This window comes from Haemaphysalis longicornis, unplaced genomic scaffold, assembly GCF_048455015.1.
Source record: "Haemaphysalis longicornis isolate Haplotype H1 unplaced genomic scaffold, Haemaphysalis longicornis Haplotype H1 scaffold_9, whole genome shotgun sequence".
Lineage (NCBI taxonomy): Eukaryota > Metazoa > Arthropoda > Arachnida > Ixodida > Ixodidae > Haemaphysalis > Haemaphysalis longicornis.
In genome coordinates this window covers 137,873,282-138,317,428 of record NW_027526460.1, presented here as the reverse complement: position 1 = coordinate 138,317,428, position 444,147 = coordinate 137,873,282, and the positions used below count along the sequence as shown (strand labels likewise).

The 444,147-nt window shown below is 46.8% G+C and overlaps 2 protein-coding genes across 3 annotated transcripts; both read right to left on the bottom strand.

The window, feature by feature from the left end:
- Positions 1 to 47,222: 47,222 nt before the first annotated feature.
- On the bottom strand, positions 47,223 to 59,049 carry LOC144151584 (uncharacterized). Its single transcript, XM_077682690.1, has 2 exons — positions 58,515 to 59,049; positions 47,223 to 48,956 (listed from the first exon to the last, which is right to left on the bottom strand). Exons 1-2 carry the CDS (start codon positions 58,856 to 58,858, stop codon positions 48,821 to 48,823), a joined length of 480 nt encoding a protein of 159 aa, XP_077538816.1. The 5' UTR covers positions 58,859 to 59,049; the 3' UTR covers positions 47,223 to 48,820.
- A 40,243-nt stretch (positions 59,050 to 99,292) lies between these two features.
- On the bottom strand, positions 99,293 to 368,516 carry LOC144152795 (potassium voltage-gated channel subfamily KQT member 1-like). 2 transcript variants are annotated; one of them, XM_077684256.1, is made up of 14 exons: positions 368,206 to 368,516; positions 295,736 to 295,826; positions 255,259 to 255,385; positions 238,793 to 238,968; positions 234,461 to 234,589; positions 226,903 to 227,013; positions 222,399 to 222,583; positions 205,517 to 205,591; positions 194,632 to 194,858; positions 179,111 to 179,227; positions 127,049 to 127,122; positions 122,480 to 122,607; positions 118,765 to 118,861; positions 99,293 to 113,991 (listed from the first exon to the last, which is right to left on the bottom strand). In XM_077684256.1, the coding sequence occupies exons 1-14, from the start codon at positions 368,433 to 368,435 to the stop codon at positions 113,440 to 113,442; spliced, it is 2,319 nt and encodes a 772-aa protein (XP_077540382.1). In that variant the 5' UTR covers positions 368,436 to 368,516; the 3' UTR covers positions 99,293 to 113,439. The 2 variants fall into 2 exon arrangements, with proteins under 2 accessions (XP_077540382.1, XP_077540384.1); XM_077684258.1 differs by lacking the exon at positions 179,111 to 179,227 and having other exon boundaries at positions 368,206 to 368,514.
- Between the last annotated feature and the right edge of the window lie 75,631 nt (positions 368,517 to 444,147).

Sequence of the window (444,147 nt, the reverse complement as noted above, 5' to 3'; positions counted from 1 at the left end):
GAAGGCCTTTCCTGCTCTGAGAGGTTGCTGGCCAGCGCATCGTGGCCAGCTTCGTGCATGCAAACACGGCACGGAATGAAGAACCAGTTTCCTCTAGTAGCGATCGAAAGGAGAAGGCGAGCACGATAACCTGGGAGAAAGTCGGCGAGTACCCACGACTACGCGCTCATCGCCGCGCCTAATGTGTCAGGGTGACGCCGCCAAGGTGCACGCACGCTCCTGGCTAAAAAATGCCGAGAAAGTGGGGAGGGGTGGGCTGTTGGGGGGGGGGGGGTAGCTTCCAGTAAGCCAGGCGTGGGCACCAGTGCATAACGCGTGCATGAAGTAATGTTCCGCTGTGGGCCCGTCAAGATTTTCCCGCGATTTCCGGTCGCTGCCCGAAATGCATCTAGATTTACATCTAGCATTGGGTGGTTGTATAATACAAAACGAAAACACGGACAGAGAAAGAGAGTGAAAAGAGTGAGAGACGAGGACAGCCAGAGTTTCCCAACCAGTAGTTTATCATTTTGTTCACCCCAAATTAACGCTTAACAGCATCGCAAACAAGACGTAACGCCGCGTTCATTTGGCCGGTGCAGCCGTGTTTTTCAACGAGCTCAAATATCGGGGCGTAGTGTGGTTGTCGTCACATTGAAGGCCAACAAAAGAAAAAAAAAGGTCCACTTACTTCCCGCCTTGAAATAGCAGCAGTATGTTGTTACAAAACAGCCAGCAAAGAACACGAAGGGTGTTTCTGAACCAGGACAGCACGACATTACCTCCAAGGCTGTCTATTCCCCACATCATGAGTGCCCCTACCCTCCCCGGGCTTCCAGCATAAGCAGGGGGTTAGGGTATGGACTTGCCAGCAAAGCTAACATTAATCTTCTATTGACGGTGGGTCTTGGGGTATCCTTGCTATTTTCTCACATTCTACAACCATATGGTAAAAGTGTTAGGGACGTCCGGGAATACTTGCAGTTTCTTTGGTATGTACTCTGGTACCCCGCATAGCAATGGGCCATGCAGGTGCACTTCCGTCTGGAATCTTCTCCAAACAGAACAGTGAGGGGGAAGTCTGCGGCTGCTATCTCTGCTCCAACGACGCTAAACTATGGGGCCCACGTATTAAAAGGAGCTGCCTGCTTAGCGCGGTACCTGGAACAAATCAGGCAGGAGGGGACGCGAACAGAAGAAATAGTGAATAGAGCTCTTTATGGTGTGTTACGTCTGCATTCTCTTCTTCCGTTTTCCTCGGGTAACGCTGTTTTTTCTCCAGTCGCAGCGTGAACCAAATGGCCCGGACAGAAGAACTTGTACACACAACTTCTTCACCCTAAGACAGTGTCCACCATGCATCTGGACACCGCCAGGGTAGCTCGAAACTTTTAACACTTATGCAAGGGAAGGGAACGAAATGTTCTGCGGTGAAAAAAGGTGGTCCGAACGGTGAGGGTGGGGCACGGGTGGACCAGCACACCCCTCCTCCTCTTTCACACGAGGCATCTTCACAGCAAGCACTACCATGCCTGAAGGGCGCGCCATCTTTCCTGTATTATAAGCCGCGCTCCCAGAATTCAGTTTCTGCCGAACATACCAGTCGAGAACCAGGTCTCGACTACAGAGAGATTGAATATATATTTAATACTGGGCATCCAGTGCGCTAAGTAGGTCCCAAGGCAGACAATAGCTCATTGTAGTAATGGTGAAATACTCTTGTATCGAGGAATTATATCCAACAAATTGAAAATAGCAGCCGTTGGTGTAAGATAAACTATAGGTAACCAATTAGTTACGCGTTCTTAAAGCTGAAATAAAGATAAAATAACAAAGTAACTTGAACACTCCTCATGCTGTTGTAAATTCGACGCTAATAGTGTCCCATTGCCGAACGTGTTTTTTCATTATCATCGTCATCCTCTTCACTTGGTGGCTTTTTATTTCGCCCCGCGGCAAAACCCACGTATGTTAATCTGCCTTCCCCCCATTGCGTCGCAGCCCATTTTTCTGTAATAAAGGTTATTCAATTGAAATAAATTTTCAGTTCAATTCCATTTAAATAAATAAAGCTGGATCTGTTTAAACAGCGCGCTATACGAACAGCGCGCATCTTTCACTTAATCATTTGTTTTTCGTGATTGAGGCAGCTTTTATCTCGTCTCATTTCGACGCCGCTTTCAGCCAGTATTTTTTTGTAATTCCATATCATCAAAGCCAATCTAACATGTGTCCTTTATTAAAGGAATGTTGGTACGATCAGCTATGTACGAATGTTTCGTCTTAAAACGCCTATCGTTTATTTCGTGCTGCACAAAGTTGAAAGGATAAGCCAGCCCAGACGTTTTCCTTAGTAAGGTTTGGTAGTTTAGATCGGTCATGCCCGTACATATTTCGGGTTCAAGGAATTATTACGCCTGTTTTCTTATTATTTGAGCCGTTGGCCACTTTGTGATGCAACCCTTCAGCCATTTTGTTGGCATCTCTTCGCCACGCCGTTGAATTTTTTTGCCTACATAATTAACGTTACATAGTGAATGAGTTGGCATTAGAAGGGAATAAAAAATAGAGATTTTCAAAATTGCGTCTCATGCAAGACAGGTACACCCGGCGGCAAAAGTTTCCTGGACGTAATTTCGAAAATTAAAGACAATTCCTCGGTTGCCTGGCAAATAAACTTTTGCTTGGCGTATGGGAATGATGCTTCGAAATGTGATGCTTCGCTTAGGATTACAAATAAAGTGCTGAGCTGTCAGACAGGAAAGAAATTGTCTTCGATTTTTGAAATCACGGCCCGGAAACTTTTGACGCCGGGTGTACATATGCTGTGAAAAGTCATTGAAGCAGGGGCTTGTAAATTTACAGGAATTGCGTCCTCCAATAACTGCCTGGCTGCATCCGCGTGCGTGTAAGAAGTCCTCCCTAATAGGAAAAGCTTCCTGTTAACCGGGAAAAGCTGTCATAAAGCCGTTAAGACACATATTTTGTGATATTCACAAATGCTTTTTCTAATTACTTATGACGGCACTTGCAGGTCTACAACTGCCCAGAAGATCAATAAGTGAGCGGATTCGGCTTAGCAGTGGCGTTTTCGTTTCCCTTTGAAGCACGAGGTTTACTAAGCTGATCGAAATTGCGTGTTTTGTCGTTTTTTGTGCTTGTTAGTTTGCGTTGCTTGATTCCCTTTATTTGGCCCCGCACTTGCTTTATATGTTTTTATTAGTGGTCCATCATCAATCACAGCTTTCAAGTGTGACAATTCAAACTGCAATAACTGTCATTTCAAGACTTTTTGACAACCGTAGAAACATCCTAGTGGTCACCTTTCCACCTTACTTTTTTATCTTTATTATAGCTATGATAGTCTGTACCTTAATTCTACAAATGAATATGTAATTTACTTACCGATTTGTGTTATTTTACCTTATCGGCTTTTTCTCCTATCCTATTCTTCTGGGCCTGGTGTTTGTTCTTTGTTATTTTTTTTCTGTTCTTTGATGTCCAAAGCTGAACTTGTCTGCTATTGTATTTGTACTTTGTGTACCCACTCCTGCTGTAGCCCTGTTTGGGCTGCAGTATTTAAAAATAAATAATAAAAAAATAAATATCACAATGCTGAAGAGCTTCGCCGGTTATGCACCCCAACGGAGTGGAATGTCTCTGCATTTTTTACCAGCGAAGCATCCATTATTTTGACGAGGAGGGGGGTTCGCAGAGGAAATGAGAAACATTTAAAGCGACCATGACGACAAAATACAATTCGGTTGTATTTGAAGAACCAGCTTTTAATAGGTCACTCAGCTCTCTCCCAGCCACGAAAGCCGATTTTTAAGAAAGTTTGAAAAGCTTTCAAATTTCCAGCTCTAATGACGTTTTATGGCAACCTGGCAGGAGTGACTTAATATAGGGCAGCAGTAAATTGAAGTTATCAACGTGATAACCGCACATTAGCATTGTATTAAAGGGAGTTAACGAAACCAAAGGCCTCACTAGAACCAGCCAGCCATGTTTTCCTGACTGTCCCTCAGGTCGGTTGCCGCCAATCACACAAACAGGATTCCGGGACTTCGTAGATAAGTTTCCAGAAAGTGGTTGTGGAGCCACCACTGCTGCATTTGTTTTCCTTCGTATCTCAATTATGTCTCAGAAGTTTGTGATAGAATTAGCATTTATTGTGATAAGGACAAAGTAGTGATTTAATGAACAAAATTCGTGTTTAGTATTCATGCCCCTTTTTAACTCCACTCGCAGGCCACTGATGACGGTCCTGTTCTTGCATGAAGATACGCGCAAGTGATCGTAGCAGTCAGCGCCTGACCGAATATTCGAAAGACATTTTAAGTTATTCGGGCACAAACATCCGGAAAGCATTCCTGGAGATGATAACTTGACATTTCTTCACTGCATGCACTCTCCAGGATTGAAATGTGGCGGCGTGGTTCAGTTTTCGCAGCCAGGAAAACCTAATCGGGACGGGGTGGGAACTGGGCTTGCAAGATTCCTCGCAAGGCAAACGGACGAGTGATCATTGCAAGTGTGGATTTCCAAATGATTGAGGACCTACGCTAATCTCACGGCTGTTTTCCTCAGCGACAGTTTTTTTCCGTGGACGGCGTAATCGATAGGGTGATTGATGTTCGCCGTAAGAAGTCTATAGCAGACGATTCTCTTCCTGCATCCAAAGGCACCTTGCGACAGAGTGGAACATTATGCCATTATTGAAGCTGTACGGTTGTGACCCCAGATGTTGTCTGTTATTGCTACTGAGGATGTTCCGACATTAGCGACATACACTGGCCGTGTTACCTGTCAAAGGCACGGACGTACGTAAGCGGAGGAAAACGAATAAGATCTGAGGGCCCTACGAAAGTTTGTTGAAATTGAATCGTTGAAACTGAACACTTGCGCTAATAAAGAAACCTGATTCGGTATTGTAGTGACACTTAAAAACAATCAGTTGGCAAAAACTTCGTACTGGCTTCGCAGTACCCGCATGTTGCAGCAAAGAGTCTTCCCGCAGACAGCCTTGTTGCGATCACGAGGCTGTATAAATAAGCTTGGTTCTGTCTTTTAACAACTAAGCACGAAACTTGAAGTGTGGTTTATTCCTAAGCAATGCTTTCAGTGTATACGCAAAGTACGTTCTATATTTTCCACAGTTTTCTGAAGACGACATCACCTCACGAGTATCGTTTCATCGAAAAAAAAAACTCCTCCAGTAAGTGTGATTGAACAAGAACTACACACGCACAAAAAACTAAAAAAAAACTTTCTACACTACTAGAACTGCTAGCATGACTCATACATGTAAACGCTGTTTAACGCGAAGAAAACCTTTACGTTTATTACCTGCCTTGCGTGCAACCGCAAAACGAAAGGAGACTTTTACACCTGCCGCTCTAAAAAAACACAGCTGATGTCCTGGCAACGTGGCCGTCACCGTCGCCACCAACAACTGTTTCGCACCATTGGGGGGTTTCAGCCGCCCATACAGCACAGTTACCGGCCCTAGCTGAGCCCCACTTTCTTTGATTCAATGTTGCTGAACACGTTTTGTGCTTCTCAGGCTCTCTATGACAAGTAGGTCTTCGCTCTCGTTTAGACTATGGTGCTCCTGTCAACAAAGCGATGGAGGTGGTAAGTACATTGACCATGTTGACCCGCCATAAACATAAAATAATCGATGGCCCCGGATTCTTTAGGTAATACGAAAACCTTGTTTAGGGGCGAAGCTCCTTAAGTCATGGGTCTGTCCATCCCTTGCGTCTCGTGGTACGTGACCGCCGCATGCTTTTGGAGATGTCGCAAAGTGGGCCGCGTTGCACGCGCAAGAACCGGCTGCAACCGGCAGCGCAAACTCGGCACCGGGAGCGCGAGCTTGTCTGTGTTCGCCAACGGAGGCGCGAGCGCACGTGCACTGCGAGGGGGAGATCACGCAAGAGATCACGTCACGAATGCAGGAAGTCGTTCTCGGAGATCGAACGAGACGCAAGGACCTTTGCTCGTTTCCTCTCGTCTTGTTCGGGCACAAGTTCGCCCTAAATAAAAGTTCTTTCTTTACCGTTGTGTCCCATCCTACGTGACAAATTGTGGGGGAGGTGTGGGGTAGTCCTCGATGGCGCGGGGTCTTTCACCAGGTCTGGGCCTGGGAGCATTGACTCTGAAAATAAAAGTTGATTTGTACAATGTACGCACACAGTCTTACGTCTTTCTCAATGATGTAATGGGCGAACTTTCACGGGAGAGTTACGGTTACCGATGAGCTCCCCGTCTCGAGCTTCGCCCCACTTATCATCATTCATTCCGTGGATATGGCGTGATTTTTTATCCTACATTACCGCAGGAAAAAGGATGTTTCAATGTTGTGCCCTCATGAAATTTGGCGACGAGTTTAGGCGTGCATATGTGCCACCCTTTCAGCGGAAACACTATATTCCTTTCCCGCATTTATTATTAGCATGGAGCAAACAAATGGGCGAATTGCCGTGAAATGATTGTGTGTTAGTCCAGGCCACTTAAAACGAACACATCGGGAAACGGAAATCATTTCGTTATATCCGTTTTTATCTACATCTGGACATATAATCTATGTATAGAAATGGTGACGGGAAAGGAAGATTTGTTCGTTATAGCCGGGATTTCGCTAATCCAGGTTCGATATTGTCAAACGTATGCAACGCAGACATACGTCGACGACATACGTGCAACGCAGACATACGTTTGACATACGTCAAAACGTATGCAATGCAGACCAACCAAGATAGCACATGTCGCATATGCCATTGGTAATTCCCAGTTTATCCGTAACGTCATGACACCATTCACGGTAATACATTCCAGTTTCGTCCGCTTAAATTACGCGCATATCTCCCAGCACGCAATGCTTCCTAGCAGCTGCGTAGTACACTCCAACGTGCTACGCTGATGCTTCACGTTACCCACTAAGCCTTGATGCTATGAAGTAAACGCCAGCACAAGTAAGCGACCTAAAAGCAACCATCTTCGCTGCTGTTGAAATTGTTTTGTTGAGGATTTCAGTATTTGTTTCCTGTCACAACAGTACGCCTCGTCATTTCCCCCAGTGGTTTGTGAGCCACCCTTTCGCACCGTAGAGTGAAAAAGTCGCTCTTCGGAGATATGAAGGGGACAGGAACCTCTAATTTATAACAGCTTCATCACTTGATTTTTATATGGGCCATTTTTTTGCTACACCCTGTGATGTATAGCTTAATTTGTCTGTGGTACCACTTTGTTGAAGCCTTGATCCGGCAATGTTTCTCTCATCATTCCTTAAGGTCCACACTTGCTGACGCATTTCACCTCTTGCCCTGAAGCATTGTGTAATGTCCTATATTTATCACTTTCTGATGCCTCCTCTCGTGATTTCCAATCGCCAAATACGGGTTTTGCACTCTTGCCCGATTTTTTAGTTGTTGCGCAGGACCTAAATGACAGCAAGCACATCGTGGGTTTTCTTGATAATTGGGATTTTCAGAGAAAAAAATGGCCGCGTATCTGCTCCGTTCATTGCAAATCTGGACCAAAGACGATAGTTGACTGGCGCATCTGCCAGTAAATGCCTCGCTTCTCATTCCCGCTCACCTCTCATGCTGTTCCAGTCCCGTATCGTTCCTCCCAAGATAACAGGCTATAGGTTTCCTCAAATAAATTTAAATTTACCGCGTTTCACTGCTCCACGTCAGTTCATCGATGCCAGCGCTGCCGTATGGCGGAGGTGCGCGTGAATCGAGGCACCCCACTCCAACGTTTACAGAACCACGTTGCCCTACTCCACAAGCGTTCCCAGCGGAATGTGGAACCTATCTAGTGGAACCTTTCGTTGCTGTTGCCGTTTGATTTCTTAAATGCCACCAGGCGCTAGAGTAGCGCGGACAACAGCAGGCGACAGTTTAGAGCAGTTGATGTAGTATTTCATTCGCTACCGCAAAAACGAAGCACCCATAAATTTTTAATAATGGAACACTGCAAATATAATTTACGTATTGATTTTCTGCCTTATATTTGCTTAATGTCTTGTTCTTATTCAACAATGTTGACAAGTATTAACATTGACACGGGACTTCGACGTTTTGATTTGGCTGTGGGTTTTAAGACTACGGTTTCACTTAGGCCGGGTGGCTGAATAGAGTCACAGACAGACAGACAGACAGACAGACAGACAGACAGACAGACAGACAGACAGACAGACAGACAGACAGACAGACAGACAGACAGACCAAAATTTCTGCGTTTAAGTTGCCCAAGAAAGACTGTCGTTTTTAAAAGTGTGGCTAAAACGTAGATAATACTCTTTGCAAGATTTTTGGGTAAGCTGGATTGCCTACATATATGTGGCATCGGACGTTCCTTTCAGAGATGAGTATGTCCGGGAGAAATTAATTACAGAAGAAGAAGGAATCGTTTTTAAAAAAACGGCCACGAAAGGGAATGGTCATGAGTCATGACCGGTCATAAACGGGAACTTAATGAACGGCCAGAACCACGATATAATTACATATCACAAACCGATGGTTATGTTGTTGAATTGTGACAGAAATGTTTTAGAATTGTGGTATATAACATAGAAACGCTTGGTTGTTGAACAAACTTTATCATCGTCACTACATCGTCAGCTTCATTGTCCTCATCCCTTGACGTCAACTACGAAACGGTGGCCTCTCCGTAAGGTACCTACCGCTCTTATCCATCGATATCCGAATCTCTTAGTTCGGACCCAAATGTCTTTTTTTTTCTTAGTTGTATTCTTCTTATTGTAGTTCCATTTCGAAGCTTTGTCGTAGTTATTTTTAAAATGCGCAAATATGAGGTGCTGCTGGCATGACCGTTTCCGCAGTTTCATCCATTGTTGTATTTCTCTGCATCCGGGCGCAGGAGAATCGCTTCCACGTCTATGATTAGCTTCTCCGATATGACTGACTTCTTGGAGGTTATAACGGCTTTTTTACTACGCGTAAAAAGCCCCGTTCCGCACGTGCACGTTGAAGCTTTTTGTTCCGAGTGAAAACAATGAAAGCTGCCACGCATTTGCCCCTTCCTAGACCTTCCCACTGGCCCCATGCTGGGCTGTCATGAAGTGGTGGCTGTTTGCACAGATCCACAATCTACCTCTTTCGGGGGGTCAGACCCGGATGTTCAGAAATAGCAACTAAAGACAGGTGGTTAGTAGTGTCACAATATAAGATTACAGAGTACCCGCACTCTTTTTCCTATTGCTCCGGGCCGCCGCCGTGATCATTGGTCAGTTCGCATCATGAGACACTTGTTAGCACGGCGACGGTTTATGGGCGCCGCCATTGTGTTGTTTATGCGTTTTCTGTCGGTAAACTGTGGTAGACTCAGCTTTTCCTCCCTACTCTGCGGCTGCGCGCGACTGGCGTCGTTCCGAATGCGAATGAAAGATAAGGCGCTTGTCAGCATTTTAGCTGCTGAAGTGTGTCCGAAGTAACCATGTTACTGCGTTTTCAGCAGTGTTTTTTGCAAACGACCTCGTCCAAGTGGCGGTGAAGCCGCAGAAGTGGAAATCTGGCAACACTGATAAACAACAAAATGGCCGCCGTTGCTCACTAGCGTGCCTCAGTGACGGCACTCTGTATCTTATCTAGCCACACTAGTTTGTAGGCCATCTGATAGAGCTGGAAAAATTATTGCAAATAGCTTCGGCATATATTTACGGCGAAGTTTCTTTTTCGCATAAAATTTATGCTCTTTCTATAAATTTGCTCATAGAAATTCGGTTATCGATAAATTCGTTTATCATGCGCGATGTGGTCAGCATTCTCTATTTCCGTGGGAAACACAACGTATACTTTAAACTCATGCACTTGGTCTGCCGTAAAACAACAAAAAGTTAGCACGAGAACACGTTTTGAAAGACTTCCTAATGGGTGGAGTCCCAATTAAGTGAAAATGCGACAAAAACAAGCTACATTCAAGGGCACTAAAGCTTACCCACCAATACAAGTGACGTCCACATCTTCTGAAGGCTTACTTTGCTTAATACCTGACCCGGAAAGGTTAGATGAAGAGTATGGTGGGTTTATCGGTTGGGGTTCTCCCGGTGCTTCGAACCAGGAAACTTGTAACGGTGACACTCGGGAAAGCTAGCGGCGAGCGGTTTCGTCATTTGACACATTCTTGCCCACCAAAGCGATTGAATCCGGAAAGCGGCCACGTGTCGCTCAGTGATATTGCTGGGCACGGTTCGGAGAACCTGAGCAAGCGCAGGACCGCTTGCAGGAAATTTATTATCATAATCGAACAGTACTCCGAGGTTTTCATGTCGTTGTTTCTCTGTCCAGAATGTGTCAGAGGAATCTTAGCTCAGTGAGACGGGATAACCGCCAGGGTTGTCGCGGTCATCATAAGTCGTTTAAAGTGCCAGCCCAGAAATTCAGTCTGCGCCAGTGTTTTGTGGCAGCTCTCTCAGGTGACTTTCTGTTGCATTCGTGCTGCCTCAAACGGAATCTTGATAAGCAAACAAAGTTAGTGATGGTAGGTATCTCTAGTGCAATTACAGCCATGGAGGAAAAATCGGAAGCTCTTAACGGCAAGAAGGAGCACTGGGTATTCCTTGTACCGTCCTTGTGTAGTGCAGTTCAGATTTGCTAGCAAACTACTTGGGTGGGGAAAACATATTTTGACTATCGAACGTCACAATCTCAACAACCAACTCAGTGGCGTTCGTGTGAGCTTTGGCAGGAGCAGGCTCACGCGGTGCACCAGGGACCGTTTAATAGCGCTTTCACTTGATGTATGCAGGTGTTTCCCGTGAAATAAACGTTTCAGATGTCAGCAGAGTTAGAGTAGGGAGGACGTGGGCGGGTTAGCGCATGTTGAAACGCGAAGACAACGCGCAAAAAACGTAACATAGACTTATATAGACACACATACAGCGCTCTGTGTGTTCCTCCAAAAGCGCGAGACATATGCATGATGGAGCCGTCGGGTACAATGCATGACTAGTCGGCAGTATGTTGGTGATGATAATGGTTGAATTTTTACGCCGCAAGTCCAACTGGAGCAAAGAGCTCAAAAATGATCGTTATATATGAGAGATGAGGACGTAAACACTAAAATTGGTGAGCAAGAACACAACTAATATCGGTCAAAGACAATGAGGATGGTTCATGTAGAAGGCCATGGGTTGATAATGCGTGGTATGAAATTAGTTCTAAAATTTTAACTTCTGCCAAATTGTTAAAAACACGCTTGACGGAAATAATGGGATCGTAAACAGGAAAAACGCTGGGTGTGGGGGGTGTGTTTGCATAGTTTGGCGAAGTATTTGTGTCAGGTTGTGGTTGTGTGGAGTGCTTTGCATTGAAGTAGCATGTGCATCACGGATAGCTAGGCCGTCTCCATACCTGCTACAAAGGGGTCTTGGAGATCCTCTGAGCAGGTGGAAGTGTGTTGCATGTGTGTGGCATATCCGTAATCGAGCCAGGGTAACTTCATTGTGTCTGTTGCGTGTGTCGGTGGAGTATGATCCCAAGAGTGGCTTAATATGTGTAGTTGGTTGTTCATTCCAGTGCCATGTTGTGCGAAGGTGTTGTAGGATATTGTTGTTATGTCAGCTGTAGTTGTAAGTGCAGCAGCGGCAGCCATTTTGTCGGCGGTCTCATTTCCTGCAATCCCAGAGTGCCCTGGCACCCAGCACACAGTCACTCCGAGGTTTAATGGTATTAATGAGAAGATTCACCACATGGTTTTTACAAGATTTTTGGGATGGAAATGTCCGCCCAACACTTAAGGAATCAGTATTGATTATGGATTAGGCAATTCGAGTTACAAGAATAGGATTACCTACAAGAAGTATGCCGTAAACCTCTACCAAAAAGATACTTTCAATCTGAAATAGAAATACAAGTATTTCTATTTATGATTTTTATGACATTAAAGGGGCCACCATGCGCAGCACGGGACACAGAGGTGGAAGTTTTTGAGGCGTCAGTGTAAAACTCAGCACACTTAAATTTTTGGCTGCAGAGACAAGAAAGGTTGCATCATCGCGCTTCTGGGCGCTCGATTTTTCTCGACACTCGTGAAGTATACATCACATCATATCGGGCGAAGCTGCCATGGTTCTAGAAATTAGGTAACGGGGTTTTGATGGTGTCTGAAAACATGACATGAAGTTCTGACGCTTCTTTTTCACTCTGAAAGAGAAGGGAGCATAGATAGATGGGCGATCGAAAAGGAGTTCAGATATGTATGTACCGTAAAAGAACTAACTTAAAAGGGTGGTGAAGCGTTAACGGGATTTTGAAAGCATAAATCAGGCCCGTGTATGCTCGCGGATGTCCTAGGTTTTATTTTTTTGCACTCTACATAGAGGCTTTCAACTGTATTAGTGCGGAAGGCGCCGCACGCCAGGTGGAGCCCCAGATAAAGCACAGAGTCCAGAATTTTTAGCGATGTTTAAGTTGGCCGACCCATAGACGACACTTCTGTCGGCCGATCATGAACCTATGAAGCTAGTAAAAACACGGGGGAGTTGTTTGTCAGCACCAAAAAAAAATGGGCGGTAGAACCTTCAGGATAGTCAATTTTTGCAAACATTTATGTTCAGTTGTTTTATGTGTGGGACGAATGTGAGCTTTTAGTCAAGGATTGTACCTAAAAACTTGTGTTCATTTTGGACGACACCACTGAGTTTGATGCCTGGATCCGGCCGGATGCCATGCCTCGCCTCTTGGGAAACAAAACATAAGTGCTCTTTCCGGGAACAAATTTAAAACCATTTTTATATGCTCAACCAGGTAGCTTGTTGACACCAAGCTGGACTTGGCGCTCACAGGCAGACAAGTTACAGACTTTAAAGGCTAGCTGGATGTCGTCTACATAGATCGAACAGAAACACACCGTCACAATAGGTTACAACTTATGTTTGGGGGGTGGGGGTTCGCGGTGTCGTCAATACCGTCACTAAGATGATTCAAGATGCCCCGTGCGGGGTGGTTCAAAATATGGGTGCCACTACTGGTCGTACGCATAAATTTGAGACACATGGTCCGGTGCGTGCAATGCGCTGTCGGAGTCGCTCCGCCAACTGTTTTCGCTCCATGGTCGCCTCCTTATTTAGGCACACTCTAGCCGATTTAGATATGTTCAAGAGAAATCCGAGCAGAAAAAGAAAACATTTAACTTGAACTGAAAACGAATTGAGATATTACGTTATACATTGTATTTTATATGTTCAGTAAAGCGGCATGGGGACGTTTAGCACCGACAAGTCCGCTCGTCCATACTGTTGGTACGCCTGGCAACACGTGTCTACCAGGTGTCTCTGTGCCGGCGGCGCGCACGGGTTGGTGGCGTCGGCGGAAAGCTGCTCCTCAAAATACTCGGAGCTGTCACAAGCACGTCCTTAAAGCTTTGAAAGAAGCTTTCACAGTTACTTAACTACGATGACACCTTCGGGGTGACATTGGCCGCGGACGCACGGCGGTCGCAACGATCGTACGATTGCATCTGGCTCACCAGTTGCACGTCGTGGCCCTCCTCCGGCCAACGTACGACGCCAACACCGGTTCCGTACGACCATCGTAACAATCAGTCGCATACCATTTGCGTGCTGTCATCGTGCATCTGTCTGGCGTTTAGGTCTACATCCGGTCTTTCGCGCTGTTTCGTCACTTAGTAAATGCTGCCCCTTATCCTCTGTTTATGTTCCGTCATGCTTCACGCAGTCAAAAAGTTGTTATCTAGCCCATAATTCCGTCGTGCTATATTCCATGGAGTATTTTTGTAGAAAGCGCGTGCTTTCTTACAGAAAACGCTATGACGTATATGCCACATCGGTTAGCAGAAGGAGCATGAATAGACGGCTCCTGCACTGCGTGATATGAGCCCATCTTTTTATTGTTTCGATGGCCGCGCAACAACTTTCCGATTTTAAAACCATATGATCCGCTCTCGTAAGGCACGCAGTTTTTAAACTGATCGCAAAGGGAACCGCAAATTCTCCACTTTTTTTCTTCTACGGAGCCATCTATATTGTCGCAGACCTTGGCCAGCTTCGCCAGAAACTGACGCTGACAACATATCCAGCTACGTTCAATCTCCCTTTATGCGGGTATGTGTTGCTGTTGAAGGGACGACGGAAAGGAAGCGAAGAGAGACGAAGATGGAGTTTCGGCTGTACTGGGTTTGCGTCATCAACCTGCCTCAGGGCCGGTGACAACGGTGTCTTTTGTAAATACACCTGCCTTCTGACAATCTATCCCTGCGCTGTCATGTGACATCTTTGGTGGATGTGGGCGTCCTGTGCTCTGTACCTCTTACCAGCGCGGCTTCACCCCAACACGGAACATCGGAGCGGGCGAAACACTCGCTGCCACGCGATGCCTGCCAATGAGCCCAGATCCCCCTCACCGCTGATCGTTGTGTCCCACCCTCGGGACCCCGCCGACTTCACTAGTACGTATGACACTGATGTAGAAGATTGGCTTAGCGTGTTCGGACGTGTGAGTGCTCACAACAGATGGGACGAAACACTCATACTCGCCAACGTTTTTTTGTGCCTCAAGCAAACGGCTCGGAAGTGTTTTGTTACCAATGAAGAGAGAGAGAGAGAGAGAGAGAGAGAGAGAGAGAGAGAGAGAGAGAGAGAGAGAGAGAGGCACTTTTATTCTGTTGAGCCCCTTGCGGGAGGCCCAGCAGCCAAGGCGTTGGAGTCTCAGCGGTGGGCCTCAGCCGGTGCCTATGTTGCCAAGCTCCCTCACCTCAGCGACCCGTGTGAGAACGGCCAAGTTCCCCGGGTCCCGCACGCCCCGACACCACGGTACCCTCGTAAGGGCGGGCCACCGGTGCCGGCGCGTCCAGAGCCAGGCGGACCAGCCGCAGTTGGATCTCCGGGTAGTTGCTGCGCAGAGCTGTCTCCCAGTCGTGATGACTCTTAATGAAAGTCGGTGGAGACTAACCAGTTGGGATGCTTTCAAAGAACTTCGAAAGGGGTTCGTCAAGTCCATCGGGCGCCAGCTTGCGGCAAAGCAAGAGCTCTCAACAAGCGCGCAATCTTCTACTGAGTGTTACGTCACCTATACTAAGGACGTCTTGACCCTATTCTCCAAGTTTGACGCAGTAATGTCAAAGGAAGACAAGGTTTGCTACATTCTCAAGGGCATCGCAGATGACGCATTTCCCCTGCTTATTTATAAAAGCAGGCCGAGGGATGCCGTATAGCCTACTAATTTACTTGGCTCCCGCACACAGCTGCGACGTCTTCCTGGGATGACCTCCATCTCCGAAACTCCGCTGCTCCGTAAGCCGGACCCTGTTGCTTCGTCTGTGGATATCACCATAATCGTGCGCAACCGCAACCACAACCACAACCATGCGCAGATGAGTGCTGCGAACTACCCACGATCTCTTGCCCCCAGGCCATTGTTAGCGATGAAATCGCAAGCATGGGACTTCATACAGTCTGCAGCATCGGATAATATAACTGTGCGCGATATTGCCTTAGACCCGACCCACATGCTCAGAGACAGCTGACCCTGCTGCGGCCAAAGTTGTACAGTTGTGCAATATCAGGAGCGAGTGTTAAGGATTCCCAATTCATATTCCACGCTGTTGTGTAACCGCAGGGGTCAAAAGCAACATCGGGTGAACAACACGCCGAGAATATTTCCCGCTATGTGTGCGTATGACATTCAACTCTATGTATCGCGCACAGACGCCAATAATGTCCTCCCAGAGGTGGTTTCGCGGCGACGCCGCACTTGCACGAGCAACCTTCAGGAAACCACAAGGCCGAGAAGATGGAGACACGTGGTGTATTTTGTAGCTCGCCACAGCCAGGGTATTAGATTTATGAGGGGGATAAAAAGGCAGCTGATAACACAAGCGGCTCCGTTTCAAAGCTTCGTGTAGCCTGTCCACAGAGATAATGGGATACTGCCCACTCGAACTAGACTGTTCTCGAAGTACCTGTTTAAGTTTGCAGTTTGATGTGGTCGAAATTTAAAACAAAGATACACAGTACATAGCATAGAGGAGCCCAATAATGCTCTCAAAGGGGACTTTAATGGAAAGAGATGGGAAAATGTACACCACAGCCTTTGTCATTTTTGTCACAGTTCGCCATTGAAAACGTACGTAAATCATTACACAGATGGGCACGGCGTCAAAAGCTATGCTAAGGCTTGCAGATGTTCCCTTTACCACCACAGTAAATGGGGTGCCCCGCTGATATCAGTAACCTTACTGCTTGGATTTGCTTAAATACTAGCAGCAGTACGTAGCGCTCTTCCTTCCAACTGCTTTCTCTGATAACCTGGACACGAGATAGTCATTTGTATGTATGGACGCCCCGGCCCAATCTAATATTACAGGCGTACGTAATCACCCTTCTTCCAGTTCCTTTTTAGTGCAACCATCACACCAGCCAAGACGATACTTTACAGCACGCGACACAGAACTCTGCTCTGGGATACGTTGCGCAGTGCTGTGCTCTCTGCATTACATGCCTTCCCTATTACAATTAATCCGGAGCCCTCCACTACGACTTTGGTGTGATCAATCAATCTATCAATCAATCACTCAATCACTAAATCAATCAATCAATCAATCAATCAATCAATCAATCAATCAATCAATCAATCAATGAAATCATGCATACCTTTCCTACAGCGCACGGCTATGGAGTGGTTGGAGCAGAAAGCTTGAATCAGGCAGGGGAAGTGCCCTGCCCTGCCCGTGTATCGCACGCGACTTAAAGGGGCCATGCAGACAAAACACAAGTTTGGGTGAATGACTGGCTCGTTAAAATCATAGTGACACCAGTTCTAACGTGAACTTTGCCCAAATAAGCCATATAATGAGGAAAACAGTGAATGGCCATGCAACCCACCAGCTTATTTTCCTCACTGGAATCTATGACATAATATGCACTTCTGTGCGAACGGCTGAGGGCGACAAAAGCGAACGCATTTAAGGCAGGGCTTATGAGCTTGCAAAACGTGCTTTTTTGCTAAATTGCAATGGATATTTATTTAACAGCAGTAGGAACGGTGAGGTACACACTGGAAGTTACGAAAGTGCACTGTACTTGCTATGTCGAGTAGCAATACGGGCTCCAAGCCTGCATAACCTCTCGGCCCCTCCGTTTGCTTTGCTCTCTCTCTCTCTCCCTCTAGATGCACAGCAGTCCGTCGCTTTGGAGCTGTCTCACACTACACTGGCCGATTGGTGTAAGCGACATTGTCTTACATGACCCTGTTTGTCGAGCATACCCCATGTTTTTTCCGAAATGATTACTACCTACCGCAAGAAAAAAAAAATTGACTCCAATCCACGCTGTGAAGTTGGTTGGAAAGCAAAGCTGTAAACGACACCCACAACAATTGCCCATGTGACGTCACTTGAATTCACACACGGGGCTCTACAAAGGGTGAAACCAGAGTTTCTGCCTGCCGATACCTAGAATTCGCAGGGCGGCGTCCCGAACGCAGAAGCGTCGGCCACTGCCGGGCTAGAGCAGCGGACGCCGCCACTGTTGCCGAGGCGGTGATTCGGAAGTGAGCGAAAACGGAGAGGAGCTCTTTCGAAGGGTGAGACAGCGGAACCTAGCCACCCTGATGAGTTAGTTTAGGGCTACACCACCACGTGACACAAACGCGGAAACCGAAACAATTCGGCATGTGAGCTTAGTGATTCCTATTTATGCCGATTAAAACTAGTTAGTTTAGTAAGTTTGAAAATTGCAAGACGTCTGAGGGAACTCCTATAATCGCTATTTATCAGAACCAGTTTCTCCTTCCGCCTTTTGTAATACCTGCTAAGATACAGCGGAATTGGTATTCACTAATTTAGAAAATGGAGTCCCATTTGTGGCAAGCAGTGCACAAAAGGTAGTGTTCGTCTAGCGGCCAGATGACTGTGCGTGGTCTCTACATTTCGTTTTCCCGCCTGCAAAACCAATCTTTAACGAATCTCTGCCAAACGACGACTTAATTCTGTCGTGTCCGGGTTACCCAGAAGGTTCTATCGAACGAGTTAATCAAGCCGTGCTAAGGAAGCGGGCAGTGGACCTGAAGCTGTGCCTAAACAGGCCCAAAACAGCCGTCGCTAAAGCAGACGACGAAGCCGGGTTGCGCTGATGCGCCTTCCGGCGTGAGCGCGCGGGGAACGCTGGGTAAATTTGCCGCGCCATCTACACTGTGTTTCGTGGCTGAGAAACGGCCTCCCCTCCGCAGCCGCGTTGGGAGCTTCTTGTCCCGCACTGCACGAAAGAACCGTTGGCTGTGTGAGGTAGAAAGGTTCGCTTTAAAACAAGCCAAGTGTGAACAAGGTCAGAAATAAAGCAAAGGCGAACAGCGTGCGGTGCAGTAAGGTGCCGCCATCTAGAAGGAGTGGCGGTAAAAAGTAGGTCCGCATTCTGCTCTGTTCGTTTACGTCCTTGTCCTTGTTACGCAATCGCAGGCGTCACTAAACACGGTTTGACGGGACAATCAAAATTTTAACTTATATTACATTCTCAGCGAATAAAGCATCGTTTGCTGCCGGACAAGCCCTGGGGGCACTATAAAACATCAAATCTTTTGAATAAAACAAACGTATTTTCTCTCCGTGGCCCCTTCAAAAAGGAACTTCGGTGGACACTTTCGCATGCTTTAGTCGCACCGGAGAACAGAGCAACAAAGCAAAACGGTGCCCTCAGCTATGTTCTAGATGGCTTCCACACTCCAGTACTCTGTAACTTTGGCCCTCAGACACTGGTAGAAGCTGACCACACACGTTACACAAGCTCGCAGGCCTAACGTAGCTCAACGCGTTGTAACATTCAGAGATTTCAAACAAACTTCCCTGCTGCTGCTGTAGTGTAAGCCTAAAGAAAAAAATTCCCACCTCCCCTCGCGGGAACCTTTGTGTAAATGCGACGCATAGGGGGTTCACGTTGCAGCGTTGGACAGCGGAGGAACAGCGCTGGAATGATGGAGCGGAGCGGCGCAGGCACCGCGTTTTATAGTGCGCATAACGGTGAGGGGGACGCGCCCGCGCCAGTGCGTCTGCCGCGGCTATGACGCAACACAATCCAACACAATCCACTTTAATCCAATCAAATCCAAGCAAACAAAAGCCAAGCCAAGCCAATCCAATCGAATCGAATCCAATGCCCCTCGCGAGGGAGTGTTCGCTATCGGAGAGGAGAGGGGGTGAGCGGCGGAGAGGGCAGCTCGCGCGGCGAGGAGAATGGGGGAGGAGCGGACGCCGACGACACCGGATGCAGGGACAAGGCGAGTGAATGAGATGCAGTCGCATCTAAAAAAACTACGGTGGCGCTCTTCACCGCCGTGAGGGTTTCTGTGAAATTCCAGTGGCTGGAATGTCACGTTGGACTAGTGGCCAACAAATATGAGAACACTTTAGTGCGGGATGCGTTATCATCAACAGGTTGGCAAGAGGGCGAGTGATTCTAAAGAGTTTCAGAAAGCGGCCACTTTAAACAGCTTTGGCGTTCACGCCTTGAGCTGTTCCGCATAAACGGCGCCAGAACAGCCGATTTGTGCTTACTGCAACGCGTAAATAAAGCCTCAGCACGGACACCGGCTCGGCTTTTCAAGTTCGGCACCTTGTCACTCCTGCACGGGGCAGTCTGATGTTGGTCAGTGTATTTAAGTGCTCGTAGACAGTCTGAAGCATGATAATTTGTTTCGCATTCTCTAGAGACTGGGAATGCCACGCGCGCCAGTACATGATGTCATCTTTCGGAGATGTCACTGGGTTCTCAGAAAAGACGCGTCTCACCCCCGTCTGGCGTTTTCACGCGTCACAGAACTCAGCGCAAAATGGGATTTCCCGCATACATAATTTGGCATGGTGTGGCTCAGGCGAATCAGTGCCGGAAATTACATGCAGGGCTGAGTACGCTTCAGCAACGTATTCACTCTTTCGCAGATATTAACACCTAACCTCTGGCAGAAAAAAAATGGCCGTGTATCTTCGTTGCAAATGTCGGCGAACGACGAAAGTCGACCGGCACCCATGGCAAGTAAATGCCCCCCTTTGATTTCCCGCTCACCTCTCATGCTGTTCCTCTCCCGTCTCAATTCTCCTAAGATGACACGCTAAAGGTTTGCTCAGGTTAATTTAAATTTGCCGCGTTCCACTGCTCCAAGTCGGGTGCCTCGATGCCAGCGCTGCCGTATACGGCGGCGACGCGCGTGAATCGAGGCATCCTATTGCAGCGTTCATAGAATCACGTTGCCCTACTCCACGAGCGTTCTTAGCGGAACGTGGTACATATCTAGTGGAACCTTTCGTTGCTGTTGCGGTTTGATTTTTTTAATGCTGCGAGGTAGCACGAATAGCAGGCGACGGTTTCTGCAGTTGATACAGTATTTTATTTGCTACCGCAAGAACCAAGCATTCGTGTATTTTTTAATAAAGGGACACTGCAAATATAACTCATGTATTAATTCCCTGCATTATATTTGCGTATTGTCTTGTTCTTGTTCAACAATGTTGATAAGTATGAACATTAACTCCAGACTCAGACGTTTAGATTTGGCTGTGGGTATATAAGACTGTTACGCAGTTTCGGTGTGACTTTGGCCGGGTGCTTGAATAGAGTCTTAGACAGACCGACAGACCAAAATTTCTATGTTTCAGTAGCCCAAGAAAGACTATCGTATTTAAAAACGTGGGAACAATATCTTTTTAAAGACATGTCATAAGGATATATGCATCCTACGCACGGACACTCGCACACGCACGCAAACAAACACATATACCTACGCTCGTAAAATTTTAATAGTCTGACACACTAAGGTGCGTGTAAATCACTTAGAGTCCTGAATAAAAAGTTTACCGATCAAGAGACTCCAATGTTCAGGTATATATTTGAATGCGCGGAACTATTAACTGAGCACCCCACACCCCCGCCCCAACCGCGTAAAACCCTGCATTTGCAGAAAACAAAAATCTAAATTTGCCGAGTTAACACCCAACAAATGTTCCTGGCCATGAAAACAGTGACCACAGTGTCCGGCATTAGGAGCAGTGACCATTTCGCGCTCTACAGTTCTTTCCTTTGCATAAATCTCCCACACATACCGAGTTCACACACACCTGTACACTGACAAATGGTCGTAATCCGCAAGATCCAGTACTGGGGTGTGGACACTTTCATCACACTCCACCGTCAGTGCCATGATCAGCCGCATAGCATCACCTACGGCTACAGAACTTGCAACCCTGCGGGTGCTGTTCGCTACATTATCGAGCAGCCGCACGTGGGTAAGTAACCTTCATGAACTCTGGGGCTGCCCTTCAATGTGTAGCGTCTTTCCTGCGCCTTAAAGCTCTGTACAAACGCATCATCGCATAGGTCTCCAGTGGCTCCCGAGCATTGCGGAATGAGTGCTACTATGAAGGCGGACGTTGCAGCTTTCATCGCGCATGACCAGCGTGCACCTCAGATAGCGATACCATTCTCTAGAAAAGATTGTCCAGTCCTTGCATCCAGCCGGGCATGAAGTATGCAGTCATCCACCATGGCCGAAGCCCGTGCGTTCCGTCGACCCACTTTCCAATTTCGAGAAGCCACATGAATTATCGAAGCACGAGGAAGCAATACTCTTCCTTGTGTGGTTGAATACCGGCTGCACGTGATACATCAGCTTCAAGCTCCATCAATTAATCCACTTCGCCAATCTGCCAACAGGGCGACGAACGCCAAGATTTGCAGCATCTGATTTGTGATTGTGCAGGATTCGTTGCACAAAGAGAGTCCCCGCCTCCACCGCCTTATCCTCCCCGCCTAACAACCTTCCCTTTGTGCTTACTGTCCTCAGCCTGGAACTGTGTACCATAGGCGCGTGCCAACGCACTCCAGATTTGCCCCACTGCCTAACCCATCCTTAGAGCAATGGAGGGCTTCCTTGACCAGTCCACACCCGTAAACTAAGCTCAAGCTGGTGACCTATGCAGGCAAGGACAGCCAGTGGAAGCTAAGGAATCCCTGGCTAGGGATGCCTTTCACGGGCGCCGCTCATAACAACGTCACCCTCTGCTAGACAATACATTCAAACCCGTTCAAAGCCAGTGGAATGGTTCGATATAGCCGAACCCGCTTACAACGAACTTATTGTTACGAGTTCGCAATCCGCGGGAGCACCTCCTTTCCAAACTCCGCCATCCCCGCATGCAGAAACGAACACAGTAAATTAGCCATTACCATACATAAAATAATCCATTTATTGCAAATAATAAAGCTACTTTCCGCCTTAACTGCCTACTTTGCAAAAAAAAAAACCGGTGATTTTTGTCTTCATTTTTGTTTTGGTGGCTTCAACTAGCATAGCATTCTCTACACGAAGCATTGTTTGCACCAGTTCCAGTCCGCGTCCTCCAAAATCTGAGAAGCATTGGCGAAGCACATCGACTGCAGAAAGCGCTTCATTTTAAACGTCGGACGGCTTTCACTCGCGACATCATCGGGAACGCTGGCGAGCTCTTCCCACAGTTCACCGATGCTGCTGTCTCGGTCCGGACTCGTGGAATGGGCGGGTTCCCTCGTGGCTCCCGCGCGTCGGAAACAGTTACGGAAGGTGTCGGGCATCACGTGTCACTCCGAGCGAGGCGCAATGTCTCGGTCGCGGCTCTTGCTCCGTGGTCGCGGCCAATCCACATCTCAATGGCCGCTTCGAGACCATGCATTTCGGCAGCCATTCTAGGCGCGCAGAGTTCGATATATCGGATGTGAACTTCGCTATAAGGAATATTTTTTCCTTGTATTTCCGTAACTGAAATATTTTTGTTCGATATATAGCATAATTCGCTCTATCCGGGTTCGTTATAGCCGGGTTTGACTGTAAATATACTCTTTTCTCTCTCACCCTTACTCTCCCTCGCAGCGTCTTTTGGCTGGCCGGTTCCCGTAGGACTAGAACTAACGGACGTATTCGGTCATTGGACTTTCTCAAACAAGCTTCTCGCGCTATAAAACCTTTATTGGCGCGCCTAAAAGGTAGACGTCTTGGTCCGACTCTGTAAACAAATAGGGCTTCGTCTAATTTCACAGCATATATGAGAATTGCCTCCAGTATATTCTCACGGCACTTTCCATAAAAGCTGGCTGGCCTAAAATTTGCCGAATAATATTACGTCCCAACCTAACGTGCCATAACATGACCTCACCGAACCTAGCGTAACGTAATTGAACGCGTTATAACCTACCCAAATCCAGCCCAACCGCAACGAACCTAATCTAACCCAGCCCACCGACACAGAACGCAACCTATATTAAACGTAATTCAACCAATTCTAGAAGTCCTGTGCGTCGAGCTCTTGTCGTAGTAAAAATAAGAGTAAAAAACTTATTAACAAAATAACGATGACAGAAACATTAATAAGGCTACAAAAATAAAAACAATGCATTGTCGGATTTAAACCTGAGCCTTCTCGTTTCAAACCAAGCAATATACAACAGCGCTACAGGGGCAGCTGCAAACAAGGCTTTGTAGAGAATATTTTTCCAATAAAATCTCCGCGCAGCATGCTTAGCCAATGAGAGGCGACTGCCGTGAGAAGTTTTTGACGGTAGTTCGCACGGTTTCCGGGATAATAGACACTACCTATTTGGGCCTCATTATCATCATCAAAAAAATTATCTGGCCTAGCAAGCTAGTCATCCTAGCTCGGGTGACATAGTTTCAGTAAGGATTCTTCTCTCTATATTTGTCGAACGGGACTAAAACAAAATAAGAAATGCAGAACACAAAATTATAAAAAGGACGTTATTAAATCAAAAATATAAATTTTACACATCTGCCCCGAAAAACGAACATGAAAACATAAATCCACGAAAAGAACGACGGAAACAAGAGTAAGACAATCGTGAACACGAAACAACCCTGTGTAAAGTACATTGTTCAGAAACAGGGCGCCTTTTTACAAATATGCAAAGTTGCAGAAGATAACACATTTAATCACTATAATAGCTTGAAAAAGTATAATTCAGAAAAACTAACGGAATTTCAAGAAAACCAAGAGATATAAAAACAGAAAGACAAAAGTTATAACATTACAAAAAGTAGAAGAAAGCACGAAAACGAAAGAAGAGAGACAGAAGAGAAATATTGAAAATTAAGTAATGAGACCAAGAATATGCAGCTTCTAAACCACTCCACGCAAAACGAATACAAAGTTAAAAAAGAACCGGAAAAAAAGCGGCGCAAAGAAAAAAAAATTGTGAGTACGGGCCAACCGTGTAAAGCCCTGCATTTGTATAAAAAATGCATAATTGACACAGTTCTGGCTCTTTAGTTCTATAACCGTGTAAATGTACATCACCGGCGAAGTGAAGCAAGGAAAAACTATGAAAAAATAAAATAACCAAAAGTATGTGACTATTCAAAACCAAATCTGGCAATGGAAAATTCGCAGCATAGACAAGCAGCGCGAGTATGCTTCGTATTTGTAGAAGATTTTCCAATTTCAGCAAATTTCTGCCTGGCGGGGCCTGCGTTGCTTTCTCATGAGCAGCAGATTCATTGAGTAGAAAAACAGCCGTTGCCCCATTCTATTTTTCACGAGACTGCTGCCTTTTCCTTGTAGTGACGGTGTAAACAAGCTCAGATATTGACAGGGGAAACACAACAGATTCTTACTCTGCCCGTTTCTAACGCTAAGCCTAAACACCTTGTCTCCGACTCCTATGGTGTATTAATCGGTGCAGTGAAGCCTTTAGAATTTCCCCCAGTACCTGGCGATAAGCCCTAGCGCCGGCTCCAGGGGTGGTGTGTCCTGCTAGGGAGTAAGAAATAGCGCGACAACGGCAGCACTCGCTGACAACATTGCGCAACAGCAGCTGGCGCCGCGTAAGGCCCTACGTCGCTTCAGTAAATCGATACACGTCCTCGAATAAATGCATGTTTACGAAACGCTTCAGCGGCCTCCCGGGGGGGATTCCCGGGCATTCTGGGAAAGACTTGGACGCCCCGCCCACTGAGCTGTTTCCGCCGGCAGGGCGACGCATCGCTGGTCGTTGCCGGTGGCTGGCCTCAGCATGCCAGGCATATTTTGACCTCGGTCGTGACTCGTGGGTTTGCAAGCACCGTGAAATATATCTCCTGGAAATATTTTTTGCGGCAATTCCTTTTGCAGATGTCACTCTCGACACATAGGTTCGGCTGCATCAAATTAAGTGGCGTTGACCCAAGTACTAAGCAATACAGCGGCGCCCCGACGCTTCGTTTTTCCTGAGAAATTTTTGGTTGCTCCAAAGCCTTGCCAACTCCTGCATTATTGCTACCAGTGGGGCACCTTGACGTAAAAAGGGTATGGGTTTGAGAAGAAACCTATTATTTTTGTTATGCAGTCACCGAGAAGTATTCAGCCGAGCGTTCGCTGGTACTATACGTGTTTTGTTGTGGAAATATTAAATTCGCCAATCGAACTGGCGATTTGTGTTTCTGCTACATTTAAACTTTCAAACAGTTAAGGGGGGCTCAATCGGTCACAATCTTATGGTACTCAATAATTCACGACCCACGGGCTTAAAAAACATCGTGTACTGATACAAAAAGTTTTACAAACCCATCGCAATGTTCATAATGGCCTAGTTTGCTTCTTTTAGAAATGTAGCATATCTTTACTGAAATAAAAATTAACAAGAAAAACATTTTAGTTTATCTAGTTTAGTTTATCATTAGATGGCTATAGCGGTCCTCTATGGGAGAGTTCTGTTTTTTATTATTTCAGTACAGAAGTGACATATCATCATCATTTAATTACCCTTAAAGGCCCTGTCTTGGGCATTACATAAGGGGGGGGGGGGGCAGAAACGAGAGCTTCCGATGGTCATGATAAAACAAGGGGAAAACACAGGGGCAAAATTTAAGCCCCGTAAACACGACATCAGCAAGAACAATAAGACTACATAAACATGACAATAGCAATAACAGGGGTATTGCACAAATTATGTTCGGAGAAACAAAAGAAAAAAACAAGACAGGAGGAAAAACAAATGGAACACCAAAGAGAAAGATCGGGCAACATGTAAAAGCCGTTTGGGAGGAGAAACAAGAAGGGACTCATCCCAGCAGCCGCTTGACTGCATGGGGTAACAATGGCTTATATGAAAAATAAAACGAGGTAACAATGGGGTAACAATGGCTTAAGAAAAATAAACGAGGGAGAAAATACAACAGATTCAACATCATTCATGAAAAGGTGAGCCAGCAGTAAGGAGGGCACACAAGCAAAGGTGGCGGACAACAGGCTTGTAGTGATCCCTTCAGTAGTGTGAGCACATGTAGTCACAAGAGGAAATAAGGAGGACACGACTCATGGGGCGCCAATAGGAGGAGGATGTAAAAGATAAGCAAACTAAGTCGTTGTGAACATTTCCGTGTTTTCGCAAAACTTTCTTATTAGTGCTAGAGAGTTTTTAAACCCGTAGGTCATTACGTAGTAAGTCCTATAGGAATGTTAACAGGTCAGGCCCCTTTAAACACCTGATTCTCACTCACATATGGCCAACCGGAAAAAAACCTCTCCCGGAGCAAAACACATCGTCCAAAGGTGCGTTGTTGACCTTGTAGGGCTATCTTTTCTTCACAAAGTTATGCCAATGCTTTTACCAAAATCGCGGAGCCTTACTCACTTCCCGTGACCTATAACCTGTATTCAAAACAGCGAAAACCGGCTGTTAAGACGACAAAAAGCAAGAAACAACATGCATAAATATACCGCGAAGCTTCATATGTAATGTAAACCGCTAACTAGCTTTTACTTACAACGTTTAAAACAAGTAAGTCGGGTTTTCCGTACGAGACAGAATTGGATCTTTCTGCTCATTGGGCTGCTTTGGTGCAAGAGTGGAACATATCAGCTGCCTTCACCAACTTGCAAAGCCCCAAAAAGCCTTGCTATTTAGCAAATATTAGTATAGTGTTATTATTATATTTTAACTCAAGCCGATAGTCCCGTTAGAACCGCCAGAAAATGCCGCCCTTTCGTACTTTCAGCAGGCTAGCACGCACTGTCCCCTGTTCAGACTGCACATCACTTCTATTCCGCGCACGTCGGCATTTTCAATAGCTCAACCCATCTGCTCGGCTCAGACACTTGAGCTTGCCATCTGTTCAGCTCATATCTCGAGTCGCAGCTCGCCATTATTATCTCCAATTGAGCTGGGCAGTATACTACATTCACAGCATATCTTCGTGAGCGCCGGCTGATCATTTGGCATCGATGTTTTTAGTTTCTATTTTTTAGGCGTCGCTTTGCTCGCCTCGTACGTTTTGAAACCCATTTCCAGCCCACGAAAAACCATACGCCGTTCAAAAAAGCAATTCTGCATTAAAAAGATCATGAACTCGGGGTATACCGGCAGTAACCCTCAGAACTAATAGCATTGGTGGCACGGCTTATATATTTAAACATTGTTTAGCGCGAAAAAAAAAGAAAACAAAACCTTGCGCAGATTTGAGGCGAACCATAAGTACGTAAGTGAGAATCCCAGCGTTCTTTAAAATAAAGCTACACGTTGTTTTATGACCCCTAACAAAAATTCCGTGTGGGAAAACAGCTGGTAAAGGAAGCCATATAAAAACGCGGTAGGAAACGGGAATAAAAGACGCTGTCTGGCGCTGTTGGCTCAAGTGGCGCCAATAACTGCGCACGGATGGTTTAAACCGCACGGATCTGGTCCCTTTTGCGTGGTCGACATTTCATTGAAAAAGAAAAAGAGCAGAGAAACTGGCGCGTTGCCAATGACCAGACGGCATGAAACGCCCTGCTGCCGCAGCCCATTTCGCTGCTTGCCGAAGCATCTTCCGTCGCTTGTTGCAAGTACAGTGGCGTCGGAACTATTTTTTTAGGGGGGGGGGGGGGTGAGCGAAAAAATGCACAACAATAAACATAATCGTCATTATCAATTATATCACTCCTGTTATGGTTGTTTTTAAATATTATTATAATTTTTAGTAAGCTTTTCTGGAGGGGTACTACAGTGGCGGTAAAAGGACTAGTGTACATATGTAGTAATCGACCCTCCAACACACAACCAAATCAAATCCAATTAAATACTTACTGAGCATTACAGATGCTGCAGAGCCCAGCAAAAAGGCCAGTTTGGGACTTCACGGTGACTGTGCACTCTACACGAAGCAGCGGTACCACCTACGATTCTATACCTTCTTATTCATAAATACAGAAAGACAGTGTACGTATAGATAAATCGAAAGCTACAAAGACATTTGCAAAAACAATACATACTTTCAGCGTATAGATATACTTGCCTCGTAACAGCGATCATACTATGACACCTGCACATTCATGCTGACAAAGGAAAGCTACACGAACAATATTGACAAAGCAAGAGAGTATATACTGCAGTCACGGTGTAAGAATAGTTTAAGTGATGACACTGCACCCGGCGAGGCGACCACATCTTGTTCGGCGCTCCGGCGCACTTTTCACTCGCGCCGGTAGATGCCGCGTAGGCGGAGCCCGTAGGACTCCTAATTGCAGCACATCGATTTATTGGCTTTAGTGTAAAAACCTTGCCCGTAAGTTTAAAATTTGTTCGTCGCTCTTAGCGCAGAAAAATCAAACGATACGTCGGGATACCATAGATGATTTGCGACGTTCAGAGGAAGTCACCTGTCACTAAGTTCGGGTATCATTGTTGTATCCGTTTATTACTTTTTGTACAGTTAGTAAACTTCTTGGACACTCCTGGTCTATCTTTTGCGCCGTGCGAGCGCACTGCCGGTTCCTAAGAGGTTAGGTATTATGAGTATACGGGCTTGAAGACATCCAAATAGTCGTGCGCCCCAAAGATGTTTGCTGAAAAAAGGTTTAGTCAATTCGGCGTAATGTAGCCAAAAATAAGGTACGAAAGGAGCCCACTTCGTATGCAGTTTCTCACGAATTGCATACTGAAACGGTACGGAGGAGTCTATAATTATATTTTAAGAGAGGGGGAGGGAAGTACATTTCTTACAATATTTTTTCTTGTGTTGTTTCGTTTATCAATGCGGCAGAATTCTATCCAATGCAAAACATCAAGAAATACAAATGGCTGTTAGTGCTATTGTTGTTAATGTTTCGCTCGTGCACTTAATATAAGGTATTCTAATTACTATTTTCACTATACTTTTACATTTTATGCGCCTGTACAATTTACGTCTGTATTTATTGCTTCTTCTCACGTAACAAATGTCTTTTTGCCCGGTGGTGTAATCATAAATAAAAGTTATTTACTTGGGACAGCATCAAAAAACTTGCTGGGTGGTATAACTGTAGAATATAAAAAAGAATGTACTTACGGGACTGTAATACATATTATATATATTGTGTGTGTGTGTGTGTGTGTGTGTGTGTGTGTGTGTGTGTGTGTGTGTGTGTGTGTGTGTGTGTGTGTGTGTGTGTGCGCGTGCGCGCTCGTGTGTGCTCGTATGTTTGCGGGTCTGCGAGTGTGAGTGTGCGCGTGCGCATGTGTGTGTGTGTGGGGGGGGGGAGGGGCGTGCGTGTTTGGGCCCATATCTATATCCAAACACGTGTATTAGTGCATTGTACACATTCCAAACGCAATTAAATATATACACAGTAGACCCTCGATAAACGGAACTTCGAAGGACCGACAAAATCAGTTCCGTTTAACAGGAGTTCCGTTTACATATATATATATATATATATATATACATATATATATATATATATATATATATATATATATATATATATATATATATATATATATATATATATATATATATATATATATATATATATATATATATATATATATATATTGAGAGACAGAGATCCGAGATGCTGAAGGACCACTTTTAATTAGGCTCCCGAGCACAGGCCACCGAAAGACGGAACTGTCCGGGGATGATGATGGTTATACACAGATGACAGTGGCGATGGGTTTGGATGGGTAGAAGGGACAGAGGGATTGACCCGCCGTGTTCCACACTGGATATAACAATGTCATGTCGCTTCCACGCATAAATATCACAACAGGACACCCCCAATGCCCACAATATATATATATATATATATAGTAAGGAAATGAGGGGCTCGTTGAGGAAATACAGAAAGATAGGTCAGCAGTCTACAACGCCAAAGGAGGCATAGGGGTGTGGTTAGCCTCTTTTCTTTTTTACTATGGTTAATGAGGTAAACATTTTTTTTAAATATACAAGAGAAAGAAAGAAAGAAAAACACGCGCCCAGAGTGGGGACCGAACCCACGCCTTTCGATTACATGTCGAATGCCTTACCAATTCGGCTATCTGGGCGACTGTGTTCTCCTTCACTTTCTGGGCTATTTATATATACTAGAAGTGTATCTGACACTTGGGGGTGGTAGCCAGCGCCACTCTGACTACACGGGGAGAAGGGGACCTTCTTTTCAACCCCGGGCCTTCTCCCCGTGTAGTCAGACTGGCGCTGGCTACCTCCCCCAAGTGTCAGATACACTTCTAGTAAATATAAATAGCCCAGAAAGTGAAGGAGAACACAGTCGCCCAGATAGCCGAATTAGTAAGGCATTCGACATGTAATCGAAAGGCGTGGGTTCGGTCCCCACTCTGGGCGCGTGTTTTTCTTTCTCTTGTATATTTAAAAAAAATGTTTACCTCATTAACCATAGTAAAAAAGAAAAGATCCTAACCACACCCCTATGCCTCCTTTGGCGTTGTAGACTGCTGACCTATCTTTCTGTATATATATATATATATATATATATATATATATATATATATATATATATATATATATATATATATATATATATATATATATATATATATATATATATATATATATATATATATATATCTTCCAATGGTGTTTAATTCGATCAGTTGTCCAAGCGAGAGGCGAGGAAGAGCAGTCTCTTCAAAAAACGGCGAAGCCAGAGATAACCTTGCAAGACGCACAGACAGGCACTGATGATGACCATTGCAGGTCCGCAGCACATACCCGCGCGTAGATTGGCCATGGTTCCGCACATACCGTTCCCTGCTGCAATTGTTCATTACAATCACCCCCCACCGAAGAAGGAGCCATCCTGGTGACTTACGGGGAGTCCAGGACGAGAGGGTCGTAGTATCGCTTTAAGCGGCTGACATGAACAGTTTCGCGACCACGACGGCGGAGATCGGCTGACGGAGTTAACGGTTCAACCACGTAGTTTACAGGTGATGGAGAACTGATGACACGGTAAGGGCCGTGTTATTTGCAAAGCAGCTTCGTAGAAAGACCTGGCGTTGTAGAAGGTATCCACAGCCAAACTAGATCACCAGCATGAAAAGTGGGCGAGGAGTGGCTCTGGTCATGATGCTGCTTCTGACGACCCTGGTCATTTGCCGTGAACGAACGGGCAAGCTGTCGGCATTCCTCGGCATGATGCCTCACTTCGGAAAGATGGCGGCGTTCGGAAGCGTCAGGGCTGTATGGTAGCATAGTGTCCATGGTACAAGAAGGTTCGCGGCCGTAAAGTAAAAAGAAAGGTGAAAAACGCGTTGTGCTCTGTACCGCCGTGTTGTATGCGTACGTCACAAAGGGGAGTACCACGTCCCAGTTCGAATGGTCCGAAGCGATGTACATCGCAAGCATGTCCCCCAACGTACGGTTGAACCTTTCGGCGAGCCCGTTCGTTTGCGGATGATATGCGGTCGTGGTGCGATGCACAATGTTGCATTCGGTCAGAAGCGCTTTAACAGCCTCAGAGAGGAATACCCGCCCCCGGTCACTGAGCAGTTCCCGGGGTGCACCGTGGCGTAGAACAAGGGAACGGAGGATAAATCCCCCGACGTCGCGCGCAGCGGCCGCGGGCAACGCGGCTGTTTCAGCGTAGCGCGTGAGGTGATCTACAGCCACGATGATCCAGCGATTGCCAGAAGGGGTGTGTGGTAAAGGGCCGTAGAGGTCGATACCGACTCGCTCGAATGGACGAACGGGGCACGGCAAGGGCTGCAGCGTGCCAGCTGGCTTCGGAGCAGGTGTCTTGCGTGATTGTAATGAACAATTGGAGCAGGGAACGGTATGTGCGGAACCATGGCCAATCGACTCGCTGCGAAGCAGACTGACAGGGTTGTCTGTGAGGTTGGTAATAAACATCGTGGTGTGTTCAGCACGCAGCGTAAGGACGGCGAACGGAAGAAATAAATGCTTTCGGCGAACAAAAAGGTCGGATGGCGTAAATAGAACAGGGCCATCCGGCAGGGTACCACAAGAAAGAGCCACTAACACTGAACTTCGCGCCGGAATATCGACGTCTTCGGAAAGTACGAGTTTTGTGTCACCAGAGACGTCACACTGTGGAAAAAGTTCCAGTTCAGCTCGGGCACAGTCGATAACAGCGTGATGACATGAGAGGAAATCCGAGCCAAGTATGACATGGGAGCACGAAGATAAGACAACAAATTGAATGGGATAGCAGGTGCCTTGAATACTCACTCGAGCAGTACAGGCTGCTATCGGGGACACGTGTGCTGCACTCGCAGTCCGAAGCGAAAGTCCAGAAAGCGGCGTCATTACTTTTTTCAGCGAGCGGCAGAGTGTAGCACTTATAACAGATATGGCGGCACCGGTGTCGACTAGAGCGAGAGCAGGGACTCCTTCAACAACTACATCTATAACGTTCGGTGGATAGGCACGAGGACTTTGAATTTTCGCTGAGTACGCAGTTCGTGCCTCTGGAACTGCGGGTATTAGTTTCCCACTCCCGGAGGAGCAGGCTGACGGCGCATAGGCGACAGGGAGCGGCGGCGGGGAGAAGGCGATCGGCGACTGGCGAACGTCGGCTGGTCGGGCTCAAATGACGCTGGGGAAGGCCTCGAGGATACGCGATGCTGAACGTGCCTAGGCGTGTATCCTGGAGTGTTGAAAACCTAAGGATGCGGCACCACACGGCGGCAGTAACGGGCGACATGTCCGGCGTATCCACAAGAGTAGCATATAGGGCGATTGTCCGGCGTGCGCCACGAATTGGATTGCTGCGCGACCACTTGCACTGGACGTTGAAATTGGGAGACTTGCTGATAGCTGGACGGCACAGTCACTGGGATGGTTGGTTCGAACGAATGGGTAAACAGTCGGGGTGGCTGTGTGACACATTCAGCATACGTCAGGGGACCGGTTAATGCAGCCGGTGAAGCCAGGGGAAGAGCAACAGTAGCTACCTGGGGAACAGTAAGGGGAGCAGGAGCTGCTACCACTTGGCGATTAGTTGGCAGGGCCTCGCTGACCTGTTCCCGGATGGTGCGCTGAAGAGACGAAGGAAGGCATGAAGGCGGTGCCTCCGTCCGCTGGCGTGGCTCTTGAACGAACGGCACAATCGATAGTTGGCGTGCTACTTCCTCGCGGACGAATACCTTCATCTTCGTTTCAAGTGAAGAGTGCTCGGAAGTAAAAGTCAAAGCGGAGAGTTCTGAATTTGTCCCCAGACATCTCCGGACCAGCACTCGTTGCCTGCGCAGCTCATCAAAGCTTTGGCAGAGGCTCACGACCTCCGTCACGGACTTCGGGTCCCTGGCAAGCAACATAGTGAACGCATCATCATCGATGCCTTTTAAAATATGCTTCACCCTATCTGCTTCAGACATGGCCACGTCGACGCGCCTGCACAGATCTACAACTTCTTCGATGTAGCTGATGAAATTCTCCCCCTGCGTCTGAGCTCTTCCGCGGAGGCGTTGTTCTGCTTGTAGTCTGCGTACGGCCGGGCTGCCAAATGCTTGAAGGAAGCGGGTCTTAAAATCGCCCCATATTTTGAAGTCACGTGCGTTGTTCAAAAACCACGTCTGAGCCAATTGCGTGAGATAGAACTCGACGTTGCTTAACTTGGCGGGATCATCCCACTTGTTGTGAGCACTCACCCGCTCGTATGTCGACAGCCAATCCTCAGCATCATGACCGCCCTCGCCATTGAAGAATGGGGGATCGCGCTGACGGATGGAACCAGCGCAGACGATCTGTGGCATCGCTGGTGCTTGTTGATCAACAGCGCCAACGGGGGTAGTGGGCATTGGGAGCCTGCGGCTTCGAAGCTCCAGGATTCGTGCTGGTTGACGTTGAAACCGCACCTCCACCACTTCCAATGGTGTTTAATTCGATCAGTTGTCCAAGCGAGAGGCGAGGAAGAGCAGTATCTTCAAAAAACGGCGAAGCCAGAGATAACCTTGCAAGACGCACAGACAGGCACTGATGATGACCGTTGCAGGTCCGCAGCACATACCCGCGCGTAGATTGGCCATGGTTCCGCACATACCGTTCCCTGCTCCAATTGTTCATTACAACATATATATATATATATATATATATATATATATATATATATATATATACACATGGAGCAGTAAAACTTTGCAGATGGTAGAGAAGCACACAAGAAAAGAAAACTTCGAACAAGGTAGGAGAGCACGATTGTTGCCAACGTTTCAGCAAAGAGACTTGCCTGGCGCCCTGACGAAGGCAAGTCTCTTTGCTGAAACGTTGGCAACAATCGTGCTCCTACCTTGTTCGAAGTGTTCTTTTCTTACATATATATACATACATACACACATGCATACATACACATATACACACCACTGGAAATATTTGTGATGCGCTTCCTACAACGTTGTACACGCAAACACCTTTATTCAAAGCACTGACAAAAAATACCAATAACCCGCAGCGGTGGCTATGTGGCTAATGTGTTGTGCTGCTGAGCACGAGGTCATGGGTTCGATTCCCGGCCGCGGCGGCCGCTTTTCTGATGGGGGCGAAAATCAAAAACACACGTGCGTTGGAGATTTCGGCGCACGTTAAAGATCCCCAGGTGGGCAAAATTAATCCGGAGCCCCGCACTACGGCGCGCCTCATCGCCTGCGTTGCGTTGTCGCGCTATACCATACAATCAAATCAATCACTCTGCTAACAGCGGCCACAGCACGACAGCGCTACACAGCACCAACCGCTGCTCCGAGCCGCGCTCGACAATCGGCCGGGCTCCCATGCCACCGCGCCCTCTTCAATTGCGCAATCGGCGCCGCCGTTAGGTCCGAACACGAACTGGTCGCGCCGGCTGCCGAGGGGACGGCGCAGTGTCACCATCTAAACTATTCTAAAAGAAGTTTTGCCGTGCGTGAAAATGTACATGGAGATGGAAACGAGTGTGTCATACATTAGAGTACGCGCATTCACGACAGATCACTCGTTTTAATTTTGTTCCGAATATTTGTGCTTCTCTGGTGTGCCATTACATTAGGAAAATTAGTGGCATGTTACGGATGCCTTCATGTATTGTAATATATACCCGAACTATTGATATCTCTACTGGAAACTCTACAGTGTGAGTAATTATGCGATTGGTGCAACCCGCTTAGAGACCCGGAGTTCCCTTATAAATCTGAGCTGGTTAGCGTAGGGATGTTGGCCATACTGTCCAGTGGAGCTGGCTTGTGTCATGATATATGAGCCCGATACAAAGGGCAGAGGCAATATAGCGCCTATCCTTTGATTGATACCGTACGCATGGAATAATTGAGACGGGAGATTATCTTGTCAAACGCTCCATACGAAGACCTTTCGACTGTATATCTGCTGAAACCGTGTAACGTGTAAATCACTAGGCGAAGAATATCGTTGATTTGGTGACCAGCGCCACCGGGATATCGACTGAATATCATCTGATTCTTAAGCATTTTGTTTTCTTCCAATAAACCGAACCTTCCAGGAGCCATCTTGGGGCCAAGCAGTGCCCTTTGACTGGAGGAGCCGTGTCCCATCTGTATCAGAGCAAAACCAGCGCTACCGCTGCAACTCCTGTTGCGACGCTAATGTTCAAGCATGTCTTTAAGTGAGCTGGAGGTCGTAACAATAAGCACATACTAGCCATATGAGAAATATTAGTTTTATTGTGTTGCCACATCCCCTGAGAAAATCTTTCCTTTTCAAAGGTGAAAGCTTTAAAAAAACTACCAGTGGCTTAGCTCGGCTATGCCAGGATATACTTAGCGTGAGCTAAGGTTCTGCTGGTTATTCTTAGCTTTCCTGGTTGTCTAGGATTGGCTGATTATCATGCTTACTGCTGCTAAAACGATTTTCAATCCGATACAATCAAGTCCAGTCCAATCCAGCCGAGCGACTGCTCCTCGCGCATGCGCAGCACGGCTCTCCAGGAGCCACGCGAAACGGCTATCAAGCGGCTCTGGCGCAGCGTCAGACTTGGCCATATACTGCGCAACAGAGGCGCACAGCTGGGCACGCGCCGGCCCCAGTGCATCTGCCGTGGCTATGACGTCACTCCTCTCAAATGCGCAGACCGGTGAATGTGCAGACCCAATACTCTACACACCCGTACTCCAACTGGATTAGATTTCCAATTCAATCCAATACAATACAATTCAATCCAATCCAATCCAATCCTAATCCTAATCCAAGCAATGTAATACAAATCCAATCCAATCCAATCCAATGCTCCTCGCCCTTACGCAGCACGGCCCTTCAAGGTCCACGCGAAACTGCTCAACCTCGGACAGTGGAGCTTACGTTTTAAAAGCAGCGTCCGGCGTCCGTATCAGAAAAACGGATCCTTCACGACGCTACTGTACCAGGTATTATATAGCACTAAGCGTTCTGTATCACGAGGCGTTTCACGGCGGAAGATAGAGCGAAAAATACGGCTTCAGAAATCGGCCTGGCTAATTGAAGAAAAAACGCCCAGCTTTACCGACTCAATCTCGCGGACGTTGATGTTAGGCTAAGTTTCACAAAACTCATCAAATCTTCAAAACGAGCAGACCGATTCCTTTTCGTGCCACTTGAATTTTGATGAGTTCCACTGTTCGCACTATCTACTGAAACCTCTCGTTACTTTTGAACTTGAGACATTGCCACGAGAAGGCGCCGGAAGCGTTTTTTTTGTATTTTTAGGTAAAACATTTTCTAAGGCGTTTTTTTATTCGCTTTTGAAAACCGCTATGTATTTTTGATAAAAAAGTACAATGCAACTGTCACTTATGTATTGATATCTCGCCTGAAATATGTTGGCAAGTACAGTAATTGCCACCAGATTGATTATATAAACGCCTCGTTCAAGAGTTTCTCGAATCGATGCATGTAAGCTTGGCGATTGCCCTCCCTCTCGCTAGGCGCTGTCTCCACATCGCTGCGCCCGCGCTACCAGGCCTCGTCCTATGAAAGCCTATGCCAAGAACGGCTTCGCGGTACATGGCACCTTTACCGGTCGTTCCACAGCTCGAGCTTACTCTAGTCAGTATTAAAATGTGCTCGTCACTGGCAGTATGGCGCATACGTCACCGAGAGCATGTGGCAGATGAAGGGAGGGAAAGAACAAGCAGCGAAATTAAGCATCGTCGTCGACTATCCTCGTACATGGCCGCATGAACGAACGGATGCTCAACGCGTAGGATACTGATCGAAGCCATTCGAGAGAGTTAAGGAGGCTCGCAAAGCAAAGCGTGTCAAGAGGCAAGATTGTAAAGCCCTTAGGCAACCCTGTGCGGAACAAGGCATTGGCAGGCGTTCAGCTGCACATTCATGCTTTTGCATTCACAACCAAGCAGAAGTGCTGAGGGGTTATCCCATATTTTTCCTTCCTTGTTGCGAAGAAGGGTGGAGCTCTGCGCTACGAAGCTCCGAGTTTTCAGGTCACTTATGGGCTGTCCAGAGAGGCCACGATGCGGCGGTGAAGCCTGGCCTTCCAGTCCCAACGTAGAAGCTGCCCGAGGCTTCTACAGCCACCTGAGAATGGGGGCATCGGAGTCTCACAGGACCATCAAATAAGTTCCTTGTCTGCCTGTTGCGCCAGACTGAACTTATAACCTTTAGGGCTACAAATCTAGAAAATTCTGACCTGCCTGTCTGTCTGTCTGTCTGTGTCGATTCAGCCACACCCCACAAAAATTAGAATTATTCTTAAACAATAAGTTCATATTGGCTAAACCTTTCCAAACTACTAAATCTGCTACCACACTTATTGTCCTTGTCAACATTGTTGATAGAAAACAGAACAGGCGTTATTTGAAGCAAAAGGTCCAAGACTGGTACTAGCAGTGTTCTTTTAGGCAAAATACATGTGCAGTTGATTTTTGCGATAGCAAGTTAAAAACGTTTTGAAAACAATGTTTTGACAGCAAATACAAAACGGGCTTGAGCTAGAGCCTAGATTTCAAGGCGGCATTCTAAGTCCAACATTAAAGAATAGATGGCGCGCGAGGAGTGCGCAACCGGGAAAATTGAATTTACTTGAGGACACCTCCAACGTGTTTAGCGTGGGCAGAGCGAAACTACGTAAAAGCGTGAGAGGTGGGCGGAGGAAAGAAGAGATGTATTTGTTTGGCGGGGCGGCAGGAGGCCATATTATGCTGCACTGTCCGCATAGTATGCTGTTTATATTATGAATACCTTCTCATGTTTATAGTAGTACAGGACTCATTCGGCGGAAATTACGGGCAGAACATATCGACAGCACGGCGCTGTATTTCAGAACCAATTCATTTCAACCCAGCCGGTCATCGAAAAGGGAGGTGAGGTCGGGGAACTTGAAAGCTGAAGCACCCTGCCGTACAAGGGCCAATCGGCTGAATCAGCTAAGACGAATGGTTATATAGGCCAGCTGGGGTCGGATCGATAGCGATTGAGGAAGATGCGGACGGGGTAATTAGGGCATTCATTTGGATGTGCCGGAGACGTCGATCATCAGGCACGGTGAGTGATGGATGAGGGGCTGGGCAGAGGCCTTTGTGTAGATAGAGCCGCGGGTACACCTTCTTGATGGTTCAAAGCAGAGAGCCTCCCAGAGTCCTCCGAGGTCCTGCGAGCCAGGGGATCAACGGTGCCCGGTATTCTGGCTGCAGGCGACCCTATGTGCCCACTAATTAGCGCTATGTGGTCAATGTGAAGGATTCAGATATAAACGTTCAGATATAAACGTTCACCTGCAGTGCGTAGATGTTATACGGAATTGTGTGCTCTGTTCGTTTTTGGTTATGTTCGTTTTATGTGCGGTGTGGCGTGCTAAGTGTTGTTCAGTATTTTTGTGTTTTTTCAGTACCCAATACAGAGACATTGGACAATCTTGGCCCCGTTAAGAAACTTTAGAATATTGACATCGTTATTATTTCTATTATTGTAATTAAGAATAACATTATTATATTATTATCGTTACAGTAGTAGTAGCAAGCTTATCATTGTTACTATGGGTCTACGTACACAAATATAAGTAGCATCTTGAAAGGGGTGCGGGGCAAATAATATCTTTTCGAAGTATCTCTGTCGCTCCAGTGACTGATTGAGGCCTAGTCGCCTTTATGAGCATCATCATCACTGTAGGACCACGGTAGCCCATTGAAGGCCCTGTTTAACGTCCACAGAAGCTCAATCAGTGACTGGAGCAACAGCGATACTTCAAAAAGAAGATATTATTTGCCCCGCACACCTTTCAAGATGCCACTTATATTTGTGTACGTAGACCCATAGTAACAATGATAAGCTTGCTACTACTACTGTAACGATAATAATATAATAATGTTAATCTTAATTACAATAATAGAAATAATAACGATGTCAATATTCTAAAGTTTCTTAACGGGGCCAAGATTGTCCAATATGTCTTTGTATTGGGTACTAAGAAAACAAAAAAAAAACCGAAAAACACTTAGCACGCAATACCGCACATAAAACGAACATAACCCAAACTGATATGGTACGACAGAGCACACAATTCCGTATAACATCGACGCACTGCAGGTGAACGTTTATAGTTCGAGACGCTCCTGTCTTGTGAAGCCCCAATCCACTCCTTGACCCTGAATTTTCTGGCCCGGGGCCTGGAGGTGTTGGCCGTTTATGGGCCCTGTGAATAAGGGACCACCCCGTCGGAGGCCGCCTCAACGGTGACCTCAAGGGCTCGAATAAAGTTCTATCTATCTATCTATCTTCACCGATGTACCGATAACTGTCTTCCCTTACTTATTTTGATGGATGGTGGGTTTTAACGCACCCGACGCTACACAGGAAATGAGGCGAGTCGTACTGGAGGGCTCCGCATTAATTTTGACCACCTGTGGATTTTTAACGTGCACCGAAATCTCGAACACACGGGCGTTTTAGCTCTCGCCTTCACCAGAAAAGCGGTCGCCGCGGCCTGGCATCGAAGCCCCGTCCTCGGGCTCAGCAGCACGCCATAGCCCCCGAGCCGCCGCGGGGGCTCCTCCGTTAATTCTTGCCCTGTGTTTTGGTATCCATCCTGTCGGTTGAATGGTCCACCGAACGTCAGTTCTCCGCATGACACCCGCGATCTAAGCCCACATTTTAATCTTAGTTTGATCTGTTATTTTCTTCCATGCGGGAGTTAGCTTCCCGGTACAAGGGCTTCATTCCTTTTTCTGAGCGTTACTCCTGTCATATTCATTTCCATAGCTCGTCCGGTGTTCTCAGGTTTCCTTCCAAGGGGTTGAGTACGGCGCCAAGTTCCTGTTTTTTAAGCCATCACCGGCGCTTGGCATTGGTTTAGCAGTATCCCTTTCCAAGACAGAGGTGGCCTCTGTTCACTATCCGAGGGTGCTGGCCGAAACTCTTCCAGCTCGTACTAAGCCTGCGCCAATTTCTTTAGCGTTGTTGCGATCAGCCCTGACAGCTTGTCCGAGACACGTTTAGCCATCCACCTCTTCAAAAATGCGGTCACATAGGCTAAAATTTGAGGTTTGTGAATGTCGTTTGTAACTAAACACGGAGCATCCTGAGTGCAGTTACTTACGAATCGTCTGCCTGCGTTTTCCGAACACATCGAACAAGAAAGGGCGTCCGCAAATCAAATCAAATCAAATCAGTTTATTCCAAGACAAAGTGCTGAGGACCGTGAACAGAAAGCATCAGAAATGGCTTGACAGGGTCCACGGCCCCTATACAAAGCAGATGCAACCAGAACAGATATAAAATTTACAATCATGTAACAAATGGTTGATTAGCAGTCTTGGTACATCATAAAATTAACACATTCAACATATCCTAAGATTCACACAAATGGTACATCATAAAATTCACATACATCAAACGGATAATACATGAACAAGAAATGGCAACTGATAACGTAGCATTTGTTCACCGTAATTTGTTCGGTTCTTAGGTATTTGCCAGCGGTCAACTCGGCAAATATTTCGCGGGTACATTTAGCTCAAGTTTGGAAACACTGCATAGTACGTTGTTATTTGTTTTTACATTGGTTTGGTAGCGTTTGAGCAGCAATGAGTTATAGAAATGGGTCACTGGTAATAACTTCATATCGTCAAAAAAGGAGGCTGTATGACTATCGTATGCTGGGTACGTGATGATGCGAACTGCCTTTTTTGTACTTTTGAAAGTTTATAAATATTCGCCTGAGTTGTGGTGCCCATACCAAGTGACAATACTGCAAATGCGATAAAAACATGGCCTGATATAATACAAGCTTCATACGTTTGGGCAGACAAAACCTAAGTTTAGAAAGAACTCCAGTAATGCGAGAAAGGTTTGATACCACGAGGTCAACATGAGCATTCTACGACATGTGTTGCTCAAACACTACTCCAAGAAATTTCACCGTAGGTACAATTTCAATTCTGGAATGAACTAGTTTCAGCGTGTGCTGGCAGTGAACTGTACGGTGTCTTGGTCTAAACAGGACTGCTTTAGTTTTATTCGCATTGACTGCGAATGAATTCACTCGGCTCCAGCGTGACAGTTTATCAAGCAGTTTATTGGACATGCGAAACACATCAGTTTAGTTTTTCGCACTAAGAAGCGTGGTCGTGTAATCGGCATACATTTTAATATTAGCAGCGCTATCAATATTGGCCAAATACCAGGGGGCCTAAGATGCTTCCTTGCGGTACTCTTGCAGGAACAGGCTTGAAACAGGAACTATGATTATTAACCAGCGCTTTCTGCTGGCGATTGCTAAGGTAGGCGGTTAGTAACTGCAAAAAGGTACCACGAAAGCTGTAATGGCTGACCTTTTTTTAGTAAAGTGACATGATCAATGCAGTCAAGCGCCTTTGAGTAATCGATGAATATTCCTAATGTGTACAACTGTTGCTCAAAGGATTTAAGAATTGCCTCTTTTTGCGCTCGAAGGGCAGTCTCAGTTGAAAGGCCCTTAACAAATTTAAATTGTGCAGTGGTTATTATTTTGTGCCTATCAATGATTGAAATCATGCGAGTGTGTATAAGCTTTTCTAGGCCTTTTGAAAATATAGGAAGTATCGCGATCAGCCTATAATTTGTGAATTCGTTTTTGTCGCCTCCCTTGTGCAAAACGATAACTTTAGCTATCTCAAGTTTTTTTAGGAAAAGTACCGGCACTAAAAAGAAGGTTAAAGACACGCTCCAACACCGGTGAAATAACGTCTCGAACATACTTAATCGGTCGGATTTCTAAGCCATCTAGGTCAGGGCAAGGGTACTAATGTATTCTTTATTAATCGTGCATAAGTTCTCTCTATCCAGCTTCCTAAATACCCCTCCAGGTGGGCGCTAAACAATTTTTGATAGATAGTGTGTTTTTGTCTCTTGCCTGTTCTGATAGGGACCTTCTCACGCCTATAGTAAAATATACCGATTTGACAGCCTGTATACGTCCTCTTAGAGCAATATGCAATACCTGGGCTGTACGGCCCCTTCAAAGGTCTTCTGAAGGCCTTCAAACCATCTGTCTTCTTTAGGGGTGTCTCGACTGTCTCTATTGCGTGCACCTGGAATTTAGCGCTCAACTGTAAGCTGAAAAGCGCTAAGCACATGCAGCGATTTCGCAAACGACTTGGGAAGCGACGCGACTAGCGACGAACTTCTTTTCGTTGCGGACCAAGTCGCTCATCGAATCGCTCGGTTCTGGGTCGCCAGAAACAGTCGCTCGCCTCCCGGAAGTGGCCTCAGCGACTAGTCAATTGCAGAGCCCCTACTTACGCACGCAACCTCCGGTTTTGGAAGAGAACGGAAAGGGGAGGGGGGGGGGGGGGGAGATTTGGAGTGCGCACAAAATCCGCGCAGACGGCTTCTGCGATGGAGCGGCAACGAAAGCTTTGCATGTTAAAGCTTGTGTACATGCTGAGGCAGAAGCAAGAAAGCTTCCGCACACACTGGGAAGCGCAAAACGTGCATTTTAATGCAAACATAACAGCATGTATGGATTGCATTCTGCTACAGCAATGCATACAGTAGAGGATTTACTTAGGTTATGTCCTTTTTTTTTCTGCTTGCTTTGCGGTATGCAGGCAAGCGGTTGTTTACAGTGAATTCTTGCTCCCCAGTCGATCCAAGGTGTTCGGCGATACGACGCCACTTCGGCTCCTTTGAATGCATCGCTTTATAGTTTTTATCCGTGAAGTTCCACAGAAACTCATGCTTTCGAACTTCTGCGATGAGCTTCGCGTTGAAAATTTGCTTTTCGTCGGTGTTCATGTAGGAGCCTAGAGACGAGGCGCAGAAGGAAAAGCGCGCGCTATCGCAAACCCAAAACAGTTTTAGGGTTGAATAAGTGCAAAAAGCAAGGTAGAAAGGCGTAATACATTTCAGTCACGTTTTTTATGACAAATGAACCAATAATCTGTTGCCGTCGCACTTACATTTGGGTTTAAATGTTTGTAAACAACCAGCGTATACCAAGCGCGTTACTATGCGCAGTGCGGCAACATTCAAATCGCCGTCCTCAGTCGCTCGAGCCGTCGCTGTCATGTGGTTGCCTCGGCGAGCGACATCAGCGACTGCGGATCCTAGTCGCGTCGCTCGTCGCATCGCCGGAAAAATCGCTCCATGTGGTTAGCGCTAAATCCGCCGTGTAGCTATCTGCGACCCACCCTTGGTCACTCTTGGGCCCCAGCGGGTCGCATGAGTCACGGTTGGGTCAGCGACTGTTAACCTGTGACCCAAAACTAGTGATCTTGGGCCGGAACTTGGAACCTATGGGGGAGAGCTCGATCAAATTAATGGAACGCTGTAGTTATTTGTAAACATTGTGGGATTACTTGCGTGAATTGAAGTCGACGTTCTCACCATTTTCGACCACTATGGCTGTGTTGACCCAAATTTCTTCATAGAAAAATACATAGAAAGGGCTGTCCTCCTCTCTGCTTCCTCATTGCCGACTTCCTATGACGTTTTGTATAATGCTTACACTGGCAGGCTTGGCTTGAGTGCGCCTACTGCGCGGCTTGCCAAACCTCCAGCAAAGTTATCCTCGATCAGTCAACACTAAGTCACGACAAAATTAATCCTGAAAGAACGCGGCTCTATTTTGTTGTTTTGTAGATTTGAAAGCTTTGTAAAGTTGATGAAGTCGAAGTCGCTCCCCACTATACGTATATTGGCTTATGTCACTTCATTGACTTCGCTTCCCTGGAGCTGTAAGCTGCATACGCCTGGGGTGACTGGTACGCTAGAAAAAATGTCAGGCCACTTAAAGGCGTAAAAAGACTAGCGAATTTAATATACGTTGTAAGGAATTAGGCCGACCGAGGCTCCCATTGTAAAGCGTAAAATCAAGCTACGGCATGCACGTTTTGCTCAGACAGAACTAGAGCAGCGGTCAGATGCACGACCATACATTTGCGATCGCGTTTCTGCCAAAGGAACGCATTCGCGAGAGGTAAGGTATTCGTGGCGATTTGGGGGACACTTACTGCATACATGTTACTCGACAAATGCTCACCTAAGCTGCTCGGAAGGCTAAAACTTCAAAAAATACACAGCTTGTTCGACGTATACATCATATTTTCTTCCTGGAAATCATGGAGATACAGACGAATACTCTGAATCACTGGTAGTGCTTCGAAATGAGCATCTGCGAACCCGTGGCGTAATTGTTTTTTTTTAGTCGAATTTTTTTTATTTAGGAAATGTTTTCTATAATGAGTTCATCGTTTTGAGCTGCAAGCTCCATTACTTCACGAGCGAGTTGGCAGGCTCCGTGCGGACAGATAGCGACTCGATGGCGACTGCTCGTTGGCGTGATGTTGACATAATCACCGACAGCCTGCAGACACACTACCGCATGAGACCAGTGTCGACCTGGTGGTGGTGTTGACCTCTTACAGCACGAGGACGAGACAGGAAAGCTTTAAAGGTGAGGGCAAAGCGCCTCACAGTTCAGCGTGAGGGCGTTGAGCCACTGCTCACGCCTCGCGTAGTGAACGTTAAGATTCTAAGCTGTGCTGGCAGACTTAGCTAACCTAATCTACAGCCGACGACATGGCAGAAGCGCGTTATGCCGATTTCGGAGACATCGACCATGCGAAAACAAAGATAACGTCGGACGTCAAGCATGTTGTTGCACAGAACCGAAACTGACACTGGTATGAGCAACTATCCAAAAATACACCGCAACAACTACATCCTACCCATGTGCTCTTTCCAATAGTACTAAATTTTTGCTGTAGATAAAAAATAACACTGACACACACGCAAGGTCGTATACATGAACTTTGAAATGTGGGACATCATTCAATCACATAGCAAGGCGAATACGCGTCACTGCTGTTAGTTGTTGTGGTCTCCGCAGATGTCGTAAGGGATTTTTTCTTGTTTCAGGGTTTATGAAATAAATTATCCTTTATCGATCGCATAAACGATGAAAAGCAGGTTTATTTGAGCCTATCTATGCAATGCAAAGAAGAGCAGTAGTGCGGCTAATTCACTTGTCTCTTTTTTTAGAGAAAGAAGTGTAGTTGGGCTGGGAAGGTACACAGAACTACTCACAACTGGTGGACCATTTAGGAAAACACAGGGGCTACGAAGGAGCAAGACTTGTGATGAATGCAAAAATTCGTAGGAGAATAGTTGATTAGGGGAGCGCTATACAGGGATGTCTGAACGAACATGGGAGAGACCCTCGCTTTTCTGTGGTCATGAACACGACGATTAAGATGACGACTAACCTTGCAATCTGATTTCCATGGCACGACGCCATTGCACTGACGCCGAAGTAAGAGGTTAATTTGGAATCTACCCCTTTAGCCCTCGGTCTCCCAGTGATGACAGTAGCGTTTCTTGTCGTTCATAGACAGCGTCGATTAGCAAGGTGGAGCTGCTCAATCTTCCGTAGTAAAATAGTTGTTTTCTCTACTTACTGTTCCTATAAGTCAAACAGGAACTAAATAGCAAACAAACCAAACACAGATACTGGCGGTGGTACCGTGAGCCATGTGACCAGGTAGGCCACGCAGGGATGGTGCTTCTGGGCGTGACGCATATTACCTCACCTTTTTAGGCAGCCATCTAGTATCTTCTTGCCAGCATTTTGCCTAGTCGGGGTGGTACAAAAGGAAGGGAGAAGGACGGAAAGGCCTGGAGGTTAACAAGGTGTAGAGCCCGGTTTGCTACCCTTCATTGGGGGAGTGGTGTTCAGAGAATAAAAGAGAGGACGGGAGAAGAGGAAGAGATAGGATTGGGAAGGCGCACCCCCTAGCCCTGTTTCGGGCACTATAGTCTTTCATGGAAGTTCGTTTCGCTCAGGAAACGTAAAAGGGCTTTCGTCGTCTTCTATAAAGCCGATGGTAGAGACCGATGACTTAGAATAGTCTCTACTGTAAATTGTCGATTGTCCAATCGGATAAGCGCGGTGGCAAGCACGCTTCTTTCCAACGAGTATTCGGGGCAGCGACACAGCACATGCTCTAGCCTCTTCCGCCCCACAGGCGTCACAGTGGGCGCTGCTGGCCATGCCGATGAGGAAGGACTGGGCTTCCGTGAAGGCCACTCCCAACCACAGTCTACAAAGTAAAGGCGAGTGGGGTCGAGAGAGCCCATACGGAAGACGGCGCTAATGAAGATGATCTCTAATATACAGACGGTGATTCGAAAAGTCCGGTGTGTTTTATTGCTGCATGGTAATCCTGCATGCAAAGAAGCGAAGCGTCCTCACGGCATCGGTCCTTAAAAGCGGAAGCAGGATGGTGCGGTCGCTCTCGTGGCCCGTACGGGCAGCTTCATCCGCCAATACGTTACCGATTACTCCGCAGTGCCCTGGGAGCAGTGACATATACCGCAAGTTGCAGCCTGCTGGGTTGCGCCACAAGCTGCGTCTTGCCGACTACCCAGACAAGCATCGTGTTAGCTGTCCCGCAGCTGTGTATCGTTTCGTGGCATTTAGATCACTTCAAAAAACAGCACTCGTTGTACAGTTGACAACACTGATACATGATATTTTATCTCGTTTGAAAATTAAAATGTCAACAAGAAAGTTTCACCAGCATAACACAACACTTCTTTGTCAAGTCTTGGTGCTGACTGGTAGGGGGGAACATGCATTTCAAATCAAGACTTTTCAGTACAGAGCACTTTAGGAGCTCGCCTTGTCGTCGTAGCGCGCTCGCTGGACCCCAGTAGAGCCACACGGCGTTTCGTCGTAGCGGCTGTTGTCGCGGCGTAGCACAAAAGCTTCGAAAGCCAAGCGGTTTATATAGTCATAAGCATTCGAAACTCGTGATCTGCTGGCGCTTGTCGTACATCTTCCCGTTGTTTAGCGCTAAGAAAACTGCAGGTAGATTTGAGGCAAAATATAAGTCATTAACCGGCAGCGCCCGCGTTCATTTAGTTAGGAACACTGGTTGGGTTGGGTTTTACGCTAGTAACCGAAAAAGTGGCAGTGAAACGCCGGCACGTGCGGGAGGAAGGAGAAGCACAGAAAGGATAGAACTCCCGCTGGAGCAGCTTCAGGAATGGGGCGCGCGAGCATTGCGAAGGCGGGAAATTTTAATTGCATTTGGTGGTAGCAGTGAGCGGATAGCGGGGCTTCAGCCCATTATGGCGAATAAGTGCTCTGCACTTCCGACAGCTTTCACTTTGAGTTGAACGGCTTTAATTTTTTGAGGACGTCTTTCTCACGTGCAGGAATAAAAACAAGTGAAAATAAAAGTATATTTTCTTTTATTTAGCGCTTAAAAATGAGTGTTTTAGGTGCTTTCTTCCGCTATACAATGCGTTGTCACCTTGCGCTCAAGAAGGTATCGTTCGGATGAAATGGCTTCTACCGAAGTTGATGTCTCCCCTGTGACGCCTTATCAGTCATGTTCATTGCATTTCACACATACAGAGGTTTGTATTACTTCCATGTGGTTCTCACACTGCTTGTACACCAGCAGGGCTAGTTGTGTTTGTTATGGTCCGCTACTTTTAATGACGAATGAAAAGCCATCGTTACGCAAGCGAGCGTCCTCTTATATATGGTCGAAGTCACAAAACAGGTTTTAGATGGCAACTTGGGCTGGTTGACCAGAAGATGAAATACCCTGCCCTGGTCCTATTAAAGTAAAGCGACAACATCTTCTGGCCACAAGGTTTTTACAGCACCTTTTCATGCGAATCCCACAAAACAAAAAGACAGTTATGATTCTCTCCCATACTCTGACACCAGGGGCAATGTTCGGAAGCGGCCATCATGTTAGTTACCACTGACTAGCTGATGGATGCAAGAACCTTAAGTGTAGTTTACTGCCCGATTTTAGGTTTGGAGGTAGGCAGCGTCAATGTTAGATTACTCTCAATTTACGCATAGGCAATACTAGCGGAGCAGTTCAATATAATCCTGATGCTGTGGTGAATAACATGAAAAGAGTTGTTTGGTCTAACTTGGCTGCTGTGAACCTTGGCTGTTTCTTTGCAGCCCACATATTTACACATTCACTGGCAGCGTTTTCTTTTTCAGCACACGTGGTCACACTGGAGTCCTGCTTTTGCTTGTCTTCCGCTTGTAGGATGCGGCTGACTCCGTGCGGTCTGGAGGCGCCCACGGCGTGCGCTGATGTGTTGCAGGATGAAGAGTGGTGTTCTTTGGGAACGAGGCATGTGCCAGGGACTCCACAGCAAGGAGCTCTTCACCAGTAGCCGCCGCGGCCGCCGTAATGGTCGTCGTCCAAGACGACCACTTTGCTCCGAGAGTGGTCGTGTTCGTGTTTATAGTTGACGTGCACGTGCTTCCCGCCATGATTCACGTGCTCGTGGGTGTGCACTCTGCGATCAAAAGCAGATTACAGAAATAATGATAAGCTGAGTTGTGATTAGCTTGCACAACATTGTAAAATATCACGCATGATCATAATTCTGGGGACATTATCTGTAACACGCTGATCTATATATAGGCGCCGGACAGAGCACCGCTGGCAATTTCTCACTCGTAATGCCTTTCGGAAATGAGCAATGCTAGTGGGAAATGAGGTGCGTCCGAAATAGTACTACACGCCACATTTCTCATTTGAGACAGATCAGCAATAGCACCACCCACAACAGGCCCCCTGCGCCGGGCCAGGTGGCGTTACAGGGAAGGAGGCTAAATCGGCTGTCTGGGTATACACGCGCCCGCGTTTTCCGTGCGTATACTCTAATGACCAACGTGAATTAGCGCGACGCTTTCCATATTCTCACGGCATCGGCTCCAAAATTTAAGAACTTTATTTTAGTGAAGCAAGGATAGAAGTTAAGCACTATATTTCGCAAAAAGAAGAAAAGTAATTGGGCGCACCAAATAGTGCACAACGTGGCTGAAATCGCAGGTTCAGGTGCAGGTGAAATCACAATGCCCTACGTAATGAACTGTACAGTTTTAGCGTAGTGCTTTTTATCTAATTTAACAAACCTTATGGCAAAGAGATTGCAGCTACTGTGCGTCGTTTAAAGAGAAATGCCATCCGGCTAAGCAAATAATTAACTATTCGTGTGTTAAGGCAGCAGTGCAGCGCCGACTTTGCACAACTGTGATGTCACTGATTTCATCGATTAGCAGAACTTTAACATGCAACATGGCGATTCAATATCCTGAGCCTTCTTATGGTGGTTCAGTGGTAAGCAGGAACGAGTGGTTGCTGTGTTTATGTGGAGCAGGACCCCAAGCGGGAAATTTCAGGTACGTGATAGGTGAGGTTAGATCAGTGCCAGTTTCGCGTCCTTGTGTTGTTTCCATTTAATCCACTACGCGCTCACACGTCGCCATCTTGTGCTCACATGTTTTCTTAAATTACGCGAGGAGGTTTTATTAAGTTATAACTCATTTGAACGTAAAGTGCAAATATCAAATGTCTTGTACATCCACTACTACGCTGCTCTTTCGTAGATATCCCTTCTGCCAACTGTATTTAAGCATTCATTTTCATCCTCTTAACTCTTATTTCTTTCATAGTAATACAAGAAAGCGACCATATTTGCTGCGGCTGAACTGGTTGACTTTATGCAACGCAATCGTGCATTTCCTGCCGGAGTTTACGAGCTATACTCGCTTTGTAGGAATCTCGTCGCTTTAAGATACTCATTAGTGCTTTCTCTATTGCACAGGATTTTTTAAGTGCCGGTTTCCGCGCGCTTTCATTTCATTATGACATAACCCGAGCATAAACCTTCAAATCTTGGAAGGGGTTCTCGCCGCACTGTCTTCGACCGTTGAGCGACAGCCCACATCCTTCCAAAGTCTGTCTCTCAATAAACAATTAGCCCAGCCTCAATGACGTATGGTCGCGAACGCTTGTGTTAACAGGACAAGCTGCCTGGCGTTCCCTAATCGCAAGGTTAAACCTCAAAGAACTTGCAAACGCCAGCAGATCGATTCCCGTTCGCGCCACTTCTCGCGCCAACTCTCGCAGGCGCTCCCGACGGCCGGCTTTGTCTTCCGGAGACCCATCGACTTCAAACATTTCTGAATATTCCTGAAAACCGCCAAGCGCACTCGTGTAAATATGAGCCGTCATCGGAACAATTTGGTGGGGCTCTCTAATTGGCCGACTCCTCTCCTGCGCTGCTGGGCTCCGCCACCAGCGCTTGGCGCCCGCTCCCCTTTTTCCCACTACGTTTCACCTGGGCTTGGTGCTTGGTCTCCCTCTAGCTAGGCTGTGCCCTCTCCGCATCGCTGCACTCGCGTTACCAGGCCTAGTACCATAAAGCCTCGATCAAGAAAATCTTCGCTGCTAATGCAATTTAATGGAGACCCAGCTGCACTAGCAGACAGCAAATGCAAGAAATAATCCTTGAGGCTGAAATTACAAAACATTGTAAGCACGCATATCAATCGATAAGTCTTGATCGACGGGAGGGGTACTTTCGTTTATTTACACAGATCCGTGATACACTAGCTCATAAAGTAAAAAACAAACAACCTTCGTCGGGGCACTTAAATATGCTTACAACACCTCAAGACTAAAGCCGGGTGATAATAACAACTTCTTTACTGGTACATCGAATGTGCGTATCCTCATTTGCGTCCGTGTGATTGTCTTTTGGCGCGAGTTACTTCTTTTATGCTACACTGTGTTGGCGACTCGCTCTCCCTTCCTCGCTCTCTGTTATTTCTACCCCTTACGGGGCGAATTAAGTCAGCAAGTGGAATGGCGCAAGCCATAGTTTCTTTAAAATGAGGGTTCCGCGTGGCTAGTGTGCACCTGTTGTATTCCCGTGCCATCACAATGAGGCGTCACGTGGGCCGAACTATTCTGAGTATTCTGCATTTCCTATTCGCGGTTCTGCGGGTTTTGTACAGCAGGCACTTTTGCCCCTAAAAGACAATACCTCAAGTAAGCATGTGCCACGAAGAAGAAGGCAAGAACAACGACAACAAAATACGTTCTACAGCTCGCACTGTGCTGAGATGGCACAGTGCTAGCGACGGGGGCTGCGGCTTGGAGACCAGACGTCAAATGCCATGCCAGAGGTCAAATGTGACCGCAGGTCAAATGTTATCTTATCACGTATGTTTTCTTTTTTACACTTTTCAGTGGCACACATTTCCTTGATGGGAGAACTACAGCAACAACGACGACGGTTTTCAGCAGAATTAATAACTTAAGGTTTTCGCCTTACAATTAACTCCGTTGAATGCGCAGCAGATCTTTCCATCACCATCGCCTAACACAAATAATTCAAAACTACCCAGGCACCAATCAAGAACTAATAGAAGAAATCCAAACCCTCTACATAGCGCAGGGCTCATCTGAGCCCTTACCTCCTTATCGAGGACCAGACAATAGCGCGTTGGATCTCGATATAACTGAAGCTGAAGTCAGAGCAGCGCTCACTCGTCTCCGTCCAGGGTCTGCGCCAGGTATGGATGGCGTGACGAATAAGATGCTACGAAACCTCGATGACAACTCAATTACCACGCTAACCCGGTACTATAATCATTACTGGTCCTCAGGAAGCCTACCCCCCGCGTGGAAACATGCTAAAATATCCCTTATTTCTAAACCGGGAAAGCCCCTCAGCCTAGAACACCTACGGCCAATTTCTCTAACTTCGTGTATGGGCAAAGTGCTGGAACACATTATTCACGCACAATTAATAAAACACATAGATCAAACAGGTGCACTTCCCAACACCATGATTGGCTTTAGGGCAGGACTCTCCACGCAAGATGTGCATCTCCAATTGCTTCATGACATAATCATCCCTCCTTCAAAGGTCGATGCAGCGGCCATACTCGCACTAGACCTCACTAAAGCATTTGATAGAGTATCCCATTTAGCTATACTTAGCAACTTGGAATCACTAGCTCCGGGACATCGCACGTACAATTATATCAAAAACTTCTTAACAGCTCGAACGGCAATAATCCAGATTGGTGACATCACCTCGGACACCATAACTATTCCCTCTATAGGCACCCCATAAGGCGCAGTTCTGTCACCACTTCTTTTCAATCTTGCTCTGCTAAACATCCCTCGGCAACTTGCGCAGGTTCCCAATTTACGACACAGCATCTACGCCGACGATATTACCCTGTGGGCGTCAGGGGGCAGTGATGGCCAAATCGAAGACACCCTACAAACGGGTGCCCGAATCGTCACTGACGAAGCTCGCAAGGTCGGATTAGAATGCTCCCCACATAAATCGCAACTACTACTCCTTGCAGCTAAATCGGGTTCAAAAACGCCTCCCAGTATAAAAGTCCACGTGGGGAACGTGGAAGTGTTGGAGGTGCCTAGCATTAAAATTCTGGGCCTTACTCTCGAGCACAACCGCGCGAACACCTGCTTTAATACTCAATTAAAATTCCAGGTAACTCAAACCATGGGCATATCACGCAGAATTTCCGCTCGCAACAAAGGCCTTAAAGAAGCAGAGAGAATCCGCCTCATACAGGCGTTTGTAATAAGCCGTATTACGTATTCTTTGCCACACCTCAATCCCTCTCAAGCAGAGTTGGCAAAAATTAATTGTCTCATTCGCCGGATATATAAGACGGCATTGCAGTTACCCCACATCACTCCCACTGCCAGATTAGAACAGCTGGGAGTTTATATGCAGAAGAAATAGTCGAGGCCCATCAACTCAATCAACTTAAGCGCATATCGACAACATCCACTGGTCGACAGATCATGCATAGATTAAATCTGCGAGCTACGCTAGTCACTGATCCCAAAGTCCCCATTCCTCCAAGCATTCATGCGCACCTCTGCACCCGCCCTCTCCCACGCAATATGCACCCAGTGCACAACAAAGCACGCAGGGAACAGCAAGCACGGGCCTTGACTGAGAAATATCCCATTAAGCCGAGCACCCTCTACGTAGACGCAGCAGACTATAGACATCACGACGCGTACGCTGTCACAGCAATATTCAGCCCTAACTCCCCACCCCTCACCTCCCTCACAATACGCACCCGTCATCCGGCAACGGCGGAGGAAGCGGCAATCGCCCTAGCACTAACGCAACGGCCAACCCCCACAATTATCATCTCTGATTCGAAAACGGTCATTCAAAACTTTGCCAGAGGTACCATCTCTCCTCAGGCGCTCCAAATTCTTGTTCAAAATCCCCCTACCGACCCCGTGGAGCTGATCTGGACGCCTGCCCATACAGGGCTGGGGGGCAACGAGGCAGCCAACAAAGCAGCTCGAGAACTCACTGTCCGAGCAGGCCCAAGCCTCGTACCCTTACACGGAGCCCGATCAGCCCGAGACAGCTTGCTTAGCTATCGGGAAATAACTGAGCATTACCGCCTCGCCCGCCGCATATTCCCGCCGGCTCATCCTACCCTCTCTCACTCTGAAGAACGCTTATGGCGCCTCATTCAAACAAACACTTTGCCCTGTCGCGCCAAACTGCACCTAATTCATCCCACACTGTATCAGTCCCCCAACTGCCCCGCATGTGGCTTGAAAGACACCATCTTCCATACCATGTGGGCATGCAACAACGACCCCTTCCCATTAATCCGTACCACCGAGCAATGGGAGGCGGCGCTGGGTAGCTCCGACCCGCAGATGCAAACAAGTCTGACGGAACGGGCTGCCTTGGTCACCGGCAAACTGCAACTACCGGTCACCGCCCCCTCCTAACTACTTATCGCAATAAAGTTTATTTCTCTCTCTCTCTCTCCATAATCTAGATTACTGTTTCGCGCATCAGGATTAGCAGACCCGTGTTATCTTCAGGTCAACTACCGTTCTTTTTCAACATTTGAACCCCATAGCATACCAGCGCGCGAGCAGAGAACAGCGTGCCTATTTTGCTTTATAAAAGACTCCATTTACTTGGGATGGTAGAACTTTTTGTTTTCGCATGTGGCCCGTTGCTGCCATGTGGCGTTTTCCCGGCGCAGAGGAAGTGCATTGTAGGCGCGAATAAAGATCTTGTGTCATTTGACAGGAAAACCGTAGTCGACGGAACTGCGCAAATTAAATGACTGCAAACAGTACTGTTTATGAATAAAAAATTTCAAAAGCTTTGGAGAAAATTGAAGTTGTCGAACAAACCATTCTCAGTAAAGAGATATGTGTATATGGAAAATAGAAAAGCAAAGAGAAAAGCAAGTTTATCTTACCCATATTAAAATCGGCGCCTATCTTTCGTGGCATTAGTTTAGCTTTATCCCCCTCTCCCAGAAAATAAAGTTTGGGTGCTTAATGCGCCGAAGCTACACATGGGATATCAGACACGCCGTAGTGCAGGGCTGCGGGTTAAATTAGACCGCATGGGGCTCTTTTACGTGCGCCTTATTCTCGACACACGTCCAGAAAACCATTTAAATACTGTAAATGAATTCGGGCGCGAATACCCTTTTTACTCCAGAATGATACGTGATTAGTGAGTCTTCGTGAATATATACACATAAGAACGGCACTGCTAAGGCGTCACCACCGTGGTCAAGGCTGAACGTACTTATTCAGAACAATTTCTAAAGTTTACCATTTTAGTACAGTATGACAGGTGTCAGGCATTAGGGTTATAGGTCATTAGAATCAGCCCCACTTACCCTGGAACGTTTCTTCGGTTTGTAACCGGTGTACGTCCCCAGTAAATGTTGTATTTGCCACGTCTAGTCCGCATAGTTTATTGATATAGTTACGGAGCACGCAAATTAGATGCTTAAGAGACTATACCCCAATACCTTGCCGCAATCCTGCGAAGTACGCAGGCGTCTGGCTGCCCGTGTTTAGTCGACATAACTTCGCAGACGTAATTTTCTTTTTTTTTTTGTTCCGTCCTAGTCATTCCGGGCAACATTCACTTCCGCATGACGTCACTACCCTCGTTATTGATGGCGTAAATTGCTTTTCGCCTGTCAACGGCATATTCATCTTTTAGGGGCCAAGCCCCTTTAGGAGCTCGGGTTGTCGGCGTCCGCTGTCGTCGTCACCGTTTTACGTGGCCACGGTAATAAAACACCGGGATACTCGTTTTCCAACGCCTTGCCCTAGTACGTTTCATCTCCGTGGGCAAAAACGCGTACTAAAAGAACACACCGGGACACTCGTTTGCCAACGCCTCGCGCTAGAACGCTTCGTGCGTTCTAGCACGCTACGTTTACAGCAAAATTTACCTGCACTACAGATGGTTTTATCTCCGTGGGCAAAAACTCAAATGCGCCAAGAAAACACTTATACCCTGCAAGCTTCGCCCCTCCCCAGGTTTCACATTAGTTGAGATGGCCCGGGATTTTTTTGTTGTTGTTGTTGTAAAATGGGATATATTGTTATACGCACTTTCCCCTCCCTCTCGTCTTTAACGCAATCGATGGGGGATGGTTTTGCAGCCACTCCATTGCACTCCGGTCCTGCCTCTCGTTTTTCTCTCACGAAGGCGCAACACGACGCAACTATTCAGGTTTCGTTACCCCCTAACCATCACTGTAGAACATTGCCGTCTTGTCTCGCTAAACTGGAATGCATATTCAAGTAGACAGACCTGAGGAATACTTCTAATCGAGGATATTAGGGGCATTATTATGACGCGATTAAATGCAAATTCTAAACGGCCGTAGTATTGGCGTATTGATTCCCATATAGTCAGCAGTATCAGAGGGAAGGGAACAGACGGAACAAAGGAAACGACCCTGCTGTCATGTTCCTTTTTTTGGTCTTGTGTTTAGCGCCATTAATTTCACTAGGTGTAAAAAACGCGCGTATGAACGAATGGTTCCTTGTACGTTTAAGCCCGCGTCGTTGCGGGACTTAATGTGTTCCTTAGCGCACACATTACGTGCGTATGAACCAAGAAAGTTACTTACGTTCGTACGTTTGTGTCAATGTTTATGACGGTTTAATACCACTACACCCCTAAATAAGCGTTCACATTTAGTGTCCGCACAAGATAATTCCGCAGTGGCCTGTTATTGCACTCTTTTACGTGCATGGTACCGGTAGTTGTTTTGCCTTGTCTCGTGACACGCTACCTTCCCATCTCTTTATGTTTCGGCCATAAAAATTCTGGCGTAATATCCGCTTATTGTTTCGCTCCGGGTCAAGGGCGCACCATGTAGTTTGCACCTCGTCGTGCGTTGCGATGCGTGCAATTGTTCTCAGATTCTAGATCCTAACGTTGAACTAATGAAGGAAGGAAACTATATCTATGACAATTATTTCTTTTTTTAGTAGCAGCATTATTCTTAGCGTTAATGTACGCGTCGCCGTCACCATGAACGATGAGCCCGCCCCACAGACGTATTTTGATACGCGTCTTGACAGTCGTCGTTTTAAGTTACGCTTATTTCCCCAAATTTTTTTTCCTTTGCCACACTTCTCACTACTGGTTCGTCTTTATGCGTTAAGGTACAATTCTTCTTCCCATTACATTTATGATAAGTTTCGACGCAGCCAATTAGCAGTGGCCTTCAATGACGGAAATAACGTTTTTTTCTTCTCTGACTTGGTTCTTTCACCTATCACCCAGTTTTGGAGAGTAACGTTGATACTCGGGCAGTATATACAGTAGCGGACGTTTTGTCGTACTGCACAAATTCGGAATTGCTGGATATTTCAGACTTTGCCAAGGAACTGCCAGTCGTCCCGTAGGAGTAATGTTTGGGAACAACAGAAATTTCGCACATAATGAAGCCAGAAGTTCGATTTTTCAGACAAACTTTTCCGCGACAGAGCCACGATGCGACTTCAGGATGACGCCATTTAGAATCCTAAGCCACCGGGCTAGCTTGAGATTGGGTGGGCTTTGGCTTGACTGCCTCCGGGGTAACAACGCATGTACAGTCTGCGGTGGAAGCAATCTCAAAAGCCGGGAAGGGGTGATACGTGGCCAGTTTTTTTCAGATGCCACTTTTTTTAGGCACCAGGTGACGCTGACTATAAGCAACATCATCCTCTTGTTTCTCCTGTGTCATGCGTCGCGCACACTGTTCTTTTACTTCGTGACTTCGAAAAGATTCGCGACTTTTTCAGTCCCATTTAAATGAAATAAAGCTTGTTTTTGCTACTCGCGGAGTTTTCGGACTGCTCCTTCATTCGGACTTGTTTTCGTTCCCTACAGGTGCGAAACATCGGTTGGCAACTGTGTTTTGTTCTTTGTTGGGCGGCAGTACATACATTAACTAACAAAATGAGCATAGAGAGTGATTTTCACGGTTTCCTGTGGTGCAGGGAGTGAAGCAAGATGCAGGAAGATTGTAGATAGGAACACAAGCGCCCGTGAGAAGGAGTCGCTGACGACAGCTGTCACCAGAGCGCGGCTCTGATTGGGAGGGTTTTTGTACTACATACCATGTTATTCGTAGTTAAAACGAACCAGTGCACGCGTGACGATGCTCTGCTAGTCGCTCATGAAACTCAATGCTCAGGCGTGATAAAATCCGAAAGCCGCGTCTCAGTATTTTCTTATTACCAGGGACGAGAGGAGGTACTCTGCGCTGAGGTATTCGTTCAAGAGCGCCCTGAGAAGGTATTCTGGTTGTTGGGCACACACCGAGCATTTTAACTGCGATTTCGACAGACTTCGGCGCGTATACAAGAAAATAACGGTTACATTTGATGGATATTGGCAAAGCAGGTGCATGGATGCCGGTAGCGTTTCGGGGGAATGACATTCATATCAATTCACATCCGCAAATCCAACTAATTTTGGCTTTTTAAGGTTCTTTCCAAATCCTCCATGGTTCTTTTGTAGTAGCATGAACCACCTTTCCCAAAGCTTTTCGTTTAGTTTTGTACGGGCTGCCTTAGTTTATCCACATGCGCGGTACTGCCGCGGAGAATCTTTATTCTTAATCTTGCTCCTTGAAGGCTCGGATACGCAGTGACGAAATCGTGCATAGCGGCGGGAAGCGCGAGAAAGCCAGAGGGATGCTACAAGCAGACTTACGGGACGGGCACGGGGTAGGGCATGTTGATTGGCACGAACTTGGTGTGCTGGATGTGCTTGTTGAGAGGTAGGGGGATGGGAATGAAGGAGGTGCCGCCGGACATCAGGAGCGCCAGCTTGAGCAGCTTCTTCTCCGAGCTGGGACCGACCACGGACAGCAGCAACAGCAGCAGCGGAATCAGCAGCGACGCTCCTGCGGCTGCTCGCCGTCTTCTCTCCATGGCGTGTGTCCCTGACCCCGAAGTCAGCATGATCGCTTTATAGGCAACAACCTTCCGCAGTCGGAGCCGCACGGCCGCTCGCTGGAGCGCAACGCGCCCTCGTCGCCGAGAACTTCCCTGCATTCAAGCGATGGTGGGAAACAAAAGACTGGGAGTCGGCAGCGGCGGGCGAAGGAAGCAGGAACCCGGCTATTCCGTTCCGGTCCTCTGGTCGCGGCGCTTGACACGGCTGCCCAGTGCTGCTGCAAGAAGCGGCCAGGGGTAAGCACAAACGGGAAGACGAGCGCTGTGGCCACAGGAGAAACTGAATGCACGCCCAGAAAAAGCGCAAGTGCCTGCGGCACGCACTCATTTCCCTCGGTCAACGTCGGCGGTCGTGGCCTTGATTATACCGTCCAAAACAACCGAAAGCAGCGCGCTTTTTCCAAAAAGAGCACATGTCGGCGCCGACTCTTCCGCTGTCTCGCGCGTACTGTGCATAGTGCGCTTCGCTACTCTAAAGTGTCCAAGTATAGAAACAATGAAACGTACCATACAGAAAATTGGACGTGGACACCGCCCTGTTCATATTCCAGAAGTTGGAAGTACGGATACGCGGCGAGGTGTTGTGAAAGGGCTCACAAGCAAGCCGTGGACGTGCCTGCTGGGCAACGCTTCATCACAAACTGTTCCACAGTGAACAAGCTGGAAACTGAATGGTACACAAGTACACACCCACACCCACACACACACACACACACACACACACACACACACACACACACACACACACACACACACACGCACACACACACACACACACACACACGCACACACACGCACACACACACACACAAACACACAGGCACACACACACACACACACACACACACACACACACACACACACACACACACACACACACACACACACACACACACACACACACACATGCACATTAATGCAAGAAAAAGCTACCGGACTCGCATTTAAAGTACAGACTACACACGTTTCCAATGTCAGTTTCACACGTGCTACGGGTGTACACCTGCTCATAACAACTTTAGTCTCTGTATTTCATTTGCATTTATTGCACTACCTATGCTGCCTTTCAACTCAAGTACTTTGTAGGCATTAATGATTGATTGATTGATTGATTGTGGGGTTTAACGAGCCAACGCCACACAGGCGATGAGGCGCGCCGTAGTGGGGTGTTCCGGAATTTTGACCACCTCAGGATTTTTAACGTCGCCGAAATGTCGAACACACTGGCGTTTTTGCTTTTCGCCTCCATCAGAAAAGCGGCCGCCGCGGCCAGGAATCAAGCCTGCGTAATCTTGTTCAACAGCAGAACGCCTTAGCTAGTAATGAACATGAGATCCCTCTGTCGTATTTTTCCATTGGGCCCCCATTATGTAGTAATGGTTTTTTAAGAAATCTAAGAGCTGCACTATAAAGCACCATCTACGTCGGTGACATGTTTCGGCGGGTGTGCGTGTGTTGTAACTGTATTTAATCATTATCATCATCACCACCAGCCTACCTACGCCCACTGCAGGGCAAAGGCCTCTCCCATTAATCTCCAATTACCCCGGTCCTGTCCTAACTGCGACCAATTCATCCCCGCAAACTTAGTGATCTCATCTGCCCATCCAATTTTCCGCCGCCCTCTACCACGATTGCCTTCTCTAGGGATCCACTCTCTTACCCTCAATGACCAACGGTTATCTTGCCTTCGTATTACATGCCCTGCCCACGTCCACTTCTTCTTAATTTCTACTAAGATGTCCTTAACACGCGTTTGTTCCCTGAGCCACTCCGCTCTCTTCTTGTCCCTTAATGTTACACCTATCATCTTCCGCTCCATTGCCCGCTGAGTCGTTCTCAATTTAAGTTGAATCCTCTTAGTGAGCCTCCAAGTTTCTGCCCCGTAGGTGAGTACCGGTAAGATGAAGCTATCATACACTTTCTTCTTCAGAAGCAATGGTAGGCTGCCATTTATTATCTCAGAATGCCTGCCGAACGCACTCCACCCCATTTTTATCCTTCTGATTATCTCTGCCTCATGGTTGACATCCGGGGTCACAACTTGGCCTAAGTAGATATATTCGCTTACCACTTCTACTGCCTCGCCACTTATCTCAAATCGCTGTGGTGTCCCGAGGTTCTTGATCGTTGCTTCAGTTCTCTGCATATAAATTTTCAGGCCAACGGTTCTACTTTGTTTGTCCAGTGCGGTAAGCATACTTTGCGATTCGTCCCCCGAGTTACTTAGCAAGGCAACGTCATCAGAAAATCTGAGGTATTCTCCATTAACCCTTACCCCCCACCTGTTCCAAATCTAATGTTCTGAATACTTCTTGTAAACATGCTGTGAATAACATTGGATATACTGTATCCAATAATTCTTCACTAACCTATGAAAACAGTGCTCGTTGGATGTTGTTAATTGGGGGTAGGGTCCCTGTTAAGCTTAAAACCTAAACGTTTCATATTGTACATAACTTAGGGAGGGGGAAGCCGCAGCTTGTGAAACTGTTTGTACGGCTTTTTTGCTTGCCTACCTGATCTCGAAGGATCGAACATAAAGGAATTTTAAACTGCGGAAAATAACACTGTTCTTTATGATTAGTTCTGAATCTTCGTGGGAGTATCTTACGTTTCTCTGAAGACGGGGTGTTATTAGTGTTAAACAATTGCATGCATTAAATTACGAGAGAACACCAGTGTTATTGTGCTCGAGAAACATAGGATCTAATAATTTCTGGCCATGAAGTGACAGGCAAAACATGCCAAAGTATTGGTATTTCGGCTGTACAGCTCGTCGGCAATAACTGAAGATACTAAACGAATGAATTGATGTTGAAAACCAGGTGGGCATCACAGCAATTGTCCCAAGATGGAGAACAATACGTAAAATGGCCATCAATCAATGTGCAGTATAGAGATGGCAGAATAGGCAATTTGATGTGGTCGTAAATTTTAGATTTTTGTCAAGGATGAGTGCAAGAAAGTTTGACATATGAGATAAATAGATAGCGTGATTGAAAAGACGATAAATATTGTGGAGGGCGACTCCTTTTAAGTTGAATGCAAGATAGTAAAGAAACAGGAAGAGAAACGGAGAGTGTAGTGGAGTGGCAATTACCATCATTTTAAAGTTTACTCGTACGCCGCGTGCATTCAGAAGGCCAATGTCATTACCTACCATCCCTCATTTCTAAAAACTCAGCATAGGTCGTACGATGCACTTCCCCACTAGATTTCATGGTTTCTTAACAAGATGTATAGATACAAATACTTTTGAAGCGCAGGTAAGTGAGCTTGGGTTCAATCGTGTTCAAGGACATCGAAAATGTAATATTTGTGGAGGCAGGTAAGGTAGAAGCATGGTAATATATGCCTTGCATTCACTCTAAATTTACTGTCATATGTGTATTCACCAGGACGAGTTCTCGAAAGGCAGGGTACACTAACCAAGTTTGGTGGAGCCAATTTCTGCTCCAAAATCAACTGACAAAGAAGCAGGAGCCAGAGAAGCAGTCGGACAGGCTGACGTTCGTTGCTTGCAGTAGGAAGTATAACGTAATGGAAACTCGTTCGTCAGTGTAAAAGTTACAGCGCGCGGAGAAATGCAGATCAAAGCATGGTCGACAAAACAAAATGCCGTGTGCCGAACTCCATGCAACGGTTTGTTCTCAGGCAAGATAGCTGTATGAAAGTTAGGTCGTCATGAATCAAAGAATGCTTCGCTTTGAGCCATGACAAGATAGCGGCACATGAATGGTTGTGGCCCACGAAAAACGAACGAAACATATAAGGACAGGGAGGAGTCTCTCACAGGATCTAGGCTTGTTACTACAGTCACCATTTCGTCGAAGTAACGTGACTGGCGAGAGGATTTTAGAAGGGGTGCCTCGTTTCTACGATGAAGACCCAAAGACCGAACAGCGTTTAATTCACGGCCAGTATAGAAAAACGACGATACGGCAACACATTGGTGCGCGTAAGCATTGCAACTTAATCGGGAAGAGTAACATCCTCCAGCCATATCCAAACAAAGCAATGCTTTGTTTGAATTCGGAACGCACTAAGTTAACTCCAACGGCCACACCAGGCGTCGAACAAGTTTCACCATGAAAAGTAAGGACAAGTAGAAACAAGCAAAAACACTGCTAAGCAACGGACAGAAACGATGAGTCCGGCACCGAGAGCAGGAGTGCTGGACCAACGTTCATTCGCTGGACAGTACTTGGGACGCGCTGCAACTTCGAGGCCTCCTGCGCGGCAGGACATATACTCACCTGCTGGATCTTTCTAACAGCGAAGCTGTTGAGCAAGTCATGCGTGAATGGTGCCCGCAGTTAAAAATACTGTCGCCAGAATACCAAGAAAATTCCGAGATTTCGTTGCCACGTGCCTCGGGGGCACGTTTGTCAAGTTAAGCATACCCAGTTAGGGATTTTTGCTAATATTGAACACCCCACACCCCCCCCCCCCCAAAAAAAAAAGACTGCAGCGTTGGTGGTGGTGGTGGTGGCCCGAAAAATGGCGCATACCCACTTAGGGGGATTGGCCAAGAAGAGTTGTGTTTTCATTAGAACAAATCAAGCGAGGCAAAATAATGGAGCAGAAGAAAGAATTTGGTCTAGGTTAATGAAAGAGAGAGAGAGGAAACACGAGAAAAAAAAACACAGAGAGAAGAATAGGAAAACTATAGTAAAAATCAGCCTAATCGGAATGTTTTTAACACTGCAGACGAGCTGTCTCCGAAATGAAGGAGTGGATGGCGTTGCACACGTCCCTATGGCATCGGCCCAGACTAGTCCCCCCAAACGACAAAAGCACAGGTACAGTTAAAGGCAGTCCAAGACGTAGCAGGGGAATCTCCAGCAGCCTTCTCCGATGGTTGGAAAATCGGCGGCAAAAAAGAAAGAAATGCTCTTCGGATTCAATTTCTTGGCAAAAGTGGCACAAAGGGGTGGTTATCAGATTTGCCCTGAATAAATACCGATTAAGTGGTGGCACACCACAACGAAAAGAAGTTATCAATACTTCACACAAGCGAGTTTGGCATAAACTTCTCTCCCAGCGGTACCTGAGGTGTTCAAGTTCAGGAGAAGTGTTCAGACCATGGTCGGAGGCATCTTGATTGAGCAGGTATTGGCGATAGCGTGCCAACAACACGCAAGAAAACGGGGGAAGAACCTCGACGATCGGCAAAGCCAGAGCGGTTTTAGCTAATATATCAGCGGTTTCATTGAGGGTTAACCCACAGTGGCCGGGCAGCCAAACGAGCCGAATCTCCCGCACATGAGTGGGGACGCAGGAATAAAAAGTTTTGGCAATAGGATGTAAAGTTTCTGAGGAGAGAGCCATGCACACGGACAAGGAGTCGGTGAGTAGCATCACGGAAGAATTCGCCGGATCAAGTTTCAGGATTGCAAGGAGTACAGCAAGAAATTCTGCATGAAAAATGGGGATAAAATCTGGTAATCGCAATGAAAAAGACCAGTTCAACGTCGGAGAAAAAATGCCCACCCCAACCTTTTCGTCTTTTTTCGAAGCGTCAGTTGCAATGGCCTCATCCCGCGAGCGCACGTTCGTCAAGCCAAGGATACCCACTTAGTGAGATTGGCCAACATTGGCCACAAAAAAACTCCACCGTGTGCCGTATCATGGCCACCCTCGCATGGAACGAGAAAGCCCAACGCTCCTCGGTTGTTTGTCCTCGTGTCGTCGTGTGCATGCGCTCTGTACCGTAGAAGAGCCGTGTGTTCAGCTTTGCTACCTTGAAGTCTTAGCGTTAGTGTGAGCTTCCTGCATTTTGTTTTCGGTATGAGGGCTTCGCCGCAGAATACTGGGACTCTACGGGAAAGTCCCACGGCGAGTCACGTTGTCCACTTTGAAGCGCGGATGCCCCCACCCCCCCCCCTCCCCCCAGACACACGCACACGCACACATGCACGTGCACGGATGCATGCACCCACGCAAGCACACATGCACATACGCAAGCATGCACGCGCTCACACACGCGCGGACACACACACACACGCACGAACGCACGCACAGACATGTACATACACGCACGCGCACACATGCACGACACACGCACGCACGCATGCGCACAAAGGCATGCCCACACACACACACGCACACACTCACGAACGCACACGCACACACACACAGCCACGAACGCACGCACGCACACACACACGCAAGCACGCACACACGAACGCACGTACACACACGCACGAACGCACACACACAGACGCACACACACACACACACACGCACACACACGTACGCACACACACGTACGCACACCCATGCGCACATGCGCACGCACGTTTTCTTTGGGGACTACGGAGTTCTCGGTGAAAAAGGGTGACCAACCGTTTGCCAGAGGGGTGCTGGGGATGAGCTGTCTGAAGACGCTCAACCTGAGGTCTGGGCTGATCAACTCTACGTGTTCCAGACGTGACCGTATTTTGATGGGAGAGCGCCGACAGGAACGGCTATGACTTGTTTCAAGCAGAGGTGCAGCTTGTTCCTGTCGTTATAGGCTACGCCAAGAATCGCGTTTGATTGAGAAAACACGTACCGAGAGGGTAACGACAATGCACAACCACGTCGCTGTCGCTACATACACCGCAGCCTGCTGATGGCCTCCCGGCGTTGCCAGCGAGATTATTGGAGGGTGCTGTAGAAGCCAGGGATATGAAAGCTATTGCTTCCTTTAGCTTTTCTTTGGCAGGCAGTATTAGCCTTGGTAGTGTTTCTGGGTGTGGAAATATAGCGCCTAAATAATATATTGCGGGGAATAACCTTAGTAAATATGACGAACAAGGCGTCGGGTCACACGAGAACCCTCGCTACTTAGCATGCTTGCACATGCGTGCTAAAACTTCGCTGCGCCGACAACGGATGTCTGTGCCTAGGCACCATGCCAAAGACGAGTTGGAAACTTCGCTGGTTACCAGCCGAACATAATTTGTGACATGGGCGTTGGTCGGGCGTGGCTGTCGCTGTTTATGTCCCTCCCCCGTAGAACAAAAACCACGGAAGCACCCGCGATATTTTTCGAATGCCTAGCTGACGCAGCGCCGTCCAATAGGTGGTATTCACTGAAAAGTTTAGCGGGCGATTTCTGCGCTTGGCAACACTGAAAACCGCCATGTCGGTGGCCACTGTGCTTGCGCATGCGTCTTGCGCCGCATCTCGAAGAAAAAAACACCAGCGTGCATCGCCTACCGCGTTTCAACCCGATTATAGGTGGTGGCGCGAACAGATATATTATTAATCGCACTCACGTTATGAGGTGGCGCTCTACATGCCCTCGAACCCTTTGCACCTGTCTTCTCGGCCATAGCGTGAACAGATATGAATAATAGCAGCGAAACTTTTAAGTGATGCTGGGATAGAATGGAGAAAAGTGAATATTACAAAGGCGAGCAAAGAGTAGAGACACGTTTCCACTGTGGTTGATCCCGTCGCACACAATAACCCTCGATCATTACTGGCTGGTGTCATGCTGCGTCCGGGAGACGAGAAGCCTCGAAGGGAACGGTGAAGCCTACAGGCGAGCGAGCTTCCTGTGGTGAGAGGCGAAGTATGCGGCGGTTCCAAGCAGTTCCGAGTTCGATGGAATGGAGTGTGGGCGACAGGCGGGTACTGCGGAGCGGGAGCTGGGACTCGACGGCCAGCTCCCGGCGGCCAGCACTCGACGGCCAGGGCGGAAGTCCGGCGACACCGAAATCCAGGACGGCGGTCCGCGTAGAAAACGGGCCGCCGAAACTAATTCTCTCCGAGAGCGCCGGTGACGAAAACAATTGGCTAGTACGCTACGCAATGACCGCTGGCACCGTAATCGAATACGCGCGGCGGAACCACGTGAGACCTGAGGGCACATTCCGCCGCGAAGAGGAACACTTGTACATCGCTTAACGTCAAATAAATAAACCCATGTTTCTCCACAAGGTAATGCTTTTAATCTCGGTGGGATAATCTGATACGCGTGCCACCATGATGGTGGCCGCACGTCCCCATTGCTTTGTTACCAGCATGCGCTCCATGCCACTGAATACAACCCAACCTTCGCTCGTAACTCCAGTAGCTATCAGGAGGCCGCGACGCTTGTACCACAGGCCACGCGTTCGCACGTTGTTCTTGAGAGTTTTGACTCCTGTACCTGCTCTTCACTAACCCACACTGTTCTGGCCTGATGCAGAAATTTCTCGACCGCATCACATGTTTCTATAAAGGAGAACGTTCGAAGAACATACGCTGCAGGCAGACCAAGCGTGGCGGTATTGGATTCTCCGATTGTCGATCATGCCCGCCACTTTGTTTGAATGCTTCTTCGACAATTTATCTTTCTAATAATTTATAGGCGAGCACACGTTCGCTCTAAAAATTCACGGGGTCTCTTGTGTTATCCCTAAGACGACTCGAAGGCAAACGCCTGAGCGGTAATACATTAGAGAGACTGATGGGATGAACCCCCACGAGGCGTGAACCTGTCTTAATACTTTGACATGACAAGTTGTGGCACTACGGTAGAGGCGCTACTGTCCCGCCCTCCTCCAAAATATTTTTCTTCCTCTTTCACCATACCTATTTTCCCGGCTAAACTTGTAATACCGCTCACATGAATTCGCTTTCTCATCCATATTTTTACTTAGATTATTCCGCCTAAGTGGCAATGTTATTCCTAACAACATCATCAGCATCATCGTCATTATTATTATTGATGTTAGTAATAATTATGCAAGTGTTACTATTATTATCTTGTTCATCATCATACCCCTGCTCGTCTCTACTAGAACGACGTCCTCCAAAGATTTCCAGCTGTTTGAGTGTCGAGTTTAGCCTTTGCCCCGAATTTTCAAATTTTGTCGTTAAATAGCCATTCCTGATTATTCTCGTTCGTAAGATGGCCTAATTACCAGTCATCCCCTTTGTTCCGCGTAGTTATTCCCCATAAATCACTGACTCATTTACATTACTCGCTCTCTGAGCTATCCCAATTAGGTGAGTAGTACGCCCCAACACCATCCTTAAATCATTTTTATACAGTTTGATAGCCTCTAATTGAAGCAGACATACTTCGTAAATAACTCTGATGCACCTTCATCCCAAAATTCATTAGTCTTGCACTTTATTTCCTCGTATGCCTTTTCGATAGATTCTGCCCAATTTCCTATAATTCACTTCTGTTCTCTTTTAACCTTGATGCACCTTAATTAACTTCGTAATCCACTTAGTCGCGTTGTAAGTGGTTCGGCGCACATACTCCACGGACATTTTTTGAGTCGCATGCAAGGTGGGGTTGCTGCGCTGTGGAAACGCACTTGATTCCTATTCCGGACTCCCGGGTTCGATTTTCACTCCAATGCATCCAATTTTCTTTTATGCGTCCAGTAGATATTTCTTGCCTTTCCAGTCGTCGACATGTTTGGGCTCGGTCGACTTACAGCTGAGGCGTATACGTCTTTCGCTTTAATTAACCTCACCAAGTGCGAGAACATTCAGTTGTTCCTGACTACCAAAGTTTGGTGGTGGCACCACCATCAAGATTAATGACAACGGGCTTGAAAGACATGTGAGTGTCATGGGCACAGGCGTGGGCAATGGGGGGGGGGTGAAAACACGAACCTAAGTTTTCTGAGTGGTTCATTCCCTCCTCGGCCCCCCTGTTTTGACCTTTCTTTCGTCCACGCTGTTCGTACTCCGGTTCGGTATATCAATTCATAAAAAAAATGTCAGCTTCTCCACTCCGTGGATGATGGCGAGGGTGCGGAGTACAGGGACTCGAAATGACACCCAAGTTGCGCCCCAAGTGACATCCGATTCGCACCCCGACCGTCATTCGCTTTGAGCCGTGTGTTGCACCTTGATTATTCCCTAAATGAAGGTGAAACCCACGGCTCAAATCGAATTTCGCTTGAGTTTCGCTTCATGATGGTGTGCGAACTGATGGACGCGGACGGATATTGTGCGGTCCTATTGTACTCCGCACCTAAAACAAAAGTAAAATGTTAGATAATAAAATTAAACTGATGGTCGCACGCAGCTGATCTTCCTTTAAGGTTTTTTGCCGGCGGCGTATCAGACCCCCCGCAAAATATTTCTTGTTTAGCCACTGGTAGTGGGACATTCTGTCATAGCTGATAGAAGTTGCGAACGGGCATGCACGTCAGTAGTGGACGCAGTATATCAAATCTGCTCAGTAAACCAGAGGCAAATAAAGCCGTCAGTCCTTAAAACGCACGGCGGCGTGCTATTACGGGCCCGTTTTCCGCACGTGGACTATTTTCTCAGATTGCTGCTGTAGCAGACTTAGTGCATCTTGCTCGCTTCCTCGGCCTGACTTCGCGTGCGTCGAGTTTCCGCCCCACACCGTAAATTGGGCGCTTCCCGGTGGCGAAATGGTGTGCGTATAAGTGAAGGAAATAACCACCTCAAAACTCTCAAGGAAACGTTCTGCATTTAAAAAATGGGAAAAAATGGGACGGCGTTAAGATAAAACACAGAACACTGGAAAGGGAAGGGGCGTTATAGAAATTACGAAGAGGCGTGAGGAATTCGAAAAGGCGTAATTGTTGAGAGGCTAACATTTGAGAGCGCCGTACCGTGCCTGAAATAAGACCCGTTCTGAAGCATAGAAGTTAACCAATAACGCTTGGCCGTCGTGTTTTACGCTCTGAAATGAAGCGACAGCGCATCGGACGGAATGGGAAAAAAAAGTAAACAAACACGGGAAGTAATTAGACAAACCCAAGTGCTTTTCAATTTTGCGTCGCTTTCTTTCTAAGTTACGTACCATCCGCTCAGGTTTCAACTCTTCTGTGCCTTTAGCCGTTCATGGCAAAACAACGAACAAAGTAGTACTGGGGCCACGGGCTGACCGTTGTTAGAATAGCAGAAATTGCATTGAAGCGAAAAATACAATTGTGATATGTCAAACAACGGTATTTCAGAGAGTCATTGCCAAATTTATAAACGCCTCCCCGCAGACATTCTGTTGACAAACAGGTCCAACTTCTGGCAGTGGTGATGTCTTTGATATTAAAGGTGCAAAAGTACGAAAACACTGGACACACAGGGCAAGTAGATGATGAAAAAAATCGACCCAGCATGGAACAACGCAAAAGAAACGAGAGCGAGACGTAGACGGGTCACCGTACAGAGAGAGAGAGAGAGAGGAATTTTATTGAAATGAAAAAAACACAGAAGGGTCAGCCTGATGGTAGTATATCTGGCCAGCTATTCTCTGTGTGGGAAGGAAAAGGGGGGGAAAGATCGTGGATAGAGGACGAGAGAGATGAAGATGGCGGAGAAATAAATAAATGGCTATGTATAGAAGATGCCTATACCGATACTGCGCATGTGTTAAATTAAGCCGGACGGGCCTCAACTACAATATCTCTGAGAGGCCGCTGCTGCGCAGAAATTTCAGCGCAGCTTTAAATGCTTTGTGGGAACGCTTCGCGTCTGGCCAAGGTCCCAGCAGCACTTCCTCCGACACCACACGACAGTCCAAACGGGCCAATGTTCTCGCTAATTGTTCTCGAGGATGCGCATAGCGTGAACAGTGGCAGAGAACATGCGAAATAGTCTCTGGTACATGGCATGTTTCACAGTCGGGGTCACTCTTAGAGCCAATGAGGTGCGTGTAGCGACAGGTAAAGGCTACGCCAAGCCGTAGTCGGTGAAACAGCGTGGCGTAGTTTCGCTGAATACCAGGAGGTAACCGAAACTTGCAGTCGGGGACCAGGCGATGTAGTCTTCTATGACGATTGTCAGTGGGGGACCAGTGACTCTCCGAGGCGTGGCGGAGAATGGTAGACAGAAGGGCGGTCGTGTCCGTGTTTGAGAAGGGCAGACGTACAACATCTGCATTTGCTGAAACCTTATTTGCCTCCTGGTCAGCCCAGTCGTTAGCAGCTAGCCCGCAATGGCCTGGTACCCACTGAATGGTGAGGACATGTCCTTGTTGCAGTGCCAATGAGCATAATTCGAGTACTGCATAATTCGAGTACTTCCGCAGCACCGGCATAATAAGGTCCTTGCCTCATAACTCCGTTGAGGACCTGGAGTGCTGGCTTGGAATCACAAAACAGGGTCCGAGCTTGAGGTGATTTACGGGAGACTAAACGAATCGCCTCCCGTATCGCAAACAACTCAGTGGCAGTAGAAGTTGTCTTGTGGTCTAGTGTGAATCCTCGGGTAACGCATAGGCTTGGAATTACCACAGCCGCGGTAGACCGGGATGCAGTCACAGAGCCATCAGTATATATATATGTACAGTTGCGGCGTACTTGTCTGTCAAAAACGCTAGAGTCAACTGTTTGAGGGCTATTGATGGCAAACAGGACTTCTTCCCAATTTCCGGGGTGGAAAGGTGGATTGATGGTTTTGATAGTACCCACAGAGGATTCTGGAAAACCACCATTGGGGCGAAACCTGATGGGATCTTATGTTAATGTTGCAAAATGGCTGCCGCAAAACTACTTCTCGAACACGTAGTAGGAAGAGCCGATAATGGATGGTATTCATGCCTTGAGAAACATCTAAGGTAGACTCGAAGGGGTTCGTCCAAAAGAAGTGCATCCATTGAAAAAACACGTGCCTCGGCAATTGTGCCCACAGTAGAGGTATATCGTGGTAGTCCCAATCATTTTCTGAGGGCTTGTGCTTGTAAACCCTCCAATGTGCGCCGGGAAGAAGTTCGCAGGTTTGAAATGGCTGGCAGGCTGTAACGAAGATGCCCCAAAAACAGGCTCCGGTACAACTGGAGAAGAGCGCTCTTAGATGGACCCCATCTCATCCCCGCCACGAAGCGAAGAACATGTACTAGGCTTGCAAGTTTAGTCTTCAACGAGGCTATGCGTTTCGTCCACGACAGACCGCGGTCTACAGTCACTGCCAGAAATCTCTGGTTCGTGACGTAAGGTATCAGTGTCCCCTCAATAATAATGGGATACCGGAGCATCGACTTTCTCGTGAATGCAAGAACGGCACATTTTTTTTGGCGCTAAACTCAGACCTTGACGGCACAAGTACCGAGACGTCGTTGTTGCGGCTCGCTGTAAACGGGCTCGCAGCTTCGGTCGAGTTACACCAGAAGTCCAGATGCAGATATCGTGAGCGTACATAGTGACTCTGACGACTTCAGGCATTTCGGCCACAAGACCGATTACGGCAATATTAAAGAGGGTGGGGCTCAGTACTCCTCCTTGTGGAACACCGCGATTAACCTGGTGGCGTCCTGTGTCACCGGCAGACGTGGACATGAAGATTGTGCGACCAGTGAGGTAACTGGAAATCCACTCATTGAGTCGGCAGCCTACACCCACAATCTCTAGAGCATCGATAATCGCATTGTGGAGCACGTTGTCATAGGCGCCTTTGATGTCAAAAAACAATGCGCCCGCGATTCGGCGATGGTTTCTTTCTTGCTCCAGTGAAGACACCAGATCGATGACACTGTCTATAGAGGATCGTCCTCTTCGGAATCCTGTCATGACATCCGGGTAAATGTTGTTTTTCTCAAAAAACCATTCGAGTCGGGCCAGCACCATTCTCTCCCTAAAACTAACGACAGGCGTTTACGGAGCAAAATTACTTATATACAGAATTACATTGCAACCGAGGAGCGAAAGAGGGGAGCAGGTAAAACACATATACATTTCGAGCCTTCACTGTAGTTCCCGTATTATGAGCAGATAGAAAAAGTATTCTCTTTCTCGGTTATCAGCACAGGAGACCAGGGGACAGCAAATCTGGTAGACTTCAACGATGTTCACGTAGTATCCCCATATAAAAAGCTACTTCTTCGTTGGTTAACAGCACAGAAGGTAGCTGACAAACGTGTCTTATTTTGAATAAATCTCGTAGGTCTCAACGATCTCCGTGTCAATTGGTTCTTCCTTGTATAAATTATGGCGGATTTTAGCAGGTAAGGATGGCAACAACACTCTTTACAACGTGTGCCCAGATGACCGTCATCTCCTTTTTCTACGCTATTGTGATGCTCGCGCAATCGATCATTGACACACCTTCCTGCAAAAAAGTACGTAGGACAAACAGGCCTCAATGACACATAGAGTTTCATACTAGAGGGAGATGTGGCGCTGCAGTCGTGGGCTGCCGTGGGCGGCGCCTTTGCAGCTAGCGACGGTCCTCGCTTACTTGACATGGCTAGCCACATGGCTTCTTTCTTGCCTCTAAGTCTAAACGAACAAGGAATTGTGACATTTTTTCCTTGTTCATCTTGCATGAAGCTGCTAAATAATCCCTGACAAAGAAATCTTTCTGGAGCTTTTTTTTAAAATAACAAAACAAATTCGAATAATCGTCTGCAGTAACATTGTTTCTTTTTGGTAGCCAAAGCCAAGTTTTCAGCCTGTTATTGAGCCATGCCAAGGACAAGTGGAACGTCCCTGCCGGGTACATGACGGAACGCTAGCTCAAGCGCGGCTCCCCTAGACAGTGGCGCCAGATTTCTTTCTAGTATATATTAGTATGAAACTCTACGCAATGACAGATTGAGCGAGTATCGCAATACTGGGAAATCGCCAGAGCAAAACATATCGATAACCGAACTCCCTAACCCAACCTGCTACAGTAAAACCAATATCGCTAACCTGTGTAGGGTGTAAACTGTTAAAACATATTTTACATAGCCACATTACGCAGTTTATAAATGAACACGATAGATTAAACAAGTATCAACTCAGATTTCGAAAACGTTTTTTATATGTGTACCCAACTGGCACCTGTAGTGGACACAATCGTCCTGCAGTGGACACAACAAACAGGCTTATGATGATGACGATGATGACCCCACTGGCGGAAACAATACATGACCGTGCACTTTCCTTTAACAAAGGGAAACAAACCCAGGCTATTTTCATAAATTTTACAAGAATATTTGATAAAGCCTCTTATAAGGAATGACTTCACAAATCAAGCAAAATTAATAATAACTGGATTGCCACGTGCATTAAAAATCCAAAACTATTTGTTGTTTACATTGGCGAAAAATCGGAATTTGTTTGTGTTCACTCTGGCGTCCCTCTGGGGTCGGTGCTTGGACTCGTTTTCATTTTCTTGTGTGTTGAAAATTCCTGTCAGAAAGATGTGATTCTATACCGATGATTGTGCGATCTACATGGCATGGCAGTACAGCGGATCACAGTGTTCTATATGATGCAGTGGTGTGACACAAAATTATACAGCTGTATGACGCATGGAAAATGTCCATTACCTATGAAAAAACTGTGTTTATCAGAGTTACTCACAATAAGCCTTATGCAAAAGTGCTGCCCTCTGTCGCAGCCGAATCGAACCCTCGCTTCGACGCCATGTTTAAGGATAGCGCCGGTCGGGAATACGAGTGCTACAAGGTGCTGCGCGTGCGTGTTATCGCTTCATGGTGACTCGCTGCACGTCTCGTCCTGTGTTGTCGCACGTAATGACTGATGAATGGTGTGTGGACTTGTCTGCGTTGCCCCGGTTCCCGTCCGGCTTCGCGGAGGCATATTACGCGTCCAAAACCCAATCGCAACGGCACCAGGAGCGCAGTTACAAGTTTGCCACCGAATCGTACGTTTGCCTGCCGACGACGAAGACGAAACGGTGCGCCGGGTAAGTACTCTTGGTTTTTTGTTATTAAAGACGATAGTCTTTCTTGGGCTACTTAAACCCAGAAATTCTGGTCTGTCTGTATGTCTGTCTGTCCGTCTGTCTGTCTGTGACCCGATTCAGCCACCCGGCTAAAGCAAAACAATGCCTGCGCAATAGTCTTATATAGTCACAGCTAAATCTACCCGTCTATGTCCGGTGGAATGTTCATAATTGTCAACATTGTTGAAGAAGAACAAAACATTACGCAAATATGAGACAACAAATCAATACAGAAGTGATATTTGCAGTGTTCGATTATAAAAAAATCAAACATGCTTGAATTTGCGAAATTAAATACTTCATCAACTGCAGAAAAGAATTCACTCCGCCGTTGCCAGCTATCGCCCGCGCCGCTATAGCTTCTGGGGCCATTTTAAGAAATCAACCGGCAACAGTTACGCAAGGTTCCACTAGGTAGGTTCCACGTTCTGCGTGCAACGCACGTGGAGTAGGGAAACGCGGTTCTATAAACGCTGAAGTAGGGCGCCTCGATTAACGCGCGTCTTCGCCATACGGCAGCGTTCGCATCGAGTCACCCGGTTTGGAGCAGTGGAACGCGGGAAATTTAAGATTATTTAAGCAAACCTTTGGCGTCTGTACCTTGGTAGGAGCGCGACGCAAGAGGAACAACATGAGAGGTGAGCGGGAAGCGAAGGGAGGCATTTACTTCGCAAAAGTCGATAAAAACTATCGTCTTTTGACGGCATTTGCAACAAAAGGAGCAGATACGCGGCCAATTTTTTGTATGTGCTTTTGAGTTTGGGCAGAAGTTCTTTAATGGTGCTTAGAATGAATTACATTCTAAAGCTTACCGAGCCATCAATGGTGCCGCACGCAAATCGAAGTTTTGAAAAATCAGTCGCTCGGGCAGCCGCAACACGCGTGTTCCGTTTCACTTCTTGTGCATTTCTTGTTTTATGCAATAAATATTTGGCTCACGGCTCTTGTTTGTTCAAGTAGCGCTGGGGTATCGTGTTTTGCAACAAACAGTGCGGTAAATCGTCCTTATGAAAGCGAAAAAACATTGACGAATGCTCGCTCTTCCGCGATTCAACTTCGCGCTTGTTTGTGTAACAGCAATCCTGGGTCGCTCGCAAAAAAAAAAAAAAATCCCGTTTTTAAGAAATCAAATAGCACTGCAATGCTGCAGCCCGGTGCAGAGCAAATTTTCGATTGATGGAAGCGTTTTGAATGAAAAATAAATAGTAAGGAATTCTTGCCACGATAATGAATGTGCAGATTACAAACGATCGAACACAGTTGGTGATTAATTTTTATAGGACTAACGCTATGGACTGCGGGTTGCGCTTTCTGTCGCGTGAAAGAACACCTGAACGCATCATGCGCATGCGCATTGTTTGTGCGAGGGTCATTAAAAAGGCTGTCATATTTTCGTCACCTTTGCTTGTGGCACTCGTTTCGTTTCATTCACCTAAGGAAGGCAGCAAAGAAATACTTGATAAAATGAGAGGGTACAACGGTGGTACACCCCAGAGAACAATGTCTACGAAACAACTACCCCCTCCTCCCCTTCGTTCTACCTCCTCAATTATGCACTGAAAATGCTCAATAATCAATTATTGCGCTAATTGCAGAACTAAGGCATACAATAAATGTACCTAAACTGCGCCTTTTTCCATGTATCTTTTTTAGAAGGGCGTATTTTTTTTTTTGCGCAGCGTTTTTTTTTTTTTTTGCGCGTGCTTTTGGCCAGATAATCGTCATTCATGGCAAGAAAAATCGCGGATCAAGCGATGGTTCGTGTTCGGCACGGAGTTCGTTAACGCGACCACTCGATCTCATTTTGCCCTGCATTTGGTGTGAACGCAGAATTCTTACATCGCGGGCAAACTTCTCTTCGTTGTGAGAATGTAAAAAACGGGATCTTTCAAACAGTACATAAAGTACGTCCTGACATGAACTGTAGCAGCGACGTTCGCCTTGAACTCGCAAAGCATGTAAACACAGCGGTTGCACACTCTATGTTCAAGCCAGTTGACACTCCTGCCTTCCGAGGGATCAAATAATTTCAAACGCCGGACCAGCAAGCATGAACGCTAATTTATCAGTATTACACGCACGAGCGCTGGCCGTTCCATTCAGCATTCGCTGTAATTCTTTTTAGAGCTTCGATCGCGTTCGCGCCGATCACCGAAGTAGTATTGCAAAAAAGAAACCAGCGGCAAGCACACGCAGGACAAGAGAAGAAGGGACACAAACACAACGCTGGACTACCAACTGTCCCTCCTTCTCTTGTCCTGCGTGTGCTTGCCGCTGGTTTCTTTTTTGCAACAGTATGAACCAACAAGCCCAGCATTTCACTCTCTTGAACCGAAGTAGTAGTCCGCAATCGCCGCTGCGTTAGCGCGAGGTAATTCTGGCATATTGAGACAAGCTGGCAGTTCTTTGGTAACCCCTTTCATATCACACGGACATAATTTGTTGTTATCATTGTTACATGAACGAATTTTACACGGATACGATTCGCTGCGCGCGCGACACGCACGCGCGGCACGCACACACGCGAGCGAGACACGCAATAAACATTAACACTGACTTCTAGCAATCTTACCTTTGCCCCTTGAGCATCCTTGTTCCCACTTTGTGTGCAACATGGCACACAACAGTATGTAGGCATCCTGGACGACAGGAAACGATAGATCGCCGGGAACTCGCTGCAGTTCGATGCTCCGCTTTCCAGTTGAGCCCTTGAACATGGTGGTCGCGCTCGCAGTGGCCGCGAGAGCGCAGCAGATTTTGCATAAGGCCTATAAAGTATATTAGCGTTTATTTATTTTTTAAGAGCAATGTTTTTTATTAACTACTTCATTGCAAATACCTGGGCCTCCGGATCGCAAATACCTTAAACTGGACTTACCACATTGATTATGCGGCAAGAAATTTAAACTGCAAGGTCTTTATTATAGTAAGAGCTTTAAATTTTTACTCCTGGTGTCTGTGCGACCACATTAAAACGCCCTCCTTTCTTCATTAGATTATAAAGTTATAATTTGGGACCGCTTCACATATACTAATAGTGACAAAATTGACAAAATTGGCAGTGTACAAGAAAAGAGTGTACGATTTAAATATACTAGCTTTGGTCGCATTTCTGTTTCTACCCTCTTATTTAGAGCCAACTTAAATGATCGAGAGAAATTGTGTCTGCGCTGAAATTTATGTACGAAATTTTAAAAGGCCATTATAAATTAGACATTTGAGACTTAATAAAATTTACGTCCGGGTATGCCACTAGAAAAAGACATTAGATAGTTTTAGCAGTCCGTCTGTTCCATCATGTACGTAGTTACGGTGTTGACCGGAACCCGTCTCGGCCCTTGGGCATTCGTCACGGTAGGGGGATTAGTTCCGCGGGGCTGCCAAGCCTTGTCCGCGCCTCCTCGCCCTTCCTACTCGCCCTTCCGCGCGCGCAGGCGCAGACGGGCCCCGGTAAACCCGGTAACTACGTACATGACGGAACAGACGGACTGCTAAAACTCTCTTTCAATTGACAATTGGCGCGTTTCGTCCACGTAACACGAATAGAACCAGCTTACTGGCACCCAAGCTCCACAGCGTTTACTTATCTGATTTCATCGTGTCCAACTTAGTTCGCACATTACGTCATCTATGTTTCTTGTGTGCTTATGAATTTGTTGGTGCTTCTCAGCGAATCGCTTCTCTGTCAGTCGCCGGGCTTTTTTTAGGTTTTTAAGTGTATTCTTTTCCGGGACACCGCTTCCGTCTAGCAGTGGTGGAAGTGGAACCTGGGGACACTGCCCGGTAACTCCTCCCCGGCTTGGGCCACGCCATGGAAGCAGATCTGCCTCCCGAGGGATGCGGGCTCCGAGGACACCGAGGTGATATATTCCGCACTCAGTGATGATATCCCTGACGACGACTTCGAGTTCGTTCTAGGGAAGAAGGCGAAAAGAAGGCTGCGTGCAGCGATTTCTCGTTCGAGTGAAGCGTCCTCACGGTCGAGCGCATCGACTGTAACAACCCCATCGAAGCACCCTGTCCATTCCGTCTTGTTCATGTTGAAGTCCCCGAAGGACATCGTCAGGGTGCTCAATCGACAAGCAATTTCTGTTTCCTTGGAAGCTATTCTGCCGGGCCAAATTAAGAAGGCCAGAATCAACACACGAAAGAATATTTTGGCTACAGACAACGAGCATTCAGCCGCAGTTGAAACGTTACATCAACTGACCATCAGGTACGTGCATACGTATCTCCCGACCAAGGCGTTTCCGTGGGCGTCGTCTATGGTGTCGACGTCTCCATTCCAGATGCCGACTTACACTTTGATGGTCGCGACGGGTGGCGTGACTACCAAGCAGGTTATTTGTATGGGAAAATCACGCTGCATTAATATTGTGTTTCAAGAAAACTGCTTCCCGGCCCACTTGAAGGCTGGCCACTTTCGGTACGCAGTTTGACCCTTCATGCCGAAACCTTTACATTAATTGCCACGAATGGCTGATTATCAGCCATGTCATCAGCGTTTGTGGACGCGCCACTGTGCACATGTGCTCCGAATGTTCTGGGCCCCAGGACGATGCCAAAGCTCGCCCCGTAAGTGACCTCAAATGTGCCAACTGTCAAGGCACACACGGCGCCTCTTTAAAGACCTGCCCTCGCATAAAAGAGGAACGGAAGGTTCTGAAGCGAGATTGTCGAAGATCACTCGCCGCATAAAGACGCATATACAAGATTGCGACGACGCCGATGATCGCGACGGCGTGGGTCATCGAGCGCTGTCTGGACTAAAAAGGTGCATGACCTCTCCCGTGAGGATCCCACGGCGTCACAGGCCCTGCCTCCGCCACCACCCCAGTCGCTAACCCCCATACATCACCACCACCATTACAACCAGCGGAGTCAACAAGCAGCGTGGCCACCGCATAAACTGGGGAGGTCCACAAAACTGACAGTCGTCTACACCGGCGGAAGACTGGCCCAGGCTGTCGTCTATGTCACCTGCGGAGCCCCGACTGGAGAATTCTAAGCCTCGCCAAACTTCGAATGCCTCCTCGGAAAAGATATGCAAGTCATCATAGTGTTGAGGGGGCTCATCAACGCCATGAGCAAGCTTCTGAATACTCTGAAAACGCCGACCGCCTCGTGCTCTCGGGAAGTTCTGGACGCCGTGGATGTGCTACTTGTTAGCCACAAGTGACATTATCGCCCATTTGTCTTGACCATTTCGTAAGAAGATGCGTATAGGATCCACTTTTCAGTGGAATGCCAGAAGTCTGAAACTTCATATCTGATTATCGCCAGTTTGTTCTCAGAATCTCTTCCTGATTCCTGTGATCTGTGAACAAAACACACCCAGCCCAATTAGACTGTCTATGTATCAAAGCATTGAATCCTCTACCTGCGGGAATACCCAGCAAAGTAATGGTATTCGTCCGCCGAGAACTCACGTATACAGCGCATTCATTGCTGCCTCACGGCACCAAGCAAAATGTGTGCCTAACTGCGACGAAACGCAAGCTCTCTATGTTTCTTGGTGTGTACGTATTTCCATCACCTCAATATCTGCAGAACAACACCCAGCCTTTGGATCATCACCGGGGGCTTCAATGCTCACTACCAACTCTCGGGAAGCTCCAAAATGAACCGCAGTGGCCGAAGACTCAACCGTTGGCGTCTTAATACGGCTTTTGCATACTAAAAGGATGACAGACATACGTTTCTCCGTGGTCCATGATACGGGAGCTGTCTGGATCTTACTTCAGCGTCAACGCGTTCGGATGGCCGTCTATGGTGGTTTACTGATATATTGAAATTTACGGCAGCGACCATATTCCGACATGCATAAAGATTAACGGATGTCATCAATCTTTCTCGCCCACTGTGACCCGACATATTCACTGGCCGAAATTTAAATCCCTGGTGGAGGACACCTGCAGGGGTGGGTTTTAGCGCTGGACCCCCTCCGCGCAATTAGACGACGTGCCGAGCGACGGTAGAGGTGTATAAAATCCGCGCACAACTTAAGGGCAGCCAGGCGAACGCAGAAGAAAATACAGCGACGCATCGCACAGGTCCAAGCACACAAGTCGAAATCGTTCTGTGAATCCCTTCACTTCAGGAAGCCTCTCTCCTGCATATTGAGAGCAGTGCGTGGACTGGAAACGACTGGGCAGCAGCGGGAACTACAGGGGGAACAATCTGCATTGCATACTTAAGACCATCCTATAGAAACTTATATCACCACTTACACGCTGCGCCTTCACATTAGGCTAATATGTCCCGCACGTGCCCAGCTCCCTCGAAGTCGACCACGCTCTTCATTTGCAGCGATTGTCGGAGCGCACAGGGCTGAAGCACTGCCAACGTACATGGCTGCGGTCACATCGTTCTTCCCATCGTGGTGCCTGGCAACCCTCAAGATTCGTCTGCATGTTCTGGGCATTGGAAAGAAGGGCGACTTGCCACCACTGTCCCTTAAACAACTTTTTATGCAGTTGCGGCATGAGCAACACAATAACCGGAAACATATATACACAATTTGTTCTGTATAACGTCCTCGAGCTCGGCAGGCGTGGTGGCCATACCGTGAGAATTAACCAAAATTCGATTCCTTCTTGCCTGTGGCACAAGCACGACGGCTACTGTACTGAGCTTGCAGCCATCCGTGGGGCTCTTCAACACATCATCGGAGCTGCTTTCCAAAAGTGGTCTATTTTTACCGACTCCAAAGGCGCTCCGCAAAGTTTCCGAGCAGCCGTGTGCTGCGGTTTTCCACGTGCCGGTGAGAGAAATACGAGAGTTATTTCACCAGGCCGTCATAAAGGGACATAATGTTTTATTTCAGTGGCTGACAAGTCGCTGTGGAATCCCCGGGAAAGGTTTGGGGGATGTAGCTGCCCGGAGAGGCTATGACAATGGAAGCACCCTCATGCTTCCGCTTTCAAGAACTGATGCCGCTAGGGTGCTTCGTCAGTTTGTGCGGAAGACCTCCACTAGTAAATGAAATACACCGAAATTTGCGCATCTGCGCCTCCACAACCAGGGCCCTCTACTTCAGTGCCGCCTTCCGTGTGGGCTGTCTCGATCACAGTCTACTCCTCTTTGTAGACTATGTCATTCACGAAACCCTACCCCTTCTTCATCATCATGACCGTTAACGCCTACTGAAACGTCTGCGAGGTTGGAGAGACAATCAAGCATGTGCTTTGTCGTTTCCCTAGGTATTCACTGTAAAACGCCTGTTGGCCGCCGAACTCTGGTGGTTAGGCAAACAACCGTACACAGTGGAGGCGATCTTAGGACATCGATTTCTACCATCGGCATCGCAGAATCCAACAAAAGCCATTCAGCGTTTTCTGAAGTCACAAGCTTAAATTAAGGACTATAGAGCCCACAAAGGGACTAAAGTGCGTGTGCGTCCCCGCTCCTATCTCCTATCCTGTCCTTTTCCACTGCCACTGCTTCATCCCCTCAACCCCCCCCAACCACACACACACACACACACACACGCACGCACGCACGCGCGCACACACACCCACACACATACACACACACACACACACTCGCACACACACACACACGCACACACACACACACACAAACACACACACACACACACAAACACTCACGCACACACGCACACACGCACGCACGCACACAGTGCCAAGTAGCAAAATCCTTGATAACCCTCAGCCTTTCCGTTTGGCTTTCTCCTCTTCCTACTCCTCCTACCTGTTTGAATTTGTTGTTTGGTTATTTTACGTTATTATTATTTTTTTAATTTCCTTCATTCATCCTTTATTTGAAGAGACCAAAATGCATAGTGTGCTACAGGGTCAGAGACTAAAGGCTGACTCGCCTGACAAGGACTCTGTCCCTCTGGAGTTCGACAGCCATGCGTGTACATTTTACGGGAAAGAGATAGACAGTTTGGGTACCTGTACAGAGCAAGTTTGCAAAAACAAAATTTAATAAAGCAACTAGTCTAGAACAAAAAAACTACATTCACAAAATATACAAGCAAGTTTACAACATAATATAAACCAGCTGATACAACCGATACAAAAAAAAACACTTATAACATGATCTAAGCGTTACACCAACAATAGATGCATTTCCTCATGATACAGTCTATAACTATACAAATGTGCACAACGTTTCACTAAGCACGGTAACGCCACTCAGAAGAATAAAGAAAAAGAAATCTCAGCCAGATCCCGTTAAAAGAATGGTAGCCAATATCAATGGGTATAATGAAGACCCTGTGACTGGAATGCATTTTATTATGCTATTTAAACGCGCTTACTGAACGCGTGAAATATATATTACTATTTATTGATTAAGTATAAACAGTATTTAGTATGCAATAGTGTTTAGCATAATTTGTCCTTGTTTTCAGCATTCTCCTCTTTTTTTGTCGAATTGAGTAACGAGAATCGTGGTCTACGCCCGGCATGTGCAGTTTATTTTGTTGCATTTATCGAAGCAGTTTAAAATAGTAAAGCTGGTCTGCTTTCAATATGTCGTGTTTCAAAAATAGAGCAGATGAAGACAGACTCTGGTAGCTTCTGTGATAGTTTTCAGAATATCTCGGCACTTTCTTTTGTGCACAATTATTTTATTTTTATTGCCCGACGTTGTTGTTTCCCAGACCAGTAATCCATAACAGCGCTTCTAATAGAACAATTACCGATAAAGAAGTTTTTTTAGCCAAAGCAGAATTATTGTCGTTAACTTGTACAGAGTTCCAACTGCTGGTTCCCGTTCTACCTATAATTGTTCAACGTGTGCTTTCCATGATAAGTTTTTCTGAAACCACACGCCAAGGAACTTTTGCTCTCTAACCCTTTCAAGAAACTGGCTATTAAACCTAACTGTAAAAGTGGTGTAAACGGTTTATTTATAAAGCGAAATATGATGTACGTGGTACTTGTGGCATTAAACTGTAACTTATCTTTAAGCGAATTCGACATGTGTAATCGTTAACGCAGCTTTCAAGCGAGGTAAAATTATTGGACGTGAACATAATATTAGTGTCATCTGCCTACATTATGAGTTTTGGTGAATGAGGTATGAAAAAAAATATCATTTATATATGCAAGGAAGAGAAACGGTCCTGAAATAAAGCCCTGGGGGACACCTTGTGTGAGCAATAATTTTACAGACTACAATCATACTTTACAATCGTAGCGGTGATGCAAATAAGACCTAATAAGTTCAAGGGCAATTACACGTACACCATACATGAAAACCTTTTTAAAGGGACACTGAAGTGAATTTGTCAAGCTCCCGTTTTTGCTTGCACTGCGTAGACTGGCTCAAATTAGCACACTTTTCATCGTTTATCCGGTTGACAAATCGGTAATTATTTTACAAAGCGCGAAAGAAGAAAAACTACCATGCGCGGTTTGCAGCGGCCGCACCAACTAAGGCTGTGACGTTGAGAGGAGGGGCGCCGTGATTGGACCATGCCCAAGGTTAGCAATCAACCAAGTTTCGGTTTCGGTTCTGTAAAACATAACCAATGGCGTTTTTGGATGGGCATTCTCAATATCTCAGTAATCATCGTACCGCGCTTCTGCCATGTTGTCAGCTGTAAAAATGCATAAACATAAGCCTCCCAGGACGGCTTGGAATCGTAGCATTCACTAGCCGAGGCCTACGCAGTGCATGAACGCCCTCCGCGTAACCGCAGACGCCCAAATGTCATGCGCTTTTCCCCCATATTTGGAGCTTGCCTCCCCCATGCCTGTATCGTAAAAAGCGTGTTCGCACCAGGCCAAGGGTCTGTTCATTCTTGCCTGTGCCCACTGCCTGCAAGCAGTCGGTGCTTATGGCAACAGCACGCCAACGAGAACTCGCTAGCGCGCCAGTGCCAGCCTGCGCGCGTATTGTGAACTAGTTCGTGTAGACATCAACGTTGCGGCCCAAAAAAAAGGTGAACTCAATATAGAAAACATCGGTGGAAAACAAAAAAGTTAACTTACAAAAAAAAAAAAGTACGCACCCGCGGGGATTCAAACTCGTGACTTGCAAAACACTTGCGGTGACACACCTAGCGCCGCGGACCACTGAGCCACGGAACGGGATGCGAAGGGCTTGCTAATATAGGGTATATATTGCACAACCGGTTTACACTTTTATGTAGTTTTGGCATTTCAAGCAGCTTAGGTGACTATTTGTTGCACTGCGTTCGTGCAGTAAGCGTCGCCCGAGTTTCCACAGTAGCTCACGTCTAGCAATTGCATTTCGTAGACGGAAAAGCGTTCGCAGATGCGTAGTCGTGCTGCTGACCGCTGTGCTTGTTCGCAAAGCGCTAAAAAGTGCTTCCCGCGCCCTAGTTTTACGCTTTACGGTAAAAATGTCAGTTGATTTTATTTCCTTAGTACCTATATTAACTTCGTTGACTCTTCTCCCGCCTTCAAGAGGCCTTATATTTTCCTACTGGTGTACCAGTCAGCGAAGCGTCGCATGTGCGCTTGTGCAGCGCTTGTGTGAAGCGACCTTGACTTGGAGCTAGATACAGTGTACAAACAAACCAAGTAAAGAAAGGCACATTCTTCCATTCACAAACGTGTCCTGGCTTCGTTTCAACTAAGCGAACAAATTGCGACCAAGCAATTTTTTTTAACCTCCTTGATTGCGACGACCCGCCGGCGGCCGTCGGACGAAACGCTGGGCCGACTTACTCTGTCTGAAGGCCGGGGAGCCGTGCAGTAGCGCAGCCAGCCAATTGCCACCTCATCCCCTCCTGACGTCACACGAAAACGCCACAGAAAATGGGCGAGCGTAAAGAGAGGAGGACAGCAGCATTTTCGAATTAGTTTTTCTACTAAATAAAATCGCGTAAACGCGCCTAGAGTGGTCGAAACATGGCCTGGGGACTCCGGACTACAATTTGCGCTAGTAATCCCGCAATGTTTACATATCACTTCAGTGTCCCTTTAAGTGCAGGTCATATTTCATGGAGTTATACCCCTGACACACGGGCGCCTAAAAGGCCTTTGCAGAGAAGGACTGCTACCGAAACGGCGTTCGCCTCGGTGACACACGACAAAGATGAATCTCCTTCACCGAAACGGGCATTTCCCGTAAGGGGTGTTCGCCTATCTCCTTTCCCGCACGAAAAGGAGCAGCTAGCGGCGCAGCCTCGTAAGCAGCCGCCTGCAAATCATATGCTTCCCAGAACTTAGTGAGACCAAATGCGATTTCATAACACTTTCATAAATTGTTAAAACTGCAATTAAATAAATTGCACCAAACAAGCCCATTTGCAATGTATTTCTGTAAACATCTGCCTACTGTTGCCAGATTAGGCACGGAACATAGGCTAAAAAAAGCACTCGGACGTTGCTGTTTAATACAAAGATGTGAAATTACCCATTTATTCTTTCTAAACAACAATAAAACGCACAGTTCCTATCTAAAATAATAAAGAAGGTCTATTAGCCGCACTTTATTTTTGTTATCGTGCATGCTTTTTTCACAGAGCTGCTGACGCCACTTTACTGGTGTGTCAGATACAGCAACTACGCAGAAGAGATCGGGGGTTGCTGTGTGTCAGGAGTGCCACTCCTTTCCACAAAATGTCTTTAGGCGTGGCGAAAGGGGTTTAGTTTAAAGGAGATCTAGCGTTGCCGTGTGTCACGGGTATTAGAGGCTTTCTTAATGTCCAAAAACAGTCCAAGGGTGTATTTTTGATTTTTCCTGTTAGCTAATATTGTATTTGTGTTCTGCTGCCAGAATCGCCAAAGTGGGTTTGCAGTATTCATGAATAATGTAAATAAATTAAAATTCCTTTATAATGAAGTAGACATTGGAGGAGTTGGGACATGGGTTGCCTGTAGAAGGGAAAGAGATGATTCAAAACAGTGTATTTCAAGGCGGCAATTATCGTTCACTTCTATGTCAAAGAAACACCTGTCTTCCGTATACACAAAGTTTAAATGTAATAGGTGGCTTACCAACGGCATGAACATAATCATCATATTCATCCCCGCCTTCGCCGCCGTAGTCGTCATCATCATCACCACCATCAGCATCAGCGGCAGCAGCACCAAGCTTCTGCCGACTGCAGGACGAAGGACGCTGCCAAATTAATGCAGCCGCTGCGGTGCGGCGATGCCCTAGTTCATCCTTTGCTTCCGAATCGTCAGATTCCATCCCCTCCATCGAGTTTATGGTCATCCTCTTCTTCAAGTACCGCCTCTCGGCAGCAACTTGTTAGCCTGATGGTCCACAGTTTCTCAGTTCTCCGTGTTGCTTGTCCAGCCAAGCCCACTTGTCCATCTTTGGCATAATGTCTTCCGGCCGAACCAATTTCATAAAGACGCTCACTCACAATTACAGACGATAGCCCGTCTTGGGCTATATGAAAGCAAGAATTTTGGCGTGTCTGTCTGTCTGTCTGTCTGTCTGTCTGTCTGTCTGTCTGTCTGTCTGTCTGTCTGTCTGTCTGTCTGTCTGTCTGTCTGTCTGTCTGTCTGTCTGTCTGTCTGTCTAGGTAGCTGAAAAAAAGTCAAGTAAATATTTTTATGCGGCTCTTCAGACAGCAACAAAAATCGCACGAAATATTTATTTCCAGTGCTTGTCTTTAAATACAAAGCATTCTTTGGGTCGTGCGCATTACTCGTTATCACCGCACGGACCTCACGGATTAAAATTTCTGGATCCTTACAAGGAATAGGCCTGCGATGTGTGTGTCTGTGTCGGGAGGGGGGAGGAACGCTTACACTGCCGGCAACTGTTACAACGCCTTCCATGTGCTCGATGGCCAAAAGAGCCGTACACTCATATGAGATAATCCAAGAACGATTCTCATTATATAGCCATCTTTTTTTACCGTCTTTTCTGCGTCAGCACAGCCCAGGGCAACAAAGGTCGCTCTCAAGCTCTACACATCAAGAATAGTGCTCATGTTTACGCACATACCAGGAAAAATTTAATGGGTGCATTAAGCAGAAACCAACAGCCTCGTCGATGTCGAAGCGGTGGTCCAAAGCGCGTCCGTGGCATTGCCAAGCTAAGATTATCACAATAAATTAGGTGCGCAGGCAGACAGCACTTCCTTGAATGTCGCCATCTCCGACGAAGGGGGCCGAGGTATTTCTCCGATGAATGTGAAGAGCTTTTCCACAGCGGCACGAACGGAAGCACACAGAACACTTGTTGCAGGCACTCCCCATCGTAAACTGGCCACCAAGGTCGTATGCGCACGCAGTTTCTCGCAACTCCACAAAGATTACGCCACACCAAACTACACAAAAGCATGTAAACGCTTTGCATACCTGCCATGAATGTCTAAACACTCGCAAACAATGCCTTGTCGCTAGCGACACCTTCTTTAACGACACATTGTATGACGAACTTTTGTTCTTTCTTTTTTCATGGGAGAAATCCGCTGAGTGAAACGTTATCCGCTTCTAAATTTTATAGAAGAATATTGTACGGATATATCAAATTACAATGCTGCAATAAAAAAATGTTAATAAAGAAATCAGAAAGTTGGAGTACTGCATTTGCGTAGTTGGCGTCTGAATTTGAGAAAACATCACAGTTCAGGAAAAACACCTGCCATCTTTGATGAGGTAAAGCCGGACGCTTGAAATAAATGGCTTTCCCCAGTGCTGCTGAACACTCGTTCGTGCAAACCTGCCAGAGCGTATAGCGCAGTGGGTGGGGCCCCGAGCAGCACTCGCTTCCGGGGTTCAGGTTCCCGCTGGTAATTAGTACAACTGTGCTGCATCGCATTTACCAATCAAAACTCTCGATTTCATGGTAAGCACATGTTGAGCACGAAAAAAAAAAGAAAGTTTCATATTTTTGGGCTTTAGTGCTCCGAGGAGAAATAAACATCTCTACGGAGTAGTCAGCCTTCGGGAAGAGTCCTTATTCTAAGATCCTTCGAGACAGCCCGGCTTCATGGGCTCTCTTCACCAGCCAAAGCTGGTCTTCATCTGAGGTATGAGGTGCGCCGCACTGGTAGAGTGCGGATTAATCCAGACCACACGAATCATTTAACGTTGAATGAAATTTCCAAACACGGGCGATTTAATTTTTGCCTCCGTCAGTAAAAAAAATGGTGCAACGTACACTAGTGGCGCAAGGCTGGAGAAACAGATGAACTGGGGGCCGACCCAGCCCCTCCCCACACTGACAGCGGATTCCAGGAGACAGGGAGCAGCCGGACCCCAGCAGAGAAAGCCGTTTTGAACGGCACTGTAATGCGAAAACTATTAAAGAAAGTGCAGTGTTCCATTCACTAGCAATCGTCGTCCTCCCTTTTGTCGTCGTCTTCCGACGGCACAGCCGCGTAGGGCGAATACTCATGTCGCGCGCCCTTCGCCTCGTAAAAAAACCCACTTTTTCGTCAAATGGTGCGGATGGATTGCGAAGGGATGATGATGATGATGGTGGTGATGATGATGGTGATGATCCTTAATGGGTGGCCCATACCCAAACAAGGGATCGGCCTGACTGATTTGTCGTGATCGTCTTCGGCATGGCGGACCCGAGGCGCGCCGATCGCTAAACGACGACGACGATGAAGGCAGCGCAAGCGCATGAGCAAGCCTGGGCGGTCACATTGACTACCTTCAGATGTCGAGTCCCCAAACTCAACTTTTATATGCACCGGGCTGGTCTAGCCTCCTCCTCCCGATGGGCTGTCTGCGGTGATCAGGAGACTTTAGAGCACTTTCTATTGCATTGCCGCGGTTTTTCAATGATGAGGCAACGCCATCTTGCCACGCCATTACGACGAATTGGCCTGCCTATTTCCATGCCCGTTCTACTATCTTTTGGGGCCACATCACTGGGATATTGTCACCGAGGGGTGGCTGCAGCCATTCATGCATACGTTTCCGAGACAAGGCGCCTGCCCTGTTAGCGTTGATTCTGGCATGTAGTTTTTCCGGTCCAAAAAGCTCAGTTGTTCTAATCAAAAATCCACCTACAACTTTCAACCGATTCCATTTTTTTCTCTTTCTGCGTATAAATAGAGAGGTGTATTAGTTTCCGGTGTTTTAAGCGGGCGCATTAGCCCTTCTCACGCCCGATTCCTGGCCAATCCCCCACGTGGGTATGAGCCAAATCGCCAGGAACAACAACAACAACTACAGCGACGCCGGGCGGTCGCTGCGAGACACGCGCTCACGTGCGCCCGGGGTTTTGTGTCTACACCTGACGAATTTGTGTCGGCCTAAACAGCTCAGCTGTTAAAATCCCAAGACGCCTGAGCATTTCTCATGTGTTGTAGGGCGAAGCGTTAATGTTAAATTGATTGCCGTTGAGTGCTCCGTTCAGTTTTGCGCTTCTAGTAATTGTGTCAGCTGTGTGCGCCGCTGTGCAAGGTCAGCGGGCGTAAGCTAGATCAGCCGCCGAATAGCGCACCCACAGCAGCAGCTGAAACTCACCGCGGAGCCCTTGCCTGGCAGGGTGGTGTATAAGAACATCAGGGTAAGCCCTATACTTACCATGCATTTTCGGCCATTTTGAGGTACATTTTTTTTCGTAAAGGTATCTAAATAATGTATGTATCATTTTATTTCAAGTTTTGTGCTCTTTTAACCTTTATAAAACGAGAACCATCCATTAAAAATGCAATATTTTATGATTATTTGTCCGTTAGTACTTACATTTTGACATTATGTTAGTATTCGAAGTTGTGCGACAAAACAAAACGGTTGCGTGCATATTTTCAATTCTAGTACAGTAGGTGTGACAAGTTTGTCCTGGAAGATATAGGAAAGAATGGTACCTATGTAATAAAAAACAATAACTTTTGCCAAGAACACCACTGGAGCCATTTATTTAAAAAGCACCAGCTTTGTAATCACCGTCAAAGTCATTCTTTGTTTTTCTTTTCACCCTGTCGTCAGTCCTTCTTTGCCTATTCTGTGCCTCATCGTACAGCTCTGTTCTCAAAGCATTTTCCATCTTGTAAACTTCTTTTATCCACTTGATGATGGTGTTGCGCCCAGGTTTTGATCCAAATGATTTCAAAATGCTGGCTCGTGCGTTGATATCGTCATTGAATGAATGAAAAGCATCCAGTGTTGCAATCTTGAGAGAGTCAAGCCCAAGAAAGAGATTTTTTGGTGTGCGGCTCCGAAGCACAAATGTGGAAAAAACATGCACATCGTCTTTGGATTGCCTTGGCTGAAAAACCAGCTATGAAGTGGTTGCCAAGCAATTTCTTTATACAGCTGGTTCCATAAAGCGTTTTGATGTGGAGTTGGAAGTTTCTTGATGGAAAAAAAGACAATAAACCCGGAGCACATTCTAAAAGGGGCGTGGTTTCTTGCTACTTGCTTACGGAAACACTGTTTTTGATCTGTATGTACGCATCCACCAGTGTGAAGGTGCGCTTACGCTTCTTGATGGTCAGGCAGATGTACTCGTTACCCCTGTGAGGCTGCATAGAACGGTGCGCGTAGGTGAGCTCACGTATGATGAAAACCGCGACTTTACCGGGCTCCCTCCATGTGGCTGATTGAAAAAGTTCATAGCCAGATAGCTTAACTTTATGTTTTTCGTTCTGGTGGGAATGTTTAAGCTTCCATGGGAAGGGTTGCGAATGGGGCAAGGTAGGGTTACGGCCGCACTACCAACAATTTGATAGCGTGTGCTTAAATTGCTGGAAAATGTTCACTCTGAAGAGTATTGCGCAGGGACAGATGATTTGCAGTAGGGGGTTTGGGAACGTGTTAGCTCGAATACGTCGAAATGTGTTTTGCTGGTTTTTAGACAAACTGGAAAGCTGTGAACTTATCTGCCGCTCTTATCTCGAACAGCGCATAGAGAGCTAAGAGCAGTGCACCAGAAAGGGCAATGGTGACATCTTGTGCGAGCCGTACTGCGTTCAACGGGGATCGCTTTATTTTTTCAGGCGCAACTGACGACAATTGGACCCAGGTTTTTTGCACAATGGGCCATTCAATGCTTTAGAATTAAAACCGCCACAGCGGCCGACATCATACGCTCGAACCCACGTCTTCAGGTGCAGCAGCGCCACGCATAGCTGAGCCCCTGAGCCACCGTGGCGGACCAACAAAAAAGATTATGGAAAGAACAGACAGGCTGCTTCGGACCAAATTATATCTGTGGATGATGACGAGGTTGTTTGAGTGCAAGAAAGCCGATGGAACACGTGGCTCACAAACACCGTCAAGCCTCGTTTTGGTAGCGAGACCCAAGTGCTAGGCGATGCGACGAGTATGGAAGCGTTGCTTTGGCGTGCGGGTGTTCTGTCTCCAGATTTTTCAATGTGAAAGCATTAAATGAGCCGGTAGGTCGGAAATTTCGTGTCGCAGGGACCAAGAGATGGCGCCGAAATTAGCCGACGGATCGCACAAAAAATTGCCCTCGATGGAGTGAACAAAATATCGATCAAGGAATGGTCAGACCACCGCCAGATATCGGCAAGCACTTTGGCTTGCAACACAAATCGCCGCTTCCTGGGTGTTTTTTCTTGCAAAGAGCGCATTACCCCTGCGCTGTTAACATTAAGCGTACGAACTTTACGATCATGCAGAATCACCGCCGCAACTTTCCCAATTTGGTTACAACAAGGCCGTTGACGAAGCAGGTGGAGACCACTGCTAAGAAGGGCATAGCCACCACGATGGCTTCATCGGACCACGTTTGAATCGCATGGACAGTTTCCGAGCGGTGAAAGCTTTCCGCTGCCGCTCGCACGCCATTCGATCGGCAATGTCTTATGAATCGATCCCTGTAGTTCGAATTATCGCGTTCGAAAAAAAAAAAAAAAAAGAAACCGAACGTTGTGGTGCTCGCTTATTAGATAACGCGAGTTCATTAGTCGTCGCCCCATGGAAACCATGACGCGGATCCACGCATCTACTGGAAGTAGAGAAGGAACCGAGGAATCAGAGATGCGATATATTGTGCGGCATGAAGTGGCCGCCCCTAGAGTTGCTGTATATTGCGTAGCGCAAGAGTTGCGTGTCTGATTCCCACATTCCCCGGGTTCCAGTTCGACAGGAAAGCCCGCTTTCAGTTCTGCACACAAGACCCCGTGTTCAGTCAGTTCTGCTCCACTGACTATTGGCGGTTGCGGAAGTGGCAGCGGCGGCGGCCGCTCAGCTCAGACCAGCGGCCGACTAACGTGCGCCAGGTTTTGTGCGCGCCGCTCCTCGCCACTCTTCCTCGCCGCTGCCGCTGGCGTGGAGGCCCGGCGGCAGCTCGTACATGCAAAACGGGTGGCTTTCCCGCTGTACTTCTATTGCGCACAAAAGTAACGAAGGCTGGAGAGAGACGACACGAGACAGAGCGCACTTTCAACAAACTTTATTAAGAAGTCCCAAATTTATACTGCCCACTCTCTCTCATACACACTCATCAAAAAAAAAAAAAAGAGTAACAAACACATCCTCCCTTCTGTGCATTACCACAATCTTAGGGCACGTGCCACTGCGATTGCGGTTTCACGACAAATCGTTGTCTTGCCCAAGGAAGTGCATCTCCTTTTCCGTCAGTGCGAGGGAGGGAGTACTTACACAGCAGTCCCCTGCACGTGCAATTTCATTGGCCTCTATGATCTCGCGGGTCGTTTGGTTCCTGTTCATTGCTATAATATAACACTTAGCAAACAGGGGGGTACATTTGCACTCCCGATTTGCAGTACAGCATGGATTACCAACTTGCCCAAACCTACAGCCTACTTGGCTTTCCCGCACGACCTGGAACTCAAAACGGCGGATGGACGCGCAACTCTGCTCCCCTAGGGGAGCTATATAAAGGAACTCTAGCCGCCCCTGCACTCGCACGCCATCTGTTGGGGGGAAGGAAGGAGAGGGGCACCTTAGGATCCGGGAAGTTTCCCTGGGCGCCGCAAGGTGGCGCTACGAAATCTTTTCCTCAAGTTCAACTCCGCCGACGACCCCGGATTATCTGCGAGAGGGAGCACTTAACGCCCTCTACACTGGCGTCTCGGGTGCCTTTTAAAACTGGATGTTATTCGAATCAAAAGAGCTTCGAATGCCATCCAGAATCACCCGTGCTCCACTACAATTTCAATGGCAGTCGAAAGCTTTAATAATCACTCACCGTGTGCAGTGGCGCTGCTGTCGCCGATTTTTGTTTTAATACAATATTGCAACAATCAAATTTTGGTGTAGTATTTGGCAGTAAAATTATACGAAAGTGTAAGTAACTCAAGCTTTGAAATTAATTTCGTGGCTCTTTGTTTAATGATTAATCGCAGTCAAGGTTTTTTGTATACTTTTAGGTGCATGTTTTGTGCCCTCTGGCAACACGAATTGGTCCCTTTCTCGCACTGGTGTTGAGAGTAGGGAATTATAGCATCTTGGCATGATCACTAAATAATGTAAAGTTAGAAAGAGCCCCACAATTAAAAATATTTCGTACGCAATTAATATATTTTTGGCATAAGACGCTGTGCGCGTGAGTGCAAGAAATGGCGTTCCACAGCCCCAAATGTCTATCGGGATGCTCATTCGGCTCGACGGTAATTTGAGCCAAATGCCGTTGAAAAACATAGTGTAGCAGCACAACTTCGCATTTCAGTCGAATGACATTCAGTTCCAGGGAATTCGAGACGCCAGTGTAGCAGGGCCATTACAGACCGTCTGTTCAATAATGCATGCGAAATTGTTCACTTACAATGCAGCTGTTCACAGTGAAACGATTCCAAGTAAAACACGAAGAAAGAAAATAAACGGACGGTGCGGGGTCTTCATTCTATCATAAGCTCAATGCATTCTGACAGTTGGTCACCGCCAGCATCGATAGCAACTGTCGCTTCTGTCCGCTCAGGCATCTTTAGCCCGTCTTAGAGCCCCCAACGCCACTCTTTGGAATCTGCAACTGCTTATTTCTTGCTTCTTCCAAATGAATGGTACGTACTACTTTTCCAATTACACTCGGACGCGTTCAAGACACCCGCTCCATCAACTGTCCAGGAGCCTGACAAAAGTCAATAAACAAATGTCGAATCACTCCTAATAAGGCTTGGTTGCTGGATAACTGGTTTATGATCTTTAAATGAACAATTACTGCGCGACTAGACACAGACAGAGACAGGAAAAAAACAAGGCAAAAGCACAGCTTCCTACTTCATCCTTCTGAGAAGTGAGATAACACATATACTTCCGCCACCATTCCTTGCAAACCTTTCACCCGTAGAACACCTATTTTGGCGTGAGTGAACTGCAATTAAAACATTTCGGGTGTAACGAATCGATAAACCAAGGCTAAACCACAAATTGGCCTCCGCTTGCAGCAGCGTCTGCGTGTGAGTGCATCTATTATCAAAATACAGTAAATATCTTGGTACAGTACAGCCACGATAGAATATGTACTGTATGACGCCTTCACCGCGGTACATTGACATGGATAATCTGAGGCAGATTAAAAAGAATATAAAATATTAAATGCCTCCGCCTGTGCCATTAGGTATAATAGGTATAACAGGCTTAACCCAATATTAATATAAAAGAATTGGCCGAGAGGCAAAAGATGTTTTTAACCACCGAAGTGGAAATAAATAAAAGAGGAAATGCTACCAAGCGACACAGTAAACTTAGCTGCGGCAAACGTAGCTTGATTTGTGATTTTATCTGCTTGATTCTATCTGCACGACAGAATCTGAACTGTACCGCGCCTTCACCGCGGTGCAGTAAACTTAGCTGCGGCAAGCGTAGCTTGATTTGTGATTCTATCTACTTGACTCTATCAGCTTGATTATATCTGCACGATAGAATCTAAACTGTATCCAGCCTCCACCGCGGTACAGTAAACTTAGCTGCGGCAAGCGTGGCTCTGGGCAACGGTAAATTGCTTTGCGCGCAAACGAATCATCGGCGGCACGTAAATGTCGCATATACCAGCTGATTCATAGCACCGTGATGTCTAGTCTCGGTCAACCGAGCTGAATTTTCTCATGAAATCCCGTTACTGTAAGACGGCGTTTCCTGGCAGGCTGTTACTTACTTTTACAGTAGCAGTCATAAACACGAGGCCTTATTGTTAACACACGCGTGCAGACTTCACAGGGCGCCTACGGCTTGCGACGTCTTTAAGCATTCGCAGGGACCAATATACACTTCTTAATATTCGCGACGGGACACTATAACGAACGTCGCAGTCTCCAGAAGAACTCGGCGTGACTCGGAAAACCCACGGGATCTCTAGGTCAAGCTAACGGGCATTGTACGCAAGCCGCTTTTGCAACCTATGCAAACTCAACGTATCTGCCGAAACATGAAAGAAGTTCGGATAGGTTCCCATGGGTGGCGCTACAGCTGTAGTACTGCTTGGACTACTACTGAAGGTTACGGTACTTCTGTATAGTATTTATTTTTGCCTCTTGGATATATATGCCTAAGGCGGCCGTTGTAGCGAATGTTTCTTTTTGCGTTGGGCATTTCTAATTCTACAGAAATTTGTGTCGTGCGCAGACATTTTGCTTCACTCATCGTGGAATTAGTGCCCCCGTAAGAAAATATTTGATGATCCTTCGAGGCGAGGACTGTTCGTAAACTCTTAGAAAAAGAGCCTGGTGTGTGTTGTAGTTGTCCGAAAGGGCAGCCAAATGCTTCCCGAAGTTAAAAATTTTGCTGAAAGATGTCGTTGATTCCTGTAATGTATGAATGTTATTGATGCATGTTATTTTTGCTAGCCCACTGTGTGTTATACGTCCAGTGACCCAGCTCATGACGGAAGGACTGCGGTGGTGTTCCTCACTACACTATGTACTCTACGTGTCCCAAGGTGTTCCTGTGACATGCATGTGGCGCCGGCTAAAATGCGCGAAAACAGTGTGAAAGACATGCAAGTTTCTTGTTACGCAGAGTGGGTGGGTGGATCTCGCGCAGCTACCACCTGGTTCTGAAATGGCGGCGTCCCGCAAGTAGTTATGAAAGCACATCAAGTCGCTGCAAGTCTGTACGCATGAAGACATGGTTCACGGGGGATATACTTTACCGCATTTAAAATGAGGGTTGTAAAAAGAAGGGTTAAGGATTTTAAAAATCCAGCAAAATAGTATCTAATAAACTCTAATTGTCTAAAAAACGCTAACCAATTTACGCCGCGGGTAGCTAAGCCTGATGAAGTTTGCTTTTTTATTCTTATATTCTTTTACTTTTAAAACTTCCCTTTTCGCAACAACCCTGTATGGTATTTTGTTTGGCGAAGCTGTTCAACACAAATGTTGCGGGTACGGCTTGTATTTTTATCTCATGCCTGTTATAGGTTCTGCTACAGCCGGCATGCGCAGAGTTTGTTACACGTTTTATCTGTTTTCGATGATACACGGGAGCGTTTGCTAATTCAAACGGTTACTAAATTGTAAAAACCCGCATGCTTACCATTTCAACCACTGCTTCGGAAATTCACGTCAATATTCATCGCCAAAGCAAGAAGCGACATAACCAATTGGGCGGGCAACCAAGCGACGCCGCAATGTGGTAAAACGTAAGAAACAGTAGCGTAAGTTACAGCTGATCAACTTTTAATGAAAGTTGGGGTAGCGTTGGGAAGGGTCATAGACATACAGCATCCAGGATCTAGGTCATGCTCGATTTAACCGGATACATTTGCCACCCCTGTACAGCCAACTAGCAATGCCGCTCGGATAAACACCTTGTACACGTTTCGCAAGGTATGCGATGTCTGTGACACGCTCGGCCTTCAGGCGACTGCTTGCAGAGTTTCCGTCTAGTGAAAGACTTTACGTGTACGTGTTTACGAAAATTGAGATGACCACATGAGCAAACACAGTAGAAAGGTGAGGCCCAGTGTCTCTTTAAAAACCCATATGACGTGTTTGTACTATATTCTTACACTGATACCAGGTAGTGAAGTAATTCCAATGTGTCAAGCCTAACCGGGCGTCATTGAAATACAGTTTCTCCACGTAAATACATTCCCTTTGAGCTTTGCTTCGTGTTCCCCAATGAAGTTGCTTTTGCTAATAGAGGACGTCGGCGAATTTTCATCCAAAATATCAATTTTCTCTTCTATTGTACTAGTTTTTTTTTTGCGCTGTTGCCACAATTTGTAAGCTTTCTAAGTAAGCAAAGTGCGAAAACAAACTGCGCTTTCTCCGTAAAGAAGCAGTGCCTGTTGCGAGTTTCTGCATTTTGTAGCAGGCTAACGTCTTGAATAACGGGAAGTATTTGTATTATTTCAGTTTGCGTGGCTTTTTTCGCATCTCTTTTCGGTAATTGAATCAATGTCATGGGTTACACTGGGGAACGTATGGTTGCGCAAAACAGCTGGTTCTACCTTCATTATGCAATTGTTCCGGATTGACCACAAAAAGTATCACAACGCAATGAAAAAAAATTGTTCGGTGGTACACGCTGCAAACACTTTTGGCCGCCATTTAAGTATAATTCGTTCAGCACCACCTCGGGAATATTTTGGATCCGATGTGTCCGTACTACCCCATAAAACATAACGCACGGGTTAAGAGTGGCCAAAGTGCTGCCGATTATGAATTACAGAGCCATTGATGGTATCAGTTGCGATTTCGGCCGCAGAGAGCCCGGGAGCGAGTGCGGGGGCGCCCATGACGCCACATTTTTTGTTCAAGCCAGAAGGCACCCTTTGACAACGCGGCTTCTGCCGAATGTCAATTAAAGATTGGTTCCACCGCAATCAGCCCGTCTGAAACTGCCCAGAGTTGCGGTAGGCGGGGCGAAACAGGGAAAAACGCACAAGAACCTCACCGAAATGTTTACTTTGTGTTGTTGTCGGTTTAGTTCTGAATATGCGTGTCAATCGCTGAGAGGGAACGGACATACCATTCTGAGTTAGACGGGCAGGAGCCTTCTACGTCACACTCTTTCAGCGGCGGTACCTACGTTACACAGCGGCTGAGCTGGGCGTTACCGGGCCTCTCAAAACGGCGACAATAATATCTATTTGAAATGGTTGCAAGCGACGTTTGACGCCCATAATCGTACGAAGGCAACTTGGCAGCTTTATGAAGCGGACCATATCAGTTTTTCGAAATATTATTAGCAGTACTTGTTTAATTTAAACGAAATAAGTAGACTCGCAATAATTCAAACTCGAAGGCACCCCACGATTTTGTTTGAATTATCAGGTTTGAATTGCCAGAAGTTTTCGTAGGCATGACTCGGAGCAACAAACAAATTGTATTGTAACAATAGAGTAACATATATCTAATTTGGCAACATCCAGACACAATATTGAAGTGCTATTCACACTTCGAAAAAAAGAAGCACGAATGGTCATGCGTCTCATTATCGTACATGGCGGGAATTCCCGCCTGTCGTCTTGTATTTTTTCTTCCATGTTTCTTCCTCAATGCACACGCGGTTGTCGCGCGCGTGGTTTCGCTTTGAGACGTGGGTTCAGGTAATCGGCTTTATTTATGACTGTTGGTGATGTAAAAATGCTAATGTGCAGCCAGAAGCGGCAAATGCAGCAGATATTCTCGGGCGAGGACAAGCAAGAAGTACGAATTAAGGGAATTCGTGCAATATAGCAATTTGAATTAGGCGGCTTTAATACCCATTGAAACATGCCGAGCCAACCAAAGGTTTGAAATTTGTCTGAATTGACCGAAAGTTTTAATTATCCGAGTTGGAATTATCGCGAGTCTACGTATAAAAATAACTCCCAGGAGTACTCCTTACTTGGTTAGCCCGGTATGTACTTCGTTTCTGTAGTGCAATTCTCGCAGTGTTCTGGTCCGACTTGCGGTCAACAACTGAAGACCTACACCAAGGCAACACAAAAAGGAAAAGCGCGGCTGCTCCAAAGCTTGGACGACATAAATGTTGATATATGGGACGGGCAGAGTTCCGTACCTCCTATTGAAGATGAACGCCTTCGCCCACGGCAGGCGCAATGCAGTCAGACAGAACACAAATAACCACACGTAAGTCTTCAAGTGAATGAAATGTTGTATTTTACAAAGTTCCAAGAGATGTTTCACATTCGCACACACTGTTTGGAAGCTGCACTTGCGTCATAAAAACAGACACACACGATCCCTCGTCAGTGAGGCGAAGGAGGACCAGGCATCGTACAATCTCAATCCTCTGTGTAGTAATAGTGAAAGTGTAAGCGGTCATCACATAATATTGTGGCAAGTAATTGCGAGGGTCGAACAAGCTGAACACCAGCCTGAAACTTTGTACAAACGCGCCGCAGAGAAAGCTTCGCTACACGTGGCATAGAAAATGCACCGCAAGGGAGGTCTTTAGTTTCGAATTCTTTTGTGAAAACTTCAAAAGGACGGCAGATTCCCAGGTTAGCAGCGCGTACAGTTCGCCAGAAGGTCTGTTGTATTTAGGAAAATAGCGATTGGTAGGGTATTGCACTCAAATATGTATAAAAGCGGTCATTATCAACGTCCTCTTTATACAGATGTGGAACACCCAGAAAACTGTTAAAAGCAGGAGCCTGTGCAGGCTTTGGTAAGTATACACCAGCACCAGTATATCAATAATAACTTGAAATTTTGCTCAAGATCCTCTTACATTAGGCAAGACCACTTGTAGATAGATATCAGCATTGTGTCCCCTTCTGCTTGGGCTGTCCAAGCTACCCACACACTCAACCGATCAATCAAGCACCAGAGACTTGGGTTATTTGATTTTCGCTCAGCGCGCTTACTAAGTGAACGGTAAAGCCTGAGAATGAGTGAGGCTATCCTTGAAACAAGCCTCCTTAAACCTCGTTGCAATGAGTGCACCTCGGAACTGGCTTCTTGCTTTCAGTAGAACCAGGGTACGTCGTAGTTTTAAGCATAGAACCGACAACTTCTTTGCCTTCGTTAGCAAAAGAAATATGTACTATGTAGCCAAAGAAACAAAATACTAGCAGATATGTTTCACCTGACAAGAGTGCCTATGCGCAATATTTCTCGCTGTCGCATAAAAGTGCAGTGGGACGGCAGTATTGCGCAGCCGTTACGGCGGGCTGTAGAAAACAACCGCAGTTCTGGTCACGCAACAACGGCACCGTTTTTCCGATGGCTTGTTGAAAACAATACCACAGACGATCGAATGACAACACTGTTTACAGCCACCATAAATGAAGAGGATCGATAGTGGAACATTTAGCAACACTGCACCACATTTGACGTAAGTCATTCTTGGGCTTCAGACTTTATGAACACATTTTGTACAATATGCAAACACGCGCAAAAAAGGAACACAACGCGAAGAGCACCCCTGCGCGCCATAAATGCACAACTTATTTCTATTATCCAAAAGCGTACATTTCTGCACTTTATAGAACGTTTTCCATGACAATTTTTAGTTGTTAAGTGATACTGAATGCCGATGAGTGCAGAGTGCCGGCCATTGCAGACTGGTCTCTATAACTATGCAGTGGTTGAAAATATTTAAAGTAAATAGAGGGCAACAAAAGCTTATTTGCTAGTCCTCGAACAATGAACCTACTAGTAATAGTCCGAAGTAAGAGTCAAGTTGTAATTACAATCTCTTACGCAAAAAAGCAACCGTACGGGCAGCATACTCACGGCCCACGCCAAATATTGTCGCTCTAGGCAACAATTACGAAAGCTCGAGTGCACGAAGAAAATTTGTCTCGTGAGGTATTATTGTAAAAATTGAAGTGCAGCCACTTACTAGATCGTCAGTTTTCTGTTTCCAAACCAATCACTGCAATTTCACAGCTCTAAAGCATAAGTTAGCATTCAGTGCGAATGGTTTTGATATAGCTTTCATAGTGCAAATGCTTTTAACCCTTTCAGCCCTGATATTTTTTATTTCAGGCAAACAATGTTTTCTGTGTTTTTTATTAAATTGTAGTACCTCATAAGTACACAAAGAAAAATATAGGTAGCCGTGCTAGTACTCGGATTCATTAATACGGCAATTTAGAGCATGGGACAATTTAAAAATTTATGTTCAGCACCTACATCTTTTTTGCATACTTTCCCAAATAATGACGACATGAACCTAAAAACAAAAAAATGAGCTTCGTAGTGAACGATTTTGTAGCGAGCGTAGTGAATTAATGGTAGTGATTTATAGATTTACGAGCTTGGGAATGAAGCTGGTAGCTTCACTTTTTTCAGCCTCAATGTCCTAATTTTCTTTTAACAAGAGCTTCTTCGGCTTTGTAGCGTAAAGCTCCGCGAAAACACCACATCGGAAATGTGTATTGCAATGGGCGTCGCTGAAGAAATATGCCCAGGGAACTAGCAATTTTGGTTTTGTTCGCTATGCGCTAGAGGAACTGTAATGTGACTTTTTTATATTTTTATTGACACCGCCAGGGCCAAAAGGGTTAAAAATAGCATTTGGCAATGGTCTAAGTAAGATACCATGTACAAAGTACAACCTACGACGCTAAGTAAACTAAGAGCTATGTTTAAGTAGAGGAACTATTTCTGCCTAGCATTTTTACTTACATATGCGCTGAAGCACGCAGGCAAGCTTGGCCGTCATTGTTTCGTATAAGGAATCTGCCCTACCAAGACAAACATTCTGCGCAAACTGTCATCTTTCTAAACCTAAATATGTGTTTTCGTATCGACTCTTGTTCCCATCAACCGAAGGCTACATCGCTGCCGGTTACAAAAAATCTACGTTTTTCTAATTTTAGGTATTTTTCTCCACTTACGCACTTGAACATGTATTTACAAGTAAATACAAATAACAGGATTTCGAAGGAAATCTGGCACTTTGAACCTAACGCACTACTAGGAGCTCCCATATCATCAGAACGAAGTGTGCACTCCTAGAAGGTTGTCTCGTATTTTATTTGACCTTTTTTGCAGCTGAGGCATCTAGTGTTTTTGTTCATGCCACCATCCACTGTACCTTAACTATGTGTTATATGGTTTACGCTGGTTGCGTTGTGAACACGCTATCGACCTACTTAATTTATACCTCCACGCTAATATTGAGATTAGATTGAAGGTTTAAGCAAAGGGCCTCAGAACGCTAATAACTTAAGCTCTACTCTCAAATGTCAGCCTAGAACTACGCCTAGATCCGGCATTCTAGCAAATGTTTGATTATGGGAAAGCGACTATGTACTGCAGATGTGCCGCGCAAAAGCAATCACTCAAGGCGGAAACGGACGGATGATCCTTCTTTCGCTTGTTGCGCAACGCGTTCCAACATTTGTAACAATAGATTCGCATTTTGACGGGAAGGGGGGGGGGGGTAAGTTTGCTAGTGCCTAGTACTTAAATGTATGACGAATTTACGCTGCCATACTTTTACAACGTATGCAGTCAATGTTGGCATAATCAGAACTTCCCAAAAAGCTGAAAGCTTCAGAAAAATTGTGTAGGTTAGATGTTTTGATACGTGACGAACTGTTTGCGAGAACAAATAAATGTCCTGACGAACTTCTCGAACAGCTGGTACTAGCTACAGATTCTGAGCTGAGATGTCCCAACGATTTCATACCTGCAAAAGAAGCTGTTCTTGTATTGCTCAGTGAAGCTGGTCTTTTGTCTGAAGCCCAAATTATAGCTCTGACAGTTTTTTTTTTCATTATTACCGTTTGTCTCAAACGAAAAACTAGGTTAAAGTGATTTCGTAACATTCGCCACCTTTGCGATAACACAAATTTAAAATCTCTTCAGCTCCAGTGGGGAAATTTCGTTCATTGATAGTTTCAAGATACTATTGGGCTATTTCTGACTCAAACTCCGCTCATTTTTCAGGATGGCCACGAAACCTTCACGCTACTTCGCGGAAGAGGGACCTGTGAAACGTCGCGACAAAAAATGACAGTATGTAGTCTTCAATGACAATCGTTGAACACAAATGGAAATTTTCTAAAAACATGTCTCGCAAAGCATTTGTATGTTTGTGTGTGAGCACGAATGTGTGATTGTGTGTGCATATAGCTTCAAAAAAAAGTACAGAATGCAAGACTACCACGGCGAAAAGTCAATGTGCAGTATTCTGCTGACTTAATATTAGTCGCTACGGTACTCTCATGGTTTCTCTGACCAGCTGAAAGCACATCTAGCCGAGGAACTGAATTGCGTCCGTGGGTCAGTAAGCTGTTTACAAACGCAGATGTTTCCGTAGTGAACCCTCTCCTTTTGATGGGACAAAGTTATACATCGAGCTGAACGCGTACAAGCGAGTTAAGCTTACATGAATAATTAGTTAAATGAAACATAACGTAAACAAAAATTAAACATAACGTGTTGGAAAAGGCGGAAAAGATGTACAATTACAAGCGTACACATAACAAAGCGTGGCAGTCGCCACAGGACCGACTCTGTATTGTATTCAAAACATAAGGATTGCATTTGTAGCAGGGTAAACGCTATTCACAACTACGCACGTAGTTGTGCATGGCGAGTTCAACCTGATATGTAGGCGCAGGAGAGCTTCGTAAAAGAAAAATGAATGTACTCATAAGAAATTATATTAAATCTTGAATATATCAGCTATGATCACATGGTTAGTATTTTAGTAAATTTATCTCTAAGAATTCAAACGTTTTTGTATAGGCGGATATTTGTTTTATATTCCACCTCTGCGATTCTGCACTCCTCTATAGGATTTGACCTTGAATACGTATTTTACACTTCGCCTTCTACTGTGAGCCATTCTATCACTGGAATGCTCCAGCCGCATTTTAGATGGCGCGAACCATCGGCTGAGATCAGTGGCATGTGTAAGCCAGGTCGCTTTGTGAAGTTCAATGAAGCCAGAATGCTCAAAAACTGTCATGCATGTCAACTTCACAAAGCGTGGTCAGAGCGCTCCTCCAATTGTAACATTTATTGGTCTGAGTGCCCCGCTTTATAATCGTCATCGCCATGGACAAAGCGTCTACGTGCACGCTTTTACCTTTTCCGCTCCTCTCTTTCTTGACCGCTTTTTGTGTCACCTACTGAGAGCAAAGTGGATGCACATCACCCCTTGTAGACAGAGGAGACGCCTACAGCCTGCTCAGCATCTCGTAGGCCACGAAGATCGATTGATTTTTGTCTGAATTAAACACGAAGCAGGATATTCTAACTCTTTTCCACCATTTTGTGGTGCACATGTAACGTCGCTAGCTACGGAGCAATCCACACGAGCCACAATCAAAGAATCGCCTACAAAACGTTCCCTCTCGCGCATTGCATGTAATTTAGAAAATCAGTATGTGCGTTTGTTCTCAACTTCCCCCCCTCTGATTTTAGAATATGTGGCGCACAAATGTTTGTTTTCAGTATAATCTCTAGCGGAAACTGCATTAATAAAATATGGAAACAAAAACGGTTTCGATGGCGGAGGAATGAAGAGGGTAGAAGTTACTAGGTGACGCTTCTTTCTTGCCAAGGATATGCAGCGGGTGGTGATTATGATGACAACGGTGATGATAGTGAGGTACTAAATGAACTGGCACCGCTGTGTGTGCTACGCTGTCTCTGCACGCTAGCCTATCAATATTGCAAATTGTTTGCTGCCTTTGGCGTGACCGGTTTAGTCTATTTTGTTCATTGGGTTCTCAATGTGCCACCCTTGCACAAAGTAGCAAATCCTCGGTAGGAGCCATTTTCCAACTGCAAGTCACTAACAGAGAGCTTTCTGTGTTACCCTCTGTCGCACTTTTTAACACGTACCACAAGGTACATGCTGCAGTACACAAAGCAATCGATGTAATTTAAGCCCCATGTACGTATAAGTATATTTGAACACTAAAAGTAACTTAAGCGATGGAAAGGTAAAATTCGTCCTGAGCAGTACCATTCGTTTTTAGTTGTACACAGAATGCCTTCATCACGTTAATGTTAGATTTTATCGCACTCATTTAAAACAATGTTACAAAGCTCTGCCATGTAAAACGAGCTCTAGAAATGCAGTCCTGCAATTAAGATCTAGGCATAACTTAGTACTGAAATAATGGTCTGCATTCTTACATGAGGCATTTTTATGTTTATGTTTTTTTTAATCCGGTGTGCCCTACTGACAACCTACACAAACAAAACAATTAATTGCTGCTGATTTCTGAGTGCTGATCGCGCCTTGTTGAGCACAACCTGAGACAGATCTGTAGGTCAACTTTGGGAAAACTGGATTTAATTTCAGTTTCTTATGTATCAAACTTTGCGTAACTGTTCCAAGCCACCGCCCCGTCATCCTTACTACAGTTAAAAACCATTAGACTGTTTTGGCCTAAAAGGAAATTTCTTCTCGCCCCTGATGGGTCTCACGGTGCCAAGTTCGCAAGTAGAGAGAGCACACGAGGCATAGAAGGTACGAATGCAAAGCAGGAGCAAGAAGATAGGTAGCATTTAAGCACTCGTAATATAAACAAAAAGGCTTTAGCATCTAAACGAGTGAAGGTTTTGGCTAGTTGGTAACGCATATTTCACACAGCGCAAAAACAGACAACGGAGGAAGTAAAGAGCAAAAAAACAACAGATCTGTAGTTTGAACCGACAAAATCTGAGGAACTGTAGTCGATTAAAAGATGGCGTCCTTCTCGAGCGTTGCATTCAGCTATATTCTTTAGCCCTTAATATTGCCTTTGTGGGCAGAAATTTATGACCGTAACACTATTAGAGTATAGTAATCATCATACAAATTGCAGTGACACGCACAAAAACTGGGACGGACGAGTGCGGGATTGGGGATTGAGAATGGAACATTTTCGTGAGGGCAGCGTTTCGGTGGGAACAAAATTTGGACAACTGTGGGAGGGGCATTTTTTTTCGGCCGTAGGAAACCAGCAGCTCAACCTCACAAGAATTTGAATAAACAGGACTTTTTCCTCGCGTAATACGTAACCTGCGAGGCTTGCGACGTAATCCTCTTCAAAAGGATAAATTTTGTCGTCAGCTTCAAGGTATTTCGGCTACAAGTAGTTTTCTGTTTTTGGCGGGATGTAATAGATCGAGTTCTTTTTCAAGAGCGTCTAAAAACACCAGCCATGAAGATCACCTTCTTGCGGATGTTTGTGAATCCTGTTCTTACATTCGGCAACCCTGAATGGTTATTAAAGCGAAGCATTAGTGTTCTTACCGATGGCGTCTGTAACGCTTCCTATGGTTGGAATTAAACACGGGTGCCTCGCGTTATGAAGCCGGCGTTTATCTCATTGCTCCATTTGGCATGGTGGCTGCGGTTTGGAGAACTTAGACGACAACCAAAGAATCCGTCACGAGAAAGCTTCGCGTTCACCCATCGTCATCATTTGACGGAGTGGTGCATGATTTTTAACCGAAGAAGTTATGCAACCTAAGAAGTTATGGCGGAACGCCAAGGGTTTTAACTTGACACCAACATTCCGATCCCCTGTAAATAGTTAGTAGATAAGACGTTAAATAGTTAGTAGATAAGAAGTTAGAAAATGCTATTTACGTTAAGTTGAGTACGGAGAATGTACACTAAAAGCTCGGCTAGGTTGATACCTACGAGGGATGAAGTAAAACAATTTGGGGGTGGGAGGTCGAATACGAGACGCCTCCATAAGGCTATTTTCCAACAGTTGGCGATGATGACGCTAAGATTTTATGAACGAAAAAAAAATTATTTAAGTAAACGGAAATATGACTAATCAAATACTTGGTACCCCTAGCCTTCCATGGTTGCTCTGCTGAGCATGCGGCGCTTCCTCTTGTGGGGCTATCCATGTGTTCACTTTTCTTACTGACCTGTTTTGTTACCATCTGGCAAGAGGTTCTCAATTCCCAATCTACCAGACGAGGGCTCTTCCTGCTGGCAAATGTATTTTCGGCGAAAGTTTTGTGGCCGACCATTGTTAGTGGCCGCAACAGCACGGGAACTAAGCATCCCTACTTCGAGCTGATCTTTTCATGCAAGTAATTCCTGGGCTGAAAATTACTGAGATGATTGGCTGATGTTTGGTCAACAGGCTAATATAAACAGCGCATGCCAGCATAAACGCGTTTCAGCGTTGGGGCTCTCGGACTGCTATGAGCAAAAAAAGCTCTCAGAAAGATAGTGCTTTGTGTACCAGGAGCGAATATTTTTAACATGTTTTTAAACTTTTTTGAATAAGCCGAATGTTAACAGCCAGCACTTAGTGTAGTCACGGTTACCTAAAGGCAATAAACGTTTTTTTTTTCAAAAATGCTTGTGCACTTCCGTAAACCTTGCAACCCATAGAACTCTACTTGAGGTCTGCCGTCAACACGACCCCACCGTCGTAATGGCCGTCGCCGCGGTGATATTACTCTCACAATAATTATCAGTAGGACGCCTGTTTAAGATGAACCCTCGTCTTGGTCACTTCCTTCCACATTTACCGTATGTGAAGTGACTTTGTCTATTGCCCCAAAGTTTCCAATCACATTCTCTACTCACGTAGAAGTTTCCATTACTTTACATTCGGTACATGACGGGCGCACCAACACTTTTGTACAACAACCTTACACACACCTTCATTTCAGAATTCCAAAATTCACAGAAAACCTCCAAGACTCGAAAATAATAAACAAGTTCACGGGGCCCCCTGTAATATAAACTCCTCTTGTCGACAAAAACCCACAAAACGGTGAGGATGGTCCCGGGTGGATAAGCTCGTGTGACTGTCGCATACGTCGAGGACATGGGTTTGTATTAGCTGAACGTTTTCTATTGCTTCTAGGAAAAAAAACTATTGGGCGACAATAGAGGCGACACAATTACAAAGGGGACGGAGTAGATATAAGTAAAAAAATTACGGTGTAAATCTTCGATGACCGCAACCACTATTTTTCTCCGCTCGTACGACTTTTTTGTTAACATCTCAAAATATTTAATAATGAACTGAGAACATACTCATGCCCTGTTTTAGAGAGACCTGTTTTTGGAGAGATAATAAAGAACGAAGACATCAAACTCACTGAAATAAACACCAGTGACTTGAACTTCAAAGATAAAAATAAAAAGACAACCTATTCACGGTTCTATTTGACAAAGCATAGCTTGGCATGACGGATACGTAAAAAACAATTTATGCAAACAAGATTTTTCGCACCTTTTTTACCGGAACCGGAACAAAAAAGGTCTCGAGGGCCTTTTTGTGTTAACCTTGACGGCAGAAAATAAATGGCATAGCTTCTATGCACGAAATAAACCCATTCATCGCTATACCTAAACGATCGGTAAAATCCAAATAGCAGTGATTGCAACGTTGAGAACAAGTTTCAGGGTAACCAAAGTTTGGGCTTGCTAAACGTTAAGCTGTTGAGAACTTGCTGATTTGACTGCTAGGATGCAAGCCCGCATTCCTGAATATGCCTAGTCACTGAAAATTGCAAACTAAATCAAAATTTATATGTTCTTGTTCCTTTACGGTGAAAACTGTTGAACTACTTCGGCATTTGCAACACAAGCGTTCAGCACAAGCGCTCTCCAGAATGGAGGAAAATTGCTTTACAGGCCTTCACAAAGTATCTCCGAAAGCTAACTTCCAGAGCGCATAATTTACGTATTGAGAACATGTGACTATAGTTGTTAGGTTTAAAATTACGTGTTAGGGATGATCCTGTGATTTATGCTATCTAAATTACGTCGAGATGGCAATGTGTTTTTGCCGAGTCTGATGCTACCATTTCGAAACATGTGACGTACGGTTAGATATATTTTCTCTGAGTTATTATTAACACCTTACACTATTTTCAACACTACGGCCACCAGAGTTTCCCTAACACACAAAGAAAGTAACATAATTCAAATCAACTACATTGTGGTTTGTATAACACAACTTCCGAGCTCATTAGGCAGCACTTTCTACCCCGGTGCCTGTATTCTTGTCACAAACTATATATCCTTACTCATGGGTGCTTTATACCCACCATAAAGGCTTTGCCGTTTATCCTAAGAAATATTAACATTGTCTTGTGTGAAGTGAAGACAAAAAAAAGAACAATGTTCTATTTACCAGAACGTTTGTGTACAGAAGCCAGGGACAGAAATGAAGTTCGACCCGATAAACATAGTAGCTTCAACATGTAGCTTCGACATAGCCAATACAGAAGACAAGAGGAAATAAAGAGTAGACTGGACGAATGCCTTCGTTCGATCTCTTTGTTGTCCCTTGCATTTTCTTTTTGAAACCATTTAACGATTTAATGCACCCCAACTGGCCGAACGTTTTTTTCGTGAGCCAGAGAGAAGCGGTTTCACATATACTTGTTTTTCCCCTCTCGGCTTATTAAACCTACGCTTAAAATATCATAAGCAGTTTCTACCAACAATAAACGCAGTAAATTACCAAAGACATGCATAACACGAAACCGCAATGATCATAATGCTTGGTTTTGAACCGCGGGCCCAGTGAATTGTCTGCAAAGCGTTCGCAGAAATCGTGCGCAGCAGTGCGACTGAGCCTTGATAACGACGAAGAACAGAACCATGGGAAGAACACAAACGGTATTTGCAAACAAAACTTGTACACCGGGCAGGTGGTTGAGGAAGGAGTTAACGCAAAAGCCAACTGAGAAATATTAAAAAAAGAAAGCCTTCTCTTCTACGCACCTAGTGATCATTGCACGCCACCATGGTTAACACAGGGAATATTTCCCAATTGCGGTAAACGAGCTTTTGCCAGAACCATGGAACCATGATGGATTAGTTCTATTTTAGTATCTCTTGCCGGGCTTCAAAATTCTGAGAAAAGGGGCTATCATTGAGGGCTTTCTGATTTATACGACTACGTGGAAAACCCATGCAGCCCTACGGTAAACATTCCTACCAGTGAGTAAAAATAATTAAGTGTTCGGAGCTAACTTTCCCATGAGTGCGACTAAACTAAGTACCCATAGCTAGAGTTGCAGTATCTAAACACAGTTGAGGAAGGCCATCGACATTCAGATAAAAGAAAATTGAAGGAAATACGTTTGTTTTGGAGAAAAATTCGACCATAATGTGTTTTGGACAAGGAATGATGCCCTCTTCGACTCTAAGCGAAATCATACCGGGAAAGGCTCTCTATCTCCCGTCAATGGCTTTTTTGTGACATAGATGAACGAGTCTAAAGTCGTGCGAAAGGCAGGCTTTAACACTGGACAGCTCACCGAAGCTACAGCTGCCGAGACTTGCCGAAGGCATTTTTGTGATCTTCTAGGTACGGGGGTGAATGATATCTAGATTACCCGAGAAAAGGCGACCCTAAATCCGGCTTCGCGATTTCTGAAATCAAAATTATAGAGCAGGTGGCGGCACTGTCGCTACGTTGTCAGCAGTATCTAATGTTTTAGTTATTTTCTAGTGTTCAGGTAAAGGGGCTTTCTCAGATGACTTTGCCAACACCCTTGAGCCTTCCCGGATGCCGTTGCTTTAAAAGAGTAAACCGTATTTTTGCCTCAAGTCTCACGCTGTTTTATGACCGTGCTGATGCGGCGGTCACCAATTAGGTGCTCTTCAAGGCAACCTGAATTTTCTGCAGCCGTTTTGTAAGCCATGCTAACGTCTCTAGAGGACGGCAGCTGCAACTATCGAATTTCTTGTGTTGCCAAGGCCTCCTAGTAAACAAAGGTTAGGCGCTGCTTAGTTATTTAGCCCGCTTCAAAATGCGTTTCCCTCTTGTTCAAACTACGTTAACCACTACCCACCATGGTCGCTTCCCGGTCAAAGGAATATCTCTATTGTACATTCTAGCTTTAATTCTACTTTTAAGGGCAAAGGCCTCACTGCGCAGGTAACTGGACAGTGGAGTATGAAGGGACCTCAGACATCGTGAGAAAACCAAGATTTTCGGAAAAACAGAACTCAGGTTGTTTTGGTTGTGCTATCCATACTGATAGAAGTGGAAGAAAAATATGTTAGCAAAGCAATAGCACATCAGTTGTATTCCTATCTCTATGCTATCTTGTGTTTTTTGAAGTTTTCTACTCGAAACGAAAGAAACTATTTAGAAGCAAGCAAGCCCTAATTATAATCTTCCGCACTGGTTTCAAAAACTGCGATGAAAAATTGTCAAATTTGCTGAGTTCACACCGTGCAAATTCAGAAGAGCAAGACTGAAGTGAAATATAAGTACATAAATGCACGCAGTGGGGCCATTGTATTCGCGAGGTCGATCTGCGCTGGAAGACAACCTGCCTATCACAACGTAACCATGGTGCTCAAAAACAAACATCAACTGTGTCTGTGTCTCAACGCCGACGTGGTTGCCCCTTATAGGCACCTCAGAGTTATTCCCAGGGTGCAGATTCTGTGCATGCGGAGAAGTGTAGTCCTTTCAACGTGACTTAACTCAAAGCAGGTGCTGGCCCCAAGCCCGGGACTGGCCTTGGCACTGCTGATTGTAATCATGAGGACGACGAGGAGCTGGAAAACGGTCCCAAAACGTGTGCAGCGCACGCCTTTTTAGGCGCGCAAACAAGGCGCTCAGTGCTGGTGGTACTGGAAGGTCAACATGCGACTTACTTACACCATGCTTTCTGTGTCAAAAACAAAAGCTATGTGGACTATAGCCAAGCAAAGATGTCTTAGGAGGTAAAGTTTTACACATTTTGGTGATTAAAAAGGAGGATTAACATAGCAGCATAACACGCAGTTCCGAAGGTAGAACAGCCCTAGAGGCTTGTAGCTGCAATGATTGTAAGCTGGCAAGTCAAGGATGCCTTGGAACACTTATAGAAACTGTGAGCACACTGTCGAAATAAAAACCATATGCACGCTAGTTGGCTCTGAATTCAACCAGCGTTCCGATTTCCAACAAAAATTTCCGTCTGAGCTTCGTGATGTGGTATATTTTGCAAAACTTTTCTTGCAGAAAAAAAGTAGAAACCCATAACGCTTGTATTTGTGGCACATAATATGCATGAAAGCTAGTGATATGCCCCAAAGAGGTTTGCACATCAAATAAAAGTACAGTCAAGAAAATGCCAACAGAAATTCCGGTGTCCATTTCAAACATGCACTTCGAAGAAAGAAGCATTGCGAAAATTTGCAAGTTTCTCAGTGTTTCACAGAAACCTGTAAGCTTCGAGCAAATTATCCAAAGAGGCGGTGTTCCTGCAACGATGCCCCGTACGTTACAAGGAGGTTCCAAAGACGTACTTTTTGTGTTTACTTGCACCTTTCAAAGAATGCTGCGAAAAATAGTAGGGAGCAAGGGAAACATACAGCCATCTCCCAGTCGGTCCTGCTTGCGGAAGATGATTAGACAAGCTAAACTACACAGAAGAAGGCAACACAACAGAACTAGTTAAGTAAGGTTTGAACCATCATGACCACAAAACTGCGACATGCGTAGAAAGTTGTATGCCCGTATCTATTACATTGAGGTCGAGCAACTGCTTGTGAGCACAGAGAAACACTTCAACAAGCCCCTTTCGCGGTCAGTTATCCCAACAAAATTAGACCGTCCCGAGCGAATATAACTAGCGCCTTTCGCTGTGGGGCGATTTAATTCTCACCTGTGCATTCATATAAACTGTGTTATCGGCGCATATGTCGTCATCACAAATATATTCTGATAACGGAATGTTTGGCTGTGCCGTGGATTGTGCCACTTCCGCAAATAAACAGCAGCCTTGCTGCAATTGGGTAACAATATCGTGCTCGTAGGAGGCTTAGCTGGCTCAAGATCTGAAAGCCGGTCCATCTAGCACGCACAGCACAATATAAAAAGAACAACGAGCCATGCGGCGCAGGTTTGCGAGACCGACAACTGCAGGCTATGGCACATAACCGCACAAGCCGTACCTGCCAGTGAATGCCTTAAAACGCTCATTCGGAAATAACTCAACACTTCTAGTAGGACGCCTAACATGCACAAAAAACTAAACGTATCGAGCGTCCCGTGCCAGTAATCTCGATGAATGAGCCCCTGTCCAGAGCGGCGGGTGTTCGGGGTGAAGTATTATTGCACGGAGTACTGGCCGTAGTGAAGTCGAGAAAAGTAAGGCTTTTGGAGCCGCGAACGGGTTCGCGAAAGACTCTGCCGGGCTTGTCAAACTGGCGTCGAGTGAGTGCGCATGGTGAAAATCGCGTTTTCTCGGGTTTCCCGTATATCGCAACTACGGCAACAAGGTGCGAGTGGGCCCAGTTTGAGCTCAGTCCATGCGCCGGCGGGAGCACGGTGCGAGCGGCATGCCCCGGCCATTTCCGGCGGGACACACCGCTCAGTGATCAGGTGGACAGGTTGTGCAGCGTCGGCCTGAGCAACGCTGCCGTCTCGGTGACGGACACGGTCACCACGCTCACGTCCTCCTCTTCTTCGTCGGCTCCGCTCGGCTCGTCGTCACTGGCCGCCGCGCTCTCCGAGGTGCTGGCCGCCGACGAGCACGCCTGCTGCTGCTGCTGGGCGGCCGCCACGTGCCTGGCGCCGCAGTGCTGCTGGTTGCGGCGGCGCAGGCGCGACCCCAGGTCCGAGTTGCCGCGCTGGATGACGCTGGGCCGCTCGAAGGTCTTGCTCACCGGCGTGTTGGGCTCGCTGCACTGCTTGTCGAGCAGCGGGGGCGCCGCCCTCGCCGGAGCGGCTGCAGCGGCCGCAGGGGTGGCTGGTGGCGGCGGCGGCGATGGCGCCATGGATGGCGCCGCGGATGGCGGCGGAGGTGGCGGCGGCTGGTGGCGCAGGCCGAACCCTGGCGGGTGCCCCGCCGTCGGCACGGCCAGGAGCCGAGCACGGTCCTCCATGTACATCTCCATGAGCTGGTCCAACTTCGACTCGATGTCCTCCACCTACGCAACCCCGCCACAAACTAAGCACACTAGAGTGCCTGCGCACTGGAAGGCTTGGAGCCAAACGGTGGACAGACGCCTTGCACTGCTATTGCGTGACGTCGTCCATGGCATTTGCTGGACAACTGGTTGTTCCCAGCCATTTTTTTATAAACTCGACGCAACAACTTAAATGTCTAACCCTCTCCCTACGTGCTGAATTGCGTTTGTAGGGGTACCAATTATATGGTGTTTGTCCTTTGTCCTCCGTGCATTCTGTTTGAGGTTTTGCGCGTAAGCAACGCTTAAGGGATTAAGTCGAAGTTCTCTTTCTGGCTTCGTTCTGCAGTTCAAACCATGTAACTAATTATTAATGCCCAATCACCAGATGTAACATTGAAAAAAACACCGCTTGGCGTTTGTGTGTCTAGTAGCAAAACGGCCACAAAAATGGCCGACTGGACAAAGAGGGTAAATGAAAATAATTGTGTTTACAGAAACGAGGAAAACTTGGGACTGGATTGGAATCAAACACAGGGCATACGGAGTTGAAAACTTGTGGAATTTAATAGCCTAGTGTTTGTAGCCATATTGGCCGCAGAAAACGTAGATACAAACACGGCAGCCGGTTTTCCATTTATACAAAACTATTAGAGACTCTAATGATGACCTGAGGCCCAATGAGATTATTAGTAAATAAAAGCATAAGCATCACAGCAAGGCTGTGACACTCTCCAAGAATATGCAAGACAATCCCAATGAAAGGTGCATAAAAATTATACTGCTTTACATTGCAATAACTCCACTATCCGAGCTGCGGCCGTGTTATTAAAAACACATTAACACCATGCCATAAACGCCATCTACGGACTTTGCCTATTGCACTTCGCAATATATATCAAGGCTTGTATCTTTCTCAGAACACTTCGTTTCTTAAAGAACAATTGTGTTCCAAATGGGTATACTGGGCTAAGTCCAGAATACTGACGTAACAAAACAAAGTACGATAATTGAAACCATTGCGTTTTCACGACCTCGTTCAATCCTTGCATTCGGCCCGAACTCTTGAAATGTTGCATTTATGGGTGAGCTTCTGTCTTCAACATCGGGGCCACGGAGACGCTCAGGGTATGTTTCAATCGTAGTTTTGCACGTCTTGGATTTATTTTAGCGACATTTACATGGTGGGTGATAGACCAGTGTAAATTTGAACAAAAATTCTTTTTACGAGTGAAAAAAACGTTTTACGTTCACCTTCAAGCCGTCATACTGCTTCTTCCTCAAAAACTACCAAAACAAGATGAAGTTAAGAAGAAGAGGCGATGGGTTACCGCTACCCAAATCTTCAATTCTTTGTCCGTATTGCTTCCCTCGCAAAAATAAGAATAAACTGGGGAACAACACCCGCTCGAGCAACGCTACGGCTGGTTTGCAGCCAATTAAAAATAAATGAACTTGGGTAATAGCCCCAACACCCTTTTAGCCAAAATTGCATATTAGAATGTTGCAAAAATAAACACCCACACACATTGGCTCGCTTTGGGACAGTTCATAAAAGTTCGGGCAGTTCGTACTCACACGCTAACGCACGCCCACACGCGTACGGAACGCGCACATGAACACGCATCACACATGTCCACTTGCTCCCAAGGGCTTAACTTTGTGAACTGAAAGTACATCAGCGTCTTCGACAATACACCTCAAAACACTGAAGCCACTCAAGCAGTTATGGTTCTGCATGCGGAAACAGTCAAGACTACACATCTGAGGCGGTTTGATTTCGCCTCGCGTTCTCGAGTGGCTTCGTTCTACTGCCGATCGCGACGCGTTGCGCTTTCCACTCCCCCTGACGCCTTCCAAAGGCTTCGATCTGTATGGCGTTTCGCTGCTGCAATCTCTTACCGCTACGTACGAGAGTTGACAGTGATGTCGGATTGCGATGGCTCTCTGTTCGCTCACTTGGCTGCGTTCTTCTGCTCCCTTACTTCACCTGCGGTGTGCGGAGTTCGACGACGCCATTTTGGTATTTCTGAGTTTATGCTCGCGGTATGGAGCTCCTCGCGCTGTGAAACGCTTCTAAGATACATGGTTCAGCAATCGCTTCGCTGCTTGCTACGCTCCTGCCGAAGTCAACGCCGGCTTTATCGCTCAGAGGGGCATTTAGTGCTCTCGCTTAAGTAACAAACAATCCTTACGTAATAGGATGTCAAGTAGTTGTAGCAATGGACATTTACAGACGTAAGTTGGAGCGAAGGAATATGAATTCAACCGGCTTAGTGACGGCGATCGCGAGACCGCGCTGCTTCCACAGCTCTGGTCAGGAGGAATTGCTGTTGCTCCGACGGTGATTTGGTGAGCGCAGTCTCCCATTTCTCAAAGGTGGAGTTCGGTGGAGGGTGGGAGTTGTGTGAGCAAGAAGAGACTAAGTAATAGGTTGTGAGGCGGAGGTCACAGAGCTGGCATAACGAGTATTTGAGGGAGGCGCATATGTGGCGGAGGATAGTGTGGTCATAATGAGTGCCGGTTTTGTATCTGCGCCAGATGTGTGCCTCGCAGGTGGATAGGGAAAGGTGAGGGTATGGCCTCCTGAAATGCGTGTAGTGGGCTAGGATGGGGCACTATGTGGGTTGAACCGGAGAGAAGTTAAGAGGGTAGGAGCCCGGGTTCGGCCGGCTGATTGGAGCGCCCGGTAGTGAATATTGCGTGCTGCAGCATGTGCTGCTTCATTGCCTGACAGGCCATTATGACCGGGGGTCCATGTGGTAGCAAACCTTTCCAGATAAAGAACTTCAGAACCTTGAGGAAGTGTTTCAATTAGCGTGAGGGCTTGAGTCAAAGCCAGGCTTGCTTGGTAGAGACGGCACGCATACTTTGAGTTCGTGATAATATTAAGATAAAGCCGGGTTCCATACGTTGTCAAAGCGTGGGCATTGCATTGTCTAAGCCGTGTCTGGAGAGATGTTAATGTAGAAAGCTTCTTTGACCACGTTGCCCTGTCAGCTGAGGACGATTACACTATGTCTGATGCAAAACGCAAGCTACAAGAGCTACTCCGGTGCGTGGCCTCCTGTATTTTTCAATGCCAAACACATCACCCGCTTCGCAGTGGGAGTGATAGGGACGCCTGTATAAACCACATGCCATAAGGTGGGGCTGCAAGAGAAACGGCGCTCAAAACGACCGTCCGGAATTCTGGAGCGACTTGCGCGTGGTTTTCAAGGCAACCGATGCCGATGCTTGAGACCACCGCAGTAGCGGCGCTATGGCCGGTGTTATAAAACTAAGCACTGCAGTGGAGCCCGTTATGCCTACGTTGCCCCTTTCCGCCACGCCTCGCCCCAAGAGTAACCGGTCCCGTGACTAAGGAACTGGGAAGGCTAGCAATTGGGGGAGAGTGGCATTAGTAGCAGGAAAAGTAACATGGCTACTCAGGGCTTATGCGTTTGGCATTGACAAAATACAGGAGGCGATATCTAGTGTTACGAAGATTATTTTCGGATAAACTAGTTTGGCAAGTACTTGAAGGGACAGCAATATTGGCAACATAGTCTAATTACGCTACCAAATTAAGGTATGGAATGCGTTGTTCATGTTATGAGGTATTCCAGTCTTTATTCATGCAGCTTAATGTGAAAAATACGTTCGGCTGTGAGGACATACTGATAGTCGGTTGACGTCGGCTATTACGTCGGCAACACTGACCTCGGCTATCACAACACGCAGGCGCGCAGGGCAAAATTTTGCGGATTGATGAATTGTTTCCTCTTTACGACCTCGGCGTTCACCAATAGAAAGCGACATTACTATATGATCGACAGGAGATTTTTATTTTGAAAGCTGAGGCAGCAAGACAACACATCGCAGGCCGGGGTGACTTCACTGTGGTAGTTCGTGTGGCAGGCGAGAACTACAAATGGAAGTATCTATTTTAACTAGCGAGTACAGGTGAACTAAAGCGACGCTGAATTTTGCTGAGCAATGATAATATGAATTGTATGTGTTGTAGTGCAGACTGCAGGCCCAAATAGGATTTAAAGCAACTAACTACTGCATTCCTTATTGGGGATATCAAAAACATGAATTGTGTAAAAGCAACGGAGGGCGTCAATATCACTGCTGAAAGCTTTGTGATTGAGGGACTTCCAGTATATCCATGAATACTCAAATGTTTAACTGATACTGTTTATTAACCTAGTAATCGACAACATAATTTATTACCATTGTTTTAAACCAAGAATCCAACATTTGGCCGTAAACAAGCCTTTTTGGGCAACTACTCTTCTTCCCTCAACCTGTTCAACATTGACTGCATGAATATTATTAACACATTTGTGTTACTCAAAGCAGCGTTTATTCAATCAACAAAATCAATCAATTTGAGAATTACGCTTTACGTAGTGGCACATAACTCGACCTCACCTTGAGTTTACAAAAGCGCACGCCATACATCCGTATCTTGTACTACAGTCATTCGTAAAAATTAATGTATCAAAGGCCAAAAAATTGTGCTACCGAAATTGGTTGGATTGAGCACGAATATTTACCTCTCCGCAGACAATCAAAAGGAAGGATATCTGATAAGTCAACGCAAGATACTTCCAAGGTTAAAAATGCCACATTGCCCCCAGAAGGGGCTTCGTCTAAAGTGTAAAGCTTTGGATGTATTTTTCTTTCGTTTATTGCACAAGTTTGCATGTCAGAAACGTTACCGCGTTTTTTTTTTCAGGTAGAATACTATACTGAATCCAAATGCAATGAATTATTATTCAGACGAGTAAATAGATCACAACTTACCGCTCTTTCAACTTTCACTATCCTCGATGCAAGGCTGATCTTGGATTCATAAACATCCTTCGCTTTTGAACCAACTTTTCCCAGTATTTGGTCCAACCTGGCGGAAAAAGATTAACATGATTAATTATTTACCTAATGACAACATTGTTTAACAATGAACGTAGTGAGAATATTCATACGGGTGGAACACCACATTCTAAATTTTGTAGAAGTCAGGAGCAAACAACTCAGAAAAAATGGCTAATGAAGTACACGTTCATTTGGTGCAAGGTATGCACATTACGGGAAAAGAATTTACATGAGACACAAACTTAAGTCCTGCGAATACAAACTTCTCGTCTTTCACAAATATAAATGTATACGCGAACAAAATAAACACATTGTATTAGTGCTCATTTCGCCCCCAAGTCCGCCAAAAAGCAACGGTATTAATCCTTCTCTTCATGGGCCTTCCCCTTCAGCAGAGAACGCTATGATCGAAATATTTTGAATGGGGTGTACCTGTACCGCCTCCCCTCGCCCTTTGAGATTACACGTGGAATTTAGATCCTTTATGAAAAATTTCGAAGCTACCAAGAATTGAAACCACCTGTCTAAAACTTGGTCCGCGAAAGCTGACTGAACACAGAAGCTTATGTCATCAGTAAGAAAGAGGGGAGACCTTCTTTTTTCTGCTTTAGACTCGCTGTGGTTGGGACATTTCTAGCCTGGGCTTTGATGCAGACCGCCAAAATCTCCACCAAATGCATTCTGAATGCATTACCGACAAAGCTGCTTAAAAACTTAGATTCAGAGACGGAATATGCATGCGGGGAAATGTTCGTCTCTGCGTATGTCTGTCTGTCTCTCGATTCAGCCGCCCGGCCAAAAGTTACAATGAATTCTTGAGCAAGGCGCTTACATAGGCAAAACATTTACAAACTACTAAATCTGGTGGGAATGTTTATACGCTTCAACACTGCTCAGCAATAAGAAAACATTAGGCAAATTCGAAGCAAAACATCAGTACACAAGTAATATTGGCAGTATTCTATTAAAAACACGCGATTGCCTAGTATTCGCGATTGCGAATAAAAATAGGCGTTGAAAACGATGTCTCGGACAAAAAGAAAAGAAAACGAAAATCACTAGCGCCAGACCATACACAACCTAGCGGTATTTCAAGGAGTCCAAGAGTAACGAAAGGTTCCAGTAGATGGCGGGCGAGCCGTGGAGCGCGCTAAGATTGAATTGACTAGGGCAAACCTCCCCCGTGTTTATCGTGAGAGGAGGCAAAAAGCATGACAGGTTGGCCGGGGAGAGAGGAGAGGCGCTTACGTGGCAGCGGTGGCGGAAGACTATGGTATTTCGACGACATTTGCAGCGAAGTAAGAAGATACGCGGCGACTTTTTTGCCCTGATGCTGTACACTTTCTGGGCGTCTTGCAGTGCGCCATAAAAAAAATCTCGCCAATACACAGTGACGGACCTGGTCATCTTGAGCAAGATGCGAAGCTCTTAATGATTTATTTTCCAACAGAATCTTTTCCTCCCTAATGTGCCCTAATATACACGATTATGCCGAATCGAGCGTCGCATCAGCTGATACTTAGGAGACAGGCTGACTATAGAAGACAGACTGCTCAATCAGCAAGCAGAGAGCCTCCAAACGGGTCTTTTCTACTTGATCGGCGCATTAGCATGCCATTTTCTTTTCTGGATTATCCGAGCTCACTGGTTCTATGCAATGCGGTGCTGTTTGGATTGTAGAATGCTTTCGCCTGCAGTCATATTTCAGTTCCATAAAAAACTCTTCGCGGGCAGTTAGCGGATCATCCCACTACATATACACGCGCGACCGGGATCCCGTTTCTATCTATTTTTACTCTTTCGAATTGCTTTAAATAACTAAAGCTTTTCATAATCTTTGTCTATATTGCGGAAAGCAAGCTGTTTCTGATTCCAGTGTTTTGATATCGCTTTTTTTGTTGTCGGGTATTACTAGCCCAATTCTGCCCGTTCGCTGTGATAGCAAGTGGAGATAGTGACGCTGTTTCGTGCATGTAGTTCTCTTAGAATGACGTTTGAAGGTACATGTTTCTTCTTTTTAAGTGACACTACAATTCGCAATGTTGGTAGCAATATACTTGCAATAAGGGCTAAATCGACGCTTCTGGTTTCAGACTAACGAATTGAAGTAGCGTCAAAAGCGGAAACGGTTTTGTTTAAGACAGCGGCTGTCTTCAAAAGGTGTTCCGGCAATAAATGGCGGTCTTGCAATCACTGGCAAAAAGGGTAGTGGTTGAAGCTACGGTTGCGAAAAATGCTGGAATTCTGTTGAAGCATCTGGGAATTGTTACCTTTAATTCGATAACAACTCTTTTTGCCACAGCGTACACATCATTTTACAAACATTTTATTTTCAGGTTAGGCGGCTTCGTAATCGCGACCACCGATGTTCTCTGTACGCATGCATTCATTCACGTGAATGGTTCTCAGGAAAGTCAAACAAGTGGACTACCCAGCTAGCTGTTATACAGCTTTATTTCAATCAAGGGCAACAAACGATCGCTCTCGCGGAATACTTGCTCCATACAGCTAAAATATATTCTGTATCCCTTGATGAACTTTCCGAGGGAACTCTCTTTAACTGTCGTTCTGTTTCATATAAAAACAAGTCCTAATGTTGTGGCCCTTTCGAACCTTTGGTTCCAGAGAGCCAGAAGACACTATGCGCCATGCGCAGCTTTGCAACTGTTTTTTGCAGCATTAGTATGGCACGGTTTTTACAATGACATAATAACCGTCCGAAACTAAAACCACCCATACAGTAGAGAAATGAAATACTTGGTTGGGATATCAATCTCATGTAAGAATTGCGTACAAGAAAACTCAGGCAGAGCAGCCTTATCCCACAGACGGAGGCAACGCTGAAGTTCTCTATCTCATTTGCAAATCGCCACATAGCCTTGTACCAAGCATCGTTCTTAGTCGTTAAATTTTGTTAGCTTAGCAGCTAATCCAGTAATTTACTAAGTACTATACCTCATGTAGTACGCGTGGTCATAGCGTACAAGTTTAGGTAATTAACAATGGCAGCATTGCTGGCGACAGGGGATCGGGCAGTTTACACACAAACGGGGCGCAAGCTGTGCAAGGCTACCAGCGGGAAGCGCCGGATGGGGGCAGTGCAGAATTTTTTCATGCGTTATTACCCGCACATTAAGCTATGTTCCTCTCCACGCTGTTGTACAGAAATATGTAAACTTCACATTTATTTCACGTGTTATTCACAACAATCCTGTAGATCATTTGAAATCTAGAGACTTTCTCAAACTCCACTTTCACGTTGGAGCCACAAAGCAGGACTATATTTTTTATGTATAACCAATTTCTCTGCATCCCGAATTTGACATCTTTTTGCTAGTACTCTTACGTTTTCTAGTTACTTTATTGCGACAGAGAAAATATGTGCTTACTAAAATTAAAAATATATCCTTGAGCATTTGCCCAAAGTATAAGAACCATACGTGAGAGAAAAGGAACGTTGCGCTTGGAATGCGTTTTACTACACGATGCTGCATTCACTCAAAAGCCCGTTTCCTGCAAATGAAAGGCCTCTTAGCCAGTACAATTTTGCCGCTGTCACCAAAACTCCCATGTGCATGCTGATGCAATCGGTGTGATTGTAAATGTGAACTACATAACCGTCTGTGTAAAAAAACTGCACTCTCACCTGAATTGAATATTCTTGGTTCGTCCAAGGAGATCAACGTGGCCAGCTGAGTATTGTTCAATGACGTCTTTCACATCATAAGGCTTCAGGGCCTCCTTAAATTTCCTCCGCGCTACAAAATATTTAATCTGTAATAAAGAAGCATATTACTCATCAGAAAAAAACACACACCAAAAATGTTGCAGAAATCGTATGTAAGGACCCCCTCAACGCAAATATAAGTGCTGTAGAACTACGTTCAACGTAAATGTTATCTTCTCCGCATAAAAGGACGACAGTTATAACTTTTTTGCATTTACATTTTTTTTAAGGAATGGAAATAACTTGGCCGTTGCAATGCGCTCACTTACAGCAGAAATTTCCCGTGCAAACTTTACTGGGAAGTAAGAGCTGTGATGTATACAGATCGTAAGTTCAAGCCAGCAGATGCCCCAATTGTTCGCTCTTACTGCGACTCGAAACTACTGTTTAGGCAAATAGCAATAATAAAAATAAACAAACAAAAGTACAACCAATATTCACTTGAATGTCAAGAAATACAATAGCAATATTAGCACAAAATTTGAATGGCTAAAAATTGAGAAACATAAAACAGAATACTCGGAAATCAATTATAACAACGATGGTTGCGACTAGTCGTTTCACCTTTGTCACGGGGTGGTAGTAACCTAACTACTTAACTTACTAGTTAACCTTACTAGTAAGGTAGTAACCTTACTATAACCTTACTAGTAACGACGCTGCCTTCTTAATTAGTGAAAAAAAAGCAAATACCTTACACTTTATTGTACTTCTAAGCCGACCTGATTCATGTTGTGAACAGTCCTTCCTGGATTATTCTGCTATTTTCCCAACCAAGAATCGAAGCTTATTTTGCTCACTGCTGTATTCTTCTACTTCACTTTTCCGTCAAGCTTAAACGATATATCTTCCCGCAGCTAGACGTCCGCCTAACTAATGACTGGCTCAATTCGTTTGCCGACAGCTAGGATGCCGCGTACTTACTGTTTACTTTCCGCAAGCTACACACAAATTCTCCCGAGAGAATACGCGTTCGTGTTCAAAAGCAGTCACCCGGACTTCAAAAAGCAAATGAATCTCTTACGTGCTCTCGTAGAACATTTATCTTGTGCTAACCCCCTTAGTGATTCCGTATATATCTAAATTTCTGTTTCCACCCATTATTCACTTATTGTTTCTGGTTCTTCTACGCTTATTATTTCCTTAAGCATTTCTCATTCGTTTCCAGGATTTAAGTATTTTTTCTTAAAGTTTCTCGTCCTAACCCAGCACCTTTATGGAAATAACTGTAAGAAAGCTAAATAACCGGGCAAGTAATTACCTCAATAACAGAGGCCAGATTCATCTAGTCTCTTGACGCGAATAACTAATAAAAAGGCTCTCGCACGACATTGGACGACCGTGTAGCGATTTAGGCACTGTTTGTAAACCGATACCACTGTTTGTATTAGCAGTATATGAAGTTTAGCTATTACTGTCTTGCCAAAGCACAACTTACATTGAAGGCTGCTTATATATCAAAAATTGTTTGAAGGGCTCTAAATTTTTTCGTGTTGAAACGCTACAAAAATGTTATCAAACGAATGTAAACGTCAGCACCACGCTTGAGGGGGTTAGAGAACTCGACTATATTAAAGGTACCGTCAAGACAAAATACAACTTTGCTTAGTTTGAAAGAAATAGCGCTTGCTAACTCACACAACTCCAATCCAGAAGACGTTCGTTAACCATAAAATACGCGAACAAATAAAACAGATACATTCAAATTTTGCCCTGCACGACGCCAGTGGCAACACAATGCAAAGAAGCGGAAATAACGCATTTCAATATAAATAAATAAACACACATAATCACACACTCAGTGTGTTAACTGCACATTAACCTTGAAGTGGTACGCTCAAAAGTAGGTAGATGCACGTTGGCTGCGCAAATATTCCATATTTTAATTAATGCATTTAAATAGGTAGAAATACAAAATCTTAATAATTGGCATGAACTACTGAGCGAACGTGCGGCATAAAATTCGATATCAACGTCCTTAACAGAGCGAGCCGCTTAGCGCAGCTATATGCTGGGTTTCCACAGTACGAAGTAAACCACGCCAATAAAAAAAGACAGTAGAACAAAGCCCCTGTTGTTGCGAGATTTCTTGTCTGGAACGTTTCAGCTGCATTGCTTCTTCCAACCAACCAGACAAAACCCCAACGGCTTACCAGCATGTTTTCCTGAGTACAGTAGACCATTTGCGTGCATCCCTTTCTAAATTTTTGTTGTGTTTGCTGTATTCGAAACTATTTGTTGTGTTGGAGGGGACAAAGTTCTTCGTTTGTGAGCTTTGTTACCGCAAAATTCTTTCAACTGACTAGAATTCAATTAGTAAATCTCGCTTGATATGAGTTCACGGTTATGGTCAACAGGCATTGCTCTCCTAACGAGGGCAAGTTGACATCACTCACTCACTCACTCACTCACTCACTCACTCACTCACTCACTCACTCACTCACTCACTCACTCACTCACTCACTCACTCACTCACTCACTCACTCACTCACTCACTCACTCACTCACTCACTCACTCACTCACTCACTCAGCCCAAGCCTTCGGGCCTACGGGCTATATGAAATCTTAAAGAAAGCGTTACTTCGCAGGCAGAGAGGCGCACTCAAACATGATTTTTTTATTCCACTCCTAACAGTATGAAAAAGGCATAAAGGTGCTTCAAGAAATCCCAGATGTTGGTTAGTGCCTTAAACACCCTGAAAAACAGTTTGCGTCTGAATATGACTGATACAAATGTCACAATTATACATGTACCTCACGCAAATTACAGTGATATTCAAAGTTTCCCTTCCTGGGGGCATTTTTGTTTCCAAGGAGTTAGCGAAGCGACTTGATGCTCTAAACATTGGCGGCCCGAAGGCCTAAAATAACTTAGCTGTACTTTGATATATTGCAATATCAGCAAGATCAAAAGAAAATCGCCTGGCTGAATCTCTATATCCCCTAGGCAGGCAAAATTTGTTTTTGCGTACAAAAATACCACTAATAAAAAAGCTTTTTACATGAATTTTAATAGTTTTAGAAATATTATCATTATTCAGGGTAAATAAACAGCACCAGGCTAAAATAAGTTTTTGACGTTTTCCGCCACCTCTTTGGCTCATGAAACTAATTTCCTTTTATGTGTAAGGTTTACTCGAACTACTATTTAAAAAGAAGGTTGAAGAGTATTGGAAACTTCACGGCTAACAAAGTGGACTGAATGACATCTGACTTCAAAACGTTTTGACAACATCAATGATACTTTTATGGCGTAAAAAATGTCAATGCCAAGATGTTTGGACTTTCATTTTCACAAATATACATGAGTAGCACCTGAATTACTCTGGTTTTTGAAACCTCTCACGTTCTCTCACGGCTGAGAAATGAGAAATGGTTTTGGGATCTGTGGTTTGTTCACACAAAGTTCCAGTTTTTACTTTTTTTTTAAAGTTGAGAGCTAACTAGTTTAACAAGTGTAGAATGTTCCCACAAATGCCTCAGGTTCCAGCTCTAAGGCCTGTTAAGGAAACGTACAGTCTGGCTGTTTAATATTTATTCAAAGGGTTGTGATCCAAAATTTTAAACATTTATTAATCCTTTCTTTAATAAGGTTAGAACGTTTAAACCTGTTTTACGACAGCTCGCATTAAGTCATCCCGCATGTAAATTCACGAATTGATTGTTGAGTGTAAAAATTAATAATACAAAGGTCTTACCACAGACCTAAAAACGCTAACACGGGTAACGAAAAATGTGGTTTTAAAAACTCGCCGCGCACTCCCAGCTGCTGAACCTGAAGGCGGGAAATAAGGTGACTATTTTTGTTCCCGGACGGAGGGCCTACGTGAATAAGGGTAGGGACTAGATCAATACGCCTAGGTCAATTCTTAAATTTAATTGTTAACTGTTTCACACAAGCGATAAGTGCTTTAGTGGCTGTTTAAATATATGTAAAGGCCGTTAAGTTTCTCTAATGGGTTTCCTGTGTCTGAAGTTCACTTGCGAAAATGCCCGAAAGAGCTCAGGATGTTCCCTTCATGACCTCCAGAGGGGCAGGAATTAGGCAATCAAAGCAGCACTTCTCCCACTGTCGGCTCTGCAAGGAGTGCGGCCGAGGGAGCTTTCCTAGAAGCTTGTAGCCCAAGCACCATGAAAGGGCACCACGAACGTGTTGAATGCAGCAGGTTTTCAGAACACAATACACTCCAGCGCGTCGCAAATACGTCGTCAATACGGTTTGGCCGTGTTATCACGTCAATGCACAAGTTTTTGCACATGGAGCGGGTTCAAAAAGACATTTATTAACTGTTTCTTGGTTTAAATATCATGTTTCTTGGTTTAAAGATGAGAACGATGCCGGAAAAAGTGCGAGTTATTCTAACAGGCACAAAGCCAATGAACATTTCTTTACAAAAGCCTCAGACAATACCAATACATTTTACAAGTTTCTTTCCAGCTCCTTTTGAGGAGATTGTAAACAGATATATAACTCTAGGAGCACTCACCTTTCTTAGCGACCTAATAGCATTTTTATGCTGTTTCGTGAGCACTGTAAGCCTGGGTTCTTCGGGCTCTTCGTCTGAAATTAAAATGCGAAGAAGCGCTCTATCACTCACAAGCGCACAAGAACACGAGACCACGTGCTGCTTAACATCCGTGGCCAAGAAACACTAACGAAAGCAATGAAAAGCGAGCAGAACAGAGGCTTCTACGCATTCACTGAAGTGCGCAATCTACAGATATAAAATGGAATAAAAGGAAAAAAATGGCACGAGGGTATAAAAATGAATGAATTATATCTGTGTGACCACTCTTTGGAGAACACATTTATACAATGAGGAAATAAACTATACAATGAGGCAATAAAATGCCTTTTTTTTAAATTTCGTGCCTTTTTTTAATTTCGTGCCGTCGGTTGTCTGGAAAGTTACTGGGATGAACATTCAAATTGTGCCGTTGCGATCCACACAACCAAATTCTATAGTTTGTTCCAGAAACATTCAGCGTAATACAGGAAAACAGCATTTGCAAACAGTTTTCTATGCTACAACTGACACTGAAAACTGCTCCCCAGAATTTGAAATAAGAAAACGCTAGACTAGCATGTAGGAATACAAGGGCATCTCCGTGGGAATTTGGAGCCCCATTCCGCAGATTTTCTTTACGTGTAACAACTTAAACAATTTCATAACCCTGCACTACTACGCTGAATACTTGAAACCTTATATTTTGTGATTCGTGCAAGCAGGTGCCGGCCCATTTCATCGTAGTGGCGATACTTTGGCGTGCCTAATTGCACAGAATTACCCGTGAGAGACCGTTTTTTTTTCTTAAAAGTGCCAGCATGCAGCGTGCATCTCGAAGGTTCATTAGCAATCAAGGTGCTCAATGTATCAAGCTGTGCTTAACCCCATACAGAAATATAATTGCATGCTGTTCCCAGGACTACGTATTTATGGCGACCACACACTTTTTGTAAAAACAAGTAAGCTGCTGCACTTTAAATGGTACAAAAACGACATCTTAGTATCGCCACCCACTATTAAAGAAAAAAAATTGCGGACTATAATTTGCCGGCCTGAAGGGCAACAGCGTTATTTTTCAAAGAAACGTAAGTGTTGCTGAATGTCGAGTACTGCTCGCCCAAATTCTCGCGTACCCATATCTTCTTGACCATTTATACAAACGATATTTTCACAGAAAGCATAATTAAACGTTTTAGGCTTGCCGGTGATAAACATCGACACATGGTTCCAGAAATTGTAGCTGCCAGTTTGTAGTGACTACTAACGACTAGGGTACAAATGACCAATATTGAAATGATTACTAACCAGGAATGGTAATGATTTCATCTTCAAAATTAAGCCATCAATGGCTTAGTTTTGATGGTAATAAAAAGGCGAGAAAGCAATTCTTATGCTCACTCAATGACATTACAAGTTTTTTACGCAGTTTTTATTTGGGCATCAACATCTACAAAAACGCTCCTCCGAAAAAAATGGCAGCATCTCCACTCCGTGGATGGTGACGAGGGTGCGGAGTACGGGGACTCGAAATGACACTCAGGTTGCGCCCCCAGTGACATCCGATTTGCTCCCCGACCGTCATTCGATTTGTGCCTTGAGTTGCGCCTTCATTATTCCCTAAATTAAACTGCAACTCACGGCTCAAACCGAATTTCGCGTGGTTTTCGCTTGATGGTGGTGTGCGCATGGATGGACGCGGACGGACATTGAGACGTCCTAGTGTACTTTGCACCGTTACAGGTGAGGGAGTAAGCCGTTTGACTCTCGGGTACTAACTCACGGTCGAAGCCCAATGGGTAAGACGACTTCACTAACTCTGTCTGATCTACGAGACACAGGCTCGAATCCTGCCGGTGTCTGTGTGATTTTTACGCGAACGGACATTGTGCGGTCCTAAGGTACTCCGCACCTAATAAGTGCTCGATGTTTCCCAGAAAGGGCCCTGGGAGTAATTAAGCGAGTCTCTAATTCCCTGCAGGAATTAAAAAAAAAACACGCGCGCTGAAACTGCGTAGATAGCGCATCTTTATTTCAGCTAGGCTTAGCGGCAAGACCTTTTGCAAGCTATAATACCAAGGTGTCCAAAACGTTTGAGTGGGAGGACCGGAAACGTTCTGCAAATGCCGTGACAATTGTAAAAGCGGTACTTTTGAAGTGGTGACTGCGATTCACGTTTGAAGGCGCAAAAAAACCGTAAAATAATGAAAGACGAAAAGCGCGAGACACACTGCGGTAGAGAGATGCGGTTTACCGCGGGTTAATTGGCCAGGTGACCGTTCCGCGTTGGCGTTTGCAAGAACTCCAAACACCCCTGTTGCGTCGTAGGAACCAGGGGACGAAGTGAGTAGATGTGTCAAGCCCCCTCCCGGTTCCCGCGCGCAACGTCATCGATGATGCCCCGCGCGTCCCGTGTTGCCGCAGGCCGCAACCACCATCTATCTAATTGCACCGCGGCAACCGCAATTACAGAGGGTAAACATCTAGAACGTTTGACGCACGCGGGAGCCCGATGCATGAACCTGGCGGCTGCCGGGTTGGTTCCCAGAGCAACGGAACGCGCAGGAAAAGGCGTCATTCTCAAGGCATGCGCCTCGTCCTAAGCACGTGCGCAGAGAACAAGCGGTTTACCAAAGCGCTTTCCCCCTTCTGGCACCGGTGCGGCCATTTTCAAGGGCGTAGCACATGTGCCGAAAACAGCACGTTTCAACAAAACTTGTTGCTGGTCTGGTTCGTTCATAGTTTGAAAAGGGCCATATGTTACTCCGTGTCCCACTTTGTCCACGCCTGCCCAAAGCTGTACCTCTTGTCCTTTCGACGCTTTTACCTACCGTTACGAGTGCCAACACGCGGGCCAAGCTGCGGCGGCCGTTTTTCACAGGGAGGCGAAAAACGAAAACGGCCGTGACCAAGACTTCGGCGCTCTTGCAATATACCCAGGTAGACTAAATTAATCCACTATACTGGAAGGCTACAGAATAAGCCCGCGCTATGATGTTGGCTATAGCCAACATCGTGGCGCGGCCGCAACTTTGGCATGTAAACGTTCAGAGATAGTCTTCACAGTAGGTGAGGCTGCAAGCATCCAATGTAATATATTTCACTAAGGCGCATGCAAGTCCTGCCACGAAGTGTGATATACCATAATTTGAAAGAATAAAGCTGGTCAATCATGTATTACCTTTGGGTGCAGCAGGCAACACTAATTACCGAAAAGTTTGATTGCAGGGTTTAACGCGCCGACGCAACGCAGGCGATGAGGCGCGCCGTAGTGGAGGGCTCCGGATTAATTTTGACCACCTGGGGATCTTTAACGTGCACCGAAATCTCGAACACACGGGCGTTTTTGCTTTTCGCCTCCATCAGAAAAGCGGCCGCCGCGGCCGGGAATCGAACCCGCGACCTCGTGCTCAGCAGCGCAACGCCTTAGCCACTGAGCCACCGCGGCGGGTATTACCGAAAAGTGTCGGTGTCGGCCGAGATCAAGCGACGACGCAAAGACAAAGCTTAGCGTTCCCGGAAGTGCACAAAAGGAGACGCCAACTTGCGGAATCTTCTTTACGAGTACGGCAAAGGCACGGAGACAGCGGCACCGAGAAAGTAAAGATTTAAAGTACGCACATGGAAGGTATGTTATTTGCCGTGGTGCATTATTGTGACCTTCCGGCACTATGCGAAAAAGCAATATTCGGCTAGGGCATACTTGATAACCTAACCATTGCGCTGTTTCATTGACTTTGTTCGCAACACGCTTCAACACTATTCTTCTTTCTTTGAGTATCTTGAATACGCGTGATGCGCTAGGAGAGCTGCCAGTGGCTTATGTAGATATTCCTCGAGGTAACGGCAGGAAATGCACGACAAGCGCTCATGTTTAAAATAAGGTTTCCAGGTAAATGATAAAATGTAAATTATCTGCTTGGCACTCAAACCTTGCATAGAAGCGCGCACAGAAACACCTACGCAGAGGACACAAAAATGCATCAAAACGAAGATTTAAACCCACAGAACGGATACCCAACGAAATAGACGCCGCCTTTCGGACTACATACGTATCTCTTACGTATCGGGCATCGGGTATCTCTTACGGACTTATTGGAATTTTTTTGCATTATTTCATTGTGAAATGTCTTCCAGTTCTCTTGTAAGCAACAGATATCAGTTGTGTCATACAATTATGGTCTGCTAACAAAGCCCGAATTTGCTTTAAAAGATGCTTGAGCGCAGTATTTTCGGAGGTACTTCCCAAGGACGGTGAAGTAAAAGCCTGAAGTTGAAAAGCTTGAACAACAGTGTAAGCAAGTGTAGTAAGCAATAGAAAGCCATTTGTATGTCTTTCTTCGCACCCCCGCAATTGATCGCAAATACACAGCCTTTTCGCTTAGTGTTTATGCTTACTTGTTCACGCAGATTAATTGAAACCAAACCAAACAAACTTCCGGTTGGCAACGCCTAGCCCCATTTATTTATTCTTGCAGCGGAGCTGTACACGCCTACCACAGCAAACATTCTGCGTGCGGGTGTGTACACCGTCGTGTCGACAAAGAAAAGTGAAAGCGCGGTCGTTCGTTCATTCTAAGGAGGGGAGTGGGGTGGGCGGTGCGCAGAAGGGGATGAGGGGTAAAGAGTAAGGGTGAAAACCACTTGGAGATATCACGTTCACTACACGCGCTCAGCGCGGAAAACTAGCTTATAGCACGACAAATCGACATCACCCTGCACTCGCGCGTTCGAGGCGCAGTGAAAAAAAAGGTAGTTGCTGTTACGAGAAGGCTCATCGCCGGACGCAGGATCGGCCTGAGCGGCTTCTCGCCGCTGGAGCGCACGATATCGTTATAGACATATATCTATATAATTTTGCAATTTAGCAAAAAACATAACAGCTTCAGTGGTCGTCCTTCTTCCCAGAATGGAAGGGCTGATAAATACTTCACTTATATACATACCCTAAAAGCCTGGACGCGTGAAATAAGGAACTATGTTAAGGGACTATATTCACACACGAAAAACACACTTTTCAAACACTGTTGTGAACATTAAAAAAGCCACATGAACAGTACGAAAAAGTATAAAAAAAAAGAAACACACAGCAGCACTTGTCTTGTGCCGTATTGGCATCTGTGTTTTGTTGTCCTTGCTCTGCGTATAAGGTAAACCCATACCAACCGACCCATTATCTACTTCTGCTGGAAATCTTCGGGGTGTGTAAGAAGTACGTAGTGCGCATTTTTCTGACATAATCCTCGCATCTATGGAAGGGAATTATGGGAGGCCTTCATTACCTCATTGAATAAAACAGTGCAAGCTCATGCAATCTGCGAATTAGAAATGGTGAAATAAGACGTAAAGCTTGCGTGTAAATATTACTAATTGTGTTTCGGAATAGATTTAAAAAGAACCATGCCTTAATTCTGTAAAAATAAGCTTTGTGCTAGAAACCTAACTGTATACAAAACAAAAGAAAAATCCAAGTATTTCTCGGGGATGCAACTAAGTAAAATATGTCGTTAATTAAAACTTGGGTGTTTGTGTTCTTAATTATGGAAACGGGATCACCTCTCTGGCTTTCCACTTAGAAGGTAAAGTCGCGTCGTGAAGTGGCCGCTGAAAGCTTCTTGTAGACAGGATATATGAATAAGGAGAGCCATGAAAAAACTTTGTCTACGAAGGCACTCTCAGTGATTTAATCCCACACTCCGCACCACCCGTTTGAACAGCAATTTTAAACATCTGAAGGCGATTAAAAATGTCGCGAGGGAGCACGACAGCGTTTCTAGATAAATAAAAATTTTGAATGGAAACCGCTTACGCATTTCTCCAGGGGAGTTTGTGTTTTCATTGTCCGTGAGATGAACGATCTAGTTATTACAAAAGGTAATGCTGGTAATATCAGTTAAGACTTTTTACGGTCAGTAGTTAGCTTAGCGAATAATGCGGTACTGATGTTCCCTATAGTGGTACGTAGAAAATTTTATTTTGGGCATATTCCAAAGCCGCTACATATTTTTTATTACGACGGAAGATCTAAACACTGCCTCGAGCTTGCAAGGTTGGCTAATATGCTATGGGAACGCCCCAGTACCCAGAGACGAGGCTTGAAAAATTCAACAGGGACATTTATTATCATCAGTAAAGAGCAATGGGAGACCTGAAGGGCCTGAAGAGGCCTCCCTTTTGGACCTTATTAAGTTATTTAGTTTTTTTCCACATCGTAGGAGGTCCAACGCACATCAGTCCTAAACCATGTGGCTGCTAAGTGGACGTATTGTCTAAGGCTAAACCCTTTAACCAGACCTCGTAGGTAGGAGATGGAGCTTGAGCTTCAGTAACGACATCAACGCTGGTAAGAAGGCAGACGATCTGCTCGGGCAGCAGTGGCAGGGGCGGTTAGCCGGTGTGACGTTAGATCAAATTTTATGCTGTGATGTCTAACGTCTCAAAGCGTACAGACCACTGACGTACAGTGATATTGACGTTGCTTGGCAAGCCGTTGAGCTTAGCTTTAATGCTGCCAAACGTTAAGCCTAAACACAAGCCGAACAAGGGCGCTGACCACGGACCTCACAGTAAGAAAGACAAAGAGAAGGCACAAAGGGAAAAGGTTGATGACCACCTTTTCACGCCTACACCCTAATATAGACACACAAGTGCATGTGCTCTCTGTCACCCGTATCTAGCTCGTGAACATTGGCCAACACCAGCACTGGTGTATTTGAAAACGCTTTGTTAAATGGATAATCAACTTAATTTTTGCAACCGATCAATCAATAAATTCCTTCGAGCGCAAAGATTGGAGGGTTGACCGCAAGAACGTGTGCGTGTACTCGGAACCCCTTACTATCAAGCGTAGGAAAGGGTAACATAGTCCCGGAGCCGCATGTATCAATTGGCGCTGGTGTATTGGATAACGCTTTATATCACGAATACAGGCTGCTTTCGCCCGGTATTCCGTTGCTGCGCGGACACTAAAGCACGCACCTCACATCCCCAGCGGACAAACTGGCCCTGAATCCCAACAGCATATAGACTAATGCCGAGAAACATGTCTTCTGTTTTGTTACCATGGCCTGGCCGCGCCCGGCTCTCTTACCCTGTGTAGAGATATGAGCGGTTAAAAAAAGAACATTAAAACTTCGAAAAAAAAGAACAACTTTTCGGTTGTGTTAACAAGGATAACACTGAAAATAAAAACAGCCTCTACCATAAAATTTGTAGCGGTGCCTCCAATCTGCATTGGGGGAATCCCTTTATGAAATTAACGCCTTGACGTGAAATTATGCTCAGATTTTGATCGCGGAAGCTCTGTTGAGCGTTTGTGAGGCTACATGTAACAATTATATTTTTTTCAGTGTTAACGAAAACATTCATCGGGCAGTTAGGTCTGTTAAGTGATTTGAAGGCGAAAGCAAGCGATTATCTTCACTTCTGCATCGCGTTTGGGGAGCCGTCACGTTCGCCTGTAATGCGTCCCACATCCGCATAATTCTTGTTCAATCCTTGCACGGTACCGGGTTGTTTAAAATGCCACTCTCTCCCTCAACAAAAACGTTCTTCCTCAAACTGCACACCGAAACTTTCCCTGTGAAGACGTGGCAGCACAACCTGAACATTTTTGTGTCTTCTGTAAACTGTCGCCTGTGGGATGTATTGAAAATAATTGACCACTGCTTTATAAATTGTAAGAATGCCATACCCTTTTGGGTATAACATCCAAAGAACTTTTAAAAAAAGACTTGAGACCGCATAAAATACAATAACTCGTATCACCCGCACACGGCGACGTGCCATATGATTGTTTTTTTTTCTACTAACTTTGCATAGTGTATGGAAAATTATTAGTTGTTAACTGTTGCCCCCGTTTAAAAGAAATGCGCATGGTTGTTCATTGTGTTTAGTTTTCTTTTTCATCTTGTAATCTACTGAATTGTTTGTGTACGTAGTTGTAAATATGTGTTGTAAATATCGTTTCCTACATTGACTTTTAGTGCAATAAGTACCACGTGGGAAGCAAAAAATGTTAGCGCTGTAGTTACCACACTTGGCTGCTGCTGTGGCGACCCGGGTTTAAATCCCAGTCGAACCAAAATGTGTTTTATGTGTATTTTAGTTACTGATTTTCTTTCTACAGTGGCCGTAATTTTGTTCCATTCGTATAGTCACCAGCAACTGCGGTCACTTTTTGCGTTTGATGAGACATCTAAGGCTTTCGCCTCAAGAAATAGGTCGAGTTTTTATAGAGAAGTGCGGAGTCGTCTTTTTTCAATTTTTCCTCATTTTCTGAAAAAAAATCGAACATGTAAGAAACTTGTTTTTTTCACGCCCCTGAAAATTTCATGAAAACTTACATCCCTAATCCTGCGTTTCGAGCTGAGCGAGGGCTTGATCCTTGTGTCGTGTGGCGCACGGGGAATCTCGTTTCATAGGAAAAGAATTTCACCTTGTCATCCCTACCCTACAGTGTTCTTCATTGATCACCTTTTCTTTCTTCAACAATGTTCTCGTTTCAATTCCATAGTTCTGGAAAGCCGTGCGCCGATACAAAGGCTCGCAGGGCAAATGACGCGGCACTCGATTCGCCGACGTTCAACTGCGCATCTAACTTTGTTGACTGCTTTGTCGCCGCTTGTGCTATCTTCTTGTTTATTGCGTAGACCAACTTCGCCAATAAATGTTATTAACTCTACAGCGTTACTAGGCCATTTTTTGACGTTTACGTGGCTGTAAGCCGTTCGCTATCAGCCGTGCTCATAAAGCGTCCGCGGAAGTACGTCTCAGTGCTAACAGGAAACTGCATGCAACAGAGGCAGACAGATACGAGAGCTTGCCGGAACCAGGAGCACGAAGGCGCGGCAACTTGATTGTGGCAGCGAAGACAATGACTCTACGGCCGCGGTGAAAGCAATAATATGCGATTTCAATAGGCACCGCGGCTGCGCAATTAGGTTCTTTTGAAGCGCCATGGAAAGCTCCTACCCATCTATCCCTCATTCTTACAGGGAATGCACCCCACCATTTCTTTCCCCATCCCTCGCCTCCATCACTTCCTGGGAGCTCTGGCTGTCTTTCCCGACGACAGAGAACATCGACGATGCCCAGTAAACTATTAACATGTGAACCTGATCCGCACGGAAATCTGCAGTACTACGTGGACCCGGTAAATTGAACACGCAAATTAGGACTTGGACTTAGGTCCTGCGGAAAATAAAAGTTTGTTTTCTCTGTCTCAGTAGGCGCGGGCGGCTGCAGCCGAACCCGCAACGTGCGCCATCAACTAAGCGCCACTACGATCAAAACTGATGGCAGGCCAACATTGTGGAACCCAGCCAAAAAACGGGCAAAAAAAATTATAGCCTGGCGCTTAAAAACCAAAGAAAGCCTGCATTATAACCAGGAAAGAAGTAAAATGTGTCTCGGTAAGAAATAAAACCGATAATATGGCGTCTGAGTCCACCAATTTTAAAATATGTGTCGAATTTTTCGCGGCCCTCTCCCCGCCGCAAACTTTGTACGAAAACGATTAATGGTGCGATCAGGCAATTTAAAAATATACATTTCAGAATAGGTCAGCTTGTGATACCAGAGAACCAACACGTCAGAATCCTCGGCATGGGCCTTCAGCGAAACCGCAGAGGCGATCATACAATTGCCGAAATACCGGAAATATTTGAACGTTTGGCCGACATTGTAAAACGCCTATACAGGGGAAGAGCAGAACGGAAAGAAGAAACGCAAACCTAATGCAGGCACTCATCATAAGCATCATATCGTGTGCGGCCTGCCGTACCACACACTTGCCCACATAGAATAAAACCGAATGAATATCATCATCAGGACAGCATATCAGGGAGCCCTCAACCTCCCAATTTAACACTTTTGAGGAACGCAAAGAGGTTACTAAACAGAGCAAGATGGATGCAAGAGAAAAACAAAATTAGGGCCGGTCATCCTATGGAATATAGGCAGAGTTCAGGACGAAAAACGTATGCACGCCATAATGGATATGCCACCGATTCCGCGACTCGAATAAGCCACTGCGCACTCGGTGTACTCCTCCACGCTAAGTGCGGCGTACCCCTACCCCCCGAGCATTCACCTAAGCTTGATTCAACACAGGATCTCGTGGGCCCCGGCGCACTCTGGAATAGAGGGGAACATAGAGGCGGACAGGGTAGCTCGAGGCTATACTATCAAACCGAGCAACCGATGATTTGGACCTCGAAGAACCCCCGCCAGTCCCCCCCGGAACACTCAGCCACATTGGCATCCTACAGGGATATCAGGAAAAGGTCCTCTCCAACACACTAATTTCTGACGAGGGCAGAAGCCGCCGACTGGAGACAGCTGCAGACAGGCACGTTCCCAAACATAAATCTGCTGAGCTAAATTTATCCCTCTCGATATACAGACGCATGCCCATTGTGCCATCAACAACAAAAAAAAAAACACCCTATACCACACCACATGGGAATGCCAAAGCACAACGTCGGCTGTCCCCGAAATCAGAAACCCTAATGCGGAGCTATGGGAGGCACTGCTGGACAGCGAATGCTGTGAAGACGAGATCAGTCGGATTCAGCGGACAGGCAAAGAAGCAGAAGCCGTTGAAGCCCTCGACCAAGGGTACTACCGCTGCTGTAGTCCGTTGGGCACTGTAGCACGTGGCACAAGACCCCGGTGGAGAGCCGCCCAAACACAAAAAATATAAACAAACGTTTTTCTTCCCTCCCTTCCTCCTTTTCATAAAAGCCCTCCTCCCACCGAAAATCATAGATGCAAACCTATGCACTACGATAGGCGACAACCAGAGATAACGTTCATTAGAGGAAAGTTCCAAAACCATTAAAACAGAGTATACGCCGACGCAGGTACGTTCGAAAGGGCAGAGGCAACAATTGCCGTGGTTGCCTATCGTGACAGCGTCTGTGACTTGATTACCAACCTTGACACAGGAACGGAAAAAGAAAGCCGCATAGTGGAACTATCGAATAGACGCTTAAGCATCACTACATGTGCTCAAAACGCCATTAGTGTCTTGGCTGCAGGCACAGTACCTGAACGCTATATATAGAGATTTTCCAATCCCTTATGATGAGAATGCGCAAGCATCGGGAAAGGAACGACACAACCGATGAAGGTCTACGCGAATTCGCATACCGTGCTCCCTGTGGACCAGGACTGCTACACATCCCTCACGCTTCGTAATTCTATGCCTACTATCACCATCCACTCCGTGCCACACGTGGATTTACACTCCGAAAAATGACCAACTTTCCGTAGAATACAAACCAGCACATATATCCACGAATCTAGATGGGCGCAGATGTTCTGGAGGAAACGTTCGACATTAACAACCGTGCTAAGTACGAGGAAGCACCCAGTCTGTTCTACGCAAGCTGGTCATATCCAAGGATATGTTCAGCGGGAAGAACTGAAACATTACATATTTCAGTTATATCGCAACATAGGAGGCTGTCCTGACCAGCTAGTCACCTCGTGATTGCCATGAGTTGAAGTTGGGCCCTGGTATTCGGCTTCCCTACTTGCGGCCTACCGTCTCTTTACTCCCTTTTCCGAAACTATCCCTAAATCTTACTCAGCAAAGGTCCGTCTCTCTCTCTCTTACAATCTGTCTGATGCCAAAGCAAAATGTTCAGTCAGGCCTCGACGCTAGAGAAAAAACACTTTGAAGCGCTGACACTTTCACCTTCTCGTTAATTAAAGCTAGCGAACACGCCGCAGCCGCAACTTTTCACGCCCACATCCAGCCTTACAAGCATGCATGGCGTCTGCCTTCTTTTTCCGTGGTGATTAAAAACCGCTGCGGCTATGCTAGCTCTCGTCCCCGAAATTCACTGCTCGGAAAGTACATATGGTAATGCAGAAACGCCGCTTTAAAACGCTCCCTCGACACCGAAGTAATGCTATCGCGTCATACATCTTGTAGACCTAAATGCAGATGTCACCTGCAATTTTTTTTTTAATTCGCCTGGTGGCACCGCTTATTGTATTCCAGACAGAGCTCGCGTTAATGACAGGGCTATGAAAAATTCAAAAATGTGTTCCAAAATTGATGGTATTGGACTCATATACTCGGTTTTATTCCTTTTTAGCTGTCTTGTGGTTATAAAGCAGGCTTCCCTAGGTTTCTGAGGACCCAGCTTCAGTATTTTGCCGCGTTTCTTAGCTGGGTGACACAATGTTGGCCCGGAATCATTTTCGATCGTAGAGGGGCTTTGTTGATAGCGTAGGTTTCGGGCACGGCTGGTGCACGTGCCTGACGAGCTTGCGACTACCCATGGCCGTGGGCCTGTTGGAATCGCATATTATTTCATTCGTCACGGCAGTGGTACCAGTGGTACCTCCATACCACAATCAAGTTGCCGCTTCTCCATGCTCCTGATTCCGGCGAGCACTCATATCTGACTGCTGGGCTGCTTGAGTTGCATGTAGTTTCCATTAAGCCCCGATGACGTCCCTACACGGACGCTTGATGAGCACGGCTAATAGGGGACGGCTAGCAGCCACGACAAAATATAAAAAATGTTACAGATGACATCTACGTTGAGGTCTGAGGATGTACGACCGGATAGCGTTATTTTATGCCTTCCAAGGATTGAAGGTCATTGAAGAGAAAAAGAATAGCCGCAACTGTTTTTAATCGTTGTGGCAGAGAAAAACACAAGCCATCTACCTTTGTGTGGCTTAACGTGTTGGCATAATAGGTAGCGACTTTGGCGTGTTGGTCAGTTTGAGCGAGAAGGCGACAATTTTAATGCATGGCCGAACTGAACATTTCAGCTTCTGTTAGGAGAGAGAGAGAGAGAGATGACACTTTTGTTATGTAAGAAATAATTGCAATTCTGGAATAGAGGTTAAACAGACGGTACAGATCTCAAGGGCGGAACCTGAAATCCAGGGCCCCAGATGCAACAGCTTCTTTTTGTGTCCTGTCACTTCGCTCACGCTTATCCTGAGGTAAAAGACGGATAAAGGTACCCCCATGTCTCGATAGAAATTTAATATGCAATGTTTGAGTTGTTTCCCCCTAAGCATACCTTTGGCATGGCCAGGTTCTTAGAAGAGGCTGCATGTTTCCTTGCATCTAGCTGTTCATGTTTAGGTGTGGTGTTTCCCGCCAAACATGTTCGCCCATCTAGATCTGTTGATTATGTGCTGCGTTAGCCTGCGTAACGTTTGCCATTCTTCGGCATTGAGACCCCCTTGGCACGGGGGAGGATATTGTCCCCACAAAGAGGGATAGGAGACGTTCTCTATGTTTTTAAATGCAGAGCATTTCAGTAACTCACGATGACACCCGTGTTGACGTCCGTAGTCCGCACCGCACCCCTCCCTACTATATAAAAAAAATACTATCCTGCGCCCGGTTTCGATCCCTCGACCCTGCGGGCGGAACGCAATGTACATGGCGCTCTACCCACTGCGCCACAAAGCCGACACAGACTGGCACGCTACGAACGCGCGTTATATCGTTGACTCATTCAAATTACTGCTGACGAGCGCTCTCTCGTCAGCAGTTGCCACAAGTGCAACAACATTAACGTAACGCAAACTACTTAACGTCGTGCGCCCCCGGAAATGCTCTGCATTTGATCGTGCCCCTCGCGAGGGGGATGTTTACTGCATATTCTCTCTGTCGCGGGACCCGTGGCGCCATCTGGCGGAGGCGCGGCACAACTCGTAGCACTTTCTTTGAAAAAGCGCCTCGAAAGCGCGGCAAATATGAAATAGGGATGACGCGCTTCCGAGGCAATCCGCCGACACGGCTGCTTTGTGTACAGACTCGTCGGCGAGCGTCCCGGGATTCTGGTGCCGACCGACCCCATTTTTTCCGGTACGGTAGTTTAGTAGTCGTGGTCGCAATGAGCAGAGGACATGATTTCGCGTCCATCTTTGTCGGCTGCCTCCTTCCCTTCCAAACTATGCACATGTGATTTGAATTTTTTTCGTTGTGGAGGGCAGAATCTTTCCGAATCTTTTAGGTATTCCCCCGGCCCCGCGGGCAACAGTTTAAGCACCTTTTTGAAGTGTGTAATAAGGTTTTTTCTTCCATGCGATATTTAGTTCCGAAAGTTGGATAGCCAAGAGGATGGATGTAACTTGCCAGTTTTTCTGTTACTGTGTGTAGGAAAGTATTGCCGTAAGAAACATTGTCGAGGTATTCCACTACGGCAATTGTTGCCTTCGTACTTCTGTGTGCACCTCGGCGGTTATTTATAGTCTCTTTTTGTGGTACTGCGACACTCCTCGAGGGAATTCGATCATTGCTTGTTGGCTCTTTGTGTAGGTTGGGGTACCTGTCTTCCGGGGGGAAGGAGGGGGGGGGGAGTTTTTATGTGTGTTGCTGGATCGGTGACATGTGCAGTAGGACATCGGTGACATGTGCAGTAGTTTCTTCTCTGGGGGCATGGATGGGTATCTCCCGAAGGATGGTCCGTCCCGGTTTTGTTTTTTTCAGTCGTTCCGTTTGTTCCAGGAGACGTGCTTCTCTGATTTGTTCAAAGGTGTTGTAGAGACCCAGGTTCAGGATCTTTTGAAGACGGTGAAAACTGTAGATGGTGAGGTCTGTTTAATATGCTGCCGTGATAACGGTGTTTATTCCGTTTTCTTCGGTATGCGTTCGTGGCACGGCAGCTTATACGATATCCAGCTCATGATCAGTGCCTGCAGGAGCCTAATGGGTTTTTTTTCTCAGTCTTGCTCTTCCCGTGCTTCATTGATGCTTTACAATGTTTGTGCCAATTGGTCTGTGGTTTTCTCATTCGGGCGATTGTGAGTCCGGCTCTTCCGCGTCTCAGTCCGGTCATGCCAAGGAATCTTACGTGACGCTTCTCTCGGATAACATCACTACCAATTGTAGCGCGATTATTTACGTTCGGCGCTTGGCTCCGTTCATTGTTTGCAAAGCCGAGCTTGGGGTTGTACAGGCACAGTCGCCGAACATTGGAATTTGGAAATTCAGGTAAAACGTTATATACTGGGTTTAATTTGTTATTAGGACTACCCGCCCCGGTGGCTCAGTGGGTAAGGCGTTGCGCTGCTGAGCACGAGGTCGCGGGCTCGATTCCCGGCCGCGGCTGCTGCTTTTCTGATGGAGGCGAAAAGCAGAAACGCCCGTGTGTACGAGATTTCAGCGCGCGATAAAGATCCCCAGGTGGTCTAAATCCGGAGCCCTCCACAACGGTGCGCCTCATCGCGTGCGTTGCGTCGGCGCGTTAAACCCCACAATTGTTATTAGGACTCATTTTAGTTTATTTCTGCTCATATTGTAAGACTATTGGGCGTGCTTTGATCATTTTCCACGTTCTTTAGGAGACAAGGTGTTGGTACTTACGTCAGTCCCGGTGGATCAGACGCTTTGGTATGATGGAATTAGTGTCACTAGATAAGGTATAAGTGTAGCGGCACTCATGCACGCAAATCAACAACGGCGGCCATTTTGTGGTTTATCAGTGTTGCGAGTTTGCCCCTTCTACGGCCTCGCCGCTAACTTGGCGTTTGTTAACAACACTGCCGAAGATACAGAAAAACGGCATCTTCGTACGCAGTTCAGCTGCTGAAATGCTGCTACACGCGTTATCTTTGATTCGTGTTCTGGACAACGTTAGTCGCGCGCAGCCGCAGAGCATGGAGGACAAGCTAAGTCTTCCACAGTTTACCGACTGAAAATGCACAAGCAACAAAATGGATGCGCCCATGAACCGTCGCAGTGTAAACAAGTGTCACGTGATTCGAACTGACCAATGATCACGGCGGCGGCACGGAACAATAGGAGAAAAGAGTGCCGATACTCTGTAACCTTATCTAGTGACACTAGATGGAATCATTTGGGTCCACAGTCGGCGGCCGTGACCGCCAAGAAAGGCACGAGCGGCCGGGTGCAAAACAAGCTGCACTGCGCAGGTGCGGCGCCTGTTGAGATCGCGCATTGTTTCTTTAGGCCCGGGCTACATGGCGCAAATTTCGCCTAGAAATTCGCAGCAGCGGCGCAGCTGGAGCTGCAAAATGATGTATGCTCGTTGTCGTGGAAAATTGCCAAATGTTTGGAACAGTCGCTCTCATTTGAACTTCTCATGCGAACGCCCGGCATTTGCCAATTTGTCACAGCAATAAAAATAGGAAAATTTATTGTTTTGCCGAACGAGTGGCTCCTCACCTGCGCATTGGTAGACGAAATTCCCACCATGTAGAACGGGGTTTATTTTCCGCCGTAGTATCATTGTCCTCCTTCCCGCACTCAAGTTGTGCCGCGCCGTATTTCAGATTTAGCCGAGCCCTCTTATCTGGCTGCTCTAGTTGTAGTTCGCGGTTGCCAGTGATGACGTATTTACGCGGACGATGGATGAGCCCGGCTTATCATAGCGGACGGCTATGAGCCGTCCGGTATGAGTTAGATAACGCTATCACGAATGACAATGGGGCGTGTACGCGACCGTAGTTGCAAATGCTTGCTTGAGGCATTGGTTTACGCCACAATGGTGATCAACCAATTCACAAGCTGCCGTTTTCCACATTACGTTTTTAAACTTTAACCTACGGTAGCTTCGCTGGAGCGGGGTCTGTTTCCCACATTTTTTGCAGTTTTTAAAGGGGACTACTCAGTAAACAAAGGAATAAATGAATTGGACAACCAAAACAAAAGTATCGAGTAAATTAATAATTCAGCGTGCTAGGCATGCACCACCTCCCCCCAATCATCTCCCCTCATCACATTGAATGCATCGTTAAAACTATTTGCGCTGCGGTTCCTTGCAAACATCAAGAGCGAAATGACGTCACTCGGTTAATTCATAGCGGGCGAATACGAGTAGAAAGTAGAGGGAATTTTAGTGCCCTTTTTTTCCTTTTAGATATTATATGCCGTATTAATTTCCGGTTCAAATTAGCAGTTTACTGTTAGGTAATCACGGTGACGTATTCGAGCGTTCGAAGTAGGTCCCTGTGCCAGCGCCGCAAACGAAGTAGTAGCCGCAACGCGAGACATGTGCCAGCGGTACCGCGTCGGTGGGCCACTGATGCTGGCGTGTCGCATTCAAATCATGGCGAGGGAGGTGCAACGCTGGGACTATTGTCGTATCGAATTACTCCCCCAGCGGTGATGGACGACTGCTGCTAGAAGCGATGTAGTCGGCCAGAGTGTAGTCCTGTGGGACTACATGGCCAATTACACTGTGGGCGAACAGTGTGTTCGTCGCGGGAACATGGGGCGTGCACCACCGAAGGCAGCATAGTTGGAGTGACCGGCGTGAAGCGTTGCTGCGGTAGAGTGTCAGCGCAACGGGTGCCAGACGAGACTAACAGTATTAACAACCGCAGGTCTGCAGTGGCCATTTCCGCATGGCACAGCACAAGAAGCCCAACGATCGCTTACTGTTCACACCCGTAAAGCTGCACAAGAACGAGAGAATTCTGCAAACTCGGGCTGGTCTAACATCACGAATGTTGTCCGGTAACTGAAGAAAAGCTGTGTCCTTTGTTGAGACTCAAACATGCAGTCACAACCACCCATTGTTTGGACCCCACTGGAGTTTTCACATTGACATTTCGGGGAAGTGGTCCAAAAACGCTTCACTCAATAACTGGTTATTTCCTAACTCCTGTTAAAGCGTCATTAGCGGCTAACAAACTCCACCCACGCACGTAACTACGTTCGTGAACGCCGTAGTATAGGCTGTTCTTGTTCACATTCGGCAACGACGTGACAGATAGCAAGCAAGAAATGTTTAATACAGCTAATATAATGGGTATGATTGCCTTTCCCTAATCTTTTTAATTGCTTAGAGTTCAAGCTGATAACTTACCTATTTCGATGGACCCTCTCCACTCCAGCCACTCCGACCTCGAAAGGTGCCACGATCATTAAGTGTTCACGTAAACACCCGTCCAGTAGAGGGTGGAGATGGAAGGCTCGGCACTTAGGGGAAACAGCACCCTATTCTTGGAACGCCGCCGGTTCCTAGCATACATGCATATGCATTCTTTAAAATGAAAAGCCCCTTTCTGCGAAAAGCCGTCGATGTTGTTTCCTTTTCGTGTCCGGTAAAGGAAATAACCGCCGCTGAAAAGTGTTAAAGAACACAAGTGTGATCTCACGGGATTTGATCCTGGGTCTCCACAGTGGCAGCCCAATGCGCTGCCACTGCCGTATTTTTGCTTTTGATTGCCGGGCTTTTACCCGGGCTTTTACAATGTGCAAGACATTACAATTCAGCGGCGCAAAAGTGCACACATACCAAAGGTGAGGCAGCTAGCCAACAACGGACTGACGTAGACAATTGAAATGCCCTCATATTGGCAAGCTGCTCTATTTGTGGCAATAAATCGGGCAATATCTCCTGCGATTTATTCTTCAACGAATCGCCCTATGCTCTCTTTGAAGTACTTCCTTGCACAACACGCCTCAACATGACTTACAACCTTTCAGTGCGCGCGCGCGATATACTGTGGAGGCCCAATGTCATGCCTGAGTCATAAGGCACTCCACCCTTATTGTCCTCTGCAAGGAACCGTATGCCGTTAGGGTCTAGTAGAAAATACTCGTAAAGTGTCCTCTGTAGCACGTCCCAAAGACATACACCCTCCCAATGATGCAAAATAACGTGATCTATCGTTTCTCGTAATTTACAGCTGAAACAATCTGTCCTCCCTGGTACAAATACCCCTCTTTGTACCGTATGTGTGCGCACTAATAATGTTCCTGCATGTAATCTGAAGAAAACAGACGACCCCTTGTTGACTCTGCATTCTTTCCATTCTTTTAAACAAATAATTAGCGGGCCCTCTTCAATGCGTAGCCCTGTACATGGGCACAGAGAGGACATCATCAGCAATACCATTACATAGTTCTTGCCGCATAACCGCAGTTAAATACTCTTTAGAAACCTTGGGGTTAAAAACTTGACACTATCGACGTCTTCCTTTAAGAATACAAGAATATCCCCAGGCATACAATAGATCGTAATAATAAAGTAGGGAGAACCCTGCCCAGCCTTAGTTTGGACACTGTCCGAAGAAAAGGATCGCTTACATGCTTTAAAAAAGAAATGCATTAACTAGCCAACGCATTGCCGCACCCATATATGCGGTTGTAGCGCCCTATGGTTAGCGCTCTTAGCCGGCGCCCTGGCGCCGGCTACGAAAGACGAGAATAAAGAAACGAGCGGCGCGTGCTTGGTGCGCCAGCACGGCACGGGCAGTTCGATTCCGAAAGCCTGCCACGCTGGTACTTTCTCCCTTGCGCTGCGCCGCGACCCCGCGGTACCCGACACGGTAATCCCAGTCACTCGCCTTTTACACGCGTGAACAGGGTGGTGCGGCTGAACCTCTCACCATTTGAAGCCCACACAAAAACAGCAAACACTCGCTGCATCTTTTCCACGCTTGTGCGCGAGCAGTGCAACACCTGCATGACATACCATAGTATTAGAACGAAAATCAAGTTGCATACCGTTTCCCTAACAGACGTCGATAGATCTACGCATGCTGCCAGGGGTAAAAGAAAAGTTGCAGCGGTTTTTGCTTTTTTATTCATTGCACATATTCACTTCGGGGACTGGCCAGGAATTTGGAGTTTTGAGGGGCTAATGTGTACGCCCTTGCTGATATTTCGGCCGGTAAGACGAAGAAAGGAAATCGAAGAGACGCTGATACGTTATGGCAGTAAAGAAATTGTTTGTTATGGCCAGGCATGTACCATCCAAGGCCGTAATTGAGTGCGCGGAGGAATTTTGAGCTGGTGTCCGTGGGTCGTGTTAAAGAGGCTGGCGATGTCTGACGACCGTTGACTAATTGTCACTGTTCGCAAGAGCTTTGCTCAAATTTCCTCCTTTTGCTTTTTCCCTTTCCCTGCATCTTATTCTCCTTCATCTCTTTTGATTTTCTTGGTTCGGTAGCCAGCATTATATTTCCCAGTGCACTAAACCGTACCACACTGTAACACAAGTTGATTGTTTAATAAGGAGGTTTCTCATCCCAACAGACGAAAAGAAAATTGTTCTAATTGCGCATCTTTACATCTAATATATACCGCAATCTAAAATATGGACCTGACTGCAAGGAAAGTGATGGCCGCTCCACGGAGCGCAATCCCATCGTTGAAACATGTATAAGTCGACATGCTAAGACAACGAGATCTAAGTCCTGGCTGGAACGAGTCAACAGAAAGCAGTGGGTGGCAATTCTCTCTTCAGCCTCCGCTGCTGTAGCTGAATCGCAGCTTCGACTGCTAGCTACGCGAGATTCCGTTCCCTAGTGGGTACAAGCCCGACATTTCCTGTGTGCACCCAGCGCCATCTACTGCTTCGCTTGGAGCACCCCTTCTTTTAACTTATGCAACTTCTGAAAGAGCCCCGATGTGCTGCGGCACCAGGATTGGGGTAGAACCATGAGTTTTGGAATAAACGCCCTGGGTTCGGGCCTAAACATTGCCAATATTTTTTATTGGCATTGAACGCCAATACCACAGCCTGAAGTGGGGAAACAGGCGGTAAACGTTCCGCTATACCATGTGACATCGGCCGAGACAAGACGCCATCACCTACCCCCCGCTCCCTTCTTCATCTGATCAGGTGCACTTCGCCAGGCAAGACTTCGCCATCTTGAGTGGCACGGATGAAACCAGCGTCCATGAGTGGCTGTCGCTCTAAAAGCGAGTGAGCAAGCACAACCAATGGGATGATGGCACTAAGCTTAACGCCATCATTTACTCAGCCGGCGACGTGAACTTGTGGTCTCGCAACTACAAAGCTGACGTTGCCATGAGGTCAGCCTTCAAGAACACCTTTGTCCACGTTTACATATGTCATGAAGTATGGAAGCTCCGCGCTGAGCAGCACCTCCTCGCCCGAGACCGCGATCCCAAAGAAACCTTCACAGGCTACAAAAAAGATGCCGTCTGTTCACTTTTGCAAGCGTGTAGCCCTCATAAGGCGGTTCTTAGAGAATTAGGTACGTCCTATATGGCATTAAGAATGATGCCTTTCCGATGCTATAAGTGAAAGACATGCGGACAGTTGCTGACACCATCTGCCTGTGTCAAACCTACAACAAATTCCGGAGGGGCCGTTTACATGGCAGCCATCTGTAGAGGACGAGCCGCTGTTGAGCTTGACACACGTTGAGGAAAAGGTCCCCTCGATGGGGATGCAGCGCAGCAGCTTTTGCGGGAGGAGGTAGATCGGCAGGCCTTGCCTTTGTCACAGTCGCCCTGATCTCCGTCTCCAGCAGCGTCTGTGCCCCAGTGCTTCGTTGCGGAATACAAAACAAGGCCTCTGAGAAAACCCCATTGGATGTCCCACCGACACTTACAATGCTAAGGATCGCAATATGTTAAACAACAAAGCGCTGATGCAACGCTCTTTCTCGTTTTTCACCCCCTTACGTATGCAGAAGCCATGGGAAGGTTCGCACAGCTGGATGGATTGTCGTTTCAGATTGTACCACCGAAAGGCTCAAGTTGCGCCCCACGGCGGGATATGGAACTGCCCACTACGTGGGACACAGCTGACCACCAGCGAATGTTTTTGTCATGCAGAACTCCTGGCCATGTGGCAGGTTACAATCTGAACCGTACGATCATGATAAATAGCGAATCCCGAAGCTGGATATTGCCTCTCCAACTGGTATCCTCAGCTGCTGCTGTAAGCGTCTTACACATCACCGCTTTCGTCTTAGGCGCGCCCTTCACACTATACACCTCCACGCTCGCTATCCTAACTCGACGTTGTCCACGCTCAATCGAACAGAAAAATTAGGCGCCGCACTTCCGGAGGCGAGAACAGAGTAACTTTCGAACTGGCGAAGGCCCACGAATGTTATAGACGCATCTGATGAAGATATATTTAAACAGCGCGAGTCGACAACGACGCTGAAATTTCGGTGATCAATGCCTACATCTGCCAGTCGATTAAGAAAGTCATGATTTCACAGTACAAATTTTCGCTACACACCACCACTGGATTGGGAACACATTGGCTGCCTGCACGGCTAGTGGCACTGTCCAGAACGTTATTTGAACGGTCAAATTAATCTTTGTGCCTTTCTGCTTCGAAGACATTATTTTAGGCTGAAAATGTACAACCTGTCATCATTGTGTTATACAATGCGGACGTACCGATGGAGATTTACGTTCGTAGTGTGGCACGGTTTGTAACGGCGCCCAGTCCCTTGCCCGTCCAGGGCGAATCGCAGCTTACACACAGACAATCATCCGCGCCTCGTTACTCTAGTATTGCTTAATTGTACAGTCTAGTCCACTTATAACAATATCCAAGTGCCAAGAAAATCCCATCGTTATAACCGATAATTGTTATAAGCGGGTTGCGAAATAAAAAGACGGAAGAGAGCTCAAAACATTTCATTCGCATGCCAGCAAGGTCGTACTACTACTAATTTCCGCAAAAGAAGCAACAGTCGGTTTCCTTTGCCGCGTGGGAAGCTATCGCAAATCTTTTCCAAGATCATCTATAGCTGCTTCACCTAGCTGAGGTAAATGTCTTTGGTGGAAACAAAGTCTCCGAGGGACTGTGTCACGCACTGGGCCTCCTACGAAGACACTACCTGAGTAGGCTGCGCAACCGCGTCATCAGAGTCGTCACTGTTGCACTTTCTGTGCACAATATAACCGGATTCAATCGTTATATCCGATGTCGTGGCACTGGAGCATTGTAATAAGCGGTTTATTTTACCATTGAAAGAATACAAACGTTGACGGTGCCATAGCTGTTCATCGTTATATCCGATATATTGTTATAAACGGTATCGTTATAAGTGGACTCGACTGTACTTCCATTTTAGGCGCATATTTTCTAGTCACGCCGTCCGCAGTATACTGTCGACGGACGTTTCTGTAGCTACTCTTCGCCCTCTGACAGTTAATTTTGGTACGAGCGACGTGGTCATCACCGACAAGTGTTTAGAACCCTCCTGTCCTCATTTGACTTACTGGTTGCGTCGAACCCTCGGTTTACATTCCACCCCCAACGTACGTGACGGATAGCCCTGGGTTCCAGTAGCTGAACTGAGCCCTGCCTCTTCAGCCCAAAAGCTGTCGCCACAGATATTGGCTCTTCCAAAGACGCCGCATTGAAATCGTACCGAAGACTGAGAGAATACTCACTGTGCTTCATCGGCTCCGCTCTTTCGACGGCTCCAAGGGGCCTTACACCTGCAGTCATCCACTCCACCGACAACGGCTCGCGGGCGCCTCCGCAGCGCGTCGCTTCATTCATTGTCACTTTATTATTATTAACCTTCCTGCCATTGTGCCCCTTCAGCGAACTTTTTGGGAAGGGGAGCGATATAGAAATTTAGTTACCGAAGTGCAACGAAGCCTTCCTCAAGCTACGCCGTCTTTTTACCTTACTGCCTGTGCTTCGACATCTGTACACGAAAGCACCAGCGGAAATCCACACGCACGCCAGCAGCGCCGTTAATAGCGCAGTGATCCGATAAACTGGATAACCAGTCTATCGGATATATGTTCTCGGTAGACGTAGAAGATGTGTTTTATTCGATTCCCCACGCTGAACTTTTCGAAAGCGTAACTTCATGTATTGATGCCAGTGGAGTAATTTCCTTTCAAAATAGCATCGGCATGAAGAGGCGTATCTTAACAGCACATTCATATCATTTGACAAGCGCCTGTATGTGCAGAAAAAGGGTATTTGTAATGGTTCGTGCCTCGCCCCTATCCTTTGTAATATATTCTTAGCACAGATGGACCAGACATTGAAGCGTGTTTTTAGTTCTCTTTTAGTGTTGAAGATTTTTAGATATGTAGATGATTTTTAATTGTTTTTAGCAAACAGGGTTCTGTGACGCAACCTGACTTGGTAAAATGTGTTTTAGATGATTTTAAGTGCCTTGGAAAAGGCCTGACTTTTACTCATGAGTCGCCGCTTGATGATGCCATTCAGTTCTTAGACCTGAATATTAAGGTGTTGCAGGGGCATGTGTTTTGGCCCTTTTCACCTCGGTCTCTAAAAGAGCTGCAACCGTATGACTCGGCACACTCTAAGTTAGTTAAGCGGGCCATTGCCAGTCTCTGCCTAGAATCTGCCCTGAGGAAATCGTGCGCACACATGATGCAGTCGAGTTTTGAACATCAGGTGAAGCGACTTTTGTCGGCTGGCTTCCCTCTGTCGGTCGTGGATGCGGTGGCCGAAACCCTCCTTCAAAAAGTGAAGGGTAGTAAGCCAAGGACGAAAGCGCCGCTATGAAATCACAAGCGGCCTGAAGTGGTTTCGTACCTACAGAAGGTGTCGCATAACCTAAAAAAGGTCGCGACGAGGTACGGTGTCCTTGTCGTTTTTTCTGCTCCGAGTAAGCTCGGCCAACTTTGCTCTCGCATTGCTACTACTAGCAAAAAGAGAGCCTGCGAAAAACGACATGAGAAGCCGTTCGTTGATTGCGCTGTAGGGGTGGTTAGCGAAATCCCCCTCACCTGTGGAAAGTCTTACATCGGCCAAACTGGGAGATGTTTGAACGACCGCCTCAGGGAGCATGCGCAAAATTTAAAATCTAATAATGGCGCACATTTAACAGCGCATTTTGATTCCTGCACAAAGTGTCAGCCACGATTTTCTGAGACAAAGATACAGGGAAAGACCAGATATCAGAAGGCCCGAGAATTGCTCGAGGCGCATCGTATCAGATTGAAGGGAAGTGACTGCGTCGGTGACACTTCGGTGGTATTGTACAAAGCCGAGGGGCGGTTTTTAGATAAATTCTTGCATTGACGCTGTGGGCATCTCTATTGCGCATGCCGGGATGTGTGTATATATGTACGTTGCGGTCGTTGCTATTAAACTGTTGGAAGTGTAGCGCCTGTCCGTGTCTTCTTCCTTGTGTGTTGTGTATTTGCGCCACTCAGTATGTTTGTAGTCCTCAACCAACACGCTCAGCAACACGTTCTCTTGAAGTTCCGTTCGGACGGTGACCAAATGCGATTGGCATACCCTATCACTCGTTTGAGGCCAGCCCGCTTCTGAAAAACTACAGCAACTATGCCATGGCCACTCGCATCTGTGTGGACTTCGGTCGTAGTGAAGTCGCCAAACTGCGCCAGAGTAGGTGGATTCATGAAATGGTCGATGAATGTTGAATAAACGGAAGCTTGCTCAGGACCCCGGGAAAACGGGTTATCGTGCTTAAGCAAATCCGTGAGGGGCTTGGCAATTTCAGCGAAGTTTTTGACGAAGAAGTGAAAGTAGGAGCAGAGCCCTACAAAGCTGCGAATGTCTTTGACAGATTGAGAGACAGAGAATCCCTTTACGGCGCTTACTTTTTCTGGATAACGTTGGACTGTGGTAGGATCGACGAGGTGCCATACGATCTTTATTTTACGCCAACCGAAGTGGCACTTCGACGAATTGAGCTTACGTCCAGCACTGCGAACAACCGCCAGGATGTCGGAGAGGCGACGGGGGTGTGTCTCAAACGTGGGAGAAAAGGAGGTAACGTCGTCCAGATAGCAGATGCACGTCGTCTATTTAAATGCACGGGGAAGAGAGTCTATCATCCTTTAGAACGTGACTTGTGCATTGCAGAGACCAAACGGCATGACCTTAAATTGGTACACTCTGTCTGGTGTTATAAATGCGGTCTTTTTGCGGTCTACGTGCCCACCGAAATTTGCCAGTATCCGGATCTCAGGTCCAAAGATGAGAAATACAACGCGCCATGTAGGCAATCGTGGCGTCTAAATGTCTGTAATCGACACAGAATCACCGTGAGCCATCTGCCTTTCTGACGAGCACGACTGGTAACGCCCATAGAATAGAAGATGGTTCAATAACATCCTCTCTTAACATCTTCTATACCTTCGAACTGACTGACGGTACGTTAGGTGTAGAATACACGATTTCCAAGTCGGCGGATAGGGGTTTCATCACTAGTGTTTATGCGATGTGTCACACTGGACGTCTGGTCCAAAGGACGGTTGTCGAAGTCGAAAATATCCCGATATTACGCTAGAAGGCATCGGAGCTCATGGGCTTGCGGAGGCGGAAGGCCCGAGGTTATCATCTGCATAAAGTCACTCGTCACTGCATAGAGCAAAATGTCCCGTTGACCATCCGTGGAGGATTCAGACGCGTCATTGTCACAACGGAGAGCTCGCAGTCGGACAGCCGGATGCGTGTAGCAAGCCACATTCCCCGGGGCAGGACTTGTGTGGAGAAACACGTCTTTGTTGGGTGGAGACTGCAAATATTCTCATCTCCCCACGTCTCCACCAAAACAACGTTACGAGGCAGATGAGAACTATTTACAGTCTATTTACACAACGATCTATTTACAAAGAATTACAGTTGAATGCAGACAGTCTAAAGCCAAGGAATTCAATACAGCTCGTGACAGTCTGCCTCCAGGCCACCTCTTCCTCTTTACTTCGGCTTGCCTTGCGCGATCCACTGATGCGGCACGTACACATGGATGAAGTGGAAGATGGATTCACCACCAGGCGATATCCAGTGCTTTGCCATGTGAAATATTTAAAGAGTTTCGTTACAATATATATATATATATATATATATATATATATATATATATATATATAGAGAGAGAGAGAGAGAGAGAGAGAGAGAGAGAGAGAAAAAAAAGAGTTGGCAGTCAAGAAAACCTCGGAAAGCAAAGGGGATGCTGTGGTGGGTCATAGAAACAGATGAATTTTTTTGAGTCAGAAAGGAAGTGGTGAAAAAATGCCCACCGGGTGGGATCCGAACCTATGACCTCCAGAATACCGGTCTGGTGCGATAACCACTACGCTACCGGCGGGGCTGTTCCCCCACCACTTTCTTGGGTATTTATGTTAGGTATTTTTTGTTTCCTGTACTCGGGGGTGGTAGCCAGCGCCACTTGGACTACTCGGGGTGAAGGGGACCTTCTTTTTAACCCCCGGGCCGTGACTCGAGTGTCTACGACATGTCGAGAGTGGTCGACCAGCGTGGAATCCTCTTAAGCTACCTTTGGCACCACGACTGCCAGAACAGAGGCCCTCGCTATGCATGTAGCGAATCAGAAAATGGGAAATGAGGGGCTCAGTGAATTAAGACAGAAAATAAAGGTTGGCAGTCAAGAAAACCTCGGAAAGCAAAGGGGAGGCTGTGGCAGGTCACAGAAAGAGATGAAGAATTTGTTTGAGTCAGAAAGAAAGTGGAGAAAATATGCCTGCAGGGTGGGATCCGAACCCACGACCTCCAGAATACCGGTCTGGTGCGATAACCACTACGCTACCAGCGGGGCTGTTCCCCCACCACCTTCTTGGGTATTTATGTTAGGTATTTTTTTCTTTCCTGTACTTGGGAGTGGTAGCCAGCGCCACTCGGACTACTCGGGGTGAAGGGGACCTTCTTTTTAACCCCCGGGCCGTAACTCGAGTGTCTACAACATGTCGAGAGTGGTCGACCAGCGTGGAACCCTCTTAAGCTACCTTTGACACCAAGACTGCCGGAACAGAGGCCCTCGCTATGCATGTAGCGAATCATAAAATGGGAAATGAGGGGCTCAGTGAATTAAGACAGAAAATAAGGGTTGGCAGTCAAGAAAACCTCGGAAAGCAAAGGGGAGGCTGTGGTGGGTCATAGAAACAGATGAAGAATTTTTTTGAGCCTGAAAGAAAGTGATGAAAAAATGCCCGCCGGGTGGGATCCGAACCCACGACCTCCAGGATCCGAACCCACGACATTTTTTCATCACTTCCTTTCTGACTCAAAAAAACTCTTCATCTGTTTTTATGACCCACCACAGCCTCCCCTTTGCTTTCCGAGGTTTTCTTGACTGCCAACCATTATTTTCTGTCTTAATTCACTGAGCCCCTCATTTCCCATTTTCTGATTCGCTACATGCACAGCGAGGGCCTCTGTTCCGGCAGTCTTGGTGCCAAAGGTAGCTTAAGATGGTTCCACGCTGGTCGACCACTCTCGACATGTCGTAGACACCCGAGTCACGGCCCGGGGGTTAAAAATAAGGTCCCCTTCACCCCGAGTAGTCCGAGTGGCGCTGGCTACCACCCCCAAGTACAGGAAACAAAAAATACCTAACATAAACACCCAAGAAGGTGGTGGGGGAATAGCCCCGCCGGTAGCGTAGTGGTTATCGCACCAGACCGGTATTCTGGAGGTCGTGGGCTCGAATCCCACCCGGCGGGCATTTTTTCATTACTTTCTGACTAAAAAAAATTATTCATGTGTTTCTATGACCCACCACAGCATCCCCTTTGCTTTCCGAGGTTTTCTTGACTGCCAACCCTTATTTTCTGTCTTAATTCACTGAGCCCCTCATTTCCCATTTTCTGATTCGCTACATGCATAGCGAGGGCCTCTGTTCTGGCAGTCTTGGTGCCAAAGGCAGCCTAAGAGGGTTCCACGCTGGTCGACCAATGTCGACATGTCGTAGACACTCGAGTCACGGCCCGGGGGTTAAAAAGAAGGTCCCCCTCACCCCGAGAAGTTGGAGTGGCGCTGGCTTCCACCCCCAAGCACAGGAAAAAATTACATTGGCATAAATACCCCAGAAAGTGGTGGGGAAAAATAGCCCCGCCGGCAGCGTAGTGGTTATCGCACCAGACCGGTATTGTTTAGGTCGTGGGTTCGGATCCCACATGGCGGGCATTTTTTTCTCCACTTTATTTCCAAATTCTTTGTCTGTTTCAATGACCTACCATATCCTCCCCTTTGCTTTCCGAGGTTTTCTTGACTACCAAACTTTATTTCTGTCTTATTTTCAACGAGCCCCTCATTTCCTAACCTGATTCGCTAGATGCATAGCGAGGGCCTCTGTTCAGGCAGTCTTGGTGACATAGGAAGCTTAAGAGGGTTGTTGGAAATTGCGAAGAAGACGAAGAGACTGTGCGCTGGAGCGGAGCTTGCACTGATATCATTATCAATGTAACCAAGTCATCGCAATTAAAAGGGTCATTCGATCAGGGGTCCCACGGCTTCGTTTCCTGGCGGCGCACCCGCAACGAGGTGTCCGATCCGCAACAAGGGTTCAAGGCTGGTCGACCACTCTCGACATGTCGTAGACACTGGAGTCACGGGCCGGGGGTTAAAAAGAAGGTCCCCTTCACCCCGATCAGTGAAGGGGACCTTCACTGGGGCAAGAGTGGCGCTGAGTGGCGCTGGCTACCACCCCCGGGGGCAAGAGTGGCGCTGGCTACCACCCCCAAGCACAGGAAAATATTACATTGACATAAATACCCCAGAAAGTGGAGGGGGAAAATAGCCCCGCCGGTAGCGTAGTGGTTATCGCACCAGACCGGTATTCTCCAGGTAGTGGTTTCGGGTCCCACCTCTTAGGCATTTTTTTTCTCCAGTTTCTTTCTTTCCAAATTATTTATTGTTTCAATGACCTACCATATCCACCCCTTTGCTTTCCGAGATTTTCTTGATTGCCAAACTTTATTTCTGTTTTAGTTTGAACGAGCCCCTCATTTCCTATTCTGATTCGCTACCTATATATATATATATAAATATATATATATACTTGGGAAAATGGTAGACGCACGATTAAAAACAAAAACAGTGGTTTACTGACGTTTCGACTTCGGGACCAGTCTTCATCTTCGCTACCTCAAGATGAAGACTGGTCCCGCAGTCGAAACGTCAGTAAACCACTGTTTTTGTTTTTAATCGTGGATCTTCCATTTTCCCAAGTATTTTTTCTGGCTCCTCGAGAAGTTTTCTTTTACTGCTTATCTATATATATATATATATATATTGTGATGATTGACATCCCCGGGCCGCGAGAGCGCGCCAACAGACGACGGAAACCAGCCGGCGGTGGAAGAGAAGACGACGACGAGCGGGTCTACGCTGAGCGGTGAGCACGGGAGGGGAGTGTGCCGGCGGAGGCTAGTAGCTTCCAGAAAGCGCTAAAGGAACGGGGGCAAGGATTCCTCTCGGGAGGCCGTTGGAGGGCAAGCCATGAGCGTGCTTGCGCCGTGCTCCGAGAATCGTCCCGGGCGCTGTTCGGCGGCTCCTCTGCTGCAACGCGGGGTGCCTGTTCCCGCTGGCGAGATCCCGAGGCGTGTTCCGGGCCAAGATTCGGGGCGAGGCCTAGAGTGGTCAAGCACGAGCGCGGGCATCGGCGGTCTGACCTGCGACCACTGCGTCTCAACAGGCGACGTTTCACCGACGTTCCACACGTTCCATCGACGTCATGATGCCCAGCGTCGAGTAGACTGGAACGTGAGCGTGTCCCCTCGTTTCCCCTTCCGCTCAAACTTTGGTTCGGACTTGAGCGTCAGTCATTCCTTCGCATTGCACTTGTGCTGCATGTTATTGCCTATAGATACCTAGTTTTTTTCCCGAGTGTTTGTGCATCCACAGAAGAATACATGCTTTTTTAGTTGTGCTGAACCCATGTCATCACTTGTCATTGATCCTCCTCCGCGGGCCACACGCCCGCCCGCTTAACACGCGGCTTCACACATATATATAGTCTGGAAACATAAAAACTCACCTACAGCACGAAAAAATAAGGCAAGTAGAGGGAGACAACGAGCAAAACATTAAGAAAATAAAAAATAAAAGTTTACTGACGTTTTAGGAACAGGACTTCCTTTCTTGAGAGTAAGTCCCCTTCCTGAAACGGCAGAAAACTTTATTCTTTATTTTACCTTTTATATATATATATATATATATATATATATATATATATATATATATATATATATATATATATATAATGGTAGCAGTCTAGAACGCGCCTATTAGAATATAAGAGAATACAGTAGACTATCGTTGGGACGAAATCGGTTAAGACGAATTCCGCGTTCAAGACAAACAATTTCACTCTCTTGTAACGTGCCCAATGTAAAAATAGCCGCCTAACAAGAATATCTGATAATACAAAAAATGTTTACGGTTCCTTCGAGTTCGTCTTAATTTCAGTTTACTGTAGTGTATTTTTTAACATTACGATGAGTGAAGTTTACATACCTAGGAATTGCTCCGCATACCTAGTAAAACGTATGCAAGAACTAAAATACCCAAATTACGGCCCACATGTAACTTTACACGCCTATTATCTCTGCACGTAGGCGTTTTTAAATGACAGCTTCTTGTGCAATTAGCCGTGGATTCGTTCGATTTCCATTCATTCTATGTAATGTAATGAAATATTTTTGCAGACCGACTAGAAAGCAACGTTATTTTCAAGTGTCTCTTTTCACTTGTACTAATTCAAGGACAGAGGAAGCCCCACTAAGACATTTCGAACATCTATAAAAGAGCAGTAAATCAACTGCGATCATCCAATTGGAACTAGCGCAGGACGGATTCATTCAACTTTTTGCTTTCTTGCTAGGCACACCATCCCTAAAATCAAGTAAGTGCCCTGTGTTTCCGCTTCTCCATCTCTGACTGCATCCTCGCTGGTAGTTACAGATTCAAGTCAGAGCTGGCTAGTTAAACTTGCAGTCCTGATTATTCTGCCAACGTGGTGCTTGCCGACAGGCTGTAGGCTGCACCCAGAAGGAGAGTTATGAGCGAGGCTCGCCTTGAATGGCTTCGTCTTTTACCCACAAAGGGCAGGCCGGGAAATTGCCCTACACCATAGAGGCTGCATGTCACTCGATCTCGGAATCCGCGGTCAGCGTCACGTACACCAGAAATGACCCGAATGCACAAGCACTCCCGCCCGGAAACGGCTGATGCAGTATAGGCCTCACGTGACTTATGTCTCATCGCACAGTGAGTGAAAGGCGCGTCACGTTCTCACCGCTGTCATATTTACTGTCATAGCAAGGGCACTTGGTTGCGAGGGGGGCTGATGGTGTATGGACATCTGCCTCGCAGGGAAGCGTAATCTACTGGAGTTGCCCGAACGGATGCAATAGCCGCGATGATCCTAGATGTGCTCTGAATTCAATCAGGTTAAGTTTATTGTAAGAGTCATATCCAGGCATATTGATCAAGGTCTGCTTCAGTTACTTATGTACTGCAATTACCCAGCCTAACTGTTATCTCAACGTCCACATTTGGTTATTGCTGTACTCCCTGCGCTACACACCGATCGTTTCATGGTGTGGCGGTCGCATTAGTTTGTTCCGTGCTGAAGCAAATGACAGAAACCAAGCGAGTTGTCCAGGAGAGCTTGCCAGCGGCTCGTCTTGCGAGACCCACACAATCTCTATATACTTTAAGCGGACTTGGCGATCTTTTGCAATTCAGGCTGCTGTTAGCAAAAAGCGCGTGTGATAAGCAAGCAGAGCAACAAGACCGTGCGTATAAAGCGATGACAATGAAGAAGCGTGAGACGAAAGCATTGTGAAAACCTCCCACGCATACAACACAGACAACACAAAGCGTTGATTATAAAGCGATGACTCTCGGCATCAAAGCGGCAAAATTGGCCATCGACTCCATTCCAACAAACATTAACTAACAAATACCAACTTCCTTCTTGAGAGCATTAACCGATTTCTTGCCAAAAGGCACACTGCCACGTTAACCGTTCCTCAATGAAGCGAGGAGTGGATTGCGAAATAGGCTTAGCTCGTTTCGTGTGTTAATCGCCGTACATGGTCGGAGGCGAAGAAGGCGAAGCGATAAATTTTGATGGACCTCCCGCTAGCAGCGCCGCTGCGAAAGCACCTCATAGGTGCCCTGGGGGTCACGATATTGACAGAGAAAGCAAAGGGTATGTCAGTTACAGTCTCAGGAACATGTGCTCCGCTTGCGCCCGCATGGACCTAAACATACGTTTAGTGGCGGCCCTCCATTATTGACACCAAGAAATAGACATCCATATCAGTTACAAACGACCGCACATGGATTGGAAGGTTACGAACATTACGAAAAGGACACATTGGCTCCGTACGCATGGATGGTTTCAGAAATGCGAATGCGCTCACGTAGGAATGTAGGAATGGATATTTATGCAATATGTTGGTATAGATATTCTGGTTTTGGAGGAACAGGCGCTGCCATGTATTCACGTTTTAGTACCGCGTAAAGGCTGCTACCAAAGTTGTCGTTGACAAATTAGTTCCAAGCGACCAAGCGGCCAATACCGCACAATGTGCTAAAAAAACGCGCTGTAACAGGAGAGCGCGATTGTCGCTTTCCATTGACAAGATGCAGCATTGGGAACAATTAAGGATTTGGACCACGAACTTTGGAACAAAACGGAGTGTACAGTAGGGTGTTTCATCTTCACTGAATAGTGCTTAGGCAGTCCCTGTAGTGGCTGCGTTGACAGGACTGCGCACGCCCAGTAGGATCCCGGAGGTCAACGCGCATGCGCACTCCTGTCGAGATGTCGCTACGGTGACGGGCCAGACTGTGCCGAGTAGCTCAGACGCCCTAAAGGTTATAGTGCACTGATCGCGGCTTTTGTACACTAGAGAGCAACTGTAGTTAGCAACGACCCTGATCGTACTGCTGCACGTGCGTATTGCCGAACGTAATGATTGCATCCGCACGAACGTAATCAATAATCAGCGCTTCGTTGTTGCCGCATTGTTCCGTCCCTGTTGTTTGCGCTGTAGGACTTTCACAATGATGAGTCGACTTGGCAGTGCGAGATTCAATACGAGAGCGAGAAGGCGGGCGGTGAACAAGGCAGAGCAGCCAGCGTGAAAAGTGCGAACCCGTGGCCTCTATTCATCTCTTATTTAAGGGTTGTGCCAGTATTCGCCTTTGGCAGTTCTAGCAGCAACTTGAAAGAAGCTGCGCGTTATTATAACAACCATAGATTGAAATCGCCAAAAAATGAGTTGTCCTAGTATAGGCAAGGTCCCCTAAACAAATAAATCTAGCTTGTTTGCTGCTTACCAAGTTTAGATTGTTTTTATGCAACAGTTCAAGGCAAAAGGGCACGTTTTAAGAAGCCCTGCTAGCATCGTCATAAAAGTCAAAGCGATTAAGCAACAAGGATTGCATCAAATGAACTGTGGTGAACAACTCCAAATCTCGTCCTCCAGCTAACTGAGTACAATTTTTCTGACATTTATTTGGGATTCTCGAAGTGGTGATTTCTAGCCTCAAACACTTGATGAGAAAAAGAAAACAAATACGTGTATGCACTCGGCTTACCAATAAACATTTCTTGCTTCCCAAGCCTATGAAAAAAGCCTCCGCAAAGAGTAGTGGAACGATGAGACCCTGTTCTCGAGAAAAAAAGTAGTTTTGTTTTTAACGGATATTTCATTACTGCGTCGATAACACACAGGCAGCGCAAACAATGCATATATAAAAATCCAGACATTGGCTCATAGACTGCTAACACTGGATAGTTTTCGGTCATTGTTTGTTAGTTGTGAAGTCGTTATTCATAATTAGAGTTATTGAGGCGTTCAGCCAAAGGACTGGCTTCTAAAGACGCTGATTTCTTTCCAGGCATTGATACGAATCTCGCTAATGTCTCATTCGAATTCAATACCCAGTTGATTCATTGGTTATCTCGAAAAAATAGCTATAAAAATGGACACCAATGCTTACTTTAATTTTACTGTCATATCAATTTACCTCGAAGACGAGCTACCATAAAATACGTCTTCATGACGACAGATACTGGGTGGCACTTTATAGGCCTCATGGAATACACAGTAGTCCGGTTCAACTTTCAGATATGTTTAACGGCAATAAGTGCTCACCCCATTTTTGTTCTGGTAACCCGGGCTGAGTTACGATGCGTACCCTTAGAATGCTATTGCTTTCTGAGGTGATTGTCCGGAAAAATTGTCACAAACTTACATGCATTTCACAAAGAGCGGTTGCAAAGCTGTTCCTGCCTTTACGTCATCGTGCACCAGACAGCAGCAACGAATAGTTGCTCCGGTGCAATGTCGTCGTTGAATCATCACTAGTCATGTTGCCGCTGCAAGGGTCCAGCCCAGTGAACCACCGATCCACCGTCTCTGCACGACCGGCTTGCTTGGCGTACGAGAGCCATTGTTTTCCCAAATCTATTTGAATCATGTCGTCTTGGTTAAAGGGGCCATGCAAACAAAATGCAAGTTTGTTTTATTCGTAAGATATTGTGTGGTATAGTCCGGGAGCAAACGATGCCGTATTCCCTGAGAAATTATCAATTTAGGTTAAATTTTCATTCTCCCGCTAGATCCCGTGTTTTCGCGACGTCTGTCATGGAGATAGAAGGATCAGTATTCAAACGAACTTCAGTGCGCCATTAGGCTCTGCAGCCTTGCTTACTGTCAGTCCTCCCAGATGGCGGTACTTACTGAGCCGCGGACCGTTGTCCGCGGTTGCTTTCTTTTTGACCGTATTTGCACCTGGCTTGTTATCATTACGGTAGAAAGTAATCGCATCGTGAAACGTGGGGTGTGCTCGACAAACAGGACCACGTAAGACAGTGTCGCTTACGCCAATCGGCCAGTGTCGCGTAAGACAACTCCAAAGCGGCGGAGTGCTGTGCCCAGTACCAGCAGACCAAAACCAGCAGCAGTGCGCCGAGGAATTTCCGTGTTTACATGTAGTTGCGTAACTTTCATTCTGCAAGCTTATGAACACTGCCGAATTTGCGTTTTCTTTTGCAGGCCTCAGCCAATCCCACAGCTCGGGCACATGACATCATAGGTCTGGAAATGAGTAAGTGGGTCGCGTTACCATTTCCTCTTTTCGTAATTCTGTAGCTTATTTGAGTGAAGTGTGCGTTAAAAGTGGTGTCGTTATGATTATAACGAGGCAGGTTTTCGAATGAACCAAACTTGTGTTTTGCTGCATGGTCCCTTTAAGCTATGCGGTCTGCAGCCGCACATCACGGCTCTTTTGTCTGCAATGTGGCTGGTGTGAACAACGACGGTTATGGCGGCACAGCGTGAACGACATGAACGTCGCTGTTTCCTTGCGTCAGTATGTGAAACGTTTTCGTTATTGGTACGAAGAGGAGAGAATACGTGTCATAACACGTAGATGTGACTTTGTTGTCGATTGTTGGAAGCTCTGCTTTTAACCGTTTTGTATAAGGTCATTCCTCAACTCCGCTCAATATTGAACCTGAAGCTGCCAATTGCTAGCCCCCTACCCCATCCCACTTTAGTCTCTGTGTAGGGTTCTCGCAAAACCGCAAGCAGCACTTCGGGTCCCCAGGTGCGGCAGAGCGTCCCCGGAACAGCCTCGGAGTGGCCACCGGAACGGAAGAGAGAGTGAGCGGCGGTCATTTGACCGTCGGCGAGCGCCGCCGCAGACAGTGTGCTGGCGCTTACGCAACTTGCGCAGCGTGCGAGAATCCGTGCGGTGGCGCGGCGGCGCCACGCTTTGAGGGTGCGAATGCCTGTCGGCTATATAGACAAGAGTGCCGAAATAAGGAGTGCGGGCATGCCCCAACCATAGTTAGATGGAATAAAAGGCTTGCGAAGCGGTATCCCACAGCCAACTTGTTCTCCGTAGCGCGACCCAAGAACATTCAGGAAGGGAACGGGATATTTTCTCACACTAACAAAAGTTACAATTTTTTAAATGAGAGCTTGACTGCGACTGTTGAAGGGAAAACAAGGTTTACCAGGAATACACGGCGTGGATATTTTGTTACTACGCTGTGATATGCAAGAAACGGGTTCTCGAAAAACAAAGAGGATACGCTCCCAAACTTTAACCTCAATAGTGATCAGGAACGGGTTCTGACTACTGCGTCTGTAATGTTGGCACCAACCAAGAGAAAAGCGTTTTACGTTCGCGGGACTTGTCCCCGGCACTTAGTTGCTGTGACGTGTATCCTCACACAAAACAGCTGCGCGCTCTTCGCAAAAGCCTTTACAGCTCGGCGACCGTTTAAGCGTTGGCGCCCTTTTTATAGCCGCATAAGTGTGTGGTTACTTTTAGTTTGTCACCCATCGTTTTTCTGCGTCGGAGCGCTTTCGCTCTCTTCTCTCCGCCTCCTTAGTCACCCACCCGAGTGGCTCGAGCCTTTCCCCGGTTATAATTTTTTGTGATCAAGCGGAAATATTCGGACTCTATATAACAGAGCGATATGTACTTCATCTATCATCGCTTTCTCGAGATCACTTCTTTCGGTTTCAGTGCTTCTTACTGGTTCTTGGCACGTATTTTTACGGAGAAAGTTCTGAGCACCACACAAACCTTACGCGATTTCGTATGAACCTGCTTCTTGGTAGCTACAGGGCCCGACCAGTGTTTTCTTTTAGTTATGCATTCATCATGCAATGCAATTTAAATTTGTAAGGCAGCAAAGGTAATACCAACTGAGGTCGCCATTATCAAGAAAATAAACACTACAGTCAGTCAACTGAACTTTGGTGCGCTTTCGAGCCAATAAACAACTTTGCAAATAAAATAAAATTATTACCTATTGGTCACCGAAAGAACGAACGACTAGTTACGATATAATCGTGTTTAAAAATATAGGAGCCAAAGAAGTACCAACACCGAATGTTGTTTCCGCAGTTTTCTGGACTATACGATGGATTGGTTATAGAAACGCGGTTAATGTTAGCCAGTCAGGAAACTTTACCGCTAACAGAACTTTCTTCGTTTTTGTGCATTGAAGCGAAAACTACTGTTCTAACGAAAAAAAAATCTTAGTTTGCGAATTCCTTCTTCCTTCACTTCAAACGTCATGTTGCATTCGTCCTGTGAAATTTTTTTTTGCTGCCATATTTATCGGAGACTCACACGTAGCCGGTACAGCGACGCTCAGATTGACTATAATGTGTTTCTCAAAGCTATTTCTTGCCTGGTTTTTTCTACAGTGCCATTGTCTATGCATCGTTTGAGGAAATGCTAAAATGCCTCTCTGTAAAGAGAAAGACCGAGCAGTAGACGAGTGCGTTCTAGAATGCCGCTCCAACGATAAATTACTGTATGAAGATTTTACCCCAGTTGTGGAGGCGGGGGATTGTAAAAACAAAAAAGGGTGCCAAAGCAATTTATTGAGGTTGAGACCACTGCAAAACTGAAACTTATCTCTTCAATCTGTTCGTAACTGAACCGCAGGGGTAACACACTTCCTCCCATTTTAAGGGGATGCTTCCGCCAAAACATGTTTAGGCTGCCATACCGACACCGCACAAATGACTTGAGATACATGCCACTATAATCCCACATCGTTTTGTGGCATGCGTGCAAGAGGTGTTGTGCCCAATGAGCATTTCTACAACAGAGGATGCGTTGATCTTTATGGGAGACGGGACGATGTATACAGAAGAGCAAAAATGAAAGGAAGTGAGGGCCGCTGACAAACACGTATGCTGACGTGTGGTGGTCCATAAACCACGAGAGCCATTTACTTCTGGTATATTCGGCAATGCAGAGTCATCAGGCTCGTCAAAAAGAGGCCAGAACGCAATTCTGGGTGGCTGAAACAAAAAAAAAAAAAACGGTCGCACAGCGGTGCCGATAAGCGTGCGTAAAATGAGCGTGCGGAAGCGAAAGGGTTGCTGAGTGGCTGGCAAAAAGCACTTGTGATCTGTCTCTCTTCTCCCATGCAAAGGACGCGGTAAAACCTCACTAACACGCCCAGGGGGCGCAACAAGCAAGTTATTCTTTCTCAAAAAAGAAAATATTTGATGTTTTTTAGCGCAAACACAACATATGTGTGACATTCGTACCTACCGAGTTGGCCGGCTGAACAACTGATCAAGCAGAGATAATGCAACTTATGTTTAGCACAAGAACAGCAGTGGCTTCAACGCCAAAAGGGTTTCTGTAAAGTTTCCGTGACCTGGGGAAATGTCTCACACGTTTATATTTCTTTCTGTAAGTAAAAAAATGGCCCAATTCACCGTAATAAAGTGAGATAATATGAGCACTGGTACGCTTTTAACACTCAAAAGAAAGAATATAAAGTATGACAAGAATAAATAATGGCCCTTCGGGGCCCCAGGCCGGCTGTATGCACAACATCACACCGAGTTCAGAAAGGTAAAAAAGGGCAGAGTCAGCTGTTTCTGGCTCTGAAATATTTTCTACACAGGCCATGAATACATGCGCTACCTGCATGTGGTTTGTGACTTATGCATGGGGACGAATTATAGGCACAATGACCGGCCCATATGCACGCGAGCACCAGGATAGAAACGTTCATCAGCACAGTTTTCCAGTACACTCATCACTCCGGTTACCTTGATCCCTCAAGTAACGCTGGTGCACAGACAACCTATTCTACCAAATTACTGTGATTCCAAGCACAGAAATTATGGAACTGTGCGTATTTCATCTGTTCTGAAATATGCGATGGTCTTCCCAGCTATCCATGGCAGAAGACCGGACTATGAGCTAGTCAGCATGTTTCACTTCAAATCTTAAAGGTACATTGCAGTAAATTTGCCAAACTTCTGTTTTCGTTTTTATTGCTTTCTAGACTTGCTCAAATGAACACACTTTTCATTGTTTATACCTCGATAAAGCTGTATTTATTTTTATAAATCCTGAAAGAAGTAATACTACTACGGGAAATTTGCGGCGGCCGTACCAACGAACAGCAGTGACGCGCATGCGATATGAAATGCGATTGTAAAGTGTCCAAGATTAAAATTCAATGCAGTGTCAGATTTGTTTCTGTGAAACAACATGCTCAGAATCCGACGTTATCGCTGGGCATTCTGGATATCTCAGTAATCGCCATACTGCGCTTCTGCCATGTTGTTGCCTGCAAAATGCGTCAAATAAGCCGGCCAGTACGGCGTGGAATCGTAACCATCACTAGCCGAGGCGTACTCAGTGGATAAACACCCTCCAAGACACCGGAGACGCTTTAATACGATGCGCTGTGGCCCACATTTGGAGCTTGCCCGGCTTATGTCTGCATCGCAAAGGGCATGTTCGCATCAGGCAGAGGGTCGGCTGATTCCGCACTGTGCCCGCAAGCAGTCGGTGCTTATGGTAACACCATGTCAATGCGAACTCGCCGGCGCGTCTGCGTCAATCTGCACGCGATCTGCGAAATCTCTCGTGGACCACTGAACGTTACAGCGCAAAAATGGCGAAATCGTATAGAAACAATTAACTAAAAACAAACAAATCAGCTCAAAAATACATGTTCTATCAGGGATATGAACTTTCGAATTGCAAACCAATGGACCTAAGGATGAAGAGCACTCTGACATAAGCCAGCATTAAAAAGAGCGAAAGGAACGAAACAAAACTATATATTTTCTAGCCTGTTTACATTTTTATTTTGTTTTAGCATTCCAAACAGCTTAGATGACCATTTCTTGAATAACGGTCGTGTAGTAAGCGTCCCCCCAAAATATCTCACCTCCAGCGACTGCATTCCTTTGGCAGAAAAGCTATCGCAAATGTGTGGTCGTGCTGCTGACCACTGTGCTAGTTCACCCAGCGCAAAAAGCGCCTTCCGCACCTTGGTTTTAGTCGTACTATAAAGTTTCGGTTGGTTTTAATATCTTGTACCTATATTAACTTCGCTGACTTTTCTTCCGCATTTATATTGGCCCTAGATTTTTTGTACTAGCGTACCAGTCAGCGAAGCGTCGCATGTGCGCTTGTGTGGACCTACTCGGACTTAGAGCTTGATACATTCTAAAAACTAAGAAAGTAATAGCACATTATTCCAAGCACAAACCCTGTCGTGGCTTTGTTTCGACTGAGCTAACGAATTGCGACGACCCCCCGGCGCGCGGCGAACTAAACGCTGCGCCGACTGATTCTGTCGGAGGGTCGTCGAGCCGTGCAGCAGCTCATTCAAGCCCAGCCATCTCGATGGAGCGTCATACGAAACGCCACAGTAAAGAGAGGGGGACAGCACAATCGATTTGATTTTTATACTGAATAAAGTCGCATAAACACTGCGAAAGTTGTCGAAACATCGCCTAGAGCCTCCAGAATACAATTTGCGTAAGAAATCCCGCAATTATTACAAATCGCTTCAGTGTCCCTTTTGGCACACTTACCCGCAGTAAACTGAATTACTTCAAAACGTGGGCCATGCCTGAACGCAGCTCTTGAGATTTTCAGCAGGAGAAAACTTGATTAAACGGACGAATTGGCAGGCTTCTCTGTGTTAAAACTGGCTTCCCGAAGAAGGCCAGTGTAAGGGCTATTTAGGCCATGCTTTGGGCAAACGAAACTGTAATGGCTTCGAGTTGTCACCTCTTATCAAAATTGCGGGATGTTTGAAATTACGGCTAACCTGCGTATATTCACCAACTACTCACGGCTTAACCAGAAGGGCGCCGAAAGTTAACACCTGCTTGCTCCGTGCGGAGCAAGCAGGTTACGGCAACAGGGCTGGTGCCATTATGTTTCGAGACTGCGGCAGAACATTGAGCCACCAGCTGCGGGCATTAGCTTCGGCAGGAGCCCACACGCTGCTCAAACTGGGAACACGAACAAAGAAGTGTGCATGAAGCTCCCGGCATGGGTGCTGGTAAAGCAATTTTATTCTCAAGAAGACAGAAGCAGTGGGGCAGGGGCTGAATCAACATATATGGCATAAGCTGCTGCCACCCGCTCCGCCCCTTATAGGGCCTGCTCTTGGATTCCAGGCATTGAGCTGCGCATGGCAGCCTCGCAAAGGTAGTTACATGAAAGATTTAGAAGGTGGCCGTCCGGCAGTGTACCACATTTGTGGTTTAGGTTTCCTCCTTCCAGGGCAGAGGAGATAAGAGGGAGAGTAAAGGCCAAGGTAGATAAGGCGCGACTAGGGTCTGGAGTTCCCGACACCTTTCGAATTCGAGGAGTGGATATGTGGACAGATGAGTAGAGACGTCGTTCGAGGGGTAGTGTGAAGTGATATAATGAAAGGTGAGGCGACGTTCGCTCAAGTTAGAAGACGGCCCCAGCGATTCTGGGCGCCAAGTGCCCAGAGCTCGATTGATAAATCCTCAATCACTGATGTCAGCAGCCTCATTGGCGGGAAACCCAGCTTGTGCGGGGGTGCAAAAAACGTTGTGGCACGGGTTTTGGGTGTGGTAGAGAGAATAGGAAGAAAATCTGAGGATGTCTCCCACCTCTGAAACTGTGGATCTAAATGTAAGACTCACTCAGACCCCTCAGAGAAGATGAGTGGGTCATGGGAGCGCGATGTCAGCCTCCTCTGCTTTCTCCCTGAAGTGAAAAGAACCAATGCTGCCGCTTAAAGTCGATGGTCTAACGTAGCACCTAAGGGGGAATATGAGGGGCACACGAGGAGGCAGTAACATCGACATAGATCATATCCTTCCAGGAGCGGAGTGTGCGCTGAAGGGCCTTAGTGCATCGTGAACAACTGGCGGTGTGCTGTGTAGATTGGAGGTTCCTGGGGAGTGTAGGATGTTGAAGTGTTGTATGTGTGTAGGGATTGTGCTCTTGTGCTACAAGGTGCTTTAAAAGTTGACAGGGTCTCAGTGCACAATATTACAAATACGTTGCTATGGTGGATATCACTCAGTTGGTATAAGGTGTTGATTATGCCGGTATGGAAAAGGCGTCGCGTGGGCGTGTCAAGCGGGAGACCAAAAGTCTGATTCTACCTTCTTCCCAGGAAGGTGTTGAGTGTCCACATCTGCATGAGTTAGGAATACTAATGGCAGTGTACACGTAATTCGCCTTAGAGGTTGAAAGTGTGTATCCAGCAAAGGCAATCTGCCTCTTTGCTACCACGATACCGTTAATTCGCTTGTATGTACAGTTTCAGAACCTGTATGCAGGGTGCTTGAAGATTGCTGCCTGTCATTGATAACACAAATGTTTGGAGGGAGAGGAGCATGCCCGTGTAGGCGGCAGGAGAAGCTCTTATCTCTAAGGGACACAACAGAGATTAGTTATTGCCGACGTGGTGACAACAAAGTCGGTTGCCCGTTAAATTACCTGCTCTATGTGGCCGTCAGAAACCCTGGGCGACATGCCTACTTAATTTTTATTTCGTTCGCCGTGCGTTGCCCACGGAGCCTGGAGTTTCCACCAACGACTCAGAGATGTAGCACATTAGGCGTTAGGTCCATAGTCACCCAGGAGTCTCACCAGCGAATATCACTACAAGGCCGGTAGCGCTTTGCGGTGTTGTCTCTGTCGTACGTTTGCGGTGTCAAGTGTAACCATGTTATACCAACTTGCCTGAGCAACACCTTGTCATTTGGAGGTTAATATCGTCTGCGTAGAGGAAAGGCTGAAGTCCCGGGATGTTACTAAGCTGGGATGTTCAAGGAACCATGGCTAGTTAAAAAAAGGGGAGAGTACGAAACCATGATGTATACCAATCTACTAATGAGAGAGAAGAGCGAAAAGTACCTAATTTCTGACGACAGTTCGGTCGCTAAGGAAGTTTCTAATAAAAGTGGAAATGATCAGCTGCGGATTATCCTGTGTAAACCAGCGTATATAGTGGACTATGCCACGTTGTTGAACACAGCTTGGTGATTGAGAACTAGGACAGCCTGTGAACCTTTGGAGGTAGTCGAAGGTAACGATGTAATGATTCAGGCAACCAAAGGAGTCCTGGGCAGATATGTGTGCGCGGAAGCCAACCATAGAGGGAACACTTGCTTTTCGTCTCTGCCGGTGAAAAGGCGACTCAGGAAAACGCGTAAAATATAAGAACAGATGTGGGTCGAATGTTGGTATTTCAATGGGTTTTGGAATGAAAATGACAGGTAGTTTGCTGTTCTGGAGGTGAAGTGCCCCCTGTAAGACAAGTGTTGGCCTCGGTCGTGGTGGCAGCGGTAACGTTGTCATTCGGATAACAAGAGGATCTTACAGGGACAGAAGCTGAAAGAATTTAAATCCGGCTACGTGCGTGGCCTACTTTTGTATCAGTAGTAGGTATGTCTAGGGAGGAAACTGCCACCGGTGTAAGAGAGACCGTAGATTTGTGTGGGGCTGGGAGGTCATTGGTCATTCCTAGCACATAGTCTTGATGTAGATGGTGCTGGTGGAGTATTTTGGTTACGTGATGCCTATCAGCTGTCTTGCTGCTGACAAGGTCAAACAGATGGCAAAGACGCTGCCAGGTGCGACACATGCCCAGTATGCCCTTGCGTGCAATCGAATATTTGTCCCAATTGTTGTCCCAAATGTGCGTGAGCGCACCATTCACAGCACTTCACCGGATGTCCACCAGTTGGCGTAGCCGAACGTAATGGCCTTGAACTGTACGCTGCCAATGCACTAGTGCTTCTGGAGATAATATAAAGAACACAAAAACCGTGATCAAAACCACTTGCGGTTTACTCTGTTTAGACTTATGGCTTACACTTATGGCAAAGGCAAGGAAGCAGTCAAGAATGCTCGGAGAATTTTGCAATGTGATGCTGGTTGTTAGGGCTTGTAACTAAAAGTGAGCAGTTTTGGTCAAATTCTTTTAATATGCACCTACTGCTATTTACGCCATAAAGCTGGTTGGAGTCATTGCTCGATATTTTTGCAGTTGTAAAAGAATGTGTGAATGACTACCGATGACACTCTACACGATATGCTTAAAAAGTAGAATGGATGCATAGAGACTTTGCACTAGGACGGTTGAATACGCCTGATAATTGCCACAAAATTGATATGTTTACCGTTGTTTGCGTCGTGATAAAAATATCAGCGCGTCCTTATGAGAAGAATAAATTATATCGAACAGCTTTTTCAGCCTGTTTAGTTAAAGCACGGTTCATTTGCCGTGATTTTTGTCAGAGGTGGTGACTATTTTTAGGTACTATTTTTTTTAAGTTCAGTGCTATTTTTATTGGCTGTCCGAAAAGAACTCCCGCAAAATAGCTCATTCAGCGAGGAATTCCGGCCAATGAAGGCAGAGGAACAAGAGGAAGGGGACGCTCTGAACGGAGTAGGACTGCCCAGCGGGCAGATCGTGGGTCTCTGTAGCCTGTCGTAGGACGGCCAGAGCCCCGGTGTCCTGTGGCCGTTGTAGGACGCCCAAGCACCCCGTCCCGACCTTCTACCAGGGGAGCCTCTACGAAGTGTAGAAGTGCGGTCGCCCTCTTTTCACCCTTCGCATCTGCTGCTAACATAGCAAGGGCACTGCCTCCGGCGCACCTCGAACTCCCAACCCTCGTGTGCTTGTCTGACATCTGACATTTCTTCGCCTCGTAAGAACACACTTTTATTTGCAACGATTATTGTGACTGCGAACAGTTATCACCTCTCATGCGGCCCGGACCTTTCTACCGTCGTGAACGTCCGTACTTTGTTGTTCCTCTCGTCGCCGATGTCTACAGTTGCGTGAATCCCTATTAATGTCCGTGTTTTTGTCTTCAACCTGTGTTCCCATCACCTCGCCTTGCATCTCCTGAAACCTCACATCACACCAATGGCACGGGGGTTGGCATTTCAAACCCACGAAGACTCTCTGCAGAAAACCTGGCAGATTATTTCCAGATAATGATAAAGATGATTCTTTATCTATCAGTGCATACCATCAAAATAGGTGCCTAAGTAGACAGCACCGTAGCATTATCCAGGGCACTTGCCGAGTGTACCTCTTATAGAGAACAGTAACGCCTGAGTAGACCTCGTTTAAAAAAGACTTTCAGAAAATCCGGCTCCACAAAGCATGGTTATATAGCTTATTTGTGAAGTATTTTTAAGCCCTTATTTGTAAGTTCACGCGTTTCATGAGAAATGATGCGCAGCAGCAGACGTCTTCGGTGATGCTAATCATTAATCAGAATAATTAAGTCTCAGACTACGTACCAACCGCTGGTCAAACCGTTAGTTGAGACAGCGTTGTTACAGTCTCGTATTGCGCACATTCACGTACAAAGATGCGTCGCATAAGTCGTTGCTCAGAATTGTAGCATATGGACAACTGTAACTACTTAAGCGGCAGGTTCACATTATTCATATAACTGAAAGGACCAATACCTCAAGTGGACCTTAGCTGTAATCATCACCTGCGGTGGCTTTAGGATGCATTTGAAGCCAAGGAATTTAAAATGTTCGCCAATAACGAACATAGGCCTACACCTGTAACCCTTTACAGTCGAGAATCAGGTAAGATGGCCGAGTGCGAAGGACCAGTTCAGCTTCGACACCACGCAACCTGGAGACAAACTACGGATGCGGATGCAGAGCCGTGAATGTGTCATACTAGACCCTCAGCATCATCAAATTATCCCGTGTAGGAAAAAAGAGAAGGCGCAATGTTCAACCAATGAAAGTCCACCGGCACTTTGAGCGTTGATGTCCGTTTATGACCTACACAAACCCAGCCTAAATGCTGCTGTAAAACTCAACAGAGGCTACACCAGGAAAAGCCTAACTTTCAAAAAGAGTGCTTTCTTAGTACCACACCCATGATCACACGTTTTATCTGCACCAGCCCCACTTGTTCGTAGCTATGTTTATGTGTACCTTGCTAGAAAAACCACCGAAGACAATTGTTGGTAAACACTAATAAATACAAATCAGGCTAAACAAGGGGGCCTTTTAGATGCGACTGCACCTCATTCACTCGCCTTGTCCCTCCATACGGCGTTGTTGTTGTCCGTCCACACCCCTCCCCCATTCTCCTCGCCGCGCAAGTTGCGCTCTCAGCCGCTCACCGCCTCCCCTCTCCGATAGCGAACACTCTCTCGCGAGGGGCATTGGATTGGATTCGATTGGATTGGCTTGGCTTGGATTGGATTGGATTTGGATTGGATTAAAGTGGAATGTGTTGAATTGTGTTGCGTCATACCCGCGCCACGTTGCGTCATAGCCGCGGCAGGGGGTTCACGGCACGTTTCACGCGATGGGAGAATCAACCTAACGGAAACAACAACGGAACCCCCTATGCGTCGCATCTACACAGGGGTTCCCGCGAGGGGAGGTGGGAGAAATTTTTCATTCCACCGAAGGAATGATAGCCCCTTGCTGAGAAATGAAGAAGAGAAGGGACGCACTAAGGAATATTTTTTACTGCAGGTGCGCTGCCCTTTTTACCTTCTTTTGCGCGTAATGCAGATGTAAAGAGGAGCAGAAGCGACTCCGCAGTAAAGAATGGAACAGTCGGTGTATTCTAATTACCTTCAGTCCACCTCAGCCACAGGAATTGGCTGGGGTGGGGGGACGCCTGCAGGTTAGCATTGCAGGCGTCCCCCCACCCCAGCCAATTCCTGTGGCTAAGGTGGACTGCAGGTAATTAGAGTACACCGTACTACAGATTTCTTGAGAGTGTATAGCTCAGAAATCACACAAAGCCGCACGCTACAGGGTAAAGATGCTTAATTAAAGGCGCACCATTCTAGGCTGGTTAGACAAAAGGACGGTAGAGAGGAAACAGGTGAGGGCAAAAGTTGGAAGTTCTGTACGCGGCTGTTTCCTATGAATAGCCCGCCCGTGCTTTCTGACTCATTTTAAAATAGCATATGTTCCCATCAAGGCTTCTGTACACAAAGCTAGCCACACTCCAGGTATAATTTTTGCAAAAAAAAACAAACATCAGCAAATTTAAAGGAAACGGCGATTTGTAAAAAGTGAAGAGAACGCAAAATAGCACGATTCGCCCTTTTTGGATGAGTTACTTAATTTTCTCCCACACCGGATGTTCTAACCGGGCGGAGACAATTTTTGTAATGACTGTGCCAGAGCAGAAAAAAAATTGCTTGTTGAAGAAGTATTCTCTAGATCCCTTTTCTGTTCACTGTCAAAGGAGCTAAACATCTTCTTTTAAAGCACATGATAAATTACTAGGAATGCCAAATCACACATACAGTGCATGCAATTTCCAAATACAACAAAAAACAGTTCAAAACCGCAGCAAGATTTCGGCCGCCAATCATAAAATGTTATAGCACACGCATAAGGTTACTGCTGTGGCCAGTACCTTTTAGTGGATGCAACCCAATTATTCCAAGCTGTCTCCACCTAGCACCCGCGTGCTCCTAAATACTACGAAACAGAAACATGCTATCAAAATCCAGTCAATGTTTAGTTTTGGCAAAATAACCAATGTACAACTTGATTCCTCACTTCTCCGTTATTTTCTTCTACTGCGCTCCCTTGTGTTACTTCTTTATGTGGCAGCCGTCTGTTTCAGCAAGGGTTGGTACCGGTGTCGCCTGTGCTGACTGAGGCACTAAGGATTTAAACGTATCAAGAACAACCTCACAGCAGCGCTTTGTGTGTGTAAGTGAACACAAACAAGACGAGACCACTTAAAGTAGAATTGACAAAGGCATTGCTGAAAACATTTCTTGAGGCGTCCTGAATACATTCAATTGTCATTATCCATGTTTGCATGCCATACTATATGAAAACGTTGAAAGTGAGTTATAGTACATGCGCGGAAAAAACTTAGTGGTAAATTTAACAGGTACTTCAGAGATTTATTACTGTGTTTCTTTAAACCGGCATTTCATGGGTCATTTAGCAGTACAAAGAGGTTATATGTCAAGCTTGCCCCTAACCCCCATTAGCGCAATGTCGCACATCATCTATATTTTATCAATACCACTATAACTGAAACCATCAGTCGACAGAGTTTGTTCACAACGTGATCCTTTGAAGCATCGGTTCCAGCATTGTGGACAAAATCACGCAACTTATTTCAGAAAACTTACACTGTTAAACTGTTTAAAACTTACTTAAACGTGACATTGGGCAACCGTTCATATCAGATGTTGAGATTGGCAGAACGCATTTCCCTTTCCCAAGTACTTATCAAGTCAGTAATGGTTATAGCAACATTATTTGTAATCAAGCCCAAATGTTCTAACCTTGCTACGAACTGCGCGATAATGCTGCAACAATAAATAGATTAGACCTTTTGTCGCTGCAGTGGCTAATAATCCACACTGCAAAATTTCATGTCGCCCAGTTTGACAGCTACAATTCGTTAAGGTAGCCCAAAACCACAATCACACGATGCGTTCGCTAGTGCCAGGGCTGCTGCCGGGTCATGTGACTGCTCAAACTGCTGACTCGTTTTTAGCGCAAATACAAGTATATGACGCTTGCCTGATATTCTGTATCTACCACCACGCGGTGAAACTTCTGATACCAGATTAACAGATGCTTAGTTACCCTTTATCGCCTCCTCTCAATATCATCCCTATGAGGTGACGCCCTGACGTTTATGCGTCCCACTGCTTCGTCGCAATGCTTTTCCCCAAAGGATACTAAATGGAAATAATTTTAAGCAAAGAGGAAGGCACGTTCAAGGGCACCGTGTTTGCAACAAGAGCATAAACCAGAACAAGCATCCCTTAACGTATTTACAAGGGACCACCTCGCGACAAACCCCCATTGTGTGCTTCGTGTCTGTACTAAAACATCCCAGGCATCTCCTTTATGTCTTTCAGAAATAATCCGACGAGCATGCAAGCTACATCACCTAACAATCTGACATTCTCAATTTGTAAAAAAATCGCACAGCTCGCAAAGATTCATTAAATGCATGATTTATCATTCGCTACTTGATTAGCATCAGGGAAACAACGGAACTTTCTAGTGTACGCCTCATTTTTGTTACTGAAGGTTTTTCCAGAACTGTTCCCAATGTATTCCAACAAATTGCAGTGGGTTGGCTACTGAGCGACATTCATCCAGAATGATCAATTTCGTTCAGAGAAATATTCAGATTTCCCGTTTACAGAGTGGCACCACATCGGTACCCTCGTCGCTAGTTCCCGCAAAGCCCCTGAGCCGGCTGATTTTGGTACGCTTCCTAAGGCACTAGAGCTTCCAGTGTGATTTCGCAGCTCTCTCGTAGCCACACACCATCAAACCAGCTGTGCCTGCAACCAGGTTTATGGTACAATAATGTTAGCGTAACACTGCTGGCAGCAAACAGTTTGTAATTTTTTGGCACATTTCTAGTACATGAGCATGCACACGGGCAAGAAGGAAAAGGCAAGCAGGGTGACGAAGAAATCTCTCAAGACGCAAACTCCCCAAACAATGAAGGCAGTGCTTGGTGGCATGCCTGATGCATGCTGCTTGTGTAGGTTTATCTTCAGTGGTTACTAAGCAAATGCATGCACGCCATGCGGCGTGTTCGCAGTGCAAACGTGCTGGAGATGAGTAGTTTGTACAAGCTCGTTTTGCTGGGACCCACTACAGACATTCTAAGAGGTTGATCGATGTAGCTACAAACGAAGAACTACTACCGAGCTCCTGCTGCGTGAAATTCAGCTAAGCATGCTGCCCATTTCTAAAACTAGAGATTAAGCCTCCTAAAGAGTACAGTAACGTATGCTGAACTGCGATTGAGTAATATCAAGCAGCTGCACTTTAAACCAGAAGCCGAAAGGCTCAAATATTTGCTTGGTTGTGTGTTGTCAAAGACCGAATTTATTAGAATCACCTTTTGCAATTGTCATTCTAAATAGTAATAAACAGTAAATGAAAAACGCACACTGAAGCTGTGGACTTCACAAGGTTCTAGACGTAACACGCAATTAAAAAATGTAGAAATTTCTCAATTTTTTATTAAAGGAATACTCCCGCATGCTGTTTGTACTCATGTAAGATGTGGTCTGCGTGTCTTCCGGCTTTCGGACAGGATTTTGTCTGTTTTGGATTGTTTTGTTACAGCTAATTACACTCATTTGTTTTACGGAAACAGCAAGCAACGCTCAGTGGAAACGCTATGCACAGCATCTAATGAACGACAGAAATCCAGTATAAGAAGAAAATCTCGTAATTTAAGTGCGGAAGATCAAAAACTTCCGGCCGAATTGCGTGCAGATAAACTCGAGTGAATGCCTCAAAAACGCTTTCGTAACTAGATTTAATGGTATTTACTACAGCTGTATTTCAGCATTGGAACTAACTTACAGGCGGCACGAACATTACTAGCATTCACCAGTTGACACATTTTCTCCATACTGAGAACTAACTCGAGCACAGTGACTTACGCCATCAAAGTATAGCGCGTATTTCACCAAGCTACCACAAGGAGCTCCTGCGTCAACTTAAATATGGCAATTTTGTGTTGTTAGGGCTGGTAGCATCAGCCAGCCTCCTTTTCGGCTGAATGAGCGAATTTTGTATATGGAGACTTGGTATCCACGCGTACACAGAAGCACAGACCTGGAGACATAGCTACTTGCATAAAATGCAGTAATTCTATTTAGGGTCTAAAACATCCAAAGGTAGGTACCTTGCATAGGAATACCAGGTTTTTTAAGATTTGACGCAGCCGCCATGTTATCTGTGAGGCAATTCTTTCCTTACTTACGTCTGTAATTCATAGAGGCCAAATACGCGACCTCTGCACGGTCTCATAAAATGAAACTAACAGAGATGTCGGATGCAAAGTCCCCAAAAGATATGCGCTGTTTTGGTGACAGTTTTGGCAGCACAGCCAACGTAATTCGGCGAATTGCCACCGCACACGTGTTCCTCTCAATTTGGTCGCATTCCCGTTCTGCACATTTGAGGTTACGAACTGGTGTCCGCAGACTTACGGGGCATGCTCGCGCCAACCTAATGCACCATTACTTCGTCAGCCGAACCCACTGCATATTCCGATGTTCAATTACACCTTAATCGCGTTAAAAAAAACGACCCCGGCGCAACGCACCTATTTCACAGCCTTATACTTATAACACCTAGAACTGGACATTCAAGAATACCTACAGGGGCCAGCCCATAACAGAAACATGTTTTCTCGGCTTGCTGCACCTTTTTGTAGATCTTTGTATGTCTATAGAATGCACTAACGTTGATCTGCGTCTATATTTGACAGTCATCTGCGGATTTTTAGCGCTATTAGTGCTGGTTAGTAGAATAGCGGCGCCCTATTCCCGCCTCAAGTATACGCGCTGGCTACACTTAAGCCACCACAGTTGCCTACCAGAAAGAGCATGTGGCCGCAAGGCTTGGCTCTCTACAAGTGCGCTCCACCAGGTAGCACGACCAGATAGCCCGACAATGTTTTTTTCGGTGGGCTCTTGCATATTTCCAATTTTTTGCTCCGGACCGGCGGTACTAGAACTACGTTATCAACTACGTTTAAGCTGCAGAATGCTTAAAATGTCAGTACGCTTAAATTGAAGAATGCATTCAAGCGTTAAACACACAATTCCTCCAGTTATAGTAGTAGTGGTATTTTCACAAAATGTACAAGTTCAGCATCTCGACGCAACTTATTCTGGGGCATGTCGTGTGAAACGGTGTGCAAATGGAACAATGCGAGTGGGTGAAAATGTGCCGCTTGAATAGTGTGCCTGTAGCCAACCTGTATCTGGAGCCGACCTAAAGCCAGGCGACAGGGCTAGGAACGGCGGGTTGGTGAATTCTTTCTGGAGCAACACGCAGAGGCCAAAAGGAGTGGTCCCGTCTTCGGCGCAGCAATCTGCTCGGAGAGCAGGGAACACGAAACACACTCAGGCAATGGCGACACTGTAACACATAGCACAGCATTCCAAGCATGTCATGCAATGAGTTAATGTCATTACAAAGCAGAAAAGCTGCACAGAAAGCAAGACGCGCAAAGACCTAGACACACAGGCATGCGACTCGGCATGCACGAGCCATGCCATACGAAGATAAGCATCTAGATGGCAAGAATCCTCGGTGCTCGATATGTCATTTATATCGTCGCCTTTAGGGACGAGCGAGAAATTACTGGGTACATTTGATTTACAAGCACACAAAACCCAAGAAACAGCAGAAAAACGGACGCCATGGTCTAATCGTTTATTGCCTCACGTTTTTGAAGGCCATTTCACAAACCGCTCCTGAGACTACGTATTTCTACACTGAATAGCTTCACTGGTCAGTGTTTCTTCCTAACGATTCCACATACACAACAACCGGTAAAGGAAACATAAAATTAATATCTCCCTTTTCTGGCAAAAAAGTACGAATTTTTCAACCTTATTACTACATTAGAATGGCATGGCTTTGCAAAATTATTAGAGTTTTCTGTTGGCAGGATCACATTTTGGAGCACCCAGTTTTGTAGCCTGCAAAGCAAAGCACATTGGCTTCAAGCAACGATGCGCAACAGCCCAAGCAGGAGCAGACTCGTTTTGGTAAGAACTTTCACCACCTTTGTGCAAGCGTTAGTAGGTGACCCAATTACTAAAAGTAATGTCCAAGTGCGTTGAATGCTCATGTTATTCACCTGGCTGAAGTCAGGTCACTATAAATTAAAACAATTTAACCAAAAATCGGGAAGCTGACACATGTGTACGGGCTATGTGGAACAATCCCCTTCTGTTTTCTTTTCAAATTGCATACCCTATGAATGCGTCAAGCCATATTTTCACCTATACATAGCCTTCCAGTAATTACATATGTAAAGCAATGGCATCGCAACAAGTGACTTGAGTGCTGACTGAAGCTGTCGGTTTCTGGATTAGGAAATATACAGACCAACTACATGTAATTAACTACAAGCAGCGTGCAAACAGCAACCAAGCCTAAGGTATTGCTGCCACAGCCGCAGGGCCGGTCCGCACCGCAAAAGTATCAACTGCAGCTGCCTTGATTGACTCTTTTCGCCTACGTGTGTCGTTAAAATAGAGACTATTGGTATGTCATCTGCGATTGAAATTGACCAAGCCCGAAAGCTGGACGGACACCCACATGGTGACTCTGGCTGAAGTGTGACAGAATCTAAAGCACCACGCAGAAAAAAGCACAGGACGATATCACCAAAGCTGTTAAATTGTTCACTACACACTACATACGCCCACACACTTTAAAGGGGCACATTTTCAGGAGGATACGTGAGCAAATGGCCAAATCGCTTTCATACAGATCACTCTCTTTACCTGTATTTCAGGAGCCCACTGAAGAACCTTTACAATGCTTGGTTGTGATCGCACATACTCTAAGAAAATCATTCTTTAGGCAACATCAAATGTTACGCCATAAGGCAGCTTTTGCGTTCACGTTTTGTGTTAACACTTCTAGGTGCAAATGCTGAGTCAAACTTCATTCATTGGATTGAGTTATTATTTATAGTTGAGGTCGAAGCGCACTCTGAAGTGTTCTATGGAAATAGATACTCGAAGTGTTCATAAGTACATGACGTGGTTTCTAGCTTCATGTGTCATTCATGTATATTTTTGTAAACATCTTTCGGAAACAGCTTGTTTAGCTCATACTCCAACATCGAGGCAGGCTTCGTGCACACTCGCAAAACACACATGCTTTTGCATCACCTGACGATGACATTCAGCTTAGTACTTCATGTTTGACATAAACAACAAGCATAACCGTATAGCAAGGCCAACACAATTACCACATAGACATTTAAACACTCCGTAACACGGACAGTCAGGTCTCGTGCCTGCCGGACTTTTCTGGGCTTCAAAAGATGCAGGGTACTAAATAAACGGCTTACTGCCATTACGCAAACTTGAAATTGTTTGAATGACAAGCCTCAATATAAACGTTTTCCATACACAATAAACATGCAGGACACCAGTACGAGTGGTGACTGTTTCCTACCTCCAACTTTTGTGCTGTACATTTCTCGGGTACGCAGCAGGCTAAGTGTGCAATGCAGCACTTGTAACTTGGATGCTTGCCCCAAAGTGCTGATGTCGCGTAGATCGCGCATTGTTTGGCAGTGAAAACTCAGTGATTTTGATAAATATTGCGTAGTAAATAGATAGTAGAGACATTAACCAATTAAAAAAAATTCTTCAGGTGCTTGTGCAGTAGCAAAACGATAACAAAAGCCATAAGATCTTGGAAAAGCTCTTGTCCATGTGTGAGCAAAGCAAAATTAGTGGAAAGCAACTACCAAGTGCAACAGTAAAGCTTGACAAACGTTTATTCAATAGAGAATGCAAGTAAACACTAGGAATTGTGGCCACTTAGAATACCTGCGTAAGGAATGGTTTCACAACCACCTCAATCTTCATTCTTAACACAGAGAATAAGGTACGGCATTATCATGATGCGCTACATAGCGAAGCCTTATCAAGCTTTAAAGGCCAACTGCAACACAAATTTACCTGCCCAAAATTTTGCTTCAACGTGTGGTATGCACCACTAAGGTCGCTTATGGCGTAATTTTAAACTCCCCAAACACGCGGTTTTCTTAATTAAAACTGTTCAAAAACACGCCACTTCAGCCGACGGAGCACCTAGCGGAGTGTCGCCACAACTTGTCGCCACTGCAGCGAACTTCCGGATGTGACGTGCAAGTCAGGAATCCCGTGCACCTCTCGCCTTTCCTCAGTAGCCCGTTTACGTGCGGACTCAGTGTAATTCGTGCCTCTTGCATGAATAAGCGCATTCACGCGCATCCGTAGCGCGAGAATTGCTGAAGAAGTTCAGGGTTGCCGAGACAAAAGAGCCCATTAGAAGAGTGCCGGAGCCGGTCTACGCGAGGCAGTACCCCGGAGGCGAGCGAGTGCGGCAGTAGCACATTCGCTGTCGCAAAGGTGGAAGCAGGATCCAGTTCGACTGGACAAGCACGCGAGACGCGTGTACGGCCTACGCGAGGGTATACGCTGGTCGGTGCGTCGGCGGGCGAAGGAGTACGGCGGTTGTGTGGCGCACTGCAAGATCGCGGCCAGGCGGCTCCACGAACGGCCGACGCGACACGATACGTTGTCGTCGCGGCTGGTTGGGGAACGAAGAGGTGTGGAAGCTGTGTGAGGCACAGTGCACAGCAACCTCGCGGTAGGGCGTCTCTACGTACGAGTGCGCTGTACGCGGAACGAACGACGCGAGACCATAACGCTGATGTCGCGGCCGGTCGGGGCGTGAACGAGTACGGCAGGTAGCTATGCGGCCCACTGCACGATCGCGGCCGGTCGACCCTTCGGGAGCGCGAGTACAGCCGACGCGAGGCCATGCGCTGTTGTCACTGTTCTCGCGCCGGTCGGGGCGCAAACAAATACAGAACGCAGCGCACACTGCACGGAATCGATTCAGTACAAACAACTTCGTGAAAAAGCAAATAAATACTAGCCGCAGTTGGCAACATTTCTCTCACCAGTTAAAAAAAAACATAAATATGGGGGGAGGCGGGGCAGATTCGGGAAAATTGAGCCTCGGGAAAGGTCACTGTTTCCCGACGCCAGCGAAGACACTGCAGTGCTATCGTCGCGGCATTACATAAAGATATAACTATCCAAAGCTTTGGCGCGGACACCCTGCTAACAGAAAAAAAATTTCCCCTGTAAACAAAAATAATGAGATTCTTGATTTTAACTGTGATACCATGCGCTGAAATCAAATTCTTACACGCTAGCCCGCATGTTTCGACGCTTTCTCCCGCGGTAGCTTTTTTTTCTTTCCTCTCCCAAACACAGGATGGTTCGATCGCCGTAAGGCATATTGGCTGTGCCGGTGCCCATATAGCGCTCAACAGTGCTTTTTGTGTACCAATTTCCTAGCCCCCAGCTTCTCCACGACGCCTCGCGATGCCTGTGTTTTCGTTTTACCGGATGACCATAGGCGCGTCTCAGCAGCTCGCAGCGAAGCAATAATGGCTGCACGAACTTCCCAACCCCTTTTAGCGAATGTTTTAAAGGTTTGAAGACACGGACGACCCGAAACAAATCCAATGCCCGCCGTCTTCTCACAGGCAGCCCTGGGAGAATCCGCCGGCTGCGTCCGCTTGATCCCTAAACGTAACGTCACTTCCGGCTGTCCGTAATGGTCACCCTGTTTTTTCCAGTTTCAGTTTGAAAAGAGTGTTTTTGATCTTCGTTTACGATGCAGCGATGCATATTTGAGCCCCCAAACTTTGCCGGTAGCAACTTCTAGGGTAGTACTACAGGAAAATAATGTATTTAGGGAGCCGAAAATTTCGTTGCAGTTGGCCTTTAAGCCCGAGCCTTCGCTTGAATTCTTTATTGCATGCTTTCAAGAGTAACGCACTCAATCATCTGCCTATTCAACTTTCAAAAACGTTTCGTGCTTTCGGTAAAAGTACTCGTTCACGAAAGAATGCTCCGCTTATGTAACCCCGTCCAGACACCTTAATTAAGCAGGCCATTATTTTAACTTGAAGCCTTGGAAGCACATCCACCCCGAGACGTCTGCAAGGTTCCTTTTTATGACGTTGTGCAGGGTATCAAGTCACAACGCAATGAACTCGGGGACTCAATGCAATACAACAGATATTGAGCCCGAAATTTAATCTCAATAATCTTATCAAGTCGAAGAACCTGTTATGAACACACAGTTCGTCTATGACTGATAATTTGTCATTTGAAGCCTTGCCACTGTCAGGCTGTTTCAGCGAGTCGCAGGTACCCGTATGCGCGAAATACGACCTCTGCTGATACAGTACCACAGACCGTGAAGATAGCTGATAGACGTCGACAAGCGCTTTTCTTAGCGCATGGACCCGGTGATGGCATGCAAGGCAACGCGATGTGACTACCGTCATGTTTACATTAGCGGAAGTGGTAATGAAAGAACAAATCGTATGTACGATAGAGTATTCTACAATTAGTATTATGGTTCAGAAGAACTTCATACAGCAATGAAACAATTCTACCACCTAGGTTCCCGCTCGAGTGAAAAATACGTTTGATTACTCAACAAAATAACAAGAAACTGCCCCAATGGTGAAAGTCACACATTGCAAATTTGCAAAGTAATACGTTATGTTGCAGCTTCTGCGATAAGAGAACCCGGATGTAGTATTCAAACGTCCTGTTTTCACCAAGCCGTTTGTATTCTGCTGAAAGGTTGTGGTCACTATAAGACCGATATATCACGTCAGTTGTACTGCTACTGGCAAAGTATCAGATTTCAAAGCAATAATATTTATGGGAGCAATTATAAATTGTATAAGGCCTTCATTCGTGGCCACTTAAAGCAGCCATCCAACAAATATTGCAAGAACATTAGGCGGCATTCAGACAACCCATATCTTTAGTTAAATTACGTCGCCACTAAATCACCATGGGAAGAAAAATAAGCGACTGAAAGAAAGACAATAGTAAGACGCACACGAAAAGTTACCAGCCGGAAAGCGAACATCCCTGCACCGTTATGGTGAAAGTATCCGAAGCACCAGTACTCATAATTCTAACCTCTGCAACAAAAACTGAGCATGTCAGGCGTAAATGCTTACAGTGGGGTAACATTAGTTTATCGGCTTGCACAATAATGCCTACTTCGCGGTTATAGAGTAAGGACACAGTACTGAATGCTTTGAAACATTTCGAAGGGTTAGCATCGTTGTGTAAACTCTATGATGCTACAGATGATGTCCAACACAACGACAACGGCGCCGTACAACGAACATTGCCGGTCGTTGTGACTTAGATTCGACATTCAACTATTATACCGAAAGATCTTACCAGAGATCTGTGCACCTCAATGTACAGTGCGCCGTAGCTGAAGCTGTGTGCAGGTTCCATAAAAAATGCCGTGATATTTTAATCATAAATTTGTCAAAAACAAATATATAGTTATTAAAAGTGATGTAATTAACATAAATAACGTTACAGTTGAAGACTGAAAGGAATTGTGCGGAACTCTACACGGTGAAGGTCAGACATGGGCGCTTGCTATGAATTGATCGCCTGCGTTCGCTTAGTAGAGCATGTCTCGGCGAGCATTACAACGATTAGAGCGCTGCCGCCCAAAATTAACGGAAGCGTACACGCCAAGCCCCGTAAACGACATCGCCCGCTCTGTACTAAAATGTACAGAAATCAAGACGACTACTCCGCTCACCGTCATATATCTACCAATCACCAAAGGGGCAGGGAAAGTAAAATTACGGTTTCTTTCAGTTTACAACTACCACAACGTCCACTGATAAGCGTAAGTATGACTGATTAGGAGAAAACACGTGTCGATAATAAACAATTGCTGTTTCCTACAGTTGGCTATTACCACCCTGCTGGAACGTTCCGTATATACGGAATTATGGGAATACGGAGTTCATACGGATTATGCCGCCCCAAAGCACACCGAAAGTAGATGTTAGTATAAAAAACAGGAAATCACATTAGTGTGCGCTACAAAAACCTTTGGCACAGGTTTCGTGTTTTTATCTTCCATAATAAGCAAAATGACGCTCCGTATGTTTTCCGTATACTCCGTATATACGGAATTCACACGGATAATGATTTGGCGGTTCTACTAAACTTACAGACCTAAAATTGGTGTCAAAATTTTGAATAAGTATGCACTATTTCGTTCACGTGTATTTCTCAAAAATATTCCCTGTTTTGTTGCGGCTTTGCATCCTTCTAGGAAAGTACTCCGTATTCCCATATCTCCGTATATACGGAACTTTTCAGGAGGGCACGTCTCACTTATTTGATATAAATATGACTGGTAAGGTTATGCTCTTAAGAAAGGTCGCAAAAAAACTCGGTGCCATTCACTTTTTAAAAACGCATTGCAGCTCGCTTCGCAGCCCATTTGCGAAATTCGTGCTCCCGCAGAAGATTCCTCTCACATAATTCACATAAAGACGTTTGTTCGTTTCTTTCTACGACCATCAATATCTGAAGCTCGGAACTGTTCCACGGGCTTCTTAGCGGACTAACCTGGTATAGTGCATTTTGCAAATTATCAATTTGCACTCAGGGTAAAGCTGGTTTACGTAATCATGCTGCCCTCGCAGAATCCCATGAATCTTAAAGTGTGGAGTGGACTGAATTCCCAGCTTTTTTTACAGCTCTGCAGCAAACTAACTGTAAACAGAAACGAATGAATTTTAGCAAGATTATATTTCCGTCCTACCAGTCCATCATTATGATTTTATTCTAAACGTACATGAATAAAACCGCTGGCAACTTTCGTCTTTCCGTACCGTATACTTTCCCATAAAAGCACGTACATTTGAAAGCCCGGAGGGATCGAGAATTCGCAATGATTCTTAACAGACAACTGTACATTACACCAGTTGGAGTGACAGAAACACAGCAAATTTACGTAGTCGTCGTAGAGGAAACGCGTGGTGTAGCTTGCTTTACTATGCGTGCGTAGAACTCTACTTGAAAGCAGCTGCTTGACAAAAAATTGTCCTCGCAAAACAGCTACACATCTGGTTATTTTTTTCACCACGAAGAACCATGGGGTACACAAAGCACGGATGAAAACTCGGTCATAACGGCCAAAAAACAAAAACAAAACAAACGTTACTAGCCCGAGAGTGCTGCACATTCGTACTGCTGATGCTTGCAGGATGCTTAAACGCCAGCAAAAAGTAGCAGGGTTCGGAGTACAGTGCCTTCTGGCCTCACGAACGCACGTAACGACGACAGCACACCATTATCATCTGGCGAATATTTGCGATCCCATTTGTGGTCACCTCGTTTAGACCTGGTCATTCGAAACCGATGTTAGTACTGTAAAAGGGCGATTTAGCCTTGCAACGCCTTTCTGCTCCAGTCTCAGCAATTTCGGCGTCGTTGAGAACATAAATGTCCTAAATATTCACTATGAAGATGATGTGGTTCATTATCTCACAGCCACTTCTCTTTTTTCTGCGAATGCGAGCCACACTAAAGGGTTAAAGGCAGCCCAAGGTTCTGCATCCCTAAATACGAGCACAATTGGTTAAATATATGCACAGTGATAGCTTAGCATGAAGCAACGTAAACTAAGAAAGCACGAAACTGTACTCGAGTCAGAAGGAAAGACAAAAGCTTGCAACTGTTCGGGAATATCGTCATCCATCGGCTTATTTCGTTGCAACCCAAGTCAGATGTATTCATTAAATTGGAGAGGGAATGAACTCAAATAAAAATATTTTTTCAGATGGCTTCGGACACTGTGCGTTTCCTTTCCTTTTTTTCACTTAAACGAATAGCTGGTCCCACGGAGGCCACAGTTAAAAAATACGCCTTCCCTGGCTTGAGGTGTCCCTACAGTACATTCAGAATATACGCGGAAAACAGAAACGTACCAAGGAAATGCTGAAGACGTTTCGTTTCTGATACAGCCCAGAACCTCTGATTTTAACGCAGGCTGTTTGTGGCCCCTGGCGATGTTTGTAAGAAGCTCTTCGCAGCGGATAAGAAGCCGCTACTTTCGCGGCAGCCAAGGCGCGGAAAAAAGCTCTGGAGAGGCCCTGACGTCACGCCTACTGAATCGGGAAACGAGATTGCAAACTGCGTCTTTTTTGCGTGTATTTTGCACCTCCTCAGCCTTTGGTCGTTGCGCTTGGCCCCCCTGCTTCGTCTGCAAGTGTCAGCCATTGGATATTGGCTGCGCCGGCCGTGACCTAGAACCTCGGTGGGATGGTCGCCGGCGCCGTAGCTACGCTGTTGTTGTAAGTGAACTCCTGAGAGCGCCAAAAAGCCGCGTGACTTCCACCACTATTCTTCCAATGCGCCGATGGCTAGCACGGTCTCCACTAAGTCATTTTCCCTCCAGGGCTGCCGCTATTGTCTCTGCCAGAATGTCATCGCCCGCAGGCCTTGTACAACCGATCCTTTTCATGCCGTTTCGGAGAATTGTTACATTGGCCCTTGAAAGGGCGGCCTGTACGCCGTCATGATAAGGAACAACAAGAGTGTCGTTCGGTATCTGCATGAGGTAGGACACGGGGCAGAGTATACAGTGTGCCATGATGTACGGGTGATTTGCTAGATTACGTACGTGCCTTAAATCCATTTAAATCATAGTACATTGCTGTATAAGGTCCTTGCCACAAAATGCGGTTGATAAAGGAGTTTCTTGAAGTATTCGGTCTCGAGTAATCACAATCAGCGCAGCATCGCATGTCGGCTCCGCAATGGTGACCTGTGACGCGCACCTGGCGCACGTACAGACCGATTCTGCCACCCTGCAGTTGCGTCAGAAATGTTTGCACTCTCGTAAACCTCGAGTTTTTGCAAAACAGTTGCCACTGCACTATATAAATATTGATATCCAAATCACAAAAACGGGCAATCGTAGCCGTGAACATTGCAGAAGGCTAGGAAGCCGGCCGAAGCAAACCACAGCTGCTTTCGAAAAGTGCAACGAGATGCCCTTCAGAGGCGCATCTGCCGAGAGGTTCTGTGTAAGCTTCGCCAGAGTTGCGCGTTTTATTTTGGAGGGCCGTCTCGCCTCCCATTTCACCGCGACAGAACAGCCCGCTTTCAGTGCTGCGCACAGAACTTCTTTTACCCTTGTTCGCAGCTCAGAGGTTGCGGCGCAACTAGCTAGCAGCGCACGCACGCGCCGATTCTCTCCACCGCTGCAACCGGCACGACCATAGAGTTTCTTAGTAAGTATACTAGAGAGGAAACTGTACCTGGGAAACGATGTCGTCGTGGGGGGTTATGGGAAGACCCCTGCACCTGGCTTGGGCTTGGCATGACGATTGTATTTTTAAGCGGTTTTTTTATTTGCTTTCTTCACAATGCATTAGCACGTCTACAAGCTACGACGTAGCCGAATTCCTTTCAGTTTTGTGGTAGCCGTGAGCCGTTCGGTGAAAGAGCAGGAAGTGCGTGATAGTACCTAACGTTGGTCATGCCGGGGCAGAGGGAATGCATAACTGAGCGGGTAATAGGCCGCCGCGAAAGTCGTACCTGACGAAAAAAAAAAGAAACCAAACGTACTTCGACGGAGATATTAAGATACGACAGATACAGACACCTGTACCCGTCCTATCTTGTCTTAGTCCAGGAATGTTTAACGCCACGTTTTCTCTTTTTTTCAAGCATAACGTGACTCGCTCAGCAACAACTTTTGTTAAATTGTAGCTGTCGGTCAGTGCACCGGTTCTCTATGAAAGCGACGTTTTCGTAGGCATGCTCAAAAATATTTCCAAGCTCATTAAACAACTTACTATCTGAAAGAATTGTAAAATAATAATAAGAGTCTCTAATGAGCTCCCCCAAATTTTTAACATTGTTGTTAACCCCCAGCTTGGTCCGAGGAATAGCAGGCACAAACGTTACGCAAAAATACGCTTTACGTCCTTTTTCCTTAATTTTAAGAAAACCTGTTTTGGTTTTCCCGTATATAATAACACACCATTCTTTGCATTTTTGTGTCACTGTGTTCGAATATACGGCTAATAAAGCGCTTCTATCCAAGCCAATGACGAAACTAAGGAGGGCATATCGTACAATGCAGGTCCATTACGAAACAAGCGGCCTTCGTATGAGCCGCATAGACGCTAGCGCCCGATTCCCCTCTAGTGTATATTGTAAGAAACTCTATGGGCACAACGGCTCCTACGTGAGTGACGAGTGGCTTTACCGCACGACTTTGGAACTCAAGATGTCGGATGGACGCGCATCCGACATCTATATACATGAACTCTATAGCCCTACAAGCAGCACTCAAAGCCTACGAGCTCCACTAAAATTTTACGCATTTCTGATTTTTATTTGAGTTTGATGTGCTGAACTGTATAACCGGTCTCTGAAGCATGAACGAAGTTGATTGGTTGGTTGGTTCGTTGGACCCGTGAATCATGGCGCAAGAAGCTGCCTGTAACGGTTAGGCTAATCGACCAGATTTACGGGAAATCTGTGACCCAGCTTATGGCCGTGACCCGCTATATATATATAATAAAGTAAGCGAAAAAGATTCAGACAAGAAAGAATAAATCTAAGAATAGTCTGAAACAAAAAATCATGAATGAAAAAATAGCTGTCCAACAGGGCAGCCGGCCGGTCAACGCAACAAAGAAATGAAAGGCGAGCCCATTTCTGTGGCAAACTCGTAGGACAGAAGCACCCGCAAGGAAAGAACAACGGTGGAAGATAACGGGAGAATAAGCCGATTAAAAGCGTGTTCAAGGTGCGTGTACGAGCAGGCTTCGTGTTTTTCTTCCTCGTCTTTGTTCTTATCTATTTATTATTCGGGCGCCTCAATGCCCAACCATGACGCTGCTGTCTGGTAAATCCCCTTGCCCTTCGTCCGCCTTCCGTCCTTCTTTTTCAACAGTCAGGCTGAACAACATATGCTTTGTGCCCTGAGTGCGTCTATTGGTAGCGCGCCCAGACAAACGTTTTCCAGCATACGCGCACAACATATCCTACCTAAACAAACAGGTTCTACTTCAGCGGAGCTGGTCAGAACACCGGGGTGATGAGCCATTTGTTCCCAGCACACGCACTAATTCACTGCTTGAGTGAATCCCAAGGAAGCATTTATCCCATCCCTTTGCAATGCTGCGTATTCTGATCAAAGCACTTAATCATATGCGGCTCATTAATTACAGAGCGCGGATTCATGCAATATTCCTTGGTATATAAGCATTGATAAGCTTGCGTTGATACATATCTCGCTATATGACACTTGGATTAATTTCAAGCAGTAGTAATCTGTTTCTACAAATCGTTAGGAGATTATTAGAGAAACAAGTGTTTTGTTGAATCGCCTTAGCTTCAACATCATGGCCCACCTTAGTGAATTTAACCTCACCCTTTGCTGACTTCCTACAAACCTAAAGCGCCATTTACACTACTCCGTGCTGGTCCAGTATTCAGCTTCCTCGCGATACTGTAGTTGTTAAAGCGAAAGCTTTCTTAGTGACGCCGACGGCGTCCAATGAAAAACACTAATGCATTGCCCATAGCCGCTTTTCTGATGGAGGCGAAAAGCAAAAACGCCCGTGTGTACGAGATTTCGGCGCACGATAAAGATCCCCAGGTGGTCAACATTAATCCGGAGCCCTCCACTACGGCGCGCCTCATCGCCTGCGTTGCGTCGGCGCGTTAAACCCCACAATCAATCAATGATTGCCCATAGACCGGTTGGTCGACAGAAAAGCGTTGGTATGATTTATGGACACACGACGCATGCGTGAAAGTGGGCTTCAATTGTGTGGAAACTAAAATCACCGGAAAGAAACGGTTGCAGATAAGACAATACGCGTATCGATAATGATGAAGGAGCACAAAGTACACCTTTATCTTCTTAATCACGCATCGTATACATTTATGATGTTCGTAGATGTGTTTACTTAGTGCGAAAAAAATCATCTCAAGGGTTTGTTTTTCGTTTGTGATTGGGGTATTTGAAAGTTTCACGACCGATTGGACGCACTTTTAGCGTTCGCGCTTGTCTGAACTTTTGTTAGGAAGAGATTAATTTTTTTTTTCAATTCACTACATTGCGCCGTAACAGCCTGGTTCATCTGTCAGTAGCGCTTTTCATCGATGTTCACCCTTTGCGGTCAAGTAGCCTTGGGCTTTCGGAAAATCAAGAGTAACGAAGCAGAATGTATAAGGAGCGTAGGTAATGATCACTCAATTCATGCGCAAATACAAAAATAGCTTTACGCGAGTTGTATTAAGCTTTAACGAAATGCCTCTAAACTGCCGCTTTAGCGGCCAGTTAACTGCCCCTTTTGGTATCAGCAGTTACATTCTCCCGGTGCATATTGCAGGAGCTTATTTCAAGCGCAGCTTTCCGTATGACAACAGCCGCGTAGCCGCAAATTATGAAGAAATTATTGATTGTCTTGCAAAGCATTTCGACGTACAGTGTTTGCTGACGGCGAGAACCTGATTCGTGCGCGATATCTAGTTTGGGAGATGGTTCTTGCAGTTTTCGGCGTTATATAAGCCAGCACACGCGTACATCGGTGACCACACCTCATAAAAAACTGCGCGAAGGTTCTGCAGGCTTATATTGATCCTTACTAAGAAGTGTCTGCATTCAACGTGAAGTCCTGCTGCACGAAAAATATTGCGCATCTTCAATATTTCGCCAAGGGTCCTGAATTGCCGATTCTTTCAACTAGATTTCGGCCCTTCAACGCGTTAAAGGCTTTTGTAACGGCACTCCCTCAGTGTACTTTGCTTTTTAAAATCTTAAAGTACCTTGCACTTATAAGGACAACGTTGTTTGCTTTTTTTTATCGTGCGCCCTAATGCGAGAAGTGGATTAAGTGGCCAAGAAGGAAGCTTGGAAATTATGCACACCGGACCCAATAATTGGGCTAGGGTCAGCAAGTATCGAGGTACAGGTGTGCAACCAAAGTTTTGACAGAGTCATTCTTATCGTTCTCACGTGTTTACTCGCGTGCGCCGTCCCTCACAGAACACGGTGACTCTTTTCTGCTCCCCCTAATTCTTCCAACAGCATCGGTATTTAACCTTCCGGTAAAACCGAAGTCTACTTACCTACGTTATAAGAACTACGAAGATTATCTTTTTTTAAGCGAAGCTTTCTATGCTCGCTTGCGCCGCACATCGAGACACAGTAACGCACAGCAGGAAAGCCAACTTAACATAATTGGTGTCTACAAATGGCAGATGATGATTATGGTGATGATAATGATGATGATGACGACGAAGAAACGCGAAGCGCCTCAAGAAAAAAAGGCTTCCCGTGGTCGGAATCGAACCTGGGTCCTTCACCTTATGACACCCCCACGTCTATCCCATTGCGCCACTCCGGTACGGTCGAAGTAGTTTCGAGTTTGGTCTTTCACTCAGGTTGCAAGGGGCAAACCTTCGCGTTTTAACCGCTTTCTCTTAGGAAAGGGGTCTTAATTTTATTGCTCTCACTTAAACGGGATGGTGACTATTCGCACTTTTCCTTTGTGTGATGCACAACACCTCTCTTAAAGCACAAATAAACCAGTAACGTTTGAACGACACCATGAATGCAATGATTAGCAGAGTATAGCAAGCAATTGCAGTTCCGATGGTAAAAATACGCCTCTTAATGAATGGCCGCATCAGGATGTTCAACCTGTAAGCGTGAGCGAGCGCTTTCAGTGTGGTTGTATGCGTACCGTTTTATTCCTGTTACACCAACCTATATTCTTTACAAGAACTTGGTCAGGAATTACAGAATGCCCTTATTGAAATTTTTATGACTATGGGGTGTTTTTATTCACGTTTGCATCCCGAGCATTATAGCGACGACTTTAAATCCCTCAAGAATTTTTATGGGGTCCAGCATTCAGCGCCCGACAATTTGCATCGAACACACGGAGCTCCATGTCGAGACCAATTTAATACTACAAAAAAAAAAAAACAAGTCAACCCACATCTAACTTTAAATAGAAAAAATTAAAGCCGTTCCACTGATTGTGACAGCTGTCGGAAGTGCAGAGCAGTGATTCGCCATAATGGGCTACACCGCCGTTATCCACTTACTGCTACCACCCCATGCAATTCAAATTTTCCGCCTTCGCAGTGCTCGCGCGCCCCCCGCCTGAAACTGCGCCAGCGGGAGTAATGTTCTCTTTGTGCTTTTCTCCCCGCACGTGCCGGCGTGGCCCTGCCACATTTTGCGTTTGCTATCGTAAAAACCAACCCAACAGGCGTCCTTAACGAAAGGAACGTGGGGCGCTGCCGGTTAATTACGTATATTTTTCGTCAAATGTACCTATAGTTTTCTTTGAGCTAAACAACGGAAAGATGTATGACAAGCGCCAGTGTTGCAGGAGTTTCGAACGCTTATGACTATATAAACCGCTTGGGTTTCGAAGCTTCTGGGGTACGCCGCAAACAACAGCGTTACCCCGGGACTCCAGCTTGGTGCTTTATATACTTGGGTCGAGCGAGCGAGCTAGGACGACAAGGCGCGCGCCTAAACTCCTCTGCACTTAATAAAAATAACGTGCCTTTAACAACACTAAGCCACCTCTTGAAGCGCCGATAGTTTTCATGCTCCCACTCCGAATAATATAGGTTTTGTAAATGAAGATAAAAGTGTTGGTCATTTTTTGTTCGATAGAGCCTGCAGTTCAGGCATCCAGGCATGTGGATCCAGGCATGAGCAAAAAAGTGCCAATCGTACCACGATGCTTGTGCGCACTGCTGCACACGGCCCTCACACGGGTGAGAGCGCACATAGTATCGAGAGCGGTGGCGCGGCCGGCGGTGGAAGAGCGGTGCTCACCGTCCGAGTTTCGTTTCGAGGCATCCGAGATGTCCCTGGCGACGCTGTCCTCGCTGAAGCTGGCCGGAAGCCTCCCCGAGTGCATGACGTTGTCCGCGCTCGCGTTGGAGTCGCAGTGGTACCGACTCCGGGACATCGGGGAATGATGGAGGTGCGACGGGGTGGCGGGCTGTCGGTGCCGACGGATCGTCGACAGCCTGCTCACGAAAGACGTGTTGTGCTTGAACCTGCGCGAGGAGGCCCCCAAGAGGCAGCATCCGCGCGGTTAGCACAGGAAAAGACACGTTCGCTGCAAAACGAACAAAGAAGCACAGCACAACGCCCAGCGCAAACGACCTCCGCTCGGGGTGGGCTGCTGAAACGCATGGTTCTGCGTTCCTTCAGTTGCATCCTGGGCGCTGTTGTACAAGGTAAACTACTTACAAACAGTCCTATCATCTATCGTAATGTCGCCGCAAGGTGGTACCAGGAGGAAGTGACGTTAGGAGAATGTTATTCCCGTGGTTCTTCAGCAGTTGTTAAACCGCATTTCTAAGCTTGCAACCGGAATGTAGTTCCTTAAGAATTATTTTCTAATGCAATGAAGAGCATTATTTATTCTAAGGCTAGGTACTCGCTAAAAAAGATAGTCCGCAGCAAGGATTCCGCATCACTCATTCGGACGACATGCATACATATGCGGACTGCGTTTCGGCGATACCAATGATACGCCCCATTGCCGCTTGGCGTAAGCACACTGGCAGCAATGCGGTTGCCTTGTCTTGTACAGCTATTGTACAACCGAATCCATGATCACGCAATGCCGCGACATTGTTCTCAGGAACACACGACGCCAGCACAGGAGTCACCAGCAACGATCCCCGTGCTTCAAGCCCTCTCGCGTCGGCAACACAGATTTGTGGTCGCATTCAGCGGCCACCCCTCTAACACGGATGAGAAAGTTTTGTTCGAGCAGCCTGCTTTAGTAAAGGACATCGTTGTCATAGCTTTAGGCTACTACTACGGTACCCCTTTGTCTGAACGAAGTACGTCATCGTAAAAATAGCGACTCAATTTCGGCTCAGTGTAATAATGTCAAAAGCAAATATTGCCGCAGCAAAAACCCATTGCTGCTCAGCAGATGTTTTCCTGTAGAAATCTTCCGCTATATTAGTGATTTACTTGCAGAGCCTCTCCTTGTGACGAAAGGGATATTACTTTCCCGTCTTGTCCAAGTAGCGTGCCGTCGACCACCGCTGGCCAGTTAGTTCAGGCAGGTTAGCTGCGTGTGAAGAGCTACCGCTAATGCCGCCAATACCACTGGCGACCCTTTCGTCGATCGGCCGGCTTCGTGACCAAACGTGCCGCGACACCGTGGCGAGCGCACAAGGTCGACTCTAAGCGTGGCGAGACACGCACACACCACCACTACGAAGAGCGAAGCAGCTGGGCCGTTGTGCACAGGCTTCGTCCCTCGGCCTTAATATTGCGCCGAATGCAAGTGGAGTAAGAAGTAGGGTCAAGAGGACATCCAGCTGCGAGCTGGTGAACACGCCGCAAGATTTCCGAGGCTATGCGTGCGCGGGCATAACCAGACACCCACAGACAGGTAGACGACGCGTTTAAACGCAGGATGGAACATTGACCGAGATTAGAAAAAGTCTCGGGGAGTGCACAAAGGACTACGTGGGTATGGAAACAGCTGACTGATAACATTACGATGTTAGAGGACCAGGTTCGACGTAGGCCACTGGAGGTGAAAGTGGTGGAGCCCGTGTCGTTCCCGTGAATATGCCTACCGCCAAAGTTCCCCAAATGGTATTCGTTCGTATATGACGCGAGTAAAGAATGAACTGAGGGGGATCACGTAAATGAATATCACAAGTGGATTACCAAATTTCTGTTGCCGTTTTCAGTTTAATGTTGGAAGGTTAGTAAAAACAGAAACTTTTTACGACGAAAAACATGGGCAAAAGTTTATTCATAGCCACTTTTTGGACCATTCTGCGTATGTCTCCCACTTCCACTTTCCTCCTAATGAAAACAACTCTTTTCAAAGGGCACCCAGTGCGCTGTAGAAACGTAAATTTTGCTAATTTCCAACGAAAGTAACCACATTTTCTTTACCAGGTATTATTTAGTAAGTGCCAACATACATTAAAAATTAAGAATGCAACCAGAAAACCCACAAGCCACGCCACTTAAAGACGTCAAATGTTCACGTGTTCACATGTTGCTTTTACGTATTCCCAAGTAAATGCATCCACAACGCAACGGACGATTCGGGTACAAGTAGGAAGACAAAAAAATTGAGGCAATCACCTAAAACTATATAGAAAACAAGAACAACGCGTCTAAAAAATGCACGTTGAACCTTACACTACGGCTTAGCTACATCGGCCGAGGTGGCTGGTTTTCACGTGAACGTGGTCGGCTAACTGGGCATGCTTAATTAAACTCGTGCAGTTTCAACCATGTGGTAAAAGACGTAATAGGTCATGAATTACTTTGGCGCCTCGTAGTGCGACCGCTTACAGTGCATGCCTCAAGCTGGAGCGCGGCGCAACACTTACTCACCATAAATTTTGGCAACGGAAAGGGCACAAGGGAGGTCTGCTTGAATGAGGTTACAGCGGTTTGCAGAAAGCCAATGAGGCTTTTCTGACCAGAACTGAAAGATGAGGTGACCTGAAGTGTAATGGGACTTCCTTGCCGCCGGTAGGGCGGCTTCGAGATAGTGAACTTGGCGTGGGTGGCCAGTATACGAATCGCATTACTAACCCAAGCAAGCATGGTCCTCGCTTAAGCAGTATAACATGTTCATTAAAACCATCATGCCCACCGTATTCACCGTCGGCACTAAGAACAGCCGTTCAACAGGTGTTACAGGTGCGTAATTTCAACCACACACGAAGCATACAGACGGAGGACATTTATGCTTCTGTGGCTTAAGATGTGGCAACTGGAGGGCGCGGCTGCAGAAAGTTGCTGACTTCGCGGGAGAGCACAACAGTTCCAGCGTTTGAAGCGACAGCAATCAAGCGCCACGCTTGGCCGCGTGGCGCTATTCCTTGCCCCGCCGATTATAGCTGGCAGCAGTGATTGGTTGTGTACGTGGACCCGACTTCATGCGTACAATTTCAAATTAGGGCAAATTCTGCTTGGTTTCTGTCCATATCCTAGGCATTCCCTTTGTTGTTGAGCGCCTAGGATAAATTTCCGCCACTTTTTTTCTGGTTCAGTGACGCAATGTTGGCGCCGGCGTCAGTGCCGGTGGGGGATACGTTTAAGTGTAAAGACGTCAGTTGCGGGTACGGCTGGCGACGGCGTATGACGACCGGTGGAAAAAGCGAACTTCACTGAGTAGGCGTGACGCTTGATGAAATCGCGTATCTTTTATTTCAAATTTCCTGTAATAGCATTGCCCTCCTTTCTCTGCACCCATTTCATCTTCAGGCGAGCGCTTGCTTCTGGCCGCGTCATAGTTTACGGTTGGCGGCGATGACGTCTTTCTGTGGACGCTTGATGAGCACGCTGATACCGGACAGCTAGCTCCCCCTGGAAATCCCCCAATGGGCCTAGTAACGCAATCGCGTTAAAAGTGCTCGCAATTCTCTTCAATGTGACACAACTTGCTGCTGCTCGTTCATTTCCAGTTTCTCTTACTGTAGTACGAAGAGCCCCCTAAACCAGTTAACCGGCACTGTCGGGTACCATCTACTGAGGAAGCAGTTTCGGTGGCTCCTGTTTCGTTATAAAAGTCTACTGGAGCATAGTGAACTTACCGTAGCCTTCACCCTCTTACAATGCAGACATGTCAGACTTGCTCCTATCGTGCGTTGATGACCAAATTCTAGAAATTTTCTTCGTTTGAAACTGAAAACGTCTCGCTAGCTAATAACTTCTATATTTTCTTAGTGTTAGGCGCTACGCCTATGGCCGTGAAGTCACGGTCGGCGAGCTCGTCCCTTCGTGGCTCGATGAGCGTTTCTTCTCTTTCGTCTCCAGTGTCATTGACTGGTGCTCACTTCACCATCATAGCACCTTGATTTGAAAGCATTTCCCTACACCAAACAGCCTTCGCCTTTAGAATCGCTCGAACCATTCTGCTTGTGTTGGTGTTCGAGCGCCACTATCAAAACCGGCTGACCCTTTGCCACATTGTACACATCTAAGTTCAAATTCCTTTCCACGTGCAGCATACTGTCGCCCAGTATTTGACTCAAGTCGCTGTACAGCAGCACCTTATGTGCTCCAAAATGGGCTCAATAGTGAGAATCTCCGCTTTCATTTTAGGACGCCATTGTTTAAAGCACTGTCTGGCCGGCCTTCACTGTCTGGCCAGCCGGAATAACCTTTTCGGCTATGCAACGTACTTGTACAGAGGGCAACACCCTTGTCTATAACACAGGTTTCATACTAATAGCCATATCTTGCCTCAGACGAAAAACATTCGATGAAAACTATTGGGTCATTCTGATCTCTTGACCATATAGCTTGACCTCCACGTTTTTTTTTTTTTTTTTGACAAGCTTGAGTCCGCAGTTTCGAGAGGTAACCAGTTCAAGTTGAACTCAGTGTTATAGACAACGGCGTTGCGCACTGTACGTTAAAACGTAGCTGGGCAAGGATGCTTTGAGTTTAACCGATGGAAAAATCGTTCTTCGTGGCACCGGTGATGGCACACAGGTTGGCTTTGGGTGCCTTGATGTAAACGTAGTTCATGCAGAGAGTGCTTGTGCTTTGGTGCCAGCGCCTAGTCCCGGTGCCCTTACAACGGATACGCCACTCCATAGCAGTCCTCCATCGATACATTAGCGGCTGCGCCACCGGGTGCACAATAAACAGCAGCCCATCAGTTCCAAGTTACGGAACACGACACCACTGCCCGAAGTGCTGCGCGTTCTACCGTGCCTTGGAATAGGTCCGGCGGCTTTCCTGACCAGTTCTGAACTCGGAGTTTTACGAATTTTAGAAATTCGTCCACCAGGAGTAATAATGAGGATTGTTGGCGTTAAATGGCGCAAGGCCAACAAGGGCAAAGAGCGCCGGAGAACACCGGGAGTAGTAAAACAAGGCGCTAGCTGGATGTGCACAGTAGAAAACAATGGCTACTATGCGGAAGCTTGCAGTGCATAAGATCCCTGTATCGAGAGTGGTTTTGAGGTGCCGAATTTCGTCCTTCAGTGCTGTATTTTCTTGTCATCTTATTTGGCTATTGGAAAAATGGGCGATGAGAGACGCAAACGCGAAGTAGAGAAAAGACAACACACACGCTTTGTTGCGTCTACTTTGTCTTTGCGTCTCTCTTCGCTGGTTTCTCCAACCTTCAAAATATACCAACTGGCAGAGCAAGCTGCACTTCTTATTTGGCGACACCACAAGTTCTCCGCATTTGCTCTCCCTGACAATGACGTGACGACGGCTGCACGCACTCTCATTACCGCTTGGCATGAATAAATATCTGCTTCGCACGCTTATTACAAGTCGTCTCCACGTCCTCTAAGGTCAGCCAGACTCTCTGGCCGCAGCATTCCTTCGGAGTTTCTTCCGCTCCCATACCGATGCGCTCAGATTCGCCCTTACCACACCCGGCACCGTCTCACTTATCGTCGTTTGGACCGTCATCGCTGTCAACGCCATATTCCTGTTCACCAGGATAACGTTCGCGCTCTTCAAGAACACCAGCATTCCCTTGAGACACCGCCCTCCTTCGGTGCGTTCGCTTTCCTGAACTTTGTCTTTGGCTTCTTTTTCTAGTGCGTTTCCTTCACTGGTTTTTATCTCCTTCCTTTGTTATGTCTGCAGCCGTCCCATTGAATATATTCCCCTCAGCGAAGGTTTTCCCGACGTTCTCATCTAAACTGCCTCCGACCCCTTTTCTTTGACGCGCATATATCGAGTCCTTTTGTAGAGGCTTGTCTCCGGAGGCCCAGGAGATCCATCTTCGTAGCCATTCTCATGACGTACCAATGCATTACACACTGCGCTCTTGTCCACTTCGGCCAGCTCGTCCAGATTTTACAGATAGCTCAATTATGTTGTTTTCTCTGCATTTCTAGCCGTAGGAGTCGTATACGGGGCTGCGCTGTTTTTAGCACGCAAAGCAATGGCGACGCGAATGCGTCTGAGAGCAGCCGCCATGCTTCTGCTGTCCTCTGAAATTTTCGACTGCCCCTTTAAAGAGACACGGGAGGATCTGTCGGGGTCTAATTTACGGTAAATTGTCCAGTTGAAACCAGAAAAATGATTAATTGGCTCTTGAGCAGGAGTGCACACGCTCGGTTTATTTGTAATTGGCGGCAGACAACATCATGCGCCATCCTCTGCCGCCACCCCAACTAGTGTAATGACTAAAGACCGGATTTTAGGCAAATGCCTATTCTGTTCCTTGAGCTCTTATCACGCTGATTTTGATATATTAGCACAAATTAGAGGTTAATAAGGGCTTTTGTGGTGTTTTTAACGTGGCATTTTGGCGTGTGTGCCTAGATACCGATAATTGCCTATAAAATTTCCCCGCATTTCCCCGAGGGGAAGAATGTGAAAGTGCGAATGCAGGAGTTGAATTTGCGCGGTTCGGTAATGTTCGCGAAAGAGAGATCACACACACACACACAACTACAAAGAAAGAAAGATGCATTTATTCACAGACACCTATTTGTGTTGTCATTGTACTTGATTGCTAGAGCGGATCTCAGCTTTGAAATTTCGTGTCAGTACTCCTTTAAGCGGGTGCATTAGCCCTTCTCACGCCCGATTCTTGGCCAATCGCCCTAAGTGGGTATGTGCTAAAGAAATTAGAAACTCTTCTTGGCCAATCGCCCTAAGTGGGTATGTGGTGCGGACGGACGGACGGCGGTGGACGCGTGATTCAGATTACTTGGCCAATCGCCCTAAGTGGGTATGTGCTAAAGAAATTAGGAACTCTTTTTGGCCAATCGCCCTAAGTGGGTATGTGGTGCGGACGGACGGACGGCGGTGGACGCGTGATTCAGGGTCGCTTAAGAAGTGCATTCGCACTAAAATGCCTATATTCAAAATCGGCGCCAATGTGAACACTATTTAGCCTCAAATTACGCTTTCAGGTGCACTTTGAGATCGCTACTCATGTTACCGAGCAGCTAGCATCGACTGTTCAGGACTGTACTGGGTTTAACCTAGTCCTCTGGTTCAAACAACGCCCATAATAAAATTAAACGATAGCAGTAGTGGAATGGGGTGCAGTGACAAGAGGCACAATTTTGAATCCAAAAATCTGGAGATGGTGATAGTTGCTATTGTTTCCACAATTTCCACGGTGATACTTATACCCCTGTCACACGCCAAATCTAATATAATTCAAAGTGAATGACATTAGCTGTTAATAACATTCGATTTGGCCGTGCGGGTCTACATGGCGGAACAAATGTCAAGTGATGGTGATAGCGGCGACGATTAGCAAGCTCACAAAATTGCAAAATTATAATTTAGGTGCGTCTCGAATATTTTCATACATAACAGCTTTTTAAAACAAAACAAACAATGCTTTTTAAATACAAAAAGAAAAATCGCCGTTTTGGGTGGAGTAAGTAGGCATCACAAGCCGGGACAAGTCCGTAAAAAATCCATATCAGGGCATTGGGGATGAGGTTTCTTTTGTCAGTACTTGTTTGTCTTTCCTTATTTGAAAAACAATAAAAATACAATGGAAAATACAATAGAACTACAATGGAAATGGAAAATACAACTTTACTGATAGTTTTTAGCGACAGTATTCTTTGGTTTGTTTCTGAACTTTTTTGTCTAGCGAGCGCTATCGAATGAGCGCCCAACCTCGTTTGGCCGCTCAATGTCATTCGCCTCGAATGTCATTCGATAATCTCGTGTAGCGCCGAACTAATGACATTTGCAGCGAATGGCATTTGTTCTAAATATCATTAAATCTGCCGTGTGATTGGGGTAGCAGGCTACGTTCCGCGTGCTCTACAAAAAGATTTCTTTAAACATGTGCAGTCGCATCCTCGTTTCTACAACCCTACTGAAATACAACTCTGTTTTCAACTCAACAGTTCAGCCTGGACAGATCATTGCTTTCTTAGGAGATCATTCCTATGTTGAAAAGTCAACGGTGCAACATCACTGGGCTTACAGCTGCATTTCCTTACGCCTTAAAGAGACCCTGCAACACTTTCGATAAACGCTTTCACTCTTTCCTTCGCGCCTGCAAGCACTGCGAAAGCTATAGTTATCGCCAGCACGAAGCGTCACTGCGTGATATGTTCGTCCCACCAGATCCGCCTTCATTTTCTGCTTTGTTTTTATGGCTTTATTTTTAAAGTTGCTATCAAAAAGCGTTCGTTGCTACAACTGAAGGAAAACCAGCCTACACCCGTAATATGTCCTGAGTGGCGTCATTCGGGCCGCCAAAGAACGTCAAGACCAGGAAAGAGAGAAAAATCTTTCGAGCGAGTTTCCCAGTTACGTGATGGGCATAGAGCAGTAATTTTTGGCTGATGTACTTTGCGACCTTCTAACCTAAGTCCTGGGTATATTGAGTGACTACGTTCTGCAAGCATTTAAGATTTCAAAAAAGTTGGAAAACGTGTTGCCGGGTCCCTTTAATATTCGCACTGCCGACGGGCTCTATAAGACACGCCTTTCCATCAAAGAAATGTTCGGATGCTAAACACCTTTTCACAATGCTCTTTAAATGTGCGGAAAACTATTTTGCCATCTTCGGGACGCATTGCTTGAACAATTCGGATAATATCAATGTATATGAGAAAATTGATAGAGTTGTACCTAACAGGCCTCATGTAAGAGTGTGTTAATTTCTTCATGAATCGTTGTCTTTTGAGTTTATCATTTGTGTCTGTTTTTGTTTTGTCGTAATTAAATTACGCCTGGCTGACAAACCAGTGTTTTTTAAAATCAGTAATCGCAGTTCTCAAGTATTGTTTTTTCATGGCTGCTTCACCATATGCGACGCTCGAGCAAGTGACAGCAGCCGTTGAACGAGAATGTGAGCGGTGCGCTTGGTAAATCTCGCCAGGGGATCGTCATTAGTCCAGCAGTTTCATTGAACAATTTAACGGCTATGTTCAACTGTTGGCGTCTTTCTGCCGTCACAAAGAATAAAAGTCTTGGTTTAGCTATCGTAGATACACGTCGCGCACGTCTTCGTTTGAAATAATTCGCATTTATGGAAACATTTATGGTGCCCATATTTACGACATTAGAGGCCAAGAACGTCGTCTTGCCCGTCCGTTATAGTCGCCTAGTACATGTTTTTTTAAAGCCTAAAATCCGGCCACAAGTAATGACTCCGCATGAGATTTTCACGCATTTTCATACTGTCTTACCGCTGAAAACTTCGATTCCTTTTCAATCTAACGGTTGTGGCCGACTTCGAAATTCCTCGCACGCAGGTTAAACATACGGTAATCTTTGCCTTGCACACTGAACCCAGAACCGCGATCCCCCACTTCGCCAAAGCGGCGGGAAGGATTGGGCGAAGAATATCCATGTTCGAACTCGCTTTTTTTGTTGTAGACTAGGACAATTATTGTTTTCCACTCACAGAAGTGTCCCCTTAAAAGGCTGCCCACGCAGTAGATGAGGCTGCATAGCCCATTTTCGGGATATGAAAAATAAAACGAGTTTTATTTTTCGTTGTGCTTTTTATTGCATCCCTTGAAACGCTGGCCGCCGGAACTTTACCTCTTCTTCCCTGCTCTCCTCTGATTCGTCCTTAGGGCCCTGCACCCCTTTTCGTTTCACTCTGACCGCAGCTATAATGCTTCACTGATTTGCCATGCTTAGTTCTTCCATAGTAAGTGAACATACGTGGCGAAGCGACTGCGACAACGGGTAGATTCACATGACGCATTTGACGTCTTAGCCACGAAACCCACTAATAAGTCATCCACATCCACATGTCGCATCCACGCTTTCACTTTCATTGGGCAATCCCTTGGTTTGCTTATATCCCTCGTGCTAACTGAGTTTCCCTCAGAAGTCGCTTTGACCTGCCAGAGATGCGCGAGCATGGCCTTTTCCGCCACCGCCGACTGCTACAGCCCCTGGATCACCAAGAATTCGATCTAGCTCTGGCAATCACCCAAACTACGCCCCCGATCATACTCACGGACTTTCAGGCTACCTGGCGTAGCTTGTTGTCAGGTGAGGTGGATCCCAGCACCCCTCCAGCTACTCAGCCATTATCATCCCACGCGCAACATTGACGTCGTCAAATCTCCGGCTCACTAATCACTGGCGGGCAGCATCTATGCCGACCAGCAATTCTACGACATTTATTCCCAGGTTACCGAGGACGATCCGGCCACTCAACCCTTGGTCCCCTTCCAAAACGCTGCAGGGAATTGCCGAGCCTTAAACGATACATCTCACCTCCCCATCTTAACCCATTCAAACATCCAGAAACTACTGTCAGTCGAATTCGCACGAACGCTTTCCTTTACACGACCTCGCTACACCGCGTCTACCCAACCCAATACCCCGCAGAATGTAAAGTTTGTTCTAAGCCAGGCACCATGAACGACATCACAATCGTGTGTGTTCACAGCCCAGTTCCTTTCACCACCATTTCTTCCCTCTTCGTCTTCCCGGTCTGTGGGTGAACCTGGCGGCCAGTGCTGAGCCGTCCGCTCGGAAGCTACCTGCCTCCAGGGCAGAGATCACCAAATCGTCACTTGTGCTCCTGGACTGAGGAACGGCACCCAGTTCTCTGCAAGATAAAGCTATCTAATACTACTACTCGCAGGTATCGCGTTAGGCCACTTTTGATGATTCTAGAGACCACTAACGGTATTGTTGGGCACAACAGGTGAGCATTCAACGAAGTGAAAACTAGCATCCTTGCAGAGGCAGGCAGTGCAAACCTACTGGTGCTGGCTATACTCACAAGATTCCAGCCCCAGGAGCAGGCAGGTCCAGTCTGTCTCTGCGCTTTGTGCTTGTGAACGACCCTGAGGCATAGCTGGGGGTGGAGGGAGGGGCGAGTGCACGACACATGAGCACACTGTGCAACGGTGCGAAACACTCACACGTGACACAATACCAATCGAGCAAAATGCAGAAGATGAGTGACACACCAGGCCATTTCAACAAAGAGGTACCCTGGTACTTTGGTGAGAAAAGTGTCGAAAAAATTGAACCGGCCATAGTCATTAGTTTTTCAGGTCTTCACCTTCTACAGTTTTTTTTACTTCTGGATAGTTTAATGCTTATCTTTGAAAACCCTTTATACTAATCCCGAGCGCTAATCTCGGAAGCCAGTGGCAACGAAGCAGCCTGTTTGTGAGCGCTCCACGAGTTCATTTATCCGCTCTCGCTGCAACACTCGAACGTTCCGAAGACAAAGCTGCGGTGCGTATTGTGAGAATGCATGCGTACACGTTCATTAAGGGTGCTTGTATACTCGTAGTGATGCAGGTGAAACATTAAAACAAACACGTTCACACATTGATTTCGAAGAACACAGCTTGCCCTTTCCAGGAATGTGGGACGCAATCCCGCATGCATCAGAATGACCGACACACAAATAGTGATTTTATACCGCTATTGCTTTGGGACACTGGTGAAACATTTTCGGGCAGGGATGTGCACGTGATAAGCTGGTTTGAAGTTCAAGATAGCTTTGGACACTCCAACACAAAGTGGATGCGATTATTATTAAGCGTTTTTCAGTCTACCTGGTCCTTATGTAGGCTATGCTTATTTGCAGTGGGATTTCAGTAAGAGTGGCGGGTGGTTCACTATTTATCCTATTCAATGGTGGAATGCTGTGCAATCGTTGTTGCGTTATGAAAATATCAGCAGACGTCGCGGCCCGTATATTCTACTTCGCGCAATAGAACGGCAAGCGTTGCCTGAGGCAGTGGCGCCTGAGCAACACGGCCAAATGCTTGTGAATTTACGATGTCCATGTCGCTTCTTACGTTTTAAAGTGCTGCCGTTCAAGACGAGCAATATTCGTTTAGTAACCGGTACCTACATTGCTAGTGTACATTAATTCTAGCCATTCACTATGTCATGTCGCCCGTATATCATATTGGTGTAGCTACCTGCGAATCTATGTGTCCACGCAAGACAGAACTTCCAAAGTGGCTCATTTAGAGCCCCCAAACGCACTCTTCTCAAAGGGTATGTGTACGTTCCCCGTTTTTGACCGGGAACGTACCACATACCAAGCTATCAGATATTTCAGATAAAGGATATAAAAATACTTGCTACCTACTACAAAAATTAAGGCGGCAGCTGAGGCTGGCAAAATAAACAGAATTCTTAAGTTACACCACAAAGCGATCATGTGTAACGGCGATTTCCTAAGCGGGGGAATAACATGTGTGGAGCTAAAGAACATTACGTCATCCTTTTCTCCGTATCTATTCATTCCCTTCAATTGCCTTCAGTGACGTACTTGAGCTCTCTGCTTCAAAACTTGCAAGCTGTTTGTTACGTTTTCACCTCATCGGCCGCCACCGCCGCCACGCCATCTCCTGCTGGTATGTTACGAGTTTATGGCGTGACCACAGAAAAAGACAGCAGTGGCCAACGTGGTATGGACACGTAAACGGAACGCCTAATAATGGCACAGCCTACTGATGGCGTCGATTAACTCATTCCATAGACTCGAACTCAATCAGCGCGGTAATGAACAAAACAGTCAGTTTTCGTTGTTATTTTTTCCTGAATTCGATCATTCGAGTTTACTAGGAGGAGTGGTGTGGATAATTGCTATTTTATTGCCGCACGTAAAAACAAAATATGACACGTTATTTTTTATACTCAGTTATCACTGACTTTGAAACATTCACAGCTGTTATTTCTTTCACTAGAAAACAATTTCAAACAACCATTCGTTCTAAACTGCACTTGTTCCAAATTCACGGGTATTTCACGGCGCCGGAAATCGGTGAGATTTTTAACTAGAAATAACAGCTCAGACAAGTGGGACGCAGTAGAAGGACAACCACACACGCCTTTCTACAGCTGTTTTTTGTAGCAATGAGTACCCAACTAGCCCAAAGGCTAGCCCTAGTGCAGGAAATTTTACTCTATTTCACGGCGATGGCAGCCGACATTTGCAAGCTGTTACGTAAAATCACGTTACTTTTTCACGAGCTGAAGTTTCCAATGTGTGACACGTACGTTCCCGCCAACTGTTAATATTACATGACGTCTTCTCAGCCGATCACAGCCGGCGTGGCCTACAAGCCACATTATCGTCGAATAGCAAGAACAGGCCTACGTTGTCACGTCTGCAGCATTTTGCCTAGTTTTTCAATGCCGACCAAGAATTATGTACCTTCAAAGGCGAGACAAAAGGTAAACCTTAGGACTGGTCGCTGTAAACGTTATGAAAAGTCAAAATGACGAAAGCGCAAAGCCACTTTTTCAGCCGAAAACGCGTGAGAAAAATGAAAGCCAATCAAGAAAAAGCTTCCGGCCAATTCACGGAGTATTCGCGAAGTCTCGTATACGGCCCCAAGAACTGAAAATATCGCTCACACTCTAGACACGCCGAGAGAGCACGTGATTTACTAAGCTCTTTTCAAAATTAGCAGTGGCTTAGCTCGGCTATGCCACGATATACGTAGCGTGAGCTAAGGTTCAGCTGGCTATTCTTAGGTTTCCTGGTTATCTGGGATTAGCTGATTATCATGCTTACTGCTGCTAAAACGATTTCCAATCCAATCCAATCCAGTCCAGTCCACTCACTGCTCCTCGCGCATGCTCAGCACGGCTCTCCAGGAGCCACGCCAAGCGGCTATCAAGCGGCTCCGGCGCAGTGACAGACTTGGCTACTGCGCAACGGAGCCGACAGCTGGGCACGCGCCGGCGCCAGTGCGTCTGCCGCGGCTATGACGTCACTCCTCTGGAATGCGCACACTGGCGAATGTGGAGACCCAATTCGCTACACACCCGTATTACAATTGGATTGGATTTTCAATACAATCCAATTTAATCCAATTCAATCCAATCTGATGCTTTTCGCGCTTGCGCAGTACGGCCCTTCACGGCCCACGCGAAACTGCTCAACCTCGACCAGTGTAGCTTACGCTACAAAAGCGCAAAAAGCTTGTACACCTAAGCACCGCCTCCCTTCTCCCCATGCGATAGTGAACGCGGAAGAATTAGTCTTTCTCTGTTGGAGAGATATGCCGGTATTGTTGGCGCTGCACTGCGCAGCTGCTGCTAATGTAGATGGTTCAGGGGCGACAGCCACATACACCGCCACGGTCAAACTGATAGAGCAAGCGCGGCCGCGCACAGCAGCACGTTGGTTCTATGCAAGCTATTGGTATCTATTGGTATCTTTTGGTATCTATTGGTATCTATTGGCGCGCGTGTTCATGGCAACAGATGTGTCCCCTCATCACCATCAGTATCCTTTTTTCCTGTGCGACGTTTCCTTTCTCAGTAGGTTGCTACGACTCATAGGCTTGGTCGAGCTCTGAGTGGAGGCCAGAATTCCCACTCTGAATGGGGACCAGAACTCTGAGTGGGGACCAGAGCTTATACGTGGGGGCCAGAGGCTGGCCCTCACATATTAGCTATTAGGGGAAACAGGTTCTGTTACTCACCTAATTGTTACTTTACGCATGTGGTAGTGAGTGCCCGTCTTTACTGCAGGTTTCTGACTATAAGGCTACAATAATTTTAGCAGGTCCCCCTTTATTCAGCTAGAATCATCTAGTTGTGGTGCTTCAAGAGTTTTCTGCCGTCTTGACCCACATCCCACCCATTCTTTATCCTACTTCGGCCTGCTGCTTATGTGGCGGTCATTCCAAACTATCCCATAAAATCTGGTCTCCCGCAAGATATCCCTTTCCCTAAATACCCTCCGAGGAACGGTGGAAGGCCGCGCTGCGCAACTCGGACCCCGACCTACAGGCCTTTATATATACCAGGGCTGCCGAGATCGCTGGTCAGTTCATGCTGACAGCCATCAACACTGCCTAACCACCAGCATCACTTTCAAGGTGCACCATCACTGATATTCCTCGAAATAAAGATTACTCTCTTTCTTTCTCTCTGTTTTTTACTCACTCACTCTCTCAGGAGTTCCCTAATCATCAAACTGTCCGGAGTAGCACGCTTCCAATACCACCCTGCGAAAAATCGCGTAATCTTCCTTTTAAACTCAATTAGTAACGCTGTTTGTAGTATGTAGAATCGAGCGTCATTCCGAGCCTTCTTTGGCCGGCTTTTTATCTTTTGAGAAGTCGGTCAATCTCTGTGCCGTGCGTGTGCCGCTATGTGCATCTTTCTTCAGCCACCTTGCGTGCCATGGACACCGCATTGTCGACCAACGTATTTAGCTAAAGCTTTCACATTAAAACAGACGCGAAAGGGGCGCAAAACGGGCAAGCCACGCTCATCCTGTCTATCCGTCGCCTGTCCTGCGTTCATTTCTTGCACTCTTTAAATAATCGCTAACCAACTTGGGCAACATAAAGTTTATTAAGACTTCCTAGGCAGCTCAAGCGAGGGAGCAGATTCTGTGTTGTCCAGTTGCAGTCAGCCACCAAAAACGCACCGCGGTGTGGCCGTAGGAACGGAGCCGCGTTAGCAAGACTGCACTGATTTCAGACTTTTCTCTTCAGTAACCTGGAAAAGCTACTTAAGCTAGAAATTATCTGCGTATTCAGCTTCGTGGGTGTTCCTTATTTTACAGGATATTTTTCCATCATACAGCAGTGCGTTCGCTAATTGTCGTGAATTTTGTTTTGTTTCCATTGACCTCTTCCAGTGTCTCGTGCTATATACGTTGAAGGATTGTTTGATTGACTGGCTCTTTGAAATTGCTTGAGATATGTTGGCATCTGTACTTCACCTGACAGCCAGTGCCTATTCACAGGCCCAAAGCATTGCTCATAGAGGCCAGTGAAACCCCTAGGGGCACGCTTGGAAACCAGATCGGAATCGCTCCAGCGGCTTCTTTTGTAGGGGCAGATATATTTGCGTCGTTCACAGCGGCGATTTACCGTTTTCTACGGATTTCATGTTAAAATTCATGTGGGACAGTGTAAATGCCGAAAGTAAACGTGCTATTTACGAGAGTGGAAATATTTTTTGTTGCTTCGGTTTAGCATAGTCGGTCTGTATATGAGCTGAATATGGCACGAGCATCGCTAAGAGCGGGTGTGTGATTTGGAGCTGATCGCATTTTCTTGCTCAGGAGCTTTGAGCACGCCTTAATAAATCGTGTTTACTGACATGGCCAGGATACAGCAATGTATTTGCATATATTGTCGCGAAGACAAGAACGATGCAGTTGTCTTGAATGAGAAGCACGTTTATTGGAGCGAACTTGTGCTCCCCTAACAACTCAAAAGAATACAGAGGCGGCGAAGCAGCGGTCAACAAAGTGACTTGCACAGGCGAGTGTCGTCGAATCGAATGCTCCGGCGTCCGCACTGCAGGCTTTTTATCTTTCGGCGCGCGTGGTTCTCGAAACGTCGATTCACATCGAGAACATAGTAGATCCAAGAAGATTATTCTGGGCGGTTCACGTTAGATCGGAATGCTCTCCCTATCACGACAGATAACACATGCGGCACAGAAAGAAAGAATGGAACACGCGCTTCCCTTGGCGCAGAGATAACACAGACCGGCGCAGCCGGGCGGTAAAAGCAAAACACAAATAAACAAACCCAATGTATGGTTCGCGGCATTATCCCCCTCTAAGAGTGCATCGACCCGATGCTAACATAAGCGACAGTCCGAAAATAAAAATAAAATTCGCTATCGTCCGTAGAAAGGTTTTAAGCGAACCCCGTGAACGACTTCGGGCCGCGTGCGTCGTCGTGATGTTCCGGAATCACCATCGGGGATCACCTCGTAGGTAAGTTGGCCGACACGTCGTAGAATCTGGTAGGGTCCGAAATACCGTCGCAGGAGCTTCTCACTGAGTCCGCGTCGTCGGATGGGAGTCCAAACCCACACACGATCCCCTGGTTGGTACTCGGCATCTCGGCGTCGGAGGTTGTAGCGGCCCGCATCCACCAGCTGCTGGTCCGTTATACGAACTCGAGCGAGCTGGCGGGCCTCCTCCGTACGTTGAAGATATCCGTGGACGTCGGCGTTGAGGTCGTCGTCTTCTACGTGCGGAAGCATGGCGTCGAGCATCGTAGTTGGCCTTCTACCGTAGACAAGCTCGAACGGCGTCAGCTGCGTCGTCTCCTGGATAGCCGTGTTGTACGCAAACGTGACATACGGGAGCACTTCGTCCCAAGTCTTATGTTCAACGTCAACGTACATTGACAGCATATCTGCGATTGTCTTGTTCAGACGTTCTGTTAGTCCGTTCGTTTGGGGGTGGTACGCCGTGGTTCTTCGGTGATCCGTGTTGCTGTAGCGTAATACTCCTTGCATCAGCTCCGCAGTAAATGCCGTTCCGCGGTCGGTGATTAGGACTTCCGGGGCTCCATGTCGCAGCACAACTTGGCTTATAAAGAACTTTGCCACTTCTTGTGCAGTCCCCCTCGGAAGAGCGGCGGTCTCTGCGTAGCGCGTCATGTAGTCTGTCGCTACGACAATCCACTTGTTCTGTGATCGATACGTAGGGAACGGGCCTAAAAGGTCCATTCCAATCTGTTGAAATGGTCTCGATGGGACGGCGATCGGTTGCAGAAGTCCGGCGGGTCTTGTCGGCGGCGTTTTTCGTCGCTGGCAGTCACGGCAGCTCCGGACGTAGTGGGTGACGTCAGAGGTAAGGCCGGGCCAGTAGTACCTCGCCTTGATTTTTCTAATAGTGCGCGCTGTGCTGAGATGTCCGGAAGACGGGTCGTCGTGGCACGCTTCCAAAATTTCGTCACGAAGGTCCGCGGGGATGACGAGAAGGTAATTCGCTCTTGTTCCGGGGCTGAAATTCTTCTTCACGAGGACGGAGTTTCTCAGGCTGAATGCTGGTAAGCTGCGTTTGAAGGTCCTAGGAACGGCAACGTTGCATCCCTCGAGGTACTCGATTATGACGCGTAAGTCGGGGTCGGCACGCTGCTGGGCGGCTAGGTCGCTCTCCGTCACGATCCCGAAGAACGCGCTGTATTCGTCAGCGTCTTGTGGTGGTGGGTCGACGGGGTCGCGGGACAGGCAGTCGGCGTCGGAGTGTTTCCTGCCGGATTTATAAACGACTGTAACGTCGAACTCCTGCAGGCGCAAGCTCCACCGCCCAAGACGGCCAGAAAGGCCCTTCAAATTGGCGAGCCAACACAGCGCATGGTGGTCTGTTACAACCTTGAATGGCCTTCCATACACGTTTGGGCGAAATTTTGAAATCGCCCATATAATAGCCAGGCACTCTTTCTCAGAGGCAGAATAGTTTTTCTCCTCCTTCGACAGACCACGGCTGGCATAGGCGATTACCCTTTCGCAGCCGCTTTGCTTTTGGACAAGGACGGCACCCAAGCCTATATCACTGGCGTCCGTGTGCATTTCCGTTTCGGCATTTTCGTCGAAATGAGCGAGCACGGGCGGTCTTTGCAGGCGTTTTTGCAGCTCGCAGAATGCTTTTTCTTGGTCGTTTTCCCAGCTGAAAGGGGTGCTATCTTTCGTCAAGCGCGTGAGTGGCTCTGCAATGCGTGCGAAGTTTGCGACGAAGCGCCGGTAGTATGCGCACAGCCCGAGAAATCTTCGCACGCCCTTCTTGTCTTTCGGCCTTGGGAAGTTGCAATGGCTGAAGTTTTTGCCGGGTCAGGTAGGCCTCCCGCGGCGTTGACGACGTGGCCCAAGAACTTGAGTTCCCCGTATGCGAAACGGCACTTTTCAGGCTTCAGCGTCAACCCCGACGTACGAATGGCCTCGAGTACAGACTCCAACCTTGCAAGGTGTTCGTCGAAAGTCCGGGCGAATACCACTACGTCGTCGAGGTATACGAGGCAGGTGTGCCACTTAAGGCCAGCTAGCACAGTGTCCATGACTCTTTGAAACGTCGCTGGTGCTGTGCACAGCCCAAACGGCATCACCTTGAACTCGTATAGGCCGTCTGGGGTTATAAATGCAGTCTTCTCTCGGTCTCTCTCGTCCACTTCAATTTGGCAGTAGCCGGTCTTCAGGTCCATCGATGAGAAGTACTTCGCGTGGCAGAGGTGGTCGAGGGCATCGTCGATTCGGGGGAGGGGGTACACGTCCTTTTTCGTGATTTTGTTCAGTCACCGGTAGTCAACACAAAACCTTAATGTGCCGTCTTTTTTCTTTACGAGTACGACGGGCGCAGCCCAGGGGCTTTTCGAGGGCTGTATAATGTCGTCGCTGAGCATGTCGTCGACTTGAGTCCGGATGGCTTCCCGTTCGTGTGAAGAGACGCGGTACGGTGACTGTCGGGTGAGTCGGGCTCCATCTTCGGTTATTATTCGGTGCTTCGCTAGAGGGGTCTGACGTAGTTTTGCGCTCGACGAAAAACATTCGCTATAGCGACGCAGCAAAGCTAATAACTTGTTCCGTTGTTCTTGCGGTAGCGCCGGATTCACGTCGAAAGGCTGCGGGAGCTTGAAGGTTTCTACGGGTGTGCGTTCAAAGTCGGCGACCGCGATCACGTCACTTGCTTCTTGCGCTTCTTCGAGGAATGCAATTGCCGCGCCCTTGTTTAAATGCTGGTACTCCTCGGTGAAATTCGTAACCAAAATGTGGGATTGGTGTTCCTTGAAGCGCGCAATGCCTCTTGCGACCGATACACCACGGTTGAGAAGCACCCTTTGATCGGTGTCTACGATAGCGTCGACGTCAGGAGCAGCATCTTCACAGTAGACTGCGACCATCAAGCTTGCGCGGGGTGGCAGGGTGACATGATCATCGGCAATCCTTACAGCAGCACGTCGTTCGGGGTTCGGTTCCGGCGTCATGGAGTGATTGGGGGAAAAAGTTATTGACTTGGTCTGCAGATCGATTATTGCACCGTTGTCCATCAAAAAGTCCATTCCAAGAATTACGTCGCGGGAGCAGTTAGGCAGAATGACGAACGCCGCAGGGTACGTTGTGCCGTCTATGGTGACGCGCGATGTGCACGTTCCACTTGGCGTCACGAGGTGGCCTCCTGCTGTGCGTATGTGCGGACCGTCCCATCTGGTCATAACTTTCTTCAGTTTAGACGCAAATGGTCCGCTCATTACCGAATAGTCAGCTCCCGTGTCTACGAGGGCGACTACGTCAAAGCCGTCGATGGACACCTTGACGTCAGATGCAGACTTCCTGGAGTTCCGGGTTCGTCGGGGCGTCGTATCTCTGCTTGTACGTGTTGACGGTCGGGCACTGTGCATCGTCGTTGTCGTCGTCTTCTCAACGGACGTCTCGGTCAGGTCGGGTACGCGTCGCGCCGTGTAGCTGTCGTCGTGTTCAGGAGTCTCGTTAGGGCTAGGTCGGGTCGTCGGGTAGAGGGCATGTCGTGAATAATGGTCTTCAGCGAGTCGCTGCGTCGTTGGAGGGTTTTCATTTTTCCGCCGTTGTGCAACTTTACCTCCCGAAGTTGCTGCTTTTAGTTTCCCCCGCGTGGGCTGAGGGACCTTCCACGTGAGAAGTCAGCAGTGCTGCGGCGGTTCGGTGACTGATACGGGTAGGGCGACGGTGAACGGTTGAAGCGGGCTGGTCCTCGGTTGGTGTTGGAGAGGTATTCTTCGATCTCAGCAGGGCGCTGGCCGTATCGGGGGCGTGGGGCGTCGACGGAGAACCCTCGCAAACCGAGCCTCTTGTAGGGACAGCGACGGTAGATGTGGTCGGCCTCTCCGCAGTGGTAGCACAGCGGGCGATTATCGGGCGTTCGCCACACGTCGGTCTTCCTTGGCGTCTGGTATTGGTCTACAAGGCGTCGGGCGGGCGGCATTGGACGGCGGTATGGCTCGGCCTCTTGACGACGGGTTGGAGCAGGGCGGGTTTGACGAACAGCCGAGGAGTAGGTCATGGCTTGTGGTTCGCGGGGTGCTTCCGATGGCGTAGAAGTTCCCAGTGCGTTTTGGACTTCTTCTCGGATTACGTCGGTCAGGGAAGCCACTTGAGGTTGCGGCGTCGTTGGAAAAAGCTTCCGAAGCTCCTCCCTGACCACTGCTCGGATGGTCTCTCGCAATGTATCGGAGCTTCCATTTGCGGCACCGATGGTCTCCGAGAACAGCGCGTTGACAGGGCTGTCGTACTGCCTCGTTCGAATTTCTAGCGTCTTCTCCATCGCGGCCGCCTCAGACGCGAATTCCGCCACTGTCTTCGGAGGGTTACGGACTAGACAAGCAAAAAGCTCTTGCTTCACTCCTCGCATTAGAAACCTGAGCTTCTTTTCCTCGGTCATTTCAGGGTCCGCACGACGAAAAAGTCGCTTCATGTCCTCAACGAAAATCACGACTCTTTCGTTGGGGTGCTGCGTTCGAGTTTCAAGCAAAAGCGCAGCTCGCTCTTTTCTCACCACGGTAGTGAAAGTCTTAAGGAACTCCCTTTTGAATTGAGTCCAGCCGGTCAAAGAGTTCTCATGGTTCCTGAACCAAGTTCGAGCAGCATCTTCTAAGTAAAAGAAGACATGCCGGAAAGTTTCTTCGTCGTCCCACCTGTTGAAGATGCGGACGCGCTCCAGCTTCTCCAACCATTCTTCGGGGTCTTCAGCGGGGGCTCCCCGGAACGATGGCGGTTCTCGGGACTGCTGCAGGATGATTGGCGACGTTGTTTCTTGCACCATGGTGTTGGTTGCAGCGTTCCTTCTCTTGGGCCCTTCTGGCAGAAGACCGAACTCGGGTAGCAATCCTTGCAGTCGGGGGCTTTCTCTGGTTGGACTGGCTTGGCGGCTTCGAGATGTCGTAGAGGGCATAAAGACTTAGTACCCCGCACCTCCACCAGATGTCGCGAAGACAAGAACGATGCAGTTGTCTTGAATGAGAAGCACGTTTATTGGAGCGAACTTGTGCTCCCCTAACAACTCAAAAGAATACAGAGGCGGCGAAGCAGCGGTCAACAAAGTGACTTGCACAGGCGAGTGTCGTCGAATCGAATGCTCCGGCGTCCGCACTGCAGGCTTTTTATCTTTCGGCGCGCGTGGTTCTCGAAACGTCGATTCACATCGAGAACATAGTAGATCCAAGAAGATTATTCTGGGCTGTTCACGTTAGATCGGAATGCTCTCCCTATCACGACAGATAACACATGCGGCACAGAAAGAAAGAATGGAACACGCGCTTCCCTTGGCGCAGAGATAACACAGACCGGCGCAGCCGGGCGGTAAAAGCAAAACACAAATAAACAAACCCAATGTATGGTTCGCGGAAATATGTTCTCGCAAATGCCTTACTTCAGATACTGAGTGACACCCTTGTTGGTTAATTATTAAAGCAGCGCACAAGTCACCCTAGTAGGTGTTACTGGACAGCGTTCGCAGACATACTAGGAAAACGTTCACTTGGGAAAGGCGGAAATTTTAATTTGGAAGAGTGCGACTCAAAGGTTCTATGCCGGGCTGACTATTGCTGGCATGATCAGCCGGGAAAATTGCCTATCGGCGGCTCAGAGCCTTTTGGAAGCATCGGCAGATAACACACAGTCGCGGTAGAGACAAAGATAAGAAAGAGGTCACCTGAGCTGTAGCAAAAACCAAACTTCCAGCCATGCCTTTCTTCGTCTCTTTCGTGCTGCCCCGTAGGCGGCGGGGTTTTTGTTCAAAAGAACTATTACCCTACTTCTGCCGTTTTCACAAAATATTCAAGCCTGCTCTGTGAAGCTGGTTTCGTCAAGCCCGTTAAAGCTTATCAAGGCCATTTCATGATGCCTCCTGTAAGTTCTAGTTTAAAGGGACAGATAACCGATTCTTCTGGAGTCTATTTCCTTAAGCTCGTAACAAAAGCCAGCTTTTTACATCGTCGGGAAACTACAAGGAATTTCAAAAGAAACTCGAGGAAATAATTTAAATTTGGCACTACACATTCTGAAATCTGAAAGGTGGTGCGAAGAAGTGTCGAATCGTGACACCTCGTACGCAGAAAAAGAGCTCCGTAAGTTTCAATGCGTGATCCAAAACCTGCATAAAGGAATGCGAAAGACTGCCTGTTATTACTGTTTTAGGTGGGACAAGTTTTTAAATACCTCTTTTGAGCTCACTTACAATTTAAAGTATGTTGCCGCACGGCGCACTGTGACAGTTGCCATCATTCCTTTTGACGTGGGGCTGGTAGATCTTAAAAGTCCGGTTTGAAACGTTCTAGGGTCCTATGAGGGCAACCGTGTCGGTTAAAGGTGTTTCAAGTGGTGCCCTTTTATTTTAGTTAGAAATCGTATACTCCATAAAACTTTGCGCTGCTGAGCACGAAGACGCGGGTTCGATTCCCTGCCGCTGCGGCCGCTTTTCGGTGGAGGCGAAAAGCAAAAACGCCCGTGTGTACGAGATTTCGGCGCATGTTAAAGATCTCCAGGTGGTCAAAATTAATCCGGCGCCCTCCACTACGGCGCGCCTCACCGCCTGCGTTGCGTCGGCGCGTTAAACCCTACAATCATTATACTCCATAAAACTCGGTTGTCTGTCTCTTTACGGAGCTCTAATGCTGGTGTGCAGCAGAGTGAGCGAGTTTTTGTAATTAAAGCGAAAGCTTTATTAGCGCGACCGGTAGTGCTCGGTCAAAAAACTAATGCATTTCCCCATAGACCGGTCTGTCGACCTAAAAGCCCTGATAAGACATCTGGACACACGGCGCGTGCGTCCAACCGGGCTTCCATTGTTCCAAACAGTTACATAAAAATCGCCAAAAAGAACGGTTCTAGGCAGGACAATACACGCATCGATTATGAAGAAGGAGTACTATGGTACACCTATGTCTCCTAAACCGCGTATCTGTATACATTCAGATCGTTCGTAGATGCGTTAACTTAGTGCGCGGAAAATCGTAGCACGGGTTCCTCTTGGTTTGTGATTTCCGTCTTTGAAGGCGTGACGATAGATTGGACGCACTTTCAGCGCATATCGGACGCACTTTACACTTCCGCGCTTTTCTCAACTTTCTTACGGAAGGGGTGGTAATTTTTTATGATGTTTTATGTTTTTTATCTACGCCTTATGAGATGCTGAAGCAATATATTTGTTTGTGAAGTTATAAAACGCGAGCACAGGTATTACTGTCCGGCCAAATTTTTTTATCGTATATGCTTTGTCCTGCATCATTAGGCAAAAGTATCAAGAAATGGCTGATCGCATCAATATACTGATTGTCCAAGAACTACTTGGAGTTGCAGCTCATGTGGTACACATTGCATTGAACAGCCGCCAAGATATCAAAGTGACTCCAGTACGTTGTCCATTTCACCCCCGTGAATCGCTTAGACGCGATCTATAGGGACTCAAATGACGGCATTAGTAATCCTCCAGTAAATTAAGGTGCGCCAAAAGCCGGTGGCAACATGGACGTAACGTATACCGTAGTGTGACTTCGGAGCATCTTATACTGGCAACTGTGCGGTCTTTTACGTTCGCAGCAAGACATATGTCGTGATGTATTTTCGCGCACCGTCGTACAGAACTACATATGCACGCACCACCACCCAGTGCGAAGAAACGACGGGTGGAGGATGCATGCGCTTAGAGAACATCTTTCCACAGCACCCCTTCATCAGAGTGCGAGGCCTTTTTTGGATATTGCATTTTGTGATCCACACAACACTTAATTATTCAGGAAACGAAAATACACCGACGAGGGTTGAGATCACAGAAGCGCCTCAATTTAATTTCAATGCACGCGCGCGCGTGCGCTCACGCACGCACGCACGCACGCACGCACACACACGCACACACACACACACACACGCACACGCGCCCGCACACAATTCTACACGCGCGCACACATGAAGAAACACACACACGCATGCACACCCACACACACACAACACATACACGCACACGCACACGCACGCAATTTTACACGCGCGCACACTCGAACACACACACACGCAAGCACGCCCACACACACACACAACACACACAGGCACACGCACACGCACGCATTTTACACGCGCGCACACACGAACACACACATACACGCACGCACGCACTTTTACACGCGCTGCACAAATGAACACACACACACACGCACGCACGCCCACGCACGCACACACAACACACACACGCCCACGGACACGCGAACACACGTACTTCTACACGCACGCACACATGAACACACACACACGCACGCACGCCCACACACAAACAACACTCGCACACGCATGCGCTTGTACGCGCGCGCACACACTCACACACACACACACACGCGCGCGCGCGCACGCATGCACACGCATGCGTGCACGCACACGCGCACGCACCGATTTACGAAAACGCCGTAAAGGCGCAGTATTTACATTGAAAAATAACTAACCAAACCTATTTGCGGCCATAATTCTTTTTTGATATCGCTCTAAACAAAAAGTGCGGAAAATACAGTTGACACGCTGTTTATCAACGCCCCACGTTTATTTTAAAAGCATACACAAGACAATGTAACTACAACATTCACCATAAAGCTCGTGGCGCCCAAAAGGTATTCTGATGTACGGTCAGGGCCGCAATATCGCAGAAAATGCGCCGGAAGACATATCTCGCTATGCGAAAGGCTGCAACCATCTCACAAAAGACCACAGTTTTATTAAAAATACCAGTGCGCCCGCAAGCATTGAAATGCGCTCCCATGGGTGCTTGTCGGAAGTTATCTATATAAATACTCAAGCGGCAAGTGAGAGACTTCTTTCTCACAATGGTGGCCTTCGCGAAAAAGGCAGTACACCATTTGGGAATAATCTAAAACTTCGAAATGTGGATCATGTTTTTCTTTTACAATGCCATCCCCCTTAACATAACACGATCATTTTGAAATAAATTTATTGATTCCTTTAGAAATGCTGCCTAAGGTGTCTTTTATTCCGACAGCCACCGGTTTTCTAAACGTAAATGTAGTTATAGGAAGTTGGGATTCCATATCCGGCTCCCACTGAAAGAGGGATGTCTGTACTTAGGGAGACTGATTTGATCATAAAACTCGTGAGATTGTTAAAGCCTCGTTAACAGAAAACTAGTTTCTCGTTTATTAATTTTTCTTGTGGAGCGATGAAAGGGTTCAGGACTGTTCTTTTTAAACTGAAGCTCTGCATGTCTCACTGAGTTCATTATATGTCGCGCCAAAACGCACTGTAGGAAATCCAGCTTTACACCACGTATTTCAAAGAACGATGATGATGATAAGCGAAGGTACATCAAGCGCCGCAAAAAAAAAAAACACTTCCTGTGGTCGGAATCGAACCTGGGTTTCCAGCTTTATGAAGCCAACGTCTATCCAATTACGCTATTCCGACACTGTCGAAGCAGTTCGGGTTTTGGGCTTTGCCTTAGTGCAAGGAGCAAAGCTTCGCGTTTTGCCCATCTTCCTTATAAAAAGGGGGCGGATTTTTTAATTCCCCTTGAGTTTCGTTGTGAGTGTTGTTTATGTGGGTGTGTCGGCTTATTTTTGTGTACTTTTTGTTCGGAACGGGACGAAAGCGAAGTGATTGTTGTTCGTTAAGCGTCCTCACTTTTTATTGTGGCAGTGTAGTGCGCGTCGATGCCAGCGCCGCCGTACAGGGTGGGGACAGTGTTTGAACGGTCCCGTGCCGCCGCTATTGCGTCAAAGCGGTCAACGCATAGATGTTTTCGTTTTCTACACGACCTAGCAACGCGAAATAGATTAGATGATTTAAACTTCGCGAGGAAACCCCGCTGCGGCGAAAATTACAGCGCCGTTTCGCTAGTGACTTGCCGCGGCGTCGAGCGAGTGACCCAAAATGGCGGCGCGCCAGCTTGTATACATGCTTCTACCCTGTATGGCGGAGACGAGCGCGTCGAGGCACCCTGGGGCTGCGCACGCTCGAGCGCCTCCGCGTGGTTTCTCGCCCTTGCCCTCGTCAGGCGCCTGGGCGCGCAGACGCGAGAACGCTAGTGGAATCGAGAGCACAAGCGCGTGCGTGGGGTTACCGTTTAAGTTATGAGTGTAAGACGCACGTGTCTCCACGCCCTGTCTTTTCTCTTGGGCTAATTTATTAACGACAACAAACTTTCCGCAGTTGACTTCTTTATTTGCGCAACATTATGTCACTGCTAACGCTACTGCGCCAATTAGTCACGTTTCCTGCATTTATGGAAACAGAAGGTAAACTACACTGGCACGTGTTCGTAACGTTCTCGAACGTGATGAGGAAGATGGTCTTTAAGTGTAGATGTATGGTGTTCAATGCAATTCTAGAGCAATAAACCACTGTTAATATGTCCGACACTTACGCAACGTGAAATATGTCACACCGCGACAGTTTCTGTGCACGCCCCATCGGACTCCTCTGGTGTCGCATGAGAGCTCCGGCTATTCGATAGCGATTTACGTCTCTACTATGTACCACAAGGAGCCAAAACCTGTTCATTCATCTCATGAGAACTAACATTTCTTAAGAAAGCGTTACATGCGCACGCTTTATACGAAGCGTCATTAATTGGTGTAGACTGTAGCACACAAACAAGCAATATGATTGGCCTATTCCCAACTGGTTTAGTGTGCTCTAACTCGCAAACTGTAGGCTGTAGGGAGTGTGCAATCTTCGTGGGATTCAACTGCCCGCATAGTGTTCTTGGAACAAGGTGTGATCTGAAATTTGGTAGTTCCTTGTGCTCGCTGACCTTCTCAGAAAGAAGTCTGTTATTATCTTTTCTTTTAGTTGAGGAAGGAGAGGAGGAGAGGAGAGGGAGTTCTTGGGGTGAGCGCTAGGCGTTTCAGTGCGGGCTGCAAGAGAGATACAAACACGGTGGCAGACGCTCTTACGTTGGTGGACTGGGCAGAGGGACCTGGTGAATCTTCCACGTGGCTACGGACATGGAGTTTTCATCGGCGGCATAGCACCTCCACAGGCACTGGATTAGAGTAGCAGCTGGCACACGCCGTCGAATCATGTGCTTTTGTCGCTGCTGCTGTTGTACTTTGAGCGCAAATCCAGACCCCAGGATGCCCTGCGCGGCACAGGAAAGACGTCACCAAAACACGTTCACACGCCATCAATTTACGTGCGTGTTGTCACTGATACTGTCACTTTGAGGGAGGTTTAGTTAAAACTGTTTTTTTGTTTGTTTGGGGTGTTTTAAGCCCGAAGCATTTCTTGGTATGTTATCTGCGCCTGCGCCTTGGTGGGGGTTACGGGCTAGTTTTTACAACACGGGGAGTTTTCTCGAAATGTGGACAAAAGGGCGTTTACGCTTTTCGCCTCCAATACAAATCTAGAAATACGGCCAACGTAGCCTGGATGGAACCCGCGTCCTCGGACTTAGCAGACTACGCCTTAGCCACTGAGCCACCACAGCAGACAGAACCAAAGGTGCTACTACATCCCTGCACTTGGCACGCACGTAGAAATAATATATAGAGGGCAAGTGGGTAGGCTAGATGAAATAGGGTAGACGAGAAAGGGCACCGGAAGAAGGCAGTTCGCTACAAGAAACGTTTGAACACAAAATGAACACTGGCGCACAAGCAAGTGCACGCCCCTTCTTGCATACATCAACGTCGTGAAGGCGGGAAATAAAGGTGCGCGCATAATTTTTTGGGGGGTTGGGGAGGGGTGCTCGCAACAACATAAAATGGTGTTATCAGCAACAAAATAAGAGCCGGAAGCTGTCATGCTCTCACTGATTTCGCTTGTAATCCCCCGAAAAGGCACTGAAGGAAAGCCGACTCTCTCTGACGATGATGACTACCGCGAGTGAAGTGAAGAAAAATTGAAACACTTCTCGTGGCTGGAATCAAACGTGGGTGTCTCGCGTCATGAAGCCAGCGTCTATCGGATTGTGCCATTCTGGCACAGTCAAAGCACTTTAGATTTGAAGAGGGGTGCATGGACGTGCATTTGACAGAAAAGCCATGCACCCCTCCGTCTAAGGACGACCATGGTTGTACGCTGCAGGAAAGCCGAGGAATGCCCTCATCAGTAAAGCGCTAGAGAGCGCAATCGCACGGCAGTAAACTGCCCCAATAACAAATAGGTTCGTTTCTTTTGGTGCTGCACTTGAATTTGGAAAGCTCCGTATTCCCCCATATTTGTCGTATCGACAGAGGGGCAGTTGAGTTTACATAACTATCCATAAGCAACATTGTACGGTACGACATACACTTAAAAAGCTGTTCACCTCTCGTCTGCTGGTCAGTCCGTATCTGAACAAGCAGCAGACGCGCTGTACAGTTTTAGGCATATGCGTGAAAAGGATAATGCGCTAAAGGGAGTATTTGTCAAAAGCAAATGGCTTAAAAGCCACTACAACAGACGGAGTAAAAGTTGTGCACAAAAAGGATAGGCACTCTCAACATGCGTGGAAATCAAAGTCATCCCTCTCCGAACAAGAAAGAGAACGTGCTCCTACTATCCTCTCTGGCAAACAGTTCTACACAAAAGAAGAAACAAAAGCGAAAGCGACAGAAAACTGATGACGAGGAACAGATACACGTGTTATAGCTTTTGCCTCGAGAATGCCAAGCACTGCTGGTATGAAAAAAGCCTCGCCATCTCCTCTTTTTCTGAACAAAGGCGCCCCGTCGGCCCGACCGACGGCATGAGCCGGGCGGCGAATTCTTGAACACAAAGAACGACTATAAGAACGACACACACAAAGAACGACAACGAGACGCAGGTGGCGTGCACCGAGAAGTGGAATTTGAAGTCGGCCACACAAGTTGCAAGCAATATTGCGGCAGCGAGAAATGCGTAAAGAAACCACCGAAGGGGAAATAAATACAGGGCTGAACATGTAAGCTTCCCCACGTTTGAAAAGACCAGCAGTTCGGAAGAGAAATATGAGATATGATTCCCGCATCTATCGTCTGCGGCGACTACAGACTCTTGAATCATGTGTTTTTTTTCCCGAATACTGAAAGGAATACCAGTTGGGGGTAGAATAGCGTGGTAAAGAAAGGATGGCAACAGACTTTACTGGCGAGTTGGAATAGTAAATGTGACTTTAATAGCTGCACCGATCTGGCCAGAGACGGCCGGGTTACGCTAGACAGCACTGGCGCGGTTGAAGGCCCAATGCAGCAAATATATTACTGGGCTGCGTGTGCTTATTCAATTTTTTATTCAAGTCGTTTTCTGGGACTCGTCATATGCCAAATTTTACATTTGGTCACTCTGACCTATGGTTCTTGGGGTGCTGTAGTGAAGCCGAACTTGCAGTGGTTTCTTGGAGGAAAGGCAACGCAGTCTTCCTAAACATAAACTGAAGTTCGGCGTGCCATCTATTGTAGTGCCGGCTGTTGTTTGGTAATGTCGGTGCGGGTTTTATTAAATGATGGTTAAACAGCAGTAGACCTTCGTCCACCTTTATTATGAGATACACAGTTGTTTTCATTCAAACGCTTAAAGGGGCCACAGACCATGCACAACTTTGGCTCATTCGAAAGATTCCCTCGTTAGAATCATACTGACACTACCTTTAACGTAAGCTTTGCTCATATAAGCTATACAATTCGGGAAAAAAAGGAATGGCCATGCGACCCACCAGCTCATTTCCCGTAACAGAACCTATGATGTCATACGACCAGCTCTGGGATTGGCTGAGGCCGGCAAAAGCAAACGCAAATTAGCCAGGGCTTATAAGCTTGCTGAACGAGCAATTTGCACTTAAATTTGGGGCGCATTCTTTTCATAGCAGTACGAATGGTGGGGTAAACAGTGGAAGTTACGAAAGTACCGAAGCGTACTCCTGTTGGTACTGCGCTAACTATGCTGGTTTTAGCTGCACAGCAGTGCTGCGCTTTCGGGTCGTCAGGCGACACTGGTCGATTGGAGTAAGCGACGGTGTCTTACGTGACCATTATTGTTCAGCGAACAGCTTGTTTTACGAAACGATTATTTGCTACCTGAACAAAACAAGCCAGGTGCAGATACGGTTAAAACAAAGCAAAGGGAGAAAACGGCCCGGCGCCGTGTGGAAGCGCCACCTAGGAGGACTGACGGTAAACAAGGCTCCGCAGTAGGCGACAGAGCCTAATGGCGCACTAGGTTTTTCGTGAAGGCCTGTTCCTGTGACGTCGTTGCAGACGTCACGAAAACACACTATTTGAACGAGAATCAACATTTTAAACTAAACTTATTCATTTCTCAGTGAATGAAGCACCGTTTGCTTCCGGACAAGCGCCGGAGGCACTATAAAACTTGAAATCTTTCGAATGAAACAAACTTGTATTTTGTCTGCATTGCCCCTTTAAACGAGCTCCTCTAATTCAGCTTCGCCATTCGCGATTTCTGACGTCAGTGGTCAAAGCGTGGGAAATAGTATGTTGCAGAGAACCCATTTTCTAGTTACGTCATTTCTTATGCCATTAAAAACTGCTAATGCCGCCAGAGGTATGTACGTGTTCGTGACATACTTGTTCAAGTCTCTTTTCACATTAGGTGTCCCCTTAAATGTTAATGTAGTAATATATTAGGTGCAGTTGTAACGGTAGAAAGACAGGAATGACTACATGACGCTACCGTTACATTTACGCTGTCACATCCCCTTACCCCACTCATCTAATGTAACCACCAAACACACACTAAGTAACGAAAGCCACCCGCCCACACTGGTTTGCAACAGCGACTGTACTGGCAGTTAAGTCCACCCCGCCATGAACCCGCCGCTTCGCTACAACCTCAATGCCAGTTGTAAGAAACTCGCTTAATGGAAACAGCCCACAGTTGGTGCCGGTGGTAAAGCTGTGTAAATCTGTTTAGTCTAATTAGTACAAAATGAACCTGGCCAATGCTAATTACACATAGTTTGTATTCACGCGGCTGAGAGTGGTAATTACCTAACCTGGTTATATTTTCCTCAAACGTGCCAGCTGCGGCCGTATTACGCCCGCATACATCTCACAAGCTCTGCCATGCCGGAAGTGAATTGTGACGTGAATTCAACAATACTAATGTTCAGGACCATGTTTTTTAAGGAGAAGCTTTAGTTTTATTTCTAACATTTCAATTAAACTGAACATTGCAACATGCATATATAATGAAATGATGGTTCGTAAAAACCTTTAAAATTGCCTGAAGTCTGAATTGCTGACGAAGAAAACAATGTGCTCAAAGACAATCAACCTATAATTAGCTTTACGAATATGTTACACTTCGTTTCCCCAAGATTTAGAACCTCCCAGACGGGTGAGAACACACGCACCGAAACTTCCAACTGCACAGAACCCGTACGTTCGTGCATAAAGGCATATTTAATTGCAGCTTGTAGTACAGAGCGAGCAGTGATATTAGTCTCAAGGGAAGGGGCGCGTATAAACGTGTACTCACAGCAGGCAGAGCAAAAAAGGAGATTCCCATGAGAGCGCAAAATGAGGCAATCAACTTCCCGGGCCACGTGACGGGCACTGTGTCACCATAACCTACTGTACAAAGGGTGATCTGAAAGGACGAAAGGCAAGCACACCGTCGGTCATCAGCAACTCGCACGTCTCAGCTGACTGGGTAACGTTGTCTTTCCCGGTGTTCGTCCACACCAGGAAGACAACTGGGGGAAGTCTTAAAGTTACCCAGTTCTAATGAACCGAGAAAAAAATGCATTGTCACGCTTTACCACGCGTAAAATTGCCAGTGAAGAAACCAGCAGTATTTTACTATTACTGGAAGCAGATCCCATAAACCAAACCAAAAAATTAGCAAGAAATCACCGCGTCCTATTTGCGTTACTGTATACGAGTTCCATTTCCAGCTTTCTCTCTATCTCTTTCTCACTCATTCACTCACTCACACAAGCACACACGCACGCACGTACGCAAGACGCATACACACACACATACACACAACCTAGTGTGCGCCACGGCAGCGCATTTCTTCAGCATACCGCATTGTACGATGAATAGTGTAGATACAATTGGTAACACGAAAGTGTTTTATGCCCGGGTACACCAAGACCTCACCGGCGTCATATCCGTCAAGGAAAAACGTCGCCAGGAAAAAGATCCATTGACGCGGCTGCGCCCGGATTCGAGCCACGAACTCTATCCCCGCAACGCGAGGTACACAGCGCTCTGCCCACAGCGCTAGGAATTCAAGCGCAAATAGGTGCACGAACGCGCCTTATATCTTTCCCACTACCTTCTGTATTCAGATGGTGCTGTCGTCTAGGAGAGGCGAAGCGAAGTAGTTTATCATGACGCTAATGAGCGCCGACAGTTGGCGCATCGACGCCAGCGTCTTCGTGTACGCGGGACGCGGGTGAATTGAGGCTCCGCCACCTACTGCTTTCGGTTTCGGTTCGGTTTCGTTCGCACGCTTTTCAAGCAGCAGGGGTTTCAGTCGGATTTACGCAATGTTGCGGCGCGTGCAATGCAGTGCCTAACGTTGATGCGTCTAACGGTACCATACCGATGTAATATAAATAGCGATGTGCAAGGCACATTTCACTTTCTTGTTTTACCGATTACTATGAAAGAGGCGACAACCACATTTTTTTGTTTGTATATTTGAACATACCCAAACAGAAGATAGTTTTAATTTCATTAATCGACATTTTTACAGAAGCAAGTCCTTCAATTCTACTGCTGTCGCCCAAAGTTTCTTTTTATGTCACACAGCATGTCTTCTGCACTGCAATACCAAACAATTACCTTACGATTTTCAACGCTTCGTGCTCAGTTTTAGCACACGTAATTTATAAAAGAACAACACTGCTCTTACCACCATTGTTCTCTTAAAAAGTCTGTAATGGCTTATAATGCTAATGTGGACGCTTTATCTACTAGCATTGGAAATTTGAATGGCCTTATAATTTTGTATTTCAGATACCTAGCTGGTACGTTTGCCCTTAATAAAACTTTATCACCACTTCACCTAGAAAAGGAAGACAATAAGCACTCATAACACTACAATTAATATTGGAATATCTTTGGATCCACACAGACAGTATCGTATCGAAGCAAAGTATTTTACTTTGTACCCGAGGCTTTGCCTGCGACCTGATATCATTAACACTGCATCTGCTTATTATGATGTGTACGTTGTAACAATAAAATGTATATATCCATCCCTCATCGTCTGTAGTTATATATAGTAGGCATTATATCGGAAGAATCGTTCCTTCTTATCAGTTAGTTGAACTAAGTGCAGAAGTAATCAAATTAGAATGAGCAAGAGTTTAATACTGTGAACTATACAGCGACTTCAAAGATTAAATGGATAACATCCATTATTGCAAAGGGTAGAGTTATTTATTTCCGCTTTTTATTTGGAAAAGTGGCGTTTGATCGCGAAATAACGCTTGACGCGGATCGAAGAGCGTGATAAGTATTGAGTTCGCTAGGGAGCAATGGGGCAGGTGGTTTTCTTCTAACCGGTGACAGCCCCGTTTCATCCCGCTTGTCACTAGCGCTGAAACGATACTAGGGATCCCGGCTGTCACCAAGACGGTGATTTTTATTCCTCACTAGTTTACGAGATGGGCGGGCCTGCACTCTATTGTATGGGGGGCAGTGACCCAGCTTCATTCAACGTAAGGAGAGAGGCAATGATTGCTCTTCTTACGACATAGAAGACCGTTCGCTTCCACTCAGGTGACAAGCGCAATTCTGAAACAGCGCCGTTTAATCTAGGGCGAAATGCGGAGAAAAGACGGAGACGTTTCACCGTAGCTCCTGTCAACTGTGAAGCACACGCAAAAGGCGAGGTGCACGCAGGTGGACGCGTAAACGCAGAAGTGAAATTGTTTAACTACGCCGGTAATGCTTCCGGTGCCAACAAACCATATACCCATAAATATACGGCTTTGCTACGAGAGCCAAAGCAATACCCGGAGCTACTGCCTGAAATTAAATTACACGTCAAGTCGATTCCGAGACGTCTAAAGAGCTTCGTAGAGCTAATTCCTCAAAGCACCAAAAATACTGTGCCCGAAGAACTGTTTCTCAAGAGATCCACGTTTATGACTAAGCAACCGGGGATTCCTGAACGCAAAGCTCTACACGCTTGGGCTCTTAACCGCGACAGTGTCGCGCAAAAACAAATGGGAATGTTTCACACAAACTCTTATTCACAACCTAAGAACACAGTAAACCAAGTTATTGAGAACTAATACAATTCGAAACTGTTAGTTCAAAACTTACACCGCTTTATTTTCGTAAATGTTCAACACCATCCGCCCATATGCGCGCTGAGCCAAAGAAAGTACCGGCACATCCACGTTTTCTTTTTTTTTAACTCCACCACATTGTAGTCCTTCATGTAACGCAGATGTATATGTCCAACCATGCGAGTGCTTTCAGCAGGCCTATCCCTTCGCCCTTTCGCCCGCCAGTGTAACCTCGCAGTGCTCTTGCCGGAATCAGGAGGCTCTTATTCGCAATCACAGTGAGCAATCGCAAGTAAGCTCGCATGCAAATCTTTTGCAGATCTTTATGTCGCTGGCCATACCGTAGATGAAATTGCAGGAATGTATTGGTTGATGCAGGAGTCTCTAATCACGGAAAAGGAACCCCTCCATAGGTCCGATAATTCATCACCCTCGAATGAATTGCCGTAAGCTATCTCAATCACTCGTTAACACAGCGGTCTATTTGCTCGCCATAATTTCAGTCGCAGAAGATAGTGACCACATTCCGCAAAAGGAACCGACTGTTTCTCAGTAAGAGTCTCTCGAAGGTTTCAGGTCAGCATACGTACTTGGCACTGCAGTGAGCAGCAGTGTTTGTGCAAAAAATCTTTGAGAATCTTAGAGCCTTCTCCGTCTGCTTCATGTTCGTCCCACGACCAACTTTAATAGTTGGTCGTGGTTTGTTCTTATCTATAGCTTCATATTGCAAGCTGAAAGTTATTTTAGCTTATGCAGTTGTTCGCGTACACTTCGCAAAATATAAAAGGCGTTTATAATGAAAGTTTTTAAAGAAAGAATAACCACGCAGATAATTTTTTTTAATTTTACGTGACTCATTTCATACTCTGTCTGGTCGTCTTAGGATTGAGTCGGATAGTATGGCTTCGCTTTTTATGAAGCCGTTACAAGAGCTTCGAAATGGCCAGGGAGCAAGATGCAATGCCAACTTCCAGCAGCAAATTGCCGCACGCTCGTGCACTAAAATATTGCTTCCCAGCCTCTTCAAAGCATCACAAGAAAGAAGCCCGAACCCCAGAGTTACTGCTTCGCCAGTGTGGCGCATACGCGCACCCGAGACATTTGATCTCTATAATTATTCAAAAAATGTGAGCAATGTTCATATCAAAACGATGAGTACGACATAGATTCTACTTGAGAAAAAATGCGACAAAAATGCAAAAAACAGCGCTAAAGTCGGCTTGGCGGGTGGTTTTACCCAACACTCTTAGATAACCCCGCGAAGATTTATTGCGCTGTTCACGTCAGCACGCTCAAATTAGGTCCTGAGAAGGATCGTAATTTGTACATCACAGCACATCTCCAAGCGAAAACTGCATAAATAATGTGTTGATGATGCGTATCATTAAAATCCAACGCTACGATGTTTGATTCCAATTCCTAAATTATAAGGTTTACGAGTTACGTTCCACTAAATCACGCGGGTAATTATAAAGCTTATCTTTAAAAAAATAACAATGACGGAGCCGCCATTGGAGCTTCTTTTGAGTGCTTTTCTAACGGGGCCTATCATTGCGTGTCCCTGTCAGATAAACATCATTTCTGGCATCAAACAACGCAGTGCAAGACTAGCAAAAATGGCTGAAAGCGAAGAACTACCGCGTGCTTTGCCGGGTGAAGCACGGGTGTTCGGGAGTGGTCCCGAAGCGAAGAAAAAAACAGACTGGGTGGTTCAGAAAACCACACCTAAAGGAAATGCTTCGTTCGCGCCTCTTCGTTCGTGTCTTTGCCGCACAGCGCTCCATCACTGATCTCCTCCCATCAACTTGCCTCTGGCACTACGTTCAGAAAGACGCGCTCTAGAACCCGTAGGCAGGCGTTCTCTGGTAATTTTCTTGGGTCGTTTAAGCTTGAAGGTGTTCTGAGTTTCCAGGAAAAGATTGATTGTGAGAGCTTCGATCCCGGCGCCAGATTCTGCAGAGATTACTTCCACCTTTGCTCTCGTCCCAAGTGCCAGCCGAGTCCAAATGGTGGTAAGAGGACGCTTATCGGATCACACGCTTATCGGAACCCAGTATTAGTGAACCGTTCCTACAGTTCGACGGGACAAAGCGTGAAAAAAGAAAAAAAGAAATGTCACTAAGAAAAGGAAAGTCTGGGAGAGATAGAAAAAGAGAAAGAAAAGAGCGCAGAGGGAAAAGGAGAGAAAAAGAACATAAAGGATCAGAAATAGGAATAAAGAAGCCAGGAAAAAAGAAGAATGAAGGAAAGAAAAAAAAATCTCGCCGGAGTTTTTGCCGTTTATGATTGCGCCGCCGCCTTTCGACGATGTGGGAGCCCGGACGCTGGCATGATTGTACGTACGGCACGTACTACATATAAAAAAGGACGATTAGAACGACAACAAAGCACTTTTTGGCAGAAGTTTTCAAGCACTCAAGTAATCATGTTGCGAGTAGGACGTAGTTTCTGCTTTTGAAGATGTAGATAGAAAATTGGTCTGTCTGATTGTTCTTTTTTAGCAGACCCTAAGCCGTCAGTTACTCCACTTGACTAAGAACATGTACCAGTTATTTATACTCATTTTTTAAGGCAGCGCTATGTAAATTGACCAGGAGGATGCGCAGTATTTCCCTTCAAGCTAAAATCAAGTCATCCCAGCGGCTGTTAACCGGAGGGTGTGAGTCACTGGAGGGTGTGAGGAACGTTGGTGTGAGCCGGCTATTAACTCGATCCACCAAATAAAGGCCAGAAAACAAAGGGGCTGTCGTCCCGCACATTTACCTTGTTAGACTAACATAACAACGACAGCGGTGAAGCGGGCATTCATATGTTGTTGTTTTTTTTTTTTTGTACCAAAGAAGCTACCTCCCTTCTGCTGCAAAATCACAAGTACGGAAAAAAAGATTTCTAACCAACTAAACACTACGTCGTCCGTAGATTGCATCAAAGGCGTTGGGCATGACTTGCCCATAACTTCTTGCAAAAAAAAATCCTGGCCAAACCATGATATGTTTTAATTACCGTTTAAGGGACCACGACACTATTACAAAAAAATTCCCCCGCATTTCCCCGAGGGGGAGAATGTGAAAGTGCGAATGCACGGTTGTCGGCCCGCTTGCGGCGCTTGCGCTCGGCCCCCGCAGCCCACCCCCTCGCCGCCTTCTCTTCCATCTCTTCCATCGGGTTTGTAGTATCACGTGAACACCACGCAGTTATCAAGCCGCTATAACGCCGCTGAGTCGCCAACGCACGCCGCTGACGACGTAGTTTGAATGCGTTAAAGATATAAGGGGCGTCACTAACACTGATATCACCGTCGCGTCCGTGGCTTGGTCGGTAGAGCGTCGCGCTGCGGCCGCAAAGTCGCGGATCGAAACCTGGCGCCGGATGCTGTTTCTTTATAGAGGAGCACTGCGGACGCCGACGCCGCCGCCGCCGCCGACGCAGGCGGTGGATGGTTTGGGGTCGCTTATTCGCACTTAAAAAGAAAGCGGATGGGTACCATGCCATCCACTGCGGCGCAAGCGCTTGGAAGCTTTCATTTGAGAGCAGCCGGGTAGTGGGCAGACGTTCAGGCACGCTTACACGCGATATAATCAAGGTGAAGGTGAATGAGCGGTTGGGGGAGCAGTGCAACCATGATAGCGATTTTTAGCTGACCGTTTTTCATGGTCCGCTTCGCTCCGATAGCAAGCGGGAGCACGATTGCGCATGCGTGACGCGCTTGGCCGCGCATGGCATTGGCTCCGGTTGTGCTGAGCGAGCCGCCGGTACCGGAGCGGACCGTCGAAAGCAGTCAGCTAAAACTCTCTGCACACGCAAATACAGAATTACATTAGCGAGTTTTAGCTTACTGTTTTTCACGGTCCGCTCTACTCGATAGCAAGCGGGCGCGCCATTGGATAGTTTTAGCAAACCGTTTTCGACGGTCCGCTCCGGTATCGGCGGCAGGGTCAGCGCGACCGGAGCCAATGCCGTTCGCGGCCAAGCGCGCCACGCATGCGCAATGGCGCTCCCGCTTGCTATCGGAGCGGAGCGGATAGTGAAAAACGGTCAGCTAAACTCGCTATTGAGCATGCGTAGCGCGCTTGGCGGCGAACAGCTTGGCTTCGGTTGCGCTGAGCTGGCCGCCGGTACCGGAGCGGACCGTCAAAAACCGTCAGCTAAAACTCCATATTAGAGTTTTACCTGACCGTCTTCGACGGTCCGCTGCGGTACCGGCTGCGCGCTCAGCGAAACCGGAGCCAATTCCGTTCGCGGCCAGGCGCGCCACGCATGCACAATGGCGCTCCCGCTCGCTATCGGAGCAGAGCGGACCGTGGAAAACGGTCAGCTAAAACTAGCTCTTAGCCGGGAACGTGTCGATAACGGGTAGTCCGATATGTTTTACTTTCATGTCTTGTTTTCCCGTTTTCTTTTGCATTTTTTTCTTCGGTGTCTCTGTGTTCGGTGTTTCTGTAAGCTACCAAGCTTACAGAAAGAAGAACGAGCAAAGTGCGGACCTCCACTGTGTTTCAATGTTAATTTTATCTAATAGGAACAGTTATCACGTGAAGCCCACACTTTTTGTCATTTTTATTGCGGCTTGCGGGAGGTCTTTCCGTAAACAAGATTTCCTGTTCCAACCAATTTTTTTTTATTTTGCTTTACAGGAGTATTCGAAAAGTATGACTATTTAGGCTGAACGCTAAGAAGCTTCAATTTTACTCAGACAAAATTGCTGTGAACTAATTCATGCGGCACACAGATACAAAGACTACGAGATTGCAACTTCAGAAGGATCCTCAGGAGAACAGCACTTACCACACCCCACCAAAGGGCATCAGCATAGTTGCCGAACTTTACAGGGTTTATGTCCTTCTCGGCGAGGAACACAAGAAATGAAGAAAAGATGAGTCCTAGAAATCCAATGTACAATGTGGTGATGAGCTCCTGCAATGAACAGAAGGCGCCAGTGTAAGTACAGGTATTACGGCTGCGTAGAGCGGTATTTCAAGAACATTATGAAACATCTTTCTGCCTCTTCGACCAAGCTCGGAAAACAATGCTCTAAATTAGCGAAGCTTAACTACTGCGCAAGGAAGCAAGTGTATACGAAAACGAACCACGACCTGCAGACTCTAGCGCCGCATTATTATCGATATAGAAAACTCGATTACAGGGTATCGCAGCTGCTAGTGGAAGAAAATTACAAAGAATCAATATCTTTAATAAAAAGGCCTTCTATAAATTAACCTAAAGTATACTTACACAAGGCATTTAGGTTATTTGGGCGGGATCAGGTCTGCTTTGTAGCAACGAGGGTAAGCGGAGACAAGCCTTGGCCCTGCCGTAGCTCGAAAGCAAATGTTTTTCGGTGCAGGGTAATTTGTCGCAGGCTGATAATAATGAACTATGCACCCTCTTCCCCTCCCCCCCAAAACAAAAGACGATGCCTAGTAAAAGCAGCTTTTTCTTTAGATTTTTGTGGACTTTCTTTACGAAGAATAGTGCGGCATCCAAACGAGCTAGAGCGATAAACGTCAACCGTGAAGGACAAGGTGTCGACCAATTTATAACCTCGTCAATTACGAGGGAAATAACCACAGATCTTGTTGTATTGCAGTATTTTTCGGATTTCCATCGTACGTTCTGCAAACATAGCGTCTCGAAGTGTTAATGCAGTGAACAAAATATTTGCAGCTCTAACCCAATTGAAACATTTTGTAGGTGAAATTAGACATTTCTTACGTTTTCATCCCAACGCTACCTGACGTAGAATGCGCCTTTTTTCCTTAATATTGGCCATTCACTTCCAATTTGGTGTGTAGCTAACCATACATTTAGCGTGGACCATATCTTAATTTGAATGAAGAAATGGTGTTAACTATAAGAGACATCACAAGAAGGAAATTATCGGCGTTTAAAAAAACGATGTGCCACTCTCCATACGCACTAGTCCTAAGTGCAAAATACGTGCCTGAGTCTTGGGCTTCGGGTGGATATGTGCGTGATTTTTAAACAGATGGAGTTTTCGGTTTACAGTAAGCGCTTGTGGCGCTTCCCACTCTTTTCCTGGTGTAATTGCGCGTTTCCGTTTAGCTTGTGAATGTTCGCACCTAACACCTATATCTATCTTATAGAAGTAAACAGATGCACTACGCAGTTTTTTAACTAATCTTTGCTTTAATAAATATACCTATAAACATACTTTGTCACATGACCGGAAGGACTAAATGTGCAGGTAATCGGCCAGAAAATAACCTCTTTCTTGAATAAGGGTAGTAAATGGTGGCTGAGACAGTGATCCTTCCGTGACGCAATGCGAAATGCTTGCATCAACACTTTTGGCTGCCAAAGGTGTTGACCTAACATATCTGGTCTCTGGCTGTTAGCGTTTTCACACTATGTATAAGTGCATGTAGGGTATTATTTTTGCATTCTTCATGCACAGAGCACAGGAACCGGACACAAAAAAGGGACACGGATAAAACGCTGTTTTTACAAAGCGTCTTTAAACCGCGTTGTATGCTTTTGCCTTCTTTTGTGCCCTGTTCCTGTGCGCCATGCTTAAAAAATATACCAACTAGCCCACCAGTAAACACTTGTAACCTTCTTTCTGCAACTGGAAATCCTAGCAAAGTTATTGGTATTTGTATTTCCGGTAAACGGCCAACAAAATACACCGCTCCCTTGTTCTACAACGTCATGAAAGGCGATTAAAGAGGTATTTGCACCTTTAGAATGACACGATTTCCTAAAATCTCAAGAACTTACTCTAAACAAATAATACACTTTTCAAGGACTAGGTCGGCCTCTGAAAGAACCTCGATTTCAGCTTTATTCGTGCAACACTAATGAAATCCCCTGCGAGCGTCATTTGTAACAGTTCTGACAACGCCCTGGCACTGCCCAATATTGCATTCGAGATTTATCTTGTATACGTTCTTTTAAAGGAAAGCGCTACGTATAGGCGGAAAGTACTCAACAACCTGCGGTTGGATGTTGAGTTTGTCTACCTGACCGGCTTTACCATTTCATATCTCACTGTATATATGAAGTCGGCATATCATCACAAGCAGGTGACGATGGCTTCTCACGGTACGCTTCAAATTTGGAGGAGAAATTTTCAAGCCGCCAGAATAACCAGCAGCAAGATGCCTCTCCTTGCTAGCTTGATAAACTGTACACAATATTCTAGGAATTGCCGTCCACTACTACAGCTGCCAGTCCAACCTCACTTGCGAACCCAGAGAGTTCTCCGAGTATTGATTGCGCAAGACTGGGCCCGGACGCCTTGCCCCATGAGATTGGATGCGGAATTTCAGGCGGATATTAAATTACTTGCTGTTCACAGATTCACGGTAGAGTGACGACTGCTTCTCGGTTTTATATTTGCTCAAACCTTATCTTGATGCTACAGTTGGATATAGCTTACCAGTCCTACAGCAGTAATTGCTGTCGACCAGCTGAAAGAAGTATTGGCCGCGTATACCACCTTGCTTCGCTGTCAATGTCGAGAAACGACAGTCTTCTACTACCCCTGGCCTGTAGTAACCTCTCTACCCCTCCCTCAACGCTCTTCCCTTCCCCTCTTCCTCCTGCCATAATAAATGCAATAAAGTTTTGCTCAATGCAATTAAATTTTTCGCCTTCGAACTGCTCGCGCGCCATCTTTTCGGATATTTTGTTTATGTTGTTCTTAGAATATATTGAGCTAACAGTTCCCGTTTTAGTGTTTTTCTTTGCCTGGCCTTTCTTCGCCAACATTTTCAACGCTCTGTTGTCTATTTGCTATCGTAAAGCACGGCCCACCATATATTCTTAACTAAAAGAACGGCCGTCCTCTCGATTGCGTATTTCTATTTTGCCTCAAATATGCATCTGGTTTTCTTTGCACTGAATAATGATGGTTTTTAGAAGAAAAGGTAGCAAATAGGAACCGTTGTGCCTATACACAACTCACGTGCAACCATACGTTTGCACGTTCTTTTATTTTTTTTTTTTTTTGCTCGGGCGTGTGAATCGATTTTTAGAGAGACAGACCAAGAATTTCGTGTTTAGGTAGCCCAAGAAAGACTATAGTTTTTTAAAATTCGCTCTCGACAATGCACTAAGGCCAACGAAAACAATTTAATGGGACAAGATCTTTACAGTCAAGAAAGTTTTTTTTTAAATAATAGCGATCGAAGAAATGGCAATGCACCAAACGCAAAGATAGAAGCTGTGTTGGGCAAATAACTAGTGGGGAACAGTGGGGGCTTATTGGCGTACAAATTTTTATCAAAAAGCCCATCTTTTCTCCTGGCAACATGAAACAGGTCCACTCGGGTATATAAAATTTCTGTCAAAAAAATCAAATACTCGGCGTTACAGGCGTTATCAGTGAAGCCCAGTATATCCACATTAATTGTAATTTTTCAAACCATGTGATAGCGAGTGAGGTTCTACAAAATGGTTTTAACAATCCTGCAGGCACATACTAAACGACGAATGACAAACCCTTTACTGGGGCACTCACGGCAAACGGAGACTGCTTAGTGTTAACTGGTTCTGTACACGTCAGTAAACGCACCGCTAGCACTAGTCGCTGAGTAAGATAACGAAAGCCGCTGTAAACGACGCGGGACTGCCGTTGGTAGAGGTAGAACTAAGTGTACATTGAAAGTGTAAAGAAACATGGAAAGCTCCAAGGTTACTTAAACACTTTCAAGTTTTTAATGTTGAAGCAATATTGTGAAATCCACAGCGCCTTGTCACAAGAACATTCAAATTCTTTCAAGAACGTACCACACTGATGCATATCACCTGGATTTGCATCCATATGCCGTTACCACGCTCCAAACTAACGTCATTCTTTCTGTACACTTGAGACGAAGAACAAGAATCCATCCAGGCTTGAAGGGCAGTGCTGTGACATCTTGAGGAGGAGCGATGGAGACGCTTGACGGCGGCTTTTATTGATCACTAGGTAAGCTAACGCCGTCGTATTGAAAGAGAAAACTGCGCTATGATGGCTCCTTTTTTCAGCTTCGCCTGTGCGCAATGCGCTGACAGTGAGCTACGAACGACATCCTAATTTACAAGGCGAAAACCAGCGCAGAGGGTGTTGGGGGTTACAGGGTGGCCGAGCTGCATGGTGCTGCACGTGCCTACCTGGCGGTGCGCGTAGACGACAGAGCCGAGCAACTTCCAGGTGCCCCCTCGCCTGTCCATGCGCACCATCCGGAGAATCTGGAAGAACCGTAGACCTCGAAGCGCCGATGCCGCGAACATCTGGCCGCTGCTGCCCATGGCCAGCACGACCACGGACGCAACGATGACGATCACGTCTGCGACGGGGCGAGGAGACAACTCCACAGTCACTTCACTGTCTGTCCAAACACACAGTCGCCGCGCCAAAGACCTGGCTTTGCTCGCTCGTGGAATAATACGAGAGCTTTCGACGTTCACCACTGAATCGACCTCGTTCAAGCACCACTATAGGTCGAAGCAATTAGAAGGGCAGCTGCTGAAGGAAACAATTGTCAGGTTCAGGTTATCCGCACTGTTTTGGAAGAGAAACCATAAAAGAGCTACAAATCAAAAGGCAGCCTTCTTTTCTAGCATGTAACCCGCCGCGGTGGCTCTGTGGCTAAGGCGTTGCGCTGCTGAGCACGAGGTCGTGGGTTCGATTCCCGGCCACGGCGGCCGCTTTTCTGACGGAGGCGAAAAGTAAAAACGGCCGTGTATACGAGATTTCGACGCACGTTAAAGATATCCAGGTGGTCAAAATTAATCCGGATCCCTCCACTACGGCGCGCCTCATCGCCTGCGTTCCGTCGGCGCGTTAAACCCTACAATCAATCAATCAATCCATCTTTTCTAGAGTGTGAGCCAATAAAAAGGCAAAAACACGAAGCGAAGTTATATTACCCGGCTGCTAATGTTAACGTATGTAAAAGAGAGATTTTTCAGCGAACACGTCCCCACTTATTTCAAACACCTCCAATCTTCCCGTTTTTTTTGTTATGCCCATACAGAAGTGGTCACGAAACCGGATGATAACGAACGCGCAAAGAGGATTTTCTATCCAGGAAAAAAATATAAAAGGAACGATTCCCTTCAACGCCGTACCCCAGCGCCTGCCGGAAAAAGGGATGATGGCAGGTGCAGATTCTCGGCCCGTGCGCACGCAAATTTGGTAACGCGCTTGTTAGATCCAGCACGCTTACTCTAGCGGAACAACGAAAACGAACAAAAGGAGAGTGGGCGGCGGCAAACGGTAAAAACGTGCATTCCACACGGGCTTGTTCCTTTGAAAGTTTATTTCCAGCCACAAGCCGGTAAAAAAAGAAAACGCGCAGGAAAGGAAACGCCCACGGAGGGTACCACCGAGAAGCTGCCGTGCTCTCTACCTTGTTCTCGGTGGGGGTGATATTTTTGACTTACATTTATACGCAGAAGAAGAACCTAAACCACAACCTACCAGTTGCGTAACATGGCTTACAAAGTTATTCATGATGAAGATTTCCTCAATCTTCCGGCAGCTATAAGATAATTTCCAAGCCGCTATTTATAACGTCATTTATAACGTTATTTATAACGCTATTTATAACGAATAATAATTAAGGTTCGTCCTTATTTTGGGTTGAAGACTCTAATTTCATTGTACTATGCTTTCATTCATAGTCACATCAGTTATTGCATATCGTCTTGGGGCAATACATACCCGACGCACATGTCCCCCTTGCAACATATCCAGAATCAAGCCATACGGATTATTACTCATAGTCATTTCCGTTGCAGTTCTTTACCGCTGCTTCGTGCACATAACATTTTATCGGTTTCTAATTTGGTTAAGTATTCTCTTTGCATCATAGTATTTAAATTCTTCAGCGGTAGGCTCCCTATCGAAATTATCACTGCTAACCAGCTTCCACTTCAGAGCTGCACTCGTTTGTGCCCTTCATAACAATGTTTTACTTCCTAAAGCTCAAACTAATTATGGTAAACAAGCTGTTCATTTTTCTGCTGCTTACAAATGGAACTGTTTGCCTCACTTGACAAAAAGTGCTTCAAATATTTTTTCTTTCAAAAATAGCTTACGTGCTCATCTTCAGTCAATTTCAGTTCATTTTGTTTGCGTTTATCACATGTTTTGTTTGCTTTTTTACTTTGATTGTGCAATCTAAGTTTTGTAATATCTATTTTGTCGGTTTCAACATAATACTGCAACTACTGTTTGTTAAAACTTTTACTTGTTGATGCTTGTTTTATAGGAGATCCCCTGCAGTCATTGACTTCGGGACCTCCTCCTGTATATACCCATTGTATGTTCTTTCATTGTGTTAAATAAACCACCATCGAAGCGAATCGAATCGAAATATGCAGTGATATGCCTTTGCCGTTGTTCTGCTGTAAACAAAACAAGCTCTTTTCTCAAAATACGCTGCTACGCGTGCATCGAAAACTAAGTCGATCTGCTGATGTGACTCTAAATATGACGTTATGGTCCGAGCATTGCATTAACGTATGACGTCCTGGAGGAACATCGGGATATGGGCAAGCGGTGCGCCTTGAACCGGCCAAATAAAAATCGCTTTATCACACCGCCCCCTATAGCTTTTGGTTGCCGGTATGCACCCGACCAATGACTTCACAAGAGTTGGCATGTCTGCACACACTTGAGGAGCACAGTCTGGATCACTGAAACCGGCTGATTGATTTTCTCGCCCTCAGGCGTCCACGCTGCACCTTCCATAATCGTATCCAGAAGGAGGGGGGGGGACACGGGGGAAAAAACGGGGCGCTTTGCTTTACTCGAACACTGGGTGATAAATTTCAGGCTTCCAAGTTAATGGAAAACCGAATAAAGCACCACCACAGTTCTTCGACGTCGATTACTCCAAAGTTCGCTAGACATCCTTGCTATGCCAGGTGCGCCAGAATACCGAAGGTTTTCTTTATGTCATTTTTTACATGAGATGTACATACCATTTAGAATGTTATCAGTTAAAATATGTGTACAAAAGATGAACAACGTTTAACGTTCCAGTTGATTATTATTACTTGTAACCATAATGAATTAAGTTGCGCTTTACGAGTCCATCCTGTGCAGAGACCAACCGATATATATATATATATATATATATATATATATATATATCTGAGAAGAAAAACTTCGAACAAGGAAAAAGCACGATTGTGGCCTACGTTTCAGCAAAGAGAACTTGCTTTCCTAATATATATATATATATATATATATATATATATATATATATATATATATATAATACGCACGCGCACGCCGGGTGGGATCCAAACCCACAACCTCCCGAATACCACTTTTTTCACCACTTTCTTGCTGACTCAAAAAATTCTTCATCTGTTTCTATGACCCCACTTTGCTTTCCGAGGTTTTCTTGACAGCCAACCCTTATTCTGTCTTAATTCACCCAGCCCCTCATTTCCCATTTTCTAATTCGCTACAAGCATAGCGAGGGCCTCTGTTCTGGCAGTCTTGGTGCCAAAGGTAGCTTATGAGATTCAACGCTGGTCGACCACACTCGACGTGTCGTAGACACTCGAGTCACGCCCCGGGGGTTAAAAAGATCTCCTTCACCCCGAGTAGCCCGAGTGGCGCTGGCTACCACCCCCAAGCACAGGAAACAAACATACCTTTACATAAATACCCGAGAAGGTGGAGGGGAAACAGCCAAGCCGGTGGCATAGTGGTCATCGCTTCAGACGCGTATTCTGGAGGTCGTGGGTTCGGATCCCACCCGGCGGGCATTTGCTCTTCACTTTCTTTCTGTCCTTCCAAATTCCTTATCTGTTTCTATGACCTTCTACATTCTCCCTTTTGCTTTCCGAGGTTTTCTTAACTGTCACCACTTATTTCTGTCTTGATTCAACGAGCACCTCTTTTCCATATATATATATGTATATATATATATATATATATATATATATATATATATATATATATATATATATATATATATATATATATATATATATATATATATATATATATATATATAGATATATATATATATATATTGTAAGTGCGAATCCTAAAGGTCCCGTCATTAGGCCATAGCTCAGTATTATGACTGGTTTGTTTCCCGACTTGCGCACTGCCGCAGTCTTGCCCGTCTGAACACGGCAGCCTGCCAAAACAGCCGCAAGTCCCACTACGATGAGAGGCATCGTTCTGTATCCTACCAACCCGGGGAAGAAGTCCTACTGTGCACCCCTCTCCGTGCCCCTGGGTTATGCGAGAAGTTCCTTCCCCGCGTCATTGGCCCCTACACAATCATCGCGCAGACCTCACCATTTAAGTACCACGTAACCCCTACTTCCGGTGTGAGTGACCGCCGGTGCCGTGGAACTGAGATCGTTCATGTTTCCCGAATCAAGCCTTTCATCCGACGGGCTTCCTTACCTGACTGTGACGGCCAGGTTGGCCGCTTCCGCCGAGGGGGGATAATATTGTAAGCGCGAATCCTAAATGTCCCGTCATCAGGTTATAGCTCAGTATTATGACTGGCCAACACAGCCTTCGTGTTTCGTCGTCGTCGCTGCATTGTGTGCGTCCATCATCATCTCATCGCTCGTCGTCTTTCTGGGACGCACCATCATCGCCATCATGATTGATCCTGTTCTGACCAGGGTACCGCTCGCCGAATAAACGTCGTCCGCCAAGTCTCCTGGCATTGCCTCTCAATATATATATATATATATATATATATATATATATATATATATATATATATATATATATATATATATATATATATATATATATATATATATATATATATATATATATGTATATCTATATATATATATATATATATATATTGTAACGGTCAACCAATTCTACAACATTGGCTTGGCCAAGTGGATTGGATTAGCTGAAGAGGAGAAAGAGGATGCGGGAGCTGGGCTCTCTGGGCTAGAGGAAGAAGAAGCCGGACCGCTGCTCGCGTCGTGCTCAACGGTGCTCGCCTTTTCCTGCCTTTGGAGCCTGCGCTGTTGCCTTAATAAATCCCTCCCGGACGTAACAGTTTGGTTGAGGTGCGGGGTACGTAGCGAAGACGGAACTCCCAGACTTGCGCCGAAGCCGACGCGTTGCGGGCCTACCACCAGCGCCAGATACCATGCCACCGGCTGCGGACAGCCGTCTTCCCAACTCTCCGCCAATGGCCAGCTAGTATCCGCCACGAGAACCACGAAAATTCTGTGGGTACGCTGAGGAAGACGTTGAGGAATGGCTCACCCATTACAGGCGGGTGAGCCGATACAATCGCTGGGATACACCTGCTCAGCTCGCTAACGTCGTGTTTTCCCTGGATGAAACAGCGCTCACTTGGTTCGAGAACAACGAAAGCAAGTTCACAACTTGGGACCGCTTCGTCGAAGAAATCACCGGACGCTTCGGCGACTCCGCCGCAAGAAAGAAAAGGGCCGAACAGACGCTGCTTCAGCGGGCACAAATTCCTGGAGAGACTTGTACCACCTACATCGAGGAAATATTGAAGCTATGCCGAGTTGTCAACCCGCAAATGTCGGAGGAAGACAAGGTAGGCCACCTCTTGAAAGGAATCGCAGAAGACGTCTATCATTTTCTGATCGGAAGAGAGAAACTGGAGTCAGCAGCGGACGTCATTCAGCAATGCCGCACATTCGAGGCATTGAAGCTGCGTCGCATTACGCCAAAATTTGGTCGCTTAGCTAACGTGACTACCGTCGCCAGTGTTGACGACTGCCCACCGTCTGACTTGGCCGACACCATTCGCCACATCGTGCGCGAAGAACTGTTGCGACATCAAGAATATCGGGAAAGTTTCGACCACGGCCGTAAGCGCGAAGACTCGTTGACAGAACAGGTGCAAACGAACGCTCTTCAGCCCTACAGCGCTGTTCTCAACGACCAAAACTTTGCCTCCCGGATTGATAGTCCTAGGCGGGGTGGTAGCCGCGAGTCCGCGGGATATAGTCCTCCGGAGAACTTCCTTCGCCGTTCCCAACGCCACCATTATGCCCCACGTTTCTGCGGCACAAATGATGAATACCTCACTGACCGCATCCGCGAGGGCCCCGTTTGCTACTTCTGTGGCATTACCGGCCACATCTCCCGCTACTGCCGCCGCCGACGCCAGGCGACAAGGTACGAACCACCACGCACGTTCTACCGCTCGGAGGCTGACGATTCACACTACAATGGTCACTGGCCGAGGGGCTCTATTCCTAGAGGACAGCCGCCCGCACGTCATCATTCGCCCGCTTCGGACCGGAGTCTTACACCTCCCACATTCCGCCAGCGACGTTCGCCTTCGCCTCGGCGCAGGTCACCACCGCCGGAAAACTAGATGGCGCGGCCAATGGAGGTGAGGTCGCTAAGGAAACTGCGTCTAACATTCCTCTCACCGGACTGCCTTCAACGGATTTACCTTCGCCTGTCCTCGTGCTAAAAAAAAAAGTTGAAATTGTGGTTGATAATGTTCGAACAATTGCCTTAGTAGATACGGGAGCAACAGTGTCTGTGATGAGCGTTGATTTCAAAAACAGGCTTGGACGTAAGGTGATGTTTACGTGGGACAAGGTGATTACATTTCGTGGTGTGGGTGGTGAGTGGCTGCACCCTCTTGGAGTATGTTCAGTGAATATCTCCTTCGGCGGCCACTTATTCAGAGCAGAGTTTACTGTGCTCCCGCGGACTACACATGATGTCATCTTGGGGATCGACTTTTTGAAGCAGTGTGGTGCTACGGTTGACTGTAGAAGTGGAGAAATTTTTATAGACGGCACTGCCTTATCTGCGCTTGTTGAAAACCCTGCTGGCCACCAGACCGCCGCGTTGGACACATTTTGCGTGTTGGAGGACACCATCATGCCAGCACGATGTGCCCTATTTGTCCCAGTATGGTCCTCCGGAGCCCCAAATCGTGAAATTGACGCTTTAGTGGAGCCCATTTCCGAGAATTGTGCCAAGAAAAACATCGTCGTTCCTCGCGCGGTTGTTACCGTTGTCCATGGTCACTCTACGTTGTGGACTGTCAACTACTCCAGTGAGCCCGTCGTATTGCCAAGAGGTCTCAACCTTGCCCACGAGATTCCGTATGCGCCCCCTTTAATAGCAGTTCTGAACGACGAGTTGAACGCATCCATCAATACTTGCCCAGTGGGCCCCTCCAAGTTCCTACACATGATTAGCGAGTCACTTCAACCAGATGAACGCCGTTCTCTAGCCGATCTTCTGTCCAAGCATGCAAGTGTTTTCGACTTCTGTCACAACCAACGGCATTTTCCAATTCCGCCAAATCGCACTCAGCATTCAATCCATACTGGGGGAGCAAGACCGATTCGTCAGAAGCCTTACCGTGTTTCCGCGCCAGAGCGACGCCTAATCAACGACCAAGTCCAGGAAATGCTAAGGAATGGCGTAATTCGAGAATCATGCAGTCCTTGGGCAGCACCTGTCATACTCGTCAAGAAGAAGGACGGCTCATGGAGATTTTGCGTCGACTATCGACGCCTCAATGCTGTAACTAAGAAAGATGTCTACCCGTTACCCCGAATCGACGACGCCATTGATTGCCTTCATTCAGCTTCCTATTTTTCCTCCGTTGACTTGAGATCAGGATATTGGCAAATTCCCATGGACCCCAGTGATAAGGAAAAAACTGCTTTCGTAACGCCTGACGGATTGTTTGAATTCAATGTAATGCCCTTTGGACTTTGCAATGCTCCGGCCACCTTCGAGCGTTTTATGGACAGCGTTTTGCGCGGCCTCAAGTGGGAAATCTGCATGTGCTACCTCGACGATGCTGTAATTTTTGGTCGAACGTTCAGTGAGCACAACAGTCGCTTGGGTACTGTCTTGGACTGCTTGGCAAAGGCTGGTTTAGTCCTAAATTCGAAGAAGTGCCGATTTGGAGATCGCCAAACGCTTGTGCTAGGCCTCTTGGTCGATAAGGACGGTGTCAGACCAGACCCACGCAAAATCCAAGCAGTCAGTGATTTCAAAGAGCCGCATTCTGTCAAGGAGCTACGAAGAGGAAGCTACGAAGCTACGAAGGAATATATATATATATATATATATATATATATATATATATATATATATATATATATATATATATATATATATATATATATATATATATATATATATATATATATATATATATATATATATATATATATATATATATATATATATATATATATATACGGAAGTCCAAAACTGAACTTCTGCCGTTTCCGCGCCCCCAGGTGCTCCCTCAGACACAACCTAACCTTTATGCTTCACGAGACGAGTGCACAGAAAACCTAAACTTCCAAGCGGTCGCTCCAATGCGCCTCCAAATAAAGCAGACTGCACAGAAGACTTCGCACCAGGAGCACCGTGACCTCCTTCCGGTCTATACAGACGCTTGATCGGCGCAATCGCAGCAATCACCTCAGTCGTATTGCCCTCACCCCATGAGGCCGCCCTGTGCCGATCCAACAGACCACCCCTGTTATAATCCTTCGTCGACGCCATTTATTCCAGCCCCGCAGCTCCCACTCGCCTGTGCTTTCCGACAACGCCGACAACTCATACAAACCTCCTTCCCATTCTTGGGTCATTTATAATTTCGCTCTTCGATTCTCACCAAACCTCCGATCGCTTAAGAGGATGAGGGGGGGGGCAATCGATTTCCCAGACGAAGCCATTCTCTCACTGTCGCGGGGATGTTTCTTATATCCCCCTAATGATTTTCTGAAGATGGCCCAAAGTCACTGCGAACGAGGCAGCAAAGAACCAGTAACTCGAGGCGAAGCAATATCGAGGCGGTAACTATAGAGGGGGCTACGAAGCCCTTTCTGAGCTCTAGAACTGGGTACAATCAAACTTCACTAGCGTACAAAACAAGGAATAGAAGGAAGCATTACATAGGAGAGAAGAAGACCCGCTTCAGCGTAGATATTTCATCCTCCCAACATAAGATGAGTTCTCGTGTGCCGCGCTATAAGCACGCTCAAGACAACAGCAAACTAACACTCAGGGAACTGTCCTCAGGATCCTCTCTTCCTTCACTTGCCTGCCACAAATGCTCTTTCGTTTTCGCCAATTCTCAAAATCTTGTTTGGGCGCACATCGTCACAGCCAAATGGGCCTTTATGCCTTACCCGCATTACCTAGGAACAATGCTGGCGCAGGCGTCACGAAGGATTCACCACATTCCAGTCCTTCATATGGGGGGTGTCATGCTATGGAGTGTCAGCTGCTCCTAACCCCACTCTTGGAGACTGGAAGCTGTGTTCTCCCCGTCCCTTCTCCAAACGCGAACACACATAGCACATCGACAGTTGATCTTTCCGAATGAACGCCACGTTTGAGAGGAACATTACGTTTCTTGAGTCATGACGTCCCATCTAACCGCATGACCGGATGACTATTATACCTCGAAGGTGCTCTGAGGATCTTGAACATGAGACATGTGCCGTTTTCTCGCATTAGACGTGTTCGATGTCCCCACCTCCTTTTTTCTTCTTGTTGCAGGCGAATGTGGAAGTTTAAACGGACCCTGCAACACTTTCTTCAATTTTTTTTCGCAATCCTAATGCCGGCAGAACGTAGTCAACCAACACATGCAGTACTAAGATTATGGGGACGGCAAGTACCTAAGCCAAAAATTACTCATCTATGCCCATCAAATCACTTAGAAACTCGCTGAAAACAGTTTTCTCTCTTTCCAGTTCTTGGCTTTCTTCAAACGCTCTATTACAGAGATGTCGCAGCTATTGGCGGGTTTTCTTTCAGTCGCAGCAATGAACGCATTCGATAGCCACTTCAGAAAGATAGCCACAAAGGGAAAGCAGAAACAGAATGCGTATCTGCTGCAACAAGCACATCACGCAGTACAGCTCCGTCCAGGCGATAACTATATCTTTCGCAGTCTTTCCAGACGCAAAGGAAAGGGTGAAAGCTCACATCAGAAGTGTTGCAGAGTCCATTTAAAGTTTAGGCTAGTTTAGGCCCTTTCTTTGACGTGCGCGTTCAGTGATATATTAAAGCAGGCAAGGACTAGAACAAACATTACGAGGATGCCCTAACTATAATCCGTGTTTTCGCTCACTCTGGTTAATTTTGGGCGTCGTTTCAAGAACTTGGACAACAGAATAATATTGGAAATGTTAAATTTTGAATAAACAATGTGGGCAACAACGATTGCTCGGGGTGGCCTGGAATATCTTCCACTGCTTCCTCATTTCGATCAGTCGAATCAGCAACAATAACTCACTTTTGAACGAATGAAGACAGCGGAACGTTGTTGAGTGATCAAGTCGTATAGACCTTACGGAAATATGCTGAATAACGAAATTTGTGAGAGAATTCAGTAGACGGGAGGAATGCATGCCGCTCGTATGAAATATCGACAGGCGCGGAGCGAATTTTCCGCCGCGCATGCCGGTTCGTAAAATGCCGGCTGCGTGAGCCGACGTAGCACGGTGATGTGCAGTGCGAGAGAGGGATCAACGGGCGGGGCTGCCAGTTGCTCATATTTTTCGCAATTCCTTTATATAGTAAAAAAAAAATCCGCATTCACCAATGTCTTCCCCGAATCTAGTGGATCAATTTGGCGGTTGAGCCAAACTGATCCACTAGATTCGGCGAAGATCTCTACACGCGAAAATCACTAGATCCACTAAAAAGCTTGGCGTTTGAATGTTTTCACTGGAGTCGATCATTCAAGAGCCAATTAATCAAACACTGTCGTCAACTAATATAAATGGCAATTAGTACAAGAGAGTCCACACCTTTTAAACGATTGTTAAATGTTTTGTTACGGTAGAATGAATTTGAGATTCAACATTTAGTATAGGTTGTGCGAAACCCTCCAAATACTGACATAGACAGCGATAACAAAGCTTACAGCATCCGCATTCATGTACGGTTCGCTGCAATTATGTCCTCGTTTACTTCCTAATAGCGCAGGGGCTCCATGATCACCTACTGTACCGGGAAAAGTTTAAAAGTTAGGGTGCATTTAATGTGCGCAGTTTTAATAAGATCGTCTAGATTAGACGATCATTATGGCCTATTTAAAGCCTCATCGGGCAACTACGAGCGTGGAAACTCATCAGTACTTTGTGAAGAAGGCTACACACTCATGACGAAAAATATATCGGGCAAAGTGCTATGCAAGTGTGCTTCATACGTGAAACGTTACACTATCGCAACTCTAATCGCTTAACTCCTGCTTGATAATCTATTTTCCCGTCATTGAGCATTTCGTCGTGTCTGGCGTTGACACCACTGAAGGAAGGAAGGAAGGAAGGAAGGAAGGAAGGAAGGAATACATTTTCTCGTCCGCCGGGATCAGTTATTGGGGGTGGAGGAGGCCCACAGGGCCACTGCGACGAACAATGACAAGTGTCGAAGCTACTAAAAAAAACTCCCACCTACCCTCGCGGGAACCCCTGTGTAGATGCGACGCATAGGGAGTTCACGTTGGAGCGTTGGACAGCGGAGGAACGGCGCTGGAACGATGGAGCGGAGCGGCGCAGGCACCGCGTTTTATAGTGCGCATAACGGTGAGGTCACGCGCCGGCGCCAGTGCGTCTGCCGCGGCTATGACGCAACACAATCCAACATAATGTACTTTAATCCAATCCAATCCAAGCCAAGCCAAGCCAAGCCAAGCCAAGCCAATCCAAGCCAATCCAATCGAATCCAATCCAATTCCCCTCGCGAGAGAGTGTTCGCTATCGGAGAGGAGAGGGGGTGAGCGGCGGAGAGCGAAGTTGACTCGGCGAGGAGAATGGGGGCGGGGTGGACGCCGAAAACAACGACGACGACGCCGACGCCGGATGCAGGGACAAGGCGGGTGAATGAGATGCCTTCGCATCTAAAAACAGCGCCGAGAGTTTCAAAGTCGTTGTTCAACGGCAGGCACCTATTCACACACGACGTGCAAATCTCCAGGAAAATGACAATGCGGCATTTGGCCACTATGAGGTCGCGTTGCACGCCCACGATGGTATTTTAATATGTGGGCGATCTTTATGTCTACCTGATTGATTGATTGATTGATTGATTGATTGATTGATTGATTGATTGATTGATTGATTGATTGATTGATTGATTGATTGATTGATTGATTGATTGATTGATTGATTTATTGATTGATTGATTGATTGATTGATTGATTGATTGTGGTCTTTAACGTGCCGAAGCTACACAGGCGATGAGGCGCGCCGTAGTGGTCAGCTCCGAAATAATTTTGGCCACCTGGGGAACTTTAACGAGCTTTTTCGCACACGAGCGTTTTCTGTTTTCGCCTTCATCAGAAAAGCGGCCGCCGCCGCTGGGAGTCAAACCCGCCTCCTACCAGAATTTTTAATTATGGAAAGACCTCACTAGTATGGCTCGGGGCAACATAACAACTTTTGTTGTAAGGAAACATTAAAAGTCTGTAATGTATTAATACAACCTTCACCCACAATGCTGAAGTTCTATCTACACTCTGAAAACAAAAACACGAATAGATGACTTCTTTGTCTGCATAAGAACTCAAAACAAAGTTTTCTTTATTCCTTCCTCAAGCCACACGCGGTTGTTGGCACGCCAGGTTTCGCTTTGACACGTGTACCAGGTGATCGGCGTTATTAGTGACTATTAGTGATATAAGAATACAAGTGTGCAGGTGGAAGTGGAAGATGCAGGAGATATGTTCCCACAAGGACAAGCAAAAAGCACAAGTGAACCGAATTTACGTAGTGGAGCAGTTTGAATAAGCGGCTTTAAAATACATTGAAAACATAAAAGGCCAACCATAATTTTGAACTATGAGTTGACCAAAAGTTTGAATTATCCAGGTTTGAACTATCTAGAATGTACTCTAATTTAAAAATCCGTCACGCTACGCGTTTGCTGAATGGACACACGCAGGAGGCAGAATTTTGTAAGGTTTGTGGGTTTGGCTGTACGCGACTGATGCATACCACAAATGAGTCATGCTCATTGGCAGAACAGCTGTCTTTTTTTCATAGTTCGCACTTCCGTAGCCTGCGCCAAATCAATATACTTAGCCTGCTTTCACGAAGTGGCAATGGAGATTACTGTAAGCGCCTAGTACATGTCACAGCACCGTTTTGCACGAAAGTGCGTCACCCAGAGGAAAATCCGGATGTATTCCACCCGATAACCTGTTACATGTACATTCTGCCCTAAACTATATACAATCATTCATACGATCTTGGCGTGGGCACATAATTCCGCCTTCCCGCCTTTATCCACTGCCATTTATCTTCCTGAGCTGTGGGAGAACCTGACGATCCGCGCCGGCTTGGATGCCCAGCGACTGCTGGTGTCTAGGGCTGAGTCAGCACGGTAACCTCATGGTCTCCACGACCACCTCCACATTACCAGACTCAAAATATTTTCCTCCTCCTCCTATGATAATGTTTCTAGTTAGCATGCAGGTGCACGGAATATGCGCGGAATATCTGCCGGAACATCCTGCTGTCAATTGCTTACACTCAAACGCACCAGCGCACGCAACGCTAGACGATGACGACACGTACTACAGCAAAACGCGCGGCCGCCGCTTAGTAGCCATCTAGAGCTACCACACCTCTAAGCATTACAACACGAATTACACCTCCAAGTTACAACTCAGCGATGTATAGCGTTTCGGCAACCACCTATATTATTCATCCTTTACACCATGCGACTTTATCTCACTGATTTCAGTCGTTTTAGGGCACTTGTATTTATTTTCTTCGCCTTCTATTCACCTTGCGCCATCAAACAATAGTAATCGTCATGGTCCTCTCGCTACATGGGAGAGAAATCCTTGATAATATGACCCAGCGACACAACCGAGCGCAGAGACATCCCAGCCTCATTACTGCCACAAGCGAGCGACATTAGGCGGGAAGCAAGTGGAGCCCGAACATTATGAGGACTGCCTGCCACGTGCAGACACGTGTCGGCACTAAATGAAGCATATTTTCGCTGCCCGTATTGCACCTCCACTCGTCACCTCACTTATCTCTTGCCGCATCAGCCACGTGAGATCAGGAGCAGCCTCATGCCCGCATGCTGAAGAGTGCGTCTTAAAGGAACCCTGCCACACTTTTTCATCTTTCTTCTAAAGGCTAAATTCTTGCAGAACGTAGTCAACCCACAGATCTAGGCTGCGTTCCAATTCACGAACAGCTTGGTAGACAGCTTACGAAGCAGCCTAACTAAAACGTCTAAAAGAAGAAGAATTGTAACGGCGCACCGGTAACCAACGCAGACGACAACCTCGTAGCTCACATGTTGAGAAATGCAAGCCGCAGGTTTGCATGCCGTGATTTAACATGCCGTGATTTAAAAATTAAACAAGAACATCTTCACCACGAGTAATTGATACTAAATATTCCAATAAAAGAACAAGTTAGTTTGTAACAACATTAGGACGCAAAAAGGTGGCGCTGGCTTCACTTATCAGTTCAGACAGGAATGTAGCCTAAATCACTACTCACTTCGATGTTGTCTGCTCGAAGCAGTCTTCCTTGACTGCTTCTTTCGAATTGGAACCGGGCTTTACATGGCCGACTGCTCGCGAAGATGGCAACAAAGCCGTCTAAAGGGGAAACTGGAACGCACCCCCTAGTACTTAGATTAGGGGATCGCAAAGTACCGCGCCCAAACCATCACATAACTTGAAAGCTTGCTCAAAAATCTTTCTGTATTTCCCGGTCTTCGAGTTCATTGACCGCTGGAATTACGTCATTACAGCGGCTTGGCGACTATTGGCCGACTTTCCTGCAGCTGCAGCAATGAACGCGTTCGATAGCCACTTTAAAAGCCACAAAAGAATAAAAAGCAACGGAAGGCGCATCTGATGCGACGAGCAAATCACGGAGTCTCGCTCCATACTGGCGATAACAATAGCTTTTGCAGTGCTTCTAGACGCCAAGGAAAGAATGAAAGCGTTTAGAGGGAGTGGTGAAGAGTCCCTTTATTTCCTGCAGATTGCGCATGCCTCATTGCATCCGAGCGTCCCGCGGCCCCCTCGACAATCCAGAAGCGAGTTCAGATTGTTGTTCATATATAAACCTCCATTCCATGCACGCTGTCGCAACACATTTAAAAGAGATCCCTGATCACTCGGAACAAGCGCAACTCTGTATCGTTCAATTCGACGTCAATTCCAGACTGTGCGATAATTTTCTGGTTTATTTGATCGACCTTCCCATTTTATCATTATGCATCATACAGAAGATCACATACTGAATTGTCCCCGCCGTGGTGGCTCAGTGGCTAGGGCGTTACGGTACTAAGCACGAGGTCGCGGGTTCGATACCCGGACGCGGCGGCGACTTTTCTGGTGGAGGCGAAAAGCAAAAACACCCGTTTGTACGACATTTTGGTGCACGTTAAAGATCCCCAGGTGGTAAAAATTAATCCGGAGCCCTCCACTACGGCGCGCCTCATCGCCTGCGTTGCGTCGACGCGTTAAACCCCCACAATCAATCAATCAATCAATCACATACTGCCGTGCTCCAACACATTTATCACACACCCACCGATCCAAACTAGGGCATTTGAAGCCAAGCCGTACCAGTAATATCGTACAGCTCATACAGCAGCCTTACCACTAACCAAGTGAGAAGTGAGAAAAAATGAACACGCAATGCACACATCTAAAAAAAATTAGTACCTCCACGCACCGATCGACGAAAAACTGATTCCTAGCATCATTATTTTTTACACCGAAGCACTCATTGACACTCACTAAAAGCAGCCATTAGCAAACAGTGCACTAAGGTTGTATCAAATATTAAATTTTACTTCTAAATATAGGCTTCACCCATGGAAAACACTCTGCATATTCTGTCGCAGGTTTCGTACCGAACAATGTACCCAATGGATTTTAAAAACTCCGCTGTAAAAATGTGTCCATTGCGCAGGTGTATTCTTTTTCCTTACAATTAGCCCTGCCAAAAAATTCATTATTCCACTCAGCTTCTCATTGCGTTGTGTTTTATTTAACACGCTTATTCCACATAGTTTTAGAGTTATGTCGTCGGTAAGAGAGGTTCGGAGTATAGTCTGCGTTTGCGACATTATTTTCACTGTGATTAGTTAAACTCGCTGCTTCGACCCGTTGCCTAATTTGCGTATACGCTCACTAGCATGAAGTCATCCTACAGGTCACGCGCCCTGAGATGTCCTTCTGCATATTCATCTATGTATTTGATATGTGAGCACAATAAACGTTATTGGTATATCGTCCAGCAACAAAAAAATTAGCTGACCCAGATGAATCAAAGTCAACATTTCAAAACTGAATTGAAATAACTTCATAAAAAAAAGATCTGGTCGTGGATGTTCCGGATATATAAAAACTGCGTGGCAACGGGCACTTTGAGATTATAGCACCGGCATGAAAACTGAAACAACAGCTAGCACGTGTGCAGTTTATCTACCAAAGTCAAAACACGCACCTACGCAGTGTACTTAATAAATTCGGGTTAATGAAAATTTGGCAGTTTGATTTACTTCTCAGAGCCTGACATAAGAAAAGCAGATGCTTCGGCATCTATGCAGTAGGTTGCAAATAGTAAAGATGTAAAGGAACACCCACCTATCACACAAAACGGGCTTCTGAGAAAGCGTAGCCTCCCCATCCACCCTTGGTACCTGGATCGGCATCCTGCCGACCATAGCCGGCAGAAAAATTCGATGGTGAACCAGATGACCATCACGATCTCCTGCAGAACACCAAAGGAGACACATGTTAGCAGCGCCCAGGCTGGTCTTATTCCCACGAACGCATCAGTCGAACACAAATGATAAGCACTTAAGAAAAGCGATAGTTATCCCACGCATTAGCCCACCATGACGAAGCCGGTCCGCAACGAAGCCGGCTGAACAATAAGGTGGAAATCACTACCATTTTGGAAAGCGCCAAGCGCCCTAAACTTACACGCAATGGTGGGAACAAATAGCCATCAAGGAAACAAAAGCACGGGACTGGGCACAGACCCGGAAAATTATCAGACAAAATTGATCCAGTTACCTTGCCATGCGTAACACGGCATTAGAATGCACGCTGCGCTGTACTGTAGAATGTAGACAGTTGGACATTTGCACGACTTAAAAACAACATTGGGAACAACGGTAGTGAACAAACTATGCCCCAACGGGCGCAGACAGGTGGCAGTAGTTATTTGACAGATTTTCCGAGGTAAATGCGAAGCACAACCAATAGGCTTGACAGGGCGGTGCAGGCCGTTATTACAGGGCTATAAAGGCAGGCCATGACAGGACTCTCCGCAGGGAATTATTAAAACATTCTATAACTTAAGCGCAGATATCCTGAAAGAGAATATTTATTTGTTCTCCGTCGATAAAAGCTCTAGAATACAACCAATGTATGGCTTCCGGTTATGACACATGGGACGGATACCTCATGTCAAAATAGATACTTCGAAGGAAACGTTATGTCAGCCCAACGAGCCATGGAAAAAGTTTTCTTGTACGTTACAAAACTCCTGTTTGGGTTATACAACAAACTCGGGTCGAATATGTTTTAGCTGAAGTGAGGCGCAAGGAGTGGGATAGGGCATGTCATGAAATGCAAATAACGGACAACCGGTTGTTCAGCCAGTGCTGAAAGGACTCAATGCGACACCAGCTGGCGGCCTCGAATAAACAAGGTTACGTTCCTTTTAATTTTGGGCAGCTGTGTCAAGAACTTTCTCACTCAAGATTTTGCTGCAATGGCACTCTGAAAACCAGAATTATGCCTCGCTAACTCGGTCAACACTGAATGAGTTTCTTGTTCTTGTGCCGTAGTCACGCCTCAAAACCCTTGGTTTGCACAGGAGAACTGCAATTTCCAAGTGAAAATTGTGACTTTAGGCACCGACGCAGCAGCTTTGTTAATGCTTCACTATTACTTCAATAGTTATTTTAGAAGAGTAACAACGTTGCGGAATATTCTCTAAATATAATTTTGACCTTGTCTAGCTGCCGAGATTGGGGCAGAAAAACGTTTGAGTTTTAATTCCTATTTGTAAGGAACTGGTGGGAACACACATAAAATTGTCAGTTCAATTACTGTTTACCCGAGCCGTACAATCGGGGTTTGTGGGAAACTTGCGCATACTGGGTCACTCCTTATCACTCTGTTTTACTTTTGGCTCTGGTGACTACGCCACTATGAAGAGGAGTTGGTGCGAAAAAAGAAATGTGCAGGCTAGAGACCGTGTGACTAGCACACGGATACATTTTACATCGCGGAGAGGCATACATACTCCTTGATGAAACAAATCCCTCCTACCCAAGCATATCAGCGCTCGTCGGATATCGCGTCAAGGTTTCGCTCGCGAGCTGTGGAGAGGTTACAGGAAAGAGGAGCGGTGCGCGTTTGCTTTCGTGCTTGATATTTAGAAGGATTGTTGGGACACGTAAAAAAGCTGCTCAGCGGAAGCGCGAGCATCGATGGACAACAAAGATTGGCGCTCACGCACCAAGTCGTCGCACCCTATTTCACGGAATCTGTCGGCTACGCACATGGTGCTCGCGCCATTAAACCTATCATGCCACATTTTCAAAACAAAAACAACAACAAAAAAAACGTGCCATGACTGGCGACTCCGACACACGTGTCTCAAAGACTAGAATCTATCGAAGTGAATCGTACGAGAGCTTGAATGTGTTTCTCGAGACCATTGTAACTAAGCCAAACGCGACGACAAGTACACACATTGCTTTACTATGAAGAAAAAACCCTCAGGTGTCCCATCAAGCACGAGAAATGACCGACAACAATATTTGTAACAAAATAGCCGCTGCTTTAAAGAAAAAGAATACATTGGGTTCGTGCGGGATTTGGCACAGGGTCATCAGAGTAGCTGTAAATGAGCCAATCCAAGCGCTTATCCAGTACCCTACCAGGATCAATAATAATTGGCCTGGTGCGCTCCGTGACAGATGCACGTGGCGGCACGTGCGTAGAAAGGGAGACCGCGAAGTTAAGCTCTGACTCTGGAGAAGCTGCAGCGTCAAGTGCGGCCAGCCTGCCTGTGGCCGCAATAAGCATCCAAACACAAAAAAAAATGGCCGCGTATCTCCTCCTTTCGTTGCAAATGTCGAAGAAAGATAATAGTGGACTGGCGCCCCTGCCAAGTAAATGTTTCCCACCTCTTTCGCGCGCACCTCTTATGCTGTTCTTCTCCCTTATCGTTCTCCCAAGATAACACTCTAGAGGTATGCTCAGTCTAGTCATTTCAAATTTACTGAGTCCCACTGCTCAAATCGCGTGCCTCAATGCCAGTGCTGCCGTGAGGCGGGGACGCTCGGGAATCGAGGCGCCCTACTACAGTGTTTACAGAACCACGTTGCCCTACTCCACGAGCATTCCAAGCGGAACATGGAACCTATCTAGTTTAACCTTCCGTTGCTGTTGCCGTTTGATTTCTTAAATGCCGCCAGGAGCTATAGTAGCGCGGGCAACAGCAGGCGACTGTTTTCTGCAGTTTATCGCAAAAACCAAGCCACTGTGAATTTTTTCAATAAAGGAACACTGCAAATACCACACATGTATCGATTTCCTGCCTTATATTTGCGTAATGTTTTGTTCTTGTTCGACAATGTGGACAAGTATGAACGTTAACACCGGACTTAGACGTTTAGATTTGGCAGTGGGTATATAAGACTATTGCACAGCTTCTGTTTTACTTCGGCCGGGTGGCTGAATTGAACCATAGACAGACTGACTGACATGCAGACAGAGCAAAATTTCTGCGTTTAAGTAGCTCAAGAAAGAGCATCGTCTCTAAAAGAAGAAAGAAACGCAAACACAATTTAGCAGCAAATGAGTGTTTGATTTTGCCTCCAAATGACATAGGCAGTCTTTATTTCGCGAAGAAATGTTCCTTCTCCCAGCCCGATTCTTTCCGCGGACTCAATCCCCAACTGAAAACCTTACATACACTATCTTTGCTACCTGAAATCCCCAAAGCTACATTGTTTATATCGCCCACTTCATCAACCGCTGCCTGCGTGTAGTTAGACAATCTGCAAAACTGCAAAACTGATATCGACGTGTGCAATCCTTTGCGATATTGTGCAGAATATTGTGCAGCAATTCACGCTGATAATCGTAACAGTACAAATTATCGGCCCCGCAATCATTACTGCAGCTGTTTCCAGTTGCGCCGAAACGTACAAGTGAAAATGAATCCTCGTTCCGCCTTCTGGACCGTAAAAATAGTCAAAGAGCTTGCACAGAAAACCATTCCGTCGTTCTTTCTGATCAACGAACAATTGCGACCGAGGGTTCATGCTTCCCTCTTCGAAAGCCGTGCGGCTGGTTTCTATATTATTCGCTGTTTACGAACCAGCAAAACCCTGTTTTAATAATTAGAGCGTGACGAACGCAGCGACAAAGAAGCAAGGCTGCAGAATAATAAACAGCAATAGGACCTTGAGTACAATTTAAAAAATGAAGTCACGACGGGGCCATGAGGCGTTGAGCAAGAATGAGGACGACAGGACAATTAATTTTGAGCACTTTTCCCGCCGTCAAACTTCCTTGTGAACGTGTCCTTCCCGCTTGCACAAATTTCCAAAAACGTGTTGGACTGCGGAAAAGCACTCTTATTCTCACATTATGTCTAAATGTGCGATGCACACGGCCAAAAAAACTCAATGCTGGATTGGGCGATGATGGGAGGAAGTGATGTGGTACAGCAGCTAAAAATGTGCAGCCTTAATACGGGAAGAACACATACAAGAGGTTGTTAAAATACGTTAAGGGTAATGTCACCCGTGTAAGACGAAAATACAATCATGACAACACACTAAAACGTGCTGAAAAATTTTTTTTTTCAAACATCCAGGCACTTCCCTTGTATAAAAAAGTTGGCTCAGTGTTTCTGTGTTGAAGAATATAATGACCGCGGAAGTGACTAAACAACCCCCCCAAAAAAATTATCATACTATTTGCCGTATGTAGAACACAAATCTCTACAAGCGTTTGAATCAGAAGAAACAACGCCTGAAACGTTTCAAAACACGGCTGAAAGTTGCATTTGGAAGCCAAAAATAGAAATGCGAAAACTGCGACAAACGTGTACACTGCCCAGCTTTGTCAGGAGGTGTCCCTTGCACGCTGTTCTTAGCGTCAATCCTCTCACTTATTGATGCGATAGCCTTGAATAGCCCACTGAGCGAAAAGTTGCCGTCGGCGTCACCATAGCAAGCCGTGATAGCGCTCCTAACACGCATGTCTGGAAAACACTTCCCAGCACGAAGCGTTCCATAGCGCGGTCCTAATTTTGGGGGTTGAGAAAGGTGCCCATCCACCTCAGTACACCACAGATGAAGTATGGGAGCGGAAGAACGCAGACAAACGAGCGAGAAGACACTCAAGCAGTGAAAGTAAATTCGCTGTCGCCCTTAACTTTCCTAAACACGGCGGCAGGAACAAGCCGAGGCGCAATGCGTAGGAAAATGATCGAAGACATTCGAAAGCGTTGAGTCGAAAGCGGATCCTTAATCAATTATTTCGAGCGGCTAGAGAACGAATCTCGTGGACAACCCGAGGCGGAGGAAAATAGTCTTAGGCGCTCAACTGGACATCAATGATTTCGCATTTACTAGCCATAACAATTGCTTAGGTGTTTTCAAAGTTCTTTTTTGTGAGTGCCGTCATGCGTGAGGTTACTTATTTGGGATACAAACAGCCCCTAACTACACATTGCTAATTACTGTGCCCAACAACGCACCGTAAAATAATTGGCCGATATTACTGGGCAATTCCTCTGAAAACACAAAAGCATTGCGCTTAGCGGTAGCTGGCACCGTTGACCACATGCATTGAACTAGGCAAATACTGGGGCCCAGGTATGCGCGCTGACTAATTAATTATCCTCCTTTGATGTTACGTTTACTTTAGGCTATTAACACTCTTAATTTACTCTATGAAAGAAGAGAACGCGCCGTTCGACTGCTTATCACATTCGAACCAAAACAGGCCGCATATAGGCGGGCACTGAATGAGCAAGTATTAGTTTCGTGTGTTTCGGAGAAAGCGCTTTCCCGAGTCGTTGCTGCTGCTGCCATTGGGGATACTATTCGTAATCTTCCCTGGCGTCGCCTGTCTTCAGCTTGTGTGTTTGCCAAATGCCACTTGCTGGCTCCTGTCTCGATCGTTGGGGTTTCTTCTCCGCATTTTTTTTTTCTGCGTATTCTCTTTTTCCACGCACAGCGGCAGTAACTAAAATCGCTATCGAGCAAATGAACACGCTACGGTCTTACCCTGTGTCATATACAAACATCCCGCGCTTGCGCATGCCGTCAGACAAGTAGCGCTGTCTGGTCAGGCAAAGTTCAAATTTCCCTGAAGTTCAAATTTGCCAAATTTTCCGTCTCTGATCCGGAAAGTGTGCGACACAAGCGCCTTTTTAAGAAATTTTACGCGAGTTTACAGAATTGCGTTATATGCTACGCCGATCGGAGGACGTGAATATAAAATCCCAGCAACCCTGGCGGTGACCCCAAATCAAGTCCATATATACAAGAAAACCGTGAATCTAATGTGCACTCCTCATTCGCAATTAAGACGAAAAGGTAATGGCCGATGAAAAATATGAAAACGGCCAGGGCGTTGAGTGAAAAAAATGCGCTGGGAATAAATTTGGTGTAAATTATTCCAGTAATCTTTCCGACGCAACGTTTACAAATGCACACCCAATCTCCCTAATTACGCTAGTCGAACCTACGTTATTATCTGAACCGGTTCGTACGCACCTTTTTATTTCAGACAAGAAGAGATTAACCGCATTCTTTTGTGGAATGTTGCGAGCAGGGGCGCATTAGTTATAAAGGAACTTTCTCCACACCTCTTTCATTTTGCGCAGACATGAAACAGTCCACAGTGGCAACGTTCAATGGGTTTTTACTGCAAATGTGTATATCTCACTAATGGGGCGATCCCGGCAGATCTCGTGACATAGCCGTGAACAATGTGTAGGGCGCCTACCAAAATACGGTCTTCACTGACGCGGCAGCTCTCACATCTGGACGAAAGGCCACGACAGCAGCAGTGACGACCAAGCAAGATATCGTCACCAGCGCTACTGTAACAAGTTCAGCTAAAGGAGCGGATGAATTAGCCATCACGCCGAACACAGTCCGTACAATCATGCCGGAATCGCAGGAAGCATACCGAAGTTACCAATCGGGATTCCTGGCTCCTCTAGCATATGAAGCGCTATCAAGGCGATCCTCCAACAGAAAAGTACAAATCGCGCGGACGCCTCACCCCGCCTCCATGAAGGGCTACGAGTATGCTCACCAGCAGGCACGCGTACTCAACAACCGGGCCCTGGAGAGCGCGGATGAGCCTACCCGACTCACCAGATTTCAAGAGATTACTCAGCACAAACCCCACTAACATCAGGAAGCGACTCTCCGACTTATTCAATCAAATGCATTCCCTCATCCCATCCGACTAAACTAACTCCCCAACCCAATATTCACCCTAACGCAAAACTCCCCCAGTAGCCACAAACACCCAGGCACATCATCGGAGAATGTAGACGTACTCCTGGGTTGCCACCACTACCATTCCCTTTCCCCACCTTTCCCCACCCCCAAGAGCAGTAGGAGACACCGCTGTCTGGCCCCCTCCTCGTCCGCCCATTATGTAAAATGGATGTAGTTTTTTATATAAACAGAGGATATCTGTGAATACCGGCAGGTTTTTTTTTTTTTTTTTAATTCACCTTTAAGGTTCGGCTTTCGTGTCAGTCTCTCTTTACCGATTTCAGCCTGTGAGGACTGTACTGTTGCAAACAGAACACTTCAAGAGTTCGTATTGGCAAGCCCGATGAATAAGCCCTGTGAGCAACTTTCCAAACAAATAATCCTGGTGGCGGAGTTCATGCCTGAGAGAACATCAAAACGCAAAGGAAAGCTTAGCTCGCACGAGGCAAAACACAAGTAAATGACTGAGGGTGGCAGTGTTTTTATTTTCAAAGAATTTGGTCAGTTTTTTTATAAGCACACATTAAGACCACCCATCTAGGCTAACAACCACTTCGAAAATTGCAAAAGTAGGTACGAAAGGAAACAGTCTGGCGCCTGTGGTTAGTGCGGCACCTATAACTGCGTTCGATAGCTTTTGGCTGTGTAAATCCACTGAAGTCCGTCCGATTGACGTCTAACGAGTTCAACCGCGAAAAAAAAAAGTTCCTTCGTCTCTTCTCCCTTCTTTGCAAATCTCTACTGCCACGCAACTTCTTCTCCTCTGCATTCACCTCCCACGGCTCTTACACTCCCGTCTTGACGAACGCGATGGAGGTTCAAGGCTGATGGAAGACAATTGTACCGCATTGAGGACCCCTCAATTGAATTCAATTTTCCCGCACTCTCACTGCCCGCTCACCATCTGTTGCGACTGTTTGTTTCTGTTGGGCTTAGGGTGCCGCAAAGAACTCGAGGCTTGAGGGCGAGTTGTAGTAGTAATAGAAAACGTTTATAAAGCAAACGGGAAAGGGAAAGGGGTGGTGGTGAAGCGTCCCCAGTCCAGGATGCCCTTGACCGAGCCGACTCGATGGCCCGAGCAACCAACGCCCCCTGGCGGGCCACGGCCGGGCTGGTCAGCTCATTCTCCCACTGCTCCGGGGTGGGGGTTAGGGGAGTGGGGACAGGAGTATACGAGGTGGAATGTGGAGAGTGGGGTGTCACAGTGTTGGCATTGATGGTGGTAGATAGTGGGTGCGATCTTGCGTGATTGTAGAAGGTGCTGGTCCAAGGGCGCCGATTGATTACGGCTTGTGGTTGGTTAGGGAGGGGGCGGAGGGTGGTAGTGCCGGCGGCTAAGGGCGTAGTGAGACAGAAGGGCATTGTACGTATTATCGAGAATTTCGAGGTCGTGGAAGTTCGTGCGGTGTGGTGGGATCACTTGACTTGACGCTTTTTTATTTGCTATAGCAAAATCAAGTCCACTTCAATGTTTTAGTTAAAAGAACACTGCAAATATCAATGATGTAGTGATGATGTGCCTAAAATCTGCATCATGTTTCCTTTTTGCTGAAAAATGTTCACAAGGATAAGGTATGTTACCGGATTAACTAGTTTGGAGAGGTTTTTCTCGCATATACTTCTTGCTCAAAACTTCCTTTAACACTGGTGACCTTACTTCGCCGGCTGAATGCGCTTATCCAATAGCATCGCGCCAAACCATCCATCACACAGTTTCGGTAGTTGTGATCTCCGATAAGAGTGCTCGGGATGCGCTTCACAAATTGGAGGTTTGTTTTTTGCTTTCTCTCTATTGATCGGAGCCCCTCCTTTGTTCTGTTGGCCTGATTTAAAAAAAGATACGAGAGTTTCGTTTAATTTTTCACCTATGAATGGACATTAAGGGAATAATTTGAACAAAGTGGCACAAACTGCATCGCCATTAAGGAACGTTTTGTAAAGTAGCACCGAATATGAGCGCCCGACATTGTCGATACCGTAGGCATCACATGTGAAAGAGTGCATAAACTCTTTCGCGAGAAATCGCCACAGAAAAATTTTGTGTGTTCGATGGCAACGATTGCGGATTGTCTGGCGGTATTTATTCGCAGTACGCATCATATATGCGTCGATTCGGGGCCGTGGACAAAAGCATCAGTTGCCAAATAAACCCCAGATTCGTAGCAGAGCTCATGGCAGTGAGCATAGCCTTGTGAAAGCGCTGCAAAGAAAGAAAAGAGACTGATTTGTCGGTTAAGACAACGATGACCATTGTTTTTTCGTGAGAGGGAAGTATAAGCCTGCGCAGCTCGATTTCGCGGATGCAAAGTCTGAAGACGCTTCTGAAACCTGCCTACTTTTCCGCTTTATAGCTCACTGGTAAAAGGGCTCATGCGCAGCACAAGCTGACGCCGACGCGGGTATGCGATGGCCTTAATTTCGGTGTGACGATTTGTGGTCTGATTGCGTCAAACCATGACCACAGTTCTAATTAGAATGAGTTTGATGTTGCTTGTCATGTAGTAAGGCTTAATTGAAGGTCAGGTAACGTTAAGCCCGATCTTCCGACGTTAAGCCAAACGTCACCTCTTGAGGCCCGATGTAGTCAAACGGTACCCACCGGAAAAAATTGTTCCGGTTTAACACCTGCAAACCGAATTACCACGGGTGAAAGATATGTTTGGCTTGTTTTGATTGGATTCAGCATGTCCTTTGCGCTGAAGCACACGCACAGACGGCCGAACCGGCGGCCATTAATGTCGAGACTGAGCAAGAGCCCGAAAAGTGCACTTAAACCCTCGGTTAGTCACGTGGTACCCTGCGACGAGGCTCCAAGCGAGCGCAGCTGCTATGCCTCTCTGCAGCGGATCACATGGCGTGACGTCACAGCCAGATACGCGTTCCGGCGGCTCAAGACCATTGCGACGAGAACAATGACCTTGCCAGACATGGTGTAGGCTTTGCTCTAAAAAGTACTCATTGTACTCGTACTGTCAGCTCCGAGTTAAAGGTGGCATCGCGAGACCTGAAAGTCAAACGTTAGGCCTAAGATCTGGCGCTTCGCGAACACTTGCTGGTTGCTGCTGTTTTTTTTTTAGCGAGCTCATGCACACAGAGTTGCACGTACTCACAGTGGGGCAGTGGACAACGCTTTATAAATACTTATGTATGCTGCATTGTGCGTTGATAAAGACATGTATGTGGCATGCTACAAGCAATCAATGAATCAACTAATAATATTCGCTAAGAGGCCACGATAGCAAAATAAAGTTAGGTTCTCTATAACGATAACTCTGTCCCGATAACAATAATACAAATTTTATCACAAGCTTCAAAAAATAATAATGCAAAAATCGCGAGCCTGTCAACATTCCCACGGGAGTGACTACTTCACGACCCACGAACTTAAACACCATCGTACACCAATTCGAAAAGCTTTAAGTACACATCAATATCCACATCGACCTAGTTTGCTTATTTTAGAGATGTCATTTCTGTATTAAAATAAAAATAAAAGGTCTTGCTTGGTAGAAAACTAGCGGCACCTAGTGACAACTGTGTAAACCAAAATTCATTTTTGTTTCTTTTTTATCTCAGTAGAGAATTGACCTATTTCTAAAAGAAGCAAACTGGGACATAAGGAACATTGGCATGTATCTAAAAATTTTCACATCGGCACACAATGATTTGTAATGCCGTCGGTCATGAATTAATAAGTCCCATTGGAACGTAATCAGGTTGTCCCACTTAATGCGAAAGTTTCATACGTCTGACACACACACACATACACACACGCACACGTACATACATACATACATACATACATACATACATACATACATACATACATACATACATACATACATACATACATACATACATACATAAATGCATGCATACATGCATACATACATACATACATACATACATACATACATACATACATACATACATACATGCATACATACATGCATGCATGCATGCATGCATCCATGCATACATACATACATACATACATACATACATACATACATACATACATACATACATACATACATACATACATACATACATACATACATACATACATACATACATACATACATCTGGCTCTTTCCCACGCATATTAAAGATTTGATCACGAATACCTTTTTTTTGTCGGCCAGCTGGAAAACCTGGCTAGGTGCGATAAAAATCTTTGCTCAGGAAAGGTGCCATCAGCACCGTCAAAGCGCATTTCCCTTGTCATTCTCGATCCATTTTTGTGACGACTTCCAGAAAAAAAAAAGAATGGAAGCGCAGTTAACAGGTTTGCAGGCCTCAGCGGAGGATAATTTGAGGAATAAAATGAATGCCTTTCATAAAAACGTCATAAGCTATCGTTTTTATACCATTCTTATCAAACCAACCTCGCACACTTCGTCTACGATGCATCCGACAGTGGAGGCCAACGAAGTAATTTCGGGCCCCCGACTACGCCTTCTCCGAAGTAGCGCACACACAGGAATTTTCATTTTCTCTCGCCTTTACCAAGAAAAGACTCCAATGGAGGAAATCGATCCCACAACCGTGAGCAACCAAGGCCGGTAAATGAGTACGAATAAGGAAGCTCCGCTTCCAACTTGGCTCGAAAATACGATACGCTCAGTGGCATTAAGCGGTGCAAGGCCTCACCCGTCCAGCGTAATTTCACAGAGGGTAGCCCATTTTTTAGTCAAGTCGCAGGCTTGGCTTCGTAATCGCTTTCCTCGCTGTTTTTTTCTTTTTCGCCGCGATTCATCACCATTCATATTCGTTGCGGTGGATTATATATCAAAACGTCTTATTAAAGCGAAAGCCTTAGGTGTGCCATCAAAAGCAAAAAGTGACTGTAGTCTACGTCGACAACGTCAACACGAATGGCACTAAAATGGACGCCACCGTGGAAAGCAAAAACGCGCCATTTTCTTTTGGCGCGTGGAGCCTTTCTGCGTCATGTCGAACTCACCATTTTTACTTACGCGGCCGCTTTCTCGCTTACTATCGTAACAACCAACCCAACGAACGTTCCAAACAAAATGAACGCGGCGCTGCCGGTCAATTGCGTATATTTTGCCTCAAATGCACGTATAGTTTTATGTGCCTAAACAACGGGGAGATGTAGTGCGGTGCGCAACACCCTTGTCTATAACATTGAGTTCAACTTCAATTGCTTACATCTCAAAACTGCGGACTCAAACTTGTCACAAAAAAACGTTGAGGTCAAAATATATGATCTAGACTTCGGAATGACGCAATAGTTTTCTTCAAATGTTTTTCGGCCGAGGCAAGATAATGCTTTAAGTACAAAACCTGTGTTATAGACAAGGGTGTTGCCCTCTGTACAAGGGCCACGGTTCACGAGTTTCGCACGTTTATGACTGTATAAACTGCTGGGCTTTCGAAGCCTCTGGGGTACGCCGCGACGACAGCGCTACAACGGAACGCCCTGTTGCTCTACTTGTGTCCGGCGAGCCAGCTACGACGACAAGGCGAGCGCCTAAGCTGCTCTTCACCTAATAAATTTGGTTCGTGAGGGGTTTGAACCTAGGTCGCCGGAGCTGCAGCCAAGAGCTCTAACTACTGCGCAAACCGGGCGCCATGCCAGAATCGAACTAGTGACGCCTACCACGTGACAGAAAAACGTGACGCTACGTGCACAGAGCAGGCGCACGCGGAGGGGAGCTCTCAGTATGCGGAAGCTGCCACGTGAGCTGCGCCCAGACTTCCTGCCATATTAATTCGTGTAAAATAATTACACCATCTTCCCGTAGGGGAACCCTGAGTAGTATGCGAAGCAGCCATGGGGTCGACTGAAGTTCCCATTAGTTTTCAGTTCGTCGTTTCCGTTGACGTTGAGCTTCGCGTGCCTTCGTTGTATCAGTAGCTTCTTGACGTAGTTTGAATGAGTGAAGGACATAAGGCGCGTTCGTAGCACATGCTCCCGTCCCGGTTTGCAGCGTAGTGGGAAGAGCGCCACGTACCTCCCGGTGCGGCCAGAGAGTCGTGGGATCGAAACCGGGCGCCGCCTAACTATTTCTTTTCATAGTGGACTGCGCTGAAATCTGCCCAAACGCTTACGGGGCTGAAGAGACGCGCATGCGCAGTAGAGTGCGGACCGCGGACAAGGGAGGGAGGGACACAGCCCCGAGCATGAGATGCTCCGCATCTAAAAGAAGAGATGAAAGCGAAAACAATTAAGCACGATTCGGCAGTGAAGTCTGATAATTGCTGGCTTTAGCCTGCAAATCACTCAAGCAGACTTAAGTGCCGCGTTTCTTTCCTGCTAGTTTTGTCCTTTTAGGGGCGAAGCCCCTAAGGAGCTGGGGCTGTCGGCGTCTCATGTCGTCGTCGTAAGCGTCGTCGCATGCAATAACTGTACTAAAACACCGGGAAACTCGTTTACGCCTCGCGCTAGAACGTAACGCGTACTAAAAAACACCGGGACACTCGTTTCACATAGCGCTGGAGCGCACCGCAACGTGTACTAAAAAAAAGTACCGGGACACTCGTTTACTCCTCGCCCCAGAGAGCTTCGTGTTGCAAAGACAAGCGACTTTCCAAGCACAGTTGCATGCCTGTACTCCCCTCCTCCCGCCTAACGGTTTCATCTGCGTTGGCAAAACTGCCAAGGCGCAATAATACACTCCCACACTGCGTGCTTAGTACCTCCCCAGGTTTCACGTTCGTGTAGATGTTGTTTATAACTAACTTAATTTTTAGGCGCCACTTTCAATTGTCACTTATCCGAACTCACGAACTCTGACAACCTCTTCACGGCTTCATCGACCACAGGGACAAGGTTGTGGAACCGAAAGATTTCTCGTGCGTGTTCTGCACTCCCTTTAACCTCCTTGACCGCTTCCGCGGGACGTGCCGAAGCCCTTCGACAAGTGTACGGAGAGCTACGACTCCAAATTGAACGATTCTATGGCTTCGATATTGCGCAACGCGGCACAATATTGATTTGCCAATCGCAGATCCCCACGTCAGGGCAATTCCCGTCACGGAAGCCCGAGGAGTACAGAGAAATCAGCCAAGCAAAGGGCAATAAAATGCGGCGAGCACAGTTGCCAGAACATACCAACACATCACATCGACTGGAGTCCTCACCACATATACCTACACTGTAGGCGGCGAGACGAAACGCCTGACATAAACAAAGACGGGCTTACTTTGGTATAAGCGCCCTTGACGAAGTACCGGATATTACCTAATATGGCGCGTGCGTTAACTTCGCTCTTTTCAGAGACGTGCTCTGCTCCAATAACGAGCAGATTGTGAAATTGCACACAAAAATCGATAGCTTGGTAGCAACCAGATTTCGTCATCAGATACGACAAAGCTTGACCATAGCTAACGCAGGAACGCTAGCGATAAACTGCGAACATAACTGACCTTCACTAACAAAGCTTGAAGATCTCATTCGTGGCTTTCCGACAGAGGAGTTATTAGAACTGCTACTCCGGCCTAAAACTGCAAACACACTACTCAACTCTGTTTTTGCGCACGTTTGTGATGTCTTCTGTCTGGAATCTGTCTAAAATATATTGTCAGCGGCGTCCACATCATTCAGAGCCATAGTTCGCGCAGGTATCGACTGATGCTGTCGAATACTAAGCCAAAATCTCTGTGGTTGGCTATCAGCTAAATGTGCAGTAAATATCGGAAGATGGAGGAATATTTAGATAAGCTCAAAGAATAGATAGCCTTATTGCATCATCTCAACAATCACGTGGGTGGCTCCAGTCATTTTGTGCTCCAGGCAAAATCGCCACGACGGCGTGCATCATAGCCTAAGTGTTCGACTTTTTTCGGCGCGTTAGACCCCAAAAATGTGAGTTTGATGCCGGGCAAGAGAGGAAAAGAAGGAGGAGGGGAAAGAGGAAGAACAATTTAGATAGCATTCTACACTGAGCATTCTACACGGCCAAAGGGGCTCAAAGAAGTGGTTCCTTCTTCACTGCAGCCCATATGCGGTCCGCGTCGCCTGCGCGAGCACTGGTATACAAGTGGTGTCAATAGCCAACGACGTCAACCTTTCAGAACTTGGAGCCGAAAGTACTGCAATTCACCCATATTTTATGATCAGGGCGACGAAGAGGGATGTTTTAAGGGAGAAGATGTTGGAGTCAAGCGCTCATTCGTTGGTTAAACCCGCATCATCGTTTATGATAAAGTGGATCGATGCATCTAGCTCGAGCCACAATTCGGTTCTTCTCGGTTGTAACAATTGGGCGCCTCGTAAAATGTCAAAGAATAGCAAAAACAAAGCCACTGCGCAAAGCTTCATATATATCCATTTCCCGTGCTACTAGGCTTTGATAAGCTTACTCTCGGGCTTCCTTGCGTACGACCTGTGGTGTGCGCACTCGCCCGCAGATATTATGTGAACGTTGCCACACCATTCAGCGACGCTCTAATCCTGTACGGTCAACACGTTAAAGCAGAAACCCGCTTGTTTACCTACCTGGGAGAAATAAACAGCTCGATGCTGCCGACCCCACCGACACAAAATCCAGCAGCCGAATGGGATGCGAAACCATCCTACAACGCCTCCCGGCATGCTTTGCTAGCCTGATTATTAATGCACCACGGCCGCACGTAGCCAGAAGAATGCCCTCAACTTTCTCCGTTTTCGGTAATCATCGGACAACGTTGGCATCATTGGATCATGGCGGCATCACATACAGCATGGCATAGAGTTTCAAGGGACCCTGTTACACCTATTTCAGCTTTTCTTGAAATCTTAAATGCTTGCAGAACGTTGTGACCCAACATACCCAGTACTTAGATTAGTGGGTCGCAAAAAACCATAGCTAAATATGTTAAATAGGCTTGATACGGACTCAACGAAAAAATAGGCATTTTGCCTCAAGTTCCGGTCTCTACTTCTCAACTGCTCTGAGCTTTAGTCCCGAGTGACTCTGGTTCGAAGAGCATGCGAAGCAGCGAATTCATGTGGTAGTCAGAACTAGGGATACAACGCATGCACAGAATCATTAAGATACTATTTTCTCTTCTGTATAAAGCCTTTCAAGCAAAAGCTTTCTTATTGGGACAGATGGCGTCCTGTCAAAATACTAATTCATTTCCTCATAGACGAGGTGGTTCACCAAAAAAGAAGCATCCAAGACAGCTCGAAGATGTGCGAGTTAAGCACGTGGTTCAGACGACTGCCTCTCGCAACAGCTGCTGGTGCAACCGCGCCACGTTATTATTGTTTTTACTCTTTTATACCGCGCCACAGCAAGCCAGGCAATCCGGCGGAGAAGCGGCAGAAATGGGGCTCGGTCGGCACCAGAATCCCGGGACGCTCGACGCCGAGTCTGTACACAAAGCAGCCGCGTCGGCGGATTGCCTCGAAAGCGTGTCACCCCTATTTCATATTTGCCGCGCTTTCGAGGCGCTTTTTCAAAGAAAGTGCCACGAGTTGTGCCGCGCCTCCGCCAGATGGCGCCACGGGTCCCGCGATCGAGAGAAGACGCAGTGAAACATCCCCCTCGCGAGGGGCATGATCAAATGCAGAGCATTTCCGGGGGCGCACAACGTTAAGTAGTTTGCGTTACATTCATGTTGTTGCACTTGTGGCAACTGCTGACGAGAGAGCGCTCGTCAGCAGTAATTTGAATGAGTCAACGATATAAGGCGCGTTCGTATCGTCCCATTCTGTGTCGGCTTTGTGGCGCAGTGGGTAGAGCACCATGTACATTTCGTTCCACCCGCAGAGTCGAGGGATCGAAACCGGGCGTCGGATAGTATTTTTTTATATATATAGTAGGGAGGGGTGCGGTGCGGACTACGGACGTCAACGCGGGGGACATCGTGAGTTACTGAAATGCTCTGCATTTAAAATTACTGCTCTGTGCTCATCAGATAACTTGGAAACTCGCTCTAAAGATTTTAGATGCGACCGCATCTCATTCACCCACCTTGTCCCTGCATCCGGCGTCATCGGCGTCCGCCCCTCCCCCATTCTCCTCGCCGCGCCAGCTGCACTCTCCGCCGCTCACCCCCTATCCTCTCCGATAGCGAACACTCTCTCGCGAGGGGCATTGGATTGGATGCGATTGGATCGGCTTGGCTTGGCTTGGATTGGATTGGATTGTGTTGCGTCATAACCGCGGCAGACGCACTGGCGCCGGCGCGTCCCCTCACCGTTATGCGCGCTATAAAACGCGGTGCCTGCGCGCTCCGCTCCATCGCTCTAGCGCCGTTCCTCCGCTGTCCAACGCTGCAACGTGAAACCCTTATGCGTCGCATCTACACAGGGGTTCCCGCGAGGGGAGGTGGGAGTTTTAAATGCGGAGCATTTCTTAGGCTCGCGATGTCACTCGTCGATGTTGTTGGCGCCGTCTACACGCTCAATGCGCATGCGCGTCGCGTCGAGGCGCAGGGGCGCGTCTCTTCCCCGTACCCTCCGCGCTCTCAACAACAGGTGCGGCGGTGCGGGAGGAGCGCGTGTACCCCGTGCGCTCCGTCGCTCTCAACAACAGCTGCGGCGGTGCGGGGGGAGCGCGTCTGTGCGCGCATGCGTCGTACCTACCCGTGCGCTGCGTCGCGCACAACAGTAACGGCGGCAGGGCGTGTACACGTGATAACGGCGTGGTCGGTGCGTGGAAAGTTCGCGCGCTTGTGTACGGAAGTGTGCGCATGCGCGTCTCTCCCCCGTATTCCTCTCCCTCGAACGCGGGCGGTGTGTATATAAGCGGCGGAGCGCGCGTTCGGAATTCAGTCAAGGGCGTCTTTGCTTGGCTTTCACTCGACTTGACGCTTTGCGTGACGGCACCAAGCAATAAAGACAGACTTTAACTTTAGACTCCTTGCCTTCGCTTCTCCTTCATTCAATAAATAAGAATAATAAAGACGAAATAACAATTAAGCATTCCCAAACCATACCCAATTACGCAACATTCACGCGATACCCCCACCACTCTGCGACGCATTTACTCGAGTTCCCCCCGTGGGAAGATGCGGGCGGGTTTTTTTTCTCTCTTTCCCGGTCTTGACGTTCTTCGACGGCCCGAATTACGTCACTGAGGCCATGTAGCGGGTGTTGGCCGGTTTTCCTTCAGTTGCAGCAATGAACGCTTTTCGGTAGCAACTTTATAATAAAGCCACAAAAACAAACCACAAACGGAAGGCGTATCTGGTGCGACAAGCAAATCGCGCCGTGCCGCTACGTGCTCGCGATAACTGTAGCTTTCGCAGTGCTTCGAGGCGCAAAGGAAAGAGTCAAAGCGTTTATCGAAAGTGTTGCAGGGTCCCTTTCATACAAATATATACCAGAGGAAAATTTGGCGCTGGATTAAGCGAGTCGCGCTTCAACAGGCGTGCGGTCGTATAACGGAAGAATAACGTTTCTTCGGTACTTGGCTGGCTGTGTAACGGCCGCAAAAGTTGCCTTTGTCTTATTAAATCATAATTACTTGTCCTAAAATACAAATTATAATTCCGTTATTAGTATAAAGGTATATCCAGTAAAAAAAACGTACTTGTCCGAAATTTTAACAAGCTGCATGTAAAAATTCTTCAATACACAGTAGTTGCGTAATTCCGCTTCAAAATCCGGGCGGCGCAGGCCTGCCTGTTTCTTTCAAACTGAGGGGAAAATATACTGGCCGGACGCACGTTACAGATGCCCAGGTGGTCAAACTTAATCAAGCCCTCCACTACGGCGCGCCTCATCGGCTGTGTAGCGTCGGCGCGTAAAACACGATAATCAATCAAATCAATGAGTGTACTGTCGCGGCACGTTGAGGACAAACTCTGAACTCTGCTAAAGATTTGTTCCAAAACACAAACAAATAAAAGAAAGCTTTCTTTCCAAATTAAAAAAAAAACATTATTAGGCGATATTATTTTTTCACGATGTTTTTATACGGCAGCAGCCTGAGTACTACCTCAACTTACTGCCTACAGATGACGGTAGAGCCAACCTCCCCCCGCGCTTGACCTTGTTTACCCAGCGCAGGGGGCCAACCGCAGACCGCGGCTTTTGATACATGGGGCCTGTGGCGAGTTTCGCCACTCTTGTATATTGAGTAGCTCTTTCTCCATGTAACCTCAAGAAAAAAAAAATGTTGCCTCATGTAGGCGCTCTCGTAATCGAGAGCCAGAAAAAGGCATGTTCCAAGCCAGGACAATTGGCGACGGAATGCTTTAAGCTGCTATGGCGGCTCCCATGATGGGCCGCTACTGCAGCGACACATTTCCCCCTAGTATATATTGCACTCTTAAAAGTTGCCGCAGGTGGGCCTTGTTGTGTTGTTGACTAGACGGAGGCAGTAGTCAACCGGGACGAGCGGGCCAGGTTTATTTGTCACCAGATGTTAGTCGAACAAGCAGGCGAAAGGTTAGGCGGGGCTCTGTTTAAGCAATAGCTGCATCAGAGAACACGGCAGATAATGGCACTCACTGAGCGCACGCATGCGCAGGGTCCAGCGGTACAGAGAGAGAGAGAGAAAGAGGGAGAGAGAGAGAGAGAGAAACTCTAATGAAGACCAGCGAGGTTAGCCGAGCCGTTGCGCTGCCTTGCTACGCTAGATGATAGCAGAAACAGAGAGCGCAAAAAAACAAAAGAAAGAAAGAAAGAAAACTATAAAATTAAAAGATGTCATTTGATGCGCCCAAAATTTTCAATCACAAAACTCTGTCCAGTTCTGTGCTCCGAAGAAACTTCAAGAGAGCTTTGATTGCATGTGAAGCCTGACTGAGACCCGACCAAGTTCCCAAAATGTCCCAAAACAGCCCTCAGATAACTCCCGCAACTAGCTGCATGCACAAAGATAATATTAGTTCCTGTCTGTGCACGGTGTACTTTGGGCACACGCATAAAACATGACGAATGCCTACTGGTGAGCCACATGTGAGACAAAAAAGTGAAGATGCCTGCTGGATTTTGTAGACGTAATGTCCCTTGTGGGCAAATGACACAACAGGCCTCACCACAACACTCCAGAGCTACCAATAATCATGACCAAATGTGCAAATTTGGCGAATAACGAGGCCCAGCGTGCGATTAGGGCAAGAAATTGCATCTGCTCTGCGACAACAGCTCCGACGCACGCCTTGCGCTGCTGTCACAGCGCAGATACTATTTTGTGCTCTAATGGAATTCTGCACCACTTCACTCGCCGAATTTGCACAATTTGTCATGATGACTGGTAGTTCTGGAGTGTTGTGGTGAAACCCACCTGCGGCGAATTTTAAGGGTGTATTATGAAACTCTGCATGGCATGGTCCCGAAGCATTGGCTCCATGAGGTTGGCTCCTCAGAGGCGAGTGAAACGTTCAGCAGACGGTTGAGAAGGGCAATTTCTGGGGCAAAATGATAGGCTCAGACGACACACGAGAGGATCGGTTGGGAGGACACAGGAGGTGATTCACCGTGCAACCTAGATGAATAATGGGCTGATGTGGATGACGATGACGATGGCTCGGCAAAGCACCCACGGGCCACTTCTATAGATTTACCAGTATTTTGTGAAGCTGTCTGTCAACAATATGACTATTTTGGGCTATTGCTTCTAAAATAACTGCGATAATATTGCAGTATCAATGCTTTGATCCCTACCACCACTTGTTTAGCTCAGCTTCCACCTCTGAAGTGCAGAAAAGCGTTTATGAGCCAAAGAGTCAAGAGCTCATCGCTTACAACAAAAGGGCTGTTGAGTGCAGAAACCAACCGAACCACATCTATCTATATCTATGTCTTTAAAGGAACTGCGGAAAACAACAGGCATAAACTGCAAAAAATGCCTTCACTTTTCTGCCGCAGTCAAATCGGTAGCACTTGGTACGGAGGTGAGTGCCACTGTATAAATAACTTCAAAATCAGAAACACGTCAACGGAGAGTACAAAACAAGCTCCTTAGGGAAGATTTTGTATCCAAAAGGAGGCTGCATGCGTCGAAATTTCTCCCGCCTTTCTGAATAATAAATCAGTGAAGGGAATGTGGGATTTGTTTCATTTGTTTTGCGCATTTATTTTTATTTTGAACATTATATCAGAGTTTGTGGCAGTATATACCGTTGGCTATAGGTTCCACCCGGAATTTCTTGATGTGTGGCGCTTCTGGCGTATTTTTTGCACTATGTTCTTTTCTGCGTTGTTTTAACATCAAACATGCTGCACGCTACAACCTGCGCTTTGCGACATCACAAAGCCTCTCGTCCACATACAGTAGTCATCGCGATGCTACCGTCGTAAGATAAGGCCATATGTGCCTGTGCGTATCCCTCCACGTGCCACCGCAGAGAAGGCCTTAAAAGGATCCTGCAACACATTTTTCAACTTTTTTTAAATCTTCAATGGTTGCAGAACGTAGTCACCAAACACACTTAGTAATCACATTAGGGGGTCGCAAAGTACCTCAGCCAAAAATGACTGCTCTCTGCCCAACAGATAACTTAGAAACTCGCTCAAAAGATTTCTCTCTCTTTCCCTGTCTTGACGTTCTTCGACGACTCCCATTACGTCGCTCAGGAATGTAGTGGCTGTTGGCCGGTATTCCTTAAATTGCAGCAATGGACGCTTTTCGATAGCAACTTAAAAAAAGCCACAAAAACAAAGCAGAAATGCAAGGCGCCTCTGCTGCGACGAGCAAATCACGCAGTGCCGCTTCGTGCTGGCGATAACTATTGCTTTCGCAGTGGTTCCAGACACGAAGGAAAGAGTTAAAGCGCTTATCAAAGGTGTTGCGGGGTTCCTGTAAACAATTCTAGGGGTTTTACGCACCGAAACAACACTAGGGCTATGTGGCGTCTCCGCCCCCCCCCCCTCCCCCCAACAGGTGTTCTTAATAGTTATTCTCTAGCCCTCCTTTAGGAGGGCTACATAATAACTTTTACAGAATCCTTCGACTGGCTAGAGAATCCCGAGGAGAAGTACTAGCGCTGTCCCTGTCTTTACATGAACATCCAGCACAGGGATGTTCATGTACACACCAGGAAGGCGCTCGTACCTGCTGCCCGGGAGTGGGTGCGTATGCCCTGATGGTACATAATGCCGCCATATCGGTGCGCAGCCTCTCTGTTCCACCGCTGCCTATTACTTTCACAAGAAATGATACGGAAATCTCGATTGCCTCGACAACACAGCGGTGCATCTGGACCGACAAAAATTTCAGTAAGCGCCATTGCATCTAATTGCCGTAAATGCAGCTTCAAGGTGCCTCCTGGGCTCAGCGAGCGTGAGGAAGCTGTACCACATCGCCTGCGCACTAACGTGGCATACAAAAAGTGAAAATTCAGCAGGACTCTTCACCACTCTGTTCAACGCGCGATTACTCAGAAGATAACGAACATGTCATCTGCACATGTTCAGAATTCACAGTGTCAAGGTAGACTGTCCTAACATCTCTCTGCATATTGCTCCACGCAGGCCTTTAGCTCAAGACGTTTTGGGCCCTTGGTCAGACTCACGCAAGGCCGTACGGGCTACCAAAGCTCTTTTGGTGTTATTGCGGAGCACTGGCTTGGATCAAGTCTTGTGATTACTTTCACTGCCATGCTCTGCGTATGTGTTTGAAAATTCTGCGTATGAGCTAACTTTATTTTTTTTATTTATTTATTTATTTATTTATTTATTTATTTATTTATTTATTTATTTATTTATTTATTTATTTGTTTATTTGTTTATTTGTTTATTTATTTATTTATTTATTTATTTTAATTCAGATACCCTGATGTTTTTGTTTTCGCATATGGCCTAAGCGAAATAGCTCGGATAGCCTCGCTTTTACCATTAATGGCTCTTTCTGATATCACCGAAGCAGACAGGAGCCACGCCTGAGTTAGTGGCGCTTGTCCAAGACTTTAACAATACTGATACCATAGTCACTTTAACGCAATCGGCAGGCACAAACATGTTTATATGGGGTTCGTCAACTATATCTGTCGTGTCATTGGCAACAGGTTCTGTATAAATATACGTGCATGATTGCGTGCGTGTGTGTGTGTGTCTCTCTCCCTCTCTCTTTCTCTGAGTGAGCGTGTGTGCGTGTGTGTGTGTGTGTGTGTGTGTGTGTGTGTGTGTGTGTGTGTGTGTGTGTGTGTGTGTGTGTGTGTGTGTGTGTGTGTGTGTGTGTGTGTGTGTGCGTGTGTGTGTGTGAGAGACAGAGAGAGAGAGAGAGAGAGAGAGAGAGAGAGAGAGAGAGAGAGAGAGAGAGAGAGAGAGAGAGAGAGAGAGAGAGAGAGAGAGAGAGAGAGAGAGAGAGAGAGAGAGAGAGACCAGGAGAAGTAAACAGCCGGACACATTTTGCGTAAATACTACAAGGGTTTACGTATGCCGGCCGCGCGACTTGTTTTTCCACCGTTCTTCCAATTTTTTACCCGTGCTACGTGTGTCATATATCTATTATCATGGCAGCAGATTCCAGGAACGCGACGAGGAGCTCTATTTCTTAGGCGCCCAGAGTAATTGGCGCTGCCGGGAAACGCAAACACTCCACCGCGAGTGGCGATGGGCGGCCAGGTCCATACGCACAAGCCGCTCGCCAACACGCCTATACAGCCGCGTCGCAGGTGATCTGCACGTCAGCCTGTCTCAATACGTCGCGCTTCTGGCGTATACTAAGTCGGGGAAAGGATGTCACGAGCTTCCTTTTCAAAATTTTATAGCTCTAGGGGGCGGACGCAACGATGCTGATCCACAAATACTAAAGTGAATCCCGCGAACTTTGTTCCGCCATTTTATTGTCAGCACATAACAAAACTATCTGCCATTTCGAAATGTCCGGGAAGAAAAACATCAGTCGACCAAACAATCGGGCGGTGCCTTGAGTATCCCTGCGACATGCATAATTCCTTAAAGTAATACTGACATAAAATTTTCATGTTACGTTTTTGTTCTTTCTATGGGTGCCAATTACCCAACTAATCACAGAATGCAACATTAGACGGTCGATCACAGCGCGAACAATCATTTACTGCGTCGTTTATTCGTGCCAGTTTCCACTACTGCGGAGCTGGACGGCCTGCACCTGGCTGCGGACCTGCTGCTCGAGCGGGTAGGCCCAGACTGCGAGGCCCTCGTCCCCACGGACTCCCGGCCAGCCCTCCTGCGGCTGCAGGCAGCTGACCTACCGGCCAGCTCCAGTAAACACGTGAAGCGGTCGCTGGCGGCCAAGCTGCACGCGGTGGCCTTTCGCGGCTGCACCGTGCGGCTACACTGGCTGCAGGCCCACACGGGCATACCGGCCAATGAGGCGGCCGACGCCCTGGCGAAGGGCGCCCACCAGCCGGGGACCCCCGTTTCCCAGGATGTGACGGCGTTCGACGCCCCACGCCAGATCCTGGCCCGAATGGCCCTGGCCACACACCCGGACCCCCGAGTAGTGAGTGGCCAGGCCACGCCTGCTCTACCAGGGCGCCTCAGCAGGGATGCCCGGAGCCTGCTGCTCTGGATGCGTATGAACTGCTGCGAGATAGCGGCCCTGCTGCACCACCAAGGACGACGCGCCTCCCCCGCCTGTGCCGACTGCCCCGAATGTCCGAGACGCTCCAGCAGCTGCTCCTGCCCTGTCCCCAGCACGCAGCACACAGAGCAGTGCTTCAGGCTGCACTCCAGCCTCTGGAAACAACCCAGTAAAAACCTCCAGAACCTGCTGTTCCCGACGGGTCCTGCCAGCTCCAATCGGGAAGTGCCCAACCACGTCGTAACCTACCTCGAGGCCACGGGACTCACCCAACCCCTGTAGCTCAGGCTGCAGAGCGAACACTCGCGCCGAACACCCGTGCCGCTATGTAATGTCCCCTTTTTTTCTTTATTCTCTCTTTCTCTCTCTTCTCCCTCTCTTTATCTTTTATATATTTTCTGTACCACCCCTAATCTCCTCCCTAGGCTTTTATCCCCTCTTCTATCTCCCCCCGCACTGGACTGTATGCAGGTGAGCTCCCTGCTGAGCTCAATAACATCCCCAGTGGAATTTCCATTCCTCTCTTCCTGCAAATCACCTCTCTCTCTCTCTCTCTCTCTCTCTCTCTCTCTCTTGGCTTCGACATAACGAACGCCCAGCGGCCGCCATGACAGGAGGCAGCACCTGACGTCACCATTCTTGTCGCACCCATGCCGTTCTGGAGACCGGCCGAGGGTTTTCACCATCACCTCGCACCCGGGAAGTATGACGTCAGTCCCAAAACCATGATGTGATACATACAGCGTAGAAGCGCGCGCCAACGCAGCCAGCGCGTCGGGTTCGTCACGGGCTAGATGATGTCATGCTGGCCCGCTCTGGGCTTTCTCGTGCTGGCCGAGATTAAAATGGATTTAAAATATGTTGTCCTCAACGGCTACTGTAGAAACTTGCTGGCAGATATCTCCTGATAAAAAGGAAGCATTTCACATAGTTATCTTAGCTTTGAAATTTCGCGGCACTACTCCTTTAAATTGATGCATTGCTTATGTTTTTTTTTTTTTGCTGTTTTGTGCTTTTGTTTCTGCTTTTATCTTCTGCTTCTCTTTTTTCCGAGTCAACTCACCCTGCCTGCGTACGCCAATGCGCACGAACAGGGGTATTGCGCACGACCCCCTCATTTCCCGCGCATCTTATTTCCCTTCGCCTCGAGGCCCTGAAGCCGATGCAGATGGCACAACCACTGCGAACTCTCCTTGTTCTTTTTGAGGCCCCTCCGCAAGGGTGACACAACGCATACGTGACATAACGCGTCTTTCTGGAAGGCGTTGACTCCACCCTGGTGTGATGCTATCTGAAAGTGGCCCGCAGTTACTGTGGAGGCATTGCCCGGTAATGGCAAAGGGTATCCCTCCAGGCGCACCACACGTGCAACCTGGCGGGGAGGTCAACGTGGATAATTACATCGAAAACGCTTCGTTATACCACCTACACAGCGCCGCAGTTGGGTACAGTGCTGCCGCTGCCGCTAATTACAGATGTATACACTCAAAGGACTGGTAGGATTCTGATACTCCAATATGAAAGCGAACGTAAACAGTTATCCCGTGGTAAATTTATAGTGGCAGATGATTTTTAGAGCGAGGGCATTTAAAAGAACCACAGAAATATATGGCTGCGGTTTAGCTCAGTACCCTTGGATATGCAAAGCAAAAGCTTGGCTTAGTTTGGTTGAGTCTTGGTATCACTTGGCTAACCTTTGATACAGCTGTTTTGCCGACCACGGCTGAAAGCCGCTTGGTCCAGTGCAACGCTCACAGAAAGAGCCAGGCCTCGCTTTCATTCACGGCGAATGCGGCGTTCCTCTTCGCCGGGCGCAAGACGAGTCACGCACCTCGAGACGACCCAGCAGCGCATGCGTGGCAGGCTGCGGGGTTGGTCGGCTGGCTATCAGCTGATTGGCCACATTCGCCGGGGCCGCCGCCGCCACTTGAACAGAACGACTTGTACGCAGCGCCGAAAAAAGGTCTAGCGAGTCACATGGTGCGTTTTAAGAGTTGTGTCCCAGAAGGTGCGTTTGCGGTTAAAAGGTGAAATTGCGCATCCGCGGCGAGACAACTGGACAAGAGTAGTAAAGCTTTGCTTTAAAACTGCCTTGCAATGCCGGCGGGCTTCAGGCTTCCGACTTCCGAATTATAAGTTAGTAAGTTCGAGAACTGGGCAGATTGGTATACGTTTATCATGATGGAAGAGAGCAAACATTAACGTGACAAGAAAAGGACACAACGCGAGCGCTTGTGTTGTGTCCTCTCGTCCCGTTAAGTTTGCACACTTCCATCGTAACGATGAGTCAGTACCCACATCGTTACGTACGTTGTACGAAGACCGACGGACGTTATATAACAACAACGAAGACCGAGGAACGACATAAACAGCGGCGATATATATTGTTTCTTGGTATCCGTACTCAATATGATTATTTATTTATTTATTTATTTATTTATTTATTTATTTATTTATTTATTTATTTATTTAGAAAATACAGCAGGCTAAGAATAGCCCAGGCAGGAGTGGGGGTGGTACAATACGAGAACATGACCAAAAAAGGAAACAGTACAGGTGGCACAAACTAACAGGAAAATATACAACATATTACGGTACAAAAAATTTTTAATATACCTTAACACGTTTCCACATTCAAAAATGTGATGTGGTAGTTCGTTCCATTCTGTTATTGTGCGAGGAAAGAAAGAGTATTTGAAATTGTTTGTTCGAGCAAAGATAGGAGTGAAGTTTTGTGAATGATATCGTCTAGTTGGACGCGAAGATAATGGAGAAAGAATGTTTGATAGGTCCAGTATACTTTTTTTTGCTGGATAGATAGAAAAGAGATTTTAGTCTTGCTGTTTTCCGGCGACGTTCTAAAGTTTGAATGTGCGTGATTATTAACTCGCCATGCATGCTGAACTAGACAGGAGTGCCATATCATCTCCAAATGTTGCGCGACTGGTGCTTTCTCTCGGCGACTGGCGATTCTCAAGAGGCTTCAACTTAGTGCCGCCTACTGATCGAGCCTGCGCCATTCGACGAGAAGCGCGGGACGTTTGGGGCGTTTATTCTCCCTGGCCAATCAACAAGGCCTAAGGGCAATCGCCAAGGTGGAGTAGGTCTCTGCGAAGGAAAATTTGACCCCCCTTGAAATGCAGGTTACGAATGTAGGCTACAAGGGAAACTTCGCAATTGAAGAAAAAAAAGTGTATTTAACTGCGAAGTTTCTGAGAAGGCACTACTACTTTGCTTCGCCGTATGGCTCAATTTCAGGGGGACGTCAACTTTTTCTTCGCAGAAACACAGGGGCACTCAACCAGCCACCTGCTAACGTAGTTGAGGAAATGTTACTGGACCGTCCGCAATCAGAAACTAGGTGTGAAGTGTTTACCACTTGCATTACCCTATTCAGCTGTTCCGCGGTATCGAAAGCAGTTGCACGGTAGCATGATCACTGCGAAAAACCGAAAGCTGTCTCGTCTCCAGATGAAAGCCGCACCACACCTTACGTATGGAGGTCGTGTATTCAACGATTGGTTATTCAATTACTGGTTTCCTCGAAAAAGAAGTTGCGCTTCTTTGTCTGGAGCACGGGTGGAACGCTGGTAAAAGCTTTTTTTCTTCGCTTTATACTGTGAATGCGCAATGGGGAACAGGGGGGGGGGGGGTGTTCGATATATGCCTGCAATATGTAGTAAAAACTACGCGAGTATCCCAGAGGCAAGTCGGATACTCGAATACCTGCCGAATAAAGAAAAGGTACAAGCCCTCCGGCTGTCTATGTGTTGTTTTAAATGCAGAGCATTTCTTAGCCTCGCCTCTTCCTGCGTCGGACGGCGTCCACAGCTCCGCGTCCGCAGCAGGTGCGCCTCTCCTCCTTCCCTCCTCTCTCTCAACAGCAGCTGGCGCGCGCATGCGCCGTAGTCAGCCCGTTCGCTCCGTCGCGGTCTCGGCGTAACAGGTGCGTGATAGCAGCGCAGTGGGCGTGGAAGGGCGCGCGCTGCTTGCGCATGCGCGCTTTCCCCCCCGTACTGCTCTTCCTCTACTGCGCGCGCTGCAAATATAAAGTGGCTAGCGGTCGCTCGTGCTTCAGTCAGTGCGTTGCTCCTTCCTTCCTTGGTTGACGCTCGCTCCACCCTAACGCGACTTTACTCTCCTCTCTCTACCCCAAACCAACACCAACGCAACTACGACCCAACTACCCACCCTAACGCGACTTTACGCGGCGTTAACGACCCCCAATGCTCTGCATTTACTCGTGTTCCCCTCGCGGGAAGGCGCGGGAGTTTTTTTTTACCTTTGTGCAGAGTATTTCATACCTTGGATGTATTTTTCGAAATCACGACTCAAACTGCCCAGCGGCTATTAAAATAAGCGGCTGTTAATATTTCACTACTTGGAAATAGTATTCTCTCTCAATTTTCATCGAATCTGGAATTGCTAGATTGACTTTTTTCGTTTGGTTATCGAATCCCTTTTTTTCTTATGGATGTTCCGAATCGGCATACCGAAGCAACCACTCCTAGAAGCAATAAACTATAGGGTCAATACGCTGACCCTAGAGAGAAATCGTGCCACTGAGTCAATGCAGCGAAATCCTATATACCACACACTTGGGGCCTGACGTGAGAAAGGCGAAAGTGAGGAACATTAATCTGACAACGTGCTGCTGTTGCACATCCGCATCCTACTAGGAAAGCCTGGCGGGATTAACTGTAAAATGGCCGCCTGCTGTGCAGACCGATTTGTATCGCCCGTGGCGACATAATTCCGTAGTTTATTTCCTGCGGGTAGGTAACAGTGTGCTTTCGGTTTATCCTGTGACTACGACGTAATTAGAGCATTCCAGAAAAACGTGGCAACGCTCACGCAACACTTGCAGGCCAGCTCGATTGACAATGCCAAGGATGCTGCAAAGCAATCACTAACCTGATCCAAACTGAAGCTAAAAAATTGTTATCTATGCTTTTTCGTGTCATGTCGCTTTATTGCCATTCTGCGTCCTTTTACGAGCCGGGAAACGCCTGTAAAATGCATTGAAGTGAAGTGTGGCCTTTGCTAAATGCGTTAACTAGAAGGTAAGTAGTTATTCGCCTATTGCAGCTGTTTAATCAAAGAAAGAGCGCGTGCGCGATTCCGGAGATGGTATTTTTTTTTATTTTAGTGGACGGAATAAGAGCTATTGCGAACGCGGCCACTTCGCTAGAGGCAAATTCGACCTGTGATCAGTATTTGAGAACGCTCAATTCGCCATTTTGTACTAACCAGATGTTATTGTGACAAGCAGATATAAAATTTATTTAATAATACTGATTCCCTTATTGTCGGTGGTGCGTAAAGCTGCTGACAGAGCAATTTAATAAAAACCACAGAGTAGATGAAGGAAAAACAAGGCTTCGTTGGGCATTGCTCTTTTTAGTCTGCAAGCGGAAGTGTTTGACAGCTAGAAAACTACCTCGCACGTCTATGAACACTCTCCTATACCGTGTTTTAATCTTTGGTCTTCACTTATTGCAACAGGCCAGTAGTAACTGTAGGAAAGCTTTAATTTTTACAAACCCCAACGCGTCCACTTGCCAGCCCGTGCACATGACTGCTCGTCGTGCGTAGTAAAATTTTGTCTATTTAGAGTCATGTTCTTTTGAAAAAGCGCTGCCGCGGACATAACACCTACAGTTACTGAGGAGGTTATGCTAGATGTAATACCCAGCTTGAATACCGCGGCAAATAAGCACTCTACCAGGAAGTTAGTATGTTCAGGTGCCGTCAAAAGTAATTGGAACACGGTCTCCTAAATTTTCAGGAATTTCTTCTTCCGGAAATTGTCTGGCTGCACTGGTGTGCATTTAAAAGGAGTCTTCCCTAATAGAAAAAGCTTCCTGTCACCCGGTAATGGCTGTCATAGAGCTAGTAAGAAAAATATTTTGTGATATTTACAAATCCTTGCTTCAACTACTTATGCCGGCACTTGTACGTGGTGAAAGGAAGAAAAAAACAACAGTGAAAAGTGTGACAGGAATATGTAACCCGACCGTTAACGTGCTAGAAAACAAGCATACACTCAGTTTTGAAGTAAAATATCCCGCTCCTTCAAAACCAAAAATTTCATACATCGCCCGAAAGTGTCATCTAGCTAAGGCACCGCCTTGGTGAATTTATTCCTGGCGTGTAGCCTTTAGAAGGTGAAAAGTAAAAAAAAAAGTGAAATGCGAATATTTTGTCACCGAGCTTCTCGCACGAACAGCCTGGCACGAGGAGCAGACGAGCCGTAACCCATTCGGCGGGCACTTTACGCTCTCGGTATGAAGCTCTCTAATTGTCCCTGAAGGGCAACTTTATGTTACCCTACAAAACGGACGTTAATTAGACCAGCCTGAAGGGCCAGCGCTTATGTCACCGCCGAATCGCGGACTCTTTCAAGAGCTCAGGAACGAGATAAACGACTTCGACTGAACGGAGTGGCAGTATCCCGGAACTCACGACGCTTGTAGATCCAATCAACGTCGCAATTGTGCGCTTGCATTGGGCGAAGCACTAAGGACGGGTAACAGCCTAGCTTTGAGTAAAAGGTACTGAGCTGCTGGGCAAAAAAAAAAAAACTCTAATGATAACGTTATTTTCGCGATTCAATAACTCTAAACTTGTCTTTCAGCAGTTTTTTCCGGGTACTTCCGCACGGAAGTTTGGATAGAGTATACAGCTATGAAGCGCCATCATCCAGGTAAATGAATTACGTTGTCAAATTGCTCCCAAGGGACGTGGTAGCGTATCTGGCCACTGCTTCGTAATGTTAGCAGAGCGGGTGAATATCAAATGGGGGTGTCGATCTCTATTTTTATCTTTGTATTTTATTTTATTGTACATACTGCCTTCCTCCCTTGGGGCTATGGCAGGAGTGGGCATTAAACAGAGAAATTAAATAGAGTAACATGATCCTACAACAATAACCACATTCAGGATGACTAAGGTACGCCAAGTGCAAATTTTTCCAGCGGATTGGAGCGTACAACATCAGGCAATTCGTTCCAGTGTCCACCTTTTAAAGGGAAGAAACTAGATTTCAATGTGTACGTATGACTATGATAAGGCTTGATATTAAGTTGGTGATTGCTTCTGGTAAAAGACGGTGAGGCAAACGTGACGTTTTTATCATCAGACATGCGATACGCCGAATAAACAAAACAGTCTTGCAGTTGCATGGAATCATTGAGTCGGCGAGTGCGGAGTTATCGTTAGTTCTAGGGAGGCCGAAGCAAGAAATGCGAACAGCAGCTGTAATGGCGATTGCAGATAAATATGATACCTGTTTATAATGGCCTCGATTTTACTAACTTCGCCCTGCTTTTGAGGGTTCCGCATAGGAGATGCGTAATCAAGCACGGGACGAATCAGCATTTTGTACTTCAGTAATTTAGTGCTTCTGGGGTACTTTATTAAACGGGCTCATGAACTGAAACCCTTCCCGTTCACCGAGGTATAACGGGTAAATTAAATACATTGAAAATGGATATTCGGATTTAAAATTTAAAAAATGTAAAAAGGTAATTAAACAAGATAATTACACAGAAAATGACTCACTGCAGAACAATGATAAATACAAAATATCTAAAAGCTATTATCGCGTTATTTGCCGCTGACTTTGTTTCCGCGTGTGTGTGAAATTGTGACAAAATATTTGAGGGGTTAGTATTGTAGAATATTAGCGTTAATTAGTATTGTCATTTCTTTTAAAATTTCTAATGTTTTTGTATGTTTTATTAGCTCTGGTTTCCTTCTTACGAGCTAATTTCTATGGATATCAAGAAGTTGTTCTCTGTGTTTGTTTGTTATTGGGCAGTCCTGTAAATTGTGGTCAAAACTGGGGTACTGGGACAACATACGCCTGAAAAAAACCTAATTGTTTAAAGATTTCGTGCAGATAAAGTTGATGTGCTGAGGCCAAGATATAATGCCGCGAATGATTACACCGAGATATTCACATTCTATTACCTTTTTCAGGGTGGACCCGTCAAAATAATACGCGTAGCTGGAAGGGGACTTGTTATTGGTGAAGGCCATAAACTTGAATTTGTTAAAATTAATACTCATTTGCCACGTTTTGCATCATATATTTAGAGAGTCATGAGCTTCCGGACATTCACTGGAATCACACAAAAGACAGTCATACGCATAGAGACGAATTTTAGAACTTGTGTTGCTATGCCATTCATTAATATACAGTAAAAACAGTAGCGGTTTAAGCATGCAACGTTGTGGAACGCCTGAACACACAATAACAGCATGGAAGTCAACCCAGTTACAAGAAACATATTGAGAGCCGCCCGAAAGAAAATTAGAAATCCGAGTAACTAGTTGCAGATTGTTCAATATGAAGTTTAAATTACATGGTAATTTAGAGTGAAGTGCAGTGTGGAACACTTTAGTAAATTAATGAGTAAGGCGTTAACGTGATTCCCAATGTCCATGTTACTAGAAATATCATGTACAAATTCGGTTAACTGGGCTAAGTGTACTGAAAGCACGCCTGAATCCGTTTTGTTACTGGACAATAGATTGCTGGATTCGAAGAAGGGAATGATGTGTTTGTAAATAAGACGCATAATAGCCTGCAGCAATGAGGTTGGCTCCGACTAACCTTAAACTTTTGCTTTATCAAACATTAGTCCGACCGAAACTCGAGTACGCGTCATCAGTCTGGGATCCACATACTAATTGCCTAGTTGACAGCATCGAGGCGATTCAAAATCGCTCTGCCCGTTTTATCATGTCAAACTTCCATCGCACGTCCAGTGTTACCTCCATGAAAGCCAATCTTCACTTACCCACTCTCTCACTGCGGCGTAAAGTATCTCGCCCTTGCCTGTTCCATAAGATTTTTCATTCCATCCCGTCTCTTAGCAACATTCTTTTCCAGCCGCCATCGTACGTTTCCTCACGCAACGACCATCAGTTTAAAGTGGGCGTTCCTAGCGCCCGCACGAATTTGTACTTTGAATCATTCATCCCTAAAACTGCAAATGAGTGGAACCACCTTCCAGCCCCTATCGCTGCTATCACTGACGTCACTTTGTTTAAAAACTCCCCCTCCAACCAATTCGCGTAAATTCGCCATTTCAGTTACGCTGTGTTTTCTCTTGTTAGCTTTTTTGTGTGTGTGTGCGCTTCATTCAAAGACGCAACCATGTTGAACATTGTTGGTACAACCACCCTGCCTCTTTTTACATCACGCAGTCTTTCTTTTTATGGTTTTCAGACTGCCATTGTGTGCATACAATTTTGATCTGCTGTATTTCTTGATTTTTTGTACGATGTATACCCGCTCCTCTCTGTATTGCTTCGGCCTTGAGAGTAAATAAATAAATAAAATAAATAAATAAATGATAGATAAGCGAGATGGGCCTGCAGTTGCTTAAGTCTCTATTCTAACCATATTTACGTAAAGGTACTAATTTACTATTTTTCGAAGATCTAGAAACGATACCAGCTTGTAAGTATTTTTTTTTAATTATCGCAGTTTAACAAGAAGTCCACAGAGAGTAGTGAAGGGAAACCGGTTAGAGATACCATCTGTGCCGTTATATTTTTAGTGTCCAGATTAAGTATGAGATTTAACACACCTTCTTCATTAATCCCTACAAATCTATCGCTACATACATAGCAATGTCGTAACCTTGATGCATTAAAGGGCATAGTTAGTGCAAAGCGGAATAACAGACGCAAACACATGAATTGCAACCCGGTTATTTGCAGGGAGTGCGCGCAAAGCACCTGCGTTTGCTTGCCGATACGTGAGATCAGAGACATCGAAACCAAAAGTTGCATTGATCGCTCTGCGAAGAATTTTTGTATGCCTATTTGAAGCTTCATATTCTCGCAAAACTATAAAATAAAGTTAATTAATGATAAATAACGCACGATCGATTTACAAAGTTATTGGTGTCATGTCCTGTTATTATCAAATGTCGGGTATGCTTTTGGGCACGTTGGCTTGAAATCGCTCTGGCAACCATAAAAATCGCACAATGTAAGCGTTCTTGTAATGCCAACGTACACAGTGAGTGTACTTTCGAGCGCTCGCTTTACCTGCCCGCCCTTGTTTATAATGGTCTCGCCTGAAATACCAGACAACTGCTACAGCGGGATTCCGCAGTGAAGTCCCTCTACATATTCACCTAATTCGAACAGGCGGTGCCTGCAAAGCCTCTTCAATCCAACTCAGGGCTAGAAACCTCTAGACCAAGTCGTGTGAAACTAGCAGCAGTTGTAATGATCAAATGTAGCGCAGAAGAAACAGACGGGACAGAAAGAACACCCACGGAGGAGCGCTAACTTCCAACTGATTCTTTATCCACGTAACGGCAAATACATATGTTTTGCCTTAGTAGGAACAATAAAAACAGGAAAAACCAAAACAAAAGTACTGACAAAGAAAGAGCGAATACACCCAACACGCGCCAAACATTTTGACAATCACAGTGGCCTGGCCCGTATGGCATCACATTGCAGGAAACGCAGTTCACAGTCAGATAACGCAACCGACGGTTTGCTAACACAATCGTTCCTTTCACGCGCCATCTGAGCTGCCTCACTGATTAAGCGCGCTTGCTTGTCTTTAATTATTTCGACTACTGTGGTGCCAGGGAACAGCGGAGTGCAACCCCTACACGTGCTGACATGCTGTACCAAGAAAACCTTCCTTGTCATTACGCATATTATTGGCATGCTCGCGTAGACGCTCGTTGAGGCATCTGCCCGTCCGTCCCACATAGCTCGTGCAGCACGGCAAAGGAATTCTATATACTACATGTTGAACACATTCTACGAACTGTGTCCTGTGTTTGACAGCGCATTGGACCCCGCGTCGCTTTTCAGCGCTCCTGATAAGTTGTGCCAGCTGGCTAGCAGTACCTGCCCCCTAAAGCGACAGTCCTGCAAAGTCCCGTAAAACTACATTTCCTGCAATGTGATGCCATATGCCATTTGTGATTGGCAAAATGTTTGGCGCGTGTTGGGTGTATTCGCTCTTTCTTTTTTAGTATTTTTGTTTTTGTTTTTCACATTTTTATTGTTGCTGCTAAGAGAAAGCATATTTATTTGCCGTTACGTGTATAACGAATCAGTCCGAAGTTAGCGCTCGTCCGTGTGTACCCTTTTCATGGCCCGTGTTTCTTCTGCGCTACATTTGATCATTATGAATTACAAACCAGCCCAGCCTACAGCAGTTGCAACCTTGCTGAAAAGACTAGGAAATATGACGCGCACCGTCCACGGGTACCCGTGCAAACAACCAAATCCGCTGATTCTACTGAACGTATTGTTGGGGTTGTATTTCGCAGTAAAAGGAGCAACCTAGAAGTCACATTTGCAACGACTCACCCCTTTCAATGTCTCGTTCTTTTCATTGTATTGAACCTCCCCTTTACCTATTCGTTGTTCTCTCTCTCTCTCTCTCTCTCTCTCTCTCTCTCTCTCTCTCTCTCTCTCTCTCTCTCTCTCTCTCTCTCTCTCTCTCTCTCTCTTTCCCACACACACACACACAAACACACACACACACATACACCCACTCCCATGCACACGCACGCACAAAAAAACACGCGTGCGCACACACACACACGCCCGCACACGCACACACGCACACAATCAGACGCGTGCGCCCACGCACGCACGCACAAAAAAAACACGCGCACGCACACACACACACACGCACAAACACACACACGCGCACGCGCCCACGCACCAACAAAAAACAAAAAAACAAACACGCGCATGCACACGCACGCACGCGCACGCGCCCACGCACGAACAAAAAAAACACGCGCACGCGCCCACGCACGAACAAAAAAAACACGCACGCACACACACACACACACACACACACACACACACACACACACACACACACACACACACACACAAACATACACACTGGTGTATGTACATAAAAGTGTGAGCATTTATTTGTGCTACCTGTGATTTATTGTTGTATTAGAAGTCTTTTACGGACTCTACAACTTGACATCCGCCAGTGGTACAAATTTTTCAACTACACATAACCATCAAAATTACCTTTCGTAAAAAGTGATCATCGCGGGCGGTTCGTTCCGTGCGGTCCCCGACGTGATTAGTAAAAATGGTGCCTCTCGAAACACTATTGCTTATTCACGTTTAATACAACTGGTAGCCAGCTGCGCTGGTTCTTAGCCTCAAGCGTACGATACAGTTGTACTGAAATATAAATACCGCTGAAAGTGGCGGAGAACACAGTGCTCCAAACAGCCGAATTGGTAAAGCCTACGCCATTTAATGGGAATGGGTCCCCACTCTGAACACATGCATTCCTCCACATTCTTGCTATTTTTGGTTTTTTTACATAACATAATAAGGTTAACTTCACTAATCCTAACATGGTTTAAATAAATAACATTTATTTCCCTGTACTATTCCTTGTGCTTTCCTCAGCGCTCTAGACTGCTGGCTTTCCGTTCTGTATTCTTTCATTGAGCCTGCAATTCCTAACCAGATTAAACTGCAGGCATAGCGAGGGCCTTGGTTCTGGCGCCCCTCGTGCCAAATGTAGCAGAAGAGAGTTTCGCGGCAGCCAAATGCTTTCGACCGGTCTCAGACGCTCGTACCACGGCCAGGGGGTTAAACAGGATGTACCCTTCGCCCCAGTTGTCGGAGCAGCGTTGGCTACCACTTTGAAGAGCACGATATAGTTTTATTATACATAAATACCACAGAGAGTACGTATTGAATAGTATATACCTCAATACCTATTGGACCATCGCAAAACGCAGCCCTAGTCGCCGGGGGAAAATTACAGTCAGTGTTACCAACTGTGTGGCCACGACCAAAAAACTGCCCGAAGTATCCACGTTTCTGGACGAGTAAATAAACACGAATCGTGTTATCTGCTTGGCAGTGTTATAATGTTTTAAATTTCCATTTGTGCTTAAATTCTTATCGGAAGGTCCGTGGTTTCAGTTGCGCTGTTCCCAACTCTCGGCCATGCTTATTCAACAGCAGTTTACAAACTATCATAATCACGTGTTCAACTATGATATTAGGGACTACAAATGTAGACCATGCTCGAAGGCTGGCCCCAAAATCAGTCATGCAATACTGGACACCCACACCCCTTTGCTGACAAACGGAAAGGGAAGAACCACAAAACAAGAAATGGAACAAAAGAATTGTGTACTCTGTGCAGGCGAGAAAAAGGAGGTTAGCTGAAAGCATAAGGTGCCGCTGTACGTAATTCTCAAACTTCCAAGCGGGGAATGCTATATTCAGTCTATAAATAAATACCAACGCGAATGGCATTTTTTTTACATTTTGGCAATCCCTCTCCCGACCCTGCCCCCTTCTGGCGACGAGAAATTATGGGATAGCTGTTGCCTAGTTGGAATCTTTAGCAGCTTATTGCCACGTTTTGTATTTCGACATGCGAATACTACGCAACAAGGATACAAAACGCAGCAAGTCGAAGCCATGGACATAAATAAGTCCTCTATGCGCGGAATGACGTAGAAGACGTCGGGTTAACAAAGTGTGCGCATCAACCGGTCGTTTTCATGTATTATTGATTAACATTTGGGATTGTTGCATTTAAAAGGTGTTTTATGTGTAGTTTTATGGTGAGCTATAAAGGTAAACAAATTGAACGTCCTTGGTATTATAACTAAAAGGATGAACAAACCAGAAAGTCCAACTAGAAGTCCAATTAGAAACAATACATAGGAGCAGCGTTTGTGTGTGTACTGAGCTAGAACAGATCCACTCATATGTGAAACGCGAATAAATTGGCAAATAAACGCGCAAAAGTAAACTTTGCTCGCAGAGAAAATAAAAGATGTGTCCTCGGTTATTTCCTTAATGTCTTCCCCTCTCCCGCAACCGCATGCACCGGCCCTGCGGATCACCGGACTTGTGTTTTGTGTTTATACTTGACCCGCGCACTGTACTGCAACCCGCATGACCGCTGGCGCTTTGGATTATAAATGCGCGTTCTCCTCTAGCGCGCTTCAGTACGTCGGCGGCATCGGATCCTGGCGTTACTCTGCCAGAGTCATAACTACTCCATAGTGCTGCTCCTTTTGTAATCGTCGGTGTTCATCTCGTCATGCAGTAAAGCAGTTCAGTTTTGCTCTCGCCCCTTTGTCGTCAATACCGAGGCAGCCCTTCCGCTGGCCGCTCGTCCACCACGCTACCGCTACGTGACGGAGGCGACGGAACTTTGTACGGGGAGGCCTTCGCCATTGTAACACCGCGCAAGCGAGCGAGCAATCGTACAACCGGACGTTCCTATGGAGGTGCCCGCACGTTTGATCCCTTCGCGGCCAACTCCAGCGTGGGCTGCTCCATGTTTAGGTAGTGGGGAAAGCGCCCAGGTAAATGTTCTTTTCTTCTTGTAAAAAGTACGAGGACACCTAAACGCACTTCTTACAGCGTTGTGAATGCGGTAGCGGTAATGGCCGACTCAACGTTGTTGTTTTGGGATCAGGAGGCGCCGAACGGGTATGCCTTGGTTGTAGCAGACATTGGTATTGCATTAGTATTGTATTATATTGGTATTGGCCGGCATTGGGCGATACCATGGAGCTGAAGCGGCCGCAGCCCTGACAGCTAATGCGGTGTTGCGCTGCGCGGAGAATTCTGGATTGCCGGTGATCGCTGCGCCGCTGAGTAGGGTCACCCTGTGCCTTTTTTTTTTTGATGCCATGCCTGTGGCGTCACGGCTGATGTCATTTGTTCCCCAAAGTGAATGCTTTTCGAGTAAGTATGCGGTGGCGTTCGGCAATTACACTATCTAGGTTCCTCTGTTTACAGTTTTCAATGCTGCGTCTCGATAGCGCTCCCCGCAGGGAGATGAGGTTAACACAATATTACAATCCCAAAGCATTGCCATTCAAATGCATGCAGCATTCGGCCTGCTTATGCCTTTAACATTAAATGCATGCGCCTCAATAACAGTTGTGCCGGGAGCTGTGCGCAACCATAGGTGAGCACAGATTAGAATAAAAACGAAGCAATATACGAGTACATCGTGCGAAACAGGCGAAAGAAATGTTCAGTTCGTTTAAAAATGCCTCGTAATTATACTCCACAAAACATTCACCATTCCGTAACAATAAACGCGGTATTCAAGTGTAAGGTCGGCACTAGGAAGGATGTGGTAGCCCACTTTATTAATGTCCTTATCAAGAAAATATAAAAAAAGCTGCCGTAAGAATCTTTGAAATTCTAAATTCTTGCGGAAGTTATATATTCTTGATTCCCCTGCACACCCTATCGTTTGCATATACATGACGTTACAATCGACAAGAAGCTTCGCGACAAAATTTGTGCACGCATTTGTTCCGTGCTTCCTCTCAGTGCGCACAAACTTGTACCGGCCGTGGTACCATCAATTCAACACCATGTGCTAAGGCGGACATCTTTGCAGTCTCACTTCAAATACTGTTTTGTTTAAAATATGTACCTCAGAAATATTTCCCACCGCGATCGTTTGTAGAGCCCCTGCATGAAGATGGATGTCATTTGCCCCGATAACATAAGCTTAAGGACCATACAATGATGGGAAAGCAGAGGGGGACGTTGAAACAAGACCCTGTAATAACAAAACCCTTTCCACATATTTCATTACTACAGCTGATTTCACTTTGCCCGACATAGGGAACACGCCGCTGATATGACCGCATCCTGTGTGATTATTTTCTAGTGCAGTTGTCATTATTCATTACCCCACGGAATTCCTCACACCAGGATTCTCAATTCATGGTCGCACTGCGTGTGGCAGGCGCCCTAAGTATACGGCTGTTCCGGTCTAAAGCATTTTTCATGCGCAACTGCCCTAAGTAACCTTGTTAGTGATTACCACATTGTTTTATTTTATTTACTAAATATAGACGGCGTATACTTTTTGTTCGTACCGTACATTCTGGCAACACACGAGGAACGGAAACTGTTCTCGGCAAAGCAAACGCCCTTTGCCCGTTTCGTTCAGTTATATCTTAGTGCTTTTGCACGAGAGTAGCCTCCAAAAATGTAAAATTCTGAAAAGTGTTCACTTCGATCAGCATCAAGAATCGTGTTGCCTTATCAATGCATGCGCGTCAGGGAAGCCAGCCCCCTGCCGGCCTTTGTGATGTCAGCACTTACCATTCTCAGCAATATTGCACCGGCTAACTCTTCGAAGTCTTTGATTGTGGAGAAAACACTTAGCACCAGACACGTGAAAACCATCAAAAATCTGAAAAGAGACAAGAAAAACAACGAATCAGATGCGTCTCAGGTGAGTAAAGAACACTGAAGCAAATGCACGAAGCGAATACGAAAGCAATATTGCGAGCATTTTGGGGTGCCTTCGGAAGCTTATGAATAATCTCCACGCAATGCTGTAACCGTGAAAGTTTTTTTCGCGCAGACTGGTATCCTGACGTGAGTGTACGACAGTCCAGTGTATTTGTGTTAGCATAGCAAGAACCGCTGACTCCTCTTAACCGACCAAAGCACTGGCTCTACTATGTTTTCAAAGGCGCATCTACGTGGTTAACCTAAAGATTACACGTGTTGCAAATCAAGTTCATTTCACTTCAAATACAATCGAATTTAGTGCTCGCTGACATGTGGGCAGACAACAAAAGACCTTGAAATGCCGCTGTGGCTCCATTAGTAATGCTTTTAGGGGATATGCTGTGACGGCCGGTTTATGACTGAAGGATTCCCCGTGGTGATCATTCAATATGGTTCAGTAGGCTTCTGTTTTTAGTGAGCAAGAACTAAGCTGATCAAGTGCAAGAAATACGTACGCGTACTCTGAAGCCTGTGAGTGTATTCTGAGCCCTAGGATAGGGCTACATACCCACAGAGGTGCCCATACAAGCAGAGGTGTATTGGGCAAGGCTCTATAAGCAGGAAGTTTCGCTGAGTCAGTTCCACATACGTTAATGGGATACACAAGTTCACTTGTGCACTCTGAATGCCATAACTCAACTAAATGAAGTTCTCTTGTGCGCGTGAACTAATCTGCATCAGATCGCCTCCTAATTTTTTAGGGGGGAGGGGGGGGGATTAAGAGCTAGCTACGTCAGCATCCAACATCGCACGTACGTGCGCACAGGACGAGAAACGTGACCCCACAAGGATACACCTCTTTCAGTTTAAGTAAATCTCTCGCAATATTTCCACGTTATTACTAGTAAGAAACAATATGAATCAGCTATGCAGACAAAGTGCGGCGGGTTGGTACTTGGGCTAATTGGTATCGCTTACAATACTTCGATCCAGTAACGCAAGAGCACTCACTGAATACTGCAAAAATATCCAACTGCTAGAAAGCGCTTGCGTACCTCTCGCTATCAAAGTGTTTGTTTTCGCGATGCGTCCCATACTTACGTGACAATAAACTTTCACTTGGAGTTGTGTGTGTCTGTGTGTCCAGGAGAGAGATTTTTTTCGTGATCTCTTATTTAGTCGAAGTCTGTGCTTCTCACCCGCTTAAGCCCGCTGGATGAACATCGCGGTATCTCAATAAACGCGCTCATGGCCCGCTTTGCATTTATTTTGTCCAGGTGGTGTGAGACGTAGCTAACACTGCCCATGCAGTTTCGAAAACGCATTCATCCGCGGCTACCGAAATGCGAAACTCTCAAAAGACTTTTATGTTATGAATTGCCGAGTTAAGGGTTCCCTTTTTTTGCTCTTTAAAACTCTCTTAACTTAACGAGTTCAATTTAGCTAATACTGCATCGTCTTGTTGGGAAAAAGGTTTGAAGGAAGGAGCGGTTTAGGTGCGAACAAATGACCATGACATCACACTGTTATCAAGTGGGCATAAAGAATATTTTTACTAGTTAAAAGCGATTGCTAACGACATAATCATCGCGTGATACAGCGGCAATGTATAATAGAGAAAATTCATCTGCAAAAATTTCCTTATTCTTTCCAAATTACAATTTTTTTTGCGCCTCCTTCTTGTGGTCACACCTCAACGCGTCAAGACCAGGCACGTAGCAGTCGCGTGAGAGTCTAAATAGGGAATCAGAGAAACCACGAAAAATTGATGCCACTGTCTTCTCAGTCGCGCAGAGACAGCATTGTGCATTGAGGAATTTAACCAATCGCCAATATACCAATAAAAGAATTGTAACACATATTCCGAGACAACATATGCCAACCCCGGTGGTCACAACACATGCTGAGAACGATTCTCAGCTCGTAAATTCCCTTCTTATTCCACAGGGTTGTCCTACATTTGGTTAGTTTGAAGTGCATTATTAGTCGCATCTGCCAAACGGATTTAATCAGCACGAGTAAAACATCGCTGCCATGGTGGCGCTCTCCAGGTATACTTTAAAGCGCATTTTAGGCGCCGTATACGCCAGTGTTTCGACCACTTTTGCGGTTCCGTTGTTCACTGGCGTCGTGGGTCAGCTCTCAAAAGTTTCCCCCCACTTACAACGACAACCGTAGGAAAGAAAATTGTAAGATTCTTGAAGTCTAGAACTCTCTTTCTGTAACAATCCAAAGTTGTACTTCCCGGACTCCCATACAAACTAGTATAAATAGGCGTGCAAACGCACAAATATGCTAATCAGATACGGAAAGACACACAGACACCACCATGCGTCGCAAAACACCGAAATATCGCTCACCACATAACGGTTGAAGCGACTCAATTTCCTTCAATGTGGCTACATACTAACAGAGCGGAGAAAAGTCGTCCAATTATGGCAGCTTCAAGGGCGCATTTCTATTACGGCCGCACTTGAACTCTCACTCTGTATGCGTATTTCCTCGCGTTTTCTGCCGCAACGCGGGTGCATCGCTGCGATTCTCCGGGAAGGTTTAAACAAAAAGCGCGACGTCCAGTCGCTGCGGGCCGCGTAGCAGGGACGGGGGAGGATACGCTTCGATACCGGAGAATTGGCGAGACCGGTGAGGAAAGCGAGCGCGGTAACATGAATAGCGAGAGGCCTGACACGCCGGCCAGCGCGGAACGTCCCTGCGAAGCGCACTTAGCCCAATTGGAACCGGCTGCTGGTCAGTTTTTGGACCCTTCTTGCCCGAGCGCCTGCGCGGAGGATCGTGCGGATGGCAAACAATCACCGCGCATCGCCCCATCGCTCCGGCAACGGCACGCCTCTAGATAAACATAGATCACGTTTTCTTTCCCTTTTTCGCTCGCATGTATGCCAAACGGCGGCCTCCCGCGCTTCAAGTGAGTAGAAACCCAAGAAATGAAATCAACACGTCCGCGTGCACGAACAAACGCACTGTCTCTTGATACTCCTGCAACGCCTTTTTTCACCGCCACCAACGCAATCCTTTTTCACCGACGAGCTTTTGGAGAGCGCTTCAGAATAGCTGAGCTCCTAGCTGGAGCTCAGTAAATTACAAATGTGCAGTGTAGATGACATAGGCGTAAAAGACCCACAAGAGATGTTTCCTGTACTTGGCCAGGGAATAGTATACTGCTTCTATCACCTATACAGTTCTTTCGCCACGGGTTATAATTTATTCGCCTCGTTCCCAATGGGGCAACCATCCAAGGCTTGAGTGGCGGAAGTTTATTACCGCCCGCTGAGCTGCTCCACCGCTCTGCATATCCACATCCTGAGCAGAACGTCAATAGATTGTCCGTCCGTCATCTCCTCTACGACACCCAGGAAGAAACCACGCTTCCCACGCTTCTGTCTTCTCGTAAAAAAACCGTGTTTTCGTCATGGTCGGTTCGAAGAGCGACTCTTCCGGAGGGATCAGCGCCTGCCCCTAACTGGTTACGCACAGCGCGATGGAAGACGACAGCATTGAATGCCAGCGTATCCCTTCTAGTGACACCGAGAGGAACCACTGTACATAGCGTTGAGACCATAGTTTGGCCTCGCTGGCGTGTGACTGCAGTTTGTAAAAGTATACGCCGAGACGGCTGACGTTGGGCAATCCAGTACCGCCCAGTCGTTTCTCCCGGGTCTGTCGGCGTCGCGAACGGGTTAGCGTGTCGGCTCGTTGTGAACAATGGCTATGTAACGAAAGTTAGAGGAAGCAGAGACGAAGTGTTCGTGATGACTTAAACCGACAAACAAACGGCAACGCGGTGCCCCTTGCTGCATTGAGAGAAAGCAAGGTCGTTGCCTGTTACAGAATTCTTGAGTGACGCATCGTGACGACTTTGGGGATGACTTGGGCAGGATTTAGGGCAAGCGGTTCTTGTTCACAGCATCCCGCTGAAGGCCGGCATCTGTAGCTTGTAAACCATCCGTTGCGCCTGCCGACTATGCGACGACCACAGCGCATTGTTAGAAGTTCCTCGGACGAACCGTCGCCAGCACTATACTGTGATTTTCATTCCGAATATTTTGAGAGGAACTCCAGGCGAGATCAGTCTTCTCTCCCTTCGGTGTTTCCGCTTTTCGCGCTGTTTGGGCGTTCTGTTTTTTGTTTGTTTTTTTGCATTGCATAATAAGTGTTCAGTTGCTACAACTCAACCAGCAGAACCGTCTGTCTGTATGTTACGCATGATGTGTGTCTCTTTCGCCGTATAAGGAAATTGCGGCCAATAACAGGCGCCAGGGCCTTCACGCAGGGCCTTCATACTCCTCACATTTCCCTAAAAATGTTTTTCTGGCAATGCACTAGCGTACAGCAGTGCAGTCTACTTTAGGTGGCTAGGGGTATACCGTTGTTTAAGAATACATGGGGTCATATGAAAGTACTGAATAAAAGGTCGCAGAGCCCTCATGCGTTTATACCAGGCTTCTTATATTGTCCCTGAAAAATTGTATTCACCAGAAATGCGTCTGCGTACAGCGATCCATAGGATGGAGTTTTGTGGAGTTAATGTAATTTGAAGCCAAAACGGCATTCATAGTTTTAAATAGGGCTGCTTTTATTGCTCACTAAAAATATTCCCAGGAAATAATTATTGTTTTCTCGTGAAGCTGACCTGAAAGGGTTGCGGGGTATAGCGAATTGTATTAAGCATTTATTCCGGAATTCTCACTTCGGAGGTTCTGCATTTTTTTTTTGTATCGTGAGCTACCCTGGCTGAGGTTGAGCAGTTTCGCGTGGCTCCTGGAGAGCCGTGCTGCGCATGCGCGAGGAGCAGTGACGTCACACGGCGCACAGAACGTTGCTCACTGCCCGGCGTCTCTCACACACCCCACGCGCCCAGCGTTTCCACCGACCTCCGTCCCGCACGTGGCGGCCCGGTCCACTTGATGATCATGCGAGGGGTGGCCGGGTGTGGAACCGATGGCTCGTGCGTCGCAGCAACACCAGCGTGCACCTGTGGAACCAGCTTAGCTCTGGGGCGATTGGTGGCGCTGCGGCGGAGCCGCTTGAAATATATACATGTGTGACATAATGCGTATACCGTGTGTGTGTCATTGAAGCAGCAGTAGGCATGATAATCAAGCTAATCCTAGACAACCAGGAAAGCTAAGAATAACCAGCTGAACCTTAGCTCGTGCTACGTATACCCTGGCATAGCCGAGCTAAGCCACTGCTAATTTTTTCGTAGTTGCGATCAACACAGACAATTAGTCCAAGATAAGTTATTTTCATTCAGCCCATCAAATCTTTCAGTACGTATGTGAAAGGCGATTATTATTGCCATCGAAGTGTTCATATTCCTCTTTAATGCTAGTCCGGGGCTGCAGCCACCCTTTGAGGGCAGCTCCATTAGCGTTGTTTTGCACTTGTTCACAGCAGAAGGTAATGCCTTCTGCGAAATTGAACTAGCTCAAATAAATTCCATTTGAATCGCATCCCTAACATCTGCCATTGTAGCGCTTTAAATAGCCCGTCGAGACCAGCTGCAAATAAATTTTTAGACATTGTGACTCCTTGCCTTCCTCATCGGGAGCTTTTCACTCTTTTTGTGAAGGATTATCCTGCTGGAGCATCCCTTCAGTATGTCCTTAAACAGCCTTGAGTACTTCTCCTGTACTCCTTGATTCTTCGGTGCTTCCAGCGCAGCAGCGGTGTCTGCAATACCAAGCGCTTTTTTGCAAGCTATAAATTCAACGTAGAGTGGTTTATTACCACCTGCGCGTTTCCCTATTACCTGATTGACGGCAAGAATACAGTCAATTTTTGAGTAGCTGTTCTTGAATCTTGAATGTTGCCTCGGTTGTTCAAAATCGAGGTGTCGGTTATGCGGTGAATTAGAATTTTTGTAAAACCCGTATATACAACCGACAGTCCGTCACTACAAAGCTGTTTAACATATCTGTTTTCGTCTCTTAGGCTAGGGGTACATTTAAAGTTAAAAAAGCTGCGACAGCAACCTGTCGATATTTTTGAACTTAATGTCCCTCGCACCCTTTCGTGAGTCACCGGTTATTCTATCGTCTTCACCAACTCTCCCATTCTTCATCCCCTAAAACAGATTTTTATTCCGTCCTTAGTGACTATTGGGACCTGACCGGTGAACTTACTCCTTTTAGTGCTGTCTGCCTCCCTCCATGACGTTTCTAGCATTCAGCGTGCCACAAAATCTTTTTGATATCTTGATTATCTCGTCCATGTTACGCGTAATGTTGAGTGGATGCTGTGGCCCATGTTAACCAATTTTCGCACATGCTGTGTAAATAAGATTATCCGGGAACATGAGCTGCGCCTGAGTGGCGAACCGCCGTCACACCAATCAAACACTGCGGGAGAATGCCGGGAAGACCGTGGAGTCCCATGCCAACCAGTGTTTGTGGATGCTGCTGTTTTATCAAGAGACAGGGGGCAGTTAAACAAGGAATTAATAGAAGCCTTGAACATTAAAAGACCAGGCGACGCAGCATGAGCGAGCCGTCGATGGTGCTCACCCAAAAGTTGTACTCTCATCTAAGAAGCACCTGTAGCTGAAAAGACAACCCCCCTGATAACCGAAATTTTGCAGAACATAGCGTCCTCGATCCCCTCCCCCCGTTTATTGTTCTTTTTTTATTGTGTTTTTTTACTTTTCAACTTTCATTTCTGCGTGAATACGTGCTATATTTGCCAAGAGCTATAGCTGTTTTCGTTACCTGCAAGTTTCACCAGTTTCTAACGTCTTGTGCTGCGTTGTAGGTGCGAATAGCACTAACTATACTTGTGTAATTAATTTCGGCAGCTCCGGTGACCCTGCTGACTGTGATTATTGCCATTACGCTTTATGTGTTCTGGAGCGTGATTCTAATACCCCGAAGGTCGTCAATTATTGACTTCAGGTTCATGTTTTCCTCCTCTTATGTAGTTTCATCGTTTCTGTTTTCAAATCTAGCTGTATTGTGTTCTTTAACACCCTCTCATCACTGCTGTTGACATTTACTCGCACCTCAGTATATTGCACAACACCTGAATTGTGTTTTAGAATGAAGTTTGTTTCGTTTTTAGAGTTCCCTTTGGACCTTTTCAATCTCCATTTGCTATACGTTCGCTTGCAGGAAACTATATTCAATTGTCTCAAGGTTATTAATCTTCGCAAGTCTGACCAGTTCATCCTCTCGGGAATTCCGAGTATTCAATAAATGTTTTACCCCCTGCACGTTTGCTCAGTTGCAGTACTTCATGATATAATTTCGGATTTAACGCGCCGAGGCTAGCCCTGGGCTTATGCGCTGTAGTGAACTATGTCTAGCCTAAAGTCTGTCATCACTGTCGTGTACTTCGCTTGTACTTTAATCACTTCATTTTGAACTCCTTGTACAAACTATCCACAGCCTCACCACCAAAGCTAGAGGCATGTTCGTTCCTTAACCAATATTTCTTGTCTAGCTCAATTACGAGGGCTGCGAACCATTCGCTAATGCTACAAGATTATGCCACGTTCCCTGCTATCTCTTCGAGGTTATCCTCGAAGAAACTTTCCCAGACTCCTCGCTTTCCTCATGCTTTCGGTAGCATCAAATATTCCGGCTACTTAACACCCCAAAGCCCTCACCTGTTCTTCTAATCTCACTTAATCCTACGACATCCCATTCAAACTCTGGAAGATTATCTAGTTGTACAGCTCAGTTATTCTCGCTCGACAAAGTCCTCGCGTTAAACGTTGCCGGGTTCGGGGGGCGGCCCGTTAGGTCCCCCAGATTCTTAGCACCCTCTGCTGTATCACAAACGACGCCACAGCCGTGGACAGGTGGTCTAGAGAAGCCGGGGCCTGAGGGTCATGCGTGCTTTTGTGGGTAGATTTGGGAGGTTTTAGCTGAATACGGTGGCCATATCCTGTTTTCCGTAGGGATACATGGGGGTTTATAGAAGGCCTACGGGTATTTTTTTTCCTGTGACCTCTTACTTTACCACCGAAACGTTTTAATTCCAGCAAAGCACTTGTGTGTAGTAGTAAAGACGACCTTACAGGGGTTCAGTATACAGTAGAATCTCTATAGACGGTTTTCTTCGGTGGGAATCAGCTTCAATAAAACGAACACAAAAGGAAGAGGGAGATACACGACACACTCCTGTGTGCAGTGTGTCGTGTATCTCCCTCTTCCTTTCGTGTTCCTTTTATTCAAGCTGATTCCCACCGAAGATGTGCCAACTAGCACAGACCACAGTCATTCTGCTCTATAGACGGAAATCGCTTAAACACAATTTCCGCTCAAACGGAACAGTAGCCTGTAAGTTGGTTGGTTTTGTATTCATATAACGTAAAAAACTCTCGGTAACCGGAACTAAAATTTCCGCGTCACCGTTTAAAGGGAACCAGAAATGGAACTTGTGAAACCCATGGGCGTGAGAATGAAATTTTTCTGGTTCCGGCTGTTTCGTTTTTTTTTTCTTCCTCCATATTTATTCTTCGTCCATATTTTTTGGCATTTTAAGCCTTGTCTCGTTATTGGTCAGCCGTTTTAGAGCAACGAATGCCACATCGCAGTTCTTGTTCCAGTCATTCGGTCTCGATTCAAGACGCTGAGGTTACAGGGCCAACCTCCTGCAGCCTCATTAGTGTCCTCGTGATGCCGACTTCTAAATTCAGTGGCTCGTAAGCAATCGCGAATTTGAGGCCTTTAGCCTCCGTGAAGATACAGTTACAAGGATTCAAACAAAAATAATTGATGCATTTTGTAGCCCACAGCGACTCACTGTTGCCAAATCAACTTTGTGAATGCTGTGCCTAAGCCTCATGTAGTCTGCTGGCTTTCTGAAAAATTATCAGCTACATTCACCTTCCAGTGCATGCTTAGAGTTCCATGAAATGGTATTAAGAGTGAGTGTGAACATAAATTTGCATTTTCATACAACTATCTCACTAAACGGAACTCCTGTTGAACGAAACTTTTTTTTTCGGCCCCTTGAAGTTCCGTTTATCGGGAGTCTGCTGTATAGCGCTTTGTAGCGATGCACGGGGCCTCATGGAGGTATGCATTAAAGGCCCTACGGTCTTCCTAAATTGGTCTCAGATAATTTGCATGGCGCCTCGAAAAATGTCTCCCCGCAACAAGGTAACTATGGTGATATTAAAGGGGATCCGTGCATAGCGTAGCGGCTTAAACACGCGGCACTCAACACTCTAAGCGCTCCCTATCCGCACTGGTGGAAACATCAGCATCACTTGGAACCCCCGTGGTCTTTCTAGAGTTTGGAGTGTCAGCTCGCCAACCCGGCCATAAGCTACAAGAGATGTACACCAGTGGCTGAAGCGATTTGGACCGGTTGTACGGAGACTGTGTTCACATGTTTACGGACGGATCTGTCGGCGGATAATTAAATACCAGCGCGGCTTCCTTTATGATTCCCGGCATCAACGCTTCCTGGGGGGTTGCATTGACCATTTGATGCCAACAACAACCGCGGAGTGTATAGCGAATGAGGGGACCTTGAAAAAGATGAAATCGATTCGGGAGCGGCTTGCGGTAATTACAACGGATTCTAAGTCAGCCCTACAACTTTTCAAGCTTGTATTTCCAGCACATAAAACTTCCCAACGCTCCCTACGTCTCCTTTAGCAGCTAAATGAAAACAGGCTTAACGATCGCTTCCAGCGGTTTCCTTTCCACAGGAGTGCTTGGAAACGAAGCCGCGGACAAATTGGCCCGTGAAGCGACATCTTGTACTCGTTTTCAGCCGAAAGACTCATTTTAAAAACCGGCATTAAAGAACCTTTCCGATCTCTTTGGCGATCACAACACCAACCTTGTGTTACCAAAGAATGAAAAGGACAGAGGCATCCTTACTGTTCCGCATCCGGACCAACTCAGCGCTGACGCCGGCGTGGCTTTTTAAGCTGAGCCTTATCTTCTCACCTGTGCCCAACGTGTTGTGTAACAGGTGACGTCGGACATTTTCTTATGGACTGCCGAGAGCCCGCGACAGAGCGGTCAGCTTTGTTTAAAGAACTTCGAAGTACCGCCGCCCCGCATGCCTCTTTGGACGATGTCGTTTGCCCTAAAGGTAATTGGATCACCACAAGAGACATTTTCCGCCTGATCCTGCGGTTTTTGAGGGGCACAAGACTCAGTCACTCTTACCGATTTCCCGCGCATAGGGGTAAAAAAGGTGCTGATTAGGGGAGTAATTTCCGTCATACCACGCAGGACTAGGTCCGCCCATTTATTAACATCATCACCACCACCAAGAGCAGCAATAAAGCACTTGGGTGCTGCTGCAATCCTTTCTGTTCCGTCTTCGTCCTTCCCCTTTCTTCCTCGAATACGTTTGGGGAACGGGTGCGGATATTTTAGGGTAAGACGTGGCATTGCATCATTTTTGCTAAACAAACAAAATTTCCAAAATCCGGATTGAAATCCAACTTCGCCTCTAAATTAGTCGGCGACGCCGTTAATTTGGGTCTCAAAATTCAGCTGCGTTCTCTGAAACACCGTTCCACTGATTGTAACAACTACCCGGAATACATAAATCGTTCCGCTCCAAAACCGAAATTAGAAAGTACCCTCAGTGAACCATTTCGTCCTTGCAATATTATCCTTATCCGTGTTACGACCTACAAAATGAACAAACCCTGCGGAATGAACAAGCCGGCTGTCTACACAAACCGCCTGTCTAGGCAACGGCAGAAAAACGTTCAGCACGAGCGCCCAGAGCACTGGCGGTAGGCTTACCAACCTCGATCACCAGCCAACGGGGCCTCATTAGGCGTACTGCAGAAAGGAAAGTTCGCCTCTCAAACGAAGCCTCTCGCTAACGCTGTCATATCGTTGTGCTTAATCTCTCACATGCGTTGGCTTAACATCGCGAGTTTGAAAACCGGTGCCCCCAAATGACGCGCAGCAGTGCCACCCAACAGCTACCCGTACTTTACACTTCCCTCCGCCGTGCTTTCTTTCACTCTTCCGTGTTTACCTGCCTGGTTAGGCAGTAATTACGCGCTTTTTTCAGTTTTCTTTTATTTAACCCACCCCCCAAGCCGCGTAGGTACATTCATCTAGTGCTTTCTTTTCGCCGTTCCCTTACGCGTTAACGTTCGGCCGGTGCGTTGCGGAGTCATTAGCGGTTTGTCAAGCTAAACTGTGCACTTCATTTTTTTCATCCCACGACCCCCTCCCTTTGTGTATTCGATAAAATTGCCACTGTAAATAAATCCACCCATGCACGTCGTACAACCTTCGCACTGCGAAAAGCGTGATTGTTTACACGCGCGAACGAAGTGTGCATGGCAGAATGTGGACGGATCAGCCAGGAATGCCTGGTGCGCCATGATAAGCATACACGCTACGGTAACTGTACTCAGGAATCGCCAACACCACGAAAAAGTCGTAAACATTTCTAGCCATCCAAGCATAAGACACATCACACAATTTCACCGAGATCGCTAAAGCTCAGCCTATGGAATGAAGTCGCGGCGGCGAAGACAAAGGGCGACAGAAAAAGACAGGTGACTGTTTATGCACGGCCTTTTTTATCCTTTGTCCTGTTCTACTCGATGCTTTACCGGTGTGCACCCTCGTTCCCTCTTTCACCTTTCAACGCCAAACAACACCTTCGTAATTGTCACGTCACCATGTCACCCACTCGTGATTACTGACAGTTTTTCCTGCTTATCTGCCGTGATGAACACGTTTAGCGCAAACAATTATTCGATTACTTCATTGTTTATTACCCGTAATCAATTAATCTTTCATTTCCAGCAAATCCTCAGCACAGGCAGCAAACCAAAACTGCCTTGTTCAACTGTTGGTGAAACAATCACATTAAAAGTCCCCAAACAATGTTTGGCTTGATAGATTAAAAGGAACATAATATGTGCAGGTGTCTTGCAGGTAGTACACGGCGCGTGCGCCAATTTGTTTACAGCGTCCTTTGCCCACTGTTTTATCGGTTGGAGCCCAAAACAATCGAATTTGACGAACGCCCAAACTGGGCCGTCGCAATGGCTTGTTTGCACAGCAAAAGTATACCTCCGACAGCTCATGGAGCCGTCGGCACGCTTGTAGCGCCAGGGCGTTTGGCCTCAACTTCGCACCTTTGCCTTTCCCAGAACTGGTGCCCAGGAAAACAGTACGTGACAGCGTGAAAGCAATCTGCCCTGCCCGTCCAACGCCGTAGCGTTGATTTACTGAGCGCGCTATTGCAAAGAGAGGCGCAAGGTAAGCGGGCTGGTGCAGAATTACATGATTAATTAGTAAACAGCTCATTCGTGTTGTGCGTCCTATTCCCCCATTAATCTCTCAGCGGTAATGTCTTTTCAATGTACATGTGATTTCATCGCCAGCACTGGATACTTCACAGTTGTGCTTGTTTATTTGGTATGATTAATACGTTTATGTGCACATCACCGCTTCATTATACATTATAAGTAATCATGGTTTAATTTACTAAAACGTCGAAGCATAAGCAGTAAACTACACAGAAACTGCCACGTTTCCGCTGTTGGCGGCACATTCACATTAGAAGATCGAGGACATTTCTTGGCGTCGACAGACAAAAAGGCCCATTTTAAATGCAGATTTAGAACAGCCATACCTCACAACTACAAAATAACACGGCCAACAAACCTCGCGCGGATGGATTCGGGTACTTCTAAGCAGAAGCAACAAAAATTCAGAAAGAACTCTATTCGTTTTGCGAAGGAAACAACGTTAGCGTGGCTACTACGACAGTCAGGTTTGTGGAAGAGGAGGTGCTGCGATTAGGTTTATTTCGTGCAGCATACAGTGGACCCGGGTTATGCTACCACGTGTTCGTGAGATGGGCTTCGCTGGTCGAGGAAAGGCGTAGTGGTCGCATCGCCTGACAACAGCTTAAGAGATTTCTTTCGAGCTGACTGGAGCTCATTTTTCCATATCGCGAGCAAAGAGCGGTCATCGTTGCGTACTCCAATGTAGAACGGTTGAAGCTTCGCAATAATGATAACATTACATGGCTTAATTATTACGCCTGCATTCTGTGTTATGAAGCCGAATCAGTGCCTAACGATTCCTAGGTCGATATGGCCATGCCATTGAAATATGTGAAAATAACGACGCCTCTGTTCCAAGAGCCCCCACTTAACGAGCATACTTCACGCCTCAGCATTTGGGAGCCGTAAAGGCTGTTTTGTTTATACATGACAAAAAAAAGGAGAGGTGGAGGCCTCGTATAGCGCCGGCTACTTTTTTACGCCAGTTTTGAGGGTCATACAAAGTCACTAAAAATTCCACTATGTTATGCCGGTTTTAGAGAGGATAACAAAGTACATTAAATCGCACAGAAGACACTAAACAAAACAATTTGCCCATTACACCAAATAAGTGGATATAAGCGTGAACGGTAAGAACCGGCAGAGTGATTTCATATAGAAACAGCGACGGGGCAAGATAGATGGAAAGTACGCTGGAGATAATACACGACATACAATACACAATGATGACGCGAAAATTAAAGCAGTTTCTGCTAGTAAAATTGACCCTAGCGAAGTTAATATCGTTTTAATTAGTCGCTATAGTTGCAAAAACGAAACAAAATGAAAATACGCTCATTAGGTCATGCTGTGGAATTGAATACTTCAAATATAAACGACGCTAAAATTTTGTTCGTATGCCTTCAGTGTTTTAGGGTGTTTTGAAGTTACCTGTACAACCGAAACAACAAAAGGTCTAATGGCCTGGCTTTGCATTAAGGCCGTTTCATTAGGCTCTACAAAGATTTTACTCGTTTGATCTAGAGGTCAGAAACGATTGTGTATTGATTATTCCCGGTATTAGTTTTGTAAGCTTTGTATATGTCCACTTTGACAAATTTGTGGCATGCTACTGGCTGAATTGTTCTATAAACGCTACTTTAAAATCAGATCATCTATTGTGACTTGGTTTAAATTTGTCCAATAGCAAAAGGCCCCTCCGTTGTGAATAAGCTAGTGTACACACCTTTTTAAACGGTTTGCAATGCCCAGCCTTTTATGCCACCTTTCAAGCCTTGACGACAAAAACGTTGCAAAGTTTAAGAAAATTTCAACCTCAACTTTAACTCCTTTGTTCCGCGACGTGAACAATGTGTCGCTTATGCAACCAAGTGTGTCGGCAGGTCTTAATTGAACGACGTTTTAAAGACAGAATATTACAGTACAGGCACCAGGCGGCGTCCGCAAGAATTACAAAGATTCCATGGCTAAGAAAAAAAAAAGCTCGGGGTTGGCAGCTTAACATGCCGAAACTACATCCGGGCTAATCAAACGCTCCGCAGTAGAGGCTTACGGATCAATTTAGCCTGCCTCGGGTCCTTAACGAGCGCGAGATCTGGCAGGAACAGGCATTCTTGCGTTCCGCCCCCGAGAGAGAAGGAAAGCCCTTGCGGCCAAGTATCAAGCCACCGAGCTTCTGTTCAGCAGCGCCGTGTCCCAGCCTCTGAGTCACCACGACGGTAGGTTCTTAGCATCCTTTAACCGCTTACGACAAGATAATTGCATAGATGGAACGGGAAAATGGGCGACCCTGAACTCGGAAGCTTTAGTGGCGACAGGAGAAAAGGCGCGACTCTATGCCAGTCGTAGAACGCTGACATGCTTGCGATCACGCCCCACTACATTCGCGCAGTCCCTCGCATTCCTCCGAGCTTTGGGAGAGAGAACTGACCATCTCAGACTTCAATGATCACCGCCTGCTGGTGTTGAGGGCTGTTTAGTCTGGAAGGGCTCAATGGGTCTTCGAACGAATACTCCTCCCCTTCCTTTATCGCAAAGGAAACGTTTATCCTCTCTATCCCTCCGATGATGCTGATGTCATCATTTCAGCAATGATGACAATGAAAAAGAGGAAGAGAGAAGCTTTATTTTTGGGGTCTTTCCTCAAGGTCTTTCGACTTACATCGAAGTGGTGGGTGAGTTCTGCTTACCATTTCTTCTCATGGCCGGCCAGTGGGACGAGGTAGCTGTGCCATTAAAGGATATAGGGGTGGAGGAGTTGAGGAGTTGAGGGGGCGGAGATGCGAACCCTGGGGCACTCCCAGAAGGTGTGTCTAATTTACATTTCGCCTTAACTGCGCCTGATATTTCTTTGTGCTTAATAACGTGGACATGTATGAGCACGTCAGCAGTTTCAGTGGTTTGGAACAGCCCTGTCAATAACAAGCATTCGATAACTTTTGCTGGGCAGGTAAATCGAGTGGCAAGTAGACAGACAAAGCAAGATTCCTTCGTTTAGGAGGCCGCGCATATACAACGCTTACTTAAATTCTGAAAAAATTTCGGCTTTTAAACTAGGATAGGCGTGTTCGACATCCACATTGTTATTCAACCTACGATCACATACGGGAAATGGTTTCCGATTCGGCGTCGTTGTTAGGTGTAGACTAGCTGCGCCAACCACTTCTACGCGAAAACACAGAGTACACCTTACCAGCGGAGCGTTAGCGGGAACCTGGACTTCCTCCGAGGAAAGAACAAACGTGTATCAAGTTTTTTACGTTGCAAAATTTTCAGCGAAGAATTTTCGCCATCAGTCCATGGACACAGAGCGACATAAGCACGGAAAACGACAGAGCACGAGCGGGGAGGGGTGACGTCAAGCCGAGCATCGAGCCGGCAGCGGCGCTGCGTTCGCTTCCTGACGCACCTGTCGTCCGGAATCCACACACGTCCCTACAAAACTTGTACGCGTTTTAAAATGGATTGCGCGTTACTGAAAGGCCTAGTATGCAGTAAAAGAGGATGGAGACGAAATGATGGCAACAAAATTTTGATACTCGCGGGCAACAAAAGAAGTGACAGGTAGCCGGTGTCACCTCCAAAACGAGCCGACGTGGCCACTCAGACGATTAGAACACAAAGCACGGTTGGCACCACGTGCGAGAGGCGTGCGAGTGGCGCCGTGAGGCGGATTAGGGCGTCGGCATCGGTCCGAGCCTCCAGTTCCTGAGAGAGGTGGATGCGACGCTTACGCATTTTTAAAGATCCACCAACGAATCTTAAATAATTTTTGAGAGAACCTAAAAGGCCGCCAGATGATGATGACGTTCGAGTACTGTCACACCTCCACTCCATTTTCGGTCCTTACTCCCTGCCCCCGTTCGCTTTTCCCTCTCCATTGCGGAGAAATCGACGATCCATGACGTGAAAAAACTGGGGCGCCTCCCCAATCTTGCAGGGGCAGACGACTGTGTCTTTTTGTGCCTCTTTGTCTCCGAGACTCCACGGATATTTCCGCGGTTATAAACCCCCGGACTTTTTTCGGCAATGCTTCCAAAGCTTTAACGACAAAACACGTTGTCTACTGCTCTGCCGGTTGTACGTTTATGGATGTTCCGTCATCATTTCGAACACCAACTTTCCCGTCAACAGTAGCTATTTAAATACCTGCAATTGAAATTGAAGGTTGATCCTAAAACAAAACGCCTACAGTAATGGTGTTTCAACACTCTCACAAACTCTGCAAATTAAAACAACCGAAATGACGCATTTCAAAGACCAACTTTTATGTTACTGGCTTTTCGTCGAGACCGTGTGCTCTCTGGAATTCAGCGCGCCAAAATGAAATGGTTTCAACCGAGCAGGAGCGCCATCTCAGCCCAAAATGCCGCCCGGGTAAGCTCTCATTTTCGTTCGCCGCCCGGAATGTAGTCGTCCACCATCTGAATGTCAAAGGTCACGAAGCTAATGCTCCTTTCCAATGTATATACAAGCACGGGGCGAATTCAGCATACGCTATTCACTACAGCTGCGCACGGGACGGTCATCCATCTTGTCAGTGCGAGCGGCGGCAGTACGGTGGCTCGCATTGGGGCAGAACGTTTATGGTCCCCGTTTGCACCATCCAGGCGCTGGGGATGCTACTTCGACGCCTGGGAGGCTTTAGATGTTTTAAAGGTACTTCCGCACTTTTTTCCGCCATAAAGGCGGCTACAAATAACGAAAGCGGCTCTATGAATCCGTCTGACATTCCCTTTCTAATGGGAGTGCGTACCCTGAAAGAGTGGTTTGTACGTTGAATCATACGTGCTTCGGGTTCAATATGCCACGGTCATAGTCGTGAGAGGAAGCACGATAAAGTGTGACGACCTGAAAACATCCGCTTATTTCGTGAAATGCGAAGACGCTGCAAATTATTACTTCGCGTTGACCGTATCGTTGCTACGGAGATTGTACAAGAACACGTCGTGCATTGCTTCTGGATGGCTCCCGACTGCTGGGTAGCGAGTAGACTTACGAAGAAAAACTACGAAGTCCCGGTCACTGGATGGTTGCAGTGCTACGAAAAAATTGACCGTTGAGTTTTTTCTCTGAAATCCGTAGAGTGCATAAAATAAGTCCACGAACCGCCTGGTTCGACAAGCGAGAGAGCAAGCAAGAAGCCAGCATTTCAAGCGTAGTGAGCGGTGCAACATTTATTAGTTATTGGACAATTCTCCAGAGGGAGCCATGCGTTGCTTCGCATTAGTTCGACTGGCTTTGTGCGCTTTGTTGTTTTTAGATGCGAAGCATCTCATGCTCGGGGCTGTGTCCCTCCCTCCCTCCCTCGTTGTCGTTGTCCGCCGTCCGCACTCTACTGCGCATGCGCGTGTCTTCAGCCCCGTCACTGTTTGGGCTGACGTCAGCGCAGACCACTATAAAAATAAATAGTAAGGCGGCGCCCGGTTTCGATCCCACGACTCTCTGGCCGCAACGGGAGGTACGTGACGCACTTCCCACTGCGCTACAAACCGAGACAGGAGCATGAGCTACGAACGCGCCTTATGTCCTTCACTCATTCAAACTACGCCAAGGAGCTACTGATACAACGAAGGCACGCGAAGCTGAACGTCAACGAAAACGACGAACTGAAAACTAATGGGCGCTTCAGTCGACCCCATGGCTGCTTCGCATACTACTCAGGATGCCTCTACGGGAAGATGGTGTAATTTTTCTCACTACGTGATCAGAAACAGTAGTGCCTTCTGGACACCAGCTGTTCATCCACGTTTGTCCCCCAGTGGGATGGTTTTGGCCGTTATTTCCGCCAACCTCTTGCATAAAAGTGTTCCATGAGCGATTGTAGCTTAAGACAGTTTTTTTTACACTAGATGAACTTCCAGATTATAACAACAAGCCGTTTTATGGCGGTTTTCTTTAGGTTCGGCCAAAATTTAATATTTCAATGAACTATATCCACAACTTGACTTCAATCTGACACACAAGTTGGATAGAAAAGGCATCATTTTTATCAGAAAAAGAGTTGAGACGAAGTAAGTAAAAATCCCTCTTCAAATCCCGCAGGCATTGACTTCGATCGCGGCTACTGACAGCAGTGGGAGGGCAGTTTTGCTTTTCAGGTATGCGGTAAAAGGGCCCACGCAAGAAATCGAAAAAAAGTTGCGCGTTGCTAAAGACATTTTATGCCTGCAACTGAGATATTTCGCATAACCCTCGCCAAGTCCTGGACGCATATTTCAGAACCATGCGACACTTTTGCGCTATCACCCCCACCTGTCGAGTCTAAGTACACGCAGTACCAATAAAAACACTTTGTGTTTTGTTTTTTGTTTCGTTGTGACTGTTTTGTAGGGCAGAACTTCGGTGCCTACGTTTCGTGCGCAGGACGGCCCAATTTCTCGCCAGTAACAGCACCGCTCCTGTTAACCTTCACCGCAGCACAAGAAAGCTTGTTGTGAAGCACCCTTTACAGGCGAGCGGCGATTTTTCAATTTCCCGGTTTTCGCAACCAGTCGCTTGCAACTCTGCACGTATTATTCCAGCAGTAATGAAAACAGAAACACGTGCAGCGCAAAATTGTGATCACCCGCTCGTGGGAACGGTTGTAGGCGACTGTTTTCTCATGAACTACGAGTCGCTTGGATAAAAAAAGCACAAAAACCGTTCTTAAGCAGGGGCGGCGACAAAACCGCAAACGACAAAACAGCACGCGACAGAAGGGAACGACGACGAAATAGCACAGCGTCAGAACAAGGCGCTCCCGTGGGCCGCATACAGAAGTAGTTGTTTGCCGCTTCGCGTGTTTACAATAAGTTAACAAACAAAAATGCTTTTCGAGCGTTTCTTCCGACGTTTCTTTATTTTATGCGTATTTCGTTACTTTCCTCCGGGTTTGGTTTTAAAAAAGGGTTGCGATATTGTTGCACTCCAAGAACGTCGTTCAAAACTAGGCCGACTGCAACACACACCTAACGAGTAACAAGACAAACAATAAATTTTACATGGTCTTAGACTGATGTTCGGCTATTACGGATATACGAAAATAGTAAGTGAAATTCCTTCTCGGAGTGTGAAAAAGAGAAATTTCTTTCTTTTCAGCGACATTTCATCAAACTGCCAATTCTTCCTTTCATAATTAATGTGGAGAGTGAGACCTCAACTTCATCGCTAATGTTTTAAAAGCCTGAAATGTCGTTAGAGGAAAAAGGAAATACTATGTTAAATTTACACGAAACGAAACTCTTTCGTGTTCCTGGTGGTAACGGGTAAGCCATTAAAAAGAGTAAACAGCGCAGCACAACGATGCACGAGGAGACTACGAACAGACAGCCACAGTGCAGTAGTTCGGCGTCGTGTCAGTGCGTACTCTCCTTCTCCTTCTAACGTTTCGTTGGTCTGCACCGTTTACTCTTTTTAATAATCGAAGAACTAACCGAATCTTCCATTTTAACGGGTAAGCTTAGCATGAATTCGCTAATGCATCTTGCCGGGAGTCATTTTACCGTATGTGCGTTTAAGCCCGTAAAATATTATTCTTTCAAAATTGGCTCTTACTAAATGTCCTTCCGCAGTATTCGTTGATTCCCCCACTTTTAACGTGCACCTTCAGCAAAACGATTGTCAAAACGATTGTTCCCCATATGGCCGCCGTATAAATTGTCGGATAGTTCAACGGCGCTTAAACGAAGTAGCTCTGCCATTCGTTAGTTCAGTTCTGACTCCCGTAATGGTTTGTCTGTTATATTCTGCAAGCACCGAGTTAGGTGAGTTCAGTTTGCCTTTTGACCTTAGCATACGTCTAGAATTGCAAAGCAAGTTTTTCACATCGTTCTGATGTTCCCCGTTCTTTGTTGCCAAGCGGGCATAGTATGCAGCACCGGTCGGCTGAAAGAGACTCAACGTGGTGGGCGCTTCTTATCATCACAAAAAAAGGTAACAAAGCAGTAACCTCCCGCGCCACTTCAAGGGCAACTTAGAATATATGAATACACAAGCACCTCGAAATGGAGTGCATTATCTCGTACTGGAACTGTAATAAAAAGCAGTATTTTCAACCACTCAAAATTGCTTATTCTAGAGGTGCCACTTTTAGTTTATTATTAGGCCACTTTCCGTGCTTTGGCGTTATACGCATATAAAAAATTCAATCGTTGTTTTCTTCAATTTTCTCCATCCGCGAGTGAAACAGAAATTAAAACAACTGCCTTTAATTCAATTACATGTTTGAAGGGACCCTGGAACACTTTCGATAAACGCTTTCCCTCTTTCCTTCGCGTCTGAAAGAACTGCGAAAGCTACACTTATCGCCAGCACGGAGCGACACTGCGTGATTTGCTCGTCGCTCCAGATACGCCTTCCATTTCTGCTTTATTTTTGTGGCTTTATTTTTAAGGTTTCTATCGAAAAGCGTTCATTGCTGCAACTGAAGGAAAACCGGCCAACAGCCGCTACATGGCCCCAATGACGTAATTTGGGTGGTCGAAGAACCTCAAGACCGGAAAGAGAGAAGAATCTTTCGAGCGAGTTTTGAAGTTATCTGATGAGCACAGAGCAGTAATTTTTGGCTCGGGTACTTTCCTACCCCCTAGTCTAAGTACTGGGTGTGTTGGGCGACTATGTTCTGCAAGCATTTAAGATTTCAAAAAAAAAGTTTACAAACGTGTTGCAGGGTCCCTTTAAGCTGGACAAAAGGAGGTTTACGTACAGCATCATGATAACTGAAGAAAAACCAAATAACAGCAGGGCCTGTTGCGACGATTCCCGATTTACTTGCTCTCATCTCGTTGCGTTTTTGTTGTTTTTTGTTGTTGATGTTGTTGTTGTTGTTGTCGTCTTTGCCGTAGTTCCCTGCCTATATTCAACTGCGCTCAGCGTTAGCTTGTGCTGTGCACGGCTCATTATTTAGACCAGAATTTTTTTTTGTTCATTAGTTCGGGTGGTGTCTTAGGTGTCTTAGGGTGGTGTCTCACGCAAATAAATGGCATGCAACGCATGACGCTTCGTGGTGTTTCAAGGTTGACGTTGTAAGCCTAATTTCTGGAAAGCACTGAACGCATCGTTCCTAAACGTTTTATGTCATGCTCCTTCTGGTTCCGGCAAGAACCTAAAAACTAAGTGATGGGACGAAATTTATTCCGCTCGAGGCGTATGCGGAAATGGCAACGCAAGGCCTCTGTAGCTTCCAGTTTAAGCGCTCATGTAATGCAGAGAGTTTAGCGGACTTTATTAAACCAGTTCTTTGTGCCTGACACCTCACTGCAGCATACCAGAAGTTATATTGAAGGAAAATGGTGTATTTACATCACGGTGTAGCGAAGAAACATGCATCGAAATGCCATTGCAACGAGCGCCCTAAATGCGATATTTTTGGATGCCGAAGTGGTAGTCTTCCTTGTAACTATAATTTACACAAAGAACGAAATTTAAAGGGTAAGGCACTTATTAGACACATCACAAAACGATTACAAAATTCCCGTTCACGTGTCCTTCATTTGCAATACTATTTCGCCGCTACTAGACTACTTAAAAAAGAAATCTCCAAACAAATATGGAGGCGAACACTGTTCATTTGGTTGCCGGTTAATCCTCGATATTCCATATAGAACACAGAAAAGAGGGTGCCATGCTGGAATCTGAAGCTAACTATTCTCTGTCGGGCAAGCGTAGTTTGGTGCATAGCAGTGTAAAAGCAGCCCGCGGTGGTGTTTCATTGCTTTGCTGCTACATTTTGCTGTTTTGTCGCCGTGTTGTTTCGTTGTCGTTTCGTTTCGTACACTTTTTATCGCTGTTGCGCTTTGTCACGGCGCTGTTTTGACGTTTCCATGTTTTGTCACTGCGCTGTTCTCATGCCGTTGTGTTTCGATGCGTGCTGTCCTGCCAGTGAACTTGGCGACAGAAATAAAACGAATAATGAATTTATTATTAACTAAACTTCTACGCGGCGAAGAGCACGTTCTTGCGCTATCACTGAAGCCATTCAGGCTATTCTGATTGGTCTTTATTCATTGCAAAAAACGTCGCCTCATAAACAGTTTCGAGAGATACGACATTCACGTTGGGTGCACTGACGTCGTTTTATTTTTCGGCTACGAAGTTTCGGAGCCACCAGTTTACCGGCAAGTATCTCCATTGACAACCAATTAAGCTGTTGCCCGGCAACGACTGGCCCGCGCGTTCATTTTAAATACGATAGCCTTTCTTGGGCTACTTAAACCCAGAAATTTTGGTCTGTCTGTATGTCTGTCTGTCTGTCTGTCTGTCTATCCGTCTGTCTGTGTGTAACTCGATTCAGCCACCCGGCCAAAGTAAACTGCTAACTGCGCAATAGTCTTATATACTCACAGCCAAATGTAAACGTCTAAGCCTGGTTTATATGTTCACACTTGTCAACTTTGTTGAACAATACCAAGACATTACGCTAATATAAGACAGGAAATTAGTACAACAGGGATATGGACAGTGTTCCTTTACTAAAAAAATTCATGATTGCTTGGTTTTTCGATAACAAAAATTATATTCTACATCTACTGAAAAACACCGCCGCCTCCTGGCGGCATATGAAAAATTACGCGGCAACAGCAACGAAAGGTTCCACTAGCTAGGTTACACGTTCTGCTTGGAATGCACGTGGAGCGCGGCCACGCAGTTCTAGAAACCTTGTAGTCGGCCGCCTCCATTCACGCGCGTCTCCGCCGTACTGCAGCGCTGGCAAAGAGGAACCCGGCCTGTAGCAGTGGAACGCGGTAAATTCAAATCGCCTTGCGCAAACTTTTAGTGTGTTTACCTTGGGATGAGCGCGACGGTACAGGAACAGCATGAAAGGTGAGCGGGAAAGCAAAGGGGGGAGGGCATTTCTTTGGCAAATGTCTACAAAGACTATCGTATTTTGACGACATTTGCAACGAAAGGAGCAGATACGCGGCCATTTTTTTGTTGTTGTTGTTCTTGGTGGACGGTGTTGTGCCGTAGGCCAGCTAACGATGTCTCCATACAAGTTCTCACCGGTATGTCAGGCGTGGCGCACAAAAAGTGACGCAACTAGGCGCGAAAGAAGCCTTTGAAAGCTCGTCAAATGTGTTCGTGCAGAAACATTGCCTCTCGTCAGTTTGGTATATTTGCTGTCTCTCCTTAATTTCCCTCCCTATTTCCTGCATTACTCAATATGAGTGAACTCAGGCCAAAAGCGGCATGAAAGGTCATGCCTGTGGTTTTCACCAAAAAGTGCCTTCCGACAAAACGACCCAGCCAGGCATGATGGAGAAACTGCACCAGAGACATGCACAAAATCTGCAATATTCAGAACTCCATTTCCAGCGCGTGCTTCGTTATGTTTATTCTGCCGTTGAATATTGTTTAGAATTGGGAGCCGCAATTTAATTTCGGGGTTGTCTTAAGGAACCAATGTATACAATGTCTCACAAAACAAGACAAGAACTGGGTACGAATTAAAAGAAAACAGGCTGACTTTTCTATTTTACTTCAAGCTCTTTTGTTTTGGAAAATAGGTTCTACAGTGTGCCGCCCTTTCATAGAAAGTGAAAACAAAACAAAACACAAGCAACGCACATTGCTTGGAGGAATGACACAGGCTTCAAAAGATATGTTCCGGCAGGCTTCCTTCATTCACAAAGAAAGTTGTCCGTGAGAGTAAGATGAATCACTTCGAGCCAGGCTCTGCGCACGATCCGGGAAGTATAGGCGGGCGCGTGAACGGGCCCACGGCGCGAGCAGCGGGCCGTCGTCGTCACGGCCACCAGCGCAACCCGCTCATTTCCGGCTGGCCCCTGGTCGCACGTTTGCCAACATCGATCGCCAGGGGTCACCCGGCACGTCCCGGACCGCGCAAACACAGGCCGTGGTCAGGGCCAACCGGCAACGGCACGAAAACGGCCACTCTTCCGCCGAAATGCCACGCTCAAACGAACCGGCTTCGCTCCACGATTTGCGTCCTCGGGCGGGCAACCTTGGGGGGCGAGTGAGCAGCAGAGTGAGAGTCGGACGTGAGTCTGAAGCAGCTTTTTTTACGCGACGCCGTCATGGTCGCGTCCGTAGCCCGAGATCGTCAAAACGGTGCGCAACCCATAACCGCACCATTTCAGCCGTTTGCCCACTCGTTTAGCTAAGTGGGCCTCGGGGTGAAGCGATTCCGCACTTTACAACCCGTGTGGGCCTGCACTGCAATATATATGCGGTCATTAATTTAGAATGCTTTTAAAGCACGGCCTCGATTACCGCCTCCGGCGGCTTAGTTGCCGTGGGCCTGTGAATTATTGAAGCTCCCAAATGAACAACACACGGGTCCGTAATGCACGAGCCCCCGTTGTCTGGGCCGATTGGTCGCTCTCCATCGTCGCATGCGTTATAAATGAGCCGTAACTTCGTGGCGTCTAAACTCCAGTTTTGAAGGGTAAGTAAAAGTGAACCACGAATTTCGACACTTCTAGTTACAGAATGAAGCTGCCAATTAAACGGGCAAGTAATAAAGTTTGGCTGACAAAGTGGTTACCGCCAAGGGCGTTCTGATGTGGGGCCTTTATGTACAGCCTCCCAAATTTTTAATGATATAGCGGGAGCGACGACCGATAGGTATGTCAGCGCCTTATCACAGTGTTCACCGGCAAAATAGGCGAGAGTACGCGCACGCGCACAACTTATCTGTTGTGGAAGCGTCGTCTCCTCCGCTCTGCGGGGAAAGTGATCAGAAAGAAATATTAAACGCGCATTTGATATGCGCATGCGCTTCGGATAACTACGGTTTCTCGTGAACGAAGTCATTCAGATGCAGTGGCAGGGGGTGTACCACTCTCAAGGAAACAGCGTAGCAGACGACACTCACACAGCAAATAGGCCTATGCGCGTGCGCGTACTCTCGCCCATTTCGCGGCTGAACACCGTGGTAAGGTGCTGACATGCCCGTCGGTCGTCGCTCCCGCTATATTATTAAAAATTTGCGAGGCTGTACATCTTTGAAGAGTTGAATGTAGAGGTTACAAAGCCCCATTTTACGAATTTTGCCATTAAACGAAAGTATTCGTGTTCACTCATCTGTTGCTCGCAGGCTTGAGCGATGAACGAGTGAGGGGACGAGTGAATGAGGGGATGAGTGAGTGAGTGAGTGAGTGAGTGAGTGAGTGAGTGAGTGAGTGAGTGAGTGAGTGAGTGAGTGAGGGAGGGAGTGAGTGAGTGAGTGAGTGAGTGAGTGAGTGAGTGAGTGAGTGAGTGAGTGAGTGAGGGAGGGAGGGAGGGAGGGAGGGAGGGAGGGAGAGGAAACTGATTGATGAGAAGGTGGATGCATGCGTGGACGGATTAGTGAAAGCATGGATGATTTGAAGACTACGTGGATGGATGGATGGGTGAATATATAGATGAATGGGTGGACGGAGAGAAATAGAAGACGGCATGCTCAAATAAAACTATCGACTTCAGATGACGGTTTACCCTCCGCAAACAGAACTTTCCGCGTAATTCTGATGTCCACCTCTATAAGATGTGTGCACCTAGCTCAAGCCTAAACTCAGACCCAAGACATAGTCTGGCTACTCACTGTGTTTTATCCAATCACTCATTTCTTATTCGGTTCACAGATGGCTCGCATCCCTGTAGTGTGCAGCGGTATGCTTAAGAAATACTCAATGCTGACTAAGTGCGTGTTTTAACACCTAAAAACTGACACTGACCATGAATGTTTATTTAAAAAGTCACGGGCCATCTCCACTTACGTGAAACCTGGGGAGGGGCGAAGCATGCAGTGTATAGGTGTATTCTTAGCGCCTTGGCGTTTTTGTCAACGAAGTGAAACCGTTGGGAGGTAGAAGTATAAAGCTTTGCTGTAAAAGTATCTTGCCTTTGAAGCACGAAGCTCTCCAGCGCGATGCGTAAACGAGTGTCCCGGTATTTTTTAGTACGCGTTACGTTTTAGCGCGAGGCGTAAACGATTTCATTGATTGTAGGGTTTAACGCGCCGACGCAACGCAGGCGATGAGGCGCGCCGTTGTGAAGGGCTCCGGATTAATTTTGCCCACCTGGGGATCTTTAACGTGCGCCGGAATATCGAGCACACGGGCATTTTTGCTTTTCGCCTCCATCAGAAAAGCGGCCGCCGCGGCCTGGAATCGAACCCGCGACCTCGTGCTCAGCAGCGTAATGCCTTAGCCACTGAGCCACCGCGGCGGGTCACGAGGCGTAAACGATATATCCTGTGTTTTAGTACCGTGACTACCTGAGACGACGATTACGACGACGACGACGACGACAGGAGACGATAAACAAGCTTGGCCCTAAGGGGCTTCGTCCTTAAAATCAAAAATACGTTTTGTCTCGAGTACGGGAGACTTGTTTACAATGGCCATGTCTTAGCTGAAAGATCGCACCTTTCGTAGGTTTGCTCGTTTTACTGCGGCAGCCGACAATGCCTTGCTTTCTTAGAAATAAATCCTTCAAGCTGGCATTTCTGTCTCCTCTTTCTGTTTCATTTCGTGACGTCAAAGACCACGTCACACAGTGCTCAGTCTGAGCCCCGGGCGTTTACTCGATACTGCCTGGATGCCCCCAAGCCAAGACGGCACCGAAAATACCTTTTTCATTGCCTATAGCCTGCCTGGCACCACTGATGGCCAATCAAAAGAGGATTTCGGGACGATGGCGAAGCTCAAGGAAGTAAAGAATAGGGCCTCCCGAACGACCTCCCGGCTCGACGGCCCTCGAGCAGCGCTCCTGCTGTTGCCTTCTTTGTCCTTGTTGTGTGTGCGCTGTTAGTAAACCATAGATCATTACGAACGTGCTCGGTTGTCCATTCTTCGGCGGTGAAGCCCCGCCCCTTCCATGCGCTGCCCCCGCCTGACAGAGGCTGCGAAAACACCCGCTTTTTTTGCTATCAATATATTTCCCGGGTAGCCAGGCTAGCCGTTTGCGCTAATAAGCGCCGACTTTTTCCGCTGCCCGTTGAGTATCGAGGGTGTCCCGACCACGGAGTGGTCCCGACTATCATGCGCCAAGATTTTAATAAGGAGCAATGGCGTTACTGGAAGAAAACCTACGGCATAATGTATCCAGTGCGGTGGAGAAGCCGCTTGAAACTTTTTCGTTAATACGATTTATTAGGCGATTTCTATTAATTATCTAAGACGATAAGTACTGTTTTAATAAGAAAAGTTCCATTGAAGCACCTATAGGTACCAGAAGGCGCATACAGCTGCGGTATTTGCATCGACGTACTAATTGCGGCGTCATTTTTATGACCGATAAGGAAACCCCGCGAAATATGGAAATACCACGTGACGCCTCTCCCGCCATCATCATAAGGCAGCGCCCTCAAAAAAACCTGATTGAAAGCAATTACTTTGCCTGTCACACGCTCGAAGACACAGCGCATCAACTTGATAAGGCTTTGAAGGAGCACCAGCAGAAAGTTTCGCGATGCCCATGTGGCAGATACAGCACAAACTCAAAGCGGTATCTTCTTTCTTTGTTACCTTTATTCTATTCTGGCTAACTCAGAGGGAGCCTGTTCGAGGGCGCTGGTTTATGAAGCGGGTGGGAGCACCGTCACGTGGCATTTTTCATATTTCGCGGGGTTTCTTTATCAGTCACAAAAAAATTAGTGCGCAATTAGTACGTCCCTGAAAATACCTCAATAAATGTCCTTTGTGGGTACCTACAAGTGCCTCATTGACACCTTAATACTTGTCAGGTTAGGTAACTAAAACAACTACCTAATTAAATCTCCTAAAAAAAAGTTACTGGCCGCTACTCCACCGTACTGGAAACATTATGCACTACGTATAGTTTGAGTAACGCCATGGCTCTTTTTTTTTAAATCTTGCTACATGATAGTTAGGAGACACCCTATATGCGTTGTTATACACTCGGATTCGACCCCCGTTCAGCCCAAATACCACTTTTGGCGGCGCTTGGGCCAAAAGGTAAAACATTTCACCGAACTCTAAACTAAACCAAAGCCTGTGGAAGTGAGGCAGTCCGCTTTGTAACGCTTACTCGGTAAGGTTTGCCTCTTCAAAATTTTGTGGTAAGCGGAAATTGACAGATTTAATTAATGGAAATCTAGATGCCCCATGCCTTTCCATTCTTTCATAAAAACGATGTCGCCGTTCATGATTTGTGGTGTTACAAATCGTGGTGCGGAAAGTGCATGGGACATAAATATGCTTCTGACTTATGCAGCATTTCCTGCGTAATAAACTACGCCTGCTGTAGCGAGTGGCATAATCATATTCCCGGCACTAATCTACCGGTATGGGAGAATTTGCTTGAACAGTTTGATGCGCAATTATTAGACTTTCGCATCGCTTTGCTTTGAATTTACAAAACCAACTTGGTGAGTAACATGCACTGTGAAATGCAGCACAGAACACCATCCCTTCTAGTCTCAGGCTCTATATACAGTTGAACCTCGATTTAACGAAGACAGCGGGACTCGCAAATCATTTCGTTAAACCGTTAACTTCGTAAAATCGAGACAACGACAAATTTACTGGCTAGTGAAAAAGCTCGTGAATTTCGCCTGCGCGCGCTTTGTGAGCAGCGTGAGCACGCACTTCTCGTAGCTGGCCGGTTAAATTAAAGCGTCCTCGGCATCCATCCTCGTGTGCCCCAAGAAACCGCCCTCAGATTGTCGACGGGGTCCATCACTTGGCTTGGTGTGGGCAGGGGAGCTTCGACAGTGTCCGGATCGTTCGCATCCTCAGACTCTTTTTGTGCGCCGGAAATAAGCTGCACTATCTCCTCGCCGTCGAGAACTTCTGTTGTGTCAGTGTCCAAGTCTGCGTAGGCGTTTTCAAGTCCTCGAAGTTCTGATCTGCAGCCACCTCGTCGCGCCGACATAGCTATTCCCAACTGGGCGGTGCCTCTTCCTTCTCGTGTTACGGGCTTGTGGAGCCCGACACAGCCTCGGAAGTAGAAGTGTGCAAGCTCCTTTGGAAGTGTGGAGGCAGTGGGGTACCGCTCCTACGCTGACAGCACACGGTCAGACATACTAGACGCCATAAATTTGGAAACACCTGTTTGTCTGTGCACGTTTTCCCCCTGAATACCTCGTTAAATCGGGTTTGGCGGCGAAGTCTGTTTCGTTATTTCCAGTTCGTAACTGGGCAACTGCTCGGGGAATGCGAATGTGTTCACAAATCGGTTAATTCGTAAAATCCGGTTTCGTAAAATCTATTTTTTGCGGTGTGGTATTTCCAACATATCTGTATTCGTTTCTTTTACCTTGGCTTTCATCGAGCAAATTTTATTGGCATTAAAGGGACACTGAAGTGAATTTGTCAAGCTCCCGTTTTTGCTTGCACTGCGTAGACTAGCTCAAATTAGCCCACTTTTCATCGTTTATCCGGTTGACAAATCAGTAATTATTTTACAAAGCGCCAAAGAAGAAAAACTACCATGCGCGGTTTGCGGCGGCCGCACCAACTAAAGCTGTGACGTTGGAAGGAGCGGGACCGTGATTGGACGATGCCCAAGGTGAGCAACCAAACAAGTTTAGGTTTCCGTTTCGGTTCTGTAAAACACAACCTGTGCGTTGTTGGATGGGCATTCTCAATAACTCAGTAATCATCGTACCGCGCTTCTGCCATGTTGTCAGCTGTAAAAATGCATAAAGATAAGCCTCCCAGGACGGCTTGGAATCGTAGCATTCACTAGCCGAGGCCTACGCAGTGCATGGACGCCCTCCGCGTGCCCGCAAACGCACAAATGTCATGCGCTTCCCCGCCCCCCCCCCCCCCCTATTTGGAGCTTGCCTCACTCATGCCTGTACCGTAAAATGCGTGTTCGCACCAGGCCACCAGGCCAAGGGTCTGTTCATTCTGGCCTGTGCCCACTGCCCGCAAGCAGTCGGTGCTTATGGACAGCACGCCAACGAGAACTCGCTAGCGCGCCAGTGCCAGCCTGCGCGCGTTCTGTGAACTAGTTCGTGGAGCCATGAACGTTGCGGCCCAAACAAAGGTGAACTCAATGTAGAAATCATCGGCAGAAAACAAAAAAGTTAACTTACAAAAAAAAAAAAAAAAGCACGTACCCGCGGGGCCTCGAACTCGTGACTTGCAAAACACTTGGCGGCGACATACCTGCAGCCTTAGACAACTCGGCTACGAGACTTTTTTTTTTTTTCTTTAATACATGGAAATTTTAGAGAGAAGTCAGCCAAGACAATTGACACACAATATAAACACTAACAGACAGAAAAGGGTAAGCCCGTCAGTCTAACAAAGGTCGGCACCAATTCAAAACTCAGGCAAGCAAACGCACGCATCCAAAAGATGCAGCCACTCTGGTGGATCACTCTGCGCGACGTAAACGCTCCGTACCAACGCCGCCTGTTCCCGAAAAATGACCTTGGTCGGCCTAGGGGGTTCAGCATGCCGATCAGTCATGCGGCACTTCCACAAGCTAAACAAACCTAGGAGCACAAAAACGTCATACGGCACCCGATTAACGTCCTCAAATGGCAAGAAGCGAATGGTGTATGGGGTGATGTCAATGTCCTTTTTTAGTGTCCGTTGCAAAACGTCCCAGAAAAACACCGCGTCACGGCACAGCACAAAACAGTGGTCAATAGTTTCTGGTTAGTTGCACAAGCGGCAATTGTCTGACCAAGGGATCGACATTTTCTCTGGAGTACCTGTTTAGTCTTTCAAGGACAGCTATGACGAACACTTTAATTCATAATCTATTCCCCGTGCCTCTTTATCGCCAGCCATACTTGCGGGACCATACGAATAATGTTTTAGACCGTGTCAAGCGTATGTGCGTGCCGCCAAATGCTAAAACGTTTTTCTTTAAGCTTCATTCGCAAACGCTTCCAGTTAAAACATGGCTGCGAGACAAAGGAACTCGGCTACGAGACGGGATGCGCCAACCATGGTAATATAAGGTATATATTGTACAACAAGTTTACATTTTTATTTAGTTTTGGCATTTCAAGCAGCTTAGGTGACTATTTGTTGTATTGTGCTCGTGCAGTAAGCGTCCCCCGAGTTTCCGCAATAGCTCACATCTAACAATTGCATTTCGTAGACGGAAAAGCGTTCGCAGATGCGTAGTCGTGCTGCTGACCGCTGTGCTTGTTCGCCCAGCGCAAAAAAGTGCTTCCCGCACCCTATTTTTACGCTGTACGGTAAAAATATCAGATGATTTTATTTCCTTAGTACCTATATTGACTTCGCTGATTCTTCTCCCGCCTTCAAGAGGTCTTATATTTTCCTACGGGCGTACCAGTCAGCGAAGCGTCGCATGTGCGTTTGCGCAGCGCTTGTGTGAAGCGACCTTGACTTGGAGCTAGATACAGTGTACAAATTAACCAAGTAAAGAAAGGCCCATTCTTCCATTCACAAACGTGTCCTGGCCCTGGCTTCGTTTCAACTGAGCGAACGAATTGCGACGACCCGTCGGCGTCCGGCGGACGAAACGCTGGGCCGACTGACTCTGTCTGAAGGCCGGGGAGCCGTGCAGATAGCTCAGCCAATTGCGAGCTCGGCTCCTCTCGACGTCACACGAAAACGCCGCAGAAAATGGGCGAGCGTAAAGAGAGGAGGACAGCATTTTCGAATTAAGTTTTCTACTAAATAAAAGCGCGTAAACGCGCCCAGAGTGGTCGTAACATGGCCTGGGGACCCCGGACTACAATTTGCGCAAGTAATCCCGCAATGTTTACATATCACTTCAGTGTCCCTTTAAAGCAGTTCTCAAGTCCATGTAAAACTGCTTACATTCACAATCGTTTCTTTTAACGGCACGCTGTTCAATGACATGCCTCTTATTACTCCACGGTCGCGTTTAACCTTGACGCGTCCTGAATATTTTCAGCTTCTCATCGTGTCACGGCGGAATCTGCACACAGCCCAAACTGAAGAGAGTGGTGATGGTGAGAATAGGCCTGTAGCTTCGCAAGGCTATTATAATTCTGGTTATCCGACAAATATTTGCTTCCGTAATGTAAAAAAAAGGCGGTAATATTTTCACAGTACAGCATTATTTCACTTATTTCCCAGGCCTACATGGCTGTCTGGCTTTCTTTTATCTTGTAACAAGTGTGCACGGATACGGCACAATGGCTGCCGTTAGGGTACACATTGCACCCCCCCCCCACACACACACATATCTACACGCGCGCACACATTGACCCATGAACACACACACTTGCACGCAAACACTTATACACACGCGCGCACGCGCAGACATACATGCACACACACACACACACACACACACGCACGCACGCACGCACTACAGGATTTATTTTTGGTAAGGATCCCAGAATCCTTACCTGTGGATGCCTGCGAGGTAACAGCGAGTAATTCTCCCAAGTCCAACAATGCTGAACGAATTATCCCCGCAATTTGTTTTTCTTTTAGAAAGGTATACGCAGAAATCGTCTTTGCTCTACTACCTTGCAAGGAGCGGGGCTTCGCGGAATAAACTAATTTTGTTTTTAATGCGATTGTTACCTGCCCCTATATTAACAACACCAAGTAACTTATACACTGCTATGTACCCGTATATGTACTTACAAACATATACGCATTATATTCAACTCGGAAGGTTATATTAGATGACGCCATATTTCTCTTTGTGACATTTTTAGACGACTATGTTGACTGTTATGATAAGCATGACAAGGACTCAGTTCGGAACACTTTCACCGTTGTTTGGAAGGCATAAAAAATAAAATTTCTTGCTTGTCGGATCCCGAAGAAACTTAGCCATCGTTAGTATTTTTTAAATCATAAGCGTCATCCTGCGTTCCACTGCTCCACTACGCCTCGGTGGACTGAGGCGACATGTGCCAGACAGGCCTTGACATATGTTCGATGTGCAGCCAAGCATTGTGCCACTCTGTACCGATCACCTCTGCCTAGCCGATACTAACTTATGCCCGCCTGCCAAACCAGACCTCGCATCTCTCCGTCGTCCCCAGTTTACAAAACCGGTCAGGTTTGGTTTTCTGTTAAACTTTAGGCTTACGCATGGGACACTCTCCTGCGGCGATTCCGTTAGTCAGGCCCAGTTCTGTGCACTAGAAAACTGCACGAGGACGCCACGCCCATTCCGCGTTACCCCGCGATGGAATACGCATTCGAGAACTTTCTAGTCAAAGGGCTCCTCCCGAAGTCGTCGGATTTACATTCTGACAGTACTGCTCTTTTCGCCGACTGTGGAACTTAAAAATATAAATGATGTATCGGCATGCGTTTCTGAATTGCCGCCACTGCCTGGTTATCTCGAAAGAGTTGAAACTTGGGTACGTTGGTAGATGGAACTTGGAAGTGAAAACAACAGAAACAGAAGGAGACACGGAGCAGCGCAAGTGTTTGTGGCCTTCGTTCTCTGTCTCGTCTAACGCACTGTTGTTTTCGAATCCACGTCGGCTTAAGTTCCACTTTGATTTCAGTCTCTTTCTCCCGCTAAGCTTCAGTGTTTTTTGCCCCGCGCATAGAATTCGTTCAGTTGCTTGCGCCTTCCCTTCCTTACTGCATGCCATTATAGTCGATAACGTTTCATGGTAAAACTCTTCATGGCTGGAATATCTGACATCAAAGCAACTTAGAGCCCGTCTGCTTTTGATTGTATTTTTTTACAGTGTGAACTGTATTTGGCAGACGAACGAGCATGTGTTGTTTTCTCCGAAGCCCGGAAATCGCCAAAAAAATATCCAGAATGTTTATTTGACTACGTTCGAACGTAAGCGCACACAGCGGTTGGCACATGACGACGAGGATGCGTCGATAGGTTTTATTAGACGGACAATTCGCGACAGACAGACGCTGGGTGCCATGTGCCGAGAGAAACTCCCCCCTTAATAAACCATTTACAACTCTGGCTCTAAATAGGCGGAAAAAGGGTGGTGGGCTGCGCTGCCAGCTCTTTCAAAACACGTCGATGGACCACCACCATAAAAACAGCGAGCTTTCATTTATTAAAGTGACCATGAACACCACATAAGACACTTCTTCATTTTAGAAACTCACAAAGTCGTGCTTGACTGTGCGATCGTTCGATGGGACAGGTTCCTGCCATCAGGCAGGAATTATTAATTGAAAGAAATTACTTCAAATTACCTGCTTCAAATTACGTACTAACCACGTAAGAATTTTGGGGGAGTGCAGGCAGTCAGTGCATTGGCCTCTGAAACATGTGGCTTTCTGCCTTATTTTGCGTGGTTGGCATTCGTTTGCCGCGCTATCACCCCAAACTGACTTAATGCTGGATTTTTACCACCATTAGTTCGCGCTGGAAGCCCACGATAGTATTTTAATAAGTAGGCGATCTTTATCGGTGTCTGATTGATTGATTGATTGATTGATTGATTGATTGATTGATTGATTGATTGATTGATTGATTGATTGATTGATTGATTGATTGATTGATTGATTGATTGATTGATTGTGGGGTTGAACGCCCCGACGCTTTACGGACGATGAGGCGCCGTAGTGGAGGGCTCCGGATTAATTTTGACTACCTAGGGATCTTTAACGTGCGCCGAAATCTCGAAGTGTCAGAAAAATTCTTGAGCAATCTCAACTAATTCTGCACCACTCTGTTTCATATTCGTGACGACACAAAATGAAGCCTGGTGATGTGTAAAAGGGCGGCGATACATGTTTCCACACTTTACACTTTTTCAGCGTAAATCAGCAGCTGCTGCTGCTGCGAATGGCATATTTGCATTCATGGTCGTACCTACCATAATAGGCCAAAGTTATTTTACGCTTTATAGTCTCTCTAAACTCTTCCTATGAGCTGGTATGGACGAGAAGTGAAATACAACTAAGCAACACAAAACACCACGCGCTGCGTAAGTGAGGTTTTCCCCAGCGCTCTCGTCCGATATTACCCGGCTATAAAGTTAAAAAAAAAAAAAAACAGGGGAAAAGCCATTAAAGGCAATCGCCGCTAAACTATTTACCGTTCCTTTAATTAGCTTACCGCGCAGGATCATGAAATGCGCCATTTAGTCCTCTGCCGTATTTAAGAGCGCAGTGAATACCCTTGGGATGTCTAAATGAAATAGCGGCCTTTCCCCATGCCGCGACTCAAAGCCAAGCGAATTTTCGCTCCTATTTGAACTTCAACCACTTTGCGAGTCTCTTTTCCGTGCGCGTGTGTGTGGCATAACACGTACAGGGCTTTTTTTTCCTGCCAAGCACAGACAAGAAAGAGCATTCACGAGCGGAATAACAACCCCCGATGGCTAACGTTTCAACGTCATTAGGTTTCCCTGAGCCTGGCCAAGTCGCCATGCCGCCGCGAAACAAAGGTCGGGCAAGAGCCGCTGTCTTCTGACGAAGGTGAACAGCATAACGAATACGAAATGCTCATTCCACGAGGTTTGAAAAAGCCTTATAAAACGTAAATTAAATCAAATTATTCAACATAAGGCTTCAACGCGGCGAGAGTGATTTGCTTAAATATTGTTTGAAGAAGATTAGTTAGTAGGTAGCAGATAGGTCAAAAACCGGTGGAGGGGAGTACGCTAGGGACTAGTACAAAGACGGACACGAAATAAAGAAAAAGGCATACTTTGTCGATAAAACGCCCCCCCCCCCCTCCCTTCAAGCAGGAATTTTATTCATGTATGAATACAGATTAGCCTTGTGTTTTTAAATTGACGTGGTGACCTATTTTACAGTGCTCTCAGCGTTAAAATCGCTACCCACCGCGGATTGAAAAAGAACGCTCGCAAACAATGTGCAGTTCTGTCTCGTTGCCACTCGGTGTTCCAGCTCTGTTTCCGCGCATGCGCAGTCACAAAACGAACCACGGTTGGGCCCTTTAACCAACACTGCGGCCATCTCGACCATTCCGGCAATGGTCTCGGTAGTGTTGCATCATGGCCACCATGGGTGCAGTCAGAGTTGATTTCGCCCAACGTGGCCAACCTCGTCCTCTCATTGACTAGCCAGAGTCACTAACAGTAATTAATAGTGACTCTGACACGTCAGTGCGCAGAAACGATGTCACCGGTAGGGTGAAATTAACTATGACTGCTCCCTCCCACTGTTGCCCTGATGAAACATACTTCAGACCGTTATTTGCATTGATTTTACCCAACCGGCAGAATCACTTCCGCTCACTGACTAGCCACAGTCACCGTTAATTATTGTTAGTGACGCTGCTTAGTCAGTGAGCGGAAGCAGTTTGGCCGGTTGGGTAAATATCAAGACAGATCGCTCCCATCCAGTACAATAATCCAAGCTGCTGTCGTTTCGTATCGGCAAGTGATCACCCGGTCTGATTTTACCGAATCGGCCAAACCGCTTCCTTCACCTGATTAGCCAGAGTGCCTAGGAATAATTAATATTGGCTCTGGCTATCAAGGAGCGGAAGCAGTTGGGCCGGTTGGGTAAAACGGACTGCACAAATGGCGGCCATGATGCAACACTAACGAGACCACTGCCGACCATTCCTCGGGTTGTTACGAGCATAGGAGATAAACCGCAACTGTAACTATCGTTTCAACCAAGGCCCAATGTTGGGCGAGTGGATATCAGCGAAATGTCTCGTTTGCCATAGCGCTTTCGAACGGAACTGCGAAAGGCAAAACGAAATAAATGAAAACCTTACACTCACAACACTTTCATTTAGCGGAAAACATGTATTGTAGTAACGCTGAAAACAGACGATCTTCTCAGCGCGAAACACACAATGCAAACGAAGCAGGAACACAGGGCGACCACTCACTCAGCGCTTGTCCTGTGTTGCTTCACTGTGTCCTATCCGTTATGCGCTGTGAATATCGAGAAAAACGTGTTTGCAGCTGTGTGCAGGATAAACAATTTTAAGGAGTGCATCTCCGCAAGGAGTAAACAGTCAGCAGGCCACGCCCAATCCGACGTCATTACAGTGCCGCTCCCAGTCACACCTAATAAGCGTCTACTCGCAGTTCATTCATTCTTCGAAGTAAGCCCCTTTTCACCGACACCCGGAAAGGACAAGTGTAGCTACTAATGTTTGGGGTCCGACTGGAAGTAACTTGCTGTATGGGCGGGCTCACGTTAGCAACGTTGAGTACGTACTACCCGCCGCGGTGGCTCAGTGGCCAAGGCGTTGTGCTGCTGAGCACGAAGACGCGGGTTCGATTCCCTGGCGCTGCGGCAGCTTTTCTGATGGAGGCTACAAGCCAAAATCGCCCGTGTGTACGAGACTTCGGTGCACGTTAAAAATCCCCAGGTGGTCAAAATTAATCCGAAACCCTCCACTACGATGCGCCTCATCGCCTGCGTTGCGTCGGTGCGTTAAACCCTACAATCAATCAATCAACGTTGGATCTGTGGGGAAACTTCTCAAATTTCCGTGACGCCACCCGAATCGCACCTGTTCAATATATGCATGCACATGCACGCATGTAAACTGCCCACGGATACATTGAGAAACACAAAAAAAGACGGTAAAAAGCACAGACGCAAGACCAAGAGTGACACAGGACAGGGCAAGCGCGAACATGCTCTTTGGGTTCATTAATGATACAAGCTTTAACACCACGCCTGCGCCGCAGCGGCCTTGCCGACAAAAAGGCGCCAGAAAATAAAAAAGGCGATCCCTTTTTTGGGTCAAGCGGCACGGACAATTAAAACTAAAAAAAAAACGCTATAAGAGGTCCTCGCCGCTCCGTAAAGTTGGACCTCCCATACCTTTCACCTCAGAATTCGTATTCTTCTGCAGGCACTGCGTTTACACATGGCCCGTCGCGGCGGGTTTTAATTTCAGCTGCCTCAAGCGCTTTCCTTATTAGCCTGTCGGCGCCTAGTCCGCAAATTAGCTTTTTGATGCGCAAGCAGCCACACCCGTCACACAGCTCGACCTCTTTGGGCGAGCTGATGTCTGCACTAGTTTGCTCCTTAGTTAATATAGGTACCTTTCGTCTTCTATTTCTTGCTGGTTCGAAGTAAGCGTGTGTTTGCGTTATATGTTGCAGGATCTCTCGATAAATATTTAAATGCGTTCTGCCCTTTCGGCCCAGTTGTCAGGGATACGTCGTGCGCGTCGGCATGTGTACTCATTACTCGTCACGGCGATTCTGTCGAAGCTTAAATGGTTATGAACATTATGATTTCGAGGACGGGTGCCACGCAGCGTCCATTACATATCCACGGTGGCTTACATCGTTAGGACTAATTGTTCTGGCAGGAACAGGATTGTAGGGTTTCATTTTCGTATGGTCATTTCCCGCCACCCTCCCTTCCTGTACTCCCCATTATGTTTAATGGATAAGCCCAGCTGCAGAACACCTACTCAATGCTTGTATATATATATATATATATATATATATATATATATATATATATATATATATATATATATATATATATATACAGCGAAGAATAAGATCCGGGATTTGGTTTCAAAAATGCACGAGAGAGTAGACACACGTATGAAAACGATGATTGAACTAACGTTTCGACCGGGGTCCGGTCTTCGGCAGAGTAAACAACTTTTTTACTCTGGCGAAAACGAGACCCCGGTCGAAACGTTAGTTCAATCATCGTTTTCATAGTGCGTCTACTCTCTCGTGCATATATATATATATATATATATATATATATATATATATATATATATATATATATATAGACTGAAAAGATAAAAACTCACACAGAGCGCGAAAAAAATAAGATTAGTAGAAACAGAGACAAACGAGAAAGACTTAGAAAATAAAAATAAGTGTACTGACGTTTCAGGGAGAGGAATCCCTTTCTTCAGAGTACCAGTCAGTAAACGTCAGTAAACTTATTTTTATTTTCTAAGTCTTTCTCGTTTGTCTCTGTCTCTACTAATCTTATATATATATATATATATATATATATATATAGCAGAACAGAGAGATACGGGACGAGGGACTCGGTAAAGATACATATCAAGGTTGCAGTCGTCATTGCCAGTGCTATTCGGCTTTTTTTTTTTTTTCGAAATATATAATAGGGCCGAATGACGTGTGCTTGTCACGTTTCTTTGATTCATTGATAAATAAGCGAAAATATAAGTCGAGAAAAAATCCGCCGTTTTCCGGGAGCGGGACTCGAACCCACATCTCCGCATAACCGGTGCGGTGCGTTAACCAATTACGCTATCCCCACAGCGGCTTCTCTCTCGACTTAAAGCGGGGGTTTATATTTACAAGAGCTCTGAGGCCGGTCAACTAGCGCCGCCCCTCGACTACCGCGGGAGACGTAGAACGTCTTCTTTCCCAGCGGCCGCCACGTAGAACGTGGTCGGAGGTCGGGGTTAGCAATTGGCATATCCGAACTGCTGGAGCCAGTGCCTCGTAATGCATGTAGCAGAACAGAGAGATACGGGACGAGGGACTCGGTAAAGATACATATCAAGGTTGCAGTCGTCATTGCCAGTGCTATTCGGCTTTTTTTTTTTTTTTTTTTTTCGAAATATATAATAGGGCCGAATGACGTGTGCTTGTCACGTTTCTTTGATTCATTGATAAATAAGCGAAAATATAAGTCGAGAAAAAATCCGCCGTTTTCCGGGAGCGGGACTCGAACCCACATCTCCGCATAACCGGTGCGGTGCGTTAACCAATTACGCTATCCCCACAGCGGCTTCTCTCTCGACTTAAAGCGGGGGTTTATATTTACAAGAGCTCTGAGGCCGGTCAACTAGCGCCGCCCCTCGACTACCGCGGGAGACGTAGAACGTCTTCTTTCCCAGCGGCCGCCACGTAGAACGTGGTCGGAGGTCGGGGTTAGCAATTGGCATATCCGAACTGCTGGAGCCAGTGCCTCGTAATGCATGTAGCAGAACAGAGAGATACGGGACGAGGGACTCGGTAAAGATACATATCAAGGTTGCAGTCGTCATTGCCAGTGCTATTCGGCTTTTTTTTTTTTTTTTCGAAATATATAATAGGGCCGAATGACGTGTGCTTGTCACGTTTCTTTGATTCATTGATAAATAAGCGAAAATATAAGTCGAGAAAAAATCCGCCGTTTTCCGGGAGCGGGACTCGAACCCACATCTCCGCATAACCGGTGCGGTGCGTTAACCAATTACGCTATCCCCACAGCGGCTTCTCTCTCGACTTAAAGCGGGGGTTTATATTTACAAGAGCTCTGAGGCCGGTCAACTAGCGCCGCCCCTCGACTACCGCGGGAGACGTAGAACGTCTTCTTTCCCAGCGGCCGCCACGTAGAACGTGGTCGGAGGTCGGGGTTAGCAATTGGCATATCCGAACTGCTGGAGCCAGTGCCTCGTAATGCATGTAGCAGAACAGAGAGATACGGGACGAGGGACTCGGTAAAGATACATATCAAGGTTGCAGTCGTCATTGCCAGTGCTATTCGGCTTTTTTTTTTTTTTTTTTCGAAATATATAATAGGGCCGAATGACGTGTGCTTGTCACGTTTCTTTGATTCATTGATAAATAAGCGAAAATATAAGTCGAGAAAAAATCCGCCGTTTTCCGGGAGCGGGACTCGAACCCACATCTCCGCATAACCGGTGCGGTGCGTTAACCAATTACGCTATCCCCACAGCGGCTTCTCTCTCGACTTAAAGCGGGGGTTTATATTTACAAGAGCTCTGAGGCCGGTCAACTAGCGCCGCCCCTCGACTACCGCGGGAGACGTAGAACGTCTTCTTTCCCAGCGGCCGCCACGTAGAACGTGGTCGGAGGTCGGGGTTAGCAATTGGCATATCCGAACTGCTGGAGCCAGTGCCTCGTAATGCATGTAGCAGAACAGAGAGATACGGGACGAGGGACTCGGTAAAGATACATATCAAGGTTGCAGTCGTCATTGCCAGTGCTATTCGGCTTTTTTTTTTTTTTTTTCGAAATATATAATAGGGCCGAATGACGTGTGCTTGTCACGTTTCTTTGATTCATTGATAAATAAGCGAAAATATAAGTCGAGAAAAAATCCGCCGTTTTCCGGGAGCGGGACTCGAACCCACATCTCCGCATAACCGGTGCGGTGCGTTAACCAATTACGCTATCCCCACAGCGGCTTCTCTCTCGACTTAAAGCGGGGGTTTATATTTACAAGAGCTCTGAGGCCGGTCAACTAGCGCCGCCCCTCGACTACCGCGGGAGACGTAGAACGTCTTCTTTCCCAGCGGCCGCCACGTAGAACGTGGTCGGAGGTCGGGGTTAGCAATTGGCATATCCGAACTGCTGGAGCCAGTGCCTCGTAATGCATGTAGCAGAACAGAGAGATACGGGACGAGGGACTCGGTAAAGATACATATCAAGGTTGCAGTCGTCATTGCCAGTGCTATTCGGCTTTTTTTTTTTTTTTTTTTTTTTTTTTTTTTCGAAATATATAATAGGGCCGAATGACGTGTGCTTGTCACGTTTCTTTGATTCATTGATAAATAAGCGAAAATATAAGTCGAGAAAAAATCCGCCGTTTTCCGGGAGCGGGACTCGAACCCACATCTCCGCATAACCGGTGCGGTGCGTTAACCAATTACGCTATCCCCACAGCGGCTTCTCTCTCGACTTAAAGCGGGGGTTTATATTTACAAGAGCTCTGAGGCCGGTCAACTAGCGCCGCCCCTCGACTACCGCGGGAGACGTAGAACGTCTTCTTTCCCAGCGGCCGCCACGTAGAACGTGGTCGGAGGTCGGGGTTAGCAATTGGCATATCCGAACTGCTGGAGCCAGTGCCTCGTAATGCATGTAGCAGAACAGAGAGATACGGGACGAGGGACTCGGTAAAGATACATATCAAGGTTGCAGTCGTCATTGCCAGTGCTATTCGGCTTTTTTTTTTTTTTTTTTTCGAAATATATAATAGGGCCGAATGACGTGTGCTTGTCACGTTTCTTTGATTCATTGATAAATAAGCGAAAATATAAGTCGAGAAAAAATCCGCCGTTTTCCGGGAGCGGGACTCGAACCCACATCTCCGCATAACCGGTGCGGTGCGTTAACCAATTACGCTATCCCCACAGCGGCTTCTCTCTCGACTTAAAGCGGGGGTTTATATTTACAAGAGCTCTGAGGCCGGTCAACTAGCGCCGCCCCTCGACTACCGCGGGAGACGTAGAACGTCTTCTTTCCCAGCGGCCGCCACGTAGAACGTGGTCGGAGGTCGGGGTTAGCAATTGGCATATCCGAACTGCTGGAGCCAGTGCCTCGTAATGCATGTAGCAGAACAGAGAGATACGGGACGAGGGACTCGGTAAAGATACATATCAAGGTTGCAGTCGTCATTGCCAGTGCTATTCGGCTTTTTTTTTTTTTTTTTCGAAATATATAATAGGGCCGAATGACGTGTGCTTGTCACGTTTCTTTGATTCATTGATAAATAAGCGAAAATATAAGTCGAGAAAAAATCCGCCGTTTTCCGGGAGCGGGACTCGAACCCACATCTCCGCATAACCGGTGCGGTGCGTTAACCAATTACGCTATCCCCACAGCGGCTTCTCTCTCGACTTAAAGCGGGGGTTTATATTTACAAGAGCTCTGAGGCCGGTCAACTAGCGCCGCCCCTCGACTACCGCGGGAGACGTAGAACGTCTTCTTTCCCAGCGGCCGCCACGTAGAACGTGGTCGGAGGTCGGGGTTAGCAATTGGCATATCCGAACTGCTGGAGCCAGTGCCTCGTAATGCATGTAGCAGAACAGAGAGATACGGGACGAGGGACTCGGTAAAGATACATATCAAGGTTGCAGTCGTCATTGCCAGTGCTATTCGGCTTTTTTTTTTTTTTTTTCGAAATATATAATAGGGCCGAATGACGTGTGCTTGTCACGTTTCTTTGATTCATTGATAAATAAGCGAAAATATAAGTCGAGAAAAAATCCGCCGTTTTCCGGGAGCGGGACTCGAACCCACATCTCCGCATAACCGCTGTGGGGAGAAGCCGCTGTGGGGATAGCGTAATTGGTTAACGCACCGCACCGGTTATGCGGAGATGTGGGTTCGAGTCCCGCTCCCGGAAAACGGCGGATTTTTTCTCGACTTATATTTTCGCTTATTTATCAATGAATCAAAGAAACGTGACAAGCACACGTCATTCGGCCCTATTATATATTTCGAAAAAAAAAAAAAAAGCCGAATAGCACTGGCAATGACGACTGCAACCTTGATATGTATCTTTACCGAGTCCCTCGTCCCGTATCTCTCTGTTCTGCTACATGCATTACGAGGCACTGGCTCCAGCAGTTCGGATATGCCAATTGCTAACCCCGACCTCCGACCACGTTCTACGTGGCGGCCGCTGGGAAAGAAGACGTTCTACGTCTCCCGCGGTAGTCGAGGGGCGGCGCTAGTTGACCGGCCTCAGAGCTCTTGTAAATATAAACCCCCGCTTTAAGTCGAGAGAGAAGCCGCTGTGGGGATAGCGTAATTGGTTAACGCACCGCACCGGTTATGCGGAGATGTGGGCTCGAGTCCCGCTCCCGGAAAACGGCGGATTTTTTCTCGACTTATATTTTCGCTTATTTATCAATGAATCAAAGAAACGTGACAAGCACACGTCATTCGGCCCTATTATATATTTCGAAAAAAAAAAAAAAAAAAAGCCGAATAGCACTGGCAATGACGACTGCAACCTTGATATGTATCTTTACCGAGTCCCTCGTCCCGTATCTCTCTGTTCTGCTACATGCATTACGAGGCACTGGCTCCAGCAGTTCGGATATGCCAATTGCTAACCCCGACCTCCGACCACGTTCTACGTGGCGGCCGCTGGGAAAGAAGACGTTCTACGTCTCCCGCGGTAGTCGAGGGGCGGCGCTAGTTGACCGGCCTCAGAGCTCTTGTAAATATAAACCCCCGCTTTAAGTCGAGAGAGAAGCCGCTGTGGGGATAGCGTAATTGGTTAACGCACCGCACCGGTTATGCGGAGATGTGGGTTCGAGTCCCGCTCCCGGAAAACGGCGGATTTTTTCTCGACTTATATTTTCGCTTATTTATCAATGAATCAAAGAAACGTGACAAGCACACGTCATTCGGCCCTATTATATATTTCGAAAAAAAAAAAAAAAAGCCGAATAGCACTGGCAATGACGACTGCAACCTTGATATGTATCTTTACCGAGTCCCTCGTCCCGTATCTCTCTGTTCTGCTACATGCATTACGAGGCACTGGCTCCAGCAGTTCGGATATGCCAATTGCTAACCCCGACCTCCGACCACGTTCTACGTGGCGGCCGCTGGGAAAGAAGACGTTCTACGTCTCCCGCGGTAGTCGAGGGGCGGCGCTAGTTGACCGGCCTCAGAGCTCTTGTAAATATAAACCCCCGCTTTAAGTCGAGAGAGAAGCCGCTGTGGGGATAGCGTAATTGGTTAACGCACCGCACCGGTTATGCGGAGATGTGGGTTCGAGTCCCGCTCCCGGAAAACGGCGGATTTTTTCTCGACTTATATTTTCGCTTATTTATCAATGAATCAAAGAAACGTGACAAGCACACGTCATTCGGCCCTATTATATATTTCGAAAAAAAAAAAAAAGCCGAATAGCACTGGCAATGACGACTGCAACCTTGATATGTATCTTTACCGAGTCCCTCGTCCCGTATCTCTCTGTTCTGCTACATGCATTACGAGGCACTGGCTCCAGCAGTTCGGATATGCCAATTGCTAACCCCGACCTCCGACCACGTTCTACGTGGCGGCCGCTGGGAAAGAAGACGTTCTACGTCTCCCGCGGTAGTCGAGGGGCGGCGCTAGTTGACCGGCCTCAGAGCTCTTGTAAATATAAACCCCCGCTTTAAGTCGAGAGAGAAGCCGCTGTGGGGATAGCGTAATTGGTTAACGCACCGCACCGGTTATGCGGAGATGTGGGTTCGAGTCCCGCTCCCGGAAAACGGCGGATTTTTTCTCGACTTATATTTTCGCTTATTTATCAATGAATCAAAGAAACGTGACAAGCACACGTCATTCGGCCCTATTATATATTTCGAAAAAAAAAAAAAGCCGAATAGCACTGGCAATGACGACTGCAACCTTGATATGTATCTTTACCGAGTCCCTCGTCCCGTATCTCTCTGTTCTGCTACATGCATTACGAGGCACTGGCTCCAGCAGTTCGGATATGCCAATTGCTAACCCCGACCTCCGACCACGTTCTACGTGGCGGCCGCTGGGAAAGAAGACGTTCTACGTCTCCCGCGGTAGTCGAGGGGCGGCGCTAGTTGACCGGCCTCAGAGCTCTTGTAAATATAAACCCCCGCTTTAAGTCGAGAGAGAAGCCGCTGTGGGGATAGCGTAATTGGTTAACGCACCGCACCGGTTATGCGGAGATGTGGGTTCGAGTCCCGCTCCCGGAAAACGGCGGATTTTTTCTCGACTTATATTTTCGCTTATTTATCAATGAATCAAAGAAACGTGACAAGCACACGTCATTCGGCCCTATTATATATTTCGAAAAAAAAAAAAAAAAAAAAAAAAGCCGAATAGCACTGGCAATGACGACTGCAACCTTGATATGTATATATATATATATATATATATATATATATATATATATATATATATATATATATATATATATATATAGTATACGTAAACAGTCGGATACACATCAAGAATAATACCAAAGAAGGTTTGCCCACGTAGCGGCAATGGGACTTGCCTTCATCAGAGTACAGTTACAAAGTTGCGGCCACAAACATTTGGAGCACATTCGGGCAATGTAGATTCACGGTAGGAAGGAGCCAAATTAGGTAGCAGACGATCAGGAAATCTGTTTCGTCCCTAGTTTAAGATGAACACAAATAGTTGCATAACTGCTGATACCAATCATAATAACATAACATAAAAAAACTTTATTACACAAAGTGGACACGTCGGTCGGCATGGGGAATAAAGGAAGGGCGGGGAGAGGGCGTTTGAAGGTAACATTCGACGGTCGACGCCTGAGGAGCGCGCGAACTCGCACAGAGAAAGGAGCGTCTGCCGTGTAGTGGCGGGTTGCACCGGCGTTGTTCAGTCCACAAGCCACTGTACGCCGGACGGGCGACACCTTGATGGGAGCGCTTGAAGGCCGGGACACTCCCACAATATGTGGCGCACAGTGGGCGTGGCTCCAGTGGAGCAGGAGGTGCTGGCAACTGCGGCCACAGGTTGCTGATCCCGGACGGCATGCTGGTGACGTTCTGGCACATCGGCACGCCACTTGGCCAACACATCATCGGTGAGCGCGGATCCAGCCCGTGCCTTGTGCAGAAGCACTTGTGCGCCCCGGGGCAATCCAATGGGCCCGTGAGGGGAGCGGGGTCTGCTGGAACCAAATCACGCAGCGACTGCTTGGACACCAAATAATAAAATATCCCCATGGTACATCGTCACCAATAAACGCTGTATTTGCTTCATCACCTACTTTCACATTTTCTGATCGTCTCCTACCTCATATGGTTCATTCCTGCAGTGGACAAAGCCAAATGAGGTAGCAGACGATCAGAAAACCTGCTTTCACATTTTCTGATCATCTGCTACCCCATTTGGTACCTTCCGGCCGTGGAAGGAGCGTTAATCCCCATTGTCTGTTTCGCTCTGCGTCAGGTGTCGCCGTCATTCCAAGATCAGCTTGCAATGGCTCGCACTCCCACATCGGCCGCCATTTTCGCAAATATGCGAAAATCGTTGTTATTTCTTTTCAGAATAAACAGGTAAGTACTGTCGCTGTTCCCGGTGCCAAACAAAATAGACCACGAAACGCGACCTTCGCGAGAAGTCTTTGCTCAGGAAAAAAATTAAAGTGTTTCAACTACCAGGGCTTGCTGTCGCTCTGGTGCTGAGCTGGTCAGCTCGGCCTCCCACTGCTCAGGGTTGGGGGATGGGATGGGGTTAGGGTGGTGAGGACAAGAGAAAACAAGGTGGTAAGTCGTGAGAGGTATGTGACAGTGCGGGCAGTTGTAGGGGAAAAGGGACGGCGAGATGTGGTGTAGGATGGGGTGATTATAGAAGGTTTCAGTTTGCAGGCGGCGATAAAGCGTGGCGTGGTGTGTTGGGAGGGAGGGGTGGGGCGGGGGGTATATTCTTCGTGTGTGCCTGCCCTGGTGCAACGAGCTCTGGACGCAGCTCGGACTCACGGCCTCCTGGACTTGGGAGGCTGAGCACATCGTGGTGTGCACAATAAACGTTTATTCCTCCTCCTGTTTCAACTACCGTCGTAACGCCCTGTACATGCGCCTTTCGGGGCGTTTATTAGGAAGTACTCGCGTCTTTTACTCCATAAAATGAGCATTAAAATAACGTTCGAAAGAACCGCGTTTTTGTTCTTGATGTTGGATTACCCGTTGTTTAATATAGTGAAATCCGCGCTGAACTCTTCCTTGAAGTCTTGAAGATACGCAATATAATAAAAACGTACACATCATCATCAGCATATTTTGGTACACTGCAGGGCGACAGCACATTAACTAATATAAGACGAGAACAAATAAAAATAAATACTATCCTAAAGGTACCATTCATCATAAGCCATAAAAGGCCTTACAGCGCCTCGACTGCAAACATACGTAAAGGTAGACGTGTGGATATAAGCCCCCGGAAAGAATTTTTACGGGGTATCTGGTAATTCGCACTCGGCAGTTTCTGAACGCATTTTACGTGTCTGTGTGCGTGTGTGTCCGGATAGGAGCGACCGCCGCACTGCCACTGCTGGCACTGGACCAAAGAGCCAAATCCAACGGCACCGCTTAGAGCCGCAGAACAGCGGCGAACTCTCTTAACCTGGTAATGTCTACATAAGAACACGTGAGAATGGCACCCAAGAGGTGCGTTCGGTGGATCGCCAGGCGCCGATTTCAACACGAACGGCGGAGACGCACGCCTCTGGAGACACTGCAGCGTCAACAGAAGCCGTTAGGGCTTCGAGGAAGGCGGGAGTGCCGGCACAGTGCACTGTGCTATATCACCGGCAGCAGCGCTAAACTACAAAGCACCGGGCCGCTCCCTTGGCGCTACAACGCCAGTTTCCGCTCCATAGCCGGCCACTGTCGACGGGGGAAGGTAAAATCATCGACCGCTGGAACACAGGGCACCGCTCTCTCTCTCCCTCTCATTCCGCCTCTCTGTCCACCCGCACTTTCGCGCACTTTTGCTGTTCACGGAGGCACGTCCATTTATTTGTGCGGCGGATACGCTTGCCTGCTCGTTTACCTTGCTCTATATTCCCGCTGCGTTTTTTTTTTTGTCTCTGTATTTTCATTTGCCTACGGGTATTGAAAATTCATGGCGAGCACGGGAGACGAGAGAAAAAGACAGGCTGGCCGTGGACCCACAGAACAAAAGCAGAAGCGCTGAGCATCGCGCTCTCATTATGCGTCTGGGGCGGTGGCGCTTCCGGCATAATCGCAAGCTACGTCCGGACACTGCTAGTCCTCGGGTGCACGCAGAAGCCTGGCATCATGCCTCGCAGGCAACCTGGAGCCAGACGTTTTAGGGACAGAGCACTTCTACTCTGCCTCACTGGACTTCGCGGATGTAGGATCAAGTCTAAAGAAAATTCCCTGCCCTTCCACTATGCGAAGAAGGATGACAAGCGAAGCTGGGCGCTGTCCAAGGAGTGCACCAAACAAAACACGGTCATTTGTAAGCTGCGATTGAGCTTATTTCCTCGTTCATCAGCTGAACGAAACTAGCAAGGACTAGAGTTTTATTCTAGTGGACAAAGATGTGGCCGTCCATTTCCCTCCCACGTCGTACGCATCTTACTGTATGTGTAACACACCAACCCAAACCACTCGGCAGAGAGGTCGCATCAAGCACTGAAACGCCCCCTTTGAAATTTCCCGCCACCCCAACAGGCAGGTCATCGGTGAGCGAGTGAAGCCTGGCTGCGCGGGCAAGCCCCCTCCCCCCTTCCTGCGTGCACGTTTAAAGGGGAGACCGGTGATGTGCACGTGTCAGACGGGAAAGACACCGGCCGAAACGTCGCTCCGGAAGCCCTTCAACGTCGTTGTGTCTGGACGAAAAAAAAAATGGCTGGCGATTACGATACTCCCTAATGCGATATTTGGGCGCAGCGGCAGTGCGCTGAGGCAGCCCTCACTCGTGGGTTCTCTCGACGGTAGCGATGATGCGCCCCTGCGACGGCGGCGCGAAGTGCGTCTCAGGAAGGGACCGCGAACTGCGTCAAGCGATCACACATCATAGTCATGCGCACGTCCCCCTCACGTTTTCGGCAAGCGTTGCGCCGTCGAGCGCCTCTCGTGCGGGCACAGCATATTGTCCTCCTCCCCTCTCTTACTGTACACCTTGGGAGAGCGCTGGCTCGCGCCGCCACGGCGAACCGCCCTCCGCCACCGATTTCGCGACACTCTAATCCTTTGATTTCTTTCATCCTTCTCTTTTTCTTTCACTCATCGGTCTTGCCATCGTTCACTCGGTTGCGCGTACTACACGGCTCAGCCCAGAGACGGCCGCCAAAGGGCTGCGCCCCAAATCACTGGCCAAAACGCACTCGAGGAGCCCTTCAAGAAGGCAAAACGAAACGCTAGATCTGAATATGAAAATTTCCGTTCAACGCTGGCTTGACCGCGCCCTCAAAGGGGGAACCCGAGACATGCATTATTGTAAAACTTATTCACTGTTGCTATGGGTACATACAGCGTATCTGCTGGCGGCGCAGAGAGCGTGGAGGCCGGGTATGCGCCAGGCCGACTAAGTTTGGATAAAAGCTACGCTTTGAGTTACGACGTCGTCAAGAGGTACTCGCAGCTTGACGTACAATGAGCTCGACGCTGCTGGGAAGGTCGTTGAGCTGAACGTTAGAGGTGTCAAACGTTAAGCCCACACGCAGGCGTAACAGCGACGATTGGTTGAGGCTTTTACTCGCAGTAATGGAAAAAAATAAGGTAAAGACACAAGAGGACAAAGATGATGATGATGCTTTAACGCCCACACCTGAAGTCCGACAATCGTAAAAGTCCTCTGCAACTCGACTTAAGATCACTGACACTGGCCTGCACCCGCAGAGGTATTTTGCACATCGCTTCACAGAACTGCTAATCAACTGAACCATTTAATTTCGTTCAGGAAGTTCGATCGATCGATCGACCAATCAATCAATCAATCAATCAATCAATCAATCAATCAATCAATCAATCAATCAATCAATCAATCAATCAATCAATCAATCAATCAATCAATCAATCAATCAATCAACCCACTACTTAGAGAGAAAGCACTAGGAAGGTCTAACACAAGATATGTGTGTGCGCACTCTAAATTCAGTGGGCGCGCTCTGTGGTGCCTACCAGAAGTGACCTAGCCAGATACCCGCTGTGGTATATTTGGACAACGTTTGATAAGCAGAAATGTATTCTGCTACGCGATATTGTGGACGTCCTGCTGTTCGCGCAGCCATGCCGCCTGTCCTATTTTCTTCTTTTTATTTCGGTACCTCAAAATGTCCCCTATCGTTGTGTGCGAGTCACGTCCGAGCTGGCACCACGCATTAGTAGACGATGCGGAAGAATTAGACGCACACCTAGTTTGGCTAGCTTTAGGGATAGCGAGGTTGAGACCATCAATAAATAATTGAGGCACGAGGGACCCACACGCTCCCCCCTCACGGGTCTTCCGGACATACTTGTACTTTCTTAACTACTGTTCTCATTCCTTTTTTTTTTTGCATTTCCTTCCCCCATCTCTTTCCCTGTCTCTAGCTGCCCCCTCCGTTCTCTTTTGGGGTCCTGATTACTCCGATGACTTTGCTAGGTTTGTGCGGCTCATCAGTATTCTAGACTGCGCCCATAGCACACACGCTGCAAATTAGAGCTCGGTGTTGGTGTTCGTATGCAGAGAATTTAACTCCTCTTTTTTTTTTTTTTGTTCCCATTTCTTGGAATTTGACTCACACCTAGTTCTAGTGCGGTGACAACTTTTTGGTTCTGTGCTGAAGTAGGAAGAGAAACGCCCAGTTTCTTTCTTAACTTTAGAATAACCGCGCACATTACCTTCTACTCGTTTTTTTTTCATTCTCGTTTCTTGCTTTATGCGTTTACAAATGGCTGGAAGCAGATAAGTTGGAATTAGCGACTAAAATTCCGGCGCCCATTTTTAATATTTCAAGGTTCACAGAGCTCCTAACGGGGTATACGTGGCCAGCGTGTGCAAGCGCGCTCTGAGTATTCGCGTGCGGCTCCACAACGGCAGATTTGAAGAAGCCTTTGTACCAATACAAAGTAGCGCGTGGGAACCTGAATATAGGGCTATTTCTGTTGTGACCGATTATGTAAACAGTACATCTTGATAAGGAATAAACACATGCAGTCCACGCTTGCTGTTAAGCCCACTGTTTTTAAGAGGGACATTTACTGAGTTTCAATCATTTTGTGACAACATTGCCAGATTAAAGTCGAGGAAGCGTACGCCGCGTTCTGAGCCTTTTCGGAAATGGAGTTTCATACTAATACATACAAGAGGAAAACCTGGCGCCGGTGCCTAGGTGAGCCGCACTTTAGGGAGTGATCTGTCATGTACTGGGTAGCAACGTTCCATCGTTACTTCAAAAGGCTCGCCAAAAAGCTCTATGGTTGCCGCGGGCTGCAAAAACAAAAACAAAACAAAAAACAACGAAATCATTATAAAAGGTTATTTAAAGTTGCTTTATCAATACATCTGTAAAGCTCCAAAAAAGGTTTGGCCAGGAATTATTTAAATGCTCCGTGCAAGACGAAGAAGAAAAAATACGTCGCCGTTATTTGTTGATGTTAGCTTCAAAAGCGTAACTAAGCACAGCCAATCCAAGTATACGAGGAACGTTGTTGCTAGCTGCTAAGGCGGCGTCCACGACGGCACGCGATTGCAGCGATAATTTTCTCCATAGTATATATTAGCATGAAACTCCAAGTTTTCAGCCTACTGTCGAACACGGATATATCGAATTATTGTCTATATCGAACAGTCTCAACATCCCCTTGGAAATCCCATGCAAAATCATAGCACTGTTGTACGCGTGTATCGAACTCCCGATCACGAGCACATTCGATACATCGAACGCTGCGCCACAAGTGCCCCTTGCAAGTGCGCTTCACGTGATGGGATGGATGCGATGATGATGACTTCTCGCGGGCGGTGCTGCGCTCGGTGAGGAGGATGCTTCGCCACGTCGATTCGATGGCCTTCAACGTCAGCTCTCACACTATAGGTGGTATTCATTGAAAAGTTTAACTCAATTTCTTCGCTTGGCAACACTGAAGTGGCCACGGACAGGGCTGAAGCGCCACAGACATGGCGCGGCTTGTGCCACTGCGCCCTCACGCCTCAGAAGAAAAAAACACCGGCGTGCGTCGTCTGCTCCGTTTAAACCCGATTCTCAACGGTGGTGTCAACAGAGTTGTTGTTAATCGCACTCGCATTGCAGTCGAAGCATTACTTTGCTTTCGGTGGGCTAGAGCTTGGAATGTCCAACACACATCATGTGCTTAGCACGGACAAGTACCGTCATCCCGCGGAGCCCGACGTAACCAGTGACGGCACACTCACATGGTTGCCTGCATGCGTGCCTCGATATTGAGTACAGGCTATAGCATGGGGAACAGCCGCACGGCAGCGAGAACACGGGAGGTGGTTGGATGCAAAGGCAATAGAGCGGCAAGGGAAACCGACCGCAAGCGCTGGGTTTCTGGCACTTTTTCTGCGTGCTTGAGCAGGTTGTGTTGGCTCGCGCTGACGGACCTATGTGGCGTGGTGCGTGGTGCGTTTTTGTTTTGTCCGCTGCACGCGTTTCGGAGCCATGGTCACGTGAAAACAGAATAATTCGGATTTAGCGACGAAACCGGACATTACTTGGCGGGTACAGGCCGGTGAAACGATGTCGGCTGCATTTCTCGCAGAATTTTTGACCGCAAGGCGGCGCGTCAAACCTCACGTAAAGGCGAAGGCAGCGCGGCCACGGCCCGGCCGCTCCGGTGCGTGTCGTTTGAGTAGCGGCTGTGTTGCGCGGCTCCTGACGAGAGGTGTTCTGACGACGACCGCGCTGAGTGCCTTGAGAGTGAATTTTATAGCTGTCATTATTCTCAGGCGTCATTCCGAATGACACAGCGACACATGAGTTCATAAGGGCGGACGACGATGTGCAGGCTGTGGCATACATCACCGATGCCGAAGAAGCGAACCCTACACTAGTGGCCCTGACAACGTTCCCAATTGCCTACTGCAGGAGAGCTTGCGTCAGTGTTCATATTCGCCACAGTTGTGGCGCATGTACAACGCCGGATTTTCTCATATGGACGAAGCTTGAAGACAATGTGGTTAACTTTATGATGCAGAAGTAGAAGCAAGCGAATCTCACAGACTGTTTTCATGTTAAATAACCTGTTTTATGTTAATTGAGGTGATCGTTGCACTGTGGCTCAAATTTTCCATGCTGCGTGGAACAAATCGGTAAGCTATCGCTTGTCGCAACTTTGAAAAGCTCCCAGTGATGTGCAGAATTATCAGATAAGAATCAGATTGGTATAGTTTATGTTTCGAATCATCGATACATCAACTATTTCGCGATCCCTTTCGCGATCCCCTTGGAGTTTGATATATCCGTGTTGGACTGTATTACACGCACTTTAAAGAGAAAATTGTGTTCAAAAATTCCGCTTCTCTCTCCTTACTCTCCCCGCCGATTTGATGACGTCGGCGATAACGCCACACCGGCAAGCCCATTAACCTAAATTTAGCGGATTTCTGGCCCGTTTGGCATGTACTACCTGTGCGTGAAAAATGTAGTCTATAATGGGTGAATATCGACATTTTGACGCACAAACCCAACAAAAATACATTGCAAAACGGTGTGAGCTCCCTGCCGAACTCAAAATATCCCCAGTGCCTTTTCTTTCCTTTTCCTCTCCCGCCAACCAGAAACAATATGACAGTTGGTGCGCCGGCCTTGAACGACGAATCGTGCTGTCCCTACTGCCGCCCATTAGTGATAAAGGAAGACGCAATACTTCCGGTAAGCAGACGTATTATAAATTACGCGTGACACACTACCCAATGCAAGTGCAAACACGTTTTCGACAAACTCATTCACGATCCCTCTACGAAAACGCGGTGAGCTGAGCAGCGGGATCATATGGACCATATAACAGCTGTGTTAGGTGAGAACATCTTAGCAAATTAACGTCCCGCTTTTCGGCAATAAATACCTCGCCCTCCGTTTACTACGCACCACTTGCGAAAGTCCGCCTAATGATGTAAAGCCGCAATGTATATCACATTCTTCCGCAATATTATGATTGATTGATTGATTGATTGATTGATTGATTGATTGATTGATTGATTGATTGATTGATTGATTGATTGATTGATTGATTGATTGATTGATTGATTGATTGATTGATTCTAACGCTGCTTACAGCATCAGGCTTAGAATACAGTTCGCAGGTGACACCCCCTATTTATTCTATGTTACTTCCGGCTTTTTGCGTTTCCTCCGCGGGTATTGTAATCTTCTTCCAGTCACATCCACGTCTGTGGAGTTAGTTCGAGTGCATCAGCATCAAATCCCCGGGCTTTGTGAAGGCGGACGTTTGGTTCACATGGATTCAGATAGACACGTATAGGCGGCCACAAAATAAAAAAAAAATTAAGGAAGCTCACACCAACGCGTCAGACTTGAAGGTAGCGAAGCTGTACGCGACCTTCACACCATCACGAAGGTTTAAGTCCACAACTGCAGCCCATTTGCTTCTTCTTCGCTGCTGCAACTACCTTTACTTCATTCTTGTCGCTATAACGGCGGACTAAGCATATCGAAGAAGCAGAACGAGCGAACAGAACGCGCACACTTAAAAATGCCCGCAGGTGCAACGTGTACCCTATCACGTGTTCTGTGTCGATCAGGTGGCAAGATTCCTCTCCCCACAGTCACACCCGAGTGAGTAAGCCCTTTGACTCTCGGGTGCTTCCTCGGGGTCGTAGCCGATTGGGTAAGACTACTGACTCTAACTCCGTCAATCTACCGGACGCCGGTTTGAATGCTGCCGTGATTGAGTTTTGAGAAACTATGGAATCAACGAATTGTTAAAGAGCTTTGCTGTTCAAACAGACCAAGCGAGCGGTGCGCGGAAGCTATCAGCGCGAAACCTTCCGGCCTAACCACACAGCAGAGGGCGCACGTGCGTTCTTCGCCAGTTGACGCGTGTCAATTTTCTCCATTCGTTCCGCACCGCTACGATTCTCGCAAAGGTGACACTAGGCGGCGCCTTGCGAGGGCGCCGCCGAGCGAGCGGCACAACTCGTGGAAACAGCCTGCCGCGTGGAGCATGCGCTCATGCGGTGTAACAGTGCCGTTCACCTCTGAGACGCGTTTGTCAGGCCCTCCTCCTAGTGTCATCTTAAATGTAAAGCAAATTGGCGCTAAAGTAAGTTCTCGATAAACAGTCGAGCACGCTTTAAACCATTGTTGATCGTTATGTTACGAACTAGTATAAAGCCTTGCAATAACCACGGCCGCTTGTTTATTCGCTTCCGGAAAAAAAATACATCAGACACCTCTGGTGATTTACGTCAAGCTGATGGATTGTGTGCGAAGTGGCCGTTGTTCTGCGTCGAAGAAGGCACTCGGAAAGAGACCTCCCAATTCCTGGGCGGCAGAACAGAGCGCCTGACCAAAATATCTCACAGATGAAGGGCACCGTTACGCGGGTTCGGCGCATGCCGCATGCTGCCGGTTGCTGCTGCTGCTGCCAAGAATCGTGCCGCTCGCTCGGCGCCTCCCGGGAGGCGCTGCCTGGTGCAGCATTCGTGACAATTGAAGCGTTGAGGCACAAACCGAGAGAAAACCCGCCGCGGTGGCTCAGTGGCTAAGGCGTTGCGCTGCTGATAGCAAGGGCACGGGCACGATTTCCGGACGCCGTGGACGCTTTTCTAACACGGGCGAAACGGGAAAACGCCCGTGGGTTGACATTTCAGCGTATGTTGAAGAAGTGGTCAAAATAAATCGGGAACAGTCCACTCCGGCGCGCTTGATAGTCAATGTTTAGATTCGGCGCGCCAAACCCCGCAATAAATCAACAGAAAAGAGAAAAATGGCATGCATTCTGAAAACTGACGTACATCCAGGAAGGGCGTTATGCAATGAGACATCATTTCACCAAAATTATTTACAGCATGCCTACGGGGGCGTTTAGTATGCTTGATTGGAAGATAGGGATAGGAGCAAATGGGCAATATTAGGGCCACCTATGACTTGCGCATGACATCGTCTTCTTCAGTGACATGGGAAAGGACCCGAAACAGATGACAGGAACTGCTCAGAAAGCCCTGCCATGACGTTTAAGACAAGCTACAAACAAGATTAAAGTAATGTTAAATGCAGAAAGCCCCCTTTCAGAGAAGAGGTGGGTGAACATAACTATCCTTGTAAGTTGTAAGTGCCGATCCCAGAAACGAGAAGGAAATCAGGCGTAGAATTACCCATGGGCTGGCGGGGATTCGGCGAACACCTAATACGGCTAAAAATAAAAGTATAAAACCACTGCGCACTCCCGGTGATGTCTTAAGGCTCAGACACTTTAGAACTTCCTTTTGACCTTATAAAAACAACTTGTGTCCACCCAACGAGCCGTGCAAAGAAAAATGACAGTGATAGCGCTTAGACACAGGAAAAGGGCTTCGTGGATTAGGGAGCAAACTCGGATGGACGGCATCACAGCTCAAATTAAGACAAAGAGGTGCAGTTGGACTAGGCTTGTAGTTCGAATTGCCAGCCAGTGGGACAGCAGGGTAGCGGAGTGGTTATGAAGAGAGGAGATTACAAGTATGGGAAGACCGATAAGTCGAAGGAGAAGGAGGTAAGGAAGTTCGGAGGGCAAAGAATGGGTTCGGACAGCGTACAACAGAAGCAGTTCGAAGTCGATGGGGGAGGTGTCCATTCTTCGGTGTACATAAAAAAGAACGATGATGATGATAAAGATGATTATGGACGCACGCTGGCAGGAAAAAGAACTGACAAGATCACGGAAGGTGCTCTTTCACCAAGACACCACCACTGCGCCACAAATAGACCGTCGTATTGGCATTAGTTTCAACTGGTTGAGCACCACCCATATTCTCACCCGCCGCGGCGGCTCAGTGGATAAGGCGTTGTGCTGCTAAGCCCAACGACGCGAGCTCGACTCCCGGCCGCGGCGGCCGCTTTTCTGATGGAACCGAAAAGCAAAAACGCCCGTGTGCTCAAAATGTCGGCGCACGTTAGCGATCTCCAGCTGGTCAAAATTAATACGAAGCCCTCCACTATGGCGCGCCTCATCGCCTGTGTGGCGTCGGCGCGTTAAACAACCCCACAATCAATCAAATCTAACCTATAAAATAATGGTTCTACCCAGTTTATTTTCTACTAGTTCGTAAATTGAAAATGTTCCTGTGTTAGGGGAACATTTTTGTGCAGTAAAGGTGGCGTCGCACCCTTCGATGCGCATTTCGCTGAACTTTTACTTTTGTAACGCGATTAAAAATTGAACGCTCGGAGCCTTAAGTTTGCAGCCCTCAATGAACACCAGGTTTATAAACAAAACGGACTTTATTCCGATAGGAAACTATCTAACCTGCATTTTCGTCACATTTACCAAATCAACGTCGTACTTCCATTGTCTCAACAATTTATAGCAAGTCGTATAACGAACTAAATACGGCAATACGTTTTCTGCTTTTTCAACTCCATGGCGTCAGCTGACAGCGCAATGCGTGTTTAAATCGCCACCAGACAACGGGGGTGACAAAATCCTAAATCAAGTTTTAGTACCTTGGCCCTACGGGAGGCGTCGCAACTTAGTACGCCGACAAGCTTTTCATCAACCGCTGCGTAAACACGACAAGGGCACCCGACCTCAATAGCGTAGCCGTCCGTATAAGAGCTAAATATTTTGCTCCCAAATCAGGTTATCTACTAAGCTACATATTTGTCGGACCCAACAACCCCCATTTGTGAATTGCAATCGTCTGCAATGCCCACTTCTCGTGCTATTTATCAACAGTATTGATTGATTGTAGGGTTTAACGCGCCGACGCAACGCAGGCGATGAGGCGCGCCGTAGTGGAGGGCTCCGGATTAATTTCGACCACCTGGGAATCTTTAACGTGCGCCGAAATCTCGTGCACACGGGCGTTTTTGCTTTTCGCCTCCATCAGAAAAGCGACCGCCGCGGCCGGGAATCGAACCCGCGACCTCGTGCTCAGCAGCGCAACGCCTTAGCCACTGAGCCACCGCGGCGGGTATTTGTCAACAGTAGAAGGCTGCGATGGGGCATTTAAAAACTGGGACAATTCTTGTTTACTTCAAACATCCATGTCCGTCGCATCCAAACTTGACATTCCTTTTCTCCGAAACCTCCTCAGGAATTGGCCTCAGTGTTTATGAGAATGGAAATGGTTGCCCACGATTTTCACGCGCGCCCGATTCTAATGTACCGTCCATGTGCCACACTATAGTCGCATCAAAAATGCCCTGTGAAAAAAAACTTACCACAAAATGTACAAATGCGAACAAAATTCGTGGGATTGAGACCCGAAACTGTACCTTGCTCGTCTGAATACAGGCACCTTAGCCACTACACTAACGTTTTTTTTTTTTCGTGGCATTTAGTGCAAGTGCGCGGAATGATATATACACGAATCATTTACAAATCACCGAGCTTAGAATGCAAATCGAATAGGGTAAAATCAACTTAGGCAAACAACAATAGTGGTATTATACCTCATAGCAAGTTGGCAATGACACACTAGGTAGCAAAACAGAATTCCAATGAGGTATAAAATCATTCTAGACGTAGTAACCCTTAAGGCTAATGATTTGCTCGCACAAGCTTCGCAGAAGAGGTCCGCAACTATTGGGGCGGCAGGAGTGGCAGACGAGAAGGCACCACATACGTTCTGGGGGTCAGCGACGCTCCAAGCCGTATCTTTCCAAGGTATGACATTCGCGTTGCGCACATGCCGTCCAACAAGCTGAGGCATCAGCTTGTGAACGTGAAAGATCGCTTGGGCAGCAAGATACCCCGGTGTTGTCTACAAGATACCATGCGCAGACTGTAGCCGCCGTTACATCGGCGAAACTGACAACTTCACCAGGAAATTAAAGGAACGTCAAAGGGACGTGGACAGCATTAGAAAAGCGTCGAACGCCCTGGCCGAGCACTTCGAACACCCTGGCCGAGCACGCCCTGGCCGAGCACGCCCAATAATAGCCAAGGAAAATAATTCAACCACGAAACTACTTTTGTAATCCGTGTTTATTCAGACGACCGAGGGCACTATCAACAGGATAGATGGCAATCTGCCAGCAAGCTACACCCGTTTATTACGTCACATTTTAGAATAAGAAGCGACAAACTGCTCTTCTCTGCTTGGTGTGATCAAGGAACCCGTACGGGTCCCGAAACGTTTCTGTGTTTTCATCTTGACATAATCAGTGAACGCATCTTCGTCATCATCATGATACCTGACCAGACGAACTGTCGTCGGACTCCTGATTACAGGGTACTAACTCGTCTCGTTCCAGCAGTGCAATGCCTCAGTCACCCGCCAGGGCGCACAACTTGGTCCATGCGACGAGCACTAATCGCCAAAATTTTCCTCTTCCCCACAGTGCTACGCAGTGATGCAAAGGGCCCCGCGGCACGGCGTGGTGTGAAAGGACACCGAATTCCGTTGGTCCCCACACTAAGAGCTCATCGATGAAGAACGAAGACGCAGAAACGCCGAGCGACAACGAGCGTGTCGTCTGCGAAAGGAACAACTGCGAAGGAGGCACGGAGTGTCGCGGCTGCTACCAACACTGGTGGGGATAACGAAGAGGAGAGATCGTGTTCTACCGCAGCCAGACGGCGATGCCACAGAGAAAGCCGCAATGCAGAACAGCGGAGACAAATCTAAACACGTGACAGCGAGCGTGCGCGGAACAAAGGAGCTCACTTGGACGAGGACCAGGCACAATAGATGCAAGCCCAGAATGCCGAACGTCACCGGGAACAAAGAACCCAGTTGAGCGAGGAAAAAGTTCTCGTTTTCTCAAGGCGATCATCTAATACCCCACGTCTGCAGAATTTGAGGGCTAGAACGGACGTAAATAATAAATGATTAGAATAAATACTTAAAAGCGACATTAATGCACGTCATCGTCAGGAAGCAATCGGTCTTGTATTGTATTCAGCAGCACAGCCAGTGCGGTCAGTGGTTACTGTTTCTCTGTGACTAACCGGAGAAACGAAAAACCTTCTGCGCCAAAACTTGGGCTTCATGTTTATCGTGTTTGACTGCAATAGCGAACTTATACTTGTGTCGTTTTGGATGTTATCCCAGACGGAAAAAAGGACCCACACTTTCTTATGTACCGGATGGAGCTGTGCGACTACTTAATACAAAAAAACTCCGATATCTGGTTGCGCTGCCATTTTGGAAGGCCCTTCCGGAAACTTTATTTTATTTTACTTTTGTAGGCTCAATAAAGATTCCCTCCCTTCCTCCTCGATTGACTGACTGTAGGGTTTAACGCGCCGACGCAACGCAGGCGATGAGGCGCGCCGTAGTGGAGGGCTCCGGATTAATTTTGACCACCTGGGGATCTTTAACGTGCGCCGAAATCTCGTACACACGGGCGTTTTCGCTTTTCGCCTCCATCAGAAAAGCGGCCGCCGCGGCCGGGAATCGAACCCGCGACCTCCTGCTCAGCAGCGCAACGCCTTAGCAACTGAGCCACCGCGGTGGGTCCTCCCTTCCTCCTCCTGGAACACGAGCAAGGACACCCGATGCCAGTGCTAGAAACGTAACTGCAGGTAACGTGCCCATAGATTAATACTCGCAGGTTGTAGAGTAAGATTTCACAAATTCAGCGCCGTGACAATACATTTATTATGGGGTTGAGTGAGGCATACTTCAGGTTGTAAAGTTTTGAGACTTTGTCTGACATGATGTCGCAACCCCGTTCATAGTCACCACACTAATTGAATGCGCTGTCAGGCCATTGCACCAATGAGTTTCAAGAGCAAACTTATCAGTTGTAAATAGACTAAGCGCGGATTAGGCGCGTTGTTTTACACGTCCGTGCTCAGCTAACAAAATTAAAGATATCCTGTGTGTTGTGTATTTCACACTGTTTCGAACGCTGCTTACAGACCGAATAAATGGGACATCCTTAAGAGCATTTATAAAGTTACATATTTGTACATACCACGCACGCACATTTCGCTACACAAACCTTAATCAAGCGCCGTTCATTTAGGTGATATTTCGGCACTCTGGCGCTGCGGCCTGCTCGCATTTTACACAAACAATGGTGACAGCAAATTGCCACCGAGATCTCGGTTCGTTTGGGAATATATGGCGTACACCCGAAATCGATCACGCTTAGCCTGCTGAATGAACAACCCATTCCAATGTTATGCATTATGGTCTGTTTAGTTGCCAGATAAAGACGTATCGGCACCGGGATGTGCACATAAAGCACGGGCAGTCGGATGATTAGATAAAGGAGAGGAGAGGAAGGTAAGCCAATATGCAGGAAACATCCGCTGGCACAATCGGGTTGATTCAGATTTTAACGAAAAAAAAACTTGGCACTCCAATATACCTACATACATGCATAAATAAATGAGGAAGACACCTAAGATCACCTGCGTGTAAAATTGCGAAAGCAATATAGTCTCGCGGGGAAAATGTTTACGAATAACGTTTCTGCGTGTACGACCCTGGCGAATTGATAGGTTGCTCATTAAGCTTCGGTGTAATTTGCGCAAGCGGCCACGTTTCCTAGCAGCAGCCGCTGTAGATGTAGCCGCGGTAGCCGCATGTCCATCGCACGAAGCACACAAGCAGCAGAGATCAAATTCCTCGCGACCGGCCCGACGGTGGTGCAATGGAACGCTGCCACGCTGTGCGGGCGCGGAAATCGCGTGTATTCTTTCACCTCCGCTTTGCTATATAGTTCGATCTACCAACATCGACAATAGCTCATGCAGTGTATCACTCCGCCAAAGCGGTGAACCCGGATGTCAACGTGCGCGCGCGTGTTTTGAAAGGAGATTGTGCTTAATGTGTGACGTCGCCTGCTTATTGCCACTTCGTTTATTTGTCACCAGTGCAGCGATTTATAAGCAGATTAGGTACGATCACAGTAACTGCATCAGTCACGTTCCGAATACTAGCAATAACGCACTCTTTCCGCCGCGCGGAGGAGCAGCCGGCTGAGGTTATGAGGCGCAGGGGTAACCGCACCGCAAAGTGGATGACGGATTTTCATGGCCATCTTTCGGTCACGCCTAATGCTAACCCGACGCCTTTCTCGTAATGGGGCATATAAGGAACAACCACAGCGAAAAGCTAATTCTCTGAAAACACGTGAGGGCCTGATATGCGACGCAGTTGGCATATTTGCAACCGTCCAGCAGTTTATCTGGTTAAAGCAGTGTTGACATTATCTGGGCAGTACGGTTAGAGCGCTCTAAAAGCAACATAAGGGGATACGGCGCATAACCACACAACGCACTCTGGGGCGAAAATATGCAGCAGGCGTGATCGAGGGCCACCGCTTGAGTGGTTGATAGAGTTCACTGACGCACATCCCTTCCGGATAGACAGCTCACAAACAATGCTTACGTATGCAGGACTGCTATCACTCATCGTCCGTCAGCACAAAGGCAGAAATGAGTAAAATAAGCGAAGGAATATGCGACTATGTACGACCGGCCGACGCTTGCACATCCTCTCGCTACAGCGTTCGAAAATTTAAATAATTCATCCCGCCTGAACAGAAAAGTTCTTCTACGCCAACAGAAAAAGAAGCGCGGGCGCTCTTCAGATGGCCGTATTTCATCTCTTCCACAGCATGTACCTCACTCAAGCTAGAAGTGTCTTTTCCGGCTCGGGGCCGGAAAGCGGTCCCTTTTTTTTCTTTTTTGGCCCCCCTTGAGACGGAAGATTTTTCCAATTTAGTTCCCGGCGTCGGGTTCTTCCGTCTTGTTCGGAAGCGTACCAAAAAAGTTTGCAGGCTTTCGCAACGTTCTCGGCGCACGGTTCCGCAAAACTGGAGACATTACATTGAGAAGTTCGGAGGAAAGGAAATATGTCGCTTGCTGTGGCTGCCTATTGCCGTTCGAGTAGAAAAAAACAATTTTATCGACTGATACGCGCCCGCCTGCGGCCAAATATTCGGAAAGCGGAACTGTCTCATGTGATTAGTATTTGCGTAGGAGTGGTTTGCTGCGTGGGAAGTGCGCGAGGAGTACGAACTGTTCTATTTGGGGAATAGAATATTTGCGCTGCTAAGACTTTTTCTCACGACCGCTGGAATGGTTTTGATCGAAATCATAGTTTGGATTGTGATTGACAAGTTTGGTTTGATAAAGTGCAGATTGCATGCATACCTACCTCTGGCGTATTTATTTCTCATTCTATTTCTCGTTCGCAAATGCAACATTTTTTTAAAGTACCGGATGCACAAAAACTCATTCAAGTTCTCAAAAGCGCTTTACGCGTGTCTATCCCGGTACTTTGCAACTAAAGTTTACCCCAGGATTCATGCTTGCAGGTAACAGAGAGAATCTCGGGGGTGATGGATGGTTAGCGTTTTAGGGGCTATAACTGAACCTTCCGGGGAAAATCGCGAAATGAGGATTTTTTTTTCTTGTGTGTGTGTCCTATTTAGAAGTAATATACACAATGTGAAAACGGTTCCCCAACGAACTCGAAGCCCTAAATGTGGCAAACAGTTCGAATTCCCAGAGACTAAGGCCCACGTTACGGGCGATGCGCGTGGAAGGTGTTAGGTGCATGAGTTATTTGTGGGTTGCGTAAACAAAAAACAAAAGCAAGTGCTCAAATCCGTCGCATGGATGTTTTCAGTTGTTTCCAGATGTTTCCAGAAGAATTAAAAGTTCCACAGAGCTCACATTTGGAGATAATAAAGAGCATGCCAAGTTTAATGTTGGGGAGAAGGTTCAAGTAAGTGGATAAAATAGAAATTTTCAGGAACGTCATTCACTGCTTTGGCACCACTTTCAGGCATTATACGAAACACGCACCACGTTAGTCCCCCATCCCACAAAAATTGTGTCTGGCGCGCAGTTCAAACTTACAAGAAACTTGGAGCATATTATCAGTAATATGCAGTAAATTGTTACAATGCGCCCTTAATTGAGCCCTGCTGAAAAACATGGCTGATACAGTCAGTCGAAAGAGTTATGCGAACGCGTTACGGAGCGCGTAGGTTCCTTGCTCGGGGCATCGTGAAAGAGCTTTATGTGGCGCGAAGTATGACCCGCCGCGGTTGCTCAGTGGCTAAGGCTTCGTCCTGCTGAGCCCAACGACGCAGGGTCGATTTCCGGCCGCGGCAGCCGCTTTTCTGATGGAGGCGAAAAGCAAAAACGCCCGGGTGCACGAAATTTCGGCGCACGTTAAAGAACCCCAGGTGGTCAAAATTGTTCCGGAGCTTCATCACCTGCGTTGCGTCGGCACGTTAACGCCACAATCAGATCAATTCGCAGTGTATGATGATGACTATGCAATGGATGATGTGCGGGCAAAGTTTAAAGTATCTGGGCTAATTACATGCTTCATTGAAAACAAATAATGGGAGCGCTTGATAGGAGAGAGAGAGAGAGAGAGAGAGAGAGAGAGAGAGAGAGAGAGAGAGAGAGAGAGAGAGAGAGAGAGAGAGAGAGAGAGAGAGAGAGAGAGAGAGAGAGAGAGAGAGAGAGAGAGAGAGAGAGAGAGAGAGAGAACTCTTAAATGCTACTGGAACAGGTCTGCCAGCGGCAGTGCTTGCTACGGCAAATTGGGATGCAGATTACAATGCAGTGAGGTGGATGTGGCAGATTGGGAAGACAACAAGGATACAGAAATCAAAAATTAAATATACAGGAAGACGTGCAATAAAACGCCAGAATACAAACTTTTAATAAAGGTGAATAAAAAGTACAGAAATGGTGCCGAGGAAGCACAGAGCGCCAAACCAACAAAAATGAAACAAATATATACATAACGCCACAGTCACATACAGGTGTACTCACGCTCAAAGTTCTAGAATTACTTTTTTTTTTACTGTCCACAGTACCGCAAGAAGCGCAGCAAAAGTTTCGTCTTGATTGGATTATACGAACATCGCAGGTATGCTTTATCTGCCGTATACAATAACTAAAGGTGGAAGCGGATATATTTCTAGATGGCAGGCGCGGCTATTTGCAGTTTATGCACATTGAAAATGCATCTACAAATAACTCCAACTGAGTGACAACATTTTGGAGCCAAGGAACCGGATCCAGATCGCAGCAGTCTGCCATGGAGTGACCTGATCGATTGATTGTAGGGTTTAACGCGCCGACGCAACGCAGGCGATGAGGCGCGCCGTAGTGGAGGGCTCCGGATTAATTTCGACCACCTGGGGATCTTTAAAGTGCGCCGTAATCTCGTACACACGGGCGTTTTTGCTTTTCACCTCCATCAGAAAAGCGACCGCCGCGGCCGGGAATCGAACCTGCGTCGCTGGGCTCAGCAGCGCGACGCCTTAGCCATTGAGCCACCGCGGCGGGTAACATGGAGTGACCTCTTCCCCTTCACTTCAGCTGGGCTTGGGCACGTACACTAGGAGGGTAATCTTGCCATTAATTTACCGCCAGCGTATCCAACGCAGTCACTACCATTTTCCGGTGCCATGATCAAAGAGGTCCACCACAATACGCATTGCCTAATCTGTGTACCAGACCAAAGAATAATGTTTAGCTTTTATTCTGAGGACCAGATCACTGCGCAATGTGCCGCTTTGAGCTACCGCAAGAACAGCCCCGCCCGTCGGCTTCCGTGGAGCAGGGGTGGAGCCTCGGGTTTTGACCCTAACGGCCTGTGCTCGATCCCCAGAAGTTCTAGAGCGACGACTTTTTCTAAAGTGAGAGGCTTTTTGTAAAATGTTCGTTAAGTCAGTTTTTCGCATTCTTGTGTAAATAGGGGTAGTTTGGTATCTTTCGGATCCGTTTAGGTGAATTAGTCTCAAGTATAGCGGGGTACGGTTCACGTAGTAAAGTTGTGGTCTGGTCCGCAGAATAATGCTGAACATTGCACTGGGTATCGCCTACAGAATAGGCACTGGCGTCACAAGATGTTTGTAAAGAAATGCGGCCAAGTTAAGAATCTAGGAATCGTGATTACTGTACATGAGTTATGAATTCTGTGAGTTAAATTTGTCACTTTGAGTAAAGCGACACTTGCTCTATTTTAAGGCATTACACGTATCGCCTTCTTCGCTCACTGCCCCAAAAGAACTAAACGTAGAAGGCACCTCGAGTTTGCGCGTAATGCTGGTCATGATGCAGGTGATATCTGACCATGTTCAAAATTCCTAAGTAGTTTTTCGGTTGCGGAAAGAAAAAAACACTAATGCAAACGCTGCAATGCGGTTATAACGCAACGAAGCACATTGATTGTACCGGGAGCGGTAATGCGTTCTATGCGGAAACAAGCATACGGTGTCTTACAAAAGATATGAAACTGACGTCGATAGGTACCATCGTGATAATTACGGCAAAAGTGCAGATTAACGCCAGCTCCGTGATTGGCTTGTCGTATAACGTCTTACTGAGAATGAAAATAAGTATACTGCGGCCAAACTCAGAAAATTTTCATGAAGATAGGAAGGAAGAAGGTGCTGTAGCAATGAGGATGTGAAATAAGGCGTATTTTTTTGTGTTTTTTTTTTTGAAGCAGGAGGACTACGCGAGCATGTTGCTTGTACGATTCGTCTTTGATTTTGATGGACCAAGCCAGCCATTACAAATAACGTCTTCGGGAATACTCGCCGAAAAGCATATGTTAATAGTTTCACGGTTGGTTTAAATGATAAATTATCGATACAGTCCGTAAAGGTGTATACTTAAAAAAAAACACCTGCAACGTAGGGAACTATACGCCGACAGCAATTTGCCCGTCGTTACGAGCTGGGCGTCAATTGACTTAGGTTGAATTCGGCGCGGGCATAAATATGCGTAATGGTTTTACGCACTGCTCGGATAACTTATTCTTTTAAAACAACTGCGAAACGGTTACAAAGTTTTTCCGTTAAATACTGCGAACGTTAAATATCATCAGCCCCGCAGACGATCGACTCGCAGACGAAACATTTCGACGAAAAAATGCATTTTTCTGCTAAAAATTAAAAAAATGAAGAAACTGCCCTTCGTTTCACTTCCCCATAGCTACGGCGTGTTTTTTGATATTATATTACCTATGCAAATAAACGATTTCTTCGGTGTTTTATGTCGCAGTTCGTGGATTTTTATGCTCACTAAAACGTTATAACGCAGGTCGATTACTCAGGTAACGCAAAACTTTACTCTTCGCACAATCCACACGATTGCACGGAAGCCTTGTGTAAGCGCAGATGACGATAGCGCCAGATTTTATTTGCGTGCGCCTAAGAAACTTCGTGGCACCATGATTCAATTTGCGTGGATGATGCAGTTTGCCCGGGAACTCGGAAGCAACGCTTGCAGGAATTCTTCCCAGCGTCTGCAAGACCGCCAGGATGTGCTTGGCGGAGGTGGAATTGTTCGACGGAGGTCAAAATATTCAGTCATAGCAACAGCGTAACAGTAAATTCGGGTTTGCTTCTGCGAAACCGCGCAGGTACTGTGATGTTTTTTATATTTAATGAGATATTGCTACTTTAATTGCTTTTTCATTACCGTGACTACCATCCTGGCTTGGACAGGTAGAATAAAAGTCTCATTTCAAGTATGTAGACAGCTCCACCTTATTTTTGGATCAAGGCGCATTTCTGCGGCAAAACACCCGTGCATGAGTGTCAGTTTCGCAACAAAACAAAAATCTCCTTAACATCTCCCAACGAGCCCCTAAAAGTAATTAGAAATGCTTAGCCACCCGAACGCGCTTTATTACAGGCTGTCACGTTTTGGAGAGGGCCTCGAATGCTGCAGGGCAGAGATGTGTCACTGACGGAGTTCGAATGAAACACGAAAATTAGCCACACGCGGGGACGCTCCTGGTTTACCGCGCGGTATTGCGTCACTCAGTCGAAGTTGCCGCAAACTCCGCGCCCAGTTTAGATGCCACCTTTAATGACTGCCGGCGCACCGTTCCTACGAAACCTAAACTATAATGAGCGAAGCCCAGAATTAAAAAGAGCACGAGTGGCGCCTGGAGTTCGTTACGTTTCGCAATCACTAACGAGAATCGCCGGGAAGTTTATTAAACTGCGTAGCTTTCTGCGCTCTGGGCAAAGTTGTCAAGTCTCGCATAATGATGACATGAAAGGAGTTGTATAGGTCTCCCATAAAAATCGCAAAAAAATGCGACACGGGAGTCGTGTAACTGAGAGAAAATTAAATCTCGTTGGTGCGGTATTACCGGACTATCTTCCTATCTTTAAAAAGCGAATGCGGGAGTGCGTGGCATTGAGTGCTGTCGGAGCAGCGGGTAGCGACACTGACAGGAGCTTCGGCAGGAACGCAACGCAGGTAATGCACAAATGTGCAGAAGTGGGGATTGAGAAGGAATCTTTTCGCACGTGCACTGTGCATGACCAACATTTTCCGGCGACGAGCGCTCGTCTGACAGCGTCCATTGACATGGACTCGCTCTAAATGTGCCCTGAATAAATTTGTAACTCTTTTTTTACAGCGAAGCGGTAGAGCGCATCGTAATTTTTCGTGCCCGCAGTTACAAATATTAAGAAATTGCCTAGAGCACGCACGTGATTATGGGTTCCGCGGTGATCGCCCGGCTGTTAACAAAACAAAGAAAATGCCCACCGCTCGTGTGTGCGTGCCTCGCGACGACCGGCCAGCGTCGCCGGCGCACGTTTGTCAAGCCAAGAATGCCCACAGGAATATTGGCCAAGATTAGCAAAAAAAAAAAAAAAAAAACATCTCCACAGTTCGCTGTAATCGTGGCAACATTTGCTCGGTACGAGAAAGACACGTCATTTCGTTCATCCTTCAAAGGTGATGTCCAATGATTACATTTCCGAAAAAATGAAAGAAGCCCACATGTATACAGCAATGATGGAGTAAAGGTCCCTGCGGCAGCTAAGAAAAAGCAAATCGCCTGCAATCGCGGACTTAAACCTTCGTGATTGCCGTGATGGTTTCATGCAGCTTCGCTACCTTCAAGTCTTACGCGTTATGGTGAGCTTCCTTCATTTCTTAATTGTACGTGCTAATCTACGAGTACGTCCAGTATTAGATTCAGTGGCCGCGAGGTATCTACGCCCGCCATATAACTCTCGATCTCACTCAACAATGATATCTCGGAATAAGCATTGCTTTCAAGTTTAAATAGCGTCATTTAAGCTGTATCACCGCTATCTTCTGGCTTCCTCTCTGGTGAAGCAATAAAGTCACCCGATGTCCACTTTGAAGAATCTCGCAGACAAGGCGAAGCAGAAGGTGGAAGAGGCATCAGCAGTGATGGGCAAATCCTGCAGGGCCGTTTGTGCTGGCGATAAGCGCAGTTGTAGAAGTTCTTTCAGAAAGGAAGGAAAGATTTAAATCTTTTATCGACAGGGGACTTTTGACGAGTCCCCTAGGCCGGGTGATCGAATAAGGATCTTGAACGACGGAAGAAGTGTGCGTTCCAGAGGTTCGTCGTAGGCCGGCATGCGATACGACAGTTTTTGAACTAACTGGATAAAAAAAAGAGATCTTATGTGTCTTTATCCAAGTTTTCCGATATTTTACACAAGTATTTTTTTTTTAGTTCTTTCCTTGTTATACGAGTTTGTACATCTTTTCTCCTCCCAACACTCTGTTCTACCAATCCGACGGGGCGAACATGCAGGACAGGATATCAAATTTGTACGAACTGTAGCTGTTCACACCAAACAAAGGAAATGTTGGACGCTTTCAGATCTTTTTGCTAAGTAAGGCCAGGAAATGCTGCCAATACTACGCGATTTCTCGCTAAGGAAGCAGCGGCGTGCCTTTCCGCGAGGGGGATATTTCATCTCGTTCCTCAAGTTGGATCAAATCATACCCCCCACCGAAGCTACACAAATATAAGAGGTTCGCTGCAACGGAAGAAAAAGGGAGGCATACACTATTGTCACCCCATTGAGATCATTTTCCGACCCTTGCGCGCGACGACGGCACATTGGGCGGGCCCGCAGACTGCAAATATATTACAGACCGGCCAATAACGTTTCCATCGTTACCAGAAGCAGATACAAGAGAACTATACTGTACATGGATCTGCTTTGACACAATGCAGCTGAATGACCTATAGCGTAACCTGAACGACAAATACAGAGGCCCGACATATGACTTGATTGGAACAATGTGACCTGAGACCCCTCATCGCGCAATGAAAATCGCCATGCTGCTGGCGCTGTGTCGCAGCGCAGACAATATTTTTCGAGTCAAATCTTATGCTGAATGAAATCATTACTTTTCTTTACAGCTTTCACCGCAGTGATTGGCCTTCGCTGAGTATTGCGAGCAGGCAGACACACGGACATTTATTATGTGTACACAACACGTTCAGGCCTCACTCGAGCATCTTCTTCGGTAGTGCCTGATTAGGAACGCTCCTGCATAAACCATTTCTCGTACATGCAGGTTCATGCTCCTGCAGGAGCGGAGATAAAAGTACGAGAGAATCTGCAACTACCGCCAGATAATTCGCGCCCCGAAACACCCTACACGATCCGAACACTACCATGCTATGCACACAAAAATGAAGACAGATGGAACGGCCAACGTCCCCTCGAAGAACCTTGTGCCTCTTTCGGGAGGCGTAACTAGAAAAATAAAACACTCATCCAGAAAGCACGAAGCCAGACTGTACCAGCATCCAACCCTGCTTACGAAGCGACATAAAAAAAGGAATGACATCGCCACATGTCACTGGTGTGGGGGGCCGTGCACAACAACGGATTGCCAATACCATTATTGTCCATTCTGTAGCCCCCTCCCGAAATATCACCCCACCCATTGTTACACGTTGCTACTACTCTCCGCCTCCTCGCCAAGAGCTTCGAGAGAGCTATTTACAAGTCCTCCTGCCATCTATCAAGAGTGGGGGCAAACAAATTGCCTGCAGGGGTGCATTCGCGCAAGCCAGCTCGTAGCTTTATGAATTCAGCTCTAGCACTAGCTTATGTTTATATTTAAATAAATATCGCATTTCACTGCAGGATAATATGTCAGCAAGACTCCGCAATAAGCCTCGCCATTCACAAGTAAAATGTTCTTTTTTTTTTCTTTCTCTCTGTCACAAACGCGTTCGGGAAGACACTGCTTCCTTTTTGGGTACAGGTGCCGTCTATCGTACGAGGGTATGTGACAGCACGAACTGCGTGGTGTGACAATTTTTCGACAACTTGAAGTTCAGCTACCGGCTAATGGCGTTTGCGCTTCTTCTCGTTATCGTCTTTCAAGGCTCCTGTTTCCATTGCTGGACCAAGAACGCGAACTTAAAGCGCTGACATGTTTTGTTTTTTTTAAATCGCGGGGTAATCCGCGTAACTTCCCCGAGGCATGCAGTATTCGAAATGCATCGTTTGTATATTCTGCCGCGATCCTGGTTCTGAGGGAACCACGTGAGGCGAGGTCGCAATGAATGACTTCACAAACGCGGAAACATAAACACTCGCGTGCGCGCTGAACCACGAGGAAAGAGAATAGAATCGATGAATAATTTGTCACGCAACATTCAAGTGTGATTCAACGCAGTAACATTACGGTCTGTTCGCACAAAGGTGTCTCTCACTTCCCCATTTCCTCCAAGGGTACGCACGTTCTTTGATTAAGCAACCGGTCAGTGAAACCAACGAACGCAGACAACGAAAGCGCCTAGGGCGCTTTCGAGTAAACGGGCTTGTTTTGGTAAGCGTAACTCACATCGTTAGAACACACAGCAGAAAAACGAAAGCGTAACGTTGTAGGAAGCAGCCGAACGCGCTCAATGCAGTATTTAACCCTGAATTGACTGCCTCAGAACGAAGTTCGCCTTCTTCGCACCGCGTGCTATACGGGCACTCTGGATAGCGATGCGGCGATTGCACGACGCTTCTCGGCATGTGGACCGAGTGAGTACCCTTCGAGCTGGCCGGACGCAGCGTGCAACAATGCGGGCAATGCGCGGCCCCTCGCAGGCACGACATCGGGGCGTGCCGGGCCCGAATAGGCCACGAGTCGCGGTCGGCCCGGCTGAACGGGTGCCAAGCGGCGCACTCACACGGCGATGTGGTACAGCGCAGCCCTCCATCCGCGCGGCCTCTCGAGGAAGTTGTGCACTTGCAGCTGGTGGCGGCGCCGGCGCGCGTCGTGCTGGTGCCTCGACGAGGGGCCCCTACCCTGCGCACCCGCGGGGTCGGCCGCCTGTTCGTCGTCGCCGGCCGCCTTGTCGGCCGCTGCTCCGAGCTCGGGGTCAGGCCGGCGGCGAGGCGCCCACCGGCTGCCGGCCATGGGGGGCCACTCGCCCGACGCCGCGACGCCACCGCCGGCCGACCAGGGACGCGCACGCGCCCCGAGCGCCGACCCGCCCAGCAGCGCCCCCAAGCCGCGGCCCGAGCAGCAGCGCGCCCCTTTCGAACAGGCGGCGGCTCACGGAGAACGCCCCCGACGTGAGGGCACAGGCCTCCCTCCTTGCTCGCACACTCGTTCTACTCTCTTCGGTCGCCGCGAAAGGCCATCATCTCATCGGTCGCACTCTGATGACGTCTAGCATGGTTTGGGCTGGACCTTTTTTTCTTGTGGCCGCACGGTCCTCTTCGCGCGGAGGGGCTCCGCAAGTGCGTTATTACGCGCTCAGAGACACCGTTGTATAACGCGTGACCCCGTAGTCCATCGCGCCTAAAAGGGCAATAGCAAAGCTCGTTTTCCTCGCATTTTATAACTACGTCGAAAACCGTGCTCCTTTAAAAGTTCAACGGGAAACCGGGTGCGCTAGTCGGTAGGTCGTACGGAAAAGTGGGAATGTTTACGAAGTCGCACCAGAAAGAAATAATGGGAAGAAGGCCCTGTGAGGAACGTACAGAACACGGGAATCGTGTACAAGCTGCGTTTTCACACAGACCACCCGCAGCACGTCAGTGGATGTTTTGGGCGTTGACTGTTACAATACAAACAGTAGGTGTGGCGTTTAGTCTGTAGTACAGGACACTTCCGAGGAAATGACATGATCCTTACGGGTACGGCGCTTGTGCGCGCGACGAACAGTAATAACCATTCTTAAATATCGACATTATTTGAAATTTTAGAGCGTTGTGGGTATATCCAAGTGGACGTACTTACTGACAATGTACGCGCTGACTGACGTACTGATAGTTAGCGTGAAGCCCAGGGCATCGTCGGAACGGTTTTGAAATCGCCAGCGTCGTGAAATTTGTGATCGCGATTAAACTTGCGTTGCGCATGGACAACGCAGTGATTAAAGCGTCACTGAATGCAAAATACAACCTCGTGTAATGTGAAAAAACTAGCCATGGATAACTCACTAAAATTCGTTTCCGCTCGGAAAGACGTCGTTTTTACAAACCAAGAAAAACTAACAAATATACGAAAAGTTAAAAATTCTGCCCACAGAACATAGGTTGTGACGTGAAATCGCTTACACTATAAACATAGTTCTCGTTGTGCTAAAGGGACCCTGCAACACTTTCGATACGCGCTTTCACTCTTTCCTTCGTGTCTGGAACCACTGCGAAAGCTATAGTTAACGCCAGCACGGAGCGGCACTGCGTGATTTGTTCGTCGCACCAGATACGCCTTCCATTCGTGCTTTGTTTTTTGTGGATTTTTTTTTTGTTATCGAAAAGCGTTCATTGTTGCAACTGAAGGAAAAGCGGCCAACAGCCGCTACATGGCCTTAGTGATGTAATTCGAGCCGTCGAAAAGACCGGGAAAGAGATAAAAATCTTTTGAGCGCGTTTACCAGTTATCTGATGACCATAGAGCAGTAATTTCGGGCTGAGGTACTTTCCTACCCCCTAATCTATGTACTGGGTGTGTTGGGTGACTACGTTCCGCAAGCATTTTAGATTTAAAAAAAAGTTGAAAAAAAGTGTTGCAGGGTCCCTTTACATTCAAGTGCAATAGGGTCGAAAAGAAATACAGGCACCACTGCGATCCCACAGTCGCGCTTTTTGGCGGTGGTTTTTGTCGGCAGCCCCCAGCCAATCGCACAATCACTGTGACGTCAAAGGACCCGACGAGAAATTGGCCGGTGATTCGCCCCTTATCATTCATTTTTTTTATCTAGACTATTTCCTTCAAGGTTCGCGCTAAAATTGGTATCATGTTCTCTAAGACAAAGCAGTGTTTTGAATAAAGTAAACGATTGTTTTGTTTTCGTGGACCTTTTAAAGCAGAAGAATCTGCATTTTGCATTTTCAAGCCTGCATATGAACAAGAGTTAGAGGAATCTTACAACAACGTATACTCTTCCCTTAGAAGCCGATAGATTCAAAATTTTTGGGCGCCCAAGCAATCCCAAACGCATATACAACCCCACCATTAAGTAAGCGTTCGTCGTGAACACATTGGGTTGTCTTGAATAAAACTCGAAGAAGCAAGAGCCTGAATAGGAAGAAGTTTTTTCTTTAAAGGAGCCATGAAGACAAAATACAAGTTGGGTTTATTAGAAAGACTGCTTATTCCCGATAACAATAATACCAATATCATCGCAATCTTCGAACAAATAACGGAGATATTAAATAAAACGTGTGAAGCAGTCGCGACCCCCTAGCCAATTTCCCGCAACTTTTCTATGACGTCATGGAACCTTGTTTGTGCGATTGGCGGCCGCCTAACTGACCTGTCGCGACGACACATGACTGGACATCTGTAATGGGGCCTCTAGTTCCATTTGACCGCATCACTTGAATGCTAACGTGCAGTTAACGCACTGCAAATTGTGTTTTATTTTTGGCCCATATGACGTCATTATTGCTCATAACACGTCACTGTGGCGCAAAATTTGAAAGTTTTTAAATACTTTTTGCTTTTTTTTCGTTAAAAAACATCTTTTGTGGCTGTAATGAAGCTGAGTGAGATACTGAATCCTAGTTCTTTCAAATTAAACGAAGTTGTATTTTCTCTTCATGGCTCCTTTAAAGCTTTGCATCAGAACACTATTTACAGCGTTCCTCACGGCGACATTTCTGCCAGGTAAGACCAAGCTTTTGAAAAAGCAGAGTGCGTAAAAGTGTTTTAATGTGTACGTATGCAACTTGAGCGCGAACTATTAAGAAGAAATGCGGGCGAATTTCCGGGATTACGTTTTTTCACTACGCAGAAACCGTGGCGGAAGCTATTTCGATGTACGCACGGAAATACGCGAGTTTGAAACGAAATATGTCATCATTAAAAATGGGCCACATCAATTCGGTTTTAATAACGCACTTTTGCGGAACATGGCCAGCCAAATATCCGCCCCAAGAACCGGTCTTCGCAAACATGTACTGTGCATGAAAAAATTCTTATTCTATTTCAACAGAAACTGTGCACGAACGAATAACTTTTCCGATATCGAAATTCGCCGCCGTCTTCTGAGTACACATAAGGACGCGCACAGTTAAGAAGAAAATTCTATCGGCGGCGCCACTCCTTCGCCGTAATTGGATTACAAAGTAAACCGATGCCTCAAACAGTCTCAACCTCAGTGAGTTCATACAGGAGTCTAGAGTCACCATAGCGGAACCCTTTGTTGGCGCTATGGTGTAACTGTATTTCTATTCAACTTTTTAACAAACGGAATATTCAAATTCTGGAAAAAGCCTCCAAAGTGTCTGAAATTACTGCGTGTATTTTTCAAGAACATTTATTCATGTGGTACTCTGCTGGATATTATGTATCCTCCTCATTACGATCATCGCTATGAACATCATTATCCCGTGGATGCGTACTGAATATGAAGGCTGTTTTGTGCAAATGTTCTTTTTTTCCTGCAAGAGAAGGCAATTGCTTTTGCGCAAATCGATTAGCAGGAATGAAACAAGAGCAGAAGCAGAGGCGAGGCCTCGCTTCTTGTATACCACTGTTTTTTTATTTGGTTACAAAAGTGGCTTGCAATTCATTACTTGAAAGCGCACTCCGAGTGCATGCCAGCCAAGTGTACTTCGGCATCTGATTTGTCTATAGGTGCCGGCCCCAGCGCTGACAATTAGCCGAAGACAATCGTAGTCGCACTGCTCTTTTAGCATTTAATTCCGAAGACTGAAGGGCTACCTCACTACTTGGCTGTTTAACGTTCCTTTCGAATTCTCAACATTTATCTTTATAGCGGCAGCAATGCCGGTCATTTTCAATTGATATATCACAACACTTAAAAACGCCTTAGGCTTTTTTTTTTTTCAAATACAAACGGCGTTTTGTTTGTTCAGAAATAAATAATGACCGCCGGCAAAGTAGACCGAGCCACGAGGGTGCTCCTGGCTAGAATAACGGATACAATGCCAGCCCAGTTCCACACGACGGCAAAGCCTGACGGCCAGACCAATCACGTAGCCAGTCGCAGTAATTTATGACATCTTCCACCGGTTGCCGTATATTAAGATTCTGACGGTAAAACGGACAATAGATTTCGCGTTCCCCAACACAGATCATCTGGCGGTACTTCTAAAAACACAAAGCCTGTATGCCAATGCGACACAGTCGACCAAAATAGAAAGTGAAATAAAGTTTACTGCAAATGTCACTTTGAAAACCCTGTCAAGGTTTCAACGCTGAAGTTGCTTATTCGGTTAACTTTCACCTGGGTAAACGACTTTGATACTACAAAATTGGTTGGTTGGTCCGTGATTATTCTGTCGTTATCCATGTACAAGATAATTAGGTATGAATTTTTTTCCAAATTGTCAAAACACCAAAATGTCAAATTGTCAAAGTCCTGTAGATTCTGTAGGTTATTTGCAAACATTCATAATAGAATATTAAAGCCAGTAATACGTATATTGGTTGTGCAGCGTAAAATAATTGTAGAGTGCTGTTCACTTATCGGACACCGAAAGCTAGCTACCAAGGTCAAATTCACAAACCGCATATTGAAGTCTACTCAGAGTTAAGAGAAGTGCTTGAGAGAGAAAGAGGGGGGATTTCTCATAAAGCACCTGTGGCCGCAATAGCCTCGGCTCCTTCATTGACTGATACTATAAAAAAAAACGTACTTCGCTGGAAAACACAAATACTTTGAAGCAAAGCAGAGCGTGCCACGTAAACGACGCTATACCAAAATCAGAAGCATCGCCGCACAATTTTGAGTGCGTACAAACAAAGCAAAAATACAGCGAAGTTGCGAAAGAAAAATGCAACATAATTATAATAGAAATCTTTTTAAACAGGAAGCGGAATGAGTGTGGCGGCTAGCGCACACCCTACCTCGAAGACCAGTGAGTGCCCATCAATTGCCCAAATACAGGAGCCGACCGCCACGACAATTAACATCCGGAAGCTGTATCCATCACCCTAGAAAAGAAAGCGATAAGTGCGCCCAAAGTGTGCCCCCTGTGCAGCGTTTCGAGGTTTTTTAATTACCAGCACTAAAAGAAAACGCATTAGAAATCGCAGCTCATCAAAAACCACAAATGAGACGGGCTAAACGTTTTTGACGGTGAAGACACCGAGGTCAACTTCTGCACTCCCGGCGCCGCGTGAGTTCATATTCACGCAACAGAAGCAGTCGTTTCGACCTTGGAAAACCCATTTATTTTTCCTTATTCTTCCCCCATCCGTTCCGAGTCACTGTCGTACTGCGCTCTCTTTCTTTACGGCTAATGCACTAGCGCCCCTACAGCCTTAAGTTTAAGGCCTTTTTTCGCCCTTTTGCAATGGCACTCATTGTTCAAATGTTCAGAGGGCGACTGAAAGAAAGGGGTGCAATTGAGCGGCTGCCAGACGTGAGCGCTGTTTCATGGGACACTTAGGGGGCCTTGCATTTGTTTGTGTATATCCTGTATACCGTTTTATTTAAGGCGAGCCCGCACGTTGAACTCTCATCGTCGTCATGGTTCGTTCGCATTTGGGGTCCGCTGAGCACGTTTCTCAGCCATCACAGCCAAGAGTTTCTCTTTTTTTCTTTTGCAATAACTTTTACCCGGCAGTTAAGCTTTACGAAAACGTAGTCTACCTTTAAAAAACAAAAACAAAGAAACATCAAGATAGAGGAATACCAACACCCGGGCTTGAAAAGCTGCGTTACGCACGTTTCGGAGTAATTTAATTTAATTTATTTTAATAAACTGTATGCATTATTTAAAGGCCACACACACATCATTTTGTCGCACCGTTCTTGTTCTAAAATGAAATAAAACAGCATTGCAGAACAAAAGACTTGGTTAAAATTCTCTTTCCAAGTATTAAAACAAATATTTGAAGCACACTGCTGAAATTTCTTGCGGTTACAACAGGGGTGCGCATTAGTAACCGATTTGATAAATTCAGTAACGTATGTAAAGTCAATTAGCTTTGATTTAAATAATTTTTAGTGAAACGTTCGAAAAACGCTGAACACTGATCTAAAACAATGCTGCGTTGTGAAGCGAAATTCCTCTTCGAGAAACTGAGAAGCAATTAGCAATGTAAATCCTGAGCCATTACACTCTGCGAAGGTGGATGGCCAGCGAAACTGTTTAGTAAACGACAAAGAGCTGACACACAATTTGAAACAGAGGCACGAACTTGTTGTGAACCAACCATGATTGTAACAAGTGAATGAAACTCGGCAATGATTTACTCTTTTCGCGATCAAGGTCAGTATAATTTTTGTTGGAGAAGTTCCTGTAAAACAAGCGCTACAGCCGTTTCCCGCGGAGCGTTCGGGATAAAGTTGGCTTTGCCGAAAGGCGTTCGGGCTCGCGCGTAGAAGAAATGGCGGGAACAGCAACCAGACAAAGCTTCGCTTTAAAAATGCGTGAAGTAGAATGAAGTTTCAGCACAATTTCCTCTGCTGCTGGAACTCGGAAGTAGCCGAGAAAGTGAACAACGCAACCATCACCTGGTCATAGAATCATCGAAACAAAAAGAAAATAATCGAAACACATGCTGCGGTATCAACACATGCCAGAGCGGACATCCCCGTAGGGAGGTTTACGCGCTCAAAATCAGCACTTAAGCCGGCCCTTCTGGCTCCGGGTTCTCTGCGCTCGTACCACTATTTTTGATGCGCGATATCAAACGGATGCTGAATGATGATTGGCCACCAGTCTTTGGGTAATGTTGATGAGTGGCGCTATTGAACGAGGAAGCATGCCTACGAGGAGGTGTAATACCGTTTAGTAGTCCACATTACCGTATGTGGAATACTAAACTAACCGCCTATCTTCGGTAGCGTTAATTATTAGGACTATAGACCACTGAAGCATTTCTATGAAATTTTTTAATGCAGTTTAGTAGTCTATATTACCCGGTGTGACTGGTAAATGATACTCGACTGCGTATTGGAGACACCGCACGGTCATGCAAGAGTCATGCAGGCGCGGAGTTTACTGTTACGTACTTTTTCGGTGTTCATTTTTTGAAAGCACTCCTATCACTCTAACGTGGCCAACAAACTGTCCTAAGTGTCTGCTCTTATGAAGCATAGATCATTTCTTTTTCTTCCTTCTAATGTAAATTCTTTTCCTGTTTTATTATAGCTAGAATGTTTTCGATCAGTGTTCATTTGAACTTTCATTCACTTGCCGAGTTCAATCATTCGTTTGAACTTGTCAGTGCATTCTTATGATACAGAAGAGCTGAAGTTCTGAGGGTTGCAACTTCTCTGCCAAAGTTAGTCAAGGACCCTGGCGTAGAAGGTGGACCAGAAGTGAGCGCCGATTTTCTTATATGGCCACACTTAGTTTAAGGCCAAGCTTACTCACAGGTGGAAAAAACCGTAAAACAAAATCACCTCGTAATTGTAAGCTATACCGAACGAAATGCTGTAAGCCTTTCAACTCCATTCCGACCCCTTAACGTGGCGCTTCGTACATGGCTTCGATAGGGAGCCTGAATCACTGTCTCTTACGGGCAATCCTTAGTAGAGAAACAAAGTGCATTTGTAAACTTAATGTGTCTTAGTTCACTGCAATATGCTCTACGCTTCCGTAGCTCGCCGCCGCTTCATTCCAGTTTCGACTGCATCAAGATTGCAGCCAATTCAGCTATGTACTGAACCAAGGCACAACTAAAAAGTCGGTGCCTCTTCCGGTGCATCGACTGCCCTTCTTCTACAGAGCTTTCGCTCATCCATTATCCACAAATAACATGGAGTTATTTTCTTTCTGTCTCGCTTAATTGTTCCTTTCGCGTCGTAATGCAGGGGCAGCTACTGCGGGGACGTAGCCCCTTGAAGACCAAAGATGACTTCAGTTTACTTACAAGACACGGCAATATTTAGCAACCCCAATATTCGGCAACACACGCTAACCGCAGACGTCATTGCGATATTGTAAGCACGGGTCAAAGCGGGTGGATATGCGGCCATTCTTATCTAAATAAATGGCTGTGTTACAATGTACCCGCTAAAGTGGTGGGGTCACGGGGATTTGTTTACACCCCTACATACGTAACGTGTAGCTGCGCAGATCTCGAAGCTCTTCGTGAGATTGGAGGGCTCTCTTACAAAACAGTACTGTTCACTTCTGTGATGATGTTGAGGTTAGGGAGATCTCACGACGAGGAAGTAGATGCCAGTACCAAGAAGTCGTGACACCGGTTCGATGGAACAGGAAAACGGGCATTTATGCAGGACGGGAAGTTAGGGCAAGGTTAAACGCTAACCAGGAAAGTTCTCGCGACTAGAAAGCGTTTCACGTGGTCGATGCACGGAGATGTTGCGGAGCTTCAAGGCGCGAGCGACGCAGGCGTCTTCGTAAGTAATAGCACGGATCAAGGCATAGCTGCTGAAGAAGCGACGGCCAGGTAGAGCAGACACAATGGCACCGTCCGTGGAAGAATAGATGCGCTGGAGGACAGGCCACGGCCGGGCGTTGCCAGTGGCGACGTGGTGTCTCGGCGTTCTATACCAACGGTCGTAGAACACCTGTGTCCTCGCCGTCCCGACGACAGGCTTCCGGAATCATCGAGCCCGCCAGGCAGTACACCCTCCGAGCCCCCTTCTTCCAACTCGTCTTCATCTTCCTTGCTCCGGTCAAAGCTTCGCAGTCTACAATGATGATAATGCACGGCGACACCTTGCACTGGTCCTTTTCTTCTTTAGTTTCCTTTTGATTTCGGGCACCATACCAGAACTTCCCCTCCCCCTTAAATTGCCGTCCCTTGCCTCCAGAACCTCAAAGCCATCATGCTAAACTTTAGCCCTAGACAGTGACACACCTCTCGTCATTCGTAGAGACTTTATAGTTGATACCGTAGCCCAAGCTATGAAAGCTATCAGAATTTACTGGACTCAAGTAATGCACGCAATCTAATCAGTATGCGTCTATACATCACGGACACGAAAGAAACTTAACCTATCATGAACCAGTGACCAGCCCTTGAAGAATACCAGCAGACATTTTTTAACGAACCTATCCGTGATCGCCTTCCATTATAGTTAATCTTGATCACAGGAATAGACGTAGTTTAATTCATTCATTCAGGATAAACGGAAAGAACGCCGATTAAACTTTGTCAGAACGAGCTGCAATGGTTTTCAGAAATTATTTTGTCTATTATGTCTGACGCTACGGGTTCGTCCTGGCACCAAACACGATATCGGTATTAGTATTATTTGGTTTGGTTGTTACATGAAAGTCCATTATTAAAAAAAAAAGTAGATTCTGGTAATCGACTTTCTTTTTAATAATGTACTTCTTTTTCATAATACGTTGCGCTGCTGAGCACGAGGTCGCGGGTTCGATTCCCGGCCGCGGCGACCGCTTTTCTGATGGAGGCGAAAAGCAAAAACACCCGTGTGTACGAGATTTCGGCGCACGATAAAGATCCCCAGGTGGTCAAAATTAATCCGGAGCCCTCCACTACGGCGCGCCTCATCGCCTGTGTTGCGTCGGCGCGTTAAACCCCACAATCAATCAAATCAATCTTTTTCATAATAATACCCAAGCCGAAAGCAATGTAGCAGTACTTATAGAGTCGTGTGATAACCCGACATGTACCCAAGTGACTAATCAGATTACCGACTTACTAAAATTACAAAAAAAAAAAAAACTGCTGGCACAACGAACTCCGAACTTACTAAGTTAACAAAAACTGGCTTGTTGAAGAATTATCGCAAAATCTGCGTGTCCGCGCTGAGAAGACACAAAAAAAAGTACTATATGCAACCATTATCCATCCAGCATCGCGTAACACCAAGTGAAGTGAATCCTGGTGAACCTAGTGAAGTGAACCAAGTGAAGTGAATCCTCGTCGATCCTGGTGGCATTCTACTAAGCAACACTTTCGCTACTCACTGCGGGGGTGGACACCCTTGTCCCCGAAGGGAGGGCGTCTGCCCGTAGCTTTCTCTCCGGTGCTGCCAGGGAAAATTTCGAAACGCAGTAAGATAACCCACCCGTAAAGGTAGTCCGCGGTATAATGTTACAGGCTACGTGATGAAAGTATTGTTGACTCTGTTAATGCATATTTTAGCAGCAGGGACCCGTCCTTGCCAAAGCACACCCTGCTTACTTTCGATGCTTACAACACAATATTGATAATGCCTTCGTAATCCATGGCATAGCGTTTCATAAAATAGCATATGTTTTATAAATGTAAAAGGGAGCAATACCCCTGCACATAAAAGTAGTATACAGACCCAGAATCTAAATATTTTGCCGTTGTGGGACTACATGCGTCACTATTTAATTACTCTCTGTACGGCTGTATGTGTTACTTCCGCTGGAGGTGGTTAAATTTAGGTCGGTGTATGAGTTTAACAACCCTTTTTACGTCTAAGTTTCGTTTGTATTGTCTAACTAACACTCCTTTCCTTGGTTTTCTCGGATTAGTTCATTTGAAGCTACAGGGTATTTTTATGACGATTTTCCTTTCTGAAGGTTTCGTACAGAAGCGCTTCTTTCATTTCAGCTAATCGGTGAATTTATAACGATGTTTTTGTATAATCATGTCTTAAAACTTCATTATCAGGGTATCTATAGTTCCCTCTTTTTTGTGTGTAAATATTACATAGTACGGTGACCATTCTTTCGAAACTTTCCTCACAATGTTCCACTACTCCATTATTGTTACGCAATAAAATTCTCCATAAATTTGTCAACTTTGAACTGTTCTTTCTGCTTTCGCACTGTGGCCCTCTGTCTACAGGTGCCGTCAGAAGTAAATGGAGCACGGGAGCTGTGGCCGAACCGCATAGGAGCGCCGTGTAGCTGCACAGGCGGTAAACGAAAGGAGCAGAAAACGCATGCGCGCCTGCGGACGGTGGTAGCCCGTTTAAACTTCTCAACCAACTTCTTTTAAGGCGGCTTCGGGGAAATTATTCCCATCATATTGGTCTCAGCGATGGCGCTGATAGCATATCCACCTAAAAATATTAGAAAAGGAAAATTGTCAGTTCAGGTCCCTGCGATTGCGACGCTTCTCCAGCAGTTGCCGTGCGCTGAAAGTGTGAGCGACGCTGCCAGATACCGCCTGTGCTATCAGCGCCATCGCTGGAACAATTATGCTACGAATAATGTGCTCGAATGCGCCCTAAAAGAAGTGGGTTGAGAAGAATAGAGGGGCTATCACCGTCGGCAGGCGCGCATGCATGTTCTGCTCCTTTCGTTTACCCCCGGTGCAGCTACACGGCGCTACTATGCGGTTCGGCCACAACTTCCTAGCTCCAGTTACTTCTGACGGCACCTGTGCTTTGCTTCTTACAGGCGAACTATACCCGTAAACATCTGGTCTGATATATTTGACCGCAGGAATCCACGCAGAATTTTTTTACTGTCGCGGTAACAATATGATTCGATCAAGTCTGCAAGAACCAATCCCCACTCCACTCTTTTCGCGCACAATCTGCTATGAAGTTAGGCCGTGACCTTTCAGGATGAAGTTAGACCGTGGCCTTTCGGAAGATCGCAGTATTTATCTACAATTGATTTGAATGGGCATCTAACATTTATATCTAACTAAACTATTAATACTGAATTGTTGTTCGGCCCCGGCTTGATCACCATTTCCATTCCTACTGGTATAGTTTTTCGCTGTTATTAGGTGTTGAACACATAAGTAAGAAGTCTTTTTAATAATTACTGACACCATTATAGGTTCAGCCGAAATGAGTTTACTGCTAAATCGTTCTAAGGTAAAACCCTATTTACCGTGAAATAATAATCCATCTCGTTTTGTGTGCTTCCTGTAATACACGTATGGTTCGGAACCACGCGACTCATATAACCCTAGTTTTGTTCAGGAGAACTTGCTGCTGGGCGTGTTGGCTTTGGTCGAAGAACATACTGAGTAACGTAAAGAAACACACACAAGAAAGAGGGCACAGGACAGGCGCTCATTTTGTTGTAGGCCACTTTAACGCAATATAAAGAAATCGGGCACAAACGTTTTATCTCAAACGTGCAGTAATAATTGGTTCCCGTTCTTTTTCCCGACATTTCGAGTAAAAGTATTAAACTAAGCCGTACCGCACTTTCTTGCTTCTTGCTCCCAACACATTTTTCGCAATCTTAAAACGAGCGTAACTGTTTTTTTTTTAATTCCACATGAGCTTTTCGAGGCCTGCTTGCTATTACCGTCTCGTCTCGTTTTTTTTTTTGTTGTTGTTTCCTCTTCTCAAGCTAAAGCTCTCCCATTGGTCGTCCATATAAACTTAAACCCTTCCACTTTTGCTAACCCCTTCGTCGTCTAGAACCGGGTCGTCCCTCGTCGCGCGTGGTTTTTATTATGTAAATGCGCTATCCGCTCAAAGTCTTCCGTTTCTCGATTTACTCGCCAGCGTGCTCCCGTTTGCAAACTTAATTAAGATCCGCGGAATATTTCACTCTTTCGACCCTAATCGCTGTACCGCCTCGACATCCGTTTCCCGAGGGTCTGGCAGGTTCAGCCATTGTGCCGATCCTTGAGTGACTTCGACTTACATCTTCCTCATCCTGCTTTTGTATACCACGGATTTCATTATTTCTTTTTCGATGCTGCTTATTTCGGTAGCTGGCCTGCTTGAGTTTGTTAATAACTTGCCCTCATCGTCCTGCGGCCGTTTACAACTAACTTCTCATTTCCTGCGCATACTCAACAAGCTTTGTCTGTACAACAATTTTTTCGCAACACCTCATCGTACTTTTCCGATAGAACAGCAATCGTTTCCTCGATTTTCATTGCTGAACTTGCATCTGCATCTCATTTTTGTTCCATCGTACATGTTTTTATTCTCTGCAAGTTCATACCCCTTTTCACTGACTCTACTTTCGCACCCAGCGCGTTTGTCGCTTCACAATGTTTTTTTTAATCTTGTCTAAGACTATCGAAGACGTCTCAATCTGCTCTTCAGCTCTTCAGAGGGTAGGCTTCCTCGTTTATTGCGAGTGTCGCGATCGACTTCCTACCTTTAACCGCATAATCATGCATCACTCTCATCTGAAGTCATGGCCCACCAACTGTTCTTCATCACACCCGAATATTTGGCAAGGTGGCATCATTGCCAGCATCATCATCGTCATCAGCCTAGTTGTGTCCACTGCTGGACGAAGGCCTTTCCCAAAGATCTCCAGCCACGGCCATCGGATGCTTGCTGAGTCCAGCCTTTCTCCCAGAATTTCCGTAGCTCACCCCTCCATCGAGTTCTTGGCCGACCCCTATCGGCCGACAAGACGTTTGGCCGATACAGGTCCTTTTGCTACAACAGGTGATCTGTCCGTTCAACGCAGTGGCTGCGGAATTGAACACATTTCACCAATCGGCGAATTTCATGTTTTCTTCCTTCGGCAACACACCTTTCAAACAAGACCCGTTCCGGGAATTACATGTAAACAAGCAGCTAAGTTGGCAGCCAAGTGGAATAAAAACACAGCGCTCAGAAACATTCACAATTAAAGCGAAGCTGCCTTATTTCTCTCACTGATGTCATTGCACACCAATAAGCCGTGCAGGAAAGCCAACTTTCTCGGACCATGATGATGAATGACCGTTGGTGAAGCGAAAGAAAAAAATAAACTATAGCCTTATGTTTAACGACAACTATGAGAAAGCGCGTTGATGGGAAAGTCGTTGAGTTTGTCGTTTGATCGCTGAGTTAAATCACGACGATTGTTGAACGCGAACATTTCTTGTGGCGGATTCCTTGGTGAGCCCATCCCAACCAAAGTGGTGCGTACTTCCAGAGCAGAACATACTGACAATGTGGGATTGGCTACCGTAATGGGTAGACCTCGTGTGGTTCGTTCAGAGGAGGAGCCTTTAAGTCAAGACTGCCAGACGTAAGGAACGTGTCTTAATTCTCTCAACTTACTTCAAACAAATCAATTACCCCTCTGTCTAACGACGATGGAAAAACGGGAACCTTTTGTGCGTCTACCCGAGTCGAACCTGCCGAGCCGGCGCTAAATTCGAGAGCAGCAAAAGACGACAAACATAACGCCTAACGCTTCGCGTTTTCCCATCGTTGTCGTTAGACAGACGGGCAGCGGATTTTTATTTAAACCCTTACCATCAAAAGCAGAAGAAATTAGATTTCATGCTTCTCACTGCGTGACTTCACCGATTCGCCTATTTGCAGCCGCCTATTTCTATACAGGTCCGCTATGTTACCGCGATTTTTTGCATTCGTTGGCTGGGTTAGTGCGTTGCAAAGAATCACACTCATCCACGGTCCTGGCCATTTACCATCCGCCGGTCGCCACTAGCGGACCGAAAAAGAGGACCTGTTTTTTTTCCTCACTACCCGCACTCAGCCCGACGGACGTGTAGACTCACCTCCGCTTGCGGTTACAGCGGGCTTATACATGGCTGGGTTGAGCCACAAAGACTTGCGTATTTCAAGTTAACCCTTCCTCGTGGAGTTGATGTATATCTCCGTACACATAAACTCGACCAAGGAGAGTTCAGTCGGAAAAAAAATCATGCATCCAACGACGACGATGGTTGAAGGCGGAGCTTTCTCGTGACGGATGCTTTTGTTGGCCAATCCCGCACTGCGAGTACGTGCGACTCTGGAGGCACGCACCGCTTCACTACAATACCCACATCAACTCTGGGGTGCGCAGTCCGTAGGCCTAATGTTTAGGTTTGGGGTGCACGTAGTGAATCGGTACCTGCTGTTTGGCGTTCGCTTCGACCATGCCGAAATGGAGAAATCGGATAGACGCCGGCTTCACAACGCGTGGGACCCAGGTTCGGTTGCGCCCGCGCGATTGGATTGGATTGGAAAACGTTTATTGAGCATAAAAGTGGGTGGCTTTCTTAGTCCAGAGGAAGTGTTTCTTTTTTTTTCACTTCACCATTTGTCGCACATAAACGTTTATACTACTAGTACTACTACTACTTCACCCACGGTCATTTATCATCATCTTGGTCAGAGAAAGGTAGCTTTCCTGCAGGGCGTACTGGCGCACAACGGCATCAGTCAGGACACTAAAGCTTCGCTTTAAAGCAGTTTCTTTTTTCGACCCGACACATCTATGCATAAGCGGAAGGGGTGAATGGAAGATCCCCCGGGCGACCCGATGTCAGGGGGTGGGTTGAATCGTCGTCGGGCTGAGTCGGCGGGCCCTGAGGAGCCGAAGAGCTGGTTTTCCAGCAATCGCTCCAGTCCCCTCACCACGAGTCTTTCGTTTAAACGGGGGAGGAGTTGCGGTAAGCTGAACCCGCCAGTCGACTCGACTCTCCCTCGTCAGGTTGATGTATCTGGAGCTTATACGAGGCCGACGTCCCCGTGCTTCGCAGCCTTGTAAACAACACCAGATTGAGTGGCGACGAAACACTTCGTCCATCTACCTCACGGACCCCTGTCAACGGCGCAGTTAAAGGGAACTCAATTGCCCACAAAGCCATTGATCACCACCGCGTTTTATCTGACAGTCGCACATGTGTTTTTTGTTTACTCTTTCCGCCGGCACCCATTTTCTTGGGCGGGAAACAACAACAACGACGACGCTTTTAACGCGTAGCATTCTTTGCCGAGTACCCCCCAAGCCAGGACCGTATAACGACCTGCATTTGCACAAAAATGCAGATATCGCGGAAGTTCCACGTGTAATAGTGAGATAACTGGTCGCACGAAATTTTGAGAAACCAAAAAATAACGACAATAATAAAAAAAATTACGGAAAGTTACGAATCGTGTAATGCCCTGAACTCCCACCATAATGCAGGTTTCACGAAATTTCCACATGTAATCGTTATAATAGCGTAAATGGATATACATGGTCGATCAAAATTGAGAAAAACTTGAAAAAATAAAACTAAATACCCTTCTAACGTCAAGCTCCTCAGCTACTTTACTTTTATTAGACTTAAGCTCGAATATGCCTGTATAGTCTGGGACCCCTACACTTATCACAACATCCGTAACATAGAAAGAATTCAGAGAAAAGCTGTAAGGTTTATTTTTTCTAAATACTCCCGCACTGATTCTCCCTCACAAATAATGCTTACTAACAATATCCCAAGCCTCGAATTCAGGAGAAAGTGCTTCTGCCTTGATTTCCTTTCTTCACTAAGCAAAGGTGCACTGTCAATTGACCCATATCCGTTCTTATTACCGTTGTCAACAAGAACTACTAGGCATCACAACCGAACGCTTTCGCCCCATATTTTGCTGCTACTGACACCTTCAAATATTTTTTTCCGCGTACGATACAAGAGTGGAATGAATTACCTTGTTTTCTTGTATTGTTTGTATTTTTTTACATTTCATGTTATTGTGCCCCCCTGCTTGGACCTAGCCATGGTCTGCAGTATGTATTAAATAAATAAATAAATAAAATAATCACGGAAAATGGCAAAACGTATCACGTACGCCATTTCGGCAATAATGCAGATTACGCGAAATTTACACCTGTAATCGTGATAATAGCGTAAATGGAGATAATTGACCGAACAAAATTCTGAAAAAAATAAAAATCAGAAAAATATATAACTACGCTAAATGGCGAACCGCGTACGCCCTGCATTTGCACACTAATGCACATTTCACAAAAGTTCCAAATGTAATCGGTATAATATCGTAAATGGAGGAAATTAGTCGGACGGAATTTTGGACAGCTAAAAAATAAGACAAATATTAAAAAATTACGAACAATGGCAAAACGTATAACCCATGACATTTTCACAAAAATGCAGATTTCGCGAAAGTTCCACCTGTAATCGCTATTATAGCGTAAATGGAAGTAGTTGGTCGAACGAAATAATGAAAAACAAAAAATAAGGAAAACATAAAATAATTACGAAAAATGGCGAACCGTGTAACACCCTGCATTTCCACAATAATGCAGACTTCCTGTATAACCTGTAGGCATTATAATAGCGGTAATGGAGATAATTCGTGGAACGAATTTTTGAACAAATAATAAATAACAAATATACGCGAAAATTCGGAAAATGATAAACCGCATAACGACCTGCATTTCCACAATAATGCAGATTTTATGGAAGTTTTACCTATAATCATTATATTAGTGTAAATCAGAAAAAAAATTATGAAACACCGAAAAATAGGAAAATATAAAAAATAAGCAAAATGGCAAACCGTATAACGCCCTGCATTTCCGCAATATTGCAGATTTCTCAAATGTTCCACTTCGAATCGTTTAATAGTATAAATGGGGATAACTAGTCGCGCGGGATTTAGAAAACCCAAAAAATATGACTGTGAAAACTCACACTTAAGACAACCAGCATAAGAATGCTACGCATTAGTAGATAATTCTCTAAATTTCTGCAGACATTTTTTCGCAGAATGGAGTACTTGAAGCTTCCGCCTTAACAACACGCAGTTGGAATGTTTTTGAACCAGTGCGCATTTGGAATCTAGGCTGCAATACACTGCACAGCGTACATCACTTTATTTATTTATCCCTGTATAGCAAATCGCATGATAATCTTTTGTAGCGACTTCTGGCTCGCTGTTTTTGCTTTTCGTCTCGACATATTTATGCTGTTGTCCATTTAAAGACGCAATTGGCTCTGCACACATGCTCGATCTTTGTTACATGGATTCAACCAAAACGCCCCATTCACCCGGGCAAACGTATACGTAGCGGTGTTGTTCTTTCGTAATTTTTTTTTTTCAAATTGCAAATCGTGCCTTTTCATTTGGTTGTTTGCATTGAATGACCTAGCTAGCCATTTAAGAATATTTCTTTTTTTTCAGTTTCTGTAACTTCATAATAATGATGTTTATCTGTAAATAATCGTACAAAGGCAAATGATCGCGTCCTTCTTATTGCTGCGGTCACATTATCCTCCCAAGCATTTTTACTGTTATTGTACATGTCTGTTCATGTATACCCACATGCATTGGTCTCAAAAACTAGTGAGTATTTGAAATAAATAAATAAATAAATAAATAAATAAATAAATAAATAAATAAATAAATAAATAAATAAATAAATAAATAAATAAAAATAGGTTCCATCTCAATTGCTGAATAAGATCATTATAAAATTTTTTTAAAAGTACCCGATAGCGTCTGCTGACTTCATCGAACAGGGCGCACGATCAACTACGATAAGCTGTTAAGGGCACTCAGTCAAAAGCGTCTCCAAAGTCGGATCGCCGCTGTCTGTGAAAGTCATTTCTTGTTTGTAAGCTTCCGAGGTACAACGAACTCTATTTGATATGAGTTTGCTGCGGATACTTTATTTCGCGTTACTTATATTTCCTTCACTATCTCACCCCACTCGCGGTAGCCGACCGCTAGACGGAAAGTTCCTAGTAATATATTACGCCGAAAGAATGGCTTGGTGTCTGCTGCTTTCGTTGAAAATGTCGACGAAAGACGATAGTCGTCTGGCGCCCGCGGCAAGTAAATGCCTCCCTTCTGTTTCCCGCCCAGCTCTCATGCTCCCGTCTCGCTCCTCCCAACATAAACACGCTAGAGATTTGCTCAAGTCAATTTAAATTTACCGCTTTCCACTGCTCCAAGTCGAATGCATCGACGCCAGCGCTGCCGTACGGCGGAGACACGCATGAATCTAGGCACCTTACCACAGCGTTTATAAAACCACATTGCCGTACTCCACGAGCGTTCCAAGGGGAACATGGAACCTATATAGTGGAACCTTTCCTTGGTGTTAGCGTTTGATTTTTTAAATGCCGCCAGGGAGCGCGGCCAACAGCAGGTGACGGTTTTCTGCAGTTTATGTACTATTTCATTTTCTATCGCAAAAAACAAGCATCTGTGAATTTTTAATAAAGGACTACTGCAAATATCACTCATGTATTGATTTTCTGCCTCACATTAGCGTAATGTCTTGTTCTTGTACAACGATGTTGATAAGTATGAACATTAAAACCGGACGTAGACATTTAGATTTGGCAGTGTAAGACTATTGTGCAGTTTCTGTTTCACTTTGGCCCGGCCGCGGCGGCCGCTTTTCTGATGGAGGCGAAAAGCAAAAACGCCCGTGTGTACGAGATTTCGGCGCACGATAAAGATCCCCAGGTGGTCAAAATTAATCCGGAGCCCTCCACTACGGCGCGCCTCATCGCCTGCGTTGCGTCGGCGCGTTAAACCCCACAATCAATCAATCAATCAATGTTTCACTTTGGCCGGGTGGCTGAATCGAGTCACAGTCAGATAGACAGACATACAGACAGACTAAAACTGCGTTTAAGTAGACCAAGAAAGCCTGTCATCTTTAAAAATCGGGCTTTGAGAAGAATGACCCACCGAAGACGAGACGCTTTTAGCGGGCCTTGGATTAATTCACTCCATGTTCCTTCATTTTATAGACTGCGGTAATAAAACATTTCTTCACAAGTACAATTTAATTAAAGGCAACCATTTTTTGGCACAGATTGCTTCTTTATTTTTCATCGCCCTCACCAATAAATGCTGCCGTGGGTAAATTTAACCTAGAACCCAAAACACTGTCTATAGTGGGCGACTGCTTCACTTTTTCGAGACCAAAACGTGAAAGGATACAAAGGCAATGTAACTATTGTATCTGCCATATACGAACACAACTGCTGAAAGATAAGTTATGAAGCTGAACACAACCTGAAAGTTATTAACGCACATTACACCTGGGTACTTATTAAGAAAATTTTCACTTTGTAATGTTATGCTTAAATTCTACAAGTATTATTTATGTGCATTCATTCGTGAGTTTACCTTCGAACTTGTACACATTTCAGGTTTGCTGTGATCGAAGTGCATCCTTGTGCTGTTTTGGGGCCTTGACTCCTCCTGGACATTGAGAGCAACGGGAAATTCTCAAATTTTTCTGCGTCAGGGTGCAAAAAACTCAGATAAAATATTGGGGCATAGGTGCCCCGTTCTACTCCATGTTTAGTTTCACAAAACCGACGCGGGGCATACGCTTCTCGCTGTATCCTATTCAGTACTGAAAAATGCCTGCTTTGTCGCTCTAAAACGCATTCAAGGAGCTTGTCAACTGTACCTACACCAGCAGCCCTCATTTGTGCATCGCCAATTCATCGCAGGCGCTACTGTTAGTACAGATTGTAAAATTTCTTGCTTCTCAGTAAACTGCAGAGAACGCCATAAATGGTAACAACGCCAGAAATGATACCGGCTCTTTTAAGAAAATGGCCCTGGACCCCAAGGGACTGTTTTAACCACCCACCAGACCAAAGCTCATAATGCTACAGTGATTCAGTGATGTGCCTGTAATGTGTTTAATAGGACGCAGCTCGTCAACAAGCACACGTTTTCAGTGTCACCACCGAAGGACGTCGGCACTTGGTCATTCGTTTGTCTCACTTCTGTGACATTTGTTTGGCTTGGACATATCAAAACTGGGTATCACTTCCCATCCGCCATGAACTATATACCTCGTTGTGCGTAACGCATTGCTGGATCAGTGCTATGGGTACCTACGGCTACGGTGAAGCACAAGAAGGTAAGATTTACGGTACGTTCCATTTTGAGCACACTTTCGTTCGGGTGAGCATATAAAGGCGTAGCGTGACTTGAGATGACGCTCTGAAGCAGTAAAAAAGCGTCGCAGGGGATATCGACGCCCAAGCAAACTGTTGTGCCTAGAGACAAACTTTTGGCAGTACAGACGGCTAATTTTTTATTAATATCGCGGGAGCGTCGACCTGCGGGTGGTTCAGGGCCTTATCACGGTAGAAAGCGGCAAACGGGCGGGAGCACGTCGCATGCGCAGAACGACCCCGCCAGTGCAACCGTCGTCTGCTAGGCTGTTTCCGCAAGGGCACCACAGCCCCTCTCCACTGGTTATCAGCCGCCTTGCCGTGAACAAGGAGCCCACAAAATCGCTGTCAGCGCTCCGGCAATCAAGATAGCCGGCTGATTATCGGGGGAAGACGCTGTGTCGTGCTTGCGGGAACAGCCTAGCAGACCACAGTTGCATTGGCGGGATCGTTCTGCGCATGCGATGTGCTCTCGCTCGTTTGCCTCTTTCTACCGTGATAAGGCTCTGAACCACCCGCCGGTCGACGCTCCCGTGATATTATTAAAAAAAATTGGCCGCCTGTACATTCCTATCATAGCGCAGAAGCAGAATATGCCTGTTCTTTTAAATGCAGAGCATTTCAGCAACTCACGATGTCACCCGCGTTGACGTCCGTAGTCGTAGTCCGCACCACCGTCGCTGTCCGCACCCCTACCCCTACACTACATAAAAAAAATACTATCCGGCGCCTGGTTTCGATCCCTCGACCCTGCGGGCGGAACGCAATGTACATGTTGCTCTACTCACTGCGCCACAAAGCCGACACAGAATGGGAGGCTACGAACGCGCCTTATATGCTTGACTCACGAACTTACAGAAACTTACAGAAAGCTTACAGAAACACCGAACCAGAGACACCGAAGAATAAACTCCAAAAGAAAACAGGAAAAGAAGACATGGAAGTAAAACCTCGCGACTACCCGTTATCGACACGTACCCGGCTCGGACGTGAGTTTTAGCTGACCGTTTTAAATGCAGAGCATTTCTTTAACTCACGATGTCACCCGTTCTAGGCGTCCGTAGTAGTCCGCACCCCTCCCCCTACACTATATAAAGAAATAATACTTACCGGTGCCTGATTTCGATCCCACGACCCTGCGGGCGGAACGCAATGTACATGGTGCTCTACCCACTGCACCACAAAGCAGACACAGAATGGGAGGCTACGAACGCGCCTTATACCCTTGACTCATTAAAACTACGTCAAGAAGCTGCTGATACAACGCATTCACTACCACCAACTCCCCAAACACTAAACGTTAACGCAATACACCCACCCCCTATGCGACGCATTTACTCGAGTCCCCCTCGCGGGGAGATGGGCCCAATTTTTGTGAAATTCTGTCCCCGAGGAAGTGAAAAAGGCTGAAGTGTATTTTTTTTAGTTTCTCATAATTTCGCAGGCCCGCTCAGATATCGAACTGGTTTTTTTCTGATACAAGTAACCCATGAGAATGTCTAAAAACCGTTTTACAGGGTTTCCCCATAAAGAACTCCTCGTGCATGAAGCGAAACTGGGTTTTCAGGTAAATTACCGGTTTTTGGAGACTCCTCAGAGAGTGTTCAACCCGTTCATATTGCGGCGAACCATGTATTTGGCTTGTTTATTTATGTTTTGCTTTTACCGCCTGGCTGCGCCGGTCTGTGTTATGTGTGTGCCAAGGGAAGCCTGTGTTCCATTCTTTCTTTCTATGCCGCATGTGTTATCTCTTCTGATGGGGAGAGCGTTCCGAACTAACGTGAAGAGCCTAGAATAATCTTCTTTGTTCTGTATGTAAATCGACGGTTCGAGAAGCAGTCGCGCCTAAAGATAAAAAGCCTGCAGAGCAGACGCCGCGGCATTACATTCCACCCTCCGACGCTCGCCGACGCACGTCACTTTTTTTTTACTGCTGTCTCGCCGCCTGTGTATTCGTTGAGTTGTTAGGGGAGCACAAGTTCGCTCAAATAAACTCGTTTTCTTTGAAGACAACTGCGTCGTCTTTGACTTCGTGACAGTATATCTGAGTGGTTTTTGTTTAAGGTTGTAACTAAATACAGAAAACCAGGATTCGGCATTTTGTTCTAATTATCCTATAATAGGGCGAACTAGCGTGAGATTTAAAGTTTGACCAATAGCGCGTGAAAATAGATCAGACAGGATATCAACACCTAGCCAAACTGCTGGAACTAAGGACTTGTAATTTCGGGAGTACATTCATATCATAGTGCAACAACTGAATACGGCTGAACTTCTCAAAAATACACCAGAAGCCACAGAAGTAAGCTAAACTGTTTTTAATGCGTAGCAGTCTTTCCCTAGTGCAAAACAGGGTTCCGCAACGGAAGGATTGCTCGCAGCATTGCAATCACGAGCCCAGGGCATACACCAAAAATTATTTAACGCTCCCTCACTCGCATGCGCTGATCGTAGCCATGAAAATCAAAGCTTCCTCCCATGCAACCTGAGTCAAAGCCAAAGTTTCAAAATCCACACTCCCAAAGCCCAAAATCCAGACTGCCGAAGTCCAAAGCCAAAGTCCGACCCTGCTTAGAGAATGTATTTCATCATCATCATCATCATCATCATCATCATCATCATCATCATCTTCATCATAAGTAGCTGTATGTATTGTCAAACTATATTTCGCGTCGCGTATTACGAAAGGTCCATTAGCACGAATTGTTTTGCAATGTGGTGTATGATTCCTTTGTGAAACCCCATTGTGTAAAGTTGGCTTCCCTGCAGTATGTTTTCCTCGTACGTCAATGCCATCATTGAGGCATAGACAGCTTCGCTTTAAAAAGGTCTTATACGGTATTCAATCCCTGTAGCCACAGGGTTGCACCGAACATTTTTGTTCCTGAAAAATATCACGGGCGTTGCGACCCGGTAGTCAGGTTCGACCTGCAGGCCCGGAACTGCTCTAGCTTAGAATGAAACATAAATGCGTATGCCTACATCCTCAGAGTCACATATCCAGCTTGTTGTCATGAAAGATCACACAGCCCGACGTTCACCCCGCCACCCCTCTCTTCAAATGGGCCTAAGGCCTTTCCTAGCAATAAAAGCATTCCTCCTTCGCCTTTCCACTAAATGCAGGCCTAACCCGGGCCGCAACTTCGTTGTCATTTCTACAGTCTTAGTTGAAAGTTCACCTCATGGTCATTATCATTGTGCTCACGTCGCTATAGCTTCAGTGTGGCACCACTGAAGTCATTAAAACAAAATCTGCAGAGAATGGCGTCACTACCCCTGTGCAATTCGTCACTTTGTAACCGTGTAAGCGTCGTCGCAACGCGCCTCGCTGGGCCGCCGGGCGCGCATGCACCCCCGGCTACAGTAATGGACGCTTTCGTCACGGCGCAGGAAGAGTCCACTCATGGAAACAGGACGCCTCGCGAGGTTTCCTGTCTCACTACTGCACCTTTCTTAGAAAGACAAAGAAGCAAAGAAAGGCCGGCGATCGTGGTGGGGCTTACGTGCGAGCCGTACAAAGCGCTTCCTCTACATTGCATGGTCTCATCGAAGGCGGTGCAGGAAGTGTCCACTAAACAGCGCACTGAAACAAGGGGAAGCCGATGGTGTCCAGAGGGCACCGCGTTCGCTTTGTGCCTAGCATAATCTCATCGGCGGAATTCACGGCTATCGAACTTTTCGTTTTCTTTCAAATAAATTACAGATGATTTTAAAGCAAAGGTTCCTATGTCTCACTGATGGCTGTCGCCTCGAAAACGCACACCAGGAAAGCCAACTTCCTCTGACGATCATGCTGATACAGGGAAACCCCGATAATACGACTTTCAAGGGACCGCGAGAAAGCGTCGTATGACCGGGGTGTCGTCCGCCCGGGGTGCGGGTAAATGCCAGACCAGTAGACGGGTCGCACGCGACAGGTGGGCTAAGCACTTATTTAAACTACTCTATATAGCACGTTCTCGCGCGATCTGCAAACCTTTAGCTGAAAGCCCAAGTTAAAAGAAGCAACGCCTATGTTGTGCCCCCCTCCCTCCCCTTTATGGCGGCCAGCTAGCCCGCCAGCCAAATGCCGCGCGATACGACATATTAGGCCGATGTCGTCGAGGAAATCGAGAGGGGAAAGGCCAGTGTGAAACTGCCAAGGCCAAGCGAAACGAACGATAGTACCAGGCGGAGATGAACAAACAAATGGCAGCATCTCCACTCCGTGGATGATGGCGAGGGTGCGGAGTACGGGGACTCCAAATGACATCCAAGTTGCGCAAAGAGTGACATCCGATTTGCGCCCCACCGTCATTCGACCTTGATTATTCCCTTATTTAAACTGCAACTCACGGCTCAAATCGAATTTCGCTTGATTTTCGCTTGATGGTGGTGTGCGCACGGATGAACGCGGACGGACATTGGGAGGTCCTAAGGTACTCCGCACTGTTACAGGCGAGTGAGTAAGCCGTTTGACTCTCGGACCTAGCTCACGGTCATAGCCCAATGGGTAAGACGACTGACACTAACTCTGTGTAGTCTACCGGACGCAGGCTCGACTCCTGCCGGTTTCTGTGTAATTTTTTGCTATTGTAAATGCTATGCGCACGGACGCGGACGGATATTATGCGGTTCTAAGGTACTCCGCACCTAAAAACGGCATTGCCGTACATGGTGTAGACACCCTACTAACGGTCCCGTGCCGTCGCTATTGGGCCATAGTGCTGAACACATAGCTGTTTTCGTTTTCCACAAGACCCAGTAACCCGAAATAGATAAGACAATTCAACCTTCGCGAGTGAAACATCTTGCGGCAAAAAATTATCGCGCGGTCTTGCTACAGTCACTTGCTGCGGCGGCCAGCGAGTGACCCAAAACAGCGGTGCCAACGGGTACGTGTCTCCACCCATCGCCTCCTGTATTTTGCTCCAACTTGCGGCGGATGCACGTGAATTGAGGCCCTATAGCAAAGAACACAGTGGAGCGCAAACGCGGCTTTGAAAGACTCTGATAAGCAGAGAGCAGAGATATAGGGAGAAAGACCGTCATGAAAGGAAGAAACTTGGATGGAGCAGGCGGGGAAAGCGTCTCTTCGGTCATCGCCGTGTGGTTGCCTCGTATGTGTTTTCACGGCCGTCGTCGGCTCAACGGGAGCTTCGAATTCGCGGTCCGCATGCTACCTAACTTCGACTTCTCTCGGCTGGCGCGGAGGCATTCTGCTGCCGCGTGGAGCCGTCGCAGGTTAACTCCCGCCCTGCTTGCTTGCGTCTGTTCAGTAAGTAGTCTAGCCCACCTGTTCACATTTGCACTTCAAGCAGCGCCAAATGGGGTCAGGAGGAGGCGGCGAAGTGGTGTAAAATATGGGAAAAGCACCGGTTTGTCCGTGCCAGGGTCCGTCGTATGAAGAGGACCAAGTTCACCCGAGCGTCATATCATAAGAGATTTCTAATGCATTGTTTTTACAGGGAGTTTGGCGGGACCGCGGTGATCCGTCGTAAGAAGCGGGTCGTCCCAAGACCGGGGGGCGTATCAGCGGGGTTCCAGTGAAGTGGGTGAAGGGAAGAGAAATAAAAAAGCTTCCCGTTTTCGGAACGAACGTGGATTCCTCGCATTATGAAGCCGAAATCTATCCGGTAGCGCCATTCCGACGCTGTCGAAGCAGTTTGGAGCTGGAGAGGGTGCGTGGACGTGCAAAATCAGACACAAAAAGCATGCACCACCCGTCTAACAACGACGACGGTTGGACGCGACGCTTTCTTCGTGCGAAATCAAATGGCGAAGGGTCACAGTCAAAGCCACAGCGATCTGAAATACAAACTGCGTGCGAGTCAAAGTCAACGCTCAACGAGTTAAAGTTCAAACCGCCTGCGAGTGCGAGTCAAAGAAAACACAGGGACAAATCCCCACGAGAAATCTTCGCGTTCGACCATCGTCGTCGTTAGACGAATGGGTGCATAGTTTGTACTGACAAAAGCGCATACTGTTACTCTTTCAGACACTTCGAATTCGCGGTTTTCTCAATTGGTAGGCAAGTGCCCCCAAATTTCCTCTGGTTAGTGCAGGCTGTACGTACGATATGGACAGCGTGAGAGTGACAACGTGAATGTACCAAATGGCGCGGACCTCAAACGCCTCCAATGATATTTTCACCATCCTTGCTCTTCCTCAACTTCAGTTGATCAGGCCTCATGTGCACCGCATCCATATTCCATCGCGTGAGGGTAAGTGTAGATGAAGATGCCCTGATGACGGTGTCATCATCAATATCATCATCACTATCCACAGCCCATTCATGTCCGAAAGCCTCTCCCACGGATGTCCAACCAGACCTGCCGCGAACGTTTGGAGTTCATTCGAGCCTCCAAATTTTGTATTTCGTCCCTACCGTCGTGTCTGCTGTCTCATTCTACTTCGTTTGCCTTTCCCTAGTAGCCACTCGATTAAACGTGTAATCCGCCGGTGTACATTACTATAAGTACTGAGTACGCGGTATGCCGTAGCGGCCGCTTTCCTGATGGAGGCGAAAAGCGAAAACACCATTGTGTTCGAGATTTCGGCGCACGTTAAGGATCCCCAGGTGGCCAAAATTAATCTGGAGCCCTCTGTGAAGCGTCAGAGCGTTAAAAACCCACAGTAAATCAATTAGTCAGTCTATCAGTACACGGTATTTATGACAGCCTGGACACCCTCATACTAGGAGGATGGGCTGCACATACATGAATTATGCCAACGCGCCATTTTATTTTCGCTAGGCGCCCAGGTTTCCCCGCAGTGCATAGGTGCCTGAACTTCCAAAGAAGTAAATCCAAAGAAAAAAATCACGCCATATCCACGGAATGAATGATGATAAGTGGGGCGAAGCTCGAGAGGGGGAGATCATCGGTAACCGTAACTCTCCCGTGAAAGTTCGCCCATTACATCATTAAGAAAGACGTAAGACTGTGTGCGTACATTGAACAAATTAACTTTTATTTTCGGAGTCAATGCTCCCATGCCCAGACCTGGTGAAAGACCCCGCGCCATCGAAGACTACCCTGCATCTCCACCACAATTTGTCACGTAGGGTGGGACACAACGGTAAAGAAAACTTTTATTTAGGGCGAACTTGTGCCCGAACAAGACGAGAGGAAACGAGCAAAGGTCCTTGCGTCTCGTTCGATCTCCGAGAACGAGTGCCTGCGTTCGTGGCGTTATCTCTTGCGTGATCTCCCCCTCGCAGTGCACGTGCGCTCGCGCCTCCGTTGGCGAACACAGACAAGCTCGCGCTCCCGGTGCCGAGTTTGCGCTGCCGGTTGCAGCCGGTTCTTGCGCGTGCAACGCGGCCCACTTTGCGACATCTCCGAAAGCATGCGGCGGTCACGTACCACGAGACACAAGAGATGGACAGACCCATGGCTTTAGGAGCTTCGCCCCTAAAAGCACATTAAAACTGTAACAAGCTCAAGAGGCACGTCGCACACGCAGAAAAGCTTTGGTAAAGGGCCTATGATGTTTCCAGTCTTTAAACTGTCGTTGATTTACGCAGCCACGCTAAGGTCATGTTGAGCTACACGGTTATTCTGCTGTAATGCCAAGGCCACGTTTGATCATAGCCAAGCAGCCGACATATATGTCGACTTGGCTATGAACATGCGGCGTATACGCCGCATAATGGACGTCACTCTGTTGTTGCATTCTAGTAAGCAGCTGATGGCCGCTTTCGTTCATTTCTTCGTGTGAATATGCGGCGTGTGCGCATAGATCTGCAACGGGAAGTATATTTTATTTTGTTAGTTTCAAAATTCTACAGGCCAGATTCTTGACCGAGCAGGTGGACAAATATACAAAAATGTGCAACATCGCACATAGCAATGCGTACAACTAAAGAAAGACAGAAAACAATTGAGACAGCAGTCAACGAAGCATGTCGCCAAATAAATGCCGCACTCTTCGACATTAAAAAAATGCACATGACATTACCAAACAGCGAAACCAACAACTGAAACTGGCAAACTAATTAGCTAACTAGTTCTCGATATAGCCTTCATTAAATTATCGTATTACGCAATTGATTCTGGTAGCGAATTCCAATAAGCAATCAATCGCCTCAATGAAAACGGCCGTGCTTGAAAAAATTTCTTTGATCAAAAACTGGCTGCATTGCGCGATTACGTCTATGCCTCGTCCGTTTTGTGTTTAGTTGCTGAAGGAAAGAATTTTGCTGAACTGTATTATCGCAAGACGAAATGTGATAAAGAAATGTTAAACCAGATAGTTTATTATGCACTTGCTTCCTGCGTCGCGTTCCTATTTTGAACTTCGCGACAGTCTGCGAGCCACGGCAAAACACAATCCTGCCTGCTAGGCCTTAAAACTGGGAAAAGACCGTGAATACCAAAGCAGACGTCATAATGTTTTATCAGCGTGCCGCTGACCCTTTCCCGGGACACTGTTTATTTCTCGGTCTTGTTGATGTGGACCACACACACAAAAAAAGCTCTGCCGATAGACCCCCGCGGAATTCGCTTCTGTCCTGTTGACAAAGCCGAGCAAGTTCCGCATGATTTATTCATGCCGATGGGATTGCATTTCCTCAGAAAATGCCGCAATTCCTCGTCCGCGCTGCACGGCCGCGTCACAAGAAATCGCTGTGGAGGGAGAGCAGGCCGCCCGTGGGCCGCCGGCACGGCGCCTCTGGTGGCTGGATTTGTGTCCCAGATAGGCGCATTACCATGATGAGTTTTAGTGCTTGCATCATAACCTTGTTGTTTATAGGTTCCGTGATCTCTATTCTCCCTGTGGTTTGTGAAATGTTTCTATTTTGTACGGGACTGTACGTTATGATTGAATGAACGAATTTGTTTAAAGGTCGAACCCCTCATGTGTCTGAAAGGAAAGAAAATGGGCGCAAGTAAAACCAGGGGGCGGATCCGGTCGGGTCACTACGCGTTGCCGTCCCGCACATAGCCTACTAGATTTAGGCCATTTTCGCAAGACCGGTGCACGAACCCTCCGCATGGTCACAAAGATTTCTTTCACATCACTAGCAGGGGCTATTCATTCTTGAAGGGATTTGATATGAGGAGAGAGCCCCTGTGGGGTTCTTAGAGAGTCCGGTACAGTACAGAAGGTGGCGCATATAGTCAGTCGATAGGTAGTGAACAGTGGAATGGAAGGGGGAGGCCGCGGCGTGGGCGTGGGGTTTTAGAATCTGTTTTTGTATAAACGCCTGCGCCCCGTCCATCGGCCGCGGATGTCAGGAGTGGCAGTGCCGGAGAAGGATTTGTGCAGCAGGAACTGGACGCCTCCAGAGATTTCCTCGGGCACGGGTGGGTCCGGCTGGGGGGTCGATTCTTTAAAGGGGCCATGCAGACAAAATACAAGTCTGTTTTATTCTAAAAATTTCAATTTTTGTGGTGCCCGAGCGACTGTCCTGACGCAAACGATGCTTTATTCACTGACAAAATAATCAATTTAAGTAAAATTTTGATTCTCCCGCCAAATCGTGTCTCTTCGTGACGTCTGCAATGATGCCATATGTGCTGGGGAGCATTGGTTACCATTAACCAACCTAGATGGCGCCACTATGCCTCGGCGGGCCACTTGCTGCCGTTGTTTTTGACAGTATTTGTACCTAGCTTGTTCTTGTACAGGTAGAAAATAATCATTTCGTGAAACATGGTGCTCGCTTGACAAATATTGTCTCTTAAGACACCGTCACTTACGCCAATCAGTCAGTGTCGTCTGAGGCCACCCCATAGTGCCGCAGTGCTGTGCAGCTAGAACAGCACAGTGCGCGCAGTACCAACAGCAGTCCCCATCGGTACGTCTATTTTTACGTGTACTTTCGTAATTTCCACTGTTTGCCCCCACCATTCTTACTGCTAGAAAAAGAATGGGCCAAAATGTTACCGCAAATAGCCCGTTCGGAAAGCTTATAAGCCCTGTTAATTTGCGGTTTATTTTGCCGGCCTCAGCCAACCGCAGAGCGTCGCATACGACATCATAGGTTCTGTTGCGGGAAATGAGCTATACTCGGGAACAATCTGAGAACGGCAATAGCTCACGTACGGTATCACTCCGCTTCAGCGACAGACCCGGATGTCAATGGGCGCGCGCGTTTTGAAAGGAGATTGCTATGAATGCGGGATATAGTCTGCCTTTTCTCGCGTAGTTTGTTTGTCATCGCTGCAGTACTTTATGGGCACATTAAGTACAAAAATTCACTGAAAATGACCGTGCCATGTTCAAAATATTGCCAGTAACGCACTACTTACGGCGCGCGGAGCAACATCCGGCGGCGGTGATGAGGCTCAGCAGCAACTTCCGTTGTAACCGAGTAAAGTGGGTCGCGTGGCCATTCCCCTTTTTCCTAATTATGTAGCTTATTTGAGAGAAGTTAACATTAAGAGTGGTGTCAGTATGATTGTAACGAGGCAGTCTTTCGAATGAACTAAACTTCTGTTTTGTCTGCACGGCCCCTTTAAGGTGACGGCGTCGCCGCCGCTATGTCAGGCTACGGCGCTTAACGAATATATTGTTGAGAACAGGTGCGCGACGGGTGCCGTTCTGGGAAGCGTGAAGTGACACAGACTCCACGCGATGGGCTGACTCGTTTTCTGAATAAGGGATATAATGTGCCCCAGCGTGGGCGTCGATGGCTCGTCTCATTGTGCTGGCAATGTAATCGTGGGAGACTTGAGAGGGAACAGTGTGGATAGTCTCAGCGTTGTACGTAATCGTGGGAGACTTGAGAGGGAACAGTGTGGATAGTCTCAGCGTTGTACGTATATATGCCGTCTTTGGAGGGATCGTGTTTTGCCTTCCAAAATGTTCATAAAGAGAACAAAAAAGGGGGGATCACGGTGGAGCGGTTATGCTTCCCGCTTCGGAAGCGCAGGGTTTGATCTCTGCACCGTTGAAATGTAAAAAAAAAAATTTTTGTTTTTGGAGTATGCACTCGGCGGCGCATGCGCCGTTATGCCAGTGACTCACAAACGCCACACAAACGGTGACAGACGCTCGCCCAAAAAAAGTACAATGTGTAAGGTGCTGTTTACAGACGTCACTGTAGAACGCATCCTTGTGAGAGACTTTGGCACTCGTTGAAGATCCCTGGGAGTTTTACGTTTGTACTATTAGTCCCACATCTCACTTGGAGCTATAAAAGCTGCGGAAGCGGAACAGATTCAGATAATGGGTTTTAATTCACCCAAGCAACACCTAGGCTATGCGGCGCTCTGTAGTGTAGGGCTTCGGATTACTCTCGGCCGACAGGGAATCTTTCATTTTCGCCGTAGTCTCTACACACGGGCGTAGAGCAACCGCAGCTGGGATCGAACCCACGTCCTTGTGCTCAATAGCACAACACCTTCACCACTGAGCCACAGCGGCGGGTAAAGCTGTGAAAGTATCTAAAAATGTATGTGTCGTTGATTCCACTGTAGCAAAAATCAGAATGGCGAAGCATAAAACCAATGAAGGTGAGTAGGTTATAGCTATGATGAAAAAGGCCTTTTTCACCTTCCGTGAAATACTCGAGAGCATCAAAATGAAACTTGCGTAATGCCACAAGCAGAAGAGAGAAAGTTTCGCCTAACTTGCAGCAATTTTAGACAGAGGAGGGAAATGAGAGTTGGGCGCATTGCATAACTCATAGCTCTCTATTTATAGGCTATTCCTGCCGATGGTTGTTGTTGATATCTCTGCGCGCGCGTTTTGAAAGGAGATTGCTATAAATGCGGGATATCGTCTGCCTTTTCTCGCGTAGTTTGGATTGTGGTATGCTAAATTCGGCGTCGGAGGTGACGACAATCTCGCCGCTATGCAATGTCACCCTTTGTCCCTGTTCATGGTGTTTATGTTGCAACATGGCGAAAGGGGATCACCATTTTGAGCGGGCCATAGGCAGTGAATATTAATGTTAATGCGTAGCCAAGCTTGCCTTCCTCGATCACCACCACCGATTTTGTTCTTTTTTTTTTTTTTTTTTGCGAGGAGCAAATCTGTAAGGCAGGTCACATTGATTCAAGCGACATTATAGGACGGGACAATCTTTTTTCTAAGGTGACAAATATATAATTGGGTGTCATTTGATGTAAGCAAACGCCATTATCTTGCGCAGGCGACCCACTTAGACGTGACTTTAGTCTTTAGTCTTTAGACTTTAGTAATTTTAGACGTGAGGACATGTTCCTCGTACGTTGGCAGTTACACCCGAATAATATAATACGGACTGTCACCATGGGCCTTCAACAGTTTCTACCACATACAAGAGTTCGGTTAAGCCGAAAACGATCAGATGTTGATTGCCATTAAAATTGCTTTGACAAATCGCGATAAAGCTGGTTGGCAGCAAAGCGAAATAACAGATATAAAAAATACGTGATTTTCCTATTCAATCAACTTGCGCGCTGATTTCCCGGAGTTTTCCCAGATAGTCTTCCGAGAGACGAGCGGGCAAACTTATTTATTGCAAAACCATGTAAAACCTGGTTGCCGTTCCTCACGGCTATATGCCTAAGGAAGAGGCCGTGGTGGATTGGGCGTTGAATAGCTAATAAAAAATACTTTAACTCGGGCACGCAACACAAATCCCCTTGTTGGGGGGGAGGGGGGGGGTTGTTGGGATGGGGAACGATGAAGGCGGCGGCACACCATTGAACAGCCAGCCCATGGAGTCAGAATTAATCAGCAGCCCTCCACGACGGCACGCCCTTATCCCAGGTGCAGCTCCGGGGTGTTTAACACTAAAAATATACAAACAAAACGAGCAATTTATAAATTGCAGCAACGAGAGATAAGATTCCGTGTAGTAGATGTTAACCGAAGTCAACCTGAAGCTATACAACTCGTTTTCTACTGATTTTATTCGCTTAAGTTTCAATTTGTAATAATGGAGCCTGGTGAAATTCGCGACAAGCGCAGCATGGGTTGTGCACTGTCAAATTATTGGACCGGTGTTCCGAGAAGTGGAAACACGACAAGACAAATTTAATGACGTCCGCCCTAACTGCCTCGCAGCAATACGGGGATCGTGAGACGCATATGGGGTGTCAGTCTTTGCGGAAGGATGCGGTTGTATTAACTGCACTGGTGCAAACTTGTTGACCAAATCTTCGTTCGTTCTAGGTAGAGGGGCGATGTCAGTGTGGTACATGCAATTCAGAAATTTGTGAACACGGAATATAATAAGCTTTGCTCTAATCATGCATTTATAACGAGTTTGTGACACGCAATTAGCAATTTGTAAAATTATCCTCAATGACGTCATTCCCCTACACAATGAAATAAGAAACCCAGCAAAGATCACTTCTACATTACATCAACGTGTTTTCCTCAATCACGTTTCTGTGCTTCGTGGGCTCGTGTGCACCGGCGCTTCTTGGCGCAACATACACCATTAAAACTCTGCCCCAAAACATAAGTTGCTTAAGTTAAAGCACTGAAGTTTTGTGATGGGTAAAGCTTCAGGTCAAATTGGTGTTACTTCTTTACGGTCCGCATTTGCAAAAACGAAATAATGTTGAAATTTGCGGCCTATGTGCGGCAATTATACAGAAACTGTCTTGTCAATATTGCCGCGAAGCTGCGTTGAGTTTGTTTATTTATGTTTTGGTTTCGCCTCCCGGCTGCGCCAGGCTGTGTTATCGGTGTTATCTGTGGGCAAAGTGAAGCCCGTGTTACCATCTTTATTTTTTATGCCCCATGTGTTATCGCCTCTGATAGCGAGAATGTTTTGAACTAATGTCACCAGCCTAGGATGATTTTCTTTGGCCTCCAGTGTTCTGAATGTAATTCGACGGTTCGAGAAACACTCGCGCCGAAAGATAAACGCCCGCAGAGCGGATGCCGCGGGATACGATTCGCCGGCACTCGCCCGCCCTCGTCACTTTGTTCACTGGTGCTTCGCCGCGTGTGTATTCTTTGAGTTGATAGGGGAGCACAAGTTCGGTCCAATAAACTCGCTCTCCGTTCAAGACAACTGCGTCATCTTTGGCTTCGTGACAATATCTCTAGGGAGCAACTATTCATTCATTGCACATAATTTATTTCGCATAATTTATTTCAAAATATTCATGCTTGTACAAAACATACAAACATCCGGGGACACCTAAGATCCTAAGACACCTAAGAAACATGTAAACGTTAATGCCCAACGGAAGGATGCGGCAGCGGCACAGGTGGCACAGGTGCCCCTCAGCGGCACAGGTGGCGCCTGAGTGCTCTCCCAAGATATGCCCTGGAAGTAACGTTTTGGAGTTTTCCTGCGGCATGTTTCCCAGTATTGGGATAAAATTAAAGCGGTCATTTTTGTTGTAATTTCTACGTTAACATGCTGGCTGTAGACAGGAGTCCTTCAGAAGATATTCCTGAGAATTCTACTTCCCCTGAGAGCGGCCTGGCTCTCCTGTTGCGCGCGGCGCGTGTTTGGTGACGCTTCGCTGCTTCCAAACGTAGCCACCACCACTTTATCCACTTTCCACGTGACTTTACGCACGCCTAGGCGTTGTCTAGCAACGCGGTCCTTGCTATGCACTTCATTTGTGCGAGGCAAGCGCTATGGAACGTTTCGCGGTCAGGCGGGCTCAGGAAGCGTTTCGCTGCTTCCCACAAAACAGACGCAAGCGTTTTTCTTCAGCGGCAATTTCATGTTTTGTCATTAAAAGCTCGTTTTATTCTGGTACTTTGTGAATGTACGAGTACCTGGTGTTAGAAAGTATAAATTTGTATTTCATACGAATAATTCGTCATAGAGAGGATGCATATGAGGATAACAAATTCAGAGTCAACATAGAAAGAGCTGAAGGAAGAAATTTCATCATATTTTTATGAACAAATTAACCCATACGTGCATAAACAACTCACAAAACGGCATGCTTCATTAACACCGCATTACAGGTACTAGTTAACGTAACCACGCAGGCGCATCAAACGCTCATTAAATGGTAAGGCACGCCGATTACGGTGTCTAGTCTCCGACTTCTAGCTTCCCTGTCGTGCCCACTATGCTATCTCTGTGGAAGACATAGACCCCTGTTTCTACCAACCTACTTCGAGAAAGTTTAACTTGGCGGTTCAGATGGTATGAATTCATTCATTCATTCATTCATTCATCCATTAACGTAGTCACCATTTTCTGCCAATGAACATTTCTGAACCAGTTGTCTACTTATATTTCACAATAAAAATTCGTGGAAATTAAAAATTATATTATCAACCCACACGTTATGCAATACCCCTCTAGGGGTCTTTAAGGAAATAAAGTGATGTGATGCAATTAGCAATTAAACTCAGCGAACAATTCTACAACAATCGCCTCTTTTTCGGGACCAAAATTTTGTTTTCCCTGGGTAATTATGGCTTCGCCATCATTAAATTGGGTTTCAAACCACACGAAGCGAAGTTTCCCAGCTGCGAACGCTATTAGAACGACCGCTCGCTCGGCGCAGGGCGATAATCCGGATTTTCTTGCCAGCAACAGCCAGATGACACGACAGGCTCCCTCGGGAAGGTAAAGCTCCCGCTGACGCAATAACTCGCCTTTATGTTGCTGGAAAGCCATGCTATAAATTCTGGAGGCACCCTCGATGAAAGCACCACTTTGTCCCGTTAATTATCGTCGTTAATCGCATCCTACCGACCAGAATAAAACCATGTAGGCATTTTCGGAACCCCAGTGCTCATTATAGACGCGGTAAACAAGGCCACAGTGAGCTAAGTATCCAAGTTTAGCTTTCCTTTTTTTCTTTTTTGAAAACACTTATTTGGGAAAACTTCCGCTGAACTTGAAACTCGTGTCTGCCTGCGTGCGCGGGTGTAGGGTTACGCTATCGTGGCGATGAAAATGATCCAGCCCCAAGTTATAAGCGTACCCCAGCGCATCCTCGTGTATCTACAGCCATCCATTGTTGGTGCAGCTGAGGCGTTATAATGGAAAGGTAGTGATGCATGGGTAAGGCAGAGGCGCTTCGTTCGGGGTGTACTTACGACGCTTCGATGCCAGCGCCGCCGGACAGGGCGGAGACCAGTGTTGTGCGGAACGGCGTTACAAGAAAGGGCGTTCCTGGAACTAGTTCCTTTTTGGAGGAACGGAGGAACGCCACCGTTCCAATAAAGGTCGGTGGAACTGTAACGGTAACTCGTTAGGTTTTTAAAGGAACGGCAGGACCGGCGTTCCTTTCGTTACATCGCTAGGATTTGGCTGTTTTTGATGGTAAGGCTCGAGTACAAAAATCCACAAGTCGCTACTGCGTTTCTCTTCCTATCAGCTGGTCAATTTGCCCGGCCTTCAGCCGTGAGTGCTTCCTCGAAGGTCAAAGGCAGAAGAATAACCACGCAGCAGGCCGCGGGTTGAACTTACACGGCGTTCGACGGGTGAATAGCGGAGCCGCGAGAATGGTTTTCACCTTTCATCGTTTGCCTGGGGAGGCCAGGACGCAAGTCTGGCCGATAGAATTGGTCCCTGGCGGGGAAAGATTGTTTAATACGGGATCCGGAGATTTCGGTGTCGGACATCTAGGTGCAGGACGTTTCGGTGCGGACATTTCTGTGCACGGACATTTTGGTCTTGCCCCACACATTTTGAGTCACGGGATGTCCGAGGCATTCTTTGAACATTTTATCTTTAATATTGTAATTTCGTGACTTGATATGATTTTACGTTTGAGACTTGTGCTTGCGCGGCCGTGCGTGGAAACGAACGCTAAACCCTGGCGGAGCATTGCCACGTAAAACCCAATTTCTGTAGTAGATGGTAAAAATTAACGTTAATTTACATCCGTTCAACATTTTTTTTAACATTCATGTGAGCAACCCTACTGCTTTATGTGTTACCAAAGCGCTTTGCTTTCACTTCACCCAACGGTGCAAGACGCTGCTGCTTTTAGTCCATCCTCCCCCTTCCCCATCCTCCTCCACCCCCCCAGCAAAACATTATTGAAAAAAAAAAAAACAGAAAACCGAGGTATACATTAAGCGCGTGTGCATTCCGTTTTAATTATTTTCTCAATCAATCGCGTATTCGTTGCATTCGGTGTCGGTTCTACTTAAAACTAACCAACCAACGATCGCACTTACCGTAGCGTTACTTAGGGGAGGGGAAGGCTGAGCACCGCCGGCTACCAGCCTCCTTGGTAGAGAGAGAGGGGTGTCACTTCTGGTTCACCATTGCGTCAACTGTACTTCGAAAACTTGAAGACGACTGTTGCCGCTCTCGTCACACTAGCCTATTCAATTTTTTTTTGCTCCTTATAATGGAAGAAAGCAATGTATGCCTGGGGTGTCCATGATATGCGCGACTGAAGGCGAAGAAAGAGCGATTCCTGGAGCGCCATCGGTATGACCGCGACGCGCGGAAGGGCGTAGCCAGCAAACGATAGTGGCCATTGTGTTCTCAGTGGCTTTTTGTTGCACATTATAGAGGTTTCGTGAGCTCCTGAGGAATGTTAAGCTTTTTCCTGAATCACTGCGGTGAAGCTTCGGAGACCGTGAACTCCGCCACGCCTGTAGGATTTTCAGGGAAAACAGAAAATAATGACTGAAAAAGAAATCTGGTGGAGATTCGAGCGTGCAGGCGGGGAAGGGGGAGGGCGGGGGGGCGCTAGGACAAAGAATGTGGGGAGTGTAGGCACGTAAACATAAAACGAAGGTTGATTTTCCCGAACAGACTGGGTGGTATTTGTATTCACAACCCGTATGCGCTTAATCAGCATTTAGGAGATGTAGAAGCTGCGGCTGTTTCCAAAAAGGCACGTTCTTCCTCCATGACAATATCCTAGACCAGTGTTCGCAAATTCATTTTAGCAAGGCAGCCCAGCCTACGTAATACCCTTCATAAGGTTTTCTGCATTCTGGAGGCTATCTAATGTTTGTTACGTTTTGGATATTGATAGTGTGCATGTAATTTATGTAATTTGAGGGTGTGTAATTTAAAAATAAATACAAAAAGGCGTCAGACCATTGTAAACACTGGTTAATTGTCTAGCTAAAAAAACGAGTATAAATTAACAACCTGTGGTAAATAAAAAAAAAACGTGTGCTAAAGAATTCAATCGACTGCATAACAGGTGTCCTCAGGAATAGGTATAAACAAAAATATATAAATCTACAATGTCTGAAAATACCTGGCAAAGATCAAACATGGCATCAATGAAAAAATAAATTCACTGCTCCAGATTGTTGTCTATAACCCACGTTAAGCGGAAATAAAAATATAACGGCTGTCGCAAACAGGCAAGTACGGGATAATTTGATCATCAGAAAGTTTGCCAACCTAAATGTCCGTGCACCGAAGCACCCGTACACCGATATGTCCGTACACCGAAATTTCCGCACCGAAACATCCTGCACCAAAATATCCTATAGCCGTCCGGTGCTCGCTGAAAAAATTCGCCTAGGAGATTTCCTCTTGATTAGTTTAATCTCTAGATAATCTGCTGCTGGCGGTGTTAATATTCGTATAATATACGTAGTTCGATGTGAGTTTTAAATTTCTCATTTAATTTCGCCCCAGAATTACCCGACACTATATTTTAATTTAAAAACCTAATTGTAACGTTAATGTAACGACACGTTCCAATTTTCGAAGTGGAACTGGAACGCGTTCCTTTCGCAATAAAGGAACTTTTATGGGAACTCGTTTCAAATTTGGGAAGGAACGAGGAACGAGCTTTCGTTCCTATTTTAGAGGAACGTGTACAACACTGGCGGAGACACCCTTATACCGAAAGAGCTAGCATGCACGCATGCTTACGCACACGCTCGCTTCCGACGGAAAACTAGCTAACCGAACGGATCGCGAAAACGGCGAAGAGGCCCGGTTGCATCAGTCTTACTAGGGCGAACATTTTGAAAACCACTCGCTTCGTTTGTTTAGACAGCGAAGCTTTACAAATCGTATGCGGAGAACGAAGTGGCGAGCTACTGAAAGCCGTCAACACGAACGCCATGTTTTCTTTCTTTTTTTTTTTTTCGGGAGAGAACCATTGTGGCGCCAGCGGCGAAAGCCGCAACCAAAAATATCCGTAAATGTAACAAAAAGCTCTCTGTTTCATACATTCTGACTAGCAGTTTAGTGGAATTATCAATCCCAGTATAAACTATAAGAATTATAGATTATTGAACTGCTGAAGTTACCGCCTGCCGTGCGCAGCGAAAAGGCGTGGTTCGGCTCCGTAGCCGTGACTGCATTGCCACAGAAAGTTGTCTCCTAGTATAGGCGTACTTGGATGTGCGGAGTTCGCGCGTTCGGGACACGGCACTTTGCTCCCCCTCTCTACGAACCACCGGCTATTACGGCGAAGCTGTTAGCCTTTCGTAGGCGAAGGGTTTTTCGAGGGTTTTCGTATGCAGAAAACGGGTGGATGCGGAGAAGGGAATGAACGCGAGAATGAGAAGGAAAACACCGCTGACGTGCCGCCAGGGAGAACGAAACAAAAGAAAAAAAAAACGAACCAACAAAAAATGACCGCCACGCTTCCTCATTGGTCCACTGAAGGAAGACGACGTGAACATCTGAAACAGGAAATTTTCAAAGGCCCCGCCACGAGTACGCGCACAGCCAGCTGACGATCGCGTGGACACCCGTCTTCTGGCGGGCGCCATGGATAGGCGGACTTTTGTCAGCACTCCCGAGGATCTGCGTGCTGATTACGAAAGTCTCAATGAACAACGCAGCCAGTGTAGTCACCGACGCGGGACCACACACACACCAACCAAGATCGTGCGCGCACAGCCGACCATAAGCGGAACCATGGGCTTCCGGTGAATCCTTACAGGTAATCGGAGCCCCACTTAAGTGATGTGCAAGACAAGACAACGAGGACGCGCGCCGAAAACCAGAGAATGGAGCATATCATACATCAAAACCCCTTCACATCACCGGACAGTGCTCGCCTTGAAAGGCTCATCCGTGATATCACCAAAACCGTCTCGGAACACATAACTGCCCTTAAAAGCCACTCTGATGTCACCTTCCTCCGTCTCTCCTCAGAGAAAACTGTGCGCCTTCCCAGTTGCATCAAGTACTCATGTACAAATCCATTTCCGCTACCAAATGATGAACTTGCCCGTTCTCCGGCCACGTGTGCCACGCCTATTGTATGCCGCTCAGCTGTCCATCCGCCTTAACAGAGCAGAATGGCTCCCACTTTTTAATTTTGTTTTTCTGTGTTCCGAAGCTCATATATGCAGGCACGTACCGCTTTAAATCATAGCAAACACTCGTTCGTTTGCGCTTCACCATGCCAGCCTTCGTTCTTCCTCTTCCTTCTACCTGTTTAGCAGCAGAGCTGTTCTGAGCTCTTGGTTGCGCCGTCCATACGCGGAAAAATAACACAAGAAATGCAAGCTCAAAATTCTGGCACCGTTATACGCATGGCACCGTTATACGCATCAACGGTGGACACTGGATTGCACGCGCCGGAGCATTGCGTAATTCTGCCTGAAACCACGGGCGCTCGCAAACCGTCCGTGCGAACGAAACCAAACGGGCTGTTAGCGAACTGTTTGGTGAAAGCATGGTCCGCTGCAACGAAAAGAGCAGCGGACCGTGCCAAGGGCGCAAAATTCGCAAGTCAACGTCGACCTTACTTCGTTGCCTTACAGGCTTCTCCGCAGGTTACGCTGCGCTTCCCCCGTATACGTTGGCGCTGGCATCGAGGCGCCCACTGTCGACGTTCATTAGCGTCATGATGTACTACTTCGCTTCGCCTCTCCTAGACGACAGAGCCATCTGAATGGAAGGATATAAGGCGCATGTTTCGTCCTGCTTACGCGCCTGTTCATAGTGCAGTCAGGAGCGCGTTCGTACCTCCCGTTGCGGCGAAAGAGTTCGTAGCTCCAATCCCGTAGCCGCGTCAGTCAAAGTTTTTTGGGAGATGTCATTTCCGTTACGGCTATGACGTCGGTCATTTTGGAGGACCCCGGAATAAAACAATTTCGCGTGAAAAAGGGCCGCTGTGCAAAGTGGTGCTGACCTCGGAAAGAAGAGTCGCGGTGGCAGCGTCGTCAGCAGTATGCAGGCTAGCTTGCGAAGGCTGGCTGTGTGATCTCATGCCGTCTGCTGAGTCCTTCTTCGCTCCATCTGTCTGTACTACCAACGCCACCTGTACAATCCTTGCCTAATGCGTGAGCGAAAAATGGCCAAACAGCCACTCTCCTGTTGCTCTATCCTACCCTTTCCCGCTCCGTAGCCTTTCTACGTGCTTTCATGTCCGCTAGTCAGGGCCGCTTCTCGGAAACTATGCAAAATTGTTGAAATTTTTTGTAGTGTTCCCCAGGCGGCGCTCCGACGCTTTCGAGGAAAGCTGACAGACACGCTGTAGAAGTGGGTGCAGTGTTCGCGACTCGCGAGCAGTGACGTAAGGCGTGACGTCCGCCGGCGCGCGCCACATATCGGATGAGTGCCTGAACTAAGCGTCCTAGCGCTCCCATTGGAAAGCGGGCAACGCGTTAAGCAATGTTTATACAGGCGGCGTTGGTACTACGAAGGAACGTAACAAATAATGCATACACTAGAAGCTCGATGAAAGGAAATCGTTTAAACGGAACTGCCGTTTAAACGGAATAGCAGTCTGTTGGTTGGTTTTGTATTCAGACAACGTAAACAAGCTCTCGGTAATCGGAACAAAAATTTCTGCGTCACCGTGTAAACGGAACCAGAAATGGAACTTCGTGCGAAACCTATTAGCACGAGAATAAGATTTTTACGGTTCCGGCTGTTTCGTTTTCGTTTTTTTTCTTCCTCCCTGTTTTTTTTTTGCTTCTGGTGAAAAGGTCCGATGAGTCAGGAGGTCCAAAGAGACAAGAGGTCCAATAGTCACGTGACAGCCATGTCAAGAGGTACAACGAGTCAAAAGTTCCAATTTGGGTCAAAAGGTACAACGCGTCAAGAGGTCCAACGCGTCAAGAGGTCCAACGCGTCGAAATGTCCAACGAGCCTTGCCTTTTTTTGTCTTTTCCATTTATAATTTACCCTCAGCCGTTCTTAATATAGTAATCCCTCGTTATTACGAAGCCAGCGGGACAGCCAAAAATTTGTTATAAGCAGTGTTTCGATATAAGTGACAACTGGATAAAAGCTAAATCATTTGAGCTTTAATTGCGCCACATCTCCGAGGAATCAAAGTACATTGTATTCAGTGAAGGAAAACTTTATTCAGGTGCAAAAAAGGCAGGGAGCTTCGGCTGTTTTAACTTCTTGCTGGGCGCTATCCACCCCTACTCCAGTTTGGCGAAGAATTGCATGACGCTGCGGTCACCGCACGTAAAATTGGAAGTGGCGGTGGCCACTTTTCTAGGAGGCGTGCGGGCGTCACAGAATGTTACGCGAGCTTCTTACTGGAAAGCGCCGCAAACGCAGTGGCTCCAGTTTGAGGTTGTGTTGGTTCAGGTAAAAAAATGATTAGCCGCTCATTTGTGGGTACACAGTACAATCATAAAATCCGGCCGGTTTTGCATTAGGGGCTTTGCATGAACACTGGACCATTTTTTCCCGAGCTGTGCAGCCGTTAAGTTTGCGACCCAAGAGTTTTTTGGTGGCCTGTTGTCGACGACACTGCTGATTTGATGGAACGAGTGTCGGTGTTCGCGCACCATCTCGTCCACGCCATTGACCAATGTCTAGTAACAAAATTCAATGGCCCTATCACGCATTTGGATCGTTTGTCTGGAGTCGAATGGGCGGAATCGAGCATGACAGGCACGAAAAAATCGCCGGGGAAACACCAGCTTGCGTTGACCCGCCACGTTGACAGCCTGACTCGCCGCTGAGTCGCCTCTGCATGGCGACGCCTCCGCTCGCCACTTCGCTCTAAGCAAGGGAAGCTCTTCGTGCGCTCGAGTAATGCAGCCTAAAATGCAGGTGTTTGAGTTGGGAGCTGAAGAAATGCCGAATAAAGCGGTATTTTCAGTAAAGCGATTTCATTATAACGAGGGATTACTGTACATTAACCTCTTCAGCTCATTTTATGAAATGGCTGGATCCAATAAAATCTCGTGGTAATATTTGGTTGTTTAAAGCAGTAGGGACACGGAATATCAAATCTGAGATAACTATGTAAAATGCTTCCTTTTTATCAGGAGACATCTTCCAGCAAGTTTCAACAGTAGCTATTCAGCATAACATATTTTAAATCCATTCTAATCTCTGTCCGCACGAGAAAGCCCAGACTGGGCCAGCATGACATCATCTGCTACCTGCGCCAAACTTCCGCCGTCGGGGCTCCCGTTACGTAGCCGACGCGCTTGCTGCGGTTGGCGCGCGCTGCTACACCGTGTGTATACGTCATGGTTTTGGGACCACCGTCGTGCTGCCCGGGCGCACGGAGATGGTGAAGACCTCGGCCGCTCTGGGCGAGCGCGTGCGGTCGCTCGAGCGCGCGTCCAGACCCGCAGCGGTGCGACAGTAATACTGGTGACGTCATGTGCTATTTCCTGTCATGGCGGCCACTCGTCCTTCGTTTTGTGCAACCGAAACTGACCCGAATAAACGACGCCGTAAATGATTGTTTAGGCTGCTATCGACCGTCTAATGTGGGCTAATAGGTACCCATAGCAGCCAAAAATACGTAACACGAAAATTTTGTGTCAGTACTCCTTGTGTTATGCGGGTCTACACTGCGATTAATGGCTGCTCGTGATGGTTACTGACTGTTCTAGCTATTTTGATGATTCTGTACTGTACGACTACTATATGGTTATTGGCGAAAAGTAGACCGACTGCTTTCCAGATTGCGCGGTTATATTGCTAATAATGGCTCCTGGTGACGGTTACCAACTGCTTGAGTGACATATTTTCGACTTTTAGAATTTAGGGTCGGTGTTCCAATCTACGCGTTCTATGACACATACTATACGAATTCTATAGAAATGCGCTTCAGCGTCTTACATACAGCCCTGCCTTTTAATGTCTCAGTACTATCGATCGTCAGTACTTCCTTGCGTAACTTTGACCAGTCCTGGGTTCTCGTGTGTTGTTTTTTTTTATTCGTGACTAGCGATCGGGCCCATCTGAAAGGTTACCGAACGCTGTAGTCTCCAAACCAAATTAATCTTCTTTCAACGTGTAGCACGATATACGCGGTTCTTCGTCCCTGTAAAGTAAAATATTTCAGCTTCCATCTAGCAAGTTCCCAGCGCCGACACACCCTGTCAATTAGCTACTCTTTAAGCGCTATGCTAATTATTTTACTCGAGAAAGGCGTACTGAGGAATGTTTATTGAAACAGAAAGGCACAGTTACGGGAAGCATTTATTGAACAGTTGAATGATATTAAATGGAACGACATTTCCGCAACAATCCAGTAAACACAAACGTTGAAGAAGCGCCCTACAAAGTGACGTGCACGGTCGAACGTCGTCAACTAAAATCTAGCGGTGTTTGCCCGGTGAGCATCTAGTTTTCAGCGTTATTATATCCTGAACAATCGAATCGGATAGAAACATTGTTTATCAAAGAAACGTTTGATAGACAAAAGTATCGAAAGGGGGAAACCATCTTCATAAAACACGCACAATAAACAGAGGAAACCTCGGCTCAGCTCTAAAAAGCTAAAATAGCCTGGCGCGGCCAGGCGCTGGTAAAAAAAGGCAAGACATGCTCGCGGCAACATATACACAACCTATGCACGATTATATACATACAAAACTTTATTACACAGAGGCGTTGTAATTTCAACTGGTACACAATTATATACATACAAAACTTATATACACAGACGCGTTATACTTTCAACTTTTCGTAATAACACCGCGATTTGAAGCCCACACATGGCGGTGATTTTTAGCGGTGATTTGTTACAGCTTGGACCTCTCGATTCGTTGGACCTTTTTACTCGCCTCAGCTGCGTCAAGAGGTCCACAAGGAGTCAAGAGGTACAACGAGACAAGAGGTCCAACGAGTCAAGAGATCCAATATTGGACCTTTTGAAGCGTTAGACCTCTTGACTCATTGGACTCCTTGACTCGGAATAGTTTCGTTGGCCTTGTAAGCCTTGTCTGGTTAGTGGTCAGCCACGTTAGCGTAACGAATGCAACATCGCAGTTCTTGCTCCAGTCGTTCGATCTCGATTCAAGACGCCGACGTTACAGGGCTCACCTCCTGGCGCCTCGTTCGTGCCTTCTTAGTGCTATTCGCGCTTTATTATCGTGTTGCCGTCTTTTAAATTAGGTGGCTCGTAAACACGCGCGAATTTTAGATCTCTAGCCTCCGTAGAGGTGCAGTTGCAATGACTAAAACAAAAATAATTGATTCCTTTTGTAGTGCACAGGGACTCATTGTTGCCAAATCAACTTTGTTTATGCTGTGCCTAAACCTCTTGTAGTTTTCTTGCTTTCGGAAGAACTATCAGCATCATTCATTTTCTAGAGCTTAGACTTCCATAAAATGGTATTAAGAGTGTGTACACATATAACTCCGCACTTTCGCACAATATCTCAGTAAAGAGAGCTTCTCTTAAACGGAACTCATTTTTTCGGTCCCTTGAAGTTCCGTTTATCGGGAGTGTACTGTGTTATGACCAAACATAAATATAATTTCTGCGGTCCCTTCGAATTCACCCCCATGACACGCTTAAAATTGGCGTTATTCGTAAGGGCTTCAGCCAACCAGGGTCATCGCGCGTCGTAATGAGCGAATGCAAGAGCGGGACCCCAGCCGCGGGAACGTAGCGAGCGCCCGCTGTAGAGGTTGAGGTTACGCGCCCTCAGAATGGAGAAGATCGTTAGAAACGATGGCCTATTTACGATTCCCCTCAAGGTGTCTTGTTAACCCAGGTTTTGACCTCGAGACAGTAAGTAGGTGACCGCAGATTGCGACACGAAAAAGTTAGGAGCCACTCACCTATATGAAAATGGATTACTAATTACTATGTAAAATACACAGCCCACACATGTCTTGAGAATACGCATGTGTTTTTGTAATCATTTGGTAATAGTGGAGGCTCTGGCTTCGTGCCTCTTTCATGATATATAGTCAAAAGGACGAGAGAAGTTTTATCACAGCAGACAGACACAGCGCTCTTCGTTTCCCTTCCAAAGCCATGTGCGGACATCAGTCGGAGATTCCGCAACATTTGCAGCCTTACTGTGAACTACCCGATAATGACAATTAAATGAAACTTAATTAATTACGAAGTTGTCTTAGTGGGCAATTCAACAATTTTGTTGTAATAGTTCTGATAAAAACATCCCCCTCGCGAGGGGCACGATCAAATGCAGAGCATTTCCGGGGGCGCACGACGTTAAGTAGTTTGCGTTACGTTAATGTTGTTGCACTTGTGGCAACTGCTGACGAGAGAGCGCTCGTCAGCAGTAATTTGAATGAGTCAACGAAGTAAGGCGCGTTCGTAGCGTCCCAAACTGTGTCGGCTTTGTGGCGCAGTGGGTACAGCACCATGTACATTGCGTTCCGCCCGCAGGGTCGAGGGATCGAAACCGGGCGCCGGATAGTATTTTTTTTATATATAGTAGGGAGGGGTGCGGTGCGGACTACGGACGTCAACGCGGGTGACATCGTGAGTTACTGAAATGCTCTGCATTTAAAAACAGGTTATGACCGTTTTCTGTAGTCGCGATACTCCCGTAGATTGAGAGCCCGGGAGAATTCTGTAACGTGTACAACTACATTGGGAACTGACGAAATATTACAAGTAAATAATTCTGGGTGTAATGACAGAGCGGCCAAGAGTTGCATAATATCGATCGGGAACGATCTGAAAAATTGGCCGCGTATCTGCTCCTTTTCTTGCAAATGTAGACAAAAGACGATAGCCTTTGTCGAGATTTGCCAAGTAAATGCCTCTCTTCGCTTTCCCGCTCACCTCTCATCTTGTTCCTCTTGCGTCGCTCTCCCCCCAAGGTAGAAGACGCTAAACGTGTGCTCAAGGAAATTGAAATTTATCGCGTTCCACTGCTCCAGGCCGGGTGCCTCGATGCCAGCGCTGCCGTACGGCTGAGACGCGCGTGAATCGAGGCGCCCTACTTCAACGTTCATAGAACCACGTTTCTCTAGTCCACGTGCGTTCCAAGCAGATCGTGTAACCTATCTAGTGGAAGCTTTCGTAACTGCTGCCACTTGATTTCTTAAAACGCCGCAAGAAGCTTTAGTGGCGCGGGCGACAGCAGGCGACAGTGTCAATTTTTTTATGTGCAGTGAATTTAGGTATTTAATTTCGCAAAAATCAAGCATATATATGAGTTTTTTTTATAAGGGAACACTATAAATATCCCTGGTGTATTAATTTTCTGTTTCATATTTGCGTAATGTCTTGTTCTTTATCAACAATGTTGACAAGTATGAACATATAAACCGCACTTAGACGTTTATTTTTAGGTATTTTTTTATTTATTTACTCATTTATTTATTTTTACATTTATTTATTTATTTGTTTATTTATTACATACTGCAGGCCCAGTTTGGCTGTGAGTATATAAGACTAATGCGCAGACTTTGTTTCGCTTTGGCCTGGTGGCTGAATCGAGTCACAGGCAGAGAGACAGACAAATAGACATACAGAGGGACCAAAATTTCTTGGTTTAAGTAGCCCAAGAAAGACTATCGTCTTTAAAACCAGAGTAACAGCCATTTCCTGCTGAGTTTTCGCGATAAAGTTGGCTTTGCTGCAAGGTGTCTGATCACGCGCAGGAAAGATTCACGCAAACCTACGCATATACAGCTTCGCAATGAAGCGTCTTTATGAAAGCAAAAGGTGGTTTGGCATCTACGCCTGGTACTTCAAGATAATTTCACCCGCCGAAAGTAGGATTGAAAAAGCGCTAACACAATTTGCTTCCACCCCTGATACCATTCTGAATTCCACCCAGACCCCACGAATTATCTTGTCTTTTGAAAAGAACAAGATTGCCGTGCTTCCGAATTTCAACAACAAAAAAAAACCTTATCGCCTGACATGCCCGGCCAAATTTCCATTTGCTGCAAGTTATTTACAAGCGTTGTGGTGCGCTCGTAACATGTCCTTGAGACAGTGCCTGCTTTGCTCTCTGCACATTTGACAAACTTGGGGCTGTGCCATGTGCCATGCCTGAATTCTACTTCTTTTCAGGTTTGCTGCTTTTCACCATCCCTTCATCTTCTGCGGAGCCGGAAACACCACCGGGATATTGTGCTGTATGCCCACTTTCTTAGCCGTTGCGAAACCCCGAAATCACAACCAGCAAGTGAACAGGTCTTTCCCCATGGCGAGAGCCTTGGCTAGCAGGAATATACTCCAACAGGGCCTCGATATCAGCAGCGGGCTGCCCACGACGTCGGACTCACGTGCTCAAACGAGAAATGGGAACATGTAGTTGCATAGCACAACAGAACCAAGAAACACAAGCAATATCGCAACTTCATGATTCTGACGGTAAACAATTTACCCATCTCTCGCCGTAGCCTCATAAAGGTCCTCGGCTTCATTCTCGAACAAAACACTAAAAGCACAGAAGGGGTCAAATCCATCATGGCCCCAATTAATCAAATCCACCAAATGCTCCGCGCGTGACGCGACACAAATCAAGGGCTCAAATAACACGAATTACGCGAAGTAGTCGAAGCTTTGGTGTTGTAACGCGTCATGTATGCATACCCTTTTCAGCGCCTTACCAAGACACAAGTTAACAAAATAGAACCAGCCATCAGATAATGCATCAGCATAGAAACGGGAGTCCCTCTCTACGCCCCCACGACATTAATTAATGACGCTGCCCTCCACAATACCCTTGAAGAAAAAGCCTCCATTTATAACGAAGCTCAGCTCCGCCGTCTAGGAAATTCTTCTTCCGCGGGAAATTCTTCGCGCCCTCGGGTACCTCCCCCCCCCCCCCCCGCGACGCCACCCTGGGAGAGCATACCAAGAATCACAGTGCTACCCATACCAAAACACATGATTCGAGCCACAGGTCGAGAACGTAGAGAATCTCGCGCTCAACACCTGCCGGAACGGACCCATGACACCTACTAACCGGACGCCCGTTTTGTGGAACATACAGCGAATACGGCATCGGCTGGCTCCCGCACAGCTCACGTACGGCATCGCACCAACGTCGCCTCGCCCTCAGCTGCAGAGGTTCAAGCCATCGCAGGAGACGTTATACATCACCAGCATCGTACCGACCACATTACAGACCGCACGGACAGCCAGGGAGCCCTACGAAGCTTCGCCACGAATGACCTTCCAGTACCTGTCCACACTAACCTGACAACATACATGCAAGCTGATCCCCAATTACACGTTTTCCTCCTATAGATCCCTGGACACCAAGGTATAGAAGGTAATGCATGATCTGACGCTCTGGCCCGCCACGCTCATTTCCCGGGCAGCCCTCAGCCGTGTCCCGAAGAACACAATCCCAAAGAGGACAGAGCAATGCATCACAAAAGGCGCCGCGAACGTCCGTGCAACCTCCGGACAGCAAGAATGCTACTTCCCTCCCTATCTAAACGTATGTCACAAAGACACAGTGCATACATTAGACAGGCGGAGATATTGTGCCTCCTCTGTGATCTCTTTCTCCACTACATACAGAAGTCACCAGGCTGTCCACACTGTCCGGTATGCGGTGGCTATCCGGACAATGAACACACATATTGGCGCTTTGTACGGGTCACCTCGTCTCCTACATTTCTTTCCACCAACCCTTACCGCTGATATTCCCTTCTCGTGGTCTAGCTGGGCCGCTCCCCCCGAAAACCTACGGGCTGCCCTGTGGTACCTACTGGCTGCCCACGTTGAAACTCTTTGTGCTCCTCCGGCACACCCGCCACCGTCGGAGGACCGAGAACACCACTTTCCTTTCCTCCGAGGACCCATAACTCCGCGGCTCGAATTTGAGCTGCTCAATTAAGTTTGCTCTCTCTCTCCTCTCTTCCAGGGTGTGCTCCCTTTTGTACTTTTTGTAGTATCTAAACTGCCAACAAGAACGCTGGTGTGTCGAGATTTTGGTGCACGTTAAAGATCCCGGCTTGGTTAAAATTAATCTAGGGCCTTCCACTACAGCGCGCCACATCGCCTGTGAAGCGTCGGCGCTTTAAACCTCATGATCAATAGACCAATAACCACAGCTTCACTGTGTGAGAAGATTTCACAATAGGTGGAAGTGTTTTTTATTTATCCTGTCGCAGGCGGAGGTGATCGCTCCTGAACGTTTCACGGAGGTGCTACAAGTGCTGCGTTAACCATCCCCTTTACCTATGCGCTAAATTTAAACTCAACTGCTACACTTCATGCCCTGAGTTTCGATACTCTATTCACCAGGCCCAAAATTATGCACAGCCTGACGAAAATAACCCTTATCTTTCGCACGCGATGCTTCAGCCGCTCGGAGCTTGTCGCACAAGGGCAATACAGTCCCTTGAAGAGAACGGGCAGGGCTCCCAGAGAGTGGCAGTTTACTTTTACTCGGGAGCGTCTTCGAGTCTTTAGGGAAATGGACCATCGGACAGAGCAAGCCAGGCAGCGAGCAAACAAGTCGGTACTTGGGACATCCTGCGCGCAGCGTTTACACATTCCTGGCGAATTTCCTACTTGGGAATGTGCCATGCGTAGGTGTTTTGATAAGGGCCAGGCGCAGTAGTTTTGTTTATATTAGAGTGCCCGGATGTGGCCAGATTGACCAATCGATTGACCTAGTGACCTATTCCCTTTGACCAATCGTCTTCTTGGATGTCTATGTGCCGTATGTGTGTACCGATCTGAAGCTGTTTTGTTTTCTATTCTCGACAGCAGACGGACATCAAGATTTATCTAGCACGGGCTTTCATTTTCTTTTTTCCGGCTTCATTTATCCACGTTTCACAAATCAGGATGAATTGTTATTCTCTCCTTTTTCATCGCGAAAATGCCCTCAAGTTGTGCGTGAAGACGCGCAGCTTTAGTTTAATAATAGCGGGACTGTCTCCGACCGGAAAAGACAGATTAAGATAAAGACATTTCATGTCGATGGTTTTTATTAGGTTATTTCAGTGAGAAAGCGCTGTTAGCCTAACCATTCCTACTGCGCGTACAATGGTTGAAACATCATTCGTGAAGCCATTCGTCTGTCTCACTTAGCAACACACTTGCGCAGATGATGACGTCTTATTCTTTTGATGAATCGACTTTTGACAAAATTGCATCCAGATGGGGCCACTAGAAGAATATCTTTCAGAATGCTAAGTTAATTCGGGTGAGTGCGTGGTTTAGTCCAAAGCAAGTACCATGGTTCCAAAGCCATGCTCTCCTGGCGGTGGACACTGTCATCCAGAAAATCCCACGTGCAGGGGAGACTACCAATGATATTCTCGCGCATGTCATTCCACACAGAGACGCCTTATTTGGACCGAGACATACCGACGACAACTGATGGTGAATATTCATTACGCTGCGGAGAAACTTTATGCTGCGCATTCCTTGATTAAACCTCAGCGGAATCCCGTCCGGTTTCTGGCCAGTGTCTGAGGTGCTCGCGCAGTGGTCGTGTTTGCATCGAAAGGGGAATGACGTCACCCAGGCTGCAGTGGGTGTAGGCTGTGTTGGGGCGTTATGCGGTTGTTTTATTTTGGGTTATTGTTCTTTACATACGCTTTAAATCCGATCTGAAGCGGTCTTTTTTGCAAATAGCCTTTAGTAATTCCGAGATCGGCATTTCTTCGCAAAAAGGAAGGAAGACGTTATTTCGTCCTTCGGGATCAGGTATTGGGGGTGGAGGAGGCACAGAGGGCCGCCGCGGCCGCCACGGCCCGGGTTGCGGTCAGGACTTGGCCTAACACCTCCGGGTCACGCAACATCTGCTCCCAGATGTGAGGGGAGGGAACGGGGTAGGGGGGGGCGGGGGTATGGGTTTGCGGGGTGTTCGTAAAGGTAATAGTAGTGAGCAAAAGAAGCTACATTTGAGCAAGTTGGTATCGGTTTAACATCTTGAAGGACCGCTTTGCAGACTAATAAACGACAAAAAGCAGACAACCGGACGAAGCTGAGACGACAGACGACAGGATGATGCTGTTAGCGTCGTCCTGTCGTCTTCTTTTTATCTTCTGCATTCTTCTACTTCACGGCCTTCAAGATCTTAAACCTTAGTTTCTCTGGAGCAGTCTAAAGGTCGATGCAGCAGGTATACCAGCGGGAATACTACAGAAATGTGCGAGACGAATTTCTTCTAAAAGGATGACAACGAAAGACACTCATGAAGGAAAGCATGGTATCCAGGTCAGTAAAAAAAATAAAGCCCGGAGAACTGCAGGCTTTCTTGTCGTCAAAATCAGGCATCAGTTTTTTTTCTGCACTCACAGGTGATATGCGAGTCCGCGGATACTACAAAATAATTTGAACGCGAAGTGGAGGATAAAAAAAAATTCAGCATATCAACAAGGTTTTCCTCCCATACTACTCGTAAATCGTACATTCAAGTGGATAGGGATAGACCTGCTGTTGCTTACCATGCCCAAAAAGGCAACTACGAGGTACTTCGCTACTTCATAACAATTTTTGAACTGTAGTATCATAACAAGAAACTTCAAACGTTTACCAGCGTGCTATCGAATCTTCTCACACCAAAATATTTTATTTTGGGTTCGCAAACGGAATGGTGTTCGAGAGACCAGATCGAGGCAAAAAAATATAAAGCGCAGGACATCAACATAATTAAGTACACGAAGAACCATTTTAATTCGCACAAACATAGTTTTAAAACATTTACCAACCTGATTACGTCGACAATGTCCGGGAAGCACTGAATGCACTGTTAACTTCAACGTTAACGTTAACGTTAACGTTAACGTATTCAGTGGTATAGGCGTGGCGCCAGTTATAAATGGTGGTGGCACGGGCTAAGCCACCGGAGCGCTAGCTGCACGGTTGGTAGTGATGGCCCCAAAAATGGCGCATACCCACTTAGGGGAATTGGCCAAGAAGAGTTATTATGTTTCCATTACAATCAATCATGCGAGGAAAAATAATGGAGCAGAAGAAAGTATTTGGTCTAGGTTAATGAGAGAGAGAGAGAGAGAGAAAACACGAAAAAAAACATAGAGAAGAGTAGGAAAGTTATAGTAAAAGTCAGCCTAATCGGAATGCTTTTAACACTGCAGACGAGCTGTCTCCGAAATGAAGGAGTGGATGGCGTTGTACACGTCCCTACAGCATCGGCCCAGCCTAGTCCCCCCAAACGACAAAAGCACCGCTACAGTCAAAGGCAGTCGAAGACGTAGTAGGGGAATCTCCACCAGCCTTGTCCTGTGGTTAGAAAATCGGCGGCAAAAAAGAAAGAAATGCTCTTCGGATCCAATTTCTTGGCAAAAGTGGCCCAAGGGGGAGGTTCCTGCGAGCGACACGGAACAGCTTCCTGTTCATTCCTCTTTTTTCTAAATTCGGGTACACGTCTTCTAGTATTCTTTCAGCGATGCCCGTCCTGCGTACAGCGTGTCCCAGCTTGTTTTTCGGTTGTCGCTTTTTGTGCAGTTATTTATTCTTTTTCGGCACGGCCTACAAAATTACAAGCGGTGGTTTCTTATTGTTTTCGTAACGACCTATTTAATGTGTTCTTATTCAAAATAACATTGCTAGCCTAGGTAATACCCTCGTGCCGTGCCTGAAATGTGTGCAATGTTTATTGAACAAATATTGTTTACATGGTGAACCATAAGAACCGTAAAAGTGGGTGGGAAGGCTGTTAATCCAAATATACCTCACTACCACGGACAGTGTTCTGGGCAACGTATTTAGTAACGAAGCTCTTGGGAGTCCAAGTGGTGCTCAGTTCGTATAATTTAGGGAGCTGATGCGCTAGTTGCTCCCGTTCCTCCCTTGTTTGATACTAGGGGGCGCAGGTTGCCCGAAGCCTGCGTCTGGCCCGCATGTCACCGGATCGTGACAGCCTGATATGTCGGTTTTCTGGTGAAAAGACGCGTATTGCCCTACACTGTGTTCAAACACACCACTCTTTAAACAATGGTAAGGATACATAGGAAACATAATCGGAGACTGATCATCAGAAAGACGCTACAGAAAGGAGAGAAGAAATAAAATTTTTTGCCATCATCATCATCATCATCACCATCATCACCAGCCTATCTACGCCCACTGCAGGGCAAAGGCCTCTCCCATAGATCTCCCTACAATTATCCTGGTCCTGTGCTAACTGTGACCAATTTATCCACGCAAACGTCTTGGTCTCATCTTCTTATCTAACTTTCTGCCGCCCCCTGCCATGTTTTCCTTCTCTAGGGATCCACTCTGTTATCCTTAATGATCAACGGTTATCTTGCCTAGGCATTACATGTCCTCCCCACACCCGTTTCTTCGTCTGAATTTCTATTAATATGTCCTTAACACGCGTTTGTTCCCTGACCCACTCCGCTCTTTTCTTGTCCCTTAACGTTACACCTGTCACATTCTGTTCCATTGCTCGCTGAGCCATCCGTAATTTAAGTAGAACCCTCTTAGTGAGTCTCCAAGTTTCTGCCCCGTCGGTCAATACCGGTAAGATGCAGCTGTCATACACTTTTTTCTTCAGGGACTGGGACAACGGTAGGCTACCATTCATTATATGAGAATGCCTGCCGGATGCACACCCCCCCCCCCCATTCTTATCCTTCGAATTATCTCTGCCTCATGGTTGGGATCCGGGGTCACAACTTGGCCTAAGTAGATGTATTGGCTTACCACTTCCACTGCTTCGCCACCTATTTCAAACCGCTGTGCTGTCCCGAGGTTATTCATCATTACTTTAGTTTTCTGCATGTTAATTAGGGGGGGATTTCGTAATGATATATACATATATCTTCAACCTTTTCTACCCCTTTTTACAACTTTTTCTTTAACCACCGGTTTTCACTTTAAAAATTATGAACCAACTAGCCCAGCAAACTACCCTCGGTACTGTGTTCAAGTAAAACTCAGCCATGCTGCTTTATTCTACACTGGAGATTTCGCATATCCAGCAACTAAAGCCTTCGCATCCCTTTAGCAGGCTGAGAAAACACGTTTTGGAATGCCGCCTTTACAACCTCTAATGGTCATCGTAGTCTTGACAGGTTTGCGGGGGCGTCCGTTGTCACCCTAGGCTAAGGGTGCAGCTAGGTCGCATTGCACGAAATGCGGTCAATACGGCCATTATTTATAATAGTGGCGTTTACTCCTCCGAACAGGCACCCGGAAAAAAAAATCGAGCTCGGTCTAGAAGAAAAATGTTTCTTCAAACGCCCTATTCTAAACAAAAACAAGGAAATAAGACAAAACTGAGAAAATATATTCAAGAGAAAATGCATTCAAAGGTAAGCACACATGTAAAGCGGTATAAAAACAAGGACACCTGGGACAACGTTCTCAGAAGAGCTGGTCTCCGGTTGTATAAACCGGATGACTACAACTGCTCAGTGCAGGAAGGCAGGCCGCTAGTGCACATTCTGCACGACACTAGACTGCAAGCCTGCATACATACACTCGACTACTCTTATCGCGTTCCTCACTATTTCTGATTTTAACACCCGACTACTTTCCTACTTTCTTCTCTTTTTCGTTCTTTAAATATCCTTTCGTATGCCCGCTGGCAAAAACACGGACCAAGAACAAATATGAGGTTACATTTTCATCCTTCCTGCAGATTTTTAGAGAGCGACCCGATCTCTCGAAGGGCTCTTTTCCTACGACGTCCTCTAAGCCACCTCATCCGCCAGGTGAGTGTTGACCTCCGCTGGTTGGAACTTTCGGCTTCGGTCTTTACGGTCACGTTCTCTAGAGTTGGACATAAAAGCCGGTGGCAAGAAGCCTACGGGGAAAAACGGAATCGCAGGTGTGAACACGCCCCTAAGTGAAAAGCGATTGATAGAGACAGGAGCCTTCCGGAACACGGTCCACCGGGGTGGAGGGTATCCTGTCGCTTGGCGCTGCCATTAGGCATCGATCCGCATAGTCTTGTAGGCGCGGAAAAGCTGCGCGCAAGTAAAAAAAGAGAACACGGTTGAGTAGCGCACGAAGGAAGGGTGGTTCTTGTCTCACTGCACGCGACGCTTAACGCTGGCGAGCGCTTCCGGGGGAAACTGCCGCACTTGCTTTAGTTTCTGCTCTTTCTGAAACACGGTAAACACGTTTTGGGCCAAGTGGAAACTGTCGGAATATGTATCCTATGAAAATATGGCGAAACACCAAAACTTCCTTGGGCCGTCAGCAATGTGACGGAACTGGGTGAGTTGGTGAACAGTACTCACCGTAATGGGCCCGAGGAAAATGAGTACGGAAGTGCGGAAGAAGTGGCAAACACGTCAAAGTTGAGCGGACAATACAGCCGTAGCGAATATGAGCTTGGAATGAAGGCCTGTCCCAGGCCGAAACGTCAATAAAGTTTGTTTGTTACCCGTTCGCCTGTTCGCTCTACGGTATATATATATATATTATATATATATATATATATATATATATATATATATATATATATATATATATATATATATATATATAAGGTTAGTAGAGACGGAGACAAACGAGAAAGACGTAGAAAATAGAAATAAGTTTACTGACGTTTCACGGAGAGGACTCCCTTTCTTCATATATATATATATATATATATATTGTACTGGAGATAGTAGTCCCCGACACGACGACATACCTTGCGGTTAGTGTGCGCCAATCTCCCCTGTACAACCGACGGGGTATGTACCGGAGGAAGGACTACTATGGGCCGCATGATGATGGCAGGTGCAAGGTGCTGCGCGAGAGAAGAAGAGGCACGGTCAGCATCGCGTGGCTCGCTCTAAGAGAACGCACCGAGACATCGGTCTGCGCTGCCTTACCCGTCTCTAGTCTCTGCTTCTTTCCAAGCGTCTTGCCGGTCCCCAGCTATAATCCCCCTTACAGTGTGGTGGAGGTGCAGTTCCCCTTTGCTTTACCAGCCTGGAACTACGGAGCAAGCGCATAATTCGACCAGTATTACAAGAAATCCATCGTGAAATGGCGCCTCCGCAGCATGAACCCATCATGTGCTCCGGATCTCTTCCTCGACGCGACCCTGCCAAGTTCTCCGGCGCCGACGATAATGACGCAGAAGACTGGCTGTCATCTTTCGAAAGAGTGAGTGCCTACAACCGCTGGGATGACCCGACGAAGCGTGCTAACGTCGGCTATAGCCTTACTCAAATAGCCGAACGGTGGTTCCTCAACAACGATGCCGACATGACAACCTGGTCTGCCTTCAAAACGAGATTCTTAGAAGTGTTCGGTCGCCCCGCCGTCCGCAAGCTTAAGGCTGAACAGAGCTTACGTGGGCGCGTGCAGCTTGCCGACGAAACTTACACGAGCTATATTGAGGACGTTGTCGACCTCTGTAGGCGCGTGAATCCTGCTATGCCCGAGTCCGAGAAGATCAAACACGTCTTGAAAGGCATCGAAGACGGCGCGTTCCAGATGTTGCTCAGCAAGGACCCCCAGTCGGTTGGAGACATAATCAAATGGTGTCTTAGCTACGACGAGCTCAGGAAGCAGCGCATTTCTACCCGCCAGTGCTTCCCGAATGACGAACCGCATCGGGCCTCACTTTCAGCACTTGCAGTGTCATCTGATCTTGCGCCTCTTCTTCCACACATTGAACAATTCGTGCGCGAGGAGGTTGCGCGTCAACTTAACCTTCAGCCATTGGCATCCACGCCCTCATGCCCGTTACCTACGACAGTACGCCGCGTAATTCAAGACCGAGTCGCCGAAGCGCTCCCGTTAGACCACCAGCCTACATCATCGAGTGCGCACCTGGTCCCGGCCGTTACTGCTCACCTCGACTCGCCCATGGCCGCGCCCGCAGCCGCACCTGTGGCGGCGCCTCTCTTTTCGGCTGTGGCAGCACCTATTCCTTCCACCATGGCGGCACCCTTCGCTACCCCGGTGGCAGGGCCTTACACGTATGCTACGATTTGTGCGCAGCCACCGCCCGCAACATTTCAGCCGCTGCAGTATGCCACAAGTCAGCGGGTGCTCCCATATCCTCGTGCGGCAGCTCAAGCCCCCAACCCATGGCGCACGCCCGATAATCGCCCCATATGTTTCGCGTGTAACGTTCCCGGACATGTCGCACGTTTCTGCCGACGCCGACCGCTTCAGACGAGTGACGTTCCTCGAGCGCCCGCCTTTGGCTCTCCGCCCCACTCAGCGTCCGTTCCTTCTGGCTCAACGCCTGCTTCGTATTCACCCGACGGGTTTCCCTTTTCTGGCCGCCGTTCTGCTTCCCCACGCCGCCGTTCCATTTCCCCGATGCGCCCCCGTGTGAACCCTGCAGCCGAGGGAAACTAGCAGCCGCAGTTCCTGAGGCACGAGCTGCGAAACTGTCGAACGTGCTAAGTCCTCATATTTCGCCTTGTAATGTCATTGATGTGATTGTGGATGGTACCCCGGCACTCGCGCTTATTGACACTGGAGCAGCCGTATCTGTGATTCATGAGACTTTTTGCCGCAAAATTCGCAAAGTGATGACGCCGCTTTCAGGATTTACTCTTCGTACTGCCAACGCACAGCCCGTTCAACCGCTAGCCATGTGCACTGCTCGCGTTACCATTCAAGCCATTCCCCACATTGTTGAACTGGTCGTCCTACGCTCATGCTCTCACGACGTCATCCTCGGCTGGGATTTTTTGTCACGTAACCGCGCTGTCATCGACTGCTTCCGTGCAGAAGTTGAACTGTTTTCACCTAATGATGGTGTGGCGGAAACTAGAAGCGTGAAATTGGTTGCTGCCGAAGATGCTTCCATTCCCCCATCCTCTTCCGTTGTTGTACCTGTATCGTCAGCTGATGTTCCGGACGCCACCGTTCTCTTCACGCCATCCAGTCTGTTTTCGTCGCGCACAAACCTACTCTTGCCGTTCGCTGTCCTGGACATCAAATGCGGTTCGAGCATCATGTCAATTTCTAACCCGTCTCCTTGTCCGTGTCGAGTGCTTCGCGGCGAATGTCTTGGGTACGTCGAAGTTGTTGCACCACATCTCGTTGTCGACATCCCGAACGAGTCAGCCACAGGCCATCTCGACGCGCTAAGCCCCGACACCACTTTCGATCCGGCAGTTTTTCTGCCTTCCATAGATACTGGCCTCACCACAGAGCAAACAGACCAGCTCCTGGTTCTTCTACAACGATTCCGCACGTCCTTCGACTCCCACCAAACAACCCTAGGGCGCACGTCAACTGTCTGTCATCAGGTTGACACCGGGAACCACGCACCACTGCGCCAGCGACCATACCGCGTGTCACCCAAGGAACGCCGCGTTATCGAGGAGCATGTAGGCGATATGCTGTCCCGGGACGTTATTAGACCCTCCACGAGTCCCTGGGCTTCCCCAGTCGTGCTTGTCAGCAAGAAGGATGGGTCCATTAGATTTTGCGTGGACTATAGACGTCTAAACAAGATTACACGGAAGGACGTGTACCCGCTACCTCGAATAGATGACGCGCTGGACTGCTTGCAAGGTGCCGAGTTCTTTTCTTCATTAGATCTGCGCTCGGGTTACTGGCAAGTACCCATGGCTGAGGCTGACCGACCGAAAATAGCGTTTGTGACACCGGATGGGCTCTACGAATTCAACGTCATGCCCTTTGGACTGTGTAATGCGCCAGCGACATTCGAACGAATGATGGACAATGTTCTGCGTGGGCTGAAGTGGCGTATCTGTTTATGCTACTTGGACGACATTGTCGTGTTTTCACCCGACTTTACGACCCACCTCCAGCGACTTGACCAAGTCCTTACGTGCCTTACTTCGGCTGGCCTGCAAATGAACCTTAAGAAATGCCGTTTTGCTGCCCGCAGACTTACTATATTAGGTCATGTGGTATCTAAAGACGGCATCCTACCAGATCCAGCCAAGCTGCGTGCGGTTCGCGAGTTCCCTAAACCGACCACAATGAAGGAGCTTCGAAGCTTTATTGGGCTTTGCTCCTACTTTCGGCGATTTGTCCGGAACTTCGCGTCTATCATCGCACCATTGACGCAGCTTATCGGTGACGCCAAAGAAGTTTTAAACTGGTCAACGGCTTCCGAGAGAGCGTTCGAGACCTTACGAAGGCTTCTGACATCACCGCCGATATTGCGCCATTTTGATCCTACCGCGCCCACTGAACTTCACACGGACGCCAGTGGTACCGGTCTCGGCGCTGTCCTGGCTCAACGCAAGGCTGGTTTTGACGAGTATGTCGTGGCGTACGCAAGTCGCGCTCTGACAAAAGCCGAGTACAACTACTCCGTCACAGAAAAAGAGTGCCTTGCAATCGTTTGGGCAATTAGTAAATTTCGACCCTACCTCTATGGCCGCCCTTTCGAAGTAGTCACGGACCACCATGCTTTATGCTGGTTGGCATCGCTGAAGGACCCGTCCGGACGTCTGGCCCGCTGGTCACTTCGGCTCCAGGAGTACGACGTTCGTGTTGTTTACCGCTCAGGAAGAAGACACACCGACGCAGACGCCCTTTCTCGTTCGCCATTGCCATCGGAAGCCACTACGTCAGCGCTGGTGTCGAACATCGACGTGTCGTCGCTACAAATTGACGACATGGCAACCGAGCAGCGGAAGGACCCCTGGATAGCTTCGGTACTAGACTTCCTTGCAAACCCTACAACGCCTTCCGCATCTCGCACACTGCGGCGCCAAGCAACGCATTTTGCCATTCGAGAGGAGCTCCTATACCGGCGTAACTATTCCGCAGAAGGCCGCAAATGGTTGCTAGTGATACCGCGTCACTTGCGCTCCCAGATATGCGCATTGTTTCATGCTGACGCCCAGTGTGGGCATGCTGGCACACTAAAGACATATCAGCGCCTACGCCTACGCTACTACTGGCGAGGCATGTACACGTTCGTCGCGAAGTACATTCGCTCCTGCACTGACTGCCAGCGTCGTAAGACCCCTTCACGACACCCCACTGGAGAGCTGCAGCCGCTACCATGCCCGGAACGGCCTTTCGATCGGATTGGGATTGACATCTACGGACCCCTTCCACGCACTCCATCAGGCAACCGTTGGATCATCGTCGCGGTGGATCACCTGACTCGATACGCCGAAACAGCCGCCCTGGCCACCGCAACAGCACGCGACGTCGCCATTTTTCTACTCCAGCGTTTCGTCTTACGCCACGGTGCGCCCCGCGAGCTGCTTAGCGACCGAGGCCGCGTATTTCTCTCTGACGTCGTGGAGGCGCTGCTAAAGCAATGCCAGATTGTCCACAGAACCACGACTTCATACCACCCCCAGACAAATGGCCTTACTGAAAGGTTCAACCGCACCCTTGGAGATATGCTCTCCATGTACATATCGTCCGACCATTCAAATTGGGACATGGTGCTACCTTTCGTCACGTACGCATATAACACCGCCACGCAAGCGACCACAAGCTTTTCACCGTTTTTTCTTCTATATGGACGTGAGCCGTCTTGCCTGATCGACACTATTTTGCCCTACCGCCCCGACGCATCTGAATGTGCCCCTGTTTCCGAGATGGCGAGGTACGCGGAGGAATGTCGACAGCTCGCTCGCAAGTTCACATCAGACGACCAAGGACGCCAGAAGTCTCGACATGACAGCTCCGCCGCTGCACCAACGTTTGAACCTGGATCCCTTGCATGGCTTCGTGTGCAATGCCCCAATCCTGGTCTTTCGGGGAAATTCCTTGCTAAGTACCACGGCCCATATAGGATTCTCGAACAAACATCGCCCGTGAACTACCTCGTCGAGCCCGTCACTCCCACCTCAGACCTTCGTCGTCGAGGTCGTGAAATAGTGCACGTTGAACGTTTGAAGCCCTACTACGATCCCCTCGTGGTTTCGTCCCCTTAAGTCGCCAGGATGGCTCCTCTTTTCGGCGGGGGGTGATTGTACTGGAGATAGTAGTCCCCGACACGACGACATACCTTGCGGTTAGTGTGCGCCAATCTCCCCTGTACAACCGACGGGGTATGTACCGGAGGAAGGACTACTATGGGCCGCATGATGATGGCAGGTGCAAGGTGCTGCGCGAGAGAAGAAGAGGCACGGTCAGCATCGCGTGGCTCGCTCTAAGAGAACGCACCGAGACATCGGTCTGCGCTGCCTTACCCGTCTCTAGTCTCTGCTTCTTTCCAAGCGTCTTGCCGGTCCCCAGCTATAATCCCCCTTACAATATATATATATATATATATATATATATATATATATATATATATTTATATTTATATATATATTTATATATATATATATATATATAGTAAAAAATGTGTAGAGCTTCTAACAAAACTGTTTATTGGTCGACGTTTCGGTCGGATGCCGACCTTTATCAAGACAAACATCAAGACGTCTTGATAAAGGTCGGCATCCGACCGAAACGTCGACCAATAAACAGCTTTGTTAGAAGCTAAAGCTATACCCATTTTTTACTAATTGTTACGGCAACCTAAGACAGCCCTTCTCGTAATCTATGTATATATATATATATATATATATATATATATATATATATATATATATATATATATATATATATATATATATATATATATATATATATATATATATTTATATATATATATATAAGGTTAGTAGAGACAGAGACAAACGACAAAGACGTAGAAAATAAAAAAAGAGTTTACTGACGTTTCAGGGAGAGGACTCCCTTTCTTCAGCCTTATTTTTTTTGCGCTCTGTGTGAGTTTTTATCTTTTCAGTCTATATATATATATATATATATAAAGTACAAGGAGACGAAAGGATAACAATGGGACATGCCAGGTTGCAAGGAAATGTTTTTCACCTATACTAATTTTTTCTGTTCTACTTAGCACAATCCTGCAGTTTTTTTTTCTCGAAAGCTTGAAAAAGAATAATTCAGTGTGGGCTACGCAAGAGGAGCGCCGATGCATCCAAAGCAGCCATGAGCCACTGAGCGTCTAATCAAGCGTTAAGCAGGCGTTAATCAAACGTTAATCAAGCGTAATCAAGCGCATAATACCTTCTAATTCATCACGTTCAACAAAAAAAGTAAATCTCCCCAATGCAGCACGTGCGAAAAGAAAATGAACCCCGTATCTGCTTGTTTTGCTGAAGAAATCACCGAAGGACAATTGTCTTCTGCCAGCTCTGCCCCAGAACTCGCTCTGCTCTCTCCTTGTTTCACTACTCACACTCTCAGCCTACCCTCTCGCCCCTCCCGGTATTAATGACAATGGGAGTCTATTCAGTTCAATTATCCCCCGTTCGCACTGCTCAGCCGGCATCTGTTGGGAGAGCGCGTTTCTTCTAACTAAGATTTTGCTTTGCTTAGAACAGCTCCGGACGATATTTCTGTTTCAGGGTTTACTTTTACTTCCGCTCTCTTCAACATCGCGTTCAAGCGTCGTTCTTTGTTGGTATTAGCGTCCATAAAAACCAATGAGTGTGTGTTAATTGAAAAAAACACTAGTACTTCCAATATGTCCTTACATTGCGCCTCATATATACCTGAGGGTTTTCCTTGTGCTGGATAATCTGCACAGACAGACAGACAGACAGACAGACAGACAGAAAAAAATTCGCCTTAGGTAGCATTAAGCAGAACTTTTGTATGTATGTATGTATGTATTTATTGCACAAAAACAAGAAAGGAAGGTCCACCAACAGGCGTAAATTGTCTCGCCTTGGGGCGGACACCGGAACGCAACTTTTGTCTTGAATACAAGATTTGCCCCGTTACTCCCATCATTTTAGAAGCGAAGTATTTTGAGTTGAGACAAGTTGGCTGCATACATTACGTGTTTTTACTGAGGTCGTGACTATGAACAAGCACGCTGTTCCGTCGCCGTAGGCCAAAAACAACTTGGCGACAAGCTTGGCTCTCCGCGCGCGAACTCCGCTCGGTCGTTCCCTGCTCCTCTGCCGCTCACTCTGGTTTCAGAGCGACGCGAAAATGAACAGAGCGTGGTGAAAACTTCGCCAGCATGCCCCAACTATTGCTCACGCAATACCTCACCGCGCGTGCAGTGCGTTTCTCCGCGACAGAGTTCGGGGCACCCGACGGCACCGGCTAGTTAAGCGCGCTTCACGGCACTGCGAATTCGCGGCACGCACCAGCGCTGTGGCCGACGCCGTCCAAGTACCCTACCCAGGTCCCGCTTCTCCCCTGCAAATGTCCTCCAATGCTCGGCCCCGCCGGCTGCGCTGGCTCACTATACGGAGCGAAGCAACGCGCTCGTGCGTTTACTTTGAATAAGCGCGGACCAGGATGTGGACGAGGTCCCACTGAGAACCGCTGAGCAGGGGAAAGGCTATCATTATCGATGCCGCGTTTACCCGCTGAGGTGCAGCTTTCCGGGAGATCGCAGTTCTTCCAGTAGTGATTACTCTGTAATTGTACAGCGGAATGTGAAATATTATCGAACAACTATATTGGGGGCGAATGCTTGCTTTCTGCGCAGTTTCAAGTATAGCACATTGCGCAACCAGGCTCCACAGGCACGGAAACTATAACATTGAAATGTACGGGAAGTAAATTCTTACAACGAATTACATGAAAAAATGTGATTGACCCCTCTTTGATAGGAATCGGTAAAAGGCTAAAGTGAAATGTACCTTCGCAGTATCAGTTGAAGGCTTATTCTGCATCCATATGAAATTGCACATCGCTATTTATATTCCGTCGGTATGGCACCGTCAGACTTATCAAGATTAGACACTGGATTGCACGCGCCGGAACACTGCGTAAACGCGAATGAAACCACACGCGCTCGCAAACATAGCGAACGAAACCGATCAGGTTGCCAGCGAATCGTTTGGTGAAGTCACGGTCCGCTGCAGCGAAAGAGCATGATTAGCGGGGTTGTCTTGTGGGTGTGCTTCGCGAGCGACAACCTGCTGGTGTGTCGCTTTCGCAAATGTGCGACCACTGCGTCCCTGCTCCGTGGAGTGTACGGCAGACGGTTGCGTTGCGACGAGCTCAGCTGGCGCCAACTGACGGCGCTCATTAGCATCGTGATGCACTACTTCGCTTCACCTCTGGTAGACGGCACCATCATCGAAATAGAGGAGGTGATAGACAAGATATATGGCGCGTTCATACAGTTGTCTGCCCTTCAGCTAGTACCGGAGTCAGTAAAGCGGCTGGCACCTGCCGTTGGGGCATGGAGGAAAGCTTTTCTTAACTTCACGCGTTGCGGCGACGGAGCACTCGGCTCGGATCCTGGCGCAGCCGCGTTTTCATGTCGATGTGATTTCCGCGACGGATATGACGTCATTGGTGGATCCCGGAATAAAACACTTTCGTGCTAAAGCATTCGTTCGTGGAAAATATTTTGAGTGCTTATTTATGCCCAAGTCGACTCCTTGCTCTGTGTGAAATGTAATTTCCCTAGAATACCTTTACAGGGTTCCTGTTAGGTCGGAATTTTGAGGAAGAATGAAGACGATGCTGGTACTACGTCGAGAAGTTGCAGAGCTGACATAAATTATTGCCAGTCGTAGGATTAGTACGAATAACATGCAGCCTCCATTTCGGCAAACAACCAGGCAAAGCTGTACCAATAAGGAAAAAAAAAACAGGTGCTAAAGAAGAATATATGTACATTTAATTAAGCAAACCACAGCATCTATTGCCGATAGGATGAAACTGTCGTCCTGTCAAGTCCGCAAAATGTAATTTTCAAGAAATCGTGAATTCGTATCTCGCACACGCTTGGTCGTCAGGATATCGTCTACGAGCGGCCGCCACGGCAGCGGCTTTCAATATCGCCGCTGGTATACGCCCAAGTCGCCCTACGATTGACCCGGTAGAGAAAATTGAAAGATTACCGGTGAAATCCTCCCCATCGGCTGCTGGCCGATGATGCCAGCCAAACTCACTGCACCCATGCTCTTTCGAGGTGACGCTACGAATGACGGGATGTGTCAGTAGATTACGGCAAACTCGTTGTATCTGGACCGGCTTTAAAGGGCCCTTTTGCCGTGAGACTGACTGGGCTGCGCCCCTTTTCGTTTCGTTCCGCTTTCACGAAGTAGCATTGCGTCCTCGGATTACGGCCCCCTCGTTGCGTCGTCGCTGACTGATTTGACGCGCCTTGCTCTGTGCGCGTGAAAGACAGCTTCGACAACGTCCGCAAGTGAGTAGAAAAACTTTCGGGGGTGGCTGCCGCAAAACGTAGCAATCTGGAGGGCTTGAATGGTATAAGAAATCTGACCTCTACTTTGTTTCTGCCTTCAATCATATCGCCGTGTAAATAAACGTCACCACCATTTCGAACTTTGTCTGCTCTATGGGCCCCCGTTTCGACACTGTTCACCCTGGCACAAGAAGACAAACAGACGCATCGCAGTACCAGCACAGCCCCTAATCGTCAGCGTGCAACTTTTGTCGTGGGCTCATCTATTTGAGACGCTTTTCGTAGTTCGGGCAGCTCCCTACTGTTGCAAAAAAAGCCTCCTTGTGTATTTCCCGTGATTTAAAGCGACTCCATTTCACGAAGCCGAAATATTCCCCCAAATAACGGTCAGCAGACATTTGATTTTTTCCTGTTTTCACCTTGTGTTTTAAATCCTCGCGCCTTGCTTTTAATGCCTCTATTTCCATCTCCTCCCCTTTAGCTTCTATTTGTGTCTACTTTGCAAAGACAATTGGGTTTTGCAGCGCGAAAAGGATTACATCTACAGCGACGAAAAGTGAAAGGCACCGATGAAAAAGCGATGGAAGTCGGTAATGAGATGCCTTACGGCGCACGTGTCGTTATAACCAGGCATGAGATTATCGTGGGTTTCATTACCGGAACTGAGGCCACTGTGGTCACATCTATAGGCGACTACGTCAGCGCCCGTGACACCAAGTAAATGTAGTGCAGCAGTGTGGTACGTAATTACCGTATTCTGCGGCCAAGAAGAGCTGGGAAGACGTCTAGAAGAAAAAGAAAACGGTCACCCAACGGCCTATAAAAGCTCGTGATAAAAACCACGCTGACCTCCACGGGTCAGTGATGTAGCAAGCATAGACTGGTAAAGATTTCACGGCAGCAGACGTAAATGAGAGGGGTTATTCTTTTCACCAGCGTACCTCCTAAGCAACTTCCTTCCGTCGGTGGGCCGGCGTCCTTGTGTGCCGAGGGCGCGTAACAGCACTCTAGGTACCCAGCACGTGTCCTTGAACCATAGGGATGGTTCGAAATGGGTGACCAGGGTCGGCATGGCGCTTTTAAAGACGATAGTCTTTCTTGGGCTACTCAAACCCAGAAATTTTGGTCTGTCTGTTGTATGCCTGTTTGTCTGTCTGTGTGTGACTCGATTCAGCCACCCGGTCAAACTGAAACAAAGTCTGCGGAATAGTCTTATCTATTCACAGCCAAATCTAAATCTAAACCAAATTTTTTCCCTGTTTAACCAAGTCCGGTTTATATGTTCATACTTGTCAACAATATTGAACACGAACAAGACATTACGCAAATATATATATATATATATATATATATATATATATATCAAAAAGTAGAGTCCGACGCAAGTCTCAAAACACAAAAACAAACATGTTTACTAACGTTTCGACTGGTGGTCCAGTCTTCATCGAAGACTGGACCACCAGTCGAAACGTTAGTAAACATGTTTGTTTTTGTTTTTTGAGACTTGCGTCGGACTCTACTTTTTGGTATTTTTTCTGGACCATTGGAAACTTCTTTTGTTCGACCATATATATATATATATATATATATATATATATATATATATATATATATATATATATATATATATATATATGCAAAAAAATATACACAAGGGACATTTACAGTGCTCCTTTATAAAAAATTCGTAGATGTTTGATTTTTGCAAAATGAAATACTACATGCGCTGTCGCGTGCTTTCGCCCGCACCACTATAGTTTCTGGCGGCATTTTAAGAAATCAAGCGGCAGCAGTTACGAAAGGTTCCACTTAGATAAGTTCCATGTTCTGCTTGGAACGCACGTGGAGTACGGCAACGCTGTTCTATAAACGTTTAAGTAGGGTGCCTCGATTCACGCCCTTCTCCGCCGTACGGCAGCGCTGACATCGCGGCACCTGGCCTGGAGCAGTGGAACGCGGTAGAATAGACTTGAGCAAGCCTTTAGCGTATTTAACTTGGGAGGAGCGCGACGCAAGACGCAAGAAGTGAGCGGGAAAGCGAAAGGAGGCATTTATACTTTGCATATGTCGACACAAATGTCGACATTTGCAACGAAAGGAGCAGGTACGCGGCCAATTTTTTCGCTGTGGTTTCAGACAACACATTCGTATACATTTGCGCAGACTTTTTCCTCCGTATTCATTTGGCCCAATCCAATATATTGCGTGGTGGCACTTAATAACTTGCGCCTCTTTGTTCGCCTTGATTTTTGCGTGTTTGACGGGAAGCTACAGCGGCCGTTTTTGGCATAATGGGACATTTGGCTTTCGCACTGAAGAAATCTTACCATTTAAGTTTGTCTGTTTAGGGGCATTTGCTAAATTTCCGTTTCTATGATATCGAGCATCAATTCCGGATCGAGGGTATCCGGATCAGCTGCAGCACAGCATACCCTACAATTTCTCGAGCGACATGGGCAGCGCGCCACCGGAGAAGATTACGCAGGAAGGGCATAAAAAGAGAGCGGTCATCTCCTGCGTTCGCGGGGTGAGCCGCAAAATGAAAAGGGTTGTTGGCCGCGCAGCTGTGGACGTCCTTTCTTCAGCGCCCAACAAGCTGAGTGGACAGTTCAAAAGAGTCAACCACGAGGAAGTGCGCCAGCGCTGCGCTAAGAGCAACGCTACGCCCTTCGTCCAATGCGAGGAGGCTGTCGTCTACAAAATTCCCCTGTCCTGTAAAAAATCGTGTATCGGTCAGACAGAACGCTGCTTTTACGATTGGCAGCGAGAACATGCAAAGTCGCTAAAAACCGGATTCGGCAGAATGCTCGCCAAGCATGTGAAGAGGCGCAACGTGTGTGAGCCTCATTTTGAGGCCTGCGTATCTTTAAAAGATACGTAGGAAGGCGTACACGTAAGATTAGCGAGGCATTATTCGTTCATAGTGGAGGATCGCCATGCATAAGCGCGCCGTCAGTGGCTCCGCTGGGCAAGCAAATAGCTTATTTGCGAAATATGCCAGGTCCCTGTCAGATACGCGCTTTCATAGCTTTCTTTTATCTGTTTTCACACGTGCCGCAATGCGCACACATATAACCATGCTTGTTTCGTTCGCGCACCTTCTTGCGAAAAAATAACCACTTGTTAGTCAGCGTCCGTGTTGGTTACTTCTCGCTTTGTCCCGTGTTAGCGATGTTACGTTTAGCAATAAACCAACTAGCCTAGCCTAGCCTGCCCTGGCCTAGCCCAACTTTTTGTAGTTCAAATCTCGGAGTACCTCCTTCCACTTACCGGAGTACCTCCTTCCACTTACACACGCACGCGCGCACGCGGGCAGGAAACGCGAAGAGAGTTGTGCGCCGGGCACTCTGCGCTTTCTTGTCGGTGTTTCTGTTTCTCACGCATATTCGAATATTCGAATATTCGCGTATAACCCGAATATTCCGAATATCCGAATATACCCGAATATTCGCGTATAACTGAGCCGGGTTCATAGGCTAACAAATACTTTTCCTCAGCTGAGAACACAAGAGCCAGAACGCAGCGCCAGACCGCGCGAAACTGATAACCGTATTCTGTGAAAGAATTCAGTGCCGACGATCAAAGCTTCAAGCAACCTCCTCACACTAAACTATTCTCGGTGTAAGCAAGTGAGCTTATACCGAAAAAAAATCGTGGAGAGAAATGTCAGAAGAAGCCACATTTTAAGGGGTACTGACACCAATTTTCGGCGTTAATATCATTGCACAGTTCGCTTCCTTTACTCAACAGAATACCCTGCAGCAGAAAAATGAGTGGCCTGCGACGCGAGGAACATAGTTTAATTTGATCTCATTTATCGCGCCGACGGAACAGCACGCGTAGCGGTGCTCAGCAAATGCACATCAGCGTGGCACTAGAGAGTTTTAGTACAGCGTTTGTTGCCTTTGCGTACGCTAAACGCTAAATTTTTGCGTCCCGCTACGTAAACACCGCGAGCGGAGTTTTAGTAGAGCGTCTCATCAGTTTTGCGTAGCGGCACGCTAATGCATACGGCGCCATCTGTCTAATGTTTTGCGAAATGACTCGCCGGCTGATCTGCGAGCGGAGTGCCGGAGTGCTTGGAGATTTTACGACTATCCAAACAATTGTAAACAAACCCTTTCCCTTTAGTATTGAATGCAACACGGCCACAGCACGGCATGAATATTCTCTTACCTCAGTACGTTCCATAAAGACACCGTTGAAGTCCCGCGGAACTTCTTTCGTGCAATCGCACAGAACACCCTGAACCGAGGGCCCGGGTTTGACGCATACATTTTATTCAACTTCAAAACAATCCAGCGAGGCGTTTCGAACGTACACAATGTCACTCGTCGGCGCTCACCACGCGCGCGGTTTGCGGGGTGGAACAGCAAGTTACTTAACTCTGGCGCTCAAGCCGAGAGGGCTTTTAGCCACGCACACTGTACATACCGGATGCGAGGTTGAGTCGTACGTCGCTCGAGAAAGATAATCCACAACATGGGAAGCACTGCCCACCCACCCACCCACACACACACACACACACACGCACACGCACACGCACACGCACACGCACACGCACACGCACACGCACACGCACACGCACACGCACACGCACACGCACACGCACACGCACACGCACACGCACACGCACACGCACACGCACACGCACACGCACACGCACGCACGCACGCACGCACGCACGCACGCACGCACGCACGCACGCACCGCTTCGGTCGCTGGCCTGGCTACAAAGCTTCGTTCGGGCAGTCAGCGATGTCACGGCGATACGGAGCTGCGCGAAGGGCGATGTGCTAAGCGCTCCACGTATTAAAAAATTCCCCCGCATTTCCCCGAGGGGGAGAATGTGAAAGTGCGAATGCACGGTTGTCGGCCCGCTTGCGGTGCTTGCGCTCGGCCCCCGCAGCCCACCGCCTTCTCTTCCATCTCTTCCATCGGGTTTGTAGTATCACGTGTACACTACGCAGTTATCAAGCCGCTATAACGCCGCTGAGTCGCCAACGCACGCCGCTGACGACGTAGTTTGAATGCGTTAAAGATATAAGGCGCGCCACTAACACTGATATCAGCGTCGCGTCCGTGGCTTGGTCGGTAGAGCGTCGCGCTGCGGCCGCAAAGTCCTCGGATCGAAACCTGGCGCCGGATGCTGTTTCTTTTTTAAATATAGAGGAGCACTGCGGACGCCGCCGCCGCCGCCGCCGACGCCGCCGCCGCCGGCGGTGGATGGTTTGGGGTCGCTTATAAAGTGCATTCGCACTTAAAACACAGGGGCAATGAACTTGGTTCATTGGGAGCAAATTACTGTCGACAGAAAAGCGGAATCGTGGATGCTTGCCGGGCTACTTGCCGTCATGTTGGATTGGAACGTAAGGCGGTTTGCGGACGCATGCTAAATCCGGAAAATAGCGTGCGTACGTAGCGCGCACGTAAAACGCAACGTCCGCCCTACGTATGACGCATGCGCAGTGCAGGGCACGCAAGCCTCTTACGTACGCTAGGCCTTTGCGTGTTCTAGCGTACGGTATACTAAAACTCTCTATTATCCCGGGGTAGCCAGAAGAAGTGACACGCCCAGCACTCGTCAAAAACTCGTGACGTCACTTCACGCGTGAGGCCCCGCGAGCGACGACTGGGCGCTGGCGCATTCACAAACGGGTGCACGTAGACAAAGCTACAGGCATAACCGCTGCCCAGAAAGGCACTGTTAAACAAAAATAAAGTTCCACACACGGGAAAGACAGCGATAATATAGCCCGGAATCGCCATAGAAGTCGCCATCAGGACTTTTCTTGAAAGTGGTTATCGAATTTACGCAGCAATGGTAGGCCTAGCACCTTCAGGCAGCTCAGCCGTTCAGCTCCACCGGGGCGCGGGCGGAACAAACGCCCACACCGCCCTCCGCAGTGTTTTGTCGCCCGCTCAGGTCATGCCGGGATTCTGTAATGTGCGCCTTTCGGACAGCAAGCGCGGGAAATGGAAACAAACGATTTTCAGGCAGTTTAATGTAATTAATTATCGCGCGCTAAAGTGTTTAAAGTGCTGTTTCGGGTTCACCAGACCATTAAGCATTTGATAAAGGCAATAAAAATGGAACATGAAATTTTCGTGTCAGTACTCCTTTAACGTTTGACAATTCTATGCAGGGTATCACAATGCGAACAGTGTATCTGCACATATACACACTCAGATGATCATGACGAAAACTTATTGTGTAGAGCGGAACGTGTTATAGCCACTCGCTGGCGGGAGGACTGGAGTTAAGGTATTTAATAGCTAAAATAGCGTAAATGTAGACCCTTGTAAGGCTAAAGACATACGCAGGTATCATCAAACGAAACAATAACTGGCCAGCCGGACTGCCAGTGGCTAATCCTAACAATTTCGGTATCGATAGCTAAATCAGCAAACCTTTGTCCGTGTTCGGAAACATAAAACACAAAAATAGAGAAATTAGAAAAACTGAAAACGAAGGAACCAAATCCCAAAGGTCCACCTAGCTGTTACGCCCTCCTTCAATTATTGACTAAAGAGCAAACAATATGAAGCATAATAATATTAGAATGAAGTACATCTTAATCACAAAAGTGCATTCAACCCAGCGCCCCCACGCAATTAACTGAAAAAAAAATGTTAGCAGAAAAAGCGGAGTTCCCTCATACAACTATACAGGTCGGTCTAACCCAGCGCCATCACATGACTAAAATACGAAAGCAAATAAAGAACAAAGAAAAATACCCTGTCTGGGTTGACATGCTCCTTCAAGGCCACCAAGGAAACGTCAGGTTAGTGAAACGGAAAAGCGTCGTGAGAAGGCTTACGCACCACTATTGAATTCTCAGAACTTTCGTACTTTTTTTTTCATTTTAGCATTTCGAAGAAGTTTGAAGCGGCACCTCAAAATGTCAGGCCACAACGTTCCCGAAAAAAAAAAGGGAGAGAGCAAAATGCCGCGAAGACCCGCAATCTGACCACAGGACGTGCGTCGGCTTTCAGGAACCCAGATCCGGGAAATGAAATTCCCTTTCAAATTTTGGGTTAAACGCCGCGAAGGAAACGGCTGGGCCAAGGCCGGAGCGGAAGGGTTCCCGTCGGCTTGTTTACCCTGCACTTATGGGCGCGCATACTGCCGTTTCTCCGCCCTCATCCGCAAAACAAAAACATCCCCAGAGGCTCGCTTTATAGCCGATGACTGCGCACGGGGCGCAAATCGAACGTACCAGCGCAGCGGAATCCATAGCGCGGCCGAGAAGGCACAACGAGAAGAGAAAGAATGAGCGCGCGCGGATTCTTCCCCCACCCCTGGCTCCGTAAACAAAAGGGCGGGCGAAGCCGAGAGCGGCTTTCGGTGTCGGCGAAATTGCGTCCCCGTTTGCGCTGCCGCTGCTCCGGCAGCGCGAGCGGTGACTGGCGGCGTCAACGCTGCCGAGGATGCCAGCGAAATGTCGCCCGACAGGCCTCATCTCGTTACGCGCGATCGATGCCGACGGCTCCCCTCCTCATCACTCTGCCCTTCTGCTGGGCCCGCTATCAAGCCTGGCCGCCGGTGGGCGTGTGCGATATACACGCCGCTAGAGCTGCCCTTTCGAGACGGCCGCGGATGAGTGAGTGTATTATGCGTAACCAACAGGCCCGTCGCTTAGCGCCTTAAAGCCGACTTTCTACGGGCTTTAAGGGGACCCTGCGACACTTTAGATAAACGCTTTTACTCTTTCCTTCGCGTCTGGAACCACTGCGACCACTATAGTTACCGCCACCGCGGAGCGGCGCTGCGTGATTTGCTCGTCGCAACAGATACGCCTTCCATTTCTGCTTTGTCTTTGTGGCTTTTTTAAAAGTTGATATCGAAAAGCACTCATTGCTGCAACTGAACGAAAACCGGCCAACAGCCGCTACAGGGCCTTAGTGACGTAATTTGAGCCGTCGAAGAACGTCAAGACCGGGAGAGAGAGAAAATTTTTTTGAGCGAGTTTACAAGTTATCTGATGGGCATAGAGCAGTACTTTTTGGCTGAGGTACTGCGACCCCCTAATCTAAGTACTGGGTGTCATGGGTGACTACGTTCTGCAAGCACTGAAGATTTCGAAAAAAGTTGAAAGAAGGGTTGCAGGGCCCCTTCAAGGACGAAACACATGTGAGGAAGGCGACGCGCTTCCGCACGCGTTTACCGTCTCAACGAACCGGTCCGGAAGCGGTGAAACACACTCAAGACGGCTGCAGGACCGGTTTTGGAGAGAGGGAGGAGGGATGCGTGAGAAAAGAGAACGAGTTAGAACTGGGGAATGAAAAGTGGGCCAGGCACACTACTCGTTAGCACTGATTCGCGAAAGAAAACATAAAGTCAATGCAATTCTTAGAATATTTCTCAGTAAATAATAAGCCTTCTAGCACCACTTCTCACTTTCACCACGCTTCTGTTACCTTGGTGGCCTTGAGAGAACACGTCAACCCGAACAGCGTCTTTTCCTTGTTCTGTCAACAGCGGAGCTGCTCAAGCTGGAGCTCTGTCCGTGCGTATCCTTAACACTAGGCCAGGAGGTGTGAGAGAAAGTGGATGAAAGCCAAGGAGACCACGAGCAGATGTTTGCAGTGCGCGCCTCAATAAAAAGATGTGGTTAATTCCTCTGTCATAGGAAGAGGTAAAACACGAAAGTAAAATGTGCAGCGAAATTTGCAGCTGAGCATTATTTGCGGGACGGCGGCTGCCTTGTGGGTGTGCTTGGCGAGCGATGTCCTGCTGGCCGGTCGCTTCGGCAAAGGTGTACAGGCGTCATTTCCGTGACGGATATGACATCAGTGCAATCTTGGTGTATCCCGACATAAAACACTTGCGTGTTAAAATATAAAACCCCAAAACAAACAACCCTATGTATAACGTACTGATGATGATGATTGCTACTGGTTTCCCCTTTCTAGCGGGGTGATGACATGTCATCTTACCAAAAAGGACTAATATACCTATGTTTTATAGTCTTGGTTTAATACTAGCGCTACTTAGTACTCTAAAGGACTAAAGGTTGCTTCCCCGCACGAAGACCCTGTGTGCAGGGGTGCACCCTTTACAGGCCGCATGCTCCGCTCTACTATAGTGCCTAGAATATACTGGCACTATAGCTCTACTGGCGTTACTGGCGTCACTTCCGTTACGGATATGACGTCAGGGAAATCTACG

What these genes read in the sequence shown, in the direction of transcription:
- LOC144151584 (XM_077682690.1), bottom strand. Translation starts at nt 58,858, where the DNA reads ATGCAGGGAAGTTCTCGGCGACGAGGGCGCGTTGCGCTCCAGCGAGCG. An exon ending in CCCTACCCCGTGCCCGTCCC is followed by an intron (nt 48,957 to 58,514) that starts GTAAGTCTGCTT and finishes TTTTGATCGCAG; the next exon opens with AGTGCACACCCACGAGCACG.
- LOC144152795 (XM_077684256.1), bottom strand. Translation starts at nt 368,435, where the DNA reads ATGGCCGGCAGCCGGTGGGCGCCTCGCCGCCGGCCTGACCCCGAGCTC. An exon ending in GCGCTGTACCACATCGCCGT is followed by an intron (nt 295,827 to 368,205) that starts GTGAGTGCGCCG and finishes GTCTCTTTTCAG; the next exon opens with ATTTTTGATGGTTTTCACGT. An exon ending in ACCAAGAATATTCAATTCAG is followed by an intron (nt 118,862 to 122,479) that starts GTGAGAGTGCAG and finishes TTTTTCCGCCAG; the next exon opens with GTTGGACCAAATACTGGGAA.